The following is a 422,637-nucleotide window of genomic DNA, read 5'->3' as shown; positions in this document are numbered from 1 at the left end:
CAAACTTTTCTTAAGTCCTCTCTAGGGTTTTCTCTGATACCCCTCAGTCTAACAGCGTACTCCATAGATCTAAATTGCATCATGATAATCTCCTTATCCATCCTCTGCATATTCCCCTCCATTTCAACAAATTTCAAATCTGTTTCCTTCGTTTTAGTTTCCAAATCCAAAGCCAGATAATCAACTTTGCTGTCCACCTTAAGAACAACTTCCGACAGACCTGTGGCTAAAGTGTGTAATTTTTTATCAAGTTGATCATGTTTTTTAATGGTATCCTGAACCATTTCTTTAACCTCCTTAATTTCTTTGCGTAAAAAAGCATTTTCTTCCCTTATAAAGTCCTTGAGATCCTGATAATTTATTGTAGCACCCGGTGAAGCTTTTTTTCCCGTTGCCATAATTAATAATTCTTACAGCCGCCTCTAGCTGTCACCATTCAATTAACTTTCGTTTTCCTTAGGTATTCAGCTGTAAATTAATACTTGCAAATGTTTCTTTCTAAGTTGCTCGAAATTAAAACTTTGACATTTAAGTAGTTCAGGTTATGTAAACTGGCTTAAAGATTGTTAATAGTTAGGGTTGTTTCAGCCGTTCCGCCTTTACTGCCCCGGCTATCAGCAGGTAATTAGCTTTCGTTTTCTGTAGGTTTTCAGCTATAAATCAACGCCATTTTGAGTCCTTTGTTCTAAGCCCTCGCCTCTCGAACTCAGCAGTAGCGTTCTTTTTAAAGAGATTTTTTTTTTCTTCCCCCAATTAAAACTTAAAATACTTGCAAAAGTCTTGCTTCCTTCTTGGGATGTTAAGATGTTAAGATGTTAAGGCTGCTCCCGGCGACTGGCTCTGCTTTTTATAGCAGAGGTTATCAAAAAGGCAGGAGAATACAACAACTGCGAAGGGGGGCAAACCTCGTCTGACTCCGGACTTCGGAGGGTACACGAGGGCTCAACCCAGCAGCTGAATCTCTCCCTCATAAATTCCAAGAATTTACGAGTGTCCGAGGTGTTAAAGATCGTAAAAAAACACCTCTAACTGTCTCTTGATCTGACAGGCTCAAAGAAAAGCCTGCCATCGGCACCAGGAACAACCGGAAGTCCCAAATGAATAATTTTAATGGTTTAATTTAATGTTTAATTTTAATTAGGAGCCACGGTGATGCAGTGGTTAGACTGCAGTACTACAGGTTGCTTCTGCTACCTGCAATTTGGCAGTTCAAATCTCACCAGGCTCAAGGTTGACTCAGCCTTCCATCCTTCTGAGGTGGGTAAAATAAGGATCCAGATTGTTGGGAGCAATAAGGTGACTCTGTAAACTGCTTAGAGAGGGTTGTAAAGTACTGTAGTGGTATATAAGTCTAAGTGCTATTGCTATTGCATGCTAACACTTTCTACAAGAATTGAAACTATTGACAATCAAAGGAAATTGGTGGTAGATAAGCGTCAATGAAATTCAAGGTGGGCTAGACTGAGATCTCTTGTGGGCATGAAGGGACTCGAGGCTGATAGCGTGTTTGACACCCCCCACTCAGGGGCAGCCTGCTCATCTCCTACAGAGACACTATAAAACATTCAAGAGTGAAACAATAAAGCCTTAACTGTGTGACGTACAACTTAGGATTGCATTGGCTTTAGTAGCTGAAGTTCGTAGTTGGGCTGTTGGTTTGTGCTCCAAGGTTGGCATTTTGGTTGCGAACATTTTGTCACCATTTGAGGAGACATCGTCAGTGCACTTTGAATTGTGCTACTCTGTCAGAAGACTGGCCTTTAAGTATCATTTTACATGATACAAATTAGTATGGCTGTAGTTTGTTCTGCTATTTCCGAGTCATAGTGTGATTTTGCACTGTTTGATTGGCTGGCTGTTGTTACTGTGACATGGTCTTTAGTTTTTAATACCATCTGTGCAATGTAAATTAGTGTGGTTTCTTCTTAATAATTAAAAGCCAGTGTTCTGACAGATGAGCACAATTAAAAGTGCACTGACAACGTCTCCTCGAATGGTAGCGAAATGTTTGCAGCCAAATTGCTGAGCTCAGAGCTCAGACCAACAGCCCAATTCTATTCCATTTCAGACAAATGGCTGTCCAATCTTTTCTTAAAAGCCTCCAGTGATGGAGCACCTACAACATCTGGGGGTAAGTCATTGCACTGCTTAATTGTTCAAACTGTCAGGAAATTTCTCCTTATTTCCCGGTTGCTTCTCTCCTAGTTTCCATCTGTTGCTTTTTGTCCTGCCTTCTGATGCTTTGGAGAATAGGTTGATCTCCACTTCTTTGTGGCAGCCCCTCAAATATTGGAAAACTGCTATTATGTTACTCCTGATCCTTCTTTTCTCTAGACTCATTAGAATAGAATAACAGAGTTGGAAGGGACCTTGGAGGTCTTCTAGTCCAACCCCCTGCTTAGGCAGGAAACCCTACACCACTTCAGACAAATGGTTATCTAATCTTTTCTTAAAAACTTCCAGCATTGGAGCATTTACAACTTCTGGACACAAGTTGTTCCACTGATTAATTTTTCTAGCGGTCAGGAAATTTCTCCCTAGTTCTAGGTTGCTTCTCTCCTTGATTAGTTTCCACCCATTGTTTCTTGTTCCACCCTCAGGTGCTTTGGGGAATAGTTTAACTCCCTCTTCTTTGTGGCAGCCCCTGAGATATCGGAACACTGCTGGACTGGTGTCTAAGGAATTGGTCCCAGCTTTGTTGCCAATTGATTTGACAATCCATCCTCAGAAGACATTGGTATTAGGAAGTCCTGAACAGTAACAATTTCCAGTTGTTATAACCGTGCAGTAGCTCTGTTTTGACATTTTTCGTTGCCTAAAGGAAGCAAGGAGTAATGGGGTGGGGGAACCTAAACAGCAGAAGAGAAACCGTTCTTTCGAATCATCATAACATTTCTATGCTTTCTCTTACCTAATCTTACACTCACAGTAGGGAATTGAGGCAGAATGATGCCCCCATCCAAAACATGGACCTGTTTCATGTTGTTGATTCAACTTATTTTCCTCTCCTCTTGCTGTTTCTTTTTCTTCTTCTTCTTTTGCTCTTTCTCTTTTCCAGAATCCACACTGAGACTGTGCCGGTAGCACCTGCTGTAACTGTTCAAGCCCACCAGCCCAATGGGACTAATTACTACATTTATAGTAAAACATGCAAGGAAATGTATCTTCCCGTCTCCGTCTACCCCAGATTACTCAAGGATAACCCGGTACATTACACAGTTTAATACTCCAGTGAGTAAATTAATCCTCAAAATTTCACTCACTCCTTGTGGCTTATGACTCTTAATTGGCTCTACACCACCACATGAATTTACCTGAATGGCTGTGGATGGCGTGCTGGAGATCAGAAATTATTCTACCAACATCTGAGCCTCCAGGATAAGCTAGGCTGAGGCTGATTCACAAACACGTCAAGCTGGGAATTCAAAACATATAGGAATTACAGCATTTGCATATTGTTTTACACGAATCCCAGAATTCAGGAGAAAGGAAAATAACATAAAAAATATGTTACCTGCCCCGATTTGGTTTCTCTTGAGGCACATACCTGGATCATTGATCATGCATGAGAGATGCATCTTTAATTAAACAAATCAATAGAGGATAGATTTAACCAAGATAATAATAACTAAACCTGCATGCAGCTTCATTAAATACGAGCCTGCGGTGTGCCGCACCTACCAGAAAGACCAATGTAGTCCTAGGTTGCACCATCTGAAGAATAGCGTTGAGGCAAGCAGAAGTACCATTTTCTACTCCTTTGGTAAGACTGTGCATGATATATTGTGTCCAGTTTTGGTCACCACAATACAAAAACGTTCAGCATTCTCTAGAGCAGGAGGCCCCAAACCCCAGGCTGTGCCCCACTACTGGGCCATGGCCTATTTGGAACTGGACCATGCAAGAGGTGGGCCAGTACACACGTACCGGTACGCACAGCTCCACTCATGCAAGTGGAACCCCAAGGGCTTCTCTTCTGTCGGGTGTGAGTGGAACCAGGCATGTGCACATGTGTGCCAGCCCACCACTCGGGAAGCACTGTTCCTGTCAGGGTAATGATTTAAGAGCTGACCAGTTACTACGATGATGTAATACTGGGAATGAGTCAGCAAGGTTTTTTGCCTGATATCACTTTAAGAGCCTGTAATAAGAAGAGGCCCTGTTGGAGCATATCTCTCTCTCTCCGTGTATGCTTCCATGCTGTAATTGCTGATTGCTGTTTGTTTGAGGTCTCACTAAAGTATGTGTATGTATATATTCTTTGTAGATAAAACCACTATTTAAGTAAGAACCTCTGTTTACTGTATTTGCTCCTGGGTTGTCTCACACAGTAACACTGTGCGCACTCTGACAGTTCCCCTCTCCCCCACCCACCCAGCTGGGCCACCAAGCCACCTACTCCTGATGCTCCAAAAGCAGAGTGGTGAGAGCAGAGGTTGAGTGAAATGAGCACACCCTGCTCAGCTTCGCTGACTCACCAAGGCTGCCAGCACAGGACACCCCATCTGATTTTGGAGTGTCGGGCAGCCTTGGTAAGTCTGAAGGAGCATGCAACCATGTCCTCAAAGGCTTTTCTTTTCCATGCCAAAAGCTTTTGCTAATGGACAAAGGGCTTTGGGGGAACGATCTCACGTTACTTCAGGCCTTCCATCCCTTTGCAAAAAGCTTTTGGCGCGGAGAAGCCTGAAAAAGGGTTCAGCCACGAGTGGCCACAGAAGTTGGGCAGCAGTGCAACAGGTGCCTGCGGTGGTCCTAACGTAAGAGGATGTGGGGTGCGTGGGCAGTTCTACCCCCCACTCCGCCCTAGCTTGATTTTTACGCATGTGCCTCGCCTAACTTTGTACAACCAGATGATGAGTGGGGTTAACTAGGGCTTATTTTGGGGGCAGGGCTTACATTAGGCGCAGTCATAAAAATTAAGGTAGGGCTTGTTTTCGGAGTAGGTCGTATTTTCAGAGAAACACAGTATATTACGGTGATGGCGAACCTATGGCACGCAGAGCTATTTGTCAGGGCACATGAGGTGTTGCCCTGTCAGCTGGCCAGCATGCATTTGCACACTGGCCAGCTGAATTTGGCCTTCTTTTCAGGCCACTCCAGAGGCCTCCCTGAAGCCTCAAAAGCATGAAAAACCGGCCCTATGGGCAAACCGGAACTTCAGGAACGGACTTCCAGTTTGCTCGTAGGGCTGTTTTTTACCCTCCAGAGCCTTCAGGGAAGGCTCCTGAAGGCCCCTGAAGGCTCCAGAGGGCAAAAACTGGCCCTACGAGCAAACAAGAAGTGACTTCCAGTTTGTCCATAGGTCCATTTTTCACCCTCCGGAGCCTTCAGGGAAGCCTCCTGAAGGCTCCAGAGGTCGAAAATCGGCCCTACAGACAAACCGGAAGTCACCATTCCCGAACTTCTGGGTTCCCCGTAGGTCCATTTTTTGCCCTCCAAAGGCTTCAGGGACGCCCTTCTGGAGGGCGTCCAGGGAGAGACAGGGAGGCTGTTTTCGCCCTCCCCAGGCTCCTAGAAAGCCTCTGGAGCCTGGGGAAGGCAAAAAAAATGCGGCAAAAGCAGGGGGGTTGCTAATCATGCACATGCTTGCACGCTGGGGGGTGTACATGCATAGCATTGTGGGTGTGGCATGCCGGTGCACGACCCCCCTGTGCTCCCCCACTTTTGGCATGGCAGCCAAAAAAGGTTTGCCATCAGTGGTATATTAGATCCCACGCAGCTTGCAAATTGTTTCTAACGCAAGAACAATTTTAGCAACTATTTTGTCTGTCTCACTTAGATGTATTTATTAACTTATTGTAAAATACACAAGGCTACCTGATTCCATCGTGATTATGGGCAGGGCATGAAATAAAAATTTAAAACAAGGCAATCCAAACAGTACAAAAAGGAAAATCACAATGGAGTCAATCAATCAGAAGAGAGCTGGAAGAGACCTTGGAGGTCTTCTTGTCCAACCCACTGCTGAACCAGGAGAACCTATATGATTTCAGACAAATGGTTGTCCAGTCTCTTCCTAAAAGCCTCCAGTGATGAAGCACCCACAACATCTGAAGGCAAGCTCTTCCATTGGTTAATTGTCCTCACTGTTAAGAAGTTTCCCCTAAATTCCAGGTTGCTTCTCTCCTTGATTAGTTTCCATCCATGGTTTCTTGTCTTGCCTTCTGGTGCTTTGGCAAATAGATTAACCCACTCCTCTTGGTGGCAGCCCCTCAAATATTGGAATACTGCTATCACGTCACCCCTGCTCCTTCCTTTCTCTAGACTAGCCAAACCCAATTCCTGCAACTGTTCTTCATATATGTTCATCTTCAATCATCTTCGTTGCTCTTCTTTGCACTTTTTCCAAAGTCTCAACGTCTTTTTTGTAATGAGGAGACTAAAACTGGTCACAGATACATCATCTCTGATTCAAACATCTTCTGGGATATCTTGAGTCTCACAAATCAAACCTCCCAGAGGGATTCAACAACAGTTCTTGTCTGAAAGAACAGCCAAGTTGTACAAGTCTTTTAGATATTACTCCAGACACCTGGCATCATGATAAGGAAGAAATTTTTCCTGCACCTCATCATGTGATGCTCTTTAAATGATATTGTCTGAACTCTCAACGTTATCTTAATGTTATTTGTCTGAGACTAAAGAAATGAACTCTAAATGGATGGAGTTTTCATTTCCTTTTACCGAGTTTATAATTAACATTTCCTGAAACTCAGGAAAGCTTAATTCAATTGTAACTACGTAAGGCCGTCTATGATTAAATCCCTGTAGCAAAAGTGGGGCATTTCTGTTATGTTTTAAGCCATGGCACTTAAAAGTCCATGGAGAAGCCAGATTCCCTTAATAGTCGTGTTACTAATATTGCAATAGCAATAGCATTTAGACTTATATACTGCTTTACAGTGCTTTACAGCCCTCTCTAAGTTTACAGAGTCAGCCTATTGCCCCCAACAATCTGGGTTCTCATTTTACCCACCTCAGAAGGATGGAAGGCTGAGTCAACCTTGAGCGGGTGAGATTTGAACTGCCAAACTGCAGTTAGCAGTCAGCTGAAGTAGCCTGCAGTACTGCACTCTAACCACTGGGCCACCGTGGCTCAATTTAACTTACTAATTAGGTTAAGTTCATTTACTAACTTAACAACTGCAGGGATTCACTTAACCCCGTGACAAGAAAAGTCGTAATATGGGACAAAACTCACTTAACAACTGTCTCACTTAGCAGCAGAAATGTGGGGATCAGTTGTGATCGTTTAAGTTGTGGACTACCTGCAGTTCATATTTGCTCATTGAAAATGCAATGGCGATGGGCTTTTAAGCATTTTTGCCACACACTAAATCAATTAATTCCTCCAATCTGTCTCGATAGGCAAAGAAAGTACACATATAAACTGGGCGAAACCAGGCTTAATAGCAGTGACTGTGAAAGGGATCTTGGAGTCTTAGAGGACAACTAGTTAAATATGAGCCAGCAGTGTGCAGCGGCAGCCAAAAAAGCCAATGCAATCCTAAATTGCATTAACAGAGAGATACAATCAAGATCAAGTGAGGTACTAATACCACTCTATAAAGCCTTAGGAAGACCACACTGAGAGTACTTCATTCAGTTTTGGTCACCACACTATAAAAATACGTTGAGACTCTAAGAGGAGTGCAGAGAAAAGCAAAAAAGATGATTGGAGGACTGGAAGCTAAAACATATGAAGAACGGTTGCAGGAACTGGGCATGGCTAGTCTTGTGAAGAGAAGGACCAGGGGAGACATGATAGCAGTCTTCCAATATTTGAGGGGCTGCCACAGAGAGGAAGGGGATCAAGCTATTTTCCAAAGCACCAGAAGGCCAGACAAGGAATAATGGATGGAAACTGACCAAGGAGAGATTCAACCTAGAAATAAGAAGAACTTTTCTGACAGTGAGAACAATCAACTAATTGAACAGCTTGCCTTTGGAAGTTGTGGCAGCTTCATCACTGGAGACTTTCAAGAAGAGACTGGACTGCCATCTGTCAGAAATGGCGTAAGGTCTCCTGCTTGAGCGGGGGGTTGGGCTAGATGACCTACAAGGTCCCTTCCAACTCTGTTAATCTGAAAAGCAAATATGTTTGCTTGGGGTTGTTTTTTTTAATTGGAAAGGTCACTTGCTCTCCCTGAGACCCCCCCAAGCGGAGCCCCCAGAAATCTCATCCCTTCCCCTCTCACCTGAGGGATGGATTCTAATTTGATAGGAAAGTGCAAACATGTTTTGAGAAATAGATCTCAGCAGAATTCACTGCAGACGCCCTTCAAGCCTCTGCCAGAGCAATCATTTATCAACTCTGTGGAGAAGGTGTCACAGCAAGGATTTCTGAGTCTTATCCCAAATTGTGTTTTATATATGGATTAATGAATGAAGTAATAAATCAGGAAGGACGGCCAATTGCTTTCGCTCTAGCGGGCGAAGGCTCATTTTAAAAGCTTTCTCTCCCGCCAGGCAGAGAGAAAACAAAATCCTTGGACCGTGGTTGTGGGAAAGGCTCCAATAGCCTCTTTGTCTTCGGAAGGCCCTTCGCTTCGGGGAGGGAAGTGTTGGAAGAAATGTCCATCTTGTTCCAAGTGGCAGGGGGGGGGGGGAAGACACTGGAAACAATGGTGGCTGTTTGGAAAGATGGTTTTAATGGCAGACAGGACCACATGATTTTGAGGTCCTGGGCAAAAAAAGGCACATGGATGAGAGGAGAGAGAGATTTATACCCTCTGTTGGGTTTTGAATTTGAGCTTGCATTCTGATTGGTTGTCAGACTCCCATGGGGCGAGGGTCTTAGCTAACTTTGTAGGCTGTCCTGAGTCCCAGGCTTGGTTGATCCTTGCTGGGTGATGTAATCTTCCCAAGTGGCGAGATGGGTAGAGGGCTAATCCTAACATCTCCCAAAGCCACATCTTAATCCCGTTGTTCTGACCTAAGCTTCCCCCAAAAGCACGAGGCAGGGTCCTGGTCCTGACAAAATGCCTTTTATTAAACAAATTTGGATTAATCTCATTCACATTCAGCAAGGCCTGGCAAACAGTCTTTCAAAGGAATATTTATGATCACAGACCTTATTTATCTTGGAAAGCTGCCATGTAAATATTTTCCAAATGAGGCTCTATGCAAGGAAAGACTGGGCATAGAGTCTCTTAGATTCATGGACAGATCTTCACACTCCTGAAAAGAACCTATTGACAGAATGAACAAATTGTTTCCTGCAAAAGCCCACTCCCCTTTCACTCCTCTTTTATTTCCTATGGGAGGGGCCAATCACCTTCCACCTGTGACTTTACTCCCAAGCCTACCCTGATTTCTGAGTTGTTTTTTTCTTCTAGCAGCTCTGTGCATACGCACACTGGGAACAGGCTCTAGCTGTTCCTCTGCCTCACTGCTGTCCAGCTCCGTAGGCATCTGATCACCGCCAGACGGCCTCGGTCCTGTCTCTGCCTCTGATGCAGAGCCCTCGTCCGAGCCTTCCCCAGCCTCCAGGACTCTCCCATCCTCCTCCCCAACCTCCTCACTGTCCGACTCTGCTGCCAGCTCCTCTGGCCAATGGCAGGCCTCAACACCCATCTCCCTGGAGATGAAGGGGAGCAGAGAGCTGCAGGAAGCTGCTTTGTCTTTAAAAACACGTATCTCCTTTTCTCATCAAGAGAAATATAATATCCTGCCTTTTTAATATTTCCCAGAATATTTCATTCTTCTAGGAGGGAGGTGGGTGCTAACTTCCTACAGAGGCCAATGGGACTTTTTGGAAAAAGGAGGGGACCAGCTTAGAAATAAGAAGGCCAAACAATATCACACCCCTGTTATTTTTCTAGCCTAGGCCTGAGCAGGACAATTCTCGGCGTCGCCAACAGAAATGAGCTAAGTGAGAACTGCTCCAGTTGGCTACCTAAACAAATCTTTTCACCTCCCAGAAGTCCAGCTTACAATTTTTGAAAGTATTTTTAAAAGAGACCAAAGGGGATGTCAGATAGTTAAGTATGCAAATAGAGAACAAGTCCCGCTCCTTTTCTAGCACTGGTGATGTTACCTAGTTGGGTAATGAAATGTCTGAAAGAAAACAACTAAGCTCAGAGAGCACCAAGGACCCCTCAGTCCTCCTCCTCCTCCCTCCAGTCCACAAACCCTACTCCCTTCTGGCACTGATAATGTTACCTAGTTGGGTAATGAAACATCTCCAAGAAAACAAGCAAGCTCGGAGATCACCAAGGACATCACAAGGCCTTTTAATATTCTTTTTCTTGGCCACAACTTGGGGTGGATGAGGAAAATAAAGAAGCAGTGAAACAAAGCAATGGAGTTTCTCCATTATTCCCACCCAGGAAATATTTTTTTATTATGACAGACAAAACAATGTAATTTTAGGAAAAGGAAATATTTTTCTTTCTTTTTGAACTAACCAAGACTGTTTAAGACATGATCTGTTGCAGAGGTGGTATTCAGCAGGTTCTGACCAGTACTGGAGAACCGGTAGTGGAAATTTTGAGTAGTTCGGAGAACCGGTAAATACTACCTCTGACTGGCCCCACTCCCCTCTATTCTCTGCCTCCTGAGTCCCAGCTGATCAGGAGGGAATGGGGATTTTACAGTATCCTTCCCCTGCCATGCCCACCAAGCCACGCCCACAGAACTGGTAGTAAAATTTGAATACCACCACTGATCTGTTGGTCTTTTAGAATGTACAGTAGATGAAATATTAATAAAATCGCAGAGATATTATGAAATGATCATCATTTTACTTCCTGAATAAGCCAATTATTTATAATTATTAGTCACACTGGTAAATTAGATTTCTTCCTGATTGCTGTTTTTTTCCTTCTTCGTCTCGACTACGTTCACTCACCTGCTAATATTAGATATGAAAATCAATAATGCAATTTGCGCCATCAGCCTCTCTGCCGATAGTATTTTGAGGTCTGCAGCAAAGCCTGCAAAGGCCCTTCCAGCTTTGAAAGAGACATTAGAGGACTGTCATATCCATGGAAGACGTGCAAAATCAATTTTGAAAAACCCCTTCTGCTTCTATCAACATACCTTTACCAGATACGGGAGGGAGGGAAGCAGAATTTAAAACAGAATTTCTCCAGAGTCATTCCTTAAAGAGTCATCCTTTAAACCTTTGCTAGGATAGCTTCCTACAGATAATATATATATATATATATATAAACCAAGTACCACTCACTCATCATGAAATCTCCAGAATCGTAAAGCCTATAAACTTGAAATTTGGCACATATATTCCTTTTGGCTTCTAGGTGCTTGCTAAGAAAGGATTTTTCAAAATGACTATCAGATCATTAGTATTTCTTATACAGTAATTAACACACTCTGATGCTAAGGAGTTCTACTCCTCTCCCCACCTGAAAAGAATGTTGCAACTGCCAGTTTCCTTATATTAGCACGCTCTGAAGCTAAGGAGTTAGACATTCTACTCCTCCTCCTCACCTGAAAAGAATTCTGTTCCAACTGCTGGTTGCCTTACATTCTGTTACCTCAGTTCAAACTGACAGACTTTCCACTCCTTCACTCAGGAGCAGTCTGGGGCTCCTTACAGTACTAAACGTTGGTACCTCGCCAAAATATCTACGCTTCCACCTATGGAACTGCTTTCGGACTCAAGGCGGCAGGAGCAATATTCCCTTATGTATTTCAATCACTGACCACCACTGAGCCAATGGATTGTGAACTAAATTTCTCACATAGTTTCATCGCAAAGCAAGGGGATGCTCCCCACCTGAATTTCTCCTGCATAGCCTGATCACAAAGCTTTGTCGTGAAGCCGAAGAGTCAGCGCTGTCCAACTAGTGAGGGATATGTAGTCCTTGACTTGCATCTGTAATGGAGACCGAAATTTCCATCATGAGGCATGATGGTCACAAATCGAGGCACCAATTTTAGGGATGGTTGGTTGTTAGGGTTTTAGGATTGGTTTCTACAGTCCTTGTTAAGGAAATGCCATAGTTGTTAAGTGAACATGGCAGTCATTAAATGAACACCATGGTCAATTATTCTAACCACTGCGCCAAAACAGCTCAATGAATAATATGAAATAAGAATACATTGAGTGATCAATGAAACCAATGGATCAATGTACTCCTATTTCATATTATTTAGAATTCATAGAGTAATCAATGAAACCAATGGGTATTCCTATTTCATATTATTCATTGAGCCGTTTTGGCACAGTGGTTCAAGTGCAGTACTGCAGCCTACTTCTGCTGACTGCAGACTACCTGCAATTTGGCAGTTCAAATCTCACCAGGCTCAAGGTTGACTCAGCCTTCCATCCTTCTTAGCTTGGTAAAATGCAGACTCAGAATGTTAGGGGCAAGAGGCTGATTCTGTAAACTGCTGAGACAGGGTTGTAAAGCACTGTGAAGTAGTGTATAAGTCTAAATGCTATTGCTGCTGCTATTATTATTATTATTATTATTATTATTATTATTATTATTATTATTATTATTATTATTTATTCATTAAACATGAAACTCAGTCAACTCAACATCAAAACTGCATCACAAATACCATTGACAAATACCAATTAGTATTATAGGTATTATTGGTATTAGTATTAGTATTATTTTTATTATTAGTATTCTATTGCTTTGCTTCTGCACCAGCTTCTGCACCAGAAGCTTTGCTGCACACAACAAATTTGTTGTGTGTCAAATCACACTTGGCCAAATAAAGTTCAATTCAATTCAAAGCACGCTCTCTGGATCTATTAATATAGGGAACAGTGACAGTTTTTTACATTGTATAAATATGTATATGTATAAATACATTTTATATATGAGTACAGTCAGGAGGGTGGGCAATTGACATCACCCAAATTAAGACGCCACCACAGCTTCTGTTGGGGAATGTCTACAGACAGGATGTTATCAAGCTATTCGGTTCCTTGCTTCTTTGTTCTCCATAAGCTTTTACTGCCTTTGTCAAACTGCTGTTCACGCGAGAATAGCCTGGGAACCAGCTCAATAAAGTTTCTGGCCGGGGCCCATCCCCACCATAAATCTGAACCCAGTATTATCAGGATCAACCTTCCCACGACGGTCAATGCATTCGAGTTGGCAAAGTTGGTGGCTTCACCTGGGACGAGACACTTAGTGTCCAAGTTTTTCCTCTGCCAGGCATCCATCAATCTGCCTTCAAAATAGATGCCACAAGAAAACACATTTGGATGTTCTGGACCGCTCAGGACTTTCCAAACAAGTGTATATAAGATTGGTCTGGTTTCCTTGTCCATCCTTCTTCGATATTTTAGCTGTCCTTATCCCCAAAATAGGGACACGGTAGATCAGTGGCTAAGACGCTGAGCTTGTCTATCAGAAAGATTGGCAGTTCAGTGGTTCGAATCCCTAGCACCCCGTAACAGAGTGAGCTCCCGTTACTTGTCCCAGCTTCTGCCAACCTAGCAGTTCGAAAACATGTAAAAATTCAAGTAGAAAAATAGGGCCCACCTTTGATGGGGAGGTAACGGTGCTGCGTGCGCCTTCACCATCATGCTGGCCACATGACCACGGAGACGTCTTTGGACAGCGCTGGCTCTTCGGCTTAAAAACAGAGGTGAGCACTGCCCCCTAGAGTTGGGAATGGCTAGCACATATGTGCGAGGGGAACCTTTACCTTTACCTTATCCTCAAAATAGAAGGAACTAATTGCTACAACCATATTCTTTTCATTTGCTCCTCTTTCCCTGGTGTTCATTTCTCCACAGGCTAAGCTTGCCTTTCCAATACTAAGAAATAAAGTTAGCTCTGCTTCCGTGATTTTGCTGAAACGGTCCAGAAATACATCAACAAAGCCATGTCTTCATAACAAACAATTATTTTATACAGGAGAAGAACATCTTTGAAATTTTGCTGTTGACAGTAGCAAGGCCACACCTAGAATATTGCATCCAGTTTTGGTCACCACACTATAGAATGATGTTAAAGACTCTGGAAAGAGTGTAGAGAAGAGCAACCAGGATGATTAGGGGACTGGAAGCTAAAACATACAAAGAACGGTTATAGGAACTGGGCATGGCTAGTCTAGTGAAGAGAAGGACCAGGGAAGACATGATAGCAGTCTTCCAATATTTGAGGGGCTGCCACAGAGAAGAAGGGGTCAAGTTATTCTCCAAAGCACACGAAGACCAGACAAGGAATAATGGATGGAAACTGAAGGAGAGATTCAACCTGGAAATAAGGAGGATTTTTCTGACAGTGAGAACAATCAACCAATGGAACAGAAGTTGCCTTCAGACGTTGTGGGAGCTTCATCATTGGAAGCTTTCAAGAAGAGACTGGGCTGATATCTGTCAGAAATAATGTACGGTCTCCTGTTTGGGTGGAGGGTTGAACTAGATGACCTACCAGGTCCCTTCCAACTCTGTTAATATGTTAATCTCCAGTGAGGTGGGAGTAGAATCATGGTCTGTCTCAAAGTGAGGAGGAGACCCATAATATCCCCCAACTAGAAGGAAAGATTTCCATTCTTCTCTTTTTCTTGTTCTTAAAAAGCATCCCTCCTTTTTAAATCTAGGTATAAATATGTTTCTTTGGGCCTTCGAGTTATTGCCAGAATCACTGGTATATTGAAGGCTACTCAGCAGTTACTCCACCCTGGGACTAGAGAGTAAACTGTACAATGAATGCAGGGAAGTCTACTTTAATGAAGAGAACTGGGAACATCTAGTTTCATGAAGAGAAGGACTAGGGGTGACATCATAGTAGTCTTCCAATATTTGAGGAGCTGTCAAAGAGAAGACAGGATCAATCTAGACTCCAAAGCACCTGAGAAAGAGAACCAACTGGAACTAAGGAGGAATTTCCTGACCGCGAGAACAATTACTCAGTGGAACATCTTGCCTCCAGAAGTTGTGGGTCCTGCACCACTAGAGGTTTACAAGAAGATATTGGGCAGCTCTTTTTCTGGAAAGAGTTGAATTTCCTGCCATAGGCATAGGCGGTTGGACTAGAAGACCTCCAAGGACTCTTCTTTTCTTCTTCTAGCTTCTGATAATCTTTACCAGTGATGGTTAACATTTTGGGTGCACAGTGCCCAAAGCACATGCACACGCAAATGTGCATCTGTGACTCCAAAATGCAATGCAAATCCCTGCCCGGCATATGTCCCACCCACCCACCTACCCCCTGGCACATTTTTGGATTCCAGGTTGGTGCAGGAGGCTTTCCAGGCCCAAAAGATGGAGGGGGGCTCGCATGGCACCATGCACCTCGTTTCGGGCCTGGAAGACCTGCACCAACCTGGAAGCCAAAACAGGACACGGGAGAGGCGTAAGTGCCCCTCCTGCACCCCATTTGGAAGTCCTCCTGCACCAACCTAGAAATCAAAAGAGGTTTAAGGAGGCATCACGCGCCCCCTCCAAAGCCCTGCTTTGGGCCTGGAAAGCCTCTTGCACCAATCTGGAAGCCTAAATGTGGCGCGGGGGTGCCACATGAGGCCCCAAAATGCAATGCGAATTCCCCACCGTACATGTGCCCTGCCCTCCTGCACATGTGCACATGAGCCCCTTGCATGTGCCTGGGGATGCCCTGCGCATGTGTGGCAGAGACCTGAAGACCAGCTGGCCAGCGGGAGACGCACATGTGAATGCGCAATGGAGCTGGGTTGGGGCGATGGCTGGTGTGCCCGCAGAGGGAGCTCTGCGTGCCACCTGTGGCATGCGTGCCATAGGTTCACCATCAATGGGAGGGGGAAAAGAAATGCTTTAAGGCTTCACAAGATGTACTGTATGTCACAGTCATTTTAGCAGTAATACAAACAGGAAAAAGTGAGGGGAGGGAAAACACAGACATGTAGCAAGAGTGGCGGTGAGTTTTTTCAAGATGCCACAGAACAAGCTGTCTTCCAACTCGTGTCCCCATCCTCCAAAGGGCTTGATTATCACATCAAGAATTTGTTTCTTTGCCGAGCATATCTGTGTTTGGAGCCATGGAGGCCCAGAAAGGTGGAAGAGAAAGCACTCCTATTCCTTTAAGGAAAGCACAGAAGGTAAACAAATCCCCTTTCCAAATCCACCTCTCCGTGAAGTTTAAGCTTTGTAATCTCCATTCAGAGATGCTAGAAATTTGCATCTCCCCCCAGTTGGGGGGGGGAATGTGACTCCCTCGATGTTCAGCTTGGTGAGAATTGAAATTCAAGCCCCACCGCTCCGAATTTGAAAATCAGAGCTGTTATCTTTGCCCAGATGTTTGCAGACCTTCTATTTCACAACGTTATTGAAGTTCCCTAATCCTAATTATTGTGGAGATACACCACAAGTTTCATGCTGACCTGGTTTTTTAATCCCATTTATTTATATTTACAATCCCTTTCCTCCAGAAGTGCAGTGTGGCATTAAATTCCCCACTTAATTTTTTCCCCCTACAATAACAGCAACCAGTGTAAGATACATGTTGGGCTAAAAGAGAGAGGCTACTCAAGTCTCCCAACGAGCTTCCATGGCTGAAGGCAGGCTACCTGTTTCTCTGTTTCTAGTCCATGGCATTCACCATCGCACCACAATATCAATAGTAGTGGGATTCAAAAAAAATTACTACAGCTTCTGTGGGCATGGCTTGGTGGACGTGGCAGGAGAAGGATACTGCAAAATCCCCATTTTCTCCCAATCAGCTGGGACTCGGGAGGCAGAGACTAGATGGGGATGGGGCCAGTGAGAGGTGATATTTGCCGGTTTTCAGAACTACTCAAAATTTCCGCTACCGGTTCTCCAGAACTGGTCAGAACCTGCTGAATACCACCTCTGAATAGCAATAGCATTTAGGCTTATGTACCACCCCCAAGGACTTTTGCAGCACTCTCTGGGTGGCTTACAACGGAGAGGCATTATTTGCATCTTGCCCCCAACAATCTGGGTCCTCATTTTACAGACCTCGACAGGATGGAAGGCTGAGTCAACCTTGAGCTGGTCAGAATCAAAATCCTGGCAATGAGCAGTGATTTAGACTGCAATACTGCATTCTAACCACAGCGCTGCCACTACACAGTGTAGAAATATCTGCCAAAAAAATGTTTGAGGTAAAAAAAAAACAACCCTGGATGCAGTATTCCAACTGTGATTTTAAAGTAAAGGTAAAGGTGCCCCTCGCACATATGTGCTAGTCGTTCCCGACTCTAGGGGACGGTGCTCATCTCCGTTTCAATGCTGAAGAGCCAGCACTGTCCGAAGACATCTCTGTGGTCATGTGGCCGAAGACACATGGAACCCAGTTACTTTCCCAGCAAAGCTGGTTCCTATTTTTCTATTTTCATTTTTAAATGCTTTGGAACTGTTAGGTTGGCAGAAGCTGGAACAAATAACGGGAGCTCACTCCGTTACACGGCGCTAGAGATTCGAACCGCCAAACTGCCAACCTTTCTGATCGACAAGCTCAACATCTTAGCCTCTCAGCCACCACGTCCCTGTGCTTTTACCAAGGCATTAATTATAAAATGATACTAACACTTTACATGATCTTGATTCTATCCCTCTGTTCATGCAACAATCACAGATCCGTAGAATTATAATGTTGGAAGGCAGGAATTCTCAGACTATCCCAGACATTATTATTTTTTTGCAGATGTTTCTACACTGCATGGTGGACCAGTGGTTAGAATGCGGTATTGCAGGCTGACTCTGCTCACTGCCAGCAGTTTGATACGGGCTCAAGGTTGACTCAGCCTTCCATCCTTTCAAAGTCGGTAAAATGAGGACACAGGCTGTTGGGGGCAATAGGCTGACTCTATAAAACCACCTAGAGAGGTCTGGAAAGTAGTATATAAGTATAAGTATAAAGAGCTGAGGTGGTGCAGTGGTTAGAGTGCAGTACTGCAGGCTGCTTCTGTTGACTGCTAGCTGCAGTTCGGTAGTTCAAATCTCACCAGGCTCCAGGTTCACCCATGCTTCCCTCCTTCCATGGTCGGTAAAATGAGGACCCACATTGTTGGGAACAATAGGCTGACTCTGTAAACCACTTAGAGAGGACTATAAAGCACTGTGAAGCGGTATATAAATCTAAGTGCTATTGCTATATAGTGACCCTGTTTCATTTCTTGTAAATCCTGATCCTTTATTTCAGAAAGTTGTCCATTAGATTCGTTTTATTTATTTATTTATTTATAAAGAGCTGTGGTGGCCCAGTGGTTAGAATGCAGTATTGCAGGCTAACTTTCCTCACTGCCAGAAGTTCGATCCTTACTAGCTCAAGGTTGACTCAGCCTTCCCTCCTTCCGAAGTCAGTAAAATGAGGATCCAGATTGTTGGGGGCAAAAGGCATTTAGAGAGAGCTGTAAAGCACAGTGAAGTGGTATATAAGTCTAAGCCCTGTTGCTATTGCTATTTAGTTAACAGTACTTTCAAAACAGCCCTTAGGGCTTTGTATTATTGGAAACATGATCAGTGCAAGGTGGAAGGGAAAAAATATTCATTTTCTGAGGAAAACAAGCTTAGAATCATTCAAAGTAGTCGGAGGTGTTCCGACCAGTGGTGAAATGCTACCATTTCCGACCAGTTCACCTGAACTGGTAATAAAAGATGCTACTGGTTCACAGAACCAGTAGTAAAAAATACTTAAATTTTTTTTAAAAAAATGCGACGTTCCCACGTCGCACAGCTGATCTTCGGAACTCTTTAAAAAAACTTTTAAAGCAATTTTTATTACTACAGGTTTACTGGGGTGGGGGGTCCATTTGTGCTCCCAGCAGGCTTCCCTGAGGTCTGCTAGGCTAAAAACAAGGGGTGGGATGTGCTGAGCAAGAAAGAAAGAAAGAAAGAAAGAAAGAAAGAAAGAAAGAAAGAAAGAAGAGAGGAGAGGGAGGGAGGGAGGGAGGGAGGGAGGGAGGGAGGGAGGGAGGGAGGGAGGGAGGGAGGGAGGGAGGGAGGGAGGGAGGGAGGGAGGGGAGGGGAGGGAATTTTATAACAACTAGCTACTACAAACTATCTGCCCTCTTCCGCCCATAATGGACCGCACCCAGGCCTCCATCTATTTATTTACCATCCATCTTCCAACCGATCACCTGGCCAACATAAGATCTTCCCACCTAGTTGTGATCGTGGACATTTCTTTCCTCCCATTAGATCCTGGCTTATTGATTTTAACATCAACAGCACCCTGACTTTGTCATAGCTTTTTACCATTACGTATTCGAGGTCGGACTTGCTCCAGCTGCGGGAATCCCCCCTCTCGCAGGCATGGCCCTTTGCCCCCTCCGGGGCCCACCTTGATGACGGGTTTGTGAACCCAGAGAGGTGGAGGAAGCGCAAACTTAGGGGGTTTTTAATGAAATGTTTTCTATCCTTTTTAGGGGGCTCCAGGGTGGGGGGGCGGGGGCGGGTGGGTCAGATCAGGAGCGATGTGAGAGCTGGGCCTCCAGGTGTGGTCGTGAGCAGAAGGAGCGGAAGGGAGGAGGAGGGGGAGGATATCATTCCTATACAGGGCTCTTTAATTCCAACGGTCGCAGGGAGGGGCAGATACGAGGACAGATTAAGAACTTATAGTCGGTTGGGAGACCGTGGTTGCTGGTTACACCCGGTCGCTTGTACCAATCCCCGCGGTCTAGGTGGTCAAGAGTTACAGACCAGGGCCTGAGGCTGTTGTTATGCAATGCGAGGTTCGTTGTTAACAAGGCCCCCCTCATTCACAATCTAATTTTAGAGGGAGAGCCGGACCTCGCGGGAATAACGGAGACCTGGTTGGGCCACGAGGGAGGTCTTCCCCTCGTGGAAATGTGCCCACCAGGCTACCGAGCATTTCATCAGCCCCGGGCCCAGGGAAGGGGCGGTGGGGTGGCAGTAATTATTCGGGAGGACTTAGAGCCGAGGGAGTCTACTGCGCCACAGACGTCCGGATGTGAATCCCTTGTTGTGAAATGGGGCCCTGGGAGATAGTTGGGCCTGCTGATAGTATACCTGGCTCCTCGCTATACATCAGCGGCCCTGCCTGAACTCCTCGCTGATCGCATCGGTGGCGGTTGAGACCCCCAAACTTTTAGTGATGGGGGATTTTAACCTGCCATCGATGGGAGAAGCATCAGAGGGGGTTCAGGAGTTCATGGCTTCCATGACAGCCATGGACCTGACTCAAATGATTCAGGGCCCGACACACGAGGGAGGACACACTCTGGACCTCGTTTTTGTCTCTGGCCAGTGGTTGAGTGATCTGGGAGGAGGGGACTTAACCATCACTCCCCTGTCATGGTCAGATCACTCACTCCTTCGTCTTGACTTCCCTGGTGCTACCTCCCGCTGCGGGGAGGCGGAACCGGAAAGCACTAGATGGTTCCGCCCCAGGCGCCTGATGGAACCAGATAGGTTCCAGACGGAGCTTGGGCCACCTCCTGTAACCTTGACCCGCCCCCGGGTAGAGGACCTGGTGGTCGCGTGGAATAATGCGACTTCCGGGGCCTTGAACCGGGTGGCGCCTTTGCAGCCTCTCCGGCGGCAACGATCCACCCTGGCCCCTTGGTTTACCGAGGAGCTGAGGGTGATGAAATGCCGCAAGAGACGTCTAGAGAGTCGTTGGAGATCCTCTCGTTCCGAACTTGATCGAACACAGGCACGAGCCCATTTAAGGACGTACCTTGTGGCATTGAGAGTGGCCAAACGCCAATATTGTGCCACTCTCATTGCATCCGCAGAGAACCGCCCTGCCGCCCTGTTTCGGGTGTCCCGCTCCCTCTTGTTTCAGAGGCCGCGGGAGGCCCCTCTACAGGGCAGACCAGAGGAATTTGGGAAATATCTGCAGGATAAAATCGCTCAAATTCGGAAGGATTGGGTCCCTGTTAGTGGTCCAATGGAGACGTCCGTGGCGAGTCTTGAGGAATCGACCTGGGAGGAGTTTGACTTGGTTGCCATCGAGGATTTGGACAGAATGCGTGGACGACTGCGACCCACCACATGTTTATTGGACCCGTGCCCCTCCTGGCTTGTACTGGCATCCTGGGAGGTTACACGAGACTGGCTCCTGGACCTAGTGAACGCCTCGCTGAGCGAGGGGTCTCTCCCGGCCGCCTTGAAAGAGGCGGTGGTGAGACCCTTGCTCAAGAAGCCTTCCCTGGATCCTTTGGAGCTGGCCAATTATCGTCCTGTCTCCAACCTTCCCTTTTTGGCGAAGGTTGTAGAGAGTGTGGTGGCCTACCAGTTTCCACGGCATCTGGAGGAAAATGATTATCTAGACCCGCGCCAGTCCGGCTTCCGCCCCGGTCACAGCACGGAGACGGCCTTGGTCGCGTTGGTGGATGATCTCTGGAGGGCCAGAGATAGAGGTTGTTCCTCTATCCTGGTCCTATTAGACCTCTCGGCGGCTTTTGATACCATCGACCATGGTATCCTGCTGCGCCGGCTGGAGGGGTTGGGGGTCCGGGGCACCGTTTTGCGGTGGTTCGGCTCCTACCTTTCTGGCTGGACGCAGCGTGTGTTGGCAGGGGAGGAGAGGTCGACCCTACGCCCCCTTACTTGTGGGGTGCCACAGGGGTCGGTCCTCCCTCCACTCCTGTTCAACACATATATGAAGCCGCTGGGTGAGATCATCCGTGGTTTCGGGGTGGGATACCATCTGTACGCTGATGATACTCAGCTGTACTTTTCCACCCCGAACCACCCCAACGAGGCCATCGAAGTGATGTCCCGGTGTGTGGAAGCCGTACGGATCTGGATGGATGACAACCGACTCAAACTCAACCCCTCCAAGACGGAGTGGCTGTGGGTACCGGCTCCCCGGTTCAGCCAATTAATTCCATCATTGGCCATCGGGGGCATTCAACTTGCCCCCGTGGAGCGGGCGCGCAATTTGGGCGTCCTCCTGGATGCCCGGCTGTCCATGGATGATCATGTGACAGCCGTGGCAAGGGGGGCGTTCCACCAGGTTCGCCTGGTGCGCCAATTGCGCCCCCTACTGGACCGGGACGCCTTACGCACAGTCACTCATGCGCTGGTGACGTCTCGCTTGGACTACTGTAACGCTCTCTACATGGGGCTTCCCTTGAAATGCACCCGGAGGCTACAGTTGGTCCAGAACGCAGCCGCGCGGGTAATTATGGGGAGTACTAGGTACTCCCATGTGACACCATTCCTGCGCGAGCTGCACTGGCTTCCTGTGGTCTATCGGGTGCGTTTCAAGGTTTTGATAACAATCTTTAAAGCGCTCCATGGCTTAGGACCTAGTTACTTGCGGGATCGTATTCTGCCCCATACATCCCTGCGACCAATCCGCTCGCACAGAGAGGGCCTCCTCCAGGTGCCGTCCACCAGACAGTGTCGAGGGGCGGCGCCTAGGAGTAGAGCCTTCTCTGTGGCGGGCCCAGCCCTGTGGAATGACCTCCCCCCGGATATTAGGAATACCTCTGACCTCTGCTCCTTTCGTGTAAAGCTCAAGACCCACCTTTTTCAAGTTGCTGGCCTGGCTCAACTTTGATCCAACTATATCGCTCCTGACGGGTTTTTTATTTGGGGTATTTTAATTGCATTCAATTTATTTAGGGGTTTTTAAACATTGTGTTTTTACTTGTTTTTATCTATCAGTTCACCTCCTCCTTGTATATGTCGTATATATGTCTTGGTATATGTTTTGTTATATGTATGTCGATATATTTATTTCCTATGTTTTGTTGTACGCCGCCCCGAGTCCTTCGGGAGAGGGTGCGGCTAAGAAATAAATATTATTTTTTATTATTATTATTATTATTATTATTATTATTATTATTATTATTATTATTATTATTATTATTATTAAGGGAAGGGAAGGGAAGGGAAGGGAAGGGAAGGGAAGGGAAGGAAGGAAGGAAGGAAGGAAGGAAGGAAGGAAGGAAGGAAGGAAGGAAGGAAGGAAAGAAAAAGGAGGGAGGAAGGGAGAAAAAAAGGAGAGGAAGGAAGGACTAGAAGCAGCTTCAGAAGATAATCCAGGGCTGAAAGGGACCTGGAGGTTATTTAGTCCAAGGGAAACATAATATTCTGCCTTTGTAATATTTCCTAGAATATTTCATTCTTCTAGGAAATGGGTGGGTGCTAACTTCCTACAGACCATTGCAGTATCCCCATGGTGACGTGATCAAAATTCAGATGCTTGGGAACTGACTCATATTTATGACCGCCGTGGCCACGTAATCACTTTCTGCGACCTTCTGACAGGCCAAGTCAACGGGGAAGCCAGAGTCACTTCCCAACCGGGTGACTAACTTTAACAACTTCAGCGATTCGTTTAGCAACCATGGCACACACACAAAAAAAAGTCGTATCAATGGGCCAAACTCACTTAACAAATGTTTCGCTCAGCAGCAGAAATGTTGGCCTCAATTGCAGTCGAAAGTCAAGGACACAGTTAAGATGCTGAGCTTGTCAATCAGAAAGGTCGGCAGTTCAGCGGTTTGAATCCCTAGCGCCGCATAACGGAGTGAGCTCCCGTTACTTGTCCCAGTTTCTGCCAACCTAGCAGTTCGTAAGCATGTAAAAAATCCAAGTAGAAAAAATAGGAACCACCTTTGGTGGGAAGGTAACAGCGTTCCAGAGCCTTTGGTGTTCAGTCATGCCGGCCACATGACCATGGAGACGTCTTTGGACAGTGCTGGCTTTTCAGCTTTGAAACGAAGATGAGCACCGCCCCCTAGAGTCCGGAACAACTAGCAAATATGTGTGGGGAAACCTTTACCTTTACCTTTAAATCTCTAACTCAAAAAAGCAACGTATTCTGCCTAAAAACCCAATAGCAAGTTCTAGAACTGATTTTAATGAAGGTTAATTTTTTCCTGAATGCCATCACTCTGCTAACCAACTAATCCCCACAAGTGTCAAACTATTTACTAAAACTGTATTACTATTATTCTTCTCTTCCTTCCTAGTACCTATTTCTTCCCACTTATGACTATAACCTTGTCGCTTGTATCTCTACAATTTATACTGTTTTATTTGTTTCCTAGCATGATTTGATTGCTTATTTAGTAATCTATGACTATTTCTAAGTGTTGTATCTTACAATTCTTGATAAATGTATTTTTTTTCTTTTTATGTAGACTGAGATCATATGCACCAAAGACAAATTCCTTCTGTGTAAAATCACACTTGGCCAATAAAGAATTCTAGGCTAGGCTAGGCTAGGCTAGGCTAATCTAGTCTAGTCTAGTCTAGTCTAGTCCAGTCTAATCTAGTCTATCCTTGAAGGATAGCATCAGCTTTCTTAATAGCACTCCCATATCTCCAAATGGCTTCCAAGCAGAGGTGGGTTGCTCCTGGTTCAGCCCAGATCAGGTGAACTGGTAGTAGCAGTGGTGGGAGGCTGCGCCCTCCCACATAGACACTTCTGCGCATGCACAAAAGTGTCATGTGTGCATGTGCACACCAGTGGTGGGTTCTGGCTCCCATTGCAACCGGTACACTGCAGTGGGGCCGGGCATCCATCACATGCATTAATGCAGCAGGCACATGTGTACCCACCATCCGCAACGCTCCAGCTACTCGGTGGAGCATCGCACAGGTGCCGTAGGTCCCATGCGCATACGCAAATGCCCCCATCGGCTCAAATAGAGGTAAGGAGAGTGGGCAGGCGGGCCCTCTGGAGCACTTTACCGAAATGGTACTTGGTGCTCCCAGCAGGCACTGGTATGCCCGTACTGGGGCGTACCAGTTGTATCCCACCACTGGCGCACACAAGCATGATCAAACTGGGATTTGCAACCCACCTCTGCTTCCAAGTACAGTACTTCATGTATAAAGTAAACATTCTGTAAACCAGAATGCAAAGCAAATGCCCAGCAATCTTCAGCAGGGTGTGTGTGTGTGTGTGTGTGTGTGTGTGTGTGTGTGTGTGTGTGTGTGTGTGTTGCATGCATTCATGAACAAAACAGGGGATTTTGGGGGGGTGGGGGAAGGAAGACTAGCAATATTTCATCCTGGATTAGTGGATTCTGTTACCCTTTTGTATATCCTTCCAGCAAAACGTTCCAAACAAACATTTGTCTTTCCGCTGGGAGTTTCGGAAGTTCAGTTGTGGGATTGTATCGCCCTCTCCTGGACAAACGTTTGGTTTACATGCTTTGAAATCAAAACGGAGATGCTCATTATATAGAATAACAGAGTTGGATGGAACCTTGGAGGTCTTTTAGTCCAATTCCCTGCCTAGGGAGGAAACCCTACACCACTTCAGGCAAATGGCTATCCAACATCTTCTTAAAGACTTCCAGTGTTGGAGCATTCACAACTTCTGGAGGCAAGTTGCTCCGCTGATTAATTGTTCTAATTGTCAGGAAATTCCTCCTAAATTCTAAGTTGCTTCTCTCCTTGATTAGTTCCCACCCATTGCTTCTTGTCCTGCCCTCAGGTGTTTTGGATAATAGCTTGACTCCCTCTTCTTTGTGGCAGCCCCTTATAATTAAAATTATTAGGGCACAAGGTATACAGGCAGTTTTCAACTTGCAACCACAGTGCAGCCCAAGATTTCTGTTGTTAAATGAAACCTTGGTTAATTGAGTTTTGCCCCATTTTACCAGGCTAGAACTGACGAGTGTTTCCTCTTTAATGGATACACCTTAAAGAAGTGTAATAATAATAAATATGGACCAAAATCCAGTACAACACTCGCAGCTGATCAATGCTTGAGTCTCTCCCTTATTAATTAAATGTATGCATATGATTCACATTTATGCATTTAATTTACTTACTTATTTACTTGCTTTATTTTTCAGACTATAAGATGCTCCAGACTCTAAGATGCATCTAGCTTTTGGGGAGGAAAGCAAAACAAAAAAAAAAAAAACAACCGCCTCTGTCTCCCAGCAATTTGCCTCCTTGCAGCAAACAGCAAACATGCTGGTCAGCTTCAGCACAGCCTGATGTAGCACGAGCAGCTGATTGGCCTCCCAGAATACCGTCGATCAGCTGTTCCAGGCTGCAGGGATCGCCACCATCCATCGTTGCCGTCACTGCCCATTGCCGCTGCCACCTATCTACACCTCCATGTTTCCCATTTTTGACCTCAGCACATCCTGTTTTCAGCCCATTCCAGGCACCCATCATCGTCGCTTATCCCTGCTGCCTGGAGCAGATCAAAACAGGATGTGCGAAGGCCAAAAATGGTGCATGCAGAGGCCAAAAACAGGACACATGGAGGCAGAGATGGACAGTGATGGGTAGCGGCGAGCCCTGCAGCCTGAAACAGTTGATTCCGGGAGGCAGATCCTACTGCCAATCAGCTGCTCATGCTAATCCATGCTGTGCTGAAGATGACCAGGCTGTTTGTAAGGAGACAAATTGCTGGGAGGCAGAGGGTGAGGAGCGGCGGGTGGTAAGGGCTTTGGCCATTCACTCTATAAGATGCACAGACATTTTCACCCACTTTTTTAGGGGGGGGAGTGCGTTTTATACACCGAAAAATACAGTGTATCATCTCTTTATTGTTTTGTAAACAACTCAGGGCAGCGAAATGACGGTGGGAGTTTCATCCCTGGAAGCTTTCAAGAAGAGACTGGACTACCATCTGTCAGAAATGGTGTAGGGTCTCCTGCTTAGGCAGGGGGTTGGAATAGATGACCTACAAGGTCCCTTCCAACTCTGTTATTCTGTTTCAGTTATTCTGGTACCACACACCAGTGTTCACAAAGTGCCCCATTCTGCGCCCATTCGTCCATCAAACCGTCTTTCCACTTTTGCCCATACAATAGTCTTGCTGCTGTCAACTTATTTAGTAACAAAGTTCCATTTTTTTTCTCCCATTCTTTTTCCATTAGTCCCAAAAAAGGGGGGAGGGGAATCTGGTTTCAGAATGGAAGGGGTGTTGTCCTTCAGAGCTGAGATTCCTTCACATTACCTGTGTCAGAAATACCGCTGAGCTAGGAATTGTGCTGCTTTTAAGAAGTCGGGAACAGCTGAGCAAAACGGGAAAGCCATTTGTCTTTGCAGAGATATGCCATTTCTTCTCTGGTTAGTGCGTTAGCATCACAAGCTCCATGGATTTGTCGTGGCTTCAGGTTGATCAAACAAACACACACACACACAAAGACACACACAAAGAAGTTCAACTGGAAAACAGGTTAGTGATGTCTTCCCCTCCAGTCCTTGAAACATCTCGGCAGACATTTCTACAACATGCTGGCTTGAAAAAGCTGTGTCATTTCTGGCAGACGGGGGCGGGAGGAGGGGGAAAGCACCCCATGTATGAAAATACGAAAACCAGCAAGGAGGTTTACTGAGATCAGTGAGAGAAATACCGACAGTCTTTGTTTTCAAGGGCGCCTCTGTAGAAAGTCAGCACCCACCCACCCTCCTAGAGAATGTCTGCTAGGTTTGTTAGGAACCTATTGGATCTTCCACTTGGTGCAGAGTTTGTTTCCCAGTTGATGTCAGGGTAGTTAAAATCCCCCACTACTATTGTGGTGTGCTTCCTACATACCTTAGTTAGCTGACTAGCAAAAAGTTCATCTACTTCCTCTGCTTTGTTGGGTGACCCGTAGTATAGACCTATGGCAATGTCATTTCCCCCCCAACCTTTAATATTGACCCAAATGCATTCAAGATAGTTCTCATCATTGTTGCGCTCTATTTCTGTAGAGAGGTAATTATTTCTTATATATAGTGCAACTCCACCTCCTCTTTTATTTGGTCTATTTATTTTAAATAATTTAAATCCTTCTAACTGTATGTTCTTTCTTTCCAATCAGCCTCCATTTTATTCCCGTCTTGGAACTGGACCTGGATTTTTCTTCCTACGCCTCCTCTAAAGGTAATGGTTTAAACAAAGGCAATTGAGTTTAAAAGAAATAGTCAAACAGGGAAAGCAACCATATACGGTCATCTGGAGGCCAGGCCTTGGAAAGAAAGCAGAAAGCAGCATAATTACTGTTGCAACCTGTCTTGATGATGGATGGAACCAGGTCAGCAGGAGATGGGAAGGTGTACTCAGGGCGCCGTAAGCATAATATTAAAAGCCTTCGATTCATCAATACAACTGCTTCAGCTCGCATAGGAAAAGGGGTTCCCCGTCGTATCCTCGTGGCATGAAGCTTGCAAGTGTTCTTTTTTTAAAAAAAAGGTTATAAAAGGCTGGTGCTTATGCGTGCTTTTTTTGGAGAAACAGACATCATGTACTGCCTCAATTGTAAGCGGAGGACATTTATCCGGTATCTGATTATTATTATTATTTTAATCTAAATGAAGCTGTGGCTCAATGGTGAGATGGCCTAGACCAGTGATGACGAACCGTTCTCGGCTCTGGTGCCAAAAGCGAGTGCCCACCCCCATAACTTAATGCCCCCCCGCATGTTACCCCCTGCGTATGTGCACATGACACCCCCACCCCACCCCGCTGTCCCGTGCACGACTTTCTTGGAGCCTGGGAAGGGTGAAAACGGCCTCCCCTGCCCTTATGAGGTCCTCCGGAGGCTGGAAACAGCCCATTTTCTGACTTCCAGTGGGTCCAGTAGGTTTTTCGCCCTCCCCAAGCTCCAGAGGCCTTCTAGGAGCCTGGGGAGGGCAGAAATAGCCTCCCCCTGCCCCGAGGCCCTTGGTAGGAGGAAAATGGCTCATTTTCTGACTTCCAGTTTGTGTGTTGGGCTGTTTTTCGCTCTCCGGAAGCTTCAGCAAGCTTTCCTGAAGCCTCCAGAGGGTGAAAAATGGTCAAAAATGAAGGCTGAAATCAGCTGGATAGCGCACGCATGCACGCTGGAGCTGACAGGGCAACCCCTCGCGTGCCCTAAGAAATGGCTCCATGTGCCAACTGTGGCATACGTGCCATAGGTTCGCCATCACGGGCCTAGACATTGGTATTTGAACATAGAACTTTTTCACAAGTACATTTTATTGTGTTTAGTAATCTAGATGAAATATTAACCTGTACTGCTGTTATTCAATGTTCCAGGTCAGCGATAGCAAACCTTTTTTGGCTTGCATGCCGTAAGGGGAGGGAGCGCAGGGGGGTCGTGCGCGGGCATGCCGCACCCATAATGCGATCTGCAATACCCCCCAGTGTGCATGCACGCATGAGCCGCCCCCCCATTTTTGCATGCTTTTTTCGCCCTCCCCAGGTTCCAGAGGCTTTATAGGAGCCTGGGGAGGGCGAAAACAGCCTCCCCCCCAACCCCGGAAGCCCTCCGAAGGCTTCAGGGACCTTCAGGAGTTTGCTCGTAGAGTCGTTTTTTGCTCTCCAGAGGCTTCAGGGAAGCCTCCTGAAGGTCCCTGAAGCGTCCAGAGGGCTTAATCCGACCCTACGAGCAAACCGGAAGTCCGTTCCTGAACTTCCGGTTTGCCCATAGGGCTGTTTTTTTGCGCTCCGGAGGCTTCAGGGAAGCTCCTGAAGCCTCCGGAGGGTCTCGGGGGGGGAGGGTCTTTTCACCCTCCCCAGACTCCTATAAAGCCTCTGGAGCCTGGGGAGTGTGAAAAATGTCTTTAAAAAAGGCTGAACTCAGCTGGCCAGCGGGCGCATGTGCGCTGGCCAGCTGACAGAGCAACGCCTCGCGTGCCCTGACAAATGGCTCCGCGTGCCACCTGTGGCACGCGTGCCATAGGTTCGCCATCCCGGTTCTAGGTACTGGAAATAATGCGTTACAAGACTTTTCTTCCTATTGTTTTTCTTAAAGGCTCACTGAGTGTGTGTGTTTGGATCAACGAAATTTGATCTCTTGGTTGCAGTAGGAATTCCTTGGCTGGCTTGTCACCAGAGCCTGTCATGGGCTGACCCTAAAGTTAAGATCAGAAATCAGTCTCCAGGTTTCTAGCCGGGAGTCCTAACCACTAGACCAAACTATCTCTCACTTGTTACAAGTCTGTTTGATCAAAATCACTCTACAACCGTGATGGCGAACCTATGGCACACGTCCAGTAAGTGGAACGCAGAACCATTTCTCTGAACATGCGAGCCATCACTGTTGCACTTCCAGGTTCCAGCTGATTTTCACAAGCGCAGGAGCACCGGAAACCAGAAGAGCATCCGCCTTGTGCGGTAAGATGCTTCCTCTCTTCATCCCCTTACTTTTGAGTTGATGGACTTTTCAGTAACTTTAAAAGTTAATCTTTCGGATTTACTCTTGGAGGAGCGGCTAGAGGGGAGGGGGATTCCCCCCCCCCCCACTTGGACAAGCGGCTTGTAAAAATTCTGCTCTCGCCCCCAGGGGAAGGAGGAGGGGGGAGAGCCAACTAATGATGCCTCACCCCAGTAAAAGTGTTTTTCATGGGACTTAGTTCCAGAACTTATTGATGACCTGAGAACTTTTTGAACTTTTAAAATTTTTCCTATGCCTCTGAGCCCAAAGCTGGCAGGGCAAGATGGCACACTTCCGTTGTCTTCATGAACTGTGAAACCTGACTCCACCTTTAAAATTCAGGCTTCCGGTCTTTGTCTCCGTGTCACCCAGAGGAATCTCTTGTGGATTGTTATTTCCTGAACTCTTTGGAGAAAAAACTTTCATCTATTGCTAGATTGACTAAAGAAACTCCCACCTGTTTGGACTCTCTGCCTTCTGGACTCATCTGCCTGCTCTACTTCTCCAGCTGCCCAGTCTCTACACTGACTGATCTCTTTGTTTTATAAACCATGTCTCCAAAAAGACCACCCCCTGGAAAACCTGGCTTTGCTACCTCTGCACCGACATCTGCAACATCCAGTCCTGCCACACAGTCAAAGATTACAGAAATGATGCAACCTAAGAGTACAGAGATGGATCTGCAACAAATGCTCCAGCAACTCATACAGGGCCAGGAAGAAATTAAGAAACAATTAAAAGAAATGAAGGAAGAAATTAAAGACAATCAAGTCCAAATTTATAAGAACTCACAGAGACTGGACCTTGTGGAGGGTGGGGTGGTGGAGGTGAGAGGGGGGGTAGAGGCTTTACAGAAGGGAAACAAAGAACTTGATATCCAGCAAATGAAAACAGAGTTTGAGAGAATGTCCTTTTATCTTAGATTTCAAAATGTAATAGAAGCAGATGGGGAAAATATAAGGGACATTATGACTACTATCTTAGCTGAATACATACACAAAGATAAGCAGCAGATGGAATGGGAGATAGATCTGGTCTATAGAGTGAACTCAGCATATGCCAGAACACACAATGTACCCAGGGAGGTTCATATTAAATTTCTTAGGAAAAGCACAAGAGATGAAATTCTGGGTGTACAAAGGGGGCAAACATTGACATATTATGACAGGGAGATAACCATTCTGAAGCAGATCCCAAAAAAAATTAGGGAGAAAAGGAAAAACTATTCGCAATTGGCGAATAAATTATACCAGAAGGGGGTGTGGTTTAGATGGTTGATGCCTGAAGGTATGCTGATATTCTGGGAGGAGACAAGAATCAGAATCAATACACCCATAGAGGCACAGGCCTTTATGGAAAAAAATAAAGCGAACCTAGAAAAAACAGAAGACACTACAATGGTCACACAGGACACGGGAGGGGCCGGAGCTCTGCCAGCGGGGGGTGAAGGGGCAATACCAAGAAAGCTCAGATCACAAAAATGAATAAGAAAAACACAATGTTATAAACAGACCGAAAGTAATAATGAAATTATATCTAGACCATATACCATAACTATATGAACTGATTGAAAACTATTTTTTCTAGAATTAATATGCTGATTTTTTATGATTATGTATTAATGTTTTATATTTAGATGTATCCTATGAGTTTGGAGGGAGGGGGCGTCTGCCACACTTGCAACTGCCAAAATTTGTAACCATTCCACTTACCCTTTTCCTTATAAATGTTTTAAAAAAACCCAATAAAACTTTTTGGAAAAAAAAAATGAAAAAAAAAAGAAGAGCATCCGCCTTCCAGTTTCTGGCGCACACATGGTGACCAGCCAGCTCTGGCATGCACGCCAGAAACCGGAAGACCAGGCTGTCGGAGTGCATGCTTGTGCTGGAGACCAGACATCTTTCCAGCTGCACACGCACACCCGTTTTGCCATTCGGTGCCGAAAGGGTTCACCAACACTGCTCTAGAACATCGGTCTCCAGCTCTTTCTGGCTCAGCGGACTGGAGGTGGCAGCGGTAATGGGGCGGGACAGAGGGGATGGCTTTGTCTGTGCGTGTGTGTTGCTTTCACAAATGCAGCTTCGCGCGGACTCTCTCGTCCTCCATTTTTGCAGCCTGGTTTCAAATGGTCTGCGGGCCGGACAGGGGGTTGGAGACCCTTGCCGTAGAAATTGGGATGGGAGGGGGAGGTAGATATTTCTTACTGAGGCCTAGGTCATAGCAGAATAATGAAACAAGGGCACAAGTTTAAAAAGGGAGGGAAAAAACCTTAGCTTGAGCTGTTCTATTGTTTTTATCAGGAGCTAAATGCCTCCCTATCAAGTCTGCCTCCAAAAATGGTTTGTCAGCTTTCTCAAAATTTAATATACAAGCACAAAGACCAATAGGGCAAACAGGAATTGTTTTTTTTTCTTTTTAAAAAGTAGCAATTTAGCTTCCCACCCCCCTTCATCGTTCTCTCAGCAGCAAGAACGCTACCCCAATGCAAAAAGTTAATTTGTTAACCAAAGTGACTGGGAGAGTTTCAGAGAGAAACCATTGCAAAGCGATTTCCTCGTTAATTAGGCCCCAGAGGCATCATTACCAGGTCAGAATTGAAATCAACCAAAAAGCAATTTTCAAAGTTGCTAAAAGTGAGGACTCAGGCAGCTGATGAAAAAAACGATTGGAAAGTTTCAAGTCGCCATCGATGTTTTTAGTTAAAAGAACAAAGAATTATTGCATGCTCCACTGTTTTAGATTTTTTTTAAGGATCCAAAATCTATAATAAATGAGCCATCAGGGGTTGCCACAAAGAAGAGGGAGTCAAGTTATTCTCCAAGGCACCTGAGGGTAGAACAAGAAGCAATGGGTGGAAACTAATCAAGGAGAGAAGCAACTTAGAACTGAGGAGAAATTTCCTGACAGTTAGAATAATGAATCAGTGGAACAGCTTGCCTCCACAAGTTGTGAATGTTCCAACACTGTAAGTCTTTAAGAAGTTGTAGGATAGCCATTTGTCTGGAACGGTGTAAGGTTTCCTGCCTAGGCCAGGCATTGGACTAGAAGACCTCCAAGGTCCCTTCCAACTCTGCTATTGTACTGTATTATATTGTAAGAATCCCTAAATCAGCCAGAAACCAAGTTGCAGAATTGGGGGGGGGGGGGGGGGGATGTCACTATTTTCCATAATTCATGTCAGTACCAGATAGCTCCTGCAGTGATGGGATTTAAATATTTTAACAACTGTTTCCCTGGCTTGGTAGTCGTGGCCAGGTGGTCACGTGACTGGGTGGGTGTGGCCAACTCATCATTTATCACACCTAGCCCCGCCTCCAGCCACTCCCCTTAATGGGAGAAGTGATTCAGCAATTCTGACCAGTTTGGACTAATCCCACCACTGGTTGGGAAAAAGGTGGGAAAAAGGGAAAAACCTTTTTTTTTTGGAGCCAAAAAAACAGGCAGGGGCAGGGCCAGTCAGTGGTGGGATTAGCCGGTTCACCAAACTGGGCAGAATTTTAACAAACAGCTTGCCAGAACGGGTCCAAACCAGCTGAATATCACCTCTGAGGTTCCTGATACCTTACAGAAGCCAAGACACACAAGTTCAGAAGTGCCTGAATTTATTCTTCAAGGTTTCTCTATCTTACACTGAAGATCATCAGGGTTTCTCAAATAGCTTGAAAGCCACCTTCATGGGGAATTCTTGGAAACCCCAGAGCCAAATTGAGAAGAAACTAAAAGGTTAATTCTTGCAGCATTTAATTGGACACCTGGTTCTGCCCAGTTGGGTTTTGATGATATTGCGTCATTGCAAATCCTGCTTTCAGATTTTTGAGAGTCTAAACTAGCTAGACGGCATTACTTTTGACAGATAAAGGTGGAAATGTCAGAAAATCTGATCAGGGCAAAGCAACAATGGAGGATGTGGTATTAGTGCATACAGTACAACACAACTTGTGACGATAAGACAAAATGCAGGACTGGAGGAATCTCTCTTTGGAGACCCAGGAATGCTGGGGAACAAGAGCTAGACTCTAGCAAAGGAATTCCACCAGTTCTGCTTTGTTGTCTTCGCATCTGATGACCCACCCAGACAAAAAGGAAACAGATATGAAAGAGGAAGAAATTTAGACACTGACAAGATTGCTCAACTACAATTCCCATTGTGTCTTATGGGTGGGTGGGTTAAGATAATGGTTATCTTTTGGGAGACGAATGCAACAAAAATTCATTTTAATGTATGCTAATTAGTGTACAATTAAAGTGACAGTATTCTATTCTGCATTTTATTCTATTCTATTCTATTTCTCCATTCTATTCTACTCTATGCTATTTTGCATTCTATTCTATTGTTATTCTATTCTACATTCTATTCTACTCTACTCCACTCCATTTCTCTATTCTATTCTATTTCTCCATTCTATTTTACTCCATTTCTATTCTATACTTTCTATTTCATTCCATTCTCTTCTGTATTCTCTTCTCCCCTCCCCTCCCGATTGTTGCTCCTGGAATTAACGCTCAGTATCTCAGGGTCATTTCCCAATGTAATGATTGTATTCTACATTCTGATTTGAGTAATTATGGCTGCTCCTTTGCAAACATACTTAATTTTAAACACCACTATTTTAGATTAAACTTCATCTTCTCACTCCCTGGGGCCAATTACCTGATTGAATCAAGTTTGTTTTTCTCTTTTTGATACTGTGTGCAAATCTGAGCAGACCCAACTCATCAGGACAAGAACATTCAGTAAGCAGAGCTTTGATTTTCATAGAAATTTATTCATAGAACTGACTTCAGTACAACCTCCATAGACACGAGCTATTTTAATTTTCCTATAGGTAAAAAAAGGAAAGGAAAGTCAGTTTTTAACATTAGGCAGTAAATTATAAATCTGAGTAAGATGCATATAATTCCTCCTATCAAATACAACCTAGAACTGGGACTCAGATGCATTTATTTATCTAAATATATTGACTGACCAACTTGAGTAGTGAGCTTATTATAATTGCAACAGTGCTAAAAAAGAGCAGCTAACTGAAAGCATGTGAGAATCTAAGATTCCCAAACCACTTTCTGCTTGCAATACTATCAAAATAATATCATTTGGATGCTGATCAAGCATCCAAAATGTGATTGTGAGCTCCTAATTGTTTGTACTTCCGCTCCAGCTCCAAGGGCTTCATGTGAAAAGAGATTCTGCAGAACTTTCTAACTTTGTTGGTGGAGAAACACAGCCCCTGGCTCCAAAGTCTGGATTAGCTAAATTCCACATTAAACAACTGGTGTCAGCTAATCAATATATAGATATAGGTGTGTATGTGTGTGTTCCGTCATAACTCTGCAACGCCTTGAGCACACCCCCAAAACCACTCGGGGTGTGTGTTCTGTTCAAAGACAGTCTTTTGTGCCTTAAAATGGCTTCTACTGTACTGCCGCAAAATGGCTTCTATTGTACAGCACAGTGGAGATGCCACAGTAACGGCTTCACAGTACTCCACAAGGGGGCTCCCACTGGTAAGGGGAAAAATCCAACATTAGAAATTACATTTGATCTGGACATTTCCCCCTATAAATAAACCCAGTCAATGGCAGATTATCAGCTAGTCCTAACTATAAAATTCACTACATCCAAACATTCTGGAGGAAGCAGATAGTTAAATTAAAAGGATGCAGTGTATTAAGACTGTAAAAGGAAATCTTTCCCCACTAAGGTAAGCAGATATAAAATGGACTGTAGGTAAGCAGGTTGTTGAATAATATAATTCAAACTACTGTACCTGTTTGGTTCCCTGACTGGATCACTGCAAGAAAAGAAAAGGAAGTTTGTCAGTACATCTTTAAACGTGCAAGATATAAAACATGCTTCAAATAATCCAATCGTTTGGCTGTTCTACTACTATGAATACTAACCATTTCCAAAGGAAACAGCTTACCAAGCTAAAGAATGTACCTGAGCTGTCTCAGGAGGTTAAAGATTCAGCTGAAACTTGGTTCAATTTCTAAGGATGATCATGTTAGATTCTGCCAAAATATAGTAGATGGGAGGGGGAAGCAATGAAGCAACATATTTTGAAGGTAACAAAAAGCACGTAATTTAGTCGTTGACAATTATTGCTTTTGGAGTGAAATATTTGAGAAACAAATTCCCGCAGATAAGCTATTTTTACAACACAAGGGGAAAAAATATAGTGGTTTTCTTTTTACTGTACAAGTCAACTGTAACAGGTGAGATGTCAGAGTGCTGTGCTAAACCTGGTTTAGCACTCCAGTGGAATAAAACCTTGGTTATAATTGATTGACAGGATACTTACTAGACAGAAAATGAATGTTATACATGCAAAAATAGCATTACATATGCATAAAGCTATGAATGGGTTCTGTCCACTAAACTGGAGTTCAGTTAATCAATCAAGGGTTTTGTGGAACATAAATTAGATGTAGAATATGTGATAGCCAATTTGCAACAGATTTGCTCCAAGTGACTAATAGAGGCAGCAACAATTTGATACACTCTGAGTGGCCGTAACAAATCCAATCTATAAACATTAAATTTCAGGCAAGCCAAAATAAGGCGGGGATATACAATGCCTGCATAGCACAAGACATTAGATGTCTTCTAGTTTATATATCAAGGAAAGCTACCATTCTTGGAATTAAACTCTGAGACAACAGAAGCAGGAAGCTTACCATTCCTCAACCCTCATCAATGCGGGTTGCCCCAAAATTAACTTTACTGATCTTTTACCAGTAACTTACAAGCAAAAAAAAGGGGGGGGGGATTTTCTTCCCATTCTATGAAAAGGAGAGAAATCTAAAGTGTCAGTTTTCCCAACCTTTTAAATTATAATTAGCTAACTCAAAGAGGTATTTTCTACAAAACTTTGGTAATACAGTTCAATCTAAATGTGAAAATAAACATGAACATAGGAACAAGCCAATAAGAACAACTTATGAGTCTATAGCACATGCAGCTGAAACCAGGGTGGATAAAAATTGATGATTTTTTAAAAAATGGATTTTTTAATTTAAATTGTATTTTTATCAAATTTATTTTAATAAAACACTTTTGGAGTAAAATATTTATTTAAAGATAGTTTTCTGTTTAAGATACATTAATAATTTAGTTTATTCAGCATGAAATGGAGCTCAGTTATGTAGCATGAAGCTGTACTATATTCTGCAATATTGGGACTGTCAGTGAGTAAATAGCGGGTCAGAGGAGCTACTGCGGGACAGAGATGACAGTTGCTCTTTAAAAATTATGATTTGAGATGTTTAAAAATGTGTGTGAAATTTTGGAGGGCAAGGTTAAGCTAGAAATTTAGATGGAGCACTCAGACCTGGAAATAGAATAGAAAATAAAAGAGGGATTAATTGAAGAACAAGAATAGAAGAAAAAGCAACTAAAATAAAAAATAACTATATGGTTTCATTGGGGTACAATAGATGAAAAGCGGAACCATGAAATAATAATTTGGTATAACTTTAAAGGGGCAATTAATGATATTGTTTATATAACAAGAAGAAAATAAGTTCAGGATGGAAAATATGAGAAGAGAATAATAGAGTTGAAATTGGAAATAAAATTATGATGTAAAATGGATTATGTATAAAAGAGGATGTAAAAGGGGAAAACCTGGACAATGCTTTGTTCATAAATATGTTGTTTTTAAAAAACAATAAAAACTTTATTTAAAAAAAATATGATTTAAATCGAGTTGATTATCAAGCCTTTTTACTAGTGATTTAAATCGACTTGATTTAAGTCAAATCCACCCTATCTGGAAATATATCAGAGATGCTTCGCAAAGTTAGATTGGCAGCATACTAAACTAATAAACTAAATGTGCAGAAATGTGCACTAAATTAATAAAATAAATGTGCCCAAAACACAGAAACTCGGCTTGAAAATGAATACCCATCAGAAAAACAGGTGAGGGACACTCGGCTCATGCAATCACAACCATACTTATTCTCTATACCTACCAAACACCTCATTTCTGATTAAGAAGAAATCCAAGGAAGTAGAAAAGAGAAGTGAAAGCAAACAGTTATTAACAGGAAGGATTTATTGAAAGCACCATAAAACCTGGCTGGATAAAAAGCTTGAAAACCACAAAACCTTTGAAAGGAATTCTACACAAAATAAAACTGGCCCAGGGGTGTCCTAATCTTAAAGAGGCTATTCCAGAATCTGAACAATTATGTCCTTGATAAAAATGGTTACGTTTTGTATGCCTCTCCTTAAATGCCAGTTTTAAGGAACATCTGTTAAAAGCCCGTACCTTTTTTTTCTCTTTTGAAGCTAACATTATAATTCAACCTAATTTTCCCCATCTCCTTAAATGCCAGTTAAAGGAGCATTTCAGTTTTGACACCTGCCAACCACCAGCCAGAAGGAATTATTTCTCAATTCTAAAATTAAATAATAAACTGTAATTAAAGCAGTATTTGACAAGGTAAGCAAAGGAGAAAACTAGATGCAATGCGAGGAAAAAGAGAAAGGGGGAGGGGGAGGAGAGAAAGAGACATGCTCTAAAAACTCTAGGTTTCTACGGAAATGCTAAATACCCCCATCCTTTTACCGCTTCACTTTGTTGGCTACAAAGCCAAAACAAAGCGAATGAATTACCTTCTGTGAGCCATTGGTGAAAGATGGAAGGGGGGGGAAAAAAACAAGAGTCCTTTTGTCAATGAAATAAGTAAAGCGGCAATAATTGTGTCTGGTCGGCGTTTCTAATTTTCAGGGGGATGCCCTTACCTTCTTGCCAGCGCCCACTGTGGCTTTCGCCGTTCCTCTGACCTTCTTCATCCTATTCTTACGCTCTTTCCGCTGTTTCCTGGATGTCTTTTTCTTCTCATAAAGGCCATGCTGGTGAAAACAACAAGAGTGAACCTCACACAGATATTTCTAGGGTCCTCAGGGCCTAGTCTTTTGATGAGTGGACTACCATAAGGCAGTCTACCTGTCGGAAGATATAACTGCTGCAGAATGTGGCATCGTGGGTAGTTTTGCCCCCCGCCCCCGCCAAGAATGGCCCCTGGGACACTACTGCTACGTGAGATGGACTGGTTACCAGTCTGTTTCCGTGTGCAATTTCAAGGGGTTGGTGATCCGCTTTTAAGCCCTTCACGGCATGAGTCCAGGTTACTTGAGGGACCTTCTCGCCCCACTCATGCTGGCAGATGGCCAGTCAGTCTCTCTCTCTCTCTCTCTCCCTCCCTCCCTCTCAGCCCAACCTATCTCATAGGGTGGTTGTTGTTGTGGGAAAAAATAGAAGGAATATTATGTGTCTTCACTGCCTTATACATAAAAATAACAAAGGTGGGATTATAAGTAAAGAAAGAATAAAAGTACATTTAATTTGAATATCTGTATTCCATTCTTTCACAAGATCTAAGATTCTATAATAGGATTATTACAATTTACAGAAATTATGAGCTAATGATTCTCAATCCATATTGATCTAATGAAGTACCCAACTCGTACAAAAATCACTTTTTTTGTAGGCAAGTGACATACATCTAAACAAAAAACTAAACTGCAGTTAACCACTATTTGTATTTCCAAAATACACATCAAAGATAATAATAGCTAGTGGTTTGCACCATATACTTCCTATCCTGTTACAAACCCTTTTACACAAATCACTGGTAGCACAGAGAAAGGGGGACACGACATCAGGAAAATACAACTTTAATTTAGGCGTTTTACAAACATGATATTTATTTTGTTATAGAAATGTGCAAAAACATTGGGCACAACAGTGATCCTTGCTTCAGTGGTAAGAAATATTAAACCTCTCTAAACACATTCAGAAATTGTCCAAAAGGTGTTTTTTTCAAGAGGCAACTAGACTTTCTGGTTTTTTCTTTGAAGACGTTTCGCTTCTCATCCAAGAAGCTTCTTCAGCTCTGATTGGATGGTGGGGAATGGAGGGATTGGATTGGAACGGAAAGAAGAAAAATCCTTCCATTCCCCATCATCCAGTCAGAGCTGAAGAAGCTTCTTGGATGAGAAGCGAAATTTCTTCAAGCAAAAACAATCCAGAAAGTCCAATTGCCTCTTTAAAAAATCACTTTTGGGACAACCATGACATGGATGACTGAGAATCTCCATAGACATTCAGAAATTGACATTTTAATTGATGTTTAATTAACTCCTGAAAACGGAATGAGAGAAAGTGCCTCTTAATTCCAAACTTCATAAAGTGCTACGCAACCAAAATAAATTATATATTCCTTTTAGGAATATATAATTAATAATATTAATTATTAATATTAATTAATATTAATAATATTCCTTTTAGCCCAACACGATCCATATTCCAAGAAAAAAGAAAGATTAAAAACAACCTACCCTGGCCAGTCTGTGCTTTGGTTCATTTTTCTTTGCATAGTCTAGAGAATCGTAGATCATGCCAAAGCCAGTGGTTTTCCCACCACCAAAATGGGTCCTGAAGCCGAAGACAAAAATGACATCTGGTGTTGTCTTATACATTTTTGCCAACTTCTCACGAATTTCTGTTTTGGGGACAGTGGCTTTTCCAGGATGAAGGACGTCAATTACCTACAAATTCAGGAGTGAAAAAAAAATATCAAAGCTTCTTTATGCCTGTGAAGGAAATATTGTAGTGGCAGAGATGGCTCATAAGCTTGCTAACAATTCAGCATCAAACTTGAAACGGTAGGCCAGAAATATGCAATGCCTCAATCTTTATTGCGTGTGAAGAGGAACTAGAGCCTCTTGATGCGGGTGAAGGAAGAGAGCGCAAAAGTTGGCTTGAAACTCAACATTAAGAAAACTAAGATCATGGCATCCGGCCCTCTCAATTCCTGGAAAATACATGGGGAAGAAATGGAGGTAGTGACTGATTTTACTTTTCTGGGCTCCAAGATCAACGCAGATGGGGACTGCAGCCAAGAAATTAAAAGACACTTGCTCCTGGGGAGGAAAGCTATGGCAAATCTAGACAGCATACTAAAAAGCAGAGACATCATCCTGCCAACAAAAGTGCATATAGTCAAGGCTATAGTTTTCCCAGTTGCAATGTATGGCTGTGAAATTTGGGACCATAAGGAAGGCTAAGAGCCAAGAATGGAGGCCTTTGAACTATGGTGCTAGAGAAGACTCCTTCAAGTCCCTTGGATTGCAAGGCAATCCAACCGGTCAGTCCTGGAGGAAATCAACCCTAACTGTTCTTTAAAGACCAGATCCTGAAGAGGAAACTCAAATACTTTAATGAGAAGGAAGGACTCCCTAGAGAAGAGCCTAATGCTGGGAAAGATTGAGGACAACAGAGAATGAGGTGGCTAGATGGAGTCATTGAAGCAGTCGGCCTGAGCTTAATTGGACGGGGGGGGGGGGAATGGCAGGAGACAGGAAGGCCTGGAGGAGCTTTGTCCATGGGGTTGCGATGGGTCGGACACAACTTCACAACAACAACAATCTTTATGCTTATAGGTTGTCCCAATACATTTTTTCAGAGTATTTTCAGATTTAAAAACGAGATGAGATTTTTTTGAGGGCTTTTTGTAGTGGGAGTGGTGGTGAAGAAAGACAGCAGCAACAGGGGCTACCTGTGCAGAAACATAGGCAAAAACCCAAAAATGAAACAGGTCAATTGTATGGTAAAATGTTTGCCTGGAAGCAATTTTAGGCATTTTGATTCTCTACTTGAACACAAAAGAGTTTGTGTCGGAACTCATTTGTATACTGGCCAGTGCAAAACATATATGCTGGTACACCATGCACAAAGTACAGGTAGTCCTCGACTTACAACAGTTCATTTAGTGACCATTCAAAGTGACAATGGCACTGAACAAAGTGACTTATGACCAGTTTTCACACTTACGGCCGCTGCAACATCCCCACGGTCACACGATCAAAATTCAGACACTTGGCAACTGGCTCATATTTATGACCGCTGCTATGTCCCAAAGTCACGTGATCCCCTTTTGCGACCTTCCGACAAACAGAGTCAAAGGGGAAGCCAGATTCACTTAACAATCGGGTTACTAACTTAACTGCAGTTGATTAATTTAACAATTGAATCAAGAATGATTGTAAAATCCACTTAACAAATGTCTCACTTAGCAACTGAGCTGAACTGTGGTCGTTAAGCCAAGGACTACCTGTACAGAAAAATAATAATGCAATATTTAAGGACTGAAAAACACTCTGTTGTTACACTTTGGGAATACTGTACAGTCTATATAGAATAGAATAGAATTCTTTATTGGCCAAGTGTGATTGGACACACAAGGAATTTGCCTTCGGTGCATAAGCTCTCATTATAAATAAAAGCTATGAATGATAAATCATGATCATAGTCATCATAAAAATACATTCATCATAAAGCATGATACAACAGTGATAGAATCAACATAAATTGTACTAGGAAACTAAATACAATATAAATCGTAAAGATAGAATCAACAAAGTTATAGTCATAAATAGAAAAGGAGATAGGTAATAGCAAAGATCAGAATAATAATATTAATAGTCTTCCTAAATATATTGTTGAATCTATGTTTGCCAAATAACCATTTCAAAACTTGCAATTCTGCAGTCATTTTACCCACCCCAATTTTGCATTAAAGATTGACAATTCCCTGGACATTTAGATCATGAGTTTATGACAGCCAGTAAGGATGAGAACAGAATGAATTTACAAATGACACCTCTTCATGTTTTGTGTATTCTATTTTTGCTTCAATTCAACACACAGGCTTCCCAATTGTCTCATTATTAAACCATACTCATTGGAGGAAGGGATCCATCATTGCAACTTATTACATCCACATCGTTGTAAATCCTCCTGAACCTCTCCAGCTAGTCTGGCATGTCACCTTTCCCATCAACACGGATCAGCCTTCCAAAAGCTAGACTATACTACTAGCTATGTTTACAGTGGGAGGTTTTAACTCTTCCTGTAGGCCAGCGGGATTAGGTTATTGATTAAGATGGCATGCAAATGAAATAATTGCAGGCCCATGAAGTCTTTCACCTCAGACTCCAACAAAATAAGCATCTTACCATTTGCTTACGCTGAAGCAGCCGGTTTGTCATGAACTTCCTCGTCCGGATGGTGACTGTATCGTTCTATAATAAAGTAAAACAAAAATTCAATAAAGCATTTTATTTGCATACCATAACTAATCAAAGCAATCCCTCTTTTCAAAAAAACAACAACAACCAGGTGAGCATGCACAGCTACCAACCTCTGGAAGTGTGCAAAGTTGGAAAAAAAGAGGTTCAATTTAGAGAGCCATGTTAGAGCAAAGAACCAGTTCCCCAGCCTGACACCCCTCAATGCTGGAGAGCAGAAACAGAATAACCGAGTTGGAAGGGACCTTATAGATCATCTAGTCCAACCCCACCCAAGGAGGAGACCCTGCAACATTTGACCGTGGCAGTCCAGTTTCTTCTTGAAAGCTTCCAGTGATGGAGCCCCAACTTCTGAATAAGAGAACAGAATAATAGAATTGGAAGGGGACCTTGTAGGTCATCTAGTCCAACCCCACTCCCCCCCCAAGCAGGAGACCCTACACCATTTATTAAATTAACAGTCGGAAGGGACCTTGTAGGTTATCTAGTCCAACCCCACCCAAGCAGGAGACCCTGCAACATTTGACCGATGGCAGTCCAGTTTCTTCTTGAAAGCCTCCAGTGATGGAGCCCCCACAACTTCTGAATAACAGAACAGAATAATAGAATTGGAAGGGGACCTTGTAGGTCATCTAGTCCAACCCTACTCCCCCCCAAGCAGGAGACCCTACACCATTTATTAAATTAACAGTCGGAAGGGACCTTGTAGGTTATCTAGTCCAGTACACACACACACACACATAGCCCAAGGAGACCATACACCATTTATTAACAGATTAACAGAATTGGAAGGGATCTTTTAGGTCATCTAGTCCAACCCCCACCCCGCCCAAGCAGGAGACATTACACCATTTATTAATAGATTAACAGAGTTGGAAGAGACTTTATAGGTCATCTAGTCCAACCCCTCGTCCAAGCAAGAGACCCTACACCATTTCTCACAGATTCCACTCCACTCTCTTCTTCATGAGGCTGGCCCATGGTAGAGAACCGGGGACCCACGGGGAAGCCCCGGCGTCGGCATCTTCTTCCCCTTTCCTCCACTCCATAATCCCCCTAAAAGACTCCGCAGCCCCCGCGTTAAAGAAGGCAGGCGGACCGGAGTCCGTAGGGCCGAGGATGGCACCCGGGCAGGGCGGATTGAAGGAGCTTCTCGGTCCCGAGAATCTCCAGCGCCAGCACTCACCATCTTGGCGGCCTGTCTCGCAGCGCCAGAGAGAGAAAAGAAGGAAGGGATGTTCGCTAGCCAATCATATGTCGCAGCGGGGAGGAAAAGGAAGCGCTCTCACGGAAAAAGGAGGGATTTCCGGCTAGCCGCGGGAAAAAGACTTTCCGGGAAAACCAGCGAGTGGAGAGGGAAAGAGAGACCCCTTATTAGTCCTCCTGATTCTATCAGGTTGAATGTTATGGCGTATGGATTATGAAGTTTGATTCATATTTTGTATGGAGAAAAACGGAAATAGGAATTCCTAACGGACATTAATGAGATGAATATGCATTTCAACAGTCAGCTAGCAGGCAAATGCAATTTAAGGGATAATCCAACCAAGTCTGCTTGTAATCCATGAAATATCTCTGCAACAGTGGCTGAATGAAGCTCTATATTTTCAGGGTTGCTAGTCGCAGTTTGCAAATTCAATGGATAGCGACCACCAACTGGATATCAACTGGGTCCTGGTCATAATAGTAGAGCCTGTCGCAATTCAAATTTAAAACACAGGCCGGTGACTTAGCTTCTCAGGAGGTGCCAAAAAGGCGGTCACATGATCCTGAGACACTACAACCGTCGTAAATATGAGTCAGTTGGCAAGTGCCCAAATTTTGATCATGTGTCCCTGCAGAGGCTTGTTATAAGTGTTAAAAATTGTCTCTTTTTTCACTGCTGTTGTAACTTGGAAAGGTCACTAAACATTGCAATCCCTGTATTCCACTTCCATAATATTGCCAAGATAAGCTAACGTACCCGTTAACATGGGATAAGTTTGACTTGATACAGTCTCTATATTTCCATGTGTGTTCCGTCAACATGGGATAAGTTTGACTTGATACAGTCTCTATATTTCCATGTGTGTTCTGTATTGCTCTGTGTAGCCCATCTAACGCACCTGTATTGGGTATTTTACATGGAAATTAAAATCTCCTTCAAGTGAAGCCAAACTCCTGAAAAAATGCACTAAATCTGTGCATTTTTCTTGCCAAGCATACAATTTGCCAACATTATTCTTCTTACCCACAACTGGGTAAATACCATGCCTCAGCCATGAAAATCAAGCATCTCCCAACGTGACATACTTTTCATACTAGTGATTGCAATTGCTTATGTTATTCCACTTTTTATTGTTTTTAGTTGTTTTCAGTTCCCTTTACCTCTGGCCTTGGGCTGCAATAGATTCATTCATTCAACCCTAACATTGCTTGGTGGTTTCCCATCCAAGTTATAACCAGGTCCACCTTAATTTCTTAAAGTGACTAGGAGCTGCCACTTCCTGAGAGTCATAGTTTACCACCACCTTCTTTGCTGTTTTGTTCACAGACTTCTATCCCTACATAGTTTATTTACACTACCCAATTCTATACAGTTTACCCTTTCATCACATTGTTGTGTCTATATAGTTATAGTCTATCAAGAGACTCCTCTATCTCGCTAGTATCTGATGATCTATTAACTATTGATTATATACCCATCATTCTATCAAGAAATTTTCTCTCTATAGATGTATATCAATGTCAAGTCTTCTTTATCTATCAAATTTCTATTACTTTTTAATATACCTATGAACCATCTATCTATATCCATCAAGAGACTATATCAATCAATTAAACAATAGTCAAGAAACTCCTCTATCCATTTCTCTGTCTCTATCAATCATCTATCTCTTATCTGCTTGTCTGTCTATCTCTAGCAATATATCTATCTATCTATCTATCTATCTAGCTTTTTTGCATTAATCATATCTAGCTAGCTAGCTATATCTACTCTTGGTCATCATATATATATCTATTTCTTCTTCTTCATTGTGTCTGTCTGTCTATCTATCTATCAAATCTATCTCTTCTTCATCATCGTATCTATCTATCTTCATCATCTATCAATCTATCTTTCTATCTATTCTTGGTCATCATATCTATTTCTTCATCATTGCATCTATCTTCATATCTATCTATCTATCTATCTATCTATCATCTATCTATCTATCTATCTATCTATCTATCATCTATCTATCTATCTATCTATCTATCTATCTATCTATCTATCTATCTTATCTATCTATCTATCTCTTCATCATTGTATCTATCGCCATCTCTGTCTATTGTCTGTCTTTCGGTATCTGTATCTCTCTCTATCCAGACACTTTTCTCTCTCTCTCTCTCTCTCTCTATTATCTATCACTCGAATAATCAAGTGAAGAGACTCCCGTTCATATTTCTTTCCCCCTCCCCTCTGTCTGCCTATCAAAAAACTCCTTCCTTCCCCACTTCTGAGGTTTCCCCGGGGTGCCCGTAGGAGGCTCCCGTGACGTCACGGGGAGGCGACCACCGTCGCTCCGCCGTTGACGTCAATCGGTCGGGCTTCTCCGCCGGCGTGGTGTCCTCTTCTCCTCGCCTTGCTCGCTGCGGACCGACCGGAGCCATGGTGAAGGAGCAGTTCCGCGAGACGGACGTGGCCAAGAAGATGTGAGACCGGGAGTGGGCTGGCGGGGGCTGGCTGTGTGTGTCCACGTGCGTGTTTGCGGGATGTCTGTGCATGTGTTTGGTGGTGGTTGTGTTTGTGTATCCTGTTTGTGTATGTGTTTGTGTGTCCCTGCATTTGTGGGTATGTTTATGTGTGTGTGTGGTGTTTGTGTGTGTTCATGTGTCTGTTCTGTTTGTGTGTTTGTGTATTTGTGTGTCCATGTTTTGTGTGTGTGGGTTGATGTTTGTGTGTGTGTGTTGGTGGTTGTGTTTGTGTGTGTGTTCTGTTTGAATGAGTGTTTGCGTGTGTGTGTGTGTCCATTTGTGTCCGTTCATTTTGTGTGTGTTTATGTTTGTATGTGTGTTCATGTGTCTCTTCTGTTTTTGTGTGTGTGTGTTTGTGTTTCTATGTGTTGATGTGTGTGTGTGTGTGTGTGTTGATTGTGTTTGTATGAGGGTTTGTGTGTCCGTGCATTTTGTGTGTGTGTGTTCATGTGTCTCTTCTGTTTGTGTGTGTGTGTTTGTGTGTCCATGCACTTGTTTATGTGTGCATGTGTTTGTGTGCATGGGTGCAAATAGGGGAAGATGTACCCTTTAGGGCCACAAGCCCAAGTGACTCAAAGCGTTGCAGTAAGCCGGCAGGCAGCAGAAGTAGCTTGCAGTAACCGCACTCTAACCACTGCGCCACCGAGGCTCATCAGTGTATGCTCCCCTTTAGGGATTTCCCCACACCACACCCCAGAACACCCCAAACATATCACCAGATGTGCACAGTTGTGCTCTAGGCAGGTGTGATGCAAGTTCTGAAATGCCCAGGTTCAGACAAAGGTGTACATACAACAGGTCGTTTAGTGACCGAAGTTACAAACAGCACTGAAAAAAAGTGACCAAAATCCTTTTTCACACTTACGACCGTTGTAGCATCCCCGTGGACATGGTCATGTGATCAAAATTCAGGAGTTTAGCAACTGACTCGTATTTATGACTGTTGCAGTGTCCCTGAGTCATGTAATTCCCCTTTTGTGAATTTCTGAGTCCATGGGGAAGCCAGATTCACTTAACAACCCCGTTACTAACTTAACGACTGCAGGGATTCACTTAACAACTGGGGCAAGAAAGTTTGTAAAATGGGACAAAACTCACTTAAATGTCTCATTTTGCAACAGAAATTAGGGGACTGGAGACTAAAACATATGAAGAACGGTTGCAGGAACTGGGTATGTTTAGCTTAAGAGAAAGAAGGACTAGGGGAGACATGATAGCAGTGTTCCAATATCTCAGGGGTTGCCACAAAGAAGAGGGAGTCAAGCTATTCTCCAAGGCACCTGAGGACAGAACAAGAAGCAATGGGTGGAAACTAATCAAGGAGAGAAGCAACTTAGAACTGAGGAGAAACTTCCTGACAGTTAGAACAATTAATCAGTGGAACAGCTTGCCTCCAGAAGTTGTGAATGCCCCAACACTGTAAGTCTTTAAGATGTTGAATAGCCATTTGTCTGGAACGGTATAGGGTTTCCTGCCTAGGCAGGGGGTTGGACTAGAAGACCTCCAAGGTCCCTTCCAACTCTTCTATTGTATTGTATTGTATTGTATTGTATTGTAAATATTGGACTCAGTTGGGGTTGTAATTTGAAGACTACCTTTGTTTCCTGCTAGATTGCCTAATGCACAATAAAATTAAACACAAATCCAGGATAATCAATTAATAGAATCTATCCATAGAGTCATAGGGATATGGTGGCTCAGTGGCTAAGACACTGTGCTTGTCGATCAGAAAGGTCGGCGGTTCGAATCCCTAGTGCCGCGTAATGGAGTGAGCTTCTGCCAACCTAGCAGTTCGAAAGCATGTAAAAATGCAAGTAGAAAAATAGGAACAACCTTTGGTGGGATGGTAACAGCGTTCCGTGCGCCTTCGACGTTTAATCATTGCCGGCCACATGACCACGGAGGCGTCTGCAGACAGCGCTGACTCTTCAGCTTTAAAACAGAGATGAGCACTGCCCCCTAGAGTCGGGAATGACTAGCACATATGTTCGAAGGGAACCTTTACCTATCCATACGGTTGCTAGGAATCAAAACAGCTTTGATGGCACATAATCAATGGAAGTGGATTTCTAGTGTTCTCCAAATGCTACAAACTGAATTGGTAGAGCATTTTTGGACATTTTTTTAAAGCATTTGTCAGATTTAGAGGGTTGCATAAACATAGAACTTGATGTAAGAAGCATGGAGCAGATTCAGCAATCTACTGGTTCAGATAGGTTCTCCCTCTTTGAAGGAGATGGGTTAATTGTCCTCACTGTTAGGAAGTTTCTCGTTAATTCCAGTTTGCTTCTCTCCTTGATGAGTTTCTATCCATTGCTGCTTGTCCTGCCTTTACCTGGTGCTTTGGAAAATAGGTTGACCCCTTTCCTTTTTGGCAGCCCCTCAAATATTGGAATACTGCTTTCATGTCACCCCTAGTCCTTCTTTTCTCTTGACTAGCCATACCCAACTCCTGCAAACGTTTTTCAGGTGTTTTAGTTTCTAGCCCTTTAATTGTCTTAGTTGCTCTTAGAAAGTTTGCACACTGTGTTTTTGGAATTTTTTTGGCCTGTGGAGGAAGCATCTTGTTCCACGCTAGCTGAGATTTAAAAATAATCACCAAGGACCAGTTTTGATCGCTATGATATAAAAAAGATGTTGAGACTCTAGAAAGAGTGCAGAGAAGAGCAACAAAGATGATTAAGGGACTGGAAGCTAAAACATACGAAGAATGGTTGCAGAAATTGGGTCTGTCTAGTTCAGGGGTATCAAACTCGCAGCATCACGTCATGACGTGACGTATGGCGACTTTTTCCCCCTTCACTAAAACAGAGGTGGGTGTGGCCAGCGTGTGACGCATCCAACCCGCAGGCCACAAATTTGATACCCTGGTCTAGTTTAATGAAAAGAAGGACCAAGGGAGACATGATAGCAGTGTTCCAATATTTGAGGGGTGCCACAAAGAAGAGGGAGTCAAGCTATACGCCAAAGCACCTGAAGGCAGGACAAGAAACAATGGATGGAAACTAATCAAGAGAGAAGTAACCTAGAACTAAGGATAAATTTCCTGACTGTTTAAACAATAAAGCAGTGGAACAGCTTGCCTCCAGAAGTTGTGGGTGCTTCATCACTGGAGTTTTTAAGAAGAGTTTAGACAGCCACTTGTCAGAAATGATATATGGTTTCCTGCTTGAGCAAGGGTTTGGACTAGAAGACCTCCAAGGTCCCTTCCAACCAGGATGGATAAAAATTGATGTTTTTTTTTTAAATAAAAAAATTCTGTTTTTTTTTTAAATTTAAATTTATTTTACTAAAATGCTTTTGGAGTAAAAATCTATCTAAAGATAGTTTTCTATTTAAGATACATTAGTAGTTTAGTTTATTCAGCATGAAATGGAGCTTAGTTATGTAGCATGAGGCTGTATATGCTGCAATGTTTACATTTTTTGTAAACTGATTCAATGAATCCAAACTCTGCAAGCTAAGAGAACATGCACTGCATTGATGCATTCACACCATTTCACAGTAACCATGAGATAAATCATAAAACAAAGTTCAGGAATATTCCTTTATCCCATTTGTTTTGCAAATCTATGTACACTACAAAGTGTATGATTGTTTGAAGAGAAATGCATCTGTACCAGCAATCGCTATGTGTGAGGGGGAAGGGCAAGGAGTAAAAACGAAAGTGAAACCTAAGCAGCTTATAAATATTAAAGAGCACCTGTCATTTCAGATCCATCATGGCAGTGCCTGTTAGCGGGCATCCACTCACCTGCTGCCCGCCACATCCCTCACCTTATTGTATCACTGTTGCATTACCAGCTGTCCCATTAAAGTGAATGAGATTGTCGATGAGTCAACAGTGGGTCAGAGGAGGAGCCGCTGTGGGACAGAGATGACAGTTGATCTTTAAAAATTACTATTTAAATCGAGTTGATTTAAATCAAGCCTTTTTACTAGTGATTTAAACCATATTTTTTGGAGTATAAGATGCACCTTTTTCCCTCACAAAAGAGGCTGAAAATCTGGGTGCGTCTTATACACTGAATACAGCATTTTTTTGCCTCCCGAAACCCCACCCCCTTCACCAAAAATGGCCGTGCAGAGCCTGTAGAAAGCTTTCAGAGAGCTCCTGGGGTCTGGGGAAGGCAGAAATGAGTGAAAAATGGGCTAGTTTTTGCTCAATTTTGCCCCCCCCCCCCGACCCCAGGAGTACTCTATAAGCCTCCTAAAGGCTATGCATACAATTTTTTTGACAAAAAACAGGCCGGTTTTGGGAGGTTTGCAGAGTGCAAAAACTTTTTTTTTGTAATTTGCCTCTTCAAAACCTTGGTGCGGCTTACACTCCGGTGTGTCTTATATTCCGAAAAATATAGTAAATCAAATCCATCTGCTTCCAACTCTGTTAGTTTGTATTTCTACTTTATGATATTCTGTGGTGTCTTTCTGTTCTAGAAGCCACATCTGCTTTGGGATGAAATCTCCCGAAGAAATGCGGCAACAGGCTCACCTCCAGGTGGTTAGTAAAAATTTATACAGCCAAGACAACCACTCTCCTCTTCAATATGGCGTATTGGACCATCGCATGGTAAGCCTTCTGGATGCTCAGTCTGTTTTAGTCATGGTAGCAGCAAGATTGAGGAAGTAAATATCTGAAGAGTTTGAGAATAAACCATGGTAAATTAGAATTTAGAAATTATTCAGCTGATTGGAACTGAGAAATCAATAAAGCTCAGAGAAGCAGCTCTAAAACAGAAAGGATACCATTTGTCTCATATATTCCTGTTGAGATGAAAGTACTTCTTGACCATGCTGAGCCAATCAGTATTTGATGCTTCATTTCGCGAATTATATAATATTAAGTTTAGCTTATTTGTAATTTGTTCATGTGCAAGCTCACATCGTGTAGAACTTCAGATCCCTTACATCCTGGGCATAAACTGTTTGAACTTCTTCCCTCAATACGACGCTAAAGGGCAGTTCACATCAAAACAATTAGACACAGGGGCAGTCAGTCTGTTCGCCCCCCTCCTGTCCTGTCCCATCCCCCCCCCCGCTGCCTTCACTCTGCTAAACAACTAATTCCCACAACACTATGTTATTATGCCCTGAGATGTCAAACCATGTAGTAGGGTTGTATTACTATTATCCTTCTCATTGTGCCTATTACCTATTTCCTTAGCTTCTTATGACTATAACTTCGCTGTTTGTCTCTCATGATATAAGTTGATTGCCTTTATTTGGTATCCTATTGTGATTTATGTTGATTGCTTATTTAGTATATCCTATGACTATCGCTGAGTGTTGCATCTTATAGATTTATGATGAATGTATATTATGATAATGATTTATCACTTGTTGCTTGCATGTACACTGAGAGCTTCAATACCGGAAACAAATTCCTTGTGTGTCCAATCATACTTGGCCAATGAAGAATATTCTATTCTATTCCCATTCCATTCTGCATTCTGTTCTGTTCTATTCTATTCCATTCCATTCCCATATTCATTATGTTGTGTTCTGTTCTATTCCATTCCATTCCCATATTCTATTCTATTCCATTCCATTCCTATAATGATTGTATTGTTTTCTGGGATTTTCGGCATCCTTAAGACATCCTTCAGTTTGGATTTGTGAATCTGGAAATGGATCCTTCTGGAGCAAAGTAAAATGTTTCATTTTCCTCCAGACCCAGGTTTTCATGAGAATAGTTTAAAGTGTTTGTTGGAAATAAATTATTTGTGCTGTAAGTTACTTGAGGTATTCCAGAGGTATTGGTAAAATACTTGAGGTACTTTTTTTTTAAAGATATCTCCACTTCAGGCCATGGATTGTTTTTATTTCTGTTTCTGAAAGTTTGTGATTAATTGGAGGAAAAAGTCTGATTCATCTAATAGTACCTTGACAAATTTTCATCTTTTTTTATTCTTTTATTCAAGGGTACAAGTGAAAAGGATCGTCCCTGCAAAACCTGTGGAAAAAATCTGGCAGAATGTTTGGGGCATTATGGCTACATTGACCTGGAGTTACCTTGTTTTCACGTGGGATACTTCAAAGCTGTGATAGGCATTCTCCAGGTAAGGTCAAACCAAAAACTGTAGTAGACACATCTTTCATTGGAACTGATGTCAAGCTGCATGGTACCTTGCGTTCAGTTTGGGAAAAGGTGCATTATAATGTGCAGGAATGCAAGGATGTATTGGGCTCATTAAAGCAGTTACATCTCTTTCTGCAGTTGCACAGTTAGAGCAGAAACAACTTTCTAGAACCCTACACGTCTGAAAAGTGATTCAGTAACTTTAATGAGGGGTGTTTAGGATACATTCACACTCTTGTTTGTGCCGAGTTTATCTGAACTATGACCCAGCTGTAATATATGGTTTTAATTAGGGGATAAATGCTGCTGCTAAGAAAAATGATGCAGATATATGATATCTGTCTGTCTCTCTATCCATCCATCCCTATCACTATATTGCCTGCCTGTTTGTCTATTCTATTCTATTCTTTCTATCTATCTATCTATCTATCTATCTATCTATCTATCTATCTATCTATCTATCATCCTTACTCCAACTTTACCCCCCCCTCTCTGTGTATACACCACACACAGACATCTATACCCATGTATCTTATCTATTCATCCATCCATCCCCATCTCCATCTCTATTTGTTTATTATCTGCCTGCCTGCCCCTGTCTCTCTCTTCCTGTCTCCCTCCCACCTCAATCTCTCTCTCTCTCTCCTTTCTCTCTCTCTCTGTCTATCTATCTATCTATCTATCTATCTATCTATCTATCTATCTATCTATCAGCAGGGGCAGAACTGTTCAGCAGTTGGATGAAACTCTATCAGGGAATGTATTGAATTTTGTTGTCTTTATATTGCTTAAACGATGAGGTGTCCAGAATAGATTGGAAATGAGCAGACCCAAAAATCAAATAAATATCAGGTAGGAAGGCAAAAACAAACCCTAAAGCCGTGATGGGGAACCTATGGCATGCATGTCACAGGTGGCACACGGAGCCATTTGTCAGGGCACATGAGGCGTTGGCCTGTCAGCTGGCCAACTGACTTCGGCCTTCTTTTGAGGCCATTTTTTGCCCTCCGGAGGCTTCCTTGAAGCTGACCAGCCAATGTAAAGCTGTTGCAATTATAAAGCTGATGAAATGTAAGGCTGATACAATGAAGATGAATCAGCATGGGTATAGCCAGTTTAAGACTATGAAGGGGCCACACAAACTTTACCACTTTAAGAGGTGTCTGTATAAAGGAGTCAGCTCCCGTTACTTGTCCCAGCTTCTGCCAACCTAGCAGTTCGAAAGCATGTAAAAAATGCAAGTAGAAAAATTGGAACCACCTTTGGTGGGAAGGTAACAGTGTTCTGTGTGTCTTCGGCATTGAGTCATGCCGGCCACATGACCACGGAGGCGTCTTCGGACAGTGCTGGCTCTTCGGCTTTGAAACGGAGATGAGCACTGCCCCTTAGAGTCAGGAACGACTAACACATATGTGCGAGGGGAACATTTACCTTATATAAAGGAGGTCATGAGAGGGTGTAACTCTTTGTGTATCTCTCTTCTTGTGTCCGGTATCCATTGCTAAATTCTTAGTGTGGTGTTCAGAAGAAGATTGATTGCTTGTCAGGTATTTGCTACCGCGTATGTTTCTGTAGATGTCTTGTAAGTCTCTTGTGTGTTGTGTTTTGCTCCTGGTTTGTCTCCTAAGAGTAGTCCCACTGCAAACGCTCTCACATTTTTCTCCTCCTTCTTTAGATGATTTGCAAGACTTGTTGCCGTGTCTTACTAACTACTGAAGAACAGAAACAATTTTTGGATTATCTGAAGAGACCCGGGTTGACCTATCTCCAGAAAAGAGGCTTGAAGAAAAAGATCTCTGAAAAATGCAGGAAGAAGAACACTTGTCCCCATTGTGGTGCTTTCAACGGTAGGTTTGATTCTCAACCCCCTTCTTCTGCATCTTGACAAGACGATTGGAATTTACATGTGGAGTTCAGCAGATAGCAATAGCCCTTAGAATTATATACCGCTTCACAGTGCTTTGCAGCCCTCTCTAAGCTGTTAACAGAGTCAGCCTTTTTCCCCAAAAGTCTGAGTTCTCATTTTACCAACCTTGGAAGGATGGAAGGCTGAGTCAACAGCAATATCACTTAGACTTATATACCACTTCACAGTGCTTTACCGACTTCTCTAAGTGGTTTACAGAGTCAGCCTCTTGCCCCCAACAATCTGGGTCCTCATTTTACCAACCTCGGAAGGATGGAAGTCTGAGTCAACATTGAGCTGGTGAGATTCGAACTGCCGAAATGCTGGGAATCAGCAGTCAGCAGAATTAGACTGCATTCTAACTACTGCACCACTGCTACACCTAATATAGGAAAATAAGAAGAATAGATATTTATTTGTTGATGGATGGATGGATGGATGGATGGAAGGAAGGAAGGAAGGAAGGAAGGAAGGAAGGAAGGAAGATAGCAATAGACTTATATACCATTTCACAGTGCTTTACAGCCATCTCCAGGCAGTTTACAGAGTTAGCATATTGCCCCCAATAATCTAGGTCCTCATTTTACCAGCCTCAGAAGGGTGGAAGGCTGAGTCAACCTTGAACTGGTATGGATGGATGCATTTATGGATGGATGGATGGAAGGAAGGAAGGAAGGAAGGAAGGAAGGAAGGAAGATAGCAATAGCACTTAGACTTATATACCGCTTCACAGTGCTTTATAGCCCTCTCTAAGCGGTTTACAGAGTTAGCCTCTTGCCCCCAACAATCTGGGTCCTTGTTTCACTGACCATAGAAGGCTAAGTCATCCTTGAGCTGCTGAGAATCAAACTGCTGGCAGTCGGCAGAATTAGCCTGTAATACTGCTCATTCTAACCACTGCACCACCAGGGCTCTTTGACCCTTTGCTGGGGAAAGTTGTCAGAGGTGGTTTGCCATTGTCTTCTTCCTAAGGCAGAGAGAACGTGACTGGCCCCTAGTCACCCGGTTGGCTTCCCCAGTTTCTAGCCAGTGTCTTGAACCACATTACCAGATTGGCTCTCTTATCACGGTAACGGTCACCTTGAATATTAGTGTCCCCAACAAAAACCAACTGGGGCTGAATATGCTCATTCTTCACGTTTTGGAAACCATAACATTTGCAACTTTGTTACACTTTTTGGGTGGTATCCTTATGGCAGAAGACTCTCTTCGTTGCTTTTTGTGCTAAACCGTAAACTCAAATAGCGGATTCAAATATAACCTTGGTTTGGAACCTTGTTACCTTGTAGGTACCGTAAAGAAATGTGGCTTGCTGAAGATCATTCATGAGAAGTATAAAACCACCAAAAAGATTGTGGACCCCCTGGTGTCTGATTTCATCCAGTCCTTCGACACTGCAATAGAACATAACAAAGAGATCGAATCTTTACTGGGAAAAGCCCAGGTGAGTTAAAAACATATCAAACCATAGATTAGCCCAGTTCGGTCTTTTTTTGTTTTTTTACAATAATCCAGGTTTCTGTTGGAGTGGATCTCCTATATAGGTGATGGCGAACCTATGGGACGCAGAGCCGTCTCTGCGGGCATACGAGGCGTCACTCAAGCTCAGCTCTGCTGCACATGCATGGGGGTCACGCATGAATGCTCAGGGGGTTGGGGCACACGAGATGGTCGTGCATGTATTGCATTATAGGTGTGTGCGCACATGCTTTTGGCACTCAGTGCCGAGAAGGTTAGCCATCACTGTCTTATATGATGTTTGTGTGTCTGTGCCTTGACTTGTATAAAAGGATCACAGGGAGAGCAAATTAGCTTAAATATTGGGGGTTTTTTGGTAGTCCTCAACTTAACGACCATAATTAAGCCGGAAATTTCCATTGCTATGAAGTGAGGTGAGTTTTGCCCCATTTTATAACTTTCCTTGCCATGGTTGTTAAATGAATCACTGCCATTGCTAAGGTAGTAACCCGGTTGTGAAGTGAATCTGGGTTCCTCAATTACTCTGCCTGTCAGAAGGTCACAAAGTATGATCATGTGACGTCTGGCAAGGCAACTGTCATAAATATGAACAAGTTTGCCAAGCCTTCACATTTTGATCCCGTGGCCTTCGGGTTATTGCAACAGTGTGAGAAACAAAAGCCATAAATCACATTTTTCAGTGCTCTTGTAATTTCAGTCATTAATAAATTGAAGGCTACAAATTCCTACCAGGAGGAATGATAATATTAATTTATTATTACTAAAACTATACTGTAATACCCTAGTGGAGACAATTTACTGCGGGACAATTCAACAATTCAATTTAATTATTTTAAATAATTAAAAAATAATAATTTTTGTCATTCACATTTTATTTTGTCCCTTCTTTGGCATCCTTTCTTTAATGATTCTATTCCATTTCAATATTAGTGTAACTAATGCGGTGAGTTGGCCATACTGAATTGGCCATGGTGAATTGACCATGGTGAGTTGGCCGCAGTGAGTTGGCTATACTGAGTTGGCTGTGACAAGTTGGCTGTGGTGAGTTGGCTGTAGCGAGTTGGCCATGGTGAATTGGCTGTGGCAAGTTGGCTGCGGTGAGTTGGCCATACTAAGTTGGCCATGGTGAATTGGCCGTGGCAAGTTGGTCATGGTGAGTTGGTTGTAGCGAGTTGGCCATGGCGAGTTGGCTGCGGTAAGTTGGCCATGGTGAATTAGCCGTGGCGAATTGGCCCTAATGAGTTAGCCATGGTGAATTGGCCATGGTGAGTTTGCTGAAGTGAGTTGTCAACCCGTTAGGGAGATTGGTAAAAATGTGACTCTATTGTTTTGATGCTTACAGGAGAACCTGAACCCCCTAATGGTATTGAACATCTTGAAGAGAATTCCTGCAGAAGACATCCCTCTCCTTCTGATGAACCCTGAATCGGGGAAACCTTCTGACCTGATCCTGACCCGCCTTTTGGTTCCACCCCTCTGCATTCGGCCTTCTGTGATCAGCGACTTGAAATCTGGCACCAACGAGGATGATCTGACAATGAAGCTGACGGAAATCATTTTCCTTAACGATGTGATCAAAAAGGTAGCTTCTTTTGCTTCTTGCAGCTACAGAGGAAGGGAGGGAGGGAGGGAGGGAGGAAGGAAGGAAGGAAGGAAGGAAGGAAGGAAGGAAGGAAGGAAGGGGAAATGTTTTTAGCTTTGGGTTTTGTTTCGGTTTTGGTTTTTATTTACTTTTTTCCCCATCTTTCAAATTGAAAAAAATTTGAAAAATCTCCATGTTGTTTCCTTTTTTAAAAAATGATAAAGAAAATTGGTCATATATTACAATACACATCTTACACTCCACCTCACACCTTAAAATATAATTTGTAAAAACTGGAATAGTTTTATTTAAAACTTTTATTTAAGGCTGCTTAATTTAAAGCTTTAAATTTCATTTAAGGCTTTTATTTAAGGCAGTTTAAATACCAGGTCCTTCCACTTGCTGTACATAATGTGCTAACTGTAGAGTAAAACTGTGCCTGTATGCAATTTAACTTCGTCTATTTTACAGTTTCAAGTGAAATACGAAGCCATAGAAACAGAAGGCCACCGATATATTATTGTTTATTTTTAGCAGTTTAAAAAAAAAAACCGATTTCTGTAGTTAAATATAAAGAATAGAAAGAGCTACATGAACAAAATGAACCAAATGACAGCAGATATGAAGTACAAGTAGCACGCCTGAAATTCCTAATCAATCGTGTTTAACGTAGCTTGGACAATGAGTCCCAAATCAGTATGAAAGGTGGTATAATACTTGCAGAAGATGTCCCATGGTTTTACCTAGAGATTTTCTCTTGGGTTGGTCAACTTCTCCCACCATCTCTCTTTCTCTTCTCTTCTCTCCCCTCTCTCCTCTCCTCTCCTGCCTCTTATCTTCTTTCCCTCTCCTCTCTTCTCCCCCCCATGTTCTCTTCCCTTCTCTCCAATCCTCTCCTACCTCTTCTTCTCTTCTCCCCTCCCTCTCCTCTCCTACCTCTTCTTCTCTCCTCTCCCCTTTCCTCTCTTTCTTTTCCATCTCTTCTCTTCTGCCCACCCTCTCCTTCTCTCCTCTCCTTTCCCTTCCCCCCTCTCTTTTCTCTCTCTTCTCCCACCCCTCCCCTCCCTTGTTCCTCTTCCTTTCCTCTCTTCTCCCTTGCTCTTGTGTGTCTCCTGAAAGAAACTTTTCCCAGTTTGTTGTCTGTTGGGGTTGCAAGAATCTGGTCTCCTATTAATTGTGAAATATTGTCTCAACTTACCCGTATTTTTCGCCCTATAAGACGCTCCGGAATATAAGACGCACCCAATTTTAAAGGAGGAAAATCTAGAAAAAAAAGATTCTGAACCAAATACTGTAGTAAAATATTTTATATCAACTGTATAAAGTTAACAGCAGTTTAAGAACAATTTTATGTCAACCATGTAACATATTAAGAACTATCTTTACTCTCATTAACAGTCAGTAAAGTCAGTAAACAGTGAAAGTAACAAAAATAAGGCTGTAATGTTTTTATTCGAACCCCAAGAATTCCTCTTCTTCGCTGCTATCAGAAATGAGGAAGGACAGATCCACGCAGTCATTGTCATCGCTTTCTTCCTCACTGGTGTTTGCCTGCCCCATTTTTAGATGACCCAGGTGGCTACATTCGGCGTATAAGACGCACCCAGATTTTCACCCTCTATTTTGGAGTAAAAAAGTGAGTCTTATAGGGCAAAAAATACAGTAACTATTTCAAATATTGAACATCTCAAGATTGTTCTTTCCTCATCATGAATTCAGACCAAAACATATTACGTCTCGCTCAGGATACTTTATTGATTTTTCCTTCGGCTATTATTTCCTTCAGCTATTTTAATTAACAACTGTTGTCCAATTCTGATGGTAATCATGTTTCTGACTGTCCTGTGTTGTTTTCTGGCTCTGGTGATATTCTTGCCTCTTTTTTTTAACCCTTATTTTAGTCGTTATTAAATTTCCACTATATCAGGGTCAGAACGATATTTACACCATCCTGATATATATGGTAAATTATTATTTTAGTTTTCCTGTACACGAGCTGTCTGTTCTCCAGTGCGCTGCTTGGGGAATCCAAGCATGGGTTAACTTTGTCCATTAGCCTAGAGACTGAGTTACGTAATTGTTGACCACACCTCCTCTGACTGGATAGTTCAGTTTTTTAACTCAGTTCAGCCTAAAGATACGTAAAAAGTTTTCTTCTAGGACATTAGACAAATTACTCCTTATTATTTAGTTAGTTAGTTAGTTAGTTACTTAGTTATTATATCTGGAATTATTTTCTTCTGGATTTATTTCATGCATTTGGACTGAATATTGTGCTTTAAGACAGTGTAAGCCACGTTGCCAGCTCGTTCTGATGGGCAGTAATTACTCTGGGTTAGATTCGCTCTTTCAGCCAGGGGAATCAGCGCATTGAAAGGATTGCAGTAGCTAGCTGCCGCGGATGTGAGTCGGTTCACCGTTCTCCATTCCCGCAGGTGCCGCGGTGAGAGTAGATTCGCCTCTCTCACGTCGGTTTGGGTGGCCATGATCCGCTTAGAGAGCGTGATGGCCCAACGTGATTTCATTGCCTCATAGTTGCGACACTGCCGTTCCCTTTGTTGTTGGCTTCTCAGCTAGGGAAACTCCTAATTCCCAGGCTTACCCCCCATCATCGCTTCCCTCAGTCTACAGTGAGGGATCGGGTGTTAGGTGAGGAGGAAGGGGTGGCAGACCTGGAACTCTCTGATGACAAAGGCCTAGTGCAGGACAGGCCCGCCTTTTCTGGCTTGTTCCGGCCTGCTTTATTTAAATCCCTTCTATACAAGGCCAAAGCAACGACCAATATGGGCGGCACTTCCACCCAGGCTAATACTGTGGTAGGACTTGATCCCACGGAGCGCTTGTTTGCTGAACAGGAACAGGATGCCATTCCCTTTCCAAAACTGTTTTTGGACATTGTTCAAAAACAATGGGCACAACCAACCGCTGTCCCCCCGCCCTAGCAACGGGGACAGGAAACTCTACACCTCCACTCCTGAACTGGACAGAAGCAATTGAGCTTGAGCCTGTTCCTCCCCATCCAGATCCGCACAGCCTCCCGGCATCGGGACATCACGTTGAGGGCATCGTTTGGGTGGTTTGGGGTAGAGATGAAAAGTTGGGTATCATCAGCATATTGATGATACCGTACCCCCAAACCACGGATGATCTCGCCCAGCGGTTTCATATATATGTTGAACAGGAGGGGTGAGAGAACCGACCCCTGGGGCACCCCACAAGTGATGCTGAGCTTGTCAATCAGAAAGGTCAGCAGAACAGCGGTTAGAATCCCTAGTGCCGCATAATGGCGTCAGCTATCGTCCCAGCTTCTGCCAACCTAGCAGTTCAAAAGCATGTAAAAATGCAAGCAGAAAGGAAGTAGAAAGGAACCACCTTTGGTGGGAAGTTAACAGAGTTCCGTGCACCTTCGGCATTTAATCATGCCAGCCACATGACCACGGAGACGTCTTCAGACAGCACTGGCTCTTCGGCTTTAAAACGGAAATGAGCACCGCCCCCTAGAGTTGGGAATGACTACACATATGTGCAAGGGGAACTTTTACCTTTAGGCTAAGGTCATTCAATTTTCTTCACACTAAAAGCGATGATTTCCTAATGTTCCACTGATAATTTCTTCCATTGATTTCAATATGGCTTAATTTGGATCCAGCCCTGAAACATTTTAGATATATCTGAAAGCACCATGTTTGAAATGAGCAGACTTTTGATTGTTGTTGTTAGTTGCAAAGTTGTGTCTGAACCATCACAACCCCATGGACAACATTCCTCCAGGCCTTCTTGTCCCCCATCATCCCCTTGAGTCCATTTAAGCTCACACCAACTGCTTCGGTGACTCCATTCTCTGTCGTCCCCTTCTTCTTTTGCCCTCAATCGTTCCCAGCATGAGGCTCTTCTCCAGTGAGCCCTTCCTTCTCATTAGGTGGCCAAAGTATTTTGAGTTTCATCTTCAGGATCTGGCCTTCTAAAGAGCAGTCAGGGTTGATCTCCTTTAGGAATGATTGTTTTGGTTTGAAAAGATTTTTTTTATTTTTGGTTAAGCAGACAAACACACACAAAAAATCATCTTTTGTTACATATTGTAGAAGTGTGTCGATTGGTTACAAATAACTTTTGTGCATCTCTTCCACGGTCATTACTTATAGTTCATATCACATTGTATATTTTAAATCAAAAATCTTTATATATCTTACTATCAACATCCCACAATTCTCATTTGACTATAATTGTTTTAACGTCCTTTTGCATGAAATAATCTAAAATTAAAAACACAACCACATAATGACATTTCATTAATTATTTCTAATATCATCCAATAACATTACACCTTTATAGCATGTTCTAAGTAAGAATTAATTATGTTTGATAGCAAAATTTCTAATCCTCTTTTCCAAGTCGCTGTTTACTATTTGTACCCCAATTCCTTTTATTGAGCCAGTACATATAGATATTGTTAACTATATCCCTTGTCATTTCATTGTTATTATAATTGTTATTTATTAATAGAAATTCATTCGCTAGTTATATCAGGTTTCCTCTCATCAAACCAACACATGTGTGTACCTTGTTATCATTATCAATTTATTTAACATACTCTAAAAATTACTAAATTCTAATTGCTAATCATATTGTAGAAGTATTTCGATTGGTTACAAATAACTCATGCATCTCTTCCACAGTCATTACTTATAATTCAAATCACATTATATATTTTAAATCAAAAATCTTTAATCTTATTATCAACATCCCACAATTCTCATTTGACTATACTTGTTTTAACGTCCTTTTGCATGAAATAATCCAAAATTCAAAAACACCCGTCATTTCATTGTTATTGTTATTATTTATTAACAGAAATTCATTCGCTAATTATATCAAATTTCCTTTCATCAAACCAACACATGTATGTACCTTATTATTCTTATCAATTATTTGTTTAACATAGCACTCTAGAGATTACTAAATTACTAATCACTAATTACTAAAATTAACTAATTTTTTATTATCAACTTTCATATATCAGCCTGTATCCTTCCAATAATAATACAGTCTTATTTCTTTTGTCATTTGTGGAATTGATCTTCTATTTATTTCCTTAATAAAATTTTTGTGGACTTCTCTCCACACCTTGTTGCTTGTAGCATCACTTAAGTAATCTCGATGCCCTCCATCTGCTATTTTAATCAGCTTAACCTTGGTTGTCAATCGTGCTTCTGATTGTTTTGATAGCCTTGCAGTCCAAGGGACTCGCAGGAGTCTTCTCCAGCACCATCGTTCAAAGGCCTCCATTCTTTGGCGCTCAGCCTTCCTTATGGTCCAATTTTCACAGCCATACGTTGCAAATGGGAAAACCATAGCTTTGACCATACCCACTTTTGTTGGCAGGGTGATAGCTCTGCTTTTTAGACTTTTGATTAACAAGCCACAATTAATCACAGCCCCCTTCTTACAACCCTGTCATCGCTTAATTCGAAGTAGAGTTGGAGGCGACTGGATGGAACTGAGCGTTTACTGGCTGGATGCCCTTCCTGACACCGATCCTCAGTTGGCAGCAGATTTTTTTCTTTGCATCCTAGGAGAGAGAAATGTCTGCCGCTGGCTAAGATTGAACTCTTAACTTTCCGAGTGGGAGGTGAAAGCCTTCACCACTAGGCCACCATGCCGCTTGACGGCTTCACTATGATGTTTAGCAATAAAATATGTTCTCAAAGTGCCATGGTGGCACAGAATGCAGTATTGCAGGTTAACTCACTGCTCACAGCCTGGAATTCAATCTTGAATCCTTACTGGCTCAAGGTTGACTCAGCCCTCCATCCTTCCGAAGTGGGTAAAATGAGGACCCAGATTGGGGGCAATATGCTGACGCTGTAAACTGCTTAGAGAGGGCTGTAAAGCACTGTGAAGTGGTATATAAGTCTCAGTGCTACTGCTTTGGCTTAAGTTCTCCATGAGCCCTGTTCTTCAAAAATCATGTGAACTTCCAAGTGTTACAACTAATCGTTTTTAACCTGCCTTTGTTTATAAAGCATTGTTATATAAGTCTAAATGCGATTGCTTATTGACTCAGGCTTCCACCCTTCTGAGGCTGCTAAAATGAGGACCCAGATTGTTGAGGGCAAGAGGCAAACTCTGTAAACTGCTTAGAGAGAGCTGTAAAGCACTGTGAAGAGGGCTATACAAGTATATCACAGAAGTGAGTACACCCCCTCACATTTTGTAAATATTTAAGTATATCTTTTCATGTGACAAACACTGAAGAAATGATACTTGGCTACAATGTAAAGTAGTGAGCATACAGCTTGTATAACAGGGTAAATGTGCTGTTCCCTCAAAATTACGCAACACACAGCCATTAATGTCTAAACCGCTGGCAACAAAAGTGAGTACACCCCTAAGTGATCGTGTCCAAATGGGGCCCAAAGTGTCAATATTTCATGTGGCCACCATTATTTTCCAGCACTGCCTTAACCCTATTGGGCATAGAGTTCACCAGAGCTTCACAGGTTGCCACTGGAGTCCTCTTCCATGTCCTCCATGACAATGTCACGGAGCTGGTGGATGTTAGAGACGCTGTGCATGGGCACTCAACTTCTTTGGCCGACCATGGCGAGGCCTATTCTGATTGGAACCTGTCCTGTTAAACTGCTGTGTGGTCTTGGCCCCCATGCTGCAGCTCAGTTTCAGGGTCTTGGCCATCTTCTTATAGCCTAGGCCCCTGATGGCGAACCTATGGCACGTGTGGCACAGGTGACACATGGAGCCATATCTGCCAGCACGCAAGCCGTCAGGTCCAGCACGCATGTGCGTGCCAGCCAGCTGATTTTTGGCCTTCCAGAAGGCCAGGGGAGGCCGTTTTCGCCCTCCTCAGGCTTCAGGAAAGCCTCCGGGGCCTGTGGATGGCAAAAAACGGGCCCAATGTTTCCAAACTTCCAGTAGGCCCATTGGGCCCATTTTTTACCATCCAGAGGCTCCGGAGGCTTTCCTGAAGCCTGAGGAGGGCTTACCAGAAGTACGGTACCAAAAGTACCGGAAGTACGGCACATGCGTGGGGGGAGGGCATTGCATTATTGGTGTGGGCACACGCTATTGCATGCACATGCATTCTTTTGGCACCTGAGCAGAAAAGCGTTCGCCATCACTTGCTAGGCCATCTTTATGTAGAGCAGTGTTTCTCAAACTTTTTTTAACCATCGCCCCCTTAAGACACAATTTGATTTGCCACCGCCCCCTAAAGATTATTTAATTGTATAATATACAAAATGTATTAAATTGCAAAATGTATTACATGTAAATAAATTACTGGGCATCTCCGACGTCTGACACACAAATGACGATCTGTAACGTGATTGGCTGTTCAGACAGAAGGGAAGGACGTATCCGAAACTGGCATTTTCGCTCGTCAGATGTGCCAAGGACGCCTAAACTCTAAAGGAAGAAGACCCAGCAACCCCAACAGCACAGCCATAGAAATTTAAATAGAATACCGTAGAAATTTGATCACCTTTCTATGAGATTCTATTGAAATTTCTATTCCTTGTGCTACTGGGGAAGCCTCCATTCCTGGCGCAGTGAAAGGAGGCTGACTCACACAGCAGTCACTGCGCGCGGCAAACACTAGACCCCCAGTAGCACAGCCATAGAAATTTGAATAGGATTTCATAGAAATTTGATCAGCATTCTATGGGATTTTATTGAATTTTCTATTCCTTGCGCTACTGGGGACGCAATGTTAGACCCAAGACTGACTAAGGAAGTGCACATTCGCTCGTATGAAAGCCATGTTTCCAACAGCAACGATCGGTGTTGCAGGTTTGCCCGCGTGCTGCGTGCAATGACTGCTGTGTGAGTCCGCCTAGTCACAGAACAAGTAATAAATAGAATTTGTTCAACGCCCCCTTCTGTACGTTCAACGCCCCCATGTAAGGCGGAACTTCCTACCGCCCCCTTGCACTTCTTTAACGCCCCCCAAGGGGGCGGTACGGACCACTTTGAGAAACACTGATGTAGAGTAACAATTCGTTTTTTCAGATCCTCAGAGAGTTCATTGCCATGAGGTGCCATGTTGAACTTCCAGTGACCAGTATAAGAGAGTGAGAGCAATAACACCAAATTTAACACACCTGCTGCCCCTTCACACCTAAGACCTTGTAACACTAACCAGTCACATGACACCAGGGAGGGCAAATGTCTACTTGAGCCCCATTTGGACATGATCACTTAGGGGTGTATTAACTTTTGTTGCCAGCAGTTTAGACATGATTGGCTGTGTGTTTCGTTATTTTGAGGGGACAGCACATTTGCACTGTTATACAAGCTGTATGCTCACTACTTTACATTGTATCCAAGTATCATTACTTCAGTGTTGTCACATGGAAAGATATACTTAAATATTTACAAAATGTGAATGGGTGTACTCACTTCTGTGGTACATTGTAAGTCTAAGTGATATTACTGTTGCTCAAGTTGTCCATGAGCCCTTCTCTTAAAAAAAAAAAAGTAAACTTTCCAATGTTACAACCAATAATTTTTAATCTGTCTTTCTTTGTTTTGGCTTTTTTGGTTGGCTTCTCTCTGTTCAGCATAGAATATCCGGAGCCAAAACTCAGATGATAATGGAAGATTGGGACTTCCTGCAGCTACAATGCGCCCTGTATATTAACAGTGAACTTTCCGGCATTCCCCTCAACATGGCGCCCAAGAAATGGACCAGGGGCTTTGTCCAAAGGCTCAAAGGAAAACAAGGTTGGTGCTCTCCATTTTAGTCGCCTCCATCATTTGTGGGCGCCACTGTGAGGCATTCGGACACCTTTTGAAAATTAATCCATATCTGGAGTCTCATTGTCGTCTCTGGTTACCCTGAAAGTTATGTGCACGTAATCCTCAGCGAAGGGACACAGTTGCTCAGTGGCTAAGATGCTGAGCTTGTCGATCAGAAGGTCGGCAGTTCAGCGGTTTGAATCCCTAATGCCGTGTAACGGGATGAGCTCCCATTACATGTCCCAGCTTCTGCCAACCTAGCTCGAAGGCACATTAAAAATGCAAGTAGAAAAACAGGGACCACCTTTGGTGGGAAAGTAGCAGTGTTCCGTGCACCTTCGGCATTTAGTCACGCCGGCCACATGACCACGGAGATTTCTTCGTACACGCTGGCTCTTCAGCTTTCAAACCGAGATGGGCACTGCCCCCTAGAGATGGGAATGATTAGCACATATGTGCGAGGGGAACCTTTACTTATGTGAATGGCAACCTCCATGTCAGCCTCTGGCGATCACGTTACACAATCTTGAAAATGTTTAGAATTATTCTTGGGCCTCTTGCTTACAGCCTTGGAAAGTGGATATCCACCAATAACAGAATTGCAAGCCTACACTTGGGTTTGTTTGTTTTTGCACTGAAACATCAATCAGGTTTTATTTCACTAAGTTCACCTTATTTTCCCTCTTTCCTTTTTTGTTTTTGTTCTGCTTAGGTCGGTTTAGGGGAAACCTGTCTGGAAAGCGAGTCGATTTCTCAGGCAGAACAGTGATCTCTCCCGATCCTAACCTGAGAATTGATGAAGTGGCTGTACCTGTCCACGTGGCAAAGATTCTCACCTTTCCTGAGAAGGTAGCGAGGACACGTTCTTATCTTATTCTCTGTGGTGTGGCCCTTTTGTACAGAACTGTGATGGCGAACCTATGGCCCATGTGCCCAAAGTGACACACGAAGCCATGTTGCCGGCATGCGAGGCCTGGCCTGTTTGTCTTCTGGGTTTCTGGCGCACATGCTCATGCGATGATCAGCTGTCCTTTGCACACATGGCAATGCCGAAAACCAGTGGCGGGCATTCACGCTGGCCAGCTGATTGTTGGGTGCTCATGCACACCAGAAACCGGAGGTTCAGCTTTTACGGAGCACGATCCCTTCGCACATGGGGCATTGCCAAAAAAAAGCCTGCACATGGATGCTGGCCAGCTGATTGTCAGGCGCACATGCACACTAGATTCCAGAAGTTCGGCCTTGCTGTAGCATGGCCCCGATGAGCACGCACACCCGTGTGATGTTTCTGTGCAAACATTTTGGCACTCAGCGCCAAAAAGGATCGGCATCACTAGTATAGAAGCCCTGTCCAAGTTGCCCTCAATTAAAGATTTCACACTTAGTTTGAATCGAATAGAATTAAGTCCTAGGTTGCATTCATAGAGGGATAGAATTAAGATCACATGAAGTGTTAATACCACTTTATAATACCTTGGTAATACCACACTATAACAAGCGTCCAGTTTTGCTCACCATATTTATTTTTTGAAAAGATGTTGAGACACTGGAAAGAGTGCAGAGAAGAGCAAGCAAGATGATTAGGGAACCGAAGGCTAAAACATATGAAGAATGGTTGCTCCAATTGGGTATGTCTAGTTTAGCGAAGAGAAGGACCAGGGGAGACATGATAGTAGTGTTCCAATATCTCAGGGGCTGCCACAAAGAAGAGAGGGTCAACCAATTCTTCAAAGCACTAGAAGACAAGAAAAGAAACAATGGATGGAAACTAGTCAAGAAGAAAAGCAACCTGGAATTAAGGAGAAACTTCCTAATAGTGAGGACAAGGCACCTGAAGGCAGAACAAGAAGCAATGGATGGAAGCTAATCAAGGAGAGAGCCAACCTAGAACTAAAGAGAAATGTTCTGACAGTGAGAACAATCAGTGGAACAGTTTTCCCCCAGAGGTTGTGAGTGTTTCATCACGGGAGGTTTTTAAGAAGAGGTTGGATAGCCATTTGTCTGAAATAAGGTTCCCTGTTTGAACAGTGAGGAAGTGGGGAGGAACATGGGCCATTCCTGGGGGTTGAGGAAAGCTCAGATGAGGGCTCTGCGTGAGAGGCAGAGAGAGAGTTAGACAATAGTGAGACAGAAGAACAGCTGGAGCCTGTTCCCAATGTGTGCATATGCAGAGCTGCCAGAAGACAAGTACAACTAAGAAAGCAGGGTCTACTTGGGAGTAAAGCCACACCTTGGAGGTGATTGGCCCCTCCCATAGGAAACAAAAGGGGAGTGGACTTTTGCAGGAAACCATTCATTCATGTCAACAGTGGAAAGTTCTGTTTGGGATTATAAGAGATTCTGTGTCAAGTTTTGCTTTGCCCTGTGTTTGGAAACTACTTATCTGGCAGCACTCTAAATGAGGAAAGGGGCATGTGGATAAACACTCCTCTGAAAGACTGTTTGCTAAGCCTTGCTGACTATGAAAGAAAGGAATTCACAGTTGTGTAAATAAAAAAGGTTTTGTCGGGACTAAGGCTTTGCTTCTTGCTTTCTAAGGACGCCTGGGTGAATTCTTTAGGTCATCGTTTTCCCTTACACTCTGGACCTTTAAAGGTGCATTTCCTTTCTTTCTCCTGCAGGTAAACAAAGCCAACATCGCCTTCATGAGGAAACTGGTACGAAATGGTCCCGAAGTCCATCCCGGCGCCAACTTCATCCAGCAGAGGCATACACAAATGAAACGGTACGGTCTTTGATCAAAAGTGGCATTTTTCTACTTCACTGTCCCCTGCTTGTTCCTGCAGTTTCAGTTGTTGGCTTCGGTCATACATAACTCTATAGCAGTGATGGTGAACCTCTTCAACACCGAGTGCCCAAACCAGAACACGCATGCATGTGCATGTGCCAGAGTGCTGGAAACCCAAAGACCAGCTGGCCGGTGCATGCATGCCTATTTTTTGGCTGTGTTCAGGCCGTTTTTGACCCCAGAAAACGGACTGTTTTGGGGGCATTTTTGGGCTGTATTCAGGCGGCTGTCTGGCGTCCACAAAGACCAATGCCAGAAACCAGAAGAGCAGCTGGCGATGGCACGCATGCTCCCAGAGAATGCTCTGTGTGTCACCTCTGGCATGCATGCCATAGGTTTGCCATCATGGCTCTATAGGGTCTCGGATGTAATACAACATGATATGCATGATTTCTTCCTGTCAGTTTATTTCATTTCTTTTCCTAAGGCCCTTCTTTTTTTAAATGTGGGTAAAATTAACCACTATAAACATACTTTTCCAGGAAAGCAGGGATGTGCCTTTAGATGTAAAAACCGTTAGAGGTTTGGATTCCCATTCAGCTGATAGAAGCATGTGCAGTTTTAATTTAATCCAATTAACTGTACAGTTAAAAATGATTGTATTGTGGATCAGCACTTTGGACAACAAAGTGTGCTACTCTTTCTTGTCCCGAACAATTGAGCATAGTGCCTGCGCTGCAACTTTTGATTGTTAGATGAATAACAAGTTTTCGTGGACATCATTTTTATTATTAAAGAAGGCATTTCCAAGATATAAGGGTGCAGGGTTTTTCTGAGGAGGGCGTGAAAGAGGTAATCATTTCAACAATTAATTAAAAAATCAATTTTTCTACTATTAGGAAAAAGTTCTTACACAGAACGGACTAGCTTTCTCGAGAGGTTCTATATAACATCAAGCAGCTTCTAAAACCCAAGTAGACAGTACTTCAAAATATCTGTGTGCCCCCCCCCCTCAATCTAGGAATATCAAGAAGCAAATATAGACAGAGATAAAGATCTAAGGAAGGAACTTGGAAGGCAAGTAAAAAAAAAAGGCATAGCAATTAAAGTATTGAAGCAGGCCAGAGACGATGGATAGATGATGATGATGATTATTATTATCTTTAATCGTTGCTTTGATTTGCTTTTCCTTCTCCCTCTCTTTCTCTTAAAGCATAGCAATTAAAGAATTGCAGCGGGCAAGAGACAATGGATGGATGATTTCTTTTATGTTGTTGTTCTGATTTGCTTCTCCCTTTCTCTTTCTCTCTTTTCTTTTCTCTTTTTTTAAGATAGGTGACATGATTAGAAGTTAGAAAGGAAAGAAAGGAAAAGTCTTCTAATAAAGGGTGATATGATTAAAAGTTAGAATAGGTGATAGAAATAAGAGAAGGGGGAATAGCAATTATACATTTTTTATATAATAAAGTGAAAACAATAAGAGAAAATGTGGAATAATTGATCAATGATAGATTGCAATCTAAGACAAATGTGTATTGTTTACTAGAAATATATAAGTTGATTGAACGTAATAATTATGATTAATTTTTTAGTTTTATTTATATTAGAATGTACAACATCCACATCACACTGCTCACATATTGATTTGATACATTTATAAAAAAAACAAAAACGTAAAAACAAAAAAAATATATTTAAGGGCAAGATTGAATCGCATTCTGTATTTCCTTTCTCTCTTCCTGCCCCTGCTTAGGTTTTTGAAATACGGAAATCGGGAGAGGATGGCACAGGAACTGAAGTATGGAGACATTGTAGAGAGGCACCTGATCGATGGAGACATAGTCTTGTTTAACCGCCAGCCCTCTTTGCACAAGCTCAGCATCATGGCTCATATAGTAAGGGCGAATCTATGTAAGGTTTCTCATTGTTTCATGGTCTTTCGTGGAATCAGCCTTCCATCCTTCCGAGGAGGGTAAAAGGAAGACCCAGATTGTTGGGGGGAGATATACTGACTCTGTAAACCATTTAGAGAGGCGGTAAAGCACTATGAAGCGGTATATAAGTCTAAGTGCTATTGCTATTGAAAAGGTAAAGGTTCCCCTCGCACATATGTGCTAGTCGTTTCCGACTCTAGGGGAAGGTGAGTTTCTGCCTTTTATGGGAAATATTCTGCCCTTTTTAATATTTCCTAAAATATTTTGTTTTCTAGAAGAGGGATGGGCTACACGGGCTTCCTTCCTGAGCATGGCGTTGGACTAGAACAGTGGTCGGCAAGCCGCGGCTCGCGAGCCACATGTGGCTCTTTACACATTTTAATGCGGCTCTTCTGTGTGCCGGGCGCCCGCTCCCCTCCCTCCTCTCGGGCACTTCAAAACAAGCGCCCCTTTCCCTTTTTTCTTTTCGACCCACAATGATTAGGGAGGATCCTGAAGTCGGGCGGGGACGAGAAGCGAGGAGGCAGAAAAAGAAACAGAGGCTAAGGAGCTTCCCCCCCACCTCCTCCCAGCAAAAATCTAACCGGGGAGCCGGGCGGGCAGTAGCAAATTAGCCGATCACGCCGTGTGGGCAGTAGCAAATTAACCGATCATGCGGCGTGATCGGCTAATTTGCTACTGCCCGCCCGGCTCCCCGGTTAGATTTTTGCTGGGAGGGGGCGGGGGGGGGAAGCTCCTTAGCCTCCGTTTCTTTTTCTCCCTCCTCGCTTCTTGGGGCTCCACCAATGGGGGAGCAAGGCCCACCCAGCGCTAGGCTTTGGGCTAACACAGAGGTCTGCAAAGTTGGCTGTTTTAAGACTGGTGGACTTCAATTCTCAGAATTCTGGGAGTTGAAGTCCACCAGTCTTAAGAGCCAATTTTGCAGATCCCTGGGCTAATATGATTGATGCCCTTGGTGGACTTCAATTCTCAGAATTCTGGGAGTTGAAGTCCACAAGTCTTCAAGCTGTCAGGTTTGAAGACCCCTTGGGGTTTTTTTCCTAAAGGTTTAGGGATGCAAGGATCTTGTAACTTGACAGCTTTAAGACTTGCGTGCTTCAAATGCCAGAGTTTATTGAAACTAAAAACAGTGTACCATCCTATGTATTTTCGGTTTTAAAAATGTGGCTCTCAAAATAAATTTCAATCGTGGTTTTGGCGAGATTTGGCTCAGTTGAAAAAAAAGGTTGCCCACCACTGGACTAGAAGACCTCCAAGGCCCCTTCCAACTCTATTATTCTGTGATAAATAGCTAACTATTCCCTAGTTTCTGTAGAAAGTAGAACCAAACCTAAGTTGCCAAGGAAAACCCAAAGATGCTTTTTTAAAGACAATTGGACTTTCTGGTTTTTCTTTGAAGATGTTTCGTTTCATCTCTGAGAGCTGAAGAAGCTTCTTGGATGAGAAGCAAAACGTCTTCCAGGAAAAGCAAAGAAAGTCCAACTGCCTCTTGAAAATGCACCTTTGGGACAACCATGACCTGGATGACGGAGAATTTCCGTAGATATTTGCCAAGGAAAAAACTAAGATTCTAACAATTATATGCTGGTAGTTCTTGACTTAACAACCATTCATTTAATGGCCCCTCCCACTGGTTGCAAAGTACTGGGAGGAAAAAGTGATTTATGACAGTTTTTACACTTATGAATGTTGCAGCATCCCCATGGTCATGTGATCAAAATTTGGATGCTTGGCAACTGGCATGTACTTAGGACTGTTGCAGGGTCCTGGAGTCACATGATCCCCTTTTGTGACCTTCTGACAAGCAACGTCAATGGGGAAACTGGATTCACTGAACCATTGTGTGTTACTGTATTCCAGAGCAAATATGTCCTTTTTGTTGTTGTTGTTGTTAAAACAGCCTTATTCAAAGCCATAGGACAGAAGCGTCCTAGTATTAGCATATTGACGTATTTAAAATCATCGAGAAAATGTGATTTTAAAAGTATTAGAATGTGCTGAAATGGACAGACTTGCAAAAGAAATAAAAGACAAAGGAGAATCTGAGTATTACTTAGTATGGAATTTATGGTACAAACGGGTAGAGGAAAGATGCAAAGAATAAAAAAGCATTAAAGGAAAAAAGATTAAGAAATTAGAAAACAATCATAAAACCACATAATTAATAAGAGGGGGGAAATGTAAAATATTGTATATAAAATAGTACAGAATAATATTTATAAGACGAATATATGTATATAGAATGATATTAAGATGTATTGTATAGAAATAAATACGTTGAAAGAGTAATACAGTATGTATAGAAGAAATATAAATGATCATATTAGTAGATGAAAAATGTGTATATAGATATATAAAGGTATACATGTATGCATAAAAAGAGTAATGGAGGCTTGCCAATGTGGAAATGTTGCAAAGATGATATTTGTGTTTTAAAAATGGGAAAAAAAACCTGTTTAATAAAAACATTTTAAATAAATAAAACCCTTGAGCGTTTGTTCTCCTTCTTACCTTGGATTGATGTTGTGTTTCAGGCTAAAGTAAAACCACACCGGACTTTCCGGTTCAATGAATGCGTTTGCACACCATACAACGCAGATTTTGATGGCGATGAGATGAATCTTCACCTTCCTCAAACAGAAGAAGCCAAAGCCGAAGCACTGGTCCTGATGGGGGTAAGCAAACCTCTTGTTCTCACCAGCGTTGCAATGAAACAGACCCACAGGCCGCTGCCGAATTCTCTTGGTTAGTGACAGCCTTCAGGAGTCGGAAGAGTTTTCAGCGGCGCAAATTGATCTGAACCGTTTCATCCTCCTCCCCCCCACTGAAATGAAGCCAGTCGATTCAATTTTGGTCACCATGATACAAAAAAAAAAGATGTTGAGACCTTGTGGGGGGGAATACAGAGAAGAACAACAAAGATGATTAGAAGACTGGAAGTTGAAATGTTTGAAGAACAGTTACAGGAATTGGCAATGTCTAGTCCCGTGATGGCGAACCTATAGCATGCGTGGCACAGGTGGCTTGCAGAGCCCTTTCTGTGGGTATGCGAGCCATCCCGCTCAACTCCACCGCCCATGCGTGCACACCTGCCAGCCAGCTGGTTTTCGGGTCTCTGATGCACATGCGCGGGGGGCACATGCAGGGGTCATGCGCAAGAGGCAGGGTGCATGCAGGGGGGGAAACGGGGGGGTCGTGCATGCATTGCATTATGAGTGCGTGCTGACAAAAAGGTTAACCATCACTGGTCTAGTCTAACAAAGGGAGGACTAGGGACGACAGGATGGCAGACTTTCAATATTTGAGAGGCTGTCACAAAGAAGAAGAAGTCAATCTACTCTCCAAAGCACCTGAGGGCAAGCAGGAAACAATGGGTGGAAACTCATCAAGGAGAGAACCAACCTAGAACTAAGGAGAAACTTTCTGACAGTGAGAACAATGATTCAATGTAATGGGTCGCCTCCAGAAGTTGTGAGTGCTCCATCACTGGAGCGTCTCTAAAAGAGATTCGACAGCCCTTTGTCCAGAATTGTATAGGGTCTCCTGCCTGAGCAGGGTGTTTGTTTTGCTGGTTTCAGGTGTGGCTTGGTATAAAGAAAGACAGAATCCAGGTGCTTTCCTTGATAAGCTTTTTACGTGTGTATTCAGCTGAACAAAAGCTTCCTCTTTAGCAAGAGGGAACCTTGAACATGTTTTGACACTCATCTTTATATGCTTGTCCACTTCTCCACCCAGAAGCACTGGCACACTTCACCTAGACAAGCTGACACACTTTAAATAAGAGTAAGAAGTGCAGAAATGGTCATCTGCCTTTCCCCCCTAGGAAGTTTTCCAAGGACATTGGGTGTCATCCTAGGGACATTGGGTGTTTCCTGAGGAACTTTCCATGGCCTTGAAGGCCTGTAGAGCCACTGGTGACATTGGCATTAGAGTGGTATTCAGCCTCCCGAATTGGAAGGGACTTTGGTGTTTTTAATGATTTCCCCCCTTATGTTCAATAGAAATGTGCCTTCTAATTTAAATCCTCTGTTCTGTATCCTCTGGAATCTTGGCTTTCCTCCGTGTGACTCTCATGCTTTCAGATTAGAGATAGATGGATACTGTAGATGGATGGATGGATGGAGGGTGGACGGACAGACAGACAGACAGACAAACAGACAAAGAGATAAGATAGGTAGGTAGGTAGCAAAGGTGGTATCCAGCAGGTTCTGACCAGTTCTGGTAGCTGAAATTTTGAGTAGTTTGGAGAACCGGTAAATACCACCTCCGACTGGCCCCCGCCCCCATCTATTCTCTGTCTCCCGAGTCCCAGCTGATCGGGAGGGAATGGGGATTTTGCAGTATCCTTCCCCTGCCACGCCCACCAAGCCACGCCCACAGAACCTGTAGTAAAAAAAAATGAATCCCACCACAGATTGGCACATATGCTTCCTCAGAACTATCAATAGGAACATTAGATTCTGTGTCAACAGGTTGGACTAGAAGACCTCCAAGGTCCTTTCCAACTATGTTATTTTTTTATTCTGTTCATTTCATCTACCCAAAACAAACTATAGTGGTTCTCTGAGTTGGGGGGGGGGGGGGGGGCTGGATTCATTGGCCATTCGGTGGATTCCTACCTTCCAAGCTATAAACTCCTTAGAGAGAGCCTTAAGGCCCTATTTCTGTCTTGAATACGTTACAGTTGAGCTCTGCTATTTCATTTTACGCCGTATCTAATTGCATTTTCCCCCTGCTTTAGAGATACGATTTGCCATATCGTTGGGCAGCTCTGTCATGAGGGTTCCTCATTTCAACCCTGAGCTACAAACATTCTCCTTTATTAATAATCCTTTTTATTACGCACCCTGCAACAGATCAGGTCACTGCAACTCCATTAAATTTTAAGCTAGTTTTATTACGCACCGGAGCATAAGACGCACCAAGGTTTTGAAGAGGCTAATTTTTTTTTAAAGGGTTTTGCACTCTGCAAACCTCCCAAAAATGGCCCGTTTTTCATGAAAACGGGCTCATTTTTTTCCAAAAAAAGGCATGAATAGCCTTTAGGAGGCTTATAGAGTATTCCTGGGGGCTGGAGGGGGGGCAAAATTGAGCAAAAAATGGGCTTTTTCCCCTCATTTCTGCTCTCCCCAGCCCCCAGGAGTTCTCTGAAAGCCTTCTACAGACTCTGCACGGCCATTTTGGTGAAGGAACGGGGCTTCAGGAGGCAAAAAATGCTGTATTCAGCAGTGACGTGCAGTGAGGTTTATGACTGGTGAGGCACTGACACAGTGCTGGGTTTCAAATATTTTTAGACTTGTGGACTTCAACTCCCAGAATTCCACAGCCAGGCATGCTCAGTTCCAATTTAAAGCAACAGCATTTGTTTTTCTCCTTTGCTCCTTCTTTCTTTTTCTTTTTCTTCTCCTTCCCCTCCTTCCTCCCTCTCTCCCTTCCTCCCCCTCTCTCAAACACACACACACACACACACACACAAACACAAGTTGGATTGGACTATCTCTCCTACCCCTTCCCTCTCTCACTCACTCTCAAACAAACCCCCACACACACAAAATTTGGATTGGATATCTTTTCCAGTGGCTTGAAAGCAGCTCCTCTGCCATCCCCCCCATTCCCCTGCTGCCTTTCCCAAACACCTCCACCATTGCAAATGCAGCCTGCTGTCTGGGTGGGAAATGCCTGGAACACAATAAAGCCCACCCACCACCTCCTGCTGGCAGGCTGGGGTGAGAGGAGAGGCAGAGAAGCCGGAGGGGAGCCGATCTGAGCCTTCCAAAAGAAAGAGGCTGGGGTGAAGTGTGCGTACTACAGCATGGCTCTTTGCCTGGCTTCCTGCCTCCTCCTGTGGTCTCCTCAGTGCTCGCTTGTGCTCTCCCTCCCCAAGTGTAGTTTGATTGCAGGCGGAACCACGTTGCCTTTTCAAACTTGTAATCAGTGAAGCTGGGCTAGATTTTTATATAGTTTTATCCAGCTCTGTGTGTGTGAGAGAGAGAAATGAATGGGGGCCTAGGGAGGAAATCACTACACTTGGGGAGGGAGAGCACCAGTGAGGAGACCACAGGAGGAGGCAGGAAGCCAGGCAAAGAGCCATGCTGTAGCACACACACTGGCCCCACAACGTGGCTCTGCCTGCAATCAAACTACTCTTGGGGAGGGAGAGCACAAGCGAGCCAGGGTCCTTCCCTCCAGCCTTTGCCCAAAGCCCTGCACAGCACCAGGAGGATGAAGTTTGAATTCCTCCCCCTCCCTCCAACCCACACGTACCTTTTCCAGCTTTTTTTAACAGTTAAGCAGAGTCATCCACGGTGAGGCAGTAACTAGCTCAGCTTTTTCCTTTTCCTTTTTTTTTTCATGATGAGAGTGGTGAGGCTGTGCCTCACTTGCCTCACCTGACTGCACGTCACTGGTATTCAGTATATAAGAATTTCAGCCTCTTTTGAGGGAAAAGGTCTTATACTCTGAAAAATACGGTAAGCTCACCAGTTCTAACACCAGGAAGTGTGGATTTGATTTAAATCAAGTTGATTTAAATCACGATTTAAATCGCTAGCAAAAAGGCTTGATTTAAATCAACTCGATTTAAATCCTAATTTTTAAAGAGCAACCGTCATCTCTGTCCCGCAACGGCTCCTCTGTGACTCACCAACAGTCCCAATATTGCAGCATATAGTACAGCTTTATGCTACATAACTAAGCTCCATTTCATGCTGAATAAACTAAATTATGAATGTATCTTAAATAGAAAACTATCTTTAGATTTTTACTCCAAAAGCATTTTATTAAAATAAATTTAATTTTTAAAAATCCGATTTAATTTTTTTTAATCTGATTTTTTTATTTTTTTATTTTTTTAAATCATCAATTTTTATCCACCCTGACGCCAATCCTTGATGGAGCTATTTTGCTAGCTCATTGGTGTCTGTTATTAATCAGGTTCTGCGCCAAGTTTTCTTTTTGCCTTACTTCTATTCCTTCAGGGTGAAGAATTTTGTCACTCCTTTTTGGAAAGAAATTTTTTTGGGCAGCAATTTTTTCTCCTTTTTGCTTTGTTTCTGTTTTTGGAAGCCCAAATGCACACTTATCTAGCAATTTCTCTGCTATCCATATGTTTTGATGCTTTCCATATCTCAAAGGTATCTTACAGTCTACATTTGAACCAGGAAAGTTAAGTAATTGGCTTCCAATGTGAAGATATTCAAACATGATCTGATCTGATCAATTTCTTTTCTGGGAGGAAAACTAGCACAGAATAAAATATATTCTTTTTTCAGACGAAAGCCAACTTGGTAACCCCAAGGAATGGAGAACCCCTTATTGCTGCAATTCAGGATTTTTTGACAGGTGTGTATTTTAAACCCTATTACCAATAGGAGTTGCATTTTTATTAACTTCAGCCTCAGATACATCTTTGTAAATTAACGGGGCATAACAAGGACATTTTATTTTAGCCTCTCCAAATGTTTCATTTTTCCAGTGTTGTGGAAAACAAAACAAAACCCAAAAACAATATGACCCGAGGCGAAAAATAGAAATGGAGATCCCTTTTTCTTTTTTTTTTGTTCACCTGAGCTTTTAGGGAACTTATTGTTAGAAGAATGTTAAGAGTCTTTTGCTCATAATTGAAATAACATTTCCCCTTAAATTAAGAAATTAATACAATGTCACAGGTTTTTTTTTTTAATCTCTTGTGAAGATTGGTATCGAAGTATGTCAGAAATAGCTATGTTTGAACTGCAAATGCATGAACCTTGGACCACTTTTTCTGAAAGTTTTCCCCTAAAAGTTCCTGCTTTTTGACATAGTCTTACAACTTTATAAAGGTGAAATAAAATGTGCATATATAAAGAAGGAAAGTGCCAGGGGATAAAATATTTTTTCTTCTTTTTAATCACTTTTTTTGCTCTTTTATCTTCTTACCATGTAAATGATCTTTGTTAAATAAACACATTGCTTTTTATTTTGGGGTTGTTTTATATCGCTGTTCTTCACAATGTCATGGTACGAAAACCTGAGAATTGATAAAATACACCTACCTGAATGCTTTTTCTTTCTTTCTGGGTTTTTTATTTTCATATTGTAGGTGCCTATCTCCTCACCCTAAAGGACACTTTCTTTGACCGAGCGAAAGCATGTCAGTTGATCGCCTCTATTCTGGTGGGAAAGGATGAAAAAGTGAAAGTTCGCCTCCCACCTCCGGCAATTCTTAAGGTATGGCAGAGAGAGGGAAAGAGTGAGAGCTACGGAGGGAGAGAGGGAGGGAAAGAGAGAAAGGGAGGGAGGGACAGAGAGAGGGAGAAAGGGAGAAAGAGGGACGGTTAGTGGGGGAGAGAGAGGGAGGGACAGAAAAGAGAGGGAGGGGGAGAGGGAGGGAGAAAGAGCGACAGAGGGAGGTAGAGAGAGAGGGAGAAAAAGAAGGAGAAAGAGGGAGAAAAAGAGCAAGAGAAAGAGAGAGAGAATGAGAATGAATATGTTTGAGTTCAGGCTGCTCATCAGGTTGTTCCCCTGTGCTCGACCCCTCCATTCCTGGCTCATGGCCTTCAGTTGCCAGCTCATCCTCCTCTGAACTGGCACTTGGAGAACGTTATAATCTTTTTCTCTTGGCCTCTTTTTTTATTTTAGCCGGTCACCCTGTGGACAGGAAAGCAGGTCTTTAGTGTCATTCTGAAGCCTGGGGACAGTTGTCCAGTCAAGGCCAATCTCAGAACCAAAGGCAAACAATACTGTGGCAAAGGAGAAGATTTGTGCAGTAACGACTCTTGTAAGTAGGAAGGATCCCCTGATTTGTTATCGTGCTCATCAATTGCCAGGATTTGTTGAAGAGACTTTACTGTTAGTTTTGCAACAGTTGTTGTTGTTGTTTTTTTTTGGGGGGGGGGGAGCTGCAAAAAACAGGAAAGAACAGTAAAGTGTGTGTGTGTGTGTGTATATAATGTGTGTGTGTGTGTGTGTGTGTGTATGTATTTGTGTTACAACCCCTGGTATGCCCAAATATGGGAGGAAGCTCACTACTCCCTCTTTCTGTCCTTCGGCTCATCACAGAAGACCATGCAGGCAGAAAACCATATTTTTATTTTTAATGTTGCCTTTTTATATTTGTGTTGTATTTGTGCTGATAAATAAATAAAGGGAGACTAGTATAGATCCATTTCAAGCTATTTAGCTCTCATCAGCTAGCCATACCCTTACTGAGCCCAGGTTCGAATCCCAGTAAGGGTATGGCTAGCTGATGAGAGCTAAATAGCTTGAAATGGATCTATACTAGTCTCCCTTTATTTATTTATCAGCACAAATACAACACACACACACACACACACACACACACACACACACACATATATATATATGATTGTTAATTGGGGACATAGATGACGTCTCATTTCAATCAAGATGGATTGTTAAAGCAATTTTTCTTTTATTTAACAGTAGACAATAGCCTGGCATTGTCCAGGTATTTATAGGGGGGAATGTCTGGACCAAGCATAATTTCTAATGTTGGATTTTCCCCAAAAATAGTTGGGCTTATTTTTGAGGCAGTCATCCTTCCCTCAGTCTGTGCTCAGCTTGAGGAATGGATGACAGGCAGGAAAATCCCCCTCCTCATTTTTCTCCCGTTCACCAAAAAGCCTCCTGCAAGCCTCCCAAAAAGGGGGAAAAAGCAAAACAGCTGGCCACGGAGCTGCAGAAGCGCTGCAGCCCAACAAACAGAAGCGGCCCAACAAGCAGAAGTGCTTCTCTCAGGAAGAGAAGATCAAAAGCAGTATTTGCACTGTCCCAAGGGGCCATCGGGCTGCAGCTGGACAGTTGCCCATCCCCCGCACCACCACTCGTGCTGGCTACACCCATCCCCCCCTGGGGTTATTTTCAGGGTAGGGGTAATATTAGGCCCACCCCAAAAAAATTACGGTTGGGGTTGGTCGTGTTTTCGGAGAAACACGGTAACAGTTGCAGACAAGTTCCCTGTTTGTGCCTTTGTGCCAGTTCGCTCGTGCATGCGCAGAAGCAGGCGGGTGGGTGGAGCCTGCCGCCGCCGCCACTACCAGTTTGCCCGATCTGGGCCAAACTGGGAGCGACCCACCTCTGCCTTGTGTGCTCCAAATCCCCTTTTTGGAATTAAATCAGGAACTTTCCACAGCCAAGCTAGGAAGGATCGAAGCTACCTGCTCCGAACTGTTGCGTTGGCAAAAACTCAATTGCATTTGTTTTTCAGATGTTGCAATCCACAACAGCGAGTTGATGTCTGGTAGCATGGACAAGGGAACGTTGGGATCCGGATCGAAGAATAACATATTCTACATTTTGCTGAGAGATTGGGGCCAAGTTGAAGCAGCTGATGCTATGTCAAGGTTGGCCCGATTGGCTCCTGTCTACCTCTGTGAGTACCTTGAACCGTGCTTTTGAATTTTCCTTTGTTCTTTCCCCACTGTTGATTTTTACCTTCACAGTGATGCAGTAAAAGAGGTTAGTTTGAGAACAATGGGTCACCCCAAAATATCCTCCGCTGAGTTTCTATGGAGATTCTCAGCCATCCAGGTCATGGTTGTCCCAAAGGTGCTTTTTCAAGAGCCACCTGGACTTTCTGGTTTTAGTTTGAAGACGTTTCACTCCTCATCCAAGAAGCTTCACCTCACAAAAAGATCACCTCACGATTATCTTGTGTAAAATGTTCTCCTTTACTGCAAGTGTGCTGATGTAGATGTTTGTTCTTTCTTTGCCACTGAATAGCTAATCGTGGGTTTTCCATTGGAATTGGCGATGTCACCCCCGGCCAAGGCTTGCTGAAGGCAAAATACGAACTCCTGAATGCCGGCTACAAGAAATGCGATGAATATATTGAAGCCTTGAAGACTGGAAAGCTACAGCAGCAGCCCGGCTGCACAGCGGAGGAGACACTAGAAGTTAGCTATGTCCCATTTTCAAATTTTAATTTATTTACTAAATTTATATGCCACCCATGTTGCCATCAAGCGACTTGTCAACTGTCCAGACGAATCCAGAAAAAGACATTATTTTACCAAGAGTTAAAAAAAAAACATTGTATAGAAGAAGCAAAACTAGCTCTGCGTTTCCCACACAAAGGGAAGCATAATTAGTTCTCCCCTTTTCCTACGGGCCACCCACGGTCCATTACATCCACCAACCCCTTCTGCTGATTTTGTTATGGGAACCTGTTGGCCACCCTGGGACACCTGCTTGGTGTGTCCTTGAGGTGGAAGCAATGTCTCATGGGAACCAACGGATGCTTGGATGCTATTTCCCCCCCCACGTTTCATTCCACCCCCCGCCCTTTCATTGTCAAGCTGCGAGCAAAGCGGAATGTAGGTGAAAATGCGAGTCAGTCTTAACAGCGACTCCTAAGTGGCTTCCAGCAAAGATAATGCCAACAGTACAAAACATTAAAATATGAAAACCATGAATGTTAACATTAAAATTAACAAAAATAGCCGAGGAAGGAAGCAATGTATAAATTAATGAGTAATATGACAGTTTTCCTGAGAAAACAATTAATCAGTAGAACAATTTCCCTCCAGAAGTTGTGAAGGCTCTAACGATGAAAGTTTTTAAGAAGATGTTGGATAAACATTTATCTGAAGTGGTGTAGCTTTTCCTGCTTAAGTAGGGGGTTGGACTAGAAGACCTCCAAGCCCCCCTTCCAACCCTGTTATTCTATTCTATATGCATGTCAAGTTCAGAAATTGGATCCAGCACAAGATTGTTTTATCTTTGACAATATTGTAAAGCCTGCAGTGGGTGCGACGTAGCTATTAAAATTCAAACTCCTAGTTTATTATGATTTGAAATGAAAGAACGAGGCTGCTCCTCTTAATTTCTGTTCCCACAGAAGCTACGTCCTCTTTAGTTCTGAAAGGAACACTGCAGGGCAAATTATTACAATTACTAATCACTAATGGTAGTCTTAGGGACGCAGTGGCTCAGTGGTTAAGACGCTGAGCTTGTCAATCAGAAAGGTCGGCAGTTCGGCGGTTCAAATCCCTAGTGCCATGTAATGGAATGAGCTCCCGTTACTTGCCCCAGCTACTGCCAACCTAGCAGTTCGAAAGCATGTAAAAATGCAAGTAGAAAAATAGAAACCACCTTTGGTGGGAAGGTAACAGCGTTCCATGCACCTTTGGCATTTAGTCATGCCGGCCACATGACCACAGAGACGTCTTTGGATAGCACTGGCTTTTCGACTTTGAAACAGAGATGAGCACCACCCCTAGAGTCAGGAACGACTAGCACATATGTGCAAGGGGAACCTTTACCTTTACCTAGTTTTATTTTATGATAGTTTTATCCCCTGGGAAAATTCAGAGCGATTAATCTCTTGTCCATTATTTTGGGGTACTTTGTTCTATTCCAAACAATATGTGTTGGATTGCTACCTTAAGGATAATGTCTATTCTGATTAGACCCGGTTATAATGAAATGAAAACAGACAAATTCTTGCAAGCATCGCTTGTTAATTGAGTCTTATTCCTAGGCCCTGATTCTGAAGGAGCTGTCTGTTATCCGAGACCACGCTGGCAGTGCCTGCCTTAGAGAACTAGACAAAAGTAACAGCCCCCTCACCATGGCCGTTTGTGGTTCAAAAGGTAGGATTGACCATCCAAATTAGCACCTATCTCTGGGATCGATAGATAGATTCTGCTTAGATATACTGTATTTTTCGTACTATAAGACTCACTCCCCCCCCCCCCAAAAAAAAGTGGGTAGAAAGGTCTGGGTGTCTTATAGAGTGAATATTGCGGTGGATGTGGGGGGACGGGTTGGTGTGGCGCCAGTCAGCAGCGGGGATTGCTGCCACCTATCACCACTGCCGCCACCACCTGTTCATGGCAATTGGCAGCGAAGGGGCGGTGGCGAATGGGCCCTGGTGGCAGCGAATAGCCCATCGCGAATGGGCTGCGGTGAATGAGCCGTGGCGAACAGGCCATGGTGGCAAACAGGCGATGGAGGCAGAGGGAGATTTTTTTTTTCTTGTTTTCCTCCTCTAAAGCTAATAGGTGTCTTACAGTCTGGAGCATCTTATAGTCTGAAAAATATGGTAATTACGGTCTATTCCCAGTAATAAAAGTCAGTGGGAGCAGTGTAGAGGCAACCTTCTAGCTAAGAGAGTATTCTGACCCAGCTTCCCAAATACAACAAATCCTCTGTAATTAATCAACGATTCCCAACGATGCCAGCAGCTCCGGCAAAAAGTTTCTCTCCCAGTGCAGGCTAACAGGTCTGTCCGGCGAGGAGATGAATAGTCGCTTGCCACATCTATTCATCTCCATCCCCTGCCTTTTATCCCCAGAGCTAGAGTGGGGCTTCGCTAGCAGGGGTGGCTCTTCCATCTCAAGGACCGCCCATAGATTTCCACTGCTCTTCTCTCCTCTGCCTTCTGTGCATCCGTGTATCAGGCACTGGACCCAGCTGTTCCTCTTCTTCCTCATCAGCCATCTCCAGACCTGGGGGCTGTTGACTCTCCTCTGAGATCTGGCAGATGGCTCAGGCTCCCCCTCTGTGTCTCTCTCTGACAGCTCCATTCACTCTTCCCCCTTGGAGCTTTCATGTTGCCTTGATGCTGACCCTGACTCCCACGCCTCCTCCTCCTCTGATTCGGCTGCTGGAGGGGCTGGAGGCATCTGTCTGTCTGTCTGTCTGTCTGTCTGCATTCTAGTGGTTGGAATGCAGGGGCCGCATTCTAACCACTGTGCCTCCTAAGTTAAGTTGGAGCACAGAAGATTTATTCAGCCTATTCACAACAATCTAGTCAACTAAAGTTAAACATTAAATTGGCCCCAGATAAGGGTCAACGGAATTCAAATGGGGATCGGACTTGGATTGTTTGTGGCAACATAAGGACTCTAAGCTGATGACCTGTTTAACTCTGCCTCCTCGCCCAGCTCTGCCTGCTCTTCTCTACTTATACAGTTCGCCCTAAAGTGCTGAGATTTCCTGGTAGGCTCTTCTCTAACCATTATTCAGACCTGGTCATACTTTGCTTTGTTTTGTTTAAGCTCAGCTGGGGGAGGGGGGGGAGGGATTCCTTCACCATCAGTCAAAGAGTAAAATCATCTCAATAATGTATTCACAGTGAATGCAACATTACAGGAGAAGCAGAAAAAGTTATCTATCTTGACTTTTGATATTTTACTTATAGAAATAGAATTTTTGGGGGGGACAGCGTGATAACATGTTTGTTTTCAGTCAGGGTGCTGCTGACCTTTGTTGCTGTCATTTTCCCCCCCAATAGGATCATTTATTAATATATCCCAGATGATTGCTTGCGTAGGTCAACAAGCCATCAGTGGTTCCCGCGTGCCTGATGGCTTTGAAAATCGATCCTTGCCTCATTTTGAGAAGCATTCCAAGGTAAGGAGCCTGTGAGTTAGAGTTTTTTAGCTGTTCCCTTCGTCTGGCGACTAATTGTCTCCTGCAAACTCCACTCCCCTTTTGCTCCTCTTTTATTTCCTCTGGGAGGGGCCATTCATCGTCCACCTGTAGCCTTACTCCCAAGTCGATCCCTTTTCTTTAACTGTTCCCTTGGTCTGGCAACTCTGCGTATGCGCACACTAGGAACAGGTTCCAGCTGTTCATCTGCCTCACTGATCTCCGACTCCGAAGGCAGCTGATAACTGGCATATGGCTCTGGCCCCCTCTCTGCCTCCGACACAGAGCACTCGACAGAGCCTTCCCCAGACTCCAAGACTGGCCCATGTTCCTCCCCAATCTCCTCCCTGTCCGAATCTACTGCCAGCTCCGATGGCAGGCCACAACAATCTGTGCCCGCCAGTACTATCCTAACATGTTAACTGTGCCGACCGTGGAAGTAAATTCTACAGCAATAAATTTCAAAAGTTTTTTTGTTTTTTGTTTAATCCTCTTTCAGCTTCCAGCTGCTAAAGGTTTTGTAGCCAACAGCTTCTATTCTGGGTTGACGCCCACTGAATTTTTCTTCCACACCATGGCTGGTCGGGAAGGTCTTGTTGATACAGCTGTAAAAACAGCTGAAACAGGATACATGCAGGTAATTGGAGGCGCTTTTCTATAGGGGGACCATCTGTGTAGCCAACTATAAGCATTTATGCTCCTTTAGGGTCAAGGGTTATTTCCCTGCTGACCAGTCTCTTGTCTCCTGTCTGGTTCCAGTTCTGAGAATAAAGAAAGAAAAGAAATACCAAAAGAACCAACTGTTCTATCCACGGCTTTCTGCCAGGATAAATAGACAGGTAGAAAGGTGTGTGCGCACGCACACACTCACACACACACACACACACACACACACATTTGTATGAATAGAGAGATAGCCAGGAAGAGAATGAACTCTGTTTTAAAGTTTAAAAACAACAACAACACCTTGTCTATTTATTTGCATCAAGTTGATTGTTTAAGTAGCAAGCGTAGGCATTGATCTTGGTTTCGTATGGAAAGAATCCCACCTGAAAAAAAAAATCCAATATACTAATTAGCAATAGCCATAGCCCTTAGACTTATATACCACTTCACAGGGCTTTACAGCCCTAAATGGTTTACAGAGTCAGCATATTGCCTCCAACAATCTGGATCCTCATTTTAGCGACGTCCAAAGGATGGAGTCAAGCTTCAGCTGGTCAGGATCGAACTGCTGGCAGTTGACAGAATTAGCCTGTAATTCTGCATTCTAAGCACTGCACCACCATAGATGGATGGATGGATGGACACAGATGTGGATGCGTGGATGCATAGATGCATGGATGGATGGAGACATGGATAATGGATGATTGATCATTGATACATGATAGATACATGATAGATAGCAATAGCCCCTTAGGCTTATATACCGCTTCGTAGTGCTTTTACAGCCCTCTCTAAGCGGTTTACAGAGTCAGCCTATTTGCCCCCAACAATCTGGGTCCTCATTTTACCCACCTCGGAAGGATGGAAGGCTGAGTCAACCTTGAGCCTGGAGAGATTTGAACTGCCAAATTGCAGGCAGAAGTAGCCTGCAGTACTGCACTCTAACTGCGGCTCATTGCTCCAAATTACAGGTAGTTCTCAACTTAAGTTCATTTAGTGACCGTTCAAAGTTACAACGGCTCCGAAAAAAGTGACTTATGACCATTTTTCACACTCACAATCAATGCAGCATCAACCACAGACATGTGGTCAAAATTTGGGCGCTTGGCAGCCAACTCACATTTATAACGGTTGAGGTGTCCTACATGATTCCCTTTTGTGACCTTCTGACAAGGAAAGCCAATGGGGAAGCCAGATTCACTTAACAACCGTGTTACTAAATTAACAGCTGCAGTGATTGACTTAACCACAACGATAGTGACAAAGGTCGTAAAATGGAGCAAAATTAAATTGAAAGCTGCTTTGGTTTCTCTTTTCATCCTTCCTGGATATTGTCAGTGGAAGGATTCTGGCGACATGATTGAACGTATAGTATAAGTTGTGTCTATTGTCCCATGCCGCCTGGTTTTCATTTAAGAAACAACCACCATATCAGGGAAGATTATGTTGCCTACCTGTACTTAGCTTGCTTTCGATATTTTTATTTATTTAATGGGGACACTCAAGTTCATTTCTCATGGAAGTTCCTATGGCTCAGTAAGTGTTTTTATGTAGGAGATGGGGTGCTAATTAAAGTTTTCTGAGACCTTGATTTTTTTAAAAAAAAAATCCCAGTTAATTATGAATATAGCCAAGCTAATTAAGAAAACCCTGCGTGTTAGTTAATATATTTGATCCCTTAAGGAAGTTGAATAGAAGATTAGCTTTAGAGTTACATTTCAGTTTAGTAAACTTCTTGTTATAAACCACAAATGCGGGATGGATGGATGGATGGATGGATTGATGGATGTGTCGGTGGGTAGATAGCAGTGACGTGCCATGAGGTTTAGGGTTGGTGAGGCTGGTGACGTCATCAAATTATCATGAAGGGAGGACTGTGACAACTTTGATGAACTTTGGTAGATAGGTAGGTAGATGGATAAGATAGATAAATGAGGATGGATGGATTAGATAAATGATAGATAGATAGATGATAGATAGATAGATAGATAGATAGATAGATAGATAGATAGATAGATAGATAGATAGATAGATAGATAGATAGATAGATGATAGATAGATAGGAATGGGGGATGGAGGGATAGATAGAAGATAGATGATAGGTAGCAGTGGTGGGTTCCAGATCCCGGTGCAACTGGTACAGTGCAACGTGGCCGGGCATCCACCACATGAACATGCACAGCACGCGCATGCTTACTTATGGCCGCAACACAGCTGTTCGGCGGAGCATTGTGCAAGCACCGTATGCTCCATGTGCAGAAGCCTCGAAAACCTCAAATACCGGTAAGGAGCACGGGAGGGTGGGCCCTTCGGAGCACCATACTAGAACGGTACCTGGTGCTCCCAGCAGGCACCGGTACGCATGTACCGGGGCATACCGGTCCTAACCCACCACTGATAGGTAAGTAGGTAAATAGATAGAGAGGGAAGGATAGATAGAGATAGATAGCCAGACAGACAGACTGACTGATAGATAATGATAGAGATAGATAGATGATAGATAGATGATTGATAGATAGATAGATAGATAGATAGATAGATAGATAGATAGATGATAGATAGATAGATAGATAGATAGATAGATAGATAGATATAGATATAGATATAGATATAGATATAGATATATGATAGGTGATAGATAATAGATAGATAGATAGATGATAGATAGATAGATAGATAGATAGATAGATAGATAGATAGATAGATAATAAATAGATAGATGATAGATAGATAGATAGATAGATAGATAGATAGATAGATAGATAGATAGATGATAGATAGATAGATAATAGATAGATAGATAGATAGATAGATAGATAGATAATAAATAGATAGATAGATAATAGATAGATAGATAGATAGATAGATAGATAGATAGATAGATAGATAGATAGATAGATAGATAGATAGATAGATAGATAGATAGATAGATAGATAGATAGATAGATGATAGATGAGAGAGAGAGAGATTGGATGGATGGATGGATGGATGGATGGATGGATGGATGGATGGATGGATGATAGAGACATATGGAGGGATAGATTGATGTGGAGAGATAGATGACAGACAGACATATAGATAATTTATATTTGCTGTTCAGCTGTGTAAGTGAATAAACATTCTTCTGGATATTCAAAAATAGAAACTAGACCTCAACTCCTTTTTGTGGTATTTAGGAACTGGTTAGTACTCCCATCTTGAATAATATTTTGTGCCTGTGGTTGTGTACTGAAGAAGGTATTTCTCCTCCCAGAGACGATTGGTGAAATCCCTTGAAGACCTTTGTTCTCAGTATGACTTGACCGTCAGGAGTTCTACGGGAGACATTATACAGTTCATTTATGGTGGGGATGGTTTAGATCCAGCTGCCATGGAAGGAAAAGATGAGCCTTTGGAGTTCAAGCGCGTTCTGGACAACGTCAGAGTAAGTATTCGCACTGGGTATTCTCCTTAAAGAAGAAGAAGAAGAACCTTCTGGATAGCAATAGCAAGGACATTTAGACTTATATACCGCTTCACAGCCCCCCTAAGCAGTTTACAGAGTCAGCTTCTTGCCCCCAATAATCTGGGTCCTCGATTTACTGACTTCAAAAGGACAGAAGGCTGAATCAATAGCAATAGCACTTAGACTTATATACCGCTTCATAGTGCTTTTACAGCCCTCTCTAAGTGGTTTACAGAGTCAACATATTGCCCCTAACAATCTAGGGGCTCATTTTACCCACCTTGGAAGAACGGAAGGTTGAGTCAACTTTCAGCCTGGTGGGGTTTGAGCTGATGGCAGCCGGCAGTCAGCAGAAGTAGCCTGTAGTACTGCATCCCAGCCACTGCGCCGCCACGGCTCTGTCCACCAAACCATGAAGGCTTTGAACTTAAAATCCCGCTTGGTCCCATCATAATTTCGGTTTCTGCTGCTGAAATGCCCTGGCAAGTTTTCTTCATCTTGCAAGGTTTTATCCCACATTTTGGGGGGGAAACTACTGCAGCACTACTTTAATTTACTTTATTGTCATTGCACCTTGTACAACGAAATTAAATTAAACGAAAAGCCTTTGAAGGATCTGGGTCAGAACTTTTTGCGCCGGAGGGTGATATTTCTAACATGAGCGCCAAGTGGCATCTGCTTTCCGAATGCCTTATTGAATTGTCTCAGAAACCCCAAGCATAAAACAGCCCTGTAATTGGATCTGCATGCTGTTCTGTGCCTTTAGGCCGTCTATCCCAGCCGAAGCGAGCCTGCGCTTAGTAAAAACGAACTGGTGCTAACCGCCGAATCCATCATGAAGAAAAACGAATTCCTTTGTTGCCAGGACAGCTTCCTGCAGGTATTGTTTTGTTTCGGTCTCCTTTTATTACAAAGATATTTTTTTCATAAAAGGCGCCACCTTGTTTTGAACTCAGAACGAATGTCCTTGTATTCCTATCTTGATCATTCAATATATGGACTTGAGACAGGGGTGGATTCTGGCTGCCGCTACTGCCGCTTTGCTCAGGGATGCGCCGTGCCCGCACTTGATGCGTGCATGCATGTGCATGCACAGTGCAACAAAAATTGCTCTGTGTATGCGCAGAAGGCAAAAACAAGTTGGCGCTGCCTACGGCGCCACCAAGAGAACCAGTTCAGGGGCGTGGCAGGCCTGGGTCACTTCTAGTTCCAGCGACCCAGGCCACCAAGTTACTACCGGTTTGGCCGAACCGCTCCAAACCAGTAGGAACTCTGACTTGAGTTTAATGTATGCCAGTGTTTCCCTTGTCCCTGTCTTCCCCTAACTTCTCAAAAATTGCATATTTAGAATATAGAATAAGGCAGGAAACCCTCCGCCACTTCAGACAGATGGTGATGCAACATCTTCTTTAAAACTTAAGGGTTGGAGAATTCACAACTTCTGGAGGCAGGTTTCGTCAACCCCAGAATGGATAAGATTCCTAAATCTTCATTTTTAAGACCGCATGTTATTTTAAGACAGGGGGAGGAGCTTTATTATTTTAGAGCTCTTCGCCTGGAAGCGGTCTTGATATCCAAAACCAGAGATTCGTTTCAAAAAAAAGGAAGGGAGGAAGGAAGGAGAGAGAGAGAAAGAAAAAGAAAGAAAGGATGAAAGAAAGAAGGAAAGAAAGCTAAACTTTCGGGGAGAGGGAGCGGTTTATAAATTTAATAAATTTAATAAATTGAAATTGAAACTAAGTGGCAAAAACATGTTTGTTGTAAAAGCAGAGAAGTGTTACTCCAACAATAGCAAAACACCGTTTTGTTTTTCCTATTCATTCTTGAAGGCGTTAACTGAAAGCAACTATGTGGCCTATAATAAGGTAATTGACACATGTGTGTGTGTGTGCACGCACGTGTGTGTGTGGGGGGGGTTGTCCGCCCACATTATGCCGAGGGTCATAATGCGTTAAAGTCAGTTGGCTATTGGGGTGGCGTAGAAACATAGTCAAATCAATCAACGTCATTTTGGAACATACCCAGTTTATTAGTGCTGGAGCTTATTTTGTTAGTGGAGATTGAAATGCAGCCTCCCACGTTAGGCACATGTAATGTTTTGCAAAAACTGGAGACTCCCAACAATATGCTTGTCTTTCTCAGCATGACATGGTCTCAAAATCTTTGGTATCGCCTTTTCTTCACTTCAGACTTCGTTACAAGGAAAACCAAGACCAGATTCTGCATTGGCAATTTCTACTCTGGATGTCTTCCTTCCTTCCCTCCTTCTTTCCTTCCTTCCTGCCATCCTGCCATCCTTCCCTCCCTCCTTCCGTCTCCCTTCCTTTCCTCTCTCCTTCCCTCTGTTCTTCCTTCCTTCCTTCCCTCCACTCCTCCGCTCTTCCCTCCCTCACCCTGCTCTTCTTTCCTTCCCTCTCTTCTTCCTTCCCTCCCTCACTCCACTTTTTTTCTTCCTTCCCTCCACTTTTTGTTCTTTCTTCCTTCCATCCTTCCCTGCCTTGCTCCACTTTTTGTTCTTCCTTCCTTTCATCCCTCTGCTCTCCCTTCCTTTCCTTCATTCCTCCCTCCATTCCTCTGCTCTTCCTTTCCTCCCTCCCTTTCTCTGCTCTTCATTCCCTCCCTCACTCCACTTTTTGTTCTTCCTTCCTTCCCTCCCTCCCTCCCTCTGCTCTCCCTTTCCTCCCTTCCTCCACTCTTTCCTCCCTCCCTTCCTCCACTCTTCCTTTCTTCCCTCCCTCGCTCCACTTTTTGTCCTCCCTTCCTTCCTGAAGATGAAGTAAAAAGCACCACAAAGTTATAAGAAGAGTATGAAGTATTAGCCGAGGTTCACTATAATCTAAGCTAACATGTACCTCATTGCCAACACAGACTTCTAGGTTCATATATAAGCGGAAGGGATGCGAGCTACTCGGGAAAGTTTCCCCCAAAACATTTGAAATTATGGTATAAACTGTTGGTGCCACAACTTTGAAAAATATGGAATTTCATTTGGAGGCAATTCAGGAAATCTATGGAGATTTTCAATCATCCAAGTCATGCTTGTCTCAAAGGTGCTTTTTCAAAAGGCAACTGGATTTTCTTGGGATTTTTTATTTCCTTGAAAACATTTTCACTTCTTATCCAAGTTCTGAAGAACAGAACTGAAGAAGCTTCTTGGATGAGAAGTGAAATGTTTTCAAGGAAATAAAAAAAACCAAGAAAATCCAGTTGCCTTTTGAAAAAGCACCTTTGGAACATTCAGGAAGTCAGTAAATAAACCCCAAATTTCCTTTTCTAAAAATATGGGATCACACCTTATATGCTGAACCACATGCTAGTGGTGTTCCTGAAAAAAAGAAAAGAAACTGAAGACGCCACCCAGCTGCCAGCTTCGTTCTGTAGCCCTTGTTACACTTTTCCATTCTGTGTCCGTTAGTCCGGCAACAAAACTGCTTTTCCAATAGCAAACCCCCTTTTGGGGTGAAGTCTAAACTGACATATACAGATAAATATTGCTTTTCCAACTAAAATTTCAAGTCTAACTGCTTGGAATGTTTGCTTTCCTTTTTTTATTAACCTGTAAAATTGTGTCCGATTATTTGGCTGTTGTTTTTTTTTTGCAGAATCTTACCCCATGCATGGTTGTTCAAATGAAAATCCTGTTGTAAACTTCACTGAGGCTGACAAGGGGCGCTCAGTTTGTTTTCTGCTGTATTTGTCATGTTACTCTAGATTCAGAGAGAAAGACCTTTCTCTCATTCCTGAAAACCTCAACCTTTTTTGGAATGGAATGGAATAGAATAGAATGTATTTAGAATGGAATAGAATAGAATTATAGAATAGAATATGGAATAAGGATAGGATAGGATAGGATAGGATAGGATAGAATATGGAATAAGAATAGAATATGGATTAGGAATAGAATAGAATAGAGTAGAGTAGAATGAATTACAGAATGGAACGGAACAGAACAGAACACAATAGAATAGAATAGAATATGGAATAAAAATAGAACAGAACAGGATAGAATAGAATAGAATAGAATAGAATAGAATTCTTTATTGGCCAAGTGTGATTGGGCACACAAGGAATTTGTCTTGGGTGCATATGCTCTCAGTGTACATAAAAAGCCAAGATACATTAGTCAAGAATCATAAGGTACAACACTTAATAATAGTCATAGGGTACAAATAAGCAATCAAGAAACAATCAATATTAATATACACCGTAAGGATACAAGCAACAAAGTTACAGTCCTGCAGTCATAAGTGGGAAGAGATGGGTAATAGGAATGATGAGAAGACTAATAGTAATAGTAATGCAGCCTTAGTGAGTAGTTTGAAAGTGGTCAGGGAATTATTTGTTTAGCAGAGTGATGGCGTTCGGGGAAAAACTGTCCTTGTGTCTAGTTGTCTTGGTGTGCAGTGTTCTATAGTCTAGTTTTGAGGGTAGGAGTTGAAACAATTTATGTCCAGGATTTGAAGGGTCTGTTTGCAACAAACAAACAAACAAACCCACCACTTTTTTTCTGCTCTAAATATTATTTGATTGCTCGCTTCACTGAGTCTCCCGTTTCAAAGCGAGAACTTGTTTGAAGAGGGGCCTCTATGCCAGGGTTGTCAAACTCGATTTCATTGAGGGCCGCATCAGGATTGTGTTTGACCGGGGCGGGGGGAGGGGGGCTAGAGTATGCATGGCCAAAGTGGGTGTGGCCAGCTCAACATCACTCATGTCCGGGGCACCTCAGGTGGCCTAAACGTTCTGCCAGAGAAAACGGGCTCCCAAACTCCATTTTCGGCTGCAATAGTCTCCTGCAACCCTTTAGCAGCGAAAATGGAGCTTGGGAGGGCCACGGGCAGCCCTCTCAAACTCCGCTTTTGCTGGTAGAAGCACCGCGGACCAGTCCTTTGCTGTTTTCAGGGCATCCCCGCAGCTCAAATGTAAGCACCCCCGCGTGCCGGATTCAGCTCCCGGGCCTTGAATTTGACACCCTTGCTCTATCCCCAGTTTTCAACAAACAAAAACAACAAATCTGTTAACAAGGGTACAAAAGCATAGATAGAACAGGGGTCCCCCAACCCCGGGCCGTGGCCTAAACTACCTCTTCGAAACTGGGCGAGATGGACAGACGTGAGCATAGAAAGCTCCACCTTTGCAGGCAGAGGGCAAAGAGGTGTGAGTGGAGTGTGCTTGCACTCACCGGCAAAGCTCCGTTTCAGACTGATAGATTCATTTAGTGGGCCAATCCAGTGATTAAATAAATGAGTAAACCAGCAAATCATAGTTAGTACGGTAGCAGTTACGGTGTGTCCAGAATTAAATTAGAGGAGTAGGTTTAGTCCATTCATTTCATTGGGTGCTCCCTAATACTAATTTTCAGGGGAGCAGGTGTCTCCACCTCTTCTTCCTTTCCTCCTCCTCCTCCTCTTCTTCTTCTCTTCCTCCTCCTCCTCTTCTCCTCTGGTCCATTCATTTAATTGGGTGCTTCCCAATATTAATTTTCAGGGGAGCAGGTATCTCCTCTTCTTCTCCTCTTCCTCCTCTCCTCCTCCTCTATTCCATTCCATTCCCCGTTATATCTCCCTCTTACCATTTGAAAAATGCAAAATAAGAATAGAAAATCCCAAAACAAGAAAAGACAACTATAATACTTTTATTTCTGCTTGCTAGCTCGTTTCTGAATGTTACGTCTTAGATGCTTCCCAAAACCAATGTAAAAAAACCTGGCTCTCGTGGCAGGAAATTCAGACTTCAGGTCAACTTTCTAATTCTTTCTTTTTATGTATAGCCCAGTAGATGGCAGCACTTCACTGACTTCACTCAGGACTACTAAGCTGAGCAGGGTCAACCTTGGTAGTACTTGGATGGGAGACTACCATCTCGCAAGGATGTGGGCATAATTGGGAAGCAGAAAAGAAATTCTATATACAGAGTCAGAAGCAATGGCAAACTACTTCTATATTGTTGGCCTGAAAACTGCAGTGCCTAGAAAGTCAGCAGGGGTTGAGTTTGACTTGTAAAGGTAAAGGTTCCCCTCTCACATTTGGCTTGTCGTTCCCGACTCTAGGGGGCGGTCTCAGCTCTGTTTCTAAGCTGAAGAGCCAATACTGTCCAAAGACGTCTCCATGGTAATGTGGCCGGCATGAATAAATGCCGAAGGCGCATAGAACGCTCTTACCTTCCCACCAAAGGTGGTCCCTATTTTTCTACTTGCATTTTTATGTGCTTTCAAACTGCTAGGTTGGCAGAAGCTGAGACCAGTAATGGGAGCTCACTCCATTACGCAGCACTAGGGATTCAAACTGCCAAACTTTCTGGTCGACAAGCTCAACGTCTTAGCCACTGAGCCACCGCATCCCTCTGAGTTTGACTTGAAAGATACCTTCTTTTTTCTCCTAATGACTTTTTTTCTCCCTCTCCTAACCTAATGTCCTGTGGAAGCTGCTGGTGACTTTTCATCATTAATTAGCAGAAGCAAAACACCAAGCTAAATACATGATATTCTTTATTGCAGGAAATTAAAACATTCATCAAAAGCATGTCTGAAAAGATCAAGAAAACCAGGGACAAGTACGGCATCAATGACAATGGCACAACTGAGGTAATCTGCATAATGAGTGCTTTCTGTGGTTTGGGATATATAATTTGGGCGATGGAAAGGAGAATCTTACGGCCTGAACAAATTTAGGTGCTTTAATACTGAACTTCTCTCTTCCCTTTAAATTCTCTGCCCAACGTATGTATGTGGCCTTCAGGGGTTCAGCATGAAGGGAACTAGAGGGATTGAACACTTCCAGTGCATGTATAAGAATTCAGATATTTTTAAGAGGCAATTCCTAACACTTTCCCAAAAGCTCAAAGCTAAATGATGATTTTTGTAGAAGAAAGCACCGGAAAACCGAAGACCAGCTGGCCAGCACATGCATGCCTGTTTTTTTACTATTTTTCCAGCCATTTTCAGGCCATTTTTTGGTGGGTTTTGGCCATTTTCAGCCATTTTCCAGCGCTCCAGCACTCATGAAAACCAGCTGGCCAAAAAACATGTGTGTGCTGGAAACCAGAACGTGGCAACAGCGCATATGCCCAGAGGGGAGGCTCTGCCTGCAACCTCTGGCATGTGTGCCATAGGTTCGCCATCATGGCTCTATACCTTCCTGGTCAAATGGTTGTCCAGTCTGTTCTTGAAATCCTCTTTGTGATGGAGCACCCACAATTTCTGGAGGCAAGCCACTTCATTGATGAATTATTCTCAATGTCAGGAAATTCCTCATTAGTTCTAGTTTGGTTACTTCCTTGATTAGTTACTTCTTGCCCGGATGTCAGATGTTTTGGAAAATAGCTTGACGCCCCTGTTCAAAGCACCTTGAGGAAATGCAAGACATTTGTTGACCCTTTGAGCCATATTTAGAGAACACAACACCCAATTATTGTCTAATATATCGAATATACTTGTAATCGTTCTGGATCTTCATCCCTTTAGCCCTATGTTTTATACCAACTGGACCGAATCACTCCAACCCAGCTGGAAAAGTTTCTGGAGATCTGCAGAGAGAAGTATATGAGGTAGGTAAAATTAACAAGAAGGCTTGTTCCACTTGTTGATTGTACTCCACGTTAGGAAATGTTTCCAAAGTCCTAGGTTGCTTCTCTAATTTTGTGTTCTGACCTCCCAGAAGCACAAAGCCGACTCCTTTTATTTAGTTTAAAGTGAATTCCTCTCCAGCAAAGTCCCGACCAACAGTCTTTCAAGAGGTTTCACAACTGCAGACCTTTATCAGTCTCGGAGAGCTGCCAGGCCGATATCTTCCAAATGCCACTCTGTAGCAGACAATACTTGGCAAGAAGTCAGGCACAGATCTTCACTCTAATGAATTGAATTACGGTATTTTTCAGAGTATAAGACGCACCTTTTTCCTTCAAAAAAAGACGCTGAAAATCTGGGTGCGTTTTATACATCAAATGCAGCATTTTTTGCTTCCCGAAGCCTCATCTCCTTCACCAAAATGGCCGTGCATAGCCTTATGGAGGCTTTCAGAGGGCTCTTGGGGGCTGGGGAGGGCAGAAATGAGCAAAAAACAGGCCATTTTTTTCTCAATTGAATTTCTCTCTCCCCCCCCCCCCTATCTACCTACCTACCTACCTACTCTCTCTTTCTCCCTACCTATCTACTGTATTTCTCTATCTCTATTTCTCTATCCCTCTACCTACCTACCTACACACACACTCGCTCCCTACCTATCTACTGTACTTCTCTCTCTCTCTCTCTCTCTCCCTCCCTCCCTCCCTCCCTCCCTCCCTTTATCTACCTTACTACCTAACTACTCTCTCTCTCTCCCTACCTACCTACTGTATTTCTCTCTCTCTCCCTCTCTAACTACCTACTTTTTTTTTAATTTGCCTCTTCAAAACCTTGGTGCTTCTTATACTCTGTAAAATATGGTAATTGTGTCCTGCAAACTCCCCTCCCCTTTCACTCCTCTTTATTCTTTATGGGAGGGGCCATTCACTGTCCACCTGTGGCTTTACTCCTGAGTTGACCCTTGTTCCTTAGCTGTTCCCTTCTTCTGGCAGCTCTGTGCATGCGCACAGTGGGAACAGGCTCTAGCTGTTCCTCTGCCTCACTGATGTCTGACTCAGAAAGCAGCTGATAACTGTCAAATGGCCCTGGCCCCATCTCTGCCCCTGCCGCAGAGCGCCCATCAGAGCTTTCCCCAGACTCCAGGACTGGCCCATGTTCCTCCCCAACCTCCTCACTGTCAGAGTCTTGGGCCACAACATTTTGCTAAAAGTAATCTATAAATAGCCTGTTAGCCTGCGTATAATGAATAGATATTGGTGAGGAGTGTTCTATATATTTGAGACACTTACCTTAAGCCCGACCCAGGGTCCTTGGTCAATAAAAGTTCCCCTTGTTATGCAGATAAACAAGAGTGTGTACTGTTGACTTACTTAAACAAAGAAGTAAAATATATATTTTTAAATGACTTTGGAGCTTCTCAGTCATCCAAGTCATGGTTGTCGCACAGGTGCTTTTTTCAAAAGGCAACTGGACTTTGTTTTTCCTTAAATACGTTTTGCTCCTCGTCCAAGAAGCTTCTTCAGTTCTGACTGAATGGTGGAGGATGGAAGGATTTATATTCCTTGCATTCACCTGGTTTAATATAAATCCTTCCATCCTCCACCATTCAGTCAAAACTGAAGAAGCTTCTTGGATGAGGAGCAAAACGTATTTAAGGAAAAGCAAAGTCCAGTTGACTTTTGAACATGCACCTTTGGGATAGAAAACGATGTCTGTATAGGTAGTCCTCAACTTATGACCATTCCGGAGGCAAGCTGTTCCACTGATTAATTGTTATGTCAGGAAATTCCTTCTTAGTTCTAAGTTGCTTCTCTCCTTGATTAGTTTCCACCCATTGCTTCTTGTTCTATTCTCAGGTGCCTTGGAGAATATGACTCCCTCTTCTTTGTGGCAACCCCTGAGATATTGGAACACTGCTATCATGTCTCTCCTAGTCCTTCTTTTCATTAAACTAGACATACCCAGTTCCTGCAACCGTTCTTCATATGTTTTATCCTTGTATCACCTAATCATCTTTGTTGCTCTTCTCTGCACTCTGTCTAGTCTAGAGTCTCAACATCTTTTTTTATATTGTTGTGACCAAAGCTGGATGCAGCATTCCAAGTGTGGCCTTACCAAGGCATTTATAAAGTGGTATTTTCAATGCAGCCACGAAGTGTCAAGGAAATCGAAAGCTGTGGAATGAACAAAAATCAATGTTTCTTTGAATCCTATATCTTAGGGCGCAGATGGAGCCTGGCTCTGCAGTGGGAGCCCTTTGTGCGCAAAGCATCGGCGAGCCCGGCACACAGATGACTCTGAAGACTTTCCATTTTGCTGGTGTGGCCTCCATGAACATCACATTAGGAGTGCCAAGGATCAAAGAGATCATCAATGCCTCCAAAGCCATCAGGTACCTTGGCTACAGAAGTGGTCCTGGATCATAATTGGCTGTCTCGGTTCCAGGTTTTGCCTTTAAAAAAAAATAAAAATGTACAGTTATTGGAGTAGAACAGGGGTCGGCAACCTTAAACACTCAAAGAGCCATTTGGACCCGTCTCCCACAGAGAAGAAAACACTGGGAGCCACAAACCCCTTTGGACATCTAAAATGAAGATAGCACTGCATATAGTATAATTTCTTTACCTTTATGCTATGTATAAAAAAACAATAGGATGTTGCATTTATGAAATCAATGAGCTGCTACAGAGAAAGCAAATTTTTATTTCTGCATGCGACAAAAACATTTTGAAGATGGGTCGATGACCTCAATGAATCGCACGCTGGCGGGTATCGCGCATTAGTGGTTGTGACGCAGATGTTGAGTGACAGGGAGCCGCAGTAGAGGGATGAAAGAGCCCATGTGGTTCCAGAGCCGTGGGTTACAGACCCCTGGAGTAGAACATCATGGAGAGCACTTTGAGGTTTTTTTTTTAGTAGGAAGGGGATACACACATGAATAAAAAAGCACCTGGGCTCCAAATATTTTTTTTAAAAGGTCTTTTGTACCAAGGGAAGTTAGTAAGAAAAAAATTTGAGAGTCAGTTTGATCTAGTCGTTGAGACATTGGGCTAGAAAGCAGAAACTCTGAGTTCTAGCCCCGCCTTAGTCGTGAAAGCCAGCTTGGTGACTGGGCCAATCACCAGGAGACAGTGAGTTCTAGTCCCGCCTTAGCCACTAAAGTCAGCTGTGTGACTTTGGGCCAATCACCAGGAGACCATGAGTTCTAGTCCCACTTTAGCCATGAAAATCAGCTGGGTGACTTTGGACCAAACACCAGGAGATGGTGAGTTCTAGCCCCACCTCAGCCATGAAAGCCAACTGAATGACTTTGGGTCAATTGCCAGGAGATGCTGAGTTCTAGTCCTGCCTTAGCCCATTCTTTCTTGCCAGTTCTTTCCAATTTCAAACAAGGCCTTAAAAGAATCACTAATTTTTAAAATTCTGTGATGGATCAGTCTTAAAAGATACTTGCTCTAAGTACCACGCTAGGAGATAGCAAAGCATCTATTTAAAGTTGACGTAATTTTTATATAACTTTAAGAACATTAAGAGATAGCGGGGCATCTATTTAAAGTTGATGTAATTTATATATAAAACATTAAGAACATTAATAAGAGGGAGAGCATATATTGCTTTGCACTGGTTTTGCACTTTTTGTTGCATGAATTATAAAATGTCTACTTATACTATATACTGTATACATATATTTTTTTTAAAAAAAAAACATTTCATATTTATGCTTTTCTTGCTTATGTATAGCACACCAATTATCACTGCCCATCTCGACATAGATGATGATCCTGATTTTGCTCGTTTAGTCAAAGGAAGAATAGAAAAGACACTTCTGGGAGAGGTATGGTGTGTTTCTTAGCAACTAAATAGCTCGTTGTATATATGGGTAGTCCTCGATTTATGGTCGTTTGCTTAGCACCCATCCAAAGTTACAACAGCACTGAAAAAAGTGACTTCAGACCATTTATCACTTAATAACCATTGCATCATCCCCATGTTCACCTGAGCAAAATTCGGACACTCGACAACTGACTCGTATTTATGATGGTTGCAGTGTCCCGGGGTCACATGATCTCCTTTTGTGACCTTTTGACGAGCAAAGTCAATGAGGAAGCTGGATTCATTTAACGACCGTGTGACAAACTTAACTGCAGTTATTCACTTAACAATGTTGGCAAGAATAGTCGTAAAATGGGGCAAAACTCATTAAGAAATGTTTCACTTGGCAACAATCGGGCTCAATTGTGGTTAGGGGCTAACCGTGTTTGCAAACTCTTTACAATAGTCCTCAACTTACAACAGTTTGTTTAGTGACTGTTCAAAGTTACAACAGCATTGAAAAAGTGAGTTATGACCGTCATTCACACTTACGACCGTTGCAGCATCCCCATGCTCATGTGATCAAAATTCAGATGCTTTTACGACAGTTGAGGAGTCCTGGGCTCCCGTGATCCCCTTTTGCGACCTTCTGGCCAGTAACATCAATGGGGGAAGCTGGATTCACTTAAGAACCATGTGACTTAACTTAACAATGGCAGTGATTCACTTAACAACTGTGGTGAGAAAGGTCGTAAAATGGGGCCAAGCTCACTTAACAACTATCTCACTTAACAACAGAAATTTTGGGGTCTACCTTGGTCGTAAATCGAGTATCAGGGTTCCAAGTAACACCCCCAGCGAAAGAAGGCTCTGAGGCTTGAGTTTCCTCAGAGTTCTATTTTATTAGAGATGTCATGTTGGCACATCTGGGAAACCTCACATCTGAAAGCTTCCAGGTTTTCCCCACCCAAAAGAAAGTCCAAGCATTTACCCAAGCACCCACATTTCCATCACATAATCCATTCAGGCACCATCCAAAACTGGGGATGCCTCCCAGTCACACCATTGCAGCTGCAGGGCAAGGTGTCCTTGACTCTCCGAGAAAGGAATGTTATTTAGACGATATATCACTCGTACTCCATATATTCTCTGCTCCCATTTTCCCACAGCAGAAAATGTGGCAGGCCTGAAGGCCCAATGCAAAATATGGCTTCCAGGCCTCACATTAAGGACTGCCTGTTCTGTGTGGTTAATACGGTGAGTATTTGGAAACAAATCAGGCTGTTGAGGAATTTTTGTTTGGACTTGCAGATTTCGGAATACATCGAAGAAGTCTTCCTTCCCGACGATTGTTTTATTCTTGTCAAGCTTTCTTTGGAGCGGATTAGGCTGCTGAGGCTGGAAGTAAGTACGGACAAGGGAGTAACTTAATACAGGAATAGGTTTGGAAGGCTATTGTATTTCAGAAAGAAAGTAAAGATTAAAACTTAGAACTTAGAATAAGTTCCCATCAAAAAAAAATTCGTTCAAAGCAGGAAGGATAAAAATAGATTTTTATAATTAAAATCGGATTTTTTTTTAATTTCAGTTGGATTTTTTATTATTATTAAATTTATTTTAATAAAATGCTTTTGGAGTAAAAATCTATCTAAAAATCGCTTTCTATTTCAGCTGCATTAACAATTTAGTTTATTCAGCATGAAATGGAGCTTAGTGCTGTGGCATGAGCCTGTATATTGTGCAATATTTACATTTTTGGTAAACTCCCTCAATGAATCCAAGCTCTGCAAGCTGAGAGAACATGCACTGCATGGATGCATTCACACCATTTCACAGTAACTATGAGATAAATCATAAAACAAAGTTCAGGAATATTCCTTCATCTCATTGTTTTGCAAATCTATGTACACTACAAAGGGTATGATTGTTTGAAGAGAAATGCATCTGTACCACCAGGCTCTTAAATGTGAGGAGGAAGGACAAGCAGTAAAAATGAAAGTGAAACCTTCTAAGCAGCTTATAAATATAATATTAAAGAGCCCCTGTCATTTCAGATCCATCATGGCAGTGCCTGTTAGCGGGCATCCACTCACCTGCTGCCCACCTTGTTGTGTCACTGCCACATCAGCAGCCATCCAGGGGTGGGTTCCTATGCAAACCGGTACTGGTTCTCTCGCTTGCGCATTTTGTGTGCACGCTGCTCGCTTCACTTGCATGTGCGCCGGCCACATGTTGCTTGTGCATGCGCAGTTCACTGAAAATGGTTGTGCGCATGCGCGAAGACCGTTAAAAAATAATAAACAAGATGCAAGCAACGGCAAAGGAGACCGGGGAATCAGTTCGGGGGCATGGCCAACCTGGGTCGCTGCCAGTTCTGTAACCCAGGCCAGATTATCACTTGGCCGAACCGGGAGCAACCCACCTCTGCAGCCGTACCATAAAAGTGAATGGGATTGTCGGTGAGTCAACAGCGGGTTAGAAGAGGAGCTGCTGCGGGACAGAGATGACAATTGCTCTTTAAAAACCATGATTTAAATTGAGTTGATTTAAATCAATCCTTTTTACTAGTGATTGAAATCATGATTCAAACCGACTTGATTTAAAACAAATCCACCTTTTTTAAAGTAATCTTTTGAACATCTTGTCCGGTAGCGATTCTACGCTTGTGGGAGCAGATCAGAGGTCAAAAACCGATGCAGGTAATAAAATGACATTTTTCCCACACACGTGCACAGGTTAATGCGGAGACTGTGAGATATTCCATTTGCGTCTCAAAGCTCAGAGTGAAGCCCGGGGATGTTGTCGTCCATGGGGAAGCAGTAGTCTGCGTTACTCCCCGAGAGAATAGCAAGAGCTCAATGTATTATGTCTTGCAGTCCCTGAAAGAAGATCTGCCAAAGGTGAGCATTCTTCGTTTTATTGTCATTGTTGAGTAAGTGAAATTGTTCATTTTTTTTTTCCTGGAAATTGATCGACTAGCTTCTGAACAGAACAAAAAAGAATTCTTAATATTATTGCAACTTTTGTTACGGCTTTTTGGATGTTCAGCCAGGTTTTTAAATTTTGTTTTGGCATGGAATCCTTCCCACATATCTGGGCTAGGAGATGTCAGAGTTTGTTGCAAAAATCAAATTCAGAAAGCACACACAACAGTGGTGGGTTCCGGGCAGTACGGCCTGGTATGGGCGTACCAGTGGCAGCTGGGAGCAGTGGCCACCATACCGGAACGGTGTTTCGGTGGGCCCACCCACCCGCCTGCGTTTTTTACCACTTTTTGAGGGAAACGAGCCAATTGCGCATGCACGCACAATGTATAGCGCCTGTGCAATCTCACCGAGCACCTGGGGCATTGCAGGGCGGTCGCGTGCGTAGCCCACGTGCCTGAGATGGAGGTCCAGCCCTGTCACAGCATACCGGTTGTGATGGGATCCAGAACCCACCACTGACACGCAGGTAACTAATGCAGCAGGATTCATTAACGTCTCTTTATACATGAAGTAAATATACAATACCAACAGCTGGTTCACTGGTAGAGGAGAGTAAACAGTTTTGCTTCCGTTCAGAGTTGAAGACAGACAAGACCAGACTAGATTCGTTTTAGAGCTGAGCACAGAGCTAAGCCACACTCTGACTCCCTGCTTAAGTTTCTGTTTCCAAAGAGCCCTCAATGGCTGACTTAGTTGCTATGCCTATTCATTGGCTGGCCTTGTTACCATGTCTCTGCCAGTTCATGAATATTCTGACAGACGAATGTGGGTGTTTGATGGTATCTTTGAAGGATGTCATCCATTCCAACCAAAGCTGCCTTTTGCAATTGACTGGTGGTGATTTTGTCAATTCCGATGATGGTGTTCAAGTGGTGCTCCAGTTTTTTGGGGAATTGCACCAAGGCGCCTTTGACTATCGATGCCTATCTTCTTGACACTTCTCCAACTTGATAGTCATCCAGACTGGGGTTTATCAAATCACGGATTATTCAAGCTTCAGTGGGATCTCATACACTCTGACCTGATTAAAAAGCAAATTTTGATCACGCGGAAAGCCTTGATTTGCAAAATTTATGAAGCATCTCACCCCAGGGGCTACCGATGACGTACAGAATCCAGAATTATCATATTTAAATAATCATAAGCAATAATAAAATGGTAATTATATGATTTTCCTCTGGCTGCTTAATCCACCAAAGAATTGAGATACCTAATGTTGTCTATTCATACCCTATCCATTTTCCTTCCATCAGAACATTCAGATGAATTCCCGAGTCTTAATAAAAACTGTGAAGGAAGCATGTAGTTACATTTTTACACTACTAATCCAATTTTTCCTGTGGGGAAAAAAGTCAAATGTTTCTGTTTTTTGGGGTGTTTCCCTTTCAACCTCTAGGTCGTGGTGCAAGGTATCCCGGAAGTATCTCGTGCCGTCATTCATATTGACGAACAGAGTGGGAAGGAAAAGTACAAATTGTTGGTGGAAGGGGACAATTTGAGAGCTGTCATGGCCACTCATGGGGTCAAAGGAACCAGAACAACATCGAACAACACTTATGAGGTAACACAACACGAGAGGGCATAAATTGGTGGAACACAGCAGTTAAAAAGGGGGTCCTAACATGTCACATTACTGCTTAGTTCAAATCTTGCTTCTTCTGTGAACTGACTTTTTAGTACTAAAGTAAGCCCTTTATTTAAGCGTGATGCCTTGTCCGTGATATAGGCCTAATATAGGTATTGTAGGGTCTGTGTAAGGATGATAGTAAGATCATACTGTGAATGATTCTGAACATAGTGATGGGGAAAAACAAGACTTCACTCTTTGTATGAAGGCATAAAGAGTCATATATATACAGAGCCAGTTTGGTCTAATAGCAATAGCACTTATATACCGCTTCATGGTGCTGTACAGCCCTCTCTAAGTGGTTTACAGAGTCAGCCTATTGCCCCCAACAATCTGGGTCCTCATTTTGCCCACCTCAGAAGAATGGAAAGCTGAGTTAACCTTGAGCCTGGTGAGATTCGAACTGCCAACTTGCATGCAGACGGCAGTCAGCAGAAGTAGCCTGCAGTACTGCACTCTAACCACTGCGCCACCGTGGCACAAATGCAGTGGCCCCCAACCTTTTGGGCACCAGGGACCCGTTCCATGGAGAGAGGCTGCCTGCATCCTACAGATGGGGCTTCGCTCGTTTGCGCAGACTGGTTTCTGGCATGCCAAGGTCTGGTGCCGGTCTACAGACCAGGGTTTGGGGCCAGAATGGTTAAGGCACCAAGCTAGAAACTGGGAGACAGTGGGTTCTAGTCCCACTTTAGCCAATTGGGGGATTTGGGCCAATCACACTCTCTCAGCCCAATCCACCTGGAAAGAGAGAGGTGGAGAGATGATGAATAGAGATAGACAGACAGACAGACAGACAGACAGACAGACAGATGATGAAGATAGATGATGATTAGATAGATGATAGATAGATAGATAGATAGATAGATAGATAGATAGATAGATAGATAGATGATAGATAGATAGATAGATAGATGATAGATAGATAGATAATAGATAGATAGATAATAGATAGATGATAGATAAATAGATGGATGGATGATAGATAGATGATAGATAGATAGATAGATAGATAGATAGATGATAGATAGATAGATAGATAGATAGATGGATAGATGATAGATAGATAGATAGATAGATAGATAGATAGATGATAGATAGATAGATGATAGATAGATAGATAGATAGATAGATAGATAGATAGATAGATAGATAGATGATAGATAGATAGATGATAGATAGATAGATGATAGATAGATAGATAATTTACTTCTTTATATATTTCTCTGGTATATCTATCAGATATGACAAAGAAATGTGTAAAGAAGTGAATATAATTGGGTTGGAGAACAGAGAAAATTGAATAAGGATTTTTCCATTTCATTAAGACAACATAAATTAATCTTCCAGGTTGAGAAAACCTTGGGCATCGAGGCTGCACGAACCACTATTATCAGTGAAATCCAATATACTATGACAAACCATGGAATGAGTATTGATCGGAGGCATGTCATGCTGTTGTCGGACCTAATGACCTACAAGGTTTGGGAATTCTTTCCCCCTCCATTATTGTATAAAATTACTCATTTTTTCACTTCTCTCACTCTGAAAAATATATAAACAAAGAAAAATGCTAAGAAAAGTTTAGCAATAATGAGCATGAGATTTGGGCAGGAGCCCTTATCTTTAAGATAGGAGAATTTTTAAATGGGAGAATGCCTTTCATTGAGGACCTGTGTATTGCATGAGCCAGAAAGAGGGCTGAGAAAACATCTATAGACCCCCTCACATCCTGGACATAAACTGTTTCAATTCCTCCCCCTGCATCCCCGTAATAGGGCATTGCAAGCCAAAACAATTACACCCAGGGACAGTGTCAGGGTTCCAAGTAACAACACTAACGAAAGAAGACTCCGAGGCTTTGAGTTTCCTCAAAGTTCCATTTTGTTAGAGATGTCATATTGGCACATCTGGGAAAAACCCGAATCTGAAAGTTTCCAGGTTTTCCCCACCCAAAAGAAAGTCCAAGTCCCTGTCCAGCAGCCACATGTCCATCACAAGGTCCAGTCAAACACCGTCCAAAACCGGAGATGCCTTCCAGTCATACCATTGCAGTTGCAGAACAAGGTGTCCTTGACTCTCTGAGAAAGGAATTTTATTTTGACTATATCTACCCCACTCCATATAATCCCAGTTTCCCACAGCAATAAATGTGGCAAGCCTGAAGGCCCAATGCAAAAGAAGGCTTCCGGGGCCTGACAGACAGTTTTTCTCCCTGTGCTATCACTGTGCTGAACACCTAACAGCATTGTCTAAAGGTATTTTACTCATGAAGTAGGCTGTGTTGATACTGTCTTTCTCATCTTCTCATTTTTCCTAATACCTTCTATTGGTATCTGTGATTTATCCCTTGTTGTATCTTATGATTAATGGTTGTAACTATGATCTATGTACACTGAGAGCTTATGCACCAAAGACAAATTCCTTGTGTGTCCAATCTCACTCGGCCCATAAAGAATTATGTGCTATTCTATTTATACTTATACTCCCATCCCTTGTGTTCTTTGTTCTTGTATTCTGTACATACTTTACTAAAGACTTTGAGAAATCAAATAATCCCTGTTGGTCCTATCTGGTTTTCATCCCTTAAAAAAAACGGTCTCTGCGTATCGCTTATAGCATGAAATTTGGAATGGAGATGTCAGGGTTCCAAGTAAGGCAGTGATTTACTTAACAACTGTGGCGAGAAAGGTCATAAAATGGGGCCAAGCTCACTTAATAACTGTCTCGCTTAACAACAGAAATTTTGGGGTCTACCTTGGTTGTAAATCGAATGTCAAGGTTCCAAGTACCACCCCTAATGAAAGAAGGCTCCGAGGCTTGAGTTTCCTCAAAGTTCCATTCTCCAGTGCGCTGCTTAGAGAATCTAAGGAATGGGTTAATTTTGGTCTGCTTGCCTAGAGACTGAATTGAATAAAACTTGGCCACGCCTCCTCCTTCACTCGGCTGGTCAGTTTTTCAATTCAGTTTGCCTAAATCACATTTTCTCTCCAGATTTTTATTTATCAAGAATACCTATTCCTTGGTTTCTCCTTGCAGGTAATATTGTTTATTGTTTGTGTGTGTAGCCATAACAAAATTCTTTCTAGAAAGCCAAGGTCATCCTTTGTCTCTGCACCTGACCGGAAATGAATGGGTGGAACTGCCAGCATGGCAGTGGAAGATTTGACCATGTGATGGGCTTGTGGGTGTGGGGCAGTGCTTCTCAATTATTTTCTGTCATGCCCCCCCTAGGAAGAAGAAAACATTTCGCGCCCCCCCCCCCCGCACGACTGTAAATAGTATAATTTGTCTATAAAATTGTTATAAGTACACCTCTGCATAACATAGCACACCGGTCTTTCCTCGTCTCCCACCGTAGTCACATGCTTTCTTTCCTCTTTCCCTCTTACTTGTCTATCCTTCCTTCCACCCTCCCTTCCTCCTTCCCTTCCTTCCTGCCTCCCTTCCAGTTCCCTCCTTCCTCTTTCCCCCTGCCTGCCTGCCTTCTTTCCCTCCTGCTTATCTATGCTTCCTTCCTTCCTTGCACCTCCCTCCCTTCTGCCTGCCTGCCTTCTTTCCTCTTTCCCTATCCTCCTATCCTTCCTTTCTCCCTCCCTCCTTCCCTGCCTCCCTTCCAGTTCCATTCTTCCCTCCTTCCTTCTGCCTCCTTCCTGCCTGCTTGCCTTCTTTCCTCTTTCCCTCTTACTTGTCTATCCTTCCTTCCACCCTCCCTTCCTCCTTCCCTTCCTTCCTGCCTCCCTTCCAGTTCCCTCCTTCCTCTTTCCCCCTGCCTGCCTGCCTTCTTTCCCTCCTGCTTATCTATGCTTCCTTCCTTCCTTGCACCTCCCTCCCTTCTGCCTGCCTGCCTTCTTTCCTCTTTCCCTATCCTCCTATCCTTCCTTTCTCCCTCCCTCCTTCCCTGCCTCCCTTCCAGTTCCATTCTTCCCTCCTTCCTTCTGCCTCCTTCCTGCCTGCTTGCCTTCTTTCCTCTTTCCCTCTTACTTGTCTATCCTTCCTTCCACCCTCCCTTCCTCCTTCCCTTCCTTCCTGCCTCCCTTCCAGTTCCCTCCTTCCTCTCTCCCCCTGCCTGCCTGCCTTCTTTCCTCTTTCCCTATCCTCCTATCCTTCCTTTCTCCCTCCCTCCTTCCCTGCCTCCCTTCCAGTTCCATTCTTCCCTCCTTCCTTCTGCCTCCTTCCTGCCTGCTTGCCTTCTTTCCTCTTTCCCTCTTGCTTGTCTATCCTTACTCCCTCCTCCCCTCCCTCCCTGCCAGCAGCTCCTCCAGCATCCCAGCTGGAAGCAGCAGCACAACGGTCGCCATTACCAGGGGCGAAGGGGTGGCGGTGGCAAGATCGGGCGACCGCCGCCCCTTTGTCCCTTCCCCAACAGCGGCTGTTGCGCTTCCGCTTCCAGACGGAATGCTGGCGGTGGAGCTGCTGGCGGGGAGGCGAGCTACCTGCATAAAGACGCCGCCGAGGGCATGGCAGAATATATCCCGGCTTGAAGTGGCAGCGCTGGGGACTGCTCAGAGACTCATCAGAGCCGCGGGCTGGAGCTGTGCAAAAAGTCTGCTTGGGCTGGGGGGTGGGGGGAAGGGAGGGAAGCCTGGGACAGCCATGCTTCCCTCCCTCCCACCCCTGCCCGAGCAGGCTTCTTGCAAAGCTCCAGCCCGCAGCTCCAATGAAAATCCACAGTCCGAAGTGCTGCCACTTCCAGGCGGGATATATTATGCCTCGCCCATGCCGCCGCCGCCGTTGCACCCAGATGGAAAGGCAGCCTTCGCGCCCCCCTTTACGGAGCCTTGCGCCCCCCCAGGGGGGCGCGCCCCACTATTTGAGAACCGCTGGTGTGGGGGCAATATCTTGAACTTTCAAGTAGGTGGGGAAAACCGGGAAGCCTTCAGATTCGGATTTTTCCAGATGTGCCAACATGGCTCTCTTAATAAATTGGAACTTTTAGCAATACTTTGCCTCAGTCTCTAATTTAATTTGGGATGCTATTTGGAACCCTGACAGTAGGCCTGAAGGCTCAACGCAAAAGATGGCTTCCAGGCTTGACAGAGCATTGCAAATCTTGCCATTTTTTTCCGCCGGTCACCTATTCGGCCAATTCTCTAGTAATGTTAATAGTTTTTTCTCCCCTCTTTTGGGATTAGGGTGAAGTTCTGGGAATTACTAGATTTGGGCTGGCCAAAATGAAAGAGAGCGTCTTGATGCTTGCTTCCTTTGAAAAGACAGCCGACCATCTCTTCGACGCTGCATACTTTGGGCAGAAGGATTCAGTGTGTGGTAAGTATTTGTAGGTTCATTTACGGTTCAGTCAGGATGTTCGCCCAGCCATTAGGTACGTTTCTATAAATCGGTTGCGTCTTTTATGTAAAATCAATTGAAGTCCTCGAGTAGAATGAAAAAATATATTAAAAATGGCCTTTTCTGCTCAGCGCCCCCCCCCCCCCCGCCATATTACCGTATTTTTTGCTCCATAAGACACTTTTTTATCTCCCAAAAGTGGGTGGGAATGTCTGTGAGTCTTATGGAGCGAATATTGCTGAAGCCCTGCCCATCCGCCGACCCCCACCCCAGCTGTTTTTGGCCTCAGCGTGCCCCATTTTTGCCCTCCATGCACCCCGTTTTCAGCTTCTACATGCATCCCATTTTTGGCTTCCATGCACCCCATTTTTGGCATCTGCTCCCTCTTTTCCGCCTGCGCATGCATCTTGTTTTCGGCATCAGCACACCACATTTTTAGCCTTTGTGCGTCCCTTTTTTGGCCTCCAAAAATGGGACGTGCAGAGGCCAAAAATGGGACATGTGGAGGCCAAAAATATGGCACACAGAGGCCGAAAACAGGATGCGCAGAGGCCAAAAATGGGAGTGCATTTTATGGTCAGGTGTGTCTTGTAGTGCAAAATATACAGTAAGTCCATTCTCTTGACTTTTCCAATGTGGTACAAAAAGGTAATGAGTTTTTTAAAAAGAAAAAAGTCTATACAGTGGTATACCTCAGTACTCTTTGTTTATTGGTTCTAGGAGGTGTGATGAGTACCAAAAAACGATGAGTACTAAACAGATTTTTCCCATAAGGAATAATGTAGTGAGTCACAAAGGCAGCCAACCTCGACAAATTGAGGAGAAACTTCCTAACAGTGAAGACAATTAACCAGTGGAACAACTTGCCTTCAGATGTTGTGGGTGCTTCATCACTGGAAGTTTTTAAGAAGAGACTAGACAGTCACTTGTCTGAAATGGTATAGGGTCTCCTGCTTGAGCAGGAGGCTGGACTAGAAGAGTACCAAATTCGATGACTTTCAAAGCAAACTGGTACCACTGTGGATTTATTTTTATTGATATTGTATGGGTTTTTTATTTTATTTTTGCTGATAGGGATTAAAAGATACAGCTTGAAAAGTTTGCAAGCCCAAGAAAAGGTTACAAGTTTGAGGCGCAGCCTGCAGGCCATTGTTAATTAAATAAATAAATAAATTCTAATTCAGAATAACTCTTGTTATCAAAACTGGTGAAGATCTCTCCCATACTCCTTGTACAGTCTGTACCAATCAGGAAACACCAATAGGCTGAAGGCCTTCATATATTCCTGTGTCTCAACATTACATTCTTGATAGCACGTTGAAAACATCTGATTTAGGTTTAATACAGGAGAGAGCTGGAAGGGACCTCAAGAGGCCTTGTAGTCCAACCCCCTGCTCGAGCAGGAGACCCTATACCATTTCAGACAAATTGTCCAGTCTCTTCCTAAAAACCTTCAATGATGAGGCACCCACAAGCTGTTCCACTGGTTAATTGTCTTCGTGGGTAGGAAATTCCTCCTTAGTTCCAGTTTGCTTCTCTCCTGGGTTAGTTTCCATCCATTGTTTCTTGTCTTGCACTCTGGTGCTTTTGCAAAATAAGTTGATCCCTTCTTCTTTGTGGCAGCCCCTCAAATACTAGAATACTGCTATCCTGTGACCCACTAGTCCTTCTTTTCTCTATCTAGCCATACCCAAATCTAACGCGAAGAGATGGCTCTATTCCAAGATTCCAAAATGCAGTTTGTGACACTCCTCTAATGCCTCCTACCTTGGGATTCATTGATAGCGAGTTGTTTTACAGATAAATCACAACATTCAATTAGGAGGCACGTGGTTGTTTTAAAGCAGCCGTGTTTCATCCCATTATTATTATTTTTTTATGTCATCCTGCGTGAGTTGGGCAGCTGGGTCCATCTGTTTAATAAATAAACAAAAGTAGAAAAGCTGGGGAAGTGCAAAACTTTTTTTCTTTTTTTGATTTTCTACAGGTGTTTCTGAATGCATCATTATGGGCATCCCGATGAACATCGGAACGGGACTGTTCAAGCTGCTGCATAAAGCTGATAAGGAAGCTGTTCCACCAAGGCGGCCTTTAATTTTTGATAACCCTGATTTCCACATCACCCTTCCATCATAGCAACAGCACCACTTGATGGTGTGTGTGTGTGTGTGTGTATTAATGGTAACATGCCATATTTTTCGGAGTATAAGATGCATTTTTTCCCTCCTAAAAGAGGATGAAAATTTGAGTTTATCTTATACACAGAATGTAGCCCCACCCACCTGCCGACCCCGACCCTTCAGCCATTTTCGGCCTCCGCATGTCATGTTTTATACCCGTTCCAGGCTGCGGGGATCACCACAGACCATTGCTGCTGATCGCCGTCTCTGCGTGTCACATTTTTGGCCTCCGTGCCTTGCGTTTTTGACCTCCGCATGCCCTGGTTTTGGTCTCTGCGCATCGCGTGTTTGGGCAGTTCAGGGTAGTGGGGATTGGCAGTGATCCCTGCCGCCTGGAACCACTGAAAAACTAAGGAGTGTCTTATACTCCAAAAAATACGGTAAATAGGTGTGTGCTTTTCAAATAGGGTGTTGGTTGGATGGATGGAAGAAATATGCAACCTGATCAGCCAGTGGAACAGAAAGTTGCACTTTGTAGGGCTTATGATGTAAATAGGTTATAAGCAAATGTCTATTTAAGAGTCAAAGTAAGGAGGTAACCTGCATGAACCTGAATCCAGAAGCAAGTATATTTATGCTTTGTTTTTTTCCCCCTCCAAAAAATGTAAAAAGTTTTATGGACCTTGAAATCTAGGATTCTATTGCTGTAGATGTGAATAAAGAGACTTTTTTAACCACGATGAAATGGAGGGAGAGGTGTATTTTACTGGGTAAACTTGTACATTCTTTTATAAAGTTAATTATAGTGAAGTGACATACTAGAAGATTATACACCAACACAGATACACATATAGCAGCGATGACAAGGTAAAGTAACCTAAAACTTAATATCTGTGATAATTAGAAACGAAGAAAGATTTGGGGGAATTTATAAACAGAACAACATCCCAAGTTTTGGCTACACTGGTCTGCTGCTTTCTTCCTTGTTTCTGTCAGCATTCAAATTAATTCATTTTTTACAAATGTATACCATGATTTCATTGCTGCAAATCCTATATGCATTTCTTCTCAGTAGTGTATAAATATTTTAACCAATTCCTATATTTGGGGGGGAAACGCCACACAATTGTTAATATCTTGGTAGATTCCAAATGTTAGTGATATAGGCACAAGAATATTATTAAAAAATCCTTGATTATAGCCCCAGATCAGCAATATGTGTAACTTCATACAAAAGATAAATACAATTAAAGAAATTACTAAGAGGGATCACATGATTGCAGGATTAAATGCGATTGTCCAGAATCTTATCTTGGTAATCCTTCTATTAAACTGTTGAGGAAATCCATATAATTGAAGTAATGGAGATAAGGAAAAGGACCAAGCTGTGCAAAAGACACAATCCTTAAGTCAGAAGTGTTTTCATCTGTTTGTCATGCTGCCAGCTCCTTCTTTTAGATTAGGGTCCTTCAACCTTCCTGACATTATGGACATTCTCATAAAATTGTGCAGCTTTGTAGATCTTCAGAAGACTTCAACAAAAATTCTTCAGCCAGGAAGATTTTGGTCACTGCAGAATTTTGTCTCTGAATGATACCTAAAGGAACGCAAGGAAAAATAAATGCATTTTCTGTAGATGCAATTGATATATGATTTTTTTTTGAAGGTGTGAAGATTCTGAAAACTTTGCTGAGTTTCTGCACCAACCTACTTCCTGAACATAGATTAGCTGCTACTATTTGTCTTGTAAATCTGCAAAAGGAAAGGCAGTTGGCTTACCTGAATCTGGGCGCTGCGGGAGAGTCCAAGCATGGGTTAACACAGTCTATCTGCCCTAGGACTGAGTGAATTTTTCTTTGACAACGCCTCCATTTGCCTCATTGAGATCAGTTTTAAAAATGAAGAAGTGTCCGTAATAGGACGGCCGTCCCATAATCACTCGAAGTAATAGTAACCCGGGTGGGTTTGGACTCTCCCGCAGCGCCCAGAGAATGACCGTTCAGGTAAACCAACGGTCTTTCTCCTGTGCGCTGCTTGGAGAGTCCAAGCATGGGACATAACCAAGCTATTGTGTTCCCAGGGCGGGGAGTGTCCAGAATGTCCGGTGTCTCTGTAACTTTTTGCAAAATCCTTCGACCAAAAGAGGCTTCAGCTGAGGCAAAAGTGTCAATTTTATATTTTTTTATGAATGTTGTGAGGGAAGCCCACGTGGCCACTCTGCAAATGTCGCTAATGGACGCTTGGGTCGCCCAAACTGCTGAGGTGGCAGCACTCCTTGTCGAGTGCACCGTCACCCAACCTGGTACGGCCCTGCCTTGATGTTCATAGGCCATCTTGATGCAGGCCCACAACCAACGCCCAATGGTGTAAGATGATGCTTTGCGTCCCAGCGACCCAGGATGAAATGAGACAAAAAAGGCTTTGGAACATTGGAAGTCCTTGGTTCTCTTGACATAAATGCAGACAGCACGTCTCATGTCCAACTTATGCCAAGCACATTCCTTAGGATGCGCAGGTTTCGGGCAAAAGTTGGGAAGGATCACTTCCTGGGATCTATGAAAATGAGAGTTGACCTTAGGGATGAACATGGGGTCAAGTCTCAAGATGACTCTGTCAGCATGTATGATGCATAGGTCTTCCCTGACGGAAAGAGCCGCTAGTTCAGATACCCTTTGGGCAGATGTAATGGCCACTAGAAAGGCAGTCTTAAGAGTCAGGTGATGAAGGCTCGCCGTCCGAATCAGTTCAAAGGGTGCTCCCATTAAGGCTCGTAGAACCGACGGCAAGTTCCAAGACGGATAGCGGTGAACCGTCTGAGGACAGATATTCACCGCGCTCCTCAGGAAACTCTTGACCTATGGGTGTTGTCTCAGAGGATGGGAAGAGCTCTTGGTGAGAATGGTGGACAAGGCCGTGATCTGACGATGGAGAGTGTTGGGTGCTAGGCCTCTGTCCACTCCCTCCTGGAGAAAGTCTACCAATTGTGTAACTGAGGCAGAAATGTCTCTTATACCACCCCTCTGGCACCAGGTTGAAAAGGCGACCCATGTTGTTTCGTATATTCTAGTAGTGGAAGGCCTTCTGGACGCTTGAATAGTTTGTATGACCTTGTCAGAAAGGTTCTGTTTCCTCAGGAGTTCCCCCTCAAGTGCCAGATGGCTAGTTGTAGCCACTGGGGGTCCGGATGGCAGACGGACCCTTGGCTGAGGGAGATTTGCTCCTGAGGAATTCTCCATGGTTTCTGAATGGAGAGGCTGAGAAGGGCCGCGTACCAGGACCTCCTGGGCCAGCGAGGTGCTACGAGGGTGATCTCCGCCTCCTCCGCTAGCAGCTTGGTTACTACCTGCGGAATGAGTGGGAGAGGGGGGAATGCGTATAGCAGTCCTGAGGGCCATTTGCACCTCAGCGCATCCGTCCCCTCTGCCAGGGGCGAGTGGTAGCGGGAAAATAACCTTGGCAGGTGTGTGTTGGTGTGAGTGGCGAATAAGTCTACTTGCGGTTTGCGGAATCTCTGCACAATCTGCCTGAAGAGGTCTGGGTGCAGACGCCACTCGGAGTTGTCGATCGTCTGCCAACTCAGCCAATCTGCCCTCTCGTTGCTGGCCCTGGATATATGATCTGCTCTGATGGACGCTAGATGACGTTCCACCCACCTGCCCAGGGACTCCGCCTCTGTCATGAGTCTCCTGGAGTGGGTGCCGTTTGCCGGTTTATGTGGGTCTTTGTTGCTATGTTGTCTGTTAGTAACAGTCCATGTCGGCCCACAATCTGCGATGAAAACCGTCATAAGGTGAGTTGGGCCGCTCTCAGCTCCATCCAGTTTATGCTGTGAGATGTTTCTCTCTGGTTCTACTTGTCCTGAGCAAGCTGACCCTGACAGCGTGCCCCCCATCCATATAGGCTGGCATCGGAGGTCACCACAATCATTTCGGGTTCCTTGAACAGGCACCCCTTCTCTACTGCCACTGTTCGCCACCAAGAGAGGGAGCGAATCACCTTCTGTGGTAGACATACACATCTTGGGGAGTTGCTGACCTTTAACCTTTGCATCGGCAGGAGGAACCACTGTAGTTCCCTGGCATGGAGACGTGCCCAGGGAACTACCTTTAGGCATGATATCATGATGCCAAGAAGCTGCGAAAGTGTGATGATCGGCACTGACCTGGGCTGCCAGCATTGATGTACTCTGTTCCGGAGATTGTGCAGACGGTCTGGTGACAGGAATACCTGGCAAGAAACCGAGTCTATGATGGTGCCGAGCTGTTGGATGCGTGTGGTCGGCTTGAGATGGCTCTTCTGCCGGTTCACCGAGAAACTGTGATGTTGTAGAGCTCGTATGGTCGTCTGAACATCTCGTTGGGCCTGGTCGCAGCTTGAGGAGTGAATGATGATGTTGTCTAGGTAGCATTCCAGATGAATCGGGCGGTTCCGGAGGTGAGCCGCCACCACTGCAAGGAGCTTCGTGAAAGTCCTGGGCGCCGACGAGAGGCCGAAGGGGAGAGCCCTGTACTAGTAGTGCCTCCCGTCATAGTGGACTCTTAGGAACCTCCTGTGCACTGCATGGATGGGAACGTGCAGGTAGGCTTCTTTCAAGTTATGGAGGTGAGCAGGTCTCCTTGTCTTATGCAATCCAGGATGGAGTGGAGGGATTGCATCTTGAATCGTTTGTTGGCCAGATGCTGATTTAGGCGCTTCAGATCCAAGATGGCCCTCCACTCCACTGAGCTTTTCGGGACCAGGAAAAGAATGGAGTAAAATCCGTGCTTTTCCTGATCCTTCGGCACGGGTTCTATGGCCCTTATCTGGAGAAGGTGGTGAATCTCTGCCTGCATGAGGTCTCTCTTTAGGGGGTTCTTGGGAGTTGGGCAACAAATGAATGTCCTTTGGGGAAAGGACAGAAATTCTAAGACTAGACCCTTCCTGATTGTGTTGAGAACCCACGAGTCTGTGGTGATTTCCTCCCACCTGTCGGCATAAAGTTGAAGCTGATCCCCTATGGGAGGGACCCGATGATGGTCACTTGCCACGACGGAATTGGCAGGAGTTGGAGCCGTCACGAAATGGTTTCCAAAAGGAATGCTGTTGTTGCCTATCGTGTGCTCCGAAGGAGTTCCTATCTTGGCCCCTATCACCTGTCTGGGAGTAGGGCCTATGGTAGGGAGAGGAAGTAGATGCCTGAGCGGGCTCCTGCGCTCAAAATGACTGTTTTCTAAAGGAGCCGGAGCCCTTGCGCACATTCTTCTTCAGGGTGGCCTTTTGTTTGTCCTTCGTCTCAATGACAAATTTGTCCAGAGCGTCCCCAAAAAGCTGTCCCCCTTTGAAGGGAGCGGAAGCAAGTTTCCACTTCGCCTTCATGTCTGCCTGCCAGTGGCGGAGCGACAACAGACGGCGTGAGGTTATATTGGATGCCAATGCCCTAGACGCGAACTTTGCTGCATTCAGCGAAGCGTCGGCTGAATACTCTATTGCTGTGATGATTTTGCTGAGATCGTGACGCCACACGGATTTCCCCCAGAGGGAGGTTTGGATCTCTGTTGTTTCAGCCAGAGGAGGGATGCCCTGGTGAAAAACGAGGCAGAGGTGGATGCCCTGATGGCCCAAGCAGCTGCCTGATGCATCTTATGGCATGCTTTCTCGGATCTTTTGTCTTCTGCCTTGAGACCTTCCAGTAGGTCCGCTGGCAGGTTCGAATTCGAGGTCAAGGAGACTACCGGGGCGTCCACCTCGGGTAACTTCAAAATATCCTCCATCCTGTTTTCTACGGAATAAAGGGATTTATCCCCAACGCTAGGGTTGGTCAGGGTACTGGGTTGAGCCCATTGCCTTTGGACAATGTCCATGAATAAATCTGGGACCGGGATCAGCTTCTGAGTAGGAGCTGTCTCCTTGAAAAGACCTTCTTTGGGGTCCTTGATGGAGGAGGATGTTGTGGTCGTACTCTTAGGAGTAGACCCTAGTTCGGTGGCTGCTTTGGCCTTGTGTAGGATGGCCTTAAACAGGGAGGGCTTGAACAACCCGTGAAGGCGGGCTTATCAGGAGGAAGATCCTCATCCTCCGATAATTCAAATTCTTCAGCCTCCTCCTCTTCCCAGACCGATTCCTCTGTGGCAATCGAGGTGCCAGGAGAGGCTGGAGCCTGGTCTCTGAGACGACGGTTGGCAATTGTCAGGAAGCGCCGCAAAATGGCCATCGCTGTTGCCGGGCTGAAGAGAGAACTGACGCCAGAGCTCTCAAGTGCTCCGTACGGCGCTTTTAACAACAGCGGTTGGGGGAAATTTGGCCAGGAAGCCTCCCGCCGCTCCCTTGCTCGCCGGCAGCCACCAGACAAGCAACTCCCTCGTTCTCACTCTGCGTGCGACCAGCAGCTGACTGTAGCCCGGCAGCCCTCTCAGCAATCAATTCAACGTGAGTTTTATTTTATTTTTTTCCTTTTCCTTCCTAAGGTTACTATACAAAAATAACAAAGAAATTTCCCTATTATTAGGTTGGGGAGTCCAATCTATCTGATCTAGGATTCAGGAGCTCCCCAGCAATAGTCCTAACGGGCGGACTGAGTTTTTAAAATTAATCTCAATGAGGCAAAGGGAGGCGTGGTCAAAGAAAAATTGACTCAGTCCTAGGGCAGATAGACTGTGTTAACCCATGCTTGGACTCTCCAAGCAGCGCATAGGAGAAATTATTTCGCAGTGGTTAGAGTGCATTACTGCAGGCTACTTCAGTTGATTTCTAGCTGCAGTTCAGCAGTTCAAATCTCACTGGCTCAAGGTTGACTCAACTTTCCATCCTTCCAAGATCGGTAAAATGAGGACCCAGATTTTTGGGGGCAATAGGCTGACTCTGTAAACCGCTTAGAGAGGCTCTAGAGCACTGTAAAGTTGTATATAAGTCTAAGTGCTATTGCTGTTGCCTCAGCTTTCCATCCTTCTGAGGTCAGTCAAATGAGGATTGTTGGGGACAATAGGCTGACTCTAAACCATTTAGAGAGGGCTTTAAAGCACAGTGAAGCGGTATATAAGTCTTAAGTGCTATTGCTATTGCTATTTTGTTAGCAGTACCCAGGCTGAACAAAAATGCTGTTAGCAACCAGCTACTCTGTTCTGTTTTGCGTCACCATTTCATCCTTTTCTCCTCAAATCGTTTTTTCCTCTGCACACTTGACTAGTAGCATTCTTGTTTGCATAATACAGGATGGACCTGATATTTCTGTCTAGGTTTTTGCTTGCTGATTGTGCCCATTATATTTAGCATCTCTTTTCCAGTCCTTATTCTTCAAAGTGCACTTTTCCACCTTGTGACTCCAAGGTTGCTCTCATGCAAAAAGACAACAATTCCCTATAGTACTTACATCAAACAGAGCGCATCCGGGACTGAGTTTAAGTCAGCCGTACACTGAATTCAATCCCTTTAGGACAATCTGTCCCTGAGCTTGGGGGGGGGGGGAACCCACTGCATCGTGAGTTGGGATATGACAGCCATCACCGTGATGACCTTGGACGTTTGGGTAGAGACGGCCTCCTGCGGTGAGAAAATGAGAACTGGACTTTGTTCTAACATTTCTGGGTCCCCGAGATACTGCAGCTTGACTTGTATGGGAAAAGAGAGGCGGGGAGGTTTAAGTAAGACAAATTGGCTAAGCCACCTGAGATTCGCTGGTGGGACCACCACAAAATGTTGGCTTTGCAATCCATCCCTTTGCAGTCTTGGAGGATGATGGCCAGTCTAGAGAAAAGGAGGACTAAGGGCAGGGGTCTGCAACCGACCCATTTCCCACAGAAAAGAAAACACCAGGAGCCACAAAACCTGGTGGGAATGGCCAACTTGAATGGCCAACTTGACATCACTCACTCCCACCCAGTCATATGACACACCTGAGCCACGCCTCCAGGTGTTTTCTGTGGGAAACAGGTATCTATCTATCTATCTCCATCCATCCATCGCTTATCTATCATCACTAGATTGTGACATGACAGCAGTATTCCAGTGTTTGAGGGGCTGCCACAAAGAAGAGGGGGGGGGTCAACTCATTTTCCGAAGCACCGGAAGGCAAGGCAAGAAACAATGGATGGAAACGTAATACGGTTGCAAGATGGGATAATTTACAGTATTTCAGTGTCGGTACATATTCAGGCTGGGAATAGTTTTTCATGTTGCACGCATCCAGTTTTGGTCGCCACGTTACAAAAAAAGAGATGTTGAGACTTTGGAAAAAGAGCAGAGAAGAGCAACTAAGATGATCAAACACCCAGAGATTAAAATATGAAGAACGACTGCAGGATTTAAATATGGCCAGTCTGGAGAAAAGAAGGACTAGGGAGGACATCATAGCAGTCAAATAGAGAGGTTGCCATGAAGAAGAAAGGGGTCAACCTATTTTCCAAAGCACCAGAAGGCAAGACAAGAAGCAACAGATGGAAACTAATCAAGGAAAGAAGCAACCTGAAGGAGAAACTTCCCAAGAGTAAGGACAATTAACCAGTGGAATGGCTTGTCACCAGAAGTTGTGGGTGTTTCATCACTGGAAGTTTTTAAGAAGAGACAGGACAACCACCTGCCCGAAATGGTATAGGTCAGGGTCTCCTGCTTGAGCAATGGGTTGGACTAGAAGACCTCCAAGGTCCGTTCCAGCTCTATTCTGATTGATTGGATAGGAAGAAAGGCTTTATGGGATATGCTACATGGCATCTCTTTGTTTATTTTCTTCATTGTCGTTTGATTTCAAGCCCGTTGCTGCGCACTCCAGCCCCTCGGGCGGACGCTGGATCAAGCATTAAGGAAAAGATAAGCACAACTGACGGTAGATTATTTTGAATGTATTAGCATGACTTGGGGCCTTGGTTCAAATTAATCTCTCGTCCCTAAGGTGTTGCCTGCTGCATCGTCTTGCCAACAGTCTTTGCAAGCAACCGGCTATGCAAGACTTGAATTATATTTTTTTCTTGCTTCTCAGTTGACTTTCACGTTTAAATCATGTCAGCTTATACTGCTCTGTGCCAAAGTATCTCTGGAAGAGGAGCAACAGCTAATCCTTTCCTCTAATTCTGCTCATATTTATTTGCATAGCAGTTGCCCTGAAGTTATGTATTGTTATTATTTTTTAACGGTGCAAGTAATTTATCAGCAAATGAAATGGCACTTTCCCAGAGAATTCTGAGGGGTGGGGGCGGAGAGAACAAATCTCCACTTGACCTTGTTGGAAGAAATGTCCATCTGGATTCAGTTCCAAGTGGGGAGAAAGACACTGGAAACATGGAGGCTGATTGAAAGGATGGTTTTATTGATGGACAGGACCACATGGTTTGAGATCCTGGGCAAAAAGGCACATGGGTAAGAGAGAGAGAGAGATTTATACCCTCTTTTGGGCTTTGAATTTGAGCTGTTGTTCTGATTGGTTGTCAGACTCCCATGGGGCCATGTAGGGGTAACTTTGTAGCTTGTCTTTTGAGTCCCAGGCTTGGTTGACTTTTGCTGGGTGATGATGTAATGAAGAGGGTGATGTAATGAAGACGGTAATAATTCCTATTATATCTGAGGGCTCATCCTACCTTTGTTGGATCTTGGGTGAGGGCATTTGCTTATGACTAGACCTAGCTACCCTGTTTCCCTGAAAATAAGACCTCCCCGAATAATAAGCCCTATCAGGCTTTTGAGCACATGCACTAAAATAATCCCTCCCAAAAATATTGCAACACAGCAGCAGCCATGAGGTGACCACGCTCGTCATCTCCTGCACCTCAAAAACAATATGACCTCCCCAAAAATAAGGCCAAGCGTTTATTTCAGGGGTCAATTTTTGGGGAAATATTTTTGGGGAAATATTTTTGGGGAAATATGGTATCTTTATCTCCTAAGTGCTGACTTCTGCTGTGGGCTATTGGGGAGGGTGGGGGCTATTAAGAGTGAGTCTGCTTCCTGCCTTTAAAAAAAATTTCTCATCCAGGGAAATATAATATTCTGCCTTTTAATATTTCTTTGAATATTTCATTCTTCTAAGAGAGGGGTGGGTGTGAACTTCCTACTGCCTTTTCTATGATGGTCCTAGAGCAGACACCAAAATCTGTCCTAAAATGTCCTCTTTGGCCAGGGAATAAGTTTCCAGTGGCTTTCGTGGGTAGTAAAGTCTAGAGTGAGAGATGATACGATCCATTAGAAGCAATTCTTGCCGTTTTAAAATTGAGATGAGTAACAACGGTCTACTGTAGAATTTTTCTCAGCTGCGGTTAATATCTACAACCACTATACTGAACTTAATCAACAAAATCTAAATCTCTGCACACTGTGGTCATTCCTAAAATGAAAGTGGCTTTTTTTTTTTTGCAAAGTCATTTAATAACACAGATAATATTTTCCAAAACAAAAACCAGGCTTTTTAAGTTCTCTAATCAGTTATACAATAAACTTGTATAACATTTATATGTTAGCCGTATAGAACACTGGGACAATTTAATGATTTTATCGATTTTAAAACAAAATAAAAACTACAAACTAATACGGAGTAAGGGACGAGGGGGGGAGGAAGAGGAGGAGGAGGAAAGAAGAAGAAGAAGAAGAAGAAGAAGAAGAAGAAGAAGAAGAAGAAGAAGAAGAAGAAGAAGAAGAAGAAGAAGAAGAAGAAGAAGAAGAAGAAGAAGAAGAAGAAGAAGAAGAAGAAGAAGAAGAGGAAGAAACAGGAAACGAACAGTAAAAGAAAGGGGGGAAAGTAAAAGAAAAATAGGGAAAAAATGTACTAGATCATTCCAAGGAAAAACCCAGGTAGTTCTTCTTATATGACCATTTACATAATAATTACATAAGTTATTTATGTAAGAGATAGGAGATCATTTCAAGGTAGTATGGAGGAGGTGAGTCAGCTATCTTGAATTTAAAATTAAGAGGTTTTCAAACATTTCCAGACTGGAAACTTCTGGTTCAGTTGTTCTCCTTGATAATTTTTTAAGTAAAGAAAAAAAAAAGAAAAAACATAGGACAGATGGTGTAAATGTATTGGGAAAGAGAAAGAGTGTGACAAAAACATACCTGTCTGCCTGCAAATGGAAATCCATGCTACATCAATCAGAATCGAGATGGAAGAGGCCTTGGAGGTCTTCTAGTCCAGCTCCCTGCTCCAGCAGGAGACCCTGGCCTATACCATTTCAGACATGTGGCTGTCCAGTCTCTTCTTAAAAACCTCCATTGATGGAGCATCCACAACTTCTGAAGACAAGCTGTTCCACTGGTTAATTGTCCTCACTGCTAGGAAGTTTCTCTTTAATTCCTGGTTGCTTCTCTCCTTGAATAGTTTCCATTCATTGGTTCTTGTCCTGCCTTCTGGTGCTTTGGAAAATAAGTTGACCCCCTCTTCTTTGTGGCAGCCCCTCAAAAACTGGAATCCTGCTATCATTTCACCCCCTAGTCCCATGATGGCGAACTTAAGGCACACGTGCCAGAGGTGGCATTCAGAGCCCTCTCTGTAGGCACAAATGCCATCACCAGCTGGTCTTTGCGGATGCCGGAGTGCTGGAAAACAGCATGAAAAACAGCCAAAACCCAGCCTGTTTTTCAGGCTGTTTTCAAGCCATTTTCCGGGCCCTTTTCAGGCTGTTTTTGGCCTGAAAATGGCCAAAGAAATATGTGTGCTGTTGCGTGCCAGAAACTAGAAGACAAGCTGGCTGGCATGTGCACCTGGGAAGATTACACCACCTAGCAAGGCTCAACCAAGCTTGGGACTCAGGACAGCCTACAGAGTTGCCCTGCATGGCCCCATGGGAGTCTGACAACCAATCAGAATACAAGCTCAAATTCAAAAGCCCAGAGAGGGTATAAAACTCAGGCACTCTCAGCATCTCTTCCCTTTTTTGCTTCTTCGCCCAACATCTCCGAGGCTTGTGATCCTGTTCGCCATTAAAACCATCTTTCCAAGCAGCCACCACGAATCCAGTGTCTTTTCCCCCCACTTGGAACTGAACCCAGATGGACGTTTCTTCCAACAGCCCTAAATCCAGACCGATGAGGAAAAGGACAGAAGGGGCTATATCTCACATCATGTAACTTAAGGGAAAGGGGTGTGCGTTTTATGGATCTGACTAGAAGGAAGGCAATGTCATTATCAATTTGCATCTAACTGTTAGGTCTTCAAAATGTAACCTCGAAATGCCTTTGGCTCCCACAGATGCAGCTAAAACAGGAAACGGCTTCCAGTCACAGTTGAGGCCATCACGGAAACAGGACAGGACAGTCTACGTGGGGCATGATGGAAGTCATTCAAAGACCATTTGAGGGCAGGGGAAACTGAGAGCAATGAATTCAGGCATGTATTGTGGTTTCTATGCTCAGCGTTCAGTTTTTTTTAGGAGACCAATGTAGGCTCGCTTCAGTGTGTTGGAAGAAATGTCCTTCTGGTTCAGTTCCAAGTGGGGGAAAAGACACTGAAAACATGGAGGCTGCTTGGAAAGATGGTTTAATGGTGGACAGGACCACGTGGCTTGAGTTCCTGAATAGAAAAGGGAGATCACATACTTCCAGATGTTGGGTGAAGAAGAAAGGAGAGAGTTCCTGGGTTTTTTATACTTCCTGTTCGGCCCCACCTCCCTGTTTCTCTGTAAGAAATGCATTCTGATTGGTTGTTAGAATCGTGGGGGGAGAGTGGGAGGTCTTAGCTAACTTTGTAGGTTGTGTGTCTTATGAGTCCCAAGCTTGCTTGAGTTCCTAGATGCCTTGTGAGTTTCTGTAGATGGCTAATCCCACTTTTGTTATGTAGAGTAGACTGACTCAGGTCTTTTAACGGCCCATTGACAAAGGTGGGGGCTATTAAGAGTGAGTCTGTTTCCTGCCTAAAAACATGTCTCTCCATTTCTTATCCAGGGAAAATACAATATTCTGCCTTTTCATTATTTTCCAGGATATTTTATTTTTCTAGGAGAGGGGTGGGTGCTAACTTCCTACAGGTGAAGACACTCGCCTCCCACACGGAAGGTTGAGAGTTCAATCCTCAGTAGTGGCAGAGGTTTGTCTCCTAGGACACAAAGGAAAAATACCTGCTGTGAACTCCACGTGGGCATCAGGAAGGGCATACGTCAGTAAACTGGCAGCTCCATCCAGTCACCCTAATTCTACCCTGAATTAAGGGATTACAGGGATGTAAAGATGGGATAATGTGGGCCACCTTCAGTCCAGCTAGACCTGCCCCTGAATGAATGCCCCTGATATAGAGGTAAGGTCATTGGGTTGTGCACAATTCAGTGCAGCAACATGTAGAGAAATAGCAATTATGACTGCAAGTGGCATTAATTGGGTAGCAGAAGTGTTAGTGAAATCCTGCATAAATAATTGGATTTATTGATATCAAGAATGCCAGCAAATGTTGGAAGTGTGAACAGCAGTTAGATATTAAAATAAGGTTGGTCTCCATATGAGCAGGGATGGCACCCTTTCCAGCAGATGGCAATACTTTATTCCCACTTTCTGGATGTTGTCTTTTGCTGAATATCTAAATATCTCTCCTTTTCCCTTCATCAATACTCGACAGATCTTCTCATGGAGCTGCAAGAGACATTTTCTTCCCTTGCCCATATTAGCAAATTGTGGCAGTTAAAGGTGGGCAAAAGTTGTAAAGTTTCCACAAGCATGGAAGCCATGAAAACATTGGGGAGAGGGGGAAGAAAGAGACAGGAGACACCAAAATATATCTAAAGCACATAACCCACTTTGGCTGGTCTTTCTTGAAAAAGCAAAGGATCGTTAGATCTGCTAGAACCGTGATGGCAAACCTATGGCACACATGCCACAGGTGGCATGCAGAGCCCTCTCTGTGGGCATGTATGTGCGCGCCGGCCACCCGGTCTTCTGGTTTAGGATGCACACATGTGTGCCGGCCAGCTGGTCTTCACGTGTGCCAGAGCTCCAGAAATCCGAAGACCAGGTGGCCGGCCAGCTAGTCTTCAGATTTCCAGAGCTCCAGCACGCGTGAAGACCAGCTGGCTAGAAGACCAGGTTGCCAGCACGCCCGTGTGCACTGGCCAGCTGGTCATTTGAGTTTCTGAGCCTCTGGTGTGCACAAAGATCAGCTGGCTGGCATGCATGCACACACCAGAAAACCAGATGGCCGGCACACGCATGCCCCCAGCCAGCTGATCTTTGAGTTTCTGGACCTCTGGTGTACACAAAGATCAGCTGGCCAGTGCACGTGTGCACCAGAAACCAGAAGATGCACACGCATGCACCCATCTGGTTTTCTGGTGCGCGCATGCACCCAGCCAGCTGATCTTTGAGTTTCTGGGCCTCTGTTATGCACAAAGATCAGCTGGCCAGTACACATGTGTGCACCAGAAACCAGAAGATGCACACGCATGCACCCATCTGGTTTTCTTGTGCGCGCATGGACCCAGCCAGTTGATCTTTGATTTTCTGGGCCTCGGGTGCGCACAAAGATCAGCTGGATGGCATGCATGTGCACACCAGAAAACCAGATGGCTGGCCCGCGCATGCACCCAGCCAGCTGATCTTTGAGTTTCTGAGCCTCTGGTGTGCACAAAGATCAGCTGGCTGGCATGCATGCGTGCACCAGAAAACCAGATGGCCGGCACATGCATGCACCCAGCCAACTGATATTTGAGTTTCTGGGCCTCTGGTGTGCACAAAGATCAGCTGGCCAGTGCACAGGGTTCGGTACTCTCGCCTCTCCTGTTCAACACATACATGAAACCGCTGGGCGAGATCATCCGTGGTTTTGGGGTGGGATATCATCTGTATGCTGATGACACTCAGCTATACATCTCCACCCCAAACCACCCCAATGAGGCCATCGAAGTGATGTCCCGGTGTTTGGAGGCCGTACGGATCTGGATGGATGGCAACCGACTGAAACTCAACCCTTCCAAGACGGAGTGGCTGTGGCTTCCGGCGCCCCGGTTCAACCAGGTGTTTCCATCTCTGGCCATTGGGGGCGTGCAATTAGCCCCTATGGAACAGGTGCGCAATTTGGGCGTCCTCCTGGATGCCCGGCTGTCCATGGATGACCATGTAACAGCCGTGGCAAGGGGGGCGTTCCATCAGGTTCGCCTGATGCGCCAATTGCGCCCCTTATTGGACCGGGATGCCCTACGCACAGTCACCCATGCGCTGGTGACGTCTCGCCTGGACTACTGCAATGCTCTCTACATGGGGCTTCCTTTGAGATGCACTCGGAGACTACAGTTGGTCCAGAACGCGGCCGCGCGGGTGATCATGGGGAGGACTAGATTCTCCCCTGTAACACCTCTCCTGCGCGAGCTGCACTGGCTTCCTGTGGTCTACCGAGTGCGTTTCAAGGTTTTGATTATGATCTTTAAAGCGCTTCATGGCACAGGGCCTAGTTACATGCAGGATCGCATCCTGCCCCACACATCCCTACGACCAATCCGCTCTCACAGAGAGGGACTTCTCCGGGTGCCGACCGCCAAACAGTGTCGGGGGGCGACACCCAGGAGCAGAGCCTTCTCTGTGATGGGCCCAGCCCTGTGGAATGACCTCCCCCGGGACATCAGGATTACTTCCGATCTCCGCTCCTTCCGTGTACAACTGAAGACCCACCTCTTCCAACTATCTGGCCTGGCTCAACCGTAATTTTCTCGTATCCCTCCTGACTGTCTGTTTTTAACATTTTGAATTTGGATTGTACATGGGGTTTTATAATTAGGGTATTTTAATGGTTTTTAATTGTCTATGTATTGTATCTGTTAACCTCCTCCGAACATGTGTGTCTATGTACTTATGTATGTCATGGATTTATGTAAATGTTATATGTTTTTTACTCCATTGTACGCCGCCCCGAGTCCTATTCGGAAAGGGAGCGGCTAATAAATTTAAATTATTATTATTATTATTATTATTATTATTATTATTATTATTATTATTATTATTATTATTATTATTATTATTATTATTATGTGTGCACCAGAAACCAGACGATGGTGCATGCACACCAATCAGCTGGTCTTTGAATTTGTGGGGCTCCGGTGTGTACACACGTGCATGCAAGCATACACGTCATCTGCACTCGATGCCAAAAAGGTTCACCCTCACTGTGCTAGAACATACTTAGGAAATCTCCAGGAAATCTTGGAGCTGAGAATAGGGCGTTAATTTCCTAGGGAGAAAAAAATATATATCCATACTGTTGCCAAGAAAATGGTATGAACGTGTTCTTAAATCATCCAAAGATAAGCTCCACTGTTCAAATGGATGTTACGAAGTCTCCTGTCTAGTTACCGTTGTCTTCCTAGCTGATTTAACAGATTAACAGAGTTAGAAGGGACCTTGGAGGTCTTCTAGTCCAACCTCCTGCTCAAGCAGGAGACCTGGCCTACATCATTTTAGGGCAAGTGGCTGTCCAGTCTCTTCTTGAAAGCTTCCGTGTTGGATGGTCATCAAAAGCTAAGCTGGACTGGACCTGGATAATATTTGAATGGGGGCCTGCCAGCAGATATTCCAGAGACATCAGCTAAAACGGGCAGTCTAAAGAAGTCTAGAAATAGGTAGCGGCAAGCCATTTCCATACTACATGTAGCCTCCTTTTTAAATTTACGTTTTAGCATCCTTTAAAAATATAAATAAACAGGACAGAACAGGAGAGGTATAGCAAACTGTGGGCAGCTCAGTGAAAGCAGTTGATGGCAAAGACCAAGGAACTGGTAGATAGCAATAGCACTTAGACTTATATATCACTTTACAGTGCTTTACACCTCTCTAAGCGGTTTAGAGAGTCAGCCTTTTGCTCCCAATAATCTGGCTCCTCATTTTACTGACCTCAGAAGGATGGAAGGATGAGTCAACCTTGAGGCAGTGTAACGCGAACTGCTCCCAGCCGGCAGTCAGCAGAAATAGCCTGCCGCACTGCATTCTAACTACTGCACCATCATGGCTGCAGTTTTTTTTTAACTCTCCAGATAAGGTGAGGATGGGAGATGACCCACATGTTCTCTGGATCAGCCGTCACCAGCTGGTGGTCCATGGACCACTTGGTGGTCTGTGAGAAAATTTTGGTGGTTTGCAGAAAAAGTATTTGCATTTTTTACATTGCAGAAAATCAGGGATCCTCAAATTACGGATATGTGCAATGAACACTTGTGCTGCTGCAGAGAGCCTCCCCCTTCGGGGTCTTTTTGGGCAGGTCGGAGGGGGGAAGAAATTCCAACTTGGGGTCTGCTTCAGCCTCCTGGTGCAGAGCTTTGGGCAAAGGCTTTGGGCAAAGGCTGGAGGGAAGTTGCTGCTAGTGGGAAAGAGACGGAGGGCCTTGTTCCAGTGGGACTGCATCATGGCCTGTAAATGGCTGACCATCTCAGCCCACTGAGCCTCCAGGCACCGGTCCCTGGCCTTGCACTACCGCAGGTCTTTCCTCTGCTTGGAAAGTCTATGCTCGTAGTCCTCAGTGAGGTGCTTCTGCTGAGCCTCCTTCTAGATCAGATCCAATCTGAACTGAACTGTTTTGTCAACTCTTTCTCCTAGTGGCTGCTTAGCTCCAACAACTGCTTCCTGTTGGGGCCTTAAGGACTCTGAGCGGTAAGGCGAGGAGTAGCTAGCAGGGGAGGGGCAAGTAGAGGCTGGCGAGGTGCCCTTCGATGTAAGTGACACCGAGTTGGCCACACCCACCCAATCACATGACCACCTAGCCACACCCACCCACGTCATTAAGCAGATCGTATTAGTGGTCCATGGGATTTAAAATTATGAACTTAGTGGTCCCCGAGGTCCGAAAGGTTGGTGATCCCTGCTCTGGATGACTGCTCTCTCACGAGGGGATCACAGGGCAGCCATCTTCCACAGATTTGAATACGACATCAGCATTAGCCTTGTCACTCACAACCATAGTGGAAGCTTTTAAATCTTTCTAATCATTTTGGATGCCAGTATATATAAACAGGATGTTTTTTTTTCTTCCTTTGATTCTGTAATGTTTAAAAGAAAATACTGCAGGATCCAATCTGATTCGGTCACCAGGTCCAGAGGTTTTGTCTTCTGAGTTTTTGGACTCGTGCTGGAGCCCATCCTCAGGTAACTTCTCTCTCATCATTCTGCGGTATCCAAAAGCTCGGGAGACAAAAATTCTGGTCCCGGTGACCATCCCAGATTGGATCCTGCAACATTACGCTGGGACACATATATTTGCCTTCATGTATGAAAATATTTTTTTAAAAAATTGTCCTCATTCTTTCCTCCCCCTGGATAATTATTTTCCAAGAGCATTGATTTCCCCTTTGTGCATGATTTTGGATTTTTGGCTCTCCCCTTTTGGAAATTTCGGTTTCTATGCCTCTTGCCACCCACTGCGGCAAGGTCAGCGTGAACACCCAGACACCCCATAAACAAGTTAAAAACAGGTCATTATGACCCAGTATTGTCAAGCAACTGTCAAGACCCGGCCAATCGAGTAAATTCATATCCTGGCTCTGACAAAAAGTTGATGTTTCTAATTTTCCACAAAGCCTTAAGATATGGTTGTGTTGAAGGCATCTTAAGAACGTTTAAATTTGTTACCAGGACTCCCAGAATAATTATTGTCATGGATCCAAGATGGTATAGAGCCATGATGGCCAATCTTTTTTCCTCTCGGGGGCTGAAAGCGTGTGTCTGTATACTCCTGGGGTAGGTTCCTGCCAGTTCTAACCTCTTCTATAGAAGAGGTTCCCCAAATCTTTAGAACCGGTTCCAGCTTCCTCCCTCCGCCCATCCGCACATCATCAAGATGAAGAGCGAGAGGAGGAATTCTGGGAATTGAAGTCCACAAGTCTTAAAGTTGTCAAGTTTGAACACCCCTGGGGTTTTTTTTTTCTAAAGGGTTAGGGCTGCAAGGGTCTTGGAACTTGACAGCTTTAAGACTTGCGTGCTTCAAATGCCAGAGTTTCTGAGCCAACATTTTGGTTGCTAAGCAAGAGCATTGTTAAGTGAGTTTCACCACATTTTACAAGTTGGCCACGCCCACCCAGTCACATGGCTGCCAAGCCACTCCCACCCAGTCACATAGCCAGCAAGCCACTCCCACAAAGCAGGCCACACCTACAGAAGAGGTTCTAAAAAATTTTGAAACCCACCACCGGCCGACACCCACCATGCAATGCCCCACCGCAGGTCTCGCTCCCCGTGCATGTGTGCAACCCCGTTTGGTGCTAGCAGGCCTCGCTGAAGCCTCCTGGAACAAAAAACGGGGTCCAGGGGTATGTGCTTGCACACACACCCATTTTGGTGCTAGCAGGCCTCCCTGAAGCCTCCTGGGACCAAAAATGGGTGGGCGGGGGCTTGCTAGCACCAAAACGGGTGGGGCACGCCACCCACCCCACCCCATTTTTGGTCCCAGGAGGCTTCAGGGAGGCCTGCTAGCATCAAAACGGGGGGGTGGGGGCACACCACACACCAACCACCACACACACACCATTTTGGCATTATCAGGCTTCCCTGAAGCCTCCTGGAACCAAATAAGGTGCATGGGGGGGGGGCAGGTGGCATCTTTCCACCCCCGCACGTGCTCATGTGTCTCCCAGCAGAGACCTGAAAATCAGCTGGCTGGCGGGAGGCACGCAGGCATGTGCATTGGAGCTGACCTAGGCGACAGCTCGCCTGCCCGCAGAGATGGCTCCGTATGCCACCTGTTGCATGCATGCCATAGGTTCACCATCATGGGTATAGAGAGTGTTAAACCAGTCTGTGCCAAACAATAACTCCTGTGAAGTCATGGCCTCAGTCAGGTACATACCAAAGGTACTTTGTGGGCTCCTTGGTGCTCTCTGAGCTAGGTAGCTCTTGCAGATGTTTCATTACCAAACTAGGTAACTTCATCACTTAGCACTGATGGTGTCACTTAGTCTGGTCATGAAATGTCTGCACGAAAACCACCAAGCTCAGGGGACCCAAGGACCCCACAGTTCAGTCCTGAGCTATGAATATTCTTTTCTATCGGGACAAAGGTACCGAAGGAAAAGTGCTCTATAATGCAGTATCGGTGTCTGTTAGAGTTTGCAGCAATCCAACCAGCACACAAGTAAATAATTCAGCAGGATTCATGTATAAAAGAAACTTCTGTATATACAGTGATATAAAACATGATGCATGTATACAATACCCATGAGTAGAAGCCAGAGCCAGGACTCAGAATCCAGAAGCACAGAAGCTATATAATACAGAGGCTACATATATATACACATACATACGTACATACGTACATAAATATCAGTCCAGCTAAGCCACGCCCAGGCTCCAAGCCATCTGAGTCATCAAAGAGTCCCCGTTGGCTGACCTGTTGTCACCATGTCTATTCCAATTCATAAACTCTCATACACTGACAGTGTCTACTCTGTGCCTAACCTGGTTTTGCAGGTATTCTAACAAAGCATCCATTGCTAATGTAAGCAAGTCCATCCACCATACTCCTGGTGGCCCTCTTCTTCTTTTCCCTTCTATGTTTCTCAAGTTTACATATATAATCAGGGTCTCTTTGACTGAAACTTAATTTTAACAGATTAACAGAGTTGGAAGAGACCTTGCAGGTCTTCTAGTCCAACCTCCTGCTCAAGCAGGAGACCCTACACCATTTCAGGCAAGTGGATGTCCATCTCTTCTTGAAAACCTCCAGTGATGAAGCTCCCACAACTTCTGAAGGGAAGCTGTTCCATTGGTTGATTGTTCTCATTTTACTATATGTATCTAAAACAGTAATGCATAGTCTTGCTTATCTGGAAGGATATAGCATCAAGAACAATCTTCCCCTGTGCTTGAAGAGAAAAGTTCTCAATAAGCGTGTGCTACGGGTTCTAACATATACTGGTGAAATATGGACACTAGCCTCACAATTGGCAAAAGTTACAAGTGGCGCAAAGAGCCATGGAAAGATAAACATTCATCATCGCAAAGCAAGACAGAAAGACCACATGGATTAGAGAACAAACAAAAATATATGATGCCATCAAGAGAGTGAAAGAACGGAATTAGAAACAGGCTGATGACGTAGCAAGAAGAACTGATGGCAGGTGGAACCAAGGCAGTCGTAGAATGGGTCCCACTTGATCAAAAGCGTCCACGAAAGAGGCCTAAAACAAGATGGATGGATGACATCAAGTATGGCGGGCCCAATCGGCAAAAGAAAGCTTGGAACCATATGGGTTGGAAACATCCACTTCATCCTGCAGTACATAGACAAGGGCTAGAATGATGAGAACAACTGCTCACGTGCCTGCAGAGAGGTCTCGGTGTGCCACTTGTGGCACGCATGCCATAGGTTTGCCATCACGGTCTCCTCCAAGGTCCCTTTCAGCTTGATTGATAAGAACAACAGAACAACAAAGTTGGAAGGCACCTTGGAGGTCTTCTAGCCTGACCCTCTGCTCAAGCAGGAAACTCTATTCCAGACAAGTGACTGTCCAGTCTCTTCTTGAAAACCTTTACAGTTTTAGCATCCCAGCAGGTGGGGGAGAGGGAAACCACCCAGCTTCTCGTGCGGCCCAGTTCTGAAGGGACCACAGCCTGGTAGTGGGTCCCGGGGTTGGGGACCCCAGGTGCACGGCAGTGATGAAATTCATTTTTTTTACTACTGGTCCTGTGGGCGTGGCTTGGTGGACGTGGCGGGGGAAGGATACTGCAAAATTCCCATTCCCTCACCACTCTGGGGCCAGCCAGTGGTGGCATTTGCCGGTTCTCCGAACTACTCAAAATTTTCCGCTACCGGTTCTCCAGAACCTGTCAGAACCTGCTGGATTTCACCCCTGGTGTGCAGTCTCCTGGTTGAGCAGGGGGTTGGCCTAGAGCCGTGATGGCGAACCCATGGCACACGGCATGCAGAGCCCTATCTATGGGTACGTGTGCCGTCGCTAGCTGCTCTTCTAGTTTCTGGTGTGCACATGCACGCCGACCAGCTGGTCTTCTCTGCTGCCAGAGCATCGGAAAACAGCCTGAAAGTGGCCCCAAAACAAGACATTTTCAGGCCATTTTTCAGGCTATTCTTGGCCCGAAAAACTGCTAAGAAATGGCTGAAAACCAGCCTGAAAATGGCCCCCAAAATGTCCCAAAACAGTCAAAAAATAAGCATATGCGCACCAGCCAGCAATTCTTTGGGTTTCCGGTGCTCAGGCACCTGAAAAGACCAGCAGTCTGGCATGTGTGTGCCAGAAACCCGAAGACCAGCTGGTTGGCAGCGCATGTCTACCAGCCAGCTAGTCTTCGGGTTTCCAGCACTCCAGCACCTGCGCATGCACGCACATTCTTGTTTGGGCACTCGGTGCAGAAAAGGTCCGCCATCATTGGCTCCCTTCCAACTCTAGTTGTTCCGTTCCCCTGTCCCCAAGGTGGTTTTTTTTTTCCAAGGCAACTGGACTTTCTGGTTTTTCTTCGAAGACCTTTCGCTTCTCAAACAAAGAAGCTTCTTCCACTCTTCAATTCCCACGGAGGGTTCCCTTCCAAGTCCCAAACTGGCCCGACCCTGCTTAGCTTCATAAGAGTACAGTTTCGGTCAGAGGAGCCCGATTCTGCCGAAAGCACTCAGCGGCCGGGGCGGGAGTGGGGGGGGGGGGAGGCGGACGCGCTTGCAACGCCCAGCAGGTCGGTCGAAAGTTAACGCAAGCTGAGCCAAGGCGTGGAGCTGCAGCCGCCTTCCCCTCGCCTCGCCCGGCTGCTCTTCCAGCGCTGGGAGGGGGCCAGAGGACGAGGAGGCGGGCAGGCGAGCCGCCCCGGTCTCCGCTCCGCCGCGCAATCCGGGGGGGAAGGCGGCCGCAGGGAAGCCAGGCGGGGAAAGGCAGATCCTGCAGCCCAAGTGCAGCGGCAGCGGCAGCGGCGGCTCCCGCCCGAGCCCCAGTGCAGCAAAGATGGCTGCGTGCGCCAGGCAACGCCGGAGCTGCTGACCCCAGGCCCGGCCGGGAGGAGCGCCCACCTCCCGCCCAGAGAGGGAGAGAGAAGGGAGAGATGCAGGCGGCCGCGCTCGGCCCACCGCGGAGCTCTGCCGGCCTTTGAAACAAAACCGGCGGCGACGGCAACTCCCGGGATAGGCGAAGGCTCCCCTCAGCGAAGGGGGCTCCTCTCGGAAGGCGAATGGAAGCAACCGCCGGGTTTTTCCCGCGGAGCCGCCCCGCGCGGCCCGGCAGCTAGGCGGCCCCTGGAGCAACAGTTGCCAAGCTCGCGGCGTAACTTTGTGCCGAGTCGGAGGAGGAAATCCGCCCCGAGAAAGAAGGAAGGAAGGAAGGAAGGAAGGAAGGAAGGAGGGAGGGCCTCTTGCCTTCCCCTCGCTGCCTTCCCTTCCTTGCCTGCCTGGCTCTGCCAGGGCGCGGGTGGGCGAGGGCCGCGTGTGGGAGCCCCGCGCGGCGCCCATTGTCTGAGGGCGAAAAGTTGCGGAGCTCCCTTGGCGGGTAGGAGGGGCCTCCTCCTCCTTCCATCGGAGGAAGGCAGGCAGGAAAGGAAAGAAGGAAGGAAGGAAAGAAAGAAGGACAGAGGGAGGGAGGGAGGAAAGAAAGGATAGAAATAGGGAGGGAGGGAAGGAGGAAAGAAAGGAGGGAGAAAAAAGGAAAGGAAGGGAAAGCAAGAAAGGACAGAAGGAGGAAAGGAGGGGGAGGGAGGAAAGAAAGAAAACAAGGAGGGAGGTGGGAAAAAAGGAAAGGAAGAAGGGAAGAGGGCGAGGGAGGGAAGGAAGGAAGGAAAGAAGACAGAAGGAGGGAGGGAGGAAAAAAGGAAAGAAGGGAGGAAAGAAAAAGAACAGAAGGAGGGAGTGAGGAAAGAAAGAGAACAGAAGGAGGGAGGGAAGAAGCATATAAGGAAGGAAGGAAAGAAAGGGAGAGAGGAAGGAAGGAAAGAAGCGGGGCCGCCGTCTCCAGAACAACAGCTGCAGCCGCCCGCCAACATCTCCTCCTCCTCCTCGCCGCCGTCGCCGCCATCGCGGGCCGGGGAGTCGCGGAGCTTCGGGCCGGGGAGTACGCAGGGCCCCGGCGGCGGCTGCTGCCATGGAGCCCAAGCACAAAGAGCTGTTGGCCCAGTGTCAGCAGAGCCTGGCGCAGGCCATGACCGAGGTGGAGCAGGTGATCGAGCTGCTGGAGGCGGCGGCCGTGCTCAGCCCCCGCGACTTGCACCAGCTGCGGGAGGCCGGCCTGAGGACGGCCGCTGGGGGAGAAGGCGAGGAAGGAGACCGTGGCGGATCTAGCGAGCCGATCCCGGCCAGCGTGGGCAAGGCCGAGCTGCTTCTCCAGCTGCTGCTGGCCAAGGAGCGGGATCACTTCCAGGACTTGCGGGTGGCGCTGGAGAAGACCCAGCCTCACCTGCTCTCCATCCTCTACCTGAACACCCAGGAGGTGCAGCCCGGAGAGTCGGCAGGTGAGTCGGAGGTGAACCCCGCCGGGTTTAGGCTTACCTGGGAGGAAGAACAGGGGAGAGAGGGAGATCGGCCAGATTGAGGAAGAAGCAGCGTTTGTCCAAACTGGGGCACTCCCATGCAGGGAGTCTTCCATTTAACAACCACAGTGGACCACCCCAGTATTTCTATCCCCCAATTGAGACTCTTAAGTGAGTTTTGCCCCCTTTCTTGCCACTGTTGTTAAGTGAATTGCGGCAGGGGTTAAGTGAGTCACACGGTTGCGAAAGCTTCTCCTTTGATTTTGCTCGTGGGAAGGTCGCAAAAAGGGGATGGTGTGATCTTGGGACGCCGCCACCACAACTGTCATAAATGGGAGTCGGCATCTGACTTTTGATCCAGCCCCCGTGGGGGGATGCTGCAACGGTCGTAAGTGTAAAACATGGTCATCAGTCGCCTTTTCCAGTGTAGTTGTAACTTTGGGTGGTCACTGCATGGACTGTTGTAAGTGTACCTGTAATCCAGATTGAACACCTTGCTGGGAAATGTTTGAACAGTGAGAACAATCAACCAATGGAATGGAAGTTGCCTTCGGAAGTTGTGGGAGCTTCATCACTTGAGATGTTCAAGAAGAAATTGGAATGTCAGAAATGGTGTAGGAACTCCTGCTTGAGGGGGGGGGGTTGGACTAGTTGACCTATAAAGTCCCTCCCAACTCTGTTAATCTGTTTATCTGAAGGCTGGCAGAAGTCCCATGCTTAGATAGTCCCCCCCCCCCCCAAGAGAAATGGTCCCTGAAGGTGTGCAAATGGTGAACCAATCCAGAAACAGTGGGGGGGGGGGAAAGCACATGGCCTTGGCAGAAAATCCAATTTGAAAACATGTTTTAAGCTTGTCTATGTGCTTAACAAAAAAAAGGTACTTCCGTTCCAATGGTAGCGTCCATAAACTGAAGGGTTGTTGGATGCACCAGAGGTTGAGAGGTTGAGCTTCTTTTGGAAACTCTAAGAAGGGGTACCGTTTGTATTTGTGGCAGCTCCGGACAGGTGGAGAACTCCCTGCGGTTGTGGCTCTGCAAGTTTTTTTTAAAAATGCCTTTGGAGGCCATCAAGTTGCCTTGGTTGATAGTTGGACAAACTTGAAGGTTTCCGCTGATACAGATTAACAGAGTTGGAAGGGACCTTGTAGGTCATCTAGTCCAACACCCACCCACCCCCTCTGCCCAAGCAGGAGATCCTACACCATTTCTGACAGATGGCAGTCCAGTCTCTTCTTGAAAGTCTCCAGGGATGAAGCTCTCACCACTTTTGGACTTTGCCTCTTTGGGATTGGGCAAAAAGTGTTTTGGTTTTTAAAAAAAACCAAGATGATGGTTGAACTTCCTAATGCGTAGAAATTTTCTTAGGGAGGAATTTTGGAGCTTGCAAATGGCTTCATCAAAAGTGAAGCGTTTCTCCTGCTTGAAGAGGGTGATTCATCCAAGCTCACATCTCTGCCAGAAGCTTTCCTTCTGGCCTCAAGCCTTGCTTTCATTGTGACTCCCCCCTCCCAATTTTCAGAGCAGTAATAATAATGATGTGCACGGCTTTAAAAAATAACTTCCATTATCTCAGTGACCATTACAAAAGTGCCTTGAGGTAGCTTGTGTTGTTGCTATTTGCAAAGTCATGTCCGACCCATCGCGGCCCCATGGACTACTTTCCTCCAGGCCTACCATCCTCTGAAGTCCATTTAAGCTCACGCCAACTGCTTCGTTGACTCCATCCAGCCACCTCATTCTCTGTCGTCCCCTTCTTCCTTTGCCTTCAATCGTTCCCAGCATTAGCCTCTTCTCCAGTGAGTCCTTCCTTCTCATTAGGTGGCCAAAGGATTTGAGTTTCCTCTTCAGGATCTGGCCTTCTAGAGAGCAGTCAGGGTTGATCTCCTCTAGGACTGACCGGTTTGATCGCCTTGCAGTCCAAGGTACTCGCAGGAGTCTTCTCCAGCACCATAATTCAAAGGCCTCCATTCTTTGGCGCTCAGCCTTCCTTATGGTCCCAAATTTCACAGCCATACATTGCAACTGGGAAAACCATAGCCTTGACTATATGCACTTTTGTTGACAGGGTGATATCTCTGCTTTTTAGTATGCTATCTAGATTTGAAATTGAAATTGCCATAAACTACCTCTGGTAAATCTAGAGGTAGTTTGTATGAAGTCATAATCCTGACTTTCAAGGAGCTATCTCCTTGCCTAGGAACATCCAGTGAATCAATGGGGGAAGTATGATTGAGTGGCTAGATTTATCAACAAGACTCACTTCCCCGAGTAGATTTTAGAAATACATTTTGCAAAGAAATACATTTTGGGGAAGCAGATAATTTCACTGGACACTTCCTGAAATTGGATTACTTAAGTGACCAAAGTTACCACAATACTGGAAAAAAGTGATTTAGGATGATTTTTCACACTTATGACCATTATAGCATCCCCCTTAGTCACATGATTTACATTTGGATGCTTGACAACCGATTCACATTTATGACGGTTGCAATGTCCCGGGGTCGCGTGATCCCCTTTTGACAAGCAAAGTCAATGGGGAATCCAGATTCATTTAACAACCATGTTACTAACTTATCAACTGCAGTGATTCGCTTAACAAAACGTGGCAAGAAAAGTCGTAAAACGGGTCAAAGCTCACATAGCAGATGTCTCACTTAGCAACATACATTTCGGGTTCAATTGTAGTCGTTAAATTGAGGGCTGTCTGTATTTGACACAGAGAGAAACATCGTTTTTCCCTTTGCAGATGCTTTAGAAATGCCCTGAAGTCTAAAATATTCCTGCAACATCATATTTGCTAAATTTGTTACTCCGTGGATTTCTCACCTCTTCTAAATGTTGATTCATCCCTGGGCCCGAATTAAAAATGGTGGTTATTGTCTTGAAAAATGGCACATTTTTACCACCTCTAAACGCTTGGCTCGTATTGCCAATTGTGGAAGTTCATGTGATGATAAGGGTTCACGCATCCCACTGTCACTCTTTGCAGCATAGTTGCTGAAAAGAACCCTCAATTTCAACTCAACCTGTCTTTGTAGAGAGTCCAATTTTTGTAACAAGAAGGTGGAAGTCTCCCAAGTTTTGTTTTGTTTGATTACCAAAATGTTTCTCAATTTTCCGACTTGAAGTTGTGTGAACGTCAACTCCCACACTGTCTGAAACATTCTGGAAGTTGAAATCTGCACATTTTGAAGTGGCCAAGTCCAATAAACCTTGGACTCTCCCTTCTAGTTCCTGGTAGTCTCTTATCTAAAGGTTTAGAATACATAATAAGAGAATTGGAAGGGGCCTTGGAAGTCTTCTAGTCCAACTCTCTACTCAAGTAGGAGACCCTATGTGCCATTCTGGACATGTCTGTCCAAATCTCTTCTTAAAAACATCCAGTGACGGAGCATCCACAACTTCTGCAGGCAAGCTGTTCCACTGGCTAATTGTCCTCACTGTTAGGAAATTTCTCCTTCGTTCTAGGTCAGATCTTTCTTTCATAAGTTTCCACCTGTTACTTCTTGTTCTACCAAAGGTGCTTTGGAGAATAGGGTGACCCCTTCTTCTTTGTGGCAGCCCCTCAAATGCCAGAAGACTGTTGTCATGTCACCCCTAGTTCTTCTTTTCTCTAGACTGACCATACCCAATTCCTACAACTGTTCTTCAGATGTTTTAATATAACATATGCTAAAAATTGTTGTTCACCATGTTTATTTGTTTGTTTATTAAATTTATGTGCAGCCCATCTCATTATCCTAAACATACATAAGGCATTTTCTACCTAGCTTTTTAACCTCAGCCTGGGTCTATTAAATACCATCCCTTTCTGATACCCGGTTTGGAGATATGCTTGGAATATGCCTATACTTGCTCTTAACATTCCTCTAAAAACTCCTTGCAGGTTTGGGTTCCTTATGTTTTGTCTGCAGTTTCATTTCTTTTATTTTCTTTTTAAAAGAGGAGTTGCTTTTATGTGATAATTACATTTTTTGCCTAGTAACAGCAAGGAGGTAGTAATAAATCATAACTGTGGAAGTTTCTTCTCCAGAGAGAGAAATGTGGAATAGAAAGTGTTTCCATCAATAGCTACTAGTGTGTCTTTTTCAAAGACAGGCATTTACAATACAATACAATACAATAGTAGAGTTGGAAGGGACCTTGGAGGTCTTCTAGTCCAACCCCCTGCCTAGGCAGGAAACCCTATACCGTTTCAGACAAATAGCTATCCAACATCTTCTTAAAGACTTCCAGTGTTGGGGCATTCACAACTTCTGGAGGCAAGCTGTTCCACTGATTAATTGTTCTCACTGTCAGGAAATTTCTCCTCAGTTCTAAGTTGCTTCTCTCCTTGATTAGTTTCCACCCATTGCTTCTTGTTCTACCCTCAGGTGCTTTGGAGAATAGTTTGACTCCCTCTTCTTTGTGGCAACCTCTGAGATATTGGAATAATGCTATCATGTCTCCCCTAGTCCTTCTTTCTCTTAAGCTAAACATACCCAGTTCCTGCAACCGTTCTTCATATGTTTTAGTCTCCAGTCCCCTAATCATCTTTGTTGCTCTTCTCTGCACTCTTTCTAGAGTCTCCACATCTTTTTTACATCGTGGCGACCAGAACTGAATGCAGTATTCCAAGTGTGGCCTTACCAAGGCATTATAAAGTGGTATTAACACTTCACGTGATCTTGATTCTATCCCTCTGTTGATGCAGCCTAGAACTGTGTTGGCTTTTTTGGCAGCTGCTGCACACTGCTGGCTCATATTTAAATGGTTGTCCACTAGGACTCCAAGATCCCTTTCACAGTTACTACTACTGAGTAAGGTATCACCTATACTGTACCTGTGCATTCCGTTTTTGTTGCCTAAATGTAGAACCTTACTCTTTTCACCATTGAATTTCATTTTATTAGATAGTGCCCAATGTTCAAGTTTGTCAAGATCCTTCTGTATCTTAAGCCTATCTTCTGGAGTGTTGGCTATTCCTGCCAGCTTGGTATCATCTGCAAATTTGATGAGTTCCCCATTTATTCCCTCATCCAAATCATTGATGAAGATGTTGAAGAGTACTGGGCCTAAAACAGAGCCTTGGGGTACTCCACTGCATACTTCCCTCCATGTAGATGCAGTTCCATTGAGAACTACACGTTGAGTGCGGTTGGTCAGCCAGTTACCAATCCATCTGGTGGTGATGCTGTCTAACCCACATTCTTCTACTTTATCTAGTAGTAGGTTATGGTCTACCTTATCAAAAGCCTTACTGAAGTCCAAGTAAACTATATCAACGGCATTCCTCTGGTCCACTAATTTTGTCACATTATCAAAGAATGCAATAAGATTAGTCTGGCATGATCTGTTTTTGACAAATCCATGTTGACTTTTGGCTATTACTTTGTTTGCTTCTAGGTGTTCGCAAATTCGTTGCTTGATTATTTTTTCCAGAATCTTTCCTGGTATTGAGGTTAGGCTGATAGGTCTGTAGTTTCCTGGATCTAATTTTTTCCCTTTTTTGAAGATGGGAACCACATCAGCTCTTTTCCAGTCCTCTGGTAGTTCCCCGGTGTTCCAGGATCTCTGAAAGATGATGGATGGATGGAAGGAAGGAAGATAGACATTTCCCTCCTCCGTTTTCTTTGTTCTTTGGGGTTTCTAATGAGGTGGGATGCGGTGGCTCAGTGGCTAAGATGTTGAGCTTGTCAATCAGAAAGGTCAACAGTTTGGCGGTTCGAATCCCTAGTGCTGTGTAACAGAGTGAGCTCCCATTAACTTGTCCCAGCTTCTGCCAACCTAGTAGTTCGAAAGCATGTAAAAATGCAAGTGGAAAAATAGGGACCAATTTGGTGGGAAGTTCTGTGCGCTTTCGGCATTTAGTCATGCCAGCCACATGACCACGGAGACGTCTTCGGACAGCGCTGGCTCTTCGGCTTTGAAACAGAGATGAGCACCGTCCCCTAGAGTCAGGGGACATAGCACATATGTGCCAGGGGAACCTTTACCAATGGGGTGGGGTGGTGATCGAGAAACATCATATTACGGAAAAGAAGGCATTATGTGCAAGACATTTTGCCACTGCTATAAGATGTGATGGTGATCATTGATTTTCAAAGTTGCTTGTCCAGTTTAAGGAGGGTGTGTAATCAAATGCTGGTTGTTACGGTGTATAATCTGTAACTTTGGGGATCATAAACCTGGTGACATCCATAGGAACCTCAATCTCAACTGTACAAGTAGTCCTTGACTTAAAACGGTCCAGGTAGTGACTCATCAAAGTTACAACGATACTGGAAAAAAAGTAACATGACTATTTTTCCCGTGATCATGTGATCAAAATTCAGATGCTTGGCAACTGATTGTACTTATGACAGTTGCTGAATCTCAAGGTCATGTGATCCCCTTTGGCGACTACCTGACAAGCAAAGTCAGTGTGGTCGTAAGTCAAGAACTACCTGTAGTTGGAGCTGTACTTCAGTCTTACAACCAGAAAGAATTAGGGAGTTTCCATGTAAGGCTTACATGGCAGTTCACAACCAGTGACCAGATCGTACAGTAGAAGCTGATTAGGTGCTCCAATGATTTCTGGCACCTCTTAGCTCAGTAATTTTCTCTCTCTTCTTTTACTCTCCCCATAAAGTTTCAAAAATCTCTCCCCGAGTCCCCTCAGGGAGAGGGGGCGGTTTATAAATTTAATAAACTAAACTAAACTAAAAATCCTGCTTCTGGTACCCATCAGCAGGCATTCTGTAGAATGCCCTCCGTTTTGGCCACATGTCAATTAGGGTGTAACAGCTACTGAGAAAAAACTTGCAAAGTTGCCAAAATGATAATGCGTTATCATCCCATCGCAGCTAATAAGCAGCTTTAAAATGGAGCAGAGGAATGGCTCCCTTGTGGCTGGGAAGCTTCCCCTTGTAGCAGCTATTCAAGAGGGGTTCAGCACTCAAGAGGGATTCATTATAAACTGGAGGAAGAAATAGTTAAAGAAACGATGTCTGTCTGGGCAAAGAGTTTCAGATACAATATAGAATTAGAGAAATAGTTAAAAATTTGGGATAGAAACTACTGACTATGATCTCAGCCTGTAAAGAAAACCTCTATAAAAAGTTTTATAGGTGGCATCTGCCACCTGCTAGTTTGGCAAAAATGTATAAGAATTCCTCCACCAAATGCTGGAAATGCAACCAGATCCCAGGGACCTGCTACCACATGTGGTGGAAGTGTAGGAAAGCAAGGAATTACTGGGGGGGAAATCATAATTGCTTGGAAATGATAACTGAGCAGCATATTGAGTTTAAACCAGAAACATGCCTCTTAGGTATACTATCGGAAAGTTAGCAACCATATACTTAGTGTTAGATATACTGACGGCAGCAAGAATTATATATGCTAAATTCTGGAAAAATGTGACCAACCCATCGGATGAGGCTATAATTAGGAAAATTTGGGATTGTGCCAAAATGGATAGATGAACCTTAAAAATTAAAGGTAAAGAAAACTCAAGGTATTATCGGACGTGGAATAAATTTTATGAATGAATAGAGACAAGAGGTAGAAATGAGAGGGAAAATAAGTTTACAAATGTCGATAATTGTTAGTATGGAAAATAAAGAGGTATAAAAATATGACTATAGTAAGGGGAAAATTGTAAATAGACTAATGTAAGTAGAAATTTAGTTAGTTATTTTTTTTTACTCTTTTTGGCCACGTTACTGTAATTACTGTTATTATATTATTGTTACAGTTACTAGCTTGTATGTTAAGATTTACTATTAACTTTTCATTGGCTTTGCTTTATATGTACCGTATTTTTCCGAATATAAGACCGGTGTATAAGAAACACCAAGATTTTGAAGAGGTAAGTAAGAAAAAAAGATTTTGTCCTCCCCGGCCCCAGGAGCACTCTGTAGGCCTCAGCAGGGCTGGGGGAAAGGCAAAAATACCCCCGTTTTTGTGAAAAACGGGTGGAAAATGGGCCGTTTTTCACAAAAACAGAGGCGTTTTTGTCTTTCCCCAGTCCTGCTGAAGCCTGCAGAGTGCTGCTGAGGACTGTGGAAAGGCAAAAATACCCCCGTTTTTGTGAAAAATGGGCTGTTTTTTCGCAAAAACAGAGGTGTTTTTGCCTTCCCCCAGTCCTGCTGAGGCCTGCAGAGTGCTGCTGGGGGCTGGGGGAAGGCAAAAGTGCCTCTATTTTTGCAAAAAACGGCCCGTCTTTTGCAAAAATGAGATGTGGGGGCGGGGCTGCAGGAGGCCAAAAATGGCTGTATTCGGTGTATAAGACGCATTAACATTTCCATGCTCTTTTAGGGGGGGAAAGGTGCATCTTATACTTTGAAAAATACAGTAATTGTTATCCTGATGTGTTACTGTCTTTTCAATTAAAATTTAAAAAAGAGGGGTTCAACACAGAGAAGCAATCAAGGAAGTCCTCCAAAGATCTTTCCAGGGCATTGGTAGGAGCATGTGTGAAATAGTGTTCACTTTCAGAAGTACTTTCTAAAATATAGCTCTGTTTCTGCTTCTGCAAAATATATTGGGGAGAGGGGTATTTTTTAAATTATTATTTCATTTTGTATACAATGAGTGGGTTTTTACGCTTTCAGTACCTCGGGGTAGACGGTGGGTTCTTGCAGCCAGAGTCTGAACTGCTTTTTTTGTATTTTTTTGCATTTTGGGGTCTACAGCAGCGGCCCCCAACTTTTTGGGCACCAGGGACCAGTTCGGTAGAGGGAGGTTTTTCTGCAGACTGGAGGGGGGGCTGATATCGTGTGCTACCTGTTTCTCGTGGATGGGGCTTCCCTTTCTTTGCACAACACATGGTTGCTGGTATGTTACGGCCCGCTGCCGCTCCAAAGACTGGAGGTTTCTGTAGACCCCCCGGTCTACAGAAATGCAAATCAGTCGCAGATCAATTTCAGACCACCTTGGAAGAGACTGCAGAATATAAGCATGGTGGTCTGTTCTCCAAGTTTCTGGTTTTGCTTCCGAACATTTTGTCACCAGGCTAAAGTGACATCCTCGGCGTGACTTCGGTTGGAGAGTCTTGTTTTGGTTCTTCACCATTTTCATGGATCTCATGGGGTCGATGGGTCATCTGACTGGCTGGTCATTATGTGTGAAGGTGAAATAATTCCAATCTTATTCCCTCATCAAGTGATGAGGGGGTCTGTGCTGTTGTTGGTTTATTGCTCGATTGACACGGCTCCTTATGAGTTTGTAGGCTGGCTCCAAATCGACATATTTGTTGATAAATCCGTAGGTTGAATACCAGGCTTTGATAAATTTGCATATGGTGGCATGACCAATGATTTTTGTTCCATCCCAGTCAAACTGGCACTGTTCGGTATCAGTGTGGGTCAAGATCGGGTGTGGAAGGGTCCCTAAAATTAACTAGCAATAAGGTAAAGGTTCCCCTCGCACATATGTGCTAGTCGTTCCCGAGTCTACGGAGCGGGGCTCATCTCCGTTTCAAAGCCAAAAAGCCAGCACTGTCCGAAGGCATCTCTGTGGTCTAGTATGACTAGATGTGGAAGGCGCACAGAATGCTGTTACCTTCCCACCAAAGGTGGTTCCTATTTTTCTACTTGCATTTTTACATGCTTTCGAACTGCTAGGTTGGCAGCACTAACTAGCGATAGTACTTAGCAATAGCCCTTAGACCAGGAGTGTCAAACATGCTTCATCACAGCAGTGTCATGTGACGTATTGTGACTTTTTCCCCCTTTGCTGAACCGGGTGTGGGCAGCATGTGATGCATCCGGCCCGTGGGTCACAAGTTTGACACCCCTGCCTTAGACTTATATACCGCTTTATAGTGCTTCACAGCCCTCTCAAAGCAGTTTACAGAGTCAGCCTCTTGCCCCCAACAATCTGGGTCCTCATTTTACCCACCTCAGAGGGATGGAAGGCTGAGTCAATGGCAATAGCATTTATGACTTATATATTGCTCCAGCAGTGCTTTACAGCCCTTTCTAAGCGGTTTGCAGAATTAGCCTATTGACACCCTCCCGCCCAACAATCTGGGTCCTCATTTTACAGACCTCAGAAGGATGGAAGGCTTGAGCTGATCAGAATCGAACTCCTGGCAGTAGGCAGAGTCAGCCTGCAATTCTGCCTTCTAACCACGGCACCACCACGGCACCCTAAAAGTAGGCAGATTCCTTTGTAATGTTGCCTCTTTTTTATCAATGGTGGTTGAATGGTTCAAACTCCAAGCAAGGACAAAGGTTACGCCTGCAAACTTTTTTTCCTTCTCTGGCAGTAGATCTGTTTTCTGAGTCATTTCAAATGCTAAACAGTGATTGCATATGCATTGCATTTCTAGAGGAAGAGACCTATGTCAACTCCAGGTTCATCCCCACTTCCTTCCCCGAGAATAGCATCTAAACATGGGGAAACCAAATGCCTCCCATGTTACTCTTCTGTCTGAAGTTCTGTTGCGAAGCATTAGGTTAAGCAGTTCAAAATCCTCGGGGCAAAAATGTGCAGCTGAAGTTGCTTCTGTTCCAGAGTTGAGTTGAGCTGAAATGGCCTGATGGAATATGACAGTTTATTCTGACAGCTGGCCTTTGAGGTGATAAATTTGATCCTAAGGGATTATTCTGTGCAAGCCGGCCTTTCTCTCTGCTGCAGATGTTCCTTCTTGAGATGGGAGAGTGATTGAGGGTTACCTCGGATCTAGTTGACGGCGTGTTTAGTATGATGAGGCGATGCATGAGTGCACATTGATTCCAGTTTCCGCTGTGGAAATAATAACTGGAGAATACCTTTGTCAAAATGCCTCTTTAGTCGCCTTAGAAAGTAGCTGTTCTTTTTTTTCAGTCCACTGGAAGTCTATAGAACATAGACTCCTAGGGCTGAAAGGGGACTCGGAGATCTTCTAGTCCAACCCTCTGCTCAGAACAGGAGAGATTATACCATGCTGGTCAAAGGTTGACTATTCTTGAAAACCTCCAAAGATGCAGCACCCACAATCCAGAAGATCCCATTGATTAATTGTTCTATCCAGGTGGATAAAAATCAATGAATTTGTGCTTTTTTTGAAAATCACATTTTTAAAAATGTAAATCAGATTTTTAAAATTACATTTATTTTAATAAAACACTTTTGAAGTAAAAATCAATCTAAAGTTAGTTTAAGATACATTAATAATTTAGTTTATTCAGCATGAAATGGAGCTTAGTTATGTAGCATCAGGCTGTATATGATGCAATGTTTACATTTTTGGGAAACTCCCTCAATGAATCCAAGCTCTGAAAGCTGAGATAACATGCACTGCATGGATGCATTCACACCATTGCACAGTAACTGTGAGATAAATCATAAAACAAAGTTCAGGAATATTCCTTTATCCCATTTGTTTTAACCTCCTCCACACACATACATACATACATATATTTATAGCCCTATTTATATTTGTATTTTATCTGTGATTTATTGTGGACTGTACACCGCCCCGAGTCCTTTTTTGGGAGAGGGGGCGGTTTAGAAATGTGAATTAATAATAATAATAATAATAATAATAATAATAATAATAATAATAATAATAATAATAATAATAATAATAATAATAATAATAATAATAAATCTATGCACATTACAAACTGTATGATTGTTTGAACAGAAATGCATCTGTACCACCAGGCTCTATATGTGAGGAGGAAAGGAAAGCAGTAAAAATGAAAGTGAAATCTTATAAGAAGCTTATAAATATAATATTAAAGAGCACCTGTCATTTCAGATCCATCATGGCAGAGCCTGTTAGCAGGCATCACCTACTGCCTGCCACGTCCCTCACCTTGTTGTGTCACTGCCGCGTCACCAGCCATCCCATTAAAGTGAATGGGATTGTCGGTGAGTCAACAGCGGGTCAGAGGAGGAGCTGCTGCGGGACAGAGATGACAGTTGCTCTTTAAAAACCATGGTTTAAATTGAGTTGATTTAAATCAATCCTTTTTACGAGTGATTGAAATCATGATTTAAATTGTGATTTAAATAGACTTAAATCAAATCCACCCTGGAATCAAATAAATGTATCACAATACCAGGAGTGTTGAGTCCTAGTGACTGCCTGGAAGAGTCCTGGCAGTGTTTTTTGGGACAAAAGTTTTTGGAAGTGGTTTGCCTCCTCCTGAGGACTGAGAGAGAGTGACTGGCCAGAACTCACCCAACTGCCCCTGTGACGAAAGAAGTAGAACTCACAACTCACCAGATTCTAACCGGATGCCTTAACCACTACACCAATCTGACTCTGTGCAATGGCATTTACTCAGGCAAAATCTTCCTATGGTAAGCTGAGTAAAAATCCTGAGTAGAGGGTACAGAAGACCACCATAAAAAAGAGAAGCAACTTCTTACCAATATAGTGTATAAAAATAATGATGACTGTAGAATGCAGGTAGTCCTTGCTTCTAGGGTAGCTTAGTGGCTAAGACGCTGAGCTTGTCGATCAGAAAGGTCGGCAGTTCGAATCCCTAGCCCTGCGTAATGGAGTGAGCTCCCATTACTCGTCCCAGCTTGCAACACCCACAGATCCCATTGATTAATTGTTCTATCAGAAAATTTCTCCTTAGTTCCAGGTTGGATGTCTCTTTAATAGTCTTCCACCCATTTCCTCTTGTCCTGCCCTTTGGTGCTTTGGATTATAAGTCAACTCTTTTTGCTTCTCAAGTATGGGAAGACAGCTAATCATGTCTTCCCAAATCCTTCTCTTCGATAGGGTAGACATACTTAGCTCCCTCAACAATTCTGGAAGTTTGTTCCAGTGTTTGTATCTGAACTTCTTCTCTCTTTCCTTTCTGGAGCTAAGAACTTATTTGTTTCTTTAATTAAATGTATATGCTTGCCCATCTAACTGGTAAAGTGACTCTGGGCAGCTTACAACATCATTCAATAGTCCAGTTTGGCGAGGAGGTTCTGTCAGGTTTCCAAGTAACACCCCCAATGAAAGAAGATTCCGAAGCTTAAGTTTCCACAAAGTTCCATTTTACTAGAGATGTCCTACTGCACCTCTGGGTAAACCCAAATCTGAAAGCTTCCAGGTTTTCCTCACCCAACTGAAAGGTCAAGTCCCTGCCCAGCACCCACATGACCATCCCATGGTCCAATCAGGCCCCATCCAAAACAGGAGATGCCTCCCAGTCACACCATCCCAGCTGCAGGGCAAAGTGTCCTTGACTCTCTGAGAAAAGAATGTTATTTTGACTACATCTAACCCATACTCCATATAATCCCCCCTCCCATTTTCCCACAGTAGAAAATGGCAGGCTTGAAGTCCCAAAGGTAAAAGATGGATTCTAGGTCCGACAGGCTCCTAGTTTTGGTTGCGTGCTCTTTTAGGTTTAACTTGGTACCAACCATGAAAGGTGCTTTGAAAATGCTGAAGGCAAACATCACTTTTGATGTAGTTTTGACAAAAGCCACATAAACCTTTTGTCTGAGAGGGAAAAAGAAATGACTATGTTCATTTCCTTTCGTCTGCTTCATATCTCACATAGCTTTTCCAAATGACAGTCAAACAGGAAGATAGGAGGTATTTCATTGTGGCAATACATTTTTTGCCTCTCTGGATGGACCAAAAATATTGTTATCACCACTGGGCCATGAAGCTCACAGCTATATGTCCATCCAGATGAAGGGACTGCAAATCAGGTATGGATTTTATTTTAAGAATTCCTGTGGGAAGGCTAGCTGCTCCTAATGGAAATCTTCATAACCAAGGTTAGGTTGAATTGTCCTTTGAGTATGTGAAGGCGCCTAACTACTTTTTTCAAAAGGATAGTCTCATTTTTAGCTCCCAACTTTTTAAAGACATTATTTTGATTATCTTTTTTAAAAAAACTTGCATTTCATTTTAGAAACAAGGTCATTTTATACTTCTCAAATCATCAGACTGTAAACTAACCTCATTTATTTAATCATTGACATTTGGATGAGTCTTTCCTGCTCCTAGAAACCCAGAATTTCATCACAACTAAATAATTTTTTTTAACTATGCTTAGGAATTTTTTTTTTAATATCCTGGTTTCTTTTCCTTCAACAAAGAAGTGAAAAATAATCCAACTGTTATTACATGTATTTCTGAATTCAATCAATCTATCCATTGCTTTATGTCCCAAATTGTGTTTCAGCGCAACCAAATTAAAATTAAATTAATTAAAATGTCTGAATTTGAAATTGGACTTTTAAACAAGATTTTTTTTTAAAATCTCCTTAAATCTCCTTTCACATTATCTATTCTAGTTGTATTGTGGTCTTAAGCAAGGACTTACAGTAGGTAAAGGTAAAGGTCCCCCTTGCACATATGTGCTAGTTGTTCCCAACTCTAGGAGGTGGTACTCATCTTTGTTTCAAAGCCGAAGAGCCAGCACTGTCCGAAGACATCTCCGTGGTCAGCACGACTAAACGTCAAAGGTGCACGGAACGCAGTTACCTATTTTTCTACTTGGATTTTCACAGAAGCTGGGACAAGTAACGGGAGCTCACTCCCTTACGCGGCACTAGGGATTTGAACCTCTGAACTTTCTGATCAACAAGCTCAGCATCTTAGCCACTGAGCCACCACATCCTTATAAGCAAGGACTACCTGTATTCTATAGTCATTAGCATTATTATTATTACATATTATATAATAATAATAAAGAGAAGAAGTTGCTTCTCTTTCTTATGGTGGGGTCTTCTATCCTCTACTCAGGATTTTTACTTCAGCTCACCATAGGAAGATTTTGCCTGAGTAAATGCCATTGCAGAGTCGGATTGGTGTAGTGGTTAGAATCTGGTGAGCTGTGAGTTCTACTCCTTTCGTCACAGGTGAGTTTGGGCCAGTCACTCTCTCTCAACCCTCAGAAAGAGGCAATGACAAACCACTTCCAAAAACCTTTGTCCCCAAAAACTCTGCCAGGACTCTTCCAGGCAGTCACTAGGATTCAAAGCTCCTGATATTGTGATATATTTATTTGATTCCAGGGTGGATTTGATTTAAGTGTATTTAAATCATGATTTAAATCACTCGTAAAAAGGCTTGATTTAAATCAACTCAATTTAAATCATGGCTTTTAAAGAGCAACTGTCATCTCTGTCCCGCAGCGTCTCCTTCTTTGACCCGCTATTGACTCACCGACCGTCCCAATATTGCAGAATATACAGCTACATATGCTACATAATTAACCTCCATTTCATGCTGAATAAACTAAATTATGAATGTATCTTAAATAGAAAACTATCTTTAGATAGATTTTTTACTCCAAAAGCATTTTATTAAAATAAATTTAATAAAAGTAAAAAGAACCGATTTTAATTTTTTAAAAATTAGTTTTTTTAAAAAAATCATCAATTTTTATGTACCCTGATTGATTCTTGTATTTCCATCCTGCTTTTCCTCTTAAGAGCTCGAGGTGATGTATGTGGAGGGTGTGTTTCCCCCTCCTTTTATTCCAGCAAGAATCCAGCAAAATAGCTTGGGTGATCCCTTTTTCTCCTTTAGGACTTCTTGTTCCTCCTCTTTGTCTTGCTTCTTGAAACTCATATTTAAAAAGATAAAGGTTCCCCTCGCACATACGTGCTAGTCGTTCCCGACTCTAGGGGGCAGTGCTCATCTCCGTTTTAAAGCTGGAGAGTCAGCACTGTCTGAAGACGTCGCCATGGACATATGACCGGCATGACTAAATGCGCACAGAGCGCTGTTACCTTCCCATCAAAGGTGTTTCCTATTTTTCTACTTGCATTTTTTACGTGCTTTCGAACTGCTAGGTTGGCAGAAGCTGGGACAAGTAATGGGAGCTCACTCCGTTACGTAGCACTAGGGATTCAAACTGCCGACCTGTCTGATTGACAAGCTGAATGTCTTAGCCACCATGTCCCCAACTCTTTAGGTGCTCTGACATTGATTATAATGTAAATAAGCCTCCCATTGCTACCTTAGCAGTATGAATGGTATATCTTCATGACAGACAGGGAGTGGGGGGAATTCAGTGCTCTCTTTAGAGCTTGGTGGTTTTCTTGCAAACGTTTCATGACCCATCTAGGTATCATCAGTGCTAGGCAGCTAATGGAATGGGTCATGAAATGTCTGCAAGAAAAACACCAAGCTCAAAGAAGCACCAAGGACCCCACAGTTCAACCCTCAGCTAAGATTGTCCCTTCTAGTGAGACGTGGTGGCCAGCTGTTCTTTGTGGTTGAAGGTCTGTTGGTCGAGATGGGTACGGAGGCCCGCAGTGACCAGGGAACCAGCCAGGTCCAGGATGGTAGTGCCACTGCTCTCCCCTGCATTTTGGTCACCAGACTAATAAAAAGACATTGAGACTCTAGAACAGTGTATCTCAACCTTGGTGACTTTAAGTCTTGTGGACTTCAGCTCCCAGAATTCCCCTGAGGGATTCTGGGAGTTGACGTCCACAGGACTTAAGGTCGCCAAGGTTGAGAAACACTGCTCTAGAAAGAGTGCAGAGAAGAAAAACCAAGATGATTAGGGGACTGGAGGCTAAAACATACGTTGAACGGTTGTAGGAACTGGGCATGGCTTGTCTAGTGAAGAGAAGGACCAGTGGAGACATGAGAGCAGTGTTCCAATATTTGAGGGGCTGCCACAGAGAGGAGGGGGTCAAACTTATTTTCCAAGGCACCTGAAGGCCAGACAAGGAACAATGGATGGAAACTGATCAAAGGGCGATTCAACCTAGAAATAAGGAAAAATTCCTGACAGTGAGAGCAATCAACCCATGGTACAGAAGTCAGAAATGGTGTAGGGTCTTCTGCTTGGGTGGAGGGTTGGACTAGATGACCTACAAGATCCCTTCCAAATCTGTTGATCAAAGGTGCAACCTTCCCAGCAATATGAAACTATGCTAATGTGGAATTCAGACAGAGATGGAAGCCAGTCTTGTGTTCACAAAAAGTATGCCCGATTGAGTTACTCATGTTGTACATGTAGCTGCATGTACACCCATCGAGAACATTCCAATGTTGGAACAGACCAACAGGCCGCAAAAGATCTCTACAGGAGTAGTCCTCAACTTACGACCGTGGTGGAGCCCCAGATTTCAGTTGAAAAGTGAGACATTTCTTCAGTGCCATTTTCTGACCTTGCTTGCTCCAGTTGTTAAGTTAATAACTGTCAAGGTAGGGACACGATGGTGGTTAAGGCTAAAAAAGACCTCGCATTTTGTCCCACAATTGCTTGATTGGAAAAGATTTTGACATTGTTTACCACATCATCTCTACCCACTCACTTATAGATGCTCCTAAATAATTGGAGAGGAAATTGACTGAAAGCTGTCAAAATTGTCTTGATCTTTCTTCAGAGGGATTGCCCTTTCGCAGATCCTGTATTTGTTTGTATAGGTAGCCCTCATCTCACAACCATAACTCAGCCCAAAATATCTGTTGCTCGGCGAGATAGTTATTACCATATTTTTGGGAGTATAAGACGCACCTTTTTTCCTCTAAAAAGAGGCTGAAAATCTGGGTGTGTGTCATACACCGAATACAGCATTTTTTGCCTCCCGAAGCTAAAATGGACCTGCATAGTCTTATGAAAGCTTTCAGAGAGCTCCTGGGGGCTGGGGAGGGCAGAAATGAGCGAAAAATCTGGCGTTCAAGGGATGTGGTGGCTCAATGGCTAAGACGCTGAGCTTGTCGATCAGAAAGATCAGCAGTTCAGTGGTTCGAATCCCTAGTGCCATGTAACGGAATGAGCTCCCATTACTTGTCCCAGCTTCTGTAAAAATCTAAGTAGAAAAATAGGAACCACCTTTGGTGGGAAGGTAACAGCGTTCCATGCGCCTTCAGCGTTTAGCCATGCCAGCCACATGACCACGGAGACGTCTTCGGACAGCGCTGGCTCTTTGGCTTTGAAATGGAGATGAGCACCGCCCCTTAGACTCGGGAACAACTAGCACATATGTGCGAGGGGGACCTTTACCTTATCTATTGCAAGTCAAGCACTATCTCCATGAAGAACTTTGTCCATTTAACAGATCTAGGATCCAAAATAAGCTATTTCGTTACAGATTTCCTTCAGAGGATGCATGACACTTGGGAGAGATGCAGGAAAGATTTCATCACCAGAATATTCCAGCTTAGAAATGATTATTGGGAATTCTCAGCAGAAACAAAACAGACAAAGAGCAATAGCAACTTAGACTTATATGCCACTTCACGGTGCTTTACAGCTCTCTCTAAGTGGTTTACAGAGTCAGCCTCTTGCCCCCAACAATCTGGGTCCGCATTTTACCAGCTTTGGAAGGATGGAAGGTGTTGTGGCCTGCCAGCGGCCAGCAGAGCTGGCAGCAGATCTAGACAGTGAGGAAGTTGGGGAGGAACATGGGCCAGTCCTGGAGTCTGGAGAAGGCTTTGATGAGGGCTCTGCGTCCGAGGCAGAGGGGGGGCCAGGGCCGTCCAACAGTTATTAGCTGTCTTCGGAGTCAGACATCAGGGAGGCAGAAGAACAGCTGGAGCCTGTTCCCAATGTGCGCATGCGCAGAGTTGCCAGACGAAGGGAACAGCTAAGGAACAGGGGTCGACTTGGGAGTAAGGCCACAGGTGAACGATGACTGGCTCCTCCCAGAGGGAATAAAAGAGGAGTGAAAGGGGAGGGGAGTTTGCAGGAGACAATTAGTTGGCTTAATTGGTTCGTGACTCTCCAAGACTTCTTGCCAAGTTCTGCAGATATCGACCTGGCAGCTCTCCAAGCCAGAGAAGGTCTGTGACTGTAAATCCTCCCTTGAAACACTTTGCTGGATGTGAATGAGCAGAATTCACAGTAAATTAATAAAAGGGGGTTTGTCAGGACAAAGAGTTTGCTTCACGCTCTTGGGAAGCCTCGGTCAGAACAGAAGGCTGAGTCAATAGCAATAGCACTTAAGACTTATATACCATTTCATAGTGCTTCACAGCCCCTCTCTAAGTGGTTTACAGAGTCAGAGTCAACAATCTGGGTCCTCATTTTACCAACCTTGGAAGGATGGAAGGCTGAATCAACCTTGAGCTGGTGGGAATCGAACTGCTGACAGTGCACAGAGTTAGCCTGCAATGCTGCCTTCTAACCATTGTGCCACCAGGGCTTTGAGAATCTTCATTTTTTTTCCCAAAGAAAATGGGGAGGGGGAATTGCTTCTCTGACTTTTGTGAATGCTCCAAACACAGTTATAAAACGGATGCTTTGTAGTTTGAAATCAAGTTGCTTTTACTGGTAGCCCTTGACTTTCGGCCACAATGGAGCCCCAAATTTCTGTCGTTAAGCAAGTAAGTCCATTTACCCCATTTTTAGGAACTTTCTCGCCAGCGTGGTTAAGTGAATTAAGCCAATAAGTTAGTAACCCGGTTGTGAAATCAATCCGGCTCCCCCCACCCTGTATCAACTTTGCTTGCCAGTAGGTTGCAAAAGGGGATTGTGTGACCTCGTTGTAAATATGAACCAGTTGCTAAGGGCCTAAATTTTGGTCACGTGACCAGGGGATGCTGCAAATGCCGTGTTATAAACCAGCAGTCACCAACTGGTAATCCCTGAGAAAAATTTGGTGGTCCGCAGAAAAAATATTTGCATTTTTTATATTGCACTAAATCAGGGGTCCACAAACTACGGCCCCTGGGACGGATACATGCAATGAATGCTTGTGTTGCTGCAGAGAGTCTCCCCCTTCGGGGTCTTTTTGTGTGGGTCAGAGGGGGGCAGAAATTCCGACATGGGGTCTGCTTCAGCCTCCTGGTGTGAGGCTTTGACCGAAGGCTGGAGGGAATTGCTGCTGGTGGCGAAGAGCCGGTGGGCCTTGTTCCAGTAGGACTGCTTCATGGCCTGGAACTGGCTGACCATCTCAGCCCACTGAGTCTCCAGGTGTCAGTACCTAGCCTTGCATTCTCCCAGGTCTTTCCTCTGCTTGGGAAGCCTATGCTCATAGTCCTCAGTGAGATGCTTCTGTTGAGCCTCCTTCTAGGTCAGATCCAATCTGAACTGAGCTGTTTTGCCAACTCTTTCTCCTGGTGGCTGCTTAGCTCCAACAACTGCTTTCTGTTGGGGCCCTAAGGAGTCCAGGCGGGCAGGCGAGGAGTGGCTGTGGACGGGAGGAGCGAATAGAGGCCAGTAAGGCGCCCCTTGACATGAATGATAACTAGTTGGCCACGCCCACCTAGCCACATGAACACCTAGCCACACCCATCCAGTCAGTCATTAGGCAGATCATATTAGTGGTCTGCAGAATTTAAAATTATGAATTTAGTGTCCCCTGAAGTCCGAAAGGTTGGTGACCCCTGTTATAAACAGTCCTGACTCGCTTTTTTCAGTGCCGTGGTAAATTCCAATGGTCACTAAATGAACTGTTGTAATTTGAGGATTACCTGTATTCCGCCAGTGCTTTTTTTTTCTCCAGCCTATCCTGTAGAGACTTGCTGTGCCCTCAATGGTATTGGTTGAAAGAGATTGGGGTGATGTGGGAGTGAACGCCGAGATGAAATAAGCATTTAAACACATGGCTAGACAGAGGACGGCTGTTTGCAGTTGAACAGCCTGTCAGACTGTCTAGCCAGTTACTGGTGTTTGCTTTCCTCTTTTATTTAAAAATAAAATAAAATAAAAATAAAAATCTTTCCTATTGAGAAAGGAGAGTGGATCTCGAATCAAACGTGCTATTTGTGGTGTTTGAATTTTGCAGCCTGCCCACGGAAAGCTGTGCGCGAGTGTGCCTTGCTGAACTTTGCATATGGATGGCTGACCTGCGGAGCCTTTGGGTGCATGAAAAGGTTACTAAAATAGTGTTGCTTTTTGGCTAGGTTAAAGCATCCATGTGCAGACGCATTGTGTCTATGTGTTGTGGCCCATCAGCAGCCAGCGGAGCTGGTGGCAGATTCGGACAGTGTGGAGGTTGGGGAGGAACATGGGCCAGTCCTGGAGCCTGGGGAAGGCTCTGATGTGGGCTCTGCGTCGGAGGCAGAGATGGAGCCAGGGCCGTCTGATAGTTATCAGCTGCTTTCGGAGTTGGATATCAGTGAGGCAGAAGAATAGCTGGAGCCCGTTCCCGATGTGGGCATGTGCAGAGCTGCCAGGAGAAGGGTTAAGGAACAAGGGCTGACTTGGGAGTGAAGGCCCAGGTGGACGCTGAATGGCCCCTCCCATAGGGAATAAAGAGAAGCGAAAGGGGAGTGGAGTTTGCAGGAGACAATTAGTTCAATCTATTAATGTGAAGATTTGTTTGTGACTCTCAGAGACTTCTTGACAAGTATTTCCTTGTACAGCGTTGCGTTTGGAAGATATCGGCCTTGCAGCTCTCCAAGCCTGATAAGGTCTGTGGTTGTAAATTGACCATTGAAGGGTCAATTTACACTTTGCTGAATATGAATAAGAAAAAATCATATTAGCTTAATAAAAAGGGGTTTTGTCGGGACAAGGAGTCTGCTTCATGTTTTTGTGAAGCCTAGGTCAGAACACTATGTTTGCTTCCTCTTGAGTTTGATCTTCGGAGTGCAAACATTTTACTTTGGTGCATGTCAGCCTGCTCTCTATTTGCGCTTGTGTATTTCTTGCTCCAGGAACATAAATGCTGTTTATGTAACTAGCTCACACCCCCAGCTTTCCACCCATCCTCACCTGCAAACAACAATATCGGCGGAGAACAGTATGGTTGTTTTGGTGAGGCTTCCAGGTTACAAGCAAAGAAAAGGAAAAAACAAACAAACAGATCTGTTTCTTTGTGACTGATCAGTGCCTACCAAAAAATTGGTCCAGAAGATCGTTGCTAAAATGATACAAACCCAAGAAAACATTAAGAAAACTCCATGGAAGTGACGTGTTAATTGAACAAATCTTTTTTTTTAACACAATCAACTGTGTTCTTTGTCCTGAAGCTGGCTGGCTGAGAAACCCGGGAAAAGTTTTTTTAATGCAACTAAAAGTATATCTACCTCCTGGGGCAAGGGGAGTAGGAGAGAAAATCTTGTTGATAGTAGCTTTTAATCTAAATCCTTTTTTTCCTCACCAATGGCAAAAATAGAACTGTGCTTCCAGTGCTATAGAGATCTATTTAAATTTCTTGACATACGACCACAATTAAGCCCCAAAATTCTGTTGCTAAACGAGACAATTGTTAAGTGAGCTTCACCCCATTTCACGACCTTTCTTGCCAAATTTTGTTAAGTAAATCACTGCAGTTGTTAAGTTAGTAACACAGTTGCTAAGTGAGTGTGGCTTTTCCATTGGCTTTGCTTGCAAGAAGGTCACCAAAAGGGATCACATGATCCCAGGATACTGCAACCATCATAAATAAATGCCAAGCAGCCAAATTTTGATCATGTGACCACGAGGATGCTGCAACGGTCATAAGAATGAAAACGGTTGTAAGTCACATTTTTGCAGTGCCACTGTAACTTCAAACAGTCACTAAATGAATGATTGTAAATTGAGGACTAGCTGCAACGAGCCAAAACTCCTAACTTCAAGCATGAGCTGGTAGGATACCATCTAATAATGGAATTGTATTGGGGAGATGGGCAAACAATTCTGTCTGTCTGTCTGTCTGTCTGTCTATCTATCTATCTATCTATCTATCTATCTATCATCTATCTTTCTATCTATCTATCTATCTATCTATCTATCTATCTATCTATCTATCTATCTATCTATCTATCTATCTATCTATCTGGCTGTGTGTGTATGTTCCAGCATAATTCTGGAACGCTTCGAGCAATTTCAACCAAACTTGTTACACAGATGTCTTACTCTCTGGAAACAAATACTGTGGGTGTAAGACACCCCTAACAGCCGTTGGGGGTGGTGGTGTTCTGTTAAGATACAGCCTGTTGTGCCTTTAAATCGCTTTTACTGTACTGCTGTAAAATGGCTCCTACTGTACAACCCAGTGGAGTTGCCATGGTAACAGCTTCACAGTACTCCACAAGGGGGCTCCCTCTGGTAAGGGGGGGAAATCCAACATAAAAATTAATGTTAGGTCCGGACATTTCCCCCCTATAAATAAATACCTCAGCAATGCTGGGTTATCAGCTAGTAAATAAATAAAAAGTATATTTCCAAACAAACCTGCAGCTATAATTTTTCTGTAAATTGGGTAAAAAGTAGCTATCAGCATAGACTGCTAGGGTGAAAATGCAGAACGGTTGATGTTTCCAAAATATCCAAAACTACTTCCTATGGTTATAATTGCTAAACATTGCATCTTTTTGCTTTTTAGTGGTACACAAAACACTCAAAGTTTATTTCACGTTTATTTCTCGGAAGGCAGCTTTGTTCTGCCTTCTGTTATCCTCTCTGTTTCCTGCCCCACCTCCCTTGTCGCTTTGCAGTTTATAGGAATGAGCAAAATGCTTTTTACTTTTCTTTCTTTCTTTCTTTCTTTAAAAGGAAGCTCCGTACCATAAAAATGTAAGAACCTATCAACCCCACGAAGGCCAAATTTGATGAATTTGGACCGACGTGGCTATGCCTCAGGGTGAGATTATTATGCTGGCAGGAATGACGGTTCGCTTCGTTTACGTTCCGAGATGAAAACTGGAGTAAATTGAAGGCCATTGCTCTCATCGTGTCTTTTAAGTGGGTTTAACTGATACGGCTTTTCTTTTTGTCTAGGAGTTGTAGTTAGATTACGGTAGTGTGAGGGCTGCGCAGGCGGGCCGGAGGCCCCTTAGGGTTTCCTGGCAATAAAACCATATTTAAGATTTTAGTTCAGGCCTGTCTGAACCTTGTACTTCATGGGCAACTTAATTTCCCTTCGATGGCTCCGTCTATGCTTTTTCACTGCAATTCCTGAACGTGCCTTTTAGTGCTAAATACAACCCAGCCGCTTCTCTTAAAGGAAATAAATACTTGTACATGTATTCGGCCCATCCCACATTTGGCTTTCTTAGGGCTGGTTCTCCCCCCTCCCCTCTGTTTCCCCATCCGGCTCTGCCTTACTTAGAATATAATTAATGAAGGAATTTAGGGCAAACACAATTAAATTACAGGCTTGTCCTCCGACAGCCAATGATTGGTTTGAATGGGCTAGCTGGAGTTTCACATGATAAAGAGTTTGCTGTGCCTTGAAGATGTCGGAGAGAACCAGAACGGTAAGGCTTTTGGGTCTGTTTTATGAGCAAACAGCCAGAGAAAGTTGGAGGGCTTGGTTGGTTGGTTGTCAGATTGATTAACTTGGCGAAAGGTGAATCGGGAGCGATCTACTTACAAGCTGATTTCCAAAGGCGATGTGGCCTACTCATAAAGTTCTCTCTTGTAGACTTTAAGACAGTTGCCTTGCTTAGCAACAGAAATTCTGCTCCTAATTGGAGTTGTAAGTTAAGGACCACATTGTAGAGTTAAAGAAGAGCAACAAAGATGATTAGGGGATTGGAGACTAAAACCTGTGAAGAAGTTTGCAGGAATTGGGTATGTCTTGTTCAATGAAAAGAAGGACTAAGGGTGACATGATAGCAGTGTCCCTAGGTTGCAATCATAGACGGATAGAATTAAGATCATGTGAAGTGTTAATACCACTTTATAATACCTTGGAATACTGCATCCAGTTTTGATCACCATATTTATGAAAAAAAGATGTGGAGACTCTAGAAAGAGTGCAGAGAAGAGCAACAAAGATGATTAGGGGACTGGAGACTAAAACATATGAAGAACGGTTATAGCAACTGGGTATGTCTAGCTTAAGAGAAAGAAGGACTAGGGGAGACATGATAGCAGTGTTCCAATATCTCAGGGGCTGCCACAAAGAAGAGGGAGTCAAACTATTCTCCAAAGCTCCTGAAGGCAGGGCAAGAAGCAATGGGTGGAAACAAATCAAGGAAAGAAGCAACGTAGAAACTAAAGAGAAATTTCCTGACAGATCAGTGGAACAACTTGCCTCCAGAAGTTGTGGGTGCACCATATCTGGAAGTTTTTAAGAAGAGATTTGACAACCATTTGTCTGAAATTGTATAGGGTTTCTAGCCTGAGCAGAGGGTTGGACTAGATGACCTCCAAAGTCCCTTCCAACCCTGTTATTCTGTTAAACGAGGACCAATTCAGGAAGTTCCTCCTTGAAACCCTTTTTTGGTTTCCAAAAAGCGCTTGGTTCCAGCATTTACATGCTACCTTGGGCTTTTTATTTTATTTTATTGGCAAATCAAAAATCTCACAAGAATGTCAACCGCTTTGTGTTGTTGTGGTTGTTTTGCTCATTGCAACCGGGCGCCTTCTATTCTTGCTAAAAGTTGGCAATGGAAAAAGCATAAGGCCCTACAAATTATATCACCGGCAATCAGCCTCTTCCACTGCAAATTAAGAACTGCAAGTAGTGCTCGACTTACAAGGGTTCATTTAGTGACCACTCGAAGTTACAATGGCCTTGAAAAAAAGGGACTAATGACCATTTTTCATGCTTACCACCATGGGAATCTCCGTGATCACATGATCAAAATTCAGATACTTGGCAACTTGTTCATATTTATGATGGTTACGGTGTCCCGGGGTTCCCCCCCTCCGTTTTGTTTTTTCCCCCAATTACTTATTTTAAAAGAGGAGTACTCAACTGCTCTGCTTGTAATAAAATTCCATATACCACCAGGCTTGAAATTTTAGGCCTGGATAACCTTGAACTACGCCATCTACATTCTGACCTTAGTGCACAGGATAATTTGCCATAACTATCCTACCTGTTAATGGCTACTTTTACTTCAACTGCAATAACACAAGGGCCATCGATAGATACAAACTAAATGTAATCCGCTCTAATCTTGATTGTTGGAAAAACGATTTCAGCAATAGAGTAGTAAATGCGTGGAACACCCTACCTGATCCTATTGTTATTTCCTCTAATACCCATACTTTTTACCTTCAACTGTCTACCGTGGACCTTACGCATTTCTTAAGAGGTCCGTAAAGGGGGCATGCATAAGCGCACCAGTGTGCCTACTAGTGGTGGGTTCCGGATCCCGTTGCAACTAGTATGTTGTAACGGGGCCCGGCATCCTCCACATGAACGCGCGCAGAGTGCGCATGCGCCTTACCCTCCAGCGACGCCTCCACGAGCCTCCGTGATGCTCCAGCTGCTAGGCGTACCGGAACAGTACCTGGTGCTCCGGGCAGGCTTTGGTATGCCCGTACCGGGTCGTACTGCCTGCAACCCACCACTGGTGCCTACCGTCTCTGTCCTACTGTCCCTTTTATATGTACTCTTTTTGTGTGTTTATGGCTATGTTTTGCTTGTTTTTATCAATTTATTTTTGCCATTTTTTTCATGTGTTTTTCCTACTTGTTTCTTTGTACTTGTTGACAAATTAAAATAAATAAATAAATAAAATAAATACTGAGTTTAAGATATTGGTTCTGACAGGCTGAGAAATGATTGGCAATAGGCAGAAAGCCAGTTACATACCCTGTTTCCCCAAAAATAAGACCCCTCCCGAATAATAAGCCCTCCCCGAAAATTTTGCAACAGCAGCCATTATGCGGTGACCACGCTCACCACCTCCTGCACTCAAAAATAATAAGACCTCCCCAAAAATAAATCTAATTGCTTATTTAGGGGGTCAAAAGAAAATAAGACCTTTCTTATTTTCAGGAAAACACAGTAGAATGGGAAAAGCAAGTCTTAAAAAATGGTTCAGAAGATCAGTAAGCTTAGTTGTTTATTTTCCTGAGTCATCATGTCTGCGGTACTTTGGGTCTACAGCACGATCAAATTACAATTCTCAGTGTGGAGCAAAACCAAAGTCAGCATTTGGGATTTCAACACACTATCCACAAACGATACACATTTAGCAATACTAATTTAGAAGACCACGAGCCCAAGTCTGCCGGAGCATCCCAAAGAATTATCTGGCAATGGCCAAGGAGAACTTTAGGAGAACAGAATTTTAAAACAATGGTAGTCTTTATAAATTGGCATTTGGGGGCTTATGGCGTCCAATATTACCGGCAATATATCGACCTTTGCCATTATGACTAGGATAACAGAACCTTTGTATAACAGTGGAGAATTGTGGAGTTTTAATTGCAGAAGGATATCCTTTTCTCTGTTATAAATACTCGTCATTCAGCCTCAGTGAGTGATCTGTAGCTCTACAATCATAGGAGAGAGCTGGTATTTCATTTCTCCTTTCACCAGGCTTAATCTATAATTGCATAACCTCCCCTGGTAAATGCCCCCTTCATCTCTTCCCCAGTTTGCCTTAAAAACAAGTTCCTTCTGGGCTCTTCTTTTCCAGGTATTTCTTAGATGTGCAGCTCATGTTGTGATATTCAGGTTATTTATCTATTTCTTCATTTATATGAAACATTTTTCATTGTCTTATTTTTCCACTGAAAAAAAATCTTGAACCAGATCTCAAAAACTTTTTTTTTCTTTTTTGGCAGTCTGTTGAGTGCAGTGGTGCCCTGTGAAATGATAACAAGGGTTATACACACACAGGCACATACTATCTGAAGTGGTACCTATTTGTCTACTCGCATTTGCATGCTTTTTGAAGTGCAGGAGTCGGGACAAGAATTGGGAACCCATCCTGCAGCATGCTGCTAGGGTCTCAAACCTGCTGGTGACTCCAGCTGCCAAATTCGGCATCCTTAACCACTGAGCCAGGTGATGCAGTGGCTCAGAGCCACAGAAAGAGACACGCTCAGCATTACAAGACAAGGTAGAAAGAGTTGCATGTGGATCAGAGAACAAATGAAAGTTTTATTTAGCTGCTAATCTGGCATTGCCTGGAACAAATCCGCCTTACCAGAGGGAGCCTCCTTGTTTTTTGTTTAAAGAACCTATCCCCCTTACCAGAGGGAGCCCCCTTGTGGAGTAAGCCATTTTAAGGCACAACAGGCTGTATCTTAACAGAACTTGAATCCAAAATGCACATTATCACTGTCAAAAGTATTGTGATTTGACACTATAGCTATAATTCATTCCTTTTCATTTCAGCAGGCCAGGCATTCCAGAGTTATGCTGGAACAGACACACAGACACACACACAGTCATTTTGTATATATAGAAGATATTGGGTTTCTGGTTAATGACTGTAATAATAATTAGACTCCATCCTTGGCCAAAAGCCATCACTTCCCAGTGAAAAAAATTGGCCATTTACCTTCATTTCTTTTTCTTCTGTTGTTTTATTCAGGCTAAAAAAAAACCTGCATCTTGTCCCATGATTGTTTGATGTAATTCTTGTTTGGAAAAGATTTTGACATTGTTTACCACATCATCTTTACCCACGCAGTTATAGGTGCTCCCAAATAATTGGAGAGGAAATTGACTGAAAGCTGTCAAAATTGTCTTGATCTTTCTTCAGAGGGATTGTCCTTTCGCAGATCCTGTATTTGTTTGTATAGGTAGTCCTCATCTCATGACCATAACTGAGCCAAGATATTTGTTGTTCAGCGAGATAGTTATTAAGTGAATTTACCAATAAAGGAGAATATTTGTAGCTCATGGTTGATGTCGAGCCTTGGTTCTCTCTGAGCTTGCTGGTTTTCTTGCAGATGTTTCATGACCAAAAGTAGATGACACCATCAGCTTAAGTGAATTTTGTTCCATTGTACGACCTTTCTTGCTATTATGTGAACCACCACAGTTGTTAAGTTAGCCACAATCTGGCTTCCCCATTTATTTTGCTTTTCAGAAGTTCGCAAAAGGAGATTACATGACCCCGGGACACGACAACCGTCGTAAATATGGGCCAGTTGCCAAACTTTGATCATGTGACAATGGGGATGCTGCAAAGTTTGTAAGTTTGGAATAAGTCACTTTTTTCAGGACTGTTGTAACTTCGGACGGTCACTAAATGAACTGTTGTAAGTCAAGGACTGCTTGTATCTATAATGATTTCATTAATTTACCTACAATGGATAGGCCAGTAATTTCCTCAATCGCTTTTTAAAAACTAGTGTTTTTAAAAAGCCAACGGTTGGAATTATGGCAATTTTATTTTAGAAAAAATGCATTAGATGTATACTGGGACCCCAAATTAATGATATCACAACCAGAAATTGTTTGGAAACAGTCACAAGGTTGATTATACTATTTTCCAGACACTTGGAAACAATTGGAACAAGTTTGTTGTTTATTGTTGCTTAATGTTATTGTCTGAAAAGATACATCATCATTGCGTCTCCATCTCTACAGACTTGTGACTTACTTAATTAAGAACTTAATTTCATTAACCATATTTTTCAGACTATAAGACGCACTTTTTTGTCTCCCAAAGGGGGTGAAAATGGTTGTGCATCTTATAGACACAATATTGCTGAAGCCCCCCACCCGCCGGCCATTTTTTGGCCTTCACACACTCTTTTTTCAGCTCATTTTTGAGGCTTTTTCAGGCTGTTTTCAAGGCTTTTTTCAGACCGTTTTGGTGACTTTTTGGGCATTTTTGAAGCTTTTTTCGGCCTGTTGTTTCTTGGCCCATTTGTGAGGCTTTTTTCGGGCTATGGATGAAGCATGTAACAGTGATACCCATTGTCATGGGGGCACTTGGCACCATGTCCAAGAATTTTACACGATACATCAACAAATTGCAGCTTCCTGCAATAACACCAGCGGAACTGCAAAAAACTGCACTACTCGGAACATCTTATATTTTAAGAAGGTACTTGGTTGATACCTAGGATGCTGGCAGCAAACTGTATCAACCATTAGCACCAGTCACTGGTATTTGTAATGCATTTTTGAATGTTCAGTTGGCTGAGTTTCATGTTTAATGAATAAAGTAAAATAATAATAATAATAATAATAATAATAATAATAATAATAATAATAATAATAATAATAATAATAATAATAATAATAATAATAATAATAATAATAATAATAATAAAAATTCAGTGGCACAAATGATCCACTGGAATTTGTCCAAAAATTATAATATTAAAACAGCAACAAACTGGTGGGAACATAAGCCTGAAAAAGTCGTCGAGGGTCAGATGGTCAAGATCTTGTGGGATTTTCGCATACAAACGGATAAAATACTGGCGCATAATACACCAGACATCACACTGGTTGAGAAAAATAAGGTTACAATCATAGACATCGCAATACCAGGTGATAGCAGGGTCGCCGAGAAGGAATATGGAAAAATCGCGAAATACCAGGACTTAAAAATTGAAATCCAACGATTATGGCACAAAGCAGCAGTGGTAATTCCAGTGGTAATTGGCACACTGGGTGCTATTCCAAAAGCACTGGAATTACATTAAAACAGTTAAAAATTGACAAAATCATCATCAGTCAAATGCAAAAGGCTGCACTGCTTGGATCCGCACACATATTACGAAAATACGTTATGACGTCCTAGGCCCCTGGGTGGGGCCCGACTAGCAATTAATGCCAAATCCTGCGAAACAACTGGCTGCTGTGATACAATTCTGTTGATGCAATAATAATAATAATAATAATAATAATAATAATAATAATAATAATAATAATAATAATAATAATAATAATTGAAATCCAACGATTATGGCACAAACCAGCAGTGGTAATTCCAGTGGTAATCGGCACACTGGGTGCTATTCCAAAAGCACTGGAATTACATTTAAAACAGTTAAAACTTGACAAAATCACCATCAGTCAAATGCAAAAAGCTGCACTGCTTGGATCTGCACGTATATTACGAAAATACGTTACGACGTCCTAGGCCCCTGGGTGGGGCCCGACTAGTAATCAATGCCAAATCCGGCGAATCAACTGGCCGCTGTGATACAATCGTATAGTAGTAGTAGTAGTAGTAGTAGTAGTAGTAGTAGTAGTAATAATAATAATAATAATAATAATAATAATAATAATAATAATAATAATGTTTTATAAGAGCTTAGAAAGTGGAGATGGAGTAACAACAAATGAAAAGCCTGATAAAGAGAAAGTTCTAAAATTCTGGAAGAATTTGTGGGAAAACAACAAGAAGCACAACAGAAATGCAAAATGGAGCAAGCAGGTTGAGGATTCTATTAAAGTGCATAAAATGGAAGATGTGAAAATAACAAAAGAAATGGTGCAAAGGCAGTCAAGAAAAGTGAAGAATTGGAGTGCACCTGGACCAGATGAGCTACATGGTTTCTGACTAAAGGCACTTGCAAGTATGCATGAAAGATTGGCAGCCCAAATGAACCAGATCTTAAAAACACCTGACAATGATGAATGGATGACAAGTGGAAGGACATTTTTGATCCAAAAAGATAAAGAAAAAGGAAAGGACCCTGGAAACTATAGGCCAATCACCTGTTTGCCAACAACATACAAGCTCCCTACTGGTATCATTGCAAACCAAATTTATAGATACTTGGAAAGAAATGACTTGCTTCTTGTAGAACAGAAAGGATGCTGCAAAAATTCAAGAGGAACAAAGGACCAACTGTTGATTGACAAGCTAATCCTAAAGAATTCAAAGAAAAGACGAACCAAGCTGTTCATGGCTTGGATAGACTATAAGAAAGCGTTTGATTCAGTTCCCCACAGCTGGATCAAGAAATGCTTGAAAATCTTTAGCGTTAGCAGCAACATACAAAAATTCATGGAAACTTCAATGAACCTCTGGAAAACGAAGCTTATGGCTAATGGAGAAGAACTGAGTGAAATTGAAATTAAACTAGGCATTTTCCAGGGTGATTCCCTTTCACCCCTACTTTTTATACTCTCAATGCTACCACTGACAATCATTTTGAAGAAGGTGAACTGTGGATACGAACTTGCAAAGAAAGGACTGAAAATTTCACACTTGGTGTACATGGATGATTTGAAGCTGTTTGGTAAAACAAAAGCTGAACTGAATTTATTAATTGAAAGCACAAAAGAATTTAGCCAAGACTGGTATGCAGTTTGGAATTGACAAATGTGCAACAATGGCAACCAAGGCAGGCAAGGTCCTAGAAGATGATGGAATACAACTTGAGAATGAAGATATGATAAAGGCAGTAAAACCAGAAGAAGGCTGTACTTGGGGATTTTAGAGGCCTCTAACTTAATGCATAATAAAGTCAAGGAATTAACCTCAGCCAAGTACATTCGACAAATTCGCAAGGTATTTAACTCCAAACTGAGTGGAGGAAACATCATAAAAGCCATAAATACCTGGGCTATACCTGTAATTCGATACTCTGCAGGAATAATTGACTGGACCCAGATGGAGTTGGACAATTTGGACAGAAAAACAAGGAAGCTTATGACAATGAATCATGCTTTGCACCCTAAAAGTGATGTTGACCGATTGTATCGACCAAGAGCAGAGGGTAGTCCTGGACTCCTACAAGTAAAGCAGACTGTGGAAGAAGAAAGACACAGCTTGAATGATTACATCCAGAAAAGTGAAGAACCAATGATTAAGGAAGTAAATAAAGGAGGCCTTTTGAAGACAACTAAGTTAAAAGCTGAATATAAGAAAGAAGCAATTGAGAAGCGAGCTGAAAATTGGAAAAGCAAAACTATGCATGGCCAATACTCGAAAAGTATTGAAGGCAAAGCTGACCAAAAACTAACTTGGAACTGGTTAAGATCAGGACTACTGAAAAAAGAAACAGAAGGCTTTATTTTGGCAGCTCAAGAACAAGACTTAGTCACAAACTGCATGAAGGCAAAAATTCAACATGTTACCACCAACAGCAAATGTCGCCTCTGTAATGAGAAAGATGAGACAGTCGACCATTTGATCAGCGGGTGCAGCAAAATTTCACAAACTGACTACCTACAACCCCATGATCGCGTTGCTAAGATTATTCACTGGAAATTGTGCCAAAAGTTTGGATTTGAATACAGCAAAAATCACTGGGACCATCAGGTTGAGAAGGTTTTAGAGAATGAGAAAAGCAAATCTTGTGGGACTTCAGAATCCAGACTGACAGGCGCTTGGCCTACAACACACCTGACATAATAATTGAAAAGAAAAAAGTATGGTTCATTGACATTGCAATACCTGGTGATGCACGAATTGAAGATAAACAGCAAGAAAAAATCACAAAGTACTGGGACTTGCAAATTGAGGTTGAGCAACAGTGGAAAAAGAAATCGAATGTTGTCCCGATTGTAATTGGAGCCCTTGGAGCAATACCTAAAGGGCTACCTCACTATTTGGAAATTCTAAATTTATCGGACTTGAACATTCTGATTCTACAAAAAACCACCTTACTTGGAACAGCTTATATCCTCCGACGTTACCTTAACAGTTCCTAGGTCCTTGGTTAGGACTCGAGCTGTTAAGCTACCAACCAGCCCCAAAGGCTGTGAATCTCACCAAATAATAATAATAATAATAATAATAATAATAATAATAATAATAATAATAATAATAATAATAACAACAACAACAACAACAACAACAATAATAATAATAACAACAACAACAACAATAACAACAACAATCCAACAAACTGTTGGGAACATAAGCCTGAAAAAGTCACTGAAAATCAGATGGTCAAAATCCTATGGGATTTTCGTATACAAACGGACAAAATACTGGTGCATAACACACCAGACATCACACTGGTTGAGAAAAATAAGGTTACAATCATAGACATCGCAATACCAGGTGATAGCAAGGTCGATGAGAAGGAACATGAAAAAATCGCGAAATACCAGGACCTAAAAATTGGAATCCAACGATTATGGCACAAACCACCAGTGGTAATTCCAGTGGTAATCGGCACACTGGGTGCTATTCCAAAAGCACTGGAATTACATTTAAAACAGTTAAAAATTGACAAAATCACCATCAGTCAAATGCAAAAAGCTGCACTGCTTGGATCTACACGTATATTACGAAAATAAGTTACGACGTCCTAGGCTCCTGGGTGGGGCCCGACTAGTAATCAATGCCAAAACCAACGAAACAACTGGCCGCTGTGATACAATCTAATAATAATAATTATTATTATTATTATTATTGTTGTTGTTGTTGTTGTTGTTGTTATTATTATTATTATTATTATTTAATAATAATTTAAAAGAAAGTCAAGAACATCTATTAATCGAAGTAAAGAACAAAAATCTATTGAAGGCCCAACAGACGAAACAAGAATACAAAAAAGATGTGATAAAATTAAGAATGGAGAGTTGGCAGAACAAAGCATTGCATGGCCAATTTCTGGAAAAAAAAAAAGATAAAGTGGACAGTGAAAAAACTTGGTTATGGTTAACAGCAGGTACATTAAAGAAAGAAACAGAGTCACTAATCCTGGCTGCGCAAGAACAAGCTATCCGCACAAATGCCATTAAGACCAAAATCGAAAAATCCTCTGATGATGCCAAATGTAGACTTTGCAAAGAGGCTGATGAAACTGTTGACCACATACTCAGCTGCTGTAAAAAAATCGCGCAGACTGACTATAAAATGCAGCACAATTCAGTGGCACAAATGATCCACTGGAATTTGTGCAAAAATTATAACATTAAAACAGCAACAAGCTGGTGGGAACATAAGCCTGAAAAAGTCGTCGAGGGTCAGATGGTCAAGATCTTGTGGGATTTTCGCATACGAACGGATAAAATACTGGCACATAATACACCAGACATCACACTGGTTGAGAAAAAGAAGGTTACAATCATAGACATCGCAATACCAGGTGATAGCAGGGTTGAGGAGAAAGAACATGAAAAAGTCGCGAAATACCAGGACTTAAAAATTGAAATCCAACAATTATGGCACAAACCAGCAGTGGTAATTCCAGTGGTAATCGGCACACTGGGTGCTATTCCAAAAGCACTGGAATTACATTTAAAACAGTTAAAACTTGACAAAATCACCATCAGTCAAATGCAAAAAGCTGCACTGCTTGGATCTGCACGTATATTAAGAAAATACGTTACGACGTCCTAGGCCCCTGGGTGGGGCCCGACTAGTAATCAATGCCAAATCCGGCGAATCAACTGGCTGCTGTGATACAATCGTATAATAATAATAATAATAATAATAATAATAATAATAATAATAATAATAATAATAATAATAATAATAATGCCAACTCACTAATAAGCCACTTCCCTGGGGTCTCCAGATCTAATATCATAACCCAGTCTTGAAGTTTCTCTTTCTAACATATCACCTTTCCCTGTTGGTTAAGGGATTTTTTTTTAAAGGCAAGCAGGACAGAACTTGGTGTATGCCATGGGAATTCTGGTTATAATCTCTTTTTTAATTACTTTGGCTGTTTATCATTTCCTGATTATAGTTGTGTTAGCCACACAAAGCGTTGCAGGGCCAAGACATTTTAAGCCACAGTTGTTAAGTGAATTATTGCATTTATTAAGCTAGTCACATGGCTGTTAAGTGAATCTGGGTTACCCCGTTGACTTTGCTTTTCAGAAGGTTGCCAAAGCGGATCACGTGACTCTGGGACCCTATGAACCCGTCGTAAATATGAATCAGTTGCCGAGCATCTGAATCTTGATCACGCGGCCATGCTGCAGTGGTTGTTAAATGTGAAAAACGGTCAGAAGTCACTTTGTTCAGTGCCTTTGCAATTTCTAATGGTTCCTTACAGTGAACTGTAAGTCGAGGACTCAATGTACAGTACTCCTACAAGGTTCAATTCTTCTCTCATTTTGGATCGCTTATGAGTTAACTCTACACCAACTTCTTCGTTAGTTGCTAGAGTGACAGCAACTTTACTTTTATTTTATTTTCTTTTTTTTTCAAACTTAGCCTTCCGCTCTGCAGCCAACTGGTTCAACCGCTGTGTCACTGCCTGTGTGAGACAAAAGATCTTTGTTGTGTACTTGGACATCCAAAGTACATTGTCAGCAGATTGCTATGTTCAATTTTTTTTAAAGTTTGAACTCTCGCAGAATATTCCTCTGACTTCGTTTTCAAAATCTCACACAGTTTATGGTGGGATAATCATCCAAAAGGAAGCGATCCCAAGGTGCCTTTGGGTCTTGTTCTATCAGGAGAAGAATCTGAGATATATCTCTCCCTTCACATGGAATTCCTCTGGATTACGCTGTACTTTTGTTTCCATTGTTATCGCTGATGTGAATCATCCAAGCCTGTTCTGTTTACTCTTGGGTTGCTCTCCTAAGCACAATGTGATATATTCATCCCTATAAAAGCTGAAGCTTTGGGCTTTTCTGCACGGCCCGTGTTGCACTCTATAAAAATCAAATTAAAAATAAAACCAATAAAACTAGCTTCAAAAATCGGTTTCAAGTAAGGGACGGGTGTTTTATTTCAAACATCTCTGCTCTTTGAGGCCTTGTAGGATACTTTCAGATACCGGGCTTTATCAGCCCTCGCTAGCTTTATAAATTCCCAGGGACGATGAGTGTGTAACTCCAGTGTAGACTTAGTGTTTCTTACTGCTTTACTTCTGCTTTAGTGCACAATGAAGATAATGTCATTTGCGTCCATTTGTTCATTTACAGCAGTAGAATAATTTGTGTTTGAGATTAAGGAGTAAAGCGTCAACATTTATTTAAATATTTATCAATGGTGAAATTCAATTTTTTTTACTACTGGTTCTGTGGGCGTGGCTTAGTGGGCGTGGTGTGGCTTGGTGGGTGTGGCTTGGTGGATGTGACTGGAAGGATACTGCAAAGTCTCCATTCCCACCCCACTCTGGTGCCAGAGGTGGTATTTGCCGGTTCTCTGAACTGCTCAAAATTTCCACTACCGGTTCTCCAAACTACTCAAAATTTCTGCTACTGGTTCTCCAGAACCTGTCAGAACCTGCTGGATTTTATCCCCGATATTTATATGTCACTCTGCACATGGAACAAGTCAGATTGAAAGGAATCATGAAAGTGCACTAGGTAAAGATTTTGATTCCCAATATCAACTTAGCATTACTTATGCCAGGGGTGTCCAACCTTGGCAACTTTTAAGAGTTGTTGACTTCCAGCACCCAGAATTCTCCATCCAGTTCACCTTGCTGGCTGGGGAATTCTGGGAGTTGAAAGTCCACAATTCTTAAAAGTTGCAAAGGTTGGACCGCTCCCTGGTGCATATGGTCTCCCCCAACCTTTCCAGCTTTGCGGCCTGGTGTGGGAGAGGGAGGGGATGTCTCCACACAGGTGGCTGGGAAACACACGGGCATGCGTGCAGCTCCATTTGCATTTGCACTGCTTGTGCAAATGGAGCGGCCCCACTCACCTAATGCTTGTACAAGTGGTGATGGGCGCCTGTGCTCAACCGCCACTTTGGCCCAGTTCCGAATGGCCCAAGGCCTTATAGTGGGATTGGGGACTCCTGCTTTACAGAGAGAGTGGAGTGGAGTAGAGTAGAGTAGAGTAGAGTAGAGTAGAGTAGAGTAGAGTAGAGTAGAGTAGAGTAGAATAATAGAATAGAATAGAATAGAATAGAATAGAATAGAATAGAATAGAATAGAATAACAGAGTTGGAAGGGACCTTGGAGGTCTTCTAGTCCAATCCCTGCTTAGGCAGGAAACCCTACACCACTTCAGACAAATGGTTGTTCAATCTCTTCTTAAAAACTTCCAGTGCTGGAGTATTTACAACTTCTGGAGGCAAGTTCTTCCACTGAGCAATTGTTGTCAGGAAATTTCTCCTCAGTTCTAAGTTGCTTCTTTCCTTGATTAGTTTCCACCCAATACTTCTTGTTCTGCCCTCAGGTGCTTTGGAGAGTAGCTTGACTCTCTCTTCTTTGTGGCAGCCCCTGAGATATTGGAACACTGCTATCATGTCATCCTTAGCCCTGCTTTTCACTGAACTACAGGTACCCAATTCCAGCAGCCATTCTTTATACGTTTTATCCTTCAGTCCCCTAATAATCTTTGTTGCTCTTCTCTGCACTCTTTCTAGAGTCTACACTTCTTTTTTACATCATGGTGACCAAAACTGGATGCCGTATTCCAGGTGTGATCTTACCATGGCATTATATAAAGTGGCATTAATACTTCAGGTAATCTTAGTTAATTCTAGCTCTCTGTTTATGCAACCTAGAACTGTGTTGGCTTTTTTGTCAGCTACTGCACACGGCTGGCTCATATTTAATTGGTTGTCCACTAGGACTCCCAAGATCCTCTCAAAGTTATTGCTATTGAGCAAGGTACCACCTATACTGTACCTGTGCATTTTGTTTTTATTGCCTAAATGTAATTTTTCATTTTCTGTGAGGATAGGTAAAGGTAGAGGGTTTCCCTGTCCAATCATTTCTGACTCTAGGGCAGTGCTTCTCAAACTTGGCGACTTTAAGTCCTGTGGACTTCAAGTCGTCAAGTTTGAGAAACACTGCTCTAGGGCATGGTGCTCATCTCTGTTTCTCAGCCAAGGAAGCCAGCATTGTCCGAAGACACTTCTGTGGTCGTGTGACCTGCATGACTATAGACCCGTGATGGCGAACCTATGTCATACGTGCCACAGGTGGTACACGGACCCATCTCTGCAGGCATGCAAGCCATCGCCCAGGTCAGCTCCACTGCACATGTGTGCGTGTCTCCCACCAGTCAACTAATTTTTGGGTCTCTGCTGGGAGACGTGCGCGCATGCGTGGGGGGCGGGAGGGAATGTCGTGCTTCCTGCACCCCAGTTTTGGTTCCACGAGGTTTCAGGGAGGCCTGCTAGCACCAAAATGAGGGCCGCACATGCATGCACGGAGGGTAGTGCCTGCAGGGGGCTTTGCATTGTGGGTGTCGGCGCACACACACACACGCTTTTGGCACCCAAGGAAAATATGTGCACACCAAGGCACCTAGAATGCAATTACCTTCTCACCGAAGTGGCACTAAAATTTTCATAAATCTCTCTCTGCACTGATTTGGAGAGATTGAATTATGTGCAGAAGATCAAGTTTGACTCTTGGACCTGGACAGGTGTGTTGTTTAACAACAGCACTTGAAACAATTTGCATGCTGTCTCCTTCACAGCTCAATCTAGACTACAGGCCTGGGATCCCCACAACGTTTCCTCTCCATTTCAGTCCCTGCGCATCTTTTCTGAGATTCCCCAAAAGCAACTAGGGTTTACCCACCTGCTTTGACCCTAATATGATAGATATGATATGATATCAACTGTGTTGATGATTTTGGACCAGGAGATAGTCTTCTCAAAGGTGCTTCTTCTTTTTTTTCATGGAGAAGAAGAAAGTGTTTCGCTTCTCATCCAAGAAGCTTCATCCGTTCTGATGGTGGGGGTGGGGGAAATGTGAATGTCTGCTTGCACTGTATTGCATCTGTATCTATATTATATATTGATGGATGGATGGGTGGGTGGGTGGGTGGGTGGATGGATGGATGGATGGATGGATAGATGATAGATAGATAGATAGATGATAGATAGATGGCAGATGATAGATAGATAGATAGATAGATAGATAGATAGATAGATAGATAGATGATAGATAATCACATTGTCAGTTTGTGTCTGAGTGTTTTATCCTTAGGGTGGACAAGCTTCTTCCTTAATGTAGTATAGGAAGTTAAAACCCATCCCTCTCCTAGAAAAATGAAATATCCTGGAAAATATTAAAAAGGCAGAATATTATATTTCCCTGGATAAGAAATGGAGAAATATGTTTTTAGGCAAGAAACAGACTCACTCTTAATAGCCCCCACCTTTGTCATTGGGCCATTAAAAAGCCTGAGATAGCCTATTCAACATAACAAAGGTGGGATTCGCCTTCTACAGAAACTCACCACATGGCATCTGGGAACTCAACCAGGCTTGGGACTCAAAAGACAAAGTTAGCTAAGACACACACACACACACACACTGCCCCTGGGAGTCTGACAACCGATCAGAATACGTTTCTTACACAGGAACAGGAAACAGAGGGGTGGGGCCGAACAGGGAGTATAAAAACCCCAGGAACTCTCAGCAAGCCCCTTTGCTTGATCCCCTTTTTGCCTCAAGCCATGTGGTCCTATCCATCATTAAAACCTTTCCAAGCAGCCTCCATGTTTCCAGTGTCTTTTTCCCCACTTGGAACTGAACCCAGAAGGACATAGTAGTCTTCTTCCTCAAGGAAAAAAACAGCCTAGTTGCCCTTTGAAAAGCACCATTGAGACAATTGTGACCTGGGTGACTCTTCTCAAGACATGTGAAGACTCACCCTTACTTTCTTGGTCTGCTAAAGGCCAAGTCTTTCTTTGTTGGAGTCCTTCCTCTCTTTGAGTTTGCTGCACTTTGGAGCTAGCTCATTAAACTATTTGGGGCAACCCCCGACAAATCTACTCATTCAAACAAAGCCTTTTCAACCTCATAATGAGGGGGCAGAAATTTTGCAGTTTGTTCTCTCCCTGCTTCCCTTCCGCTCCTTTTAATTTGTCCTTCCAGCCAGAGGGAGAAAAATAGCACTGGGAGAGCTTTGGAAATGAGATTTCTCTCCCCCCCCCCCCCCCCGCCTTGCTCTCTCATCACATCCTTTCCTGCTTCCCTACTCCTCCCCTCCCCAGGGGACAGCTTAGATATTTCCTTTGATGATTATTTTATTTGAAGATAATGTCAGTGAAAGTGTTAATTGTTACAGGCAGCTAATGAGAAGGGTTAGCCAAAGGGACTCGCAACATAGAATGCCCTAGCAGTGTATTTGAAGTTAAAAGCGCACTGGGAACTGGAGAGGAAAGATAATAAAGAGGAAATATTAGTAGCTTTTCCAACACCTGAATTCAATTTTTTTGATTCTCAGGTTCTGTTTCTGTTCTGTGAGGTGGGAATGGGGATTTTACAGTGTCCTTCCCCTGGAGTGAGGTGGGAATGGGGATTTTACAGTGTCCTTCCCCTGGAGTGAGGTGGGAATGGGGATTTTACAGTGTCCTTCCCCTGGAGTGAGGTGGGAATGGGGATTTTACAGTGTCCTTCCCCTGGAGTGAGGTGGGAATGGGGATTTTACAGTGTCCTTCCCCTGGAGTGAGGTGGGAATGGGGATTTTACAGTGTCCTTCCCCTGGAGTGAGGTGGGAATGGGGATTTTACAGTGTCCTGCCCCTGGAGTGAGGTGGGAATGGGGATTTTACAGTGTCCTTCCCCTGGAGTGAGGTGGGAATGGGGATTTTACAGTGTCCTGCCCCTGGAGTGAGGTGGGAATGGGGATTTTACAGTGTCCTTCCCCTGGAGTGAGGTGGGAATGGGGATTTTACAGTGTCCTTCCCCTGGAGTGAGGTGGGAATGGGGATTTTACAGTGTCCTTCCCCTGGAGTGAGGTGGGAATGGGGATTTTACAGTGTCCTTCCCCTGGAGTGAGGTGGGAATGGGGATTTTACAGTGTCCTTCCCCTGGAGTGAGGTGGGAATGGGGATTTTACAGTGTCCTTCCCCTGGAGTGAGGTGGGAATGGGGATTTTACAGTGTCCTTCCCCTGGAGTGAGGTGGGAATGGGGATTTTACAGTGTCCTGCCCCTGGAGTGAGGTGGGAATGGGGATTTTACAGTGTCCTGCCCCTGGAGTGAGGTGGGAATGGGGATTTTACAGTGTCCTTCCCCTGGAGTGAGGTGGGAATGGGGATTTTACAGTGTCCTGCCCCTGGAGTGAGGTGGGAATGGGGATTTTACAGTGTCCTTCACCTGGAGTGAGGTGGGAATGGGGATTTTACAGTGTCCTTCTCCTGGAGTGAGGTGGGAATGGGGATTTTACAGTATCCTTCCCCTGAAGTGGGGAGGGGATGGAGATTTTATAGTATCCTTCCCCTGCCACACCCACCACGCCACACCCACCAACCCACGCCACAGAACTGGTAGTAAAAAGTTTTGAATCCCATCACTGGCTTTAGGTCCCCTTTGCACATTTGGTGATTTTAAAAAAAGAGTCATCGTACTTTTCCTTTTCAGTACAGCTAACTTAAGACAACAACAAAATATTCTTTTTATGTAATCTGACAGCTCCTATTCTCTCTTTTTTTAAAAGTAAAATAAAATATAATTTTATTTATTTTATTTGGGCAAGCTAGGAAAATGATTTGGAAGAAGTATTTAATGGAATGGAATAACAGAATGACAAGAGTTGGAAGGGACCTTGGAAGTCTTCTAGTCCAACCACTTGCTAAAGCAGGAGACATTTTATTACCAAACTAGGTCACATCATCAGTGCTAGAAGGGATTAAGGTGACAACACTTCCACGAACATTGAAAGGCAAGCCACCAGCATATAAATAAAGAACAAACCCTACTCCCTCTAGCACTGATGATGTGACCTAGTTTGGTAATGAAATGTCTACAAGAAAACCATCAAGCTCAAGAAGTACCAGGGATCCCACAATTCAACCCTGAGCTACAAATATTCTTTGCTTTTTTTTTTTGAAAAGGTTTTTTTGGGGGGTTAAACAGACAAACACAACACAAAAAAAAAAAATCATCTTTTGTTACATATTGTAGAAGTGTGTCGATTGGTTACAAATAAATTTCGTGCATCTCTTCCACAGTCATTACTTATAATTTATATCACATTGTATATTTTAAATCAAAAATATATATCTTACTATCAACATCCCACAGTTCTCATTTGATTATACTTGTTTTAACGTCCTTTTGCGTAAAATAATTCAAAATTGAAAAACACAACCACATAATGACATTTCATTAATTATTTCTAATATCATCCAATAACATTACACCTTTATAACATGTTCTAAGTAAGAATTAATTATGATTGATAACAAAATTTCTAATCCTCTTTTCCAAGTCGCTGTTTACTATTCATATCCCAATTCCTTTTATTGAGCCAGTACATATATATATTGTTAACTATATTCCTTGCATTTCATTGTTATTATTATAATTGTTATTTATTAATATAAATTAATTTGCTAATTATATCAGGTTTCCTCTCTTCAAACCAACACATGTGTGTACCTTGTTATCATTATCAATTATTTATTTAACATATCACTCTAAAGATTACTAAATTACTAATCACTAATCATATTGTAGAAGTGTGTCGATTGGTTACAAATAACTTTTACGCATCTCTTCCACAGTCATTGCTTATAATTCAAATCGCATTATGTATTTTAAATAAAAAATCTTTATATATCTTACTATCAACATAACATGCTTCTCATTTGACTGTGGTTATTTTAACATCCTTTTACATGAAATAGTCCAAAATTAAAAAACACAAGCACATAGTAGCATTAATTATTTCTAATATCATCTAATAACATTACCCCTTTATAGCATGTTCTAAGTAAAAATTAATTATGTTTGATAAGGTTTCTGATCCTCCCTTCCAAATCGCTGTTTACAATTTATCCCTTGTCATTTCATTGTTATTGTTATGGATATTATTTATTAACAAAAATTCATTCGCTAATTATATCAAATTTCCTCTCATCAAACCAACACATTTATGTACCTTATTATCCTTATCAATTATTTATTTAACATAGCACTCTAGAAATTACTAAATTACTAATCACTAATCACTAAAATTAACTAATTTTTTATTATCAGTTTTCATATATCAGCCTGTATCCTTCCAGTAATAATACAGTCTTATTTCTTTTGTCGTTTGTGGAATTGATCTTCTATTTATTTCCTTAATAAAATTTTTGTGGACTTCTATCCACACCTTGTTGCTTGTAGCATCACTTAAGTAATCTCGATGCCCTCCATCTGCTATTTTAATCAGCTTATCTTTGGTTGTCAATCTTGCTTCTGAGAAATTCTCTCTTCTTAAATCCATCATTTTTCCTCTTGTTTCTTGTTCCATGCCTTGAAATCCGGGGTAGAGTTCCTGTCGATCTAATTCCCGTTTCCATACTCCCCTTTTCCCACTTTCAACCATGTTCACTCCACTGTAAAGTAATCAGTTGTCTTGCCTTTATAATCATTTTCCCCTTCAATTTTTGGGACTCTGACCCCTTCATTTTTTGCTGTTATAAACTATTTTTTCCATCTTCCTCTCAATTCTCTCTATTATTTCTAATAAATTTTGAATTCCAGCCAAGATGTTTTGCCAAGTTATTGTTTCTTTCAACGTTGTACCATTTTGACAAGCTAGTAGATACTACCACTGTGGCTTTCAAGGCTTCTTATATTAAATTAGCTTAAACACAAGTTCATTTATAATCTTCAAAAAAGAAGGTTCTGTTTCTTTTTCTCTTCCACTGCCAGTAAGACTCTCAAAGTGCACCTGTAAAAACAATTCGTGCCCTTGCTTCTTATCACTTTCTATAAACAAGTTGCCAAGCCTCGAGATGCAAAGTCAGTGAGATCAAAAGGAAAAGGGAAAATGCAATGTTTCAAAAACTCAAGCCTCCAGCCTCCAAGTGGCAGTGTTGCTTCCCACTCTCTAATGTTATTTCAAACTTAAAAGAAACAGGGTTCTCAAATAGAATTAATAGCAAGTAATAAAATTCCTTGTTGAAATAAGAAGAAGACTTTAATTCATAGTTAAAAAATAAAAAAAAATAGAAGAAGAAAAACTGATCCGTTCTCTTAAAAAAAAAAAGTTGTGAGCACTTCAATCCACCAAGTAAAATTGAACACACTATTCAAAGCAATCCAATATAGGTTAATTTTGCCACTTATTTTCTTCTGCTTTTGGATATAATTTAACTTTTTCTAAAAAATTGGGGGCAGTCTTTTCCAAAACAATAAAGTTTCCTCACCAGATGGTCACACTTTCTCTTCCCACTTCCCTTCCGTTCCGGACCCGTCCAAGCTTAATCAGCCTGGGACTGGACTTTTTGTCGCTGGTTTGAAGAACTTCTCTTGGCTCGATCAGGGACTTTGCGTTGTCCCTGAGATCAGCAAGACGTATTCTTCCTGTTCACCGTCTCTACGGGACAGTTTAAGTCCGATTGGACCATCCAGTGGCAAAAGTATCGGCAGTGGTCTCGGAGCATTGAAACCCCACGTCCGTATCGTCGCTACATTGGCTCCTCCTTTCAAAATATTCTCTTCTATTAATGGAATATTTACTTCCCTGAATTCTTTTTCTTTTAGTGTTCATCTTATTTAGAGTCCATTGTGAAAAAACTAGTGCTGACAAGTGATGTTTTCTATTAACATGTCATAAAAGTAATATGTTTCAGAAGTTTGAAAGATGATGATGTTAACGGGATTATTTAGTGGGTTAGTAGGCCATGTAAATTAATGTACCATCCATGCCAGTAGGCCTCCTACAGGAATATGTAAATGTTGTTTAAAATTTTAAAGAAGGCATTAAAATGCATGTTAAAACCTAGGGAACTGTGACACTAAAAAGACCTGGAAAAATATATAGGTTTTTCATGTTCCCCCAAACCTATCATAATTAATTCCACAATAATTATTTATTACTGTTCTCTGCCATGGAGAGAAACATAATTTGTTTTGTCTTTTAATTAGAACAAACAAGCCAGCTGTTTTGAGTTTTGCTAAAAGCCGTGCTTAGGGCAGTAAGGATTGAAAAAATTAAGGGTTGTTTAAACAGACCTGTGAGGTTCTATAGTGGCCCACAGAAAAGCCATTTTTTAAAATAAAAAAATGATAGCATTGTTATTACATTGTCTTAGAAGTTGCATCGGTTCTGTGGAATGCATTTAGTTGCAGGAGTTATAATCCCACCCTTTTCATTTCCATAGATTTTTAAGAACATAAAATAATATGGTTGGAAGGGACCTTGGAGGTCTTCTAGTCCAACCCCCTGTTCAAGCAGGAGACCCTATCATTCTGGACACATGGCTGTCCAGACTCTTCTTGAAAACCTCCAGTGATGAAGCACCCACAACCTCTGCAGGCAAGCCATTCCACTGGTTAATTGTCCTCACTGTTAAGAAATTTCTCCTTAGTTCTAGGTGGCTTCTCTCCTTGATTAGTTTCCACCCATTGATTTTTCTCCCTCTGCCCGCCCTTCCATCCTTCCTACCTACCTACCTAAAACATAGAATAATAGAGTTGAAAGGGACCTCAGAGATCTTCAGGAGAAATTTCCTGACAGTTAGAACTGTCCACTGAGTGGAACAACTTCCCCCCAGAGGTTGTGAATGCTCAAAAACTGGAAGTTTTAAAGAAAATGTTGGATATCCATTTGTCTGAAGTGGTTTAGATTTACCTGCCTAGGCAGGGGGTCGGACTAGAAGACCTCCAAGGTCCCTTTCAACTTTTTATTCTATTCTATTCTGTAATTCTATTCTATTCTATTCTATCCCCTTAATTAAGCAGGAGACCCTACACCATTCTGGGCAAATAGCTGTCCATACTCTTCTTGAAAACTTCCAGCAATGGAGCACCCACAACTTCCTTCCTCTACCTACCTAGAACATAGAATAGTAGAGTTGGAAGGGACATTGGAGGTCTTCTAGTACACCAACCTGCTCCAGCAGGAGACTGTATGCCATTCCAAGCACATGACTGTCCAGTCTCTTCTTGAAAACTTCCAGTGATGGAGGGCTGAGTTATTATCAAGAAAGGCTTACTTTTAAGTTGAGTCTGTAGCCCCAGAGGCTGATAACACCCAGCCCGAACCAGTTCACAGAGAACATTTTGAGTTGAGCTGTTTCGTTCCAAGCTCATTAGCCAAACACAATTCCTCTTTTGCTCATTTCCCTTGCATAGCCAATGAAAGGAGATACAGCGTATATACATGTGCATACACAAAACACACACACCATCTATATTTTGTCTCTTTATATACACATACACAGAGATGTACATAGGTAAGCAGTGCTGTTGTTGGATGTGGAAGGAGAGAACATTAAAGAAGAAGGTAGACAGGAGAAGAGAGAGACTCAAGTGATCTAACTTGAAATAGATATTAGGTCTTATTGTGACTCAGATATCAGAAAATAGAGGAAAATTCAGATTAACACAGTTGGAAGGGACCTTGTAGGTCATCTAGTCCAACCCCCCAACCAAGCAGATCCCACACCATTTCTGACAAATGGCAGCCCAATCTCTTCTTGAAAATCTCAAGTGATGAAGCCCCTACAACTTCCAAAGGCAACTTCTGTTCCATTGTTCTCACTGTCAGAAAATTTCTCCTTATTTCTAGGTTGAATCTCTCCTTGTTCAGTTTCCACCCATTGCTTCTTGTTCTACCTTCAGGTGCTTTGGAGAATAGCTTGACTCCCTCTTCTTTGTGGCAGCCCCTGAGATATTGGAACACTATGCTATCATGTCTCCCCTAATCCTTATTTTCATTAAACTAGACATACCCAGTTCCAGCAACCATTTTTTATATGTTTTAGCCTCCAGTCCCCTAATCATCTTGGTTGCTCTTCTCTGCACTCTTTCTAGAGTCTCCACATCTTTTTTACAGTGTGGTGAGAAAAAACTATTCTTGATTTTGTTAGAATCTTAAGGTATGTAGTTTCTTAAGGAAGTTTGGTTCTTAATTAATGCGTGAGAAAATGTTGTTAAATGTTCTTGTGAACTCTTGATCAGCTGTTTGGCAGGGAACGTAATGTCTGTTATTGTTTTTACTTCTCAAGGGTTGCCACTTTCAAGTCAGGGACAAGGTGTTCTGCAGAGTCCTCCCCAGATTTTGATAGTGATCTTTCTAATGTCAACTCTGCATTCAAAACTGTTGTGTAGCATTTGTCCCGTTCGTTCGTGCCTAGTGTGAAGGATCGTGAAGCATTGTGAACAAAAGGTGATCCGAATCAACAAATACTTTACTCTATTGAGCCTCCCAAAGATGCTTTTTCAAAAGGCAGCTGGACTTACTTGGTGGTTTCCCCCCCCCCCCCAAAAAAAAAGCTTTTCACTTCTCATCCAAGAAGCGTCTTCGGAAGAACTGAAGAAGCTTCTTGGATGAGAAGCAAGACATCTTCAAGGAAACCATGACAACCATGACATGGATGATTGAGAATCTGTACAGATTTTTAGCCATACAATTTGGGATGAACACCCTTGGAATGGTGTGGGAGTAGGAAGAAATGGATTTCCAGAGGAAAAATTGCAGACTATAGGAACAGTTTGCACCACTCAGGTGACCCTGAGGACACAGATAAACCTCCCAAGTGCTTCAACAACCCTCTAAAAGAATGCAAATGCCCAGCTGTCTGCAAGGAATATAAATCCTTCCATTCCCCACTATCCTGTCAGAGCTGAAGAAGCTTCTTGGATGAGAAGCAAAACGTCTTCAAGGAAAAACAAAGAAAGTCCAGTTGCCTTTTGAAAAAGCACCTTTGGGACAACCATGACCTGGATGACTTGAGAATCTCCATAGGCAAATTTGGTGTCAAATTTTAGATCCTTCAATAGATTTGTCATCAAAAGAGGGGGAGTGACCTGTTCTCTGTTGTCTCTTTTTAGCAGCTTGGTGATGCGTATAAATCAGGAAAGTTTACAAAAATGCGATTTGACTTACTTGCTCAACAATTTGTAAATAGTTATTTTTCATATTATGTCTGTCAAAGATGAAAGCAAGAAACTATCCACCCAAGATAGCACTTCTTTCAATCCTTGGATTTCCTTCTCCACTTCCCCTTGGAAATTCAGAGGCCGTATCAGTTTTCCTTAGGATTGCAAAAATCTGGTTGAAAAATATTTTTCAGAAGTCAAAACATTGTGCCCAGTGTCAGCTTCCAAGGTAACCGTAATTGTCTGTAGATTTACTGAATAATATTTAAGTCTTCGCAAGGAATTGGTCACAGTTAAATGTAATTTTGTGAGGCTATTAATGCTGCTGCAAATAAAGTTATAAATGTGAAGCTGGCCTAATAGTACATTGGTTGCTGGCTTATAGCTGTTTTTTTAATGTATAAAGGACTATAATTGCAAAAAGAAAAGTAATATAGATTTTTAAAAGGGACGCGAAGGGAAGAAGAAAGGGGAGGGAATGGAAGGAGAAAGTGGAGAGAAAAGAAAGGAAAAGAAAGGAAAGATTTCTAACTTTTATCACAAGAAATATAAATAATTTAAGTAACCACTTCTTAATTTATAGCTAATGGTCTCTCATTTCATGCCCTTTCTCTATAAACAAATCTATAAAGCATCATCATTCCAGTCCCAGTGTTGGCAAAAGGGTTGCCACAAGTAACAACTTATCTATTTTAACCTTGATCAACTCAGTCAACTTTATATTCCTTTCTTTTCCTTCAAACAATCTTAATCTTTAGTCCATTCCAATAAGGTCATAGAATTTGATTTCAATGAAAGGCGATTCCTTCAATAAAGATTAGGAAAAAGGTATTATTTAGGCTGCTGGTCTGGATCCAATGCCTCTCAGGTCTTGTGAAACACACAAGACTGAATGGAAATTCTTAGTGGAGAATGCCATAATATTGTACTCAGGAGCGTCGAGTGTTGTTTACCAAGAAGTTGTGGTCAGACCTGTCAGTAGACTATTTACCTGGGAAGCAGGTTCAATCTGACTGGAGCTGGCAGGGAGGAAGCCTTGCAAATTTGAGTAACTTGTTGGTGAGGAGGGAAAATGTCGTCCTGCTCAGTATTCTTCAAGGTTAAAATAGATTTGATTTGATTTCTGACGTAAGCCATTTTTATGGGGTTTTAGAATTCAGTTATGCTCATTTCCTGAAGTCCCAAAGTTGTAAACCTAGAACTAAGGAGAACTAAAAACCTAGAACTTAGGAGAAATGTCGTTACAGAACAATTAATCAGTGGAACAACTTGCCTGCAGAAATTGTAGGTGCTCCAACACTGGAGGTTTCTAAGAATAGATTGGACAGGAATGGTATAGGGTTTTCTATCAGAGCAGGGGGTTAGACTAGAAGACCTCCAAGGTCTCTTCTCTCTTCTCTTCTTCCCTCCCCTCTCATTCCATTCCATCTTTCATTGCTGCAAAATGCAATTCGTAGCTGCTGTAACAGTGGTTTTCACATGTTTCATCATAGCCAAAGAAATTAATCATATATTGACATTCGAAGAGACCTGTCCTGAACCAATTTTTATTCAAATAATTCCAACAACTAGTGCATTTTGGCTTTTAAAAAACTAGGCGTCTGTTTGAGCTTCATGAAAGAAACAGCAGTCTTTTGCTTAATCACTTTTGGTTGAATATGTTAATGTCTTCCCTAAATTTCCCAGTCTTAATTTCTCTGCCACTTGTTAATCTCCATGTGTTATTTTCCCGCCTTTGTCTGCCACCAGCTGCTCGTTTACTAAGTCGTTCTGTGGCTGTAAGTAGACATTGTTAAGGAAAAAAGGAGACCCTCGTTCCTTAATACTTTTTTGTGAAGACATCAGTCGGAAACTGTCTTCTCTTCATCCATTCGGAGAGGAAGCCCACGGAGTAGAGCTAGACCCGGGATGACAAACTTGATTTCATTGAGGGATGCATCAGGGTTGTGTTTGACCTCGGAGGGACCAGGGTGGGCGTGGCCAGGGTGGGCATGGCCAGCTTGACATCACTCGTGTCAGGGGTGCCTGTGGTGGCCCGAACGCTCTGCAATCGAAAACAGGCTGCCCAGCTCTGTTTTCAGCTGCAACGGCCTCCTGCAACTTTCTGCCAGCAAAAATGGAGCTTGGGAGGGCTGCAAGCTCCATTTTTGCTGGCAGAGACACCACGGGCCGGTCATTTGCTGTTTCCAGGGTGGCCCCGTGAGCCAGATCTAAGCACCCCACAGGCCCGATGCAGCCCCGGGGCCTTGAGTTGGACACCCCTGAGCTAGACTGTTAATCCATTAGTGGATAAGAGATATGAAAATACATAAAAGTTGGCCAGAGATACTATTAGAGGTTTGGAGATTGCTATCATACCTATTTTTTATTCATTCATTTATTTATTCATTCATTTATTTACTTATTTATTTATTAACTTGTTTATTTACTTACTTATTTACTTACTTATTTACTTATTTATTTTATTAGTTCGTCAAATATGTACAAGATAGCTGGTATAAGTATGAACATGGACATGCACGAAAGAAATGAGTATAAACAAATGGGGGCAGTAGGACAGTGATGGTAGGCACGCTGGTGTGCTTATGCACACCCCTTTACGGACCTCTTAGGAATGGGGTGAGGTCCACAGTAGACAGTTTGAGGCTGAAGCTGTGCGGGTTTGAGGATGTAACAATGGAGTCAGCTAGAGCTTTCCAGGCGTTGAGCACTCTGTTGCTGAAGTCATATTTTCTTCATTCGAGTTTGGAGCGGTTTACCTTGAGTTTATATCAATTGTTTGCCCATGGGTTATCGCGGTTGAAGCTGAAGTAGTCGTTGACAGATAGGACGTTGTAGCAGACCATTTTGTGTACTGTGCTTAGGACCGACAGCAGGCGCAGTAGTTCCAGATTGTCCAAACCCAAAATTTCAAGCCTGGTGGCGTAAGGGATTCTATTGTGAGTAGAGGAGCGGAGGACTCTTCTCATGAAATAGCTCTGGACCCGCTCGATCGTATTAATGTCCGATATACAGTGTGGATTCCAGGCAGACGAGGTTATAATTCTAGGTTTTGAAGAAAGGGGTGGCAAACAAATCTGTGTTAGGTTAAGTTTTCTTCCAAATGAAACTCAGCTAAACTATATAAATTTCATAGACAACTAAATAATAAAACAAACAAACAATATACCCATTTTCTTGGGTGACATCAAGTTGGGCTTGACCATTGGTGGCTCTTTGGTCACAAACTCACCATCTCGCCCGCACCTTTCCAAGGGACTTCTAAGGACAATCTTCTTGTCCTTTTATTTGCCTCCATCCATCTTATCTTTCCTTTCTTCTATTGCCCTCAAGCTTTGCCAAGAATGAATTTCTTTTCGGTCCATACACAAAGCAGACAGGACAGCTGGGCCTCGACTTACAACAACAGTTCATTTAGTGACCGTTTGAAGTTACAACAGGGCCGAAAAAAGCAGCTCAGAACCATTTTTCACCCTTATGATGGTTGCAGCACATCCCCCCCTATGATCATATGATCAACATTCAGGTGCTTGGCAACTGACTCTTATTTATGACGGTTGCAGCCTCCCTAGGTCATGTGGTCCCCTTTTGAGACCTTCTGACAAGCAAAGTCAACAGGGAAGCAGATGCACTGAACAGCTGTGCTAATAACTTAACAATGGCGGTGATTCACTTAACAACTCTGAGGAAAAAAAGGTCATAAAATGGGCCAAAACTCACTTAACAACTGTTTGGCTCAGCAACAGGCATTTTGGGCTCAATTGTGGTCCTAAATCAAGGCAAGTGTGAAACTGATTCTTGCTCTTGATAAGCTTCCCTACTTGAACAAGAAGCAAGTCGCTTGCATTACAAATTATAAGGTGAATGGCTAAGGAAAACACTGAGACGATACAATTGGTTGGTTAGAAACATGCTGAAGAGCCCTTCATCCTGCAGTGGCTAGACAAGGGCTAGGATGATGATGATGATGATGATGATGATGATGATGATGATGATGATGATGATGATGATGATGATGATGTCAGGGGGACAGAATGCAAGGTAATGGTACTGATGCATCATTCTATTTCTATGAATTATATACCATATAATTCATATAATATACCATATAAACTTTCTAGCATATAATAGCAATAGCACTTAAGACTTATATTTACACCCCTCTCTAAGCAATTTACAGAACCAGCCCATTGCCCTCAACAATCTGCTCCTCATTTTACCGACCTTGGAAGGATGGTTCAATAGCAATTGCAACAGCACTTGAGACTTATATACAACTTTACAGTCCTTTTACACCCCCCTCTAAGTGGTTTACTAAGAGTCACCATATCCCCCAACAATCTGGGTCCTCATTTTACTGACCTCAGAAGGATGGAAGGCTGAGTCAGTAGCAGCAGCATTTAGACTTATAAACAGCTTTACAATCCTCTTACACCCTTCTCTAAGTGGTTTACAGAATCAGTCTGTTGCCCCCCAACAATCTGGGTCCCCATTTTACCACTGTGCCACTGAGACTCAGGGATCAGATCAAAGAGAAGCGCCCCAAACTTTATTTAATTGCCCTTAAATCTTCCTTTTTTCCCCCTCTCCCCAGGATCAACGTATAGTGTTCTTTCTATAATGCCTTCGGACTCTGAAAGCAGTAGTTCTCTCAGCAGTACTGGTAAGTAAAGAGCTGCCTGAGTTGCGGTTTGGCTATTTGGTTTGGAATTGATGGTCAGTCTTGAATATATGTATTTTCTTACACAAAAATCTATGCTTAAAAATTGTGGTCACTGGTTGAAAGTTCCAGACAGTTCTATGTTTGAGAAAAGATGTGTCTGGATGCTTCTAAAATGGTTGAATTTCCAACAAGTAGTCCTCAAATTTATGAGCCCAGAATTTTGGCTGCTAAGATTTTTGTGTGTGTCTTGTGTGTGCGTATTATGGGACGTGGTGGCTCAGTGGCTTGTTGATCAGAAAGGTTGGCAATTCGGCGGTTCAAATCCCTAGTGCTGCGTAACGGAGTGAGCTCCCGTTACTTGTCTCAGCTTCTGTCAACCTAGCAGTTTGAAAGCACGTAAAAATGAATACATAGAAAGCAGGGATGTGCGGGCAGGGGAGGCAGAGCCTCACCGCTCTTATCATGAAAAAAAAAGGGAAAAGGTGCTGAGGAGCCTCGGGGAATGGGACTGCACGAGCTGCGGTCACCTTCATGTTGACTCAGGAAGGCAGGACAGAGGGAGGTGCAGGAGGCTCCTCTAGCCTCAGCCTCCCTCCTGCACACATGGTCCCGTTCCCCGCCTTCTGTCGGGTTCTGGCGCCGGAGCTCATGGTTCCAGGGCGAATGCGCATGCGCGAGCGGCTCCCTTCCTCGCACTGAGCAACGGCAGGTTTACGGGAAGTTGCTTGTGAAAGCAGAAAGTGCAACGGACTTTTCGGACCGTCGGCTACCTGCCAGCTCGCTCGCGAAAGGACCCTGGAAACCGAGTCGTGGCCAGCGTCTTGTTAAAAATTCTCCGCCTTCCTGATGACGTCACCAGCCTCACCAGCCATAAACCTCACCGCACGTCACTGATAGAAAGTATAACAAAAGGAAAGGGTATATATTTAGAAGTAACAGAATGTAAATGTTGTATATATTATAAAAATGAGTAACTATGAAATAAGGAGGTATATGTATAAAACAATAGGCCTTAGAATGGAAAATTGGTAATTGGTAAAAAGAAATATATACCAATAATGGAAAGCTGTAAAAAGTGTACTTGTGATTTTAATGTTTTAAAAATGTTGAATAAAAATTCTTTTTAAAAAATGCATGTAGAAAAATAGGTGGGAAGGTAGCAGAATTCCGTGCGCCTTTGGCATTTAGTCACGCCGGCCACATGACCACAGAGACATCTTTGGACAGCGCTGGTTCTTTGGCTTTGAAATGGAGATGAGCCCCACCCCCTAGAGTCGGGAATGACTTGCACAATTGTGCGAGGGGAACCTTTACCTGTGGGTATATACCTCTGTCTGGACCCTGTTTTTCAAACCTCTCTGTCCTTTTTCATTGCTGCAAACTACTCCTAGATCCATTGTTCACCTATAACTTTTTTTTAACTATTCTATTTCTTCATTGCTGCAAACTGTTCATAGATCAGTCATTCATCTATAACTTTTTTAAAATAACTATTCTAATTCTTCTTCTTTTAGAATTTGGATCCTATCTGCCTTTATAATGGGCAGATCTTTTTAGTCTGTTTAAAATGAAACGCTAACTTTGGGGTTTGTTTCTTGATGTTCATCTGGACCAAAATCCTGATGGTAACCTATGAATCTTCCATTTTGTCTGGCGATTCTTAAGCCAGTAATTCCAGTCTCAGAAACCCTGAGTCCAAAAGCAGCTGACTTTGACCACACATTTCCTGCTAACGAGTGCTTGGGTTTCATTTAATACATTTAATACCACATTAATTATAGAGTTCCCAGCAAGCTTTATGCTACGCAAGTGCTCTAAAGTAGCGCATAAAGCTTAGTCTTCCATGATTTAAGTAGGTGCCCACTTGGGTTTTATTTTCGGAATCTGGTTTTAATTCTAGGGATGCTTGGAAAAGTTTACGCTTCTGGAGCAAAGTCCGGAAACGGATCTATCAGTCCAGTATTCCTGTGGGAGCGATTCTTATGCAGCTGAAATCTTGCGGCCTGATGCTAAATCAGTCCCGTGATCAAAACAAAGAATAAGGGAGACGCTACACACGTACAGAGAGAGAGAGAGAGAGAGAGAGAGAGAGAGAGAGAGAGAGAGAGAGAGAGAGAGAGAGAGAGAGAGACTTTCCCTTCACGTGTGGCGAATGAGACCACAGCAAGCATTTGTACACTGTTTGCAAGATAAATAAAAATTGTGTTCCATATATGTAGCAGTCCTTGGATGCTGTTTATAGCTTTCCTGTAATAAACGAAAAGTTTCCAAAGCCATGCGAGGCTGTTTCTTTGTTGCAGGTCAGGCTTGTGTTGTGTCTGTAAGAGATAACATGTTTCACTCAGTGAAATCAGCTTTCAGTAAATAAAAAACATTGGTTCAGCCTAAGCTGATGAAGAGTGTCTGGCATTATTTTGCGCTGCCAGCCCAGATGGTTTAAATCATGTTTCTGCTGGTCTTTTCATCCCAATAAGACGAACAGTGCCTTTAAAAAAAAATAGAGAGCTTCTGTTTATTTAAAAGTGAATTCAGTGGATGTTTAACTGTCAGTCCCTCGTCAAAGATCCTTCTCTCCTTTTCCCAATCAAACACACCTCTTTCTTTCTTTCTTTCTCTCTTTCTTTCCTTCTTTCTTTCTTTCCTTCCTTCCTTCCACACTCACTTACTCACCTTCTCTTCCCTCCCCTCCCTTCCCTTCTTCCCTCCCTTCCCACCCTCCATCTGTCTTCCTTCCTTCAATTCCCTTCCTCCTCCCTTTCTTCCCTCCCTTCTTCCCACTATCCCTCCCTCCATCTTCCATCCTTCTTTCCTTCTCTTCCTCCTTCCTTCCCTTCTTCCCTCCCTTCTTTCCACCCTCTCTCCTTCGGTCTTCCTTCCCTTCCCTTCCCCTTTCCTTCACTTCTTCCCTCCCTCCGCCTTTCTTCCTCTTCCCTTCCACCTTCCTTCCCTTCTTCGCTCCCTTCTTCCCACCCACCTTCCCTCCCATCTTCCTTTCTTCTTTCCTTCCCTTCCTCCTTCCTTCCCTTCTTCCCACTCTCCCTCTATCCATCCATCCGTCTTCCTTCTCTTCCCTTCCTCCTTCCCTCCCTTCTTCCCTCCCTTCTTCCCTCCCTTCTTCCCAACCTCCCTCCCTCCATCTTCCTTCCTTCCTTCCTTCCCCCATCCATCCATCTTCCTTCCTTCCCCAAAAGTGTAGCATTTCTCTTTACAGACTACACTGTAAAAAAATTATGGAATTGTCAGGAGCATTTTTGCTCTCTCTCATTTTTTCTTAAAGAAAAAAGTGTTGTTTGGCACTTCCCTGGAAAAAAAATACATCACGGTTGTCCAGGAAAGTAAAGTGTAAATGCAGTCTGATTCTGATTAGTCATAATCGGAGACATAAGCAGGATCAGATCAGCAGAATAAATAAGTAAAAGCATTTCTTTAAAGACTGTGTAAAATATCTGGGATCTACTCCCACTACCAGGCTTGCGGTGCTGAATTTGTTCTGCATCATTTACTGCAAAAATGTTGTTAGCCTTTTGACATTTTTTGTAACTTACCAGGAAGTTAACATTGAGTGGTGTTCAGGCTAGTCAGATCATCAACCATTTAAAATTTTAGCAACAGGTTTTTGAAGGGGAGTTATGAGGATTGGTTGAATGGAGGCATATATCAGAAAATGTAAAATGATGACAGCTGTGTGTTTCTGTGAAGATAGAAAACCTCCAGCTGGTGATAGCAATAGCACTTAGACTTATATACTGCTTCATAGTTCTTTTACAGCCCTCTCTAAGTGGTTTACAGAGTCAGCCTATTTGCCCCCAACAATCTGGGTCCTCATTTTACCCACCTCAGAAGGATGGAAGGTTGAGTCAATCTTGAGCCTTGTGAGAATTGAACTGCCAAATTGCAGGCAATTGGTAGTCAGCGGAAGTAGCCTGCAGTACTGCACTCTAACCATTGTGCCACCATGGCTCATGATAGTTGCAACGTGATAGTTGCAAGTTGCATTCCAGGAAATTGTGATAATAAAGGAGTCCTGTGGATTTTACTCCGCTAGTCGTTACTGACTAACTCAGTGATGGCATGGTGGCCACTGAGCCAGCTCTCTCCGAAGACATTCCCATGGTCATGTGGCCAGCATCATGTCCCTGTTACCTTCCCACTGAAGTGGTACCTATTTATCTACTTGCATTTGCATGGTTTCAAACTGCTAAGTTGGCAGGAGATGGAGCAAGCAACGGGAGCTCACCCCGTCTAACCACCACAACTCTGCTTCTGTTTCTGTTTGATCCCAGGCACAACAGGCAAAACGTCGTCACCCCCACCTCCATCGGTGGATGTGAGGCAGATGAGCGAAAAAGTGGAAAGCATTTTGTTTCAGCTTCGCCAAGTGACCCGGGAGAGGGATGAGCTCCGCAAACGTCTCGCCCTGTCCTCGCCTGGGTCAACCTTCGATGACTGCAGGTGAGAGCAGAATGCAGAGATTTATTTCTGTACAGGGTGTAGAATTCTACTTGAGTATTCTGACAAACCCTCTGTAGTTAAATCAATTATTCCTTTATTAGGAGTGCCAGAAGCCCCAGAAAAAAGTCTCTCTCTCTCACACACACAACAGGCTAACAAGTCTGTCTGGCAGGGAAATAAATAGTTGTCTGTCACACCTATTCATTTCCGCCACCTGCCTTTATTCCCCAGATCTTAGGTGGGGCTTCGCTAGCAGCGGTGGTTCTTCCATCCCAAGGGTCAGCCCATTGATTTCCACTACTCTCCCCTCCTCTGCCTTTTGCACATCCGCATGTCAGGCACTGGACCCAGCTGTTCCTCCTCTTCCTCATAAGCCACCAGACCTGGGGGCTGTTGACTCTCCATCTGAGGGCTGATGGATGGCCCAGGCTCTGCCTCTGTCTCTCTCTCTGACAGCTCTATTCCATCTTCCCCCTTGGAGCTCTCAGGTTGCCTTGATGATGACCTTGACTCCCACGCCTCCTCCTCCTCCTCCGATTCGGCTGCTGGAAGAGCCAGCGGCCGACAAGCACAACATCGAACTTCAGTTCCTGGGAATCAAAGATGCCTCCTTTTTATATAATAATAATTAATAATTAATAATCGTGAAATATTGCAGCCCTACCATTGAAACTACGCGATTATGGATGAAACATGTAACAGTGATACCCATTGTCATTGGGGCACTTGGTACCATTCCAAGAATTTTATAAGATACATCAACAAATTGCAGGTTCCTGCAATAACACCAGCGGAACTGCAAAAAACTGCGCTACTGGGAACATCGTACATCTTAAGAAAGTACTTGGTTGATACATAGGAGGCTGGCAGCAAACCGTATCAACCATTAGCACCAGTCAGTGGCATTTGTGATGCATTTGTGAATGTTCAGTTGACTGAGTTTTATGTTTGATGAATAAAAGATATTAAAATTATTATTATTATTATTATTATTATTATTATTATTATTATTATTATTAATAATAATAATAATAATAATAACAATAAATAAAAAATGATGGTGATGGACTTGGGAGAATCTCCTTATAGCTGTTTTTTGTCCTGGGCTATTGATACAGCAAAGAAAGAATTTATCTACTTTCAGGATTGTGTCTGTTTACGTGGAGTTGTTTGTACACACTGTGTACATTTAGAGAGCCAACACTCCTATGCAGACAGGATTGAGAGCATAATGTTCCTTCTATGGGACCAAACAGACTGACAGATAGATGATGGATGGATGAATAGATGATAGATAGACTGACAGACACACAGAAAGACAGAGAGATACCGTGTTTCCCCGAAAATAAGATAAAGTCTTATTTTCTTTTTACCCACAAAATATGGCTTGGGCCTTATTATGAAGGGAGGGTTTATTGTTTTGGGGTTGCCGGGCGGCTGCTCTCTTGCAAGCAGGCTCCCAAAGAGCCGGGCACAGCCACATGGGCAAATGGCTGTGTTCTGCTCTTGCAGCAGCATAACACAACAGCCATGAAGCGACCATGCTCACGAGCAGCCACCCGGCAAACCCCCTTTGCAGCCGGGCACAGTGCCATTCACTGACCTAGAGGTATCGCCAAGCCGCGTCAGCGGCTGTTTGCTGCCACCCAGCGACGCCTTTGAAATGCCAGTGAATGGCGCTCTGCACGGCTGGAGAGGAGGGTTCCGCGAGCGGTTGTTCTGCTCTTGCTCACATGCCTCCCAGCCTCATGATGCCCTGGCCAGCTCTTCCTGCAGAGTCAGGGCACCTCCACTGCCGCCACCGTCGCTACTGCCCTCCCAGCATGGCTTTTTCAGCGTCTTCCAAACCAAGTCTTCCAGCAGTGGCTGCTCTGGGCGTACACTCTATGGTTGTACGCTCTGCCGGCAGCTCGCCCAGCAACCCCCCTCTTCAGCTGGGCACAGCGCTGCTCACCAACTGTCAGCCTCTGCTTTGCTGCTTGTTTTCGGCTGCCTTTGAAACGGGAAGGGTGGGAGATAATATGATATTTGAAGAAGGGAGTGATTTTCTCACCATCTACTACGCATGCTGCAGATAGTGGAATTACCGCCAAGGCCAACCGTCCGGTATACCAACCTGATGATGGGTTTTGAAGCTGCAGCCCACATGATACCTGTGGGGTGTGCGGATTGGACTGGGGGTTGGGGTTACTAGGGGGAGGGAGTTGGGTCACATATTGATATCCATGATTACGCACGCTTTTGCCTCAGATCTTGCTTTGCTAGCTGCTTTCTATTCATAACCAGTAAAAGTACTCTTAATTCTGAAAAATGGAGTTGAGTAGTTTCTTTCTTGGTTACTGATGGAGGCTGCCCTGACATCAACCTAGCGGTATCCCGAAGGCACCAAGCAACGTGATCACCTTTGCCTTCCCCCCCGGTTCCCGCGGCTTGGCACCTTCGGGATACCGCTAGGTTGGTGAGCGGCGCTTTGCCTGGCCGGAGGTGGGGGGTTGTCCAGGGGGCTTATTTGCAGGGGAGGGCATATATTTTTGCCCACCAGAAAAATGTGGCATGGCCTTATTATCAGGACATGTCGTATTTTCAAGGAAACATGGTAATAAGGTATGTTGATAGACAGACAGACAGACTGCTTTTAATATTCTTACAAATAACTCTAGGGGGCAAACATCTTACACACCTTCTTCCTCATATTTTTGCCACAACAAGAATCCTGTGAGTTGGGCTGAGAGTCACTGGCCCCAAATCCTCAAATATATTCTTTGTTTAGTAGAGAAAAATAATCTAACAATCTGTCTGCTAATATGCTTTAAGATAAAATATTCAGGGTAGAAAAAAAAACAGTCATTGGGATCTCAAGCTAAAAATACTTCGTAAAGAGGATTTGGTGGTACTTCAGTCCACTTAATGTCTTTTCTAAGTTGAAATTTCTTCTTTGCTTGTCTAGCAATTTCTCTTGCAAGCCTATTGTGTCTTATTACAATGACTTGATCTTCAATGGTCATGGATCTTGTTGATTTTGGCAACCTGGTCCTATCCCACTGCTTAGAGTGCTCTTTATTGAAATCTTCACTTCATTTTTCAGTATCCACTAATCCTTATGAACTAGAGTTAGGCGTTTTGAGGTCGCTTTTATGTCCATCAGGAGAACTTCCACAAAATAAGGAGATTGTTGAGAATGAATGCCTTTGGTTTTATTTGCCCAAGCCTGCTTTTCAAATCACTGTCTAATAATTTGCAAATGTTCTGCCAGGTGAATGTTTAAGCCAGTGTTGGCGAACCTTTTCGCCACTGAGTGCCGAAACGGGAGCAGGTACATGAGGGAGCACTTAAAACCGGAAGAGTACCTCTCCGGCTTGCACATGCAGGAGTACCAGAAAGCGGAAGAGCAGCTCCCCGTGCACCGGGAAGCTGAGCTTCTGTTTTCCCGTATGCGCATGTGCGCCGGTCCCCTGGTCTTCCAGTTTCTGGCACACGTGCGCACAAAGACCAGCTGGCCAGCCTGCATGTGTGCGCCGAAAACTAGAAACTCTGCTTCCTGGTGCACACATGCGTGCCGGGGAGCTGCTCTTCCGGTTTCCAGCGCTCCCAAACATGCGAAGACCAGCTGCACTGGAACCCAGAAGAGCAACAGGCAAAGAGATGGCTCTGCATGCCACTTCCAGCACGCATGCCATAGATTCGCTATCATGGGTTTAAGCTTTTCCAAGCAGTGTGTCGATGCCACGTGGATTAGACAACAGGGGAGTTTTCTGAACACCTCGGAGAAAAACCTTCCTCTCTACAACATTTAGGGCCAAGCTACACACGATCCAGATTGTGTAAATGTTGTATGGTACAAAATGGAAGGAAACATGATGCTTCTCACTCTAGGTACAATTTATAGTGAGAGCAGAATTGGATGACTATCAGGGTTGTGAGTTAGTAGCTTGGCACTTTGACAAATCAGCCATCGAGAGATACATAGACCTAAACAATATCTATAGACTATGCAAAAGAGACAACCAACCAGCCCAAAAAAGAACAAAAAGACCCAAGCTCCTCTCTACCAGCTGTCAGCTCCCAGATCAGCATAGATGAACTCCAAGGTTAACCTCAGACCAACAATCCAGTAAACAACACCCCAATCAAGAAACTGCCAAAGAAGCCAACAGCAAACAGCCCAAGCAAAGAATCTCTAAGGCCGTCCCCACTTACAGAATGAGACAATTCACCGTAGCCAGCTCACTGCAAAACAACTCTCCATGGCCAAGTCAACATTTGAGAACTCTCTGCGAGACAATTCAACAATTCAATTTAATTATTTAAAATAATTTAAACCTTTTTTTTTATTTTGGTCATTCACATTTTATTTTGCCCCTCCTTTGGCATCCTTTGTTTCATGATTCTGTTGGATTATGGCAGGGTTCCAAGTAACACCCCCAACGAAAGAAGACTCCGAGGCTTGAGTTTCCTCAAAGTTCCATTTTATTTGAGTTGTCGTATTGTCACAGCTGGGAAAACCCGAATCTGAAAGTTTCCAGGTTTTCCTCACCCAAATGAAGGTTCAAGTCCCTGCCCAACATCCACATGTCTATCGCATGGCCCAATCATTCACTGTCCAAAACTGGAGATGCCTCCTACTCACAGCTGCAGGGCAAAGTGACCTTGTCTCTCTGAGAAAAGAATGTTATTTTGACTATATATCTCCCACACTCCATATAATTCCCCCTCCCATTTTCCTATTGCAGAAAATGTGGCAGGCCTGAAAGCCCAAAGTAAAAGGTGGCTTCCAGGTCTGACAGATTATTTATTCGATATTAGTGTAACAAGTTGACTGCGGTGAGTTATCGTAGCTCCTCTCACCAACACTGACAGGGCAAGCCACTAGAATATAAACAGAGAACAAATCCCACCCCACTTTTGGCACTGTTGATGTTACCTAGTTGGGTCATGAAAGGCCTGCAAGAAAACAAGCAGGCCAATGAATAGGTTAACATTAGCAATTAAGGAGAAAGAACAAACTGATTATTACTTGATATGGGAAGTGTTTTATGAATGGTTAGAGAATAAAAAGAAACTGGAAATAAAAGGAAAGTTTAAAAAAGGTTAAAAGAACAAAAAATATATTAAGATAAAAATGAGAATAAAATGACAATTGTTAGTATTACTATGATGAGAATAATTATGTTTAATGTTGTTATGGTATTTTTATTGGAAATCATGTTAAGGAAAGGAAGATTATTATAATGTTTAATTTTTCAATGTACTATAATTTATGGAAGGATGTTGCACAGAAATATTTATACTCAGACGACACACTGCTTAAGGAAAGATGGAATGTTTATATTTAAAATTTGGAAAAGTAAATAAAAAACTTAAAAAATAAAACAAGCAGGCTCATGTCAACCCTGAGCTACAAAGATTCTCCTTTATTGTCTGTGGGCTAGATCTGAAGATTGGGGGGGAAAGCAGTGATAAATCCCTTCCATACTGTTGACTAAGTGCTCCAAAGACACTTTAGCTTACTGATGTGACCATCTCTTTGTGGTAGGCCTAACCCCAAACCAAACCACGATTACGAAAGATTGAAGATACAGTGTATGAAGGCTATGTCGGATCTACAGTCCCTACAGAACCAGCATACCAAAACGCTAAAGAGATGCGAAGAAGCTGCTAAGGAAGCTGATTTCTATCAGTGAGTAAACATACACAACCTTACTGGGTGTTTGTTTGTTTTTTTAACTTATCTTTTGCATTGAATAGGTTCTCTTAGAGTTGGATATTCAGGGGCTTTTATTGCTAGCTTACTTATCCTCTCAGTCTGTTTGTCTCTAAAATGTCCTAATTCTAACATCGGCGGAGGGAGAATCTACAGAGCATTTGATAGCGGATTAAGGATTAGGGTTCTTTTTTTTAATCTCGCAGAGAGAAAATCAGCTTTTGAAAGCTGTTTGAATGCAAACTTCTCTTGCAAAGGGATGGAGCAAGGTCTGTAAAAGTTACTTTCCCCAGGCTTAAAACATGCTTTCATTTCCTTTTGATTGCATGTTTGGGAGACATATTTGTTTTCTGTTTCTGAATCTTTTTTCCCCTTGATTGGGGTGCAGGTCAAAATATTTCCCTGGGACAGTTAGATACAGTAGTCCTTGAATTTCAACCATTCTTCTCCTCCTCCCCCCTCCCAAGATTGCATTGGTGCATCAATGAACCCTCAAAAAGTTGAATCTTCATTTAAAAGTTTTACTGCTTTTAATGTCCAAATACTTCATGACCCTCAACTTTTTCCTTGCATTTTAGTAGAGAAGGCCAGCAGTGTGATTTATTTATTTATTCATTCATTCATTAGAATTTGTCAAACAGAAACAAGAATAAGAATAAAAGAATATAAAAAATGCAAATAATTTTCCTGCGGATCACCAAAATTTTCTCGTGGACCCTCATTGGTCCATGGGTCACCAGTTGGTGACCGCTGAAATAGATGACCATTCGAGACAATTGCTCTTTAACTATCTCCTTTAAAAGTCACTTTTAATTTCAAGGCGCAAGGGGTCATTTCATTTTGGCCTTACTTGTGTGCCTTTCTCTTCTGGCCAGTACGTTACACAGCCGTCTGCTGAGTGACCAGTCCCAGCTGAAGGAGGACCTGGACACCTTAAAGAGGAAAAACAGCCAGTTTGTACGAGAGCACAATCACCTCCAGCAATTGTGTGAGGAAATGAAGAGGCTTCACGAGGACGATCAGAAGGAGATTACAAACCTACGCAGCCAACAACAGCAGGTATTTCTTTCCCTGGTTTTTTTAAGGTATAGCTACTCCTCGACTTGCAACAGTTCATTTAGTGACTGTTCGAAGTTACCACAGCACTGACAAAAGCAAGATATGGCCGTTTTCACATGATCATTGCAGCATCCCCGTGGTCACGTGGACAGAAATTGGATGTTTGGCGACTGGTTCATATTTATGACGGTTGCATGTAATTCCCTTTTGCAACCTTCTGACACGCAAGGTCAGTGAGGAAGCCAGATTCACTTAGCAACCGCATCACTAACTTAACAACCGCAGCATTCACTTAATGAGTGTGGCAAGAAAACTCACTCAACTACTGTCTCGCTTAACAACAGAAATGTTGGGCTCTGTTGTCATATGTCTAGGACTGCTGTAGTTTCCATAGGAAAGGTGGTGGGTTTTTTTCACAATTAAAATGTGTATTAATGCATTAGTAGTGCTTTTTATTTAATTAGCGTATTGGTTGCATTTATTGCTGATGGCTTTTCGGCTATGCTTTTTGCAGAATTTAGGCACCATGATTGAATTTTTTCTTAAGGCAGATCTAAGCAATTTAGTGTTTCTATTTATAAACTTTCTGGTTTTTCAGCTTTGCAATCAGCTTGAAGATAATTTATTCCAAAAGCAGTTTTCTGATATTAATTAGATCACACTAGGATGTTCTATAGTGGCTCAGTGGCTAAGGCGCTGAGCTTGTTGATCAGAAAGGTCTGCCAGTTCGGCGGTTTGAATCTTTAGTGCCGCATAATGGAGTGAGCTCCTGTTACTGTCCTAGCTTCTGCCAACCTAGCAGCTAGAAAGCACGTAAAAAATGCAAATAGGAGCCACCTTTGGTGGGAAGGTAACAACGTTCCGTACACCTTCAGCATTCAGTCATGCTGGCCACATGATCACGGAGATATCTTCGGACAGCTCTTTGGCTTTGAAACAAAGATGAGCACCGCCCCCTAGAGTGAGGAACGACTAGCACATATGTGTGAGGGGAACCTTTACCTTTACCTTAGAGTATTCTATAGGCCATTTGGTCTTTAATCTGCTTGTTTCTATACTGAATTTCGGTTGTGCATCAATGCATGGACCTCTGTCTTCTCAGTCTGTAAGGAATTCTTCTGCTAGGATTCAGCTTCTGGAAATCCAGTCTGGATTTCTTTCTCTTCTACCTGATTCTCACCGCCTTACTTAGAAGATAACTGATGAATTTTCAGCTCCCTTGAATCTTCTTGGCCAAACCAACAAGAAGTTGCCAAGTGGTTAAATGAGAGAAATCTAACCAATGTTGCCCTTATCTACCGTATTTTTCGGAGTATAAGACGCACCTTTTTACCTCAAAAAAGAGGCTGAAAATCTGGATGCATCTTATACACCGAATACAGCATTTTTTTGCCTCCCGAAGCCCCGCCTCCCTTCACCAAAATGGCCTTGCATACCCTTATGGAGGCTTTCAGAGAGCTCCTAGGGGCTGGGGAGGGCAGAAATGAGGCTAAAATGGGCCATTTTTTGCCCCCCCCCCGACCCGACTCTATAAGCTTACATAAGGCTATGCATGCAATTTTTTTGACAAAAAAAGAGGCCTGTTTTTGCAAAAAATGTTTATTGCTTGTTTCCCCCTCCCCACACACACACACCAGGAGCACTCTGCCCGTTGGAAAAAAAACGGACCTGTTTTTGTGGAAAACGGGCTGTTTTGGGGAGATTTCCAGAGTGCAAAAACTTTTTTTTTTCCTTTTGGAAAGCTCTTTAACTAGTTGATGAGAATTACATTGATCAAGTGCTGTACCAGCAGACACCTACCTGTCTATCCCTTTATCTACCTACCTGCCTAACTAACTACTGTGTCTCTCTCCTTATCTATCTACTGTATTTCTCTCTCTCTCTCTCTCTCTCTCTCTCTCTCTCTCTCTCCCTCCCTCCCTCCCTCCCTCCCTCCCTCTCTCTCTTTCTCTCTATCCCTCTCCCTACCTACCTACAAACACTCTCCCTCCCTTCCTACTGTATTTCTCTCTCTCTGTTTCTCTCTTTCTCTATCCCTTTATCTACCTACCTACCTAACTACTATCTCTCTCCCCGTACCTACCTACTGTACTTCTCTCTCTTTCTCTCCCTCTCTATCCCTCTACCTACCTACTTTTTTAAAAAAATTGCCTCTTCAAAACCTTGGTGAGTCTTATACTCTGAAAAATACGGTAGGTAGAACAGTAATTCAAACTGATGAGCTCTCTTTTCTACATTAATTGAAACAGAAGAACAGAGTTGGAAGGGTCTTCTAGTCCAATCCCATGCTGAAACAGAAGACTCTACATCTGTGATGGCGAACCTATGGCATCTATTCATTGGCCCGTTTGGGCCAGTTTTTCGCTCTCCCCAGGCTCCGGAGACCTCTTGAAGCCTAGGGAGGGCAAAAAATGGCCCAATGGGCAAACCAGAAGTTTGTTTCCCAACATCTCGTTGGGCCGTTTTTTGTCCTCCCCAGGCTCCGGATGCATTCCTGAAGCCTAGGGAGGGCGAAAATTCCTCCCCTGCACGGGGGTCGCTCGCACATGTGCAATGTGGGGGGGGTTGCTCACTCATGTGCCAGGGGGTTTGCTCACTCATACACAACTGGGGGGAGGTTGCTCGCACATGCACCTGCGCGCAATAGCGCGCAGCCGCACAGTTTTGGCACCCTTTAGAAAAAGGTTAGCCATCACTGCTCTACACCATCCAGTCAAATGGTTGTCCAGTCTATTTTTGAATAACTCCAGTAAAGTGATAAATCTGTGTAGAGATGGACCCAGACTATTTAGTTGAAACGAACCTGGTATTTCATGCTACATTCAGACCCTTGTCAATAAATTAATCCATCTTATTTTCAGTACAAAGTAATTTTACAAAGTAAATTTTTCAGTAAAACACACACACACACACACACCTCCTTTGTATAGTAACCCATCCTGCATTGCAAGGAAACCAGCAACTTAAACATGACATGATAATCTAAATTTAACACAACTCCACTTTATTAAAGGGATTTGCAGATGGTCAATCATAGGAATTGAGCACATCTTCAGATTAGGATGAGTTGTTGTTTTTTCCCCAGAAGTCATTGCATTGGCAGGACATCTGTAATCTCAGAGGATTGTCCTGATGGATTTAGCTCTTTCTCTGGGACTCATCCAGCTGTTGTTTATGCCATAATTCTTTTTCAACTTTCAAGCCATTCCTAAAGACCTCAGTGTCCCTATTTTCTATTCTGGCAGCCTGAAATTTCCTGTTGCTTCTATTTTTAGATTTCTAGGTAGTCCAGTTTTTTCCACGCAGTTACTTTTATTTGTATTTTTGCGACTTCTCGCTGTTGTCCATTTATCTGCCTCCTGTTTCTCATTCATCATCCCTTCATCCTCTAAAACAGGGGTGTCAAACACAAGGCCCGCAGTCTGGATCTGGCCCATGTGACTGTCCTGGAAAATGTAAGGGGCCAGCCTGCGTCGTTTTGGCCCAGTCCAGCAGTTTGGGGAGTGGTATCAAGCTGGCCACACCCACCTAGTTTGTTAGAATATTCATGACTGGGAGAGACATGGTAACAAGTCAGCTAATGAATAAGCATAGCAACTAAATCAGCCAATGGGAGCTGAAACAGATTAAAGCCTGGGTGAGGTTTAGCCCTGCAGCTCTGTGCTGAGAATTGAAACTGAAACTAGTCTTGTCTGTATTAAGCTCTGTGCTGGAAACGAAGCTGCTCTGTCTGCTCTAAACTCTTGAGATGAAACAAACTGTTCTCTCCTGCTTGTGTTCCGCTTGTAACTTCTACCACATTGAAAGAATCTACTATTGGTATTGTACATTTATTCATCTGTTATTATGTATATAAAGAAGTTAATGAATCCAGCTGAATCAGTTATTTGTGTGTGCTTTCTGGATTTGATTTTTCTGCAACAAACTCTGACACAGTTTGCCATGCCCACCCAGTCAACCATGCCCAGTGAGTGGTATGAGGCTGGCCACGCTCACCCAGTGGCCACACCCACCCAGTCAGCCAAACCACCCCCCAAGGTCAACCACAGCCCTGATACAGCCCTCAGTGAAACTGAGTTTGACACCCCTGCTTTAAATTACCAGCCCTGCATTTAAATTGCACTAAAAGTCATAGATGTATATAATCACTAAATTCATGTACAACAGCAATATGGTTTGCGAGTGCAAGGATTAAGATAAACTGCAAATTCACTAATAAGTACAGTGAGCCCTTGACTTATGACCACAATTGAGCCCAAAATTTCTTGCTAAGTGAGGCATTGGTTAAGCGAGTTTTGCTCCGTATTACGACTTCTCTGACCACGTTTGTTAAGGGAATCACTAAGTTCTTAAATTAGTAAGTGAAACTGGCTTCCCCCGCTGACTTTGCTTGTCAGAAGGTAACAAAAAGGAGGTCACATGACCCACGGGACACTGCAACCGTCATAAATATGAGTCAGCAGTTGCCAAGCATCTGAATGTAAATCACATGACCCTGGGGACTCTACCACGGTCATAAGTGCAAAAAATGGTCATGTCACTTTTTAAAGTTGTAATTTTGAAAGGTCACTAATTGAACTAGTTGTAAGTCGAGGACTACCTGTATGGTATGGAAGATTCACCAATTGCTCTCTAGGATTTTCTTTGCCTCCTATAAACATTTAACGTGAATCTTACTGTATTTTTTGCTCCATAAGACACCCTTTTTTGTCTCCCAAAAGTGGGTGGAAATGTCTGTGCATCTTATGGAGCGAATATTGCCAAAGCCCCGCCCATTTGCCAGCCCCTACCTTTTGGCCATTTTTGGCCTCTGTTCATCCTGATTTCAGCCTATGTCCCCTCCCCTTTTCAGCTTCCACACATCCCATTTTTGGCCTCTGTGCTTTCTGTTTTTGACCTCCATGTGTCCTATTGTTGGCCTCCGTGTGCCCCATTGTTGGCCTCCACACGTCCCGGTTTTGACCTCCACACGTCCTATTTTTGGCCTCCACGGACCCCATTTTTGGCCTCTGCAAGTTGCACAGAGGCTGAAAACGGAGCACGTGGAGGCCGAAAATGGGAGTGCATCTTATGATCAGATGCGTCTTATGGAGCAAAAAATACAGTAATTAATTTGGAGCCATCCAGAAGCTCCAGTTGGAGCAAAATGCAGAAGCCCACTTGGTTTTGTGCACATGTGCCACCTCCCCTGCCAGAGCCGTGTTGGTTGCTGATTTGCTTTCGGATGCAAGCCCTTCATGGCTTGGGACCAGATTGTCTGAGGGACCATCTCTTGCCGGTCACATCCACCTGACCCGCTAGAGCGGGGAGGCAAGGAATGTTGCAGATCCCATCCCCTAAGGAAGTAGATCTGGTGAGACCCAGAAGAAGGGCCTTCTCTGTGGTGGCTCCCTCTCTCTGGAAAATCATCTCTTTGGAAATTTGACCGGCTCCCACTGACACTCTTTCGTAAGCCACTGAAGACCTGTTTTTGCCAGTGGGCCCAAGGAACCCAGAGTTGGATGGAGCCCATTAAACAATTGATTTGAGTGTTTTGTCACCAGGTAGGGTGGTGTGTGGGGTTGTTTATCATTTTATTATTATTGCTACATTGTGTTTTTATTATCTGTAAGCCGCTGTGAATGAGTAGGTGGCAATACAAATTATCTAAAATAAATAAACCTCATTGGGAGCAATTTACTACTGTGTTTCTCTGAAAGTAAGACAGGGTCTTATTTTCTTTTCACCTCCAAAATAAGCGCTTGGCCTTATTTTCAGGGAGGTCTTATTATTTATGAGGTGCAGGAGGTTCCTTAACCTTACCCACGACCCATGGATCAGCTGATCCAGTCAAGGCTGGAAGTTCTGTCTCTATCTGGCACACTTGCCAGTCCTAGCCTCGCTGGGCCTGCTGCTCTTTTTGCGGCCGCCACTAAGAGAAGCGGCGCGGTAGCTAGGATTTGTGGGGGCAGCCTCCGTGAGGTCATTTGCATGGATGGCAGGTACATGGGCATGTTCCCCCCTCCCCTCCCCAGAAATGACCGGCACCAGCTCCGCATGCGTTTAAATATTTTAGGGGAAGGCTTATTTTCAGGGGAGGACTTATTTTAGTGAATGCACTCAAAAGCCCGATTGGGCTTATTATCCAGGGAGGTCTTATTTTCAGGGAAACAGGGTAGTTGATTTATGAAGAGATTATGAGGCGGCAGTAGAAGGTGGAAATTTGGAGAAACGTTTTATCTTTATGCTAGGAAAAATTATCTTACTCACTGCTGATCGTCAGCTCCAAATCTGTGGCCCCCTAGACTTTCTCCTTGTTTTCGGAGAAGCTTCAGGAACTGTTTCAGAAAATCCTAACAATATTACCAGTGTAAGATTTGTTGTAAAAATGACCCATGTCACAATTTTAGCATGGCATTGAAGGCTTTGGTGTATCCATGAAGCTGTGCCAAGGAGCTGCTTGGAGTGATTTCTTGTCATCCATCTGCTAGATTGGAAAGTTGAAAATTGTTGTGGAAGAAAGCAGTACAGGTATTCCTCAACTCACAACCACCCATTCAGTGACCGTTCAGAATTACAACAAAACTGAACGAAGGATGCCTGAAATGATGGCTGTTGCAGCACCCCCATGTCACCTAGGGTGTAGGATATGACCAGACTAAGCCCGAGGGACAACTTCCCTCCAGGCCTTCCTGTCCTCTACCCTCCCCCTGTTAGATTGGGTAATGGGTAGGCACTTAACGGTAACAACAGCTCTTTATTAAGTACAACAAGTGAGAACGATCCAGCGAAGGTTGAGTCTGACAGCAGCCCTTTTATAGGGAGCTGTCAGACACTTCGACCAATAGGATTAAACCTCTGTTCCCGCCAGAACAGAGGACCTTAGTGGAAATCACTGACGTTAGAGCAAGTATCTAACACCCCGGAGTCCATTTAAGCTCACGCCGACTGCTCAGTGACTCCATCAAGCCACATCATTCTCTGTCGTCCCCTTCTTCTTTTGCCTTCCATCTTTCCCAGCATTAGGCTCTTCTCCAGTGACTCCTTCCTTCTCATTAGGTGGCCGAAATATTTGAGTTTCATCTTTAGGATCTTGCCTTCTAAAGAGGAGTCAGAGTTGGTCTCCTCTAGGACTGACCAGTTTGATTACCTTGCAGTCCAAGGGACTCACAGGAGTCTTCTCCAGCACCAGAGTTCAAAGGCCTCCATTCTTTGACGCTTAGCCTTCCTTATGGTCCAACTTTCGCAGCCATACATTGCAGCTGGGAAAACCATAGCCTTGACTATACACACTTTTGTTGGCAGGGTGATGTCTCTGCTTTTTAGGATGCTGTCCAGATTTGCCATAGCTTTCTTCCCCAGGAGTGTCTTTTAATTTTTTGGTTGCAGTCCCCCTCTGCCGTGATCTTGGAGCCCAGGAAAATAAAATCTGTCACTACCTCCATTTCTTCCCCATCTATTTGCCAGGAATTAAGAGGCTGGATGCCATGATCTTAGTTACATGGACTTATAGTAGTTACAGTAGTTCAAATGTTAATGTCCACTCCACTGAGCCATTCAAGGACAGGGTGGTCTATGTTGAAAAAAGCAGACATTGCGCCAGTGTAAGCTCTTGATGGACACTCAGACACAATGTGGTGGATATTTTGTTGAGGAGCATCACAGTCACACTGAGGGGTAGAGACCACACCCCACTTAAACCATGAGTCCTGACAGACACCATGTTGGGTACGGATCTTGTTCAGAGTTGACCAATGCTGGCGAGGAAGGTCAAAATCTGACACCTTTTGTGTAGGGTCATCTATGTAACTTCCTGTATCTGGGCGTTCGGCAGCCCATTTGGCTTTCCACTGTGTCTTTATCCGTTGCCATGTATTTAGAGAGCCAGGAGTTCTACAAAGATGTCTGGCGGCCAACTGTCGTTAACTGCCAAATCTTCAATGTAGTCTGGCTGCCAGTTGTTGCTAGTTGTTTGGTTCACACTACCTTGCTATCCAGGGTGCACCACGAGGAGGCGAACTAGCATCACACCCCTCTTACGTATAAATATAAGAAAAAGATTTATGTTTAAGTCTTTTAAAACCCGTTTAAAGATTTATGTTTAATAAAACTATTAAAAATATACAAAATAAAATATTTTTATAAAATAAAATATAAACCAAGGTGTGTTGGCACAGTGAATAGAATGCAGCATTGCAGCTAATTCTGTGACTGCCAGCAGTTCGATCCTGAGCAGCCGAAGCTTGACTCAGCCTTGCATTCTTCCAAGGTCAGTAAAATGAGGACCCAGATTTTGAGGGGCATGATGCTGACTCTGTAAACCGCTTAGAGAGGGCTGTAAATTACTGTGAAGCAGTATATAAGTCTAAGTGCTATTGCTATTGCTAAATATAAAAAAGTATACAAATATAAAATATTTGTTGATGAGTTTAAAACACCCAGCCAGTAAAGTCATTCTGACTCAGGCATTATTACCAAGCTATATATTTCTTACTCAGTTCCAGGTGAATAAGAGAAACATGGTTTTATTTTTTCAGGTACATACAAAAGTTTGAATTCTAACTCGGTTTGAGGAAAGAGGGAATACACCAAAAGAAAACCCATTCAGTGGCTTAGACGCTGAGCTTATCGATCAGAAAGGTTGGCAGTTCGGCTGTTTGAATCCCTAGCACCGCGTAACAGAGTGAGCTCCCATTACTTATCCCAGCTTCTGCCAACCTAACAGTTCAAAAGCATGTAAAAATGCAAGTAGAAAAATAGGAAGCACTTTTGGTGGGAATGTAACAGCGTTCCGGGCGCCTTTGGCATTTAGTCATGTTGGCCACATGACCACAGAGTCGTCTTCGGACAGCTCTGTCTCTTCAGCTTAGAAACGGAGATGAGCACTGCCCCCTAGAGTCGAGAACAGTTAGCACATATGTGCGAGGGGAATCTTTACCTTTGCCTTATATAATGTGAGAGATTATAGAGAGGGACAGAAGTTCCTCTTAATCTCCTTCCAAAATAAGATTTACTAGTGTCACTGTGCATACAGGCTCAGCAATTTTTTTCCAACAGGAAGGTACAGGAAGCAATAAATTGGTATTTTCTCATAGCCTGACCCCTTTAAAAGCTGCAGCTGTTGCAGAATTTTATGGCTTCGTTTTAGCATGGAAGGCTGCCTTAATAGTGTTAGGAGGAAACACAGGAGTGATATAAATAAATGTATGTATAAAGCAAGCAAACAAGCCAGTCGTTTGTGCTGCTTAACTATTTGCTTCTATAGCCACTTCAAAGAAAAAGGAGCTTGACCAGTGCAGGAAATATATACCACATATGGAAAACAAGTAAGGCAAGGAAAAAGGGTACTGTGTAAAACAAAAAAACCGTTTGCCTGAAACTTACACACAGTTCAGGAATGTCTCTCCCAGCCCTGCCCGCCTCCATTTTTGATCCATTCAGTCTCAAAATAACCTGCTCTTCCACCAAATTCAAGCAAGAATGCTTTCCATATACACAATACATCACACAGCAAGGCAAGCGCCAACACATAATTTTCAGGGTGTGTTGGTGGTATAAATGTTTACAAACGCTGCAGATCAATTGGTGTATAAAGAAAGAGGAAGTTAGAAATAAAATACCTTCTTTCTTTCTTTCTTTCTTTCTTTCTTTCTTTCTTTTTCTTTCTCTCTCTTTTCCCTACCTCCTTTTTTTCTTCCTTTCCTTTCATCTTTTCTTTCTTCCCTCCCCACCCTCTTCCTTCCTTCCTACTCCCCCTTTTTTCCTTTCTTTTCCCTTTTCTTTCTTTTCCTCTCTCCCTCTCCCTTCCTTCCTTCCTACCTTCTCCCTTTCCTTTTTCTCTTCCTTTCATTTTTGTAAAAAGCATTTATAAACAATTGATGAATTATATGCCATAAGATAGATAAGATTCTTCCGTGATGATTTATTAACTATAATAATTAACAACACTGTGGAGACCATAGCAAAATCCTGCCATTCCAGCAACCTTATCTTTTTTATTAACCTTTTATAAATTTGATTTCAACATTGAAACAAACTTATTTTCTCCTTGTCTTTGAAGCTTTCGTGGCTATTTAAACCATCGTAGAATTAACAAGTTCTGGTTTTATATGGCACCAATTCCACTGTACCCAATGAACACCTGCATTTTATAATGTACATACAGGTAGACCTATGGCCAATAATTGGGCCCCAATTTCTGCTGTTAAGTGAGTTTTGTCCCATTTTACAACCTTTCTTGCCACAGTTGTTAAGTGAATCACTGCAGTTGATAAGTTAGTAACCCGGTTCTCAAATGAATCTGGCTTCAACAAGGACTCTACTTGCCAGAAGCTCACCAAAGGGGATCACACGGCCCCAGGATGTTGCAACCGTCATAAGTATGAACCAGTTGGCAAGCATCTGAATTTTGATCACATGATCATGGGGATGCTACAGTGGTTGTAACTGTGGTCCTAAGTCACTTTCTTCAGTTCCGTGGGAACTTTGAATGCTGACTAAATGAACTGTTGTTAAAGTCGGGACCTACCTGTATTGTTCACCTGTTGTAATGCAATAAAACATCCATGGGCATAATTACTGCCGTGTTAGTTACTATCGGTTTTGTTTCCTTAGAGTAGGACACATCTCTTGGTTGCTTTTCAATAGTACAAGGGAGCAGGCAGTTGTGGCCCGCCAGCCGCCAGCGGAGCTGGTGGCAGACTTAGACGATGAGGAGATTGGGGAGGATCTTGGGCCAGTCCTGGAGCCTGGGGAAGGCTCTGATGGGTGCTCTGTGTTGGAGGCAGAGATAGAGCCAGGGCCATCTGAAATTTATCAGTTACTTTCAGAGTCGGAGATCAGTGGGGTAGAAGAACAGCTGGAGCCTGTTCCAGATGTACTAATGTGCAGGGATGTCAGGAGAGGAGAACAACTGAGGACAAGGAGCTGACTCAGGAAGAAAGGCACATGTGGCTGCCGAACGGCCCCTCCTGGCTGGTGGAATAAATAGAAGCAAAAGAGGAGTGGGGGTTGTAGGAGACAACTGTTTGGATTTCTTTCGGAAGATTTGCTCATTGAGGTTCGTGTCTCAGAGACTGTTTGAGAGACTTTAATTTACAGTTTTGCAGCTGGAAGCTCTCAGCCTGGCAATTATCCAAGGAACTGATAAGGTCTGTTACTGCAATTAACCCTTTGAAGGATTATTGCCTGGACTTTTCTGTGTGTGAATGCCATGAATTCACAGTAGCTAAATAAAGAAGGGTTTTTCGGGACAAGGAGTCTGTGTCTTGGTTCTGCTAAGGCTGGGTCAGAACAGCAGTGAAGTAGACCCTCGGATACTTGGCAGATGCTCTGAAACTTGTTCCAATAGGCCTGCAACGAGGTCGCTTGGAAGGACAGATCCTTTGGCTAAAATTACTTCCTCCAACAGATATGCCCATTGATTTTTTCTATCCATCTGCTCTTTTTGCCTATGAGCTTCCTGTTTCCATGGGGGTAGCCTTTGGCCTCACCGAGATTTATTTGCTCTCTCCTTCTCGTCAGCGAGTTGAGCGGGGAAACTCCTTTTCCGCTTTTGTCCCTCTGATTTTTTGTGGACTCCTGTTGACCATTCTTCTGTATCCTCTTGTCTTTTGTCTTTCTTGAAAGAGTAAAAGTAGTATGGTCTCCTTCGATCAGATTTGACTCCCGGAGATGTCCTTAAGTCACCCCACTTGATTTCCTGGCAAAGGTACAGGAGCAGATTGTAGGTAGCCCTCAGCTGAACAACCATTCATTTAGTGACCGTGTAAGGGTTCCAAAAAACACCCCCAACAAAATAAAATTCCAAGGCTTGTGTTTCCTTGAAGTTCCACTTTATTAGAGATGTCACATTGGCACATCTGGGAAAACTTGAATCTGAAAGCTTCCAGGTTTTCCCACCCAGTTGAAAGTTCAAGATCCTGCCCTAGCACCCACGTCCATCACATGGTCCAATCTTCCACTGCCACAATGACAGATTCCACCCATTCAGTTCTGGCCAGGTGCAGAGACAAAGATGACCTTGACTTTCAGAGAAAGAATGTTGTTATGGCTACACATCACCCAACTCCGTATAATCCCCCCCTTCCATTTTCCCACAGTAGAAAGCGTGGCAGGCCTGAAATCCAAAAAAAAGATGGCTTGCAGGTCTGACACACCGTTCATAGTTACAACGGCACTGGAAAAAAGGTGACTTAGTTTTTCACAGTTACGACTTTTGCAGGATCCTCATGGCCATGCGATTGAATTTCAGATGCTTGGCCAGTGGTTCATACTTATGACCTTTGCTGTGATCCCCTTTTGCAACCTTCTGACAAGCGAAGGTAATGGGGAAGCCAGATTCTCTTAGCAACCAGGTTACTAACTGCAGCAACTCACTTAACAAACGTCTCACTTAACAACAACAAAAATCAACTCAACTGGAGTTGTAAGTTGAAGACTACCTGTATTTTCCTATTTTCTTTTCTTTCTTTTTTTTTAACTCCCCAATCGAAGCTGCAGCCCTGGGGTTCTCTAATCAGGCCCGTTTTTCACCCTCCTCGAACCTCCATGAGTGCCCTGCACTTACCTGCATCCCAAACGGGCCACAAGGGGACTCCTGGGAGGAGCGGGGTGGGCTTGGCCAGCCAAGAGTGGGATTTGGGTATTCTCTGAAATGCACAGAATCTTAGCTAGAGGTTTCCCGAACCCCTACGAACCCTCAGCAGCCCACCCGTGTATGTGTGTTTGTGTATATGTGTGTAGAGATTCAGAGTGTTCATTACAAAGATCAGTACAATTTAAAAAATACTCAAACAATATCTAGTTAAATGTTCTGGAATAAAATAATGACAAATAACAAAATCTATGTTACTAATAAAGGAGAATATTTGTAGCTGTGGGTTGACATAAGGGGTCCTTAGCGTTCTCTAAGCTTCCTTGTTTTCTTGCAGACATTTCACCACCCAACTAAGTAACATCATCAGTGCTAGTAAACAGTGGGGTTTGCTTCAGTTTATATTCTGGTGGCTTGCCCGGTTAGTAATGGTGGGTTTGGTCCTAGAGATTCTTTGGTTGGGCTGTTTGCTGTTGGCTTCTTTGGCAGTTTCTAGATTGGGGTTTTGTTTACTTGATCGTTGGTTTGAGCTTAACCTTGGAGTTCATCTATGCTGCTCTGGGTGCTGATGGCAGTTGGAGAGGTGCTTGAGTCTTTTTTGTTCCCTGGTTGATTGTCACTTTTTCATACTGTAGTCCAGTGATGGCTAACCTTTTTGTTGTTGGTTGCCAAAAATACGATCACACATGTACAATCGTGCATGTGCCTGCTGGCATCCATAATGCAAAGCACAACCCCACATCCGTATGCGCGCACAATCCCCCCACACTCCCCACTATACATGGCACACTGCTCGCCTCCAAGCTGAGCTTAGTATTTCCTCCCGGGGGCCAGTAGACGCCATTTTCACCTTCCCCAGACTCTAGGAAAGCCTCCGGAGCCTGAGGAGGGTGAAAAATGGGCCCAACATTGGCTTTCCACGGGCCCTCTTGAAGCAGGAGGCTTTCCTGAAGCCTGGGCTGGGCGAAAACACCCCACCCCCACCCTAGAGGCACTCTGGAAGCCAGAAACGGATCATTTCTGAACTTCCGGTAGGCCTGTTGGGCCTGTTTTTCGCCCTCCCCAGCCTCCTGAGGCTTTCCTGGAGCCTGGGAAGAGTGAAAACAGCCCTCCCCCAGCCCTTTGGAAGGCTGAAAATCAGCTGGCTGGAATGCACAGGCACATTGGAGCTGACAGCGGCAGATATAGCTCCGCGTGCCACCTGTGGCACGCATACCATAGGTTCGCCATCACAGCTATAGTCTATAGATGTCATGTCTAGGTTTCTATTGATGGCTGATTTGTCAGAGTGCCAGGCTTCTGGAAATTCCCCAGCATTTTTGGATTTGACCTGGTCTAGTATGGCCATATTTCATGAAATCTGTGTTAAAAACATAAATTCGGCAGCCTAACTATCAATTGCACATAAACAAGAGCACGGCTTAAAATGTAATACAATATTAATCCTTAAATTGTGGTAGCCTATAATTTTTAGGTGCCAAAATACAACAGGGCGATAATATCAAAAGATTTGGTGCATTAATTGTATAACATGGTTATAAGAGATTATGTAACACGTTCTGGTGAACCTTTAGTGCTGCTGTGCAAAATCTACATATGTGTGCACACACAATCAAGTTTAGGTAATTACTACCACTTATAGTGACAATGAATGTGACTATAAGAGAAAATGTAGAAGAGAAAAGAATGAGGTGGGACATCATCAGGCTTCGTCCAATTTTTGCCTTGTGATACACTTATGTTACAACTTGGTCCTTGGTTAGAATGCAGTACTGTAGGCTGACTCTGCCCACTGCAAGGAGTTCAATCCTGACTGATTCAAGGTTGACTCAGCCTTCCATCCTTATGAAGTTGGTAAAATGAGGATCAGATTGTTTCGGGACAAAAGGTTGACTCTGTAAACTGTTTAGAAGGGGGTGTAAAAGCACTGTGAAGTGGTATATAAGTCTAAATGCTATTGGTATTGCTATTGTCTGTTGAGGAGACGGCTACTCATGGCTTCAGCCTATAATGTTTGAACCTAAATCTAAGTCTAAAATTCCCTTTATTCTATAATGTGTGATGTCCCCTAGTGATGAAAAACATCATTAATATTCTTTATTATTCTTTGGAAACCCTGAAAATTACAGTAACTTCAAGGAATGAAAGTACCGTATTTTTCGGACTATAAGATGCACCAGAGTATAAATTGCACCATGATTTTAAAAAAAGTTTTTGCACTCTGAAGGCCTCCCAAACCCACTCCACGCCTCATTTTTTGCAAAAAAAAAAAAAAAAAGGCGTGCAGAGCTTTGTGAGGCTTGTAGAGTGCTCATGGAGGCTAGAGGGCAAAAAATAGCAAAAACGGCATTCCCCAGCCCCCAGGAGCACTTTACAAGCCCCCCAAACCCTCTGCACATCCATTTTTGCAACGGGGGCAGGGTCTTGGTAGGCAAAAAATGCTGTATTCAGTGTATAAGACGCACCCAGATTTTCACCCTCTTTTTTGAGGGAAAAAGATGCGTCTTATACTCCGAAAAATACAGTAAGATAAATACAGGTAGTCCTCAACTTACGACCACAATTGAGTCCAACATTTCCATTGCTAAGCGAGACACTTGTTTAGTGAATTTTGACTCATTTAATGACTTTTCTTGCCACAGATGTTAAATGAACCACTGCAGTTGATAAATTAGTAATACGATTAAGTGAATCTGGCTTGGAGGCTATGAGCTTGATTTTCCCTTATAAAGCTTTGTTAAAAGTGTCCTTTCCTCACGCAGGTTATGAAGCAGAATGGGTCATCGGAGATCTTGAACAAACTGTACGATACAGCGATGGATAAGCTAGAAGTTGTGAAGAAGGACTACGATGCACTAAGAAAACGGTACAATGAAAAAATAGCCAGTCACAACAGTGATCTGAGCCGGTTAGAGCAAACCGAAGAAGAAAACAAACGTCTCCAGAAACAGATGGACATGTTGATGAAGCAGAGGGACACTGCGGTCCATTTTCAGCAGCAATGTTCTACTTCTCTAAGAAGGTGAAAATCAATTTCTCAAATGGGGTCTTCTAGCTCTGTAGAAGCATCTTAATTCTCTCTTTCAACTGCCTTGATGGTGCCCATGGTCTCTCAGAACCAAAGTAGACATAACAGATCCTTCCGCGTTGGTTTTCTGCTTGTTTGTCAGTTGACATTTAAAGTGTGAGCCTGTGTGGGTACATGGATACAGGTGAAAAGTCCACAAAGGTGGACTGTCCTTACATCCAGAATCAGAATAGAGTTGGAAGGGACCTTGGAAGTCTTCTAGTCCAACCCCGCTGCTTAAGCAGGAGACCCTAGACCAGTGATGGCTAACCTTTTTGTCCTTGCGTGGTGAAAGTGCCCACATCCATAATGCAATGCACGCATTCTTCCCCTCATGCCCAGCTCCTGCACATGCACGCATGACCTCCCCCATGCTCCCCACACACATGCATGTGTGACCCCTACCACCGCTTCCTAAAGCCTCCTGGGATCAAAAATTCCCATCCCGCACTCCCGCGCATGTGTACATGTCTCATGCATGTGCCCCGCCCCCATGCATGCATGACAGAGCCCTAAAAATCAGCTGGCTGGCAGGAGGTGTGCGCTTGTGCGTGGTGAAGTTGAGTTGGGGTGGTAGCTCGCGTGCCTGCAGAGAGGGCTCTATGTTTCACCTGTGGCACACATGCCATAGGTTCGCCATCACGGCCCTAAACTATTCCAGACAAGTGGCTGTCCAGTTTTTTCTTTATAAACCTCCAGTAATGAAGGAAAAAAACTTCTGGTGGCAAGTTGTTCCACTGATTAACTGTTCTCACTGTTAGGAAGTTTCTTCTTCATTCCAGGTTGCTTCTTTCCTTGATTAGTTTCCATCCATTGTTTCTTGCCCTGCCTTCTGGTGCTTTAGAAAATAAGTTGATCCTCAAATATTGGAATACTTCTATCATGTCCCCCCACCCAGTCCTTCTTGTCTCTAGACTGGCCATTCCCAATTCCTGCAACCGTTTTTCATGTGTTTTAGTCTCCAGGCCTTTGATCATCTTAGTTGCTCTTCTCTTGCACTTTTCCCCCCAAAGTCTCAACATCTTGTTTTGTAATGTGGTGATCAAACCTGGATGCAGTATTCCAGGTGTGTGGCCTTACTAAGGCTTTATAGAGCGGCAGTAATACTTCACGTGATTTTGATTCTAACCCTGTTGTCTCCATTCATTCCCGGTCTGCCTCTGAAGAGGTGGGAAGTGAGATAGATTTTTCTTTTTAAAGGCACTTTAAAAGATAAACTCAGCTCAACTCCTCACATCCGCTCACTTTTTATTGGCGTTAAAGTTTAACTCCGCTTACTAATCGTATCTGAGGGGCGGTAAGGAGCAGTGAGCCACGTTGTGTTTCTACTATGACTGTTTGAAACCGTTTGTGTTCTGGCTCCTAAGTGGGAAAAAGGACTTTAAAAACCCCTTTCCTTTCCTCCAAACGATCCCTCCTGGCTATTTTCTTTCAGATTTGAGACCATCCAGCAAGAACTGAGCAAAGCGACTGCCCAGAACAAGGAGCTGCAGAGAGAGATGGAACGGCTGCAGTCGGAAGCCACGAGGTATAAAACGGTGCAGCTCAAGGCCGCCAAGGACGCAGAGAAGTACAAGGAGGAACGGGACTCGGTTTTCAGCGAGTACCGTCTCATCATGAGCGAGAGGGATCAGGTGATCAAAGAAGTAGATAAACTTCAAACAGAGCTGGAGCTGGCAGAATCGAAACTGAAAAACACGTCGTCGGAGAAAAAAGTGGCCAGTGAGGAAATGGAAGCATTAAGACAGGTATGGAATCGGGGGTTCGAAGAAGTCAAATCCCTCTGCTTTTATTATAGTCTGGTGCAATCCTATCCATGGATTTGCTTGAGCAAGGAGCCCATTCAATTGTTTTGCCCATCGATCAATGAATTTGAGCAAGGAATATTTGCAAGGTGACCGGCTCATTTGAGGGAGCCATTAGGATCTGATTTCACTAGCTTAGCTAGTCCCTTTTGAGGTCTGTTCAACCCAATGGAGAACATGAAATTTCAGTGGCCCGCCAAACAATTATCTATACCAGTGTTGACCAACCTTTTTGTCCTCGCATGCTGAAAGTCTGTGAATGCGCACGCCACCGCACTCCTTTGTGCCCACACCCATAATGCAATGCGTGCATGACACCCCCACATGCCATGCCCCCCCTGTGCATGCACGTAACCCCACACACTCCCCACACGTGCGACACCCCCCGGGCCCCATTTTGGGCCTAGCAGGCCTCTCTGAGGCCTCCTGAGACCAAAAAATGAGTTGCAGAGGGGGAGCACTGCACCCCACATACACCCTCCCATGCCCGCATGTGCGTGCGACCCCCATGTCCCCCACATTTGCCCACGCTTCTCCCGCATGCACCCCACCCCCATGCAGCTGGTTGGTGGGAGGTTTGCATGTATGCGGCGGGGAGCTGAGCTGGGGCAAGAGCTTACGTGCCCACAGAGAGGGCTCTGCATGCAACCTTTGGCACACATGCCATAGGTTTGCCATCTTGGATCTATACATAAAAACGGGCCATAGATGAGGTTCTAATGTAGATATCTGCTTGACATTTCAAGGAGCATGGGGCAGGGTCAGGTTACTTGTGGGACCTGAGAGTATTTGCCTATTCCACCGTGTCAGATAGGGCGGGCACCCTCCTGGTCTCTTCCCCCAAATGCTGGCACCTAGCAAGGCTTTTGAGGTGTGCCTTCTCTAGATTGGTCTAGTGCAGTGAGGCTAACCTTTTTGTCATCACGTGCCAAAAGTGTGTGCGACCGAATCCATAAGGCAATGTGCGTGTGAAACCCCCTGTGGGCCCCGCCCCCCCTGTGCATGCGTGTGCAACCCACATGCTCCCCCTGTGCCCCGTTTTGGGCCTAGTAGGCCTCCCTGCAGCCTCCTGGGACCAAAAATGAGCTGTGGAAGAGCGCACCCCCCCACTCACCCCCCCTCATGCATGTGCATGTGACCCCCACACATGCACGGCAGAGACCTGAAAATCAGCTGGCCGGTGGGAAGTGCGCGCACATGCACAATGGAGCTGAGCTAGGGCGACGGTTCGCATGCCCGCAGAGAGGGCTCTGTGTGCCACCTTTGGCACTCGTGCCATAGGTTCACCATCACGGGTCTAGTGCTTTAGGCATCAGCCTAGAAAGCGGGAAGGTGTGAATTTTAGCTGGGTGACTTTGGGCCAATCACCAAGAAATGGTGAGTTCTAATCCCACTTTAACCATGAAAGCCACTGAATAATGTCAGAATCTGTTGCAGAAAATCACTTCCAGAAAGCACACACAGATAACTGATTCAGCTGGATTCATTAACTTCTTTATATACATATTAACACATGAAGATAAATGTACAATGCCAATATAGGTTTTTCCCAACGTAGTAGTAGTTACAAGAAAACACAGTACAGCAGAGAGGAGTTTTTAGTTCAGAGTAGACAGAGTAGTTTCAGTTTTGATTCTCAGCACAGACTTTGATCTGTTTAAGCTCCCATTGGCTGACTTGGTTGCTATGCCTGTTCATTGGCTGACCTTGTTATCATGTCTCTCCCAGTCATGAATATTCTAACAAATGACATTGGGCCAATCACCAGGAGATGGTGAGTTCTAGTCCCACAGTAACCATGAAAGCCGGCTGAATGACTTTGGACCAGTCACTAGGAGACAGTGAACTCTAGTCCTGCCTTAGCCATGAAAACTTACTGGGTGATCTTGAGCTAGTTTCTCTCTCTCTCTCTCTTTCAGCCCAACTTTGCCTCACAGGGCTGTTGTTTTGGGGGAAATAGGAAGAAGGTGTGTTACAAGTGCAGATATGTTGCATATATTTGCCTCCTTGAGCTACAATATTCGTAAAACCAATAAAGGCAAATACAAATAAATCAATGGTTGCCACAGGATTTCTTTATAAGTGCCTGGTCTAGTCTATAAAGGTAATGGTAAAGATTCCCCTCTATGTGCTAGTCATTCCCGACTCAAGGAGGCAGTGCTTATCTCTATTTCAAAGCCGAAGAGCCAGTGCTGTTTGAAGATATCTCCGTGGTCATGGCACCGGCATGACTGAATGCTGAAGGCGCATGGAATACTGTTACCTTCCCAACAAAGTGTTCCCTATTTTTCTACTTGCATTATTTTTAACATGCTTTCAACCTGCTAGGTTGGCAGAAGCTGGGACAAGTAACTGGAGCTCACTCCATTACGTGGTGCTAGGGATTCGAACCGCTGAATTGCTGACCTTTCTGATCGACAAGCTCAGCGTCTGAGCCACTTAATCTACCGCATTTTTCGGAGTATAAGATGCACCTTTTTTCCTCTAAAAAGAGGCTGAAAAACTGGGTGCATCTTATACACCGAATACAGCATTTTTTGCCACCTGAAGCTCTGCCCCCTTCACCAAAATGGCCGTGCATAGCCTTATAGAGGCTTTCAAAGAGCTCCTGGGGGCTGGGGAGAGCAGAAATGAGCAAACAATGAGCTGTTTTTGCCCCCCCCCCAAGCCCCCAGTAGCACTCTATAAGCCTCCATAAGGCTTTGCATGAATTTTTTTTTTGACAAAAAAACGGCCCTTTTTCATGAAAAACGGGCTGTTTTTTGCTCATTTTTGCCCCATCCTACCCCCACAGGAGCATTCTGCAAGCCACTCCAAGGCTATTCATGCCTTTTATTTGAAAAAAAATGGGCTCGTTTTCGTGAAAAATGGGCCGTTTTGGGGGGGTTTGCAGAGTGCAAAACCTTTTTTCCCCCTTTTAGAAAGCTGTTTACTAGAGTGGTTGATGAGAATTACATTGGTCAAGCAGAAACAAAGTTTTAGGTGCTACAGGTTGTCAGCTATTTCCTTCTCCAGCACATGGATAAATACACTGGAAACATCTACCTACCTACCTTCTATCTCTCTCCCTACCTACCTACTGTATTTCTTTCTTTCTTTCTTTCTTTCTTTCTCTCTCTCTCTCCCTCCCTCCCTCCCTCTATCTACTTATATACCTACCTACCTACTCCCTCCCTCTCTCCCGCTACCTATCTACTGTATTTCTCTCTCTCTATTTTTATCTCTCTATCCCTCTACCTACCTATCTACACACACACTCTCTCTCTCTCTCTCCCCCTCTATCTACTTATATACCTATCTACCTACCTACCTACTCTCTCTCTCCCTCCCCTTACCTATCTACTGTATTTCTCTCTCTCTATTTTTATCTCTCTATCCCTCTACCTACCTATCTACACACACACACACACACACACACTCTCCCCCTCTATCTACTTATATACCTACCTACCTACCTACCTACTCTCTCTCTCCCTCCCCTTACCTATCTACTGTATTTCTCTCACACTATTTTTCTCTATACCTCTACCTACCAACCTACCTACTCTCTCTCTCTCCCCCTACCTATCTACTGTATTTCTCTCTTTGTATCTCTTTCTATTTATCTCTCTCTATCCCTCTACCTACCTACCTACCTACCTACACTATATTGCCAAAAGTATTCGCTCACCCATCCAAATAATCAGAATCAGGTGTTCCAATAACTTCCATGGCCACAGGCGTATAAAATCAAGAACCTAGGCATGCAGACTGTTTGTACAAACATTTATGAAAGAATGGGTCGCTCTCAGGAGCTCAGTGAATTCCAGCGTGGAACTGTGATAGGATGCCACCTGTGCAACAAATCCACATCGTGGATTTCATGTCGTGAAATTTCCTCGCTCCTAAATATTCCACAGTCATCTGTCACCTGTATTATAAGAACGTGGAAGTGTTTGGGAACGACAGCAACTCAGCAACGAAGTGGTAGGCCACGTAAACTCGTCCAACATCAGCGTGTGACCTCACAAATGCACTTCTGGAAGAATGGTCAAAAATTCTCATAAACACACTCCTGAACCTTGTGGACAGCCTTCTCAGAAGAGTTGAAGCTGTTATAGCTGCAAAGGGTGGACCGACATCATATTGAACCTTATGGATTAGGAATGGGATGTCACTTACAATAAGTTCATATGCGAGTAAAGGCAGATGAGCGAATACTTTTGGCAATATAGTGTATCTACACTCTCTCTCCCTACCTATCTACCTACTGTATTTCTCTCTTTCTCTCTCTCTCTCTCTCTCTCTCTCTCTCTCTCTCTCTCCCTTTATCTACCTACCTATCTAACTACTGTCTCTCCATCTCCCTACCTACCTACTGTATTTCTCTCTCTTTCTCTCCCTCTCTATCCCTCTACCTACCTACTTTTTTTAAAAAAATGCCTCTTCAAAACCTGGGTGCGTCTTCTACTCCGAAAAATACAGTAGTCTATAGGATCTCACATCAAAGTACTTATTGGATGCTATCTTGCTTAACTTTTGAGCTTAGACATCAAGATCAGCCAGATGCTGCCATCTTCTGGGGTTTAAATATAACATGTTTTCCCCAAGTTTAGCTCAGTTCTGTTATATATAATAACAGAACAGAATAACAGGCATCCTGTTTCCACATTAGTCAGCCAGACACCTTTGAAAGGCTGCAAACACAAGTTTTATTTACATCTCCTGATATTCAAAAGAATGTTGTCTTAATACCTTGCTCAGTGATACCTTGCTCAGTAGTAGTAACTGTGAAAGGGATCTTGGAGTCCTAGTGGACAACCATTTAAATATGAGCCAGCAGTGTGCAGCAGCTGCCAAAAAAGCCAACACAGTTCTAGGCTGCATCAACAGAGGGATGGAATCAAGATCACGTGAAGTGTTAATACCACTTTATAATGCCTTGGTAAGGCCACACTTGGAATACTGCATTCAGTTCTGGTCGCCACGATGTAAAAAAGATGTGGAGACTCTAGAAAGAGTGCAGAGAAGAGCAACAAAGATGATTAGGGGACTGGAGACTAAAACATATGAAGAACGGTTGCAGGAACTGGGTATGTTTAGCTTAAGAGAAAGAAGGACTAGGGGAGACATGATAGCAGTGTTCCAATATCTCAGGGGTTGCCACAAAGAAGAGGGAGTCAAACTGTTCTCCAAGGCACCTGAGGGTAGAACAAGAAGCAATGGGTGGAAACTAATCAAGGAGAGAAGCAACTTAGAACTGAGGAGAAATTTCCTGACAGAACAATTAATCAGTGGAACAGCTTGCCTCCAGAAGTTGTGAATGCCCCAACACTGGAAGTCTTTAAGAAAATGTTGGATAGCTATTTGTCTGAAACGGTATAGGGTTTCCTGCCTAGGCAGGGGGTTGGACTAGAAGACCTCCAAGGTCCCTTCCAACTCTACTATTGTATTATTGTATAATACCCGTAGAGCTATGAATGGATATCACTGGATATTCATATACCTTGATACTTGTCTTCCCTGTAGCTGTCTGAAAAGAGGGCCTTTTAAAGTTTTGCAAATCAATGGTTAATATTATGAGTGAAATTCCTATCCTAACCATGTGCTTGAGTTGAAAATAAGATTTTTTAAAAACTGTAAGTGTTATGAAGAAATTCCCTATAATAGCAGATTAAAAACGTAGGGTAGATACGTTGTTTTCTGTTAGTTTAATCCCAGATATATCTTCAAAAAGCTATTGGATTTTATATCAATTCAAGTAGATTTAGATGTTTAAGAGTAATTGTTTCAGAGGATTGAGAACACTTGAAGAAACATAATTATGGTCCTCTTCTCCGTTAGATTAAAATAGAACTTGTCATAGCAACAGTTTTAACTCTTATTACTTAGTGGAGCAGCTGCAGTCAAAATTACTTCTTATCATTTATTTTCACTTCACAGACTACAGGTCCCATTAATAATGAATACATACTTTTTAACATATATAATTATATATTTTTAGAAAGCTTAGATTTACATAAAAAGCATGGTGTAAGATTTAGCATAAGAAAAAGATTTAGCAAAAATAATTGGCAATGACATTTGGTTGCTTTTCAGTTAAAAGAATTAATGCAAGTTGTTAGATGTTAAGATAATGTCCAATGGATACAAAGAAACTTTATTATTTAAAATAATACTATTTCCCATTGATAATATGGTCAACATTTACTATCACAAATACATACCTAAAAGAAGTATAAAAAAGCTCTGGAAACAATATTTTCTTATCTCATTTTTTTGATCCCACCTCTCCTCTCTTTAAGTACAAAGTGCAAGGAATTAAAAGAAAGATATTTTAGTAAGAATGTATTAAGAATGTATAAAAGTTTAATGGTAAATCTATTTTACAAAAAGAAGGCTCAAATAAGAAATTCTAACTTGATTTGAGATGAATGACTTGGTTCAATCATTCCTCCATTATCCCATCAGTTCCTTCCTTCCTGCCTGCCTGCCTGCCTGCCTGCCTGCCTTCTGTCGCCACCCATCGCCGCTGCCACCTATCGCCGCGTCTGCGCCCCCCATTTTCAGCCTCCATGCATCCTGTTTTTGGTCCATTCCAGGCAGGGGATAGGCGGGAGCGATCCCTGCCACCTGGAATGGGCCAAAAATGGGATGCGCGAAGGTCGAAAAGGGGACACGCGGAAACAGCAATAGGCGGCGGCGGAGATGGGCAGCGATGGTAATTGGCGGATTTCCAGGAGGACAATCCAACCGCCATGTGCTAAATTAGGGTGTGTTAAGGCTGACCAGGCTGTTTGCTGAAAGGAGGCAAATTGCTGGGTGGCAGAGGCAGATTTTTTTTTCTTGTTTTCCTCCACAAAAGCTAGGTGGGTCTTATACTTCGGAGCATCTTATAGTCTGAAAAATACGGTAATAAATAAAAAAGTAATTTTTTAAAAACCAACTTCTATTACATGCCCAGAGATTAGAGTGTCTTTTGATCAACCCCCAGAGCTTTTAAGAGTTCAATATGTGTTTGTCCACACGAGTGACTTTCCTTCCGCACTTGACCAACGTTTCAAGGGTTGCTTCCATTTCAGGAGCTGAATTCTGCTCTGGTGGAACGAGATCGAGCCATTTGTGAAAGGAACGAGCTCTTAGAGAAATACTGCCACGAAGTGAAGGACAAGGCCGAAGCCCAGAAGGAGCTGGACCAGGCGTGTAAGGATATTGAGACCGTGAAGGAAGAGAGGGATGTTGCCCGGAAGGAGAGGACAGAAGCCATCATCCAAAGAGACCATTTATTAAGAGAATACTATCAAGCTCGCCAGGTAACAATGTTAATCTTTTAAAAATTGCAATGTGGGATTCTGTTTCCTTGGCGGTTCTCTTTTTCTATGCCCATCAGCGGGTAATACGCATTTAATTTATATCGAAATCGTGACTGGTTTATGAACAGCAGGTAAACTGTTAACTTATGACTACGACTGAGCCCAAAATTGCTGACAATTGTGAATTGCTCAACCATACTAGGCAACCGATTGCTGCAGAAAAACTGCCCCAAGGCAGTCCCATCCTCAGCTTCGTATGCCCATGTTTTCGTATTGTCTTGTGGTGGCTTCTGATTCTGTGAACGGAATCCCTCGTTCTACTTTCTTAGATACAAGATTCGGCCACGCTGGATATAGAAAGAGCGAACAAAGAAATAGAAATGCTTCGGAAGCAGTACGAGGCCATGTCACAGGAGCTGAAAGAAGCCACGCAGGAGGCAGAAGTAGCCAAATGCAGACGAGACTGGGCGTTCCAGGAACGGGATAAAATCGTTTCGGAGCGAGAAAGCATACGGTATGCCCACCATACATTTGTCGCAAACGGGGTTTTTAACTGTGCAGGAAGACTAGAATTGCACTTTTGAAACCACGGGTGGGAGGAAACAGTTTTCGTGACTTACAACCACAATTGAGCCCAACACTTCTGTTGTTAAGTGAGACATTTGTTAAGCAAGCTATCAGGCCTCAAAGCCGTCTCCTGCATTGGGCCTTCAGCCTGCCACATTTGATGCTGTGGGAAAATGGGGGGAGGGATTATATGGAGTATGGGAGAGATATAGTCTAAATAACATTCCTTTCTCAGAGAGTCAAGGACACCTTGTCCTGCACCTGGAGGGGTGTGACTGGGAGGCGTCTCCAGTTGGGACGATGCCTGATTGGGTCATGTGATGGATATGTGGGTGCTGGGCAGGGATTTGAATTTTTGTTTGGGTGTGGAAAACCTGGAAGCTTTCAGATTCGGTTTTTCCCAGATGTGCCAATATGACATCTCTAATAAAATGGAACTTTGAGGAACTTCAAGCCTTGGAGACTTCTTTCCTTGGGGGTGTTAATTGGAACCCTGGAAGACATGAGCTTTGCCCCGTATTTATTACTTTTCTTGTCTCCGTTGTCAAGTGAATCACCACAATTGATAAGTTAGTTCCACACTCATTGTTTGCCTTGCTATCAAAAGACCGCAAAAGGGGGAAATCACGTGACGCTGGAGCACTGCGATCATCATAAATATGAATCAGTGGCCAAGGGTCTGAATTTTGATTGGGGGGGGGGAGTCATAAAACTCTGAAAAGCAACCCTAAGTTTCTTTTTTCAGTGCCTTTGTAACTTTGAACGGTCATTAAAAGAACAGTTGTAAGTCTGTATTCTACCATACGGCAAAGGGGAATGTGTCAGGGTTCCAAGTAAGATCCCCAACGAAAGAAGACTCTGAGACTTGAGTTTCCCCAAAGTTCCCTTTTATTAGAGATGTCATATTAGCACATCTGGGGAAACCCAAATCTGAAAGCTTCCAGGTTTTCCCCACCCAAAAGAAAATTCAAGTCCCTGCCCAGCACTCACATGTCCATCACATGGTCCAATCAAGGCACCATCCCAACTGGAGATGCCTCCTAGTCACACCATCGCAGCTGCAGGGCAAGATGTCCTTGACTCTCTGAGAAAGGAATGTTATTTTGACTATATATCTCTCATACTCCATATAATCCCCCCTCCCATTTTTTCACCGCATTAAATGTGGCAGGCCAGAAGGCCCAAATGTAAAAGATGGTTTCCAGGCCTGACAGGATGGAGGTTGGTGGAGACTCCCGTGTAACCTTGCAATCCTCTCACATTATGTTTCAATTTCTTTGAAGGACTTTGTGCGATAACCTGAGGCGGGAAAGAGACCGAGCCGTGAGTGACTTGGCAGAAGCTCTTCGTAATCTGGATGACATGAGGAAGCAGAAGAACGATGCTGGACGTGAATTGAAGGAACTGAAGTGCGTTATAGAAAACTCTTTGCATACTCTGTGTCTGTTCTGACCTAGGCTTCCCAAAAGCACGAAACCGACTCCTCGTCCCAATAAACCCCCTTTTATTTAGTTTAAAGTGAATTCCCCTCCAGCAAAGTCCCAGTCAACAGTCTTTTAAGAGATTTCACAACTGCAAATCTTTATCAGGCTTGGGGACCTGCCAGGCCAATATCTTTCAAATGCCACGCTGTAGCAGCAATTACTTGGCAAGAAATCAGGAACAGATATTCACCCTGATGAATTGAACTAATTGTCTTCTGCAAACTGCCCCCCCCTTTCGCTCATCTTTATTCCCTATGGGAGAGGCCATTCACCATCCACCTGTGGCTTTATTCCTGAGTCGACCCTTGTTCCTTAGCTGTTCCCTTCTCCTGGCAGTCTGCGCATGCGCACACTTGGAACAGGCTCCAGCTGTTCTTCTGCCCCACTGATCTCTGACTCCAAAGGAAGCAGATAACTGTCAGATGGCTCTGGCCCCATCTCTGCCTCCAATGCAAAGCCCTCATTAGAGCCTTTCACAGACTCCAGGACTGGCCCATGTTCCTCCCCAACCTCCTCACTGTCTGAATCTGCTGCCAGATCCGGTGGCCACTGGTGGGCTACAACAGTGTCAGGTCTTTCTTTCCCACAGCAACCCTTGGAATAGGACAGGATGTTTAATAGTATGTAAAGAAAGGTAGCCCTCGACTTACCACCACAATTGAACCCAACCATTCTGTTGCTAAACGAGAGAATCGTTAAGTGAACTTTGCCCCATTTTACAACTTTTCTTGCCACAGTTGTTCAGTGAATCGCTGCAGTTGTTATGTTAGCTTTTCCATTAACTTGGCTTGTCAGAATCCGGCTGAGATGGTTGTAAATAGCAATAGCACTTAGACTTATATACTGCTTCACAGTGCTTTACAGCCCTCTCTAAGTGGTTTACAAGAGTCAGCCTGTGGCCCCCAACAATCTGGGTCCTCATTTTACCAACCACGGAAGGATGGGTCAATCTTGAGCCGGTCAGGATCAAACTGCTGAACTGCTGGCAGTGGGCAGAGTTAGCCTGCAATACTGCATTCTAACCACTGCATCACCATGGTTCCTCCGTGTTTAAGTGAGCCTGGGACAATGAAATCATTATAAATATGAGTCACTTGCCAAGTGCCCGAATTTTGATCATGTGACCATGGGGATGCTGCAACAATCGTAGGTGTGAAAATGGTCACAAGTCATTTTTTTCACTGCCATTGTAACCTTGGTCACTAAACAAGTCCCTTCTGGGAGAGGGGGCGGTCTAGAAGCACAAATAAATTGAAATTGAAATTGAAATGGTTGTCCCAAAGGTGCTTTCTTTCAAACAGCAACTAGACTTTCTGGTTTTTCTTCGAAGACGTTTCGCTCAGAGCTGAAGAAGCTTCTTGAATGAGAAGCGAAACCTCTTCAAGGAAAACCAGAAAGTCCAATTGCCTCTTGATGATGGCGAATCTCCATAGACATTTTAAAAATGGTTGTAAGTGAAGGACTATCTATATTGTTTAATTTCAAATGCAGTAATTTCACACATTGCGAGTGTGTGCATGATAGATGGAGAGGGGGAGGGAAGGAAGGAGAGGGAGAAAGAGCCACATACTTTTGTAATAAGCATATGTAATGTGTTATGGGTAAAAAGCATGTATTAAAACCTGAAAACCCACAATATATGGGAAAGAAGGAAAGAACGGATCTGTTTATAGGACAAACTTTGAATTGGAAGACAAATAAATCATGACACTCCTATCTAAATGGTCTAGGAGAGATTCCTTGTTTGCTGACTTAGCAGATTTCTTTCAAGGTAGCATTTTTTTTTTTGAACACCTGCCTATTAAACAGCGATCAGGATTACATTAAATCGGAACGCAAGGAATCCAGCATTGAAATCAGGACGTTCATCCTGTCATCCAGAGCGTGTAAGGGTGAGAAAAAAATAAGTTATCCTTTCGTTTGATTGTGACGTTCAACTTTCCAACAGAGAGAAGATGGAGAATCAGTTGGAAAAAGAAGCAAGGTTTCGACAGCTGATGGCTCACAGTTCCCACGATTCTGCTATTGACACAGATTCAATGGAGTGGGAAACAGAAGTAGTAGAGTTTGAGAAAGACAGGGTAAGTTAAAATCCACGTTGTGAGAAGAGACTTCTATCCATTGGAAAGTTGCAGATAATAAGGCCTAGGAGTGAGCTTACAGGCTTCACTGAACCAATTTTTTTAAACTAACATAATTTCAAAATGTACCAGAGATATTTCTAATGGGCTGACTTGTGTGCTGCATTTTCTACAAAGTATGTATTTGTACGGATATATTTAGAGCAGGAAGAATGAGATGGTGGGAAATGAGGAACTGAAAGTAATGAATGGCTGAGAGCTTCAAATGTACATGGGTGTTTGCAGAGAGGGACGGTCAGTAAGAATGTAAGAAAGAACCAGGAAGTGAAACTATGGAATTTGTATGTCACTAAAATATATATATATATATATATATATATATATATATATATATATAAGAAATGTGACTTGAGATGAGAATGGTGCCCTTTGCCCAATAGCAGTCCCGGTAGGACTTGCTATCTGTCATTGGATCCCATTGCAATGGCTTAATAATGTAAGTTTTGTTGTGGAATTGCATTGCTATGTTGGCTATTCAAGTTCCAAATTGCTCATCAAATAAACCTCTGATCTTAAAGTAAGATTTATTGCTTGTGGTTTTTCTGTGTTCCTTTTTATTGGGATATTTTTACGACACTGGTTATAGGTTGGCAATAGAGCTCTGCTCCTTGGACGTTTCCAGCAAACAGAGATAGGATGGAAAGTAACATCTGACTTCTGCTCACACGTCTTTAGTATAAAACCACTACAGGTGATGTGTGTTGCATTCGTATCTTTTAGGAGGACATGGATTTGAAGGCTCTTGGTTTTGATGTGGCCGAAGGAGTGAATGAACCTTACCTTCCTGGAGACTGTGGAATTTTTGTTACCAAAGTCGATAAAGGAAGTATTGCGGATGGACGATTAAGGTATACTGTGGGTAGTTAGTCCAAACCCTTGAGTTGAATTGAGTACTTTTATTTGAATGGAATATTTTTATGTTGACCAAGTGTGATTAGACCCACAAAGAATTTGTCTCTGGTGCAGAAGCTCTCAGTGTACATGCAAAGCAAGAGAATAATGATAAATTATAATAATCGCTAGTCATTATAACTTGTAATTATCGATAAGTGAATCTCTTTATATACGTATATATACATATTTGTGGGTGTGGGTGTTCCAGCATAACTCTGGAATGCCTCAAGCAATTTCAACCAAACTTGGTACACAGATGACTTACTCTCTGGAAAAAAATACTGTGTGGGTAAGACACCCCTAACACTCCTGGGGTGTGTGTATTCTGTTAAGATACAGCCTGTTGTGCCTTAAAAGGACTTATATTGTACTGCTGTAAAATGGCTTCTACTGTACAGCACAGTGGAGTTGCCATGGTAATGGATTCGCAGTACTCCACAAGGGGGCTCCCTCTGGTAAGGGGGAAAATCCAACATTAGAAATTACGGTTGGTCTGGACATTTTCCCCCTATAAATAAATACCCAGGCAACACCGGGTTATCTGCTAGTATATAAATAAATTCATGAAGAACCACATGGGTAGTTGGCGGTTATATTTGCCAGGAACACATAAATATGAAGCCTACTTATCAAAAGAAATGGAATAGCTAAAATGTTGCTTGCATCTTGATTGCCAAAGATGGCAAAATGAATGGATAAATTTTGTGCTAATGTTGGAAGAAGATTTTTCAGTTTCGGGGCGTGCAGAGGTGGCAATAGGGAATGGCAATCCATGCAGCCTGAAACAGCTAATCGTCAGGAGGCCGATCCAACTGACAATCAGCTGCTTGTGCTAATCAAGCTGTGCTGAAGCTGAAACTGAAATAGGCTGTTTGCTCCAAAGAGGCAAATTGATGGGAGGCAGAGGCCAAAGGGTGGGGGCCGGCGGGTAGGCAGGACTACATTCGGTGTATAAGACACACCCAAATTTTCACCCTCATTTGGGGGGAGGGGAGTGTGTCTCATATATTCCGAAAAATACAGTATGTTTGGTCATGTCAAAGGTCGTGTGTTTTGCTCTAATTAATCCAGGGTGAACGATTGGCTCCTGAAGATAAACGACGTAGATCTCACCAACAAAGACAAAAAGCAAGTAATAAAAGCAGTCCTTAATGGCGGAGGAATTATCAATATGCTGGTTCGCCGAAGAAAGTCCTTAGGAGGGAAGGTGGTCACTCCGCTGCACATCAACCTTTCAGGCCATAAAGGTGAGGCCCTCGTGCTGCTTTGGACTCTGTGGTTATTTATAGATGTTGCCAGCTAACAAATATGCAGAGATCCAGTCAATTTTTCCACTGCATTCTTCATGGATTTGCTACCAAAGTGAATAAGTACGTTGGTATGCTTTTCTGGTTTGAGATTGAAATGTCCGTTAATGGAAGATGTTTTCTACTGTGTATTAGTGACCTAAAACATCAGAATTTCATTTTTTGCAACAGCTGTGGTTGTATTGCAATGTACAGTAGCTCTTAGGATACCGACTTTCCTAAATTCGAAGGTAAAAAAGGTCCTTCTAATTCTTCCAATTCCAATTCTTCAGTTGGATCAGTTTGATTCATGGATTTCAATGTATATAGCAGGGTGGTATTCAGCAGGTTCTGACCAGTTCTGGAGAACCAGTAGCGGAAATTTTGAGTAGTTCGAAGAACCAGTAAATACCAACTCTTGACCTGCCCCGCCCCCATCTATTCTTTACCTCCTGAGTCCCAGCTGATTGGGAGGCAATGGGGATTTTGCAGTATCCTTCCCCTGCCATGCCTATCAAGCCACGCCCACAGACCCGGTAGTAAAAAAAATTGAATCCCACCACTGGTATACAGTATTTTTCTTGGCAGTAATAGGGTATCATTCTGGATGATTTAAAAAGATCTTCCCAATTTAGCTTGATCCCTGACATTTGGAGTTTTAACATTCAAATCCTGACCAAACCAGGCTTTGCTTAGTTTCTAAAGTCATCCAGTTGCTGCCAGATGTTGAGAACTCAAAACAAAATTGTGTGTTTTCAGGAGTTACCATTGTAGACTTACATCAAAGATTTCACCTACAGGTAAGGTAGAAACAAGGTAGATCAGCTGCTCAAATGATAGATGCATACCAAGGAGACTGTACTGGTTAAATTAGAAGAGAAATAATCAGTTCATTTCTGTAAAGAGCCGAGGTGGTGCAGTGGTTAAAATGCAGTACTGCAGGCTGACTCACTGCTCACTGTTAGCAGTTCGATCCTTACCTGCTCAAGGTTGACTCAGCCTTCCATCCTTCCTTCTGAGGACCCAGATTGTTGGGGGTAAGATGCCAACTCTGAAAACTGCTTACCGAGTACTGTAAAAGAACTATGAAGCAGTATATAAGTCTAAGTGCTATTTCTATTGATTCAGCCTTCCATCCTTCCGAGGTGGGTAAAATGGGGACCCAGATTGTTGGGGCAATAGGCTGACTCTGTAAACTGCTTAGAGCTGTAAAAGCACTGTGAAGTGGTATATAAGTCTAAGTGCTCTTGCTATAAAGAAAACATATTAAACCTTCAGAATTCTGAAAATGTATGCTGAATGCTGAATAGCAAGGGTGAAGTCAAGCAGATTCTGACAGCTTCTGTGAACCGGTAGTGCAAATTTTGAATAGTTTGGAGAACCTGCAAATGCCACCTCTGGCTGGCCCCAGAGTGGGGTGGGAATGGAGATTTTGCAGTATCCTTCCCCTGCCACGGCCACCAAGTCATGCCCACAGAACTGGTAGTAGAAAAAATTGAACTTCACCACTGGTGAATAGATTTGGGGGACTGAGGCTGGTTCAACCAGTCCAGGCTTCGTTTTGCAAGGAAGCAAGCATGGAACAATCACACACACTCAAACCCTCAAACATGGCTATAAGCAAAGACTGATTGTGCATGCCAGTAAGCTTTGTGTGAGAGAATTGCTAATAAATTCACCTTGGCTGCTCCATTTCAGAGAGTGGAATTGGTCTGGAAAATGGAATTTTTGTCGCCACCGTAACGAGTGGCACTCCAGCTGCCAAGGATGGATCCCTCACTGTGGGAGATAGGATCATTGCTGTAAGTTACTTTTCAATCTTTTCAGGATAGAAATTCAAATTGGGCAAGAGTTGAAGCCTATTAGCCTATTAAGCAGAAATCATTTCTTCTAAAGTCACATGCTAACTATCAAGCAGTTGGTAAGCAAACAAACAAACATACTGGTTGTAAAGTACTTGATAAATGCTGCAGTCATTAAGTGACCTGATGGCTTGCTACGGGCACGATTTTGCCGAAAACTGGAAATAGCTGCCGGTTTGGGGGGAAACGGTCCTAAAACATGGTCACTGGATGTTGCATACAGCTACAAATGTGGCCAGGTTTGCAGGCACCCAAAGTGAAGTCACATGACCATGGAAGGGGTCTAACCATCAGAACGTCTGATCCGAGTGGTAAGTCCTATTTTTTGGGTCAGTCGTCATTTTTAACGATCGCTAAATGACTGTTTGTAAATCAAGGGCTCTCTAGAAAAACTGCAGCACTAAATGGATTTAGCAGAAAAAGGGAGAGGAGTAAGAATAGAATAGAATAGAATAGAATAGAATAGAATAGAATAGAATAGAATAGAATAGAATAGAATAGAATAGAATAACAGAGTTGGAAGGGACCCTGGAGGTCTTCTAGTCCAATCCCCTGCCTAGACAGGAAATCCTACACCACTTCAGACAAATGGTTATCCAACATCTTAAAAACTTCCAGTGTTGGAGCATTCACAACTTCTGGAGGCAGGTTGTTCCACTGATTAATTGTTCTAACCAGGAGAAGAACATCCTGGCCCTTTCCATATACAAGTCATGGTCTGAACCTATTTGCAGATCTTGCCCATTTTGTTCCTCTTCTTCCAAAACATGTTGTGTGCAGGGGAAAGGAGTGGCAGAACTTGGAGGCGGAGTTAAAAGAGGAATCCGCCTAGAACCATGATTGCGAACCTATGCCATGCGTGCCAGAAGTGGCACGCAGACCCATTTCTCTAGGCAGGCGAGCCGTCACCCGTTGCTCTTCCAGGTTCTGGCATGTCGGCCAGCTGGTCTTCACACATGCGGGAGCGCCAGAAACTGGAAGAGCAGTTGCCCAGTGGGCATGCACACACCGGGAAGATGATCTTACAGTTTCTGGCGCATTCATGCGCATCAGCCACCTAGTCTTTGTGCATGCATGCATGCCAGAAACTGGAAAACCAGGTGACTGGTGTGCATACGCGCACCAGAAACCGGAAGATCATCTTCCCGCACACGCATACACACGGGGCGGCTGCTCTTCCAGTTTCACACACGCACATTCCCATTTTGGCACTAGGTGCCGAAAGGTTCACTAACACTGGTCTAGAATCTCTACGTAGCCACAATGTGAATTCCATTGACTCTTATCTAACTCCAAGTGGGTGTTGATAGTTGAGAAGATTCCTGTGCATAATCCGTTAAGCAATAAATCAGTTTTAAGTGTACCTTCCTGTGTGGATCTGGTCTTTTATGCCCGACATTTTGGCTCAGAAAATTGCTCTCACTTGCCTTACTAGTCTAATACTGAAATTTGATGCAAACCATTGCTATCATTATGCGTATGGTTCCCAAGGTTGCCCAAAGCAGAATTACCTATCCAAGCGGTAATAAAGGAATAGACAAAAAAAATCTTCTGGGTATGGAAAGTGAACCTGGAAGACCAATATTGAATACAGTGAATATCCTAGTGTTTGCTTGACAGTTGCATGCTTGATAATCTTCCTTTTTCTGCAGATAAACGGCATTGCACTAGATAATAAATCACTGACCGAATGTGAAGCTCTTCTGCGGAACTGCAGGGAGTCCCTTACGCTTTCGTTGATGAAGGTGAGCGGGGAATAAAGAGTGCATAGTCTTTTGTCGGTGAATAACATTTATTTAATAGGAGAGGGTTCCAATCTTTGTACCAACCACCTTTGTACTGGGCTTCTTCTTACATTCCACCATACACAATCCCCATTTCTTCCTCGGAACATGATAATGACATACCAGAAGATTGAGGAAAATGATTACTACTGTTCTTCGCAGAAGCAAGAAACAGATTCCCTGCAAAGAAAACCCTCTCTTGATTTACACATTGGGAATTAACTGCATTCACCAACAGAAACCCTCCTGCAACATCTGCCAGCAAAAATGGATGCTGGGAGAGTCCAGGCCCTGAGTTTGACATCCTTGCTCTAAAGCCATCAAAATTTTGGCCATTCTTTGATCTTAGAGTAATGAATTCCACTTCTCTGTGCTATTTTAAATGTATATACTCTCTGGGATTTTACAAGTTTTAGTCCAACACTTCTAGAAGGCAGTGATGGCTAAGCTTTTTGTTGTTGGGCAAAAAAGTGAGGGCGCGTGTGCAATAGCGCATTTGTAGGCCGGCACCCATAATGCAAAGCGCCCCCCCCCCCATGCACATGCATGGACAAATCCCCCCACGTGCACCACACTACTCACCTCCAAGCTGAGCTTGGTATTTCCTCCAGGGAGCTGGAGGAGGCCGTTTTCACCCTCCCCAGGTTCCAGAAAAGTTTGGAAATGATCCGTTTCCAGCTTCCAGGGAAGGCTTTTTTCATTTCCAAACTTCTGGTTGGCTTTTTGGGCCTGTTTTGTTGGGCCTCCCCAGGCTGCTGAAGCATGGGGAGGGCAAAAACGGCCTCCTTCAGCCCTCCAAAAGGCCAAAAATCAGCTGGCCAGCATGCGCATGTGCGCTAGAGCTGCTGGTTCATGTCCTGGCAGATATGGCACTTTGTGCCACTGTGGCATGCATGCCGAAGTTTCACCGTCACGGGCTTAGGGTAAGGAAACTCTGTTAGTGGGATTTTTCCCCATCCCATAATTAATAAAAAATAGTATAAATGACAGAATAAATTCCAAAAATCAATGTATTTTATATGATTGTTAGAATTCAGCTTTTCTTGTAACAATATAAAGGTACAAAATATTAATGTGTTTTAGTGCAGCATATCCACAGCTTGGTAGATCAATATGTAAGTTTGGTACTGCTTTATCGCACAACCATATTTATAAATTTTGTAGCAGTGCCTTGTTAATTTCCTGCTGATGGTGTTCCATCTCATGATTTAACTTTTTATTAGTTTATCAAAGTGTAAAATACAAAGAAAAAAATCATGGAAAAGTAAGAAGAAAAAGGGAGGGAAAAAGAAGGGATAGAGTGTAATGGATGAAAAAAAGAAAGAAAAAGGCATTGACTTCCGACTTTCTTTAGCACAGTAGGGTAACAACATTACAACCACAACTTTTGCCTTTACACAACAGTACGTACAAGCCATTTCTATAACAATGACCCTAGCTAGTTTACAAAAACAGAATCAAAGTTTCATTCCCCCCCCCCCATTGCAAACCCAAAATCTGGAAGCAATTTCAAAATAAAGACAAAATTAAATATAATGTCTTATTTAGATAAAAGAGTCAGTTTAACCATCTCTGCTTCTCTCTGCTGTGGGGGATAATATATCATTCATTCTCATATTTTCAAATCTAGCTCAAAATATTTTACAAACTGTAGAATATTATTCAGCATTACTTAAAGAACCAGCAGACATGCATATACAGTAGTGGCCAAAATTGTGGAAACCTTTTGGGAAAATTGTATTTTTGAGGTTTGATGACTAATAACACCACTTTTTTTTTTTTTTTTTTTGAGTTTCAAGTTAATCATATTCCACTGCTGAAATGGCCTGGGAATAACCCAGACTTTAACCCAATTGAAAATCTATGTAGCCGACTAAAGAAACTTGTTAGTCAGAAGCGACCCTGCAATGAAACCCAGTTAATAGAAGGAATCATTCAATCTTGGTTTCACATTATCACAGCTGCAGAACTGAGAGACTTGGTTCACTCCATGGGAAGACTTTGTAAGGCCATATTTCATGCTAAAGGTTACCCAACTAAGAATTAACTGACATGGTGATAATTTTTGTATATCTCGTGCACAGTACTGCACTCCAACCACTGCTGTGCTGACACAGTGGTTAGAGTGCAGTACTGCAGGCTACTTCTGCTGATCACTGGCTGCCAGCTGTTTGGCAGATCGAATCTCACCAGGCTCAAGGTTGACTCAGCCTTCCATCCTTCCGAGGTGGGTAAAATGAGGAGCCAGATTGTTGGAGGCAAGTAAACTGCTTACAGAGGTCTGTAAAGCATTATGAAGCGGTATATAACTAATTGCTATTTCTATTTCTATGGTGATAATTTTTGTATATCTCGTTTCACTTTTCTTTTTTATAACTGCTATTCTAATAGCAAATCCTTCATAAAAGTTATTGCATTACATTCTTGATTAAATTATCTTTCCATTGATATATAATGTTATGATACTACTCCAAAAAATAAATAAATAAGTGGTGTTATTAGCTAGTTTTAGAAAATACGCTTTTCCCAAACATTTTGGCCACTCCTGATGTTGTACTCATTCATACTCATGTTGCTTCTTCTCCAATTAGGTTTATCCTCAGAGCTCAAGTTCCTCTTGGAGTGGGCAGAACATATTTGAAAATCTTAAGGATTCGGAGAAGATCTCCAACGGCCGGGTTCACGCATCCGAAGTACAAGTTCAAAATAAAAGAAACTTAAAGCACAACAGTTCAACCCAAACTGATATTTTCAACCCGGACATCATGGATGTCAAGAAGGATCAGAGCGATCAAGAGAATGGTTTGTATTGCAGTCTGAAACCGTTCTCCAGTAGCGTTTTACATAGTGACTCCCACCGGAACACGGCCCACGAGTGCCACAGTAATTCGGAACACAGCCTTGAATCCTTTGGTCCAGACGGCTATGGAGACCCGAGTTATGGGATAGTGAACTTGGACAACCAAAGGCTTTCCTTTGATCCCACAGTTGCAGACTGCATTGTTCTGGAGAGTGCCTTAGACAAAGGGCCAGGCGGGAAGCACAGTGGTGGCACATGGCCCAAAGTTGTGGTCAACGTAGCTCCAGCAGAAACGGAAAAATTCTCAGTGTACAAAAAGCCCAAACAAAGAAAATCCATCTTTGACCCAGACACTTTCAAAAGACCTCTGACCCCTCCCAAAATGGATTATCTGTCTCCCAATCCGATGTTGGGACTGTCAGCCCAAACTTCAAAACCAGAAGCCATCTCCACTCCTCCAACACCTCCGACCAGAAGTGATTCTATTAAATTTAAACACAAACAGCAAGCCAGTTCTGCCTCGGAGTCTACCGTGACAATGGGCTCAACCCCTCCTAGTCCAGCTGCAGCCCAGCCCCCGCTCTCCATCGAACTGAAGCCAGACTCTTGCCTTCTCAAGGGGCGAGGTAGACCCTCAGGACATTACTACAGGGAAGAGGGGGTAGACCCTGGACATTTGCCCTCCAGAAAATCCTGCGAAGAGGACGTTGGCTTTCAAAGAGTGGAAGAGCCTGAAATCAAAAGACCAAGGCCCAAATCTGCTCCCGCCTTCAGGCATAAACTAACCCCCGTGCCCATTCCTAATCCACCTCAGCAGGTAGATATGGGATCTTGAAAAAGGATCCTGGCCAATCCTTTCCCCAGTGATTTGAGGGTTTAAAATCAGGGGTGTCAAACTCGTGTCGTCACAGCGCTAAACCGGGCATGGCCAGCGCGTGACGCATCCAGCCCGCGGGCCACGAATTTGACAGCCCTGGTTTCAATGATCTTTTCTGACATCAAAGTGTATTGCATAGCACATTGGTTAACTTCTTGCTCAACTCACTGCGGCCAACTCACTGCGGCTAACTTGCCACGGCCAACTCTCAGTGGGTCAGCGATCCACGGAACAAGAGTAGCATCAGTAGTGAAGGATTGGTGGAATAGAATTTTTAAATTAAAGATGCCAAAGGAGGGGCATAATCAGGGCTGGGATTCTACTGGTTCAGACCGATTCAAGCAACTGATTGCTCTGACGATCAGCAGGGAACAAACCGGTTTGCTTTGATGATCAGCTGGGTCTGGCCCTGCTGTATCCTGTCCTTTATTTCCTGCTTTCTTGCTTATCTCAATCACGCCGCACAACTAAATCCCCTCCCCTCGCTGTTCTACTTACCATTGTTGACTTGGAAGGTAAGCAGCTGAGCTTCTAATGAAAGACAAAAATTAAAATATTTTTAAAAATTATTTTAAGTAATTAAATTGAATTGTTGAATTGTCTCACAGTGTCTGCAATGAGTTGCCCATGGTGAGTTGTCCTGCAGTACATTGGCTGTGATGAGTTGTCCACAGCGAGTTGGCCACAGAAGAGTACTTCTTTTTTCAGCTCATTTATACTACCGTATTTTTCAGAGTATAAGACACACCTTTTTCCCTCCAAAAAGAGGGTGAAAATCTGGGTGACCATAATAAAAATTAAATGATTAAAGGAATCTTAATCTCGGGGAAAAAAACCAGTTGTGCTTGACATTATTGCCAAGTGTTTGCCCGTGTTACTCTGTACAGGGAGTCTTCGACTTACAATCGCCATTGAGCCCAAAATGTCTGTTTCTAAGTGAGACCGTTGTTCAATGAATTTTGCCCCATTTTAACAACCTTTCTTAACAAACAACATTTAACAACCAACGGTTGTTAAGCGAATCACTGCCTTTGTTAAATTGGTAGCACGGCTTTTAAGTCAATCTGGCTTCCCTATTGACATTGTTTGCCAGAAAGTCGCAAAAACACATGACCTCGGGACATTGCAACCGACATAAATATGAGTCAGTTGCCAAGCTTCTGAATTTTGAACCCCTGACCATGGGAATGCTGCAACGGTCATAAGTGTGAAAAGCAGTCATAAGCCACTTTTCCCCCAGTGCCATCGTAACTTTGAACAGTCACTAAATGAACTTTTGTAAGTCTAGGATCACCCGTAAATGGCATTTCCAGTCACATTTAAGGTTTCTTGTGAGATGATCAATCATTCAACTCTGCAGTTTGTTGCTTGAGACCCAAATTAAAGCAAAAACGTAGTTATAAGTCAGCTCTGTTTAAATATCCTGGGAATACAATTTATTTGGAATCTGGATCTAAATCACATAGGCCCCAAGCAAATTTATTTTAATACTTTTGGAGTAAAAATCTATCTAAAGATAGTTTTCTATTTAAGATGGATCAATAATTTAGTTTATTCAGCATGAAATGGAACTTAGTTACGTAGCATGAGGCTGTATATTCTGCAATATTGACATTTTTGGTAAACTGATCCAATGAATCCAAGCTCTGCAAGCTGAGAGCACATGCACTGCATTGATACCTTCACACAATTTCACAGTAACCATGACATAAATCATAAAATAAAGTGCAGGAACCATTCATTTTGCAAATCTTTGTGCACCACAAACTGTATGATGGTTTGAAGAGAAATGCATCTGTACCACCAGGCTCTTAAATGTGAGGAGGAAGGACAAGCAGTAAAAATGAAAGTGAAACCTTCTAATCAGCTTATAAATATAATATTAAAGAGCTCCTGTCATTTCAGATCCATCATGGCAGCGCCTGTTAGCGGGCGTCCACTCACCTGCTGCCCGCCACGTCCCTCACCTTATTGTGTCACTGTTGCATAACCAGCTGTTCCATTGAAGTGAATGGGACGGTCGGTGAGTCAACAGCGGGTCAGAGGAGGAGCCGCTGTGGGACAGAGATGATAGTTGCTCTTTAAAAATTATGATTTAAATAGAGTTGATTTAAATCAAACCTTTTTACAACTGATTTAAATCATGATTTAAATCGGGGTTTAAAATCAACTTGATTTAAATCAAATCCACTCTGAAACGCAACTCCCCTTTATAAATTGAGGTCTCATAATGGGTACAGGCTCCTGTTGAAAGTATTGCCCATCAATATAGAAATATGCTTTGGATTTTCCTCCCCAGGTACAGAAATACATTCCAGCGAGTGAAGAGCTCCTGCCAGAGGTACAAGAATGGCCAACCTATTCACCCAAACGGGCCAGTCGGCATAGCGACGGTTTCGTGTCGGCCTCTTTATACACCGGAAGCTTGTCCGGAGGTTAGTACCCGCGATTGGCATGTGACAAGTCTGTTCATTTGAGACTTTATTTTGTTGTAGGACTCCTGCCCGACTGTGGATACTTCCTGGCTTACAACTCGTTCATGGCACTTTTAAAAAGTGATTTATGACCATTTTTCACCCTTACGACGGTTGCAGTATCCCCACGGTCACCTGATCAAAATTTGGATGTATTTATGATGGTTGCAGAGTCCCGGGGCCAGGGGATCCCCCTTTGGCGACCTTACGACAAGCAAAGTCCATTGGGAAGCCAGATTCAATTAACAGCCGAGCATCCAGTTTTGGTGACCATGATGTAAAAAAGATGTTGAGACTGTAGAAAGAGTGCAGAGAAGAGCAACCAAGATGATTAGGGGAGGCTAAAACATACAATGAACGGTTGCAGGAACTGGGTATGTTTAGCTTAAGAGAAAGAAGGACTAGGGGAGACATGATAGCAGTGTTCCAACATCTCAGGGGCTGCCACAAAGAAGAGGGAGTCAAGCTATTCTCCAATTTACTTGAGGGCAGGATAAGAAGCAATGGATGGAAACTAATCAAGGAGAGAAGCAACTTAGAACTTAAAATTTGTGTGACAGAACAATTAGCCAGTGAAACAACTTGCCTCCAGAAATTGTGAATGCTCCAACACTTGAAGTTTTTAAGAAGAGAGTGGATAACCATTTGTCTAAAGTGGCGTAAAGTTTCCTGCCTAAGCAGTGGGTTAGACTAGAAGACCTCCAAGGTCCCTTCCAACTCTGTTTATTCTATTAACAATTGCAGTAATTCTCTTTAACAACTTTGGCTAGAAAGGTGGTGAAATTGGTGGTGGTGGTGGATTCAGTTAATGGCTGTCTTGCTTACCAATGGAAATTTGGGCCTTTATTTTATTTTATTTTATTCTATTCTATTATTTTATTTTATTGTTTTATGTATTTTTATGTATTTTATTATTATTTTATTTAAAAAACTATTGGCCGCCATCTTACAGTAGGATAACTCTGGACAGCTGACTGTTACATAAAAGCTAAAACATAAAAAGTTAAAATCAGTCCTTAAAATCAAAGACACATGGGGAGTGGGGAGGAGGAAGGGGCAATTATTGTTACTCAATCAACCCCCTCCATTGGGCTGATTTTCCCCACTGGGGCTCTAAGCCAACTGGCAGACCCACATCTTTAGGCCCTTAAGAAAAGATAGGAGTGTTGGGGCCAACCTCACATTGGGGGCGGGGGGGGGGGGTAAGATGTTCTAGAGGGCAGGAGCCACAGCAGAGAAGGCCCTGTTACAATTGGGCTGACGGGACCGGCAGCATGCCTCCTCTGCCAGCACGAGTGGGGCAAATCAGTGGGGTGAGACAGTCCCTCAAAGAATCTGGACCCATGCCATGAAGTGCTGTCAAGGGGATCCCCAACACATTAAGTTGCACCTGGAAGTTAGGGGATACATGTATCTTTGGGGCAGCTTTTCTGCAGTGATCCATTATCTATTATGGCTGAGCTACAATACTGCAGAGGTTACTCTTCTAACTTCACTTTGTTGTATAGGTACCATCCCGAGAAACATTGCGCCATGCTCTGCTGTGACTGCCGTGATGAGAAATCCTATTTACACAGCCTGGAGTCATCGAATTGCCACCAGCAATTGCTCATCGACAACCAATCAATATTGCCACCAACACCTGCATCCCAGGTATTTAGAGAAGAAGAATCTTGAACAGAAGTATAATTCCCTCAATCGTAGCATTCTCTTTTTTTAAAAAAAAGATTTTTTTTATTTTTGGTTAACAAACACAACACACACAAAAAAAATCGTCTTTCATTACATATTGTAGAAGTGTGTCGATTGGTTACAAATAACTTTCATGCATCTCTTCCCCAATCATTACTTATGATTCAAATCACATTATGTATTTTAAATCAAAAATCTTTATATATCTTACTATCAACATACCACGCTTCTCATTTGACTGTGGTTGTTTTAACATCCTTTTGCATGAAATAGTCCAAAATTAAAAACACAACCACATAGTAGCATTTCATTAATTATTTCTAATATCATCTAATAACATTACCCCTTTATAGCATGTTCTAAGTAAAAATTAATTATGTTTGATAACAAGGTTTCTAATCCTCCTTTCCAAATCGCTGTTTACAATTTATATCCCAATTTCTTTTATTAAACCAGTACATATATATATTGTTCACTATATCCCTTGTCATTTCATTGTTATTGTTATAGTTATTATTTAACAGAAATTCATTCACTAATTATATCAAATTTCCTCTCATCAAACCAACACATGTATGTACCTTATTATCCTTATCAATTATTTATTTAACATAGCACTCTAGAGATTACTAAATTACTAATCACTAATTACTAAAATTAACTAATTTTTTATTATCAACTTCCATATATCAGCCTGTATCCTTCCAGTAATAATACAGTCTTATTTCTTTTGTCATTTGTGGAATTGATCTTCTATTTTTTTCCTTAATAAATTTTTTGTGGACTTCTCTCCGCACCTTGTTGCTTGTAGCATCACTTAAGTAATCTCGATGCCCTCCATCTGCTATTTTAAACATCTTTGATTGTCAATCTTGCTTCTGAGAAGTTTTCTGTCCTTGAATCCATCGTTTTTCCTCTTTTTTCTTCTTCCATGCCTTGAAATCTGGGTTAGAGTTCCTGTCGATCTAATTCCCTTTTCCATACTCCCCTTTCCCCACTTTCAACCACATTCACTCCACTGGTAAAGTAATCAGTTGTCTTGTTTTTATAATCATTTTCCCCTTCAATTTTTGGAACTCTGACCCTATCATTTTTTGCTGTTATAAACTCTATTTTTTCCATCTTTTTCTCAATTCTCTCTGTTATTTTTAATAAATTTTGAATCCTGGCCAAGATGTTTTGCAAAGTTAATGTTTCTTTTGAATATTGTGCCATTTTGGCAAGCTGGTAGATACTGCCACTCTGGCATTCAAGGCTTCTTATATTAAATTAGCTTGAACACAAGTTCATTTATGATCTTCAAAAAAGAAGGTTCTGTTTCTTTTTCTCTCCCACTGCCAGTAAGACTCTCAATATGCACCTGTAAAAACAATTCGTGCCCTTGCTTCTTATCACTTTCTATAAACAAGTTTCAGAGCCTCGAGATACAAAGTCACTGAGATCAAACGGAAAAGGGAAAGTGCATTGTTTCAAAAACTCAAGCCTCCAGCCTCCAAGTGGCAGTATTGCTTCCCACTTCTAATGTTATTTCAAACTTAAAAGAAACAGAGGTCTTAAATGGAAATAATAATAATAATAATAATAATAATAATAATAATAATAATAATAATAATAATAAGCTTTTATTTCTAGACCACGCCCTTTCCTAAGCAGGACTCGGGGCGGTGTACAGTCATTATTAAAAACCATATACATAAACATAGACATAGACGTAGACGGAGGAGGTAGAAAATATACTGTACCATATTTAATTAAAATACAAATAAGATTAAAATTCCCTTAAAAAATTCCACAATAAAATGTTTGCCAGGAGGTGGAAGATGGAGCTATAAATCGGCTAAGCCAGCTAATTGGAACAGGTGGGTCTTAAGCTTCTGTCGGAAGGAGCGGAGGTCGTTAATAGTTCTAATATCGGGGGGGAGGTCATTCCAGAGGGTTGGGCCCATCACAGAGAAGGCTCTACTTCTAGGCGCCACCCGTTGGCACTGCTTGGCGGATGGCACCTGGAGGAGTCCCTCCCTGTGAGAGCGGATAGGTCGTAGAGATGTGTGAGGTGAGATGCGATCCCGCAGGTAACTAGGTCCCATGCCATGGAGCGCTTTAAAGATAGTAACCAACACCTTGAAACGCACCCGAAAAACCACAGGCAGCCAGTGCAGCTCGCGCAGGAATGGTGTTATATGGGAGTATCTTGTTCCTCCCATGATAGCCCGCGCGGCCGCATTCTGAACTAGCTGTAGTCTTCGGGTGCATCTCAAGGGGAGCCCCATGTAGAGAGCATTGCAGTAGTCCAGGCGAGACGTCACCAGCGCATGAGTGACTGTGTGTAGGGCGTCCCGATCCAATAGGGGGCGCAATTGGCGCACCAGGCGAACCTGGTGGAACGCCCCCCTCGCCACGGCTGTCACATGGTCATCCATCGACAGCCGGGCATCAAGGAGGACGCCCAAATTGCGCGCCCGTTCCACGGGGGGCAGTAATTCGCCCCCTATGGCCAGCGATGGCGTCCACTGGTTGAATCAGGGCGCCGGTAGCCACAGCCACTCAGTCTTGGAGGGGTTGAGTTTAAGTCTGTTGTCCCCCATCCATAGCAAGAAATAAAAGTCCTTGTCGAAATAAAGAAGATGACTTTAATCCATAGATTAAAAAATAAAAAAATAGAAGAAAAACTGATCCGTTCTCTTTAAAAAGAAAAAAAGAGTTGCGAGCACTTCAATCCACAAAGTAGAATTACAAAGAAAAAGAATCACACTATCCAAAGCAATCCAATATAGGTTAATTTCTCCGCTTGTTTTCTTCTGCTTTCGGATTTAATTTAACTTTAAAAAAAATTTTGGCCAGTCTTTTCCAAAACAGTAGTTTCCTCACCAGATGGACACACTTTCTCTTTCCACTTCCCTTCTGTTCCGGAGCTGTCCCAACTTCATCAGCCTGGGGCTGGACTTTTGGTCGCCGGCTTGAAGAACTTCTCTTGGATCGATCAGGGACTTTGCGGTGTCCCTGAGATCAGCAAGACATATTCTTCCTGTTCACCATCTCTACGGGATGGTTTGGGTCCGATTGGACCATTCAGCGGCAAAAGTATCGGCAGCGGTCTCGGGGCATCGAGACCGCACATCCATATAGTCGCGACGTTGGCTACAATTCAATTCAATACAGTTCCCTTCACTCAAAACCCAGAACTGTCTCAATTAAGTCCAGCCACAAGCAGGCCAATGCTACTCCTCAGAGTAATGGCCAGTGAGTCCACAAGGCACTTGAAAGTTTCCCAATCAGAAAATAGATTTTGAATGACTGTACTACTAAATATGTATAAAAATATGAATAACAGTGGAAGGTTAGAACTTAACAATGGGCAATTAGGGAACTATATATATAAATATATATATTAACCTAAACATGTGTATTAGTAGTAGAATTATATGGATTGAAGAACTGGAAAGAATATAAGTAGAAATACCCTAAATGTATAAATGATTGTGATTGATACTAAACCTGTATAAGGAAATATTGAAAAATGGAAGAATGAAGGATGGAACTTTGATTTAACTATGGAAATGTGAACAACAAAATAGGGGAAAAACATGTCTTTGAATATTATAGCAATATGAAAGGGGGGGGGAGTTAAAATAGGGATAGAAAATAGTGGGGGGGGGGAAATAATAATTATATATTAATATGTTAAGATACACAAAAGGACAGAAAGATGGTTCAGAAAGGATAATAAAAGATACATACAAATAATATGAAACAATGGAAATGAAATATAATATTTAGGAATAATGAGACTATGTTTACGTGTATTGAAATGTGTGTTACCCAATTATCACACCATTCACACAGTGATATGTATAAAGAATATAAAAAATAAAAAATTGATTGGAAAAAAAGGTTCCAATCAAAATAAACCCACCAGGTAAAATGAAATCCACAATAGAAGAGAGATCACAAGGCAAGAAATGTCCAGAGTTCACAAGGCACAATACAAGCCAAAGCACGGTGTCAATTCAAAGTGAGGCAAGAATCACAATGACCAGAAAACACTCAGCTAGGAAGTGAACAGGTTGCTCCCAGCATTACCTCCCTCTGTCTGCTGTGCTAAATAGCCAGCTTCTGGCGCAGCCCATCAAGAAAGGAGAGGCTGCCTCCTCGCAGGTTATCGGGCTGATCTTCTCTGCTCCTGCCTTTTCCATGCCCTATGTGTTCTTGCATCAGATACAGCAGGCAGTTCCTCTTCCTCATCACTGCAGCTGAGTTCTTTCCCCACCTGAAGCCTCAGGGCTTTCCTTCTGCAGCCAAATTCCTCTCAGATGGCAGCTTGGAGCCATTGACCAACTCCCCTCCTTGAAGTGCCTGGCAGTGGTTCATCCTCCTCTAAGCTGACATCTGGAGAGGTATCTGGGAAAGCATCTGAATGAATCATCACAATCGGGTGGGTTCCAGCAGTCACTATTGCCAGTTCGCTCATGGCTGTGCCCCACAATAAAAATTGTTCTGCGCATGCGCAGAAGCAAAAAACCAAGATGGCAGTGTTTACAGCACTGCCCCGAGAATCGGTTCAGGGGTGTGGCAGGCCTGGGTCGCTGCTGGTTCCAATGAACCAGCCTGCCAAATTACTACCGGTTTGGCCGAACCGGTAGGAACCTACCACTGATCACAATCAAGCCAACTCATTAGGACTGTCGAGAAATTTAGATTCAGAATGAACGTGAGGGAGGGTGCAGCTTAGGTCAAGAACTTTTTAAAGTAGCTGTATCCCAGCCTCACGTTACATAGATTCCCTCCACAGCTGCCTACACATATATATTTGATTGAAGATTTGGTCAGAGACTTTTTCCTTATGGACAAGGGTCTACCAAAATGACACCTCGTGTCCTAATATATTGTACCTCCTATAAGGATTCATGGGTGGTCATCTCATAACACCTCACCTGATAAAATCCCTGGGAAACACCAATTCTTTTTTTAAATGTACAATTGTTACTGGATCAATCAGATCAGGGGTAAAATTCAGCAGGTTCTGACAGGTTCTGGAGAACTGGTAGCGGAAATTTTGAGTAGTTCGGAGAACCGGCAAATGCCACCTCTGGCTGGAACCAGAGAGGGGAGGGAATAGAGATTATACAGTATCCTTCCCCTGCCACGTGCACCAAGCCACGCCCACAGAACCGGTAGTAAAAAAATTCGAATTTCACCTCTGAATCAGATGTAGCTTCTTTGAAGGTAGCTAAATTTTGTTAATACTGTCTGCAAAACTGATAGGCTTTGACTGCCCTATGGCAATCCACCACCAATTGTTAAATATTATATTGTCTTTTTAAATTTAATTTGGGTTTAGTTTTCTTTTGTTTTAACATGCGTCTTATTTGTAACACTGGTCTGTAATCATAATAAAATTACTACAATTTAAGATTTGGTCCCAGACAAAAGCATCACACATTGTGCTATGATTCATGTCATATTTATGGGACAGAGATAGGTCTTATTCCATTTATGCCCCTGATGTTGCTGTTGGGTGCATGTGAGTGAAAATCCAATTTTCTGTATTTCAGTACTCAACACCAAGGACATCTCAGTTTGGATCTGAGTCACAAGCACACCAGTGAGTGCTCTGAAAATACACGCTCAAGATCATCCCACGGTTCAAATTCACTGCCTTCTAGTGCAAGACTGGGTAAGATGTCTGAAAGAAGAAATGGTCTGCTCTGTTTCTGTAGTCTCGGTACATTGTAGATATGGGCTTCCCTTGGAAGAGTGACATTGTTGGGAACAGGAGAGTTCTTGAAATGTTCTGGGGAGGGTCTTTTTGGGGGTGGTGAGGCCACCACTCTTCCACCTTCTATTGTCTCACAAATGTCAATAAAACTTCCTTTTTATGATCCTATAATCCCTTAATTTGGGGTGACTGAATGGTGCTGAGAATTTACTGGCTGGATGCCCTTCCTGATGCCTATGTGAAGTTCACAGCAGGTATTCTTTTCTTCGCACCATAAGAGAGAAATATCTGCCGCTACCTAGGATTGAACCCTCAACCTTCCGAGTGGGAGGCGAGCATCTTCACCACTAGGCCACCATGCCCCTCTTACACAAACCTCAATATGACCCACAAATGTTATGTATTGATTAGATTGATTGATTGGTATCATATCTGATTTATTTTGGTTGATTGGCATTGTACCTATAGACTAATTAGCATTGTATCTTTTTCATAATACTCTGGCATCAATGTACAGTTATTAACCTGTGTTGTTATGCGTAGTAGACAAGCAGAATTGATGTGTGTGTGTAGCTAAGTATAAAACCTACCCAGGTAGGTTTTCTGCTTTGCTACATACACAACATGTAGGAACAAGGATTTCATTTTAATTGCAAAACAGGGAGATTTCTGGATGAGAAACTTTAAAAAGGGATGGAAGAGTTGAATATAAGAGGCTTCCAACCTACCGTGGAGTCCATCCATAAGGACAAAATATAATATTTAGTTCACTCTTGACCCAGTAACAGCATCCTATTTTCTTCACTACTGGTTCGGTAGTGGGAGTGCATGCGCAGAACGTCCTTGATGACGTCTGGGTGGGTGGGCGGAGCCCTGCTCTGCCGCAACTACCGGTGCAAACCGGCAGTTTACCACCTCTGCTCTTGACCATGCAGCAAAGGTCACTTAAAGTTGATTACAAGATCAGCATTTTTTGGAGAAAGGGACTTTTGAGAGATGGGGAGAGGTTGCCTTCTATTCCTAAATCCATTATTATTTTTTTAAAGATGCTCTCCGATCCTGCTTTGATTGAAGTAACTGTATGTTTAAATCAGTGGAGCTATCTTCATAAACTCAAATTTGGCAAATCCAAATAGCAATAGCATTTATATACCACTTCACAGTGCTTTAAAGCCCGCTCTAAGAGGTTTACAGAGTCAGCCTCTTGCCCCCAACAGTCTGGCCCCTCATTTTACCCACCTCAGAAGGATGGAAGGCTGAGTCAACCTTGAGCCTGTTGAGATTCAAACTGCCAAATTGCAGGCAGCAGGCAGTCAGCAGAAGTAGCAGCCTGCAGTACTGCACTCTGACCACTGCACACCATGGCTCATTCTCAAATGAGAAATTTTACCAAGTAAAACTTTATTCAAAGAGTCTTGTTACCAACCGAACTGGTTTCTTGGCACTTAAATGAATTTGTTTCTTTTATTTCCCCTTCATTTTCCATTTCCAAGTAGGTTCCTCCAGCAACTTACAGTATAGAACAGAACGAATAAAAATACCTTTGACACCAAGGTACCCAAGGTCCATCATTGGTTCTGACAGAGGTAAGTAATTTTCATGCTTTCTTCTTTTCCATCTTTTCTTTTAAATGAATAATCTTACCGTAAGAACAAGCAGACACACAGTTCTGCATCTTACAGTCTATTTTCCTTTCATCCCATATCATGGCTGTTCACTAGGATTGTATGAAATCCCCACGAAAATCCACTCATTCCATCATACGTTTGTGTCTTAGTTTCTTTCAGCTATTAAATAATATGGAAAGTCATCTCAAAAAAATGTTGATGGTACCTGTCCCCCCTTTACATATTATTGAAGGACAGATTCCTTGTTGTGGCCTGTCAGCAGAGCTGGCAGCAGATTCGGATAGTGAGGAGGTTGGGGAGGAACATGGGCCAGTCCTGGAGTCTGGGGAAGACTCTGATGAGGGCTCTGTGTCAGAGGCAGAGAGGGGGCCAGAGCTGTATGCCATCTATCAGCTGCCTTCAGAGTCAGACATCAGTGAGGCAGACGAACAGCCTGTTCCCTGTGTGCGCATGTGCAGAGTTCCCAGACGAAGGGAACAGCTAAAGAATAGGGGTCGACTTGGGTGTAAGGCTACAGGTGGACAGTAAATGGCCCCTTCCAAAGGAAATAAAAGAAGAGCGAAAGGGGAGTGGAGTTTGCAGAAGACAATTAGTCCTCTTAATTGGTTTGTGACTCTCCTTGCCATTTTGCAGATATCAGCCTTTCAGCTCTCCAAGCCAGATAAGGTCTGTGATTGTAAATCTTCCCTTGAAAGACTTTACTGGATGTGAATGAGCAGAAATCACAGTAAATTAATAAAAGGGTTTTTTGTCGGGACAAGGAATTGCTTCATGCTCTTGGGAAGCCTCGGTCAGAACATTCCTTCTGCCCATCGTATATCATGGTTGCAAGCTCATTTCTGACATTTTAGCACCATATATCAGGAAGAGTATGGAGAGAAGGGAGGGAGGGAGAGAGGGGAGGAAAGAAAGAGAGAGAGAGATTGAGATACTTATGGTGGAAATCCAATCCAAAACTCTCGGAGGTAACCCAGTAGGAATATGGGAGCTATTGTCTATGTAAGTTTGCACCTAATCAATGTGGATCTTCCATCTGTCATTTATGCAGGTTCCTTGTCTCATTCCGAATGTAGCAGTCCCAGCTTGGTAACTCCTCCCCAGTCGCCCCTTAACTTGGAGACCTCCTCTTTTGCCAGTAGCCAATCACAAAATTCTCTTTCCACCTTGCCCAGGATTTCAGTGAGCCCGGTCTCAATGGGGCAACGTCGAAAAGACAAGTAAGTCATAGCTGAGTTTGTGCCAATGCTTCGTCTCAAGAGGGAAAGAACTTCGCATAGTCAAGCTCCATTTCTGGTGACCTCAAATCCTTGCAGGTTTTTTGACAACAATGTGGAAATGGTCCTCCATTGCCTTCTTTGGGAAAGTTTATTTCAGCTTCCCAATGTTATCTTACATTTTCCACCTTCCCACCCATTCCCAGGTGGCATCTCATACAACCAATACTAACCCATTCCAATCTGGTTTAACTTTAGAAGACAGCTGTAAAAGTTACAAATAGCATCCAAAAGTAAATCAGAGTCCAAGGCAAAGTATTGCTCAAAATTCCAATTTATTAAGAGAGCCATGTTGGCACATCTGGGAAAACCCAAATCTGAAAGCTTCCCAGTTTTCCCCACCCAGTTGAAAGTTCAAGATCTTGCCCCCACACCTACAAGTCCATCACATGGTCCAATCTTCCATTGCCATGCTGGCAGTTCCACCCATCCAGTTCTGGTCAGGTGTAGAGACAAAGGATGACCTTGGTTTTCTAGAAAGAATTTTGTTATGGCTACCTAGCATCTAACTCTGTACAATCCCCCCTCCCATTTTCCCACAATAGAAAATGTGTAGTAGAATAATAGAAAGTGTGGCAGGCCAAAGATCCAAAACAAAAGATGGCTGCAGGCCCGACACCAGCAGGTACAGCTAGCTCTAGACACCTTCACATATCTTGTAGTGTGTGTGTGTGTGTGTGTGTGTGTGTGTGTGTGTGTGTTTTATTTTTTACGATTCTTGTAATCCCTTTTATCAGAGTGGCGACTGAATGGAGCTGAGCATTTACTGGCCGATTGCCCTTCCCAACGCCTGTGCGGAGTTCACAGCAGATATTTTCTCTTTGCGCCCTGATAGAGAAACATCTGTCTCTGCCTAGGATTGAACTCTCAACTTTCCGAGTGGAAGGCAAGCCAGCAGATATTCCCAGCCTCAATCCCCTAATTGGCAAAAGGGCTTAATTTAATTATATACCTTAGAGAAAAGGAACATCCAAACCGGAGTGATTAAGAAATTAATCTATAGAGTTATGAATGTTTTTATAAATTGTATGGAACACTGTGTATTTATTATTTCTCGATTTTGCATCCTACATAAGCTACATCATACATAACCTATATACATACATACAAAGAGATGCAGTGGCTCAGTGGCTAAGATGCTGAGCATGTCGATCAGAAAGGTCGGCATTTCGGCAGTTTGAATCTCTAGTGCTGCATAACGGAGTGAGCTCCTGTTACTTGTCCCAGCTTCTGTCAACCTAGCAGTTCAAAAGCACGTAAAAATGCAAGCAGAAAAATAGGAACCACCTTTGGTGGGAAAGTAACAGCATTCCGTGCACTTTTGGCATGGAGTCATGACGGCCACATGACCACGGAGACATCTTTGGACAGCGCTGGCTCTTTGGCTTTGAAACGGAGATGAACACTGCCCCCTAGAGTCGGGAACAACTAGCAAATATGTGTGAGGGAAACCTTTAACTTTACTAAGCCAGAATATGGGCAGAAGATAACACAAATACGGAAATATCCCCCCGCCACAAATAGTTCATCCACTAAGGAGTTCACCATTCTTAGAACATACTGCTCCCGAAATTTATTCATGTATTGACTGAATATTCCCATTTTAAAATTAAAAATTAAATAAAAATAAAAATTACATTATTAAAACTAAAAATAAAACTATTAAAATTAAAATTATTAAAATTAAAATTAAATCAAATTAAATCAAATTAAAAATTTAATTTAATTTAATTTTAAACTATATAACATTTTTTTTAAAACTAAAGGCAAGTCATGCTTTTCGGCCAAATTGCTACTTTGCCTTGAGAACATTTCGAGGACAAAATCTGCATCAAATGGCAGGACAAGAAAGAATGAATGGAGACTAATCAAGGAGAGCCCCAACCTAGAACTAAGGAGAAACCTTCTAACAGTGAGAACCATTAATCAGTGGAACAGCTTGCCACCAGACATTTTGGATGCTCCATCACTGAAGGTGTTTAAGAACTGATAGGACAGCCATTTGTCTTCTAGTCCAACCCTTGAGACTAGAAGACCTCCAAGGGTCCTTCCAGCTCTATTCTCATCAATTGATTGAATTCTTTATGGGCAACTCAAAGGTTCATGATCTCTTTCTTCATCAAGAACTTTTCTGGAAGCCTTCCTTTCCAAATCTGAACACACAGAATCCGTAATTCGGTTGGGGACCCATTTTATTTAAATACTAGCCAATAACCCAGCATTGCCCGGGTATTTATTCATAGGGGGGAAATGTCCAGACCAACCGTAATTTCTAATGTTGGATTTTCCCCCTTACCAGAGGGAGCCCCCTTGTGGAGTACTGTAAAGCTGTTACCGTGGCAATTCCACTGTGCTGTACAGTAGAAGCCATATTACAGCAGTACAGTAGAAGCCATTTGAAGGTACAACAGGCTGTATGATAACAGAACACACACCCCCAAGAGGTGTTAGGGGTGTCTTACCCCAACAATACTTTTCTCCAGAGAGTAAGTCATCTGTGTACCAAGTTTGGTTGAAATTGCTCGAGGCTTTCCAGAGTTATACTGAAACACACAGATTTAAATACTGTTTGGCTTTGAATAAGTGATCTTCCGTCCAACTTCATGGAGGAGAAGGTGGAGATTGAGTAAGTGAGATAAGGTGGCTGGAAATATGGGAAGCCCCCATTTCTAGAAAGAAATTTTCTCCCCACTTACCAGGCGCATTAGAAAAACACTTTCCATATTTAATACAGATAGTCCTCGACTTACAGCAGTTCATTTAGTGACTGTTCAAAGTTACAGTGGCACTGAAAAATGGGACTCATGACCATTTTTCACACTTACGACCTTTGCAGTAGCCCCTGATCATGTGATCAAATTTCAGATGCTTGGCAACGGGTTCATACTTAGTGACCATTGCTGTGTCCCAAGGCTACTTTTGCGACCTTCCAACAAGCCAAATCAGCAGGGGAAGCCAGATTCACTTAACAATTGGGTGACTAACTTATCAACCGCAGTGGTTTGCTTAACGACTGCGGCAAGAAAGGTCGTAACATGAGGTGAAACTCACTTAACAAATGTCTCCTTTTAAGCTACAAACATTTGGGGTTAAATTGCGGTCATAAATCAAGGACTACCTGTTTCCTGCTAGTCCAAAATGCTGTGGTTTGCGGTGCCTACCCATCAGGAAAATCCACCAGATTGGAAAATTCCCACAACGTCCAATTGTAGAGCCTGTAGTATTAAGCCAAGTAAGCGAATAGGTAGTAAAAACAGGCTTTCAAAAAGTAAAAAAAAAAGGTTCTGACAATCAGCATTATCTTGGGAAGTTTTTTAAAAAAATTATTTAGCATTTTTTAGCTAACGGTTTGGGAGAATCGGTAGTTTAAAAATGCTGAAAAAGTTGGCCATGCCCACCTAGTCACATGACCATCTCCCACAAAGCCACGCCCACAGAACCAGTAGGGAAAAATTTTGAAATTCACCACTGCTCTCAATTCTAGTTGTCAAGTCTGTTGATTGTTTCTTCCTTCTACTTCATGCCTTTTCCAGAGTCCCATGGTTGCCTTGTTTTATCTGTGTCACATGATCTCCTGTACCTTAGCCTGCCCTGGATTATCAACAAAAGTATTGCTGTCCTAGTTAGCGTCATGGTTTTGTGGCTTTTCCTGCAATTTGGCCAAGAAACCAAGCAAGGAGTGAGTAGATGATTGTGAATTTGGCGTCCTCCCTTCTTAGCAATGGATTGTTGAGGAGGGTACAGAGGCCTATGGTGTGTTACTTAGCTCTTCTAAATAGCAGAGCAGTATGCTAGGGCAGGGATCCACGGCCCACTACTGGGCTGTGGCCCGTTAGAAACTGGGCTGTGCGATCGGCTGGCCGGCTCCCTTCTCCCACCCTTGCTGGGCCACCTAGCCATGGCGACTGCTAAACCAAGGGATGCTTGGGTCTTAGCGTGGAAGGCGCAAAGTTGGTCGATCTGTCCAGAATTTTCTATGCTTAGTTAAAGAGTCTACGTCACTCTGTAGAAGAGAATATTTGTAGCTGAGGGTGGAACTCTGAGCTTGGTTGTTTCCTTGCAGACATTTCATGACCCAACTAAATAACATCATCAGTGCTAGAAGGGGGTGGGGTTTGCTCTGAGTTTACATACAAGCAACTCGCCCTGTCAGTTTTGGTGGGAGTGTCCTTGGTGGTTGCTTGATTACCAAACTAATCAGCACGATTAGCATAATCAATCATGCCTAATAACTAGCAGGGATCAGCCATGCCTAATTAGCACGATCAATCATGCCTTATCAGCATGATCCGTCCAGTCAACAGCCTAATTAAGGAGCCATCAAGAACGCTTCCATCAACACTGATAGTACAAACCATATGGAGAGAGCAAACCCCTCTCCCTTCTCGCACTGATGACGTTACCTAGTTGGATAAAGAGACGTCAGCAATAAAACAGCTCACAGAGCACCAAGGACCCCACAGTACACTGTAACCCAAGTGACTAAGGCCTGTGTTTGACGTGTTTTATAATACAGGTAGTCCTCAACTTACAACTGTTCGTTTAGTGACTGTTGAAAGTTACAACGCCATTGAAAAATGTGACAACCATTTTTCACACAGCCATTGCAGCATCCCCACAGTCACACGTTCCAAATTCAGATGCTTGGCAACTAGCTCATAGTTATGACGGCCATAGCGTCTCGGGATCATGTGATTCCCTTTTGCGACTTACAGATGAGCAAGTCAATGGGGAAGCTGGGTTCACTTAACAACTGTGTTACTTAACAACTTCAGTGATTCGCTGAACAACTGTGTCAAGCCAGGTCACAAAATGAGACAACGTTCACTTCACAAAGGTCTCAAGGACGGAAATGTGGGGTTCGGTTGTGCACATAAGTTGAGAACTACCTGCATAAAACAGCCTCTTGTGGTTGTAGACCGACACAAAGGGCCTATCTCCACCCATCAATGTGTAGCATAGCTTTGGCTACTCTCTTTCTCTAAGGCCTTTTTCTTTCTTTTTTTCTTCCTTTCTTTCTTCATCCCTCTCCGCCTTTCAGATATTTGTTCCGTAATAGATCTTTTCTGAGAATTCCTGTGGCTTCTACGCCAAAGTTCTGTTCCCTCAGGAGTTTGAGGTTGGCTTGACATACAGGTTGTCCTTGAGAAGTTTATTTGTGTGCTATTTACATGTTTGGATAGAAAACCTTCCCCCTTTTCCCAAAAGGGGGAAAAAACCCCAAACCTGCATGGTAATTGCATCGCTACCATGCAAGGCGCCATTGTGAATTAACGGCTGGAGTTTGCTTTACAGCGGCTTCATTTCCATCGACTAACCCTGCCTTTTTCTTGCGTGGAAACAGAAATGATTCGGTGTCGCGTTTTCCCTTCTTCATCTCATGATTCATCCCCATGAACTATGATGGTATTTCTATATTTCTATAGAAATGACACTCTAAAGCAGGGGTCCCCAATTCCGGGGCCACAGCCCACTGCTGGGCCGTGGCCTATTCGGAACCGGGCCACGCGAGAGGAGAGCCGACACTCAGCTCAACTTGTGTGAGCAGTGGGCTGGCACGCCCACACATGTCCACGCGTGCGACGCGTCTTGCAGCCAGGCAATGTGTCTGCATGCACCTGCATCCCAGCTCACCCCTTGCATGGCCCGGTGGGGCCTATGACAATTCGCCGCGGCCAGCTCGCCATGACCAATCCGCCACAGCCAACTCGCCTCAGGACATAGGACAAGTAGCTGCAGGATAAGAGTTACACTAATATCAAAGAAATGGTGGGATAGAATCATTAAAGAAAGGGCAAGATAAAATGCGAATGGCAAAAATTAAAATATTTTTTATTTATTTCAAATAATTAAATAGAATTGTTAAATTGTCCTTCAGTGAGTTGTCTTGAGGCAAGCTAGCCATTCCAGCAAATTATCCCGCTACAAGTTAGCTGTGGTGAGTTTGCCACAGCGAGTTTGCCGTAGTAAGTTGGTGTGGGAAGTCGTCCCATTCCCCAGCCCGGTTCCCCTCTGTTCCCCCACCCAGCTGGACCGTCAAGCCGCAAAGTTTGGGGACCACTGCTCTAAAGGGTCTAGAAATGGCTATACAGGTGAAACTCGAAAAATTGGAATATCGTGCAAAAGTTCATTTATTTCAGGAATGCAACTTAAAAGGTGAAACTAATATATGAGATAAGACTCATTACATGCAAAGCAAGGTAGTTCAAGCCGTGATTTCTCCTTATTGTGATGATTATGGCGTACAGCTCATGAAAACCCCAAATCCATCATCTCAGAAAATTAGAATATTACATGCAATCAATAAAACAAGGATTGTACATAGAAGCTTTATGGGGATACTGACTTCATTTTCCAGCTGCCCACACTGCCAAAAGCACCAAAACCTGGTTCAATGACTGTGGGATTACTGTGCCTGATTGGCCAGCAAACTCGCCTGACCTGTACCCCATAGAGGATCTATGGGGCATTGCCAAGAGAAAGATAAGAGACATGAGACTGAACAATGCAGAAGAGCTGAAGGCCGCTATTGAAGCATCCTGGTCTTCCATAACACCCCAGCAGTGTCACGGGCTGATAGCTTCTGTGCCACACTGCATTGAGGCAGTAATTGCTGCAAAAGGGGCCCAAACCAAATACTGAGTACATATGCATGCTTATACTTTTCGGAGGTCCGATATTGCTCTATGTACAATCCTTGTTTTATTGATTGCATGTAATATTCTAATTTTCTGAGATGGCGGATTTGGGGTTTTCATGAGCTGTACGCCATAATCATCACAATAATGAGAAATCACAGCTTGAACTATCTCGCTTTGCATGCAGTGAGTCTTATTCATATATTAGTTTCACCTTTTAAGTTGCATTACTGAAATAAATGAACTTTTGCACGATATTCTAATTTTTCGAGTTTTATCTGTACATGGATGTAAGCCTCCCCACCCCCGAATGCGTTCCAAAATGGCCTATTATATATGCTTATTGACCTATATATAATATGGGCCAAGATATGTTTTCTTTATGATGTTTTTCCACCCTAATTCCATTTATAATTTTAGTTTGCCATTCCATGCCTTTCCCGTTAGCAGCAATCGCATTGATGCTATTCCATCGAAGATGGTCTGATCCAGCTTCCGTCCCTTGCATGCGAAAGGAATGTCGCCATTTTGAGCTAATATTTTAAAGGGGCCACTGTTCCACTTTCGAAGGGGGATGGTGGACATGGTGCATGCCCTCCGTGTGATGTGAGATATATATATATATTCCTCCCCTGTCTTCCGATGCTCGCTCAAGAGGTGTCCCTGTGCTCTTTTTCTCCCAAAGACCCTACATGGAAGAGCCACGTCAGGTCAAAGTGCAGAAGGGGGCGGAACCCCTGGGAATCTCCATTGTGTGCGGGGAAAATGGCGGGATATTCGTCTCGAAAGTAACCAGTGGCAGCATTGCCCATCAGGCTGGCCTTGAATATGGCGATCAGTTGTTGGAGGTAAAGCTACGAGTCGATTGTGACGACCCTGTTTTCTAGTTCGCTGTGTGGTACAGGGGGTTCTTGACTTACGACAGTTTGTTTAGTGACTGTTCAAAATTACAATGTCACTAAAAATAGGACTGAGGACCATTTTTCACATCAGCCAGTTGCTCTTCTGGTTTCCAGTGCGCTGGTCATTGTCCATTCGCGTGCCAGAAACCACTTGGTCTTCGGATTTCTGGCGCTCTGGGGCGCCTGCGCACACACACACACACACACACACACACACACACTCCGGTTTGGGCACACAGTGCCAAAAAGGTTTAATTTCACTGGCATATACTAACACTTACTATGAAGGTTAAAGAAGAAACTAAATATTTTTTTATATGGGATTTATTTTACCAATACTTAAACAATAGAAACAGAAGTTAGAAATGTGGAAACATAAAAAGGATAAATATTAAAAATGGAGATTTGTTAAAGTAGATAAGTTAAACATTATTGTTATTATAGTATTAATGTTTTTGTGAGGAATACTATTGTAAACACTTTGATTATGATTGTCTAAGAACAATTGTACCCAGACAACACAATGTTTGATGGAAATTTAATAAAATAAAAAAAATGATTTAAAAAAAAAGGAATATTTACAAATGAATTTTTGTATGGTTCTTTTATCTTCTCCCAGTTTAACGGCATCAACCTGCGGAATGCCACGGAACAACAAGCCCGGCTGATCATTGGGCAGCAGTGCGATACCATAACTATTTTGGCACAGTACAACCCCCACATGTTCCAGCTGGGCAATCATTCACGATCAAGGTAAGCTTAGACCTTCTCTACGATGGTCATGTGAAGATCTTCTTTCCAGGGGTAGGTTGGAAGCAGAGACCAAGACACTGTTACAATGAAGCACCAGTTGATTTATTGGACAGATTATAGCAGAACCTCCAAAATGATGAAGTGAGGAAAGCTAAAACTTGAAGTGAACTAAGGCTTCTGACAAGTCAAAAATAACAAATTGTTTATTTACATTTAACAAACAACAATTTGTTTTTGCAAATACATGAATTGGCCTTTCTTACATTGTTTTAGAACAGGGGTGTCAAACTCAAGGCCTGTGGGCCGAATCCAGTCCACAATGTGCTTAGATCTGGCCCATGGGCCTGCCCTGGAAACAACGAAGGATTGGGCCGTGGTGCCTCTGCCGGCGAATACAGAGCTCAGGAGGGCCATGCACAGTCCCTGTCTCCCCACCACCACCCCAAGCTCCATTTCTGATGGCAGAGGGTTGCAGGAGGACATCCCAACCGAAAACGGAGCTCAGGAGCCCATTTTTGCTGGCAGAGCATTCGGTCACCAGAGGCGCCCCCAACATGAGTAAGATCAAGCTGGCCATGCCCACCCTGGCCCTCTGAAGTCACCCTGATGTGGCCCTCAATGAAACCGAGTTTGACACCCTTAGATTGTCACCTAGAGTCAACCAATTGGAGATTTTCTGATCGTGGTTACCCTAATTGGACTGTTTTGTTGGGGAAAATCCCTTGAAAAAGTGTGCAAGACTGTAGGTTTGAGATAGAAGAACAACACGGTAGACTTCTGATATTTTCTCTACCACCCCAACATTATTTTAGTTAAAGAAAGTGATCCGCCTTGGAACACTCTTTTCCAGGGGTATGTTTGAACTAGACCCCAGAAAAAAATGGGGTACATTTGAACCTAACCCAGAAAAAGCAAGGTGTGTCTGTTTTTCAAATAGCAAGTTGTAGCATCTGTTAATCAGCTGAAGCTGTAGGGAGCAGCTTCAATGTATGGGGTGTTCAGGGAGGGTTAGCACTGCTGGTGTAGGGGCATCATGTCCTATCTTTTTAGGGCAGCTCGTTTTAGGGCAGCTTTTGGGGCAGGTCATCCATCTTTGGTACCCACCTGTCACTCAGCTCTCACCTGTGGCTCCTAGTAACTGTAGCATGCGCAGCAGCCACACTCTGGGCAACAGTTTCAACAAACTGGCCAAACAAAGTTGAGAGTAGCCATTGGGTCATTGACCTTCGGTGAGATAGGGAATTGTCTATCCTGAGCATGTGAAGACAGATTCCGGCAGATTGAGCAGATGAAACCTTCTAGAATAGGAGAACGGCCATGAAGGCGGTCCCTGCAAGCGGTGTGGTATGCTAAGAGCACGGCAAACCACGAAAGATGCTCTGATCAACCACTACGCCCAGCCCATCTCCGACTGTCTCGACTCTTGTCCTGCTACTGGAGCAAGATGGAATCTGGGAGGAGAAAGTGAGGCTGACTTTGCGCAACTCTCCCTCACTTTAATCCAGTGCTTCTCAAATAGTGGGGCGGGCCCCCCAGGGGGGGTGCGAGGCTCCGTAAAGGGGGGCTCAGCTCAAATTATTTTATATATTTTTGTTTTGCAGGTTAAAGTTTTTTTTAATATTGTGTTCCTTTAAATCCTGTGCTCCTTTAAATCTTTTCTGCTACAGTTAATAAAGCTATTCTTTGTTGTAAATTGATCCACATTTCTTTCTTTTTTTATTCTCTTATACGTTAATAAGGTGTTATGCAGAGGTGTACTTATAACAATTTTATAGACAAATGATACTATTTACAGTCGCGCGGGGGGCGCGAAATGTTTTCTTCTTCCTAGGGGGGGCATGACAGAAAATAATTGAGAAGCACTGCTTTAATCCAATTCATGGGCAAGTCCTGACGTCCCAGATGTCAAGGTCCTATTCGAATACAATGGACAAACATCATCAGGGAGCAGTAGAAGAGTTAAAAGTGTGCAAAAGTATGTTTAATTCTCACCTTGTGAGTGAGGTTTTTCCGGCTTGAAATGGAAAGAACCTGGCTTACTTAGTCTCTTTGCAAGGAACCCATGGTGGACTAAACTCCAGTTTCATGTGAAATTCAAAGGCAACTGATCAACCAGTCAGAATAGAGCTGGAAGGGACCTTGGAGGTCTTCTATTCCAACCCCCTGTTCAAGCAGGAGACCCTATAACATTTCAGACAGATGTGTGTCCACTCCAGTCTCTTCTTAAAAGCCTCCAGTGGTGGAGCATCCACAACTTCTGAAGGCAAATCGTTCCACTTGTTAATCACCCTCACTGTTAGAAAATTTCTCCTTAATTCCAGGTTGCTTCTCTCCTTGGTTAGTTTCCATCCATTGCTGCTTCTCCTGCCCTCTGGCACTGAGATCTCAAGGATCATCTTAGATCCCAAAACCTGTACCATTCTCGAACTACATCACATTTTAATCACTTTTCATTCACTTCTTTCCTTTAAGCTCCCGTCTGGAACCAGTGAGTAGTCATTCCACTCCACAAGGCAGTGGAGCTCCAACTCCTGACAGCCATTCCATAATTGATACTGTGAGCGAACAAGATGAAGGGACCATGACGCCTCCATCCAAGGACACCACTCCAACCACCAGTCCCCGCAATTCAGTCAGGTAAGCTACTTCCTGGCTCAAGGACAGATGGTGCTTATTTCTGCCTATCATCCATCCATCCATCTATTTATCTATCTATCTATCTATCTATCTATCTATCTATCTATCTATCATGTATCTCTCTCTCTCTCCCTCCTGTATCTATCTATTTTAATCTATCTTATCTATCTATCTATCTATCTATCTATCTATCTATCTATCGTGTATCTCTCTCTCCTGTATCTATCTATCTATCTATCTATCTATCTATCTATCTATCTATCTATCTATCTATCTATCTATCTATCTATCTATCTATCATGTATCTCTCTCTCTCTCCCTCCTGTATCTATCTATTTTAATCTATCTTATCTATCTATCTATCTATCTATCTATCTATCTATCTATCTATCTATCTATTGTGTATCTCTCTCTCGGTCTCTCTCCTGTATCTATTTATAGCTATCTATCTATATCTAGCTATCTAGCTATTTATCGTATCTCTCTCCCTCTCTCCAGCATCTATCTATATCTAACTTATCTATCTATCTATCTATCTATCTATCTATCTATCTATCTATCTATCTATCTATCTATCTATCTATCTATCTATCTATTTTATATATATATATATCTCCTGTATCTATCTATATCAATCTTATCTACCTACCTACCTACCTACCTACCTACCTATCTCTATCTGTCTGTCTGTCTGTCTGTCTGTCTGTCTGTCTGTTTATCTATCTCCATATCTCTCTCTATCTCTCTAACTACAGTATCTCTATCTATCTATTGAAATAGCAATCTAACTAACTATCATCTCTCTCTGTCTGTCTCTCTGTCTCTCTCTGTCTGTCTCTCCCTCTCTCCTGTGATAGAAATAGGTGTTGATTTTTTTGAAATAAAAAACAATACATTTTCATAAATATTCTGGACAAGGGGAAGAGAAAAAGTTAAATTTCCACATGGATCCTGACATCCAAATGTATCTTGAGGCTCTCAAGCCCGACTGCTGGAATGTCCTTTTATCTTCGTCCTTCTCCCAGGAAAGGTTAGGGGAGCTATGAAGGATTAGTCTGACCGATAGGTCTTCTCTCTTCTTTGTCTCTTCTTCATAGGAGTTCTGTTGACACGATTAAAAGGACACCTGAACCTAGAACGGTTAACATCAAGAAATTTCAAGCGGAGCTCGGAATCCAAATTGGTGGTGGGAACATGCATGGAATATTTGTCTCTGACCTAGAAGATGAGAGTCCAGCCAAAGGATCTGAAGGTCTAATGCCAGGAGATCTAATACTGGAGGTAACACTGTCGATATTAAAAGAAGAACCAAGAGAGACAAAAGACGTTCCAGATGCCATAAAACGAGAGTGATGGTGTAAACTAGATCACATAAAACTAATTTTGGGGTGGTTGTATTTTTAACCACAATTTTGGATTATTTCTGAGGTATCTTAAAAGGTTAAATCGTGGCAACCGGACCAAAGTTTATTAAAACTGAAGTGTTTTATTACTCATCCAAAGAGCTTCTTCAGTGTTCTGACTGAGGCTTCCCGAGAGCATGAAGCAAACTCCTGATCCTAACAAAAGACCCTTTTATTAATTTACTGTGAATTCTGCTCATTCATATCCAGCAAATTTTTCAAGGGAGGATTTACAGTCACAGACCTTATCTGGCTTGGAGAGTTGACAGTCCGATAACTGCAAAACTTGACAAGGAGTCACGGAGATTCATGAACCAATTAAATGAACTAATTGTCTCCTTCAAACTCCACTCCCCTTTTGCTCCACTTTTATGCCTTATGGGAGCGGCGATTCATTACTTGTGGCCTTACTCCCAAGTTGACCCCTGTTCTGTAGTGTTCCCTTTATCTGGCAACTCTGCGCATGCACACACCGGGAACAGGCTCCAGCTGTTCCTCTGACTCACTGATGTCTGATTCTGAAGGCAGCTGATAACTGGCATATGGCCCTGGCCCCCTCTCTGCCTCTGACACAGATCCCTCATCAGAGCCTTCCCTAGACTCCAGGACTGGCCCATGTTCTTCCCCAACCTCCTCACTGTCCGAATCTGCTGCCAGCTCTGCTGACCACTGGCAGGCCACAACATTCAGTCAAAATGAAAATTTGGGTAGGCAGTGAGGTAATCTTAGTCCAGTTACCATTAAACCTTTTGAGATACTTTTGGCCTGGATGATTTAATCTTCATTTACTATTTCTGAACTTGTTTTCGTTTTGAAGGACTTCAGGAACCACTTTAGAGCACAAGTGATGATGTCCTATCTCAGAAGCCACAAGATGTCATCACACAGATAACCCAAATTGTCTAAACTCCCTCAATGGTGACAGAACGGTTGCCTGATGACATCATCACATGCTATATCACTCGTACCCTATGATCTTCATATGGCCACGGAGAGCCCATATCTATATATGTAAAAATGTTCCAGCATAACTCTGGAACGCCTCGAGCAATTTCAACCAAACAAATACTGTGGGACATCCCTAATCAGTGGTGAAATTCAATTTGTTTACTATCGGTTCTGTGGGCATGGTTTGGTGGGTGTGGCAGGGGAAGGATACTGCAAAAATCTCCATTCCCACCCCACTCTGGGGCCAGCCAGAGGTGGTATTTGTCGGTTCACCAAACTACTCAAAATGTATGCTACCGGTTCTCCAGAACCTGTCAGAACTTGCTGAATTTCACCTCTGCCCCTAAAACCCCTCAGGGTGTGGGTGTGGGTGTATGTCCGTGTCCGTGGGTGTGTGTGTTCCAGCATAACTCCAGAACGCCTGGGCAGCTGAAATGAAAAGACTGAATTATATCTATAGTGTCAAGTCACAGTACTTTAGACAATGATAGTGTGCATTTTGGATTCACGTTCTGTTAAGATACAGCCTGTTGTGCCTTAAAATGGATTCTACTGTAGAGCACAGTGGAGTTGCCATGGTAATGGCTTTGCAGTACTCCACAAAGGGGCTCCCTCTTATACAGGACTGGGATAAATACATTCTCGGGCTACTCCGGTTTATTAGCTAGTTTCCTATAAGCAGTAGATCAGTTCATATGTATTTCTCTTCTTTGCTGATTCCAGCAATGTTTTATTCAGCTAATTTTTCCAACAATGCTTCAATGGGTGGGTGGGTAGGAGGGTGAATCAACCCTTTGTGGGAACCTGGATTTTGAATAAAGTAGCAACTCTTTCAGTTCCCCAATTGGCCCATTTAAATAATTCCTTTGTATTGGCTTTCATGGAGACGGAATCTCTGAATGGAGGATGGAAGTAAAGCAAACAAATTGGAGTGGACAAAACATTTGCTCACTTCTCTTCTCCCTTATTCCCAAAGCAGTTAGTTCTTCGCTCAAACTTTCTCCATTCTCCTGGTGGTTTTTTTTGTTTTTTTTTTTAAAGAAATGGCAATCCATCAGAAAAAGGATCTTTTGACTCACCATCCGATCCATAATTGCTCTTCCATAAAATATCAGTGAACATAACTGAGATATACATGAAGCGTGGTCAGAAACTATGTGCTTGAGATCAGACTTGGTGACATTTACGATCACCTAACAAGATTAGTGTTCAATACCAATTTTGGCAGGTGATGAAATTCATCAACAACACTTAAACACGTGGTTATTGTTTTTTTTGTTTTTTTTTACAGTATGGGTCCGTTGACATGCGAAATAAAACAGCAGAGGAAGCTTACCTTGAAATGCTCAAGCCAGGTGACACTGTTAGAATAAAAGCTCAGTACAGAATTGAAGAATTCAACAGGCTGAAAGATTTACCCGGAGATGGTTTCTATGTCAGGTACTTAAAAATCTCATCTAGTATAGTCATCAACTGTTATCGGCTGGTTATGGACACAAACCTTTTTTCCTGGTTTAGTGCAGGAAACCAAATTGCGAAATTGCTACCACTTTGCACATGTAATGAACTTCCTGCTAAAATAGGAAGGTGATCACTTAGACCCCAGCCCAGTGACCGACTTAAATAATATTAAATATTTGAGATGATTAACTCAAACTGCACTGGTGATAATTTCATATTTCATTGGCCACTGTTATGTCTGTTTCCTGAATTACCTGCCAAGTACAGAACCTAGCAATAAATATTTTTTGATTTAAGTTTTTTATTATTTATTCATTTTTTAAACAAACATCAATGCGTGAACAGTGTGGCACCCGGGTGTCATACATTCTAATACAAATAAAACTAATACAGTTAGTCATAATTATTACTTTCAACCAACATATATTTCTAGTAGTAATACATATTTATATAAAGTTGCAATCTGTCGTTATTCGATTATTCCATGTTTTCTCTTATTATTCCTCTTATTTTATTATATAAAAGTATATACACTAATATTCCTAATATTAATATACATTAATATTTTAAGAAGATATTGGATAAACATTTGTCTGAAGTGGTGTAGGGTTTCCTGCCTAGAAATTGCAGGGGGTTGGACTAGAAGACCTCCAAGGTCCCTTGCAACTCTGTTATTCTATTCTATTCCCATTTTCTCTTATTTCTATCTCTTATTCTAACTTTTAATCATATCATCCTTTTTTAAAAAACATTTTCTTTCTCTCATGTCACCTACCTACAAAAAAAAAAGAAGAGAAAGAGAGAGGAAAAGAGAAGCAAATAAAAACAACATCAAAAACGAAAAATCATCTCTTCATCATCCATCATCTCTTGCCTGCTTCAATACTTTAATTGCTATGCTTTTTCCCCTTTTTTACTTGTCTCCCATATTCCTCTCTAAGTTCTTTATCTCTTTCTACATCTGCTTCTTAGCTGTTCAATCTGAGTATTTTTCCCACCTCTCCCCTCCTCCACTGCCTAGATTCCCAGATTTCTGCCCATGCCCCTATCTCCCTTTCATAGGTATCTTCCTGTATCTCCAATTCTCTTTTCAACTCTCTTAACGTATTTTTCCCCTGGTTTAATTCATCAGTCACTGTTATTTTCTTTGTTGTCTCCTTTTCTTCTTCTTTTTTTTTATTAAAAAGTTTTAATAAATTTTACAATTATCACCCCCCTTACCCTTCCCTCTTCCCACCGTCCTTCCCCTCAACCTCCCAGAGCAAAATACAGGGTATAAACATTTAACAACCATACGCTAACATAAGCTAACTAATTTTAACATGTTACTATTCTTGTGCTTTAACTCCCCCTTTATTAAACTAACTTTGAATAAATTGTAACATTCTTTATGCCTTCATTCATAAGCTAACTGAAATTTTTTAGTCTGGTATTTGTTTTGAATATAGTCAATCCATCTTCTCCAGTCCAGCTTGTACTTCTCATCTGAGTGATCCTTCAGATACGCTGAAATGTTGGCCATCTCTGCTAAGTTTACTACTTTTAACATCCATTCTTGAATAGTGGGCAACTCTTCCTTCTTCCAGTATTGCGCCACCAACAATCTTGCTGCCGTCGTTAGGTTCAAGATCAGATTAGTCTCTATGACAGTACAGGCTGAAACTATGCCTAACAAAAACAACTGGGGTGTGAACTTTATCCTCTTTTTCAAAATATTTTGAATAACCCACCACATTTTTATCCAAAATGCTTTAACGTTTTTACAAGTCCACCAAATATGGTAGTACGTGGCACCAACATAGTCACATCTCCAACATTTAGATTGTAGTTTCGGATACATACAGGCTAGCCTTTTTGGATCTAAATGCCATCTGTACAACATCTTGTAGAAATTCCCTCTCAAGTTCTGAGCTTGTGTAAATTTTACATTTCTTACCCAAATCTCTTCCCATGTTTCCATCATGATTGGTTCTTCAAAATTTTGTGCCCATTTTATCATACAATCTTTAACTAATTCTGTTTCTGAGTCTATTTCTATCAATACATTATACAACCTTTTTATGTGCATTTGACCCTGGTCCCTGATTTGTTTTATCAAGTTATCCTCATTTTGGATAAAACCGGATTTCTGGTCTTTTTTCCATCTAGCCTGTAACTGACCATACTGGAACCAGGTTTGAATTACCCTTTCATCTCTTAATGCATTCAAAGATTTCAACTGCAGTGCACCTCTATCCATGCTAAGAAGTTCTACATATGTAGTTACATCTTGTTTTTGTTCTATACTTATATTCTCTATAGCGTATCTAGGCCCCCCCACATAGGTAACTTGTCGTTTAGCCTATATTGATATTTTTTTCCAAACACGCAGTAAGGCATTCGTTAAAATATGACTTTTAAAGATCTTGTCGGCCTTCTTGTCATATATTAAATAAGCATGCCAGCCATATACCAAATCATAACCCTCAATATTCAATATTCTAGCCTCTGTTAGGTTAATCCAATCGCTAATTGTTGCTAAAACTGCTGCTTCATAGTATAATTTTAAATTAGGCATTTTAAAGCCGCCTCTTTCACGTATGTCTTGCATTATTTTAAGTTTTATTCTCGGTTTCTTTCCTGCCCAAACAAAGTTGTTAACACCTTTCTGCCATTCTTCCAAATGTGTGTCTTTTTAAAGTATTGGTATCATTTGAAAGAAGAATAGAAACTTGGGCAAAACATTCATTTTAACTGCTGCTATCCTTCCCAACAAAGACAATTATAGTTTTTTTCTATTTATTCATTTCTATCTGTATTTTATGCCATAATGGTTCATAATTGTACTTATATAATTTCCCATTTGAAGTTGTAATATAAATTCCTAAATATTTAACCTTTTTTACTATCTCACATCCTGTTACTCTTTCTAATTCTTTTTTTTTTCTTTTTGGTTCATAGTCATATTTTTAGCTATCATCTTTGTCTTCCCTAGATTTACCTTGAACCCAGATACTTGACCATATTGGTTAATTATATTCATTAGACCTATAACTCCTTTTCTTCTTCTTTTATTCTCTGGTTCTTCCTCTCAGTCTTTCCCTTCATCTCTACTACCAGCTCCTCCCTTTCCTGGGCAATTTTTCTTATTTTCTTTCTTTCTTATTTTTTTCAAGTTTTCCCTTCTTTGTTCTTCTAGCAGTTCAGAGTCATTGTTTTTGCTCTCCCATGTATTTCAGTGGGAAAAGAAATGCCCCCGCCAGCCTGGAATTGAAAAGATCAAGGGATCCAGTCCCAAAAATCTAATGGGGAAGAGAGAGGGACCCAACATTTCACCTAAAACAGGAGCTTGGAAATCCCAAGGATGCTTTTATTTTAAAGGCAGATGGACCTTCTGATATTTCTTTCTTTGTTTCTCATCCAAAAAGGTTCTTCCGTTCTTCAGAAGCATCTTGACTGAGAAGCAAAATGTATTAAAGAAAAATCAGAAAGTCCAGTTGCCTTTAAAATAAAAGCACCTTTGGGACAACCGTGACCATGATGATGGTCCCGAGACAGGAGCTTGGAAACTTTTTTCCAGACATAGAAGCTGCTAATTTTATTATATATATCTATATATCTATTTATATTTATGTGTGTGTGTGTGTGTATGTATGTATGTATGCATATATGTGTGTGTGTGTATATATACACATACATACATACATACATACATACATACATACATACACAGACACATATATCTATATCATAGATAGATAGATAGATAGATAGATAGATAGATAGATAGATAGATAGATAGATAGATAGATAGACAGACAGACAGACAGATACAGTAGATCTGAGTGTGCACTCAACCACGATAACAATAATACTCAGCTCACGCAAGTAGAGATGTCACAAATTGATTAAAAGCAACATCATAGCAGTTATCAAAATGATTCACTGGACCATACGTGGAACAATTTGCCTCCAGAAGTTGCGAATGCACCAACACTGGAAGTTTTTAAGAAGACATTAGACAACCATTTGTCTGAAGTGGTAGTGGGTTTCCTGCCTGAGCAAGGGGTTGGACTAGAAGACCTCCAGGTTCACTTCCAACTCAGTTATTCTATTCCTATCCTTATTCTATTCTTTTTTAAATTTATTTTTTAAATTTAAAAATAGAAATAATACAACAGGGGTGTCCAAACCTGGGAACTTTAAGACTTGTGGACTTCAATTCCCAGAATTCCCCAGCCAGCTAGCTGGGGAATTCTGGGAGTTGAAGTCCACAAGTCTTAAAGTTCCCAGGTTTGGACACCCCTGAAATACAAGTATGGTAAATACAAAAAAAAAAAAAAAAAAAAAGGAAAAAAACAAATATTATAGTGCACACTCAACCCCTGGAAACCTTTTTTTTTTTTTTGCCCTTATATTTCTTCGTCTATAACTGTGATGGCGAGCCTATGGCACGTGTGCCACAGGTGGCACACAGAGCCATTTGTCAGGGCTGACTTTGGCCTTCTTATGAGGCCATTTTTTGCCCTCCGGAGGCTGAAGCCTCCAGAGCACAAAAACTGGCCCTACGGGCAAACCGGAAGTTCAGGAACTTACTTCTGATTTGCTCGTGGGCTGGTTTTAGCCCTCCGGAGCGTTGAGGGAAGCCTCTGGAGGGCTAAAACTGGCCCGAAGTTCAGTTCCCGAACTTCCAGTTTGCTCGTAGGGCCAGTTTTTCATGCTCCGGAGGCTTCGGGGGAAGCTCCTGAAGCCTCTGGAGGGCCTCTGGGGGGCTGTTTTCACCCTTCCCAGGCTCCTATAAAGGCTCTGGAGCCTGGGGAGGGCAAAAAATGCACGCCAAAAACCTGAGGGGCGCTGGTCATGTGCGCATGCGCACTGGGGTCGTGTGCATAGCATTATGGGTGTGTCATGCCCGTGCACGACCCCCCCCCTGTGCTCCCCCCACTTTTGGCATGTGAGCCAAAAAAGGTTTGCCATCACTGGTCTATAACAACTAAAAGATATACAATATATTCTAATTGTTCCCTTATCCCCTCCAAAACAGCATATATTCTTGAGTAGATTTATTCCCTTTGCCTTCCACCAACAATGTTTTTATAAAATCTCCCCCATATTTCATTATAATTGTTTTCTTTAATCATCCCTTTTTAAAATTTAATTTCCATTGTTAAGTTATCATTTGTTTCCATACTTCTTATTCTATTCTATTCTATTCCCATTCCTATTCCATTCCACTCCACTCCTCCCTACTCTACTTCTATTCCATCTGTAAAAATTATCATGTGCCAGTTATGAAACATTGGTAGGAATACTGAATTGAAAAAGTAATTGAAAATGAGCATGTTTAAAATACTGTGGGATTTACAAATACAAACAAATTTAACTATGATATTTTTCCCCCTTCAAGTGGCCCAAAGTAAATCTTTGTCTAAATAATACACTTCTGTATTTCGAAGGTCACTTTTGTTTCTCCAAGTTGGCAGAGATGCCTATAGGGATACCTGCCGAACAGGAGGTCTTTAGTTTTTCTCCCGTAACATCTGGAACAGTCTAAAAAAGATAGATGGTCATCTGTCTTTGTATCTTTCTGCCTCTTTCTCTCCTTGCAGGGCACTCTACGACCGGTTAGCGGAAGTTGAACAGGACTTGAGTTTCAAAAAAGATGACATTTTGTACGTCGATGACACTCTGCCCCAAGGGAGCTTTGGCTGTTGGATGGCCTGGCAGCTGGATGAAAATGCTCAGAAGCTGGAAAGAGGACAGATCCCCAGCAAATACATGTAATTCCATCTTAGAGATTTCAATGGGATTTGGGGCGTTGCTGGAATAAAGGTAGTTGAAAGAAGAAGAGCAACAAAGATAATTAGGGGACTGGAGGCTAAAACATATGAAGAACAGTTGAAAATGTCTAGCTATACGAAAACAAGGACTAGGGGAGACATGATAGCAGTGTTCCAATATCTCAGGGGTTGCCACAAAGAAGAGGAAGTGAACCTATTATCCAAAGCATCTGAGGGCAGGACAAGAAGCAATGGGTGGAAACTAATCAAGGAGAGAAGCAACAGAACTAAGGATAAATTTCCTGACAGTTAGAACAACTAATCAGTGGAACAATTTGCCTCCAAAAGTTTTGAATGCTGCAACACTGGATGTTTTAAAGAAGATTTTGGATAACCATTTGTCTAAAGTGGTGTAGGGTTTTCTGCCTGGGCAGGGGGTTGGACTAGAAGACCTCCAAGGACCCTTCCAACTCTGCTATTCTGTTAAGTAAAAACGAATCCATGCATTCCATGCTTTATGACTTGGTTGGGAGAAGCCATCTCTAGAGAAAGAGGTGAAAAAGATAGAGGCAAGAAAAGTGCTAAAATGGGGCAAAATTCACGTAACAACCGTCTCACTTAGGAAAATAAAATTTGGGGCTCAATTGTGGTTGTATATCGAGGCTACCCATATTCAGAAGGATGTCTCTTACAAATTCTGTAGAATTTGTAAGCACCCAAAGGTCCTTTTTTCCAGGAGGCAACTGAACTTTCTTGATTTTTCTTTGAAGACATTTCGCTTCTCATCCAAGAAGCTTCTTCAGCTCTGACTGGATGGTGGGGAATGGAAGGATTTGGCAAGGAATATCAATCCTTCCCTTCCCTACCATACAGTCAGAGCTAAAGAAGCTTCTTGGTTGAGAAGTGAAATGTCTTCAAAAGAAAAAAACAAGAAAGTCCAGTTGCCTCCTAAAAAAAGCATCTTTGGAGCATGTCTCCTTAGAACCGGCTCTGTTTTCTTGAGGATTTTTTCCCCCATCCCAATCTTCCCACCTCTTCCTGCCTGACTCTCCCAAGTGTTCCTTTGTAGAATGGAGCAGGAATTCTACAGGAGGCACAGCATGTCTGAAGCCAAAGACGACAACAGCTCCTCCAAGGCATCTTCGGCTGCGGCCCGCCGATCCTTCTTCAGAAGGAAACACAAACACAAGCGCAGCGGCTCCAAAGACGGAAAAGATTTGCTGGCCCTTGACACCATCAGCACGGACTCCATTCCTTTCTTGGACGGCAAGTGGCAATTGCGGTCGGTTTAAAACGGGGCAGAACCATCTGTGGGACTTTCCTATGCAAGCTTTGCACGTTGCAAATGCAGAAGGAGGCTGCGGAATGGATAAGGCAGAAATTTCTTTTCACAGCTGGCCACTTTCAAAACACTTCTACTGTACTCCATTCCACTCCACTCCGCTCTATCCTGCATTCTATTCTATCCTATCTTATCCTATGCTATCCTATCCTATTCTGTATTCTGTTCATTCTGTTGTGTTCTGGTCTACTCCACTCCACTTTTTTCTGCGTTCTATTCTGTTCTAGCCTATCCTATTCTGCATTCTTTTCTATTCTGTTCCGTTCTGGTCTACTCTACTCTACTCCACTCCACTCCACTCTATTCTGCATTCTATCCTATCCTATTCTGCATTCTGTTGTGTTCTAGTCTACTCTATTTTACTCCACTCCACTCCACTCTTATTCTGCCTTCTATCCTATCCTATCCTATCCTATTCTGAATTCTGTCCTGTTCATTCTGTTGTATTCTGGTCTATTCCACTCCACTCCACTCCACTCCTCTCCATTCCTTCCTCATTCTATTCCATTTCATTCCATTCTGCCAGATGAGAAGATCGCTAGCTTTTCGAGATTCACAATGTTATTTTTTTCTGCTGATAGTTCAAACTTCAAATCTTTTCCCCCCTTAGCCTAGAAACACAGTTGTACAATTATTTGATGAAGATATAATATATACTGTAATTTCCTGAACCATTTCATAATTATCCCTTTTCATGCTTCCTGTTTGGGGGAGGGGGGCATTTTCAGTTCAGCTGTTGAATTTTTGTGTCTTCTTTCTTTGCAGATGCTGTAAGCCTGGCGTATCAACGAGTCCAGAAGGTAGACTGTACATCTCCCAGACCGGTGCTTATCCTTGGACCATTACCTGATGCTGTGAAAGATATGTTGGTCAAAGAATCACCGGGGAAATTTTGCAGGTGTCCTCTTGGTAAGTCCATTGCATGGAAGGGTTTCCTAACAAAGACGAGGTAGGAGAAGAGCAGGGAGAGCTAGGGGGCAGAGTTAAATGTGTCATCAGCCTTTAGAGTCCTTATATTGCCACAACAATCCAAGTTCAGCTCCTATTGAATTCCATTGACCCGTACTTGGTGGCAATTTAGTGCTGAACTTTTAGTTGATCAGATTCTAACAAATGGTCCTGGTTTTCTTCGTGCCTACATGTAACATCTGTTTATAGAAGGAGCTGTTCTGACCTAGGCTTCCCAAGAACATGAAGCAAATTCCTTGTCCCAACAAAAAACCTTTTATTAATTTACTGTGAATTCTGCTCATACACGTCTTTCAAGGGAGGATTTATAGTCACAGACTTTATCTGGCTTGGAGAGTTGACAGGCCGATATCTGCAAAACTTGGCAAGGAGTCTTGTAGAGTCACGAACCAATTAAGCAAACTAATTGTCTCCTGCAAACTCCACTCCCCTTTCGCTCCTCTTTTATTTCTTCTGGGAGGAGCCATTCATCGTCCACTTGTGGCCTCACTCCCAAATCGACCCCTGTTCTTTAGCTGTTCCCTTCGTCTGGGAACTCTGTGCATGTGCACACTGGGAACAGGCTCCAGCTGTTCGTCTGCCTCACTGATGTCTGACTCTGAAGGCAGCTGATAACTGGCATGTGGCATCTTGCCCCCTCTCTGCCTCCAACACAGAGCCCTCATCAGAGACTTCCCCAGACTCCAGGACTGGCCCAGGATCCTTCCCAATCTCCTCACTGTCTGAATCTGCTGCCAGCTCCACTGGCCTCTGCCTGGCCACAACAGGAGCTTCTTAAGAATATTAGAAAAGCAATTTTCATTTAAGGCAATTCATGTCTATTTATGTGACGTGGGTGCCAGCTGCTTTTATTTGTGATTTGTCACATTATCCGAAGCTTCAAACTAGGAAGCGAAAAACGAGTAGACAACTATCTTACCAAGTAGTCCTTCTTCAAAGGTTGACCGCTTGATCATCTCTCGAAGGACTTTCTGGGATTTTTATTTTTTTTAAAAGACAATATTCCTCAGCATGAAATGTTTCCTCCATTCGCTTTTGCATCTCCTCTTTTGCTGCCTTAGGCAACTCTTAAATGTCTGTCCATCTGAAGTTGTTGACTTCATCTATAAAAATGGTTGCAAATTTGGGCAGGACACAAATGAAACCAGGTGGGAAGCCAGCCACCTCTTGTATTCAGGTGTTGGAAACCTACTCTGTTGATGCAACAAGAGCCTATTCTTAATTTATATTTTCAGAGATTTATGGTAAGAGAATATTTTAAAAGGGAGTCTCTTTCAACTTTCATGCTTTGGTGACCTGCCACCATATTCATGGCAGGAGGAATGGAGAGAGAGATGGAGAGCCAGTTTTGCCTAGTGGTTAATGCACCAGGCTAGGAATTGGGTGATTGTGAAAGCTAGCTGGGTGACTTTGGGCTATCACTCTCTCTCAACCCAACTCTGCAGACATGGTTATTATTGTTGTGAAGAAATTAGGAGGAGTAAGATGTGTTGGATATGTTTGCCACCTTGAACTATTTGTAAAAACGATAAAGGTGGGATATGTTCTGACCCATCCTTTGCAGAAACAAGAAACAGACTCCTTGTCCTGAAACACCCCTTCTTCAGTTCCTCCCCAGCCTCCTCATTACTTTCGTCAAATTCTGCCTTTTGATCTAATCGACTGAAGCAGATGCTGTGTGTTATCAATGCATATTTCAGTTTCTTTATGTGCTTAAAAAAGCCCAAACAGTTACAACTAATTCTCAGCTTAATTGCTTGTGAGAGGTTGCTTTTCCAAAGGTTTAGTGCCAGCACTGAAGTGTTTATCCAGATGTATTTTTAAAACGTTTCCAGTATATCATGTGCTTTGCCATTCTTTGGAGTTGTCTGGTTAACTTCTAGTGTGGCCTGTTTGCCGCCCACAATCAACAGATCCAGCATTCAATATATTAAGATAATAACAGATCTCTTTCTTTTCTCATTCTTATATACACAACACACACACACACTTACACACTTTCTCCCTTTAGCAATATAGTATTCTCCCTTCTTTGCCACGTTCCATATTTCACTCTGATAACTCTTTTGCTATGAAAGAGAGTATGCGGTGGCCTAGAGGTAGCACTCTCGCCTCATAATGGGATCGTATCCTGCCCCATACATCCCTTCGACCGATTCGCTCTCACAGAGAGGGACTTCTCCGGGTGCCGTCTACTAGGCAATGCCAGCGGGCGACGCCCAGGAGTAGGGCCTTCTCTGTGATGGGCCCGACCCTCTGGAATGACCTCCCCCCGGATATCAGAACTACCACCGACCTCCGCTCCTTCCATAAGAAGCTTAAAACCCACCAGTTCAATTTAGCCGGCCTGGCCTAATCCCAATTTTAGTCCCTCAGGTCTGCATTTTTTAAATTTTTAGGGGTACGCTTTTTAGTTGGTTTTAACTTTTATTATTCTGTACAGCTGTGTTTAGGTTTAATTCGCTTTTAAGGGTATAGGGTATTTATCTTTTGTATTTGTTTTTAATGAGACGCCCGTACACCGCCCCGAGTCCCTTCGGGGAGAGGGGGCGGTCTATAAATCTTGTAAATAAATAAATAAATAAATAAATAATCAGAAGCCTGTTGAGTTCGATCCTAGGTAGTGGCAGATATTTCTCTCTCTGGGCGCAAAGAGAGAATATCTGCTGCGAACCCCACATAGGTGTCAGGAAGGGCATCCGGCCAGCAAATGCTCAGCTCCCTTCAATCCCTGCGACTCCACTCCGATGCAAGGGATTACAGAAGTCATTAAAAGAAAAAACTGTTTTGCTATGAAAAATTCTCAGATGGCGGATGTATTCCTTGATGATCCCAAACAGCCTTTTCCCAGATCCATGCCACTAATAATTGCACCAGTGAAACCTGGGTCAGGGGGGTGGGGGGAAATGTTTCTGTTAAATCAATGTATTTTGGCTAAAACCAAATAAACCGTTGTTTGTTTTTGTTTTCCAAACAGAGGTGATGAAAGCTTCCCAGCAAGCCATCGAACGGGGTGTGAAAGACTGTCTATTCATAGATTATAAACGTAGGAGTGGGCATTTTGACGTGACAACTGTGGCTTCCATAAAGGAGATCACGGAGAAGGTGCTTTTCTTTCCCTCAACTCTTAGCCTCTTGATCAGGGGTGTCAAACTCGATTTCATTGAGGGCCTCATCAGGGTTGTGTTTGTTCTGACCTAGGCTTCACCAAATCACGAAGCAGACTCCTTGTCCCGACAAAACCCCTTTTTATTAAGCGAACGTGAATTCCTCTCATTCACATCCAGCAAAGTCCCGGCAAACAGTCTTTCAAGGGTGAATTTACAACCATAGAGCTTATCAGGCTTGGAGAGCTGCCAGGCCGATATCTTCCAAACGCAACGCTATACAAGGAAATACTTGGCAAGGAGTCTCTGAGAGTCATGAACAAATCTTCACGCTAATTAAGTGAACGAATTGTCTCCTGCAAACTCCACTTCCCTTTTGCTCCTCTTTGTGCCCTATGGGAGGGGACCATTCACTTCCACCTGTGCCTTCACTCCCAAGTCAGCCCTTGTTTTTTAACTGTTCCCTTCTTCTGGCAGCTCTGCACTTGCGTAGATTGGGAACAGGCTCTAGCTGTTCTTCTAACCCACTGATCTCCGACTCTGAAGGCAGCTGAAAACTGTCGGGAGGCCCTGGCCCCATCTCTGCCTTTGATGCAAAACACTCATCAGAGCCTTCCCCAGGACTGGCCCATGTTCTTCCCCAACCACCTCGCTGTCTGAGTCTGCCACCAGCTCCGCTGATGGGCCACAACAGTGTTTGACCTCGTGGGGGTGGGGGTGGCGGAGTGGGCATGGCCAGGATGGGCATTGCCAGTTTGACATCAGTTGTGGTGGGGGGCACCTGTGATGGCCTGTGCACTCTGCCAGACAGAAAACGGGCTCCCGAGCTCCGTTTTTGGCTGCGACGGCCTCCTGCAACCCTTTGCCAGTAAAAATGGAGCTTGGGAGCACCGTGTGCAGCCCTCCCGAGCTCCGTTTTCACTGGCAGAGGCACCACGGGCCAGTCCTTTGCTGTTTCCAGGGCAGCTCCATGGGCCAGATCTAAACACCTCGTGGGCCGGATCCAGGCCTTGAGTTTGACACCCCTGCTCTTGCTAGAAAAAGGAACATAATTATAAATTTTCAAGTTTAACCCTGTAGGTTTCCGGAATAAAAAACAGGGAAATTTTGAAATAGGATTCTCAGCTATATCAAAATGCCATTGTTTAAAACTGGTACAAACACTTCGGGCTAAACCTCCGCTCGTTTTAGTCATGGTTTGTTGAACAAGCCAGAATCAACCAGTCTTGCAGATTGAGCCAGGAACACTGGTCTATTTGACCACTTCTTGGCTTGTTCTCCTTCCTTATTTTAGAACCTGTTGACTCCTTCTATAAAAATAGTTACAGACCTGAGAAAGGCACCACCCAGACAAGGCAGGAAACAGCATCCGATGTATCTTCCTTTTCTAATTGTGCTAACCACAGGAGAATTGTGGCTTCGGATTGTGAAAACAAACCATTGATTTGGTCATTGACTTTGCCTGCACAACATGTTCAAGTAGAAACAGCCCTAACCAGATTAGCTCTGTGTCAGAAATTAGCAGACCGATAAGATTCATTTCTATTATTAGAGCAAGGTAGAGGCTCAGAAGTCAAGCTAATGAGTTCTACGTGAAATCAAAACTCAGCTTAAAAAAACATTTGTAATAACTAGGCAATGTGTGCAGAACAAAATAAGAGAGGTAAACATCTCCAAGAATTCAACAAAAGGCTGGACAGCTATTTGTATGGAAGGGTTTCCTGCTTGAGCAGAGGGTTGAACTAGAAGACCTTTAAGGTCCCTTCCTCTGTTCTGCATTCTGTTCTGTTTCATTCTGTTCTGTTCTATTCCATTCCATTCCATTCATTATTCTATTCTATTTTCTGTTCTATTCTATTCCATTCTTCCAAGAGTTCCAAGGCTCCTCCCAACTCTTTCATTCTGTCATCTTTGTTCTGTCTTGATGGAATGGCTACATCAGTTCAGATGTGGTCCAACCACAACTTAAATTATTGGTGAATCTGTTTCTTTACATTAAGGACTTCCCTACACCTTCCCATCAGAACAGAACAGAATAATAGAGTTGGAAGGGACCTTAGAGATCTTCTAGTCCAATCCGCTGCTCAAGCAGGAGACCCCTACACCATTTCAGCCATTCCATCAAGACAGAACATAGAACACAGAATGAAACACATTCTTCCATTCCTTGGAAGAATGGAATAGAATAGAATAGAATAGAATGAGAAATAAGTAGGATGGGATGGAACGGAAAGGAATGGAATAGAATAGAATAGTGTATGAAATAATTAGGATGGGATGGAATAGAATAGAATAGAGTATGAAATAATTAGGATGGGATGGGATGGAACGGAACAGAACAGAATAATAGAGTTGGAAGGGACCTTGGGGGTCTTCTAGTCCAACCCCCTGCTCAGGCAGGAAATCCTATACCACCCCAGACAAATGGTTGTCCAGTCTCTTCTTAAAAACCTCTAGTGTCAATGCATCCACAACTTCTGGAGGAGGCATGTTGTTCCACTAATTGTTTTCACTATTGGGAAATTTCTTCTTAATTCTAAGTTGCTTCCCTGTTCGTTCTTTTGTCCTTTCATCACCATAGGCAGTTTTCAACTGGCTCAGTATTAAAGTGAGCATAAGTTCCACTGTAAAGCCAGATCCATCCATCTGGTTCTTTTGGACATTATGTAGATATAAATAGATACTCATTGCTACTGGATAACCACTTTGGCTAACAGCCAGGGCTAGGAACAGAGGTCTGGGAGTCTCATCTTTCTAAGCATGGAAACCTGTGGGGTCTTCATCCTCTCTCAGCCCTATTCACTTCACAGTTGACTGTTGTGGGGAGAATAGGTGTCAGGAGCATTAGGTTCCTATGGCCCCTGGAGTTGACCAAAAGTGAAGATGGGATGAAAGTCCAAATTATACATTTAAAAAATAAATTGAAATATCATTGCTTTGTCCCATTTACTTCATTCCTTAGCAATATGATGGGCTGTGACTACAATAATATCAGATCAAAGTTATGAATATCAGGCTGCAGTAACAGTAACAACAACAACAACAACAACAACAACAACAACAACTAGAAACTCCAATATTCATATTGGCTGTTATTACTTTAATTATGTATTTATTTATTATTATTACTATCTCTTTTATTAATTAAACATGAAACTCACTCAGCTGAACATTTAGATATTTGTGATACATTTCTAAATGTTCAGTTGACTGAATTTCATGTTTAATGAATAAAAGAGATAATAATATAATTAATAATTAAAATAATAACAGCCAATACAAATATTGGAGTTCCTATTAAATTAATACTAATGAGTGACACAAAGAAGCCCAACTAATAACGTTACATATATAATTGCAGTAAATGAAGGTGGAGGATGAGGAAGAAATGACCCCAAAAAATCTGCAAAATTTCCAGAGTGGATCCATAAATCATTATACTTAGTAATTGATGCTAGAACCAGAAAATTGATGCTGTCCTTTTTCACACTTGGGATAAATGCACAAGTTGGTGGTTACAGAGAATATTTCTTTGCTATCTACTGTATGAGCATGGGACAGAAATGAGTTAGCAACTGTTAGTGATAGAAAAGAGGAGTCAGTAGTTCTGCGATCCAGGAGTAGGAAGTAGGGAGGGGGGAGAAGAGGAGAGAAGGGGGAGGGGAGGGGAGGGGAGAGGACAGGAGGGGAAAGGGAGGGGAGGAGAAGGAGAGGAAAGGAATGGAGGGGAAAGGAGAGGGAGAGGAGGGGAGGAATAGCCAACACTCCAGAAGATAGGCTTAAGATACAGAAGGATCTTGACAAACTTGAACATTGGGCACTATCTAATAAAATGAAATTCAATGGTGAAAAGAGTAAGGTTCTACATTTAGGCAACAAAAACGGAATGCACAGGTACAGTATAGGTGATACCTTACTCAGTAGTAGTAACTGTGAAAGGGATCTTGGAGTCCTAGTGGACAACCATTTAAATATGAGCCAGCAGTGTGCAGCAGCTGCCAAAAAAGCCAACACAGTTCTAGGCTGCATCAACAGAGGGATAGAATCAAGATCACGTGAAGTGTTAATACCACTTTATAGTGCCTTGGTAAGGCCACACTTGGAATACTGCATTCAGTTCTGGTCGCCACGATGTAAAAAAGATGTCGAGACTCTAGAAAGAGTGCAGAGAAGAGCAACAAAGATGATTAGGGGACTGGAGTCTAAAACATATGAAGAACGGTTGCAGGAACTGGGTATGTTTAGCTTAAGAGAAAGAAGGACTAGGGGAGACATGATAGCATTATTCCAATATCTCAGAGGTTGCCACAAAGAAGAGGGAGTCAAACTATTCTCCAAAGCACCTGAGGGTAGAACAAGAAGCAATGGGTGGAAACTAATCAAGGAGAGAAGCAACTTAGAATTGAGGAGAAATTTCCTGACAGTGAGAACAATTAATCAGTGGAACAGCTTGCCTCCAGAAGTTGTGAATGCCCCAACACTGGAAGTCTTTAAGAAGATGTTGGATAGCTATTTGTCTGAAACGGTATAGGGTTTCCTGCCTAGGCAGGGGGTTGGACTAGAAGACCTCCAAGGTCCCTTCCAACTCTACTATTGTATTGTATTGTATATAAGAGGGAGGAACAGAGGGGAGGGGAAAGGAGAGGAGGGGAGGAGAGAAAGGAAAGGGAGGGGAAAGGAATAGAGGGGAAAGAGGGAGGAGGGGAGAGGAACAGAGTGGAGGGGAAAGGGAAGGGAGAGGAAAGGGATGGAGGAGAAGAGGGGAGAGAGGAGAGGGAGACAAGGGTAGGGGAGAGGGAATGGGAGAGGAGTGGAGGGAAAAGGAGGGAAAAGGAGAGGAAGAGAAAAGGGGGGGAGGAGAGGAGAGGGAGTAATAGGTAAGTTGGTTTTGGATTTACTGTAGAGCAGCAGGCAAGCTCCTGTTGAGTCGACCCTCTGCTACCATATGGGATTAATTATACAGATCAGCCTTGCAGAATTCTCCGTTAAGGCTGCTAAACGAACATCATCCTAGCGTCTTGCATAACCAACCCGAAGCCTGTCTTATTCTGTTCTTAGGATTGCCACTGTCTCTTGGACATCGCGCCTCACGCCATTGAGCGGCTGCACAGCATTCACATCTACCCAATAGTCGTCTTCGTTCGCTACAAAAATGCCAAGCAGATCAAGTAAGTGCGAAGTATGGAGTCATAGACTTTATCTTTCCCTTTTCCTCAACAATCCTCAGTTTAAAAAAAAGCAACGATTATGACTCGCCTTTGCATTCCTGTGTGTAGGCTTATTCCTAACAATTCCTTCTGGTAAACTGCACTTGAAGCCAACTGGATTATGCTGAGCATTCATGTTCATTGCATATCACATGTAATAAGAAACATGCCTAATCAAGCACAAACCTTTGCCAGAATGAAAGAAACTCCAGGTGACCATTAGGACAGGTCGTTCATGACATGAACCTACCGTGTTTCTCCAAAAATAAGACCTCCCCGGATAATAAGCCCAATGGAGCTTTTGAGTGCATGCGTTAAAATAAGCCCTCCCCTAAAATATTTAAATGCATGTGCAGCCAGTCGCCGCCATTTCCTGGTGGGGAGGGGAACATGCCCCACGCATAACCCACAAAAACAGCGGCATGCTCAGTGAAGCTAGGTCTGGCAAGAGTGTGCCAGAAACAGAGACAGAACCTCTGGCCCTCTCTGAATCAGCTGATCCACAGGCCGAGGTTAAGGGGCCTCCTGCACCTCAAAAATAATAAGACCTCCCTGAAAATAAGGCCAAGCGCTGTCTTATTAATAAGACCCTGTCTTATTTTGGGGAAAACATGGTAGTTAAGGTAAAGGATTGTTTATTAAGAATAAAGGTTTTTCTAGTATTGACTTTGACTTAGTCCAACTGTATGGGTATATCCATGTGGGAGTTTTGGTCACATTGCTATTTCTTTGGGGAGCTATTTTTTGCAAATTCCCGATCAAGACTACAGCCAGGGGAATTCTTGGTCATTTCCCATCCAAGGACCCAAGAGAAGAGTTTCAAAAGGAGCAAGGAGAAATCAAGCCAAAAGCTCTATTGTTTTAGCATTTATAAGAGGTGGATGAAAAACTGCCGACCTTTCTGATTGACACGCTCAGCATCTTAATCACTGAGCCACCACATCCCATTTTAGGAATGGTAGACATAATATATTGTTTATAGGTGATGCAGGTCAGAATGGGACAATTCGCCCCTCCCAACTTGGCATGGCCAACTCAACCACAGCCGACTTGCTGCAGGACAACTTGCCATGGCCAATCCACCATGGGAACAACTCAATTCAACAATTCAACTTAATGATGTAAAATGATTAAACATTATTTTAATTTTTGCATTTCATTTTCTCCCTCCTTCGGCATCCTTTCTTTAACGATGCCATCCCACCATTTCTTTGATATTAGTGTAACTCTTGTCCCGCAGCGAGTTGTCATAGATCCGATACAGGTAGTCCTCAGCTTAGTGACCATTTGAAGTTACAACAACACTGAAATAAGTGACTTCTGACCATTTTTCACACTTAACAACCGTTGCAGCATCCCCATGGTCACCTGATAAAAATTCAGACGCTTGGCAACTGGCATGTATTTATGACAGTTGAAATGCCCCATAGGCACGTGATCCCATTTTGTGACCTTCTGACAAGCAAAGTCAATGGGGAAGCCAGATTCACTTAACGACAGTGTTCCTATCTTTTAACAACTGCAGTGATTCACTTAACGACTGGGGCAAGAAAGGTTGTAAAATGGGGTAAAACTTACTTAATAGCCATCTTGCTTAGCAACAGAAATGTTGGGCTCAATTGTGGTCGTAAGTCGAGGTCTATCTGTGCCTGCCCATGAGAGCAGATTGCTTGAACTGTTTGAAAGTCCTTGCTGTTCCTTCTGTGGGCACTAGAGGGCGCTCTCCTCACATCCTTGCATCAGCTGTTGCTGTAAAATCTATGGTCTTTCATGGACCTGTTCTATCTCATTTTTTTTTATTGTAAAATTTTATTGGTTTTTTACAAATGTTTTAGGGGAAAAGGTAAATAGATGTAGAAAAATTTTGACAGCTACATCATGCGGGAGGTAGAAATCCCCCCGAATCTCACAACTTTAACAAAAAAGAAAAGAAAAAACAAAATTTGAATAAACTTTGGCAGTTTTTTGTTTTTACATTCAATCATCAATATATTTAATCATCTTTTATATCACTTCCAAGAGTTACATTATAACAACAATTGCAAAAATGTTTCAACTCATTTTTGTGATCTGAGTCTTCTAAATGTTGCATCCTCCCCCCTGTCTGCTGGCAGAGCCGCAGCCCCTCCCTCCTTCACCTCTTGTGTACTGTCCCCTGTTTGATCTAGGAGGGCACTATTTTTTTTAATAAAGGCCTCCGCCTCCGCAACTGTGTTAATTCTAATTCTACTGCCCTCCCAGAAAATTAGCATTCCTTCTGGCAACAACCATTTAAACCAGATTCCATTGTTATATAATTTCTTTGCTAATGAGGAGTATTTCTTCCTCTTATCTCTTACTTTCTTTGGAATCTGTTTAAGAATGGTTATTTCTTTGTCTTTATATTTAAGTGGTCCCACCCTCTGAGCTCCTAAGACCTCGTCTCTTGTGGTCTTTCTAAGAAATTTAACATGTACTTCCCTTGGCACGTTGTGTGTTCTAGCGTATGCTGAGTTAATCCTATAGATCAAATCAATATCCCACCATAGCTGTTGTTTGTCCCTTTTAGTATATTCTGCTAAAATTGTGGTCATAATCTCCTTGAGATCTTCATTCTCTGTTTCTGGCAAGTTTTGGAATCTAAGAAAAAAAGACATTCTCTCAAATTCCACCTTTATCATATGGTTTTCAAATTCTACATTCCCTTTCTGGATTGCTTTAATCTCTTCCCTCAGCCTAGTCGCGCCCTCCTCCAGCACCCCTATTCTCTGTTTATTTTGTATTGTTTGTTGTTGCGTTTCTCTGAGCTGATCATTTAAATCTGCCAGTTGTTTTTTCAATTTGTCCTGTCCCTTTAAGAGAGTTTGAGACATTTGCTCAACTGATAGTTCCTTTGAGCTTTCTCCAGTCGCTTTAGGTTGTAAAAATGAAGCCAATGGTGTCTTTTGGGTAATCGGGCTGGACGTAGATGATGTTGGGGCCAAAGACAGTTTACCAGGCGGTAATTTTTTAGGACCCATGTTAGGTTCAGAGATAGCTATAAATCTGCACAAAGAAATGGCGTCTGTGGAAAGACACAACCGGGAGAAGTCACAAGACAAGCAAGTCCAGAGGAGAGCGTAGGTCTCTATACAGCTCCAAGCCAGGTGGTATAAATCAATATTCCAAATCCAAGGGAGATACGTGCGCGGAGAGGCTCCTGGAGATCTCTAGGGTGTGATATAGTACAAAGCCAGAAATTCTTTCAAAAGGGAAATTCATTCATAAGTGCAAGAAGAAGGAGGAAGTTGGCCATCTTGGCTCCGCCTTCACAGGAGATCAGAAAGCAACGTCCAAAGTTTCCATAAAGTAGTTTAAAAGAATCAACTCAGCGATCTTCTATCTCATTTATTAAGAGAGAGATGGATATGTACGTATTTGTGTCTTCCAGAGAGCAAAAGGATCCCGTCTTCTTGAAAGACAAGGTGACCCAGAAACATTCCAAAGAGCAATTTGAGACGGCTCAGAAGATAGAACAGGAATACAGCAAGTATTTCACAGGTTGGTATTTAAGAAAACAGGTGCTGCAGAACGAAGCAGAGTTTTCCACTGCTCTTTGGCCCAAAAGGGGGTAGGAACTCACTAGAGGGTTTTCAGAGAGCTGCCCTTCACTTCATCCATTCCCTTTGAGAAATTAAAATGAAATCGTCAGGAGAGAACAACCACTTCCGTCCCATGGAGCAGCTTTGGATATTCAGGTCTACAGAGATTCTCAGTCACCCGGGACAAAGTTGTCTCAAAGTTGAAGCAAAACCATCTTCTTCTTCGTCTCCTCCCCCTCCTCTATCATCATCTCCTCCTCCTCCTCTTTTTCTTCATCTTCTACTACTACTACTACTTCTATTACTACTTCTCCTTCTCTTCCTCCTCCTCCTGTTGTCTTCTCCTCCTATATCATCTTCTCCTCCTCCTCTATCATCTCCTCTCCTCCTCCTCCTTCTTCTCCTCTTCTCCTCCTCTTCTTCTACTTCTACTTCTTCTCCTCCTCCTCCTTTCTCATGCCATGTTTTGATCTCTGGGGGAGTTAATTAAGCCATTCAGATAACTTTAACAACAAGGTCACAGAGGCTTGCTTAGGAAATGTTCTATTAAAAACCCAGGAGTCGGAGTGGCTGATATAGGGAGGTGCTGATGAGGTACTCAGAATATGATGCTTAAACGCTCAGTTACACGGAATTTAAATGTTGCATAAGACCTCCTTGCTTGATCTGATTTTACCTGATTCATTCTTTTCAGGGTGTGGACAAGCAAATCTGTGCTTTGAATGCTTCTTATATGTAGGTAGTTCACCGATTACGATCCTAGGAAAACTATGAAAACAAGATAAAAGTCTGAGGTTAAATAGATAAAAAGAAAATACAGTTATAAAATACATAGAATCATGGGGCTGGAAGGAACCATGGAGGTCTTCTAGTCTAATCCCCTGCCCAAGTGTTCTGACCTAGGCTTCCCAAAAGCATGAAGCAAACTCCTTATCCTGACAAAAAAAAACCCTTTATTAATTTACTGTGAATTCTGCTCATTCACATCCAGCAAAGTCCTTCAAGGGAGGATTTACAGTCACAGACCTTATCTGGCTTGGAGAGCTGCCAGGCCGATATCTCCAAAACCTAGCAAGGAGGCTCGGAGAGTGACAAACCAATTAAGTGAACTAATTGTCTCCTGCAAACTCCACTCTCCTTTCACTCCTCTTTTATTTCTTCTGGGAGGGGCTATTCATCATCCACCCGTTGCCTTACTCCCAAGTCAATCCCTGTTCTTTAGCTGTTCCCTTTGTCTGGCAACTCTGTGCATGTGCACATTGGGAACAGGCTCCAGTCTACCTCACTGATGTCTGACTAGCACTGATGATGTTACCTAGTTTGGGTCATGAAACTTAAAAGAGAGAGAGAGATTGAGGGAGGGGGAGAGATTGAATGAGAGAGAGAGAGATTGAAAAGGGAGTGAGAGATTGCGACGGAGAGAGATTGCAAGGAAAAGAGAGATTGAGAAAGAGAGACTGAGCGGGAGAGGGATTACGAGGAAGAGATTGAGAGAGAGATTGAGAAGGGAGAGACAGATTGCGACTGAGAGGGAGAGGGAGAGAGATTGAGAAGGGAGAGAGAGAGAGAGAGAAAGATTGAGAGAGAGATTGAGAGACAGGTGCTTATGGTGAAAATCCAATGCAAAATGCTTGGAGGTAATCCCGTAGGCATGTGGGAACATCTTGCTCCATCGTGAGTCAAGGCCTAGCTGTGCTTCATTTGTGCGGTTCTCTTAGTTGGCAAATAAAAACGGATGGTTGTCTTCTTCTTTTCTCAGGCATTGTCCAAGGAGGACCCCTTTCCGTCATTTGCACTCAAATCATGACCACGGTGGATCAAGAGCAGAACAAAGTCCTGTGGATCCCTGCTGGCCCCCCCTAGATCGATGCCATGAAAAAAATACTGTTCGCTTGCAACAGATTGTACCTAAGCAGCTGACGGGTGTGTGTGTGTGCCAATTTGTTGTAGTTACCTATGCGGTAGGTTCAAAAGCATCACAAAAAACGTCATCTGCAAAGTGTGTTTGGAAAACAGTGACGGGTCGCTGACAGCCGAATCCATCTCATTTTTGTCTCGGCATGGACAAGCAAATCCAAGAGTCCTTTTTTCAGAAAAAAATAAAACCCGAAGACTTTGTGACTCTGCGAGAAAAAAACAGAAAGAAATCCTTTAGATTACGTTTACAAAAACCTTTTGCCCTGCTCCCCCAAGATTTTGGGTTTGTGTTTACTTGAATCTTTTTTTTAACAAAAGAATTTTGTTGAGGTTCTCCTCCGCTGCCCTCCCTCCCTCCAACCCACCCACCCAAGCACCCCCATGACAACGGTGCGAGAAGGACTCTCTTCTTGACATGTGGCTCCTTCCAAGAGTAGCCATTTTGTGTCAGGATGACTGACATGCATGGATTTTGAGGAGTGGGCTTCCCCACAGGTACTTGACAGGGGGAAAAGCAGTCCTCCATGGGTCAGGCCACTGTGTGTATGTGTGTCTCTGTGTGTGTGTGTGTGTGTACGTCCCGTGTTCTTTGTCCAAAGTTACCGCTTTTATTTTATGCATGGATTTTGCTATTTAAATATCACAATGTACCCAGTGTGCTCCTTGTCTCTTTTAAAAATTGAGTTCGGACCTCGCCGTTCAAAACCATAAATCAAAAAGGGGTTATAATTTAGGCCTAGACTGTTTATGTTACCAGGTGTAGATAGTTTACACAACGGGACGGGATGCTGACATTGGTGAAAGTTGGTCCTTGGAGTAAAATAGCCATAGGGATTTTTTTATTTAATTAGAAACACAGTTCAGTTTTAGGGGACCCGAAAGCTTCAAGTTTGGTCTGTGACTCTTAGTTTTACCACTGTTGGAAACAAACAGACAAACACGTGTATGGTTTTGTTTGTTTTTTAAATTCATTAGAATTTGTATTTCCTGCCTGTATCGATCTCTACTGTATATTGCCTTTTCCTCTTCCCTTTCTCTTCTTTTTTAAAAAAATTAGGACTTTCTTTGTTTTCCTCCCCAACCATCATTTTATTATATTTTTCCTTCATGAAATAATTGCATGTCGTGTTTTTTAGGTACCGTACCTTGCTAAAAGTTTTCTTTAGAGCCGCGTTTGCGGCGACCGTTCCTAACATTTCATTAGATGGGGGGGGGGGATTATTATTATTATTTTGTTCTGTGGGCTTGCCTTCCAGTTTTGAGGGTTTTTTTTTCCTTTTTTTATTTGCATAAATTTAAAAAAAAGGGATTTGTCTTGCACAATGACTCAAAAGCAGCACTTGGTTGGAAATTATACCTTCTCTTTTACAGATACTGTTTTGTAATTCTGAATACCAGAGAGAAAGGAGAAAAATGTAGAAAGGTTATATAACACACGCAGAGTGGAAATATTGTTTATAGGTTGAGGGACAGCATTTCTATTTTCTTTTTTTAAAAGGAGAGAGGCTTGAGATGGACTATGGTACGATGAAAGAAACCAATACTGTTCCAACAGTAATTTTTTCTGTACTAAAAATGTCACTTTATATCAAAACAAAAAATAAAAGAAACTTAAGTATTGTGTTAAATAAAGGTCAATTTCTATAATTTGAAGGGTACGGATATTTGTTGCTTGCTTACAGTTGAGTCTATTTTTTATTTTATTTCAATTTATTTATTAAATTTATGTGCCATTCATCTTGCTGTCTCAGCAACTTTGGGCAGCTTATGATTTATGTAGCCACATATCTCCGAATAAAGTGACACAATAACAGATGACAAATAAGCTTCTCAGCCAAAACACAATATCAGCAATAAGCAGAAAACCCATTTGTTTTGCAGGGAACAAAATAGAAAGTTCTGGAATCGGTTTTAGATTAGGAGGAACCATTTGAAAACAAAGGTGGTGCATGTGCATTTTCCTTCATAAGCTTAGGTAGGGAAAATACTTTCCCAAATTTTGAGGCGTCTTAGAACAACAAAAGTGAGTTTCAAAAAAGGACTAGATAAGTTGATGTCGGATATGAAAAATTGGGATCATACAGCTTAAGCTCCAGCTAAGCTGATTTATTACTCATGTTTATACACAAGAATCCAGTAAACTAAACTAAACTCAGCGCTAATTCGACGCTAGATAAGAGTCAACAGAATTCAAGAGAGGTTCGGCTTGGATCGCTTATGGGACCCCAATAACTCCAGGCTGATTACTTTTTTGACTCCACCCTCAGGTTCTCTCTTTCCTTCTACACTTGGGCTGCAATTCTTTTTCTCTTTATTACAAATGGGTAAGTTTGATGCAAGATGACTCGGTTGTTGGTCTACATTTTCGTTTTTATCCGATCCTGTGTGCTACTGCTGAGAACCTGCAAATCAAGCAGGACTGCTTGCCTGTAATTGTTTTTCAGAAGTGTTGTTTGATCTTTGCTGGAAAATGCTAAAATCTGGTACCGTTTCTGGGTTTGTTTGTTTTTCAATGAGGTGTCCTAGGCAGGCCTGGGAAACAAGGCTTGGCACTTGCAGGAGATTGTGCTTCTTAAGAAGATGTTAGGTGACCAATTTTTTTACAATGAAAAGGAGGACAAATAAATTGGAAAAAAATATCATAAATAAAAGAAATATTTTATTCATTGCAATAATAATACACTAAAATATGACATGCATAATAAAAACATTTGTAACATTTTATATTGTAATTATGTTTACATGCCTGTTAACTATTATTTAAATGAGTACTTTTCCATTGAATTAATATTTTTTGTCAATGTATCATCTTCTAACAATATATTGAACAAGAAATATCCTTCATATTGAATTTTACGGCAAGTGCTGCAGCTAGAGTATCAACATTCAATCTCGATTTATCACTTGTCCAAATATCATTAGCAATTGAAAAAACACTTTCAACTGCTGTTGAAAGGCAGGGCAGCACAACGTAAATTGAACAAGTATAAATAAATTTTCACATGGAATATGTTCATTTTTAAAATGGCTGAAAATTTCCACCCATCTTTTATCAATTTCAACGTGTTGATATTCCCATTGTATTAATTTTTCAGAATTTAAATATACATTCAGTCTTCTAATTTCTTCAAAGAGACAATTGTCGTCTATTTTAATGTCTGGCATTTCTTTAGATAAAAACTCAACATAAGATTCAATATCTGTCCAATATACTTGTGATGAAGTCAAAAAACACAATTGAAAACTGTTATTTCCCGTGATGTTTGTTTCAGACCATTCTTCGATATATTGAAAACATGTTTGGTAAAAATTCTGCACTTATTTGATAAACTTTTCCGTTATACCCGGATTTGATTCCTCTAAGTCTGACAATTTTCTTTTTATAATTAAAGGAAGATATTTATCTTCAAATCGAGATTTATATTGAAGGATAAAGTCATTCAAAATAAGACTAACTTCTGTAGCTGAAATGTGTTCACCTTCAATCTTTTGAATTGTTTTGTGAAAAATGGATGCTTGATTATGTACAAAATACATTAATATCTCAGATATTTCTGTCAAGGAATATAATTTAAACCCTTTGTAATTAATGATGATGGATCGTGGCTTCTCCTCGAAATATACTTCTTGAATAAGCAAAAATAAACCCAAAGCAAGATCTAATAAAAACATTTTAATATAAAAGAAAGTAAAAATACAAACTTGCTAACTGAATTAATTACATCTTGACAGAGCTCTGTGCCTACCTCTCTTGGCAGGCGAACAAAAGAACAGAAGTGAAAGTTAAGAAAGAATGTGAAAGTGCATGTGCAGTAAATCATCGCAGATAAGAACTGTGACCTGCGCAATAAATCTTCAGCACAGCTAGCAAATCAATTAACACAGTGATACCCCTTCTTTTGCTAGTTGGGTGAATAACATCAAATAAGGCACATCTTCTTTCGCAGATACTCGTGTTGAGCTGCTGGAAGCGGTTTGTTGAGCATATCAGCAATTTGTTCATGTGTAGATACATATTGCAATTTAACAAAACCTTGTTTAACTAATTGCTTTGTGTTTTGATAACGAATGTCAATGTGTCTGGACCTAGAACCTGTGAAATGTGACTTAGAAATATAAACCACCGATTCATTATCTTCCATCACGATGATTGGTCGAATCGGACATGTCCAGATATCTGCGATCAAAGCATCAAACCATGTTAGAGAATTACATGCATCTGAAACACAAGCATATTCAGCTTCAGTAGATGAACAAGAAACAAAATTCTGTTTTCTCACTTGCCAGTAAACAGGACAACCATTCAGGAACATCATGTAACGTGAAGTACTTTTGCGTGATTTCTTATCACTTGCCCAATCAGAATCTGCATAATAACATAATTCTGCATAATCAGTATGTGTTGGTTCTAGCAATAACTTCATGTGTTTAGTGTGTTTCAGGTATTTCAATAACTTCTTAACGCATGTCCAATGAAATTGTTTTGCCTTACCTACGTGTCGTGATAAGAGATTAACACTAAGTGCAATGTCGGGTCTGGTCCAACTACTAATGTACAACAGTGTCCTGACATCTTTAATTTTGACTCACCAGTCAAAGGAGTGACAGAAAATGCCTGTTGAGGGATATGCATTTGAGCAGCTTGCTGTGCAGGTAAATATACTGGTTGTTGAGCCAGGGGGCGCTGTAACATGACGTGTGGTCTCTGTGTTACATTTGCCATTGGTGCTTGAGCAGCAAAATTAATTTGGCTTGGTTGAGAGGCTGGCATTTGCCTTTGCCGTATTAAGTTTTGCCTTGTTCCATCTAGGGAAAATCCAACACCACCAGGGGGAGTTGAAGATTTAACCTTTGGAGGCATTTGCATTGTTGCTTGGCCATCTGGATGGGCTACAGATAGCCAAGACTGTTGCAATTTCTTTAATTGTTGCTCTAATAAATTACTTCCGCCATGAGATGGCAGTACAGCATCACTTTTCAGCTGTAACAGACCTGTATGCATGGCAAAATCTGAAGAACAAAGGAGATCACATGGCCTCTGTGACATGTACATATCTCTCTGTTCTGATTTGCCTGACACAATGTCCTCCAGGGGGGGTGTCTTAGGCTGTGAAGAAGAAGGCAAGATGGCGTCCTCAGACATTTTGGAAATGGGGAAACCCCTCCTACTTGCTTCTAATCTTTCATAGGTTTCTTTGGCTTGAAAAAACTGTTTTTCAAAAAAGTCTATCCTGCCTTCCGGTTCCAGCGGCTGACGGTGACGGGCAAGCTTTGCTCGCCCCGCGCTTTCCCGGTGGGCTCCCCACTTCTTGGGGGGCACAGGACGCCCCGTAGAGGCTCCTGCCGGAGGAGCAGCACCGCGGGGGATCCCCTGGATCGGCGGCGGCCGGGGGGCGCCTCGCTCTAGTCACTGGGGAGCATGATGGGGAGACACACTGGCGTCTTCGCTGCGAGGCCGACGGAAGAATAAACAAGCAGAAGGACGCGGCTGCGGTGCGGTGAGGTGAAAACTCCCTTCCATTCCCCTTACTAAGCTGGAGAAATTGCCAGCAGTTTAAACCTTCTTTTTCGGCTTGACTTGGAGAGGCACGGCTGGAGGAAGGGGGATTTCCCCCCCCCTCGGACAGGCGGCTTGAAACAATTTTGCTCTCAGCCCCAGGGGAAGGAGGAGGGGAGAGCCAACTAATGATGTCACGCCCCTATTAAAAGTGAATTCTTGGATTTAACTCCATAATGCAATGATGATCTGGAAACTTTGAAAACTTTGTTATGCCTCTAAACCCGAAGCTGGCAGGGCAAGATGGCACACTTCCGTTGTCTTTATGAACTGTGAAATTTGACTCCACCTTTAAAACTTCAGGCTTCCGGTCTTTGTCTCCGTGCTACTCAGACAAATCTCTTGTTGATTGCCACCTTTTGGACTCCCTGGAGTGAAAAATTTTACTCTATTGCCAGGGTGACTAGAAAAATCCTCTTCTGCCTGGACCTTCTGTCTCCTGGACTCTCCTGGCTGTTCTGCCTCTCTGACTGATCACTCTCTGTACTGACTGAACTCTTTATTCTACAAACAATGTCTCCTAAAAAACCACCTCCTGGAAAGCCTGGCTTTGCTGCCTCTGCCCCGACATCTGCAACATCCAGTCCTAGTACACAATCAACGATAACAGCCTTGATGCAGCCTAAAACTACAGAGACTGAGTTTCAACAAATGTTTCAGCAACTTCTACAGGGACAAGAGGAAATAAAAAGACAACTAAAAGAGATGAAAGAAGAAATTAAAGAGAACCAGGCCCAAATTAATAAAAACTCACAGAGACTGGATCTTTTGGAGGGTGGGACCGCTGAGATGAGGGAGGGGATGGAAGGGGTGCAGAAGGGGAACAAAGAACTTGACACCCAACAGATGAAAATAGAATTTGAGAGAATGTCCTTTTACCTTAGATTTCAAAATGTGGTGGAGACAGATGATGAAGATATAAGGGACATTATGACAAGTATTTTGGCTGAATACATTCAGAAAGAGAAACAACAGATGGGGTGGGAAATAGATCTGGTTTACAGAGTGAACTCAGCTTATGCTAGAACACACAACATACCCAGGGAGGTACACATTAAATTTCTCAGAAAAAGCACAAGAGATGAAATTCTGAGTGCACAAAGGGGGCAAGCCTTGACATACCAAGATAGGGAAATAACCATTCTGAAACAGATCCCCAAGAAAGTGAGGGAAAAAAGAAAAAGCTATTCGCAATTAGCGAATAAATTATACCAGAAGGGGGTGTGGTTCAGATGGCTGATGCCTGAAGGTATGCTAATATTCTGGGAGGAGACAAGAGTTAGAATTAATACACCCATAGAGGCGCAGGCCTTTATGGAAAAAAATAAAGCACTCCTAGAAAAACCAGATGATCCTACAACACACATACAGGACACGGGAGGGGCCGGAGCTCTGGCGGCGGGGGGAGATGGGGCAATACCGAGAAAGCTCAGATCACAAAAATGAACAAGAAAATATGTTAGACATAAATTGATCGAAATTATTAACTGAATTAATACGCTGACTATATGTTAATATTTAGTATTGAATTTTATGTAAATGTATATTATGAGTATGGAGGGAGGGGGCACCTACCGCACATCGCAACTGCCAAAATTTGTACCTTTCCACTACCTTTTTCCTTGTAAATTTTTAAAAAACCAATAAAACTTTGTTTAAAAAAAAAAGTCTATCCTGTCACGATAGTTTTTCATATCTTCCCCAGGGCCTGGGAAGGATTCATAAGTTTCACTTTCTGCGTGGGGGTGAATTTGCTGAGCTGGCGAGAGCTGTGGCCAAGCATCAAGCGTTTCATAATCTCTAAGAGTTTGGAAACATGCATAATTAGGAGGAAGTATCACTGACCTCGGTCCGTAGATTTCATCTCCTGGAGCAGTCCCATCTTGAGATGTTTCCCCCACAGCAGGGTCTTCACCCAGTCTGGTTACTGAAGTTTGGAAACTTGGAAGCCAGCGTGAAAAATTTTCTACTTCTGTGTCAGAGGGGAGAGACCCTTCAGAACGTGTTTCATTTCTGCCTTTTTTCTTTTTTTTCTTCGGCATGGTTAGGAAGTTGATTTAAGTGTACCTCAGTAGCTATAGACCATTCTTTCTAATTAGCCTGGTCGCTTATCTCTTGAAGATAACTAGGAAGGAAAAAGCCGTAAATTATAACCATCCTCTGCTACCATTTATTGTCAGGGGAAATTTCACCCTGAGCTAATGAGGTGTAGACCGTCGGCTTTGTTAAAAGCATATCTTCAGAAAAAGCGAAAATAAGACCCGATAACATGTTCTAATTAAAAACAAAACTTTAATATGAAAATGAAATAAAACAAATCTATCTAATTGTTACATTTTGGCAAGAGCAATTGTCGTCCACCTTCTTGGCAGACGAACAGAAGATCAAAAGTACAGAAGTCTCTGGAATGTGTGATGTATTAAGAAACGTGTTAAGAAGCATGCACAGTAAATCATTGTTAGATATGGCCAGTGACCTGCGCAATAACTCTTCAGCTTGGCTAGCAAACAATTAACGCAGTGACACAGAGGATAATGCCCAGGGGTTGCCCCAAATCCCAGGTCGGGAACACGGTCTCCCAGGGCATCAGCTGGCCAAAGCGCGGGCCTTCGCAGGCCGCAATAGAGACAAAGTCTGTGCTCTGGGCAGGATGATTGCAATGCTTGGGACCCAGTGCGGGCCAGCTCGGCACCCCACCAAGAGGAGTGGTTTCCGCTGTTGCCTCCGAAGGAGGCAGGGCGCAGCAGGCACAGCTGCTGTGGATGTAAGTGGAAGGTGCTGGGTCCATTCCCTTCAAAACGGCCGTTATATTCCTCCCTGGGCTCCATCTCCCAGGCAGGCAGAGCAAGAGCCCAGGGCCAAGCCTATAGCCTCCATTTCCAAGAGCAGGCTGTTCAGTCTCCCCCAGTGCAGTCCGGGAGACCGCAAAGAGCCTTGGGAGGGGATGGGAGGCTGTTTTCGCCCTTCCCAAGCTCCTTGAAAGCCTCTCAAGCCTGGGGAGGGTGAAAAATGGGTCTATTGCGGGCCAAAAGGGGGGGTCGTGCATGCATGCGCAAGGGGGATAGTGCGCATAGCATTATGAGTATGGCATGCCCGCGTACGACCCCCTTGCACTCCCCACACTTTTGGCACGGGAGCCCAAAAAGGTTCGCCATCGCTGCCCTAGAAGGTTGGCTCAAGGTCCAGATGAACACTGGACTCTATCTAACAAAATGAAATTCAATGTAGAAAAAAGTAAAGTACTACATTTAGGCAAGAAAAACAAAAAGTACACATATAGACCTGGTGAAACCAAACTTAATAGTAACTGGGGGATCTTGGAGTCTTAGTGGACAACCAGCTAAATATGAGTCAGCGGCAGCCAAAAAAGCCAATGCAGTCCTAAGATGCATTAACAGAGGGATACAATCAAGATCAAGTGAGGTACTAATACCACTCTATAAAGCCCTAGTAAAACCACATCTGGAGTACTCCAACCAGTTTTGGTCACCACACTATAAAAAAGATGTTGAGACTCTAGAAAGAGTGCAGAGGACAGCAACCAGGATGATTAGAGGACTGGAGACTTGAAGCATATGAAGAACGGTTGCAGGAAATGGGCATGGCTAGTCTAGTGAAGAGAAGGACCAGGGGAGACATGATAGCAGTCTTCCAATATTTGAGGGGTTGCCACAGAGATGGAAATGAGGAACTTTCTGACAGTAAGAGTAATCAACCAATGGAACAGAAGTTCCCTTCAGAAGTTGTGGGGGTTTCATCACTTGAGACTTTTAAGAAGAGATTGGACTGCCATTTGTCAGAAATTGAGTAGGGTGTAAGATTGGACTAGATGACCTATAATGTCCCTTCCAACTCTGTTAGTCTGTTATCTGTTATCTTTAAAAAAAAGTTGTAGAGTGTTGGCCGAAGATGTTCTCCTGAGATCCTGGTTAGAATAGGCAATGTTGAATAAACGTAGAGTTCTTTATGGGAAATCTTTCTGCCTCCTCTTCAAGTTTCTTCCTTCAGAAAAAGGTCCATCTGTAACTTTGCTATGTGCCACAGACATCAAAGCATACTAAAAAGCAGAGACATCACCCTGCTAACAAAAGTGCATATAGTCAGAAGGAGAGAGGAAGGGGAAGTAGAGAAGAGAAGGATGACAGAGGGAAGAAAGGAGGTAGGGAGGGGGAGGAGAGAGGGAGAAGAAAGTGATGGATAAGTTGCAAATATGGCATATGGAGAGCAGAAGAGCAAATAATTGTTTTTGAGAACTGATGGTAAGATGAATTGATGTAAACATTTAATAATACAATACAATGTTGGCTATGCGTTGTGGCCCAGCAGGAGCCGTTGGAGCTGCAACCAGACTCTGACAGCAAGGGGCCTTATGAGTCGGCTCTGGAAGATGTGGAGGACCCTGGACAGGGTTCCGATTCCGAACAGGCTGGTTGGCTATCAGGAGGCGCCTGAGACATGGTGTAGCGGTGAAAGCCAAAGGGAGTGTGCTCCTGACATCATGCCTTGGAGCAGTGGGGAGGAGACAAGGGAGTTGGTCCTGGACGCCCGGAAACAAAGGGCTGATAGGCGTAGAGAACAATTACGCAGATACAGAAAATAATTGGACCCAGGTGGTTGTAATTAGGCTCCTCTCAAGATAGTATATAAGGAGTGACTTTCCTGGAGGCTGGTTGCACGATTCAACTTAATTACCAACGCTGGAGAAGCTCTCGTACCTGTTTCTTATCTTGGAAGTCTGGATCGCTGCCAAGGTCTAGTCAGTGTGTTAATTTACTGTGAATAAATCGTCTAGCAGTATTCTTGTCTTGGAGTGCTTTGGTGTATGAAGAGGGGGGTCAGAACAGCTATGTATACATGTGATTATATGTTATAAAAATGAAAAATAATTTCTTTATTTAAAAAGTGCATATAGTCATGGCTATGGTTTTCCCAGTTGCAATGTATGGCTGCGAAAGTTAGACCATAAGAAAGACTGAGCACCAAAGAATGGAGGCCTTTGAACTATGGTGCTGGAGAAGACTCCTGCGAGTCCCTTGGGCTGCAAGGTGATCCAACCGGTCAGTCCCAGAGGAGATCAACCCTGACTGCTTTTTAGAAGGCCAGATCCTGAAGATGAAACTCAAGTACTTTGGCCCCCTAATGAGAAGGAAGGACTCACTGGAGAAGAGTCTAATGCTTGGAACCATGAAGGGCAAAAGAAGAAGGGGACAATAGAGAATGAGGTGGCTGGATGGAGTCACTGAATAGTCGGCGTGAGCTTAAATGGACTCCGGGGGATGGACAGGAAGGCCTGGAGGAACATTGTCCATGGGGTCGCGATGGGTTGGACACAACTTCGCAACTAACAACAAAAAGTTCAATTCTATGTACAGTCCTTGTCTTTAGCTGGTTTGAACAAGTTCTTATCAGACCCCACATTTCTCATGGAAAACTTTCTTTGCTACTTCTAAAAATATTAATAAAAGACACTCTAATTACTGAAAATATTATTCAGAGAGCCTCCCCCTCTCTCGTTCCCCAAAAGAGAGCCATCACTCTGCATTTATGACACTACCAATGCGCATTAACATTAGGTGATTTCTTCTGCAGGCTGGTCTTTCTCCCACCATGTCTGATTTATATACATTTGTTCTATAAATAAACAAACAAACATTGAAGAGTCCAGGATGTAGTAGTGCTGGAGAAGGGGCTGTAAATAACATATGAAACATAATTAATGCAAAAAATATATGAAATTGTAAATGCCACAGTAACTGTAGTAGCTTAAGTCCCCTCATCACATTACGCCAGGAAAAAAATGTTTAAAAAAGGAAGGGAAGAAATCAGAAACAAGCTCACTAACAGAGAACAGCCTGCTCCAAGAAAAGGCAGAACTTCCATCCAGACTAAGGATGAGATGGACAGAAAGAATGTTGGTTAATTTCACTCCTGCATACATCACTAGCTGCAGTTTTATCTGGTCTGTGCGGTGTTTCTTGACCTCAGCATCTTTAAGATATATGGATTTCAACTCCCAGAATTCCCCAGCCAGCTATGGGGGAAACATTAATCTAATTACTATATCAGCAAGATTTTTTTTTCTTTTAGAATGCAGTACCGCAGGTTAATGCTGCTGACTGCTGGCATTTCAGCAGTTCAATCCTGACTGGCTCAAGGTTGATTCAGCCTTCCGTCCTTTCTGAGATTGGTAAAATGAGGACCCAGATTGTCGGGGGCAATTGCTGACTCTGTAAAACTACTCAGAGAGGGCTGTAAAGCACTGTGAAGATGTATGCTGTATAAGTCTAAGTGCTATTGCTATTCTTTCTCTCCTTGCCATACAATAGAAGTCTACTGCTTTCTACTATTGGTCAATCAGCCAACACTTCAACATATCTACCACAAGATGGCAGCAAAATGTTAGAACTGTTTCTCTTTCTTGCATTCAAGACAGCTTCCCAAAAGCATCAACATGCCTGTACATATCTGGAGATGGGATAAAAGGGAAAACACCACTTCCAGAGCAGAAGCCCCAAAGTCTTTCTAAAGTGGATGGGCTAAGGCAAAGAGGTGTTTCATGTAGTCTTGTCCTGTAAAAACAGTGGGAGAAAGAGAATGTGTGGTGCCCCCCCCCAAAGCAGAACAGAGAAACACACAGGGATGTCATTGGCACAGATATGATAATTGAACTGAAAGCAAGCAAGCAGGAAAATTCAGAGACAGAATGAACAAAGTGGAACTACAAAACAAATCCCTGGGAAAACTCCCAGGCCAAGGGAAGAAGTAAGAACAAAGATTTCTGCACAGCCAAAAATGTAACCTAGTAAGAAATATAAGGTTGTGTAAGGTTCCAGCAGTTTCCCCGAGCCACTGAAATGCCAAAGAGAGTGAGACTTGAGACGAGGCTTGCAAAACGTATCAGCTTTTATTTATGGCGATAGCAAAAGCTGGGTGAGAAAACTATATCCAAAACATACAAACAAATGTGTGTAAGGAATAGCCACCCCCTGCAAGAGTGGCTCAGAGTATTGTATACATTTTAGGCAGATAGAAACAAAGTGTATCCAATCAGAGACCAAGATTCGTTACCAACATGATCTTTAAAGTGTTCTTTTGTTCAAGCTCCTGTCTCTGTCTACCTTATCTATGGAGGATTCCTCTAGCCTTGTGTAGGGAGTGGCAGCCCCCCTTTGCCAAGTTGTTTTTTGGCAGAATGCTTTAAGGATTTATGAGACAGGAAAACTCCCTAGTTTGGTTCCTTTATCTATGCGGCCAGTGTAACAATTTGTTCTCAAATCCTGACAACCTCAAGAAAAGCTCCACCAATAGCAATAAGTGACAGTTTGCTTGAGCCATCAGCAGGTCTCGGACAATCCATCCCGTACAGTGCCCAGGCTATATTTAATAATCTTGGACAAAAATGATAGAGAAGATGTGGACAAAACTAGAACAACTGAACAACACAACAAAGTATTGTTCTTTTTTTAAATAATAAAGATAGGAATATTTCAGAATCTGGAAAAATACCTACTGAAAGAGAATGATTTAATATAGTAGCCTACAAACAAGAACAAAGAAAGAAGAAAAGATGCGTAAAGGAAAGAAGACAAAAAGATCCAATGAGTTTGTACCATAATCCATTTTGCCTCCTGGTAACATTTTATTTACAGGACCTGCTACAGCAGCTGAAACTCAAGAGCCCATGAAAAGGTATCTGGTGACTTTCTGCCAGTGGGAAAACACAAGTTTTACTGAGTTTTGCTATTGCAAAAAAAAATGTGTTCTTTATATGATTAGGTTTTGCTGCAACTGAGCCAGAAATAAAGTCAGAATTGAGCCAGTTCTGTTAATGGGATAACACAGTTCTAGAGCTGCTTTTAAACTAGTTCATAGTCCATGCATGGAATTATCTTTGGCTGCACTTTGGTGCAGGTTAGCTAGCCTACTAAGAAATTAAACCATGTTTATTATTCTATCTTAATAAGACAAATTTTCTTGGCTATGTCCAAGAAACTAAAATGTATTCTAGATAGCCATGCAGCGTGATCTTTATTTATAGTTCTTCTACAGCTGTGGTTCTTAACCTTTCTAATGCTGCGACCCTTTAATACAGCTCCTCATGTTGTGATGACCCCCAACCATAAGATTATTTTATGTTTTCCATATTTTTTCAAAAATATGTGTTTTCCAATGGTCTTAGGCAACCCCTGTGAAATGATTGTTCGACCCCCAAAGGGGTCCCGAACCACAGGTTGAGAACCATGGTTCTACAGGCTTGGCCAGACGAAGTGTGACAGAAAGCTACCATAAATACTTCTTGAACTTAGTTCAATAATCTTTCTATTGAAACTTAGCTAGAATCTATAAAGAATATGGCTAAAATTTCTTGAATATATATATATATATATATATATATATATATATATGTGTGTGTGTGTGTGTGTGTGTGTGTGTGTGTGTGTGTGTGTGTGTGTGTGTGTGTGTTCCAGCATAACTCTGGAACACCTTGAGCAATTTCAATCAAACTTGATACACAGATGATTTATCCTCTGGAAACAAATACTGTGGAGGTAAGACACCCCTAATACCCCTCTGGGTGTGTGTTCTGATAAGAGCCTGTTGTGCCTTAAAAAGGTTTCTACCGTACTGCCTTAAAATGGTGTCTACCGTACAGCGCTGTGGAGTTGTCATGGTGACGGCTTCACAGTACTCCACAAGGGGGCTCTCTTTGGTAAGGGGGAAAATCCAACATTAGAAATTGTGGCGACATTCATGGAATGGGGGTTGGGATAAACAAATACTGAGGAGAAATTTCCTGACAGTGAGAACAATTAATCAGTGGAACAGCTTGCCTCCAGAAGTTGTGAATGCCCCAACACTGGAAGTCTTTAAGAAGATGTTGGATAGCTATTTGTCTGAAACGGTATAGGGTTTCCTGCCTAGGCAGGGGGTTGGACTAGAAGACCTCCAAGGTCCCTTCCAACTCTACTATTGTATTGTATTGTATTGTAAATACCAGGGCAGTGCTGGGTTATCAGCTAGTCACATATAAGCAGCTCCTCATTAGGATCTTACTGCACAGAAACACTATTTGTGTGAAATAATGCACATGAGTTTTCACACATTTGCTTGACTACCTTCAGTATCAACTGGCATAGGATATATATATATCCTATGGAATGGTATAGGACAGTGATGGTGAACCTTTTTGTAAAGGCGTGCCAAAATTGTGTGTGCGCACTATCGTGCTATCATGCGTGCACCCCCACACTTATAATTAATGCACCCTGCCCACCTGCGCATGCACGTGTGACCCCCACCCCACACGTGTGCATGAGCCCCCCATGTGGGGGGGAGTTTTCACCCTCCCCTGGCTCCGGAGGCTTTCCTAAAGCCTGGAGGGCAAAAACAGCTTCCCCTGGCCCCCCAGAGGTTCTCCGGAATCCGGAAACGGATCGTTCCTGAACTCTAGAGGATTTCCTGAAGCCTGGGGAGGGCGAAAAGGTCTTCCCCGGCCCTCAGGAAGCCAAAAATAAGCTGCATGCACGCTGCAGCTGACGGCTCATGTGCCATCAAATATGGCTCTGCGTGCCACCTATGGCACACATGCCATAGGTTAGCCATCACAAGTATAGGATCTCCTCAGAGGTGGGCTGCTGCCGATTTGCACCGGTTTAGGCGAACTGGTAGTTCCAAACACCAGCTGGGCCAGCCTACCCGCCCCAGCTCTCGTCTGTCCTATTTATCTCACTTTCTGGCTTTGTTCCCTGCCCTCGAAGCCCAGCTGATTGTCGCACCTCACCTTCCTGAGAAAATTTGTTGCGTTTTGAAGATGTGTGAAAGTGTGGAAGGCACGTGAGCACATTTCTGGTGAGCCTGTTGTTAATGTATATGCAACCCACCGCTGGATCTCCTGCTTGAACAGAGGGCTGGACTAGAACACCTCCCAAGATTCCTTCCAACTCTCTTATTCTTGAGGGCAGATACGATATTGTTGCCATTACAGAAACTTGGTGGGATGAAACCCACAAATGGAACGTACAGCTAGAAGGATTTAAATTATTTAAAAGAAATAGACCAAATAAAGAAGGAAGTGGAGTTGCATTATATATAAGAAATAACTACATCTCTACAGAAATAGAGCACAACAATGATGAGAACTATCTTGAATGGATTTGGGTCAATATTAAAGGTTGGTGGGGAAATGACATTGCCATAGGTCTATACTACAGGCCACCCAACCAAGCAGAGGAAGTAGATGAACTTTTTGCTAGTCAGATAACGAAGGTATGTAGGAAGCACACCACAATAGTAATGGGAGATTTTAACTACCCTGACGAACCTAGCAGACAATTTAGTTTCCCAAAAAGTAGAGAAGGGCACAAGGGGATCAGCCATATTGGATTTAATTCTCACTAACAGAGAGGAAATGATAGAAGGTGTTGAAGCCATAGGAACCCTGGGGGGCAAGTGACCGTGCAATATTGGAATTCAACATTATGCAAACACAAGTAGTAGAACAAAGTCAAACTAGGGTCTTGGACTTTAAGAGAGCTAATTGCAATAAACTTAGAGAGAGCTTGGGAAGAATTCTATGGATGAGAATCCTCAAGGGGAAAACAACTCAAGAAGCTTGGGAAATTTTGAAAAATGATATTACAAAAGCCCAGTCTAGCACAATAGCAATGAAGAAGAAAAATAACAGCTCCCTAAAGAAGCCAACATGGCTGCATAAAGAACTCTCTGACAAATTGAAAGACAAAAAAGGTAAGTATGAAAAGTGGAAAGAGGGGGACATAACTAAGGCAGAATATCAGCAAATAGCCCGAGCCTGTAAAGATGAAGTAAGGAAAGCTAAGGCTTACAATGAAGAAAGGCTTGCCACAAAAGTAAAAAATAACAAAAAAAAGCTTCTTCCAACATGTTAAAAACAAGAAAAAAGTTAAGGAAACAATTGGTCCATTGCTGGGAGAAAGTGGCAAGAAGGTGACAAGCAACAGGAAGAAAGCAGAACTATTTAACTCATTTTTTGCATCTGTCTTTACGCAAAGGGATAAAACAGTCCAACCAATCAAAAACAGCACCACAAAAATCAGATTAGGAACACAAATTGAAATAAGGAAGAAAATTGTGAGTACCTGTCTACTCTAGACAAGTTCAAATCACCAGGACTGGATGGATTACATCCCAGGGTTCTGAAGGAAGTGGCAGACGAGATCTCAGAACAACTGAACTATATCTTTCAGAGATCCTGGAGCACTAGGGAACTGCCAGAGGACTGGAAAAGAGCTGATGTGGTCCCATCTTAAAAAAAGGAAAAAAATAGTTCCAGGAAACTATAGACCTATCAGCCTGACCTCAATACCAGGAAAGATTCTGAAAAAGATAATCAAGCAATGAATTAGCGAACACCTAGAAGTAAAGAAAGTAATAGCCAAAAGCCAACATGGGTTTGTCAAAAACAGATCGTGCCAGACTAATCTTATTGCATTCTGTGACAAAGCGCAAAATTAGTGGATCAGAGGAATGCTGTTGATTTAGTTTACTTGGACTTCAGTAAGGCATTTGATAAGGTAGACCATAACTTATTACTAGATAAAGTAGAAGAATGTGGGTTAGATAGCATCACCACCAGATGGATTCGTAACTGGCTGACCAACCGCACTCAACATGTAGTCCTCAATGGAACTGCATCTACATGGAGGGAAGTATGCAGTAGAGTACCCCAAGGTTCTGTTTTAAGCCCAGTACTCTTCAACATCTTCATCAATGATTTGGATGAGGGAATAAATGGGGAACTCATCAAATTTGCAGATGACACCAAGTTGGCAGGAATAGCCAACACTCCAGAAGACAGGCTTAAGATACAGAAGGATCTTGACAAACTTGAACATTGGGCACTATCTAATAAAATGAAATTCAACGGTGAAAAGAGTAAGGTTCTACATTTAGGCAAGAAAAACGAAATGCACAGATACAGTATAAGTGGTACCTTGCTCAATAGTAGTAACTGTGAGAGGGATCTTGGAGTCCTAGCGGACAACCATTTAAATATGAGCCAGCAATGTGCAGCAGCTGCCAAAAAAGCCAACACAGTTCTAGACTACATAAACAGAGGGATAGAATCAAGATCATGTGAAGTGTTAATACCACTTTATAATGCCTTGGTAAGGCCACACTTGGAATACTGCATTCAGTTTTGGTTGCCACAATGTAGAAATGATGTGGAGACTCTAGAAAGAGTGCAGAGAAGAGCAACAAAGATGATTAGGAGACTGGAGACTAAAACATATGAAGAATAGTTGCAGGAACTGGGTATGTGTAGTTTAAGAAAAAAAGCACTAGGGGAGACTTGATAGCAGTGTTCCAGTATCTCAGGGGTTGCCACAAAGAAGAGGGAGTCAAACTATTCTCCAAGGCACCTGAGGGTAGAACAAGAAGCAATGGGTGGAAACTAATCAAGGAGAGAAGCAATTTAGAACTGAGGAGAAATTTCCTGACAGTGAGAACAATCAGTGGAACAACTTGCCTTTAGAAGTTGTGAATGCCCCAACACTGGAAGTCTTTAAGAAGATATTGGATAGCCATTTGTATGAAACGGTATAGGGTTTCCTGCCTAGGCAGGGGGTTGGACTAGAAGATCCCCAAGGTCCCTTCCAACTCTGTTATTGTATTGTATTGTATTCTGTTGGATGAGAGATCATTAGGAAATCCCAAAGCAATAGATCAGATAAGGAAGTTGGAAAACGTTCCAGAGAAAGGAGAAGCCAAACACTCTCACATTAGTAAAGAAACAACATTGACATATCTGTAGAGTAAGCAGATCAGCTAGAGAGAGCCTCTACCTATTGAAGATTTGAATTTTCCGGAAATGTTGGAAGCGTTCACCTAGAGCAGGGGTGTCAAACACGATTTCATTGAGGGCTGCATCAGGGTTGTTTGAACTCGGGGTGCTGGGGTGGCCGTGGGCGGGGTGTACATGGCCAACCCAACATCACTTGTGTCTGGGGCACATGGGGGGCCCAACTACTAAGGTAGGACTTCCCTCAGACTCTCATTCACTCTTGCTATAATCTCTTTCCTTCCTCCCTCCCTCCCTCCCTTTCCTTTTCTGCAGCCCTCTGCCAAGAAAAATGGAGCTCAGGAGGGAGCATGCACAGCCCTCTGGGCCCCGTTTTCGGCCACGACAGCCTCCTGCAGCCCTGTGCTAGTGAAAATGGAACTGTGGGGGCTACACGCAGTCCTCCTGAGCTCCATTTTTGCTGGCAGAGGCACCGTGGGCCGCTCCTTTGCTGTTTCCAGGGTGGCCCTGTGAGCCAGAGCTAAGCACCCCGCAGGCTGGATCTGGCCCCATGGGCTTTTCGTTTGACACTCCTGACCTAGAGGTCCAGCAAACTTAAGCTGACTTTCCATAGCCTTAAAATCTGATGGTTAGGCTAGAGCTGAGTGAACTGTTGAATTCAGTTAGATGTGTCTTTTTCAATTTTTTTATTTTAGTCTCAAATGTTTTCAGATTTCCCAGGCAACCAGAAAAAAAGGCAAATAGGAACTATATAAGAAAATAAGTTTTTTAAATTTATTACCCACTGGAAGATAACCAAATATTTAGGCAAATAACATATTGGTATGTTTTGTGTAAGTAGCTTCCAAATTTTTCATTTTTTTTCAGCTAAAACAATAGTATTATTCTACATCACAGCTGGTTTGCTTTAAGAGCCATGGTGATTCAGCGGTTAAAGTACAATATTGCTGGCGAAGTCTGCCCATTGCCAGGAGTTCGATCCTGACCAGCTCAAGGTTGACTCAGGCTTTTCATCCTTCCGAGGTCAGTAAAATGTGGACCCAGATTGTTTGGGGGCAATATGCAAACAATGCTTCTACATTTTTAACTGCCCAGAGGGTAAAGCACTATGGGGCAGTATATATAAGCCTAAATGCTATTGCTTAAGGGATTTGAATTGCAATTGAGAAGACCTGAGTTCCAGTCCTCCTTTGGGCACAAAAACCAAATGGTAACTGGATCAGACACTTTCTCTTGGCTCTAAGAAGCCAATGGCAACCTACTTCTGAAAATGTGGCCAGGAAAACATGTCCATGTAGTTGCCAGGATCAAGACCAACTTAAATACCCAACCATAATATTCTATGTAAAACGCAAATCCATATCAGCAGTAGCTCCAAACAAACGGAAGCATGTAATTATTGAGCGCTTTTAATTATTTTTCAAAGAGCCAAAAAACCCTCCAACACAAAACATGCTTGTCCACCAATATCTAATCTTCCATCTTGCCGGAGCAGAATCTTCAACTCTCCCCCACGACTGGAGCACTGAAATGCTAAATGACAGAATTAGTTAGGTAGGCAAGAAATGTGCTTCTCTCTCTATCCAAATTAGCACTGCAGATTTGCTGATCACTGCTGAAGAGCAGATAGATAAGAGAATCTAACACAAATACCTACACTACAAACACAGGCCAGACTGGAAGAGATGAAATATATAAACTCAGCATTGTCCAGGTATTTATTTATAGGGGGAAATGTCCGGACCAAACGTAATTTCTAATGCTGGATTTTCCCCTTTACCCTTTACCTTGTGGAGTACTGTGAAGTCGTTACCATGGCAACTCCACTGTGCTGTAAAGTAGAAGCCAGTACGGCACAACAGGCTGTATCTTAACATAACCCACATCCAGAGGGGTGTTAGGGATGTCTTATCCCCACAGTATTTTTTTTCCAGAGAATAAGTCATCTGTGTACCAAGTTTGGTTGAAATTGCTCGCAGCATTCCAGATATGCTGGAATACACACACACACACACACAATTTTATATATAGGTTTTAACTACATTTCTCCAAAAAATACAAGAAGTCCTCAGTGTGCGACCTCAACTGAGCCCAAAATTTCTGTTGCTAAGTGAGATAGTTGTTAAATGAGATTTGACTCATTTTACGATCATTCTTGCCACAGTTGTTAAGTGGATCACTGCAGTTGTTAAGTTCATAATAGAATTGTAAAGTGAATCTGGCTTTCTCCTTGAGTTTGCTTGTCAGAAGGTCTCAAAGTGATTGCATGAAAGTATGGAATAAAATGTACAAGTGGCTAGAAATCAGAAGCCAAAACAGGAAACAGAGAATACAAATAGATGGAGATACAAATAATGAATATTACTATAAGTGTTAATATTATGCTTGTTACATCATAGCACAAGGTCATAGTAATAGGAAGGCAATGCAGAAGGGAGAATTATAAAAGCTAAGCAGGAAAGCCGATATTGAAAGCTGTAAAATTACTCTATATTGTTATGTATGTTCCGTGTTTTGTTTTGTTTTATTGTGTTTTTTTTCCTTGTTGTGTCTTTTTTACTGTTTTTAAAGATTAAAACATTCAATAAAAATTAATTTTAAAAAAGTGATTGCATGACCTTAGGACACGGCCGTCATAAATATGAATCAGCTACCAAGCATCCAATTTTTGATCATGTGACTATGGGGGTGCTGCAGTGGTCATACGTGCAAAAAATGGTTGTAAGTTACTTTTGTATAACTTTTAACGGTCACTAAACAAATGTTTAAGTTGAGGACTACCTGTAGATGGACACTGATTTAAGTGCCATTGATTTATCGTAATCCTTAATTTTAGAATTAAAGCTACAATAATTTCATTGGGTGGGCAAACTAGAAGAAAAGATTATGCCTGAGGTGTTTTTTTTTCATCTTGATTAAATTTGGCAGGGAAGCATGGCTGAATTTGTGCCAATTGTACAGTATCAGGGCTACCCAATGAAACAACCCGGGTCCTTGTTTGAGTTCAAGAGTTCAGGAGGACATTGCAAATAAAATTTTGGCAGATTATACTCAGAGACCTTAAAAGGGAAACTCTATAAAATCATAGGAATTCGTACCGCATAGTTTGTTTTTCCCCAGTTGCTGTGACCAGTAGCTGCTTAATACAGCATGAGCAGATCCTTAAGGAAAAATAAGATATAGCTGTGAGAACGATGTCGTAGCAGATCAGTGTTCAAAGCACTTTACCATATCTTAACTGTGAATAGTAATTATTCCAAGAGTGTAAGTTAATGCAATTTCTGTCATGAATTTCTTATCAGCAAAATGCATGCAGTGGAAATGTTCCCTCAGTTATTCACTGTATTTCTGAATTGTTTAGTCTCCCATTCTGTGTTGTAATCCCACCTGTGTCTCAATGGATCAAATCTGCTTCAAGGACACTTTCCTGAATGTGTGTTGGGTTGTGTCATCCCTGACCAGGTAAGACTTTTAATCTAACACAGGGGTGGGCTTCAAAAATTTCAGCAAAGGGTTCTCTGCCCACAGATCTAACACAGGGGTGGGCGTGGCCAGCGAGGGGTGGATTTGGAGGTTCTCCAAACCGGCCATAATGTTAGCTACGGGTTCTCCCGAACCCATAGAGGCCCACCTCTGGTTACATTCAAACTTCTGTGCACTCCAAAGTGCCTTTTCTGCATTATTTCCAAAATGCCCCACAACCTTATCGTGTACGTAGTAAAGAAATAAAAATCATAGATCATGTTACCTCAAAAATATGTCATCAAACAGTCCTAAGGCACATTAGCGATAAAAGTGCAACAGAGTTGGAAGGGACCTTGGAAGTCTTCAATTTAGTCCAATTCCCAATCAAGCAGCAGACCCTGTACCATTCTGGACAAATAGCTGTCCAGTCTCTTCCTTAAAAAAACCTCCAGTGATGGAGCACCCACAGCCTCTGGAGGCAAGGCATTCCGCTGGTTAATTTTTCTCACTGCCAGGAAATTTCTCGTTAGATCCAGCTGGATTTTTCCTTGCTAAGTTTCCATCTATCACTTCTAGTTCTGCCCTCAGGTACTTTGGAGAATAGTCCTCTTTTTGACAACCCCTTAAATATTAGAAGATTGTTATCATGTCACCCTTGTTATCATGTCACCCTTGTTATCATGTCACCCTCTTTAGACTAGACATATCCAGTTCCTGTAACCCATTCATTGTATATTTTATTCTCCAGCCCCCTAATCACCTTTGTTGCTCTTCTCTAACTCTTTCTACAGTTAGACAAACTAATTCATTGGTGCAGAATTTTATAGATAGCGGTTGTATATGAATAGTTACATTTCCATAAAGTTTTGTTCCTCTTACAGTTGAAATATTATTTTGGGGCTTCTGCTGCTATCATATTTTACTGTTCATAAATAAGAATTATTCATCTATATCTAATAAAAACAGGAAAAGCCCTCCATACACAGACTTACCTGTTACAGGATCTTCAGAAATACCATTCCATGGTGCAAAATAACGAGAGTAAAAATCATAGCTGTCAGGATTTTTATGATGATCTCCCTTAACTGTGATTATTACACCTTTTATTTTTCCGGTCTTGTCAGCCAACAAAAGACGTTGGGAATCCACTTTTAATTTCTCCAGATCATACCTTGGTGACAAACATTCACTGTTAAGGACTCAAAACAGGTCTATACCCTTGAAAATGCAAAACTAAAAATACCAATGAGAACAATGAACTGAACAATATTGTATTTTTTTATTACTATAATACCAATGGTAAATGAGCCACGGTGGTGCAGTGGTGAGAGTGCAGTACTGCAGGCTACTTCTGCTGACTGCCAGCTGCCTGCAATTTGGCAATTAAAATCTCACCAGGCTCAAGGTTGACTCAGCCTTCCATCCTTCCGAGGTGGGTAAAACATTTTTATTAAAATGTTTAATAAAAACTTTTTTTAAAAAAAAACGAGGACCCAGATTGTTGGGGGCAATATGCTGACTCTGTAAACCGCTTAGAGAGAGGGCTGCAAAGCACTGTAAAGCAGTATATATGTCTAAGTGCTATTGCTACTGTAAGCTTTAGCTCTGACTGTTGGCACATTTTCCATGCAAAATATAGATTTGAAACCAAAATATTAAGCTTAGTAGAAGCAAAAAAAAAAGGCAGTAATAAGAAGATTGTCCAAAATGGGATTCCCCTCTGTGGCATCCATTAGATCAGAAGTGTCCAATGACTTGTGGACTTGTGAACTTCAACTCCTAGAATTCCCTAGCCAGATGGCTGGGGAATTCTGGGAGTTGAAGTTCACAAGTCTTCAAGTCACCAAGGTTGGACATGTCTGCCCTAAATGGACTAGGAATTCCCAGAAAGTAGGATTCCCAACCAGCTGAGAAGTGCCAGGTATAGTCCAAAAATCTGGAGGGCGTCAAGCTGGAGCAATGTGAGCAAAGCAAAAATTAACAGGGAGAGTTAAAAGAATGTCTCCTTCCTATAGCTTGTGCGGGATCAAAGAAATGAAGGAAATCAACTAAGAAAGGGAGATGAGAGTGCATAAATTTACATGCAATCATTTAAAGAAATGTGCAATTGTAATGTGTATACCTTTCATACGCGTCACTGAGACAGATAAGTAGCTTTTTTGTGTCAGGAGAATAACGGACCTCATGAACATTCAAATCCCCCACTGCTGCCTAGTGATAAAATAGGACAGAATGAGCCAAAGAGAGCTACCATATTTTTCTCATGTCCATATAGCAGCAAGCTTTTCTTTATTATTCATTTACTAAGTCTGGCAACACCAGTTTTATCCCTGTTATCTGAAGTCTGGACTTGCCTTAACTCCAGTCCATGATTTAAGCACATTGCCAGCAGCAACAGAATAACAGAGTTGGAAGGGACCTTGGAGGTCTTCTAGTCCAACCCTCTGCTCAGGCAGGAAATCCTATCACACTTCAGACAAATGGTTGTCCAATCTCTTCTTAAAAACTTCCAGTGTTGGAGCATCTACATCTTCTGAAGGCAACTCGTTCTACTGAGTACCGGTAATTGTTCTCACTGTCAGGAAATTTCTCCTTAGTTCTAGGTTGCTTCTGTCCTTGATTAGTTTCCATCCATTATTTCTTGGCTTGCCTTCTGTTGCTTTGGAGAATAGATTGACCCCCTCTTGTTTGTGGCAGCCCCTTAAATATTAGAACACTCACACCCCTAGTCCTTCTTTAGACCTGAACTAGCCGACAATCCAGTGTTGTTCGGGTATTTATTTATCCTAATCCTGTATTAGACAGGAAAAGCCCTGATTTCGTTGACAATTAAATTAGTTACAAATGTTTTCCCTGTACCCCAGAAACATCAAGATACCATCTTAATTTCTAATGTTGTATTTTCCCCCTTACCAGAGGGAACCCCCTTGTGGAGTACTGTGAAGCAGTTACCATGGCGACTCCACTGCGCAGCACAGTAGAAGCCATTTTATGGCAGTATGGTAGAAGCCATTGTAAGGCACAATAGGCTATATCTTAGCAGAACATCCCCCCCAAGAGGTGTTAGGGGTGTCTTACTCCCATAGTATTTGTTTCCAGAGTTGCATTAAAAAAGGAGATCCATCACAGCCATAATATTTAAATTAACAGTATCATCCGCATGCAATACAAAAGGGGTGGGATTTAGATGCCATGCCTCACCACCATTTTACAGATTTTGACACTGAATTAGTGGGTTTTAGATTACCGTAGGCTTTTCATATTTAGTTCCACTTCATTTGTAGCATACTTAAGACATTTCATTTGGTTTGGGGATTACATTTCACATGTAGGAAGAATTTAAGAGTGAGCAAACCTAAGGAAGCCTCTGCAGGAGTGTCAAACTGGCAGCCTGTGGGCCGGATACATCATGTGCAGGCCACACCCACCCCAGCTCCGCAAAGGGAAAAAATGTTGTGAAATGTCACATGACGGCAACGTGACACCGCATGTTTGATACTCAGGGTTTATGGTGATAAATACAATGGGGAAAAAAAGCTGTGTAAATTACCTTTACCAATTCTTCTACTTCCTGGAAATCCTAGATTTAAAAAAAATGAAAGTAATATGAAAATCATGTGCGCCTTTCCCTTTTTAAGGGTAATGTTCAAAAGGTACCACACAAAACTAACCTGTGGATACGTGAAGTAAAGTGGCAAATCCAAGGTAATCTCATCTCCGGCTTGCCTGGCCTTTAATTCTCCACTAAGAGTTTTGAAAGTGAGGGAGAGATTCATATTTTCTGTTTTTAAAATCAGAAATGTATAGCCGTCAGTAGAATAGAATAGAATAGAATTCTTTACTGGCCAAGTGTGATTGGACCCACAAGGAATTTGGTGCATATGCTCTCAGTATACATAAGGAAAATAAAATACATTCATCAAGAATAAAAAGATACAGCACTTAGTGATAGTCAAGGTTACTAATAAGCTCTACAAGCAACATGGTTATACTCATAAGTTGGGAGAGATAGATACTAGGAAGGAAGAGAAGAATAATAGTAATACATTCTTAGTAAATTATTGACAGTGTTGTAGGAATTAAATGTTAAGCAGAATGATGGCTTTCAGGAAAAAAACTGTCCTTGTGTCTAGTTGTTCTGATGTGAAGTGCCCTATAGGGTCATTTTGAAGGTAGAAGTTGAAACCACTTATGTCCAGGATGTGAGGGGTCTATAGATATTTTCACAGCCCTTTTTTTGACTCGCGTAGTGTACAGGCCTCAATGGAAGGCAGATTGGTAGCAATTGGTTTTTTTTCCTGCAGTTCTAATTATCAGCTGAAGTCTGTGTCTGTCTTGTTTGGTTGCAAAGCCAAACCAGACATTTATGAAGGTGCAGATGACAGACTCAATAATTCAAGAAGGTTAAAAAACATGCATTGGGTCAAACACTGAATGGTTAAATACCACTTACTCTTACGGAATAATACAGCAGCAGATGCAAGGGTGGCATGGCCACACAGAGGGACCTCATTTGTAGGTGTAAACCATCTTAATCCAAAACAGGAACCTGAAAGAGGATGCTCACAAATCACTTATTCAACAGCAGAAAAATGGTACAAGGAAGCAAAAATGGCCTTTGGGGAGGACATTCTGAAAAAGCTTCATATACTTGAAAAAATGCCTCTAAAGATGATCTGGTAATCCACAAGGTCAGGAAAAGATCACACACACACCCTCAAGCGACCTATTCTAAGCTATTTAGGATATCAAGGGTTAATTTTATAGAATTTAATTGGGTTGCATAAAAAGGCATTCTACACTAATGAAATATCTTTTTTTTTAATTTATCAAATTTATACACTGCCCATCTCACCAGGTGACCCTGGGTGGTTCATAACATGACAGGAGCCAGTCTTGTTGGAAAACCGGTACTGCCGCACACACATAGGCCAGCTGATTGCCGCATGCATATACACGCCATAAGCCCGGAACAGGAATGGGTGACACTACACATGCCAGGCTCCATGGCTCCATGTGCCACTTCAGGCACGCATGCCATAGGTTCACCATCATGGAGCTATAGGGTAGATCTTCACCTTCATTTCATAATCTATCACAATAAGACCCAATTTCTTTATCAAAAGTGCCTCTAGCAATTCATCTTCCAGCAATGGTACATTTAAATACACAAATGATTACTTACTTTTGGTGAAGTCATCTGTGGGGTGCAGTTTTCTGATAAATGCTGTTTCTGAGAGGTTCATTTCTGCAGCAATTTTTTGATGCCAACCTTCTTCCAGTTCCTAAAATGAACAACAACCAATTTAAATAGTTATCTACAAATGCACCCCCTGACTTTTGTAGCAAGCATATAAATGTTTCACATTTTTTAATAAAATGACGGCAGGGCCAGTCAGAGGTGGTATCTACCGGTTCTCCAAACTACTCAAAATTTCCACCACCTCTGCAAGAGAGAGTATAAACATCTCTCTCTCTCTCTCTCTCTCTCTCTCTCTCTCTCTCTCTCTCTCTCTCTCTCTCTCTCTCTCTCTCTCTCTCTCTCCCTCCCTCCCTCCCTCCCTCCCTCCCTCCCTCCCTCCCTCCCTCCCTCCCTCTCTCTCTCAGTAGAGAAATCACATTAAAAGACCTATCAAAAAGCCCCAGTGGTGGACCAAGGTACCATCTGGGCAGAGTGGCTGACAATTGCAAACCAAGCAGAAAGTGGCTGAGACAGTTTTCCAGGAGGTGGTGGTGAGAGGTGGCACTCATGGTGGGAGAGAGAATTGAGCATGCACTCAGCTTTATGAGGTTAGCTTTGGTAAACATTTAGCTGACCCAGAAGTAAATCCTAGGATGGGACTACAAGAGTCCCTAGAGTTAAAAGTGAGACAGGTCTAGAACAGTGTTTCTCAAACTTGGCAACTTTGAGGAGTATGGACTTCAACTCCCCAAATTCTGGGAATTAAAGTTCACATGCCTTAAAGTTGCCAAGGGTGAGATATACTGCAATAGATGCAGTGCATGATTTGGGGGGCCTAGATGCAGTGGTGGGATGCAACTGGTTTAACAACCGGCTTGATGAGCCTGTGCATGCATGCTTTGCACATATGCATGCCTAACGTGTGCTTTGCGTCCACAGCACCATTCAAAAACCGCCAATTTTAAGCTTAAAAACTTACCTTCTATGTCAGCACCAGTGAGTAAAACAGCTGACGCACGGCAATCTTCTGTGCCGCGCGAATCAGCTGAGCTACAGGAAAATATAGGACAGGAAAGAGCAGGGGTGGATGGGCGGGGCCAACTGCTCACCAGAACTACTGGTTTGCCCGAACCGGCCCAAACCAGCTGAATCCCACCCCTGCCTAGATGCATATGTCATGGTGATTCCCCCTAATCCCCCATCCAAACTGGAAACATACTATGTCAAAATAAGTTTTAGACTATATTTCAGGAGATCTTTAGGTTTAGGAGGCGCATCTGAAATGTTGAGACTGAGTGGCTGTGGCTACCGGCACCTCGGTTCAGCCAGTTAATTCCATCACTGGCCATAGGGGGCGAGCAATTGCCCCCTGTGGAACGGGCGCGCAATTTGGGCGTCCTCCTAGATGCCCGGCTGTCAATGGATGATCATGTGGCAGCCGTGGCAAGGGGGGCGTTCCACCAGGTTCGCCTGGTGCGCCAATTGCGCCCCCTTCTGGACCGTGATGCCCTACGCACAGTCACTCATGCGCTGGTGACGTCTCGCCTGGACTACTGTAACGCTCTCTACATGGGGCTTCCCTTGGGACGCGCCCGAAGACTGCAGCTAGTCCAGAACGCAGCCGCGCGGGTAGTCATGGGGAGTACTAGGTACTCCCACGTAACACCTCTCCTGCGCGAGCTGCACTGGCTACCTGTGGTCTTTCGGGTGCGGTTCAAGGTTCTGATTACCATCTTTAAAGCGCTCCATGGCATAGGGCCTAGTTACCTGCGGGATCGCATCCTCCCGCACACATCCCTGCGGCCAATCCGCTCTCACAGGGAGGGCCTTCTCCTGGTGCCGTCCACGAGGCAATGCCAACGGGCGACACCGAGGAGTAGGGCCTTCTCTGTGATGGGCCCAACCCTCTGGAATGACCTCCCCCCCGACATTAGAACCACTACTGACCTCCGCTCCTTCCGACAGCATACATGTATTTTATTTTCCGCATACATGTATTTTATTTTCCAGGAGGTGGTGGTGAGAGGTGGCACTCATGGTGGGAGAGAGAATTGAGCATGCACTCAGCTTTATGAGGTTAGCTTTGGTAAACATTTAGCTGACCCAGAAGTAAATCCTAGGATGGGACTACAAGAGTCCCTAGAGTTAAAAGTGAGACAGGTCTAGAACAGTGTTTCTCAAACTTGGCAACTTTGAGGAGTATGGACTTCAACTCCCCAAATTCTGGGAATTAAAGTTCACATGCCTTAAAGTTGCCAAGGGTGAGATATACTGCAATAGATGCAGTGCATGATTTGGGGGGCCTAGATGCAGTGGTGGGATGCAACTGGTTTAACAACCGGCTTGATGAGCCTGTGCATGCATGCTTTGCACATATGCATGCCTAACGTGTGCTTTGCGTCCACAGCACCATTCAAAAACCGCCAATTTTAAGCTTAAAAACTTACCTTCTATGTCAGCACCAGTGAGTAAAACAGCTGATGCACGGCAATCTTCTGTGCCGCGCGAATCAGCTGAGCTACAGGAAAATATAGGACAGGAAAGAGCAGGGGTGGATGGGCGGGGCCAACTGCTCACCAGAACTACTGGTTTGCCCGAACCGGCCCAAACCAGCTGAATCCCACCCCTGCCTAGATGCATATGTCATGGTGATTCCCCCTAATCCCCCATCCAAACTGGAAACATACTATGTCAAAATAAGTTTTAGACTATATTTCAGGAGATCTTTAGGTTTAGGAGGCGCATCTGAAATGTTGAGACTGAGTGGCTGTGGCTACCGGCACCTCGGTTCAGCCAGTTAATTCCATCACTGGCCATAGGGGGCGAGCAATTGCCCCCTGTGGAACGGGCGCGCAATTTGGGCGTCCTCCTAGATGCCCGGCTGTCAATGGATGATCATGTGGCAGCCGTGGCAAGGGGGGCGTTCCACCAGGTTCGCCTGGTGCGCCAATTGCGCCCCCTTCTGGACCGTGATGCCCTACGCACAGTCACTCATGCGCTGGTGACGTCTCGCCTGGACTACTGTAACGCTCTCTACATGGGGCTTCCCTTGGGACGCGCCCGAAGACTGCAGCTAGTCCAGAACGCAGCCGCGCGGGTAGTCATGGGGAGTACTAGGTACTCCCACGTAACACCTCTCCTGCGCGAGCTGCACTGGCTACCTGTGGTCTTTCGGGTGCGGTTCAAGGTTCTGATTACCATCTTTAAAGCGCTCCATGGCATAGGGCCTAGTTACCTGCGGGATCGCATCCTCCCGCACACATCCCTGCGGCCAATCCGCTCTCACAGGGAGGGCCTTCTCCTGGTGCCGTCCACGAGGCAATGCCAACGGGCGACACCGAGGAGTAGGGCCTTCTCTGTGATGGGCCCAACCCTCTGGAATGACCTCCCCCCCGACATTAGAACCACTACTGACCTCCGCTCCTTCCGACAGAAACTGAAGACACACCTGTTCCGACTGGCTGGTTTGGCATAATTTACAACGTCTACCCCCTGGCATATACTTTTTACTGGCTTTTAGAGGGATAGTGTATAAATTGTATGATATTTTAAATTTTTATATTGTTTACTTATTAGCTGTACAGTTTTGGCCTATTTTATCCTCCTCCTATGCATACATGTATTTTATTTGGTGTTTTTTAATACGGACTGTACACCGCCCCGAGTCCCTTTCGGGAGAGGGGGCGGTATATAAGTGCTAATAAATGAAAAAATGAAAATGAATGAATGAGAGCATGGTCTCTCTCTTTCTCGCACACGCACAAAATGGCTGCCAAAGGTTAGCTAGGAACAAATGGGCTGCCATGGCTAGTGTGATCAGACATGATACACTCATTATGCCCAAATTTTTCCGCTCTCCAGTTTCTTTTTGCTTTCTTTTGTTTCTGGGCAGGTGGACAGTTTCAACCAAATTTATTGAACTTACCAAATGTAATAAATTTAAATAAATAAATAATAATAAATAATAAATAAATATTTATTTCTTAGCCGCACCCTCTCCCGAAGGACTCGGGGCGGCGTACAATGAAACATATGAAATAAATATGTGGACAAAACAAACATATAACAGAGACATATACCGAGACATACACAAGGAGGAGGTCGGCTGATGAATAAAAAACAATTAGAATACAGTGATTAAAAAACCCCTAAATAATTAAATATAATTAAAATACCCAATTAAAAACCCGTCAGGAGCGATATGGTTAGATCAAAGTTGAGCCAGGCCAGCTGCTTGGAATAGGTGGGTCTTAAGCTTAATACAAAAGGAGCGGAGGTCAGAGGTATTCCTAATATCCGGAGGGAGGTCATTCCACAGGGCTGGGCCCGCCACAGAGAAGGCTCTACTCCTAGGCGCCGCCCCCCGACACTGTCTAGTGGACGGCACCTGGAGGAGGCCCTCTCTGTGCGAGCGGATTGGTCGCAGGGATGTATGGGGCAGAATACGATCCCGCAAGTAACTAGGTCCTGAGCCATGGAGCGCTTTAAAGATTGTTATCAAAACCTTGAAACGCACCCGATAGACCACAGGAAGCCAGTGCAGCTCGCGCAGGAACGGTGTCACATGGGAGTACCTAGTACTCCCCATAATTACCCGCGCGGCTGCGTTCTGGACCAACTGTAGCCTCCGGGTGCATTTCAAGGGAAGCCCCATGTAGAGAGCGTTACAGTAGTCCAAGCGAGACGTCACCAGCGCATGAGTGACTGTGCGTAAGGCGTCCCGGTCCAGTAGGGGGCGCAATTGGCGCACCAGGCGAACCTGGTGGAACGCCCCCCTTGCCACGGCTGTCACATGGTCATCCATGGACAGCCGGGCATCCAGGAGGACGCCCAAATTGCGCGCCCGCTCCACGGGGGCAAGTTGAATGCCCCCAATGGCCAATGATGGAGTTAATTGGCTGAACCGGGGAGCTGGTACCCACAGCCACTCCGTCTTGGAGGGGTTGAGCTTGAGTCGGTTGTCATCCATCCAGATCCGTACGGCTTCCACACACCGGGACATCACTTCGATGGCCTCGTTGGGGTGGTTCGGGGTGGAAAAGTACAGCTGAGTATCATCAGCGTACAGGTGGTATCCCACCCCGAAACCACGGATGATCTCACCCAGCGGCTTCATATATGTGTTGAACAGGAGTGGCGAGAGGACCGACCCCTGTGGCACCCCACAAGTAAGGGGGCGTAGGGTCGACCTCTCTTCTCCTGCCAACACACGCTGCGTCCGACCAGAAAGGTAGGAGCCGAACCACCGCAAAACGGTGCCCCGGACCCCCAACCCCTCCAGCCGGCGCAGCAGGATACCATGGTCGATGGTATCAAAAGCCGCCGAGAGGTCTAATAGGACCAGGATAGAGGAACAACCTCTATCTCTGGCCCTCCAGAGATCATCCACCAACGCGACCAAGGCCATCTCCGTGCTGTGACCGGGGCGGAAGCCGGACTGGCGCGGGTCTAGATAATCATTTTCCTCCAGATGACGTGGAAACTGGTAGGCCACCACACTCTCTACAACCTTCGCCAAAAAGGGAAGGTTGGAGACAGGACGATAATTGGCCAGCTCCAAAGGGTCCAGGGAAGGCTTCTTGAGCAAGGGTCTCACCACCGCCTCTTTCAAGGCGGCCGGGAGAGACCCCTCGCTCAACGAAGCATTCACTAGGCCCAGGAGCCAGTCTCGTGTAACCTCCCAGGATGCCAGTACAAGCCAGGAGGGGCACGGGTCCAATAAACATGTGGTGGGTCGCAGTCGTCCACGCATTCTGTCCAAATCCTCGATGCCAACCAAGTCAAACTCCTCCCAGATCGATTCCTCAAGACTCGCCATGGACGTCTCCATTGGACCACTGACAGGGACCCAATCCCTCCGGATTTGAGCGATTTTATCCTGCAGATATTTACCAAATTCCTCTGCCCTGCCCTGTAGAGGGGCCTCCGGCGGCCTCTGAAACAAGAGGGAGCGGGACACCCAAAACAGGGCGGCAGGGCGGTTCTCCGCGGATGCAATGAGAGTGGCACAATATTGGCGTTTGGCCACTCTCAATGCCACAAGGTACGTCCTTAAATGGGCTCGTGCCTGTGTTCGATCAAATTCGGAGCGAGAGGATCTCCAACGACTCTCTAGACATCTCTTGCGGCATTTCATCACCCTTAGTTCCTCGGTAAACCAAGGGGCCAGGGTGGATCGTTGCCGCCGGAGAGGCCGCAAAGGCGCCACCCGGTTCAAGGCCCCGGTAGTCGCATTATTCCACGCGACCACCAGGTCCTCTACCCGGGGGCGGGTCAAGGTTACAGGAGGTGGCCCAAGCTCCGTCTGGAACCTATCAGGTTCCATCAGGCGCCTGGGGCGGAACCATCTGGTACTTTCCGGTTCCGCCTCCCCGCAGCGGGAGGTAGCACCAGGGAAGTCAAGACGAAGGAGTGAGTGATCTGACCATGACAAGGGAGTGATGGTTAAGTCCCCTCCTCCCAGATCACTCAGCCACTGGCCAGAGACAAAAACAAGGTCCAGAGTGTGTCCTCCCTCATGTGTCGGGCCCTGAATCATTTGAGTCAGGTCCATGGCTGTCATGGAAGCCATGAACTCCCGAACCCCCTCTGATGCTTCTCCCATCGATGGCAGGTTAAAATCCCCCATCACTAAAAGTTTGGGGGTCTCAACCGTCACCGATGCGATCAGCTCGAGGAGTTCGGGCAGGGCCGCTGATGTATAGCGAGGAGCCAGGTATACTATCAGCAGGCCCAACTGTCTCCCAGGGCCCCATTTCACAACAAGGGATTCACATCCGGACGTCTGTGGCACAGTAGACTCCCTCGGCTCTAAGTCCTCCCGAATAATTACTGCCACCCCACCACCCCTTCCCTGGGCCCGGGGCTGGTGAAATGCTCGGTAGCCTGGTGGGCACATTTCCACGAGGGGAAGACCTCCCTCGTGGCCCAACCAGGTCTCCGTTATTCCCGCGAGGTCCGGCTCCCCCTCTAAAATTAGATCGTGAATATTTGTTTTAAATAAACAAATATTTAAATATAAAACAGTCCCCATCAGGTTGCATTCCAAATTGGCTGTGCTCAACTCTCATTTTCTTTTTTTTAACCTATTTTTTTTCATTGTTGAGGTTGGATTTTTCATTTTTCTGTTAAAACAATTAAAGAATTCTGAAGAATTTTGAACAGCTGAGGCAGAGACCATAGAAGTGATACATGGGCATCCGAGCATAATCTCCATTAATTTATCAACCTAATTTTCTATTTTCGAAGCCCAGCAAAACAAAAGGAATATCCTGGTAACCCTAATATACTATATGTTTTTAACCATCGCCACCTTGTGGTAACTTCAAAATATAATAGTGTAGTGTTCTCTCAATTTTGTATAATCAGCTCACTGTTCATACAACGTTGAGGCAACCTTTTTTGGTTCAAAAGAAGGAAACATGAAACTCACCTGCATAAACTCAAAAAATTCCAGTTTTCAAAGAGCCGTGTTCCACCTTTGCAAAGCCTGGTTACAGATCATGCAACATTAAATGCAAGGCTGTATTTCAGTTTAAACTGAAAACCTTCCCAAAATACACACAAAATCTTTGGCAATATATGTTCATAAAATACTGGCAAAATATTTTCTTGAGGACAAACCTCCCACCCACACCTCCACCTGTAACTTAAATAAGCAATATAGTTAATCCTTTGTATAAACAGCCAAGTAAATTCTAGTAAAAGTGGCATCACTCACAAATAGCAGACATTGCCAGTTAATTTTCTTTAAACTAAAGGAATTTGTTAAAAACTTACATCTTCAAGAAGACAAACAGCAGCAGGATTTCCACCAAAAGGTTGGTTGGTAAATGCATCAATTATGAAAACTGAAATCTGCATTTTCTTCCTTACAGAATTTCACAAAGCTTTTTAAAATTGCCCTTTGGAAATTGCAGTCTCTCTTTCTTGTTATTGCAGAAATGTCCAAGTTAATATTAAACTCAGCAAGTAGAAAATAGCAGTAGTCTTTTATCTAAATTGATTTGTCTTCTTTACCTATTTCAGCAACTACGCAAAGACTAAGCAATTTATGGCATTATTATTTACTATGGGATTTTGAAGTTATTTTTGTTTATCTGAGGATACAGTTGCCAGGACAATTGTGATTCTGTAAATTTACTCAGAAGTAAACCCTACTACATTGTTTAACTTTTCCTTTACTTCAGTATCTATAGAATTTTTGCCATCCTTTAAGAGCAAAACAACTGTGTTGGCATCTGGCAGCAGTTTCTACCATTTCAAAGAAAGAAACCTATAAGGACTCAGCCAACAAAAACTAAAATAATTAATATTCCATCCCCAAATAACATTAAGAAAGCTACAAAAAATTGAGATCAAATATGTGTTTTGAGTCAGAAGATTTTAAAAATAAACATACAATTGAAGCTAGGGATTTTCCTTTTGAGGTTAATGGATGAAAAGGTCTTATGGAATTTTGTTTTTATATATAACAGTGGCAAGGCTCCTATATGCACAAAACTGAAAGGACTTACAGATACCCACAAAGGAAAAATGGATGACAAAGATAATGGAATTCACAGAAATGGTGAAAACTTTGATTAAAGATGGTTTTGACCAATTTTATTAATACCTAGAAACCACTTTTTGACTTTTTGCAAGAGACTGGAAGAAATGAAATTGTGATTTTTGGATTTGATTAGAAACAAGGGATTATAGAAATAATGTTGTGTAGACCAGGGGTCGGCAATCTTAAACATTCAAAGAGCCATTTGGACCTGTTTCCCACAGAAAAGAAAACACAGGGAGCCACAAAACCCTTCCCATGCCCGACTATTTCCTGAGCAGCCATAAAACTAGCATATGTAGTTGAATTAAACGTTCTGTTTTCTTCTGAAACTTTTATTGGATTTATCCATGGTGGGTCAAAGAGCTCAATAAATCATGTTCTGGCAGGTGTCGCACATTGGCAGTTGTGACACATATTTTGAATGACAGGGAGCCGCAGCAGAGGGATGAAAGAGCCACATGCAGCTCCAGAGCCGCAGTTTGCTCACCCCTGATGTAGACTATTAAGAACTTTAGAGTCTGAATTTGATATATTTTTTTATTTATTTCTAGACAAACAAAGTTGAAAGTTATTCTTTTTCTATTCTTTTTTCTTTTGGACTTTTATCTTGCTTTTCCTAAATTTTCCTTTTTTCAATTAATTTTTCTTCTTGCTCATTTTTTTTTGAAATTCAAGAAAGTTACATAAAAAAAAAACCAAATTCCATTCCCAAATATAGAAAAATGAAGGCAGTTGTCTGTGGTTTTGACCATGTGAATGACATAACCTTTCCCTCCTTTCATCATTGCTTTTTCTCCTGCTGTAGCCATTGCCTCCCTAACATTATATTAGCAGCACACATAATTCACCTTTTGAGATCCATAATATTCCCATCAGAAAGCAAATGTGTTGGAAAATGTGGATGAGGAACATAATTGTGGGAGGTAAGGTGCATGGACAATCATTGGCTTCTTGGTTTTTAGCTTTCCCCTAGATTTGTAATCCCAGTTCACCTGCTATGCGAGATTTCATAATAAGAATTGCATGTTAATTGAACAAATTTTCTTTCCCCAATATAGAAAGACATTGACTGTACACCTAGAACAGCATTAGCAACACTACCTACACTAATATTGCAATACTTGATTTACAATATTTGTAATGTTTACTTCTCCCATATTGTTGAATATGATACGTATTTTTAAAACTATGCTTCATTTGTACTATAAAAACTACTATAAAAAGTATAATTGCACTTTCACTGTGCATACAAGTCAAAATATATGTTTTCAAGCCTCTATGTGTGAGCATGTGTCCTACTTGGAAGACCAGGCATCATAATCTAACTTAATTATGAAATGAAGTTTTTGGTTTAAAATTCATGTTCATCACAAAGCTCCCTATGAAATTATCAAATTAAAGAAAGAATATGTAATCATAAAAAAGAATTGATACTTTGTAATTTAATTCTCGGAATGATCTTCTGATGGTAAACATGAAATAAGGCAGATTTTTAAGTAAATGTGCATGGGATGGTAAATGCATAGTATTTTTATTCTAAGCTGATCTTGATGTGAAGCAGAGCTTCATCACATTGAGTTGCATTTCAATAATAAAACATTTACCTTAATAATGAACAGTTAAGTTTGCTGTCATATTGATAATCTCGATTTATAACTGGTCATTTACCGACAATTTGAAATAAAACAGACCATTCCAAAGCTACTTACAACCCAGTTCCAAAGTACCAATGGCTGCCCCCCCCCCCCCCCCCCGTCCCCTTGACATGAGACCATATCTCAGGTACTCAGCAACTGGCTCACATTTATGGCCATTTGCAGCATCCTGCTGTCAAATGACTTCTTTTTTTTTTTTTTTTTTGCTGAAGATTGGCATTAACATCCATTTTTCAAGAAAAATGGTCCATAGAAAATAATAGGTTCACTTAATGAACATGGATGCAGTTAACAACCATAGTGTTCGCTTTGCAACTATGTTCTCTTAACGACCACTGCAAGAATGGTCATAAAATTGGGTCAGTGATGTGTGTGATTCACTTTATGATCATCAGGATTCACAACCATAATGGTTGTATTCCAGAGACTACTTGTACTGTGGAACATTGAATGTAAAAGTGATTTGCGCGCCAAGTAAGTCCTAATTGTTTAAAGAAAAAGAGGTAATGAAATGACATGGCTTCTGAATGTATGTTATACCATTTCATGATTGATAAATGACACACGTACAGACAAAACAGAATAGTAAACTTGTCTGATCATATTTTATTAACCCTTTCATACAGCTGATTGTATCATTTTTGTCTTTATTAAAGGTTTAGAAACTGTAAACATAAAAATATGTACCTTCTCAGAAGATCAAATTGTAAAACCAAGCAATTATTAAAAAGATTAGACTAATCATAAAATATACTGAAACCAACAAGAAAAACAAAGCAAATCTGGGGTGTTGTTTTGTGACTCTGTATAATGGAGCAAAATAATTTGCCACTAGTAAAAGTTACTTTTATATCAATATTGACAAATAGGAAAACTTGTTCTAGTTCGAATAATTGATGTGAGAATCAGAATATATTAAAGTGCTCCACAAGAACACCACATGAGATATATGCTATGGCTTTTACCCTGCCCACCGTTTGCCTAAATAGCAGCAAAGAAAAGGAACTTAATCTTGAAAAATAGAAGAATTTGAATGCAATTCCTTTTTTCAGAAAACTGGCACATCCTTTGTTCAGGAAATCAAAACAGATTTCCAATCATCTCTGTCGGTAGGACACACTGAAAACAACACAAAAGTAATATCTAAAGAGCTAGTGCCTTACATGCTGGCAGCAACAATAAAAGATTGGAAGCTGGGATTTTCACTCCTAGATTAGAGTTCTTCAAAACCATTGCACTTTTAAGAAGTATGGACTTCAACTCCCAGAATTCCCTATGCATTATGGCTAGCTCGAGAATTCTGGGAGTTGAAGTCTACGCATCTTAAAAAGTTACCGGCTTTTGAGAAACACTGCGCTAACGGAACGTTCTTCTTTTTAACGCGCTTTCTAACGGAACGGAACGTTTCCTTGATCACCGAGACAAGCATCTTAACGAGTTGGGACTGTATTCGTATTTCCAACGTTGTGCGGAGGCGGGCAACCAACGGAAAACCGCCCCAGACTCTTGGTTACCTCAGACCGTCGCGGTAGGAGCATTGCGCATGCGTACCCTTCGCCGCCTTCCTCGTCGACGGTTTCCTCCTCCCACGCGGAGAGCATCCCCTCGTTCACCAGCCATTCCGCCGCGCATGCGCCATTCCCGCCGCTAGGCGACAGGAGTCCTCGCGATACGCGCGCCTACGACGCCATCCTGTCTGCCTCAGCTGCGTAGCTTGTTAGTCGGCCGTCGGTTAAGCGCTTCCTTGTTCTTTGTGGGGGAGTTGCGCGCAGCCGTTTGGGCCGATCGCCTGGGGAAGTGGGTGAGGTGTTGCCGGTGAGTGGGTGGCGGGAAGCGACAGGGCCACGTCCCGATATGCCGGGAGAAAAGGAGAGCCGAGGTGGGCGGACCCGCCTTCTCGCTCCTGAGAAACGGGCGAACTCCTTGGGTGGTGGGGGGAAGGAAGAGAGAGAGGAGGGGGGCGAGAGGGGGGGAGAGGGGAGAAAGAAAGGGTTAAACGGCGCCGTGCGCACGCGCGCGGGAACATTCGGCAGGGGTTTTTTGCTCTCAGCCGCCATTTTTAACGAGCCGGCCACCGCGGGGGTGGGGGTGGCGGCGACGTCTGAGAGTTGTGGCGAAGGGCTCCCTCGGCCTGCTATAACGGTATCGCAGTGCCTGTTGCTGGCTGCAGCCGCCGCTACATGAAGGGCTCTCGGTAGGGCAAAGGCCGCGCGGAGGAAGGACGAAGACGGCGAAGCGGGTCTCCGGAGCGTGACAAAAGAAGCGTGCGCGTCCGCCATTGAGACCCCTCCTCCACCGAGGACCACCTCCGGTGCCCCTCCTACCCGGAGGGCTCGTGCGCCTGCGCGCTGAGGTCGGCGTAGCGGAAGGTTCAGGACCTTCGCGACCAGCGTTGCGTGTTTGGAAGGCGAAGAGTCGGTTTCTCTTGACAACCTGAAGCATCGCGGCTCCCAAGTTCAGCTCCCCGGAACTAAGGTGCCTTGGATTCAGTTGGCACTGGCGAAATGGAAAGAGGCCGTCGGTGGCAGGGGCTTGGTCACAATCCCATAACGCGGAGGATAAAACGTGAAAAAAGTTTTCACGAAGCCTCAATAGGACTAATGGGCGGGGATTCGGGCAGTTGAGATTGAAGAGTCAGAAGAGCGCAAGGTCAGGGTAGCCTGGTGGCATTTGTGTGCTGACCAAGCGACAGGGATTGGTGGGGCCTTAACCCGCCCTTGTGTCTTGTTAATCTGGTATATTTGATTGTAAATGGCCACTCAACGAGGTCATGCCTGTGCTGGATCCACTGTTGAGATAAGGAATAAGGAAAAGAATAGTAACTATTACCAATATTACATGGAAGTGCATAGATGGCTGCTTTGGTTGAATTTTGAATGGGTTTCAGAAATGGCAGGAATAAAGATACTTAGCTGGATTCGTTCAGCGAGTTAAGGAAAAGGAATTTAAATGGTCTCCCCATTTAATCCTATTGCTGTTGTAAGTGAAGAGACACTTTCTTGATTTAGGGCCTCCCACTTAAAAGTGTGACTATTTTAGCAGAGATCTTTGTGTGCAGTACATGTAAGCTGGAACCCAACTCAAGGAGAAATACTTGTCTATTGTACTGAACATGAAAAGGTCAAGCTGTCCATAGCTTTGTATTAACCTGTAGAGATATTTACTAAAAGTATATGCTGCCCGGCTCTAGGCAATTTACCATATTCAAATTTATTATTTAATTCATCAGGTTTATACAGCAATGCAGTCAGTGTTAAAAATGAAAGTTATAATTATACAAGCCCAAAGCAGAAAAAGAATGTGTAGATACACCTCAGTAGCGGAGCCTTCTAAATATATTTCTGGTCTCATGACAAAACCAGAACATCAAGAGTAGATAAGCTAATCTAATTTCCAGTTTAAGTGATTTATTATTTAAAATAATAGCATAATTGATCTAACTAAAATATTAGTGCCTTTACTAGGATAGTTTTAATGCAGTCTGTTAAATAGTAAATTGTATTTTTCAAAGTAATATTGTTTACATTGATTGCACAATGTCATTTCAGTAAAAGGCACACCAAGTGCCTTTAAATCTGAGGCACCTTCTCTGCGTACATGTATGGGAAAATTTAATTTATTTTCATAATTTCTTATTGTATGTATGGTTCAGCGGTGGTTTATATGTTTTAATTTGAAGTTCAAAATACTGATCAGTATATCAAGAATTTGATCTTAAGTAGTAGTTTAGATAAGATATACGTTTGACAGTACAAAAAAGCAATTCTTTGTTTTTTTAAATAAGTACAAGAAGTCTTTACAGGTAGTCCTTAGCTTACAAATGCAATTGGCATCAAAATTTTGGTTGCAACTTCAGGCATCTATGTAACCAGAGCAAAGTTATTGTTTTTTTACCTTTTTTTAATAGCGTCAAGCAAATTACACAGTCATAAGCCCAAATCCATTCTCCTGAATTGGTAATTTTTTTTGCAGAAAACCACAGAAAATGCTGGAAACTGAACAAAAAAGCCACAAGTTCCAGTCATGTGACCACAGGATATTGCAACCAGTCATAAATGTGAGCCAGTTGCCAAGTGCCCGAAATGTGGTCATTTGATTGTGGTGAGATTCTCTTAACTGCTCAAAGTGCTTGACAGGCCATAAAACACATTTTCCAAAGCTGTTCTAACTCAGAACAGTTGTTAAATGCCTATCATAAGTTGAGGACTACCTATAAAGTTTGGATGTTTAAAACAATATTAAACATAGGAATAAACTTAATTGAAGAAACTGGAAATTCTTTTTGGGGAAATATATAAAAGATCTTACATTAGTAGATATAAATTAGTAGATATAAAATAGGAGATCAAAATGGTGACATTGGTAAGTAAAACTAATTATATATACTGTTTAAATAACATCTGTAGTGCTCAAACTTAGATGAAATAAATAATTGCAGGAAAAATACAGTAAAGTGCATTTACAGAAGTGATATCCATTGAGTTCAGTGTTGCTTACTTCCAGGTAAGCGAGCACACATTTAGTGTAAATGTGGTTTTGACAATATCTGGATGTGTTATTTAGTTGAGACATTCATTAATAGCCAAAAAAAGTTCAACTCTGGAACAAGAGTTCATATATCTTCTATGACTTTGTGGCTTAGGAAAGAAAAAAGGGAGGGTCAGGATAAGTGTCTAGATTCCTGTGGAACATTACAACTGATGTTGTGACCTGAATATCTATGGATGTCTTTGGTCATCATAACTGAAGTTTCTTGGATGAGAAACGAAACAGTTTTGTACTTCCTCCTCAAGGGAAAAATAGTGCGGTTGCCTTTTTAAAAGCACTTTTGAGATTTGTGTCTAGAGGGTTGTTTTTTTTTTTTACTCTGGCCCCCATCATTGGCTTGCTCCCAACAGATTGTTCCAGAGGAATTGCAATCTTCAACAGGAAAACAACTCTTCGTTCCACATAAATAGAATATAACTCTGATATTCTAATTCTCATTTTTTATATTAAGAACAATATGAATGAATTAGAAATGTATTTATTTTAGTGTGCCTAAAATTCATGTGTGTATTGTGGAGGTAGTTTTAAAGAAAGATTTCCTTCAGATTTCTGAAATAGCTTGTTGTGCTAGCCATTTTGATTTCTATTTTGTTCATTATATTTCTAATTAATTTTCTGAAACAATTGGGTTTTTGAACATGTTCTAAATGTACATTGTTAATTAAAAACAATAAAGGTATTAGCCCCAAAGAGATTAAACCTATATAGCAGGAAAGAGGGAGTGACTTTCTTTGATGCTGCAGTTCTATATTAATTGTGAAAAATGTCTTAATTGGAGTATGAGAGTGTATGTACAGTATATCAATAACTCATGGTTTTATTGAAAAGAACTAGTAAAAACACAGTGAAGGGAAATATCATTATCCCATGCCCAGGACTGAAGTAAAGTGTTCTGCTACCCTCCAGAATGAAACTTCATAGTGATGTCAGATTTTCTTAATTGGTTGGTGGAATAGAACAGTTTAATTTGGGTGATCTGAAATAGGGTTTTTTTGGTTGTAGAATAAATTACAATTCTGTCAAAGAAGTATGCTTGTTAAATTCTGTATGTAATATACTTTTTTACCATACAATTCAATTTTCCCAAATGCTTTTAAATATTTTTCCGTTATTTATTACATTATTTTAAAAGAAAGACTACATCTATTGGTCATGTAAAAAGAATCTAGGTTCCTTATTCTGATAAATAATGGACATGTTTTTATTACAGAAGATAGTATATTGAAAAGCTACAAAGCTGGTCTAAGAATACAGAATACATTGCATTATCCCAAAGTTCTATTAAGTCTGTATGTTCCAGTGAAGGTCTCTTAAGAACTACTAATAATGTGTTCAACCTCTATCTGCAGAGTTAAAGATTCTATTAATGATAAACCAAAGGAAAATAAGGAATGTTCCATTATCTTCTACATTATGAACTGGAACCATGTTGATTGTTAAATAATATCAAGCCATAGCTCTACCAAAGATTCTATTCTCTAGTTGGTTTAAAACTATTCTCGCTATTCTTTCCAAGCTTTGTATTGTAATGGAAATAGGAGATGGGTATAAAGAGGAAGTCTGTGGAAGTCATGTTGCAGTGAAAACACCTATGCCTTCTATGAAAAGAACCTGGGGGGAAAATCTCTTGATTCAGCTGAGATTTGAATTTATTTTTGAGTGTGTAAACTGCCTGGAACAAAGCCCAGCCTAAGAATCACTCTGCATATGTGTTGAAATGTGACTTTTGTTTTTGTTGAGAAGATGCTCACTTTCAGGAAGAGAACATGAGACCAGCCTCTGGAATACTACATGCATCTTAATATGCATTTTCACAAGCTCTGCACTACTATGCACTACATAATGTCTAACACTTTCAGAAGACGGAGATGGAGATCCACAATTTCCTTCTGGCATTCCCAGTGGCATTTGCTCCTCCAAGTTTCCCCCTTCTTTGACCATCCTTGGCTGTTCTAAATGGTTCGACTTATCAAGTTCTTTAGACATAATGTTTTAGAATGCATTTTGCTCTGATGGTGAAGCTTCCATTCATGCTGAACAAATGGAAAACTTTATGACACAGTTTTAGTTGAACTTATAAGATATTGAGGACAAAAATTGGTGCAGTTGACTTAGGATGTATGGGCTGCTGGGAGAGACTCGTTAATCATGGCCTCCACAGAGCTTTGGTGAAAAGGTAAACCAGGTAATGGGTTTATAAACCAGGGTTTGGTAACTTTTTACTAGCTGTGGCTGTGCTTTGGTGTTTTTTTTCAAGGACGTACTGTGAAGATATAAAAATATTTTTTTAGCTTGCTGCCACCTCAGCTTGGGCATTTTAGGAGAAATTAAACATAGGAGCTGTTTTTGATAAGGTAAGGTGAGAAACCATTGTAGGGAGTCTTAAAGAGGCATTTGTAGTAAAGTCTCTGGTAAAAAGTATTTTTCCATTGTGAACTTCCTAAGTTCATCATCTGTCATCTATTTTGTTCATAAACCATTGCACTAGAGAACAGTAAAACTGATAAGGGTGAGGTTGGTATCTTTGGATGCTAATTGCTGACTTCTTAATTAAACATTGTGTTCCATTCATAAAATGGGAACAGACAACTCCAGTCAGAAAATCTATAAAAACATTTCCCTAAGAGTTCTCCATTAGAGTTTAAAATCTTTCTGGAAGTTTCAGTTGAAATCTGAGAACATTTCTAAAGAGTCTCCTTTGTTATCTAAAGCTAAACAGTCTCCAACCGTTATAATCTGGAAATACCTGATAATGTGTGTTACTTTAGTATGATGGCTTTAGAAGGTATGGCCAGTCATGGAGACTTTAGTTTCAAAATGTAAGCTGGTGAGACTGGCATTCCACTTAAGCTTTAACAGTTACCTCAAAGTAAAAAACTAGTGCTTAACTCTAGCATTTTGCTTTCCAGTGTGTTTGGATGGGTGGAATGGATATTTTAAAGAAATATAAAAATACGGAGATGTGCTGTGGAACTTGGTAGATGCAAAGAGAACCCAGGACATAGAACTTTAATACACAGGTCAAATTTTCCCCTTCTCCAAGAACCTGAGGGATTAACAGGAGTAATACAAATGAGGCCCTAAGTATCAGACTTTAGCAGGCTCTACAAAATCTGCCAGGTAGTGAGAGTATTATGAACTACTTGTACTATCTTTTGCTTCTTTCTTATTAAGTCTTTACGTCATTACGTCTTATGCTTTGTATTGCCGTGATATACTTTTTCCACAAGAAAATTCACTTCACTGGCAATCTTTATGAAATGTTTTTAGTATGTGCACCATATCCATTTTTGTGAAATCCCCCTGCCTAAATGTGTGTGCTGAGAATATCATTTTCTTTCTGATATCTCTAGCCCACCTTAGCAAGATTTAAAGCACAAACTATTCTGAGCAGAATATTTTTCCCATTATAATTTTTCTTTTAACGTTTCTTTAAACCTACTCTTTCTTGTAGGTGGAGCATTAGCTCAAAGTAAATTGTTCTACCCCACCAACCAACATTTCATAAATAAAATTGTAAAGACAGTATTTGTAGATATTTTATTCTGGGAATTACAGTCCAAAATATTTGGAGGGATTCTACTTTGGGTAAGATTAAAGTGGGAGGATGCTAGTCTAATTGTGGAGGAAATGTCTGCAGGTATGTGAATTGTACTTTGAATTTGCTAGCTATTATATCATTAAACGTACTTCCAGGTTCTCTCAACTTGTGCAGTTTTTACATTGTATGTACACACTATGCATAGACATACTCCCATACAGACTACTATTACTTTGCATTTACACCTTACAATTTCAATGAATTGAAAAAAAAAACCATGAACCTTTTCTATTTTGCTGGAGTTTTATGTTGCTGGGATAATGCAGCCTCTTGTGCACACACTCAAATTCATTTCCCTTCCCCTATTAGTTTAATGTTATCTCTTCCCTGTCAACCTCTGCCCCCAGAATTAGTTGTTTGACTGTCTTTCCATTTATTTAATTGTGAGCATTCTAGTCCTGAGCCCTGTAGGACTGCTGCCTTGGCCCTTGTAGCTGGCATTGGAATGAACACCCATGAGATTTGTATGCAGGTTGAGAAGCATGCATTTATTTCATAGGTATTTTTAGGAAACAATTTGCTGGGGCTTCGCTGGCCTGCAGTAGTATGAATTTAAAAAGAGTGCCCTTTGCAGTGATTGAATGTGTATTGAAATGGCTGGGCAAATGTGAGAGGGAGGAAGTAAGTATTCAGTAGTAGAATTTGTTTTCATAGATAGATGCCTATCAGTTGAGGTGTTCAGAATAGCTATGTGGCAGGTTGCATGAGCAGGTCATGCTAGTTCTGTATGAGTTCAAGACAATGGCAGTTGTAAATTATCACAGCATTATACTCTGAGCAGTTGTTGCATTTTTTAAAAAGTTCAAGATGTTTCTAATGTATACAGTCCTGCTTAGGAAGGGGTTGGGGGGTGAATCGTCATTCTCAAATGCTAAATTTGCTGTTTATGTTTTTTATGGTGTTTGATTTTAAACAGCAAAATGGACTGGGCTGGGAAACATAATGGTCCAAATGATTCATCTAGTGATGGAACAGTACGATTGCGTGGTCTGCCATTTGGCTGCAGCAAGGAGGAGATCGTTCAGTTCTTTCAAGGTAGCTCTAGTGTTAATGTCAAGTGACTTTCAGTGTTTCTATGTCTGCAAGATTGATATTTGAAACAGCTTAAAATTTTATTAGTATTCTTGGGGGAGGGGGAATCAGTCTTTAAAATTTAGATTACTAATGTTGGTATGCTTTGTTAAAACTCTACTAAAAAGTAAAGAGTTTGCATTGGCAGGATAAAAATTTACACATTTAGATAGCCTATTAGGAGTCAGAATTTGGAGTATGTAGTTATGACATCATGCAGTATAGGTGGGTTCTTTGTGATGTAGCTGTTGCTGTGTAATCTGAACAAAAGAGACAGTAATACAATGTCTAAATGAAAACTCTTTAGCCTGTGTATTTGGGTTGGGGGGAAGCTAAGCTATTTTCTTGCATTTGTGTAGATTTGCTTTAAGTATTTTCTACAGATGGGAATGTTTCAGACTTTAACACTCTTCCCCTTGATGGGGTTATTTGTCCTTGGGTTAAAGGGTTGGAAATCGTGCCAAATGGGATAACATTGACGCTGGACTACCAGGGGAGAAGCACAGGGGAGGCCTTCGTGCAGTTTGCTTCAAAGGAGATAGCAGAAAAAGCTCTGGGGAAACACAAGGAAAGAATAGGGCACAGGTGGGGATGGAGAGTTTGGGATGGTAAATATTTTGTGGGGGTTGGGGGTCAGAATTGCTTTTGGGGGGCTGGGGTGCATAAATCAACTGGCTATTTTTGTTAAAGAAAAAACACCCTAAGTAACTGGGAGTAAAATAGATGTGGTGGGAGGGGGATTGATAATACTACGTAGCTTGCTAAAATTGGGCTAGTTATGTATGTTTATTTGTTTTTTGTGGAGGGTGTTCTATAATAGCCAGATTTTTTTGAAAGAACTTTTTACTGGGGCAGGGGGGAGTGTGGTTCAGAGATTTGCTGTATTTAATTTGCAGTTAGAATTTTTAGTCAGTAAAGTAAATCACAGAACTGCTTGCTTTTGCATTTAATATCCTAAATCCTAAAAGTGACACTGGAAAAAAAGTGTTCACATGCCTTCAATGCTATATCTAGATTTTAAAAAAATTAAATATGCAGTTTTTGTATTTTTTCCAATGTTCTATATCTGTATTCTTACATTTGTACATTGTAAATCTTTTTTTACTCAGATATATTGAGATCTTCAAAAGTAGTAGGAGTGAAATCCGAGGATTCTATGATCCACCCCGAAGAATGATGGGACAGCGACCCGGACCATATGATAGACCAATGGGAGGAAGAGGGGGTTATTATGGAGCTGGGCGTGGAAGTATGTATGACAGAATCCATCGAGGAGGTGGTGGATATGACGGTGGTATGTGTATCTAATGACCACAGGCTCTTGTCATTTTCATGTTCCTGACATTTTGTCAAGAAATACAGAAATGACAGTAATTATAATACATACCAAGTCTGAAACCTGGCTATATTTCACTTTATTTATACCAGCCATACGACTTGAGATTGAAAAGATATGGAGAGGCATTTGAAATGAGATTTTAAATATGAATGAAACTTGGTTGCGTGTCTTGAGCCTGTTAATGTCTACATAGAAATGTTTGTATTTCATATCAAATCAGTTTGGTTCTAAGCTTACATCCTTTTTGGTGTTTAAAGACTCTTCACAGTCTGTCCCCCTCTTAAATCTCACAGGATATGGTGGCTTTGATGAGTATGGTGGCTATAACAATTATGCCTATGGAAATGATGGCTATGATGACAGAATGAGAGATGGGAGAGGTAAGAAAAATGTTACTGTGTTGTTCAGCTGTCTATTGTAGATTCGGCTAGAGCTAGAGATATTGCTTTGATGTTTTCAGTATCCTGTTTATAAACAGTTTGGTACAAGAAATGGTATGTACCGTCTCTAGTTCTATCGTTAGGGCAGGAATTGATTGGCTTGCCTACAGTACTGCAATTGTACTTTACTTTTTTAGAGGAGGCAGCGCATATCCTCAGTCAAGAGTCAGTTATGCTTTCATGGAACTGTTTTGCTTTTAGGAATGGGCGGCCATGGCTATGGCGGAGCAGGAGATGCAAGTTCAGGTTTCCAGGGCGGTCATTTTGTTCACATGAGAGGTTTGCCTTTTCGAGCCACTGAGAATGATATTGCTAATGTGAGTATTGTTGAAAATATTTCTAGCTGAAACAAGCGTGGTTTTTTTTGGGGGGGGGGGGTCCAAAAGATGAAAAGTTTCACATCTGGAATCAGATGTAACTATTTTAAAGTATCAAGAAGTTCCAGAGTAACCTTCCTCTTTTTTTCCCCTTTCTTTGGAGAATTTAAAAAACTAATTAAGGTTATTAAATGTGTGTATTACTTTTAGTAATTGAATGACTAGTGGTATTTGAAAGTAGCTGAAGTGCACGTTTCATGTTAGAATTCTCCTTGGGGTGGGGAGATTTTACATAATTAAGCAGAAGGAGAAAAAAAATGCAAAAGAAAAAGAAACCCCAGTATTTGGTTTATATCCCCATCTTTCTTCTCTGACAAAAGTATTCAGAAAGGTATGTAAATCTGATAATCAAAATTTTAAGCAGCTGTTATTATAATTAAAATGATACGCATATAAATTACAAATACTTTAGTCAAAATTAGAGAATTTCTAATAGCAAATATAAGAACTTATCATTACTGTCACTATTATTCAATTTCTTGTAATCAGCATGCAATCTATATCTATTAGTGAAACTTGGTGTTGCTTTCATTAGTCAGTTAATGTAATATAGAAATGTAGCTATTAGAGATCTCTTGTGTGATTCTTCTAGGCTGATGAATTTGTATTTTTCTTGCTAATGGGGCTGGAAATATTCAAATGAAGGCAAGCTTATAAAAGGAATGTTTGTAACATAAATCAGTATTTAGTGGCTTAGTGGGAAGGATGTTAAATAGTAGCAACAGTACAATATGTAGGTAAATCAGGGAGAGGACTGGGAGGGGACCTGCTAATTGTAGCCAGTATACCGATAGGATGCAAGTTTCTGAAAAGAATATTTTGATTTGAAAATAACTGTAGGTTAATGCAAAAATGCAAATATTATTGGTATCATACTAACCAAATTAGTTAGTATGAGAAGTATAATTGAACTATTCTGGGCCTACAGTGTTAATAGAAGAGAAAGCAAAGCAAAAACCAAAACACCGGCTTGTCCATAAGAATTTGTGCTCCAAGTACTTAATCTATATCAGCTCAGTTACTTCTACTTGATATTTCAATGTCATTCCAGTACATGGTTTAGAGAGATACGACCAAAAGCAGTAGCACATTTTTTACATTTTTCTGTACACAAAAAACAACTAGGGGAATAATTGCATATGCTGTTGCATATTAAAGAAGTTATATGCTTTATTAAACTGTCATGTACTCTAATCAATATTTCCTAGTCAGTTTGTTTTAATTTATTGGCTATCCAAATCTAAGGGATTTAATAATAATATCTAATGGATCTGAAGAGTCAAGATTTGTATGCATGGTAGAAGTGTGATTTATTTTACACAACTATGTGAATCTTGGACATGACAGACTTAAAATAAATTTGAGGAGTTTTAACTTACTGCTTTCTTTTAGTTTTTCTCACCACTGACTCCTATAAGGGTTCATATTGACATTGGAGCAGATGGAAGAGCAACTGGAGAGGCTGATGTGGAATTTATGACACATGAAGATGCAGTGGCTGCCATGTCTAAAGATAAAAACCATATGCGTAAGTTACAGTAAATATGTCTGAAGTTTTGTACATTTGTCCTTGATTTTGTACAGGTAATTGTAACACTTGCATTTATGGGAGTAAGCTTTTTATTCTTTTAAAGAGCATCGATACATCGAGCTATTCCTCAATTCAACTGCTGGAGGCGGTTCTGGAATGGGTGGCTATGGTAGAGATGCCATGGGTAGGTTTAATTTCAGATTTTGAATTCAGTTTCAGTCTACAGGATTTCTAGAGACTAATGGTAGCTGCTCTTTTCCAGAGCAAGGTGGCTATGGTTCCGTTGGAAGAATGGGAATGGGCAGCAGTTATACTGGAGGATATGGTACTCCTGATGGATTGGGTGGCTATGGTAAGGTTTTTTTCTGTTTCATATCAAGATATTGGTTTTAATTTCCACGAGTACTTTGTATTGCATGAAGAACTAAGAATACGGTGTAGCTTCCATGCTTAGGAGGCATGAGTGGTGGTATAAGGGTGGTAAGAGTTCTTTCATTCGTATAGGTGGATATAAAGTTTAAACGATATTAACTACAGGAATAAAAGTGTTGCGGTTATTTTGTAGGTCGTGGCAGCGGAAATAGTGGTGGATATTACGGGCAAGGCAACATGGGAGGAGGTGGCTGGCGTGGAATGTATTGAAGAGTGTCATTGTGTCTCCAAAGCGTGTTGGAAGGAAACAGTACTTGGTCTACTAGGCTTTCTTACAAAACTTAAATTTCTTTTGTATTGAAAACTTTATAATGACTGAAGGAATGTGTTTTCCCATTATTTGGTAAGCATCAGATTGTGATGGGGAAATCTGTTTTCTGTAGGTTTTATTTGTTGCATACTCTGACTTTAAATAAATTTTTTATATTCAAACCACTGATGTTAATAGTTTTTATACTAGCTCCTCCTGAAGATAGTTGCGTACCCTAGGATTTTGTTTAAGAAATTTGGTTCATTACAAGCAGTTGTACTGGAAGATTATATTATTGATTCTACATTTATGAAATGAAATGAAATAACAATCAGGTTTATGTTACATTTGTTGAGGTTTGGAATGAAAGCAAGTGTTAAGTGTTAATAAATTGTCAATGAAAACTTAATTCAATGAAAACTAATGGAAGAATGTCTGAAAATAGCGCAGGACATGAAGCCCATGAGTTAAAATTCTAGAACGACCTAAGACACAACCGCTACACATGCCATTTGAGCAACGTGTAGATCAGAAATTTCATATTATTTAAAATATATTGATAGAAAACATGGTCTGAATCTTCACTTTGTTTTCTTGACAATTAAAGTTTGAGAAAAGTTATTAATAGATACTATATGAGAAAGATATGGGAGAAAAGCAGAAATCCATGGACTATGATAGCATTGATAGAGAAGTAACTGTTACAGTTCTTAAAAATAAAACAATTGACTTGAGAATGCCAGTTCTATTGCTGAAGATACCAATGTAAGGATTGTGTGGCCAATCTGATAACCAACATTATTTCCACCTAAAAGTCTGGTGGATTACATAAGTAGTCCTTTTGCTTTGCATTTTTAACATGTAAGATTGTTTGAATGAAATACTGTTTAGCCACATAAGCATTTTCTGTGTTTTGAAGAAAAGGTACTAATATTCAAGGATTTTTTTTGTTTTAATTGCTTGTCCTCCAGATTCTTCTGAATAATTTGTCAAATGTGAAAAACTGAAAGTTTGTTGCCTGTTTTTGCTAGTAATGTTATGTATGTAATAAATGTCTTGTGGGAGATAGCAAAATAGATTTCATTGTAGGACATGTGTTGTGTCAATTTATCTAATTGAAGGGCAAACAATGCAAATCTTAAATCTTTTCTACTTTGTACAAAATGTTGTATAGAAAAACACTTTTTAAAGTTTATACTAAAAATGGAAGTAATTTAGATCCTTGAGGGCTCTTTTTTGGTTGAGCATATTTGCATCAAGGCTTGATGCTCAATATTGTAGAGTTAAGTATGAGAATTTCATGGGTCATAGAAAAATAGAAACGATACAAATTTATATCCAATACTATGATTCCAAAGCTAAAAATGTTAATTTGTAGATATGTTTTATTCTCCATAAAGTTTGTACAAACAGCAGCCACGTATCATAATAGCCATATTTGATTCTGAAGATACGCTTTCCTGTTTGCAACTCTTAGATCCTGAACAGTTTTACAGAATAAATGAAATGGGAAAAGCAAAGATGAGATCCATGATTTCAGTGTGCTTTACTCAATGCACTGTGTCTTCCAAGAAGAGTATTAGGAGGTGGTTTAGGAAAACTAATTTTAATATTTTAAAATTAATATTAATTTCAGGGAGGCAATATATTGAAGTACTTAGTCCTTAAACAGTAAAGCATTCTTACAGTATTAACATCATGAGTTTTATCATAAAAACTAAATTATGCTTTTTTTCCTCTAGAGCAGGGCTGTCAAACTTGCACCATCATGTGATATATTAGGAGTTTTTTCCTCTTTGCTAAACTCGGCATGGGTGTGGCCAGCTCATGACGCATCCGGGCCACGAGTTTGACAGCCCCGCTCTATGGTGTTGATCAAAAGGAGGGTTAAAACAGCTTTGCTTGAATACAGTGAGTAAATAGAACCCTTAAGAAGGAATCTGACTTAGTAATAGGTTCTAGTGTTGAACACTCAAGTGTTAGAAAAAAATCCTAATATTCAAAGTGGTATCTGCCTCTGAATTACCGTATTTTTCAAATTATAAGATGCACCAGAGTATAAAATGCACCAAGATTTTGAAGAGGTAATTTTTTTATTAAAAAAGTGTTTGCCCTCCCCGGGCCCCCAGGAGCACAGTGCAGACTTCCCAAACCCTCTACATGCCCCATTTTTGGTGAAAAATGGAGCATGCAGAAAGTTCAGGAGGCCTGCAAAGTACTCCTGGGGAGGGCAAAAACGCAATGCATGGGGAGTTTGGGAGGCGAAAAGCGGGCCCATTTTTCGCCAAAAAAAATGTGCAGAGGGTTTGGGAGGCCTGTAGAGTGCTCCATGGGGCTTGGGAGGGCAAAATAATCCCCGTTTTTGTGAAAACGAGCCTGTTTTTGCCCTCCCCAGCCCCCAGGAGCACTTTGCAGGCCTTCTGAACTCTGCATACCCCATTTTTGCGAAAAAGAGGATATATAGGGCGGGGTTTCGGGAGGCCACAAATGTATTCAGTGTATAAGTGCACCCAGATTTTCACCCCCTTTTTGGGGGAGAAAAAGGTTCGTCTTATACTCTGAAAAATACGGTACTAAGCTTGTCATACTCCATGAGGCACTTGAAATCTCTCGAGACATCCCAGTCCTTAATCATTCCCATTGTCCTGACATTCCAGTTGTTTTCTGCAAACCTTTTTCAACTGTGCCCCAAAGTAGACCCTGTTCAAGGCATTTGTTACTACAAGGAGTGTATAGAGGGTAGTGTGTAGTAACAGGATCATACAGTCAGATTCATAATGGCGTGGGCATCAAAGCAAGAACTTATGTAAGCCTCTGATAACCAATATATTGATTCTTTGACTCAAAAGAGGCAAGTAGGATGGATCATCCTAGCATCAGTTTAATTCTTCATTTTAAATAAGAGTGCATTCTAAGATTAATGCAATTGAATCAGGGTCCCACACATTCAGAGTGTCATTGCCTATATGGAAGACTTATTTTATACATCAAGATTTCTTAGCATGATTCGTAACAAAACCTACCAGTCCCTTAATGAGATTACCTTTTGTAAACATTAATGCTATACACCTTCTGGTCACATGGGACCAGTACAGCTGTAATAAATGTTTCCCAAATTTACTGGGAATAATTGTTTTTTTTTTTATTTAATGGAAATCTGTGTGTATCAACTTCTATTACACAAACAGCTACACAACAACCAAATGAATGATTGGAGCATCACCAGGACTAGCTGAAAATTGTTGAATATTTTTTCCAATGTTTACAAACACTTGTATTTTAATCAAACTTTATTTATGGTCATTGACCAAAATTTCATGTAAAATACCAAACATCAAATGCATAATAAAGATGCTAAAAGGCAAAAACTTTCTGACATGGAACAATATCAGAATTATTAGACATAATTATAAAGTTACCCAGTGTTTTCTTTCAGCAGTTGTGCCCGGACACTACTTTCTTTTGATATTTCGAAGAATTCCGTAGCTGATATTATAATACGTTCCAGGAGACAATTGGAGTAAATTACAAGAAAGGGTGATATTTTAGAGCATCATGTATGGCACAATAGTATGTGTGATGGTGAGTGAATGACATCCTCCAAGCCATTCTTTAAGGGAACAAAAGGTATCTAGGCCTCCTTTCCAAAAACCATGATGACTTAGCATTAAGCCTAGAAAGCCTAAAACAACTACCCGTAAAGGACAGTTGAGAATGTGGTGTAAATATCACTCGTTTCCAAAGGCTAATGTTAAACTCAGTAAGAAATTCTGCTTTCCTCTGTAAGTCTAGACCCAGAATGCATTGATTGATGTCTTTAAGGACTCTCAGACCCAAGGATTTCCAGGTATTGGATTGAGAATCTGTAGTAGTCAACTCTGAAGCTGTGCTTTTTAAAAAATAATAAAAAATCTTTCAAAATATACAGTCAATTTAAAATCTTGGCGTATTTCCACTACAGAAATTAATAGCTTGTTCTTAGACAATGTTTGTACATAAGAAATGGATAATCAAATAAAATTTGATGAAGATTGTAAGCTCATATTTCTTCAAAGACTGCATGGTTTTGAGTTTGGATCAAATTTATCACCTGAAATTGAAGAGGAGCTGATTTTACAGCCAATAAAATTACTCATTTGGAATCAGTTCCCCACATATTTCAGAGCCTGTCTGCAGTTATTAAGTATATATATGTGTCTTTTCTCAGAATTGTACCTTTCTTGCAAACCCATGTGAGAACATACTTAAAGAACTGTTAGTGACAAGTGTCGTGTCCAAAGCACGATTTGGGAATTGAATCTGAACCACTTCACAGCCCTGCTGATTTAGCAATAAAATTCAACCATCTCACCACCTGATACAGGAGGGGGGGATGATAAACGATCATGTGTTAAAGTTAATAACTCATGAGCTTGTAATTATTAGAACATTTATTAGAAAATCGGTTGCATGGTTGTTAAGACTTACTTTGACATTTTGATACAAGCATTTCAGAATTATCAAGTTGGAAATGATATTTCTCCCTTAAAAGAGTCTTGCTCACTGAATGATCCAGTAGAGTTTCTCAGCTTCAGCAGCTAGGATGTGTGCCTTCAACTCTCAGAATTCCCCAGCCAATGCTAAGAATCCAGCCTCTCATTAACAGAACTCAATTCATGTGGTTGCCTGGTTCTACCCCAACAGCTTTTTACAGGCAGGGAGTTCCCCAGTAATTTTTTGTACTACCTCAAACCTATAAAACCTATAACCTATAAAAGATTATCGATTTCAGGAATACTATCTAGATGGTATTCCTGAAATACTGAAAACTAATTAAAATTACAGAACAGCACATCACCACCAAATTTTATTGACCTTAGTAATTCTATTTGCCTTCAGGATCCTGTACTGATCTTATATTGCAACTCCATATTTTTTTTAATATATCTGGAAGGCACCCAGTTGTGAAAGAGGAATCAAAAAAGGAAAATTCGAAAAGGGGGAGGGCTTGGTTTGGTTTAGATCAATCCAATGGAAAAACATTGTAACTTTTCAATAGGCAATGCTTTCATATTAAAAACTGTTCTCAACATCTATTCTATTAGAAACAACCCACCAGTACAAGAAGACTACCATTTTTAAAAATGACACCCTCCATTTTTCAAGTAAAATTGTTAATTAGATATAGTGGTTTTCCAAAAAGTTGCCTTGAATAAGGAATATCTCCCCCCCCCCTTTCCTACAAGACAAGTAAAAGCAACATTGTCCTGTCCTGTCCTGTTAATTCATTTGGCAATCAGCTATTTTGTAATTTAGATTCCTTCTAGATCATTTCGAATAACTTAAGTTTACATTAAAAAGAAGTGCAAATCGTTTGTGTGTAAGTATAAAAGCTCTATTTATACAAGAAGTCCTGCTAGACTTGTCTCTTGGAGACAAATTTTAAGATACATTCTTTTCACAAATCTACCCCAACCAATCTTATACAATATATGGAGAACTGATCTAAAGTTGCTACTCTGCCAATCTTTTTATGAGGCATCGCTTGTCTGACCACCACTGTATAGGAAAGAGACATCCCTCAAGTATGTGTACTACCCTTCCTTGATATATAAAGGATTATTTTGCAACTATTGCAAGTAGGCATGTTAACCAGTTGGGGAAGTTAACCATGGATTTTGATTCCAGAGGTTTAACACTATAAGAGACGTAACCTTTCTCATCTGAACCCCCGAATGGAAATCATTCAGCCCTGAGCTGTCTGTTCTAGATGGATACTGAATATGAATTTCTCTATGAGAAGCAAATCCTTCCATCTTGCTAAGCTAGATCCTCTAACTCCTACCAACTACATTAAATATAAACCTGCAGAAACTGTTGCCCAGAAATTGGATTCAGAGGCCAACTTGTGTAGAAACACTGGAGAAAATAACAGTGCTGCCACACCTGAACAAATATATATTTGTTTATAATTTGCCTAATTCAACTTTGCCCACACATAAGCAACGATGCTTTTTCAGTGGAAGTGTCGGAGAGGACACCAAACTACATAAATAGTGCAGTTGATGTAAACGTTATCCAGCTCCAATGTCAGCTTCTCTGCTTCCCTGTTCTCAGCATAAAGCTTTCATTACAAGGTCAATTCTGCACCACTTACTAGAATAGCCCTCTGACAACATAAAACAGCAGAAACAGAACTGCAAAGCAGATGCATTTCAATCATTGCCTCGGCGCAACTGTACAAAACAAAGACTTTGATTCTGGTATTGCAAGAACAATGGCACAAAGACGTAATGACAAGTGTTTCCATTATGTTGACATTAAGGGCGTTAAGCCGGAATTGCAGTTATATATATACTCATTCTCATAGGGAGAATGTCTTATAACTTCTGCAGAAGACTTAGGGCATATTGGAAGAACACCTTTGTATGAGTAGTGCATGACAGGAGTCACAGACCCGAACTGGCTTTGGTGAAGATGGCAGAGGCAACTCGTTGTCAGAGCAGGCATTGCAGAAAATTTCACCACAGTTTCTACAATGATGCTAAATTTAAAAAAAAATAATTATGCCAATATAGTTTGTGTACTAAGCAATAAGTAACCAATGATAACTTCGGACTACCAATCTAGATACCTATTTTTGTGAGTAAAATAAATGTTCTGTAACAAAGCTTGAAGGTATTTTATTTGGAAAAACATTACAGGAATTCTCCCAATGTATTGACTGCTATGTACAGAACTAGTAAAACAGCTACCCTAGAATTTCTGTAGCATATTTTCAGAGAGAACCGAGCCAGCCAAATGGCTGGCAAAAATGTTCATCTAGTGCAGGGGTGTCAAACTTGATTTCATTGAGGGCTGCATCAGGTTTGTGTTTAACCTCAGGGGGCCAGGGTAGGCATGGCCAGCTCGTGTCAAGGCGCCTGTGATGGCCCGAGTGCTCTGTCAGCAAAAACGGGCTCCCAAGCTCCATGTCTGGCTATGATGGCTTCCTGAAACACTATGCCAGCAAAAATTGAGCTCAGGAAGGCTGCCCACGGCCCTCCCGAGCTCCATTTTTGCTGGCAGAGGCACCACAGGCCACTCCTTTGCTGTTTCTAGGACAGTCCTGCGTGCTAGATCTAAGCACCCCAGGGGCCAAATCTGGCCCCCAGGCCTTGAGTTTGACACCCCTGATCTAGTGAGTGAAAATATGTTTTTAATTCATAGCAATTGATAAAATTTACTGCACGTAATGAGCAGTATGTCTTCTGGCACTTGATATATTTCCAGGTTTTAATCATTTTTAATTAATGAAAGATGAGACAATTTTTAATATAAACTCACCTTCCTCTTGGAAAGAGAAAATTCTTTTTCACATAATTTGCAGTGAGTAGCTTCTTTGTCCTTCAACCAGACCAGGCCCTAGTGAGGAGAAAAGACGCTGTCTGAACCGAACCATTGCAGGTGCAAAACTATTGTTTTGTTAAACGCCATTCAGGTTGTACCAAAGGGCAACATTCGCAGAGTAAGCCTTTCCTAAACAGATCAGAAATCTTTCAGCAGAAATTGTACTCTTTAAAACCAGAGTTTAAGTTCAGAGAAAGGGAATGGACTTAACTGAAAAAGTTGTTTGTGAATTTGTTGATCCTCATCTGAAATATACTGAAATAGCATTTAAAAAAAAAAAAAAAGCCAGGAACTGAATAAAGATATACCAAAACATTTAAAATTCGAAATAGGTGTTCCCATCTTAACTGAAAGAAGATACTTTTCTAGAAAAATTGGAACACTGGTGTAAACTTCCCAATGCTTCTGGAGTAGCACACAGGAACATTTTTGGTAACATCAGACCAACATACACTATATTGCCAAAGGTATTCGCTCACCTGCCTTTACTTGCATATACTTATTGTAAGTGACATCCCATTCCTAAGCCATAGGGTTTAATATGATGTCGGTCCACCCTTTGCAGCTATAACAGCTTCAACTCTTCTGGGAAGGCTGTCCACAAGGTTCAGGAGTGGGTTTATGGGAATTTTTGACCATTCTTCCAGAAGCGCATTTGTGAGGTCACACGCTGATGTTGGACAAGTTTACGTGGCCTACCACTTCGTGGCTGAGTTGCTGTTGTTCCCAAACACTTTCACGTTCTTATAATACAGCTGACAGTTGACTGGAATATTTAGGAGTGAGAAAATTTCACGACTGGATTTGTTGCACAGGTGGCATCCTATCACAGTTCCACACTGGAATTCAATGAGCTCCTGAGAGCGAACCGTTCTTTCACAAATGTTTGTAAAAACAGTCTGCATGCCTACTTGATTTTATACACCTGTGGCCATGAAACTGATTGGAACACCTGATTCTGATTATTTTGATGGGTGAGCTTTTGGCAATATAGTGTATCTCAAATTGAAAATATTTTGTACCCAAATGCACAGTGACTAGTCATATAACAATTGATGCTCCAAATTACAAAGGAAGCTGTTAGCTTAAGGCAGAAAAACATACTTGAAATGAAGGAAAGAACCAACTTGGGTTATCAGTTACTACCCCAAATATTACTAACCTGAAGTGTTTTGTTTGCTTCTTTTATGTCTTCTATTTTAAGCTTTGATCTAAAGAGAAGACGTGATTTAGAAATTACGGGCAATAAAAGTAAGGGGCACATACATCAGTACTTTTAGAGATTCTAGTCTGGAATCAAAAGGTGCAGAAGCTCATCCCTTTTCCTACTCTGTGTACTTGTTCACTAAAACCTGTGCCATTTCTGGAATTAACTAGTGTGTTACTATAGAGGTTTCATCCCCTATGAGTTTTACCCTGATCACAATTTGCAAGCTAAACTGGTGTGAACTGAGCACTTTATAAGGAAAAGATGAACAGGTATTGGTAACACACTTTGGAATAGTTTCTCCCAAATAGGCCAGAAAGAGACTTTTTCATAACTAACCAAAATTATCTCTTTAAGAAGGCTTTCCTTATTTCTGGATAGGTTTCTTCACTGTGAGACACCCTATTTATTTGTACGGTGCTGTTTATATTAAATTACCTCGCGTCCACCAGAGGCAGCCTTCAAATATTGAAAATAAAAGGGTAATTATATACCCCAAAATTTAAACAGGAGGTTTACAATACTCATGGCAATGGAAATGCTGCTGGGAAGAAGGGTCATACCAAAGTTTAAGAGACAAAGATGCAGAGCCTGTGGATGGGATCAAAAGAGAAAAGCTGAGGAGGACACTTTCTATTAACAAACTGGAAACGTCATTCTTAGCAATTCAGGAATACAATGTCTGAGAAAGAAACTGGCAGCCCTGAGCAACAACAGCTGTTTTAGACATGAAGTTGGATGCTGCCCACTGACAATCCAAATGAAAAATGACAATAGTTAAACATTTCCTACCTAGAAAACTGGCTATATGAAAATGGTGATTAAAAAAGTTGACTCATCCTCTGATCAATAAATAAAGCTCGGAATGTTTGTGATTCTGGATTTTGAAATTGATGTATTTCTGTTGAGACCATAACACTAAATACAGTTTCCACACATAATTGTTCGCTTTTATCCAATGTCAATTACAAGATGCCTTGAAACTTAAAATTCTTTTCAGTAACCTAATTAATCAGTAGTTTGATTTGAAGGGAAATAAACCTGGCTCTGCTTTCAGAATTTGTATATTCATTATTCCTATAATATTTTGTGAATTTATTTCTTTACCCGTTTTGTTATTTAAATAAGTACTTGTTCATTTTTGTGACGACAAACTGCTGTCACTTTAATACTTAAATTGTAATTTAGGATTCAGACAGATGAAAGAATTCAAAATGAAAGCTCAGTAACATCAAGATGGGAAATAAAAGTATCTTATTTTCTGTTTTAGAGCCCAGTCTTAACTGTGGGACCATCCAGAAGTAAATCCCACTTAGATTAGGTATCTAAGCAAAAACTAAGCAAAGGCGGTTTGGTGTTTTCAAAGTAATTTTTCCTTAGACCATCTTGTTTTTACTGGTTTCTTTATAATGTGTATCAATAAACTAATTCATTTCATTTCTGAAATTCTGAGACTGAACTCTTTGTTGCTTGAAATCACACTAGTATTCTGCTTAGGGTTAGATGGGCTACATAAACTGTACATTAAAGGCTTATCTTGAATTAAATTCATAGAAGGTCCAATAATACCTTGGGGAACACCTTATACTTCCTTCTCTAACACAAGTAGTTATATGTGACATATGCTGCCCATGGAAGCTTCTGAAGATCTGGATACCTAGCAAGCTGACTTGGCTGTTAACATGCACAACGGTCTGAATACATATAATGTGCCAATGGAGCAGGAGTGGGCAACTATGCTGGCTGAGGAATCTGGGAATGCACAGGTCATACGTTGCCCACCCCTGCAACAGAATATGAAATGCTTAAATTATAAATGATTCCTAATTAGTCCATTACACATTGGGATACCTGGATAATTATGCCTCTTCCCTAAAAAGAAAAGAAAAGAAAAGAAAATTACTCGCTAAGTTTGCCAGCTAGTTCTTGAAGAGCTTCTTCTTGATCGTGACAAAGATTTCTCAACTGCTTGTTATTTCCCTGTAACTTTAGGAATTCCTTAAATAGAAACAAACATAATTAATTGATACATAAAGTACGACAATAATTGACATTGAGAAATGTACATCAGGCATTTCTTTGGTTCAAATAAGCACTCAATGAACGCCGGATTATCACATATTGATATCCACAAACTATTATTCAGAGGCAGGGAAGGAATAAGGATTCATTTTATGTCAGAACATCATGTTTTTCAACCTTAACAAGTTTTAAGATATGTGGACTTCAACTCCCAGAATTCCCCAGCCAGCATGCTGACTGCAAAATTCTTGGAACTGAAGTTCACATGTCTTAAATTTGCCAAGGTTCAAAAGCATTGGGATAGAATATAACAGAAAAAGCATCTGAACTGGGGCACAATTGTTTCTAGAGAGTGATGTAAATGTCATTTCTTCAACCAACACCCTGAGACTTCAAATCCAGAAAAAAAGCATTCCAAGACAGAATGATTCTGACTTATCAAATGCTGAGAGGGATGGATGGATGGATGGACAGACAGATAGACTAGATAGATAGATAGATAGATAGATAGATAGATAGATAGATAGATAGATAGATAGATAGATAGATAGATAGACAGACGATGATAGATAGATAGATAGATAGATAGATAGATAGATAGATAGATAGATAGATAGATAGATAGATAGATAGATGATAGATAGATAGATAGATAAAAATAACTTCCATGTAATTCAACAGAAATGTTTACTTTGTGTTGTGGACAGCTAAACATAAAATACGTCTTTGAATAAGACCAAACTCCCACCATGCTTTTCAGATAGACATGTTCCTTGAATGTACAAGTCTCTTCTTGTGCGGATCTAACCGAGTGAAGGAAAGCATTAACAATATTGGAGAAATACTGTACTCTTAGTCATAACAGGTAAAAAGCAAAAGACAAAAGGAAGGACAAAATGATGACAACTTTGCTCAAGCTAAATAACGTGAGGAATAGAACAGGAGAATGTTTAGAGGTAGATATAACAATAAAATAACTTCCAGGAATGCCCCAACTGAGAACATTCCTGTTTGAGTGTTTCTGTGAATCACAGGCCAAAAATAATGGACAGATAACAGACTATATGCAGGGACAAGAGAGTCAAGATGGCTCTCATCACATGACTAGGCTTCGATCATGCAGTTGCAGCCATATTTGTTTTTAATGGCCCCCTGCATTATGCCAATATTTGAAAATTAAGAATCCCACATTAATTCTGTAAAATATTTAAAATTACTATGTTTCTCTGAAAATAAAACCTGGTCTTATTTTCTTGGGGCCACCAAAATAAGCACTGAGGATTATTTTCGGGGATGTCTTATTTGAAGGTGAAGGTGCCTCGCGCGCCATGCACCTGCTTAATTCATGGCGTCGGTGGAGCGACTCGCATCAGAATGCCGCAAGGCTCAGCTCACTGGTGCTGCCACTCATGCGCACAATGGCACAACACACCATGCAGCATCCAGCCACAAGTGGCTCCACTGCTACAACAAGCCTCACAGCATTCTGCTACAAAGGCTCCACCAGTCCAACAAGTCTCATGGCGTTCTGCCATGAGGGCTCCACCAGTGCAATGAGGTAAGCGGGTGCCTGGCCCATGGGGCACCTCCACCCCAGCTTAATTTTTACACCTGCGCCTTGCCCCACCTCATACAGCCAGATGTTGGTGGGGCTTAACTAGGGCTTATTTTGGGGGGGAGGCTTATATTAGGCACAGGTGTGAAAATTGGGCTAGGGCTTGTTTTCGGGGTAGGTCATGTTTTTTGGGGGAAAACACAGTAGAAGGAAACGCTAGTAAGCACTGATAGTTAATGTGAAGGTTGATAGGCTTAGAAAAGTATACTGTTTCTGAATAATCACATTTTGATGAAAGCAATTTCATTTGCACCTCTGGCTGAAACAAGGGCCCTGACTCAAAAATCACCTCACCTTATAAATGACCATTTAGTGAATGTTAGGCATCAGGATCCTGGTTCTAATCATGATTCCCCTCCTTTACCCCACCCCCACCCACCAGTGATTGAAAATAACCCCTTTGCTTGCCATCGCAAAGACCCAGTTTTCCAGTTTTCAGCCTCTGGTAAGGGAAGAAAGGGTTTCTGCCAGCTGCAGGCACTTTCTGGTGTATCCTGTCCCTCTACTGTTTTTAATCAGGATTCAAGTTTTGAGAAATTACTTTTTTAAGTGTAATGATTTGCTGAGTCTCTGTTTGTAGAAAACAAGTCGTTTCTTTTTCCTTTTTAAGGTCCTCTTCCATGGTTTGTCTCCATTCTCTTTCTATTTTCAAATCTGTCTCCAGCTGACACCTAAAAATAAAGAATATTTAAAAATTCATTCAAGCTAAAAGAATGTTTTCAAAGCATTAGCTTCATTTTAATTTATGTAATCTTTTAATCAGTGCCATAATCTCCACAATAAATATTTCATCTCTAAATCGTAGCATAAATCTAATGACAGGCACTTGACATGCTCAATAGGCTTCAGTCTGGTTGAGACATGACAGCCCCTGCTTCTCAGGCTATCACAGGAAAGAAGCTGTGGATTTATTCTCTGTAAGGCCCAAAAGTAGGACAGGAGCCACTGAGTGGAAGTTTTATAGAGGAAGACCCAAACTTGGAATAAGGAGGCTGTCAGGTCTGCAGGCATCTTTCTTTTGAATCTTTGGCCTGCCACACTTTCTATTATTCTACTATGCATTTTCTATTGTGGGAAAATGGGAGGGGGGATTGTAAGAGTTAGATGCTATGTAGCCATAACAAAATTCTTTCTAGAAAGCCAAGGTCATCCTTTGTCTCTGCATCTGACCGGAACTGGATGGATGGAAATGCCAGCATGGCAGTGGAAGATTGGACCATGTGATGGACTTGTGGGTGTGGGGGCAAGATCTTGAACTTTCAACTGGGTGGGGAAAACCGGGAAACTTTCAGATTTAGGTTTTCCCAGATGCGCCAACATGGCTCTTTTAATAAATTGAAACTTGGAGCAATACTTTGCCTTGGATTCTGATTTACTTTTGGGTGCTATTTGGAACGCTGACAGAGGATTTTCTTGGCCATAAGTGTTATGAAATGGTGGAACATCCCAATTCCTGGAATCATGGTGCTCCCTCCCCAGAGGTTTTCAAACCAAGGCTGGGCAACAATTTGCCTAGGAATTGGTCCGAAATTCTTGTTCTGACCAGAGATTGAACTAGAAGACCCCGCAAAAGTACTTTCTGACCTCACCATTTAATCATTCTATGACTGTTCAACTCAAGATACATTACCGATGTACTATAGGAGAGTCAGTCTGGTGTAGTGATGAAGGTGCTGGCCTAGAAACCAAGAGATAGTGAATTCTAATCCCTCTTAGGCTTGAAAGCCAGTCAAGTGACTTTGGGCCACTCTCTCTCCCTCTCAGTCGAACTCACTTCACAGGTTACTGATTAGGGAAAATAGGTGATGGATTATTAGGTAGGCCCACTGTCCTGAGTTAAAGTAAAGTAAAGGTTCCCCTCGCACATATGTGCTAATTGTTCCCGATTCTAGGGGGCGGTGCTCATCTCCTTTTCAAAGCCAAAGATCCAGCGCTGTCTGAACACATCTCTGTAGTCATGTGGCCGGCATGACTAAAGGCTGAAGGCGCACTGAACACTGTTACCTTCCCACCAAAGGTGGTTTCTATTTTTCTACTTGCATTTTTACATGCTTTCGAACTGCTAGGTTGGCAGAAGCTGGGACAAGTAACAGCAGCTCACTCCATTACGCGGCGCTAGAGATTCGAATCGCTGAACTGCCAGCCTTTCTGATCAACAAGCTCAGCGTCTTAGCCACTGAGCCACCATGTCCCTTTGCCCTGGAGTTACTTATAAAGTAATAAAAGAGGGACAAAATAAATAAGTAATTCACTGAGTAGAAATTAGTTTGAGAAAGAAAAGTGGGAAAGGCAATTTCTCATTAGTTTGAGAAAGGCAATGGTTGAAATACGAATAGAATAGAATAGAATAGAATAGGATTCTTTATTGGCCAAGTGTGATTTGACACCCAAGGAATTTGTCTTTGGTGCATATGCTCTCAGTGTACATAAAAAAATACATTCATCGCGAATAAAAAGATACAACACTTAGTGATAGTCAAGGTTACTAATAAGCTATCAAATTGTACTAGTAAATAAATATAAATTGAAAGTTACAAGCAACATGGTTATAGTCATAAGTGGAAGGAGATATAGGTAAAAGGAAGGATGAGAAGAATAACAGTAATACAATCTTAGTAAATAATTTGACAGTGCTGTAGGAATTAGTTGTTTTAACAAAGTGATGGCATTTGGGGGGAAAACTGTCCTTGTTTCTAGATGTTTTGGTGTACAGTGCCCTATAGTGTCGTTTTGAGGGCAGAAGTTGAAACAATTTATGTCCAGGATGCGAGGGGTCTGTAGATATTTTCACAGCCCACTTTTTGACTCGTGCAGTATACAGGTCCTCAATGGAAGGCAGATTGGTAGCAATTGCTTTTTTCTGCAGTTCTAATTATCCCTTGAAGTCTGTGTCTGTCTTGTTTAGTTGCACAGCCAAACCAGAAAGTTATGGAGGTGCAAATGACAGACTCAATAATTCCTCTGTAGAACAGAATCAGTAGCTTTTGGGGCCGTTTGAGCTTTCTGAGTTGGTCGCAGAAAGAACATTGTTGTGCTTTTTTGATGACATTTTTGATGTCTTGAGATATGATAGAACCTAGAAACTTGAAGGTAGGTATGTATGGATGTATTTATTTATTAGTGGTACCTCACCTTTATTTAAGTCAAGACAGAGGATGTAACCTTTTCAACAACAGCCCTGAGAGGTGGGTTGGCCTGGGGGAGAGAGGCCAACATAGAAACATTCTAAGGGATTACTAGAACTCACTGTCTCCTGTCCCTAATCTTGCACCTTAATAACTTCCATAAAATAATATCTTAAAAGTCTACACAAATGCCTGCATAGAAAAATACTGTACACCCAGGATAGGGTATTGTTTTAAATGGTTGATATAGTAAAATTAAAAACAACATATAAATATTAAAATGCTTATAATGAAATATTAAAAGTACTCCAGTTTCCCCAAAATAAATGTTACTTACACTTGGTTCTCCTTTTGGGCAATTTCTTTCTGAAGACTTTCAGATTTATTCATATAATCTTGTTTAACTTTCTTGTCCTCAGTGTCTGCTTCCGTGTGAGCCTTCTCTGCTTGCTGCAATCTGGTGTAATTCAAATCAACTTTGGGTAAAACTGAAGCTAGAATTTGGATGTAAAGGATGAAGACAAATAAAAGAAAAAAATGGGGAAGTAGAACATTTCTAAATGAAAACAAAGTTTGGGGATAAACTCACTATCTCAAATGAGAGACGCAGACAATACCTACAAATTCAGATTATGCATCTCACTATCACCACAAAACATCCGTAAATTTCTCCATTATTTTTTATTTGGGATCCATGATAAAACAGGCGCCAACATGAGCGAGTGATACATATTTTAGGTTTCATACATACAGAGTGCTGACTATTTAAGCTCTTTTATGGATATGATTTCTTTTTTGAAAAGGAAAAACCAAACTTCAAATAGCTCTGTCAACTGGCTTCACAAAAGAAAGAAAGGACACAGGGACATCCTCACTTCATCCGCAGTGAAAAGAACCACAATGGTGGCCCTGCCCATGTGGTCGCAGCCACTATCTTGACTTTTTTTAAACTTTTGTCTCCTACTGATGATTTAACTTAGGACACAAATAGTGTATTTGAGGCTCAATACAATACGTACCAAGGAAAATTGCTCACTGTCTAATACAGTATTTCTCAACGGTGGCAAGATAAAGATGAGTGGACTTCAATTCTCAGAATTCCTCAGCCACAATTCCTTGCAGGGGAATTTTGGGAGTTGAATCCCAATTCATCTTCAGGTTGCCAAGGATGAGAAACACTGGTCCAATGTGGCTTGTCTGGCATTAGTTCTGTGGCCATTAACACTGGTCTAATGTAATATCTATGGTATTATGTAAATCAGGGGTGTCAAACTCAAGGCCAGGGGGCCGGATCCGGCCTGTGGAATGCTTAGATCTGGTCCACAGGACCGCCCTGGCCCGCAGTGCCTCTGCCAGTGCATGGCCCTCTTGAGCTCCATTTTCTCTGGTGGAGGTTTGCAGGGGGCCATCGCAACTGAAAATGGAGCTCGGCAGCCTGTTTCTGCTGGCAGAGCACTTGGGCCGCCACAGGCACCTCATGATATGAGTGATGTCATGCTGGTCACGCTCATGTCCATCCCCACCATGCCCACCCTGACCCTCTGAGGTGAAACACAACCCTGATGCGGTCCTCAATGAAATTTAGTTTGACACCCTTGATGATGGATTCCCACTCAGGTTTGAGAGTGGATAAGAAAACAGATATATACTGCCTGGCAGAGCAATCCTCTTAGACTTTTCCTGTCACTTCTCTTCCAATCTCATACACAACTTGCTCCAAAATTTATTTCTAAGGAAAAGGGAAACGGATCATCTTCTCATCTTCCCATGGATCATCTACATTCCAAGAACAATCAAAGTGTGAAGTGACTCTGTGCACTGAGCTTTTTCAGGCATGGCACTAGCCTCACTTTTTTTTTGGGGGGGGGGGGGGATCTTTGAAAACACTGCCTATGCTTAGAGAAGTTTGTAAAAGCCTTCAGTAAAGAAGATTGAAAGGGGATTTATCTTGAGTTCTAATGCAAGGATGTATGTTACAAGGAGTGGGGGTGGGAGTTAGTTAAAATCTCCCAATGCCAGCAGCCACTGTGCCATCAATGCCCCAGCCCCCAACCCCAATCATGCATTCTGCACAAAAAGGGGGCAGGGCTTCTGTTGCATGGCTGTGGCTGCTATCTTGACTTTTCTGATCCCCCGCAACACTCCTGCTCTAATGCTAATATGTTCCTAAAGCTCCCACATCTGTAAAAATGATACCCCCTCAGCTTTAAAGACAGGGGCATGAGAGAAAGCCCCGTTCCAAAAAATTAATTGTAAAGCCTTTCTACCCAGGCAGACATCCAAGCACAAACAAGTAATTTCCATTCCATGATTGAATGCTATCAACTATAAATAAAAAGTATTTCCATAGTCCCTCCTTCTTCTGTACCACAAAGTAGAGGCACACATACGTTCCACTAAAAGAGGTTTTATGCTTCACCAACGTCCACCAATTAATTTTCAATGCACAACTTCTTCGGTTCAAAGCATGGTGGATTGCCAATTTAATTCCTCTTTTTAAAGCAAAATATAATTCTCCCAGCACAATTGTGGGGCACATCTTCACTTCTTAAAAACAACGTTGTGCAAAAATTAATATATTTAAAGAGAATCCGGGAGACCATGTTTAACTCTTGCCCTTATCAAAACACCAAGAAAAGATCTATGTAAACTGAGGTTGAATTACAATCTCTACGATCTTTTCTGAACCTTTTCCAGCTTCACTGTCATAAAAATAGTGCTAGCTGAACATGAAATCAGTCTCTGTTTATCGTTTGCTAGGTAATAACACTGTGATTTTGAAAAGATCCATTCCAACTAAAAACTGTTAAATTAAGATTTCTATTGTCACTTCCTTTTGGAAAAACAAAGCAGGAAATCGGTGTCAGAAACACGGTCTGATGAGAATACTACACCAACTTCCCAAGTAAACCAAATACATGGACAAGAAACTCCAATCCAAGCATCATAACTCAAAGCTCATTTTCCTTGGGTAAAGCGTTGCTGACTGTCTGCTCCGTTACAAATTGCTTTGCAAGATCCATGGCTTCAAAATGATATATCTTTAACCAGCTTGTACTGGGGCTGCCCTTCACGACTGGAACATTTCACCAAAGTCATAGCAATAGTCCTAGTCTGCGTTAACAATTCCTTGTCACTTCAGATGTGCAATGGATTAAAAAAAAATCAAAGACAAAGGCAATAAAAACATCCAAAAATGTGGGATAAAGGAGAAAAGAAAAAGAAAGAGGAAAAACGATGTCAATAAAAGAATATTCATGCTTGCTAACGTTTTAATACATAATCATGTTTTTGTTCAATAGACTGGATTGAAAAAGAAAACAATGATGAGTCTATGGATGTTTACATTTTTAAGCAATTAGAAAAATCAACCATTTTTAACATACTTCTGGGATCGTGATTCGACAACTGCACTAGTGTGCAAATTCAAAGGTCAGGAATTGAAGGGGGGGGGAGAGGAATAAGCATTTTTGTGTATCCTGTTCTAGACTTCCTCACTTTCCTTCTCCCAGAAATATGAATGGCTAAGCAAAGTGGAAAGCGCACTCTATGATATGTTTAGCACTACAGTTGAAATCAAAATATGAGTGTCCACAAGGATGTGTTGGTCAAAAATTTGTAATCAAAGCCCTATTCTTCATTCTGTGCAAGAGAGTGAAAAAGATGTAAGATAGCGGTGTCCAACTTTGGCAACTTTGAGACATGAGGACTTCAATCCATGGCTGGTTGGGTAATTCTGGGAGTTGGACACCCCTGGTGTAAGTATTGATCAAGGCTGATAATTTTTTTGACACACAAATCTGCAGATACCTCCAGTCAGGATAGATGGTTTATTTCACCATAAGCCTGAATTTGCTCTTGGCTTCTTAAGGGAGAAATAAGATTGGCTTAGATCTAAATCAACATGATGTTTCTAGCCATGGTTGATTCAGCCTCAGATCTAGGCCAATCTTATTTCTAGTTGTCTACTAGAAATTTCTGCTAACAAGTGAAACCAAGTCAGAAATAAAGAGTAACGTGCCCTCAGAATACCGCCATGGTATCAATTCTCTAACTTTGATATCTAAAGCAGGGGTGTCAAACTCATGTTGTCATGGCGTCGTGGTGTGACATATCGGGACTTTTCCCCCTTTTGCTAAATCGGGCATGGGTGTGGCCAGAGCATGATGTATCCGGCCCGTGGGCCGGGAGTTTGACAGCTCTGATCTAGAGCCTCAACTCTATGGTTACTTTACAAGCACTTAAACTCTTATGTCCATCCATCTTGCCTTTTATTTAATCTCTTTTCATGGAACTAATATCAACAAAAATATAACCTGCTTCTGAAATTATTCCTTGTTACATGCATCCTGCTGCATGGATGAGGAAACCACTTAACAAAAAAAAATGTCTTTGAAAATTTGAATTCTATAGCAATCAGCCAATCACAAAGTACAGCAGGTCATGTGCAAGCGGAGCCTCTCAAGGTTTTCTGACGGCTTTATAGCTGTTGGTATCGGAAGGCTATGCAGTCCACACCATAAAAAAGGGGTGGCAGAGTCCCTGGATTGGACTGAAAACATTCCCTGTAGCTTTTCTGCTTTCAACTCATCCTTCAATGCATCATCAGTCTATAGCTGCAATGCAAAGGAGATCCAAGTCTTATCCTCCACTGCCACACAGTTTGCTTAGGTCAAAGGGAGCTTGGAAGAAATGCTAACAATATGGAAAAGTCAAAAGGGAGGGAAGTTTTGGAATAGCTAACTACAATCTGCAAAATTGGTTATAATGTGATTTGGAGTAGAAAGGAAGAGTGCATTCCTGCAACTTGGGGAGCAGGGGTGGGATTCAGCCGGTTCGGACCAGTTTGGGTGAACCAGTAGCTCCGACGATCAGCTGAAAGTGAACTGGTTCACTCCGATGATCAGGTGGGTCTGCCCGCCCGCCCCTGTGCTATACTGACCTATTTTTCCTGTGTTTGAAGCCCAGCTGATGGGCACGGCAGAGTGATTTGCCGCGCCTCAGCTGTTTTACTCACCAGGGCTGCACTAGAAGGTAAGTTTTTGAGCTGTTTTCAAATGTACTGTGTGTGCGCGGAGTGTGCAAAGCGCACGCTTGACGATCTGGTCGTTACACTGGTTGATTCCTACCACTGTCGGGGAGGCATCTTCTATGTTCACAGAAGTATATCAAATCAGATCAATTTGAATTATGGCTGTTCTTGTATGAACATGTATTCAAAGTTAAGAGCAAGTTAAATGTGAAAAAGTATGTCCTATTCCTTTTTGGCACATTATGCAGGTAACTGGATCTATAACCTGCCAAACTAGCATGTAGTGCTAAGCCAAGGTCTGTCACATGTTACAACTTACGTTTGTAACATAAATTGGATCAAACCCAGTTTCTCCTTTCCTCTCATCACCACCATCTTCATCATAAGTTAGCCAGACGGACTTTTGAAGTTTTTAGACACTCAGCTTGTCAATGCATGTGAAGTAGAAATCGTTGTTTTTAACAAGATCTCAAGCCATGGATTATGAATCTGGGCATTAAACTGAACATGAAAAATAGTGGTGATTATATAAAAATACCATTAAAGTTTGCCAAGGTTTGCACCCGAGAGGAAGATATAAGCCCAGGGCTTCTCTTGCACTAAGATGGACAAGAGAAAATGAGTAAAAAAAACCTGAAAAGACTCATGTTGTACCTTTGTTCCAGATGCTTCATAGTTGCGGTAATCTCACTAGTTTTATCCTCCAGGCGACCAATTATTTCATTCTTTTCTTTCATGGCTTCATCTGAAAACTATTATTAGAGATTATTCCATTACAATATGGTAATTATCATGCAGTATAGCTTTTCTTTCTTCTGCGGCTTTCTTCTCTCTGAACCAACTCTGAATGCTGAAATCTCTGCTAAAAGTAGCAGTGGCCCTGTAGGCCAGGTAGGGAAAAAAAATAACTCCAGCATTCATCAGGACAACTTCAGTCCTGCAAAACTACTGCATGTTTTTTCAGTTCCCAAACCACGTACTCAATTGACTTGGAAGGACAAAGAAGAGGGAGAAATGTAGCTGATGTCAGAATCATATCTGTATCCGATTAGATGGCAAGAATAAAAAAATTACCTCCAAGACGGGCACTGTTTTATCAATGTCTATGAATAGGGAGGCCAGCGACCAGTGCTTTTTATTTTCCTTTAGCCTTTCTGGAAGGGAGAGTACAGGCAGTCCTTGCTTAACTAACATATTTGGAACTGTCTATGGCATGGGTGTCAAACTGTTTGACCTCGGGAGGGGGAGCTCGACGTCACTCCTGTCGGGGTGCCTATAGTGGCCCGAGCGCTCTGCCAGAGGAAATGGGCTCCTGAGCTCAGTTTTCAGCTGCCACGGCCTCCTGCAACTGGCCCTCCTGAGCTCCATTTTCACTGGTAGAGGGTTGCAGGCAGTGGTGGAATTCAAATAAATTAACAACCGGTTCTCTGCCCTAATGATTTCTTCCAACAATCAGTTCACCAAACTGCTCAGAAAGTTAACAACCACTTCTCCCGAAATTGTGTGAACTGGCTGAATCCCACCACTGGTTGCAGGAGGCCATGGCAGCCAAAAACGGTGCTCAGGAGCCTATTTTCACTGGCAGAAGCACTGTGGGCTGGTCCTTCACTGTTTCCAGGGCGGCCCCGTGGGCAAGATCTAAGTACCCTGCAGGCCAGATCTGGCCCCTGGGTCTTGAGTTTGACACCCCTGGTCTATAGAGATTCTCAGTCATCCAGGTCATGGTTGTCCCAAAAGTGCTTTTTCAAGAGGTAACTGGACTTTCTGATTTTTCTTTGAAGACGTTTCACTTCCCATCCAAGAAGCATCTTCAGTTGTTTAGAGCTGAAAAAGCTTCTTGGATGAGGTGAAACGTCTTCAAAGAAAAGTTAGAAAATCCAGTTGCCTCTTGAAAACAGCACCTTTGGGATATTTGGAATTGGGAAGTGCCCAAATCTCAATCATGTGACAGAAGGGTCACTGTGACAATCATAAATGCAAGGACTGGTCACAAAGTTACTTTTTCACAAAGTTACATTTGTCACGAAGTTACTTGTAACTTCAAACAGTCGCTAAATAGGGCAGTTGTTAAACAAGGATTACCTATATTGCATCCTTACTTGAACTTTCCTGACTTGGCATGAGTGACCTGATAAACTAGATCAGGGGTCTCCAACCTTGGCAACTTTTAAGACTTGTAGACTTCAACTCCCAGCAAAGCTGACTGAGGAATTCTGGGAGTTGAAGTCCACAAGTCTTAAAAGTTGCTAAGCTTGGTGATCCCTGAACTAAACCACTGATTTTCAACCATGGCAGCTTTAAGATGTGCGGATTCAGCTCTCAGAACTCAAAATTCTGGGAGTTGAAATGTACACATCTTAAAACTGCCATGGTTGAGAAACACTGGGCTAGATAGTTGAAAAGAGAAACAAGCCGCCAATTCACAGGGAAACTATGAGGACTACACAAGGCATTCCAAAGTGGCACTTCACAAGTACCTCTATTCAAAGCAGTAGAGAAGTCACAAGGCTTTAGAAGGTTCCCTTAGCTGCTTGAAAAACTATCTCCAGCTCTCTGCACACACATGTACTAGGGCGGTCATTTTGCTACCAGTCGCCATGTCTGTGTCAGGCTTGGAAGCCATCTTTGTATTGGGCTTCAAGCCTGCCACATAACATATTCTACTGTGGGAAACTGGGAGTGGAGATTGTATGGAGCATGGGAGATTGTAGGCAAAATAACATTCCTTCTCAAGAGTTTTTTTTTGGATATGGATTTATTTATTTTTTTAACTTTTGGGATGTATGTTTTTTAATGTTGTATGCCGCCCTGAGTCCTTTTGGAGAAGGGCGGCATATAAATCCAAATAAACAAACAAACAAACAAATAAACAAACAATCAAGATCGTTTTGTCCCTGCATCTGGACTGACGTGGATGGGAAAAGTCTTCCTTGGTGACAGTGTCTGATTGGGTCATGTGATGGACATGTGGGTGCTGGGGCAGGGTCTTGAACTTTCAACTGGGTGGGGAAAACCTGGAAGCTTTCAGATTCGGATTTTCCCAGATGTGCCAACATGGCTTCTCCAATAAATTTGAACTTTGGGGGACCTCTACCCTCGGATTCTTATTTGATTTAGGATGCTATTTGGAACTCTGCTTTAAATGCCTACATTCTTTTTAGGCCCCATCAATATGGAAAAGTGGTTGGTTAGGAATAAAGGTTCAGTTTGTGTAGACGGAGTTTGTTTCTTTGAACCCTGTCCACAATTCAAACTGAGGCTAACAAAGTATATCTTAAAACAGGGCCTGTAGTTGTGGCTAGGTTTCGGTTAGTTTGCTTTGGTCTGGCCGAGTGTCTGAACCCGAAGTAACAAAGAGAGGGAAATGCAATCTGGGTAGCTTTTGCAACCTCATTTTTAATGCTCCTGGATTTGTTTTTCCTTTTCCTGCTCCTACTACACAGGAAAATATTTTAAGCAGGGGTGGGTTCCTACCGGCTAAACAACCGGTTCGCTTTGCGCGTGCTCCCTTGCATCGCTCGGGCTGCGCGTGCGTGCACAGTTTAGCAAAAATTGAACTTCCGCATTGCAAACAAGGAAAACAGCTGAGGAGCGGCAATTCAATCTGCTGCCACTGATCAGCTGGGCTTCGGAAGCAGAAATAAAGGTCAGTATAACCTGGTGGCGGGCGGGCGGGCCCACTTTCATGCAAACAGAGAACCGGTTTGCTCTCGGCTTGCAGTCAGAGGTACTGGTTCTACCTAACTGGCCCGAACCGGTAAGAACCCACCACTGATTTTAAGGTGTTTAAGAAAGGATTCGCATCCCTAGCCCTGCATGCAGAAGCTGATCAGCTATGGAGCCCTTGTGTTTTGTTCAATTAGCAAAGGATTCTATTGTTAGCTGGCCAGGCACTACCAGTTAGGATACTGGCTGCACAGACATCTCTGCAAGAACGGCTTCCATACTATTAATATAGGATCGTTCACATGTTTATTTATGGCTGATGCTAAGCAAGCATGGCTCAGCATATTATACAACCAAGTCCATGACTCTGTTTAAATGGCAGAGTCACCCCAAATAGAGAAGATGCTTTGGGATAACTGCCAACAGTTGACCCTGAAATCCTAGGGAGGGGAATCAAACCCCCAAACACCACTAGACATCATTGCATTACACTTATATATTTTAGTTTCAAAATATAAATAATGAACTACCTGCAGTTTTTGATACATTTCTGTATTTATCACTTTGACTTCCTCCAGCTGTTGCCGCAGATTTATAAGAGTGTCTTGCTTTTCATGTATATCTTTCTCCAATAACTTCATTGCAAGTTCTATCTCATGCTTCATACCAACCTGGACCATCAATTCATTCTCTATATCCTACAAAAGATAAAAACAAAGAAGCCCACATTACACCAAAATCTTGTGTTTAATTTTAGATTGAACAGTTCTAGCAAAACAGCATGACTGATGATTGACAACTGCATGCAACTCCCTAAGTACTAGTAGTCCTAGCAATACAACTGTAATTGAGCCTACCCATTGCAGTCATACTATACGTCATAACAGTCGTAAAATGGGTCTGTCGTGTGACCAGAATGATTTTACAACCTTTCTTGCAATAGTTGTTAAGCAAATTGCCATGGTCATTAAGTCGTGAAGTGAACCAGTGATGTGTTATGGACATAAATTTGCTGAAAACTGGAAGTAAGTGACAGTTTTTGGCAAACGCGTCATAAAATACAGTCACATTACTGCAGGATACTGCAACCAGCTATATATGCAACTGTGTTGCCAAGTGTCCAAAGTGATGTGACCATGGAGGAGGCTCAACTGTCAGAACTTTAAATCTGAGTTATAAGTCCCCTTTTTAGGTCAGTAGTAACTCTGAACAGTCACCAGTAGTAAGTCAAGGACTACCTGTATGTAACTCCAAGGAATATGCAGAAGCAACCATTCAGAATTTATATAACACCCACTTACTTGTCTTAACTGTGACTCTTCTCGAAGCTGTCTATGTGCTTCATTGTACATTTCATCCAAGCTTTGTCGGGAATGTTTATATGTTTGAAGTTCTGCTTCAGCATCTACTTTATTCATCTACGAAGAAAATAAGGAAAATTGTTGTAGTTAAAAACTTCCTCTTCCTAGAGCAGGTATGCCTAATCTTGACAACTTAAGATCTGTGGACTTCATCTACCAGAATTCCCCAGCCAGCCATGCTGACTGAGGATTCTGGGAGTTGAAATCCACAAGTCTTAAAGTTGCCAAAAATACATAATCTTATGCATTTTATAATCCATAAAGTTTTATAATCTAGTAAGAATACCTCCTAAGTTTTCTTTGTGTTTGTGATGAGCTTGGGATAATGAAAGGGTATTATGTGGAGCTATGCATGTGTCAAAAATGATTTAGATCATATATAAGCTACAGTACCCGTTTTAAAAGTATTGTAATATGTATAAATAATATTGAAAATGCTGAAAAACGCTCCTTCCATACTTTGGAATCTGCTGTATTTGCTATCGCTCATAAAATGTTCCTTATGGCAATACTGTTATGAAAACCTCATCTTCAATAAGCCAATGAAAGCTAGTACAGCACACCAGGTGAATATTTGAAGTTTTTAAAAATGGGAGTAGGCAACAAATTCTCCTTCCAAAACTTCAGCTGTAACTTGAGGTATGCAAAATTTAGCCAGACCTCATTAATTCAGTTTGTATGTCCAGCATGAGTTTGGAACATCGTGCTTCCACATCTCCCATGCACCAGTGAAATAGATGAGAGCAAAATTTGGGGCCCATCCTTTTTGCAGAGAAGTCTGCAAAAATTTAAGAGGTAGAAATGTGTGTCTCAAGCCTTGCAGTACTACAACCAGTGGTGGGATTCAGGCCGGTTCGGGCCGGTTCAAGCAAAGCGTTGTTAAATTGCTGGCTGGCTCCGCCCCTTCCTGCTCCTCCCCTTCCAGGAGTCCCATTATGCCCCATTTTGGCTCCCAGGTAAATGCAGGGAGGCCTACTAGGCCTAAAACAGGAGGTGGGGCGCACTCCCCCTCAGTGGCCCGTTTTTGCTCCCAGGGGGGTGCAGGAGGCTGAGTGCTGCCTGTCACACCTCCTGGCCACGCCCATCATGGCCACACACACACACACCGTCAATCATTAGGACAGAGAACCAGTTGTTAAATTATTTGAATCCCACCACTGACTGCAACCCTTTACCAAATATAGGGCAACAGTTTTCACCATTTACTTCAATGATGTCATAACATGATAAAATTAGTTGTTCCCCAATTGCCCCTTTTAATTCTTTTACTGACTCCACTTATACATCTTTGAAATGGCCACAGGCTGTCCTTCCTCTCACCTGCTGTTCTGGTCTTCGAATGGGCCATTTGTTAATTGACCCACTAAAATACCAAGTGGTATTCCCACTTCACTATCTTTTGCCTCAGTTGCACGCCAGTTTTACTGGCCTGTCCTATTTTGTAAAGTCTATTTTTATCCCATGTTTCAGATGCTTCACCATTTTTCAGTTCTTTTCTTTGAACCGAAATCATCATGCTGACTTCTGTAGTTTTAAAATGCTCCCTCTGAATATTTTGCAGGTGGTTACTTTGTCTTTCTAGACGTTTTTTACCCTGCCTACAAATTTTTTCTAATCTTACAGGGTTAACATTAGCTCAGATTTAAAAAATGTTGTTCCCCCATGTCCTGACTATTTTGACAAGGGGATGTAAATATATTTTGCAATGAATAGAATTCATTGCAAAATATACACCGCTTCAGACAAATGGTTATCCAACGTTTTCTTAAAAACCACTGATTAATTGCTCTAACTGTCAGGAAATTTCTCCTCAGTTCTAAGTTGATTCTCTCCTTGATTAGTTTCCACCCATTGCTTTTTGTCCTATCCTCAAGTGCTTTGGAGAATACCTTAACTCCCTCTTCTTTATGGCAGCCCCTGAGATATCGGATCATTGCTATTATGTCATGCTCTAGTCCTTCTTTTCATTAAACTAGACATACCCAGTTCCTACAACCATTATTCATATGTTTTAGTCTCCAGTCCCCTAATCATCTTTGTTGCTCTTCTCTGCACTCTTTCTAGAGTCTCCACATCTTTTTTACATTGTGGAGACCAAAACTGAATGCAGTATTCCAAGTGAGGCCTTACCAAGGCATTATAAAGTGATATTAACACGTGAACTTGATTCTATCCCTCTGTTTATGTAGCCTAGAACTGTGTTGGCTTTTTTGGCAGCTGCTGCACACTGCTGGCTCATATTTAAGTGGTTGTCCACTAGGACTCCAAGATCCCTCTCACAGTTACTACTATTGAGCAAGATAAACTATTGAGTTTAGCATAAATTAAATGCCCCTTCATGGCATAGTATATTTAAAAGTGATCTTCCAAAATATCCCCCTGAATCTGTTGTCTAGAGTCTTGGAAGTACATAAAATGCTTAAATATTCTATTTTTATAGAAAATTACATTAAAAATGGCAAATTTTGACATACAAATCATGAATTATTTTAAAATATCGTACCTCCAGATGATGTTGTGTTTTCATTAAAATGAGTGTGTTTTCACTTCTTAAATGATGGTTTTCTTCTTGTAGTTTAATTATATTGTTTTTAGCTATCGCCAACTAAAAAAAAGATAGAGTGCAAAAATTTAAAACAATCCAAAAGCTTTCAAATAGCAAAAAATAACAAGCCAAGACCCAAAATGCTACATGAAAACATCACAATCTGCTAATCACATCACTACACAAGTTCAGGATACTTATGTAGGACTTATTTCATTCACCCTTTTCTACTGCCAACAAACAAGGACTCATGGCAGTTTTCAGGAAGCAGAAATCCAAAATGTGCAACTGAAGATATTAATCTCAATTAAAATCCAACATTAATAATAGCCAAGGAATGTTTAATATGCAGAGTCCCATGAGGTTGGGCACTTGTAAAAGGCTATCTACCAGGAAGGGCTGTAGTATCTTTTAAAAGATCTTGCTGCAAGGATTCCTGTAGTAAGCAACTTGCATAATTGCAAAGGAATTTATACACACAGAGGGAGGGAGGGAGGGAAAAAGGAAGAGGGAGGAAGGGAGGGAGAGAGAGAGAGAGAGAGAGTCTGTAGAGATTCTCAGTCATCCAGGTTGTCCCAAAGGTGCTTTTTCAGGATGCAACTGGACTTCCTTTTTTTTCTCCTTTTAAATATGTTTTGCTTTTCATCCAAAAAGCTTCTTCTGTTCTGACAGGATAGACAAGATAGATGCTTCCATTCCTCACTATCCTGTCAAAGCTGAAGAAGCTTCTTGGATGAGAAGTGAAATGTCTTCAAAAGAAGAGACAAGAAAGTCCAGCTGCCTTCTGAAAAAGCACCTTTGGGACACACACATGCGCGCGCATACACACACACATCATAGGTATGCCCCATCACACTTGTACAGACTCTCAGCAGCTAGAGAGAATGTTCTCTCAAGCTGCTGAGATAAGGTTCTCTCAAGTTGCTGAGATAATGTTCTACATGGGTTGGTGGATCTGGATTCTCCATCCATACTCCTATCATATATATTTTAGGTCCATTTCCAGGTTGTCCATGAGGCTGGGGTCAAAAAGGTCAAGATGGCTCTGGCAGGGCTTCAGTGGCATGGTTATGGCCATCTTAACATTTTGGGCACCTTTGCAGATGTTCCTGCTTATATGGCAAAAAAAAATGCAGGTTTGTACAGATGGACCAGGATTTCATGGCTAAGTGCAGCTGAGCGAAAAGGAGAACATCCAAGAAACTAGATCACTATCCTCATGCTGCTCAGATGTTCTGTAACAAACAAAGCACCTCTTGGCCAAGGGAAACATCCTGGGTGAAACAAACCAAAATAAATCCCAAACTAAAATAAAAACCAAACCCCAAATGCAAATAAATGCTAATTTCAACATATTATTGAAATTAAAGTATACATTGCTTGAAAGACAATACCTCTTCGATTAATTTAGTGTTTGACTTCTCTAGTGAATCAACGCGGGTATGGAGGCTGCCAACTGTACTACTAAAAAGGATAAAAAATATATTCTTCAGAATTATTTCTACAATTACACAGTAGTACAATCTGGTTTACAAAACCTCCTAGCAATGGCTCAGTACCCAGCAACAAATGCATCAGAAGACACGTCCTAATAGCACTCCTCAAAATACAGTGTTTTCTATCAGATTTTTTTTAGACTTCTGTATCTAGCTTATAGCCCTGATAAATCCCAATAGTCACCCTACTTAAAATCAAGAAGTGATCCAGTATAGCTTTTTGACATCACCCAAAAGTAGCTAACTGCTATTATTCAAAAGGAGAACTACAGGTAGTTCTCGACTTATGACGGATTGTTTAATGATAATTGAAAATAACGATGGCCTTGGAAAGGATGTATTATGGTCTATAAAGCACTTCCTACCATTATAAAACATTTGCCTGCCCATAGTCACATGAACTGCATTTTGTGCATTTGGCAATCAACTTACATTTACAACCAGTTTCAGCATTCAGAATCAGAATCAGACTAGAGCTGAAAAGGACCTTGGAGGTCTTCTAGTCCAACCCCCTGCTCAAGGAGAAGACTCTATATACCATTCCGGACAAGTGACTGTCCAGTCTCTTCTTAAAAACCTCCAGTGATGAAACACTCACAACTTCTGAGGGCAAGCTGCTCCACTAGTTAACCCTAACTCTGATAATTATCAAAGTAATTATTTTTAAAACAGAAGGCATCATTCCCTAACAAACTTATACTTACTTCAATTGCCGGTTTAATTCTTCAACATAATTCTTCTGATCCAATATTGCAGCAACATGGTCATTTCTAAAAGAAATTTAGTTTTAGTTTAGAATATTTAATGTTTAATTAGACGTTTGATCTGAGATCTGAGTGTCGAGAACTGCATGTGAAAAATTTCTATTTACTATTCCGGAAATATGTTGTCTTAATAAATGTTCTCCATAAATTAAAAACCAATATCTGAATTATTGACTTGACTTGAAATTTAGAACCTTCTGTGTAATTAGCACTAGTAACTGAATAACCACCATCAACAGATTTGTAGTCTGTTAAAAAAAGGATTCTTTTGGTTTTCTCAAAAAAATGGAAATTGAACATTGCTCTAAGGCTGGGTTGGACAACTATGGCCCCTTTATGACCTGTGGACTTCAACTCCCAGAATTCCTGAGCCAGCATGTCTGCAGGTCATAAAGGGGCAATGGCTAGCTCAGGAACTCTCGATGTTGAAGTCCACAAGTCATAAAGGGGCCAGAATTGCCCATGTCTCCTCTAAGGATTCACTTATGACTTTGATTGTCCATTTCCTCAAATTTGTATTAGATGGTGATAGGACTATTCATACATCTCTTCTGCGTTTCTGAATTAAACAATCCCTTTTCATTAAACAAGAGATTTTGATGATTTTTTAAAAGTTGTCCATGATTTCTGCTTTTTGCCCTTGAAATCTGTGGCCCCAAATGTACAGCTTTTTTCACAGTAGACTAAAATGATATTATTACTATTATTTTCCAGACTCATGGAGATTTACATAACAGGAGAAGGGTAATAAAAGTAAACACAGATGAAAACACACACACACACACAACACTTACATGTACAATCAATAAAATAAGCAAGAGCAAATAAGAGTCACCTTCCAAGGGTTTTAATAAATAAATAAATTGCTTCTGGACTTTGTGCTTGAGGTGGAAAAATGAAACTTTGCCTTTGGTTTTGCTGATTAGATAGGTTTGTATAGAAATGACTAGTTTATATTGCTATGTAAAAACGAAATGTTCAGGCTATATGTTATTAATAGAAAGTCAATGCGTTTCTTTTTCCCTTTTTCCCCTATGCTTTTTCCTCTTTCCTCCCCCCCCCTTTATTTTCATTTTTCTTTGCATTTTATATTTTGATAAATACATTTTTAAAAAAGTAAAATTTGGCCTTCGCTAATTTGAAGAGAAAGTCAGTTTGAGCTCATGCTGGACAAGAAGTGTAGAAAACTGAGTTCTAGCCCAGCTTTAAGCACTAAGACAGTTGGGTGACTTTGGGCCAGTCCTTCTCTTTCAGCCCTAGGAAGGAAGCAATGGCAAACCACCTCCAAACATGTCAAGAAAACTGCAAGGACTTTAAAGGAATTAAAAAAATAAAGCTCACGCAACTTCAAGAAAGCCAGCTCTGAGGGGCCAGATTAACATCTCCATGGTTGGTTCTTGCATAGCATAATCCAGCCATTTCTGGCCTCAGCCCCGTCCCCTCATGAAATCAGGGTAACAAGAGCAATTTGTAGATCTGGTTGGCGGACCATATTTTTCAGAGTATAAGAAGCACCTTTTTCCCTCAAAAAAAGAGGGTGAAAATCTGGGTGCATTTTATACATGGAATACAGCATTTTTGGCTTACCGAAACCCCGCCCCCTTTGCAAAAATGGACATGCAGAGGGCTTGGGAGGCTTGCAAAGTGCTCCTGGTGGCTGGGAAGGGCCGTGTTTGCTCATTTTTGCCCCCCCAGTCCCCAGGAGCTCTCTACAAATCTTTCAAAGCTCTGCATGCTCCCCCCCTTTTTTTTTTTTTTGCAAAAAATGTGCAGAGGGTTTGAGAGGCCTTCAGAGTGCAAAAACTTTTTTTTTTAAATTTACCTCTTCAAAATCATGGTGCGTCTTATAGTCCGAAAAATACGGTAGGTGGATATGCAACATGTGTGAAGCCTTAGAGGGCTTTGAAAGTCAGAACTAACGCACATTAGGTACAACATGTCATAAAATGGATCACGCGTAAAGATTCTCTACTTCTGAACAGAAGGAATATTTTCTGTGAAGGAAAGGACACTTTTGATCTCCTTGCACTATGGTGGCTTTTTCAACCATTTAGTTCAACATGCTAAAAGTTCTACTAAAACTCACCTTTCTTTATCTTCAGTGTCATCATCATTCTTTAGATACATGGAGAAATCAATTACACCAACCTTTAAAAAAAATCAAATTTTGCAAAATGAAATGAGGAACAGCTAAGGGATAAGCTTCATTCTCCTGGATATTTAATCCAATTCAACAGAATCTGGAAACTCCAGATTTGGTATTGATCACATTAATGGGTTGGATTATATTGACCAAGGCCATTGTGCAACAACCCGTGTCTCCTGCATCTGCTCCCAGGGGTTCAAAACCTCCAGATCCAACTGTGTCGGCAATGGACTGAATGCATAATGGATCAAGAGCAATGGGCAGTATCCACAAATGAGTGAAGGTGTGTTAGTTCAATTATGAATATTCTATAGATCAGGGGTCCCCAACCTTGGCAACTTTAAGACTTGTGGACTTCAACTCCCATTTCCTCAGCCAGTCTTACATTATAATACAATATGGATATTTTTTTCATTATCCAAATGAAAATTATCCAAATTATCTCATAGAGTTCACAATCCAAATTATCTCATAGAGTTTACAATATTAAGATCTAAATATAAGCCAAAATACAGATTTTATACACATCCTGAAGAAAGGACATAGAACAAATTTTTTTACAGGGGAAAAAAAGTAGCCATGCTATATTTGAAAGATCTTCCAGTCAAAACCCTTTTTCTTGTAAAATCTTCCAGTATTCTACAGAAGCAAAATTACAGGGATCTGCAATATATAGATTTTTATAGTGCTTCAAAGAAAATAAATTGTTTGAGTGGGGAAAAAAGTTTCTAAATGTATCGGCTGAAATGAATTGTTTGAATTATTTTATTCAAGATCTTCAGATTTGCTTGAAGGCTACATATTGTGGCATCTACTTACTTGTGAATCCAAATCTTCTCCTTTTATGCACAAGTTTGCATCAATGACATTTAACCCAACAAGCAATCCAACAATGACGGCTCCTTCTTCTTCCATCATCACTGCATGGTATTCATAAAATTCCCTGTAAAAACATTATCATATAATTTAAAGGACATTGTCAATTACTGGTCAATTTCATAGCCAACCCATGTCAAAATAACTCAATGTGACAATTCACAAAACAAACAGGCTTCCTCATGAAAAACAGATCCTATTGTTATGAAATTTATTTAAAAGGATGCAAAGTAGCAAAATTGGGAGTTTAAAACTTGCCTAAATCCATAGATTAGAATTAGCACTACTGATTGTTAAAGGCCAAAACAAAGTCTATCTCCTCTATGCCTTTTCCCCTCTACAAAAGCTTGTTGAGCTGCAGTTAAATATTTCTTTGACTTTGATGGTATGACAGAATCCTTCACAATTTCTAAAAAAAAACCCAAAAAAACCCTGCACGGTCCACAGCAGAGGTGGGTTCCTACCAGTTCGGCTGAACCAGTAGTAACTTGGCAGCCTGGGTTGCTGGAACCGGCAGCGACCCAGGCCTGCCATGCCTCTGAATTGGTTCTCTCAGCGGTGCCATAGGCGCTGCCAACTTGTTTTGCCTTCTGTGCATGTGCAGAGCAATTTTTGTTGTACTGTGCATGCACGCGCGCGGGGCGCATCCCTGAGTGAACCGGCAGTAGTGGCAGCCAGAACCCACCCCTGGTCCAGAGAGATCTCATCTAACGTCTTTCTTCTGCATCTTTCCCCCTTAATTCCAACGATACACTAATACGTATGTCATGATTCTAACCATGTTGACTCTGTCACCAAAGATCAAGAGGCAAGTCACTTAAGCTGTATCCAATGTCAGCACAGGTAGAAAAAGTAAACCTGATAATGGTTGCACGACCCACTATGCAACCAATTGCAGGTGCTTGATCAACCAGCATCGGTAGCACTTTGGGTAATAATAGTTGAGAAAGAACATCCTCAAACAGCATCAAACACTGGATTTAATAATTGCACAAGGATAGAGAAGACTCTCCAAGCCACAGAGGTTTTGTGCAAGAAGAGTAACTTGAATAACATTCCTTGTCTAGAATTTTAAAAAAACTGGAGGAAAAAACTGTTTTTTTTTTTTAAAAAAATGCCTAGTTCTGCAAGTATGAAATTAAATAATGTGCAACTGCATTTTGTACATGTTATGCCCTGGGTATGCACCTTTTCCAACAGCTGGCAGCATGATGTAAATTTGAAGAATATATTACCAGCAAAAGAGAAAGAATACATTATTGCCATTGTTGTGGTAAGTGCTGCACAGGCATTACATTGTTGACTTTTGGTTTATACTACACTACTGTCAAAACCTGAATAATTGTTAGAATGCCCCCTTTCTTTATTGTTCTACCAAACCTTTTAAAAACAAAAGATGTCAGGTCAATCAATTAGAACATGTTATTGAAATTTATAATTCAGAAGAAAAGTGAAGTGCTCCCACCAGAAGCAATGCAATGTCAGCTGTTTTATTTAGCTAAGAAAATAATTACTCTAGCTAAGTTTGAATCACTATGCAATCAGTGTGCCTAATTCTGTTCACAATCAAAGCACTGGTTTTTCATAAGAGTCTGGATAAAGTCTCACCCGAGGAGATCTTTCCGAAGGATGAGACATCGGAGATAATCAGCCATCTTTTTCTGCATAAGTGCCAAACGTAACCAAGCCCGAGCGCGTCCTAATGAAGTCCTGGTTTAAAAACAGGAATAGAGACAGGGATTAAGACAGGGGTGTCAAACTCAATTTCATTGAGGGCCGCATCAAGGTTGTGTTTGACCTCGGGGGGGCAGAGGGGGGGGCAGCACAACATCTCTTGTGTCGGGGGTGCCTGAGGTGCTCTGCCAGCAAAAACTGGCTTCCTAGCTCTGTTTTTTATTGCAATGGCCTCCTGTAACTCTCTGCCAGCAAAAACTCTTCATGAGCTCCATTTTCGCTGGCAGAGTCACTGTGGGCTGGTCATTCGCTGTTTCCTGCAGGCCAGATCTAAACACCCCATGGGCCAGATCCAGCCCCTGGGCCTTGAGTTTGATACCCCTGGATTAAGCCATTTTCCATCTTTATTTGGAACACTGTTCTTAAGCATTCTATATTCAACTTTAGCCACTTTATACTCTCAACAAAAAATTGTTTTCATTTTTTAAAAAAACCCTTCTGATTTAACCATTTATTTGACAAAAGTCTTAAGACACAAAATAAAAGATAATGTCCTTTTCTGTATTTGTGTTGGGCAAATACCATCCCAAGGAAGAAGAGATTAATGAATACCTTGCAGTTTCTACAATAAGCACTTGGTCAAAGGCCAGGTAATTCCATCTAGGGGTGACTTACTGAGACTTGGAGGGGCACATGATCCAGTGGTAGGATTCAAAAATTTAACAACCAGTTCTCTGCCCTAATGACTGGCTGGGTGGGCGTGGCCATGGTGGGCGTAGGCAGGGGGTGTGACAGGCAGCACTCAGCCTCCTGCACCCCCCCTGGAAGCAAAAAACTACTCCTGTGGGGACCTGTGCCACCACCACCCATGCTCCATTTTGGGCCTAGTAGGCTCCATGCGCTTATCTGGCAGCCAAAACAGGGGGCGGGGGGACTCCTGGAACCGGTTTGCCTGAATTGGCGCGAACTGGCTGAATCCCACCACTGGGCACATCCTAAAGAGACCATACTCCATAGGACTCTATTCTACCGAAAGCTTCAAAAAGATTAAGTCTACTCTTGTAAAGCACTAAGAGTGTCATGTATGACACGGGTAACTATAATAATTCTTTATTTCAGGTCCTGGTTTTAAAAATAGCACTTTTGAATCACATCACATTTAATATTCTAGTTATTTTATTAAAATCTTCCCCTGATTAATTTGTGATAAGAACAGTTTTTGACTGGGCTCATCCTCATGTGCTGTAGACCTACTCTGGTAACCAGATGCTCCTGCCGTGCCCATATTTCACCCCATGGCTGAACCAAAGTCACTTTCTCTCAAAACAATTTTAGCATAATCCATCAGGAATGTGGTTCCATATGTGATCAGGGCTGGGATCCACCACAAAAAGACAGGCAGACTTGCTGCCAGCATTGTCATTCTCTTGCAGCACTTATCAAAGATGGAGTTCACTTATTTCCACTTTATCTTGCACCCCTACTTCCCATTTACAACTTGTCAGGTGGCTATTTGTGGCAACTTGAGCTGTGATGGGAGCTGCCATTTCAAGCACCTGTCTGGCTTGCCTCGTGTTAGGGAGTGATGGATGGTTGCTTCCACTGGTGGGATTCAAATAAATTAACAACTGGTTCTCTGCCCTAATGATTTCTTCCAACGACCAGTTCACCAAACCGCTCAGAAAGTTAACAACCAGTTCTCCCGAAGTGGTGCGAACTGGCTGAATCCCATCACTGTTTGCTTCATCAGGCAATGGCAGATGAAACATGCAACAAAAACCCTTTAAAACAGGAATGCTACTTAATACCAGAGTAGAGTAGGGCTCAGGAATCAGCAAAATTTACGCAACCCAACTTTTCTGCTGGGTCAGAGATTGATGGATTGTAGTTTAACACAAATATTCCCGCTGTCAGGTCTCCTTTTGAGTACTGGCAGTTGCAAAGGAATACAGCTCAATGGGGGAACAGACCTCTGGATGAATAAGATCCCATCTTCAATTTTTGGCACTCTCTGGTATTAATTGGAAAACCTTGCCTCAAATACCTGAAAAAACTACTGCCAGTTCAGACAATAAATGGGAAAATAATCTGAATCTGGTAGAATTTTCCATCTTACCTTCTTTGCACCAGATAAAACCTCCTGTCTTCCTTTCTTACAATTTTGAATAACAACATTATTTCACCTACAGAATATTCTATAAGGTTAAGAAAAGCTACATACATTTTAATTGTGGAAGATGGACACTTGTTCATTTCATTCTCATGATTTATGTATGGAAAGTAGTGAAGAAAATATTTCAGTATAATAACTTACTTGAGACCAGGTAAATCTCTAACGCTAGCAGCAATCTCCTCAGCTTCTGGATACAATTTCTCTACAAGTTCCAGAGGGCCCCATATTGTTTTATTATAACTTAGAAAAGATTTCTTTACTAGAAGACAAAAATACATTTTGACTTTTTACACTCTATTTTACTTTCTTGGAACATTTAATATATTTGTTCCCTAGGCATCTGAGATACTTATTGGATAGACACAAATTGACCTCAAAAGTTTCGTTGCTAAGCAAAACACTTGTTAAGTAAGTTTTGTCCCATTTTTACAATCTTTCTTGCCTCATTAGTCAGGCAAATCACTGCAGGAGCTTTTAAGTTAGCAACACAGTTGTTAAGTGAATTTGGGTTTCCCACTGGCTTTGCTTGTCAAAAGGTCGCAAAAGATGATCACATCACCCCAGGACACTGCAACTGTCATAAATACATGCTAGATGGCACATGTCTGAAGTTTGACAATATGACCATGGGATTCTGCAATGGTCATTAAGTGTGAGTCACTTTTTTCAGTGCCTTTGTAACTTCAGTCATTAAACAAATGATTGTAAATTGAGGACTACCTGTTTTGGGGATGTTTGTAAACATTAATATTTTATGAATATTATGAATTTTATGAATATTTTTAATTTAATGATATCAGTGATTTTTTTTACCGCCCCTGCAGCCAGCTATGAAACTTACATAGAAGAAAATGTAAGAAAAAGCCAAGATCACACTTCTAGACAGCCAAGAAATAATGGGAATTAGCTGATCAAAATGAATGAACCAAGTACATAAGTCATTCAAAATTCAATGAAGGAAAACTGGCAATGAAGTAAAAACTGCTCTCTTGAATACTGATAAACTCAAAGGAAGAAGTCACAGCTTCCTTCTGAATTGATTTAGAAAAGAAAGTTTGCATTAGGTCTGCACTACGACAAATGAAAGTAAACGTGGGTAGGCTAGCATGCAGCAGTGTGCACCAGTGATTCTTAACCTCAGTAACTCTTAAGATGTGTGGACTTAACTCCCAGAATTACACACATCTTAAAGTTGCTGAGTGTTGTAGCCCGCCAGCGGCCAGCAGAGCTGGCAGCTGATTCTGACAGTGAGGAGGTTGGGGAGGAACATGGCCAGTCCTGGAGTCTGGGGAAGGCTCTGATGAGGGCTCTGTGTCAGAGGCAGAGAGGGGGCCAGAGCCATATGCCAGTTATCAGCTGCCTTCAGAGTCAGACATCAGTGAGGAAGACAAACAGCAGGAGCCTGTTCCCAGTGTGCGCATGCGCAGAGTTGCCAGACGAAGGGAACAGCTAAGGAAAAAGGATCAAGTTGGGAGTAAGGCCACAGGTGGACGATGAATGGCCCCTCCCATAGGAAATAAAAGAGGAACAAAAGGGGAGGTGAGTTTGCAGGAGACAATTAGTTCGCTTAATTGGTTTGTGACTCTCCAAGACTCCTTGCCAAGTTATCTGGCAGCTCCCCAAGCCAGATAAGGTCTGTGACTGTAAATCCTCCCTCGAAAGGCTTTGCTGGATGTGAATGAGCAGAATTTACAGTAGATTAATAAAAAGGAGTTTTGTCGGGGCAGGGAGTTTGCTTCATGCTCATGGGAAGCCTAGATCAGAACACTGAGACTGAGAAACATTGATATACGCTATGATTTAAAATGACTGCAATGCAAATAAAGTAGCGGTCAGCCCTGGAGCCATTTTCCCCTGGCACCTTCAAGGTTGCCACAGCAGAGATGAGTCGAGCTATGGGAACAGGAGGGGAGAGATAGAGAAAGCTGGGGACTATAGGCAAAAGAAAATTCTTTCCTCTGAGAACCGAGGACTTTCCCACCAGGTGGGATCTGAGACCAAGTGACCCTTGGACTGTGACCTGATTGGGCCATGTGATGGACTGCATGGACAGGGGAAAAAAAACTTTACTTTTAACTAGGGGGAAACCCAAGCGGGTTTTAGAGTCGGGTTTCCCCAGATGTGCCAATATGACATGCCTAATAAATATATACTTTGAGGAATACGCCTGCCTTAGAGTTTTGATTCCGTTGGGTATGTTACTTGGACCCCTGACAGTAACCAGTCGAAGTTGGCCCTCTCAAATGGCCAAATATTGAACAAAAATGGAATGAAAAGACTCAATCAGCTCAAAATACCATCTGTACCTTTCAGGCCGTGTTTCAGGCAGTGTTCCATGACAACAAAAAACTGCTGGAGAGGTGGATAATCAGAATCAAGAGTTCGCCCAAAGCTTAGAGCAGATTCAATGAGTCCCTTTATACTCAGTTTCGCCATGTTCAATAGATTTGTTCTTTCAATTGCCAGGGGGTCTTTCACAGCTGAGAGAGAGAGAGAGAGAGAGGGGGGGGGAATGAGAATTGATTAAGGAACATATTTTATTGATTAAGGCACAACAGCTATGTCCGAATATAAGAAAGTGAAAAGCGAAAAAACATCAAAGCAACAGAGCACTGTGCTAAGAAATATGGGGTATTTCCAGCAAAGCCAGCCACAAGAAGTTGTATCAACAATGTTTCAATGTTATCTAAAACCCTATTCCAATTTAGTTCTGGCAGCATTTTAACAATGACACATCATGTGACGATTGTTAGTTCCTAGAATAAATCCATTTCACAATATGGAGAAGCATAGTTATTATTCTTTTTTTTTAAGAAGAAAATTCATAAGGTTTATGAATTTTAAATGTTAACATCTCGAAGAGATTTAAACTTAAATCAAGGGTTTTAAGTTAAGGCTTTAAACTAAAACCAACTGGTTATAATAAAGTATTTGTCTTGTGGCTCACAGTTAACCTAATCGTTATGTTTGTAATGAAGGGAAAAAGAGCATGTTCATCCACCTACTGAGTCCTTCCCAAGAACTGGGATAGGCAGATATTGTTTGATGGCATTGAAGATATCATCGGAGGGTGTAAGCTGTTCCAAGTAAAGCTGACTTTTGCAATTGATGGATGGTGAATTTGTCAAGGAGGATGAGTAATGCTCCAGATGTTTGGGGTTTCTTTTGCTAGAGCCATTCACTTCTATCCACAGATCTTTCTATTTTATGATTTTTCTCCAGGTCATTCTTTTCTATTCTCCTTTCTCTGGATACGGAAACGTTCACTTTTCAGACTTTTTATTATTATTCCATATGATTGTTTACCATTTGCTGCTATCACCAATATGTTTATCATTGTTGTTGCTGAAAATAACCCTGGCCAGAATAGGAGACTCAGGTGGTGGGAATATTCTTTCCCATCCAGGCAGCATTCCTTGGCATCCAGGAATCCACCAAGTGTGATTTTTGGAAGCTCTCAAGGGAAGGGTGATTCCCTAGCAAATGGCACTTAAATCTGCTGCTTGGGGTTTAAGGGACAATCACAACCACCTAAAAGTGTAGCCAGCAATAAGCAGATCTCGATAAATAGGCCCTATGTCCTTTCAACTCTGTGCCCTGCTGGCCCTCACTGCATCCGATCAGATCATTTTCCCTTGGCAGGACATACCTGCCTGATCTGACAACCTAACCCCCCCCCAAAAAAACATCCCCAAACCCACATAATTTTAACCTAAGACCTGTTGACCTCACCCCATTCCTAAGAGTTCTTTAAGGGGCATGCATAAGCGCACCAGTGGCCTTCCGTCCCTGTCCTACTGTCTCCATTTATTCATAGCATTTACTGTGTTCATATTTATGTTTATACTTGTACCTGTTATCTTTTACATGTTTGAAAAACTATCTATCTATCTATCTATCTATCTATCTATCTATCATCAATCATCATCATCAACAACAACAACAAAAATAAAAAAACCACGGGAAGCCACGTTGATTTGGGTTCCAGAATTACGGCCGTGGGGACAGAAAACCAGATCTCCCTCTTCAAATCAGAATCCTAACCGGCTCACAGCCGCCTCGTTTTTTCATGGCGAGTTTTAAGCCGGGGGCTTCTTCTTGTTCTCCTCCCGGGCTTTCGGGGAACCACACCGCCTAGCAAAAAGCGACTTCTGGGGCTGCGGGGAGCCGCCCTTCTCCCGAAGCTCACGGCAAACGCCTCCGGCTCTGAAAAGCTAAAAAGGGATCGCCATCCCCGCGCCCCGCCTTTCATCGCTCGCCTCTCAAGTCCCTTTTACTCCGGGGAGAACCCCGCGAGGAAAGCGAGGGAGAAGGAAAGATTCCCAGGCCGGCGGCACCAGATCCTGCGCCACGCGCGCCTCGGGACAACCCCCCCCCCGGCCTGGAAGCCGCGGGGCGAGATGGAGGGCAGGGCGCCTGGACAGGCGTTGCCGGTGGTCTCCGAGGACTGCGGACTTCGACCCTCCCCACGCAACCACAGAAACCCGCGCGGCTTCGAGGGGCTGGCGGTGCAAAGGCAAGCAAATACCTGCTGCGGCCGACTGGCTGTTGGTACCCAGCAGTCGGCTGGAAAGGCGGCCTGGGTTGCAGCCCCTCTCCAGCCATTTTGGGGGGCTCCCAGCCAGCCAGCGAAGAAGAGGAGCAGCACCGCCTGGGGAATGCCGGTGGAGCCAGAAGGTTCCCTCGGCCTCCTGCCTTGCCCGCCCAGCCCGGTCGCCGCCCTTGCGCCCCTTACCCATGGCCAGCGGGGAAGAGCAGCAGCTGCCCGAGCAGTTCAGCGCGGATCCAGCCTTGGTTGCTCTCACGGCCCTTTTCCAGCCCTCTTCATCGCCCATCTCCGCCTCCTCCCGCTTCCCTCAGCCTGGGTGGCTGCGCCTCTCGCGGCCGGAGGACCGAGATGGCGCCGTGCCTAGGACCGGCGCGGCATTGCTGGAGCCGGCGCGAGAGGAGACGGGTCCCCGGCCGCAGCCGGGGTGCCGCTTTGAGGGCCACCCTCCGGTTTTGAACCTGAAGGAAGCACGACAGGGCAGAAACAAGCCGCAACTGGTCCTGTCCTCCTTGTTTTCAAGGATGCCAAACCAGTGTTTTATAAATAAGTTCCCCACGAACCCAATGACACGCTTTGTAAACAAGGTTAAAATAGGTTTTAACTAGAAAATGTGGACATTTTATTAAGGACCTTAATGCTGTTAAATAATTATGTTATGATGATTATATAAAACTTGAAATTAGAAATTTGAAGATGCATATTGTTAATGGAAATAGATGGAAAAGAAATGATAAAATGTTTATCTTCAAAGAAAAGGAAAAAAATATATTGTGTTAAAAATTAGAAACTGGAAAATATGAGAAGAAAAGTAAGGCAGCTAAAATTGGAAATAATGGAGATATAATGTAAACTGAACTATGTTTTTGGATGGGAATGTTAAAGTGGGAATTCAGACAACACTGTTCACAAAAATATTTTTTATTATGTAACAAAAATGAATAAAAAACTTTTTACAAAAAAAGGATGCCAAACCGGTTTTAAAAATAAGTCCCACACAAACCCAATGACACGCTTTGTTTATAAAAAATATATATCTGGCAAGCATTTTGCCAAAACCCGGTCAGGTACACACATCTGTTGAAACCAGTTTGGTCTCTCCTGTATATAACCTCCTACGAAAATTATACGTCCTTCATTTCAGGAAGATTTATTGTTCAAAAACTGGCTTCTGTCCTTTATTTGGTTTAATTTTTTTTTATTGCCAAACAGAGAGGCCACCTTATTCCAATTCTCCTCAGTGTTCAGTTTTTTAAGAGTGGATTCTCAAGTCTACCCACAAAAAGCAATAAAAAGGGAATGCTCGGGGGGGAAAAAGGGGTGTTTGGAAATTGTTCTGGAGTGAAGAGAAGGTATATAGTTTGGCTTTGTGAACTGCAACAGTACATGTAGGTACATTGTTCTATTGGTGCTTTTCTTCAATGCAAACAAGACCCCCACAATACCTGTCAGAATCTCTGTATGATCCCTGCCTACAAAGAACAGCCAGTAGTAACCTGTGCTAGTTCCTGTTTCTCTTACTCTAATAAAAATCTTCAGTTTTAGTGTGCTGGGATGAGGGGGACATCTTAGATTGAGCAGATGGGTTTAAAAGGGAAAATATAGTTTCCCTGAAAATAAGGCCTCCCTGGATAATAAGCCCAATTGGGGTTTTGAGTGTATGCACTAAAATAAGCCCTCCCTCAAAAATAAGCCCTCCCTGAAAATATTTAAACACAGCAACAGCCGTGAGGTGACCATGCTCACCGCCTCCTACACCTCATTTGGGGGTCAAAATGGTACATTTATATAGACTAAAGTAATAATAAAGTCATTAAATGAAATACAAAGATGGCAGAGAAACCAAACTACGATGGGAACAAAGAAAAGGAAGATCGTCCTCAAAAAAGCCTAAAAATCTCAGCAGGGTGGTGCGCATTTGAATCTTACATAGCCTCAACCTAGAGGGCAGGTATTGCTAAAGTAAAGTGTTCCTTCCAGGGTGCTGATATAAAATTGTAGGGTGCTAACTATGCCAGATCAAACCAGTTGGGCAGACACTATGGGAGACAGGTGATCCCTCAAATCCTACGGAAGGGCTTTATAGGTAATGACCAGCATCTTGAATGGTATCTGAAAGCAAACTACGGTAGCAACCAGTGTAGTTCATGCCCATTATTGCTAAATTCTACCAGCTGAACCGTCTGGGTAGTCTTCAAGGACAGTTCCACATAGAGTGCATTGCAGTAATCAAGCCATGAGGTGATCAAGGCATGAATCACTGTCTGCAGTGGCCCTGTCACTTTTGATATTCAGCCTCCCCTCACAACTAGGATGCTGTCCCTGGAAGGATAGAGAGAATGCAATCTAGATATATTTATTAAACAAGGGTTTAGAAATCACCCACCAATAACTTGCTAGCCCAACAATTTGTACTTATCTGTATTAATTTGTTTTCATTCATTAGGAGTGGCTGTTTTCAACTATGTTTGGAAGGCTGCTACAGTTTAATGAAAGATGAGATTTATAATGTAAGATATACCAATAATGCAAATGTATGTTTATTTCACATTAATTTTATTACAGGTAATACAAAAACAGATGAGCATTTTAAAATGTTCAATACATGAGTTTAAAAATATTACAAAAATACACGTAGAAAAGAATTTGATTTTAGTGCAGTTTGGGGCTTGATACAACAATTAAATCCAAAGGAAAGTAAAACATATCATCCAAGAGGTAGCTTTAGTGTAGGATATATTTCCATACACATAAAATTGAATTCGTACAGCTTCAGTAAATGGCATTAGAGCATGCAATGAGCTTGAGGTGCACAGTTCTATTTTCCAAAAAAATTATGTTAGCATTAGAAAATTTCAAACATTACTAAATGTACTTACTAAATGTACTTACTAAAATTGCATCATTGCAGTGCCAAATAAATAAGAGGGGGAGGGAATCATAGTTAAGTGGTAATCAGGCTTTCAAACAACAATATCTAGGTTTCTTGAATAGTTCTGGCATAGAAGAAGACATACCACAATCAAACCAATTTTAACAGTAGAGGTTTTGGGTCATGCTTAACTAAAGTGAGATGTAGAATTTGTATACTTTCAAGATTTTTGTATAGACAGCTAAAGCTACTCACTTGTGAGCACAAAATATTGATCAAAAGAATTCAAAATAATTAGATAGGTACTATTTCTCAAAATGGGAAAAATACAAATAGATATACTAAGATAATACTTTTAAGCTCTATTTTTAAAATGTCCAAATAGTTATTTAAGGCATCATTAGTATGTAAAACAACAAGCTGGAACAATCCAGTTTAGCACCTTCTGGCCGAATTCAGTGTATCTGCTTCATATTAGTGAAGATTCTCCTCAGTGTTTGTTTATCCTAAGAGTTTACAATGTAAAACATGTTCATATGCTCCTAAAGGAATATTGAAAATGTAAGAAACATTAAGGAAAACATGATTTTAGTTCAAGTATTATGAAAACTGGGTCAGGTTTTAATGCTTAACCTATGTAATATTTAGGTATCTGACCATCCCATATTTTGAATCATTACATATACAGTCACAGCAACCCATCATCATTATTTGCAACCTTCACAACGGGCTTCTAACAAGCAAAATCAATAGGGAAGCAGGAAGTTGCAAGTCACAGCTACATGCTGTCGCACTTAAGAGCAGTGGGTGATGCACTGCAATCATAAGTCAGAGGCAGCCACGTTTTTCAATTTACAAGTAGGTCACTTAGCAAGAGAGGTGCCAGTCCCAACTGCGGTCAGTAAGTGAGGACTACCTATAAAATGAAGCAGAACATGGAGCTAATGAGGTAGCATCTTCTCAGAACTGTTGAATTCCCATCGAGTTTAAAAAGTGTCATTAACTTTTAAAAAGACACATAAGGAACACAATCTATTGCTGCCAATATGTTTAAAGAGACTTAGTCCGATGTAAGAATGCCCTGACCTGCATACTTTTCAGATAATTATAAACCCCATATTTACCCGTTATCACCAGTTCCAGTGTCTCCGTCTCTACTAAGGGTTCCACTTCTACCTAAATCCAATTTCTATAACATTTAACACAGTGGTCACCAACCCCCAGGAACATGTCCCTGGTGTCTTAAAAGATTGGGGTCTCTGATTTAACAGTGAACTTAAGCCTCCGGAAGAATGAGCAGACCATGCTAAAATTGCCTCTCTAGATGGAAAGATGGATTCCAATGCAACGCATGAGCGAGGAGTGCTCCGCTTCCAAATGGAGTTTCCTCAATCCAGTTAATTCTTCCTTCAAGCCATGAAAGCAAAGAAATGGTATTAGAAGCAGCAATCAGTTTTTGCCCCAACTGCCATTCCCTGGAGGTAGTTGATGGGAGGAGAGGGAGAAGGTGGGGTTAATTAAGCATAGATTTGTGACAGTCAAAATTGGTACTGCATCTAAGAGATAAGCTTCCATCATTGGTAAGCCTGCCAGCTGTCTAACCTTTCATCCAATCTCTTACCTAAGTAATATTGGAAGCTGTCTAGTTAATGGGGCATTTTGGGTTCCTTCCACAGGCATTTTGCACTATCCTAGCAAACAAAAGGAAAGCAAACCATTTCTGTACTACCGTATTTTTTGGAGTATAAGACGCACTGGAATATAAGACTCACCAAGATTTTGAAGAGGTAAATTTTTAAAAAGTTTTTGCACTCTGCAGACCTCCCAAACCCTCTGCATGCCTCATTTGTTTGTGAAAAACAGGGCATGCAGAGAGTTTGAGAGGCCTGCAAAGTGCTCCTGAGGGCGGGGGGGGGGGGGGCAAGGGAGGGCGGAACTAAAAAAAGGGCATGCATAGCCTTTAGGAGGCTTGTAGAGTGCTCCTGGGGCTGGGAGGAGGGCAAAAATGAGCAAAAAACGGCCCATTCTTCACTCGTTTTTGCCCTCCCCAGCCCCCAGGAGCACTTTGCAGGCCTCCCAAACCCTCTGCATGTCCATTTTTGTGAAGGGGCGGGGTTTCAGGAGGCCAAAAATGCTGTATTCAGTGTATAGCACCCAGATTTTCACTTCTTATTTGGGGGAGGGGGAAAGGTGCGTCTTATACCTCAAAAAATACAGTAGGTGGATGGCTTGGTCAGCTATAATACCACAGTAATAATTCCCCATTTGCTCACCAACTGCAGCAGTGTCCTAAGAATAGTGTGCTCTAGGGCAGGTGATGCGATAGCATATTATTGCATACATTTGGTCATTGATTTGGTAGAGAATTTTGTCTTTTTTAAGATCAAATTCTTCCTGCTAGCTAGACTAATAGCCTTTCTCTCAGCTCCCAAAGCACCAGCAGCTCCAGAGATGATTTTAAAAAAAACTTTATCTTTTTAGCTAGTGTTTGTGCAGGGAGATAGCAGACAATATTCAAAACAGACAATCACTTTATCTATGATACTTTTGAGACCAAAAAATAAGGGATCAAGGGATAAAATTCCCATTACTTTCCAAAAGCTGAATCCCATTGTTCCTTTTAGCTAAATATTTTTAATTTTGCCTAATCAGAACCCAATTCACTTCAAATGTTCTGAGAAAAGATTCCAAAATCTGGTTTCATTTTCTTTAAATGAAAGTGATAAAGAAGCAATCTTGTCCTTTCAGACTAGGTTTAACAGTTGATTAACATTTTGCACTTTTTCATCTTCAATTAGGAGGCCTGAAAAGTCTTCATCTAAGCAGGCTGGCAAAAAAGACATTATAACTAAATGAAAAAGAAAGGATATCATAGCTTCATTCTTCAGATGATGAAGTAATTTCTTTAGAGGAGGATAGAGACAAAGGGATGGTACACAGCCCAGCATAACTAATTTATGTTTGGCTCTTGTAATGGCAACATTAAGACGTCTCCAGTCCTTCAGAAGTTCTCCAACCTATTTTTTTAAAAAGGGAAGCACAAAGAATGCTCACAAGTTCTCCATTACTTTCAAATAATAATTCCTTTCCATTGGTTACGTATATCTCATCAATGATAACGATTAATTAACCCCAGAAGAATAGTGACCCTCTGCTTCATTTAAAGTCAGTATGATTTCTTTCATCTAATGTAAAACTCTTGTCTTATGCACAAATGGCATTCTACTCTTAATACAACATTACAAATTGCAATCTTTATAGACCTGATCAAAGGCAAGCATTTTTTTTTACATATTGCCAACTTTTGATACTAAAAATGATAAGCTTTGTTGGTTAAAAATTATAATCAGGAAAATCAAACAATTTTAATTGGATCACTTGTTTAAAAATGTGGGCAGTTGTTGAAAAATTGATAGAAAATATTTTGCAAATCATTTTCATTCAAAATAAATATATTCAAATCTGGTCACTTTCTATAATGTTTCCATTAATTATTGTTATTTGTACAAATGTTATTTTGGGTAAAAATACCAAGAATGGGTGTTTTAAATGATTGTATTAATAATTTTATCATATACATGTGTGCATAAGGAGAGTACATAATTCACTACTAATTTTTTTTCCAGTTTGCTTTTGTTTTTCTTCCTTAACTTTGTAATTTATTTTTTGACCTGCCTTATTGTGCCTATTCTGATTAGTTTTATATCAAACTATTATTTATATCTCTTTTATTTCTAGGTTCGAGCACCACTGCAGAAGAAAGTGGCATGCTGAATTTTTGGTTTGGCCACTTATAACACAGATTACTAATACAAAAACAGGACTACTAGGGCTACACCTACTTCCCCCACTGTGTTATACATAGTGTATTTTGCTAGCATACAAAACAGCCTTATATACATATGGACTCTTCAAAGAAAGAGAGGAAACTTGGGAATCTTAGCTATGAGTAAATATCCAAAATGAAAACCAGTCACTCATTCTAAAATCCATATTAGATTTCTTGTAGAAAGTAAAAAAAAAACAAATAATCTATACTAATTGCTAGTACATCTTTGCTGTTTATCTTACCCGCCAGCACATGAACCTTTTAAAGGACTGCACCATACATAAATTAAATGTTGGACAATAAACCTAAAATATTTGGAACTATGAACAGATGTATGATTCTATAATGTTTACTTACATTTCCATCCACATTGTTTCTTACAAAGGATACTATAATTACACTCTTGTCTCTCCCCTGGTATCTATCCACAGTATTTACTTCTACATCAGTGAGGTACGAGCCTGCCATCAAATCTGTAATGATCTTCAATTGATGTCTATATGGAGATATGACTCCAATATCTGAAGGCTTACAACCAGCCTAAAAAAAATAATCCCAGTGTTAAAATTATGGAATCCCAGATGGCCGTGACAGAATGCATTCCAACAATCATCCTTTTAGGAGATTTAAGAAAATAACGTATAGAAATGTCTTAAAAGAATCATATCCAATTTGTGCTACCCACTGATATAATAGGCTAAATGAACTTCTCATTCGCCTCCTCTAATGCCCTCTTAATCTGATGTTAGCTACTAATTACTTTTGATTTTAATGCAACTTTATTATTAGGTATCTTCAGTCCACCTTCTGCTTTTATCTTCTCTTAAGCCTAGGGGGAGCAATCTGAGGTCCACAAGAAGAAGCCACTTCCTTCTTTGACAATCCTCCCTTATTCCTTCCAACTGAAATAAATTAAGGAAATCAAATGTGTCCTCTGGCTGCAAAAACTATGCCCACTCATCTTAATAACATTAATTATTGGCATATTTTTCTCCCATACACTTTTTAGCTCATTCATCACAGAAATGTATTTTTGTTGATAACTGATCTGGATTATATAGGAACCGATATAAATTCTTTGGATATCATATAATTTGTGTTTTGTATCTCAGATAAGAACACAACATCTACCTGCCATTCATTAAACCACACTGGACCCACACAAGTTGGGAAAAAAAAACAAGTTTCCGCTGCTTTAAAGAATCGAATCATTGAAGTAAATGCAACTCTTGAAGAGCAGCAGCTTGTCTTATTGTGTTTTGCAAAATCAGAAGTTGTTCTTCCAAATCATTTTTGAACTCAGTGCAGTGCTTTCTGTTAAGAGCAAAATGCAGTGGAAGCTTTTGCACTTTGCAAACATTACATCCCCAGTTACTATAATTACACCCTACAGTGATTTCTGCTTTAATTCTGGACACATGTCAAGATTGATCTGTTATGCACTAAACCAGAGGTAAGCCTCTTTTCCCACCTGAAGGCTCCTAAGAGGAGGAGGCTTTCAGGTGCTTTATCCACATCTACATATACCGTATTTTTCACACTACAAGGCGCACTCCCCCCCCCCAAAAAAGTGAGTAGAAATGTCTGTGCATCTTATAGAGCAAATATTGCGGTGGGGGTTTTTGTGCGGAACACTGGAGCCTTTGCTGCCAAGCAGCTGATTGGTGATTGGATTTGCCTCCCGGAATACCGCCAATCAGCTGTTCTAGGAGGCGGGGATTGCCACCGCCGCCTATCGCTGCTACTGCTTGTTCACTACCGCCTATCACCAGTGAACGGGCAACAACGATAGGTGGTGGCAAACAGGCGGTGAGCCTCAGCTGATTGGCGGTATTCTAGGAGGCTGATCCAAATGCCAATCAGCTGCTTGGCAGTGAAGACTCCAGAGTTCTCCACCAGCGGCAGCAGCTCAGCTCAGTTGACCAGTGGTGGGTGCAACGGAGCAGAGCTCTGATGAGCCACGTGCTGGGGTTGCAATAACGTACTGAAGCTGACCAAGCTGTTTGCTGTTTGCTGCAAGGATGCTAGCCAGATGAATACTGGATGGCTGCTGGAAGGCAGAGGCAGATTTTTTTTTCTTGTTTTCCTCCTCTAAAGCTAATGTGTGTTTTATAGTCCGGAGCGACATAGTGCAAAAAATACTGTAAATCCTGCTGCCTGACACCCCTACAAACTCCCTATTTTTAATAGCAAGAAAGAGGGGAAACGGATCTGCTTCCCAACAGGCAAAGAAGGGAAACTGCATTCTACCTCACCCCAGAAAACAAATTGTCACTTTTTTCCTGCAAATGAAATGAATTTTCATTTATAACTTGTGATTAGAGGAAATTAGAAGCTTGGTCTTCAAGTGCCATGAATTCCAAGGGGCAAAACCAACCTGCGGGCATGAATAACCAATCTCATCACACCTCCAAAACATATTGAGGCCAGGCTATTGGAAGGAATGAACTAATAGGGGGAACACTGCTGGTGTACCTTTTTATGTAGCAGGTATCTCAATATAAATGCACAAATAAAATCTCTATAGTGTTAAAAAACAAGAGAAATACCTTTAAAAATATGGATGTGAGGAAGAACACCAGTCTGGCTTCAGTCATGTTACTTATACAGCCTTTTTCTGTCTGTTCTGGGGCTTCAACCTGAATTAAATACCAACATCATATACCTGAATCCACTGCAATGAAAATCTCAAGCTGTTAGTTTAGGAAGACTATACTGAGGTATATCAAAAACTGCTGCAGGTAGATTATATAATTATGCTGAAGAGGACAGTCTTATTGGAATTGAACATCTGGACATTTTCTAAAGCAATTTGCTTTTAATTGAACCATTTTCAGGGGGGGAAGGAAAATAAACAATATTTAATTACTATATTAAGGGAAATGGAAAAGGGAAAAAAGACAGGCTAGAGCAGTGATGGCTAACCTTTTTGTCATTGCATGCTGAAATAATGCAATGCACACATGACACCCGCTTACCCACCTGCACATTCACGTACAAACACCCGCACTCCCCACGTGCATGCAGCCCCCCCCTGCACCCATTTTGGGCCTAGCAGGCTTCCCTGCAGCCTCCTGGGACCAAAAATGGGCCGCAGGGAGGGGTACACCGCCCCCCCGTGCTCCCCTGCATGCAACGTGTCTTCTGCATGCGCCTCAACCCCCCCATGTATGAGCGGCAGAGACCCCAAAATCAGTTGGCTGGGAGGGGGGTATGCATGCATGTGCGGTGGAATTGAGCTGGGACGATGGCTGCTCGCGTGCCATTGGTTTGCCATCAGGGAGATAGAGGATAGAAGGAAGAGAGCAAAAGCAACTGATAAAGACTGTTGGGATAAGAGAGAGATTTGCATGGGTTGAAACAGAGAGGCCACTTGATTCTTGCTCAAAGATGCAATACCACATGGTGTCAATCCTGAAGCTGACCTGACACATGGTCCCTGCCATTATTCTCCTAATGGAAGTTAAAGCCAACTGTCAGAGACCTCTTCATATTAATACTGCACCTTCAATTTCCTGAGAAACAGAACAAAACCCAACATCAAATTGCCTTGAGGATGAAAAGAGAGGCCCAATAAAAGTTACCTTCTCTGTGTTAAGAAAACAAACGGGATTATTTGGATCAAGTGTTTCTTTTAGCCATGTTTCTGAAGAAGAAGACTCTTCCAATTTTAGTTTTTTTAAGTTAGGCAAGTCAATAACAGCTCTGGACACCTTTTCAGAGCCACATTCCAGTTTACCATCATACACCAGCTTGTTGCTCAATGACATAATTTTACTAAAGGGATTTTAAATGAAAAAAAAAATAAAGTTAGATTTTTACCAGTCTCGAGGTGCGGCAAAACAACATGTTTCGTGCTTACATACCTGTTCATTCGGTACTGGACAGTTAGATGCACAACAGCATTCTTATTTTGTTCCAGCCTTTTGAATAAACTTTCACTCATGCCAAGTTCTCTGCAATAAAAATTCAGTCAGTAACTTGCACGTAGCATGGCTAACAGTAAGTATAAATTCCTACAGCATGTTCTGACCTAGGCTTCCCAAGATCATGAAGTAGACTCCTCATCCTGATAAAACTTCTTTTATTTAGGTTAAAAGGAATTCTTCTCCATCAAAGTCCCAGCAAACAGTCTTTCATGAGATTCATAATAACAGACGTTTATCAGACTTGGAGAGCTGCCAAGCCAATATCTTCCAAACGCCACACTGTAGCAGCAATTACTTGGCAAGAAGTCAATCTTCACCCTAATGAATTGTCTCCTGCAAACTCCCCTCCCCTTTCACTCCTCTTTATTCCCTATGAGGGGGGTCATTCACCGTCCACCTGTGCCTTTACTCCCGAGTCGGCCCTTGTTCCTTAGCTGTTGCCTACTCCTAGCAGCTCTGCACACACACACAATGAGAACAGGCTCCAGCTGTTCTCTACCCCACTGATCTCTCACTCCGAAGGCAGCTGATAACTGTCAGACGGCCCTGGCCCCATCTCTGCCTCCAATGCAAAGGACTCATCATAGCCTTCCCCAGACTCCAAGACTGGCCCATGTTCCTCCCCAACCTTCTGTCTGAGTCTGCCACCAGCTCCGCTGGCAGGCCACAACACAGCATGTCATGCTACCTACCTTGCTTCTGGGTTTTGCACAAGTGGAGGCAACTGCTGATGGTCTCCCACCAGCACAAATCGAAGTGAATAGAAAAGAGGGCCAAGGCAGATGGGCTGGCTAATCTGAGAAGCCTCGTCCACTATGCAGAAGTCAAAACGTTTACGAGTGAAGATTGGATGGTTTATTCCCATACATGTTGTTGCAATGACTGGCTGGAAAAAGATGAGGAAAGTATGATGACGGCACCTCTTTTCAACTGTAAATCAGACATGCACTCAAATTCAAACAATACTACATTGTGTTCCCTGTACAAGTGATTAAACGCAGTTCTTAACTTAATGTCTCTCTGCTGTCAGAATTTGAGATGGAGCTGAGTACATTTTATTATTCCAGCTGTCTATGGAGATTCTCAGTCATTCATGGTTGTCTCAAAGGTGCTTTTTTCAAGAGGCTACTGGACTTTCTGGTTTTTCTTTGAAGATGTTTCACTTCTCATCCAAGAAGCTTCTTCAGCTCATTATTCCAGCTGTCTATATACCTACTTATTTTCTCTCCAACATTTAAAGAAATTGGTGGCAGGGAAGTAAAGCTGATCAGAGGTGAAGTTGGATAGGTACATCTTTCTCTGCTATCATTTATCAGTCACAGATTATTTTACAGAAATTTAAATGGTAAGATGTTTGTACATTTGTTGGTAATAACTTTTGAGAATTCCTTTTTATTTTAGAATATATAACAGGTTGGCCAATCTCTGAATTCTTTGGGCAATTCTAATTCCCTTAAATTCTTAGGAATATACATTTATTATCTCACAAGCAGATCCTCTTTAAGTGAATAGGTTTGATGTTAAAATTTACATCATCTAGTGGCAAACATTCCCAATTATAGCTCCCCAAAGTGGCTTTTGTTATTTGCAGGGATTCCTTTCCAGCACAGCAACAGTGGATTACAACACTACAGATCCCGAGAATTTGAAGGAATGTAGTTTATGAGTGAGCAAATCCATCTTCTTTTGCACATGTATAAAGCAAAAAAAAAAAAAAAAAGCAGTCCCCAAATTTATCAAACTCTTCACCATGGATACTGAGATCTAGTCTCTTTTTAAGCAGTAGCAGAATGGTGCTATGGCTAAAAGCCCCTTTGTACAATCATATATATATATATATATATATATAATGAGGGCATAGATATTATGAAATTAAAACAACATAATATCACCAACATAAACTTCCCAGTAGAGATTCTTTTTAGGCACACCAGTCTCCTGAAAAAGGCATTTTCTTTACCTGACTTTGGTATAGTTCCTCCAACTGAGCCACAGTTTTAATACACTTTGATCTGCAGATCTCTTCTTCTGTAAACCTCTTTATGTCTGGGTGAACCTTCTGAACTCTTCCTAGCCTCAAAAATCCCACTTTGAACTTGGCTAACTTAAGAAGGATGTTGTCAACTGCTGTATGGGTAAAACTAGTTAAGAGAACACTGAAGCCACAAGCATAAAGAATCCGAACCTAAAACATGGGAAAGACAACCAAGGAAAAAGCAAGTTTAACCTGTATTTTATTTAGTTCCCCTGTGCTGATTCCTATCCCACCCCACCCCAAGTAATATGAGAGCAGATCAGAAGTCATCAATTCTTACGTTCAGCAAATGTTTGAAGAAAGTCTACAGAACTATACAGGCCAATCTCACCCTAATCCATCCCTGGGCATTTTTCACTAACTGCCATGCACATATTCAAATGGTATATAAATTAATTTTTTTAAAATTTGTTCATTTGTTTTAGAGAATTTATATAGCTACCTACTTGCTTACAGCAACTCTAGGGCTTACAGACAATAAAAATACAATGTAGAAAAATAAAAATAAACCCCTCACCTCCACTCAGCAACAACATGCTCTCAAATCACCCATTGAATGGGGAAAGGAACAGGAAAATAACATTGTCAATACCATATAAGGAAAACCTATATAAGATGTTTTATAGGTGGCATCTTCCGCCCACAAGAATTGCCAAAATGTTTAGAAATTCATCGCCAAACTGCTGGAAATGTGACCAAGAACCAGGCATGTACTACCATATGTGGTGGGCGTGCCAAAAAGCCAAAATATACTGGCAGAATATCCAAAAGTGGTTGATAGAGATAACCAAAGAGGAAATAGAATTCACACCGGACCAATTTCTCTTGGGAATTATAAACAAGAAATACAACAAGGAGGTTATTTTTTAACTATACATATTATCATGGCAGCAAGAATGGTCTTTGCCCAAAATTGAAAAAACAGGGAAACTCCACATGAAGGGGAAATAATTAGGAAAATTTTGAACTGTGCTGAAATGGACAAATTGACGTGGGAATTGAAGAACAAAGATGAATCAGAATATTATAAGATCTGGGATAAATTTTATTGATGATTGGAATATAAAAGGGAAAGTCCAAAACAGGCATGAGGCAAGATTCATAGAATGGAGTCTAGAATTATGTATGAAATGATAAATGTGAGAATGTACAAGATAAACACATACCAACACGGCTGGAAATAGATTACTTTTTTCCTATTTGTAAATACCGTATGGATCAAATGTTAAAAAAACAGGGTGGCTACAATGTATAACTGAATATCTTAGCATGTATGGCATAGATTCTGCCAGGATGGTTTACACTGTGTCCAACGTTTTAATTTATGTTTAATAAAAAACTTTTTAATTTAAAAAAAATCACCCATTGAATGGGCTCCATCCCATTCTGGGTTCCTCAGGCTTGCGGGCAAATGTCAGTTGGTCTTACCTGAACTGCATGTCTCAAAGCTGGTGTGGGAGGAGTCACAACTGGGTATTAACAAGGCCCATTTGCCCGGAGACTGAGGTAGAATTTGAAGCCACACCCTCTACTCCTCCTCCTGACTCCCCAGATTAACTGATGGTCCAGTCGCAGAAGAGCCTAGGAAGGAAGGGAACAGAGAACACACCAACTCCCTCCTCAGCCCTGACTGATCAACAACTAACTCCCTTAGGCCCCCATGCGCGGGAGCGCATCTGAACAGGCGGGAAGTGACTCCTCCCACGCCAGCTTCGAGACATGCAGTTCAGGTAAGACTAATTGACACTCTCTGAAGTGAGGCGTGGGAGGAGTCACAACTGGGACATACCAAAGCTAGATGTCCATGGAAGGGAATCATTGGGCCTGAGCCCCCCCCCCCCAAGTGTCCAGCACTCCCTGGAGAACCCTCCTACCAAAGGATGCCTCTGCAGAGGCAGAGGCATCCAGCCGGTAATGCCTAATGAAGGGGGAGGGCGAAGCCCAAGCAGCCACCCTACAGATGTCCTCAATGGGCGCCTGGGTGGCCCAGGCTGCAGATGTTGCCGCAGTCCTGGTGGAGTGTGCAGTAATACCCTCTGGGACCAGAACCACACGCCTCATGGGCTTTAGTGATAGCTAGTCTAATCCACTTACTGATGGTGGCAGGTGATAGCTTTGTCCCCCTGGTAGAAGCCAGGAAGGAGTCGAAAAACGCCTCTGACCTCCTGAAGGCAGCCGTGCGTTTGAGGTAAATACGCAGAGCCCTACGCACGTCCAGGCGATGCCAGGACCTTTCCCTTTCTCTGGAAGGTGCCGGACAGAAGTCCGGGAGCACCACCTCCTGCGCCCTATGGAAGGGGGTGTTGACCTTGGGCAGGAAGGTCAGGTCAAGTGCGAGCACAATCCTGTTGTCGTGGAAGGTGCACAGATCCACCCTGGCTGATAAGGCATTGATCTCAGACACCTGACTAGCTGAGGTGATGGCTACCAGGAAAACCACCTTGAGCGTTAGGAACCGGAAAGTTACCTCCCTCAGAGGCTTGAAAGGCGCCTCCGTAAGGGCCTAGAGCACTATGGAAAGGTCCCAGGTGGAAAACGATAGATCACCGGGGGCCAAAGATTAGCAGCCCTCCGGAGGAACCTCTTTATGACAGGTTGTTGGGATAAAGGTCTAGAACCCACTCACCCCAATGATCGTGGCCAAGGCTGAGACCTGCCTTCTGAGGGTACTGGGAGCCAGACCTTTCTCTAGACCATCCTGGAGGAACTCCAGCACCTGTGGTGCTGATGCCGAGGTCAGATCCATCTGGGCAGACCTACATCAGGTTACAAAGGAACTCCAGGTCGCATCGTAGATGCGTGTCGTGGACTTCCTTCTGGAGGCCTCAATGGTGTTGATCACCTGGGAATCCTCCAATGAGGTAGGACCGACAGACCCACTAGGTCCACAAACCAGGGACGCCGGGGCCAGTGGGGCGCTATCAGAATCACCTCTGCCCTCTCTAGCACTAGCTTCCTCAGAACCTCGGGAAGGAGAGGAAGGGGAGGGAAGGCGTAAAGGAGTTCCGACGGCCATCTGCAGCGAAGGGCATCGACGTCCACCGCTCGAGCTGGGAACCGCAAGATGAACCTCGGAACCTGTGCATTTGACGGGGTGACGAAGAGATCCACTGTTGGCCAACCAAATCTCTGACAAATCCGCTCGAAGATGCTGAGATGCAGCTGCCACTCCCCATGGTCTACCATCTGCCTGCTGAGCCAGTCTGCCTGTCGGTTGTCCACCCCGGAGATGTGTTCCACCCGAATCGACAAGACATTCCGTTCCGTCCAGTTGCCCAGCCAAACTGCTTCATTGCGTAGCGCCATGGAGTGTGTGCCCCCTTACCTGTTCACATGAGCTTTGGCTGCTAGGTTGTCTGTCAGGACCAGGATATGTTGGCTGACCACCTCCTCCTTGAAGTGTCGAAGCGCCAAGTGAATCACCCTGAGCTCCAGCCAGTTGATGTTCTTCCGTAAATCCGTGGGCAGCCAACATATCCTGGTTATAAATCCTGCCCTGAGCTATCTGGGATTCCAGGTGTGCTCCCCCGCCGAATAGACTCGCGTCTGTAGTCAGGATCCATCTGTCTGGTTCCCTGAATAGGGAACCTTTGGACAGCACTGGGGACATCCACCAACGGAAAGAGAGAAATACCTGGGGTGGCACCAGGACCTTAAAGAGGGCGTCACTCATCCCATCTCTCTGGTGCGGCAGCAGGAACCACTGTAGCTCTCTGGCGTGAAGGCGAGCCCAGGGCACTATCCCGATGCAGGAGATGAACTTGCCCAGGAGCCTGGAGAGAAGGACTACGGGAACAGAACGTGTCTTGTGGATCTCCCGGATTAACTCCAAAATACTGTCCCTACACTCCTGTAACAAAAACACCTCACAAGCCACCGAGTCAACAGTGGTCCCCAAATGTTGGAACCTAGTGGTAGGGACTAGATGACTCTTCTCAACATTGATCGAGAACCCTAGGGTCTGCAAGGTGACAATTGTGCGATCCAGGTCCCTCTCAGCCCAGTCTGCCGTAGTGGACAGCACGAGAATGTCATCTAGATAGCAATGTAACTGGACTGGGAAGAACCGGAGATGACCTGCTGCTACCGCTAACACCTTGGTGAAAGTCCTGGGGGCAGATGCCAAACCAAAGGGAAGGGCCCTGCATTGGTAATGCGCCCCCCCATATGAAAACCTAAGGGATTTAAGGTGGTCCGGAGCAATCATGATGTGAAGGTATGCTTCCGTGAGATCAATGGATGCTAAGAAGTCACTCTGTCTGATTCCCTCTACGATGGATTTGAGTGAAGCCACCTTAAATTTCTGAAAGAACAGTCTGGATTTCAACAATTTGAGGTCTAAGATAGCCCTCCACCCCCTGAACCTTTAGGAACTACGAACAGATTGGAATAAAACCTTACGCCTTTCTCTTCCTCCGGAACTAACTCCACTGCCCTGATGTCCAGCAAATGCCGGATGGCCTTGCACATAAGGGAACGCTTAACCGGGTTCTTGGAGGAAGGGAAAAGACAGAACCTATTCGGGAGATGGGAACAAAACTCTAACATTAAACCAAACTCAACCGTCTGAAGAACCCATGCATCAGTGGTGATGCGATTCCAGCAATTCGCCAACAAGGTAAGGTGATCTGATCCCAAATCACTTGTTCCTGCGGTAGGGGCGGCCACCACCACCCCTCGAAAGGGATGCTTATTGGGCTGTTGGTACCTGTATCTGTCCCTAGAGTAATGCCTATCCCCTTGTCTGGGGTATCTGGGAGCAGAATACCTCAGCTGCTGGAAGTCCTGCTCAGGGGGTCGATAGGAAAACCTATCTGAAAACCTTCAGAAAGCTCTGGATAAGCTGGAGTGAGCCTAGGAAGCTCTGATTCGAGTCTAGAACCTGCAGATTGAGGAGCCAAACGTGGCCTGGTGGAACCAGTTGCCATGTGGCCAAAGGGGTCTCCCCAGTGTCCTGAAGACTGGGCAGGAGATAGAGGAGGGGATGGGGGCTGGCCCCCCTCGCAGAGCCACGGGGGGAACCTGGAGAACCCAATTGGGCCTCTAGTAAAGGTGAAGGCCTGAGAGGAGAGCGTGATCTGGATGAGGAAGGGCTGATTTCCTCCCTGAACCTCCTGCCAGCTGCTCTGGTAATGCGGGGCTCCTTGCTAGGCACTCTCTTCCTAGCCGATTTAGAGGTGGCCTTCTTCGAGGTAGACCTTTCCTCTTATTACGGGAGTAGCTCCCCTGAAGGTCCCCTTGCTCGAATCTGAATCCCCTGGTGATCTAGGGGCAGCCGCCCTCCCCCGCTCCTCGTAGCCTCCGCCATCGCCTCTAATTACAGTCGCTGCCCCCCCATCTCCTCTCGCTCTGCCAACCGGCCTGGGCTCCTGCGCGTGGTCCGGAGCTCCTTCAGACCAGCGCTGTCTGTAGCCATGCCGCCGATCCGTGGCTCAAAGAAGCCGGCCCACCACCGAACCAAAGGGGCCCTCCCTGGATCACCAGCAGAGCACAGGCCTGAAGAAATCCTCTGCGGACCCTGGCGGTGGTTCTGGGCGCTTGCAGCGGCTGAAATCAAGCGCGCTGATCTCCGAGCTTCTCCACGTGCGTCTCTAAGATGGCCACTGTCCCAAATGGCGACCACTGACCACGCGGCCCGATGCTGAGCCGGCTCCAACTGAGCTGCTCTTTCAAGAGCCTTCCACGACCCCCTCTGATGGATCCAGGGATCGCGCGGTAGAGTGCCCTCTCAGAAAAGTACGCCTTCTGGGCCAAAGACTGAGGTTAATCTGGGGAATCAGGAGGAGGAGTAGAGGAAGTGCCTCAAATTCTACCTCCGTCTCCAGGCAAATGGGCCATGTTAATACCCAGTTGTGACTCTTCCCATGCCTCGCTTCGGAGACATCCCATCTTCAGGGCCTTACGAAAGAGTGTCAAGAGTGGGAGCCAGTCTAATTTCCAGAAGGAGGGAGCCACTACGGAGAAGGTCCTTCTTCTAGGTTCCTGCCAGATGTACCTCCTTAGAGGACGTACATCTCCCAATATTCCTTGCTTCTCCACTCTAGTGGATCAGGTGGATGTGACTAGCAAGAGACAGTCCCTCAGAGAACCTGGTCCCAAGCCAAGAAGGGCTTGAAAGCACTTTGACTTGCATCTGGAAGCAAATCGGCAAGGCAGCTCCAGGAAGAGAGGTGACACATGTGCACATCGAGGTCCATGGAGGGTGTTGCATTTTGGACCAATTGAAGTTTCCAGGTGCATTTCAAGGGAAGCCCCATGTAGAGCAGATGGCAATAATCAAGATGAGAGGTGACTAGGGGATGAGTGACCGTATCAAGCCTTGAAGTACAGATTTCCTCCACACTTTAGGAAATCTGAGTGGAAGCCCGAGGGAACTCTATTCTCATGTCTCTGGCATGTAAGGGTCTATGTACTATGTAAGTTCAGGGGCGAGCAACCTTTTGATAGTCAATAGCAGTGTAAGTGCAGTGGGCAGATTAAAATGCAAAGCAGATGGCAAGTAGGAGAATGTTATTTAAATACTGGTAATCCTTGTTCAGCAATTGCTTCATTTAGCAACTGTGCCCAGTAATGATAAAAAAGTAACTTTATGAGTCGAGTTGACAGTCCCAATTGTGGTTATTAAATGAGGACTAAGGTAAAGGTAAAAGTTCCCCTCCCACATATGTGCTAGTCATTCCCAACTCTAGGGGGCGGTGCTCATCTCTGTTTCAAAGCCGAAGAGTCAGCGCTGTCCGAAGACATCTCTGTGGTCATGTGGCCGGCATGACTAAATGCCAAAGGTGCACGGAGCACTGTTACCTTCCCACCAAAGGTGGCTCCTATTTTTCTATTTGCATTTTTTACGTGCTTTCGAACTGCTAAGTTGGCAGAAGCTGGGACAAGTAACGGGCGCGCACTCCGTTACTCGGTGCTACAGATTCAAACCACCGAACTGCCGACCTTTCTGACTGACAAGCTCAGCATCTTAGCCACTGGGCCCCTATTTAGTCCCTAAATGAGGACTGCCTGTATATTAAACCTATTTCAGGTCATATTTATTGCTTTCCATCTTAAAGTGATAAAACTGTCATTAATTTTCAGCAACTATAGTGAGAGATGGCTCTGCAGGCCAAAAAAACCCCAAACAAACAAACAAACAGGAATTAAAGGCCACCTGATACCCTAAGATTTGGAGTGTTCCAATATTTGAGGAGCTTTTACAAAGATGGGAAGGTCAAACTATTTTCCAAACCACCAAAAGGCAAGATAAGAAAAAAATGGATGGAAACTAACCAAGGAAAGAAGCAACCTAGAACGAAGGAGAAAATTCCTAAAGGGGAGAACAATCAACCAATGGAATAGCTTGCCTACAGAAGTTGTGGGTGCTTCACCACCAATGGCTTTCAAAAAGCGACTGGACAACCGTTTGTCTGAAATGATACACAGGGTCTCTTGCTCGAGGGAAGAGGAATTGGACTTTAAGACCGCCAAGGTCCCTTCCAACTCTATTATTCTATGTTCTATGAGTGCCTGTTCTAATGCAGACAATGGAGATTATGAAGGGTTGGCACATTTATTCACACTCAGAAGCAACTAGCCTATGTAATCTGACATATTTTTTCCCATATTGGAGAGGGTTCTGTACTTCCCCACTGGTAAAATGTGAAATAGTTACTGATTTTATACAGGCTGCAGGTATACAGATCTGAGATTTTCAATGACTTAACTGACAAGAATTCATTGCTCTAATAGATATCATAAATAATCTCCACATTGAGAACATAGTCACATCCTGGTTTTTTTTTTTGTTAAACTATCTTTACATTTTGGACATTACGATTTGAGTTTCAAAATTATCGTAACTTTTAACTTTTATACAAGGGGGCAGCTACTAATCCTTTTTCAAAGTCAGAGGCTTGTACAAGATCTTACCAAAGCACAAATCGTTGTAGTCTTTCCCGTTCCAGGCATGCCAACAATAAGGGTGTAATCCTTTGAAAGGAGAACTTGTTTCATTGCTTGTTTCTGGGGTTTATTCAATCCTAGATTTACCAGACAAAGAGAAAAATAATTAACCCGCAATTGAACTAAAACTGTACTCTATTTCTTCTCTGTAAACAACATCAAGAGAGAAAGTACCGTATTTTTTAGAGTATAAGACGCACTTTTTTCCCTCAAAAGAGAGGGTGAAAATCTGGGAGTACAGTGAATACAGCATTTTTGGCCTACTGAAACCCCGCCCCCTTTGGACAAATGGGCATGCAGAAAGTTGGGGAGGCTTGCAAAGTGCTCCTGAGGGCTGGGGAGGGCAAAAAAGAGCAAAAACCAGGTCGTTTTTGCTCCCCCAGCCCCCAGGAGCACTCTATAAGCCTCCCAAAGCCTCTGTGTGCCCTCCTTTTTTTGTTGCAAAAAACGACCTGGTTTTGTGAAAAACAGACCATTTTTTACTCATTTGTGGCCCCTCCCAGGCCCCAGAAGCACTCTGCAAACCTCCCAAAGCACATCATGCTTTGTGTGTGTGTGTGTGTGTGTGTGTGTGTGTGTGTGTGTGTGTGTGTGTGCAAAAACAAGGCATGCAGCAGGTTTGGGAGGACTGCAGAGTGCAAACACTTTTTTAAAAAATTTACCTCTTCAAAATCATGGTGCGTCTTATACTCCAGTGCATCTTATAATCTGAAAATTATGGTATTTGAATATCCATGCTAGAATGGTATCTTTAAAAGTCAATTTAGTCTTTGTTGCCTATACAGAGGAAATATACTTCCATTTAATCCTATAATGTTTACTCAGTACCAATGAGTACACTACAAGTAGTCCTCAACTTACGATCATAATGGGGACTGGAATTTTTGTTGCTAAGCATGTCAGTTGTTAAGTGAGTCACACCCAATTTTACAACTTTTTTTAGCCATGACTGTTAAGTCAAGCACTGCTGTTAGGTGAATCATGCAGTCATTACCAGCTTTCCCCATTGACCTTGTGTAGATGGAAGCCAGCTGGGAAGAACACAATTGGCAATCCTGGGACACTGCGACCATCGTAAATACACGAAAGTTGCCAAGTGCCAGACTTTTGATCATGTGACCATGGGGATGCTGTGATTGTTGCAAGTGCAAGGACCGGGTTGCAAGTTAATGGTTTTCAGTGCTGAAACTTTGAACAGTCACTAAACGAATGGTTGTAAGATGAGGACTAGCTGTATAGTATTCTCCAACAAAGTGGACAAAAGGGTTCTGCTAGAACAGGCATGTCTGTGGGGGAACCAGGGAAAGCTATTTACCTCAAAGCGAGCCCCCAGTCTTTTTTTCTATTAGCCAAGAAATGAACCTGGAACTACCGTATTTTTCAGACTATAAGACGCACCTAGCTTTTGGGGAGGAAAACAAGGGGGAAAAAATCTGCCTCTGCCTCCCACCGTCCATCCGGTATTCATCTGGCCTGTTTGCCCCTTTTGCCCCCGCCACTGCCCGTTGTTGCGGCCCATTTGCCATGGCCCGTTCGCCACCACAGAACCTTTGCCGCCGTGGCCCGTTCTCCACTGCCAAGGCCGGTCTAGAACAGCTGATCGGCACCACACCAACCCACACACCCCGCTGCAATATTCAGAGTATGAGACGCACAGAAATTTCTTATACTCTGAAAATATGGTAATTCACTGCTGTCTTCAACACATTGTAATCACTCCCTTGTGGTAGAAGTAATACTTGTTCCATGCCAAGGCAAATTTGTAAATTAAATGTTGCTCCTATTTATTTTTCTGGCAGTTATATTAGCAATAAAATGCTCATTTCAAAAAAATAAAATAAAAACCCACACATGGGATGTTCCACTAGTAAAAAAGTGCTTGCCAGAGAGTATTAGTTGGTGGGCTTACTTGTAGTTACTTTACATCTAAGTCCTGATATTTGCAAAAAAGATGGAAATGTGAACCATCCTAAACCAGGCAATAATTGGCTCTTTAGGAGAAATTGTCAAGATTGAACCGCATTGCTTCTTTCAAACCTTATCACTATTTGACTTGCCAATGAACTGGGGAGAGGGAAGGGTGAAATGGAGTGCTGAGAAGTTGTGCAAGGATCATGAGAGCCTGGAAACCATCGAAGTCACCAGTGCAAGTGCTTGAGAAGTAGGTGGATTGTTCCCATAACAAAAAGACTTCTCATAATTGGACAATGTGATCACCCAGGGATGGGAAGAAAGGAAAACCATTGTTTAACTAGGGAAGGATTTGCATAGGAAAACCAGAGCTGGTTTTGATTCTTCAGTACCAAAATGGTATATCCAATAAAGTTTTACTTTTGGGAATTCAGAACTCCCTTATTTTGGATTCAGTCGAACAGTTGGCAGAAATTCAAAGTGCTTCTTCAGCCCAGAAAATTCTATATACTAATACACTTAAAAATCCAGCATAAAAAATTACCCTCCTTCATATAGTATTTATAAGAATTGTAATTACAAACAGATGAACTTGGAATTTCAAATTTTGCTACCAACTCCCTGAATAGCTTTTCAATATTGTGGCATTGATAATTCTTTAAGATATGCCTGCTTATGAATATTACTGAATAAAATAATTATATTGTGGAAATGAGCTTATTGCTGAAGGTATACAGATTCTAATATATTTGTGTCACAAGGATTTGCAGCTGAAAGGTATTAATTTAATGCTCTGAAAACTGGACTATTTTCCCTCTATGAGGGAGATGGGCAGTTTTAAAAAATTATAAATAAATCATAAGTAATAATCTTTTGTCCCTTGTACCTTTCAGAATGTTTGCCACCGTGTCCTTTGCTTCTGGAGGAAGAACAGAACTCAAGTATTGAACAAATTGTGGCTTGTAGAAGTCTATTATTAAGCTACGAAGCTTTTCACTAAAAGAGAAGAGAGGGAGGATGAAATAGTCAACTGTGGAAATATTTCTAAGAGTAATGTTACTTGTGTGGAAATAAAGACCAGAAAAATACCTGGCAGGAGAATTTTTCATTAATTTAGAAAGATTTGCTAAAGGAGCTTCTATGCCAAGTGCTCCTTCCTCATGATCTAATCTATACACAGTATCCCCAGGGAGATGAGATAAATTCCTGAAAAACATTAAACAGAACCAGTAAAATTCCACAAGAAGTTTTAAATACCTCCTGCCCATACAAGATATATATATATTTAAATCTGCTGGCCATTTCAACTGTGATACAATGGATTCTATACAAGTCCCATTTCTCACCAGGAACACAATTTGTTGTGACATTCAAACATCTCCAGAGAAAAACATTTTGCTAAAACCGCATGAAATCTGAAGTACAAGCAATATTGATACTTAACAAAACAGCTTAAATAAGGCAGCACATGCAAGAATCTATATACAGATCTGCCAGTGTCACAGTAAATAGAAATATCACTGTTTATTAGCTGGCACACGTAATCTTATTCTGCAACTAACCAATTACCCGACATTGCCCAGGTATTTATTTATAGGGGGGGAAATGTCCAGACCAAACGTAATTTCTAATGTTGGATTTTCCCCCTTACCAGAGGGATCCCCCTTGTGGAGTACTATGATGTTACAAGGGTAACTCCACTGCACTGTACAGTAGAAGCCATTTTAAGGCACAACAGGCTATATCTTAACAGAACCCATGCCCCGAGGGGTGTCTTACCCCCACCGTATTTTTTTCCAGAGAGTAAGTCATCTGTGTACCAAGTTTGGTTGAAATTGCTCGAGGCGTTCCAGAGTTATGCTGGAACATACACACACAGAGCCATTTATATACATACATATATATATAGAGAGAGAGAGATTAGAAAATGTTGCTTTTTTAAATTCTCAGCAACTGAAATATAAATGCAAGCAATGCAATGCAATCAATACCTATCCAATAAGCAGGAAAGTTTGGTTCTATTGACCTCCTGAATATAGCCAGTAGATAAGGCAAACAAACTGTGGTCTTCATCACTTAGAACAACTCTGTCTCCAACCATCAAAGTTGTGATTGGCACACAATCATCTCTACGCTGGAACCAGTGTAGATACTGTCCATCCGAAACTTCTACTACATTTTCCATTCTGATCATATTTCCAATGCAGTCCCCATGTTTTTCTCTGCAAACATCAAGAACAAAGAATAAACTGGGTTTGGATTTCTTCCATTCGAGACTCAGGCTATAGTACCATTTCTTCTTTCTTATTGTAGTGTGCAGAATGAAGTTTACAAATGAGCTTACAAAAATCACTGCTGATACTTGCTTAAGTCTTTGTCTCACCTTTCTGCAGCAGGCAGCATCCATATATTTTTACGCCCTTTTTTCCCATCTTTATACTGTGACTCCAAAGTTAGCATTAGATACCAGAGGTGGAAATATTCCAAGTGAGAAGGCTTTAAATGACAAATCTCCTTTTCAGTAGCAGCCACCATATCTGGAGGTACTAAGACATCTTTCTGGTGTTCTACGGCCCTGAAACACAACTGAACATGAGTCCACCTAAAAAAAATCTACATTGTATGATTCCTGCTTTCCTGTTCAACCAGTGGTGGGATTCAAAATACTTTACTACCAGTTCTGTGGGCGTGGCTTAGTGGTGTGATATGGCCTGGTGGGCATGGAAGGGAAGGACACTGTAAAATCTTCATTCCCTCCCCACTCCAGAGGAAGGTTACTGCAAAATCCACATTTCCTCCCGATCAGCTGGGACTCAGAAGGCAGAGGCAAGGGCAGTCAGAAGTGGTATTTACCGGTTCTCTGAACTACTCAAAATTTCCACTACCAGAACTGGTCAGAACTGCTGAATATCACCTCTGTGTTCAACCCTCTGTTACATGGTTTCTTATACCAAACCAAGAATGATTCTTGAAATTATAGTGTCAGTCATTCTGGACTAAGGCACCCTTTCATATGCCCTCTTTAAAAGAAACTTACCTACTATAAAGTATACAATTTTGCTTCTGAGAGCAATAGCTACAAGCTTGGCTATCATTAATCAAAGGAGGTAGAGGGGCAAGTTGTGTTTGCTTTTTTCCTATAGATTTATATGTGTTGTGAATAAAATAGAAGGCCAGCTGATTTCTCAGTTTAATCAGTTCTGCAAAGGAAAAAAAGAGAAACAAGTTTAGACACTTGTAAAGGGCATGAAAAAAACATATAGCAAAATCTGGGCATTTAGTATATTCAAGGACTGGCCCTATGAATTCATTCCTCCATTCACCCAAAAGTGAACAAATTATTAAATACAGTTCCACCATAGCTCAAGTCAGCTTCTTTATTAAATATAGTTCTGCGGGCTAACAGGACAACTTTGAGTGTGCAGATAACACCCCCTGAAAGGTTGCTGGACCAGTGAACAGGAGGCTTCTGGGCCCAGTTCAAAGTCCTGGTCATTACCTATTAGGCACAGGCCTGTGATATATGAAGATGACTTGCCGTAACTCAGGGGTGTCAAACTCAAATTCATTGAGGGTCATATCAGGGTTGTGTTTGAACTCAGAGGGGGAGGGGAGCATGGGCAGGGGGGCATGACCAGCTTGACGTCACTCGTGCCTGTGGCTGCCCGAGTGCTCTGCCAGCGAAAACGGGCTTCTGAGCTCAGTTTTCGCTGGCAGAGCACCACAGGCCAATCCTTCACTGTTTCCAGGGCAGCCCCGCGGGCAAGATCTAAGTATCACATGGGCTGGTTCTGGCCTACGGGCCTGGAGTCTGACAACCCTGCCATAACGGTATCTTCCTATCTGGTAAAATATCCAAAGAGATCTATTACCTCCATCTTGATAGCTACATAAGGTACAGTCTAGAGAACAGGCCTGCTCCTTAATAGCTCCCACATTCTGGAACACTCTCCCCCCTCCCTCAAAAAAAATGCTTGGTCCTGTTTCTTCTTCCATTCATCAAATAAAAATTTTTTTATTTCAATGTGGTTTTAGCTCTAATTGACTAGGGGAACTGATCAAAGGCATTTTTATAATTTGTATTAGGTTTCTCTTATTGCTCTATTCACCACCCAGAGTTCATTAGGATGTGGGCAGCCTACAAATACTGCAAAAATTTGATAAATAAATTCTTCATGTTATAAAATTATCTTCATGTTACAAAATTATATTTATTTTTTATTAAAGTGAGTTGCAACGGTAATGATGAGCAACGTGTTAAAGAGGACATCATCAAGCAGTAAAGGAGGGAAAAGAGGATTCTCAGAAATGTCATTGCCAAACGGGGCCTCAGCTTTAGATATTTAGATATATACCACATAATATAATTCAATCTTTTTGACTCAGAATAGGGCTAGGCAGTGAGAATATAACCCAACTGAACTTCTTAAATAATAAACACTGTAGGTTGTTCTGGAATGCTTTTAGAACCCCCTCCACATACCCATTTAAGCTTTAAAAAATGTCTACTACTCCTCCTCTGCTATATTATATGTGTTTCAAAATGTATTTCCATTTACAACTAGGCTGCTTTGCTTTTTGCCATATGATGCATGCGCACGCGCACGTGCACGCATGCACACACACACACACACACACCACAATGAAAACAGTACAATAGAAAGATGGGGTAGAAAATATTGTAACTATACTCCCTCGTATAGACATCACCCTGCCAACAAAAGTGCATATAGTCAAGGCTATGGTTTTCCCAGTTGCAATGTATGGCTGTGTAAGTCAGACCATAATCAAGGCTGAGCGCCAAAGAATGGAGGCCTTTGAACTATGGTGCCGGAGAAGACTCCTGCAAGTCCCTTGGGACTGCAAGGCGATCAAACCGGTCAGTCCTAGAGGAGATGAATCCTGACTGCTCTTTAGAAGGCCAGGTCCTGAAGAGGAAACTCAAATACTTTGAATTTCACCTAATGAGAAGGAAGGACTCACTGGAGAAGAACCTAGTGCTGGGAACGATTGAGGGCAAAAGAAGAAATGGACGACAGAGAATGAGGTGGCTGGATGGAGTCACCGAAGCTGTCGGCGTGAGCTTAAATGGACTCCGGGGGATGGTAGAGGACAGGAAGGCCTGGAGGAACGTTGTCCATGGGGTTGCCATGGGTCGGACACAACTTTGCAACTAACAACAACAATACTCCCTTGTGGATATTTTTGCTATCACAAAAGTTACCTCTCCTATCCATACGACTTCCTACTACAGGAATCATATTGCCTGTTTTCAAATATAAGAGAAATCCACCTTCAGGATCAACTCGCCTTTCTTGACACAGTAAGGAGTACAAAATTACCTAAAAAGATATTTAAAACAAAACCTAAAATTAAACATAGAAACAAAGTGAAGGTATGTGCAGCATTTTAGTACACTGAGAAAGATAATTAAAACTACAGTAATTCCATTTTCAATATTTTCTGGTATGTGACCATCCTAAGATCATCAATGCAGAGTAAGTGCTAAAAACAATCTCATATAATTGTATCAGATGATGGCTTGCCCTTGCCTAGGATGAAAACATTCCTCCCTCAAAGATATTCTAACCATTATATTAAACAGACTCCTGTAGCTGGCTGTTATAGATAACAACGTCTTCTCCTAATTTGCCAGGAATGTCAAATGAGGTATTCCTGGCACCTTTCAACTATGAAGACCAAAAAGGCAATGTCAGAAAATCATGGAAATAAAGTGTCATTCAACCCAGCACAGAAGATTATCTGCAAAATGCTTTGCAAGTATGTCCATCAGGATGCTCTTATATATAGTGTAGATGCCTTCAATAATCTTATATTCTTCATGTATTTAAACTTTACATTCCATATATATACCAATATGTACCTGACTTCTATGCTCTACAGAGTTAGACTCTTTTCCACTTTTAAGCTCCAGTGGCATTATTCTGGTCTGAGTTTTAGATCTTTCATGAATGGTTACTCCAGCTGTAACATCAATCTTGCCCTTTAAGCCAAACCTGGGGCACCAGATATTCTCCTCAACATCCAGGATTTCTGTAACCTTGACATTAGAACAGGACTTAGCACCTAGTCTGTCACAAAACAATTTGTATATGTTAATTTAACTGTTAACTATGCATTTCCTGAAAGACACAAGGAAGAACAATTAAAATCCTGCATTCCTCTTGAATAGAAGACTAAAATAGTAGAGAACAAGAGAATGCTTCTAAACAACTTGGGCTATTATTTGTCTGTGTTTAGTTCCTGAATTAAAGAACACATCAGCATAAATATTCAGCGCAGTCATAGACAGAACCAACCTTTTGCGAAGATTACAGCAAAGCTTGGACATTTTCTGGAAAAGATGCAAACTGCTTCTTTTTTCCGACTACTAAATATAGCTCGCCTACAACATCAGCAAAGCTATAATACAAGCTCGAAAATACGTTGTCACTGGATAGTTCAGGTGACACAATAAAAATTTAACAATTTGTATGGGGGGGGGGAGCCAAGGAATTGAAGACATGTATATAAATTTGTGCTGTGGTGGTTTGCTTATATAATGTATTGAATAAAGCACAATTGGATGGGTTTATGATACACTAAGCCATAATACATGCAGGCCACATCATGCCTTGCGATATAAAACCAAACTGCAGGATAGCTATGTGCAGCTTCCACCAAGACCCTCTCGGGAATTTGAAAAATCAAAATTATTTGCAAAAATTGAAAACCCTCATTATTTATTGTTTAAAATGTTTTGATGGGAAATATTTATGTTAATATCTAAGGGTTTAATATTTTTTACATGATTCAATCATCAAATTCTATGAATGCATCCATTTTAATTTTAAATGTGGTAAATATTAAGGCTAGGAAATATTGCACTAAAGCATAGTAAGTTTGTTTGTACTCAAAAAACAATTACTTACGGTTTTAACTGTACATTATTTTGACTATGTTTGTATGTATAGACTTCTGCCCATTTAATAAAAGATGGTAAGTATTCCTCAATCTCATGAATTATATCCTTTTGCTCCAGATTTAACTGATACCTTTAGGAGTGAAAGAAGGATGTTAGAAACTGGACAAGAAAGATTCTTGGGCTTTTTTCGTTTAGCAAAGTCAGCTATAGGAAATTGAAAAAGGCTCAGGATCATAAAATAATTTTATTAATAAAATGGCAACTTAATTCAATGATTGATTGATTGATTTGTATTCCACCTTTATTATTTTTATAAATAATTCAAGGCAGAAAACATATCCAAACATCCCTTCCTCCTATTTTCCTCCAGTTGCGCTGAGAAGTACTGGGCCAAAGTCATCCAGCTGGCTTTCATGGCTAAGGTCAGTCTAGACCAGGGTTGTCAAACTCACGTCATCATGGTGGCATCATGTGATCAGGACTTTTTTCACCTTCGATAAACCAGTGTGGGCATGGCCAGCACATGATGCATTAGCAGTCCTGGTTTAGACCAAACTGGATCTATGAAACCAAGTAGAGTTAATAATAATTTCTGAAGGAACTCAAGGATCAGACCCAAGGTTTTCGGCGACTGCATGGAGACCTAGGTCCATAATGTATTTTTTTTCTTTTATGACCCTGTAATTACTTGCTTCAAGGTGGGGTTGGGGTGACTGAGTGAAGCTGAGAATTTAGTGGCCAGATGCTCTTCCTGATGCCTTTCCGGAGTTCACAGCAGATATTTTCTCTCTGCACCCCGACAGAGAAACATCTATTGCTACCTAGGTCTTCAATTCTAGGCCACCACACTGCCCTGGATCATTCATATATTTCAAATCAAAAAAGAGGGGAAAATAGGAATGTGAAAATATGAAAACTATTTTGGCATACATTCTCAATCATGATAACGAGAAGGAAAATGCTTCAATATTGTGAACTGAATTGGTAGCTGAATACTGGAAACCTGGTAACTGAAAAGATTTTCACAAGTGAATCTTTGATTCAGAGAGTTCTAATGAAACAGTTTTCACATGGTCAACAACAGCAACGACCTACAACAATACACCAACTAGTCTCCACTAAGTATTAAAACTAAGAAAATATAATTCTTAAAAATTATTTCTTGATAACTCTTACAGTTCTTTTAGATATTTTGGTCCATGAACAGCCGAGAAAGCAATTTCTTTCAGTTTCTCCTGTGTAAAATTTATTCCCGCTTTCTGGAAAATTTCATGTAGAATTGTGCCTACCAGCATTGCACGTGAAGTACATTCACATTTCTGTAAAACAAAACAACCACTTTTGAAATATTTGCATAAATGTGTCCTACATATCAATCAATCTGCAAAATTCTTTGCTTCCCTTACTATGCTCATACTAAGGCCACAGGTCTGTACAATACATACATTTACTACTAGTAAGTCACTGAACACAGAAAGAACTTATTTCTGAGAAAAGATAAGTAAGGCTATGCTTCAAATAAGCCAAGAAAGCTAAGAATAGAAAAACATACAACATATAGTAAAAAAGTATTTTAAAAAACTAAGGAGTGAATGTGCTATCTTAAATTACAAGATTAAAAATACTGTTTCTTAGTTGAGTATTTTCTACAATTTTTCTATTATTATAATTATAAATCTTTCTGAATATAAGTAAAAGATAATTGAAGTCTGAATATATATATTTTTTACCAGTTAAACTATCTATAGTCTCCAAGTGCACTAGTGTTGTTTTTGTTATATTTTCAGAAGAAATAAAGAAAAACTGTAAAGATGTCTATTTTGTTTCCATATAAAAATTAAAAGTCTCATGGCTGATATTAGAACATAAAGGGCTTCCTCTGGCCCAACCACATTAAAAAATTAACTCCCCTGTATTATGATCTTTTCAAACAAATAATACGGGAGCAGCCCTATCACAAAGTTATCAAAGCAGACTGCCACATGCTTTAATCCACGAATGTCAAACTGGCAGCCCATGGGCCAAATGGGTCACGTGCAGGCCACGCCCACCCCAGCTCCGCAAATGGGAAAACCGTTGCAAAACATCACGTGACAGCAATGTGACACTGCAAGTTTGACACCCATGCTTTAATCCAACAAAATCACAGCTGTCATGGCAGATGAAACTGATAAAACACAAGCAACCACTGCCTCTATTACTGCATTATAAAAGAATCAGGGTCCATCACCTCCAATGTACATATGGAAGTAACAAAAGCATTCAGAAGACCTTTATCCTTATAGGTTTACTTGTATAATATATGAAACATCCATTCAATTAAATGCCCTTTGAAACACCTGCAAATGAATCCAGCCAATAATCCAGCACCATTTTGGAGCTAAAGTAAATTATGATTTTACTGATGATAAAAAATCTTGACATGACAACTGTTTTAAACATTTAGAAATCCATTTTTTAAAAAAACTTACCCGGAACTTTTCACTCAGTACAGCTCTTCTCATGCACTGAATGCTCTTTGATACAGTTGTACCAGAAAGTAGCACATCTGGATACAGAATTAAGTATCCTGAATCGGCATTTATTATCCAGATACCAGAATTGCACTCTCCTTCTAAGTGAATTATATCTCCAGGCTGGACTGGAACAGAAATCCTTTAAAAAAGATAGATTAAAGAGGGCAAATATGTTTGGAAATGGGAGATAAAATAAAGAAAATAAACTATTTTTTTCTACAAATGATCCACCTCTTCTCTGGGTATGTGCAAATACAGATCCCCACATAAATAGGGGGGAAACATTCCCCCATGTAAAGGTTATGTGGATTTCTGAAGCCCAAATCTGCTAGCTAGCCTAAAGACTAGATAGTTCACTGGAAAAAAGGCATAAATTTACCTGCATTCAAAATTGCTTAGGTTAGAGCCATTTTAATTATGAGCATAAATAATACAAATAGTGATATTGTTTTCTATTGCAACACCTGTCATCTGGAATATCACCCCCTGTTGATCTTTCACAAAACCCAAAGACACATTTTTATCATTAGAATTTGTGACTCAAATATGTAGTGCACTCTGTGTAATAGTTATGTTAATTTGTTGGTGTTGGTTCTGTTTTTTTATCTCAACTGCTTACAACTGTTTTTCAAATTATATTTTTTAATGTTTTTAATTGTGGTTAACCATGCACTCAGAATCATGAATGGAGACAAGCAACTACATAAATTAAAATAATAAAACAGGACACGGATAAAAGTACATAAAATGAAAAAAAGTGAGGAAAAAACTAAATTAAATAAATACTAAATAAATACTAGTTAAATGAATAAATACATAAACACTAGAAGGGTAGTTGAGAGAAATAAACACCATACATTTTATCAATTTGCTTATGACTTATGTTCACAATACATATTGAATCACAAAACAGTTACCGGTAATCCTATTTTTTATGCTAACTCACTATATGAATCCAGCCCATGTGCTTAGCTTTGGTGCAACACACCCAAAAATAAAGTTTATTAGGTAACAGGAAGGTTCACCAAGGGTAAATACGCAGTAAGAGCAAACCACGAGAAAGTTTCCATAAAATATTTCCCTAATCGTTCCCTGTTATTCTTATAAATTTATCACAAAATTAATTTTTCACAATAGGGGTGTAATTAGAAATCTACCAGACAAATGTCCCCTCCATTTGCCTGAGAATTACCAGTCATCTTGAAGGATGCACAACTCTCTCTCTGAATCGTCAAGCATTGAAGAAACAATTGTCAGACGTTTCTCACATTCTTCGTCATCTTGAACATGTACAACACAGTATCTGTTGTTCAAACCTCTTTGGAGTACAGTATCCGGGAAGCCGATCATTTTCTTTGGAAACCTAAAATAAATAGACCAATAATTGTTTTAGATGGTAAAATAATAATTACACCTACAATAGAATAATCATGCACATTTTCCAGCTCAAGGGTGTGTGTGTGGGGGGGAGATGTCACTGCATATTAAAAAGGGGGCAAGATTTCAGTGCTCTACTTGTGGCTACCCCTCTTAGTTAGAACAATTAATCAATGGAACAACTTGCCTCCCAAAGCTGTGAATGCTCCAACACTGGACGTTTTAAAGAAGATGCTGGATATCCATTTGTCTGAAGTGGTGTAGGGTCTCCTGTCTAAGCAGGGGGCTGGACTAGAAGACCTTCAAGGTCCCTTCCAACTCTGTTATTCTATATTCTATATTATTGCCTTTTTCAGCTTCCCTGTCAAAAGGACTCAGAAGGAATTTCAAGTGAGAACCATTATCTGCAGCCAAAAGATCAAGCCCAGGAAGGGAACCATTCATTCACCATTAATTTTCACTTTCAAACAACATCCAGACCTCTTTTTTTTAACTTTCATCTTATTGGGAAAAAATTTGTGACCGTCTTGATGATCCCATGGGGCCCCTTCCTAACTGGAAGCAGAGTTGGTTCTGTGAGCTTACTTATAGGGTACCATGAAACACGTTCCACTAAACCACGATCAAACTACGCTGCATTCAAGGTTTTAAGCGGGAGGGGGGTTCCTCGCACTACACACGCACACGCGCGCACACACACACAAAAACACCGGGGCGCTTTCAAGGCCCCGCTTCAGCCCGGCCGAGACGACCACCTTTCCGCCAACGGCTCTTCCACGAAGCTTTTCTCCATCAGCTCCTCCAGCGAGGCTCCGTCCAGTCCCTCCAGGGTTTCCTCCCCGGCCGCCATGCGAACTATCGGGACTCCGGCCGTAAAAGCCCGCCAAACCCGCCCTCGCCTGGTCCGGCTTGTGAGGTGCGCCTTTCTCCGCCTCCGCGCCGCTTTCGGAGAGGAAGAGGCGAGGCTGCTGTAGCTCCCTCTGCACAGGCGGGCTATAGCTGCCTTGCGGACGCTTGCTCAGAAGGGGCTCCCGCCGGCCCCTGAAGGAAAAAGTGGCTTTGACCGGCAGGGCCGAATTTCTCTCTCTCTCCCCCCCCCCCCCACTTCGCGAACCAACTGTGACAACTCAGGCTTATTCTTGGATGGAAATATTAAGCCAGGTGGGGAAATAAAAAAGGAGGCCACAGGATGCCCATTCCTCTGTGTTGATGACCATTTATTGTATGTTATATTTTTATCTCACTTTTATTATTTTGTAAGTAATTTGAGGGACGCGGTGGCTCAGTAACTAAGACACTGAGCTTGTCGATCAGAAAAGTCAACAGTTCAGTGGTTCGAATCCCTAGCCGTGTAACAGAGTGAGCTCCCATTACTTGTCCCAGCTTCTGCCAACCTAGCAGTTCGAAAGCCCATAAAAAAATGCAAGTAGAAAAATAGGAACCACCTTTGGTGGGAAGGTAACAGTGTTCCGTGCACCTTGGAAGTCAAGTCATGCCTGCCACTTGACCACGGAGATGTCTTCAGACAACGCTGGCTCTTCAACTTTGAAACAGAGATGAGCGCCACCCCCTAGAGTCGGGAACAACTAGCACATATGTGCAAGGGTAACCTTTACCTTTAAGTAAAGTTTGCAGGCATACATCTTAGTCTTCCCTATTTTCCACACAACCACCACCCTGTGAATTGAGAACGTCACTAGCCCAAAGTAACCCAGCCCTTTGCTTTCATGGCCAAAGTGAACTCAATTTCCAGTTTCCAGGCCAGCATCTTCTGTTGGACGCCTGAAGCACTGCTCTGCTCTCCCTTTCTCCCTTTATGATATTTTTAACAATTTGTAAGCTATCTAAAGAAGCTGGGAGTAGAGCAGCACATTAATGTAATATACTGAATTTCCTTGAACACAGGCTATTGGGCTACTTCAGTTATCCATGGTGTGTGGTGTGAAAACAGCCAGGGAAAGAGCACCACAATGTGGTTTATTTGGTCGGTCGGTCTCTGTCTACCTATCATCCATCATCTATCTATCTATCTATCTATCTATCTATCTATCTATCTATCTATCTATCTATCTATCATCTATCTATCATCTATCTATCTATCTATCTATCTATCTATCTATCATCTATCAATATCTTTCTCAATATCTCTATCAATATCTATCTCTATCAATATCTATCGTTATCTCTCTCCCACCTCCCTCTCTCTCTCTCTCTCTGGTAAGGCTTCATTCACACATTGCACTAAGCCAGTATTTCTTATAACGTTTTGATTTCAGTATTCTTTCCCACTTTTAAACAATTTGGAGGTGTCCAAAACAGCTTTTGTTCATATGGGTCATATTTACTATATTAAAAATTAAGATCGATGCATTTACAGAATATTTATTGAATCCAACTCAATTCAGTTTATTGTGGCCATAAACCAGTACAGATGATAAAATGAAGTTTAAGACAGAATTAGAATACATTTGTAAAACTAACATTAAGTGAGGTCCAGGATACAACTTATATTAAAATGTAAGGTTTCTTAAACCATGTAAAATAACTACTAAATCAATTAGATATTATTATGTTAATGAAGAAAACCTGTATTTTTAACAAATTAAAGATAGGAAAAATGAGTTTTAAATGTTTGCAAATATGTTTAATACCTGGCAAATAATTTTCATTTTGATGACCCCTGTGGATGCCGTCAGCCACTCTTTTAAGAAAAGCTGTACAAACTTTTTATGTTTTAAAAGAATTTTATTCGTTTTTAAAATTTATGGGGAAAGGGTAGGTGGATATACAAAAAAAAAAAAATTGGCAGCTCCATCGTGCTAGAGGTAGGAATCTCTCCAATTCTCACAACTTTTTACAGAAAAAAAAAACAAAAGATAAAAGATAAGCAGAAACAGCATCTTATTATACATTGTATCAACCATGTTTTCAATAATCTCTTTTGCCACTTTCTAATATATCAACAATTAGAATGATATTCCAGATATATTTATTTTTGTGACCTGTCTTTCTATTATTGTTCCCTGTCCCCAGGGGGAGCCGCAGCCCCTCCCTCCTTCATGTCTTGTGTGTTGTCGCCTTTTTCACTACTACTTATATTTCCGTCCTCTAGGAGGGCACTATGTTTTTTAATGAAGGCCTCTGCCTCCACAACTGTGTTAATTCTAATTCTGTTTCCCTCCCAGAAGATCAGCATTCCTTCTGGCAATAACCATCTAAACCAAATTCCCTTATTATATAATTTCTTTGATAAGGAGGAATACTTCCTCCTCTTATCTCTTATTTTTTTCGGAATTTGCTTAAGAATGGCAATTTCTTTATCTTTATATTTTAGTGGTCCCCCCCCCCCCCCGCTGAGCCCCTAGAATCTCATCCCTCGTGGTCTTCCTAAGAAATTTAACATGTACTTCCCTTGGAACATTATGTGTTCTGGCATATGCTGAATTAATCCTATAAACCAGATCCATATCCCACCACAACTGTTCTTTATCTCTTTTAATATATTCTGCTAAAATTGTACTCATAATATCCTTAAGATCTTCATCTTCTGTCTCCGGTAGGTTCTGGAATCTGAGAAAGAAGGACATTCTTTCAAGTTCTATCTTTGCCATAAAATTTTCCAATTCTGTATTCCCCTTCTGGACTGCCTTAACATCCTCCCTCAGCCCAAACACGCCCTCCTCCAGCACACCAATTCTCTGTTTATTTTCTGTTATTTGCTGCTGCACACTTTTAAGCTCTTCTCTAAAATCTGCTACCTCCTTTTTCAACTCATTTTGTTCCTGCATAAGAGGCTGAAACATTTGAGTAACAGATAAATCTTTTGAACTCTCTCCAGTCCTTTCTTGTGAAAATTATGAAATTTTTGTCTGTTGAGTCGTTGGACTGGATGTAGAAGAGGTCGGTGCCAAGGCTGCTTTGCCTGTAGGTAGTTTTCTGGGCCCCATTGTCTAAGTTCAGAAAGAGTATAAATATTTTGCAAAAGAAATGGCGTCTGTGAAGCGCGCAGCCGAGCAAGTCCGAGAAGACAGGCAAATCCAAAAGTGAAAATTAACCCTCTGTCACAGTTCCAAGCCAAGAAGTCACTCAAAAAAAAAAAAAAAAAGAAATCAAATAATCCAAATCCAGAAAGACCACGTAACAGGAGAGGCTCCAAGAGTCCTTCAGGGGGGATAATATAAAGCCAGACTTTCTTCAAAGGTAGTTTCAAAAGGCAGACTTCATTTATAAGTGCGAAGAAGAAGACATAAGCAGGCCATCTTGGCTCCCCCTTGGAATCAGGAGCAGAACATTAAAAACTTCCATAAAGCTTTCAAAACAACTCAGCAATCAGCTCTTGCAGTTATGATATAAGTCTTTTCATATAGTTAGTTCAAGTGGCTAATTCAACTTTTTGCTCTCTATCTCCATTCCGAGATTGAGAGACAGTCCAAATGCCGCTTTGCCTGAGAGGGGTAGAAGAAAAAAAGCAACCCCCCTCCAATCTTCCTACTTCAAACAGATTGAATCCACAACTTACAAAAAAGCCGCTGCTCATCAGTTAAAAGCAATTAAGGAGATTGGAGCGAACTTCTCACCTCCAGCACTTCAGCCACTGCATGTAGTTAACTCTTTCCTTCCGGAATCCATTCAGTGAAGGTGCTGCTATGCACCCCCTACGCTCCCCAGCTCCTGAGGCGAAACTGAAGACCCCCCCCCCACATGGCTGCCGCCTATCCGGGGGGTTCCAGCAAGCCGCCCTACGGCAGGTGGTCCCTCCAAGACCGCCTGTGCTCCTAAAAGGAGCCCACCAGAGAAGCGAACAGCGGACCAACATCCGTCGCCTTTGGAAACCGGAAGTGATCTCAAAAGCTGTACAAACATTTTATATTCTTGCTATTATTCTGTCCCCAGAATCACTCTGAACATGAGATGTACAGCAAATAAATTTTATAAATAAATATAAAAAATTATGGCTTAGTATTACAAACCCATGCAATCGTGCTTTATTCACTAAATTATGCAAGTAAATTGCTGCAATTGCAGCAAAAGGAAGCCAATTGCACAGAACATAAACAGACCAAGCACTGGTTTTCAGGTATCCAGAAAGACCCAAGCAGGTGGACACAGTTGATTTTAATTCCTCAGAAATTGTAAATCCATTTTCAAACTACAGCAAACAAGATGTAGGGCAGTGTTTCTTGACTGTGGCCATTTGAAGATGTGTGGATCTAAGCTCCTAGTGCTAGCTGGGGAATTGGAAGTCCACACTTTTAAGGCCAAGGCTGAGAAACTCTAATGTAAAGTGTTCGAAAACTTGGCCCTTCCCTAGAATTGCCCCCAAAGGGTAGCATGATTTTTCATCCACACCTCTTGATTCTGAAAGGCAAATATATAGATGCCAATCTATGAGGTCTGGTCATACAATATCTTTTGGCAAATGGATAGCTACCTACTTTGTGACTTAGTGGGTTACTGTGAACCAGCTGATTCATTCAGTGGATACATCTAGAAAGCAATTTCCATGAGAAGGCAGCTATTAGAGGAATGCTACTGCATAGAAACTAGAACTGCATAGAACTACTGTAATTTTTAAAAAAGTTTTCCATTAATGTGTATATTAACAGAACAGCAATATAACTGAATAAAGACCGATATTACTTTGTAGCCTAAACAACGAACAAAACTATACACCTAAAAAGTTGCACATTCACAGTTTATTTTAACTGTGAATGTGCAACTTTTTAGGTATATAGTTTTGTTTGCATTTTCTTGCCCACTTACTGTGTGGCATACATTTATGGATCCAGGACAGGAATATTGAGTTTTCTCAGAGTTTGTATGTTTCCAATCAGATGATACCAAAAGCAAATCATAGGGGTTCATGTTGTCCCAAAGGGTTGAAAATACAGGAAATCAGCCTCATCAAGGGTATCTTCTATTTAACAAGCTATAAGCCACTGGAAGAAGCTGGCACATGAAATGGTGAATTCCCCTTTACTAGGTGCCTTTAAATAGAGGCTGTCATGGATGCTTAAGTCGATCATGCACTGAGCAGGGGGACAAATTGGATGACCTCTTGTTTTGTTTTAAAAAGCCTTAATTCTTTTCTGATGTGGCAATATTTGTAAGCAGTGCTTGATTTGAATTAATGCTAATGCCAGCTTTTTATTGTTTTAGGGATTTGGGGGTAAAGTTATCAAGTTCATCACGATCAGTTTATTCTTTCCTTACTTAAGTATCCCTTACTTGATATTCATTAATAACTGAAAATGGGAGGAATGTATGAAGGTTTGAGGGGAAAATATAAAAGTACATACTTCTCCTGGATTTTTCTCCCTTCTCCCATATTGATTTTTTTTAATTGTTGGGAATAGTCTGGACAATTTTATTTTAAATGTAAACTTCACAAAGAGGTCAGGATAATTGTATGGTAAATCAAACTTGCATATACTGCACTGCATGCTCTTAAAATTGCAAAGTGAACTAGGATCTGTAAAGGGTTCCATTTTTAATACACTCCTTCTGTGGCTTTAAAATTTCCAAAAATTCCAGAGGCAAGTAAATTCAATAAAAGTACGTCCTACTCAAAAATCAGCAAGCTTACAAGGATTGCAATAAACTCTGCCCCAGAATAGGTCCTCCAAAATAACAAATCAATTCCACACACTTCAAACCAGCAATCAAGCTTGGTTTGAGAGCATCACTTTTTTTACCCACTCATCCACCTGGCAGAAAAAGCTGCAATTAAGCATTTCTAAATGGGTTGGAAAGAAAGGTTCCTTCTTGTTTTCAGTGTGACAGGAAAAAGGATGCTTCAAATGTGCAGGGATGTACTTAAAGTACCTCTAATCACGTGTACTCCTAGGATCCTGCTGCAGCTGGCTGAGTAAAGACAATGCTCTAAGGGTGTCAAGCTTAAGGCCTATAGGCCGGATCTGGGGTGCTTAGATCTGGCCTGCGGGGTCAGCCTGGAAACAGCGAAGGACCGGCCTGTGGTGCCTCTGCAACAAAAACAGAGCTTGGGAGGGCTGCAGGAGGCAGTTCAGGCTGAAAATGGGGTCAAAGGGGAGAGGGGTGTCGCACGCAGTCCCCAGAGCTCCGTTTCTGCTGGCAGAGGGATGCAGGCCGTCCAGGCCAAAAATGGGGTCCATGGTGGTGTCACATGCTCCCCCCCCCCCAAGCTCAGTTTTCACTGGCAGGGGGCTAGCAAAACAAACTAAAAGCAGAACAAAACAAAAGGAGAAATGTTTTCCCTTTTGCATTTGAGCATCCAGGAAGGGACAGGAAAGGAGAAAGGGAAAGACAAAGAAAAAGGAAAGAGGGGAAGAAAGAAGGAAGGAAAAAGAAGAGAAGGAAGGAAGGTCCTGCCTTAGCACTTGGCCACCGGCAGATAGCAAGGCTCCTCTGGAAGACAAGGGTTTGATGCTTTTCCTGGTCTTGCCTTCCTCCACTTGATTCACAGGTGCCCCCAACATGAGTGTTGAGCTGGCCACACCCACCCCATTCCCCCCCCCCCACAGGTCAAACACAGCTCTGATGCCACCCTCAATGAAATAGAGTTTGACACACCTGCTTTAAAGCATTGCTGAGAGGGACTATTAGTGCCCCAAACCTTTTTTAAATCCAAAGTTCTGCAGAGCCTCAAGGGTGAATATATGAACAAGATCAACTTTATGCTCAGATGACCAACCAAGAATCTTTATAAACTACAGAGT

The 422,637-nt window shown here is 42.5% G+C and overlaps 7 protein-coding genes across 20 annotated transcripts; 3 read left to right on the top strand and 4 right to left on the bottom strand.

Annotated features, from left to right (window-relative positions):
• Positions 1–34,700: 34,700 nt before the first annotated feature.
• RPS24 (ribosomal protein S24) lies at positions 34,701–44,328 on the bottom strand. 2 transcript variants are annotated; one of them, XM_081955851.1, is made up of 6 exons: positions 44,241–44,328; positions 42,983–43,048; positions 40,304–40,513; positions 38,705–38,815; positions 35,721–35,744; positions 34,701–34,775 (listed from the first exon to the last, which is right to left on the bottom strand). In XM_081955851.1, the coding sequence occupies exons 1-5, from the start codon at positions 44,241–44,243 to the stop codon at positions 35,742–35,744; spliced, it is 393 nt and encodes a 130-aa protein (XP_081811977.1). In that variant the 5' UTR covers positions 44,244–44,328; the 3' UTR covers positions 34,701–34,775; positions 35,721–35,741. The 2 variants fall into 2 exon arrangements, with proteins under 2 accessions (XP_081811977.1, XP_081811976.1); XM_081955850.1 differs by lacking the exon at positions 34,701–34,775 and having other exon boundaries at positions 35,720–37,943.
• A 2,230-nt stretch (positions 44,329–46,558) lies between these two features.
• On the top strand, positions 46,559–216,120 carry POLR3A (RNA polymerase III subunit A). 2 transcript variants are annotated; one of them, XM_081956497.1, is made up of 32 exons: positions 46,559–46,729; positions 51,209–51,341; positions 52,693–52,830; positions 54,526–54,697; positions 56,046–56,200; positions 57,578–57,817; positions 66,394–66,556; positions 67,284–67,420; positions 69,193–69,296; positions 71,053–71,194; positions 73,768–73,908; positions 78,505–78,574; positions 79,314–79,441; positions 79,853–79,991; positions 81,441–81,605; positions 81,956–82,128; positions 83,715–83,826; positions 85,473–85,591; positions 86,109–86,246; positions 89,530–89,700; positions 90,488–90,601; positions 96,215–96,301; positions 97,181–97,263; positions 99,501–99,671; positions 101,021–101,114; positions 102,404–102,496; positions 103,828–103,992; positions 105,476–105,640; positions 107,054–107,185; positions 110,839–110,971; positions 112,980–113,173; positions 216,106–216,120. In XM_081956497.1, the coding sequence occupies exons 1-31, from the start codon at positions 46,686–46,688 to the stop codon at positions 113,126–113,128; spliced, it is 4,170 nt and encodes a 1,389-aa protein (XP_081812623.1). In that variant the 5' UTR covers positions 46,559–46,685; the 3' UTR covers positions 113,129–113,173; positions 216,106–216,120. The 2 variants fall into 2 exon arrangements, with proteins under 2 accessions (XP_081812623.1, XP_081812622.1); XM_081956496.1 differs by lacking the exon at positions 216,106–216,120 and having other exon boundaries at positions 112,980–114,674.
• On the top strand, positions 136,725–290,850 carry DLG5 (discs large MAGUK scaffold protein 5). 2 transcript variants are annotated; one of them, XM_081956495.1, is made up of 33 exons: positions 136,725–137,400; positions 190,103–190,171; positions 194,455–194,623; positions 200,157–200,300; positions 201,200–201,383; positions 216,720–216,979; positions 218,460–218,772; positions 225,891–226,121; positions 226,451–226,635; positions 227,972–228,097; positions 230,121–230,253; positions 231,034–231,161; positions 232,279–232,454; positions 234,192–234,295; positions 236,008–236,100; positions 238,731–239,756; positions 242,116–242,251; positions 243,799–243,943; positions 249,535–249,656; positions 251,195–251,284; positions 252,375–252,543; positions 259,924–260,086; positions 260,760–260,893; positions 263,366–263,530; positions 264,628–264,811; positions 267,173–267,321; positions 272,931–273,101; positions 274,171–274,367; positions 275,209–275,352; positions 278,390–278,517; positions 283,578–283,687; positions 287,136–287,245; positions 289,046–290,850. In XM_081956495.1, the coding sequence occupies exons 1-33, from the start codon at positions 137,034–137,036 to the stop codon at positions 289,147–289,149; spliced, it is 6,129 nt and encodes a 2,042-aa protein (XP_081812621.1). In that variant the 5' UTR covers positions 136,725–137,033; the 3' UTR covers positions 289,150–290,850. The 2 variants fall into 2 exon arrangements, with proteins under 2 accessions (XP_081812621.1, XP_081812620.1); XM_081956494.1 differs by having other exon boundaries at positions 251,192–251,284.
• Positions 290,851–308,358: 17,508 nt separating this feature from the next.
• PBLD (phenazine biosynthesis like protein domain containing) lies at positions 308,359–328,026 on the bottom strand (the record flags this gene model as incomplete). Of its 3 annotated transcripts, none has more annotated exons than XM_081954853.1 (9): positions 308,359–309,074; positions 310,640–310,702; positions 311,999–312,177; positions 313,129–313,217; positions 314,557–314,586; positions 314,678–314,787; positions 315,460–315,555; positions 316,192–316,291; positions 327,946–328,026. In XM_081954853.1, the coding sequence occupies 9 exons, from the start codon at positions 328,024–328,026 to the stop codon at positions 308,962–308,964; spliced, it is 861 nt and encodes a 286-aa protein (XP_081810979.1). In that variant the 3' UTR covers positions 308,359–308,961. The 3 variants fall into 3 exon arrangements, with proteins under 3 accessions (XP_081810979.1, XP_081810980.1, XP_081810978.1); XM_081954854.1 differs by lacking the exon at positions 327,946–328,026 and adding an exon at positions 323,621–323,668 and having other exon boundaries at positions 308,360–309,074; XM_081954852.1 differs by lacking the exon at positions 327,946–328,026 and adding an exon at positions 323,968–324,114 and having other exon boundaries at positions 308,361–309,074.
• Positions 327,756–340,165, top strand: HNRNPH3 (heterogeneous nuclear ribonucleoprotein H3). 6 transcript variants are annotated; one of them, XM_081954846.1, is made up of 10 exons: positions 328,075–328,209; positions 335,460–335,578; positions 336,061–336,199; positions 336,724–336,908; positions 337,247–337,333; positions 337,595–337,710; positions 339,163–339,298; positions 339,405–339,485; positions 339,564–339,653; positions 339,867–340,165. In XM_081954846.1, the coding sequence occupies exons 2-10, from the start codon at positions 335,464–335,466 to the stop codon at positions 339,941–339,943; spliced, it is 1,026 nt and encodes a 341-aa protein (XP_081810972.1). In that variant the 5' UTR covers positions 328,075–328,209; positions 335,460–335,463; the 3' UTR covers positions 339,944–340,165. The 6 variants fall into 6 exon arrangements, with proteins under 6 accessions (XP_081810977.1, XP_081810975.1, XP_081810972.1 ...); XM_081954848.1 differs by having other exon boundaries at positions 328,076–328,209; positions 336,724–336,863; XM_081954847.1 differs by lacking the exon at positions 328,075–328,209 and adding an exon at positions 328,430–328,869.
• Positions 340,166–340,302: 137 nt separating this feature from the next.
• RUFY2 (RUN and FYVE domain containing 2) lies at positions 340,303–382,451 on the bottom strand. 3 transcript variants are annotated; one of them, XM_081954842.1, is made up of 18 exons: positions 381,789–382,443; positions 379,360–379,533; positions 377,195–377,312; positions 374,815–374,916; positions 373,150–373,273; positions 372,271–372,332; positions 370,125–370,190; positions 369,319–369,388; positions 367,883–367,984; positions 365,320–365,436; positions 364,549–364,716; positions 361,007–361,104; positions 355,658–355,777; positions 352,737–352,866; positions 350,462–350,556; positions 348,514–348,562; positions 347,289–347,366; positions 340,303–346,506 (listed from the first exon to the last, which is right to left on the bottom strand). In XM_081954842.1, exons 1-18 carry the CDS (start codon positions 381,886–381,888, stop codon positions 346,363–346,365), a joined length of 1,917 nt encoding a protein of 638 aa, XP_081810968.1. In that variant the 5' UTR covers positions 381,889–382,443; the 3' UTR covers positions 340,303–346,362. The 3 variants fall into 3 exon arrangements, with proteins under 3 accessions (XP_081810968.1, XP_081810969.1, XP_081810970.1); XM_081954843.1 differs by having other exon boundaries at positions 340,303–343,872; positions 381,789–382,442; XM_081954844.1 differs by lacking the exons at positions 340,303–346,506; positions 347,289–347,366; positions 348,514–348,562; ... (1 more) ...; positions 352,737–352,866; positions 355,658–355,777 and adding an exon at positions 355,835–358,456 and having other exon boundaries at positions 381,789–382,451.
• A 1,687-nt stretch (positions 382,452–384,138) lies between these two features.
• DNA2 (DNA replication helicase/nuclease 2) lies at positions 384,139–415,959 on the bottom strand. Of its 2 annotated transcripts, XM_081955876.1 has the most exons (21): positions 415,696–415,958; positions 414,756–414,926; positions 413,519–413,702; positions 412,224–412,366; positions 411,055–411,177; positions 410,007–410,214; positions 409,347–409,464; positions 407,160–407,322; positions 406,506–406,697; positions 406,114–406,344; positions 405,212–405,328; positions 405,009–405,118; positions 402,179–402,288; positions 394,190–394,414; positions 392,922–393,115; positions 392,167–392,256; positions 391,885–392,077; positions 390,850–390,939; positions 388,658–388,840; positions 387,342–387,488; positions 384,139–385,032 (listed from the first exon to the last, which is right to left on the bottom strand). In XM_081955876.1, exons 1-21 carry the CDS (start codon positions 415,788–415,790, stop codon positions 384,973–384,975), a joined length of 3,147 nt encoding a protein of 1,048 aa, XP_081812002.1. In that variant the 5' UTR covers positions 415,791–415,958; the 3' UTR covers positions 384,139–384,972. The 2 variants fall into 2 exon arrangements, with proteins under 2 accessions (XP_081812002.1, XP_081812003.1); XM_081955877.1 differs by lacking the exon at positions 406,506–406,697 and having other exon boundaries at positions 415,696–415,959.
• Between the last annotated feature and the right edge of the window lie 6,678 nt (positions 415,960–422,637).

Source organism: Natrix helvetica, assembly GCF_964273705.1.
Source record: "Natrix helvetica genome assembly, chromosome: 5".
Lineage (NCBI taxonomy): Eukaryota > Metazoa > Chordata > Lepidosauria > Squamata > Natricidae > Natrix > Natrix helvetica.
The sequence above is the reverse complement of the archived record's forward strand: the minus strand, read 5'-3'. Positions and strand labels throughout refer to the sequence as shown.

Bases quoted from the DNA above. Each gene is read 5' to 3' on its own strand.
- DLG5 (XM_081956494.1), top strand. From the start codon at position 137,034: ATGGAGCCCAAGCACAAAGAGCTGTTGGCCCAGTGTCAGCAGAGCCTG. The intron at 200,301-201,199 runs GTGAGTAAACAT...TCTTCTGGCCAG, and splicing joins AAGGAAGCTGATTTCTATCA to TACGTTACACAGCCGTCTGC. The intron at 260,894-263,365 runs GTAAGCTTAGAC...CTTTCCTTTAAG, and splicing joins GGCAATCATTCACGATCAAG to CTCCCGTCTGGAACCAGTGA.
- HNRNPH3 (XM_081954846.1), top strand. From the start codon at position 335,464: ATGGACTGGGCTGGGAAACATAATGGTCCAAATGATTCATCTAGTGAT. The intron at 336,909-337,246 runs GTATGTGTATCT...TAAATCTCACAG, and splicing joins AGGTGGTGGATATGACGGTG to GATATGGTGGCTTTGATGAG. The intron at 339,299-339,404 runs GTAAGTTACAGT...ATTCTTTTAAAG, and splicing joins TAAAGATAAAAACCATATGC to AGCATCGATACATCGAGCTA.
- RUFY2 (XM_081954842.1), bottom strand. From the start codon at position 381,888: ATGGGCGATGAAGAGGGCTGGAAAAGGGCCGTGAGAGCAACCAAGGCT. The intron at 377,313-379,359 runs GTACAGATGGTA...TTTGTCTTCTAG, and splicing joins CCTGAAACACGGCCTGAAAG to TAAAGAAATCTTTTCTAAGT. The intron at 367,985-369,318 runs GTATTGTCTTTC...TCTTTTTTTTAG, and splicing joins ACACTAAATTAATCGAAGAG to TTGGCGATAGCTAAAAACAA.
- DNA2 (XM_081955876.1), bottom strand. From the start codon at position 415,790: ATGGCGGCCGGGGAGGAAACCCTGGAGGGACTGGACGGAGCCTCGCTG. The intron at 409,465-410,006 runs GTACATATTGGT...ATATCTTTTTAG, and splicing joins CTGTAGAGCATAGAAGTCAG to GTAATTTTGTACTCCTTACT. The intron at 405,329-406,113 runs GTATTGATTGCA...AATGTTTTTCAG, and splicing joins CTTTCCTGCTTATTGGATAG to GAATTTATCTCATCTCCCTG.
- RPS24 (XM_081955850.1), bottom strand. The intron at 40,514-42,982 runs GTAAGATGCTTA...CTGAATTTGTAG, and splicing joins TGCTTCAGCGTAAGCAAATG to GTAATTGACGTCCTTCATCC. The intron at 38,816-40,303 runs GTAGGTTGTTTT...TGTTTTCACCAG, and splicing joins CAAAGCACAGACTGGCCAGG to CATGGCCTTTATGAGAAGAA.
- POLR3A (XM_081956497.1), top strand. From the start codon at position 46,686: ATGGTGAAGGAGCAGTTCCGCGAGACGGACGTGGCCAAGAAGAT. The intron at 66,557-67,283 runs GTTGGTGCTCTC...TGTTCTGCTTAG, and splicing joins AAGGCTCAAAGGAAAACAAG to GTCGGTTTAGGGGAAACCTG. The intron at 67,421-69,192 runs GTAGCGAGGACA...TTTCTCCTGCAG, and splicing joins TTCTCACCTTTCCTGAGAAG to GTAAACAAAGCCAACATCGC.